This window comes from Oryx dammah, unplaced genomic scaffold (genome assembly GCF_014754425.2).
Source record: "Oryx dammah isolate SB20612 unplaced genomic scaffold, SCBI_Odam_1.1 HiC_scaffold_2, whole genome shotgun sequence".
Classification (NCBI taxonomy): domain Eukaryota; kingdom Metazoa; phylum Chordata; class Mammalia; order Artiodactyla; family Bovidae; genus Oryx; species Oryx dammah.
Window position 1 is genome coordinate 181,876,159 of NW_024070186.1, and position 574,114 is coordinate 182,450,272.

The window sequence follows — 574,114 nt, forward strand, 5'->3', positions numbered from 1 at the left end:
GTGCGTTCACCTGTTCTCTGATGGGTACGCTGCAGAACTACCTATGAGGCCAACACATGTATTCGTGGAACAAGAAACATTACCTATCTATGACCTCCGTTGGCAGCCAGCTCTTGTGTTAGTGTGAGTCTGGCCAAGGGAGTGGGGGCTGGAGAGTGATGCTCAGTGAAAGCCTTTACCAGGGCCCAAGGAGCCCAAGATTTCCAGCTTGATACTGCCACTTTCTTTCAATAGTAACTGAGCATAAATTTCTATAATAATGGATTCAATGGAATGGCTTTCCAGGTGGCACTAGGGGTAAAAAAAAACCCCGCCTGCCAATGCAGGAGACACAAGAGATGTAGGCTCAATCCCTGGATTGGGAAGATCCCCTTGGAGGAGGGCACAGCAATCCACTCCAGTATTCTTGCCTGGAGAACCCCATGGACAGAGGAGCCTTGCAGACTACAGTCCATAGGGTTGCAAAGAGTTGAATACGACTGAAATAACTTAGCATGCACAGATTCAGTGGAATACTTTCAGCTGCTAATACCAGAACCCCCAACTCAAAGTAACCCTCATAATAAGGACATCTCAAATCTACCTTAACAGTGTTCTAAGACAGGGAGTTCCTAGATTGGGGCACCAATTCAACAGTGTCATAAAGCTCCCTGACCCTTGCATCTTTCTGCTCTGACAATTTCGGCATATTGACTTTTGATTTTATCTCTGCCCTCATTGTCACAGTATGGCTGCCACAGCTCCAAGCATCGTCTCTCTCTCTTTAATAGTGTCCAAGGTCTCTATCTTTCTGTCTTTTTATCAGAGAGGAAAATCTTTCCCAGAAGCCTCTTGCATACTTTTATTCAAGTCCTATTGTTCAAAATTGGGGTACATTTTCATATCCCAGCTGCAAGCAAGGCTGGGAAGGTGAGTACTTTGCATTTTCAGTTTCTAGAGCAGAAAAAAAAGGAGCTGAGAATGACCGTTGGGTAGGCAGCCAAACATACACAACAAGTAACAATAATGAGACAAACAAGTAATAGTAACTAATATTAATTAAGTTACTGGTATGAGACAGGCACTCTTCTAAGGAATTATTATATTTTACCTTTGTTCATCCCAACCAAACTACTATGAGACCAGTCTCATTTTAGAGAGGCTGGGAGAGGTTTCAAAAATTTGCCTTGGTTTCACTATTAGAAAGCCCTCTCTCGGGGTTTTGGAGACCAAGGTCAGTGAAACGTTTCTTGATCTCAGAAGACACAATTCAGAGGACGATCCAAGCCAGAAAGTAAATCATTGCAATGTGGTGAGGTAGGTGCTGGTAGATGCATAATAGGGTGTGAATTAGTAAGAAACCGTCTGGCCTCAGCATCCCTTGCCCCCTCCCCTAGGCAAGCAAGACCACCCTGTGTTTCCAGTGAAAGCTCCCAGGGAGGAAAGGATGAGAGAGAAGAGCTTAGAGGAGATGAGCAGAAGCAGCCATTTCTCCAACTGGAAAAAGGGAAATGAGGGCATTTGGGGATCCTCTGACAATGCCGTGCAGACTCAAGGTACCCAGGGAAGTGACAGGATCCCAGATGGCATGACGATGTGATCCTATGAGGGGATGCTTCACTCAGCCACTGCCAGACACTCGTGCCCCCCTGCTGGGAGGGACCTGGAAGGATACCCACCTTCCAGGGTCTGGCAGGATTGGACAATAGCCTCTCGGTGGTACCCAGAGGGCTCTGCATAATTGTCTGCACTGCAAACATGCCTCCACCCTCTGTCTCAGCCTAGAGGCTGAAAGAGTCTACAGCAACTGCTTAGAGTGATTTACTATGCTCTGGGGCATGAGCTCTTAGCACCAGACTTAATTTTATTGTGGAAAAACAAATTCCTGTGTTGTCGTACCTCCAAAGAGAGAGCCAGCCTGACTTTACAACTACATGCACAGATAGATGGAAATGCTAAAAAAGGAATCTCTGTCTCTGCCATGGGAGAAGGGATCCAGGAATATCTCCACAGATGAAGCACAGGTGAAGCAGGGTACTGAAGGACGAACAGGAGTTCATTAGGTGGGGACAAGGGGGCTTCCCTGGTAGCTCAGATGGTGCCTGCAATGCAGGAGACCCAGATTCGATCCCTGGGTGGGAAGATCCTTTGGAGAAGGAAATGGCAACCCACTCTAGTATTCTTGCCTGGAAAATTCCATGGACAGGGGAGCCTGGTAGGCTACAGTCCATTGGGTCACAAAGAGTCATACACAATTGAGCAAGGAACAAGAGAGGAAAAAGGTCTAGGCAAAGTCAGAGAGGTATGAAAGACATTGCTCCTCCTCAAAACTGTCAACATTCTGCTGCTGCTGCTGCTAAGTCGCTTCAGTTGTGTCCAACTCTGTGCGACCCCATAGACGGCAGCCTGAGAGGCTCCCCCGTCCCTGGGATTCTCCAGGCAAGAACACAGGAGTGGGTTGCCATTTCCTTCTCCAATGCATGAAAGTGAAAAGTGAAAGTGACTGAGCATCGGGCAAATGGCATTGAAGTCAGATGATGACTCTGGTGAAGAAGACATTGGGGTTTTACCTTTTTAAAAAACTTTTTAGGTGCTGAGCAAACACCAAAAAAAAACAAAAAAACACTTTTTGTTTTGTATTAGAGTATAGCCAATTAACAATGTTGTGGTAGTTTCAGGTGGACAGCAAAGGAACTCAGCCATACATGGACATGTATCCATTCTCCACCAAACTCCCTTTCTATCCAGGCTGCCACATAACATTGAGCAAGGTTCCCTGTGCTATACAGTAGGTCCTTGTTGGTTATCCATTTTACTTATTTTATCTTTGGTTGTCCTGGTTCTTCCTTGGTGCTCTTGGGCTTTCTCTAGTTGCTGTGATTGGGGGCTCCTCTCTCGGTGCCATGCATGGATTTCTCATTGCGGTGGCTTCTGTTTTTGCAGAACATGGGCTCTCTAGGGACGCGGGCTTCGATAGTTGCAGCGTGTGGGCTCAGTAGTTGTCGTGCACAGGTTTAATTGCTCCTCGGCATGTGGATATTCCTGGACCAGGGATCAAACCCATGTCCCCTGCATTAGCAGGTAGATTCTTACCCACTGTACCACCAGGGAAGTCCTGATTATCCATTTTAAATATAGCAGTGTGTACATGTTGATCCACTGGAGTTTTATCTTAATCTCCAAGACCATGAGTAGGTAAGTCCACCTCTTAAAACTGCAGAAGCGAGTTTGAATGATAATTTTCCAAACCTGCACTTTTACATAGGAGAACATTTTCTTATTCAGGAAACCCTCCAGAAGCTGATATTAACTGTAACTCCAATATAAAAATCAGATGTAATAGGGACACATTTTTCCTTGACCACAACTGTCTTGAACATGATTTCACTAAAAAAATTAAATTAAGCCCCACCCTGTATGCGCAGTGGCAAGGCTGCTGAGAAAGCTAACCTTCATCGGAATGGGAGAACTCTATTACATCCAGAGTGGAGTGAAAATCCACTCGAATCCACTCCACATGGGAGATGAGAGCCTTGTGGTTTTCATCCACACAGATGACTTCCAGAATGTTGGCTGCCTTCTGCTGTCACCCCCAAGCTGACTCCCTGATGGAGGAGATAGGATTCTTCATGTGGCCCAGATTCCCTGGGGACACCAGGCAGCTGTCTCCCACTGAGCTGGCCAGGACCTCCCACCAGCCCTCTTCCCAGAGTGGAGAACCAGCCCAGTTCAGCCCACTTCTGGAGACTCCGACCTCCCCAGGCAGGCTGTCTCCAACTAAAACCTGAAGTATCTTGAGATTTCCCTAGCGGTCCTGTGGTTGGGAGTCTGCCTTCCAATGCAGGTCACGTGGGTTTGATCCCCGGTTGGGGAAGGGAAACTAAGATCCCACATGCCTTGGGGCAACTGAGCCCAAGCGCTCCAGAGACCATGTGTCACAACTAAGACCCAGCCAAATAAACAAATAAATACCAAAAAATGAAAATTTAAGTGCCTTGTGTCTGTTAGTCACTCAGTCGTGTCTGACTCTTTGCAACCCCATGGGCTGTAGCCCGGCAGGCTCCTCTGAACACGGAATTTTCCAGGCAGGCATACTGCAGCAGGTTGCCATTAAGTGCCTTAACTGGGTCTAAAGCAGTGTTTTTTCAAACTGAAAGTCATGACCCATCAGTAGCTTATAAAGTCAATTTTTTGAGTCATGACTTCTAATGCTTTCACCATTATATTTATTATTTATTATCATTTAAGATTTGAAGGGTGGAATGACTCATTTTTAAAATTTTTCTTGATTGATTTTTTTGGCTGAGCTGGGTCTTCATTGCTGCGAGGGCTTTCTCTAGTTATGGAGAGTGGGGCCTATTCTTCCTTGCGGTGCTTGGGCTTCTCATTGCAGCGGCTTCTCTTGTTGTGGAGCACAGGCTCTAGGGCATGCAGGCCTCAGTATTTGTGGCACAGGGGCTTAGGTGCCTCGAGGCATGTGGAATCCTCTCAGACCCAGGATGGAACCCAGGTCCCCTAGCATGGCAGGTGGATTCTCAACTATTTTTTATTTAATTAATTGTCTGTTTGTTTTGATCATGCACACATTTATTTTATCAGTCACTTATATCTTTTTAATGACTTTTGCCAAATATCTGATTATGAACTTATTCAAACATACCAAACGGAGAAGGCAATGGCAACCCTCTCCAGTACTCTTGCCTGGAAACTCCCATGGACGGAGGAGCCTGGTAGGCTGCAGTCCATGGGGTCGAGAAGAGTCGGACACGACTGAGCGACTTCACTTTCACTCTTCACTTTCATGCATTGGAGAAGGAAATGGCAACCCCCTCCAGTGTTCTTGCCTGGAGAATCCCAGGGACGGGGGAGCCTCTCGGGCTGCCGTCTATGGGTCGCACAGAGTTGGACACAACTGAAGCGACTTAGCAGCAGCAGCAGCAGCAGCAGCAAGCATACCAAAAAGATATAAAAAGACATATTTCCACCATTAGATTCCACTATCTAAATATATTTAAAATTTTTAGATGAAGATTATTTCAGTTTTAGATTCATCTTTAGACTATTTTTTTGGACTTCCCTGGTGGCTCAGACAGTACAGCGTCTGTCTACAGTGCGGGATACCTGGGTTCGATCCCTGTGTTGGGAAGATCCCCTGGAGAAGGAAATGGCAATCCACTCCAGTGCTATTGCCTGGAAAATCCCATGGACAGAGGAGCCTGGTAGGCTACAGTCCATGGGGTCGCAAAGAGTCAGACACAAATGAGTGACTTCACTTTCCTTTCTTAGACTATTTTTAGATTATTTTGTTACATTATAGTTTACCCACCATAGGATTCACCTACTTTAGGGTACAGTTTAGTGAGTTTTGACAAACACAGTTAAGCAGCCACCACCACAATCACGTCTCAGGGCGGTGCCTTCACCACAAGAAAACCCCCCCTGCCCTTTGGCAGTGATCCTGCTTCCCACCTGGTCCCTAGCAACCACTGATCTGGTCCCTGGCAACCACTGATCTAGCATCTCTCCCTAGAGTCTGTCATATGAACAGAATTATATGGTCAGTGGCATTTTTGAGTCTGGCTTCTTTCATAATACATCATGTTTTGGAGATTTTTCCATAATGTTGCGTGTATCTGAAGATTCCCTTTTGATTGTTGAATAGCGTTCCATCGTGTGGCTGAACTGAGGTTCATGTACTCATTCACCAGCTGGGGAACATCTGGTTTTTGGCAGTTATAAATAAAGTCACTGTAAACATTTCCAGACAGATTGCTGTGTGAGACTGAGTTTTCATCTCTAGGATAAATATCTCAGAGTGGAAAAGTAGGTCATAAAGCGTGCTTTATTTTATGAGAAACTGCCCAATTGTTTTCCAAATGACTGTAACATTTTGCATTTCCACCAGAGGTTGTAAGAATTCCAATTGATTCACTGGCACATGGAACTGTGATATTTTTTTTCAATTTAATGTGAAAACACGAGCCATTCTAATGTGTGTTGAGGTATATTATTGTGATTTTAATTTGTAGTTCCCCAAAAAGTTGGCTTAAAGCTCAACATTCAGAAAACGAAGATCATGGCATCTGGTCCCATCACTTCACGGGAAATAGATGGGGAAACAGTGGAAACAGTGTCAGACTTCATTTTGGGGGGCTCCAAAATCACTGCAGATGGTGATTGCAGCCATGAAATTAAAGGACACTTACTCCTTGGAAGAAAAGTTATGACCAACCTAGATAGCATATTCAAAAGCAGAGACATTACTTTGCCAACAAAGGTCCATCTAGTCAAGGCTATGGTTTTTCCAGTGGTCATGTATGGATGTGAGAGTTGGACTGTGAAGAAAGCTGAGCGCTGAAGAATTGATGCTTTTGAACTGTGGTGTTGGAGAAGACCCTTGAGAGTCCCTTGGACTGCAAGGAGATCCAACCAGTCCATTCTGAAGATCAGCCCTGGGATTTCTTTGGAGGGAATGATGCTAAAGCTGAAACTCCAGTACTTTGGCCACCTCATGCGAAGAGTTGACTCATTGGAAAAGACTCTGATGCTGGGAGGGATTGGGGGCAGGAGGAGAAGGGGACGACAGAGGATGAGATGGCTGGATGACATCACTGACTCGATGGACTCGAGTCTGAGTGAACTCCGGGAGCTGGTGATGGACAGGGAGGCCTGGCATGCCGTGATTCATGGGGTCACAGAGTGGGACACGACTGAGCGACTGAACTGAACTGAATGACATGATGCTGAGCATCTTTTCATATGTTTATTTGCTATATGTCTACATGTATTGGTCTGTTCAAGTCTTTTGCCCATTTAAAAACCTGAGTTGTTTTTCTACTGAGTTTTAGAGCTCTTTAGATTATAGACACAGTCTTTTACTAGATGTACAGTTTGCAGATATTTTCTCACTGTGTATGGCTTGCCTCTTTATTTCCTTAGTAGTATCTTTTCAAGAAGAGAAATGTTTCATTTTGGTGAAGTGCAATTTGTCAGTTTACCAGTTGTTCCACTTATATCTACATTAACATGTTCAAACAGCTTTATTGAGGTAAAAATCATACAATTCAGCCATTGAAAGTATATAATTTAATTACCTTAGCGTATTCACAGATTTGTGCAACCTTCAGCACAATCCAGTTCATTACCTTTTCATTAGCCCAAGAAGAGACCCTGTATTCTTGAACCATTGAGATCCTGCCCTCTCATCCCTACGCCAGTCTCTGGGCAACAGGATCTACATCGTGGCTCTTTAGAGTTGCCTGTTGTGGGGATTCTGTATATACAGAATCCACAACATATGGTCCTTCACAGGTGGCTTCTTTCACTTGGCGCATGTTCAAGGTTGATCCGTGTTGAAGCATGTATCGGTACTTCATTTCTTTCTATTCCCAAATGATATTCTCCTGCATGAATCTGCTCCATTGTGTGTATCCACTGTCAGCCAATGAACATCTGCGTTGTTTCTGCCTTTGGGCAATTATGAATAAACTTTCTGTTGTGTGCAAGCTGTTTACGTATTCTAGGTACAAGTCTCTTATCGGATCTATGATTTGCAAAAATTTTCTTTGATTCTGGGGATTGTCTTTTCAGTTTCTTAATGGTGTCCTTTAAAGCCCCAAAGCTTTTAAATTTGATGATGTCAGATTTACTTTTTTTTTCCCCTTGTTGATTATGCTTTTTTGTGTCATAACTTAGAAACCATTGCCCAATTTAAGGTCAGGAAGATTTACATCTATGTATTCTGGTGGCTCATGGTAAAGAATCTACCCGCCAATGCAGGAGACACAGGTTAGATCCTGGGTCAGGAACCCACTCCGATATTTTTGCCTGGAGAATCCCATGGACAGAGGAGCCTGGTGGGCTACAGTCCCTGGGGTCACAAAGAGTTGGACATAACTTAGCAACTCAACAACAATAACAATTCTTCTAAGAGTCTTATGATTTAACTCTCACATTAAGGGCCTAAATCTGTTTTAAGATGATTTTTGTATCTGATGTGAGGTAAGGATCCAACTTCATTCTTTTGTATGTGAACACCCAGTTCTTCCAGCACCATTTATGAAAAGGTGGCTCTTTCCTCATTGAACTGTCCTGTTGTGTGTTGACAGTTTATATTTACTTCATCACTTACCTGTAAACATTTCCATTCCTCTATTCACCCACCAATCTATTTTATTTTCTGATGCATTTCAGAAAGTGCGTTGCAGACATACTTTCTCCTAACACTTCAGCGAACACTAGTTCGCTATTTGTCCATGATTTTTTCTTTTTTTGTAAAATTTACATACAGTGAAATACACAAAGCTTAAGTGTACCACTTGATGAGTTTTGACAGATGCGCTCGCCTGTGCATGCAAATTCCTTATCAAGATATAGAACATCAACACCAACCCAAGAAAGTTCCCTCCCATGCATTTATTTTTATGTATTTATTTTTGACAAATGCATGTGCCCATGTAACCACCACCTTAATCAAGATACAGAACATTTCCATCTCCTAAGGAAGCTCTTTCACTTCTTTGCTTTTAATCTTGCCCCACCCCATCTGCAGCCCAGACAGCCACTGATTTCATCTGTACCACTGTAGATTAGTTTTGTCTGTTACATAATTGCATATAAATGAAATCATATCATGTGTACTATTTCGTGATAAGCTTACTTCATCCCCGACCAACATTGGAAAAACAAAATAGAACAGAACACAGCAGAACGACTGGCAAGTTGCTTTGTGAAATATTGCTTTGTTGATCTTTGTTTCACATATACACACATGCACATGTGTGTGTGTGTGTGTGTGTGTGCGTGCGTGATCGTACTGAGCCAAAATAGAAAATGCATTTCTTACTGTGGGTTGCAGTCGAAATGATTTAAAAGCGACTGTACTCCTGAACCAAAACTCCCGTGTTTCTTTTCTACCTGTCTTGTCACTTTCCTTGCCCCGTCACCTTCCTCGATCTCTTACCAATTACCCCAGTAATTGGCCTCCTCTTAATACCTCTGCAAAACCTGTTTCTTCCCTCAGGTTACTGTTCCCACCTCATTCTACTCATGCTCAAACTGGAGAACTCCTGCTCATCTGTAGGTTGCTCCAGGGTTGGCCCTTCTTCCTGAAAACTTCGGTTTCCAAGCTACCCTCTCAGAACTGGTATAACGTTGTGCCCTAATTACTTGGCCACACTTTCCTCCAGCAGACCACAAGCTCCCTGGGGATGGGAACCATGTCTTTTTAACCTTCACAGTCTCTAGCTCCTAGGATGTGAAGACGTACAATAGGCATCAATAAATGTTCACTGAATGAATGAATAAACCCCAGGGTTATGGGTGACAGGGTTTGTTTTTTTTTTATAATTGGAGTATAATTGCTCTACACTATTGTGTTAGTTTCCGTTGTTCAATGACATGAATCAGCTGTATGTGTACAGATATCCTTTCCCTCTTGAGCCTCCCTCCAACCCGCCCCCCCCACTCCTTTAGTCATCACTGGGTTTTATATAAACCAACCTGATTTTTTTCTCAAGGACACACTCCTGCATATTTTATTGTCCTGTATGTTTCTGATTTCTTAACCATCATTTTTTATGACCTCCTTCAATCACCCTGAGACCTTAGTCTTTCAACTCTCTTCTCTCCACACCCCATGCTAGCCCTTGCATTCTTGTAACTTCTTCCCAGACATGCCGAGGCAAACAACTCATTATGAGGATGACATCGTATCTTTATCTTTGGGACCTTTGCCCCAGCATGGCCCCATCTTCCAAGGAGATGTTAATGCTGTGACTGTGGATACGGGCATAGGTATGTAGGATGTAAAATCACCTGTGCACGGAGAGATGGTCATAGCCAGGAGACTCATTGGCTCATTTTGGTCTGAGTCCTGCTCTCAAGGAAAAGGAGCCCATAGCTATAGCTCCCAGATAGAATTCCAGAGGGGAAGTATAGCAGATTGGCCAAGGGTACAGGCTGTGGAGGAGAGATACAGGGTATCCATTTTTACCATGTGCTACCTGTGAGATCCTGAGCAAGTTACATAACCTCTCTGAGCCTCAGTGTCTTCATCTATAAAATGGGAATATGCAGTGTTGTTTGAAGATTTAGTGGGACAGTTGATTATATAACACTGGGCACATGGCATGTTTCCAAGAAATGGAAGTGAATCCGGTCTGGGGAAATAACATTCCCAACAGGTATGTCTGAGTATCCCAATAACAAGAGAGAAGACCCAGCTAGAGGTAAGCTGAGTTAAAGACCAAAGACACAGAGAACTTCCCTGGTGGCTCAGTGGTTAAGAATCTGCCTGCCAATGCAGGGGACATGGGTTCGATCCCTGGTCCGGGAATATCCCACAAGCCATGGGGCAAGTAAGCTCGTGCATCACAACTGCTAAAGCCTGCAGGCAGCAAAATGAAGACCCAGCGCAGCCAAAAATAAAAAAGTCTGAAGACACAGACAGCACTAAAGGACGTCACCAAGGCCAAACAGCATTGATTGTGCAGAGGCTGAAAGAACATCCAGGAATAAAGTATGGAACCAGGAGGCCACTCCATTTAGGAAATGTACTCTAGGAAGGCAGGGCACATGCTGGCTTCTCCCGTGTTGGAAGAATTTGGTGTTCTAGTGCCTCCTTCTTGCAAAACAGCTGGAGGGCAGGCGTGGGTGCCATCCTGTCGACAGCTTTGCAGTGGCACATTCTTCCTTCCTTCCACCGGAGACTAACCACTACAAATATTTCCTTGCATGGGCTGAGCATCCAGTTTAGGACTGCAAATGTTAAGACTGGAAAGATAACAGGTAAAAACAGGGCTTGTCACCTGGCAACAAGGGGACAAGTATGTGCGGTGATAAACCACTGATATCCACAACAAATAAAGCTGCAGTTCCTGCAGCTTCAGCCAACTAGGTGAAGAGGACAGAGCCACGCCAGCTGACAGGTGGTAGTCCTGCTGCCAGGGGAGGCCATCCTGGGAACACAGAAACATCCCAGGACAGCATGAGATATGGAGGCCCCATGTGTCGAGAGCTGGTTTCCTTGATCTTTAACTGTCCAGGCTTCAGCTCCTCCTTGGTCACCCACCCTTGGACAGTTGAGGGTGACTCATTGAAGCTTTCTAGGTCTCAGCCACCTCAACTATCCCATTGGCTGCACCTTCGTTCATTCTTTCATTCACTCTCCAGGCCATCCATGGGTGCTGGGGACACAAGACCATTGTTTGCAGCTGTATGCCTGTGCCTAGCACAGTGCCTGGCACATAGTAGGTGCTCAATAAATATTGTTTCAAGGAGGAAATGAACAAGACGGAGTCAAAGTCTGCAAAGAGCTCACTGTCTAATAGAGGAACCAAAACACAAAATCACAAGGTGCCCAAAACGCCTATACAAGGTCACTGGGTAATTGCCCATAGGCATACAGAAGAGGAACCCCATCTGGGAACTCAAGACTTCTCCTCTGAGGAGGTGTCAGGCTTTCAAAAAAGAGGGCGGTTTCTGAAGAATGAGGAATGGAGGAAGAGCACAGCCAGGAACAGTGATGGAGAAGGGAAAGTTCATATTATTAACCACTTACTACGGGCTGGAAATTTTATACTTGCTGAAGAATTGATGCTTTTGAACTGTGGTGTTGGAGAAGACTCTTGAGAGTCCCTTGGACTGCAAGGAGATCAAACAAGTCAATCCTAAAGGAAATCAGTCCTGAATATTCACTGGAAGGACTGACGTTGAAGCTGAAACTCCAATACTTTGGCCACCTGATGTGAAGAGCTGACCCATTGGAAAAGACCCTGATGCTGGGAAAGATTGAAGGCAGGAGGAAAGGGGACAACAGAGGATGAAATGGTTGGATGGTATCACCGACTCAATGGACATGAGTTTGGGCAGGCTCTGGGAGTTGGTAATGGACAGGGAGGCCTGGCGTGCTGCAGTCCATGGGATCTCAAAGAGTCGGACACGACTGAACAACTGACCTGAACTGAACTTACCGTCTTAGAAAGGATTAGAATCTATCCATGATGACATGGGAGGGCATGGCCTCTTGGCACTCCTAGAGTCCTTCTGCCTCTTGCTCTCCTGTCTGCTGGGTCTCAGCTCGCACTGGATGATTGCAGCACCCCAGCTGCTAACCAGCTGTGTCTCCTTCGGGGTCACCATCCATGCAACTGCCAGAGGGATTGTTCTAAAACCCACAGTTGAAACTCTCTTGCCTTGGTTTGAAAACCTTTTTTAAAATACTTATTTTATTTTTGGGCTGTGTCTCTATAGTTGCAGTGCACAGGTTTAGTTGTCCTGTATATTGAACCCGTGTCCCCTGCATTGGAAGACGGATTCTTAATTATTGGACCACCAGGGAAGTCCCAATTTGGAATCTTTTTTTAACTGAGGATAATTGCTTTACAGAATTTTGTTGTTTTCTGCCAAATATCCAATTCGGAATCTTTTGATGTTGCACATCACTCGAGGCTGGTGATCAAGACCTTTTGTAATATGGCCCTAAGCTGGATTGCTTGCCCCAGCCAGGTCCTCCCTGAGATATACATGTACATCGCCACCCCCTGCTTGTGCTGCTTTGTCAGCCCAGACGCCCATCTTCTTTCTAGCCTCCTTTAGAATGCTTCCACAGAAGCTCTCTCCTTTTCAGAGATGCCTTCAGGACCCATTTCAGAGGCCTCCTTCCTTGGAAGTCCCCACGCTTTCTGTTTGCATAGTTTTATCCCTGATCGCAATCTGGTTGTGTTCAATCTGACTACTATCTCTTGAGTCCTCATTGCTATGAACTACAGGTCAACATCAGGGGAAGAGAAAGAAGACAAGGCTGGGTCTTTGCCCTTGGGAAGCCCACTGTATGATGGGAGGGTCTCCTGAGAGCCCTGTGGTCAAATTACCTTTTAAAGGTTGGAAACCTGTTTCCTTTGGCCCAGTGGTTCTAAACCAGGGGCCACCCCAGCTCCCACTTCAGGGGGCATTTGGCAAAGTCTGGAGACATTTTGGTCGCTACAATGGGCAGATGCATCTGGAATCTAGTGAGCAGAGGTCAAGGATGCAGCTAAACATCTCACAATGCACGGGACACACTCTCATGACAAAGAATCACCCAGATCAAAATGTCAGCAGTACCAAAATTGAGAAACTCTGGTTTAACCTTTAAGCAATGGAGAGCCACAAGGAGAAGTTCACCCAAAAGAGAGATTTAACTCTGTGAACTCTGACAGCTGAGTCCCATGGTGACTTAGAGGAAGGCAGCCCTTGGAGATAGTATAATTCAGGACGTTTTTCCCTTTCTCCCAGGAAATCAGTGAAGTAAGCAGGCCTTCAGCCAAAAACACTAAGCTCTGTAGACACTGCTCTCAGATGGCAAAATCGTACACATTGCAACAAGCGTGGTGTTGCTATGTCAGTTAGGTTCCTGAGAAGAGTTTGTTTCTCCTGAGGAAGCGTGCTCACTCAGCACTCATCAGCTATGCTATCTTAAGCAAGTTTCATACCCTCTCTGTGCCTTTTCCTCCTCTGTAAATGGACCCAACAATAGTACTCAGTTCCTAGAGTTTTTGTGAGGACTAATTAGTATACGACAAGAGCCTACAGCAGAGTCTGGTACACAGTGCCACATTGCTACACAAATGTGTCATCGTCACATTTATGATGATGATTTTATCTCTTAACATCGTCGTCTCATCACGACCTTCCTCCTTATCACCATCGTCATCCGCAGCTTCATCATCCTCACCATTAAAATCACCGCCATCATCACAAACGGCATCATCCCGGCCTCCAGCACCATGATCGGCCCCATCAGCGCCATCACTGTCGTCACCATCTCATCATTACCACCATCAGCATCATCACTGGTTTCTTTTGGAAGAAACCTTGTTTCTTGGCCCCACCTTATTTGTGGTTTGACTGGATGTCAGTCAGCCCCAAGGGTGGTAGCAAAAGGGATCCACCCTCAGCCCCACTGACTCCGCAGACCCATAGTCTCTCTTGCAGAGCTTGGCTCAAGGTGGTTATCAGTTCCTCATGTCCTCAGTCCCCCAAAACCAGGTGAGCCAGGCCAGTTTGGAGACCCCAGTCAGCTCCAGTTCTTACAATAAACTCCCTGGATCTGTTCTGTTAAACTTCAGAATGACAAAAAGCCAAGTCACCGAAGCATAAACAGTCAAAATTTCTCCTGTGGAGAAATGGTATCTGGAAGTTGACCACAGCGGGTGTGATTCAGCTGTTCAAAGATGTCAGGGGCCCCATGCTGGGAAAATTCTTCTCTCCTTACCAGAATTTCAGATATCAGTGGTTGCTGGAGTTTATTCTGTAGTTTGCAGGCCCCAGAACATCCACACTGCGGTTGTCTTAGCCTTCTCTCATGGCAGCAAGATGGTTTGTGTTCACAACAGTGAGACCCCTTCTGTCACGTGATGCTAACGGTTGCCCCGGAAGCACTTCCCCCTTAATACACGGATGTCCTCGTACATTTTGTTGGCAGAGCTGGATCATCCAGCAACCCCTCGGACAAGGGAGGCTGGGAAAGTTGGAATGGGATTGTCGTGATCGGCTGAAGCAAATCATGCTTCATTACCTCAGGGAGGGGCACATGGCTGCCCTGATGAAGTCTGGGTTCTGTTGGCAAGAGAAAAAAAGGAAGGTGGGTATCATGGTTGGCAGTAGGTCAATACAATGGCTGCAAAACAAACTATCCCCAAACTTAGTGCATTTCTTTTGTTCCTGAATCTGCCACCCGGTCGGGCTCAGTGGAGACAGTTTGTCTCTGTGCTATTTGGCGTCAGGCTGAAACTGTCACAGCATTCATTTGGCTCGTGGCTTTGCAATCTGGTAAGGGCTCAGTGGACTCCGCTCGGCTCTGTTTCCCTTAGTGTCAGGAGTGGGAGCTGAACACATCGGAAGTCTCCCTCGCTTGCATATGGGCCTGGGCTGACAGGTTCCCAACAGCTGGGGATCCTCAGGCCTTCTATCTCTTTCCATGTGCTCTCTCTAGGACGATTGGTGGCTTCAGCATAGCTGGAATTCTCACACATGTCAGCTCAAGGATCCCAAGGTATGGGCTGAGAGAGAGAGACAGAAAGGAAGGGAGAGAAGGAAAGAAGGAGGGAGGGATGGAGGGAGGGAGAGAAAGAAACAAAGAAAAATCAAGTAAGGAAGAAAGAAAGAGAAAGGAAGAAAGGAAAAGATTCTATACACAGTCCTTCTACCCATCACAAAAAGTAACCCAAATGGATCATAAACCTAAATGTATAATACAAAACTATAAAACTTCTAGATGACATAGGAGAAAATCTAGGATCTAGATTTAGCAATGATTTTTTAGATACAACACCAATAGCATGATGCCCCAAAGAGAAAACTCAATAACTTGGATCTCATTAAGAGGCAAAACTTCCACTTTACAAAAAAAAAAAAAAAAATTGTTAAGAGAATAAGAAGCCACAGGCTTGTAAAAACAATCTTTGCAAAGCACATGTCCAATTAAGGACTTGTATCCAAAATATACAAAGAATTTTTTTAAACTCAACTCTAAGGAAAGAAACAACCCAATTTTAAAAATGTGCAAAAGTTCTTAACAGATGAAAAAGAAGATACACAGATGGCAAATAAGCATATGAAAATATGTTCAACATAATGTATCTTGATGGAACTTGCAAATTAAAATGAGATAGCATTACACAGCTACTAGACTGGCTAAGATCCAAAAAACCGACAGCAAAAAATGCTGGTGGGAATGCAGAGCAACAGGAACTCCCGTGTATTACTGATGGAAATGCAAAATGGCTGAGCCACTTTGGAAGAGGGTTTGGCAGTTTCTTACAAAACTAAATATTCTTACCAAATGATCTTAACAATCACACTCCATAGTTACCCAAAGGAGTTGAAAACATGTCCACACAAAAACCTGCACACAAGTGTTTGTAGCAGCTTTATTCATACTTGTCAAAACTGAAAGCAATCAAGGAGTCTTTCCGTAGGTGAATAGCTAAATAAACAGTGTACATCCAGACAATGGAATATTATTATTCAGTGCTAAAAAGAAATGAGGTATCAAGCCATGAAAAGGCCTGAGGGAGCCTTAAATGTATATTACTAAAGGAAAGAAGAAGAAGGCAATGGCTACCCACTCCAGTATTCTTACCTAGAGAATCCCTTGGACAGAGGAGCCTGGTGGGCTGCTGCCCATGGGGTCGCACAGAGTCAGACACGACTGAAGCAACTCAGCATGCCTGCATGCATTGGAGAAGGAAATGGCAACCCACTCCAGTAATCTTGCCTAGAGAATCCCAGGGACAGAGAAGTCTGGTGGGCTGCCATCTGTGGGGTCGCACAGCGTCAGACGCGACTAAAGCAATTTAGCAGCAGCACCAAAGGAAAGAAGCCAGTCTTAAAGAGGCTACATACTGTCAGATTCCAACTATATGACATTCTGAAAAAAGCAAAACTATAGGGACCGTAAAACGATCAATGGCTTCCAAGGTTCAGGAGGAAGAAGAGGATGAGGCGAAGCCTAAGAGGTTTTCAGGGAAGTGAAACTCTTCTCTATGTTGCTATATGACTGGATGGGCTTCCCTGCTGGCTCAGAGGGTAAAGAATCTGCCTTCAGTGCAGGAGACCCAGGTGCAATCCCTGGGCTGGGAAGATCCCCTGGAGAAGGGAATGGCTACCCACTCCAGTATTCTTGCCTGGAGAATTCCATGGACAGAGGAGCCTGGCGGGCTACAGTCTATGGGGTCGCAAAGAGTCGGACATGATTAAGCAACTAACACTTTCACTTTCACATGAGTGGATAGAGGGCTTCCCAGGTGGTGCTAGTGGTAAAGAACCCACTTGCTAAAGCAGGAGACGCGGGTTCGATTCCTGGGTAGCGAAAATCCCCTGGAGGAGGAAATGGCAACCCATTCCAGTATTCCTGCCTGGAGAATCCAGACAGAGAGGCCTAGCGGGCTAAGTCCAAGGGGTCACAAAGAGTTGGACATGACTGAAATGACTTCACACATGCACACACACATGCATGAGTGGATAGAAGTCATTATGCATTTGTCAAAACCCATAGAACTGCTCAAGAGCAATCCTACTACTGGGCATATACCCTGACAAGACCATAATTAGAAAAGACACATGTACACCAATGTTCACTGCAGCACTATTTACAATATTTACAAACATTGTAAATATTTACAGTTTCCAACAACCAACCCAGATGTCCATCGACAGAAAAATTGTATATGTTGTACATATACACAGTGGTATATTACTCAGCCTTAAAAAAAGAATGAATTTGAGTCAGTTGAACTGAAATGGATGAACCTAAGTACTCTTGCCTTGAAAATCTCATGGACAGAGGAGCTTGGGGCAGGCTACTATCCATGGGGTCGCAAAGAGTCGGGCATGACTGAGCGACTTCACTTCACTTCAGAGCCTGTTACATAGGGTGAAGTAAGTCAGAAAGGGAAAAACTAGTATCATATATTAATGCATATATATGAAATCAAGAAAAATGGTACTGTTGAACCCATTTGCAGGGCAGGAATAGAGATGCAAACGTGGATAATAGACTTGTGGACACAGTGAGGGGAGGAGAAGGTGGGACAAATTGAGACAGTAGCCTTGAAATATATACACCACCATGTGTAAAATAGAAAACCAGTGGGAAGTTGCTGTGTAACACAGGGAGCTCAGCCTGGTGCTCTGTGATGACCTAGAGGGGTGGGATGGGGGTGGAGGGAGAGAGGCTCAAGAAGGAGAGGATATATATATATACTTATGGCTGATTCCAAGTTTGCTGGCATATTGAGTGCAGCACTTTCACAGCATCATCTTTCAGGATTTGAAACAGCTCAACTGGAATTCCATCACCTCCACTAGCTTTGTTCGTAGTGATGCTTTCTAAGGCCCACTTGACTTCACTTTCCAAGATGTCTGGCTCTAGATGAGTGATCACATCATCATGATTATCCGGGTCGTGAAGATCTTTTTTGTACAGTTCTTCTGTGTATTCTTGCCACCTCTTCTTAACATCTTCTGCTTCTGTTAGGTCCATACCATTTCTGTCCTTTATTGAGCCCATCCTTGCATGAAATGTTCCCTTGGTATCTCTTAATTTTCTTGAAGAGATCTCTAATCTTTCCGATTCTGTTGTTTTCCTCTATTTCTTTCCATTGATCGCTGAAGAAGGCTTTCTTATCTCTTCTTGCTATTCTTTGGAACTCTGCATTCAGATGCTTATATCTTTCCTTTTCTCCTTCTTCTTTCCACAGCTGTTTGTAAGGCCTCCCCAGACAGCCATTTTACTTTTTTGCATTTCTTTTCCATGGGGATGGTCTTGATCCCTGTCTCCTGTACAATGTACAATGTACAATCAAGAAAACTGATTTCGGTGTTGACCATCTGGTGATGTCCATGTGTAGAGTGTTCTCTTGTGTTGTTGGAAGAGGGTGTTTGCTATGACCAGTGCATTTTCTTGGCAAAACTCTATTAGTCTTTGCCCTGCTTCATTCCGCATTCCAAGGCCAAATTTGCCTGTTACTCCAGGGGTTTCTTGACTTCCTACTTTTGCATTCCAGTCCCCTATAATGAAAAGGATATCTTTTTTGGGTGTTAGTTCTAAAAGATCTTGTAGGTCTTCATAGAACCATTCAACTTCAGCTTCTTCAGCGTTACTGGCTGGGGCATAGACTTGGATAACTGTGATATTGAATGTGATGGAATTCCAGTTGAGCTGTTTCAAATCCTGAAAGATGATGCTGTGAAAGTGCTGCACTCAATATGCCAGCAAATTTGGAAAACTCAGCAGTGGCCACAGGATTGGAAAAGGTCAGTTTTCATTCCAATTCCAAAGAAAGGCAATGCCAAAGAATGCTCAAACTACCGCACAATTGCACTCATCTCACGTGCTAGTAAAGTAATGCTCAAAATTCTCCAAGCCAGGCTTCAGCAATACGTGAACCGTGAACTCCCTGATGTTCAAGCTGGTTTTAGAAAAGGCAGAGGAACCAGAGATCAAATTGCCAACATCTGCTGGATCATGGAAAAAGCAAGAGAGTTCCAGAAAAAACATCTATTTCTGCTTTATTGACTATGCCAAAGCCTTTGACTGTGTGGATCATGACAAACTGTGGAAAATTCTGAAAGAGATGGGAATACCAGACCACCTAACCTGCCTCTTGAGAAATCTGTATGCAGGTCAGGAAGCAACAGTTAGAACTTGATATGGAACAACAGACTGGTTCCAAATAGGAAAAGGAGTACCTCAAGGCTGTATATTGTCACCCTGCTTATTTAACTTAAATACAGAGTACATCATGAGAAATGCTGGGCTGGAAGAAACACAAGCTGGAATCAAGATTGCCGGGAGAAATATCAATCACCTCAGATATGCAGATGACACCACCCTTATGGCAGAAAGTGAAGAGGAACTAAAAAGCCTCTTGATGAAAGTGAAAGAGGAGAGTGAAAAAGTTGGCTTAAAGCTCAACATTCAGAAAACGAAGATCATGGCATCTGGTCCCATCACTTCATGGGAAATAGATGGGGAAACAGTGGAAACAGTGTCAGACTTTATTTTTGGGGGCTCCAAAATCACTGCAGATGGTGATTGCAGCCATGAAATTAAAAGACGCTTACCGCTTGGAAGAAAAGTTATGACCAACCTAGATGATGCCAAAAAGCAGAGACATTACTTTGCCGACTAAGGTCCGTCTAGTCAAGGCTATGGTTTTTCCTGTGGTCATGTATGGATGTGAGAGTTGGACTGTGAAGAAGGCTGGGCACCAAAGAATTGATGCTTTTGAACTGTGGTGTTGGAGAAGACTCTTGAGAGTCCCTTGGACGGCAAGGAGATCCAACCAGTCCATTCTGAAGGAGATCAGCCCTGGGATTTCTTTGGAAGGAATGATGCTAAAGCTGAAACTCCAGTACTTTGGCCACCTCATGTGAAGAGTTGACTCATTGGAAAAGACTCTGATGCTGGGAGGGATTGGGGGCAGGAGGAGAAGGGGACGACAGAGGATGAGATGGCTGAATGGCATCAAGGACTCGATGGACGTGAGTCTGAGTGAACTCCGGGATATGGTGATGGACAGGGAGGCCTGGCATGCTGCAATTCATGGGGTCGCAAAGAGTAGGACACGACTGAGCGACTGAACTGAACTGAACTATGGCTGATTCACGTTGTTGTACAGTAGAAGCCAACACAACATTGTAAAGCAATTATCCTCCAGTTGCAAATGTTTTTAAATGAAAGAAAAAGGGAAACAAATGTGAACCTTAATGTAAATAGCACACTTTAGTTAATAATAATGTAAAAATACCAGGTCACTAATTGTTACCAACGTACTGCATTAAAGCAAGTTATGTGACTAATAGAGGAAATTATGCATAGAAGAGAGGGTATATGGGAGCTCTCTATGTATTAATTTTTTGTTAAATCTACAGAAAAATTCTAAATAAATTTTAAATGTTTTTAAATCTGAAAGACAGGATTGAAAACAGGTAATATGATGTAGTGTGAGCTGAGCTCGTATTAAGACCAAACCTGGCAACTGCCTGGGTTGAGGACCGGAGTTTTTATTACTTTGGGGCCTCCAGGACCCCGCCAAGGCCTGACACACAGCAGCCACTAATAAAATTCAGGCAGCTCAGCAGGAACCTGAATAGTGCAACTGGGTGCGAGATGGCAAACTTTACATTTATTATCTCTCTAGGACTTCAGGACAGTGCCCTCTTTTCATTAGCTCTTTATTTTGACATAATTTTGGACTTACAGAAAAGTGGCAAGTATGAAGAATTCCCATATTCCCTTCCTATGTGCTGCGTGCTAAGTCACTTCAGTCGTGTCCGACTCTCTGCAACCCGATGGACACTACGTAGCCCACCAGGCTCCTCTGTCCGTGGGATTCTCCCGGCAAGAAAGTCCATGGGATTCTCCTGGCAAGAATACTGGAGTGAGTTGCCATGCCCTCCTCCAGATCTTCCCAACCCAGGAGTTGAACGTGTGTCTTACATCTCCTGCATTAGCAAGTGGGTTCTTTACAACTAGTGCCATATGGAAAGCCCATTCCCTTTCTCTAGATTTCCCAATATCTTCACATCCGATCACATCTACCCCTGCCTTTCCTAGCTGTTCAGTGCTATTTTTTTAATATTTACTTCTGATTATTTATTTGACTGTCCCGGGTCTTAGATGCAGCATGCATAATCTTAGTTGTGGCAGATGGGATTTAGTTCCCTGTCCAGGGATCAAACCTCTGCCCGCCTGCATTGGGAGTGTGTAGTCTTAGCCACTGGACCATCAGGAAATTCCCTTCAGTGCTATTTTTACCCCATTTTACAACCAAGCAAACAGGCAGAGGGAGCAGGCTCTAAATTGGCTTCTTTCTCATTTTCCTTCTGATCAGAACAACAATGTACGTTTATTGAGCGCCTGATATGTGCCTGGCATTGCTCCAAGCACTTTTCATGTATTTCAGACCATAGGAATTGGGGCCTGTGGTCATCCCCACTTTGCAGATGTGGGAGCTGAGGTACAGTGCCCAATCCACTTTGCCTGGAGTCTCATAGTAAGCAGAGGGGTTAGTGCACAGTCCATCTGGTAGAACTAGAGAAGAGAGAAGATGGCTTAAAGATGCAAAAAACAGGGTGGGAGCCCAGTTTGGGAGAAGAGGAGGGCAGACAGCTTAAGCCATACATTTCTAAAGTGAGACTTCTGCCATCTCTGGATAAATGCTAGTCGCTCAGTCATGTCCGACTCTTTGCAGCCCCATGGGCTGTAGCCCGCCAGGCTCCTCTGTCCATGGAATTCTCCAAGCAAGAATATTGAGTTGGGTTGCCATTCCCTTCTCCAAGGGATCTTCCCAACCCAGGGATTGAACCTAGGATTCCCTCATTGCAGGCAGATGCACAGATTCTTTTACCACCTGAGCCACCCACAAACTCAGAGACACCAAGACGGAGCAAAAGGTTTCAGGTTTACAAAGGGACCCCAGCACTGTCCAGCCTGTCTGCATACCTCCGACTTGACCTTCTTCCCCTCTCCCCTCCTGAGGGCTCTCCAGTCAACCTGACCTCCAGGCAATTCCTCCAACATGCTAAGTTGGTTCCTATCCCAGGACTTTTGCACTGGTTGTTCCCCCTTCTAAACTAGTCTAGCCCGTGTCCTCCTTAGGCTCGAAGCTCAAATCTCTCATCCCTGGGGAGGAGATAGGTTTCTCTCTGTTTTACTCTCTTCTTGGTATCTCTTGTTACCTGAAGTATTTTATTCGTTTACTGTTTTTCCCCTACCTTCTGGGCTCCATCACGACTTTTACGATGCTGCTTTTAAGGGATTAGTTATCCATGATGCCTGGGTTCGAACCCCACACCGGCTGCATGATTCTGAACAAGTTTCCCCACAAAGGCTCTGTGCCTCGGTTTTCCCATCTAAAAAACTGGGGGACTGCACTATAGCTCCCTCACAGGGTAGCTGGCGGTTAATATTAATATATGCAGCGCCTTAGAAAGGGGGCTGCCGAACGGTACTAACTGTTGATTGAAGAATTGTTTTCTGGAATCCGGCCTATGGTAGGCGCTCCGAAAACATATCCGCGTTCAGAAGTTGGGCTTGTCGGAAAAGGGAGAAGGCTTCAAGATGCCCAGCCCCCCAGTCCTGAATGCACCTGCCCTCTTGCGGAGAGAGGCAGCTGGGGGCCTCAGAGGGAATGGCGGGCCGGGGCGACCGACGGGCTGATGCTAAATTCGGGAGCTGGGATTTTATTCTGAAAGCGAGGGGAAGCCCTGCGGAGTTCTCTTGGCTGGGGTGTGACCTCCGGTGGCCGCGGAGCCCAGGCGCTGGGGTCGCCTCCTGGAGAGATCGGAAGCCCCTCGGACTGCGGGGACTGAGGGAACAGGGACGCTGCCGGGACCTGCGGCGGCCCCACCGAGAGGGCGGCCAGGGGAGCGCGGGGTGCGCGGGGCGGGGCGGCGCAAGCCAATGGGCGGACACGGGGCGGGGCGCAGGAAGCGGGGCGGGCTCCCCCGGCGCCCAGGAAAGCCCCGAGCGGCGCGGCCAGGGCAGGGACGGCCTCCCGGGGGGTCCCCTACTTCCCGCTCTGGGGCCGGCACGGCGAATGGACCTGGAGCGCGCAGGTAGGACCCGGCTCCCGCGTACGGGTGGAAGGTGGGGGGAATCGGTCCGGGCATGTCGTGGCGGCTGGGAGAGCGCTGGGCTGCCGACGGCGGGGACCCCGCGATCAACCGATCCCCAGCGGGGATCGCCCACTTGCCGGCTTTTCTCGGCGAGCGGGGCTGCGGCGACTCCGGCCGGCCGGCCCCGCGCAGCTAAAGCGGGGCTGGGGAGGCTAGTGCTGGGTGCTTGGGAGCGTCTTGAGCGTGGCGGTGAGACGGGTCTTGGCTCATCACCCACGTTCCCCTCAACTCCTTTCCCGGTTCTTCTCTGGGCACTCACTCCCAGCCCGCGCACAGGAAGTTGGTGAGGATTCCGGGGAGAGAAAGGGTGGGGAAAGTTCTGAAAACTCTGAAGTTGGAGACCGATCAAAGAATCGAGTGAAACTAGGCCTTTCGACCTTTGCTCTCCTTATTTGAATACTAGATGGGCCCAATAATAGCGAACATTTGCTGGAACTTATGTTGTATGGGTCTGTCCTGAGCATTGAAGTATTCTGAGTTAAATCTCAACATAACCATTCTGGTTGGTGCTCTGTGTGTATTGTGGCCATTTTGCAGATGAGGACTGCTGAGGCAGAGGGAGCTTTAATGACTTGCCCAAGCTGGTGCACACAAGGCAAGTGTGGAGCAGGAATCAGACCCAGTCATTCTGGCACCAGAGCCAGAGCAGTCCACAAAACAACAAAATTTGTCAAATTATTTTATGAACAAATTCTCCAGGGGATTCTATTCAAAGATGCACATTCTCAGGCTCTTTTTGGTGAGGTTCAGATTCAGCAAACCCCAGAATCTAGATGATTCTTCTCCTTCTTTTCCTTGAATGAAATCTGTATTTCTTATAATCAGGAGACACTGGGGACCAGCAAACTTGATGCCTGCTGCTAAGATTCACAGATCACCCTCCAGGCCAGCACTTACCCTGTTGGAACCCTGGCATTTGCCCTCTGGGAGGTGTGACCCCTCCCCTGCAGCTCTTCCTTTATGGATGGCCTTTAAGGAACATCAGGCATTTGCTGGGACATCAGAGCCTTTATGAAAGTCCTCAAGTTCAGTGGGGAAACCGAGGCTCGGGTTTATGTTAGTCTGGGTTTCCCCCACAGTCAGGGGCGTTGCAGAGTCCTGCAAAGGCCACTTGAACTCAGCTAGACCCACCATGAGTACAGATGAGCCTGATGGGATGTGGAAGGGGGGATGACCTACCCTGGCCATTCATTCACCCATTAGCATTCACTGGGCTCCCACTGGGCACTGCTGGAGTGCTGTTCAAGGCAATGGTGTGTGCCTTCAAGGAGCTCCCCCTGGGTGAAGGGGTTGTGGGAGCAGGGGAGAGCTATGAGAAAGAAAGGAAGGATAAGGTGAGGGTGATCAACCTTCGTGAGGCAATGGGACGGACTTCGTGGAGCAGGGACCTGTGAGCCAGCCCTGGGAGAGGAGTTGGGAGCTTGGTAGATGCAGAATGGGAGGGAACAGCATGCTGAGCAGTGGGAACAGCATAGATAAAGGCTAAGGGGTCGTGCAGGGGCCGGGGGGAAGGGGAGAAAAGCCAGTGATGGATGGAAAGGTGGGACATGTCATGAAAGGCCTTGCACGCCATGAGAGGAGTATGGGCCAATGTGTTTTACTTTTGCCCGAACCATAAGAATCACAATGCAGATTCCTGGACCCCCACCCTGGATTTCTAGAGTCAAATCTTGGCGGGAGGCTGTGGGAAGTTCAAAGGGAGGGAGAAGCACTAGCCTGTAGCCCTGATTACAACACAGTCAGTTCCCAGCAGGTCTGGGATGACCTGAGCGTTTCCAAATTCTGGGCAGTGACGCAGTGACTCAGTGACTGATGCGTTTTGCTGTACAACTAAAGCCCACGGTTGCAGAAAGCCCAGGCAGAGACAGGAATTGTCCCTGAAGGCATTCACAATTTCCTGGTGCTCAGATCCAGAAAAAAGTGCTGAGACGAAGTATCAGGGATGTGAGAAGAAAAACCCTTTCCTGGACCTCCTTTTCTCAAGCCTCCCCCACCCCCAATCCCTACCCCCAGATGGAGGAGAGAGTTCAGAGGAGAGAGTTCGGGATCAAATGCCCACTGCCCTCGATGCCACCTGGGAGTGGAGGAGAGACACAAGCCCCCTGGGTGCTTCATTTCCTCACATTTGTAAAACTGAGCTTCTGTGAGTTGTTAATGACGTCATGTTTTATAAGCTCCCTAGCGCAATTTCCAACACATAATACTTCCACCGTCAGTGGAAGTTGTACCTGTCAAGACATATAGCTTGGAGGTTAAGAGCATGGACTCTGGAGCCAGGTCGCCCGGGTTCAAATGCTGGTTCTGCTCATTCTTCTATTTATTTACTATTTATGGCTGAGCTGGGTCTTTGTTGCTGCGAGGGCTTTCTCTAGTTGCGAGAGCAGGGGCTACTCTGTTGCAGTGTGAGGGCTTCTCATCGTGGTGGCTTCCCTTATAGTGGAGCTCGGGCTCTAGGTGCACAGACTTCAGTGGTTGTGGAGTGTGGGCTCAGTCATTGAGGCTACTAGCAACCCTGACTTCCCTGGCGGCTCAGATGGTAAAGCGTCTGCCTACAATGCAGACCTGGGTTCAATCCCTGGGTTGGGAAGATCCCCTGGAGAAGGAAATGGCAACCCACTCCAGTATTCTTGCCTGGAAAATTCCATGGACAGAGAAGCCTGGTAGTCTACAGTCCATGGGGTCACAAAGAGTCGGACACGACTGAGCAACTTCACAGCAACCCACTCCTGTACTCTCGCCTGGAAAATCCCATGGATGGAGGAGCCTGGTAGGCTACAGTCCACGGAGTTGCAGAGAGTTGGACAGGACCGAGCAACTTCAGTTTCACTTTCACTTTCAGGCTCTAGAGCACAGGCTCAATAGTTGCGGTGCACAGGCTTAGCTGCTCTGCCGCGTGTGAGATCTTCCCAGACCAGGGATCGAACCCACGTCTTCTGCATTGACAGGCAGATTCTTAACCACTGAACAGGGATGTCCACGTGATACTTCTTATGGAGCCACTGTCTCAGGACCTTAGTTTCCCCATTTGTGAAATTATTATGGCTACTTCATACCTTTTGTGGTGATGAGCTGAATTCTTAAGCGTCAGGCATACAGAACAGTGCCTGGCGTGCAGTGAGCACTGTGTATTTGTTAAGCAAATAAATGAATCCCATTGGATGGCATTGAGTCTACCCACCCATTTTACAGGTAAGAAAACCAAGACTCAGAGATGTGCACAGTAGCCTTGCCTAAGGTTGTATATCTAGGAATGATAGATGGAGGGATTCGAACCTGCTTTCCTTCCCCACGTGTCCTTTCCCATCATGCCAGTCTGCTGGGGTGGCTGAAAGGGACATCTTTGGGAGCATTCCTTAGGGCCAGAGACATGCTCAGAGTTGTTTGACCAGATTTCCCTTGGCTAGAAGAGTGGATGATGGCTTGCCTAGACGTTGTCCAAACTTGCCCTGTTAAGAAAGTGGATGGGGTAACCCCAATGGAGACGGGGGGTCCTGGAGAGACCAGGGGACCCTGCATCTGATGGACCGTATTCCCTATTGCCTTGCTTCTCTGAGCCTGAGGCAGAGAGAAGGGCACAGGTTTAAAGTCAGGGGCCCCAGATTCAATTGTGAACTTGCTCTTCCTGTCTGTGGGATCTGGAGGAAGTTGATTAACCTCTCAGCCTCAGTTTGCTTGTCAGTAAAATGGGTATTTGGAGGAGGGAGGGGCAGCATTTGTGAGATGATTTTTTGGAGAGACCTTGCTCCCGGCTCGGTGATTGCTGTTTCTCTCCCTAGTGAGGACAGAGTCACTTCTTCACATCCAGCTCCCGACTTCCTCATTCATTTCTTCTTTGGATATTTATTGAGCACCTGTGTGCCAGGCAGGGCTTCCCAGATATTTTTGCCTGGAGAATCCCCCAGACAGAGGAGCCTGGTGGGCTACCCAGTCCATAGGGTCACAAAGAGTCGGATACAACTGAAGCGACTTAGTCATACACACGCATATGCCGGGCAAGGTGCCAGAGGATGGGCACAGAGTCCTCATCCTCCAGGGATTTGACTTCGAGTTGTGAAAACAAGCAGTACACAAACACACGCACAGAGCTACACTCCTTATCTAGCATTCGAAATCCACAAGCTCTGAAAACCGGAAGTGTTCTCATCACTCAGTTGGAAGCAAGACCTGACATGAACTAAACATGAGGCTGTTTGGAATCTTCATTTCTCCCCTGTGGTGTGAAGGCTCGTGTGTCTTGCTGCAGAGACGCACATGTGATTGATCACAGGGTGCTCCTCGGGCCCCGTGGGGGGCAGGGATCGTTATGACGGGCGGTATATTTTATACAAGATGACCTTTCTCTAATCTGAGTAATTCTGAATTTGGAAACACACCTGGGCTGCGGGAGGTCATGTCTTCTGCAGTATCGTGTCATGTCCCATAGCGACAGTGCTCAGAAGAAAGTAGAGCAGGATGCGGGCGGAGTTGGGGGAGCCTCTCTGAGAAGGGACATTTAGAAGGGCAAGGGGCCCTGGAGGAGCGGGCCAGATGGAGGAAACCACAGAGGATGCTAGAACAGGTCTTGTCCAGCCCACCGGCCCCACTTCCGGGCCTGCTGCTTGCCCCCACTCTGGGTGCACTGTTCTACGTGCACACATCTGTGCCTTTCCAAGAAGTGGTGATGCCTCTGAGGTTTCGGGTTTGCCTCCAACTGACTCATTCTCATTCTTGGGGCCCCCTCAGGGCTCCTCACCTCCTCGTTGGCACTTAAATCCAGGTCTTTACCAAAGCAGGCGTGGGAGCTCTGACTCACTGGGCAGGCTCACCCTCTGAGCTGGTATCTGAGTCCCCCTCCTTCTCCCTCCAGGAGAGAGGGAGGAGACAGATCCTGGTGAAGGGAGGAGAAGCCTGGCCCTCCGGGGTTTGGTGGAACAGATTTCCTGAAAAGGAGGAGGTGTTCTGAGCAACAGGAATGCAAAGGGACCAACAGCCTCCGGCCTGCAGATCCTGTTTGCAAAGCTAAAAGTGACAGGTGTGTGGAGGCTGTGGACACAGCAGCCTCTGACAGAGAAGCAAGGGTCCTTGTGGGGCTAGCTGTCTAGTGGAGGAGGTGACTTTTGAGCTAAGACCCAAGATAGAAAGACAGGCAGATATGTGGGGAAGGAGCGATCCTGGCTGAAGGAACAGCAAGTGCAAAGGCCCTGAGGTGTGTCTGACTCAGCACAGGGAAGCTCATGTGGTTGGACAGAATTGAAACAAGGTGAAGAGGGGAGGGGAGAGAGGTCAGGAAAGCCAGCGGGAGCCAGACACCTACATTGCCTCATTCATCTTGTGGCGAAACTGTACAAGGTGGGAACTGCTCTTATCCTGATTTTACAGATATATAAAAAAAGACAGGGCAGCAGATTTAGTAACTTGTCTGGGGGTCACAAAGCTGGGAACCTGACAGCTCCAGGGTCCTCAGCTTTTACCACTGTGTTTAAGCACATCATGGAAACTATTCAAGTGCTAAAGGCCCACCTGTCACCATCCACTGTTAGTGCTCACCTACCATGGATCTGGTACTCAGATCCATGCTCAGCAACCTTTGTGCACGTGGTCAGGCCAGGCTCAAGATCACAGGTGATCCAATCATCGTGCAGATCATTTTACAGATTATTTTGCCAGCGAGCATCCTCCCCAGCATGGCAGACAGAGAGGGCACCTTAAAGCAGAGGGGGCACGGTGGAGGTGCAGGCAGGGGGGACTGACTCTGCCTTCAGGCATCGTGGTACATGGAGGCAGGTAGACACATGGGTGTCTCCTCATTTCCCTGGGGAGGAAACTGAGGTTCAGGGAAGAGACTTAACCTGGTGACGCAACTCGGAAGTGGCAGAATCTGGTTTCAAATCTGGGGCTGGAAAAGTATGCAAAGTTTAACCACTATTCTGAGCTGTCCAGCCCACGGAGCAGAGTTTAAAAGAACTAGGTTTCTTGGTTAGAAATAACGGAGTGTAGTCACCAAGGACTGTTTTGGAGAACTGTGAAAGGCCTGAGGGTTTCCAGAAACAGCCAGAAAAGTGTTTTGTCTTTTTAAAAGAGGAAATGGAACTTCTCCGGAGAGGGAGAGGAGGGATGCCAGTCCTCTGCGGCGGCAGCCCTCCAAGCCTGCAGACCGACCCTCACCCCTGGCCTCCCAGCAGTCTTGCTTCTGGGGAGTAGGCCTTCTAGAAGCCAGATTCCTGCTGTTGGACAGCTCTAACTAGGAGAAGATGTTTCCTGGGAGTTAGCCAGTTCAGCTTTCCAGGAGCTTTCACTTTCTAGCTTTAGTTCTGTTTCTTGGAGGTTGTAGGCATTGCCCTCCAATCCAGCCCAATGGTTTTCTTTTTCTTTTTAAAAAATATTTATGCATTTATTTATTTGGCTGCACCAGGTCTTAATTGTGGCATGTGGGATCTAGTTCCCCGATAGGGGATCGAACCTGGGCCCCCTGCATTGGGAGCATGGAGTCTTAGCCACTGGACCACCAGGGAAGTCCCCTTAATGGTTCTCTCCTTCAGACAACACAGCCATAATTCATTGTCATTCTTCCTGTTCAGTCTGGCTTTGTACATGATCCAGTTGGTCGGAGCCCCACGTAAAAACCACTGCCTCTCCCAAAGCCTTCCCCAGTCAGAAAGGAGGGAGACTATCACCTCCTTGGTCTGGAACCCACACCTCTGTTGATACCACCCGCTTTTTAGTGACCACATCCCCCTCGGGGCTGGTACTGGATTTGTCAGCTAAATCCTCCAGAATTCCCTTCTACTGTTTAGTCACTGAGTAGTGACCGACTCTTTTGCTACCCTATGGACTGTATAGCCCACCAGGCTCCTCTGTCCATCAGATTTCTCAGACAAGGATACTGGAGTGGATTGCCATTTCCTTCTCCAGGGGGATCTTCCCAACCCAGGGATCGAACCTGGGTCTCCTGCATTGTAGGCAGATTCTTTACCTCTGAGCCACCCAGGAAGCCCCTCTTCTACCTGAGCTGCTGTCAGTAAGGGTTTCTTCCATTCTGAGACTCCTTGTTTGTGGCTAACAGTTGTTCTCAGTTTTTCTTGTTCCTTAATAAATCCACCTCAGGCTATAATTTTTTTCTAAGTACTGCTATGACTTTATTCCACAGTTCTTGTTACACAAAATCATTCACTACTAAAATAGTTGATAATTTCTTTTTTGATTAAAAATTGTTATATGCTTTATGGTCTTTTAAGGTGGATGGAATTTTAAAGTTATATTTTGATTATTGATTTCTATGGATAGTGGTCAATATTTGTAGCTTCTATGATCTCAGTGATGGAGAATCTGTTGAGATCTTCTTTGTAGGATTTTCTGATCAGTCTTTCTGTCTGTTCCTCTTGTCATTGAAAAGATGTGTATTTCTGGCTGGGTGTAAAGTTATAAAACTATGTCTATCTAGGTCATGTTTACGAATTATATCATTTGTATTTTTCATGTTTTTTATGTAGCTTTCTCTACCTGCTTCATCTCCCACTCTAACGGAAGCTCTGTTCATTTTCCCTTGACCTGCTCTCAGCTTTGTGTGTCATTTAAAAGATATTTATATATTTAGCTATATCAAGTTTTAGCTCTTTCATCCCAGCACAAGCACACAGGCTCTCTAGTTGTGGCATGCAAGCTCAGTGATTGCGGCACACAGGCTTAGTTGCTCCAAGACATGTGGGATCTTAGTTCCCTGACCGGGATTCAGGCCACTTCAAGGTGGATTCCTAACCACTGGACCACCAGGGAAGCCCTTGGTTTTTTGCTTTGTTTTTGGAAGTGCATGTAAATAGAATGTATGAATAGAAGAGGGTTCAGGACTTTTACACCTTCTCGGTGAGTTGCTCCTTTTATCAATATAAAACAGCTACCCTTCTCTCTTTTAATAATACTTTGATGCCTTGAATTCCATTTTATTCAGTATGAAGAGGACTCAGTGGTAAAGAATCCACCTGCCAATGCAGGAGACACGGGTTTGATCCTTGGGTTGGGAAGATCCCCTGGAGAAGGAAACCTACTCCAGTATTCTTGCCTGGGAAAGCCCATGGACACAGGAGCCTGCCGGGTTACAGTCTGTGGGGATGCAAAAGAGTCAGACACGACTTGGCGACTAATCGACAACAAACAGCAGCAACAGGAATAATATTTCTATACCTGTTATCTCTATTTGCTTTTTCCTTGACTAATTTTCCAATTATTTTCTTTTCTTCCCCTCTACAGTTGTAGGACTTTTCTTTGACGCTGCTCTGGTACCCAGATGAGTTTTTTTTAAAAAAAGCAAAACAAAACTTACATCTTCGTCTCAGCTCTGCAGCTCACTTGCTCAGTAATCTTGGGCAAGTCATTTTCCCTCTCTGGGCTTCAATTTCCTAAACCATAAAATGAGGATATGACTTGCTTTGCCCTTCTCTAGGGTTTTTGTGAAAATAATAACATAGTGAATATGAAAGACCTCGTAAACATACCTGTACTCATATTAGTCACTGAGTGTCAATATTGCCCGCAGTTCTGGGCAGTGAGAATGGCCTGGAGGGAGGAACTCACCCACGATGAGGCAGCCGACAGCTTCAGTTTCGCAGGCATTGGTTGGCTGCGTCCCATGTTTGCAAAGAGACATGATGAGTAAGCCACAATCCTTGCCCTGGAGGACTTTTAGCCTGGAAAGACAGAGAAATGACAGGCATGTTTCACCCTTTATGAGAATGGAGAGGATATTGGGACAGAGAGACTGGCAGAGCTGTGAAGTGGGCAGAGGAAAGAGTAGGGTTTGACCAGGAACTTCCTGAGGATGCGTAGGTGGAGGGCACCGGGAGGCAGGGGAAATGGCCCAAGGGAAGTGGGGAGTCTGTGGCATGTTGGGGGACAGTGGGGCGGGGCGGGGAGGCTAAAGACTGTTCTTTGACCTCCCCTTGCCTGCCCCCGCTGAGGAGGAAGGCAGTGGGGCTTGCAAAATTTTGGAATTCCTCACAGAAAAAGTGTTGTGGCTCAGCCACGTAAAAGCAGGCAGTGATAGCGTGCCTCTAGCCATGCTTCCTCTCATCACCATAACAACTGCATCCCAGAGGGACAGAAGGAAGGGAACATTTAGGGGTGCCAGAGCTTAGGGAAGGTGCAGGGGGGTCTCACCTGTTGCTCCTTTCCTCTTGTTGGGGGTCCTGGCATCTCAGGACACTCACCGCCCTGCATCCACCCCCCTGCCCCCCTGCAAGAGGACATCAGCTGGTGGTTGTAAGCCAAAGGGGATCACAAATGTAGTGTGTGGTTTTTAAAAATCAAAGTAATATACATAAAAATCTGGATTTCTAGCTTCTTGTGGAAAATCGAGAGTCCTAGCGATGCCTAGGCCTTCACATATGTGGTGCAAAGCAGAGTGGTGGGCGGCTGCCTGTTAGGGCTGGACATGCGCTCTCCACTGTCCCCTCTCTACTCTCTGAGGTCATGTGTCTGAAGTCTCTTAGATGTTTGAGTTGACGCTGAGGGAGGTGACTCTCTGTGGCCACGAGTGGTGGCTGGAAGCTGCCCCCAGAAGGAGTGAGTGCCCCGTCTTCAGGGGCAAGTTGCTAGAGTGTTGATGGCGCTGTGCAAAGGCCTAGAGGCACCTGCAGTCTTTCCAACTGTGGACTCCAGGGTCTTTGGGGATCCACCAGCCCTGAGAACTGGCTGTTCTGGGACCTCCGCTGACATACCCTGATTGCCTCATGCACTTTCCTCTGCTCTCTTCCTTTCCGTCTCATCCATCCTTTTTTTTCTTTTCCTTTTTATTGCAATGTACATGCAGGCAAAGGCCCACCTTCACAAAGTAAACACGAGCACATATAACCTGATCAAGAACGAAGCATGACCAGCACCTCCCACAGAAGTTTCTCTCCCGCCCACTCTCTCCCAGGACACTCTCCCAGCCACTAACCCCAGGATTGGTTTGTCTCCTTTTGGACTTTTTCTGAATGGAGCACGTATCGCCCTTCCAAGCCCAGGCTCCTTCGCTTAGCTTGTGCTCTGAGACCCCGTCTGTGTGTCACACCATTTGCTGTGTACTCAGAGTTGCAGAGTGATCAGTAGGCGCTGGGAGACAGGCTCTGTCACCTGTCCTGTCAGCTCTGCCCCAGGCCTCTCTGCCCAGCCATGCCAGCCATGGTCCCTTTGCCTCTCCTCAACCACCCCAGGAGGCAAAGTGGTCCTGCTCTCATTTCACAGATAAAGAGACCGAGGCGCTGTGATCGGTCTCCAAGGACCCCAGCTTGCCAAGGTCTCCCAGCCAGTTAGTGCCGAGCCCATGCTCAGAGTTAAGCTTCCACGTCTTAGGTGCCCTGGGGTCCCTGCCCACGTGGGTCACCCCACATGACTGACGAGTGTCCCCGACCGGGCCAAGAATGATAAGGGGTGAGACAACAGAAAGAACTCCGAGGAGAGCCCCACCCCAGCCCCGCCTGTCTGCAGACCGTGGGCAGGGAGCATTTATCTGTGCTGCCCTGTCAGGTTTGCCTAGGGGGCAAAGTCCTGGTCACTGTTAAGACATGCTCCTTGCAAGGGCTAGGCAAACAGAGTGTGTGTGCGTGTGTGCGCTCAGCCATATCCACTGTGATCCCATGGACTGTAGCCTGCCAGGCTCCTCTGTCCATGGGACTCTCCAGGCAAGAATACTGGAGTGGGTTGCAATTTCTACCCCAGGAGATCTTCCTGACCCGGGATTGAACCCACGTCCCTTGTGTCTCCTGCATTGACTGGCAAATTCTTCACCGCTACACCACCTGGGAATCCTGGGCAAACAGTGGTGGAAGCCAAATTCTAGCTCATCACTTCCTTGGGACTATTATTGAACCCCTCCGAGCCTCAGTTTCTTCTTCTGTGCAAGGGAGGTTTGACCACATCTTCCACACGGGGCTTGCTGGGAGAAGCAAGCAGAGTGGTATATAAAAAGGGTGAGTTTATGGCTGCTTCTCCTAGACCAGGTGCTGTACTGTGACTCGGAAGATCCGGGTTCACTTTCCAGGACCATTGCTGACTAGCTGTGCATCCTCAGGCAGGTTTCTGAACCTCTCTGGGCCTCAGGTTCCCCTGTCTACAAAGGGAATGATAATTCTTGCACCTTCCGTGTTCCTTGGCTGGGGAAGAGGGGTGGGCCCTATGGGCAGAGGGGCCCAGGGCCTGATCTCTAAAGACTCAAGGAACTGGGGAAAATCATGGTGACTTCTGGTGACCTTAGGAAGGAGGCGCACCAGGAGCCGTGACTATCACTAAGACGGCCAAAATCTAATCAGCATCTGGAGCTCCAGACATCTTGTATCTGTGTCTCAGGGCAGTGAGCACTAATCATGATAATGCCCCAATTACCAGCTCTTGGGAGGTCAGCCCCTTCCCCCCACCCCGCGCCGGGGTGGCTAAGATCTGTGTGGTGCCTGCATGGGGTATTCAAGGAGACTCTGAGCCCTGATTGGTCAGTGCTTATCCAGCAGAGAGAGGCAGAAAACACCAGTTCTGGGAGCTGTATCCCTGCCTCCATCAGGGTTGGCTGGCCGGACCTCACTGCACACAGCCAGGGGGTATTCATCCATTTAGCAAATATCTATAGAATCCCCCCCCCTGCTGTGTGCCAGGCCCTGTGCTAGGCTGTAGGGCTATAGCAGCGAATAGGGTGGGCATAGCCTCTGGCCTTGTAGGAGCTGGCTTCTCTGGGGGGTTTACAGTGCACAGCAGGCGTGTGTGAGTGATAAGCTACGAGGAATAAGTGTGGGCAGAAACACGAAGCAGGAGAAGGGCTTGTAGAGTGATAGAGGCTGGCCATTGGGCCTCAGCAGGTGATATCTGCACGCAGGTCCCTCAGGCTCAGCTTCTTTCCTGGGGGCTCTGGTACCTTCTGAAGATGGGCATGGCTTCCAGGAGGCTAGGTGGAGTCACCCAGATGCCTCTCCTGTGAACACTTGCACTCAGTGTGTCCACAGGCAACCTGAGTGCCCACATTGCCATAAAGTGGCTGTTGGAGTAGGATGCCAGCCTGTCCCTGAGATGGTGACCCTCACTCTGGGAGTCTGGCCCAAGCGAGTCCCATGAAGGAGATCCACAGCCCCCAGCCCTCTCCTGCCCCTCAGATGCGGCTGTGTCTCACTCTGCACAGCAAACCCTGGGCTTGAGCCACAGCTCATGACTCACAAACCTGTCTCCTCCAGCGTGAGCCTTCTCTCTGAGCTCCAGGCTGCTAGGACATACTGCCTCCTGAATGCCTCCTGGGTCCATCACCCATTTGGACTCACCAAGTCCACAGTGCCTCAAAGCATGTGGTCTTCCCCAGCAAGACCACGCCTCTTCCCGACATCCCCCCACCATCTACCCATCCGCCCGTGCCCCAGCCCAAGGCCACCTGCGCTCCCAGCTCCCAGCCACTAGGCATCACCAGGTTCTGCCACGTCCACCTCCCAGACAGAGCTGGTGCTGCCTGTTCTTCTGCAGCTCCGGCAGTACCCGCTCCTCTGTCAGCTGCTCCTGCGGTCATTCACACACAGGTCAGAGTGAGCTTTCTGGAAAGCAGCTCCCCTCTTACTTAATAGCCTTCAGTGGCTCCCTATTGCCTTGGGGACGAGGTCTGAATTGCTTACCAACCCTGGTAGACAGTGTTGTCCTCCAGCCCTGCTGATCTCACTGCTCTCATCCTCTGTGACCCTTACCCACTGCTGCAGCCCAGGCCCTGTCTTGTGGGATGGGAAATGGACCACACCCTCCTTCTTTTAGGCTCCTTCAGAAACTGTAAAATGGGTTTCATCATTGTATTCATCTCACAGGGGTCCTTAAGCATCCTTGATCAGCGCCCAGCACTAAGGAAGCACTGTATCAGTGTAAAAACGGGAATAAAGTCAAGTACACACACTCATTTGTGGAGTTCCTGCTCTGTGCCGGGCGCTGGGCTAGGTGTCTCCTTACAGAGGGTGAAGCAGTTTCCCTGCCCTGGCGGGGCCACGTGCCTTCTGGGGCACGTTCTTCCTTCCTCTCCACACACCGCCACCCCTCCCCTGGGGGAGTCTTGGTCATTTACCCACCCCACCCGCCCCCACTGACCCTTTGGGACCAGGGGGACCTTCCCGGTCCCTCAGCACTGACAGCTCCATCCTCACAGCCTCCTACGTATCTGATGGTGGCTGACCTCAGTCCACTCCATCTTGGTGGGTGGCACCTCCATCCTTCCAATGGCTCAGGCCAAAGCCCTCAGGGTCATTTTATAAAACTGTCTATTTATTTATTTTGTACTGACTGTGCTGGGTCTTTGTTGCTGCACTCAGAGGCTCCTCACTGTGGTGGTCTGTCTTGTTGCAGAATGTGGGCTTCAGTAGTTGTGGCACGTGGGCTTAGCTGCCCTGCAGCTTTGTGGGATCTTCCCGGACCAGGGATCAACCTCAAGTCCCCTGCGCTGGCAGATGGATTCTTAAGCACTGTGACCACCAGGGAAGTCCCTCGGGATCATTTTTTTCTTACTCCTTCTAATCCCCTTTTCTCTGCCCCAGCCCTCAAACTCCATTCTGTCAGCAAAGCCTGTTGACTCTACCTTCAAATCAGATCTGGAATTTAACTCATTCTTACCTCTTCTTCCCTACAACCCTGGCATACCTGGCACCTAGTACCTGGGCTAGTCCAGTGGCCTCCTCATGGGGTTCTGCTTCTGCCCTTGACCCCCCCAGGCCAGAAGGAGCCTTTGATAGTCTCACCACTGTGCCCCAGATCCTCCAGTAACTTTTCTTCTGGCTCAAATATTTGCTAAAGGCAAGGAGGAAGAAATGAATGAGTGAATGAATGTCTTTTTCCACATCTGTAGTAGCTGGCCGATAGTAAGTGCTAAGAAAGCACCTGCAATGAGAATACATGGGGCAGGACTTCCGTGGTACCATAGTGGGTAAGAATCTGCCTGCCAGTGCAGGGGATGCAGGTTCAATCCCCAGTCCGGGAAGATTCCACATGCTGCAGAGCAACTAAGCACGTGTGCACAGGTACTGAAGCCCACACGCGTAGAGCCTGTGTCCCGCAACAGAGAGAAGCCACTACAGTGAGACGCCCACACACCACCATGAAGAGTAGCCCCTGCTTGCTGCAACTAGAGAAAGCCCCCGAGCAGCAACGAAGACTCAGTGCAACCAAAAATAAATAAAAATGAAAAAAAAGAATACATGGGTCACGAGCGAGTGGGTGAGGACGGGAGCACACAGTAGGCACACGGGGAGCCTAGCGAGGCCTGGAGTACACAATAGGTACACGGGGAGCCTGGTTAGGACATGAGCACACAGTAGGTACACGGGGAGCCTGGTTAAAACATCAGTACACAGTAGGTACACAGGGAGCCTGGTGAGGCCTGGAGCACACAGCAGGTACATGGGGAGCCTGGCAGGCTCTTGGGTGAGGTGGTTCTTGCTCCTGGTGGCGGCAGAAACAGTCCTCCACCAGCCTGCCCTCCCCTCCCTTCTCGGGTTGGGAGTGGGGCAGGCAGGCAGAGCCCAGGCCATCTTGGGGCTCTGGCCTGGCCAGCCTCTGTTTTGGGTGGGGCAGCTGATGTGGCCACTGATTCCAGGAACTCTCGCTGGGCAGCAGTTCTGGGAAGGCTGTGTCTTCCCTTCCCTCCTGGCCCCCTGCCAGACCGGCTCAGCTGCCCCGGAGAGCAAGGGAAGCTGCAGGCCAGCTTCAGATTGTGCAGTTTCAGGGGTCAGCAACTCCCAGGGGAGGTACGCCCCTTGGCCCTGCTGTCCTGGGCTCCCTCTCCACGTGCCTCTTGTCACGGGGCTGGCTGCATCCTGTCCACTGATCCACCCCCTCCACTGCCACCCCGCCCTTCACTCGGGTCTGCAGCCAAGAGAGGGAAGAGGAGCAGGAAGCCTGTGCACCCTGCTGGGCTCAGGCTGAGCCCCAGCGGGTCGCTTCCATACCCCTGCTGGCTTCTGACATTTCAGGACTCACTGCTCATCTCCTCCCAGATCAAAAGAGTGAGTTAAGCATGTCTCCGGCCGCCGGCACACTCTGGGTGCTTCTGCTCTCTTCTTGGCTCAGGCTTCCCCCGACTCTGCTGCTTCCTAACTCTGTGACTTTGGCTTTGTCGCTTGCCCTCTTGAGGCTTCAGGTTTCCTCCCTGGCCAGTGGGACTGGTAATGCCGCATGCCAGGGCTTCAGGAACTATGTGTCTAGAGGCAGTGGTTAGGTGCATGGGTTCTGGAGTGAGATTGCCTGGGTTCAGATCCTAGCTCTCTGCCCACAAGCAAGTGCGCTAACCTCTCTGTGCCTTTGTGGCCTCATCATTAAAATGGGGATTGGTGGGATGGGGAGAGAGATAGGAGGGAGGTTCAAGAGGGAGAGGACGTATGTATACCTATGGCTGATTCATGTTGAGGTTTGATAGAAAACAACAAAATTCTGTAAAGCAATTATTCTTCAATTAAAAAATAAAATAAGTTTTAAAAATTAAAATGAAACAAAAAAAAGAAAAAAGAACATAGCTGAATTTAATAGAAAATGACCAAAATAAATGTCATTCAAATAAGAAATAACATAAAAAGATTTTTTTTAAAAACTGGGGATTTTAACAGTACTTGTGAGAACTAAATTGCTCAATATGTTATAGGCACTTAGAACCAAGTCCTGCAAGCACATAATAAGCATTATATATGCATAGCAATTGGAATGAGCAAAGGCTTGATACATACTCCGTGTTTAAAACCAGATTATTGTCTTCACTGTGGTTGAATTTTAACCAACATTTCCTAGATGTTTCATGAGCACGTGACTGTGTACACGTCAGGCATTGTTTAGACACAGGGGACAAAGCAATAACCACAACTGTTTTTCTCAAAGAGATGTTTGTTTTATTGATTTGTAAGACCACTTTATATATGAAGGCCCTTCACTTTCTAGAATGCAGATTGCTACTATTTTGCTAATCCTTTGCTTGCTTGCTTTTTTTCTTCATGGTGTGTTTTGATCTGGGAAAGTTGAAAACATTTTTGTCACCAAAGCTTTGTGTCTTTGCCATCCACATCCTGAAGTAAAGTAAACATTCACACATATAACCTCAGTGATATGATTAGAGATGGTGATAAGTATATGACAGAAATAAACAAGGTGCCTAGATAAGAAGTAACAAAGGAGCCCTCGTTGCATGGTGTTTCCTGATATATAGGCTGCGAAGGAGGAAAGAGACAGGAGTATATCAGAGTGTTCAGAAGGCCACTGGGATGAAAGGCTCTTGGGGAAAGAGGGCAGGAATAGGAGGGAATGCTACTGGGGTCTCAGGACCCAGATCATTAGACGGATTTGGCTGGTTTGGGATTTTTGTGTGTGTGCATTTTCTTAAACTTTTAATTTTATGGTAATTATTATAAGAATGAGGGCTTCCTTGGTGACTCAGAAGGTAAAGAATCTGCCTACAATGCGGGAGACCTGGGCTCGATCCCTGGCTTGGGAAGATCCCCTGGAGAAGGGCATGGCAACCCACTCCAGTATTCTTGCCTAGGAAATCCCCATGTACAGCGGAGCCTGGCAGGCTACTACTGTCCATGGGGTCGCAGAGTTAGACATGACTGAGCAACTAAGCAACAACACAACAAAATTGTAAGAATTCATCCGCACAGTTGTAAGAAATAATACAGAGAGGTCCCTTATACTCTTTCCGCGAAAGGTAATCATGTCTTACAAAACTGTAGTTCAGTATCACAACCAAGATATTGACATTGATAGAATCACCTGCTCGTCCTCAGATAGCCCCTGTTGTGCTTGCACTTGTCTGCATGTGTTTACAGGCAAGTGCACACGCACATGTTCTTTGTATTCATTTTCTTAGCCTGACTCTTACTAATTTAACCTTATCATGTGCACAGGTTTTTGTCTCCACAACCGCAGTGAGACACAGAACAGTCCTTTCCTCTCGAGGATCCCCGTGTTGCCCTTTTATAGCCACACCTCCCTCCCTCCCTCCTTCCCCGCCACCCCCTCCCGCCGCCTCTGGCAGCCACTCATCTATTCACCATTTCCATAATTTGATCATTTCAAGAATGTTACATAAACGGAATCACACAGCGTGTACCCTTTTGGATTGGCTGTTTGCATTCCGGGGTTTGGATCTGACGCTGAGTCAGGGATGCTGTTCTTGGATGAGCTGTGAACCTTTGGGGCTCTGTGGCCCCCTCCCCCGCCCGAGGGAAGATATCTTTCAGGAGACAGAGGCCAGTGAAGTGAGCAGATCATGGCCTGGTTTCCAATTTTAAAATGACTCTGGCTGCAACATGGGGTGCAAGATGGCAACATGGGGTGCAAGATGGGGTGACTCATGTTTGTAGTAACTGCTCACTGCCCCCTCCACCCCTGGCTTCCCCTTATTCCATTGTTCTCCCTACCTCCAAACTAGGTTTTGGAAAAAGTCTTAACATGACCCTATTCAAAGAGTCTCAAACACTGCTCATGGCCTACAGGAGGGCCTTTGACCTGGAGTCCTTACTTGGGCTTCAGTAAGCTCAAGTGGGCTTCCCTGGTGGTTCAGTGGTAAAGAACCCACCTATCAGTACAGGAGACACAGAGACGTGAGTTCAATCCCTGGGTTGGGAAGATGGCAACCCACTCCAATGTTCTTGCCTGGAGAATCCCATGGACCGAGGAGCCTGGCGGGCTACGGTCCATAGGGTCACAAGGAGTTGCACACAACTGAAGTGACTTAGCACCCACGCAGGCAAGCTCAAGTAACCTCTGTGTGAACCACTAAGATGGAATGCAAAATTAAATGTTTGCACTTTTCTAGGAAAAGATCTTGGAGTTTGGAACGGATGTTTACATGGGTCAGTGACCTCCAAAGCTTTGAGGACTCTGGCGTCTAAACACCTATAGTGGTTAAGAGCCAGCAAAGGCTCTGGATCCTGACTGCCCCTGTTCAGATCCCAGGACTGTCACCTTTCTGTAACCTCAGAGAAGTCACCAAACTTTTCTGAGCCTTAGTTTCCTCATGTGAAAATGGGAAAAAAAAATAGTACCTACTTGATAGGGCTGTTTTAAATATTGAATGCTCAAACTACCGCACAATTGCACTCATCTCACATGCTAGTAAAGTAATGCTCAAAATTCTCCAAGCCAGGCTTCAACAGTATCTGAACCAAGAACTTCGAGATGTACAAACTGGTTTTAGAAAAGGCAGAGGAAACAGAAATCAAATTGCCGAAATCTGTTGGATTATCGAAAAAGCAAGAGAGTTCCAGAAAAACATCTATTTCGGCTTTATTGACTATGCCAAAGCCTTTGACTGTGTGGATCACCACAATCTGTGGAAAATTCTTAAAGAGATAGGAATACCAGACCACCTGACCTGCCTCTTGAGAAACCTATATGCAGGTCAGGAAGCAACAGTTAGAACTGGACATGGAACAACAGACGGGTTCCAAATAGGGAAAGGAGTATGTCAAGGCTGTATATTGTCACCCTGCTTATTTAACTTATATGCAGAGCACATCTTGAGAAACACTGGACTGGATGAAGCACAAGCCAGAATCAAGATTGCCAGGAGAAATATCAATAACCTCAGATATGCAGATGACACCACCATTATGGCAAAAAGCGAAGAAGAACTAAAGAGCCTCTTGATGAAAGTGAAAGAGGAGAGTGAAAAAGTTGGCTTAAAGCTCAACATTCAGAAAACTAAGATCATGACATCTGGTCCCATCACTTCATGGGAAATAGATGGGGAAACAATGGAAACAGTGAGAGACTTTATTTTCTTGGGCTCCAAAATCACTGCAGATGGTGACTGAAGCCATGAAATAAAAAGACGCTTACCGCCTGGAAGAAAAGTTATGACCAACCTAGACAGCATATTTAAAAGCAGAGACGTTACTTTGCCAACAAAGGTCCGTCTAGTCAAAGCTATGGTTTTTCCAGTAGTCATGTATGGATGTGAGAGTTGGACTATAAAGAAAGCTGAGCACTGAAGAACTGATGCTTTTAAACTGTGGTGTTGAAGACGACTCTTGAGAGTCTCTTGGACTACAAGGAGATCCAACCAGTCCATCCTAAAGGAAATCAGTCCTGAATATTCACTGGAAGGACTGATGTTGAAATTGAAACTCCAATACTTTGGCTACCTGATGTGAAGATCTGACTCATTTGAAAAGACTCTGATGGTGGGAAAGATTGAAGGTGGGAGGAGAAGGGGATGACAGAGGATGAGATGGTTGGATGGCATCACTGACTCAATGGATGTGAGTTTGAATAAACTCCGGGAGTTGGTGATGGACAGGGAGGGCTGGCATACTGCAGTCCATGGGGTCGCAGAGAGTCAGATATGACTGAGTGACTGAGCTGAACTAAATTGAATATATATATAATGTTTAAGGCTTCCCTGGTGGCTCAGTAAAGAATCTGCCTGCATTGCAGGAGCCCCGGGTTCAATCCCTGGGTCAGGAAGATACCCTGAAGAAGGGAATAGGTACCCACTCCAGGAAACTTGGCTTGTTTAAATATTGGAGTAAATATTGAATGTTTGTTGACTGCATGATGAGGCTGCAGGCGATGGGAGCACAGAGCCCTTTAGGGAAGGGCCTGCTAGATCCTCTGGGGTTTTCGGGCCCTCTCTGTGTCAGTTGTCATCCTCTCGACAAGCTTCAAGTCAGCAGGATTCCTTCCAAAGGGAGGCACAGTTACAGTTGGGTACTATCACCTCCCTGGACATGGCTCTCACATTTCTGTTAATATGGCTTTAGCTGGAAGGACTCTTTTGATTATTGAATTAACCTATGTAAAAAGTTTAGAAGGAAGCAGAATAACCAACTCTTCCTGGCTCATTTCATTCCATCTTGTTGGGTTCAGTCTGTGATTCTAGGAGAAGTTGAAGGAGTTGGTATATTGGAAGGTACCTGGGCTCAGAAGCCAGCAGACCTGGATTCTGACCCTTGCCCTGCCCTCTCTCTAGCTGTGGTATCTGATGGGCAAGTTATTTGACCTCTCTGGCCTCAGTTCCCTTAGGAAGAAAGTGGGAATAACAACCCATCTTGCAGGGCTCTCCGGCTGAGTCAGTAAAGTAATAACTCTCATATACTTGGCAAAAGATCAAGTGAATACTTGACAAGCAAGGTTCTGTTTACACAAATGCTTGGTTAGGATAAAGAAGCTGTTTCCAGCAGTCAGACTCTGCTCAGAAATGACCTGAGAGTGAGTACTGCGTCCCTGGAGGAGTACAAGCAGAAACTGGACAGCAGCGTGTGAGAAATGGAATATTGGCAGGCACCCCTGTTCGGGTCAGCATTTGGACTGGGCAGGCCACCATGATACCCCTGCAACCCCAATCTCAGGAATACCACAATGGAGGGTGGGGACTTGAGATTATTTCCTCTTACCTTGATTGCTTGCTAATTTCTCATTTTCACTCCTTTTCTTTTCTGCACCTTTGCCTTTCATTCCCTGTGATGTTCAGAGAGCCCTTGTTGCCACCACAGCTATGCTGTGTGAAGACGTGCACACCACATCTTGCGTTTTCCCCTGAGATGCAACACCCGCTGTCCCTGTGAAACCAGTGGGTGTGCGTATGTGGGTGTGTGTGTGAACATACATACGTCTGGATGTGCCCTCCAAAAGAGATCAAAGGTAACACCCTGCCCGCTGTACATATCATAGTTCCGTCTTCCCTGAGAGGGGCTTGCTTTGCTCTCCCACACCATCTTAGAGGACTTCACCACGTTAGCCTTCTGCTGTGTGACCCTGGACATGCGTCTTGACCTCTCTGTTTCTCTTTATTCAGAATTTGGGTTGTAGTGACCCGTTTGCCACCTCTGCCACAGGATGCTGTGGATCTCTGTGATCTTGTGAGAGGGAAGGTTATGCAGACTAGGCAGAGGAAACCAGCATCACAGCCCTACCGCCCCACTCCCATCCCTCCCTCCTTGGTCTTCACGGCAGCTCTGCCAGGAGGGCCAGTTGGGACTTCAGGTGGATACCAAGTCTCCCCTAGGGAAAGTTTTCCAGCCCATGCTGAGCCCATCAGAGGCGCCAGATCATGTCCAAAGTGAATTCATTCGACAGACTTTCCTGAGCACATGCTTTGCACATGCTTTCCTAGCACAGGCGTTGTCCCAGGAACTAGGAGCTTGATCGTACATGACACTCTTGTCTGGGCTCTTGGGATGATAGACACACAGTTGAAAGGAGAACGTCTCCCAGTCGCCTTGCCTTTCGCCCCAGGGCACTTTTTGAAGAGTACAGGCCACTTGCTATACGGACCACCCTTCAAGTAGGCTTGTCTAACATTTCCACGTTTCCATGCGACTCGTGCACTGGGGACAGGACCCCAGGGAAGGGATGCTGTGGTCCTCCAAGCGCATTGTTTTCCGAAAGCTCATGACCTTGATTTGTCCCTGGCCATGTCAACACAGACCATTTGGTTAAGGTGGTATCTGCCAGGTTTCTGTGTATAAGGTTCTATACAATTATATATATATATATATATATACACATATATACACACACATACATATATATATATAAAGTACTGTATACAAAATATCTAAAGTTATAAAGTTAATTAATGGGGCTTCCCAGGTGGTGTTAGTGGTCAAGAACCCGGCTGTCAATGCAGAAGACCTAAGAGACGTGCTTTGATCCCTGGGTCAGGAAGATTCCCTGGAGGAGGGCATGGCAACCGACTCCAGTATTCTCGCCTGGAGAATCCCATGGACAGGGGATCCTGGTGGGCTATAGTGCATGGGGTCCCAAAGAGTCGGACATGACTGAAGCGACTTAGCATGCATGCATAGTTTATTAATAAGTATTTGACTCATTAATTCATAATAATTAATATGAGTTGTGGGGAGATACTTGGAGGCTGCTGTGGTGAAATAGAGCTGTCCATTCCCCCCACTTATTCATCTGTATCACTTTAGACTTCTGCACCCCTATTTTACCTCTAAAGGGTTACAGTTGGTTACTAAAAGATTCATTATGAGGTTCCAGTTTTGCCTATTTTGGCCAGTGGGCACCCATTCTAGCTGGCTCTGTCTTTTCGAGAGGTCTTCATCACTCTCAGAGCCCGCCTTTACTGGCACAAGAATCCTAAGCTTTTCGTGTACTTTCCCTGCTCCTAGAGTCAGCTGTTTCTCCGAGGAGCTCTGGTTTCTGTCAGTGCAGAATAATATTTAGAAGCCAAGCCCTGGGCACTGGGATGGCATGGTCCTCAGATGCATAAAAGGGCATTGTCGGGGCAATTAGCAAAATGGAAATAGGGTCTGTGGGTTAACTGGCATCTGTGTTAACTTCCTGCTTTTGATGGTCCTATTGTAATTATGTTGGTGACTCTCCTTTCTTTTCTTGATAAACTACTCGAGTATTAAGGGGTCGTTTATTCATTATGAATAAATGTATAAATAAATGCATGAGAGGGAGACAAGAGGGTGAGCAAGAATGAATGAGGATAGGGAGAGGAAAGGCATGGGGGCGAGAATGAGTTCCTGGTGTGTTTGAAGAGTGGTGGCAGGAAGTGAGGGTGTCCAGTGGGGCAGGAGTGCCTGCCTATGTGGGAGCCAGGTGGAGAGGAGGCGGGGCCAAGCACAGAGGGAGGCGGAGCCAGGTGGAGAGGGAGATTGGGCCCCGCTGGGGAGGGATTTCAAGTGGGACAAAGTCACTGGAAAGCTTCCCACGGAGGTTGAGGGCCCTGGCATGGTATTAGGCTCCCGACTTTGTGCCACGTGCGGTAGGTACACAGCTCACTTCCTCTTTGCAACACACCTGTGAGGTTGATCTTAGTGTCTTTTCCACGGAGCAGTAAAAGGAGCCAAAACTCTGAAATTTAGGGTAACTCTCTTAATGGCGCATGAACTTTGAAGCAGCCCGAGGCCTGGCAGCTGCTTTTCCGGATGGGACTCCCACATAGAGACCGCTGCGGGGCTTGAGGGTGTGGGGTAGGTGCTCTCAGTCAAGCCAGGGGAGCCATCCCAGTCTATTGCTTCTGAGAGGGCGTTTGGCATTACGCGTCAGGAGTGGTGGGAGGAAACTGCAAACTCCTTGACCCCTCGGGAGTCGGCTTCTGAGCGCCTTTCTTAGTGATAATAACTGCTGACATTACTTGACCCATTACTTTGTTCAGGTCACTGTTTGAGGACTCCACGTGTGTAGGTTTTTTTAATCCCTCACAACAGGGATTTCCCTGGTGGTCCAGCGGTTAAGAATCTACCTTCCAATATAGGGAACTCAGGTTCGATCCTTGGACGGCATAAGATCCCATATGCCACTCGCCTCAACTAGGGAGAAGCTCCAGTATGCCTGCAAGTAAGACTCTACATAGCCTAATTAATTAATTAATTTGTAAAAAATCCTCATAACATCCCAGTGAAATGGAGTTGGCCCCACTTGATGGATTAGGAAACCGAGGAACAGGGGCGTTAAGCAATTTGCTCTGTCCCAAGTGACAGAGCATGTATTTAAAGTTAAGGAAATAATCAGAGAAATGTATGGTGATGGTTTTCCAAGGAAGGACTCATAAACCCCTCTGTTTATAGTAACAAAGTAATAAACATAATAAATAAGGGCTAAAATCTGACAGTGGCCACACAATGGAATTCTACTAATTAACTGCTGGGGATCCTAGTGGCCTGGAATGATGTTAAAGGATGTAGTAAGTTTAAGTTTTAAGCTTTAGCATGTATTGGGTGCTGCAATTTTGGTAAATAAAACTTATGTTTATCTCCCAGTTTTTAATAGAACAGATATGGAAGAATAGATTTCAGTACGTAAGGGGTTCTTGCTGGGCCTTGTGATTTGGGGGGATTTGAATTAGGTTTTCTTTGGGGTAACTGCATTTTCTAATTTTTATTCCCCAATCACGGATTGGGTGCTGATTCTAGGAAGGACTGAGGGCAGGAGGAGAAGAGAGCAACAGAGGATGAGATGGTTGGATGGAATCACCAACTCAATGGACATGAGTCTGAGAAAACTCCAGGAGATGGTGAAGGACAGGGAAGGCTGTCATGCTGCAGTCCATGGAGTTGCAAAGCGGCAGACACGACTGAGTGACTGAACAACAACAGATCACGGATTATGGGATGTCATTAACATATTAGGGGTGATGCACGATTCCGTTTGTGTAAACAGCAGAAAAGTGATCCAGGGTTAGAAGTCAGGGTGGCGGAGTAATGACTGGAGGGGAATAGTAATAGTGTTGTGTCATAACTAACCACAAAACCTCAAGGGGCATGTAACAGGAGACATTTTTTAGCTCAAGTTCGTGGGGGCAGCTTACCTGGGCTTGGCTGATTTTGCTGGGCTGATCTCACTAGTGCACCCAAGGTCAGCCTCCAGTTGGCAGGCAGCCCTGCTGATCTTGACCTGACTCAAATGACCTCACTCTCCCAAATGGGGCGGCCGCCTGTTGCCTAATGCAGCATGAAACTGCTGGGACTGTTGCATGTCAGCATCCCAGAGTCTAGCCCAGGCGTGTTGTCCGGGCAGTGGCCCTGAAACAGCATGTCTCCCTGTGCATCACTTTTGCTAATGTCCTACTGGCTGGAGCTAGTCACATAGCTGAGGCCAGGGTTCAAGGGTTGCAGAGAACACCCTCCCTGGAGTGATGATGGGGGTGGAAGCACTGCAAAGTTGTCGTTGTTCAGTTGCTAAGTCATGTCTGAGCCTATGGACTGCAGCACACCAGGCTTCCCTGTTCTCCACTATCTCCCAGAGTTTGCTCAAATTCATGTCCACTGAGTCTGTGATGCTATCCAACCATACCATCCTCTGCCATCCCCTCCTCCTTTTGCCTTCAATCTTGCCCAGCATCAGGGTCTTTTCCAGAGAGTCAGCACTTTGCATCAGGTGGCCAAAGTATTGGAGCTTCACCTTCAGCAACAATCCTTCCAGTGAATATTCAGGATTGATTTCCTTTGGGAGCGACTGGTTTGATCTCCTTGCAGTCCAAGGGACTGCAAAGTTACATGGGTACAAGAGGAGTGAAGAACTAAGCCGTGGATGTAGTAAATCTAACACGCTCAGCAGCGTCATTTTTAGTGGCTGCCTAATGCTTCATGGCGGAGAAGGCGATGGCACCCCATTCCAGTACTCTTGCCTGGAAAATCCCATTGGACGGAGGAGCCTGGTGGGCTGCAGTCCATGGGGTCGCGAAGAGTCGGACACGACTGAGCGACTACACTTTCACTTTCCACTTGCATGCACTGGAGAAGGAAATGGCACCCCACTCCAGTGTTCTTGCCTGGAGACTCTCAGGGGCGGCAGAGCCTGGTGGGCTGCCGTCTATGGGGTCGCACAGAGTCGGACACGACTGAAGCGACTTAGCAGCAGCAGCAGCAGTGCTTCCTGGGGGCTTCTCTGAGGGCTCATGGGTAAAGAATCCACCTACAGTGCAGGAGACACAGGAGAAGCAAGTTCCATCCCTGGGTCAGGGAGATCCCCTGGAGAAGAAAATGGCAGCCCACGCCAGTGTTCTTGCCTGGGAAATCCCATGGACAGAGGAGCCTGGTGGGCTACAGTGCGCGGGGTCACAAAAGAGTCAGACACGACTGAACGACTTAGCACAGCACACAATACTTCCTGGCATGGGTACCATCATTTATTTAACCAGCTCTGTAAGGCTGGACAATTAAAGATTGGCATTTCCAAAGTATATTTCAAGGAACTGTAAACTGCTCCAGAGATTAATTGGGGTTTTCACACACACACACACACAGACACATAAATGAAGGTTAGGTCTGGAAATAAATTTTGTAAGCCTTGGGTTAAATGAAGAAAGGTAGATTCCTTTACTGTGAGACTTATCCGAACCTTCACATGTTAATATGCATTATGAATTTGCAGAAGTCTAAGGGGGGTTGCTCAAACTCAACAGGCCATGGGGTTTCTTTTAAGAAGCATCTCTTGGGACAGGTGTTCTGTGGCTCTGACTCTGGGCTTTGTGCGGGGGTGTTGTGTTTAGTGGTTGTAGGCAGAGCTCTCGTGGGTGTGGAAGGCTTGTTGCTGGCTGAGGGAGGGTCATGTCTGGAGGAAGGTGAGCTCTGAAAGCTGCTCGGGTTGATGGGGCTGGGAGATCACGAGTCAGTGCTAACCCACTCACCCGATTACTTGCTCCCAGCAGGCACCATAGGATCTCTCGATGTGGCGGCTTCTCTCTGTACTCATGTTCCCAGTGAGCTGCCTGATCCTGTTGTGGGTGGCCGGCTCTGGTAAGTCACCCCCCGTCAGTCATCTGTTCCTTCCTTCATTCAGCAGACCTTTGGATTGTTTCCACACCAGGCCCCCAGGATAATCAGAGAACAACACAAAGATTGGAGGAGACTGCATGATAGTGGGAGGGGACAGCTGATGACAGATGCTTCTAATATTAAGGAGATTCTAAAGAGCCTTAGGGGCTTCCCTGATAGCTCAGCTGGTAAATAATCCACCTGCTAATGCAGGAGACCCCAGTTCGATTCCTGGGTCAGGAAGATCCGCTGGAGAAGGGATAGGCTACCTTACAAGGTGATGTTGCTGTTGTTCAGTCGCTAAGTTGTGTCTGACTTTGCAACCCAAGGGACTGCAGCATGCCAGGCTCCGCTGTCTCCCGGAGTTTTGCTCAGATTCATTCAGAAGATGATGGCGAAGGACAAAATAGGGCAGATGAGGCAGGACTCAGAATGCTGGCTGGAGGGGGAGGACTGTGATTTGAAGATGGAAGGGAGGCTCAGGAAGGGAGGGGGCATGGGTATACCCGTGGCTGATTCTTTTTGATGTATGACAGAAAACCACAAAATTCTGTAAGCAATTGTCCTTCAATTTAAAAACTAAAAAATAAAGTGCCTGGAGCCACAGTGGAGCAAAAATGTGAAGGAAATGGGGAGCCGGGCACACATCCAGGTTAGGAGCATGCTCAGTGGCAGCCCCAAGCCCAGAGCCTGCCTGGAGTGTTGGAGAGACCAAGCGATACAGACTGCAGACGTAGGGGAGTCAGTGGGCAGGAGGAGGGAAGAGGTGGAGACAACTAAGTAAGCGGGGGCCCGAGCTGGGTGGGAACTGGGAGGCAGGGAGGAGGCACCGTGAGACGCGTGGGGCCGGGACCGGCAGGGCAGAGGGGGCGGGCATTGGCGTTTGGACCCATCTGAAGGTAGATCTGAAGGCAGATTGGAATTGGGGTGAGAGAGACAGATGGCAAGAGTGACCTGAGTGACTGGGAGGGACACAGTTGTCATTGATGAGATGCAGAGGATATTTGGAGCGGGCGGGGAATCAGGAGTTAGTTTTGGACGTGAGGTGGGTTTGGGGTATTTATTAGACATTTATGACTCTCCCTGGGCTTCCCTCCTGGCTCAGTGTTAAAGAACCCACCTGCCAGTGCAGAAGATATGGGTTTGATCCCTGGGTTGGAAAGATCCCCTGGAGGAGGAAATGGCAACCCACTCCAGTATGCTTGCCTGGGAAATCCCAAGGACAGAGAAGCCTGGTGGGCTACAGTCTGTGGGGTTGCAAGAGGGTCTGACATGACTTAGCGACTAAACAGCAGCAAGATTCTCCTTAATGTGGTAACTCCTTTATCCAGTGAACAAATGCAAGTTGTTGTGAGCTGGGAGGGGCCTGGTACTGAGCGTGGGAGCCGGAAGGCACCTGGTGGCCGGGTATGGCCGCCCAGAGCAGGGCAATAGCTCCCTGATGATTTGGCGAACCCAGCATTCATCTGGCTGGGTTCAGATTCCAGCTCTGCCAACAAACTTGTTGAAAGAAGTCCCCCAAGCTTCTCATCTGGTCCTTCAGCATTGGCCCAAGCCAGAGGACAAAGCGTCTGGATGACAAGGCCATGAGGGTCAGTCTCCTGAGCACAGAGAGGGCTGGGGAATAGATGGGGGGCAGGGAGCAAGTCAGTGGAAAATAGTGCCTCCCCCAACCCACACCATGGGACAGATGCCTGTGGTGGTGGGGTAGCAATCCCCAGACTGACATGTTTTTCCTTTCATTCAGCCATGGGCAGGTCATTGAGTTTGCATATGATAAAAGTGCATTTGGTCTGTCCCCACTGATGGACCCTGTACCAGAAGGTATTTCTTCAGCTGCAGGCATCATCCCAGTGCTAGCTGGGAAACTCCCGGAGCCCGGTCCTGGCCCCCGCTCTGTAGGGACTGTGCCGTGACAGTGGTTTCATTGTTGTGTGTGGGCTGGTTTCTGACTCATCCCTCTTGGTTGTCGGGCTCCAGCTGCTCAGAGGTCTCCTGTGTCTCCCCAGGGAGCATGAGGGTCCTTCAGGATCCCACCTGCTTCTCCGACTACATCAGCATCTCCACCTGTGAGTGGGAGATGGCCGGGCCCACCAACTGCAGAGCCGAGCTCCACCTGTCCTACCAGCTGAATTTTTACTACTCTGAGTAAGCCTGGGCTGGAGCTGGGAGTTGGGGAGGGTTCGCCTTGGAGTTCACCTGGCCTAGGTGGTGCCCTGGAATGCATGTGCTAAATTCAGCTCTTGGGGGCTTGTCTGGGCACCGTAGGGATGAGGCACCGGGGTGCAGGGTAAGAGGCAATGAGTGCATTGTGGGGCTCCAGGCTCAGTGTCACCAAGGCACCTGGCAGGTGGATGTGGTGGAATTCTGGACTAGATCAGAGGTTATCAAACATGTTTGTCTCAGGATTCTCTTGAATGCTTAAGAATTAGCGAGGACCCCAACAGCTTTAGTCTGACATCAGCTGTTGTTGCTATTCAGCCACTAAGTCGTGTCCGACACTTTGCGACCCCATGGACTGCAGCATGTCAGGCTACCCTATCCTTAACTATCTCCCAGAGTTTGCTCAAACTCATGTCCATTGAGTCAGTGATGCCATCCAACCATCTCATCCTCTGTCATCCCCTTTCTCTTCCTGCCCTCAGTCTTTCCCAGCATCAGGGTCTTTTCCACTGAGTTGGCTCTTTGTATCATGTGGCCAAAGTATTGGAGCTTCAGCTTCATCATCAGTCCTTCCAATAGATATAGCCTGGGTAACTTACATCTATTGATATTTTCTGTGTTAGAAATTAAAACAGAAAATTTAAATCCCAAGCGCCAACAAGGTCACATTCAACAGGCTGTCGGAGCAACAACATCGCCACAGATCATGTAGCCTCTGGAAAACTGCACTCTAAGCTTGTGAGAGAAAACCAGTGGAAATGACGGCTGATGTCAGAGTATTACTATGAAAACTGTTAGACCCAGTGGAACCCCAGACCACACTTTGAGAACTTCCAGGCTAGACCATTGTTTAGGGGTGCAGTGTTAGGGGTAGAGCTCACTGCAGTGATTGGTGGACCATGGAACTTGGAATGTTTTTCCATTTCACTGGTTCACTGGGATATCCCATGGTACACAGGGCTAACTGTTGTTGCACGTGGTACCCAGGACATGACTAGTACACAAGACATACAGTTATGGAGCACACTGGGATATACAGCATACCCTGTGTGGGCTACTGAGTACACCCAATGTGGCTACCCAATTTGGGCTACCACTGTGCTTCTGTATGCACATTGGCTTAGACTGGGAATCTGCAAACTGCCCCATGGGTCACATCTGGCCCACCACCCATGTTTTTAAATAAAGTTTTATTGACACACGTCCATGCCCATTTGTTTATGTATTGTCTACGGCTGGGGCTTTTTTGTGCTGTATCAGCAGAGTTGTATAGTTGGGACAGAAAGGGTATGTCTCGCAAAGCCACAAATATTTAGTATCTGGTCCATTACAGAAAACATTTGCCAGCTGCTGGCCTAACCCATGAGATGTGGGGTTGGCTATTTTGGGTGACACGTTAGGGTTAGGCTGTGGGGCACAGGGCATGTGCCCGGGCTAGACTGTGCTACCGGAGAGGCACTAGGACACACACATGTCGTCACAAATTCTTTCATGCCATGGGTTCTTCCCTTTCAGTGGCTTTCAGGGTCCAAGCCTGGGGACAGGGGTGGATAAAAAGTCCACAGTGGATGTGATGAGGAGCTGTGGGCAGCAGCGAGGTGTTCCCAGGCCATGGTCCCCACCACACCCCAGCTACTGTGATCCCAAGTCCCCAGATCTGGTCCTTGAGGCAGGGTGACCAGGAAGCTGGAAGGGCCTGAGGTTCCTTGAGGCATGTCCCGGGGTCGCCAGTGAGTCACATGCCCAGCCTAATGCAACATCTGTGTTTGCAGAAAGCACACATGTGTCCCCGAGAACAGAGAAGGTGTGGGGGGTGCGGTGTGCGCATGCCATATGCAGATAGATAACCCGGTCAGAGAAGACATCTACCAGCTGGACCTGTGGGCCGGGGAGCAGCTGCTGTGGAACAGCTCCTTCAAGCCCAGCGAGCACGGTGAGTGGGGCAGGGCGGGGGTGGGGCTACAGGTGTTCCTGCAATGTGCTGGGCACAGGCTTTATTCCCGGGAGAGGGCCATCCAAGCAGCCTCCTACCTTTTCCCAAACCCAGTAGGGTTCTTGCCTCTTTCTGGGCCTCAGTCCTCCCATCTTTGAAATGGAGTTGGGCTCAAGAGTACATCAGGCCCCGTTCAGTTATTTCAACCTTCAGAATTTAAGTGCCCAGATCAACGTGTTGAATGAGGTATGTTTGGTGGAATGCATGCTTGCTGCAGGTCAGAAACTGAACTGGGAACCATCCTTCTACCCTCTGTCGACTATTCAGCTGCTGCTTCTTTAGACAGTGTAGACCATGGGAGGCTACCCTTATCCTGATACCCAGAGTTCCCACAGGAATCCCTGGAGAGTGTGCTGGAGTGTAGTAACAGGAGTTTAAAACACAATTTATTACTGTGTGACCTTGGGCAAGCCGTGTTACCTCTCTGAGCCTTGGTTTCTCAAAGACAGTTATTACCCCTATTTTGCAATTGAGAAGAAAAAAAGTACATAGTTCAGAGAAGTCAAGTAACCTGCCTAAGGTCACACAGCTATTAAGTGATAGAGGCAGTATTCTCACAGAGCACACAGTCTTCGCCACTACATCAGCAATTCCTGAAGGGATTTCTCATACCCAGGGTGGGGTGGGGGTGATTTAAATTGACCTATGAATGAATCTATTAATTAAAATAATTTTTACACATACATATTGATTTTAGGGGCTTCCCTGATAGCTCAATTGGTTAAGAATCCACCTGCAATGCAGGAGACCCCAGTTCAATTTCTGGGTCAGGAAGATCCACTGGAAAAGGGATAGGCTACCCACTCTAGTATTCTTGGGCTTCGCTTGTGGCTCAGCTGGTAAAGAATCCTCCTGCAATGTGAGAGACCTGGGTTTGATCCCTGGGTTGGGAAGATCCCCTGGAGAAGGGAAAGACTACCCACTTCAGTATTCTGGCCTGGAGAATGCCACGGACTGTATAGTCCATGGGGTTGAAACGAGTTGGACCTGACTGAGCGAGTTTTAATGCTCATTATGTACCTGTGATCTCATGGGTATGATCATTTTAAAAGAGACGAAGGTTTAAAACACAGGAATCAAAATAAAGAAAAATGCTTAGTAAATAATAGAGGACACAGATGTGGCCAGAAGTATGAAGGATCAGAGTGGAAAAGCCAGAGTTCGGGTTGCTTGGCTTATCCATTTTGCATTCACTGTGAAAAGGTAGTTAATAACCACTGAAGTGCTCAGTGGCCATCCCTGGTGGCTCAGTGGTAAAGAACCTGCCTCCCAGTACAGGAGACGCAGGTTCGATCCCCGGGGAAGGGAAGATGTTCTGGAGAAGGAAATGGCAACTCACTTCAGTATTCTTGCCTGGGAAATCCCATGAACAGTGGAGCCTGGTGCGCTACAGTCCATGGGGTAGCAGAGAGTCTGACATGACTTAACACCTAAACAAGAAGAACAATCAGTGCTCAGTAGGATTTTAGCAACATGAGAATCGGGGGTACAGTTGTAATTCTCTGTTATGACTAAATCGACGTGGTTTCCCATTGATGTGCTGTGGAGGTGGTGGTGACTGAGACTCTAAACTGTCTACGTGCCTGCATAGGCCCACCTCCTCCCGTCGCCCCACCCAGCCCCTCACCAGCCACTCCTTCTCCACAGTGAAACCGCTGGCCCCCAGAAACCTCACGGTTCACGCCGACATCTCCCACACGTGGCTGCTGACGTGGAACAACCCGTACCCTTCTGATAACCACCTGTGCGCCGAGCTCACCTACCTGGTCAACGTCTCAAATGAAAACGACCCCACGGATGTGAGTGGGCGCCCCGCGGGGTTTCTCTGTGACCGCTTGGGACTCGGGTGGGTGGAGACTTAGACTCTGGGGTGTGAGATGGGGAGAGCAACCCCCATCTGGACGTGCCTGGTCGTGGCCCTGTTCGGGGACCAGTCTTTCCACCTCTCCAGGCCCCTGATGCCCAGTGTGCAGACAGGGAGTTTATTTTCAGACATGGCTCCTCATCTGTAAAGGAAGAGCCGTGGACCACATCTGTTTCCCAGGGGTGGGGCACTTGAGATTTTAGGCAATACTCTAAACACACTTAAATGACTGAATCTCAGGGCGAGATGGTCACTCCCTCCTGACACTGACTGTCAAGAGTTGCTTCTCAGCTGACCTTTTTTTTTAAGAAGATTATTTATTTATTTATTTGACATTTGAACTAAATCTGTACTTTAGTTAATAATGCTGTATCACATGTTAATTTCCTTCTTTTTTTTTTTTTTAACAACATAGTATTTAAATCCTCAGAATTGGATTAGAAGTTTCAAGCCTCATTCAAATGCTTTTTTAAAGCACTATGAATAATAAACTTTCTAGACTTTTATCAGTAATACTAGATACCAAAATACATGGAACTATGATCAAAGTTTTGAATGAATATAAATTAGAAATTTGTCAGCTGAGCTTCTTTTTAACAGAGAGAAGGGCCTGCAGGCTCAGAGCCTTCCCTCAGAAAACATGTACAACCATAATTTAATGCTGTTGCATGGCTCTGATTGCATTTACTTTATGAGATATCCATGGCATCTTGATACTTGCCCCCAGTCTTATTTGTGATGTTCCTTTTTAAACGAATGTATTTGGAACCAGAGATCAAATGGCCAACATATCTGTTGGATCATCGAAAAAGCAAGAGAGTTCCATATAAAAACATCTACTTCTGCTGTACTAACTACACCAAAGCCTTTGACTGTGTGGATCACGACAAACTGTGGAAAATTCTTCAAGAGATGGGAATACCAGACCACCTGACCCGCCTCCTGAGAAATCTGTATGCAGGTCAGGAAGCAATAGTTAGAACTGGACATGGAACAACAGACTGGTTCCAAATCAGGAAAAGAGTACGTCAAGGCTGTATATTGTCACCCTGCTTATTTAACTTATATGCAGAGTATACCATGTGAATTGCTGGGCTGGATGAAGCACAAGTTGGAATTAAGATTGCTGGGAGAAATATCAGTAACCTCAGGTATGCAGATGACACCACCCTTATGGCAGAAAGCAAAGAAGAACTAAAGAGCCTCTTGATGAAAGTGAAAGAGGAGAGTGAAATTTTTGGCTTAAAGCTCAACATTCAGAAAACGAAGATCATGGCATCCAGTCCCATCACTTCATGGGAAATAAATGGGGAAACAATAGAAACAGTGAGAGACTTTATTTTCTTGGGCTCCAAAATCACTGCAGATAGTGACTGCAGCCATGAAATAAATAAAAAGACGCTTACTCCTTGGCAGAAAAGCTATGACCAACCTAGACAGAATATTAAAAAGCAGAGACATTACTTTGCCAACAAAGGTCCGTCTAGTCAAAGCTATGGTTTTTCCAGTAGTCATGTATGGATGTGAGAGTTGGAATACAAAGAAAGCTGAGCACTGAAGAATTGATGCTTTTGAACTGTGGTGTTGGAGAAGACTCTTGAGAGTCTCTTGGACTGCAAGGAGATCCAACCAGTCCATCCTAAAGGAAATCAGTCCTGAATATTCATTGGAAGGACTAATGCTGAAATTGAAACTCCAACACTTTGGCCACCTGATGCGAAGAGCTGACTCATTTGAAAAGACCCTAATGCTGGGAAAGATTGAAGGCAGGAAGAGAAGGGGATGACAGAGGATGAGATGGTTGGATGGCATCACTGACTCAATGGACATGAGTTTGGGTAAACTGTGAGAGTTGGTGATGGACAGGGAAGCCTGGCATGCTGCAGCCCATGGGGTTGCAGAGTCAGACACAACTGAACGACTGAACTGACCTGAACTGATTGACATTCTGGGGCTTCCCAGGTGGCACTAGTGATAAAGAATCCGCCTGCCAATGCAGGAGACATAAGAGACGTGGGTTCAATCCCTAGGTGGCGAAGATCCTCGGAGGAGGGCATGGCAACCCACTCCAGCATTCTTGTCTGGAGAATCCCATGGACAGAGGAGCCTTGTGGGCTACAGTCCACAGGGTCGCAAAGAGTTGGACAAGACTGAAGTGACTTAGCATGCACAGCACGCATTGACATTTTTAAAACAGGGAGAGTTGATATGTAAGAAACCATCAAATAATCTCAGGGCTATACAATGGATGGCTGAGGCCCCCTCTATTTTAGGTGCAGGTGGGGGTGGAGGCCACTGTCAGCCACTCACGTTTTCACCTCAGATATTCCCACTGGAGGGATGACATCTGAACGCCAGGGGCCCTGGCGCCCCATGGAGCCAGGTTCCAATACCTTCCCTGCCACTTGCTGCATGATCTTGAGTTTCTTGCTCACCCTCCTCTTGCCTCGGTTTCCCCATCTGTAACTTGGCGCTAACAAGAGTGCCCAACCCCGCAGGGCTGTGGAGAGCACAAAGTGGGTGACACAGACAGGCGCCCCTGCCTGGCACGACAACGTCATAAATGTCATCTTCCTTTTCCCCTGAGAGCCTCAGGCCTCAGAATCCCACCCATCTCGTCCTCCTGGACCCTGGTCTGTAACTGTTCAGAGTCTGCTGGGGGTCCCCTGCTCGTGTGCCGGAAGCCAGTCTGGCCTGACCTTGTCTGCCGCGGAGAGGCCCCAGACGTCTTAAGCTGCCACATCAGCTCTGTTCCTGCTTCCTCTCTTTCTGGCCAAGCTGGTGGGGTGGTGGGTGTTGATTTACATCTCTCAGGTGTGGTTTTCCTCCTTGGCACTGGGCCAGGATGTGGGGCAGTAACAGGAAGGGTAGTCGGGCTCATACTGGAGAGGTTCAGAGCACTTGGGAAGAGGGGCTGACATAGATGCCAAAGAAGGAGACAGTTTGGTCAGTAAATCCCCTTCCAATTCCTGGAACTGTGAGGGCTTAGGTCAGGGGATGGGCCGGAGGGGAGAAAAGGGTACCACCTATGGAGTCCAAAGGAAGGTCATGTGTTTTCCCGTCACGGTTGGATCCAGGGCCCTGGAGTCTCCATCAGTTGGTCCTGCCTTATTCTGTGTTGGCTTCATTTTTATTTACTTATTTATAAATAATGTCGCTGCAGGCGGGCCTTCTCTAGTTGCGGCAAATGGGGGCTACTCTCTAGCTGCGGCGCTCGAGTGCAGCAGCTTCTCTTGTTGCAGAGCACAGGCTCCAGGCACGCGGGCCTCAGTAGTTGGGCATTAGGGCTCTGTAGCTGTGGCCCGCAGGCTCTAGAGCACAGGCTCAGTAGTTGTGGTGCCCAGGCTTAGCTGCTCCGCAGGCATGTGGGATCTTCCCAGACCAGGGATTGAATCCATGTCCTCTGCGCTGACAGGCTAATTCTTCACCACTGAGCCACCAGGGAAGCCCTGGCTTCATTTTTTTTTTTTTTAATAATTTCATTTATTTATTGTTTTTGGCTGTGCTGCGTCTTCTGCTGCCCAGGCTTTCTCTGGCTGTGGGGAGCGGGGGCTGTTCTCTAGTCGTAGTGCGGTGGCTTCTCTTGTTTCAGAACACAGGCTCTAGGGCTCTCAGGCTTTAGCAATTGTGGCTCTCAGGCTCTAGAGCACAGGCTCAGTAGTTGTTGCCCATGGGCTTAATTGCTCTGCAGCACGTGGGATCTTCCCATATCAGGGATCGAACACATGTCTCCTGCACTGGCAGACGGATTCTTACCACTGAGCCAGCAGGGAAGCCCTTGGCCTCATTTTTAAGCAGGCTCTTTGCTCACACAGAGGCCGATATGCCCAGGAGAAGCTCCGGCCTTAAAGCCACGGTGGGAAAAGTTCTTCCCTCCAGATAGCCTCAGTAAAAGTCCTGGGGCCAGTGATCAGCTACCTGCGTGGGACCACATGCCAATCTCTGAACCTGTCACAGGCTCTGGGCAGGAGGGGGATGCTGAGGCAGTGTTCACACTGGCCAGGGGAGGATTACATCCCCCCCTCTGGAGCGGGTCTGGTCAACCCCACCCAGACCAGATGGGCCAAGAATGAGGGAGGGGTGGCTCCTCAAAGGAAGTTCTGAGGAACAGGGGACAGAGACTGGGCTGGCTGAAATGCAGCTGGGTTTGGGACCTGGCACCAGACTCCAGCCAGTGGACAGAATTGGTCAATGTGCCTGGGCTGCGACTTAGTGGTCATGTAGGTGCTCGGGGTTGCCCCAGGCCTCGGAATTCCATTTCCTGCTTCTTTTGTTGATGGGGCAGAAGCTAATGAGACATCTTCCCCCATCTTTCTCTTCCCAAGGACAAAACTGGGCCGGCAAGAATTCCCCTCATTGGTGATTGGCCAGAGATGGTCACATGCTCCTCTCTAACCAATCACAGGCTAGGGAATGAAATAGACATGATTGGTTTGGACCAATGAGCATTAACCCTGGAAATGGAGACAGAGGCTTACCTACCCTGACCTTTGAGTACTTGACCCCAATGGTATAGATGCTGGGTGGGTGTCTAGCTGTGTTTGCTACAGTACTACAGACACCAGCTGTGGCTCAGACTGGTGGGATCAATTCTAAAAATATTAGAAACTCACTGTGGAATTCGGGAGATGGAGCTACTCCTTATCCTGGATGATTTCTGGAAAAGATTCTATAATGGAGTTTTGGCTTGGGCATTGAAGGATGTATAGGAGTTCTAGTGAGAGGATAGGCCAGGTAGAAGGCTTGGAGGTATGAAAATTCATGGCATATCTGAGGATTATGGGGCTGTGGGAGTGTATACAGTGAAAAGGTAGAAAATGAGGCCTCAAGCCTACCAAGGGCCGTGAATGCCATGTTCATGATCATTTCTTGAGTGCCTACTATGTGCCAGGCATGATGTGTATTGTGACTAATGGCTGGGAAAGCCCTGCAGGTGGAGAGGTGTTTGTCTCTCCATTTAGTGACAAGGGCATTGAGGCTTGGAGAGGTAGAATGACTCACCCAGAGTCCCAACATTGGAAATGGCCAAGCTGGCATTCGAAGCCAGGATTTAAACTCCAGAGCCTGTGCTATTTTCCCCTTCCCTGGGATCCTTTGCTCAGAACAGTCTCCCGGACACCTGGACCTTTTGTTAAAAAAAAGCCAAGTGTACCACAAGTAGTTCCTTGGAAGCTTGATTTCTTTTTTGTTTCTTGGTAAAACATTTCTCAATTCCCTACTCCTCTCTAGAGTGTATGATTCCTTCTGTGAACCAGCTCCAGCTGCTGCTTCCTGTTCACTGCAATTTAGAAAGAAAGGGACACTAACAGTGAGAGTGCCCTTCTCTCCCTGCCCTGGGTCTCCTCCTGCCACCTCCACCCCGTCCCCAGCTTCCCTGGAAAGTTCCAGCTGCCCTCCAGTTTCTCCAGCAGGCTGTTAGGACTTTGCTTCCCTTTTGTGTACAACCTCCCCTCGGCTCACTTTACACCAGACCGTGTGGCGCTAGTGATAAAGAACTCGCCTGCCAGTGCAGGAGATGTAAGAGACGCAGGTTCTATCCCTGGGTCGGGAGGATCCCCTGGAGGAGGGCATGGCAACCCACTCCAGTGTTCTTGCCTGGAGAATCCCATTGACAGAGGAGCCTGGTGGGCTACAGTCCATAGGAGCTCAGAGAGTTGGACACAACTGAGCAAGCAAACATTATAATATTACTGCAAACACGACTGCTTTGAACAGCACATATTTATTGCCCCAGAGTTTCTGGGGGTCAGGAGCCTGGGCATGGCTTAGCTGGGTCTCTCAAGGGTGCACACACATGAGTTGGCTGGGGGATTCCTTCTGAGCTCCTGTGACATGGGCAGCATTCAGTTTCTCGTGGGCTTTGAACTGAGAGCCTCAGGTTCTTGCTGGCCTTTAGCAGGAGGCTGCCCTAAATTCCTTCCCTGGTGACCTTTTCAAAGCCAGAGTCTCCTGGCAGGTTGGGGTTACAGTCTTCCATAATGGAATCACATCCATGTGGTCCCTACGTATTCATCACCTTTGCCATATTCTGTTGGTTCAGAATAAGTCACGTGCCCCCCACCCCCCGCCCCAGGCAAGGAGAGGAGAGGGGACCGAAGGACCCAAGGACGTGACATGAGGTGAGGCTCACGGGGCCATCTCAGAGTCTGTGTGCCACCATCACTAAGCCTTCTCCCTTTCTGTTTTTAACATCAAAGCCAACAGACAACACGTGCTAGTCTTCATCCTGCCCTTTTCACTTAAGGGAAGATCTTAGAAGTTCTTTCTCACTGAGGGGCTTGGTTGGATGGGGCTGAGATTATAGGCCATTGATTCTGGGCTTGACTGGGGAGGCTCTAGAGTGGCCCTTGAAGGAGAGAGAGGCACGCGGCGACCCTGTCTGTGCTCGGAAAGATCACTCTTGAGCTCCCTGCATGCCTGGCCCAGCTTGAAGTACTGACCTGGATTAACTCACTTAATCCTCACAACAGCCCTGGGAGGACGGCACTTTTATTATCGCCATTTTGCAGAAGAAGACATCAAGGCCCAGAGAGGTTATGTCACTTATCCGAGGTCACACAGCCAGAAAGCGGCAGTAGGAACTCTTACCTTCATTTTACAGATGAGGAAATTAAAACTCAGAATCGTTCATCAGCTCGCCTCAGTAACATCCAATGGCTAATCAACGAGGGGTGTGGGGGGTAGAGAAAGAGCCGGTTCCGTGACCCGTCTTGCTTGACGCTGGCCACTGTCGTGAAGCCGGCAGAGGCCTAGAGTTGGAGGAGTAACCAAATACCCAGGCTGGTGGCTCTTCTGCACTGTGGGGTCAGCGAAGGACAGCAGCCCGGGAGGGAGCTGGTTCTGCCCTCCCCCCAGGCAGATGCACTGACAGCTCCCTTTCTCCCACCAGTTCAGAATCTATAATGTGACCTACATGGGGCCCACCCTCCGTGTTGCAGCCAGCACCCTAAAGCCTGGAGCTTCCTACAGCGCACGGGTGAAGGCCTGGGCTCGGATCTACAACAGTGCCTGGAGCGAGTGGGGCCCCAGCATTGAGTGGCTTAACTGTGAGTACCCTACCGGGGGTCCTGAGCAGGCAGCGTCTCTCTCTGTCTCTGTTTTTTGGGGGGTTTTGTGAGTGTGGGGGGGGGCGGTTTTCTTTCCTTTTTTCTTTTTTTTTTGGCCTTACATCACGGCTTGCAGGATCTGTTTCTCCACCAGGGCCCAGTGATTGAACTTGGGTCACTCTATTGAAAGCCTGGAACCCTAACCACTAGGCAACCAGGGAACTCTCAGCAGTTAGCATCTCTGCTCCCCACTTTCATGCTGGGGCCACTTACAGCCCAATATCTGGTTTCCATATCATAAGATGCCTCTAACTGCAGTAACAGAATTTCCAACTGATGCGGTCTACCAGTCAGGGTGTGGGGTAGGTTACAGTGAGAAACCCACAGGTTTCACAGCTTAACACTGTAGGAGTGGATTTCTTGCTCAGGTAACAGTTCAACATGAACTTTGCTGATCGCCAGCTGGTTTTCCTCCCTGTGGCTCCACCATTTTCTAGAACAAAGATTCTTAGCCTTTCTGTATCATGGACAGTCCAGCGAAGCCTGTGGACCTCATCTCGGTATTTTTTAGAGTATAGTTGAGTCACAATATTGTGTTAGGTTCAGGGGCACAGCAAAGTGATTAATTATACATACTCATATATCTACTCTTTTGCAGGTTTTTTTTTCCCATATAGGTTATTAATGAGAACTGAGTATAGTTCCCCCTGTGCTATATAGTAGGTCCTTGTTGATCACCTCTTTTACTTAAAGTAGTGTGCATATGGCCATTCTCAATCTCTCAGTTCATCCCTCTCCGCACACCCCTTTCCCCCTTGACAACCACAAGCCAGAATATTTTTAAATGTATGAAATAAAGTACAGAGGATTTCAATGGAAACCTAATTGTATTGAAATGTGATTAGAAAAAGATTTTAAAATATATTTGCTATCTAAGAATATAGGCTTCTTTAATAACACATTAAAAATAGAATCTAGTGGTAGTTCTCATAGATACTGTCATTTCAAAGTAGATGAGCTTAAAGGATATTTCATGGTACTCCTGCCATTGGGTGATAAGAGAATACCTGTGATTTCTGTTGGGGCCTGAGTGACTGATGCTGCTATCACTGTAGCTTGCTCTCTCCGTTCCTAATGGGAGGAAACGCCAGGTTTCAGAAGTTAGTGAAGGCTTCCCTGGTGGTTCATTGGTAAAGAATCTGCCTACCAATGCAGGAGACACAGGCTCAGTCCCTGATCTGGGAAGATCCCACATGCCATGGAGCAGTTAAGCCCCTCCACCACAGCTACTGAGTCTGAGCTCTAGAGCCCAGGAGCCGGAACTACTGACGTCTGCGTACCCTAGAGCCTGTGCTCCACAACGAGAGAAGCCACTGCAATGAGAAGCCTGTGCGGTGCAACTAAAGAGTAGCTCCCACTCCCTCCCACTAGAGAAAACCATGTGCAGCAATGAAGACCCAATACAGCCATAAATAAATCAATAAATAAAATTATATAAGAACGTTAGTGAAAATAAAGCTATCATTTCTTTCCTGTCAAAGCTCCCAGACCCCTAAATTCTAATGGCAACCATGTTGGAAGTCTCCAAGTGAAGAATCCCTGCTCTAGGGCCCCGCCATCATCCGAATCCAGCCAGCAGAAAGGGAATGAGAGTGGGGAGATCACAGCTGCTTCTTAAAAGCCTCAGCAAGAAGTGACACACATCACTTCCTCTCAAGTTCTATTGGTGGAACTGGTCACATGGCCACACCTAGCTGCAAGAGGCTCTGGGAAATGTAGTCCTTCATCTGGTACTCTGTTCCCCTAAACAACACTTTGTGACTTTTTCAGTAAAGATATTGAATTATCTCACATAAAATGAAGCCTTACAGGGGAATTCCCCAGCTGTCCAGTCTTTACAGTTCTGTGCTTCTACTGCTGAGGGCCCTTGTTCAATCCCAGGTCAGGGAACTAAGATCCCACAAGCTGCACTACATGGCCTATAGAAAGAAAAAAAAAAAAAAAAGAGGTTTAGCCAATGAATATTGCTGCTCAGTGACATCACTCCAGAGTCTTGTCTTTCCCTCTGCCATCCCTAGCATGGTAACATTTTGTCCTTACCTACTATCACCTCATGGCCCCAGGTTGTCTGCTGCAAATATCCTCATGTCCCAGCCCCAAAGGGAATGGAAGGCTGCCACAAGAAGTACATCCCGTGCACCTTTTATCAGGAAGCAAAAACCTTTCCAGTCCTGGTGGACCTCCCCTTGCATCTCATCAGCCAGGACTGTCACATGGCCTCTCCCAACTGCAAGGGAGGCAGGGAATTCAAATGCCTGGAAAGGGGAGTAGCTTTGGCCCATGATTGGCCCAAATCTCAGGGTGGGCACTTCACAGCCTGGCAAAGAAGAAGGGGAGACAGCTGTAGGGTAAGGGAGGCTGCCCGAAGCATCATCTGAACAATGGGGAGAAGGAAGGGCTGTTGTGAACAGTCACTGAAGGAAGAGTTCTTCAAAGTGCTAGGTATAATGGTGAGTGGCAGGTACCCCACCCCAACCTATCACACGCCCCTCTCAGCATCACTCATCCTGTTCCACTGATGCCTCTTGACCATCTGTCTCCAGCTCTGGGCTGTAGGCCCTATGAGTGGTGCCTGCTCTGTGTCTATGTCCCCATTGTCCAGCATAGCACCAGGCACATAGTAAGTGCTTGGGAAAGTTTTATCAAATTATTTTCCCCTTTGACCTGGAGAAGTGAAGGGAAATAGATTGTGTGGGGCAGATACCATGTGCTGGACACTCATTCATTATTTCCACAAATATTTCTTGAACTCCTACTATGTATTAGACACCAGCCTAGTGGTGGATGCCGAGGGATCAGTGGTGAACAAAATAGACAAGAATCCCTGTTTTTGTGGAACTGACATTTTGGAAAGGGAGATAGGAGATAAACGAGTAAACAAAAATATAAATGAGATCTAGATCTAGTAAGTCCAAGAAGGAAATAAAGCAGGGAAAAGGGATGGGAGAAGGTAACATTAGAGAAGGGGTGGGGAGAACTTTCCGGACCTGGCAGTGAACAGGAGAGGGGGCCCAGCTCTGTGAATGGACATGCAGGCCCTGCTTCACCTGTATATTAAGTCGTATAAGCCTCACAACAATGAGTTAAGTAGTTATTAACCCCCGTTGTACAGATGAGGAAACCGAGGCACAGAGTGGGTGAGCCTCTTGTCCTGGGTTGCCAGCAAGTCTCTGACAGAGTCAGGCTTTGAACTGAGGGCATCCAACTCCAAGTCTCTGCACTAGACTTCAGTGCTTCAGGAAAGAGAGGAAGTTCAGGATCCTGAGGTGGCCCTGGGCTTTGGGAGAGCAGGGGACAGTGAGGAGTCCAGGGCGGTGGGGGCTCGGAGCGGGGAGTAGGAGCTGCCGCGGCAGCCAGCTCACACAGCGTCTTGGAGGGTCCCGGGGCCCCGGTCTCCTTCTCTGGGAGGTGGAGACCAGCTGGATGTGGCGTGCTGAAGGCTCACGACTTCCCTCCGCTTCCAGACTACGGGGAGACCTGGGAGCAGCGCCTCCAGCTGGGCGTCGGCATCTCGTGCGTCATCGTCCTGGCGGTGTGCGTGTCCTGCTACGTCAGCATCATCAAGTGAGTCCCAGGCTCCCGCGCCGGGCGCTGCTGTGCCAGCCACCGTGGAGTCTGGAGTGCGCAGGAATTTTCCCTCTCATCTGACAGCTTACAGCCCTGTCACTCAATGATAGATTCTTACTGAGCAGCTACTATGTGCGAGGCACTGAATGGACAGGGAGACCCTGTGTCCTTGGGGAGGCAGAAGATGCCAGGCCAGCAAGTGACCATGGCTGTTTCCCATAGTGACCCTTGCACTGAAGGAATCAAGCCAAGATGAGCTGGGGGATATTCCAGGGGTGCCAGGGTGGGTCCCTCTGAGGGGTGATGGCCTGACGGTGGGATGGAGCTGGCAGGGGACAGGGCCTTCCTTTGGCAGAAGGGAAATGGATCATACCCAGGGTATACCCCAGACATTTGAAGGCAGGTGGTAATAGACAGGAATTCTAGACGATTGCCCTGCAGAATCAGGAGCCCTGGGTTCGGATCGTGGCCTTGGCACTTGGTAACTGTAGAACCAAGTTTCTGAACCTCTGTTCAGCCTTGGGTCCCTATTTCATCAGTCCCGAGAGTCCTAAGGGAGTCCCGGAGCCCTGGGTGCAAGGAGCCTTGTCTCCAATGAGCATGAGCCCTAGGAATGTGGAGTCTCAGAGCCTCAGTCCTCCCACCTCTGAAATGGGGCTAATGGGTCCAAGCTGACCACATAAGGAAGGGCGATGGTGGAGGGCTGATGGTGAGTGAGTATCCGCAGTCTGCCAGGCGCACAGTAGGTGTGTAGGGAATGCAAGGTCCCTTCTCCACATCTGTCGCTGATACCTCTGAGCCCCCTGGGCTTGTCTTTCCCCTTCTCTGAGCCTCAGTTTCCCCATCGTCTGTCCTCTCCACCCGCCACTCTCTGTATTCTAGTTCTCCAACCTCCTTCCTGTTCTTTGAACCCCCAACCCAAGTAAGTTCTTCCCTCCACTCCTTTGCACACACTTTGCTCTCTGCCTGGAAAGCTCTTTCCCCAGGCATTGCTGAGACCCGCATCTTCAGTCACCTCTCGGAAGCCACCTCCTCAGAGAAGCCTTCCTGGATCACACTCTTTGTTCCTCTCTAGTCCCTTATGGCCTTTATTTTTATTCCCGGCACTTCTTGTCAGGAATGAATGATGTCATATAGTCATTTCCGCATCTGTTTGCCTGTCTCCGTCTTCTAGAAGGTCAGCTCTGTGAAGGCAGGTGCTTCTGTCTGTCTTGTCCCTTGAAGCCTGGCACAGTGAGTGATACATAGGAGGTACTCAGTAAATAGGTGGTAACTGACTGAGTGGAGTGCTGGAGGCTACTCCAGAGGCAATCTGAGAAGATTCCTGCCCAGCCCTGACCCAGGAGGGGAGGAGGAATCCCTCGGCCTCTCCAGCCATGCCAGACCTCTGCACACTTTGTCCTCTGCTGCTCCAGAGGAAAGGTTGTTGAAAGGGAAACCCAGGATTGTCTCTCTCCATCTTGTGTGTGTTGGGCTCAGCTGCTCAGTCGTGTCCGACTGTGACCCCATAGTCTAGCCCACCAATCTCCTCTGTCCATGGGATTCTCCCAGCAAGAATACTGGAGTGGGTAGCCATTTCCTCCCCTAGGGGATCTTCCCGACCCAAGGATCGAACCCACCCCTCTTCCTGGGAAGTCCCTCTGCTGCTTGGGTCTCCCCTAATTCCCAGGGACTTGTTCCCTCTGGGGCGGAGGCGGCCGCATCAGGAACTCCACTCTGGGTAGCAAAGTGCTGGACCCGAACCCAGCTCTAATGCCCCCCCAGCTGTCACTTCACCTCCCCAGGCCTCAGTCTCCTCATCTGTAGAGTGGGATTAGCGGTAGAACCTGTTTCACGGGGAGAGGGTGAGGGAGCCAAAAGTCTACCAGCGTGATCTCTGAGCCCTAATAAGTCTGGGTGACTATGAATCTTTTTTATGGGAAGAACATCAACCTGTTAGTGATTCTCAGGGACCAACAACTTGTCCTTTCTTTTTTAGGATTAAGAAAGAATGGTGGGACCAAATTCCCAACCCAGCCCACAGCCCCCTCGTGGCTGTTGTCATCCAGGATTCTCAGGTAGGGAAAGGGGTGGGTGAGGACGCTTTGGGTCGTGTGTATCGGGAAACACATTTCAAGACACGTAGGGTGTTAGGGGTATCTCTTGACTTTGCGGGTTGCACGTGGGTGGTCAGGAAGATTTCAGGGTAGGTTGAGTCAACAGCTAGAGGCTTTCACTCCGCTTCCTTTGGCTTCCATGAGGGTTCTTTCAGCTCGGGCGGCGGGGTCCTCTGGAATTGGATTTCTTGCTTTGTCGTTGTTGTTGTTCTGAGGTCTCTGAGGTCCTCTGCATATTGTCTCCCCTGTCCCATGTAGGACAGGAGGTCACAGGACTTGAAGAGGGAACAAGTTTTCCGTTTCTTCCTCTTAAGAGCAGGAAACTGCCCCCGAAGCACCAGCAAATCCCTCCATCCTCATTGACTTGAATTGCATCACAGCCTCTTTCATAAACCACTCCCCTGTAAGGAGTGGGAATACTCCTTACAGATGGACCATCCAGATGGACTCTCCTGAGCTAGGGGTGCGGCCAGCTTCCCCAGTGTGATGGCCACATGGAATTTGCCTGAGCACCATCAGGGTTCTCTAGGAAGGAGAGCAGGGTGGGATACAAGTCCTGTCTAGAACGGAAGGAAGGTCTGTGAGTCTTCAGTTCTCCAGGGACCCTGAGGCAGGCTCTGGAGTCCAGCAGTGCTGGCTTTGAACCCTCACTGTCGCTTATCTGCAGGGTAGACTTAACAAGCCACTTAACTTCTCTGAGCCTCAGTTCCTTCATGTGGGTTATAGTAGTGGTTATAACAGGGCTGATGTTGGAATTCATTGAGACAATTCACAGGAAGTGAATATTACAGCACATAGTATTGTTTATGTATCAGTTAGCTCTTGCTGTATAACAAATCATCCCCAAATTTAGAAATTTTGATGATGTCAAGTCTCCTCAAGGCAAACAGGCTCCGAGCATCGCTGGGTGCCAGGCTGGGTGAGAAGGCCTCTCTGCTCTGTGTCATTGGCTGTCTCTGTGTTTTAGGTGTCACTGTGGGGGAAGCGGTCTCGAGGCCAGGAACCAGCCAAGTGCCCGTATGTATATGAACTTAGACTATAGCCTACATAGGATTTGGAAGGGTATGGAATTAGGGTGGGGGGCCCCATCTTGAAACTGGAGTCACACCCCCCTTGATGTCTGCCTTTCCTTCCTGGGTGTTCAGCACTTGTTCTGTGACACTGGGTTTTGAGGGGTGGCAGGGGGAGGGGTGGTCTGAGTAGGTCAACTGCCAACTGAGCCCCCTGAGTTTCATTGGTTGGGGGGGTGGTCAGTGAACCCCTTTGGGATGCCCAGTCTGTCCTGAGCAAGGCTGATGGTGGTAACAAGCAAGGCAGCTGTGCGTGCCTGCTTGCTCAGTTGCTTCAGTTGTGTCCGACTCTTTGCGACCCTGTGGACTAAACTGTAACCCACCAGGCTCCTCTGTCCAGAGGACTCTCCAGGCAAGAATACTGGAGTGGGTTGCCTTGCCCTCCTCCAGGGGATCTTCCTGACACAGGGATCGAACCCACATCTCTGATGTCTCCTGCACTGGCAGGCGGGTTCTTTACCACTATCACCACCTGGGGAGTTGATTAGAGGTCAGACAAGAAATCCTGGCAAGGTTTTATTAGAGCCCCTGCTGCAGTGGGGAACAGGGGTGGAGAACAAGCAACAGGTTCCCTTGCTCACTACCCAGGGAGGGGCGAATTGGTTCACTATACAGGGTGAGGGTGGGGGTGTGTCCAGGGCTTGGGCTGGAGAGGTGGCATGGGTGTTTTGCCTGATTCTCTGGTGGTGTGGTGTGCAGGGGGCATGCACAGAACCCTGCTTTTGTTCCTGACACCGTTTTTGCTCCCAACTCTTCAAAAATGGCAGTTGAGGTTTGGGGTCTTTTTGTATCTTTTGTCCATCGTTTGCCCCAGCTGCAGCATGCACACAGTTATTTTTATTTCCATATAGTTTCTTAACATTTTGCTGCTCAAGGAGAGGTTTTTTCCAGTGCAAGCAGTGCAGCAGTGCAGCAAAGTGTCCCAGGTCCCAGCCTGTCTCAACATCAGTTCAGGGTGATTTTGAGCTGGGCTTTGAAGGGTGAATAGGAGTTTTTCAAGAGGAGAAAGTGAACTCTGATTAAACTTTGTTTTTGTAGACACTGGAAGACTTGTCTTGCCAAGCTCCTGCCCTGTTTACTGGAGCATGGCATGGAGAGGGATGAAGACTTCTCTAAGGCTGCTAGAAATGGGCCTTCCCAGGGTCCCGGGAAAGTAGCATGGTGCCCCGTGGAGGTCAGCAAGACAATCCTCCGGCCAGAGAGCATCAGCGTGGTGCGGTGCGTGGAGCTGTTTGAGGCCCAAGTGGAGAAGGAAGAAGAGGAAGTGGAGGAAGATAAAGGGAGCTTCTGCCCATCACCTGAGAACAGCGGGGGCCTCTTCCAGGAGGGCAGAGAGGACATCGCGGCCCGGCTGACAGAGAGCCTGTTCCTGCACCTTCTCAGAGATGAGACTGGGGGCTTTAGTCCACAAGGTGTGGAGTCCTGCCTTCACCCCCCTTTAGAAAATGCGAATGCTCAGAGGCTCTGGGCCGAGTTCCCAAGGGTGGGGCCCCAGGAGGCATCGTCTGAGGACAAGGAACAGCCTCTGAGCCCAGAGTCAAGTCCTCTGGCCACTGCAACCCAGAACCCAGCCAGCCTGCCTCTCCCAGAGACGCCCGCCGTCGTCTCAGACAACCCCGCTTACCGCAGCTTCAGCACCTTCCTGAGCCAGTCCTCGGGCCCTGGAGAGCTTGACTCAGACCCACAGCTGGCCGAATGCCTGGGGGAGGTGGACCCCGCCACCCCCGCCACCCCCCAGCCGGAACCAGAAACCTGGGAGCAGATCCTGCGTCAGAGGGTCCTCCAGCACGGGGCGGCCCCTGGCCCTGCCTCGGCCCCTAGCAGCGGCTACCGGGAATTTGTGCAGGCAGTGAAGGAGGGCGGCGCCCAGGACAGCGGGCTGGCCAGCTTCGGGCCCTCTGAAGAGGCCGGCTACAAGGCCTTCTCCAGCTTGCTTGCCAGCAGTGACAGCTGCCCTGCGACTTCTGGGGTTGAGCCCAGCAGCGGGGAAGGGGGCTACAAACCCTTCCAGAGCCTCGCTTCTGCCTGCCCCAGGACCCCTTCCCCCATTCCCATCCCCCTGTTCACTTTTGGCCTGGACCTGGAACCCCCTCACAGTCCTCAGGACTCCGAGTGGCCTGAGTTGGAGCCAGCGGTCAAGGGAGACGATGGACAGAAACCCTTCTTCGCCCCGGTGCCGGCCACAGACCTTCTCAGGGATGACCTGGGCAACGGCATCGTCTACTCAGCCCTCACCTGCCACCTGTGTGGCCATCTGAAGCAGTGCCACAGCCAGGAGGAAGCTGGCAAGGCTCAAATTGTGGCCAGCCCCTGCTGCGGCTGCTGCTGTGGGGACAGGTCCTCGCCTCTGCTGAGTCCGCTGAAGGCCCCAGACTCCCCGCCCCAGGGAGCTCCACTAGAGGCCAGCCTCTCTGCACCCTCCCTAGCACCCTTGGGTGTCTCAGAGGAGGGGAAGTGCCCTCTGTTCAATGCCCCCAGCCATGCCCAGAGCTCAGGCCAGTCTCCTGCAGTGCTCTCCCCAGGGCCCACATGCATGGACGCTTCCTAGGTGCATGCCCACTCCTTGCTGACGTCTACGGGGGAGAGGGGGCCTTAATCAGGCCTGCGAAATGCCTCCCCGTGGAAGGCTGCCAGGCTGGCAGAGTTCCGGAAGACTCTGGGAACTCTGGAGTAAAGTCGTCAGATGCTGGGTCTACAGGGACGGGACGCCCCCAGCTCCCTTCGCTGGCCCCGGCTTACCACCTCCCATGGGAGTGGGGGGCTCCAGGCAGCTGTGCCCACAGAGGCACCTGCAGTCATCTGGAGATTCCCTGGGCACCTTGGCTTGTGCACAAGCTGTTGGCCACTTCATCAGTTCACAGCTGCGCCAGCAGACTGTCCCTGTCATACTCAAGGCATATTCTGTCACTCTGCTACCCAGTTCTTGCCCAGACTCCAGAGTAGCTACCACCATCTCTCTAGATTGGATGCTGAGCCTAGAAACTCACCAAGCCAACAGGGGAATTGACTTGGGAGGCCTTGGGAAATTGAGGTCCAAGAAGAGTGGTCATCTGCTCAGAGATGTCTATTCATTCAACAGAAGTTGACGCTAGGGACAAGGTCTGAGCTGCAGAGGGGTGATTAATTAAGCGGAGTTAACCAAGGACATGATAAATTGTGATTTCTGAAACATGACAGCTTGTGGCCAGCTTCCCACACAAGGCTGGGATTCCTGTTAAGCATTGGATCCCCAGAGAAGAGGCATGCCTGGCGACCTTGGGGCAGGTGTGTGCCCCCAGGGATGTAGTTGCTGGCATCACTGTTTCAGAAGGTGTGGCTCAGGTCCCCTGATCCCGCGAGCTGGAGCGACCAAGACGCCAACACCAGGCACATCACCCACACATCATCAACTCCCACCTCAGGTTGAAGAATGCTTGTTTGTATGCATCTCAAAAATTATTTCATCACTTGGTGTTTGTGTTTGCTGAGGAGGGTGGAATGGGAAGAGACGGAGTTTTGTATAAATAAAGGTTCTTTTTCTCTTTCCCCTCCTCCCCACCATTTATTAAACAAACATCCTGCCAAGCATCCTTGCGACTGTTTTATCTCTATTAGCTCACAGAATCTTCCCATCCAGAGGAACTGAGACCAGCCCAAGAGGTTAAGTAACTTGCTGTCTCTGCTTGGGTTTCTCCGAGACCGTGATTCAAGTGAAGTTCACTGAAATAGGAGGTGATCCCAGGAAGCCCTGCTTGAAGAATGGGGAAGGGAGCGGGAAAGGGCAGGAAGCAATAGAGGTGTTATCACACAGAGTGTGAAGCGCAGGCAACAGCTGCTTCAGCCACTGGGAGGTTCAGAAAGCCAGGCACAGCGCATGCCTCGAGGTGGGGAGCTGGGCTGTTTATCCACACACTCCCATCTGTCCTAAGTTGAAGGCTGTGTCCAGGGGCATTAACTCCCCAGCACTTCCAGCTGTTCCAGGAAAAAAGTCCAGGTTGAGAGTAGGGGGCTGTTTGAGCAGCCTCTGGCTCAGGGAGGAGATGTGGGCAGGGCTGTACTGGCAGCTGCTACTTTGCCAAGGTCACTCAGCCAGTGGCAGGACCAAAGCTGAACCCAGGCAGGGTCACCATCGCCCAGGCCCTTTGTAGGTGATCTGTGCTTGACATCTGGGTGGTCGGTGCATGGTGTGGGCCTCAGACATGCAGGCAGGGGATCTTAATTAAGCTCCTTTGTCTGCAATCATTCTATATTTCTGAGTTGCCACGCTGACTGCCATGCTTGCACAATGAGGGGCTTTTTGACATGCCTTCCGCTCTGGCATGCTCCGTAATACACCATAGAGGTGATAGGGAACTCATTACCTCACATGCAGCCTGATGTTTGTGAGAATTGTCTCCTTTGTGCTGAACCCGAATCTATCCCTTTAGCGGCCTGAATCACCACCCTCCACACAGTTTGCTGATGGAGAAACAGCTCTAGAAGGAGCCCATGCAGCAAGACTTGAAAAGAGACTTGCCCATGCAGCGAGCTGCAGCAAGCAACGGAACCCAAACTAGTCCTCTGCACCTGTTGTCTTCAAGAGAGCTTTGTAATAAAATGTAACAATTTAAAATAAAAGTAACTATTTAGGATCAAGCAATATGCCAAGTGCCATCCACTGACTATATCACAGCTCTAGCAAGCAGATTATTCCAATTTTATAGATAAGGCAGCTGGCCCAGAGAGGTTGAGGTTTAGCTTAGGGTCACACAGCTGGAAAGCCTGGGAACTAGGATTTGAATCCAGGTCTGGATTCCCAACCACCACGATGTACCGTCTCATGAACAGCCTGGCGCCATCTCGAATGTCAGCTCTGATCCACTTAGCCTGTGAGTCATCTTAGAAAATCGAATTTTAAAACTAAGCATCCAACAGAGAAAAAACACTCAGGTGAGTGCTGGAGAGTTCGTTGGGTTGTAAATCCAACAGAATTGAGACTGATTCGTTCTCTCCCCAGGATGTTGTGAGACCCAACTTGTCAGCTGAGGCTCATATTACAGAATCCTCTGGGCTTCGGGAAACTAGAATGGAGAAGTACACAGAGACACTTCCCATCTATTTTTTCTTACCTTGAGCACATGATGTGATCTTAGCTCCCCGACCAGGGATCAAACCCACACCCCCCAGCAGTGAAGAGTGGAGGCTTAACCAGTGGACCACCTGAGAGGTGCAATCTCTTATCCAGATTTAAATCCACCCTCCCAGGTTCAGGGAAGCTGGTGGGAGGCCACTGTTCTGGCTTCCCCACCCCCCAGGGAAGGAAGAAGTAGAGACAGCAAGAAAGCCACGCATCCCACCAATGTTTACTGAGAGCCTGCTAGGTGCTAGGCAGTGTGCTGGGTGTGAGGGAACAAAGTCCCTTCCCTCCTGGATCTTACGGTTCAGCGGAAGGAAGGATTTCTCTGGTGGTCCAGTGTTTAAAACTCTGGGCTCCCAATGCAGGTTCAACCCCTGCTCGGGGAACTAGATGCCATATACCACAATTAAAGAATCTGCATATTGCAACAAAGATGGAAGATCCCTCATACAGCAACTAAGATCCAGTGCAGCCAAATTTTAGAAATAGCTGGGAAGATCCTCTGGAGGAGGGAATGGCTACCCACTCCAGTATTCTTGCCTTTTACTTTCCATCTCCATGGAAAGTAAAAGTGTTAGTTGCTCAGTTGTGTCTGACTCTTTGCAACCCTACGGACTGTAGCCGGCCAGGCTCCTCTGTCCATGGGATTCCCTAGGCAAGAATACTGGTGTGGGTTGCCATACCCTTCTCCAGGGGATCTACCCAACAGGGGTCAAACCTAGGTCTCCTGCTATGCGGGCAGAGTTTTTACTGTCTGAGCCACCAGGGAAGCCCTGGAAAATTCCGTGGACAGAGGCACAAAAAGACACGACTAAATGACCAACAATATAAATATACAACAGGAAAAAAAAAAAAAAAAGCCACAAACCCTGAAAGGTGCTATGAAGGAAATAGGAGTCTGAGATGGGGGGAAGGGGGTTAGCAGAGGTCTTTAGGGAGGTGACATCTGAACCGAGCCCTCCTTGACTGGGAGAACCAGGATGGTCTGGAGGAAGAGTATTCTAGGCAGAGAACAGACCAAAGGGCAAAGACCCCAAGGCACAGTGAGTTTGGCTAGTTCACATATAGAAAGATCAGCTACAGCAGTGAGCCAGGAACAGTTGTGAGACATAAAGTCAGCCAGAACTGGAGTAAGGAATTTATATTTGGCTTAAATGCACATCAGCCCCACCCACTGGGAAACATGGTCCAGTAGCTACCTCGCTTCAGTCTCCCCAGTCCCCAAATGAAATCCATCCATAAGCAGGAGTCCAGGAGAGGAAGTGGAGGCACTGGAGGTGTTCCTCCAATAGGACTCCCTCTCACCTTGCACAAGTGGAGTGTGAAGGTTCCTCCTGACAACAGCAGCTGGGGTGGTTAAAATGCTCGTTGCTGACAACTCTCACTCAGGAGTAAAGTGGTTCCCACAAGAAATGTGTTGATTAGCACAGAGTGGGGACCTTCCCTGGTGGCTCAGTGGTAAAGAATCCCCCTGCCAATGCAGGAGACATGAGTTTGTGTCTGATTCAGGAAGATCCCACATGCAGGGGAGTTACAAAGCCTGTGTGTCACCACTATTGAGCACAGGTTCTAGAGTCTGGGAATCACAACTACTGAAGCCTGCATGCCTAGAGCCCGTGCTCTGCAACAAGAAAAGCCACTGCAATGAGACGCCTGCACGCCACAACTAGAGAGTGGCCCTCGCTCACCACAATGAAAGAAAACCCTGGAAAGCAACGAAGACCCAGCACAGCCAGAAATAAGTAAATAAATAAAATTCTAGCACAGGGGACTGGCTGGCCGCCAGGGTCTTTCTTGGGAATTTCTTTGCAAAAGATTTTTAAAAATTCCCTTAAAATCTGGTCTTGACCTCCCAGGCGCTAGTCTTCAAATTAGGCAGGGATCTCTACGGTTCTTGTTAAGGCCCAGACTCTCTGTCTCCTTTATCTGCCTGTGTCTTCGTGTTTTGTTTTTTTTTTAATTTGTAAAATAGGAAGGATAACAAATCTGCATTGGAAGGCCATCCTAAAGATAATCTACATTATCACCATCTTCATCATCTCCTAGGTTTACTCCAGCCTGGTGTGGGGCACAGATGACAAGAGAAAAAAGGTACAACCTGCTACAAGGCGAGTGCAGAGAAACAGAGAGCAAGCCGGGCAGTCAGGCAAGAAAAGGAAATTTATTAGAGGGAAGAGAGGATGGCAGGCTCTTAGGAAGAACCAGCATTCTCCCTTTCTGATGGAGTCCTTCTTATACCCCACCAATGAAAAATTCTCTGAAGGGATTATCAGGTGAGTGTAATCTCCTCGGTTCTGTCTCTTCTCAACAAAGATTTGAAGTGACGGACATTAAAGCCCTAGGTGAGTCACAGGTCTTGGACAGACCGTGTTATAGCTCTTAGATCAGTGTTACAGCTCAGTTTTATTTAGAAAATAGCAGGAAAATACATCCTTGAGGAGGCGTGAGGGAATGCCAACCCAAAGACACGAAGAGAAGAGAGAGCCCGGCCCTCTGGCTCCTCTTCTTATGATTTCTCCTCCCCCAGGGCCTGCCCTGTGTAAACTGGGCTAGCCAGGAGTCTGTTTGTTCTACCTGAGGTCCTCACTCCGGTCCTCGGACCTTCCTTTGACCTTCCTTTGTTCTGTTTCCGGGGGCCTTTCCCTTCCTTGTCTTTTAGCCACCGCCATTCAGGACTCCTGTTTCCTATTTTAACTACCTACCAGGGATGGTCACGTAGCCGGAGGTCTGGAATCTGGCAGTCTCGCAGCTTTGAGAAGATAGGCACCAGTGAGATAACAGGATGCCATTCGGGCAATTTGGTCAGTCTCAGGGGTCACTGTGATTTATTCTTTGTTTGCGAGGTCGACATACCGAGCCATCTTATTAGTGAGACCCCGTGTGGACCCTATCGCCTGCCTTAAGAAATCTAGAATTCTTAGCCCCAGCTACTGCTCTGGGCTTCCTCTCAGGGACTAAAAAAGAGATGTTGCCATTTCAGTCCACACAAAATGCTACCTGCCATTCTGTGCTGTGCTTAGTCGCTCAGTCGTGTCCAGCTCCTTGCAACCCCATAGACTGTGGTCCACCAGGGGATCCTCCAGGCAAGAGTACAGGAGTGGCTTGCCATGCCCTCCTCCAGGGGAATCTTCCCAACCCAGGGATCGAACCCAGGGCTCTCGAATTGCAGGCAGATTCTTTACCGTCAGAACCACCAGGGAAGCCCACAGGCCAGTCTAGTAAATAACAAACGCTGCCCATCAACAAGCCATCAGTGACTGCAGCTGACAGTTTACAGTGAACAGTGTCAGATTTGTGATCTCCGAAGATTTAACTTTGGGACCAGGGACTAGGCTTGATCACTCAAGAGCTTTTATATAGCAGAGTTTTATTAAAATTTAAAAAGGGACAGAGAAAGCTTCTGACACAGACATCAGAAGGGGAACGGAGAATGCCCCCACCCCCCGCTAGTTTTAGCAAGCCGTTTCATCAGTTCAGGCGCTCAGTCGTGTCCAACTCTTTGCAACCCCACGGACTGCAGCACGCCAGGCCTGTCCATCACCAACTCCCAGAGTTTATGTCTGTTAGAAAGTTATTAATCAGGTAAGAGAAACACCACAAGGCTGACAGAGTTTCACCAGGCCCCTCTCCCACAATATGCAGTTTTGAGATAGGAAGGCACAAGGTGTGACATCCCCCAGCCATAAAACAGTGTATATGAATACTGGTTTGTTGAGCTATTATCAGCCAAAAGTTGGTCTTAGTGGAACCATTTTGAAGAACGGAGAAGGCAATGGCAACCCACTCCAGTACTCTTGCCTGGAAAACCCCATGGATGGAGGAGCCTGGTAGGCTGCAGTCCATGGGGTTGCTAAGAGTCCGGCACGACTGAGCAACTCCACTTTCACTTTTCACTTTCATGCATTGGAGAAGGAAATGGCAACCCACTCCAGTATTCCAAAGCAAATATGTAGTTTCATTAACATAGCTTAAGGAAAACATTTCCATAAGAAAAACGCATTGGTTAGCTCAAGGTTTGAGAAAAGTTAAGTTCGGGTGGAACAGGTGTCATCATAGCAACACAGAATTTTAAGAGACATTTGTAGCCTATTTCCTCCGTTTGGAGACCTCTGGCTTTCCTGCCTGTTAGCTCTCTCAGCTGCCCACCTCCCCCATCCCAGGGAGCCCTGAGCCCCGAGGGAATTCAGGATGGCGAAAAACAGGATATTGACTCCTAGATAGTTAAGATCAATATCAAAGGAGTAATTTCAGTAAGCCCAGACTCTTGCTTCTTCCCATACAGAGAAAAACACTAAAATCATTAGTCTGAGATTCTGTTTTTGTAATTAGAAGTAATCTTTTGATGTTCCACTGCACTTTTTTTTCCCCCTTGCTAAAACCTCCTCTATATTCTGGCTCTTCCCTTACCTCTTTGGAACAGAGCTTCAGAGCTATCTGAGAGGCTGTGTCTCTGGCTACTTAGTTCTCAGTAATGTCCCCAAATAAAACATAATTCTCCACTTTCAGGTTTTCAGGATGAAGAAAAACAGGATATTGGCCCTAAATAGTTAAGATGTACATCAAAGGAGTAATTTCAGTAAGCCCAGACTCTTGCTTCTTCCCATTCATAAACACTAAAATCATTAGTTTGAAATGTCTGTTTTTGTAATTAGAAGTAACCTTTTGATGTTCGACTACATTTTTTTTTCCCCCTCAGCAAAAACGCCTGTATATACTGGCTCCTCCCTTACCTCTTTGGAACAGGGCCTCAGAGCTATCTGAGAGGCTACATAGAGCTATCTGTGGTTACATAGTTCTCGGTAATGTCCCCAGATGAAAATTAATTCTCAACTTTTAGGTTGTGCCTTTTTTTTTTTTTTTCCAGTAGACACTCCAAACCTCCATGGGAAGCCCCCAATAACCCCCGCTGCTTTTGGCTGATCCTGACACAGAAGACCATCCCTGCCCTCCACCCTCATGCTCTAGCTTCTGCCTACTCCTTCAGAGGTAGGAGACAGATGGACTTCAAGCCAGACACTTCCAACTAGCCTCCTGTTTGCATTTCTTGAAGCCAGGAATAGATGGGCTCTGGGTTAGACATTTACAGCCAGCCTCCTGGTTACACTTCAGATAGAAATAACAGCAGGAACAGGGGAAATAGCTGGACTTCGCCTCCTGGGAACACTCGAAGATAACAGTAACGGCAGGGGCAGAGAGGAATTAAGCCCTGCATGGGTAAAAAGATCCAGTAGTCACAAACTCTTCATCCTTGGGGTCAGGGAGACCTCAACTGCACAAGCACAAAATGGTACCTGCCATTCTGCGTTACGCTTAGTCACTCAGTCCTGTCCAACTCTTTGCGACGCCATGGACTGTAGCCCACCAGGCTCCTCTGTCCGTGGGGATTCTCCAGGCAAGAATACTGGAGTGGCTTGTTCCAGTTCCACTCTGAAAGTCCCCGAAGCATGACTTTCTCTAAGCTCATATGTTGGCGTGTTACTCTGCTTTTCTAATAAACGCCTTACCTTGCTCTCTATTTTCTGTCTCCTTGTCAAAATTTTTTTTCAAGGCAGATAAGAACTAGATAGACCCTGGTGGTCTAGTGGCTAGGATCCAGCACTCTCACCACCGCAACCCGCACTCAGTATCGGTCTCGCTTCCAGCTGTTGCTTGCTGCTGTCTCTCCAAATTTACTTTGTGGTCAGGACTTCCTCACACCAGGCGCGGTGATTCACTCCTTCGCTGAAATATCAATTGAGTAATTACTCCTGAAGAGCAATTGTTAAAACAGAAACAAATTTCTCAAATTATGATCGTGGATCAAAGTTTTTGCTTTATGTTTTTTAGAGAGAGAATCAGAAAAGAGAGGATATTGCTTCAAGGAACAATCTTAGAGTGTTACCAACTCAAGTTAACATGCCCAATGCACAGTGAAACCAATCAAACCAAAACTCTGGAGTTTGGAGCAGAGAAATGTATATTGCTGGGCCGTGCAAGGAGAGCGGGTGGCTCATGCTCAGAAAACCCTGAACTCTCCAAACTCCCAAGGGGTTCAGCAAAGCATTTGTAAAGGGCAGGTGAGGGAGTGGGGAGTCACAGGGTGTGTGATCAGCTCAGGCACTGTTCTCTGACTGGTTGATGGTGAGGTATCAATTTTTAGGTGCTCGTAAGTCTGGGGCTCATCTGTATCAAGCAGTTAATTTCTTCCATTTGGTAGTGGTTTTAGCACTATAAAATCATAGCACCATAAATTTAGCACAATAAATCAGCTGAGGAAGTGTTATCTAGGGACTTCGAGAGGAGCTACAGCAGAGGATATGGGGGAGGGATCTGTCCCCAGATGGCCTCATAGAGTCCTGCTCTGTGTTACATCAGGAAGGGATTTATAGCAAGACAAATAAGTGTCCAGAATAAGGCTACCCAACAGAAATTTTTGCTGTGATGGAAAACTTTCACTTTGTCCAATACCATAGCACTAGCCACCTATGGCTGTTATACACTTGACATGTGGTTAGTGTGGCTGAGGAACTGATTTTTCAGAGTTTATTGAATTAATCTTTAAATAGTCACAGGTGGCTAGTGATTACAGTAGGGACAGTGTGAGGCTAGATTATTAAAGCCCAAGGTACAAGTGTATCAATTGCCTCAGCGTGGAGGAGAAAGGGTTTTGGTCCGGAGAGACGAAAGGAGAGCTATGGGTCAGACTGCCTCAAATGCTAGCCCCAGAGCTATGGAGAGGCAGGGTCTAATGGATCTGGTGGGACCAGTGCGAGACCGCCCTGGCCAAGTAAGAAGCTGGCAGCCGGTGTGGGCAGAGCAAGATGCTAGCAGTGTGAGTTTCCCACCATTCCCCTCAAATCTGGACCAGAGGTGTGGAGAGCAAGAGAGAGGTCCCACAGTAGCAGCACCAAAGAGGGCTTGGTGCGCCCCTTAGGAAGTTCTCAAAACCTGGAGAGACCTCCAGAGACACTGAATTCAGGGTCTCTCCAACCCAACTCCGCATACCCCCAGCCTCGATTTTGCAAAGATTTTTCCAGGGGGCTGGGGATGGCAAGGTGGGGACTGTTTCCACTTTAGTTTTTTTATTAAAAACAAAAACAAAACCCCCTACTTACCACTTTTTTTCTGATCACTAAATTGGCACGTGCTGGCCTTCTCTGATTCAGAGAAAACCTAAAGGTATAAATAGGAAAGTGAAAACCACCGGAAATCCCATCCCCCTCCCAGGCACCTGGCACCACGTGGGCGGTCCCCAAATGTTATGTTTGTTTTTAAAGGTGTATCTCTGTTAACATCCTGTTGAATAATCTTTCTGACATTACTTTCCCACGAAAGTTATTAATTAAACACGCACACACCCACACAAACAGCTAGAAGTTTCTGAGTCCCCGCTGCAAGAGAGGCATCTGATCTCACTGGATCCTCACAGCAGCCGGAGACCTCTGTGGGAGACATTTCCATGATGTACCCCGATTGCTAACCACTCTTGTTTGCTGTTTGTCTAGATTCTTCTACCCCTTTTACAGGTGAGAACACTGAGACTCAGAGAAGCAAGGGCTCTGCACTCATCCTGCCTCAGTTTGGAACCGACCTTTGCCAATTCGGAGCTGTGTGACTGTGGACAAAGTATTGACCCCTCTGGGCCTGTTTCCTCCCCAGCAAAGATGGATAGGAGAAGTCCCCTGGCAGCCCACAGTGGTGGGGTGAGGAGTGATGTCTTGATGGGTGAAAGCCAGGCAATGCCCAGGTGCTCTTGTGATTCACTTGCCTAAGCTCCCTGACAGCAGTAGAACAGCGCCAGATCTTCCTTAAAATCCCACCCTTTTCCAGCTTTATTAAGGAGCCGAGGACACGAGGCCGGGGAGAGCAGATGGGCTGGAGACCAGCTCCTTGGTTCTTGCTGCCCCCTAGTGGCCCACTCTTGCCCGCCGCCTGCATCAGTGCCCAGGGAGGAGCCACACCCAGAAAACTAGACCTGGGGGATCTCTACCCTTCCGACCTCACCTCTCTTTCATCCCTGCCTTTCTCCTCCATCTCCTCCAGCACCTGGTAAAGGGCTTGACTTACGTTAGGAGCTCAGGGTGCTCCAAGGATCAGCGGTGTGGCTCAGAGCCAGTCGTGCCATCTATGCTTCCTTCCTCCCCTGTAAAATGGGAATAATAATAGTGGATGTTAGAGTTAAATGTGTTAATACGCATAGGGCTGAAAGAGGTGCCTGCACACAGTTAATGCTTTCGGAATGCTTCCTAGCATTATTGTTATTATACTGAATGGGTCTGTGGGTGTCATGGAGAGAAAGTGAAAGTTGTTCAGTCGTGTCTGACTCTTTGTGACCCTGTGGACTATACAGTCCATGGAATTCTCCAGGCCAGAATACTAGAGTGGGTTGCTGCTAAGTCACTTCAGTCGTGTCCGACTCTGTGTGACCCCATGGATGGCAGCCCACCAGGCTACCCTGTCCCTAGGATTCTCCAGGCAAGAACATTGGAGTGGGTTGCCATTTCCTTCTCCAATGCATCAAAGTGACAAGTGAAAGTGAAGTCGCTCAGTCATGTCTGACCCTCAGCGACCCCATGGACTGCAGCCTTCCAGGCTCTTCCATCCATGGGATTTTCCAGGCAAGAGTACTGGAGTGGGGTGCCATTGCCTTCTCCAACTAGAGTGGGTAGCCATTCCCTTCTCCAGGGAATTTGCCCAACCCAGGGATAGAATCTAAGTCTTCTGTATTGCAAGCAGATTCTTTACCAGCTGAGCCACAAGGGAAGCCCAGGGGAGGGCATGAAACATAATTAAAGGAAATAACCACATTCTAAATTTAATGGACTGACTGGACCAATAGAAATCCGAGACAAAAATTGTCCTGAAGGAATGACCCCATCGACTGTATTTGTATGTGTCCACATCACTTCTACAAGCCATCCACATGCAGAGGCAGAGTTTGTACATTTGCGCAGGTTGATATCATGCATTTCTCATCATATATTCACATTTATTATATGACAGGTCTTTCCAGAGAAGGAGAGCAAAACAAGAGAGACCAAGATGCAGAGAGAGAGAGAGAAACACAAAATGAACTTCTAGTTTGAAACTTGACTCCAACCACAAAATGACTTCTGACTCAAGCTGTAGGCTGATTCCTGACCCAGCTGTGGACCTATTCATGATCCTGGCTGCACATTGAGCCCAGCCACATGCTGATCCCCAGCCCTGGCCACAGAATTATCTTTGACCCCAGCCCAGAGACCAGTCTCTGACTCTGGCCACCCAGGCCCCTTACTCCTATACACTGACACTCCACCCTATCTGGGAATTGGCATTTTCTGATTTCAGCTGGTAAATTGGTCAATATATCTGGTCTGTCTCTCCTTCTTTTCTGCCATGGAAGTGAAAAGAAAGCTCATAGTTCTTCTTTCTAATCAAAGGGGACAGAGTTAAGAAAGGCCCCTTTGCCACCTTCTGTTCTTCTTTGGATGTGATGTCTGGTGGTTTGGCAGCCATCTTGTGATCATGAGGGGACAAGCTTGGAGAAGAAAAAGTGTTCTGAATGTGGCAGAGTAAGAGGTAAAACAAAAAAAAGGGCCTGGATCTTTGATGATATCACCAAGTGATCAAATCGACCTCTGGATTCTGAAACAAACCATAAACATGCTTTTGTTTAAACCATGTAGGGTTTTGTTTTTTTTTTTGTAATCACAAAGCAGCTTTAAAGACTGTAGTCAGTAGAGTAACGGACCCCTAAAAATGATCACATCCTAATCTCTGGAAACTGTGGACATGTTACACTGAAAAGGAGAATCAAAGTTGCAGATGGAATGAGATTGCTAATTAACTGACCTTGAGATGGGAGATTATCCTGATTATGTGGATGGGCCGATAGAATCAGAGTCTATAAGTTAAAGAGGGATGTAGGAGAGTTAGAGTCAGAGAGAGATTTGAAAATGCTACCCTGCTGGCTCTGCAGGTGGAAGAAGGAGCGGAGCTAAGGAACTTTAGCTAGCAGTTAAATTTTAGCTAGCTGGGAGCTAGCAGTTTTCTAGGCAGGAAACCGCTAGAGGTTAGAAAAGTCTAGGAGCAGGCTCTCCTTTTGTGTCTCCAGAAGGCACACAGCCCTGCTGTCATCTCTTGATTCTCAGCTCAGTGAGACCAGTTTCAGACCTCTGACCTCCAGCACTAGAAGGGAACACATTTTTGTATTTCAGGCCACTCGATTTGTAGCTTTGGTTACTGCAGCAGTAGGAAACAAATCCACAGATACTTCTCCTGAATCTGGACACACCCCAGCCTTCTTTTCCTCAAGCCCTTCCTCCGTCGCCATCCCCTCCCTCACTTTTGCCACCTAATCCCCGCTTCCAGAAGGTTCTGCTGTATCTCTGCCTGCTCCTTACCTCCATCAGCATCCATTTTCTCTTGCTAAAGTGGACATGGTGCAAGGCTGAACCTCAAGGACAGGCCACCAGGGTCCTTGATTGCCGGGAGCCAGCACAGGAGATTCCACCCATGACAAGGCCATGCAAAGGAGACTTGATAAGCAAGGCTTCAGGACTCGAGAGACCCCCTGGACCTGCTTGAGCATCTACCCCAAAACCAGAATCTGTCTGTCTTACTATTTTATGTCTTTCACCAACTCTTCTGACATTAACAGGGGGCTGTCCCCGACCACCTTTCTCTGGAAAAAGTTAACTTAGGGCTTTAGTTAATAAGTCTTCTGGACATGATAAGAGTGTTTCAATTCAAACTCCTCTGATGGCTTTCTAGCTTGCCTGACAGGTTTATCCAGACTCTTGCAGCTACGCATGTGATTATTTACAGCCTTCCAACCGTGAGAGGCACGAGAAGCCTAAAATATTCTAAAAATATAGAGCCTTTGGAAGAGTTAAAAACTATTAGAGTAGTGCTGGTGTAGGATTTCACTGTTGAGCCAGTGCTTGCTGCCAAGTTCCCGTATCCCTTATCCATTGTACACCTGGTAGTTGGAATGTAAGAAAAACAAATAGAAGCCTTAAATTTAACCACATCAGACCTTTGAGCTAATTGGTTCTTTCTTTGTTGTAACTCGCTACACCTTTGCTCCGTAAGAATGTAACTCTGTTTGATACTTTCTGAGGCTGAAGTAGATTAGAAATATAAAGAAAAAAACACTTCAAGGGAAAATAAGTTTTCTGGCTGAGCAGCCTTTATCAAAAGAGGGTCATAAAATGTTCACAGGCCTCCAAGGCCAGAAGATAATGTACACAACATTGTTTATGGGAAAGGTATGCAGAAAAAAATCCTGGTTTCGATAAAGACAAAACAGATGTAATGTTTGGGCTGACTCTGTATGACTTTGCATCTTTCATTTCCCTCTATGTACAAGTCAAGGTATAAAAGTTCTTTTTGAAAATAAAATTACGGGCCTCGCTCACTGAAGCTTGGTCACCCCATGTCAATCAATCAATCATTCATTCACCAATGTCATCCATCCTGAGGGTATCCCTGGACTCTGCGGAGGCTGGACCCCGGCACTTGATGCTCTGAGGTCCTCTTGCTAAACTTCCTAATCATCTTATCTTTGAACCTGAGCTGTGTAAAGGAAGTCCCATGGGGCAGTGGAGCATGTGCCAAGGCTTGGAGACTCTGCTCACACTCCCTGCCATCTGTCTGCTGCCCTGAGAGAGGGTCTTAGCCACCTACTCCTGTACCCCTTGGCCCTCTGGAAACCACTCAGCCTCGCCCATCCCACCCACATCCACTATTCACTGGAGAGAGCTGGACGCAGGCATAAGGGAAGGTGGAGGTCAGTTGCTCACCTCATGGGATCTTGGTGAAGAGTGTGATGGCGACTGTCCCCTCCATCCGCAACCAGGTGTGTCTATCAGGTGGCCTGAGGTCTCAGCTTAGCCGAAACAAGCCTCTTGCCCCTTCCCCATCCAGATACTGAGAGTCACCATCTTGAATGTTTAGTGCTTTTTGAACAAGAAGGCCTGCATTTTCATTTTGCCCTGAGCCCCTCAGATTCTGTAGCCTTTCCTGACACCGAGTCTTTCTTTCTCTCTAGGGCCCCCCCCACTCCCTCTGGTCCCCCAGACCCCATCACTTCCCTACGTTTTCACTTTCATCCCTGAGCAGACTTCTTCCTATCAACGCGTTCTAGTCCCTTCCATCTGCAGACTAAAGCTTCCCTCCACTGACCTCCGACTTCTCCTTCCCTCTCTCTTTCTCTTTCCTTCCTTCTCAGCCACAGTTCTTGAAAATTGTCTTCTGTCTCCATCTCCACTTCCTCCCAGCACACCCCCTCCTCCTTGCTCCTCTCTGTGCGGGAGCTGCCTGCACTTCTGCCAGGAGCTTGCTTTCATGGACACTGAATGCCAGGCCCAGGCCTCTTTCAATCCCTAGCTTTCGGTGGTACCAGCTTCCCTCTTGTTCTTAAAGCTCCGCCCTTCTGGGTGTTTTTGCTACAGGCTGTTTGCTTCTGGTCAGGCTCCTTTCCCAGGTCTTCTCTGCCCTCCCTGAAATGTTGGGGGTTCTTTACACACACACACACACACACACACACACACACACACAATGGGGAATCTTATCTGTGTCCATACAGATTATAGCCAATCACAGCCTTCCCTAAATCCAGACAAGTTTCATGAGACAGGGACTATGTTGCCCAGCACCCAGCACAGTGCCTGGCACATAGACTGTGTTCAAGAAACATTTGCTCAATGAATGAATGAAAGATGTCTTCTAAATATACCTCCTGAGCTCCAGGCCCATGTAGCCGATTGCTAGTGGGTGTATCTCAGTTTCCGCATCTCCCTCCTAGACATGTCCTCCTTAGTGCACAGCACTAGCTAATGTGACATCTGTTTCGATACACTGCACGTGCGTGCTCTGTCACTTCAGTCATGTCCGATTCTCTGTGACCCAATGGATTGTAGCCCGCCAGGCTCCTCTGTCTATGGGATTCTCCAGGCAAGAATCCTGGAGTGGGTTCCTATGCCCTCCTCCAGGGAATCCTCCTTATCCGGGGATCAAAATTCATCTCCTGCATTGCAGGTGGATTCTTTTTCCCACTGAGCTGCATGGAATGCCCCTGATATACTGTGAAGCGAAGTTGCTCAGTTGTGTGCGACTCTTTGCGATTCCATGGACTGTAGCCTAGCAGGCTCCTCCATCCAAGGCATTTTCCAGGAAAGGGTACTGGAGTGGGCTGCCATTTCCTTCTCCAGATGATATACTGTATGTAATAGTAAGTCCTTGATTTCTCATCAAGTCTCTCATGTCCTCCACTAGAAAGTAGACTTCATAGGGACAGAGATTTGGGGTTGGTTGGTTCACTGCTCTAACCCAGGGTCTTAGAACAGAGCGTGGTACATAGCAGGTGCTCAAGAAATACTTTCTGAACAAGTGAATGATCTCTCCATGGATGCGTCCGTATCTCAGACTCAGTGTATCCCCAGCTGAATTCTTCGTCCTCCTCCCCACACCTCCTCCTTCCGGGTCCCAGTCTCAACTGCTAAATCTAAAGAGTGAGCATCACCTCAGGCATTACTCCCTCCTCCATCCCTGCCGAGATTAAGGCACTGGAAGCCCATGCCTAGCATCTCATCTCTCCAACAACTCTATTTGGCCAAGTCAGTCTCCTCATTTTTATCACCTGGAATTATGCAAACAGCATCTTCGCAAACACTCTCCCCACCATGACCTGGGCTATTTTTCTGTGTCCTTTTCTTATTCACAACTGCCTCCTGGCTTCCATTAGCCAGAATTGTGGGACACATACCCCAGGGGTAACCCAGGTAGAAGACACAACCCCTGGGGTCCCTAAGATGGTTTTAAGTGGCATATGGGTGTGGAGTAAAAGAACATCAAACTGAGAAAGGGATTCCTTTTTCAGTTCTCTTTCTCTTGGTCCAACTAGCCCTCTAAATGCTATAGTATCCCGCCAGAATTTCATACCTCATTTTCGGGATCATTGTCCTCATTTTTATAGTTCATTTCTATTATGATAAGGAAGACAGGCTCTCCATTTGTGATGATGGCAGTGTTTCTTGCAAAAATAAAGTTCTTGGGACTTTCCTAATGGTCCAGTGGCTAAGACTCCATGACCCTAAGGCAGGAAGCCCAGGTTTGATCCCTGATCACAGAACTAGACACCCCCATGCTGAAACTAAGATGAATAAATAAATAAATATTAAAAAATTAAAGTTCTATAAATAAAAAAAGTAAATCAGCATGAAGAAAAAGTTTAAGCAAAAAGTGATGGAGAGGGACTTCCCTGGCAATCCAGTGGTTAAGACTTCACCTCCCAGTGCAGCAGTGCGAGTTTGATCCGTGGTCCGGATCCCACATGCCTCGTGACCAAAAGACCAAAAGGTAAAACAGCAGCACTACTGTAACAAATTCAGTAAAAACTTTAAAAGTTGTCTACATCAAAAAAAAAAAAAAAAAAAGGTGATGGAGAAACATGTAAGTCTGGAAGAAATAAGCTGTGGCAGTGTGGCTGAGGATCAAAAGTTTGGAAGATGCAGATCTACAGACCAGATCCCAGACCCTCTGCAGCCTGGCTCTCCGTTCCTCCCCCTCACCCCTTCAGGCCATGGTGCTTGTGCTGTGCTTACTCGCTCAGTCGTGCCCGACACTTTGCGACCCCATGGACTGTAGCCCACCAGGCTCCTCTGTCTGTGGGATTTCCCTGGCAAGAGAACTGGAGTGGGTTGCCATTCCCTTCTCCAGGGGATCTTCCCAGCCCGGGGATCAAGCCCAGGTCTCCTGCATTGCAGGCAGATTCTTTACCTTCTGAGCCACCAGGGAAGCCCCCCTTCAGCCCATAATACTCCCCAGATACATGACCTGGTCTGATATTGTGACTTATAAGAAGAAATACGCTTTTGGTCTTCCTCCCTGTTCCTGGCACAGAGCTCCTAAAACCCTCAGAATTTCCTAAGTGAAAAGAGCGTTCAGTGTCTTTTGTTATGTTAATGAGGTGACCTTTGGGAAGCCCCTAAGTCATCTAATGATGGAGGCTGGTTGCCAGGGGAACCAACCTTGTGATAAGAGGGGAACTGCCAACCCCTCCCTTCAGTCTCCTGGGGAGGGAGAGGGGCTGGAGACTACATTGACTCACCAAAGGCCAATGATATAACCAATCAAGCTGCTACAGAAACGCAAAGGGACAGGATTCGAGGGTTTCCGGTTTGGTGAGTATCTGGGGGTGCTGGGAGATTAGCTAGCTCTGGAGATGATCTGGAAGCTCTGTGCCCTTGCCCCATATCTTGCTCTATGCACCTCTTCTTTCTGGCTGTTTCTGAGTTAAATCTTTTCCAAATAAATGGGAATCTAGTAAATAAAATGTATCTCTCAGCCACGGGAGCTGCACTAGCAAATTAATCAAACCTGACTAGGGAGTTGTCAGAACCTCCACTCTACTGCAAGTTGATCAGAAGACAGGGGAAGTCTGGACTTGCAATTGGTGTCTGAAGTAGGGGGAGGGGCAGTTTTGTAGGACTGAGCCCCCAACCTGTGGGATCTCATGCTGTCTCTGGGTAGATAGTGACAGAATGGAGTCAATTGGTGGTGTAGAAACACACACAGCAGAATTGGAGTCAGAATCGTACCATGGAACTCCTAGACATCATGATGTGGCCACTGTATCCAGACCACACTATGTATTTGCAAACCCCCAAGCCTCTGCTCATGTCCTTCCATCTACCAAGTGTGCCCTCCCACATGTCTCCATCAGGCAATTCCATCCTCATGCAAAGGGATTCTGCTTTTGTCTGCCCAGCATCTACTCCTTCTACTAATAGGACCTATTCTTCCTTGGGGCCATTCTCTCCCTACTCTTAGTTCATGTCCTTTCCAAGGAAGGATGCTTTCTAATAGGGTACATGACTCAGACTTGGCCAATCAGAGCATTCCTTCCCCACTCTGTATAGTGATTGGTTCAGGTATAGGCATGTGATTCGAACTGACCAATGAGAGTCTTTCTTGATATGCTCACTGAGACCATTAGAAAAAAGATCTATTCTTTCCTCTGTGCTTGTTAAACTGGTAGGTTATAAGCCTGGACTTCTGAGAACTTATTTTTTGGGGAAGAGGAGGGAGGGAACTCTTGAGTTTCACTCAGCCTGCTTAAGAATGAAGCCAATACAAAAGAAACCAGATCCCAGAGGCGGAGCCCTCCTATTTGAAGAAATTACTTGAGCACCTTGATCCATCCATGCCTGAAACTATATAGTTGAACTTAAAAAAAAAAAAAAAAACACCTCTTTTTATGGGACAGGGAGGCCTGGCGTGCTGCGATTCATGGAGTCGCAAAGAGTCGGACACGACTGAGCGACTGAAGTGAACTGAATGGAAATCCATTTTAAAAAGCTAGTTCTGTCAATTGCAAATGCAAGATTCCTTGTTGAAACAGCTTTTTGGTTTTTTTTTAAAGATACAATTCACATAACATAAGACTTCAAAATATACAAGTTACTGAGTTTTAGTATATTCACAATGTTGAATCCATCACTACTTTTTAATTCCATTATCGCCCACCATACCCGTCCTCGGAAAAAATCCCTAACCCACTAGCAGTCATTCCCAACTTCCCCCGTCCCCATTCCCTGGTCACTAGTGATGAAACATCCTCTTTTAAGATCCAGTTATCCTGGGCATTTCCCCCTATCCTTTCACTAAACACCTGGCAGAATGGTCCTCTCTTTCATGCACATTTCTTTCTTATCACTTATGATCGTCAGTTTTATTTTTTGTTTTTAATAATGGAATATTTTGAACATACAGAACATGACTACTCCTGTTTCTTTTACTAGACTCCCTTGAGGGCAGGAACTATAATCTATTTCTTCTGTGTCTCCTCGCCCCCAGCCCGGGGCCGGGTTCAGATGAAGTGCTCAGTGAAATAATCAAATAAGAATAAAAACAAAAAGTGAACAAGGGCTCAGTCCAAACATCCCAGCGCTGGGCTGGGCCAAGACATGAAGATGGCAGCAAAGGTTTGTTGACTGACTGCGGGACAGCCTTGGTAAACAATTCCACAGTGGATGCCACTCTACTCTGGCTTGTGTGTGAAGGGCGGTGGGGCAGCATGCTTTAGCTGAACTGATCACTTCCCACACTCTGACATTTAATTAAACCCCAAAGTAAATTTACAGTTGGTTGCCATGTCTGGGTACTCCCTAAAATTTCCCCAAGCCACACCCCCTTCAGATGCTTAGTGGTAGCATAGTGGGGAGGCAGAGCAAACCAACCATTATAGGCATGTTGACTGAATGTCTTTCATCTCAGTTGTCCCATCTGTACAATGGGGCTAAAAGTAGTAAGTACCCCATAAGGTCATCAGAGGATGACATGAATGAAGACTTGTGTAGCATTTGAAAGAGCACTGGCTCATTTAAGAAGTCTGCTAAACAAGATGCTTTTTCTGGGTTAATCAAGAAGTGCATGAGATTGCTAAGTCACTGCACATGCTGTTTCCTCTGCTTGGAAATATTCTTTTCTACCCCTTACTCACTGCTTCACTCCATTGCCTTTCCACTTAGATGCCCCCTCCTCCAGGAAGTCCTCTGGCTCCCCAGGCTTTGGTTGGGTGCCTCTCCTCTGGGTGCCTCACACCTGCGCTATTCCATCAGCAAGGGTAGGGATGATCTGAGATACCTTGGGGTGCCCGGTGTCCAGCACGGGGTGGGTGCTGAGTTCAATGAAAGGACATAACAGAATATGCATCAAAGGATGAACAAATGATTTTGTTCTCATCCCTGAGCCCTTCAAACTGGGACTTCTGCCCTGCCCTGGGCATCAAGGCCCTGGCTGCATCCTCCATGTGTCCCTGGGAAGAGAAGGCAGTGGACCAGTGGGCATCTGAGGCCAGTTCCCACCAGCTCCCAAGAGCATCTGTGTCATCTTTACTCAACCCAGCGAACCATGACATCACATTGGTAGCTGGAAAGTGGCCAGGCAGGAGTATTTACACCACAGAAAGCGTCAAACACCACATACCAAGTTTTTGTTTTTTGCTTTTTGATGGCTGACCAACACACCTCCAGTTGTGATTTGGGGAAGGAACCACAGAGCCTTTGTGTTGGTCTCACTGGGACATGCTTTCCCACCACCAGATTTTGTGCTCACATCTCCCCTGCCTGGACCCCTCTCCCTCTCGCCCCCATGGCTAACCACAGCTCCCTCATGGTGCCTGACCTTGAAAGACAAGCCCTGTGCTTCTTCCTCACCCTCTTTCCCTGCTGCGCCCAGCCCAGCATGCAGGCTGCCGCTGTCAGTAAATGCTTGTTGATTGACTAACAGACGATTCTTGGTAAATATTTTTTGCAAGTTTGACCTTTTCCCCATGTGAATGTGGGGAAACCACGGCAGCCTGAACTTTCAGTAAATAGGAGCCGCTTTGAGGAAGGGAGTCTTTGCAGAAACTCACCACAGCTGCCTGGAAGTCGAGTCATTGCAGCCCTTCCTCCCTGCGTGTGCAGCCTCTTGGAAGCCCCAGGTGTCTCAGGGCCACGGCTCCCTCAGGTGCAAGAAGAGGGAAGAGGAGGAGGTTGGGGGCTCTGGGACAGAGGCTTTTGGTGGGGAAGGAGGCCCTGGGGAAGCGGGGGGGGGCTGGCACACGTGTGCACAGACACATAAACGTGGGAGTATGCACATGTCTGCAAATGTATGTGAATCTGTCACTTGGAAAATGATCTGGTTTCAGTTGGATTGACAGAGACTCGCAGACCCTCAGACCACAGAGGGTGCTGAAAAGAAGGCTGCTCTCCGCCCCCAGCACAGCCACCTCTTGCCAAGACTCAGGTTGTGCCCTGTGGCTCCAGCAGGAAAGGGTCTACTCCTGTGTGCACATGCGGGCAATGGTACTCACAGTCTCTGAAGCACGGGAGAGCTCAACTCGCAGAGTGTGGGAATGTGTGACTCTTTGGGACTCCATGGACTGTAGCCCCCCGAGGCTCCTCTGTCCATGAAGTTCTCCAGGCAACAATACTGAGTGGGTTGCCATTTCCTCCTCCAGGGGCTCTCTCCCAGCAGAGATCAAACCTGCATCTCTGCATTGGCAAGTGGATTCTTTACCATCTGAGCCACCTAGGAAGCCCCTCTGCAGAGAAAAGACTCAATAACCAGGACACACACTGAGGACAGCGCGTGCATGTCTAAGCATGCGCATCCCCTCTCCATTTTACACGCGCTGGTAAGGTGGAAACTCTGTGTTCATCAATATTATATCCCCAGCACAGTGTCTGGGACATAGTAGATGTTCAATAAATATTTGCTCATATGCAAGTGTGCACGTGTACACATGTATGTGCCTGTGCTCACGTGACAATGTGTGTGTGCCGGCACGCCGCTGAACGTGGGTGGATAGGAATGTTGCGTGCTTTCTGTTCAGCCATGTGAACAGGGATGTGCATGCCTGTGGGTAAATGTGCTTGAGGAGGGAGTGTGAACAAGTGGGGTGAGTCCTCGCTGGACCATGTGACCACATGTGATGCGTCTCTGGATACCTGGGAATCTACCTCTGTGAGCTCGGGTTGCTCTGCACATGGGTGCATGAGCTGGGGTGTGATTCCATGTGCACTTGTGTGTGAGATCTGTTCAGATATACACACAGGGGCGTGCATGGACATTTGTGAGAAAGAGGACGGAGTGATGGTTAGCCAATTGTCGAGGCTCAAATTCCTGTTTTCATTTCATAACTTGTCCATCTGAGCAACCATGGATGAGTTCCTTAAACTCTTTGTGCCTCAGTTTATTCATCTGTGAGATGGGGTGATAATACCAACTGCCTCCTGGACCCATGTGGGAGACTAAATAAGATACTAGCACTTGGCACACAGCGAGTCCCAGTCATGCCAGCTGATGCTGTTTTTTTGCTGGTTTGTTTTAAATGTTTATTTATTTGACTGCTGTGCCGGGTCTTAGTTGTGGCATGCATGATCTTTGATCTTCTTTTCTACACTGGGGATCTTTAGTTCCAGCATGCAGACTGTTAGTTGCAGCATATGGGATCTAGTTCCCTGACCAGGGATGGAACCCAGGCCGCCTGCATTGGGAGCTTAACCACTGGACCACCGGGGAAGTCCTACTGCAGTTCTGTATGTTGTGCACAGCTGTACGAGCACATCTGTGTCCCCAACCTGCTCCCACGTCAGCCGCAGAGAGATAAGGACCCTCTCGGCTGGATACCAAGATCTGCAAGTGGGTCTCAGGGAAGTAACCAGGCTCGGGTCTAAGATGGTTGGAGCGAGGTGGGGGTGGGAGAGACTGTCTGGACCCTGAACACCATAGCTCCTTCTCCTCAGTCATCCTTACTCCCAATTCACAGAGGAGAACTTGGCCTTTCCTTGGTCTCCATCCTTGCAGCCTGGAGAGGTTGTCTTTGCCAGGCCACCTCACTGGGCTCAGGGACGCAGATATGAAATGATGGGAGGGGAGATGACTCCAAGTAGAGGTAGTCCCAGGATGCATGCACAGTGATCCCATTAGGAGTGGGTGTGCCCTTTAGAGGGTTATTGGTCTGGAATCTTCCACGAATGCCATAAAACGGAAAGAGCCAGGTGCCTTTGAGGGCAGAGAAGGCAATGGCACCCCACTCCAGTACTCTTGCCTGGAAAATCCCATGGATGGAGAAGCCTGGAAGGCTGCAGCCCATGCTAAGGGTTGGACACGACTGAGCGACTTCACTTTCACTTTTCACTTTCATGCATTGGAGAAGGAAATGGCAACCCACTCCAGTGTTCTTCCTGGAGAATCCCAAGGACGGGGGAGCCTGGTGGGCTGCCGTCTATGGGGTCACACAGAGTCGGACACGACTGAAGTGACTTAGCAGCAGCAGCAGCCTTTGAGGGGTCTAAAAAGAGCTACCATGCTCAGGTGGGGAGCTGTGTACCTTTGAAGGCATCAGAGGAGCCTGGCATCCATCAGAGTGATTAAGGAGGATGGGGACTTCCCATCACTCCTGCCCAGGCTCTGGTAGGGGCTGGAGGACAGGAAATGACCTCTGAGGCTAACCCAGAGTGTTCATTCACCCTTCACTCGAATCACATTTTCTTGAGTCCAGGAAGGTTCTAGCCCCTGGGGGATCGGAGACCCATTCCTACCCATGTGGAACTTGCGGTCAAGGAGACAAGCCCCATTAATGTAGTGTGGTCCACCATACAGTGAGGGAGGCATGGGCCCAGAAGTGGGGCAACTCACCTGGTCCTGGGACATCAAGGAAGGCTTCCTGTAGGAGGTGACATCTCCATCAAAATCTGAAGGATGAGGAACAGTTTCCCAGGAGATGGTGGGGTGAGAAGGCACCTGGCAGAGGGCACAGCATGGGTGAGGTCTTGGGGGAATAGCCTGACCTGGCTGGGCACTCAGTATGAGGTGAGTGAGGTAGGAGGTGATGCCGGAGGGAAAAGCAAAGTCCTTGGAGTCACACGTGGGGTCTGAGGCCAAAAGGGACTTGTTATCTATAGATCAGCCTGACTCGGGGCTGCCAGGAATGCCTGTTTCCTGAGATGAGTCCAAAGTGGAGGTGGGGACTCCCCTGGTGGTCCAGAGGTTCAGAATCTGCCTGCTAGTGCAGGGGATGCGGGTTCGACCCCTGGTCCAGGAAGATCCCACGTGCCTCAGAGCAGCTAAGCCCGTGCACCACAACGACTGAACGCACACTCTGGAGTCCGCAAGCCACAGCTACCGGACCCCTTTTGCCCTACAGCCTGTGCTCTGCAACAAGAGAAGTCGCTGCAACAAGCCAGAGCACTGCACCTAGAGAGTAGCCTCCATTCACTGCAACTAGAGAAAGCCCACATGCCACAGCGAACCCCCAGCACAGCCAAAAAAATAGAGGAAGTGTCACTCAACCCTGAGGTTTGGGGTTCACACCAAGACATCACTAGGAGAACTGTAGGTCCAGGTCCCCTCCCACCACAACACCATATCAGGGGTCCCCTCTGGTTTTCACTGCTGGCATCAAGAAGCCTAGGAGGCTGGTCAATGTCCTACCAGGCAGAGGACAGTCCCACAGCAAAAAATTATCCAGCCTAAATGTCTAAACACCGAGGTGGAGAACCCCAGCTCCCCCATCCTTCCAGGGCTCCTAAGAGACTGCCAGAGGGTTCTGGGAGTACCCCCTAAATGGGGAGTGAGCGTGTGCCAAGGTGGCAGTGGTCACCAGGCAGCTGTGGCTACAGAGGCTGGCTCTTCCGTGGAACTGAACTTGACATCCTTGTGGCTTTTTCTCTCCTTTTCAATTGGCCCAGGCATCTCAGCCGCTCGTGTGCAGATGTCTCCAAGGGCCCTGTGTGGCCCCAGCCCTTCATCCTGCTGAGAGCCTTCCGTGGCTCTGTATACCACCTTCCTCTCCAGTCTATGGCTTGACCACTTCCCTCTTGTCCACCCACACCAGGGCTCTTATTCCCTGAATACCCTGTGTCTCTGCTGGGGGCATGCTTCCTTCCTTTTTCAGTCTCTTCTTATCTTGATTATTTCCCTTCTTTTATTTTCTTCTGCTTTTATCTTGTTGCTCTTTCCCCAAATTCTTGAGAGTAGTGTTTGAGACATTCCTGTATAGCTTTGGTTCTTTTCTAATTTAAGAATTTTTAAGGCTACACATTTACCTCTAAGTGTTGGTTTAGCTGCAACCCACAAGTTTCAATATGTAGTTTTTGTATCTTTAAGTTCAAAATGTTTTCCATTTTTTTTCCACTGTGGTTTTTCTCATTGTCTGTTTGGTGATTTAGAATTGTACTTCTTGGTTTCCCCAATGACATTTTTGAAAACCGTTGGAATGGCCTCTCTTATTTTCAATATAGTGAACTGCTCTTCCTCCTTCCAAGTCCAGTTCAAGAGACGCCTCCTCTGTGAAGCCTTCCCTGGACACTTCCTCCACCTGACTCCAGGCATGTAGTTAGTACTTGCCTCTTTTCTGCTCCCATAGCACTTTGTACAATCATTGCAGCCCTTGAAGACACACAGTTATGTACTTTTAAGGCACACAGTCAAACTCTTTCGGTTTCAAGTGAAAGAAAATGGATTCTCTTGGCTGAAACCAAAAGGGAACTTACTGTCTCATTTCACTAAAATGTCTGGCTTTCAGGCACAGCTGGATCCAGGGGTTCTGACTCCTGATGACTCAGTTCATCTCTTGGTCATTTCCTGTATGTTGACTCCATTCAGTGGCAAGTTCTCTCTTTGTGGCCATGAGCTATCTGCAGTAGCCCATCCTCTCTGCTCCAAGCCTGGAGTCTTTGCTCTAATTGTCTCATTAAAAGGTTCATGGAGCCTTACTGACTCTAGTAGAGAATCTGCCTGCCAATGCAGATGTAAGAGATGTGGATTCAATCCCTGGGTTGGGAAGATCCCTGGAGAAGGGAATGGCAACCCATTCCAGTATTCTTGCCTGGAGAATCCCATGGAGAGAGGAGCCTGGGAGGCTACGGTCCATAGGGCTGCAAGGAGTGGGAAACAACTGAAGTGACTTAGCTAACATGCACGGGTCACATATTCTGACTGGACTAATTAACAGGAATAAAGTACATTGACTTAGGACAGAGTCATGCGCTCCTCTGGGGAGAGAGGCAGAAAAGATCGGGACACAATTCCAGGAGAGGAGTAAGTTAGTGCTAGAAAGCAGAAAAAGAAAAAGTAAAAAGGCACTACTCCTAAATTCTATTATCAACACTACTAACAACAACTCTTTAAGTCAGTCATATACTCAACACCTAGTGGTCCCAAGTGCTTTACGTTTACTCCTGCATGTCTATGTCCCAATGGATGTGAGACAGTTGACAGTGAGGAAGTTCTGTTCTATTAACTGAGAAAGATAGGAGGCTGCAGGGGAGGGAGGAGGTGGTCAACCCTATTAACGACCCCAGTAGGGTCCCCCTCAGCCCTATTAGCGTAGCTGCTGCGGGACTCTCTGTCTTAGCTCCGGCTGCTATGACAAGTACCACAGACCCAGGTGCGTAAGCAACCGAAATTTATTTCTCACAGTTCTGGAGGCTGGAAAGTCCAAGCTCAAGGTGCCAACCCATTCAGCTTCTGGTGAGAACCCACTTCCTCGCTTGCAGAGAGCTGCCTTCTCGCTGGGTCCTCACATGGCCTTTCCTTGGTGCCCATGGAGAGAGGGAGAGAGGAGGAGCTCCCTGGCATCTCTTCTTGGTAGGACAACAGTCCAGTCCTTAACGACTTCCATACCCCCGCACGGGGTAGGGCCACCACATGTGAATTTCAGAGAGATACAGACATTCAATTTAGGACACTCTCCTTCCAGCGTAAGCCCTCCCAAGTCTTTCCAAAAATCAGAGCCCCAGAGACACTCAACATGAAAGGAGCCTCCATGGCCTTGTGGTTCAACCACACGTTCAATCAGTCCGACTATGCACCCACATCAACAGGTGGCCAAGCCTTGGTTTGCATACCACCAACGACCGGAAGCTCACCATCTACTTTAATTAGGCAACTGTGACTGCCATGGTCTGGAACTAAAGGTCAGCTCTCACATCTTCCACCCTGAATCTTCCCTTTTTCAAGCTAAATACCTCTGCTTTCCCGTGGTTTTCAGACCCTCTTCACACTCCTGCCCCCCCCACCAACATCTTGGTTGCCTCTTTGAATATACTCCAGTTCACCAGTGTTCTTAAAATGACCTGGACATAGACTGCAGGTATGGACTCTGCAGTGAGACTCACCTCCCTTGCTCTGGGCACCACACCTCTATTAACACAGCCACAGGGAGCCTCAAGTTTCTCTTGGTTGTGACACGTTCTTTTATATGTATATGTATATATACGTTTAGCTGGGTCAGGTCCTAGGTGTGGCATGCGGGGTCTTTTGTTGTGGCCCACGGGCTCAGTAATGGTGGTGTATCGGCTTATCTGCTCTGCAGCATGTGGGATCCTAGGTCTCCAACGAGGGATAGAACCTGTGTTCCCTGCATTGCAAGGAAGATTCTTAACCACTGCACCACCAGGGAGTTTTTTAATTTTGACTTTTAAATGGAGGATAATTGCTTGGCCATGTCGTTGGTTTCTGCTGTACAACAACGTGAATCAGCTATGAGTACACACACACCCCTTCCCCTCGTGAGCCTCCCTCCCACCCTCCACCTCACCCCTGCAGGTCATGTGACACACTCTTGGCGTTGGGTTTCAGTGGTTCTAACCCTCACGCCTGTGAAATTGACTAGTTGACCCGAAGGAAATGACATTGCACGCATCCTTTTATTTATTTATTTATTTTTGCCTGCTCTGAGCATGTGGGATTTTTAATTCTCTGATCAGGGATCCCACCTGTGCTCCTTGCTATGGAAGTGCTGAGTCTTAATCCCTGGACTGCCAGCAAGTATCACCATCATTCTTGATCAGCATCACAACTACTCACATCTCTTTATATTTTTGATGCCTTCCCTCTTGCTGTGCCTTCTCCCCAACGTGCAGATACTTGGTGACCTTCCTTTTTTTAATTTCAAATATGAAGATAGCTTTATTATTTTCCTCAGATTCCAGAAGCGATGTATCACTTTAAAAATCAATACAGGAGGGCTTCCTTGGTGGCTCAGGGGTGAAGAATCTGCCTGCCAGTGCAGGAGACACGGGTTTGATCCCTGATCTGGGAAGGTCCCATGTGCCTTGGAGCAACTAAGCCCAGGTGCCACAGCCTGTGCTGCAGAGTCTGGGAGCTGTAACTACTGTAGCCCGCTCACCCTAGGGCCCTCAGTGCAACAAGAGAGTGGCCCTGCTCGCTGCAACTAGAGAAAAGCGCATGCAGCAGTAAAGACCCAGCACTGTCAAAAGTAAATAAATGAATACAAATGAATAAAAATCAACACAGGGGGCTTCCCTGGTAGTTCAGTGGCTGAGACTCTATGCTCCCAACTCAGGGGGCCTGGGCTCGATCCCTGGCCAGGGAACTAAATCTTGCATGCCTCAAGTATAGATCCCACACTCCACAAAAAAGACTGGAGATCTCGTGTGCTGCAACTAAGACCCCGCACAGCCAAATACTGTTTTAAAATGGACTTCCCTGGTGGTCCAGTGGGCAATCCACTTGGCAATTCAGTGGGCATGGCAATCCGCTTGGCAATTCAGTGGGCATGGGTTCAGTCTCTGCTCTGGGAGGATCTCACATGCCACAGGGCAACTAAGGCCATATGCCACACCTACTGAAGCCCTCTCACCTAGGGCCACAATAAGTCACCACAGTGAGAAGCCCTGGCACCGCAACTAGAGATTAGGGCCCACTCAGTGAAACTAGAGGAAGATCACACCAAGAAATGAAGACCCAATGCGGCCAAAAGTAAAGGAATGAAAATTTAAAATAAATAAATAAAAGTAAAAATCAACATAGGGAATTCCCTGGAAGTCTAGCGGTTAGGCCCCCTGATTCTACTTCAGGGAGCACAGGTTCAGTCCCCAGTCAGGGAGCTTAGATCCTGCGTGCCATGCAGCATGGGCCAAAAAAAAAAAAAAAAAAAAAATCAATACAGAAAAAGTTTTAAATTAAAAATTCCTACCAACTAGATATAGTCCTATTAACACTTGGAGTTAGATTGCTCAGGTTCAAACCCTGACTCAACCACTCAACCACTTACCAACCCAGTGATCCTGGGCAAGTTGCTTAATCTCCTGCACCTTCATTTCCTTGAGTCTAGAAATGGGGGAAATTAAAAGTGATAGCTTAGTACAGTGCCTGTTAGATGGTGAATTCCTTAAAAATGTAAACAATCTTGTTATTAATAATTGTGTTAAGGTTCTGTTTCTCTGTAGAGAATCTTGACTAATACAGAGAAATATGTCTTAGTCTGTTCAGGCTGCCATAGCAAAATACCATAGATGGGGGGTAGGGGAGTGGGTCAGGCTTAAAGGACAGAAATTTACCTTCTCACTGTTCTGGAGGCTGGAAGTCTGAGATCAAGTCTGAGCCAGGAAGTTGGTATGGTTGGGTTTGAGTGAGGGCTCTTTCCCTGGCTTGCAGACAGCCACCTTCTTGCTGAGTCTTCAGAAGGGTGTGGGGGAGTGGTAGAGAGAGACAGGGTGGGGCGAGAACTCTGGTGTCTCTTCTTCTTCTTATAAAGCCACAGTCTTATAAGATTTGGACTTCACCCTTTATGACCTCATTTAACTTTAATTACCTCCCAAAGGCTCTATCTCCAGATAGTATCAGATGGGGAATTTGGACTTCAAGCTATGAATGGGCGGGGGAGGTGTGAGCAATTCAGTCCTTAGCAATAATATTGGTATATGTGACGACTACTGCCTGCACAGCATAACTCTGTACCCAACCCTCCTTCTTTTGATGATAACCACAGAGATGGGTTGGTAATTACCCCATCAGAGCCTCCTTCGCTCTGGCCACAGTAACCAGCATAGGGATTGCCAGGTGGCTTAAGCTGAGCCTTCCTTGACCCCAGACTGGCACATAGATTGGTCTGTGATTCAGTCCAAGCCAATGCAGATAATTCCCTGGGAATTTTCTGGCTGGAGTCCATGGGAACTCTTCCTTTCCACTCTGACTGCAGAACTCGTGAATTGGGAGTTTGCAGTCTACAGATGCTTCAGAGAGAGATCCCCACTGCAGTGGGAGGGAACTGGTTTCTGAGCTTTGACCTGCTACAATGCATTCCCAGGTTTGCTAAACTTGCTTGGTTTGGTTTCCTCCTACTGCAACTGGAATAATACTGTTGGTAACAGGCCCTGCGTAATACAATTTGTTTAGTTTAGTTTCTAGCACTTGACAGAGATTGCTAGTTGCCTGTGTCAGTTTTAACCTTTTTCTTCCATAACAAGTCCCGGAAGGGCATCTATCCATCAGTCAGGACTGTTTCTGCACCTGTATCTTGTGTGTGCTCAGTCGTGTCCAGCTCTTTGAGATCCCGAGGACTGTAAGTCTGCCAAGCTCCTCTGTACATGGAATTCTCCAAGCAAGAACACTGGAGTAGGTTGCCATTTCCAACTCCAGAGGATCTTCCCAACCCAGGGATCGAACCTGCACCTCTTAATTCTCCTTGGCAGGTGGATTCTTTATCACTGTGCCACCTGGGAAGACCTATCTCTATGTCTATATCTGCCTCCACACGCAAATCTGTATCTGTCTTAGTTCAAATACAGGTTCAGTTGCATGTAACAGGAACTTAAGTTCATGGTGGCTTAAATAAGAATTTTGTGGTTTTTTTCCCCTCACATGTCACAGTGTAGACCAACCGAGGTGTCCAGGGTTGAGTGGTACTCCACAGGGCATTCAGGCACCCAGGCTCCTTCTGTCCTGCTTCTGTGCCACTTTTAGGATATTACCCTGGTCTGCCTTGCCCAAGATGGCCACCACAGTGCCCACATTCCAGGGAGCAGGAGAAAGGAAGGGGGCAGAATGGAAGGTTACATTCCCTCCCTTTGTTTATTATCATCATTCTTTAGTGACTTTAAACAGTTTGTCCGGATCATGGATTCTGTGAGTCAGACATTTGGACAGTACACAGCAGGGATAGATTGGTTCTTCTCCATACTGTCTGGAACTTAAACTGGGGAGACTTTTTTTTTTTTTTTTTTTGACCACACTGTGTGACTTGAGGGATCTCAGGTCCCTGACCAGGGATTGAACCCAGGCTATGACAGTGAAAGCATTGAATCCTAACCACTAGACTACCAGGGGACTCCCAGAGCTGGAAAGATTTGAAAGCTTTGGGCGACTTCACAGCTGAGGGCTGGAATATCTGATGGCTGGGTCACCTGCAGGTCTGGCAACTGGGTCATTGTTATTGTTCAGTTGCTCAGTCATATCCGACTCTTTGCAACCCCATGGACCGCAGCACGCCAGGCCTCCCTGTCCTTCACCGTCTCCTGGAGTTTGCTCAAACTCATGTTCGTTGAGACACTGATACCATCCCACCACCTCATCCTCTGTTACCCCTTCTCCTCCTGCCCTCGATCTTTCCCAGCATCAGAGTCTTTTCCAGTGAGTCAGCTCTTCGCATGAGGTGGCCAAAGTATGGTCACCTGGGTCAGAGTGACTCAAAAACAGGGCAGCTGACCAGAAAACCTACACATAATTTCTCCGTGCAGCTGGGCTTCCCCACAGCATGGCCGCCTCAGGGTGCTTAGAGTTCTTGTGCAGCAGCCAGAACCCCAAACAGACGATCTTGTTTTGTTTTTATAAACGTAAAGGATTTTAAAAGTATGAGGCACCTCCCTACAAAGGTATGACTCTGAAATTGCACGTGGTACTTATACTCATGAAGCTTGATTTTCTCACTTGATCTACTATACCTTTTGATTTTAAATGATATAGGAATCTATTTCTATATCGTCTCTTTTATATACAAAGAAATTATCCCATTTTAATATCTGTGGAGTATTCCATGATATCAATGTTTCATAAATTATTAATACAAACCTCTCATTCTCATTCATTTAGACTTTGTGAGTATTTTTATATGTACCTGGTATAACTTGTTCTACCAATCTGGGTATACAGTAAGACCCATTTTCTTTATGCTAGTTCAGATGGTATGAGAACAACCACTGGGCTGAATTACTTAAAAGCCTATTCACCTGTGTGATGTGAAGCCTGAAGGCAAGTAGCTGCTGATATTGCTTCATAACATGTGATATCAGCATCAAGTTCTCTGTGATTTTCTTGACCTTTCCCTTTGGTTCCAAATGGCTGCCAGAGCTCCAGCCATCACATCTATACTTCAGGCAGGAGAAAGAAGGAACTGGAAGAGTAGGAGGGCCAAAGGGTGTTCTCAGAAGCCCCATTTGAAACTTATCATCATTAGCTGCAAGCAAGATTGGGAAGTGGTCTGTTAGCTGGGCATGTTGCTGACCAGAATTACGTTGTGGTTCTGATAGGAGGAAGAAGTACAGGGTGGAAGCTGGGAGGCAGAGTTTGCTGCCATTCGCTTTATAGCAGATGTCGGAGCTACACCCCCATCCCCTCAGCTCTAGGCACTGAGACATTCTCATTGCCTATACTTGCAGCCAGCAGCCTGAAGGCTTATTTTGGGGGCAGGTACACACCATTGGGCAGCTGAAGAGCTCCTGGAAGCAGGCCCCTCCTAAAGACACATGGTGTCCTAGCCAAGAAACACCCTGACTTCCTTGTTCCTTAATCTGCTACGGTTTGGAGGAATTAACTGGATTAAGTTCCAGTTGCCATAAAAAGGAACGAAATTGGGTCATTTGCAGAGATGTGGATGTACCTAGAGACTGTCAGACAGAATGAAGTCAGGAAGAGAAGAACAAATAACATATATGAACGCATATATGTGGAATCTAGAAAACTGAACCTGTAGGCAGATGAACCTATAAGCAGGGCGGGAATAGAGACAAAGGTGTAGAGAATGGCCATGTGGGCATAGGGCAGGGGGAGGGGTGGTGGGATGGACTGAGAGAGTGGGATTGGCATATACACACTGCTGTGTCTTAAATAGATATAGCTAGCGGAAAGCCGCTGTATAGCTCAAGGAGTTCAGCTCGGTGCTCCGTAGTGACCATGTTGGGGGACCTAGAGGGGTGGAATTGGGGGTGGGTGGGAGGGAGGTTCCAAGAGGGCGGGGATATACGTATCTGTATAGCTGACTCACCCCGCCGTGCAGCAGAAACTAACACAATATTGTTAAGCAACCATGCATGCGGGCTAAGTCCCTTCAGTAGTATCCGACTCTGCGACCCCACGAACTGTAGCCCGCCAGGCCCCTCTGTCCATGAGATTCTCCAGGCAAGAATGCTGGAGTGGGTTGTCATTCCCTTCTCCAGGGGATCTTTCTGACCCAGGGATCAAACTCACATCTCTTACATCTCTTGCATTGCAGGTGGATTCTTTACCGTTGAGCCACCAGGGATTCCCCAAAGCAACTATTTTCCAATTTAAAAAAAAAAGAGTTCTAAGTTGCCATAGTAGTAATGTGTTCCTTAGAGCTCTCTAGTGGCTTCCTGCCCTGCCTCACTTCCCCACTCCCATGCAAGTGTTTCCTGGGATCACTCCCCAAATCCATCACATGTGCTTGAATCCTTGTCTTGGAAATTGTGGCTAGGGAAACCCCAGGCATCCCTCCTGCCTCAAACAGCTATAACGTGATTGATGGCTGGGAGAATCGGATCAGCCCACCCAGGGAGACTAATTTGAGGAAGAGACTTACAAAATTCTATGACATCATTATCACATGCTTGAATGAGAGCCTTATTGGTCCAGTGCCTGAAATAAACCAAGATGAGTCTTTAAAGCAGGATAATCCTACCCCTTCAGTGTTACTTTAACTGAGGACAGTTAAAGTAACTGTTTATTTGTTACTGTAATTTGTTTGATACTGTAGTTGGTATAGTTTAGCTGTTTATTTGTTTTTTCCTTTATATTCAGCCATTGTTCTTGAAATAAATCCGCTCTATGAGGGTAACAGTGAAAAGAGGGCTCCAAGTGTCAGACACATATGTGTAAAACGCAGCCCTCCTGCCAAGACCCTCTAGATGTTACTTTTGTCTCTGATGAGTTTTCAGTGAAATGCCTCCTGCCCTTCCTTGGCTAGGGTTCTCAGCAGAGCATCTGGCCCATCAAAGGAGCCCTGCAGTGTTGGTGATGTTGGGGATCAAAAGCAAATGGATGAGGAAAGAGGTGCCTGAAAGAAGTTTTGAAAGATTTCTATATAAACAGAGAGCTAATTCATGGGTATGGAGCAGAAGACAATATTTTTAAGATGGTACATTTCTCCTAATTGATCTATAGATTCAACACAATTGAATTGATACAATTGTATTACAATTCAATACAATTGTATTGATCTATAGATTCAATTATACAATTACATAATTATGTAATACAATTGTATTACATATGTATGTATGTATTCAATTGTATTACATATGTAATTATGTAATACAAATGTATTACATATGTATGTATGTATTCAATTGTATTACATATGTATGTATATGTATACAATTGTATTACATATCTATAGATTCAATACAATCCTTGTCAAAATCCTAGGAGATATTTTTGCAGAAGTTAACAAGCTAATCCTAAAACTTATGTGGAAATCCAACCAAGCCAGAATAGACAAAACAATTCTGAATAAGCCCGATAAAGTTGGATGACTTTCACTTCCAAATTTCAAAACTTGCTACAAAGTTACTGTAATCAAGAGTGTGATACTGGCACACCAATAGACCATAAAGCAATGGAACAGAATAGAGTCCTGAAATAAACCCATACATTTATAGCTGATTAATTTTCAAAATAGGTGCCAAGTAATTCCATGGAGAAAAGATATTTTTTCTTTAACTTATTATGCTGGGACAATGGAATATTCACATGCAAAAAGATAAATTTAGATTGTTCTCTCACACTGTACACAAGCATTAACTCAAAATGGACCATAGTGTTAAACATAAGAATTAAAATAATGAAACAGTTAGAAGAAAACATAAAGAAAAATTTTGTTACCTTGGGTTAGGTACAGTGTGCTTAGATATGGCACCAAAATTGCAATCTACAAAAGAAAAAAAAAATGGTGAAATGGCACTTTAATAAGCTTTAAAATGTACAGAATTTCAAGGATCAGTCTTTCCCACCGAAGCACGCATGAAGCTGGCAGAAACTGTCAAAATAGACTTTTTTCTTGGAATCTAATCAAAACTGTAAAGCAACCAGGGGACTGCTTACCCCAAAGAGACTCTTAATCTTTGCTCAGAGCGTGTTGTGGCATTTTTGCTTACCTGCTTAAGTTTCCTTCTCCCCAGCTCTGAGGTGGGTGCAGGAACAGTGGCCTGCATTTTTGGTGTGTTTTGCTGGAGGAAGAAAGGGTAACAGAGCCTTTGTTCTCAAAGAATTGTGGTTGTACCTTTTGATCTGTCTGGTAGCTTCTTGAGGGATTGGCTTAGGCATTTGCCTTTGTTTTGCACCCCCCTGAAACTCTTTCAAGACTGGAGCTGCTTCCTAGGCAATGTCTGTTGAAATAATTTAAAGACATATACTGCCCAACTGGGGCAAGGAGGGATGGAAGGAACAAGCAGCAGACAGACCAAAAAGACTGGGAAGAGGAGGCTGAAGAGGAACATACAAAGGCTTTGAAAGGCTTCCATCTGTACCACAGGATCTAGAATGCAATGCAGATGCCGAGGGCTGAATGCATGCGCACACACAAGAAAAACAACAACAATAGGACCCTAGGTTTGCACCTCGGGCTGATCTTTGGACTCTTCACAAACAGGTAAAAAGCTAAGATGAAAGCTAAAATGTAGTTGTAGTCAGCCTGGCTAAGCTCAGAGCTGGTCTCAGACCGAGAAAACACTTTTTGTTCTGTTATACCTTATTCATTCGGGCACCAGGCGTTTAAGGAAATCTCTATCAGATCGTTGGCTGGCTGCCAAGATAATGGAACAGAGTCTGCAGTGAACCTACAACAACAAAAATATAGTTTTTGCAAAAAGAGATGGGAAGAGTCATTAAACAAATGGATGGATGTAGCCAAAACAAACAACAAAAGCTAATCCTACTGGGGCAGAGGAGACTCTGATTGCCAGAGTTATCACCTTATAATATTCAACATCCAGTTTTCAACAATAACAAAAAGGCATAGGAAATCAGGGCCCATTCACAAGGAACAAACAAACAACAAGAAAAGAATTTGACAGAAACTGTCCCTGAAGAAGTCCAGACATTGGACTTACTAGACAAAGATTTTAAACCTGGTGTCTTAAATATGCTCAAAATGCTAAAAGAAACCATGGATGAAGAACTAAAACCAGAATGATGTATGAACTAATACAGAATATTAATTAAAAGATAGATGTTATTTAAAGGAACCAAATAAAAATTCTGGAGCTGAAAAGTAAATATTGAAATGAGAAATTTACCAGAGGGATTCAACATCAGATCTGAAGCAGTCAAAACAAAGAGTCAGTGACTTGAAGATAGGCAAATTGAAATTATCCAGTTTGAGGTGTATAAAGAAAAAAAAAGTGAAGAAAAATGAACAGAGCCTAACCGACCTGTGAGACCCCATGTCAATATATGCATTATAAGAGTCCCAGAAGGAGGGGAGAGACAGGGGCAGAAAGAATATTTGAATGGCCTCCACCACTTGTTACTACAAATGAGTAACCTAACTATACACTTCAAGGAAGGACTTCCCTGTAACTCAGATGGTAAAGAATCTGCCTGCAATGCAGGAAACCCGGGTTCCATCCCTGGGTTGGGAAGATCCTCTGGAGAAGAGAGTGGCAACTCACTCCAGTATTCTTGCCTGGAGAATCCCCATGGACAGAGGAGCCTGGTGGGCTACAGTCCATGGGATCACAAAGAGTCGGCCGCTACTGAACCACTAACACTACTACTACTAGACCTCAGGGAACTAGAAAAATAAGAGCAAATTAAACCTCAAAACTGACAGAGGAAGGAAATGATAAAGATTAAAGTGGAGACAAATGAAACAAAGCATAGAAAAACAATGGAGAAGATCAACAAAACCAAGAAACTGTTCATTTGAAAAGATCAACGCAGTTGATAACACTTTAGCTGGATTAAGCAAAAAAGACAATGCAACCAACTAAAATTAGAAATGGAAATGAGCTTGTTACTACCAACCTTACAGAACTAAAGATTATAAGAGAATAAACAATTGTATGTCAAAAATTGGATAACCTAATTATCCATTTAGGAATGGAAAGATTCCTTAAAAGACATAAATTGCCAAAACTGTCTCAAAATGAAATAGAAAAGCTAAACAGATGTATAAGAAAGCATTGAATTAGTAATCAAAAGCCTCCCAACAAAGAAAATTCCAGAGTCAGAAATGCTTCACTGATAAATTTTATCAGACATTTAAGGAAGAATTAATATCCATCCTTTTCAAACTCTTCCACAAAACAGAAGAGGAGGGAATACTTCATAAGTCATTCCATGATACCAAAGCCAGATGCAGATAACAGAAGGAAAAAAACTGCATTATGTGCCAATACCCGTTAGGAATATAAATACAAAATCCTCAACAAAATACCAGCAAACTGAATCCTATCACATGTTAAGAGGATTAGACACCATGACCAAGTAGGGTTTTTCCAGGAATTCAAGAGTGGTTCAACATAAGAAAATTAATCAATGTAGTACCCCACAATAATAAGATGAGGAAATACCCATATGATCATCTCAATTGATGCAAAAAAAAAAAAGCATTTGATAAAATTCAACACCCTTTCATGATAAAAACACTTAGCAAGCTAGGAATAGAATGGAAATCCCTCAACGTCATACAGGCCATATGTGAAAAACCCACAGTTAACATCACACAAGATACATGGCAGATCAAAAGCTTTTTCCCCTAAGATCAAAAACAAGGATGCCTGCTGTCACCACTGATCCTCAACACTGTACTAAAAGTTTTTGCCAGAGCAATTAAACAAGAAAAAGAAATAGGAGAAACTGGAAAGGAAGAGGTGAAATACCTCTATTTGCAGATGATATAATACTATATCTAGAAAACCCTTAAGAATCCACAAAGAAATTGTTAGAGCTAATGAACAAATTAAGCAAAATGGCAGGGTACAAGATTAACATGCAGAAGTTACTTGTTTCTAAATACCACCAATGAACAATGCAAAAAGGAAATTCAAGAAGACAATTTCATATATAACAGTATCAGAAATAATAATATACTTAGGAATAGATTTAACCAAATAGATGAAAGATTTACACACTGGAAACTACAAAACACTGATGAAAGAAAGTAAAAGTCTAAGTAAGTGAAAAACCATCCCATGCTCATGTAATGCAAGAATTAGCATTGTTAAGATGACACTATTCTACAAAACAACCAATAAACTTAATGCAATCCCTATGAAAATCCAAATAGCCTTTTGTTCTTTCAGAAATGGAGAAGCTGATCCTAAAATTCATAGGAAATTGCAGAGGACCCAGAAGAGCCAAAACACAAACTTATGTTTACTGGCAGCTGGTGGGGGTGGGTAGAGGGGGAAAGAGGAGGAAGTGATAACTTGGGAGATTGGGATTGACATGCCCATACTACTCTATATAAAATAAGGACCTACTGTATAGCACAGGGAACTCTGCTCAGTACTCTGTAATGACCTATCTGGGAAAAGAATCCAAAAAAAGTGGATATATGTATATATAACTGATTCATTTTGCTATACACCTGAAACTAACACAACATTGTAAATCAACTACATTCTAATAAAAATTTAAAAAATGAAACAAAAACCAAGCAAACAAGAACAACACAGCTGGAGGGCTCAAACTCCCAATTTCAAAACTTACTGTGAAGCTACAGTAATCACATGTGTATAGCTGATTCATTTTGCTGCACAGCAGAAACTAACACAGCATTGTAAAGCAACTATACTCCAACAAAAACTAGTTAAAAAAATAAAAACAGTGTGATACTGGCATAAGGATAGAGACAGAAATCAATGGAATTGAATCAAGAGTCTAGAAATAAATGCATGCATGTAAGGACAAGGATGCCAGGACAATTCAACGGGTGAAAGAATAGTCTCTTAAGAATCAGTGGGTGGGGCAACTGGATATCTACATACAAAAAAGGAAGTTGGACCCTTATCTCACATCATATACAGAAATTAATAACAAACAAAACTGTTAGAGGAAGTAAATCTTCATGTCTTTGGATTTGGTGATGGATTCTTCGACATGACACCAAACAATGGGCAACAAAAGGAAAGAGAGATAAACTGTACTTCATAGACATTAAAACCTCCCTGCCTCAAAGGACACTATAAATGAAAAGATGATCGCAGAATAAAAGAAAATATTTGCATATCATATATCTGATAAGGGTTTGGCATACATAAAGACCCTCATATATGTACCAGGTATACTTATAATGGGCCTGGTATATATATTCTGGTATCCAGAAAATATAATGAACCCTTATAACGCAATAACAAAATGAGGGACTTCCTTAGCGGTCCAGTGGTTAAGAATCCACCTTGCAATGCAGAGGACGAAGGTTCGATCTCTGATTGGTGAACTAAGGTACCACATGCCAAGGAGCAATTAAACCCATGTGCTGCAACTACTGAGTCCTTAAACCACACCTAGAGAAGCCTGCGCACCACAAGGAAGAGCTGTGCGCTGCAATGGAGATCACATGTGCCAAAGCTAAGACCCAACACAGCCAAATTTTTTAAAAAATGACAATCTGTCTTAGTCTGTTTGGGCTACTGGAACAAAACCCAGTAGACTGGGTGGCTTATAAACAACAGAAGTTACTTCTCACAGTTCTAGAGACCGGGAAGTCCAAACATCAAGGTGCCAGTAGATGCCCGTAGGTGCCCGTACGTGCCAGATAGAGCCCGCTTCCATGTCATGTCCTCACATGATAGAAGGAGCCACCTATCTTTCTAGAGTCTCATTTATAAAGGCACTTTTCCCATTCCTGAAGGCTCTGCCCTTGTGACCTAATCATCTCTCAGAGCCCCCACCTTCTAATACCCTTACATTTGGGGGTTAGGATTTCCACATATGATTGTTTTGGTCAACGGGACAGTCTATAGCCCAGCCCAATTTAACAGCAGGCAAAGGAGGGACTTTCCTGATGGTGCATGGTTAAGAATCTGCCTTGCGATGCAAGGGACGGCAGTTCCATCCCTGGTCTGGGAAGATCCCACATGCCTGGGAGCAACTAAGCCTGTGTGCCATAACTACTGAGCCAGCACTCTAGAGCCCATGAGCCACGACTACGGAGTCTCCAGGCAGCAACTGCTGAAGCGCGTGCGCCCTAGAGCGCCTGTGCTCCGCAAGGAGAGACGCCAGCGCCGCCGTGAGAAGCCGGTGCACGACAAACAGTAGCCCCTGCTCACAGCAACTAGAGAAAGCCCGCGTGCAGTATCGAAGACCCTCCATGGTCAACAATAAAATAAATAAATACATCTTTTAAAAATAAATGAACAAAAATAGAAATAGGCAAAGGACTTGAATAGACATTTCTCAAAAAAAAAAAAAAAAAAAAAGATCAATGAATGACTACCAAGCACGTGAAACGGTGTTCAGCATCATTAACCATCAGGGAAATGCAAAGCAAAACCACAATGAGACACCACTTTATACCCACTAAGATGGCTGTAAAAAGAAAGGAAAATAATAAGTGTTGGCAGGAATGTGGAGCAATTGGCATGCTCATTGCTGGGGGTGATGTCAAATGGTGTAGCTGCTGTGGAAAACGGTTTGTCAGCTCTTCAGTAAGTTAAACATAGAATGAACATATGGCCCAGTCATCCCCTCCTGGGTATAGACCCAAAAGATTTGAAATGCATGTCTGCACATAGATTTGCATGGAAATGTTCAGAGTGGTATTATTCATAATAAAGATATGAATAATTCTTTCACAGTTCAACTTCCAACAGCTAATGAATGGGTAAACCAAAAGTGGCATGCCAGTGTGGTACAATATGATTTGGTGATAAAAATGAAGTACATGCTACCAGGCAGATGAAACTCACACACATTATGCAAAATAGAAGAAACCAGATATGAAAGACCACATGCATGATTCAATGTGAATCAGAAAAGAAAAGGGAAGATCAGTAGAGACAGAGAAGAGATTACTGGGGCTGAGAGTAGGGATGAGACTGCAAACAGGAGCAAGGGGCCTTTTTGGAAATGTGCAAAAGATTAGATGGTTCCGAAACTCAGCAAACTTACTAAAACTCAATGAACTGTACACTTCTAATGGCTGAATTTGATGCTATGTAAGTTGTACTTCAATAAAACTGCTGAAATAAAAATAAAAAAGAGGAAATGGGTTGAAGGAGGGGTTGTCTCAATTATTTTTTTCCCAGTGGGCCCCTTGGCTGAAATGCAAATTTAACCACTTCCTCCCCATTGACCAGCTTTAAATCCTCGGGGGTGTTGAGGTGTTGAGAGATCTTACTTCATCCTCTTCTGAGACCTCTGAGGCCACACTCACCAGACAGGCACAGACCCAAAGAGGCCCCTTAAGGAGGCCTTCCCTCAACTTAGATCTATTTCTGAGGGGACTCAGGTCCACCTCAAAAGACACGCAGCTGTTAACTTTCCACCTCCAAAAACATCTACTTTTTAAAATTTAAAAATATATTATTATTATTATTATTATTAAAAGTTTCTGGCCATGCCTCATGGTATGTGGGATCTTACTTCCCTGATCAGGGATCGAACCCACACCCTCTGAAATGGAAGTACGGAGTCTTAACCTTGCTTAACTGGACTGCCAGGAAAGTCCCTAAAAGCATCTACTTAAAAAGAAAAATAATAACAGAAACATTTTCTTTGGGGAAAAAAAAAGATTATATTGAAATAAGGAAAATATTGTTCATATTGAAAGAAGATTGTTGATTAGCAGAATAACGATAGCGGAAGTTGGCATTTTATGCAGGCAGTCACAATTTGAAGACCAAGAAGGCATCCGAACTATTAATTGTATTAAATTGCTCTCTCAGTTCTTTAATAATCCCCACAACAATATAGATAGCTCTTATCATCTACTGCCCCATTCTTATATCTGCATTGGTTACTGCCAGTAGAACTTGAAGGGTCCCCTACATATGCATTTGACTGAAAGATGATGGCCACAGCTTCTCAAGTACTCTCTCAAGCATCTACTTTTTGAATACCAGGGATTAAGTCGCCCCTGCTACAACTCACCCACTCCCTAAATCAAGGCTGGAGCCCTCTTTTGAAAATGTAAATCAGATTATACCACTCTTATGAGGAATCCTCAGATGACATCCGATTGCCCTTGGAAGCAAATCTACCTTCTTCACCCCAGGTGGTGTGCAGCCAGTAGAACTCCCATGACTCCGCCTCCTAGCATTCCTTTGTTTGCTCACTCTGTTCCCCACACTGATCCCAAATTCCTGGAGTGAGCCACACTCCTTCCTTCTTAGTACCTTTGCCCCTGCAGGTCCTTCTGCCTAAAATGCTTCCCCTACAGCTAGGGTATTTCTTACCGTCCACGGTGCCCCTTCTATGTCACTCTCTAGACCTCTTATCTGCTTATTCCTTGGAAGAAAAGCTATGACAGATCTAGAAAGTGTATTAAAAAACAGAGACATCACTTTGCCAACAAAGTCCGTAGAGTCAAAGCTGTGGTTTTTCCAGTAGTCGTGTACGGATGTGAGAGTTGGACCATAAAGAAGGCTGAGCACCAAAGAACTGGTGCTTTTGAACTGTGGTGCTGGAGAAGACTCTTGAGAGTCCCCTGGACTGCAAGGAGATCAAGCCAGTCAGTCCTAAAGGAAATCAATCCTGAATATTCATTGGAAGGACTGATGCTGAATCTGAAGCTCCAATACTTTGGCCACCTGATGTAAAGACCTGAGTCAAAGGAAAAGACCCCAATGCTGGGAAAGACTGAGGGCAGGAAGAGAAGGGGACAACAGAGGACAAGATGTTTGGATGGCACCACTGACTCAACAGACGTGAATCTGTGCAAACTGCAGGAGATGGTGAAGGAAAGGGAAGCCTGGCATGCTGAAGTCCCTGGGGTTGCAAAGAGTCCCCATGACTCAGCGACTGAACAACAGCAACAGTTTGCACTTAGCTTATCCGTTACTTCTTTTTCTAAATTAATTAATCTATCTATTTGGCTGTGTTGGGTTTTAGTTGCCACACACTGGACCTTCTTTCACACTCACGATCTCCTTTTATTGTTGCATGAGGGCTCTTCGCTGTGCAGTTGTTGCAAAGCATGGGCCTAGTGGCCCGGTGGCAGGTGGGATCTTAGTTCCCAGACCAGGAATGGAACCTGCACCCCCTGCAAGGAGGATTCTTAACTACCCCCCCCCCACCAGGAAAGTCCCTCCATTTCTTCTTTTTGTCTGTCTCTCCCACCAGAATACAAGGCTCCAGGAGGGCCATCACTCCTGTATGTTTCTGGAGAATATCACATCCATAGCCAAGGGCATGTTCAGTGTTGGTGGAGAGAAGGCTGCAGGGAGAGAATGGATGGTTGCTTGGGTGTGTGCCTAGAAGAATGGATGAGTGGGTAGTGGGTGAGTGTGTGGATGGAGAGAAGGGGAGAGAGGAAGGCAGGCAGTTGGAAGGGAGGGTAGGAGGGCTCGACCAACCTTGGGTTAACAAACATCCAAAAGCAACTTGGTGAGTGACCAGGAATGTAAAACTCAGGAGCCTGAAAGACTGAGTTCCAATCCCAACTCTGCCAGCACCAGCTGTGTGACCTTGGACAAGTCACTTAACCTCTCTGAGCCTTGGTTTCCTTGTCTGTAAAAGTAGGGTGATGTCAGTGATGGTAATAGTAACTACCTTCTTCTGAGATTTAAGTGAGATGATACATTTTTTAAAAATTAACGTATTCATAATTTTTGTTTGCACTGGGCCTTCCTTGCTGCCCACAGGCTTTCTGTAGTTGTGGCGAGAGAGGGCTACTCTCTAGTTGTGTAAGCTTCTCATTTCTGTGGCTTCTCTTGTGGAGCACGGGCTTGTGCCCAATAGTTGTGCGCGTGCCCAGCAGTTGTGGCACAGGGACTTAGTTGTTCCACTACATGTGGGATCTTCCCGAACCAGGGATGGAACATGTGTCCCCCACATTGCAAGGCAGATTCTTAACCACTAGGCCACCAAGGAAGTCTGAGATGATACATCTTTAAAGTCCTTATAACCCTGGCATAGAATCAGCTTTCAGCAAATATTAGCTGTTTTTTCTGCTTTTTAAAAAATTTTTTATTATTACTCCTCTTGATCTTGCATCTATGGTATCAGAAAACTCACCCTGAAGATCAAGAGAAAAAGAAAAGTTGGCTTCCTCACAAAATATATGCTCCAGAGAAAACAAGATGTTTCGGTTGTGAGGAAGAGAATCTCTGTAGGGCCAACATCCTTCAAATCAGCCATAGGGGAATTTGTACTAACTTCCTCAAAAACAGTTAGAAAAAGAAAAAAAAAAAAAAAGAATAAATAACAAGATGCTTTCTCTTTTTCTCTGGAGTGAGCATGTGGCTTAGCTGCAAATTGTTTCCCAAAAATGAGTCAGCTTGGGGGGAGATGGCAATGTGTGTTTGAGCCCACCTGTGTCAACAAAATAGCACAAAGCAGCCCCCATCCACCTTGGTAATTCAAGGATGAAATGTTTGGGTCCTGTTTCCACAACTTGGTGCAGACTTAGGAATCCCATCCGCCCAGGTTCACATCCCATCTAGGACACTTCGTTGCTAGTGTGATACGGCCCCCCTCTGAGCCTTGGTGTCTCCCGCTGTAAAACAGGAATAATCTTACTTGCCCACAGGGTTTGTGAAATAAATGAGATGACCTAGTGCCCCCCAAAATGCAGGATACTGACCAAAAAAAAAAAAAAAAAGCAGGATACTGACAGTATTAGTTGTGGTAGCATCAGGTCTCTTTTGAGGCTGCTGGGTGTGAACTTGTTGAATTTTGTCCCCAGAGACGTGTGACCCTCTGGAGGGCTCCTGGCTTGTCGGCAAGATGAAAACGCTCTGGAGAATTTCTTTTCACTATTTCCTTTCTGAGTTCCCATGTATTAAAGTCAAGGTCTCCCCATTGGACAGATGGGCAAAGTGAGGCATTCAGAGCCGTGGTGACCTGCCCAACGGCTTGTCTTCGCAATGGCACGCAGATAGCATCCTGCTCCCTGCAGCAGGAAGCTGGATTCAAAGGAAACAGGGGCAGAGAACTTGGGAGGGACGGTCCCGAACTCATACCTCTGCTGGGCCAGGCAGGCAGTGTGCATGAGTGAAGCCGGCCAGTGGGCAAACACCGCTTCTCCCCGGGACCTTGGGCAGGTCTCTGGGCTCTCACGCTTCTCGCTGAGCTGAGACCCCCGGGGACATCCCGGATCTCGCCTTGCCACCTCCGCACCCTGGGAGCCTCAGTTTCTACATCTGTGAGAAGCAGGCGGCTCACCACCTCCCCGCCTGCCTTAAAGGTCAAGACCGTGAGGTCTGCGGGGGTGATGTCACCGTCCAAAGGAGACAGACGTCACCCCGGTGGCCCTAAGTGTCTCGCTAACAGGCGACCTTTGGGGAGCAGTGGACCTTGCCCCCCGGGGCCCGGCCCCTCCCACCTCTTTCTCCCTCCCCGGGGGAGGAGCCGGCCGCTCCGTGGGCGGGGCCTGCGGGAGCGGCTCACCACATCCTCCCCTTCCTCCCCACCCTGCGCACGCGGCGGGGGCTCCGACGGCAGGCGCCGCCTCTGGCGGACCCGCCGGCGTCTCTGCTGAGTGACTGAAGGGCTCGGGGTCTGATGGTCTGCCCGCTTCTTCCTGAGTGTGACTGACAGCCGCGCAGCTGTCTGTCTGCCTGCGCCTCCCTGCCTGTCTGCCTGGCTGGCCAGCCGTCTGTTTCGCTTGACTTCTGTCTGTCCGCGTGGTCTGCTCTCTGTTCATCGCCGGTGCAGCGGATCGGCCCCTGTCCCGCAGCCTCCGCCTTCTGTCCCTGCGTGACCTCTTTGGGATGTAACTGATGGTCTCCTTTGCCTCTGCCTGGCCCGCCTGCCCGGAGCCCACCTGCCATCCGCGGGGGTGACAGGTCCCGCCCTGTCTGATCGGTGGCTCGGGGCAGGTTGCAGCTTCCCACCCCAGACCCCTGCCTGTTCTCCCAGACCCCCATTCCCCTCCACATCCCCTCAATACCAAGCCCAGCTGCCACCCCTGGGAGCCCACCGGACTGCCCGGAGCCCAGAGAGAATGGATTTCTGAGAAAGAAGTAGAACAGCAGGTAACTCATCTCCAGCCACCCGCGCTGGGGGCAGGCGGGGAGGGGACCTCCTCTGCCCTGGAGGACTCACAGAAGTCCTGTGCCCTCATCACACCTGGAGACGGTGAGACCAGCAAAGTTCAGCTGGCGTCTCTTGTTCCTCCCAGCTCAGGGTGACTGGAGTGCCTTTCTGTAGATTGCAGGAGGCCCCAGGACAGAGAGGCAGAGGCACGGCTGAGATAACCCCCTGAGCTGGTGGAAACAAGCCTCCAAAAGGCAGGGGCTGGGGAGGGCATGCTGTTTCCAGACTGAACATGATGTGATAGTCACCGTGGTTCTGGGCAGCTGAGCTGGGCAGAGGCGGGCATGACTGTGATCAGGCCGGTGTGGGGAAGGGAGGAGACATTGACTTTGTACCAGGTTCTGTGCTTTATCTCCTTTATTTTGGCTAAATCCTTTAAGACAGGTTGGTGTCCCCATTTTGAAGATGAAAACTGAGGCAATGAGAAATAGAGTGGTTTTCCCAAGGTGACTCAACCATTGTGTGGTTGGGTGGGCAGGTGACTCGGAGGCTGGTCCTGCCCTCCACGCTGTCTCCTCTTCCTTCTCAAGAAAACACAGGGGATGGGTGGCTGGTGAGAGGCAAACTGGTTCCGTGTGTGTGGAGGAGAGTGGGGTGAGGAGGCTTGGGGAGGGTGAGCCTTGAAGGATGGGTTGGATTTTGACTTGAGAAAAAGGGAGGAAGGAAGGAACAGGCAGACAGGCTCTTGGGCAGAGGGGGACTTGATGCCTGGAGGGAAATTTAGGATGCGGAGGACCCAGGGCAGGGGAAGGGGCATTAAAATGTCAGGGGTTCCTCCTGGGAGGACATATGCTTTCCCCAGGGGGAGAGCGTGGGGCTTTTAGAAGCACATGGTAGAGTGGGGGAAAACCTGGAGGGTTCAACATCCAGCCATGTGGCTTTCTGGCTGGGTGAACTTCCACGAGTTTCTCTGCTTTTTTCTAACTTCATGGAGCCTTGGTTTTCTCATCTGTGAAATGGGCAGAATGGCAGCTCCATCTTCATAGATCTGGTTGTGAGGATTCGAGGGCATGAAATAGAAAGGCTGTTGGCTGGGGGTCTACCAGGGGAGAGAATTTGCATCATGAGAAGCCTAGAGTCCGTGGAAGAGAAAGGCCAGTTTCCAAGAGTCAGGGAAGGTACAGCGACACACTCAGGAACCTGCAGTCTTGCCTCCTTCAGCCCCCTGGGTTGTGGTCCTCCCAGGGCTGCGCTCAGCATGTGACAGGTGCGTGAAGCTCTCCCATCATCCTCATGACCCCAGGTGAGGCTGCTGGCCTCTTTCAGCCCGTTTCACAGATGAGGAGACTGCCGCTCAGTGGGGAGAAGCTTGCCCCAGATAGCTGTGACTGAAAGATGCAGAAGTCGGTTTGGAACCCCAAGGTGACAACCTGCTAGACAGGATAGCAAAAAAGCAAGAGCCATAGCCTGGGGCACCTTCTGAGAGTGGGGCATTGGATCAAGGGGGCTAGGCAGACCCCAGAGGGGGAGCCTTGGTCACCTGTTCCCCTGGTGGGTTCAGCAGAAATCCTGGTCCTGCCTGCCCCACACCTGGCAGGAAGTCTAGAACCTTACAGCCTCATGGAAGAGGAAACTAAGAGCCCTTATGTTAGAAGGTGGCTGAGATCCGGGGCCAGGAGAGACAGGTGAGCAAGACGAAGGATGCATCCCAGGTGCTTCAGGCTTGCACCTGCCCAGCAAAGAAGAGAAGGGGGTTGGAGGTAGGGATTGGAGTCTAAATGGGGAGAGGAAGGGGGCTTGCAGGAGGAGGGGGCCAGTTTAAGAGAAGACAGAACAGGTAAAGCAGGCCACTGGAAGCTTTGAGCAGGACCAGCTTCTCTGCGGCGTTGGGACCGTCCTGGGGCCTCATAAATGAATGAAAGGAAAGGAAGAGCATCCTTCCTCCTAGTGAGAGAAGCCAGTGCCTACAGGATCGCCAGAATGATGGCCTGGCTTCTCCACACAGCTGGGAGGTCTCTGCAATCCACTGCAGGGCCTTGGATCTGGCTCACTCACACTGCCAGTTGTGATCTGGGGCTTTGGAAATGGTCAGACCTGGGGTTGAGTCCCAGCTCCATTACTTAGTACCTTTGTGACCTGGAGTTAGTCACTTAACCTCTCTGAACCTTCAGTGTCCTTATCTGTTACAGAGAGATAAGAACGCCTATCTTGGTTTGCTGTGAGGTTTTACTCAACATGGGCTTCCCTTGTAGCTCAGTCAGTAAAGAATCTGTCCGCAGTGCAGGAGACCCAGGTTCGATCCCTGGGTTGGGAAGATCCCCTGGAGAAGGAAATGGCAACCCACTCCAGTATCCTTACCTGGAAAAATCTCATGGACAAAGGAGCCTGGTGGACTGCAGTCCATGGGGTCACAAAGAGTCAGGCATGACTGAGCGACTAACACTTTTCTCAACATGTGTTTCTGAAACACTGTCCTAGGTCCTGGGGATTCAGTGATGCTCAGACAGAGCCAGTGCAGTTATGAGGGGAAACTTGTAATGGCTCATGAGAAATAGTAGCTATTATGTTTTACTTTAGATATCATTGGTAATAAATTTCTCATTGTTACTTATTATCAACCCTTGGTATATCTTCTGGCATATACCCAGCCCTCAATGAATGATAATTCTTATCATGACTCTACTCCCCCCTTTCTCAGATGGGAAAACTGAGGCTCTGAAAAGGGTGGAGGTTTTCTAGGGTCACCCTGGGAGTCATGTACAAGCAGAGGGAAGAAAACTGTGAAGACATGGGAAGGAACACTTCCTCAAGGAGTAGGGGTCTTCCCCTCGTCACAGTCCCTTCCTCACCTGCTTCTTCTTTCCCTGCCCTTCACTGCACACCAGGGCAGGGGAAGCGTGGGAGCAGAGAGGAGCCCCACCCCCACTTCATGGCTCACAGGTGCCCCCGCCTCCACTCCTCGCCCTGGCGCCCCGCCAAAGGGACTTTTTACCACTGCTCAAATGAGAGCTCTGAGTAAACTTGGAACTTCTGAAACAACCTGAAAATATTCCCCAGGCTGTGGGCAGAGGCCCCTCTGAGGGCCCTCGGGTAGCCAGGACACCTGCCAAAGCACCCCCCAACCCGGCCCCCAGCCTGCTGTTCCTCCAGCCCCCAGGAAGGATCAGGCCACTCCAGTTGTCCCAGCGGATGTGGGGACAACTCCAGCTCCGTGCTCAGGCCCTGGCCCTCCTTGCTGTGTGATTCTGGGCAAGCCTCTGGGCCTCTCTGGGCCTCTATTTCCTCATCTGCCAAGAGGGCTTGATGATGTAACCTGGGACCAGGGCCTGCAGACTTTCTGCAGTATGAATCAGTAACCCCAGTCTACTTTGGCCAGGGCCAGGCAGGCTGGTGGGGGCTTGCTGGGCAAGGACGAGGACAAAGGGCAGGTTGCCAGCCCCACACCCACCCCCCACCTCATGACTTCAAACAGCCATGGAGTAAAGCATCCTTTTTTTTTTTTCTTTGCCTTACAACCAGCCCCTCCTGGCAGGCATGGTGAGGTGAATGGGGCTGGGGCTACAGGAGCTGAGGCAGGTGGCACAGTCTGGGTGCGGTCACCCAGCATGGTGGAGGGCAAATCAAGATGGCACAGGCAGGAAGAGCCTGCTGAGAGCAGGGCATGTACCTCGGTTGGCAGAGTTTGCACAGGCTAGAGGCAATGGCACCCTACTCCAGTACTCTTGCCTGGAAAATCCCATCGACGGAGGAGCCTGGTAGGCTGCAGTCCATGGAGTCGCTGGGAGTTGGACACGACTGAGTGACTTCACTTTCACTTTTCACTTTCATGCACTGGAGAAGGAAATGGCAACCCACTCCAGTGTTCTTGCCTGGAGAATCCCAGGGACCAGGGAGCCTGGTGGGCTGCCGTCTATGGGGTCGCACAGAGTTGGACACGACTGAAGCGACTTAGCAGCAGCAGAGAAGTTCCAGTAGGGAAAGGCCGGTTGGGTTTGGAAAACCTGCGTGGACATTGGTTCATGGCCCACCTGGGAGGGACAGACAGACTAAAAGGGTCTACAGGCTGAGAGGTGGCCCCAGCTGGTAAGGCCTTTCCCCTCGTGTTCGGCAGCTACTGATTAAGCTGCAGGTCAGGGTCTCAGCACACCTGTCCTCAGACACCTGCCCTTTGCTACCACCTCCCTCCCCCAGATATGTAAAAAAGCAATCCCCATAACTCACACTCCAGCGTGCCCCGCACCAGCCTCACGCTCCCTCATCTAGGCCAGAGTGAGTGCCCCCATCCTACAGATGAGGAAACTGAGGCCCAGAGGAAAGAAGAGCCCGGGATCCCACTGTGAGTTAGGGGCCGAGCCTCCTTCCTGATCCAGGGCCACCAGCCTGAGAGTTCTGCTTTAAGTAAAAACTCTCTGTGTGACCCTGTGCAACCCACTGTCCCTGTGTGACAATTTCTTTCTTTTATCATTGAATATATTTTTGGCTGGACTGGGTCTTCTTGGCTGCACGGGCTTTTCTGGAGTTGCAGTGAGCGGTGGCGCACGGGCTTCTCATTGTGGTGGTTTCTCTTACTGCGGACTGCGGGCTCTAGGGCTTTCCAGCTTCAGTAGCTGGGCCCGTGGGCTCAGTAGTTGCGGCTCCCAGGCCCAGCCGCCCTGTGGCATTGTGGGATCTTCCCGGACCAGGAATCGATTCCATGTCTCCTGCATTGGCAAGCAGATTCTTAATCATTGGACAACCAGGGAAGCCCAGAAAGCATTTTCTTGCATTTAGTCACTCATGTAATGAGTGCTTTGAGCACCTACTATGTGTCAGACACTGGTTAGCCATTGACATTCAACGGTCACCAAGAAACACGTGGTTCTTGCCTAGAAACTGCTCAGAACGTTGCCAAAAACACCATGAGTGATGTGCTCTGGCGGGAGGATGAACCCTAGAAGAAGGAGTGACTCACATGCCTTGGAGAGGGCAAAGAATTATGAAGGGGATGACATTTGAACTGGCTTTTGAAGCTGGGAGATCGGAGATCGGAGAGTTCTGGTGGCTGAAACAGCAGGTGCAAAGGCGTGGAAGGAAGCCAGATGCACGGGGGTGTTGTGAAGAGGTCCAGGTGTCAGACACCTGGAGTACCTGGAGTCCGGGATGAAGACTAGGGGCAGAGGGAATGTTGGGGACACATGCTGACATGTTTTGAATGCTGAGCGAAGGAATTTAGGGCTTTCTCTGAAGGTGTGATGGGGAGCCACAGAGAGTCAGGCTGAGGCCTGGGTGGGAGGAGCCACGGGAGGGGCAGTGGGCAGAAGTCCTTGGAGACCAGCAATGGGCTGGAAGCCCTGTCTTCCGTGTTCCTTCTTGGGAAGTCCCTCAGTCTTGACACTTCCCCTTCTGGCGACCTGTTGGCTCTTGTTTCTGCTTCGGCTGGGGAGTCCCTCTACACCCATCTCGTGTCCTCTGGGTCCCTATGGGAAACGGGCCGTTTTACTTTCCCTCTCACCTTTTACTTTCAAGATCCAGTCCCCACCTGGGTCACACTGGAAATTATGATCGGCTTGAGGATCAGAAGGAGTCCCATTCCTGAATTATCAGTGAGCAAAAGAAGAAACAGGGAAATCAGGACCTTCAGTTCTTTTCAGTTTGGGGAGGTTGGAAATAGTGCTGCCGTGAGCACCCTGGTATACGTTTGCTTGTGTACCTATATATTTTGCCCTTCGGTGCATAATCTAGAAAAGGACTTCTTGGGTCTCCTGTTTAGCAGAAGTTTTCCAAAGTGATTGTACCAATTCACATTCTTTAGAGAAAACTGAGTAGAGATTAAGAGTTTTGATTACTTCCTATCCTTTTTTAGCACTTGGAATTGTTTAGTTTTGTTTGTTTTCATTTTAGTCATTCTGGGTTGATATGTAGTACCCTCATATTGGGATATACATTTGCTTTTCTTTGATGAGTTATAATTTTAAGCACTTTTTAACATGCTTTTGGCTGTTTGGATGTCCTCTTCTATGAAGTGTCTGCTTAAGCTTTTTGTCCATTAAAAAAAAAAAATGAGTCCTGAGTTATTTATTTATAGTTGCTTTGTAGGAGTTCTCTCTATATGTTATATAGAATTATAGACATCATTTTATATATTATAAATTTATATATAATATATAAAATGTGTAATATAACTATATGAAAGAAACTACAGATGTAGATACAATCTCCTATTTCAGTTCTTTTCTATTCTCTTTCTTTTTTTCAACTTCTCTTTTTGTTTGTGTCTTTTATAAGTGAAAACGTTTCTAAATTCAAAAGATATTTCCATTGGAGAAAAAAAATGGAATTATAGTGTGACTTATTATTGTCCCTTTTTTAGAGAACAGTAAAAAGATTCCAGTTTAATGAAGGTAGCTTTCTCCATCAAACCAGATATCTTCTTCAACATGTGGCAATTTATCTGACACTTCAGTATGTTAATGTGTTATTTCCTGGTGCATATTTTTATAGATTCTAGACTTATGTATAAGGTAATTGTACAAGTATGTATTTTCCTTTTGAAAAGCAATCTGCAAAGATACTAGGACACAAGAGGCATGATTTGTTTTCCACATTTACTATTTCTCCATACTTAAAAGTTTTTTAATTAAAAAAAGGTACATAAATTTTGCAGTGTGACTTATAACTTCTTAAGGTGAAACAGTTGACTCAAAATAGAGGTCAAAATTAGCCTTTGAATGTTGATACTTAATCATGTATCAGTTAATTTCTACAAAATTATTTAATGTAACATTTTTGGGGCCACACTGTGCATGAGAGATCTTAGTTCCCCAGTCAGAGATTGAACCTGTGTCCCTTGCAATGGAATCCCAAAGTCTGAATCACTGGACTGCCAGGGAAGTCCACATTCAATTTTTTAAAGATAAATTTATCAGAATCATACATTGCTATTAAAATTTATATCCCCTATATAATTGATAGTTTATTTCATAATTTTAAATTCTCTCTAGTTTCAGTGATGGTGATATTTAAAGTTAAGTATTTTTTAATAAAATATTTATTTACTTATTTGGCTGCACTGGGTCTTAGTTGGAGCAGGCAGGATCTTTAGTTACAGCAGGTGAACTCTTTAGCTGCAGCATGTGGGATCTAGTTCCCTGACCAGGGATCAAAGCTGGACCCCCTGCATGGGGAGCTTGGAGTCTTAGCCGCTGAACCATCAGAGAAGTCCCTAATGATAAGTATTTTTAAAAGCTATGCCATTGTTATTAGAAAAAATTGTATTCAAGTGTCAGTATATTTTAGTTTCTGCAGCATTCAGTTCAGTTCAGTTCAGTCGCTCAGTCGTGTCCGACTCTTTGCAACCCCATGAATCGCAGCACGCCAGGCCTCCCTGTCCATCACCAACTCCCGGAGTTCACTCAGACTCGTGTCCATCCAGTCAGTGATGCCATCCAGCCATCTCATCCAGGGTCGTCCCCTTCTCCTCCTGCCCGCAATCCCTCCCAGCATCAGAGACTTTTCCAGTGAGTCAACTCTTCGCATGAGGTGGCCAAAGTACTGGAGTTTCAGCTTTACTCAGTCTTTATAAAATTGCTGAAAGCATGTGTTTAGTATTTTTGACATATGTTTTGAACAAAAAGACATCAGTAAAGCTAGAATAAAATGCAATACTCAATGTTGGTGTAACAATATAATTTATGTAGTAGTCTACATAAATATAATTTATGTAGTAGTCTACATAAATATAATTTATGTAGTAGTCTACATAAATTTAATTTATGTAGTTCATAAATTCTAATTTATGTAGTTCATGAAATTTAACCACACTGAATAAGATGCTTTGGACTTATGCATTGAAAGTACATAACATTAAAAAAATTTTTTGCTTCTTTTTTATTGTGGCTTTTGCTCAATAATGCACCATATATTTTTTCTTTTTACCTTTCAGCTCTATTCACCAATTCTTCCCACCCCCACACCTTTCTTCTGGCAAACATCAACCAGTTCTCTCTGTATCTATAAACTTATTATTTTTGGATTCTACATATGAGAGATCATACTGTATTTACCTTTCCCCATCTTTCATATTTCACTCCATATTTCACTCAGCATAATACCCTCAAGGTTCATCCATGTTGCCACAAATGGCAAGATTTCTACTTTTCATGGTTGAATAATATTCCACTGTATATGCACATCACATCTTCTTCATCCATTCACCTGTTGAAGGACACGAGTTGTTTCCAGTCTTGTTTACTGTCAATAAAAATGTAATGAACAGAAGGGTGAAGTGTATCTTTTTGAGATAGTGATTTCATTTCTTTTCAGCATATAACCAGAAGTGGGATTGCTAGATCATGGGGTAGTTCTATTTTTAATTTTTTAGGATCCTGCAACTGTTCTCCATAGTGGCTGCACCTAATACATCCGCACCAGCAGCGCACAAGTGTTCCCTTCTCTTCATATCCTCAGCAACATTTGTTAAAGTCTTTTTGATAATAGCCAGTTTTTAGCAGGTGTCACGGGAAATCTGCAATCCCATTGTGATTTTGATTTGCATTTCCCTGGTAATGAATGGTGTTGAGCATTTTTCATGGACCTATTATCCATCTGTATGTTCTTGAAAATGTCTATTCAGATCTTCTGCTCGTTTTAAAGTCAGATTGTATGAGGTCTTTATTTTGCATATTATTCTCTTATCAGATATATGATTTTCCAATATTTTCTCCCACTCAGCAAGTTGCGTTTTCATTTTGTTGATGGTTTTCTTTGGAATGCAGAAGCTTTTTGTTATGATATAGTCCTACTTCTCTCTTTCTGCTTTTGTTGCTTTTGCAACCTACATAGAGGTCTGTTCAGACTTTTTAATTTCTTGGTAAGTCAGTCTTGGTAGGTTGTATGTTTCTAGGAATTATCCATTTCTTCTACATCATCAAGTTGGTTGGTATAGGGTTATTCATAGTTGTATCTTATCATCCATTTTGCTTCTGTGGTATCTGTTGTAATGTCTCATCTTTCTTTTCTGATTTTACTAATTTGAATCTTCCCTTTTTCTTAGTCTAGCCAAAGGTTTGTCAACTTTGCTGATCTTTAGAAATACAATATATTTTTTATATTGGTCTCAAATTCATTGCCCTTGCTTAACAGTTATTATCTAGTAGTTTATTTACTAAGTATCTGGACTTTTAAGACAGTCTTTTACCATTCCAATCCTTATAATTTTCTAATATTTATAAATTTATTTATTGTTCTGGCCTTATTGCATTGAGCAGGACCTTCAGTACAAGACATCCTTGTCTTTTCTCTGCCCTGGAGGATAATGTGTTCAGTGTTTGACCTTTTGGGGTGTTAGCTGTGTATATTCTGTGTGTCTGTGTATGTGCGCTCCTCATCAGATCAAGAGAATTCTTTCTATTCCTGGTTTCCTGAGAGTGTTTTTAAAATCATGAATAAGTGTTTCAAATTATTAAATGTCACATTAAAGTTATTAAATTATCATATAGAATGTCTTTATTCTGTTAATGTGATAAAACAGATTACTGATTTTCAAATGTCAAACAGCCTTGTATTCTTGAAATAAACCTCATGTAATAGTGGTGTATAATACATTTGTAAATATTAATATCAGATATGATTTAATATTTTGTTTTCAGTTTTTGTCTGTATATTTGTGAGAGAGATTAAACTATAATTTTTACTTTAATCTAAAGTATTGATTTCAAGGTTAGGTCTTTAATTTGTGGTGACTTCATTTACATTTTGTTAAAAATGCTGAGTGTTTAGGATTAAGTGTACCTTCTTACTCCTTGTTTTTCTTTTGTCTTATCTGTTCTTTGTTCCTTTTTCTTCTTCTTTGTCCCATTTTCTAAATGAATAAAGATTTTAAAATTATTGTTCTGTGTTTCCTAACTATTAGTTTGTTATACTTTCTTTTGTAACTCTTTCAGTGTTTTTCTTAGCATCATACTCGAATTTTTTGAAATCGACCTTATCCTAAGGGGTTTCCTGGTGGCTGAGATGGTCAAGAATCTACCTGGGTTTGATGCCTGGATCAGGAAGATCCCCTGAAGAAGGAAATGGCAACCCACTCCAGTTATTCTTGCCTGGAGAATTCCATGGACACCTTATATTAGTACATTTATCACTTTCCAGACAATACAGTGACTCTTTTTTTTTTTTTAATACAGTGACTTTTATCTTTGTTCACTTCTTATATTTAGTAATCATGGTAATGTGTTGAGTTGGCCAAAAAGGTTGTTTGAGTTTTTCCATAACATCTGAATGATCCTTTTGGCCAACCCAATGTTCTCATTCTGCATATAGTTTAAACTTCATAAGACATTAACATTATTATTTTCATTAATTAATATTCATTTATATTTTTAATGTTCTATTACTCTTCATTCCTTCCTACAGTAAATTACTCCCCCTCTGAGATTATTTTTATTTTGCCCCAAAATTTGCTTTAGTATGTCATTTGATGCTGGTCTACAGGTGACAAATTCTCTCAGCTTTTTTTTTTATGAAAAGTAAAGCTTTATTTTGCCTTTATCTAAAAATATTTGTAATTAAGGTCTGATTCACATACCATAAAATGCACTCTTTCGAAGTACACAATTAAGTAGTTTTTAGTATATTTATAAAGTCATGTGATCATCACCACTATCTAACTGCAGAACATTTTTATTTCTCCAGAAAAGTGCTATGCCCATTAACAGTCACTCCCTGTTCCTCCTCCCTCCAAGGTTCCAGCCCCTGACAACCACGAATATACTACCTATCTATGGATTTGCCTCCTCTGGACATTTCATATAAACAGAATCATACGATATGTGGCTTCTTGTGTCTGAATTCTCTACTTTAAATTTTAAAGGTTCACCCATGCTTTAACATATATCGGTCCTCGATTCGTTTTTATGGCAGAATAATATTCCATTGTCTGTGCAGTCTACATTTTGTTTGTCCATTCATCAACTGATGAACATTAGAGTTGCTTTCAGTTTAGCGCTATTATAAATAAGGCTGCTATGAACACTTGTATAGAAGGGCTTTCTTGTGAATATATGTTTTAAGTTCTCTTCCCTATATGCCTAGGAGTCAAACTGCTTGGTCATGTGGTGACCTTATGTTAACTTTTGGAGAAACTGTCAAAACGGTTTTACATAGTGGCTGCACCATTGTACATTCCCATTAGCAATGTGTGAGCGTTCCACCCTTACATCTTCACCCACGTTTTTTATTTTCCATTTTTAAAAATAGCCATCTAGTGGGTGTGAAGTGGTACCGCACTGTGGTCCTTATTTGCATTTCCCAAATGACTAATGATGATGAGCACCTTTTCATGTGTTTAATTAATAGTCATTAGTGTATCTCCTTGGAGAAACATCTATTCAAATCTTTCACACAGTTTAAAATTGGGTTGGCTTTTAGACCTTCAGAGTTCGTTATATATCATGAACACTAACAAATATATGGTTTGCAAATATTTTTCCCATACTGCCTAGTGGCTCAGCTGGTAAAGAATCCACCTGCAGTGCAGAAGACCTGGGTTCGATCCCTGGGTTGGGAAGACCCCCTGGAGAAGGGAAGAGCTACCCATTCCAGTATTCTGGCCTGAAGAATTCCATGGACTGTATAGTCCATGGGGTCGCAAAGAGTCGGACACGTCTGACTAACTTTCACTCGCTAGGGATTCTCTGGTGGCTCAGAGGGTGAAAAGTCTGCCTGCAATGTGGGAGACCTGGGTTCCATCCCCTGAATGGGGAAGATCCCCCTGGAGAAGGAAATGGCAACCCACTCTAGTATTCTTTCCTAGGAAATCCCATGGATGGTGGGGCCTGGCGGACTACAGTCCATGGGGTTGCAAAGAGTCGGACACCAGTGAGGGACTCCACTTTCGCTTTCGAATATTGTCTTTTCACTATTTATTTATTTAGCCGTGTCGGACCTTAGTTGCCGCACTCAGGATCTTCGTGTGTAACGTGGGCTCTTCCGCTGGGGCGCACGGACTCTCTAGTTGTGGTGTGCGGGCTTAGCTGCCCCTTAGCATGTGGGATCTTGGTTCCCTGAACAGTGATTGAACCCGCATCCTCTGCATTGCAAGGCAGATTCTTAACCACTGGACCGCCAGGGAAGCCTCTATCTTTTCACTTTCTTGAGTGTATTTTGAAGCAGAACAGTTTTAAAATTTGAAATCCTTCAATATATTTGCCTTTAGTTGCTTGTGCTTTCGGTGGCATGTCTAAGAAACTATCGATGAGTTCAAGATTCTGAAGATTTACTCCCATGTTTTATCTTAAGATTTAATTCTACCGCTTCATACTAGGTCTTTGATCCATTTTGAGTTGATTTTCATATATGGTGTGAGATAGGAGTCCAGTTTTATTCTATTTCATGTGGCTATCCGGTTGGATGAACACCATATATTTTAAAGACTGCTCTGTAGTCCTAGAAAATTCAGCGGGAACCGTTTTTCTTTGGTTGTTTACTTTGTTTCATTTGATTTCCTTGGTGTGGATTCTTTAAGATGCTGCATGTGCAAGACCATACCATCTGCAAACAGAAATGGTTTACTTCTTTCTTTCAAATATGGATGTCTTTTGTTTCTTTTCTTGCCTAATTGCCTTGGCTAGAACTGAAGCATTCAGCACAGTGAGAGTGGATATCTCTGTTTTGTGTTTTCTAAATGTATCTATTTATTTTTGGCTGCTGGGTCCTTGTTGCTGCATGGGCCTCTCCAGAGGTGCAGCGAGTGGGCACTGTTCTCTACTTGCAGTGGGTGGGCTTCTTCTCTTGCAGCAGAGCACGGGCTCTAGGGCGTGAGGGCTTCGGTAGTCGTGGCACGTGGGCTCAGTAGCTGTGGCTCCTGAGCTCTAGAACACCGCTCAGTAGGTGTGGTGCATGGGCTTAATTGCTCCACAGCACGTGGGATCTTCCCAGATCAGGGCTCAAACCCATGTCTCCTGTACTGGCAGGCAGATTCTTTACCACTGAGCTACCAGGGAAGCCCTGGACATCCTTGTTTAACAAAAGTCATGAGAAGCAATGGCACCCCACTCCAGAACTCTTGCCTGGAAACTCCCACGGACGGAGGAGCCTGGTGAGCTGCAGTCCATGGGGTCGCTAAGAGTCGGATACGACTGAGCGACTTCCCTTTCACTTTTCACTTTCATGCACTGGAGAAGGAAATGGCAACCCACTCCAGTGTTCTTGCCTGGAGAATCCCAGGGACGGCGGAGCCTGGTGGGCTGCTGTCTATGGGGTCGCACAGAGTCGGACACGACTGAAGTGACTTAGCAGCATGAGAGTGGACATCCTTGTCTTGTTTCAGATCTTAGAGGGAAAGCTTTCAGTTTTTCATTATTAAGTATGATGTTATAACTATGGGATTTTAGTAGATTCCTTTATCATATTGAGCTTGCCTTCTTTTTCTGAAGGGTATTTTTTTGCTGGATATAACATTCTAAGTTGGATTTTAAGTACATCTTTGTCTTAAGTTTTTAAAATCGTTTTTCTATGATGTGCCTAGATGTGGTTTTCTTTGTATTTGTTTAGGGGAGGGGTGGTTATAGAACTCCTTGAATCTGTAGCTTAAAGTTTCTTGTTAGCTTTGAAAAACTCTTAACCAGTTTCTCTATCATTGCTTCTGAATCATTCTCTCTCCTCTTTTTCTTGACTCCAAATACATTTATGTTAGATCTTTTCACAATGTCTTATATGTCTCTTTTGATCTTTACTATATTTTTAAACATTTTTTTCTCTGCATGCTTCAATCTGATTATCTTCTACCAATCTTTCAGTTCACCAATCCCCTCTTCTTATTTTTTAATCTGTTGTTAAATCCATCTGTTGCTGCTTTTGCTAAGTCACTTCAGTCATGTCCGACTCTGTGCGACCCCATAGATGGCAGCCCACCAGGCTCTGCCATCCCTGGGATTCTCCAGGCAAGAACATTGGAGTGGGTTGCCATTTCCTTCTCCAATGTATGAAAGTGAAAAGTGAAAGTGAAGTTGCTCAGTTTTTACGACCCCATGGACTGCGGCCTATCAGGCTCCTCTGTCCATGGGATTTTCCGGGCAAGAGTACTAGAGTGGGTTGCCATCGCCTTCTCCAAAATCCATCTGTTACGTTCTTGTAAATCTCAATTATTGTGTCTTTCAGCTCTCGAGTTTCTGCTGTTAAATACATTCCATATTTCTGGTGGAATTATTGAACGCATTGATCATTGTTGTTGTTGTCTAGTGGCTAAGTAATGTCCAGCTCTTTTTCAACCCCATGGACTATTGCCTGCCAGCCTCCTCTGTCCTTGAGATTTCCCAGGCATGAGTACTGGAGTGGGTACCATTCCCTTCTCCCAGGGATCTTCCCTACCCAGGGATCAAACCCGGGTCTCCTACATTGGCAGGCAGATTCGCTACCACTGAGCCATCAGGGAAGACCAATCACAGTTATTCTAAATTCTGTCTAATAATCACTTATGTGTCTGCTTCTGGTTTTGTTTCTTTCTCTTGGCTTTTGGTCATTTGGTACTGTTCTCTGGTTTGTCCTGTCAATTTAATTCAATGCTGGACATTGTGTATGAAATGTATGGAGGCTTTAGATGAAGCTAAGGTTTTCTGGATAGGTTTTTTTTTTTCTAGTTGACATATAGCATATAGGCAGATCATCTTGATGCAGTGAAGGCTGAAGTATTTCTGATTTTTTTCTGATTCCCAAGGCATCTTTTTTTTTTCCCCCCGAATAACTGGGTATTTATCGGGGCCCATTTTTCTTAAACTTTGATTCTCTCCTTAGCACTGTAACACTGACAAAATCTCTTCTTAGTTTTTTTAGCCTCTTACCAGATGCTTTCTGCTAGGTTTCTTGGAATGCAATGATTTGGCAAATTATTTAAGGGGACATTGCGTGCAGAGAATTTTCCTTCTCTCTGGCACCCTGGCCTCTCAAGTACTATCTCACTTGGTTGCTTTCTCATGCTTTCTAATAGTTTTTTTTTTTTTTTTTCCCCTTCCTGCTTAGCAGTTGTTCTTAGTAAGAAGGTTAATCAGTTACCAACTCCTTCATCATAGCCAGAAGTGAAAGTGTCCTTTCACACTTTATTTTATAATTCACTTACATTTAAAGTGTTATGAAATAGTTTGGACATACACAAAAGTATAAAGGAAAATATAATCAACACCATTCACTCAGTTTTACCAAACTATCGAGACGGCTGAAGATCCCCACCTGATCACAGCCCCTCCCAGTTTACACTCTTCAAAGTTTGATGTTTCTCATCCCCTTGAGTTTTTTCTATATATTCAGGACACATGGATATTCACCGAGACAATATGTAGAGCTTCTTTACATGGTGTTGTGTAAAGACATGGGCTTTCCCAAGGGCTTAGCAGTAAAGAACCCACCTGCAATTCAGGAGCTGCAGGAGACTGGGGTTCGATCCCTGGGTTGGGAAGATCCCCTGGAAGAGGGCCTGGCACCCCACTCCAGTATTCTTGCCTGGAGAATCCCATGGACAGAGGAGCCTGGTAGGCTACAGTCCGTGGAGTCAAAAAGAGTCGGTCATGACTGACGTGTCTCGAAAGTGTGACATAGATAGTGTTATTATGCCTGTGTTCTTTTCTAACTTACTTTTCTATTTCTTCAGAAAGAGTCGTTTGGTTTTTTTTTTTTTTTTTTTAGTAGGGTGGTTTTTTTTTTTTTTTTTTTTTTTTGGTTGCTTGGTTTTTTGTTTTTGTTTTTCTGTAAGAGTCATTTGCTTTGTTGTGTGAAGCTATGATTCATCGTCACATTGGGTGAGGACACCATGGTTTATCTTTCCATTCTTTTGCTGACGGAGATTTAGCTTGTTTCCAGTTTTTCAATATTCAAGTCAATGTTGTTACAAACATTTCTGCCTCGGCTTCTTGTACACGTGCCAGTGTTTCATCAGTAGCATACTTCACAGTGAAATTGCTGGATCTTAGGGCAGATACTTGTTCAAGTTTGTCAGACCATGCCAAACTGTTTTCCAGACCAGTTGTATTAATTTACATTTCCACTAGCCATAAATGAGAGTTCCCATTACGCCACGTCCTCAGCAGCACGTGATATTGTCAGACTTTCAGTTTTTACTAATCTGATAAAATTTAAATGGCATGTTATTGTGGTTTTCATTTGCATTTCCCTGTTGACTGCGAAGTTAAGCACTTTGAATTCTCCATAGCACCTGCTTCCACCTGACTTCCTCCCCCGAGTCTGCCCCACATCCCCAGACTCTCTTGAAATTTGGCCAACTTTTAGTCTAAATGACCACAATGTCAGAAATCATTTCTAGGCACTGGAGCCTTGTGGATAAGCACTTCTTTAGGGTTCTATCCCATTCAGGACTGTGCTGGAGGGCTTCATATGTACTTATGCATTTAGTGCCAGGACTGTGCTGGAGGGCTTCATATGTACTTATGCATTTAGTGCCCGCAACAAAGATAAGAAAACAGAATCAGAGAGGCCAGGAACTTGCCCAGTGTCACACAGCTGGCACCTGGCAGATCTCAGCCTGGTGCTCTTCACTCCTTGTAGGAGGCTGCAGGGCACCCTCTGTCCTTCACTCAGGAAGCACACTTGCTGGTCTGGGTGCACCTGGGGAGTAAGCAGCTGTTGCCCTCAGGAGTCCGCTGAGCAGGAAGCCCCATGAAGGGACGGATTCAGGGCAGGAAGGGCCATGGGATGGGGAAGCCTGTGTACTCAGTGCTGTGGAAACCAGAGGAGATGACTTGAAGACTTCATCATTCAAGGCTGATGTTTCCCAGAACTTGAGTGGCTTGTTTTAGATGGTTTTAAATAGCCCTGGACCCCATAGTGAGAGAGTGAGACCCTTTTCAAATTTCTTTGGCTCCTCTGATGTTGATGAGGTGGTTGTGGAGGGGGAGAATCTCAGTTTGATGCTAGTATGTCTTCAACACCTCTCTCTGATACGCTTTAATTTCCCTTTTTAAACAAAGGCAAACGAGATCTCCAACTCATCAGAGTCTTAAGCCAGGAATAGTGTCTTGCTAAAACTCAATTTCTGTCTTTTGTTTTCCTTGTATTCAGGTTTTACATTTCATTGCATTTTGTTTCATGGTGAGTTGGTTAGTTTAAGAAACACGCATACAAAGCCTACTAACATGCCAGGCGCTGTTCCAAATGCTTTAAAAACTCTGACAATTCTCCCAAGAACTCTATGAAGTAGGTTATTAATATCTCTATTTAACAAATGAGGACTCAGAGGCCCAGAAAGGTTAAGTAAACTCCCCAAGGTCACACAGTATATAGTCAGCAGTGCTGAGATTTAAACTGAGGCCGGCTGGCCTCAAGTCTGTGTTTTCACCACTGTGGTGCATACTGCCTCTCCATTGCATACTAGTCACCTGTTGAAGGAGGGCATCCCTGGTGGCTCAGTGGTAAAGAATCCGCTTGCAATGCAGAAGATGTGGGTTCAATCCCTGGGTTGGGAAGATCTCCTGGAGGAGGGCACGGCAACCCACTCTAATATTCTTGCCTGGAGAATCCCATAGACAGAGGAGCCTGGCAGGCTGTAGTCCATAGGATCGCAAAGAGTTGGACACGACTGAAGCGAATGAGCACGCATGCATGTACTTATTGATGGTCTGATTTTCCATTTTGAGATGTTTATTGGAGCAAAAACTATGAGAGCAGATAAAGAGAAACAGCAAGTAGATCACAGCACTGGTAAGAACCTTGAAGGCAGTAAGGGGCAGGAGTTCTAGAACATTCCAGCATAGCTTCATGGACACCGGGATGGAGGAGGTGGGCCATGAAGACTGAGTGAGTGGAGGGAGGGGGAAGATGTCTAAGAAGCAGACTCAGCACAGGAACTTGTCTCATGCAAAGGCAGGGAGGCATGAGGGGGCCTGGGATGCTGGGGACTAGTGAGTAATTCAGAGCAACTGGCCAGTAAGAGCAAGAATCCGACCCCCTGGACAGCAATTCACGGTTCACAGAGCACTGCGGCATCTGCTTTCCCACTGACTCTTCTTAATTGCCAGGTGCCATGTGCATTCCTGTCCCTAGTTGAGAGATGATAACTGAGGTCAGAGTTAGAAAAGGCAGAGAAAAGCTATTATTTGCTCCAAGATGCTCTGGCCACAAATTTGGGGCTCTTTGTTCTGTTCTACTATTTCAGGTATCTTAGATAGCAAGCCACAGAAAAATGATTCTACCAAATAGGTGGGGGGTTTTGGTGTATGTTAAATCCAGGTGTGGACATCAGGTACAGCTGGATCCAGGCCCTCAAGTGCTGCCATGGGGACTCCGGATCTGTATTTCTCAGGATTGACATTTCTCTAAGAGACGATAATGGAGAAGGAAATAGCAAGCCACTCCAATATTCTTGCCTGGAGAATTCCATGGACAGAGGAGCCTGGCAGGCTGTAGCCCATGGGGTCACAAGAGTCGGACATGACTTAGCAACTAAACCACTACCACCAAGAGATGACAAAGATAGCTACCAGCTTTTAGCAGGCACCCAAAAGATGACCTCTTAATAGAGTTCTAGAAGAAATTCCAAGACCGCTCTCGCTGGCCTAGCCTGGGTTGGTTTCTGAGTCTGATCCCTTCACTTGACCAGGTGGGTGGAGTGCTTTATCGGTCAGAGCTGGATTAGGCGCACACCCTGGTTCAAGTCAGCTTCAGTTTGAGGGGCTGTTCATAAAAGGGGAAGAGATGCCTGGAAGACAGAAGCAGCAGAAACAGCCTCTCCTTCCCCAGGGGCTTGTTTGTCATTGGTGCAAAGCTGAGGAATGAGGCACCTTGAAACTGGCAAAGGATCTTGTGCTTTTTCCTGTGGCCTCAGATAGAGCCGCTGGGAGCGATGTGGACAGAGCCAGGCCAGACCCTGTGCTGAGGCTGAAGTCAGAGATGTGGACTCACCAGTGAGGGGCAGACACACACTCCATCTTCTCTAATGGGAAGCCAGATCCCTAAAGTGTGATGATCAGACTCCTCCAGGGCGTGGAGCCAGGCATGAGCAGAGCTCCTTAAAGCAGATTTAAATACTATCTGTGCCAACATTATTTTATTTTAACAGTGATATTATTCATTTTAAAGTGTGTTGGGGAGGGAATTCCCTGGCGGTCCGGTGGTTAGGACTTGATGCTTTCCCTGCTATGAGCCCTGGTTCAATCCCTGGTCAGGGAAATAAGATCCCGCAAGCCAGGTAAGGAGGCCCCCCAAAAAGTGTATTGTGGAAAAAATGCACAACTATGAACATTATTGCTTAGGTTGAGGTTGGAGTTAAATTTTTTAAGAGTTCATTTATAGAAAATAAACAGTAGTATACATGATCTACAAATATGGCCAACTTTTTGAAAATGAGACATTTAAGAACTTCCTGGCTGGGTCACTCAGGGAGTCCGTCCATTTCTGGTGCTCTAAAAGCCTGTATCCATCACTATTTCTTGAGCGTTTATGTGTCAGAGGCTCTGCCAGGGGCCCAGCAATTCTATAAATGGAGTCTTTGAATTCTTGCAGGCATCCTGGAAGCAGGGTTTACCATCTTTACTTATAAGGCTCAGAGAGGGGAAGTGTCCAGCCCAGAGTCCCACAGCTGAGCCTCTCTGTGCCCTGCACCACTGCTGACTGGTGACTTGTTAGGGAGTTCAGAGGAAGCTCTCCTGGGGGCCAGAGTAGGATCTGGGGAACCCAGGCTCAGGGATGGCATCCGGAAGAAGCCACACATGTGACCTGGTCCCTGCGTGGGTCAGTCCTCTGGGCTTCAATTCCACCTACACTCTTGTCTCTGGGGTCAGTCTGGGTGGGGTTCCTGGACCCACTGGTCTCTGACTGGTACCGTTCCATGCAGGCACAGAACTGAGGGTGGAGCTGGCAAAGTGCCAGTCTGGTGAGTTGTTCCTCTGCCCAGGGTACCAAAGTCTGCTTTTCCTGGACAGGCTGATTCGGGTTTCCAAAGAGGTCCCTTCTCGGTCTCACACAGATCAGGGTGAGTGATCAGGGTGAGTCCAGGGCACCTTCATGTGCTCAGGCTGGGTTCCCTGGTGCTTCCTGGTGGGCTCCCCCAGGCAGGCTCTGTGGTTGAGTTACCGGGCTAAGCTTATCTTAGTATTAGGTAGTGATCTCCTTTGTGGTCTAATCTTGGATTTGTTATTCAATGAGAAGCCAATTCAGGGAAACGTGGCATGCTGCAGTCCATGGGGTCGCAAAGAGTTAGACACAACTGAACAACAGCAACAAGAAGCCAATTAATTGGGTTAACAGCAACATGAGGATTTCATGGGAAGGAAATATCTCTGCTTATCAAATACAACTTTCCAAGCCACTTTCACTCTTCTTATCTAGATGGATAAACACACACACATCATGCTACAGCAACAGGTTTATCGGAATCTCTGAATAGCGAGCTCCTCCCCATTTCCATCCCCCTCTCACTTGTGACTGTGCTGAGTGCCCAGGAAGAAGGCGGGGGAGATGTGGGGAGGGACCCCGGGGGTGCAAATTGGCCACTTCTAAGGGACAGGAACCCTTGGGAGCCGCCACGAGCTCCTCAAACACTTTTTCCCCCCGCTAAAACAAATCCAAGGAACTGAGAGGCAAGTCTTCCAAAGGAGGGATGTGGACCAGAGTGGGGCAGTTTAGGGCCCCTTGGTCTCTGGACCCTAGGCTCACCCTCTCGCTGTGTTTCTCTTCCAGGCTCCGGGAGGCAGCATGCCGTGTGCCTGGGCTGCGACTTTGCTCCTGCTAATGCTCCAGGGAAGTAAGTAGCTGCCCCGAGGTCTGCAGGTGGGGAGCGGCCGCGCTAGCCTTGTGGGCTGCAGAGCGGGGCTGGAGGGTTGGAGCCTGTAGCATCTGTCCACTTACAGCTGACATGGGTGCAGTAGCCCTCTCTGCATCAACCAGAACCCATCCAACCAGCGAGCTCCACCATCTAGAAGTGGTTCACGCGAGTCCCGCGTGGTCCAGCCCACCGTCCTGGGTCTCCAGGTCTCACTGGCTGGGGAGGCTGGGTCGGGGGGAAGATGAGAGACTTCATCCTTCATCTCCATGGCTCTCTGCCTTGGCCAGCTCCCAATTCTTGGAGGGAGGAAGTCCTGCCTGTGGTCTATCCTCAGTTTCTCCTCATCTCCTAGGAGATGGTTTTCAACAATCCCTGGGTCCACTGCTGGCACTGATGTCCCCCAGAGATGTTAAGCCCTGAGCTGGGAGAGGCCAGGAGTTACACTTGGGGGCGGAGTCGGGGCTGAGAGATCCAGGAAGCCTGCCCGGAGGAGGCGAGACACAGCACACAGGCTCAGAGGCTGGAGGGGGCAGGCTGGCGGGGGCAGGGTTGTGGGGGCGGGGCCCTCTGCCGCGGCTCTGCTGACTCATGGGCATTTCTCTCCGGTTTTTACCGAAAGACCCAGAGCTTCGAATAGCTCCGTCAGGAAACAGATGTCAGGCTCCTTTGTTTTTCCTTTCTGAGTGGTCAGCAGCCCGTCCTGACTCTAAAGGGCCTTTAGGTCACCCGCTGCCTCTCCCCACCCCGCGGGCATAAACTCCAAGCCCCTGCTGTGTCCCGGGCGCCGCTGAGCAGCCTGTGAAGTTCATGCAGCCCTGAGGAAGCTAAGGCTCAGAGACCGTGGGGGGCAGGCTCATGGCCACACAGGCAGGCAGTTGCGGAGCTGGGATCGGTTCCCAAATCTGCCCGATTCCCATGGTCTTAACTGCTTTTACTGGATAAGTGCCACCTGCAGGCAGCGTGGGCTGCCCCAGCATGAAAGCATCTAAATACCTCCACACACACACACCCCCTCGAGAAGCCAGTGTCCCCAGATTAATAACAGGGACTCAGAGCTGTCGGGAGTCATGTGTCCACTTTCCGTGGTTCCCACTGCCTCCCACATGCTGTGATAACCCTGCGGGTTGGGGATGGGGTGGGGGTGGGGGTGGAGGGAGGGTGGCCCTGGGGCTCTCTGCCCAGGGCTCAGGGTGCTGACCAGGTGATTGGGTTTTTACTCCTTCTGGTCCCTGATGCCACCTCCATGCTAGTTTCTGGGACTGCCGTGCCCTCCTCAATGTTTCATTCCAAGTTTGAGACAAACCTTGCCCCTTGGTAAGGGCTTCCCAGGTGGTTCAGTGGTGAAGAACCCACCTGCCAACGCAGGAGACCTGGGTTTGATCCCTGGGTCGGGAAGATCCCCTGGAGGAGGAGATGGCAACCCACTCCAGTAGTCTTGCCTGGGAAATCCCATGGACAGAGGAACCTGGCGGGCTATACAGTCCATGGGATCGCAAAAAAGTTTGACATGATTCAGTGGCTGAACAACAGTAGCTGTCCCTTGGCGGCCTTGAGCTTACGGAGGAATGGCAGCTCCTCTCCAAGCTCTGGAGCCCTGAGAGAGAATAACCAGGATACGAACCCAGAGAGGACACGGCCACATGGGTTTGGGTCCTGCCCAAATCTGTCCTCTTTTCTCCACAAATTATCTGAACTCGCCCTTCTGTGCCCACCAATGGGCCCTGTGTTCCTCCCCAAAGGACACCTCCTCCTGGAATAGGATTGGTTTCCACATCTCAGATCCCTTGCTAATGCTGCTGAAAGCCTTCTCAACTGTGCCGAGAATTCTGAGGCCACACACCGCTGGAGGGAGTGCTGTGATCGATTAGCAATGTCTGCCATGTGTGCGGATGTAAAGACCTAGCGGAGATTAGCTTCTGCCTTTCCTGGATTTCATCAGCCCAGACCAAAGAGAGAGACGAGGCATAGCCCAGTCTCAGAGCCTCAGTATCCTCATCTGTAAAATGGTGGAAAGGAGAGTGAAAGTCGCTCAGTTGTGTCTGACTCTTAGCCACTCCACGGACTATACAGTCCATGGAATTCTCCAGGCCAGAATACTGGAAGTGGGTAGCCTTTCCTTTCTCCAGGGGATCTTCCCAACCCAGGGATCGAACCCAGGTCTTCCACATTGCAGGCAGATTCTTTACCAGCTGAGCCACCAGGGAAGACTGTAAAAGAGTGGTGGGATTAGAAATAAAAGCTGTTTCCAGCAACAATGTTCTTGGCTCCGCATCCAGCTTCTGAGCTAGACGGAGCCCTGGGAGGGATGTACTCCCACCCTCTGAATCTTCATTAGTCAAGGAAAAATAGGAAAAGGCCACAAAGAATGAATCCACTTAAAAGGGGAACAGATTTCTGGTAAATAGTAGGGATGTGGGGGTGGGGGAAGAGCAGTGTTGGCGTTTGAACTTACAAAACAAAACCGAACTAAAACTTAAGTGGATTTTGTCAAACATTTACCAAAATTTAAATTGTGGTTGGACCTATATTTTTAGACCCAAAGTGAAGCAATTGACATTGGAGGTGGGCGAGTATGAAATCTTCCAACAGAATTGCCTGAGAGGGCCAGACCTGTGCCACTCTGGTGGTGGTGGTGGTGCTTTGGGTAGTAGGATACATACATTTTGGCAAATATATTCAAGGGCTTCTCAGCTTTCTGAGGCCTTCTTGCTCCCTCAGAGCACTTCCGGGTCACCGAGGTCTTTGTCCTGTCTGAGACCAACTGCAGGGGAATGGAAGGCTTCTCCTTGTCTCTCATTGGCTGTGTGAATCCCTCTCGTGGGATGTGCAGATTCATCTGGCATCTGGGGCATTCAGGATGTGCCACCTTGAGAGGAAGGCTGGCCAGGAGGGATGATGAGCTAGTGTCTGGACACGGGGCTTATTGGGAGAGCCCATGGTGGGGACCTGCTTAGTTTAGGAATCTCATCCTCACAGCTAGCCTCAAACTTTGGAGGGGCTCAAAAACAGAATTCTCAGGTGGCAAGAACCCCCGTTGCCCCAGTCCTGCATCTCAGTGGCCCTTGAATCATCATATTCACCATGGCCCAGGGACCCCTGCCTCCCCTCACCATCCAGCCCTCAAGGGGATTAGGAGGTGTCGAGCCCTGCAGCCCCCACCCTACCCCCCTCACCAAGGCCTCTGTCTCCCTTTGACTCTCCAGCCTGGGGCTGCTCCAACCTCGTCTGCTACACCGATTACATTGAGACTATCACCTGCATCCTGGAGACATGGGCCGGGCACCCCGACTCGCTCACCCTCACCTGGTAAGTGGCCAGGCCTCGCCAGCCCTGGGGATGATATTCAGGGTAGCCCTGGAGGGCTGGGATGAGGCAGGACCACAGAGACCTCAGATTGAATTGGACCGACTGGGTGCCTGGCAGGTTTTGTTGTTGGATAGTATTTGTGTCTGACTTTTTTGCGACCCCATGGACTGTAGCCCACCAGTCTCCTCTGTCTGGATTTCCCAGGCAAGAATACTGGAGTGGGTTGCCATTTCCTTCTCCAGGGGATCTTCCCAACCCGGGGATCTTCCCAACCCAGGGATCGAACCCACATCTCCTGCACTGGCAGGTACATTCTTTACCACTGAACCCCCAGGGAAGCCCTCCTAGCAGGTAGTTAAGCAATCTCAAAAATATCTACCACTGCATGGGGGTTCACTCAGCCCTTTCACCAATAGCACTTGGTTTCACTGTGGGCTGAGAACCATGATCTGGGACCAGGAGCTGAGAATCACTGACTGTGGTCTGGGAATCAGTCTGCCCATCTTACATTCACACAGAGCTCCTGAGACTGGTCCAGTAAGCAGGGCTACAGAGACCATACTAACTTGCTCACACAGGCCTGACTGTGGTTTTGAGACTTCAGGATGACCAGTCTCCCATGACTGTCTTGAACACTAAATACATGCCCCCACATCCAGCTATGCTTCACATGAATCATCACTTCTGATTCTCACAATTATTACTCCCATTTTACAAATGAGGACATTAGGGTTCAGAGAGGTTATGCAGTTTGCCCAAGGTCACACAGCCAGTGAATGGTGGACCTGAGATTCAAACACAGGCAGTCTGACTCCAAGATCCGCGGGTCCCTGTTAGTGCACATTGCTAAAGAAAACATTATTCATTGCACTTGTTAAAGAATGGTAAGGTGTATTTTTTTTTTTTCACTTTATGTTTTAAAACAGAATGAGGAGTTCATGCTTTTATTTTATTTGTTTATTTTTAAATTAAAAAAAAGTTTGGCTGTGCTGGTTCTTCGTTGTGATGCATGGGCTTCTGTCTAGTTGCAGTGCACGGGCTCAGTTACCTCATGGCAACTTAGTTCCCGGAGCAGGGATCAAATTCACGCCTCCTGCCCTGGAAGGAAGATTCTTAACCACTGGCCCACCAAGGAAGTCCCAAGGCAGATTTTATCCAAGACCATCATGATAGGTGTAGGGGCCGGGGGTTTTGGCGTGGGGAAGAGAGATTGGGCTCAAACAGAATTCAACAAGGAAAACTGGGAATTTATAGCCAAGGAGAAGGGCAGTGAATGGAAAAACACTAAGAGGAAACATCAGGGGCCAGGGGGAATTCCAGATAAACTGACCTGAACTGATGGCAGCCCAATATGATCAGACATCACCTGGGTAATGGCTGAGGATGAGGAAATTGACCAGTTATGAAGGATGGACGATTCTGGCTAAGCTGAGTTAGCAGGATTCTTGCTGAAATTAGCCAATGCTCCAAAGTCAGCCCCTAGTTGAGGAGAGAGTTTCAAGGAGCCTGAGCTGAGCCTGGTCAAGGAGAGTCTTTGTCAATATACTGCTCAGGATAGAAAACAGGTGGTTTTCATTCTGTCATCACCAATTCATTCGTTCACTTACTTCTTCAGAACATATTTATTAAGTGCTTGCCAGACATTCACAGGCACTGGGGGCTCAGTAGAGCCCAAGACTGACAAAGCCTCAGCTGTCCTGTACCTGATACACTGCAGGGAAGGCAGACAATAAACACGTAAACAGCTAGCAGGATACGTTCTGAGACTGCGTGCTTTAAATCCAGGAGTCTTGACCCTGGAGAGTCAGCAACATAGGGGGAGAGCGGCTTTAGCCAGGGTGGTCCAGCCAGGCCTTTCTGGGTGAGAAGGAGGCAGTCAGGGAGCTGGGGAGAGGACATTCCAGGCAGAGGGTAGCGCACGTGCAAAGGTCCTGAGGTGGGGACAGGCTGGTGAGTTTGAGGAATAGGGAGGAGGTCAGTGTGGCTGGAGCAGAGTGAGCCAGGGTAAGGGAGAAGGAGGAAGGAGAAGGAGGAAGGGGAAGGAGGGGAGAGGTAGGCAGGGGCCAGCTCTTATTTGTGTGGGTGGTGAGAAGCCACCTGAGGATTTTAGGCATGGAGGTGACAGGGAATGCAGTCTAACAGTCTTAGAGACCCCCTTTTTTTCAGCAGAAGTTTCTATTCCCGCAAAGAAGTTTCTATTCTTGGCAGAGAACTGAGTCCATGCCTCCATATTAGCCCTGGAGGGTGGTCATGTTCATAGCCTGAAGAGGTAGGTAGGAGAATAAATATCTGGTGGACTCCTATACATACTTCAAAACCCACTGTTTCTGCTCACTGGCAGTTAAAAAGCTAGAGCATTTTCCCCTAACTTTATACCAACAGCCTTCCTGGAAGGCCACCCAAAGCAGGGGGTAAAGTTCATTTGGCTCTTATCTTGGCCCTGAGTACAAGCACTTATTAGGTATGCATCGGATATTGGACAGAAAGAGGGCAAAAGGGAGACTTGAAATGCTTAGCTTCCTTCCTCTAGGACAGTGATACAGTTGGTGGGACTGACAAGGATATATTTAGGTTCCGTCCAGGAAAGGATGACCCAAATTTCCAAAGTTAAAAGCTACTGCTCTCAAATGGGGCTTCCCCAGTGGCTCAGTGGTAAAGAACCTACCTGCCAGTGCAGGAGACATGGGTTTGATTCCTGGGTCAGGAAGATTCCCTGGAAGAGGGCATGGCAACCCACTCCAGTATTCTGGCCTGGAAAATCCCACGGACAGAGGAGCCTGGCGGGCTACAGTCCACAGGTCGCAAAGAGTCGGACACGACTGAAGCGCCTGATCACATATGCATGCATGCTCTTAATGAGATAGTGAGTTCCTGGTCCCCTGGAGGCATGCAAGTCAAGCCTGGACACAGTCCATCTTGAGGCTGCTTCAGGGAAGGAATATCTTCCCTGGGAAAGGAGCAGTTGGGCCAAGTAACTCCCCAGCCCCACCTCAAATCCCTCCCAGCCCCAAGATTCTGGGCTTGGGTCCTGACCCTGAGCCCTGAGCCCTGCTGGCTTCCAGCCATAACTGGCTGCTCTGTCTTTGAAGGCAAGACACATTTGAAGAACTGGAGGATGAAGTCACCTCTTGCAGCCTCCTCCAGTCCACCCACAATGGCACCCATGCGGAGTACACGTGCCACATGAAAGTGTTCTCCCTCATGGCTGATGACTTCTTCAATGTAAGCATGACAGACCCATCCGGCAACTACTCCCAGGAGTGTGGCAGCTTTATGGTGGCTGCGAGCAGTGAGTATCCCTCAGACCCCAGAGTTTAGCAGAATGCATGGTCGCTGAGCTGGCCCCCCAGGCCCACCCTCTCCTTAGAGTTCTTTTTGCTATAGTGTGATGGGTTGATCAGTAGGTTTGAGTCTTAACCAAAGAGAGGCAGCAGGGTTATGGAAACGAGTTGGACTGGGACCCAGGACCTTGGCCTTCAGTTCTGGTTCAGCCCCTGCCTGTCTGTGACCTTGGACTGCTTCCCTATTTATAGAGTTGAACCCTGACTCTTAGGGATTCTGTTCCCATGATGAGGGACATTGGGTCCCAAGAGAAAATCCTCGCTGAGTTTTCTCCCATTCATTGGCTCTGTGAGGCCCAGCATCTCCCTCCAGGCTGGGGGTAGGTGGGAGTCCACAGGCAGAAGGGGCCGAATTGGTGGAAGCAGTTGTCTCTCTGGGTCCAGAACCAGGTTGGGTCCAGGTGTGTCTGAAGTGGGATTTCCAGGGAGAGGGGGTGAGAGTCCCGTGCCCAGAGGCATGCAAACACAGACTGCTGAGAGAGTCCTGTCTTGCTTGGGAAGGCCCAGCCTCCGCGGTTTGGGAGTTTCAGGCCCTGGATCCCCAAGGGTGGGGCGGGGGGTGAGAAGCTGTCTGTCGTTCACAGCCTGGGGGTCCAGGTTTGGATCGTTTCACTGTGGGTGTCACACCACACAAGGTGTGAATGAAGCTTCACACACACCCAGACACACCCAGAGTCTCTCTCACACACACACATTCATAAATACACCCTCGAACACATGCATGGGTGTCCCACCCACCCTCAGCCTATCCAGCCTGGACACCTGCCCACATGCTCGCTCCTACACAGGCACACGTGCCCGCACGCTCTCTCAGCCACGCAGATCCAAGCGTGACTAGTCCACAGAGCAGGGGTGCCCTCTTGCCCCTCTGAGAGAGCCGGGCAGACAGCAAGCCTGCCCCTGCCCCTGCAGAGCAGAGGGACTGCTCCACTGCCCCCTACCTAACAGTGGGGCTCCAAGTCACTTTTCCCTCTGGCCCTGCCTTCCCCTCCCTGCCAGGGTCTGAAGCCAGGCCTGTACCCAGATTTGGCAGGGGGCGGTGTTCTCCCCCACCCCCAGGCCCGTTTCTTCTCCTGGGCCCAGGACCCCACACCATCCCTGATCCCCAACTCTGGTCCACACCACCCAGCCCAGGGCATACCAGAAAGTGGAAAACCAGGCCTCCATTGGCCTGGGGAAAACAGGAGAGGGCCTAGAAGCATTTCCAGTCCCAGGAGACAATGAAACTCCCCCTGCCCCCCACCACCTCCTGAGCAAGTGCCTTCCCCCATCACAGTCGTCCGCAGCTTCAGAGTTGCTGTCTGAAATCCCTGGTGGGGATGCGCGTTGGTTTCACACGCATCTCTTGAGGGCCTACTGTGCAGCAGCTCTGTCCTAGGACCTGTGGACATGGCATTGACTGAAGAACAAATCCTCTGTCCCGAGGAGCTAAGATTCCCCGAGACAGGGGCAGGTGACAAGCAGGATCACAGAGCCCTAGAGGGCGTGGTGTGGCGACTCAGATCTCTGCTCCTGCACTTTCCAGAAAATGTCCAGGAGATGACAGCATTCACATCACATCCCCAGGGCCCCTTTGGGCATCAAATTACTTCTGCAGAGCAGCCCAGCAGGCACTCAGAGGTGGTAACTTCCATCATTAGCATAATTTGTGCTAATTAATTAGCACGATGCTAATTACAGTCTCTTGACTTCTCAAGGAAGCTAGAGTTAAAAGAACACGATGCCATCATTTAGAACAGACATGGAGAACATCTGGATCTCATTGGTTTTTTTTCCCCTGGCCGCCGCCGGTCTGCATTCTTGCCCCCTTGAGGGGTAGCATCCCCCTTGAGACTGGGAGGGCTTGGTCTCCAAATCTGTGTCATCCGTCTCTGTCCCCTGCCCAACTGGGTTGAGTTTGCAACCCAATCTCATCTAAATCTCCCATTTCTCAGATGAGTAAACTAAGGCCCAGAGACGGGGTGCTTCACCCCAAGTCATTCAGGGTCACTAGTCTTCATCTCATCAAGAATGGATCAGGCATAAGGGAATTTATTCCCCGTCACCACATCCTTCTCAGCTGCTGCAAAATTTCATCCCATTTTTCTCTTTCTGGCTTTTTCCTGTAAGTCAAGCCATCTCCCCCTTTCAACGTGACCGTGAACTTCTCTGGATATTATAACATCTCCTGGAGTTCCAGTTCCAGTTCCAGGGACCTTGTCTACGCCCTGAAGGACAAACTTCAGTATGAACTGCGGTACAGGAAGGTTGGAGAACCCTGGGCTCGGGTAAGGCCCTCAGAGGACTGGGCTGGAGGGGTCGGGGGCGGGAGGGACAGGATGTGCAGAGCATCCAGGCAGGAGGAGGGGCAGCCACAGGTGAGCCTGTAATTCACCGTCCAGAGTGGAAACCAAGGACTTGCCAGGGATGGAGGCGCTCCCTGGTACTCTCTCACTCCATGCTGCCCTCGTCTCATTTTTCCCCGGGGTAGGAGGCCCTTTAAAATCCCTTCCTCCCTGTCCCTGTGTCCTCTTTCTATCAGTGTGCCAGAGAGGAAGGGATCAGCACCATCCCTGGTTCTATCTCAAGTCTAGTTCTGTCACAGTAGGAGAAGTTTCAGAAATGGGGCAGCCTGGAACTGTCCCATTATACTTAGAATGGCCACTGTTGGAGACTTCCAGAAGCATCAATAACCAAGGAAGTCCAGAGGGACCGTTGTTTCAAATGTGAAGGCTTCTGAAGGCATTCTTTGTTTAGAGTGTTGAAGAGTTCCAGAATGGCCTGATGTTTAGAACAGTCACAGCTGAAGAGTTCTAGAGCTATCCATCCTTTAGAATGGTCCCAGTTGAAGACTTTCATAAATGCCATTGTTCAGACTGTCCCCAGTGGAAGACTTCCAGAGGCATCAGTTGCTAAGATGCCTGTAGTTACAGATGCCCAGAAATGCCCACTATGGAAAATACCCACTGTTGAAGAACTACAGAAGTGTCCAAGGTCTGGAATGCTGTCAGTTAAATATTCCCAGGAATGGCCACTGCTGCTCGTGGGACATTTCCAAGCCCAGCCAGGAAGGGTGCCCTGCCAGGACTGTGAGTGGATGAGCTTGGATCAGAGAGAATAGAACAGAGCACTCTATCTTAGGGAGGCCAGGGCTCTGTGCTGCTCAGGCTGGAGTGTCCAGAGCTCAGACTGGGGCTTGATTCTTGTGGAGAGGGCGGAGACTTTGTGGGACAGACTCCGCCCCTTTCGTGGGGGCTGGTGAAAGATGGTTCTGCTGCGGGGGTGGGAGGGCTGGACTAGGGGTTCATGATTTGGTGCCTCCTTTCCCTGTACCAACAGAGTCCAGGGAGAAAGCTGATCTCAGAGGATTCCAGAAGCGTCCTTCTCCTCCCCTTGGAGTTCCACAGCGGCTCAAACTACGAGCTGCAGGTGCGGGCAGGGCCCCAGCCCGGCTCCACTTTCCAGGGCATCTGGAGCGAATGGAGTGAGCCAGTCGTCTTTCACACCCAGCCGGAAGGTAGATGTGAGACAGGGATGGGTGGATGGATGGACACCCAACTCCTTGTACTAGATCGTGCTCTAGGGCAGCCACCCCGGGCCTGGCTGGAGGGGACCCACTGAGGCCTGTGCCCACTCGTTGCCACTCCATAGCATTTCTAGGGCCCCTGCTTGCCAAGCCCTGCATTGGGTGCTAGGCACGTCTCCCGGCAGGGCATTTGATCCCTCTAATACATCTGTGAAGTGGGAATTATTATGCCCATGTTGCAGATAAGAGAAGGGAGGCTCCAAGAGATTAAAATCACTTGCCTGGGGTAGGGGTTGAACCCAGGTCCATCCCACTATGAGGTAGCAGCAGCCTTCCCACCCTCTTCCCCTCCAGCCTGGACCCAGTGCCCCACCCACACCCGCGTGGCCTCCTGTAAAGGCCAGTCAATGTCATCCAGTGTTTGCTTCCTTCCCAGAGAGAAAGGGAGACCTGTATCTTCACCTGGTTCCCATCCTGCTCATCCTGGTCTGCCTCATCTTTGTCTTCTTGGGCCTGAAGGTCCCTTGGAGGTGAGGCCAGTGCACAGGGAGGCAGGGAGGGATTCAGCATGGGCCAGGATATAGGGGGCACCTCCAGGAGCTGGAGTGCCCAGGGCCTCCATTCCCTGACTCTTCCCCGCAGCCCTGTGGAATTGAGGGTGGAGGAGGAGTCAGGGCTCAGAGCAGGGCAGCATTGGCTCAGCACAGAGTAGGCAGTCCAGCCCTTTAACACTGTGCACCATAGGAGACTCGCTGCCTCATTTTACAGACGCGAAAATTGAGGCCTGGGGCAGAGGGGCGGAAGGGAGGGGCCTGAGTTGTGTCTTGGAGACGCTGAGTCTCCCACAGGACACATTTGGGGTGCAGCTGAGCAGGAGGCCCTGCTGCCCTCTGGGGGGTGCAGGGGGACTCACCTCGTCTCTGCCTTCCCAGGCCGTGGGAAAAGGTATGGCTGCAGGTGTCCAGCCCAAAGCCCTTCTTCCAGCCCCTGTACGTGGGCCACAGTGGAGACTTCAAGGTGAGCACACCCACCCTGTGATGAGCCCCTTGGAGCCTCTCGCCTTCTGGGAGCTTGCGTCTCCCCTCACACCTGGACCCCCAGCCCTACCCTGCAGGTCGGGGGCACCCAGATCCCCGCCCAGCCCGGAGCCAGACTTCGTTTTCTCCATCCACAAAGTGCAGGAAGGGGTTCCCGTGGAGCAGGGTTGGCATGAGTGTTAAACCAGATCCTGCAGCGTTTCTCAGGCCAAGGAATCAGACTGGGGCAGAGTGTGAGCTAGGTGGTCCCTTGAGCCTCAGACTGGCCTCCCAGTCCTTTCGTAGAAAGCCTTGCTCTGGAGGTGGGGAGGGAGCAGCTTCTGGGAAGGAAATGGCCCCACCTGCAAAATACATGGGGCCCCCACCCCCTCTGCCAGCACCCATGGGTTCTCTGTGCCCATTTACCGCCACCCACCCACCAGAGGCGGCAGCCACCACAGAGAGGATGTGGTGATGGCGGGTGGGGCGGACAAACTGCTCCAGCTGAACCTGAAAGTCAGGAGATGCGACCTGCCGGCTGCCTGGCCATCATGGAGTGCCGTCTCGCCTCCGCCCTTTCACCCACGAAGCAGCCCCTGCGAGTGGGTGGTTGGGTGTTTCATTGTCCCAGGGGAGACACGAGGAGACCAGAAGCTGAGGCTCAGAGACAGGCAGGGGCGAGGCCTAGGTTCCACCATGTCCATCCAACCTTTCCTCTTTCCTCTGCACTTGCCCTGCAGCTCTGCTCTTACGTCTATTCTGTGTTTGTTTTACCAAGACTCATATAGCCCTCGCTGGTGCACTGGGTGCTCTGCTAGGAGCTCCACAGATGTTATTCAGTGTATCATTTAATCCCCACAAGCACTCTGTGAAGTGGGGACTGTTAGTGGGCCCGTTTTGCAGATGAGGAAGCTGAAGCACAGAGAGGGCAAGTAACTGGCTCAAGGCCTCACAGCTGAGAAGTGACTTCGGATCGGGGTGATGGGCCTCAGCAGGGTTCTGAGATGAACTTTCTGACCAAGAAGCTCAAAACTGGAAGATTTTGGTTATCAGGGATGTTCTCTGCCGACTGGATGGAGACTCCGTGTCATGAGGAGAACCCCTGGCAGGCAAGGGCAGGGAGACTCTTAAAGCTTAAGGATGGCTGCCTCAGTTCATCTTTGCCCCGCAGCCCTTATCAGGAGATGCAGTTTTGATCCCTGGGTCAGGGAGATCCCCTGGAGAAGGAAATGGCAACCCACTCCAGGATTCTGGCCTGGGAAATCCCATGGACAGAGGAGCCTGGTAGGCTACAGTCCATGGGGTTGCAAAGAGTCGGGCATGACTGAGCAACTGAACCACCGCCACCACCTTATCCTTTACGAATGGCTGGTCCTTGATTCTTTCCGCTCATTCATTTACTTAATAGACAGTTTATGGGCGCCTACTGTCTGCCAGGCACTGCGTGAGCCTCTGGAGGACACAGCCGTGACCCGAGAAGCGAGGGGCTTCTGCCTGGCCACATGTCCACCCTAGTAAGGACATAAACAGGAGAAGCAAGGTTTCGAGAAATCTCCCCAAGGAAGATAAAACAGGAGCCCTGGTGGGGGCCCTGCCACTCAGTCCTCAGGCCCTCCTGCCCTTTGGTCCCCACTACTCGGGAGTCTTGACCCCACACCCACACAGAGCCCAGGCCGCCGAGCAGTGGATCATCTGCGCCTGCAGGCTGCTGAGAGCCATGGCTCCTTGCTACAGGTGGGGAAACTGAGGCCCAGGGATGCAGGGACAGTGGGGGAGACCATCTCTGGACAGGGAGACAGCTGGGTACTAATCTCCCCCACCCCCATCTCTCTATATTCTGAAGTCTTCCTTTCTGTCTCTCTTACTGTCTGTCTTGTCTCTGTATCTGTTTATGCGTAAACAGCTCACCCCCTTACCCCTGTCCCTGGGCCTCCCAGATGGCCCTAGTGGTAAAGAATCTACCTGCCAGTGCGGAGGATGCAAGAGTTGCAGTTTCAATCCCTGGGTGGGAAAGATCCACTGGAGGAGGAAATGGCAACGCACTCCAGTATTCTTGCCTGGAGAATCCCATGGACGGAGGAGTCTGGTGGGCTACAGTCCGTGTGGTCGCAGAGTTGGACATGATTCATTGACCGAGCACCTTGTCCCTGCTCCCATCCATGACTCTCCCTCCTTGCCTCTCTTGCAGAAATGGGTGGGCACACCCTTCACTGCCTCCAGCCTGGAGCTGAGACCCTGGAGCCCCGGGGTGCACTTGGCCCTGGAGATGTGCAGCCCGTGTCCACCACAGGGTGCAGCCAAGGGGCTGGTGCCCACGGAGCTGCCGGAGCCCGCAGAACTGGTAGAAGCTGACGGGGTGCCTGAGCCGGGCTCCTGGGGCCCAGTGCCCTCCACTGCAGGCAGCTTGGGCAGCTCCATTTACAGCCAGGAGAAGGACCGGCTATACGGCCTGGTGTCCATCGACACGGTGACCGTGGTGGATGCAGAGGGGCTGTGTGACTGGCCCTGCACCTGTGGGGATGATGGCTACCCTGCCCTGAACCTGGACACCGGCCTGGAGCCTGGCCCGGGCACAGAGGATCCGCTCCTGAGCACGGGGGCCACAATCCTGTCTTGTGGCTGCGTCTCGGCCGGTGGCCCTGTGAGGCCGGGCAGCCTCCTTGACCGGCTAAGGCTGTCCCGTGAGGATGAGGCAGATTGGACACCCGGGCCGTCGGACAGTGAGGCAGGCTCGCCTCCGGTCGGCCTGGACATGAACACGTTTGACAGCGGCTTCGCAGACTCTGATTGTGGCAGCCCCGTGGAGGGTGACTTCAGCAGCCCCAGGGACGAGGAACCCCCCAGGAGCTACCTCCGACAGTGGGTGGTCACGGCCCCTCCACCTACGCCACCAGGATCCCAGGCCAGCTAGTGATACTCCTGAGCCACAAGCCGCGGACAGGGTCCCCGGGGGCTATGGAGTGAAGGGGCCTGCAGCTCTGGTCTCCCCGACGGGATGCCTGAGCCTGGTGCTCACACTGTGCACCTGGGGTTCAGGGGCCACTGGCGTGGCTGTGTGCGCGTGTGTGTGTGGCCCGCGTGCCTGGGTGGACATGGAGCACCCCCGTGGTGATGCCACGTGTGTGTCTGTGCCGATGTGAATTCCCCGTATGCATGAATGTGAGCGGCGCGTGCCTCTGTGCACGCGAGGACAGCCTCCCTCCTTCCCAGGCACGTGGGGGTGGCCCCCAGGACATGTGCCAAGAGGCCAGTCATGCGCTGGGACCAGGGCCCTCCCTGCCTGGGACAGGCCACAAGCCCAGCACCCCCCACCCCCCACCCCAGGTCCTGCCTCTGGGAGCTGCACAAGGTCCACACTCTTCCTCATCACCTCGCAGGGGGCGGGAAAGGGGACCAAGTAAGCCCATCGTGACCCTGGGGGTGGGAAGACTGGGGAGGGTGGGCGATGAATGTAGCTCTGAATCCTGACTCTGACACCTCCTGGCTGTGCCATCTTCGGCGAGTCGCTTCCCCTCTCTGGCCTGGAGGTTCCTGTCTGGACCATGTGGGTGGCCTGACCTACCCTGTGGAGAAATCAGAGAGGTTGCCCACATACGGTGTGCAGCCCAGAGCCTCAATAAACATCAGCTTCCTTCCTTCTGCGGCCAGGACCACGGTCTGTGCTGGAGGTTGGGTGGGGCTGAGAAACCAGACCCAGGTACCTGCGGCTGTCCCCTGCAGAGGGGCATCTGAGGGATTCTGGGCTGAAAACCAGCTTTGTTTCTTCGAATCAGCCCCTCAGCAACCAAGATTTCATTTTAGGGCACCTGCTGCACATTTGTTGTTCCCATTATGTGCCCAAGAGATATTTATTGAGTACACACAGGTGCTGGGATGCTGGGAGAGGACCCTCCTCTGGGCACTCACTGGTGGGGGAGGGACACTGGGCTAGGCAGTAAGGACATGGTGGTCCTGGTCCCTGGCATCTTATCTGTTCATCCTGGGGAATGAGAGGGAATCAAGTTCTTGACAGTTTGTCAGACAGCCTGCTGAAATGTGAAATTAAGATGCTAAGAAAATACTTCTTTGCGACATTTTGAAGGCAACTTACTGAACGTCAGCTTTTCACAGGAGCTGGAAATTGGTGCTGCATATTGCAAACAATTCTTACTTTAAAAAAGGAAAAAAGATCCCAGGAAAATCAGAATGGACATCTCCGTAGTGGGGCATAACGTGCAGAAGTATTTCCCATCCTCTTTTCTAGAGCCCGATAAAAATAAAAATCAAAAAGAGAGGAAAAGAGATCATTTTTCTCCTAAGGGTGCTCACCTTTAGAGGCAGGCTTTTCGAGTCCACTGAGTAGGGTTAAAATAGCAGAGTCTGTTTCAGCCACCAGCTCTCAGAGCCCCGAGGGACTCTCTGCCCAGGCCTGGCCGTGCCTGGCCTGTGGTCCTTCCCAAAAGTCAGGCTGCAGGGCATCACCTGAAGCTCTGGGCTGTCTTTGCTTTTGGATGAGGCTGACCTGTCAGTCCTGCTGATGGCTCCTCTGACTTCTAAGTTGCTGAGAGAACACCAGATGCCTTGGTTCTGAAAATTCTAGAACACTGATGGTCTTAACAGTGGGACTGGGATCAGGATGTGCGAGGTGCAGATGGGAGCACAGGTGTGAAACCACAGCTCCTGCAGGTGTGAGCAGCCCTCCCCACCCCCACCGTCACCCCGGAGACGCTTGGGCCAAGGTGTGCTGTGGTTTTCACACCTTCAGGGAGACCACGGGCTCCAGGGGCTCATGAGCCCCCTGCTCTCCGGGGAAGCAGCTCAGCTCTCCAGCACCCAGAGCTCTGGGCCCAGGTGTGGGGGGAGGGGACACCTGCGACCCCCGCTGATGGCCGGCCAGGATGGGGGAGGGGCACGGGTCTCTGGCCTGGGCCAGACAGGACTCCTCACCGACACTGCGTCTTTGAAGGGGACCCAGCTCATAAAAGTCAGTGCAGAAGGGAGACAGGAGCTGGCCCCCCTGGGGGGCTGGAGTACCAGGATGGGGGTGGGTGGATGACTGATGGACGAGTGGGTGCATTAGTGGGTGGACGGAAGCATAGAAGGATGGTCAAGGCTGGAAGGAAGAACAGTTGGATGGATGGATAGAGATAAACAGTTGCTAGAGACAAGGATGAAATGCCAAACACAAGCTCCGGGAAGGCAGCAACTTCACCTCTTGTGTTCGCTGCTTCACCCCCAATCAGGCACATAGGGAGCCCTCCTCAGTAAAGCCTGATTTGCAGTGTTTGCTTATTTCCACGGTGTAAACATTTCACCATGGTCAATTTCAAGCTACCAACTTGACGGCTTCAAACACGGGATTGGAAGAGATGTTCATAATTGACACTCCTGGCTGGTATGAGGCAACCCCAGCACTTGGACGGGAGATCAGAGCAGGCAGTAGAAAGGCCCTGGGGGGTCTTCAGGGAGGAGGTGGTATCTGTTGCTCTGGAAAATGAATAGGAGCTATAAGGGACACCAGCTACTCAGGCAGAGGGAAGAGCTTGAGCAAAGGCCTGGAGGTGTGGCTGAGCCCTAAACACGGGGTGAGGCGGGGGGCGGAGGTCCCCGTCACCCAGAGTCCAGGCCACACAGTTACTAACAACCCTGTCTTTGGAGGCAGGAGGGTGCCACCCACTGCTCCTGGCCCAGCCCTTTTCCATCTGCAGGCTCCCAGGGGCGGGATATCCATTCAACAAATGAAGTGAAGGTGCAGAAGGGACCGGTCACTTGTCTGCAGTCACATCCTGAATTAAAGGTCAGAGTCAGAGCTTGAACTCTGGGCTCCTGACCTCAAGTCCAAACTCTCCTCACCTTGCTTTGCTGGAAGGCACCTGGGTCAGGAGGGAAGAAACAGCCAAGGGTGCCCAAGCTTGTGTCAGCATCACTGGGGGGCTGACCCCAGCTCTGGGAATGGCTACGTGACCCAGCCCCCCCGACCCCTAGAGAACATCTGAGCTCATCTGAGATGAGGCCAACACACTGGAAAGCAGAGCTGGGAAGCGGACCCATATTCCTGATAATACCTCTTAAGCTCTTGGATCCAGCCATGCCTGAAACTACACTCCCCTTGGGCTTTTGCAGTAATCTCTGGGGGCAAAAAATGTGAGCATCCTCTTTTTAAAAACTGATGGCCCCAGAAAATAAATTTTAGATTCTGCAATTTGGGGGGGGGGTCTCTCAGCATCATGCTGGCCACCCATCCAAGGCAAACCCCACCTCTGGAAAGGGGCCTAAGCAGAGAGGGCTTTGAGGCTAGACGGCCTGAGTTGGGAAACTAGGAGATCCAATTACTAGCTTTCAACCTGCAGAAATCATTTCACTTCCTTATGCCTCAGTTTTCTCATACATGGAATGGGTATATTGATCAGGACCAGGAATCAATACGTGAGAAGTATGGAGAGCGGTGTCCGGCACATTGGAAGTGCTTAGAAAATGTTGTTACTTTATCATTTTTGTGGACAAATTAGCCCCACCCTGACCCCCACTCCTATATACTTTTGTTGACCTCAACCTTAAACTTGGCTGGACAATGAGCTGCATGTGCGTGCATGTACGTTCAGTTCTGTCCATGGCATATTCCAGGCAAGAATACCAGAGTGGGTTGCCATTTCCTTCTCGAGGGGATCTTCTTGATCCAGGGACTGAACCTATATCTCTTGGGTCTCCTACATTGGCAGGCGGATTCTGGGCCACCTGGGAAGCCCAAACAATGAGCTATTAATACAGACATCTGGAGACCAGACCAACCCTCAGCAAAAGGAGATGTTGGGTGGCTGCTGCCACCTGCTGGTGACCACTGGAACTTGGCTGAGGAGCCAGCTGAAGGTGGTGTGCTCCCTGCGCTGAGGTCCAGGGGCTGCACTCGCATCTGCCTGGCACTGTCAGCTGGCTACACAATTGTCCCAGCAACTCGGTGCGGTGGGAGCGTTCACAAGGTGAACCGGTAGGTTCTTTTGGTCACATACTGTTAGTTTCAGATGTACAGCAAAATGATTTTTCTTTTTTTGCAGATTATATTTCATATAGCTTATTACAAGACACTGGGTTTAATTCCCTGTGCTACAAGGTAATTCTTGGTTCCCTGTTTTATGTATAGGGCTTCCCTGGTGGCTGAGAGGATAAAGCATCTGCCTGCAATGCAGGAGACATGGGTTTAATCCCTGGGTTGGGAAAATCCCCTGGAGAAGGAAATGGCAACCCACTCCAGTATTCTTGCCTGGAGAATCCCATGGACAGAGGAGCCTGGCAGGCTACAGTCCACAGGGTCGCAAGAGTCGGACACGACTGAGCGACAGTGTGTGTGTGTGTTTTATGTATAGTAGCTTGTATCTGTTAATCCCAACCTTACCATTTGTTCCTCCCCTTCACCCTCTCCCCTTTGGTAACCGTGGTAGGTTCTTTTTTTATTATTTATTTATAGTACGTTCTTTTCCATTTTTTTCTTATAATTTTTTAAATTTAAAACTTGTTTTAAAAATTCTTATTTTTCTTTTTTAGTAGGTTCTTTTTAAAATTCAACAAGGGCTGAATTCTACTCCTTGGGTGGGTGGGCCTGCATTGGGCACCAGGCAGGGTGGGTGGTGAGACCACACTCAGCAGGAAGATCATGTGTGTGCACACGCACACACACATGCATATAAAAAATACACATACATGTGCACACACATAAATACACATACACTTCACACATACAGCACACACACACACACATAAAAAATACACACTTCATACACACACACATATAAAAATACACTTCACACACACATACGCATATAAAAAATACACATACACATATAAAAAATACACGTACACTTCACACACACACGCATATAAAAATACACATACACTTCACAAACACACACACACACGCACGCACATGTGGGAAATTCCCTGGCATAAGTGGGTCAAGGACCCAGGGGAAGGGTGGGGAGTCAGGTGAAGCCAGAGGACACTCAGCCCAGGGTTCTGGGTGGCCATGGGCAAAGTGAGGCTGGAAGGGGAGGAAGGGGATGTGGGAGGCTGGCAGCTGCCAGACACTGAGCGAGATCTGATTGGGCTCCAGCAGGAAGGGAGGCAGGGCCTGGGAAGGCAGAGAAGATGCTCAGTGGGGAAAACCAGGAAGCAACTTCAACCAAGAGGGAGTAACATCAGGACCTCAGTGCCAGGACTCCCGCCTAGACTTACCTCGTAACTCACGGCTCTCTATGTGCAGACACCGACGTGCAAGGGCACTCCAGGGGGAACCACAGCTGGAGCTGGGTCAGTACGCAAAATGCCATCACAGGTCTGTGATTTCTCAGGGGTGGGGAGCATAAAAGGTATGTAAATGCAGAGGAAAAGGCCTGGAGAAGAAAGCAGCCTGCAGGTTTAGGTGTTTAGAGAGAATGGATTAGCTGTGGCTTATATAAGCAAAAAAGGCGTAAACACGAAGGGTGTGGGCTTCCCTGGTGGCTCAGATGGTGAAGAACCCACCTGCAATGTAGGAGTTGGGTTTGATCACTGTGTCAGGAAGATCCCCTGACGAAGGGAATGGCACACCACCCCAGTGTGCTTGCCTGGGGAACTCCATGGACAGAGGAACCTGGTGGGCTACTGTCCATGGAGTTGCAGAGCTGGACATGAGTGAACGACTAACACCTTATGTAAGTAAAAAGGAGTAAGAATGAAGAGTGTGGAGGGACAAGGAACCCAGAGGACAGACCTTCGGGGGTCTGGGGTGTGCTGTTACTCGGGGTGAACAGGACATGACCCCTCTGGGCTTAGTGCTCCCCCGCTCGCATCCCGTGTTTTACTAGGTAAGTGAAAGTCGCTCAGTCATGTCCGACTCTTTTTGACCCCATGGACTGTAGTCCATGGAATTCTCCAGCCCAGAATACTGGAGTGGGGAGCTGTTCCCTTCTCCAGAGGATCTTTCCAACCCAGGGATCGAACCCAGGTCTCCCATATTGCAGGTGGAGTGTTTTACTAGGTAGTCAGTGTTTAAAATCTTTTTTTTTTTCTAAACATGAATTCCTTCTCACCCTGGGCATGCAGATTTTAATTTTCCATAGTTCCTACCCTGCCTAGTATTAACCAGGCCACTTTATATTACCTACCTGGCCCTGAAGCCATCTGATCTCATAGCTTCTGGTCTACACTTCTGGTTTTGCAAACCCTGGGTGCAGAGCTTGGCAAGGCAGAGAGCTACCTTGGATGGGGGCTAGCTGAGGGGGTGGATGGATGCACGGACAGATTGATGGGATGGGTGGGGGGAGGGAAGAAAGGAGGAAGTCATCCTTGCACAGGATGCCTAGATGTGGGAATGAGGGTCACAGAAACCCCCTCTCTCCACTGGAGAGCTGACTCCTCGCCCCGGTGTCCATCTCCTAGACACGTGCCCAGACTGTCCCTCAATCTGGAGACACAGGGAGGGAAACTGACTTGACTGAGTCCTACTACGTGCTTGTCCCTGGTGTTCTTCAGCTCATCTGGCCCTCCTATGAGGGGGACAGTCTATCCCCATTTCTCAGGTGAGAAAACCAAGGCTCTGTGACGGGACATCAAGACTGGATCCCAACCCTACCTTCCTCCCACCACGAAATGCATTCCCACATAATCAGCATCTGTATTTTCTGTTTACAAAGCAAATCATATCCATTATTCTACTTGATTACCCCAGATCACCCCAAATGCTATTTTTCACTTTAGAGTAAAAATGAATAAAGAAGGAAAAAAAAAAAATGATGCCAAAACTTGGCCAGGTCTTGGCAGTGCTGGGGGTGGTGGTTCACTCTCAAGACTCTGGACCCCATGCCTCCTGTCCTCTGCCCTGTCACCCTGGAGTCTGGCCTGGGGACCAGGTCCCTGGCAGAGAGAAGCTGGAAACCCAAGGCTGCCAGGTGGGCCAGGCCGTGAGCTGCAGGTTAAAGTGAGAGGAGCTCTGATGGGCCTGAGACCTGGCCTGGGGGTGGGCCAGCCGTGATTGGGGGGGGCATGTCCCATACTTGTGACTGTCACCGGCAGTATTTCTAGATCTTTCCAGAGAAGACAAAGATCTGGATTTTTTTTTTAAATGTGAAACCTCCAATTTTAAAGAAATGTCAGTAACTAAAAAACAACAAAGAAACACTGAGCGAAAGAGACCAGCCGTGGGCCGAATCCACGCTCCAGGCTTCGACCTCAGCAGCCTGCCGGCATCACAGGCCGTGCGCTCAGCCACAGGCCTGGCCTGAGTGCAGCTGGATGCCTGTTAAGGGAGAGGCCGGGGCCTGGCTGAGTAGGAGGAAGGGTTTCGAGGCAGTGGCGTGCGGTGAGGCAGTGCCGGGACGGGCCGAGCCAAGCTCATCCCCAGCACCCACCTCTTCCTCGGGTTTTACCGACAACCTCTATTCCTGGCTGTTCCATGGTGGAAAACAACAGGCCCCTGAGGGATCAAACACCATTGTATTAGGAAATACAAAACGAAATGCGTTTTACTTCGCTTTAATTAAAAAAAAACATATAAATACATGCCAGGGTTTTTTTTTTTTTCAATAAGGAAAGAGGCTGAAAAAAAAAAAAAAGACAAAAAGACAAACTCCAAACCTGTAAGGACTCCCCGTTTCCAGGTGGCAGGAGGCCTGCAGGTGGCTTGCAGGCTCAGCAGTCAGGGGTCCTGCCTCCAGAGGAACAAGTCTCAGTGGCAGCCTTGGCAGGGGGTCACCCAGCCCATGCTCTATGACATGTCCCCACGAGGCCTTGTCCCTCAGACCAAGGGGGAGTTTCTGGGGAGCATGGAGAGTCCTCCATGATGGGGTGGCCGGAAGCTGGAACGTGAGTCTGTGTGGATGGGGCAGACCCCCGAGGCCCACAGCTTCTGACCCCTCACTGGCCAGCGGGCAGATATCCATAGAGAAGGCTCAGGACCTGGGCAGGTGGCTCTGCTCCTGAAGGGCAGGATCGTCTCAGAAGCCCTTGGAAGACCAGCCCACTGGAGCCCCTCACCACAACCCAGGATCCAGAGAGATTGGAAACAGGAGGAGAGCAGGCAAGGAGCGGCATCTCTGAGCTCCCCCACCCAGCTCCGGGGGTGACAAAGCAGAGTCCTGAAGGCCAGCCGTGGACAGGCTGGGAGCAGGCGGCCAGCTGGTCCTCCGCCCAGAGTTCCAGGCCAGAAACCACAGCCAGGGCCGGGCTGGGCACACAGTGTTCCCATGGGTGGGATGTAGGAATCCTTGGGTCCTGACCTTGCCAGGCCACCCCCACACATGGGCAGAGGTCCCCCAGGAAAGAACTCTTGGGAGGCTCGCCAGGACCACACGGGCCTCAGAGGTGGACCCACTTGTTCCAGTTGACCTCGTTGGGAAAGACGCGGCCGAGGCGGATGGTGCAGTCCAGCGTGGGCTCGTAGAACACCACGGGGCTCTCGTCCGGGCTCAGCGGCGCCTCTCCCACCGGTGGCTTCGAGAAGAGCGAGGCGGCCGCGGGCTTTCTCAGCACGCACTTTTTAATGCAGCCCAGGGTCTCCAGCCCCTGCAATGGCACAAACAGACCGGTTTCCAGGGGCATTTAAGGACCACGTCCTCTGTACCCAGAGCGGCCTCCCAGAACAGACACAGGAGGGTGACCTTGAGAGACGAGCCGGGATTGACCAGGCAGGTTTAAGCAAGAGCCCAGCGTGCCAGAGAGAAGGGCGTGGCCAGCATTTATACAGCGGCCCTGTGTTGAGCAGGGGCTGCAGACTGGCTTCCAGATGGGGTTGTTTGGCCCAGATCTGCTGTGAAGTGTGGCGAAATGCACACTGAACTTCCTGCTCCTGCTTCTCCCGAGGAGTTGGAACTCCTGTGCACACACGGCCGGAGCCCAGGGCGGCCATCAAGCCGAGCTGCCCTTAGGAGACTGTGGGCGCCTCACCAGCTCTCCCGGCCACCCATGAGGGTTGGTCACTCACCTACCTGCCGGTCCCTGTGGGCATGCAAGCCCTTGAGCCCTGGTCTTGAGAAAGGGTCAGAGACAAGACCCCGCGGAGGTTTCTGTGTAAGCCTAGGCAGCAGCTCGGGGCTGAAGGAGGACCTGGGAGGGACAGCTCGGGCAGGAACCCGGGGCAGGGGTGGGGGCTGTGGGAGGCTGAGTGCTGAGAACTGGGGCTGGGTGCTGGCAGCGCTGAAGAGCAGATGCAGGAGGAAGGAAATCGGTGTGGGGCTCGGCCGGCGCAGTGACCTCGGAGGGCAGTGGGGCCGACCTCTCTAGGCAGGGGGGCAGGAGTAAGCTTTGGGGGTGGGGGGGGGATACCAGGGGCCCAAGACTTTTCTGAGGAGCTGGCTCTCTGCGAGGAGGCCAGTGCACCCTCGTGGGCTGAGCCGGTAAGCAGCGGCCGACCCCAGAGCTCAGTCCACGTGCCCATGGCCCCCCCGCCCTCTGAGACTGCGGAAGGGGAAAGGTGCGGTGGGGCCTAGGGCCCAGCGAGCGCCCTCCCCACCGAGAGGCTCACCTGGAGCAGCTCGAGCACGGCCAGCGGCTGCAGGACGCCCTTGTAGTGCTGCAGCAGGCAGCTCTCGGGCACGCCGGGCCTGGTCATGACGTGGTGCAGCACTGCCTCCATCATGCCCTTGACCACCGGCGTGTTCAGGCGGCCGTCCACGATGCGCCAGGGGCGACCGATGAAGCGCACGCTCTCACAGTCCCTGCGGTGGGTTGGGGCGGGGGACACGGGCAGCAGGCTTAGTCGGGGAGGGGAGACAGCTGACTCCACGTGGCCCCCACCTCGGCAGGGGCTGGGGACCACCTCCCTCCTGTGCTTCTGCCTCCTGCTCTCCTGCCGCCTAGAGGGACGGGCCCCAGCCCCCTCATCACCCCACACCTGTGGGGCGGGGAAGAGCCAGGACTTTTAGATTTACCAGCTTCCTCTGGGACCTGATAGAACCTGCCGGTTTTTTTTTTTTCTTTTGTAGGGAAGACTTGACGGGACTCTTTACCTAGTAGCTGGTCCCCTCATTTACCATACAGTGTGAATTCTGCTTAATGTAACTTCTCTGCTTAAGCATTTGCACGACTATTGGTGCTCTGAAGTCAATTCTAAAACGCGCAAATTATAAATGCAGAAGAAAAGAGTCAACCTCCCAAACCAAACCTAACCCCTGAACTTTTTCCTAAGACTGAAAGCAGGCTTCAGTTCTGCCTTTGCTATAAGTTGACCCCAAACATCTGGAAGAATATGGGACTGTCTGCATCTTTGTATTTATTACTTGGTATCAAAAAGCTTATTTTCATTAACAACAACAATAACAAATGCCTGCATCCCCTTCTGACCAAGCTCACAGGTCTGTATGCAGAAGCTCTGCTTCTGTGTTGTATTCGGGGGTTGCGGGCACTTTCTTCGGAAGGTTTCTACTAAAAACTAAAGCAGTGACTGGTTTAGAAGTGTTAGTTGCTCAGCCATGTCCAACTCTTTGCGACCTCATAGACTGTAGCCTGCCAGGCTCCTCTGTCCATGGGATTCTCCAGGCAAAACTACTGGAGTGGGTTGCCCTTCTCCAGGCGATCTTCCTGACCCAGGGACTGAACCCACGTCTCCTGCATTGCAGGCAGATTTTTTACCATCTGAGCAACCAGGGAAGTCTGACTGGTTTAAAAGGTTTTTACTAAAAATGAAAGCAGCGACAGGTCTGCCACACAGAGTCTCAGTGTGGGACCCCAGGCTGGCTGGACACCTGGCTCTGACTATGTGACTGGGCCAGCCCAATCTGAGCTGGGAGAACACAGCCCTTCAGGCCGAGGGTGATGCACACGCTGTGGGAGGCGCCCCTCGGACTTCCATGACACCCACTGTTCCCAGCGGACAGGGCGCTACAGCCGTCAGCACTGCTGGGCTCGTCCACCTCGGGCAAGCGGCGCCTGCCTGGTCTCTGGTGAGGGGGACCCATGGTCCCTCAGATGTCTGAGAACCCTGGCCGAGAAGCGCTGTGCTTGACAAACCTTTGTGAAAGACCTCCAGGTAATAATCTACCCCAGACCTTGGGCGCCACCCTCCGAGGCTCTCACCGCCTCCTCCCAGCCCAGGCCGCCGGAGCCTGAACCACACTCACCTTTCCCATGCCACCTGGGAGAGGTTGCCAGCCGCGGAACCGTCTGCCAGACCTGATAAGAGGGGAGAGGCGTGGGAGACTGCAGAGGTGGGGCCCACCCGTCTCTCCCCCGACCGTTCATCCCACACGGTAAGGCCGTGAGTACAGAGCCAGCACCTCCCTCCTCGGGGCAGCAGGGTGTGGGGGCTGCACCCCCAGGACAGTATCAGATGGACAGACGGCGAGGTGCCAGTCTGGGGGCTGTGCCCAGGGCTTGGGGATGCCCCTGCCCCAGGCGAGCAAGCGAGTGCCTATCCTTCTCCAGAAGCCCTAACCACATAGCTGGGTGTGTAAACCCCTGGGAGAATTCCAGCAGAGGAGAGGAAAGGGGTGGGAGCCACCTGCCAAGTCCCCTGGGAGGCGAGATCCTTCCCCTTCCAGCTTCCTGGTAAGGACACCCCTTTCCAGAACCATGAGAGAGCCTTGTCCTTGTAATTAATTCACAGGTCGGCTAAGGAGCACGAAGCCCCTGCCCTCTAGAGGGAAGACGAGTGTCAACAGGCACGAGCCTCCCGCTCAAAGTCGGGGCCAAGAAAAGCTGACGGAAAGCCCCTCTGTGGCAATAGCAGGCTCCTGGTCTTGAGGAAGGTAGTGTGGGCCCTTCAGGCCCTGATAGAGAAAGGGCAGGTGGGGGAAGGCGGGGTGGGGACAGGCTTTGGTACCTCTGGGGTCTTCAGGGGCCTCTGGAAGCTGGGCCTGACAGCTCAGCTGCTCCTGGCCTGGGAAGCTGGGCACCCCGATACCCTCTTGGTCCCCTGGCCCAGCTTCCGATGCACCTCCGTCCTCAGGAGCCGCGAGCAGGGCAGGCGCCAGAGTCCCCAGCTCCTCTTCTGCTCTGGGCCCTGGGCTGGGGGCTGAGCGTATGTCCTGGAGTGCAGGCCTCTTTGCAGGGGGCTCCAGGGCGCTCTTAGGGTCAGCACCCCCGCCCTGGCTGTTCACATCAGCGCCGGCCCAGCTGCCACGCCTCTTGGCGCTCTGGGGGCTCTGAGAGGGCAGGGCCTGCCTCTCTTGGGGGCTGTCCTCGTTGGAAGGCCCCTCAGGGGGTCCAGCCCGGGGGTCATCCCTTTGAAGGTCAGCAGCCCCCTCTCTGTCTTTCAGCCGCACTGAGTGCAGGAGCCAGGGCTGTGCATTGGCCACGGTTACCAAGCGAGCGGTGTTCCCGCCGACTTCCAGCACCTGCTGGTGCTCTAAGAGGTCCTAGGAAAGGGGGAGACAAAGGGGTCTGCAGGGAACCCCAGGGTCATTGGGGCTCGTTTCCCCTGCCTGAGTGTTTTAAGTGTCCTGAGCCAGTGGCCAGGCCACCTCCTTAGGGCAGGTGACTCTGCCTCAACTTCTTGGAGCCACAGCTGCACCCTCAAAACTGATGCAACCTTACCAGTCTCCTTCTGCCCAGCCAGCTCCTCCCAGATTCAACACGCTGAGGGCCAAATGCTTCTGCAAAAACGCACACCCTGTGATGCCCCTCCCTCACCTGCCCTTTAAAAATGCTTTGCTAAAACCCTTCAAGGAGCTCAGGGGTGTTAAGGCATGAGTGGTTGTCTTCTGGTGTGGCCCTGCAATTAACCTTTCTCTGCTCCAAACCCTGTTGATTCATTCTGTCTGGCCTTACTGTGCACTGGGCATACGGACTTGCGCTAACAAGGCAGTGAGACTGTGGACCAGCGGCAGGAAGTCTGGAGACAGCAGAGAGCTGGGGGAGGACGAGGCCCAAGGCTTGGGTCGGGGGAGACTCTAGCCAGCTCTGCTGAAGAAACAGGGCCCAGAGTGGACGGACGGACCTTCTAACTTTCAGAAGCTAGGGTTTTAGGCAATCTTCAATGTTGACAACCAGTTCAACTTTTGAAAAAAAAATTCCGCACGCCCTGAACCAAGTCCACCCACAGCGTGCCTCTGGCCCAGGAGTTGCGACTCTAGCTTTTGCTTCTGCAGGCTACCTGAGAGCACAGCTCACCTGGACGTAGTCTGTGAATGTCCTGGTGCGCTCACTGTCTGTCCTGGCCAAGGCGAAGAACTGTTTGCTCAGCTCCAGCCGGTCCACCCCAAAGCAACCGGCCGCTGCAATGGCCTCCTGGATCTCCAGGGCGGCAAACACGTCTCCGGGCTGGTACCCAGACAGCGCCACCTGGTGGACGAACTCCTCCAAGCTGCAGGTGTCCTCTGGGCTGTTTATCAGCCGCGTGAAGGTGTCAGGGAGGCAGGAGGGCCCCACCGTCAGCTCCTCCAGAGAAGGGTCTGTGGCGACCGAGAGGACCAGCATTAGCCCTGAGAAGCCCCCTGCCCCCCCCAGACCAGTGCACAAGCAATGCCGAGGCAGGTGCACGCCAACATGGACTTGCTGCTTTGCAAAAGTCAAGGGGTCACTTTCTGGGTGGACACGGCTGGGCCCCGGCAGTCAGGTTCCTGATACATGCCTCTGGGCCCTTGACTGCAGCCAACTGGATTGGATCCCTTGGGCCATTGGTTCTCCTGCTCACAACTCACAGTGAAGGGGAAAAGGGGGTGCCGGGGCCTCAGAACAGAGCCCAGGAGCTCTGAAGGAGTGGGGGGCGGTCCTCTACTCTGGCTGCCTCGGGCCCACCCTTCCTGATGCTCACATGTTCACGGCTTCTGAGATCCTCTGAGATACCCTGGGACTTCTCCATAAATCCCTACTTTTACTCACACCCGCCGGGGCTGGTTTCTGGTACTTCCTGGATAAGTTATCTCTGCTAAGACCACAGGCCTCAGGTTGCCACATTTTTGCCCAGGCCAAGCTCCCGACACAGTGTGGGATACTGATCGTGGTTACAAAACTAGATGGCGGTCCAGCGGATAAGAATCTGCCTGCCAATGCAGGGGACACGGGTTCGATCCCTGGTCCAGGGGGATTCCACATGCCATGGAGCAACTAAGCCCGTGTACCTCAGCTCCTGAGCCTGTACCCTGGAGCCTGTGCTCTGCAACAAGAGACGCCACCACAATGAGCAGCTGCAGCACCACAACCAGAGAAAGCCCGCACAAAGCAATGCAGACACAGTGCAGCCAAAAATAAACAACCTAGCTATAAGAGTACACTCCTCAACACGTGAAAAAGAAGGCGAGTCAGACGGGCTAGGAAAGGGAAGGGTGAGGAGGGCAGGGACGAGGCCCTAGCATTCTCATTATACGTGCAGCGAGGAGAGAATGCCTGATATCAAGGGTGAGGGAAACGGAGGTGAAAGTAAGTCATTAACGTTTCAGAGGCAATCAATACAAGAACTCAAAAACGTGTAAAAATTGGAAAAAAAGGAAATAAGAGGTAATGAATGTAAGTGGAATACTCAGCTTTCACAGCAAGGGGTCAAAAGACTTAAGTAAAAAAGACCACGCTGAGCGCTAACCACAGTACGCACAGCCCAGGGCTCCCCACAAACAAGCAGGCAACTCGGGCCACGTGCCCACCCTCCACTGGCCCCCTCGCCCTGGGTTGGCTGCTAAGGACAGGAGGGGTTTTCCTTTGCTTTTCCCTTTGGCTGGGTCAGCGGCGGCTTCCCCAGGCAGCACTGGGAGCCTGGCCATGAGCTGGGGGTCTGGGCCTTGGGGTGGGCGGGGGCGGCGCTCACCCACGAGCGCGAGCCTGGTGGGCTTGGGGGTGCAGCGCAGGCGGAACTTGACCAGGCAGGAGTTCACCACAATGTTGTCGTTGGGGTTGAGGTTGCGGTTGCTGACAATGCCGGGGACGCAGTAGCCCTTCATCAGCAGGTAGTTGGTGTGGGAGGCCTGGTGGGCTTTCACCTCGATGCTCCGGCGCTTGGCCCCCGAGCCTTCGTCCAGGTCTTCCTCTTCGTCCTCGTCCTCTTCCAAGGTGCTGTCCTTGCCTAGGCTGGGAGCAGACAATGGACCTGGGTGCTGGAGCCGGGCAGGGCCTTCTCTGCTGGTCTGGCTGCCCCCTCAGGGAGTGGTGCTCTGGCCCTGGACGCCCCATGGCATCTGGCTGAGGTCAGATCAGCACGGACTGGTGGCCACATTACCCACCTCGCCCACCTTCCCACACTCCCCTCCCCACTCCCTACACCTGTGTCTTTGCAAGGGCTGGTCCTTCTGCCTGGAAACCCTTCCAGGTTTCTGTCCAAAAGACACCCATTTGTCCACTAAACCCCATTTCAGCTCTCAAGCCCTCAAGGAATGGTCCCTCTTCTCTGCCTCCCCATCCCTCCTGGCCACACTGTTCTAGGCCCTTCTCTTTGGCCCAGCCTAGCCACCCCCTCCTGTGGTACCCCTGGTGCCTAGAGGCACCATCAGGAGGCGCTGAGCTCCTGGGAACCACTGCCGAGACCCTGCTGTCTTGGGCCACATGATGCCAAGCACAAGGCAGAGAAATGTGTTTGTTGAGTGAATAAAAATGAGAATGAGTGAGCAAAGAAAACGGCAGACACCCAGCCTGAGGGCAAGTGACGATGCCTGTGGCCCTCACCTCTTAATGACCTCGTTCTCCACCATGGAGCTGTCCACCACGACAATCTGTTCTGGGATCCTGACGTCCACAGAAACAAGGCCCAAGGAGAAAAGGATCAGGGCGGTCACGCAGTTTCCTCCTGGGCCGTCCAAAGAGAACGCCACCAGGTCGCTCGCGGGCTCGCTACAGTTCTGGTCTTTAAAGGAGAAGTGATCGGCCTGGTCCCGCTTGCCCGCAGCCAGGAGTCTGCTGAAGAACTGGAACGATTCTGTGCAGACGGTGCTCGGAAACCGCCACGTGAAAATCCTAAGACAGGACGAGAAGGGCAGGGCCTTTCTGAGCTCAGGGTGCCGGAGGCCTGGGGGTGGACGGGCTGCAGGTGCTTCCAACCGGCCGCCGACGCTGAGCACGCCGGCTTCTCCCTGGAAGCCCTCTTTCCATCTCAGACGAAGGCGCTGCGCTGCAGGCTCCGGGAGGCCGCTCCCCGGAGCGCCTTCAAGGGGGCTCTGTGACTCTTCACCCGAACCAGCACTCTAGGCCCCTCGGAGCTGAACTGGGGAAGGTGAATGTGCACTGTGTCGTCACCTTTACAAGGCAAGCCCCGGACCCCTCGTGTGTTCAGTCTGTTTCTACTCGGCGCCTGCACGCAAGCCCTCGCCTCTGTTCAGAGGGGTGGCTTTCATTCCTTGTAACAACGTCCTCTTGCTTATGAGCCACAAACCAGGTCTGAACACGATGGCTTCCAAAGGAAGTGTGTCAGCCCACGGGGCAGGCAGCCTGGTACAGCTCTGAGCCGTGGGACTAGGGACTGAGATCACACCCAACCAGGAGGGTGCACTGTTAGCTGGTCTAATCGCTGGACACTCATTTCACCCAACTTGATGCGAAAAAAGGAAACAAACTACCAGCAAAACTGATAAATGCCCCCTTATGAGAGACCACCGGCATGAACCTTATTCCCAGACAAGGACGGGCGCTGATGAGAAACCTGGTCCCAGAGGCTCGGTCTCGCACAAGAGGCCAGAGGGCCCAGGCTGCCCTGCCCGCTAACGAAGAGGGACACCCGTCACTTCCGCTCACCTGCGCTCCCTCCGCTGACAGGCCCTGCCCTCCCTGCTCACCTGTGGTAGGCCTGGGACAACTGGTAGGACATGGGCGCGAAGGGCAGAGCGCGGTTTTTCTTGGGGCCCAGCGTGTGGTTGACCCGGCGCCGGTTGACTAGGCTCCTCCGCTGGTAGTCCACGAAGGCCTTCACCAGGACCTGTTCCTTGTAGTCCCGGTACAGGCGGAAGGTCTGCAACACAGCAGGCCAGGCGTGAGTGGGGCTCTCCAGCCAGCAGGGCATGGGAATGGGAAGTGGATGCACAGATGACATGGCTGATCATCCATGGAGGAAGGCTGCTGATGAGGGGGCGCAGGGGTCGGGAGAGGCTGCGAGGCTGGAACAGACACTTGGGATGCAGTGAGGGAGAGCCTGGAAGAAGCCCACAGCCCCATGGTCAACCTTGACCCACCAGCACACGCCCTTAGAGAGTGCAGAGGACAAGCAGGCGGAAAAGGCAGGCTGCACCCGCGCCTACTTCTCTGGATGTATGGACGCTGGGAGCCGACGCAGAATCATCTCTGATACCGGGTATGCTTCAGCTCCCGCCGGAGCCACTGGCGAATCTGCTGGGGCTGATCTACTCTGAGTATGTTCCAGAAGCGTCCAGGCTGTGCCACCTACAGCCACCGTCTGTCTGGGTCATGCCACGTCGCTTCTGCCTGTGACTGCCTGCTCTTCCGGCTTCTACCTGGGGCTCTCTGCCCCCAACTCTGACCGCTCTGCACAGCAGGCAATGTAGCCCTTTTATGCCTACATCGGACCACATGTCCTTCCCTGCCTCCAAAGCCCTGGTGGCTTCCCTCTGCCAGGGGACCACCCAGTTCTAACACTGGACCCTCAAAGAATTCCCTAACCTCATCCCTGTGACCTCCCACTCCTTGCTGCCACGGGTGGGGGTCCCTGGAGAAAGGTTCTGCGTCCTGCTTGGGGTCAGGTGCCCTCTCTCATGTCTTTCCATGCCCTGGGAAAGTCAGGGAGAGTGACAGCCCTTTGGCACCATTGTTAATAGTCCAAGCCCCACCTGGAAATAGAGTTGGAGGAAGGAAAAGTGAGGCTGGGACCAGGCCCCACTGGGACGCAGGGACCAGGCCCCACTGGGACGCAGGGGCCAGGCCCATGCTGTACCCTGGGGGCTGGACTTTCTCATGTAACAGGTGGTTGGACCCACCCCTGAGGTTGTGCCAGCTCTAACTCCTACCGGGCAGAAGAGCTTGTCGGGGTCCTGCCCCCTCCACTCCGGTCTCCGGTCTCCGGGGGTGGGACCTGGAGTCCATGTGCTATAAGAGCTCTCCAGCTGACTGTGAGACACCCTAAAGTTTGGGATAGCATCCATCTAAACACATCAGCAGGATAAGAAACACCACCAGCCCTTTGTTCTCTAACTTCTTCCTTCAGGTTCCAAACTGGCTTGACTTGGTCATGTAAGCTGTAGGAGCTTAGTTTTAGGTTGCAAGATTAAATACAAACGTAGATAAGCTCTACTTGGAATGCACTTTTGTGATCATTAAAAACAAGATAAGGGCTTCTCTGGTGGCTCAGGAGTAATGCAGGAGACACGGGTTTGATCCCTGGTCCGGGAAGATTTCACACGCTTCAGAGCAACTAAGCCTGTGAGCCCCCACTGTTGAGCCTGTGCTCCAGAGCCCGGGAGCCACAGAGGCTGGGCCCATGCACTGCAACTACTGAAGCCTAGGCATCCTAGAGCCTGTGCTCCACAACGAGAGGCCACTGCAGTGAGCAGCGTGCTCACTGCAACTAGAGAAAAGCCACGTAGCAATGAAGACCCAGCACAGCCAGAAAAGGGAGAAGCAAGCACGGGCTCCGGGAGCAGACTCCTCTCCCCTGGGGCCTCGGAGCCACACAGACTCAGGTTTGATGAACAAGCCCTGGGATCTTGGTCATGGGCTTTTTAACTTCTCTGAGCCAAGTTTTCGCACCTATAAAGTACTAATCCCATCCCTTTCCCAGGCTCAGCACAGGGTTAAGGAGATCTGCCTTCTCCTTCATCCTCATTCGGCTACGATCCAAGCAGCATCCCACTTCTAGTATGTTCTCAGGAGATGTGTAAGACTCAATGCCCGCAGAAAGGCAGCTTTCCCACTGGGTGACATTTTCTAACAATCTGAATACGTTGGTGCTTGTCCACTATAATTGGAAAAGATATGCTATGCAGCCCAATTAGCTTCTCAGCTCTTCTGTCATGGCTCATTTCTCCTTCTGCCTAATCATCTGCCTTCAACGTTAGATTCAAACCCTCAGCCCTGGGAGGGATTTTGGAGGTCACCAGATCCTGTGCCCACACTTCAGTGAATGGGGGGGGGTCTTCCCTGGCAGCCCAATGATGAGGACTCAGCCCTTTCACCAGTGGCCCAGGTTCAATCCTTGGTTAGGGAACTACTAAATCCCACTAGCCATGTGGCAACACCAAACAAACAAACATGAACGAAGCTTTGGCTGGAGCCTCGGGGGGCAATCAGGGCCCTGAGACCTCATAGGTAAGAAGAGAAGGAGAAGAAACCTCATGGGCCCCCAGCCTGGGAAGGGCCCCAAGTCCTGGAACGCTGCTGCCAAGCTGAGTCCCCAACGCCTACCTGGAACGACTGGCAGATCTCCATCTGTCTGTCCGAGAGGGCCAGCGTGCTCTGGATCAGGTTCTGGAGCACCAGGAAGTGGATGTCATCCACGCTGCAAGAGATGGGCGGGGCGGGCGACAGGGCCACGTGAGATGGGGGCGGGGGGGCAACAGGGCCACATGAGTCCACAGGCCACGAGCCACCGCTCATCCTGCTGGTAGATTCCACCTCAGAAAATCTTTCCAATCTCCTGACAGTGATACAAACGTTCCCACTAGTCATAAACCCAAACAAAAGGAATGAACGGTGGTTTTTACCCCTCACTGGCTGGTCCATTTTCGAAGGGAAAAAGTTTTATTCTAGTGGGTAAGGGGTGACATAACCTAGGAATAGGTTTTCATGACAATGAACATGTGTGGTTACTGCTTTTTTTTTTTTTTAACCCAAGTTTATTTATATTATTTTTTTTAACTTTTAACTTTTTATTGGAGTATAGGATGAGATGGTTGGATGGCATCATCAACTCAATGGACATGAGTTTGTGCAAACTCAGGGAGATGGTGAAGGACAGAGAAGCCTGGCGTGCTGCAGTCTGTGGGACTGGTAAGAGTTGGACACGATTTACCTACTGAACAAGAACGACATAGTCGATTAGCAATGCTGTGATAGGTGAACAGCGAAGGGATTCAGCCACGTATATTTTTCATCCAATTTTAAACAACTGTTTCTCCAATGAGAATAGGCTTTTCACTCAATACAGAGCTAAAAATCAAATATTGATTATCCAAGATGGAAAGAAAAGCCCGAGTTTTCTAACCCGAATTTTCCTTGGGAAGTTCATGGGCTATGAGTTCATACCCCTTCTCCAACCGGTCCTCAGGCAGGGCTGGTGACAGGCGAGGTGAGGGGTCGGCCTGCTCTTCCCATGAAGGGCCCCATAATTTAGTCTCCACGGACCCCATGGTTTCTGCTGCAGCCCCTCAGCTCTGACGTCCCACCCTGAAAGCACCACTGACCACACATGGAACGGGCGAGGCTGTGTTCCAATAACACTGTATTTCCAGAAATAGGCACCAGGCTAGATTCGGCCCTAGCTGATCCGAGCCAGGCTGCGGGCAACCCAGTGAGGCGGCCGAAGAAAGGGCGCCAGGCCTGTCAGTTGCTGCTGTTCTTTAGTCCCTCAGTCACGTCCACTCTGAGGCCCCTTGGACTGTGGCCCACCAGGCTCCTCTGTCCATGGGATTCTCCAGGCAAGAGTACTAGAGTGGGTTGCCATTCCCTTCTCCAGGGAATGTTCCTGGCCCAGGGGTCAAACCAGAGTCTCCTGCCCTGGCAGGCAGATTCTTTACCACTGAGCCCCCTGGAAAGCTTCAGGCCTGTCAGAACTTGCCTCTTAAGTTCATCCTCTTTCATGATTTGATCTTTTTTGTCTCCAATCACCAAAACTCGGTATCTGCATAGGAAACAGAAGAAGCGCTTGTCAAGGGAACCCAGCCGACCTTCCTGAGCCAAGGTGATGCTCGAGTGAGATGGCTACTGATTGGCTAAACACTATAAAAAAATAATTGGTAAACTCCCTAAAATTCAAACTCATACATGTAAATTAAAATGAGAAATGCTCAATCACTGACCATCTTGAGGCAATAAGGAGATATTTAACTTGCAGACAGTGACTGTTAACTGTTACCAGAGGAGGAAGACAGCTGTGGGCTCATCAGGAGCCTGGGAATAAATAACCTCACAGGGGAGGTGCTGTATTAGGTGATCGTGTTACACGTTATCTCCCCATCTGTTTTTCTGAGCTCCATGCAATTTTTAAATTAAAAAAATTTTGGGGGCCACACCATGTGGCACATGGCATCTTAATTCCCCAACCAGGGATGGAACCTGCGCCCCCTGGAAGCGTGGAGCCTCAACTACTGGGCTGCCAGGGAAGCCCCACCAAGGTCCATGTAATACTGTTTCACTGTGTTTGGACCAAGCAAATAAATATAAAAATAAACCACAAAACTCTACCAAAAAACCCATGGCTACTTATTTGTAAGTCACGTCTTTGGTTTCTACAAGACTAAAGTCAAAATTCATCCTTGCAATAGTAAATTCTTCCTAAAATTTAACAATAAGACAAAACACCTTTTCAGAAGAATGTGAACTGGTTTTAGTCAAATGAGAAAATATTTGGGACCATTTTTCTCTTTTACTTTGCCTGCCAGAACGCTCAAGATCAAATCTAGTGGTCAGCTGTTACAGCTGGAACTTTTTTCCTTTCCTCTAGATGGGTCGTGAACTCACCTTCACAAATCTTTGTCTTCCGTAATAACTAAAAGTTGGCCCATGTGTTTATTAAAAACATGTGGGGACAGAAATTACAGGTAGGTAAACAGGCTGCCTGAAACACCTTCACGAGTGAAGAGAAGCCACACCACTTAAGAGTTCTGGGTAAGAGTTTGCAGCAAAAGCAATCTGTAAGTGACTACAGAGCGCTCCTTGGCCCTGGCACATAGCGGGCACGACACAAACTACTTGCTGGGTGAATGAAAGGATGAGACCCCCAACCGAAACACAGAGGGCCGGCTGCAGAGGTACCACATGGCTCACAGTGGGAGCTGACAGATGGATGTCGTCTCTAGAGGAAGAAATTTGGAAATACAGTGGCCACAGGGAGTATGCTGATGAGAATGGTGAGGAGGGATTCACGTCCGGATGAGGCAGCAGAAACAGGCCTGGTTCAACAGCACTCAAGATTTTAAAACTGCACAGGTTCTGGGAAGCTCAAGTGTGTTCCTCTCCAGGTGCCCAGGGGTAGAGCTGGAAAGAGCAGGGGCTCTGGGGTCAGACCCACCTAAGTTCAAATCCTGGCCTGGGGCGTACTAGCACCGTGACCTTGGGAAGCTTCGTACATTTCAAGGTTTCCTTGTGCATAAAATAAGCAATCTTGACAAAAGCACTCCAATATCTGAGCAAGCCCGAAGTAAGCCAGAGTGGGGCTGCGCCGGAACGGAAGGGAGCACCCCGCGGGGTGCAGGGGATGGCGGTGTCTCCCCAGTTTCAACTCCCCCGGAGAGGAGACGAGAGGCGCAGAGTCAGAGGAGCACAGGGTTCGCTGCCGGGTCAGGTGAACGGCTGGTGGGAAACACACCTGTCGCTTGTGACGCACCCTCTTGCCCCAAGATCACACAGAACCTTCCTGGAGGAGCCTTACCTGGCAAACAGCTCCTCGAGCGTGTCTGGGATTTCAAGGTTTGGATTCTTTAGGGCTGAGCTGAACTTCTCTCTAAGCTTCGCCACGAATTCTTTAAACTCGCTGGCACAAACCTGTCGACGTGAGAGAGTGAGACGTTAAGCCCTTTCTCTCCTTAAAGGGAGGTTTCACTAAGACACCCTGAGGAAAATCCTGCAGCAGATGCCCGGGGCAGCGCGCCCCCAGAAACCCAGACAGAAACACTGTCTCCTGTGCCCTCTCTCCAGCCCCTGAGACCACCGGCAAGGTGCCAGGTGCTCACCACTCTGGAGGTGGCGAGCCTTACACTTGTACCGCCAGCGCTTGCCCCCAAGCCCCAAACACATCCCAAGGAGTCACTCCATGAGCAGGCCTGTGTCCCCTCATCACCTCCTTCCCTCCTCTGTGGCTCACCTGTGCATGTTGGCCTCCACCTCCACACTCAGCCGTGAGCCCCAAGCCAGCCCCTCCTCCTCTGTACCCACCCCACATCCATCCAAGACCAGACCCGGATCACAGCGTGGTCCCTCACTGCCTCGCCACCCCAGGCTCGTGCCTCCAACTCCTCCTCCACGGTGAGGCCGGCAAACCCAGCCTGTCACCCTGCCAGCCGGCGCCCAGGGCTACAGAACAGGGTCAGGCTCTTCCCTGATGCCTCTCGCTGCGGCCCTCCCACGGGGCACCTCGCCCCTCTACCTTCTCTGCCTTTCCTCGGCTGGTCCCTGGTCTCTATGGTCTGGGCTCAGGGGGACACACCCGAAAGGCCCTGTGTGATAACAGATGGTCGCCTACTTCCTTCATCCCATTCTTCCCGAGCGGTGGAGCCAGCCCCAGCGTGGAGTGGGCAGGCAGCCTGCCCAGCCTCAGGGGTGAGTCAGGACGGATCTTCTAGAAACGGCTGTCCCCTCCTCCCTTGACACAAGGGCCCTCTCCCCACTTCTTCCTGCCTTGGGACTCTGTTGTGAGATGTCAGCTTCAACAACTACCTGGCAGCCATGAGATGACCAGCATCAAGACGGAAAGCTGACCCCCGAGGATGGGGAGTGAGCTACAGAATGGACCTGGGACCCTGAAGACGCTTCTGCTCTGCTGCACCCGTGTGGACAGCCTGCTTCCGGGCTGCTTAGCCCAGTGTTAGCGTTTCTTCGGTCACTTGCATCAGGCAGTTCAGTTCAGTTCAGCTGCTCGGTCGTGTCCAACCCCTTGCGACCCCATGAACCACAGCACACCAGGCCTCCCTATCCATCACCGACTCTCGGAGTTTACCCAGACTCATGTCCATTGAGTCAGAGATGCCACCCAACCATCTGTCATCCCCTTCTCCTCCCGCCCTCAATCTTTCCCAGCATCAGGGTCTTTGCAAATGAGTCAGCTCTTCACATCAGGTGGCCAAAGTACTGGAGTTTCAGCTTCAACATCAGTCCTTCCAGTGAACACCCAGGACTGATCTTTAGGATGGACTGGTTGGATCTCCTTGCAGTCCAAGGGACTCTCAAGAGTCTTCTCCAACACCACAGTTCAAAAGCATCAATTCTTCTGTGCTCAGCTTTCTTCACAGTCCAACTCTCACATCCATACATGACCACTGGAAAAACCATAGCCTTGACTAGATGGAACTTTGTTGACAAAGTAATGTCTCTGCTTTCTAATATGCTGTCTAGGTTGCATCAGAAGCACTCCTAACTCTCCCCGTGACCTCAGCAGCCCGTGCTCTCTTGTGGGCTGGCTGCACTGTTCTGCGGTGTCCACTTAGTTCTCTGCCTGACTCACTGGCCTCGGCTGGCGCCAAGGCTGGACACACACACAGCAGAGTCCAGTGCCGGCTCAACAAATTGGGGGTAAGCAGACTGCGAGCCACGTGGCAGGGGAGTCTGGGTCTGGAAACAGCTTCCTTCCTGGTCAGTCCCTGCCCAGCCCTACCCACAGAAAACTCAGAAAGAAAACTCATCGCCTATCCGTGAGCTTTCTGGAAGTCTGTTGCTGCTGCTGCTAAGTCGCTTCAGTCGTGTCCAACTCTGTGCGACCCCACAGACGACAGCCCACCAGGTTCCCCCGGCCCTGGGATTCTCCAGGCAAGAACACTGGAGTGGGTTGCCATTTCCTTCTCCAATGCGTGAAAGTGAAAAGTGAAAGTGAAGTCGCTCAGTCGTGTCCGACTCTTAGCGACCCCATGGACTGCAGCCTACCAGGCTCCTCCGTTCATGGGATTTTCCAGGCAAGAGTACTGGAGTGGGTTGCCATTGCCTTCTCTGTTCCGGAAGTGTAGCTGTTTGTAATTTCTGAAAAGCTGCCCTACTTTCTTAACAAAATAGACCCAAGGCACAGCAGCACTGCCAAGAGGCAAGCCAAATTCTAATTGTCTTTAAAAAACTGATGCTGGAGCCATATCAAGACAGGTTCACAGCCAAAAACCTGACAAGTCAATTTCCCAGACGAGCACAGGAAAAGCCCAGGTCTGCAAGGCTGGCAGAGGCACCATGGGACCCAGAGGACCAGACCTCTGGGTCTGGAAACCTAGAAACCCCTGCCTCAGGGAGGGCTGCCCCAGCTGCCGCATGGCACCCACCTTTGGGTTTCCGTAGTCACCTTTCCGACTCAGGAACTCCCCGACAAGCGCCTTATCCTGGTACACCTCGGCAAGGCAGACCCTGCAGGAAAACGGACCACAGGGAAGTCTGGGCACTGCAACCATGCCCACGTACAGAACCACCGAAGATTTCTAACGCTGCTGGCGTCAGCTAATCATGGAGTGTGACCAGCTTGTGTGCCTGCTGGGTGATCACACAGCTTTCAAAAATGAAGGATTTGGGGTCAGCCTGTTACTGCTTACACTTCACACCTCGGTTTCTCCAAGCTCCCACCCTCCTGCCCCTCAAAGGGGTTTGGCCAGGACTCTGGGAAAGATCTACGTGGAAGTGTATCATACACTTAAAAACAAGCCCCAGGGGTTGGTATTAAGAGTTCCGGGTTCCTCCATCACCTTTTGTCCACCATACCCATCTTCATATCTCCATGGTGACAGGACAGCCTGACCTGCCCACCAGGAAACAGAGGGAAAGACAACCAGTGTTTGCTGAGCTCCTGGGAGCTGGGCACTTCTGACCCTCATAAGGAGCTTGCAAGGTAGAAGCTATTATTCCATTTCACGGCTTGGCGAGCTGCAGGGATCCCCTGCCCCCGAGGTCACACAGAGGCCAAGGGTCAGGTGAAACAGGTGTGGTTACTATTACTATCGCCCTGCTCACAGGTGGGGAAACAGCCGCTGAGGAGATAAGTGTCTCATCCCAGGCCCCACGGCTCTGAACTGCAGTGAGGATGGAGACTCAGGCCTCCAAGCCCTGCAAGCCCTCTCGTTCCCCTGCCCTGGCTGCTGCAGGAGAAGAGGAAGAGCGTCAGGCAGGGGCAGAAAGCCCAAGCCCCAGACCTCACTCACTGCAGCTCTCCGTCACCCAGCAAGCGCCCATCCTCTCTATGGGCCTGTTTCTACTTTGTGAAAAAAAGAGGACTTTGGACCAGGGGAATCATAGCCCTTTCTGACAGAACATTTTAAGAGCATTCCACGTGCCGGGCAAGTGGCTTCACACAGGAAGGGCCCCTGGTGTGCCTAACCCTGTAGTTCTCGTCAGGGGTGATCTGGGCCCCATGGGAGACGTGTGAAGACACTTTTCGTTATCACAGTTGGGGAAGGGGGGTTGCTACTGGTGCCTAGTGGGTGGAGACACGGATGCTATTAAACATCCCACAGAGCATAGGATGCCCCACACAAATGATCCGGCCCCATGTGTCAGCAGTATTGAGACCCAGAAGAGCTGAATCTCCTCCATGATCGGGGCTGGGTGCCTTCCCTCCAAGCTGGCTGACTGCATGCAGCCCAGGGCTTGGGATCAACCTGGGATCAGCCAAGCTCTCTCACTGACCCACAGCATGGGCATCAGCTGGTAGAAGCGGTTTTTCCCAACCCTGCTCGGGTCCCCTCCTGGCCCCACCATCCTGCTGGCCGCAACTCTGGAGAACAGCTCTAGCTTCACAAGGCATCCTGAAGTCTAAACAATACCTTAGGCGTGCGAGTGCCCGGAATCACACCTGGCCCCCCGGATCAAGGACCACCTCACTAACAGCCTCCAAAACACATCTGATGTGCTCCTGGAAGACTCAGACTCTATCTACCTGGATTCTACAGCCGACTCCTAAGCAGATGGGATGGAAAAAGAGAAAAAAAGCGAGAAGCCCGGGGACACCCCTGACAGGGAGTTCCGAAGTTCAAAGGTGGCTTACTTGTAGTTCAGATAGGCTTGTGGGTTTTTGATTATGTAGCGAGCTCTTCGTCCGACCGACAGGGAGGTTTTATCCAGAGACTCTTCCAAGGTGGAGTGCAGGATGTCCCGCACGACCTGCCAGGGGACGAATGGGCCCTTCACCTGGATCAGACACAAGCCGAGACGGAAGGTCAGTGGCCCTGGAGCCCACGGCACGGGTCACTACTAGTGTGAGGGAGGGGAGTCGGCCCGTGCAGCCTCTTCCCTCAGCGGACACACAAAACTCAGCCACAGTTACTGGGTACTGACCACGGGCCTGGCCCTGAGTCGGGGCTGGGAAGAGAGGAGTAAGACAAACCCTCAACATCCAGGGGGAAGTGTCTCTTGGCGACTGACTGGAAGGCAGCGTTAGGGGCAGTCAGGAGGCCTGTGACATGGCTATGGAGGGCTGTGCTCAGAAACGCTGTGTGTGGCGCCTGCAGTCACACTGATGGAAACAGAACACGCCAAGGCCCGGGCTCAGGGCCCCTCCTGGAACACACGCAGGAAGGCAGAGCCCAGGTGAAGAAAGGGTGTGATGACAAGGTTTTTTCTTAGTGCCCAAGCATGAGGGGCTGGGGAGTCTGGTGTGAGCTGAAGTGAGTGAGTGGAGGGTCCGTGCAGGCCTCTCCCATCATCACCGTGATGAGACAAGGGCCAGGCATGAGGGACAGCAACACGCCATCAGGTTCCTCCCGGCAGAACGGGCCGCGATGGAATTTAGGAACGCACAAAAGGTAAGAAAACCTGGGAAAATGATCAAGCAAAGGGGTTTATTGAGCTTAAATTAAAGGCAGAGAGCAACCGGGACACACGGCCTCTGGGTGGGTTTCTTTGGCCGGTACGGCAGAAAGACAGGAAATGCTGACTCTGCTGTGAAGCTGCCTCACCCGCTCTGCCTGGTGGTGGTACTACCTGCAGGGACCCCGGACGGGAGGCTGGCGGAGCCCACGCTCCTGGGGGCTTCTATGGACCAGCCTGATGGGACACTGGCCTTGGTGTGGCTGGAAGGTGGGACATGAACCCAGGCATGAGCCTGGGGCCATAGCTACACAAATGAGTAAGAAGCCTCTCTGCCTCTAGAAGCAGCCACTCCAGTGGGCCAAGAGGGGCCAGAAGCCAGAGGAGCAGCGTGACATGAAAGGGGCAGAGCGAGACAGCAGTAACCACTTCCTTTCCGCAGGATCAATGGTGCCTTTCCAGAGATGATAAGCAGTAAATGAAAGGTAAACAGGACTGTTCCCGGCAGCTGAGGATGGGAGGCAGGGAGCAGGGAAGGGACAGAATTCCGAGAAGAGACAGCGAGTGCAGCTCTCAGCTGTGTGCCGTTGTTTGCTGTTGCTGTTTACTAAGTCACGTCCGACTCTGCGACCTCATGGACCGTAGCCACCAGGCTGCCCCGACCATGGGATTTCCTAGGCAAGAATACTGGAGTGGGTTGCCGTTTCCTTCTCCAGGGGATCTTCCCAACCCAGGGATCAAATCCGCGTCTCCTGCACTGGCAGGCGGGTTGTGTATCATCTGAGCCACCAGGGAAGCCCGAGCTGTGTGGTGTGCAGCCAGGCAGACACAGATGTGTGAGCTGAAGGCTGGAAAGAGAGGTGCAAAGGTGAGCGTGGGGTTCACTGGGAAGATTCTGGGAGACGCTTCTCCCACAGGCCAAGTGGAGTAGATGGGATGAGTGGTCCCAGGGCCACGCTCCTCCCTGTGTGGGTCAGAAGAGCAAGAGCCTCCCAGACGAGGGGGACTCACTGTCAGCGGGCTGGAAGCTGGGGTGGGGTGGAGAGGCGAGTGGGATGGGGGGGAGCACCTTGGTGTTGAGGACGTTGCTGGCGATCCGGCAGAGCATGAGCAGCCCGTCCTCCTGCAGCGACCAGGTGACCCGCAGCCGCGTCATCCTCTGCAGGGCGCTCTGGTCCGCCTCGTCATGGTAACGCCTTTTGTTCTTGTCTTCAGGGAGCTCTTCTAAGGTGGGGATAGCAGAGGGGGCTTTGAACAACTGTTTGAGAGCTATCACTCCAGAGAGCAGAAGGGTCCCTACCCAGTGGGTGGGCCTGGATCAAGGTGTCAGTTATCAGCATCTCATCAAGTGGGGAAGTCATGTCAATTAGCCACAGAAGACTCAGCCCAATGGGACAGATTTTTTTTTTTTAACCCCTTTCATCATTTCTCTTTGGTCAGATTTCATGGTGACAGGCTGGGCAGCCTGATGCAGCCGGTTATCTGCCCATCTCCAATCTTTCCCTCAGAGACAACGAGCCCTCTGAAGGTGCCTCGCCTCCTTCAGAAGCCCTCTGAAGGAACCTGCTCGGGGCGTGCTCTCCAGGTAAGTGGGACCCCACCATTCCCTGCTCTGCAACCTCAGAGATGCTGTGTACACTCTGGTGCAGCAGGGGGACAAGGCCACTGTCCAGGGCTAAATAACTTCAGGACTGACCCAGACCACTAAAAAAAACCCAGCACAGTGCCTGGTGAAAGGAGCTATTATCTAAGTAATAACAACTACAAACATCATGGAATATTTACTGGGTGCCAAACACTGGCTTAAGCTTTTTACATATATTCACTTACAATTAAAATAATACTTGACAACCACGCTAGGAGAAGGATACAACTATTATCCCCATTTGGCAGGTGAAGAATCTGAAATGCACAGACACCCAGCACCTTGCCTGAAGTAAAAAATCCTAGGAAGCAGCAGTTAGGATGGAAACCCTGAGCTCTAAAACCACTGGGTTTCCCCAGGCTCCACCCTCCGCTCCCCTCCCTGCTGGGAAACACTGGCAGGAGTTCCAAAGGCAGATGCCATATGCTACCGCCAATTCTAAAAGACTGTTTGCTTAGTGAGCATATTTCAAATGAGAGCAGGAGAAAAGTGGGCAAGATCATTTGCATTCAAAGCAACACCACCATCGGATTTTGCTTTGCAGTGAATTCAGGTCTTTTCAAGCCAATTTGATCTTACACATATCTGGACAGGCTGAACGGAAGGGGCCATTTCAGCTGATGCAAGGCTATTTGTTATAAGCACCAGCCGAGTAAATCACTAAAAATGGGTTCGTGTTAAAGCACTCTGCTCTCAGCTGAAACAGCGAAAGCTATCAGATCGTTGTTAAAACGCACGGTCCACTGAAATGACATAAAAGTGGCTGAAAACCTGGACACTGGTCTCCTCACTGCCCTCCTTCACTGTAAATGATGCCCGAATGAAGAATTCAAAACGGGAATCAAACAGGTGCTGTGCGCAAGGGGTTCACGAGATCCAGAGAGATCCCACAGGCTTAAGCGACTCCCGCGTTCCCTCTGATTTACAAACACAACTTGAAACTTTGCCCTGAGCACAAATGCCGATGTTAAAAGGTGAACCAAGAGAATAACAGGATTTGAACCGGCTGTGATGAGGACTTGGCTAAGGATTTTTGCCAAGGTTTTTTTTTCTCAGTTGAGATGAAATTAAAAATGTGAACAGAGGCAATCACTAACTGAAACAGCTCTATATACTACCGTGATGGAGAAAGCAGGGGGAGATGTGTAGAAAGTTCAAGGCCCTCTTGGCCAACAGGCTGGGCTTGGAAAACAAAACACAACCACACAGAGTTAGCGCTGCAAGCGGAGGGGGTGAACCGGAGTCTGAGGGCAGCACTCAGGCCGGGCTACAGGGAGGCTGCTGCCTGTCCCTGGCTGGACCGGGCAAAGGTGAGCCTCACAAACACAAATGATCATCACCAAACCTTTCTTCTTCCTCTTGATCTTCTTCCCTGGGTCCTTCTTCAGCCGTTTGCGCTTCTGGCTTTTCCCACCCTTCACTTTCTGGTTCCGCTCCAGCGTGGGCTCTCGCTCCACCTCGACGTGCTCATCTCTGTCGGCACAGAGCCCCGATCCGGCTCGAGCATCTCCCCAGACTGTCAACCTGCCGTTGCCTGGAAACAAGCAAAGGAGCCTGGCACTGCAGAAGGCCCCGTAATGGCTGGAACAAGGTGCGGCGCAGGGGTCCCACTGGCCCAAGCCGGCCCCGCGTCCGTTTCTGCCGAGGTCCTGGCCCACGTACCTCCAGCCCCAAGAGGCATCGGGCGCTTAGACAGAAACGTCTGCAGCCTCATCGTGAGCCCGTTCTCCGACGTGGTGGTCTCCTGAAAGACAAGGATGGCACTGGATGAAGGGTGAGCTTCCCTGGGCCCCCAGGAACCCAGTGCAGCCAGTGGGGAGTGTTGAGTCCCTGATGAAGAGGTGGCGCAGGGACTGCCACCTTCCTATGGAACACACACCCCCGTCTTGTGTGACCTCTTAGACTTTCCTTTCTTTCTAAAAGGAATACTTGTACTCATCGAAGAATAAATTAGCATCCATGGGGGGAAAGAAAAAAAGAAAGTCAGGTAGATATTTACAAAGTCCTGCTGTACCTTCAGTACTTACGGATGCAATTACTTGTGTCTCTGGTCAACTTTGGTTTGGCCAATTCAAAAACTGTGAGCTGGGACTTTCCTGGTGGTTTAGTGGCTAACAATCCACCAGTCAATGCAGCAGACACGGGTTCGATGGTCTGGAAGATCCCACATGCCGTGGGTCAGCTAAGCCTGGGCGCCCCAACTACAGCCCAAGCGCCCTGGACCCTGTGCTCCACAACGGAGAGGAGCCACCGTAATGAGAAGCCTGAGCACTGAAACGAAGATCAGCCCCCTCTCGCCACAACTAGAGAAAGCCCGCACATAGCAACCAAGACTCAGGGCAGCCAAAAACGGAAACAGAGTAAGTAAATCTTAAAAACAAAATCTGTGAGCTAGGGAAGGCAGAGGCAGGTGAGTAGCGATGGCCGGGGAGGGGGTGTGATGGTCCTAGGACGGACGCCCACCTTTTTGGCCTTGTCCATGATGTAGCTGGTCCAGATCCAATTGCGCTTCAAGTGTGCGTAGAAGCTGGAGTCGAGCCCCGCGGCTCCCAGGCCGTCTCCGGGGATGATGCCTTCATCCACGACCTCGCGGCTGCCCCTGGGAGTTGGGAAATAAACAGACACCGAGCCTCCTTGGGAACTGGGAAGAGAGCCCGCGGAGTGGGTGGGGCATGTACTGCAACTGCTACCTTCCCACAAAGACATCTGACAGGTAGCAGTAAAGAATTTGTCAAAAATCCAGATTTTTATGTAAAAATCCCAGTTTTTGAACTTCGGCAACTGGTTCTTTTTAGTTTTTGACAATGTGGGGGGCTAGCTGCCTCATGGCTGGGGCCAGAGTGAGCCACGGCCACCCACTCACAGCCCCACAGCAGAGACTCAGGCCTCCAGGCCCGACAGGGAGCCTGCTGCGGGGGGGCGCGGCCCACAGCCCGCAGGACGAGCCTCCCGCAGCTTTGCGCTCGGGGACAGGCGGGACGCACATGGTGTACTCCATCATGGCACACTTGCGCTCCAGCGTGTACTTGTCCATGGCATTCTCCTGCTCCTTCTGCATTCTGCCCTCCTCATCGCTGCCCTGGTCTGGGCCGCTGCTCTTCCGGGCGCGCGGGCAGCGCACCACGCCTAGGAAAGAGACACGAGCCCCGCTGACAACACCTTTCCGCCAAGGTCTGCCACTGGGTGGCAAGAGTGAATCCCCTTTCTGGGACTAGGATCCCCACCAGGGGCGAGGGGCTGAAACCGGTGGACCTCTTTGCACCAAACATCTTACATCATCATGCCACGGGGGAGCAGAAGGAAGAGTTAAGGCTGGTGGGTGAACCTGAGAAAACAGACTGCACACAGCCTGGATTCTATAAAGGCGGGAAGGTGAACAGGCAACAAGAGAAGCCCCAGGCCTTCTTTCCTCCTGGTGGAGGCCCCAGGGAGCCACATGCCACAGGCCCGGGCTTACCCAGGGGCTCAGTGGTAAAGAATCTGCCTGCCAATGCAGGAAACACAAGTTTGATCCCTGGGTTGGGAAGATACCCTGGAGGAGGAAATGGTAACCCACCCTAGTAAAGTATGCTTGCCTGAAGAGTCCCATGGACAGAGGAGCCTGGCGGGCTACAGCCCCTGGGGTTGCAAAGTGTGGAACACGATTGAGCGGCTAAACAACAACAAACAAGACCACATAGCTCCGAGGTACGCTCGCTGTCTCTTCACCAGGATTCCTGAGTGCCCTCTGCAGAGACGCATTTGCTGAGAGAAGTTAAGCAAACTGCACTTCTTGCAAAGAAATGTGAAACATGACTAAAACCTTTGCTTGAGGGGCTTCCCTGGTGGTCCAGTGGTTAAGAATCCGCCTGCCAATGCAGGGGACCGAGGTTTGATCCCCGGTCCAGGAAGATCCCACGTGCTGTAGGACAGTGAAGCCGGCGTGTCACAACTGCTGAGCCTGCGCTCTAGAGCCCGAGCTCCGCAATAAAAGAAGCCACTGCAATGAGAAGTCCACTCCCCGCAACTAGAGAAAGCCCGTGCATAGCAATGAAGATCCAGCGCAGCCATAAATAACCAATTAATTCATTAAAAGCATTGCTTGAGTCCGGCCAGGGAAGGTTATGATAATCTGCAGACTATAAAAGAGCCTCCTGCAACATGGTCAGCTGGAGACTTCAGCCTGGCTGGTGGCAAGGGGCAACAGGCAGACCCCATGCCATGCATCTCTCAGCCAGAGCTTCATGTGAAACGTCTGGTTCAAGCTCCCCCTCAGCTCCACAAGGCAGCGGTAGTGTTCCCGGATTAGAAATGAAGAAACTGAGGCTCAGGAGGCTCCAAAGAGCTCACCCAGGGTCGTGCATCTGAATGGACTGCGAACCTAAGAGGACCTCAGGTGATGCCTCGCCTGGCACCGCCAAGCTGCCAGCTGGAGACGCAGACTTAGGCCACCCCCAGCACTGCTGAGCCCAAGTCCCTGGACCGCGCCCAATAACCGGCATTTCAACACGCTTCCCCAGAGCTGCCGGTGCACTCACGCTCTGCGAGCCCCACCCTGTAGGATGCCCACATCTTATTATTTGATGCTTCCCCTCTGTCTGTGGGGCAGAACCCCCTCGACCCCCACAGATGTTTGTTGATTGAAGGGACAGTCAATGTCTGATTATCAAACTCAATAAACCTCCCATATTTCGATTCAAGAACACAAAGAGGGATGGAAATTCACCCGCTGTCAAGCCTGAAAGACTCTGGTGCAAATAACATACTGGTTCGCAAATTTTTATCTAGTATAAAATGCAGGGGAATTAGGGCACTTTAAAATCTGCAATGCTAAAAGCCTAGCTCATTGCTGCTGCCAGAGGAGTCTACAAAACACACTGTTTCTAACATTTGTCTGGACCCATTAAATGATCTATACAAGTGCTCGTTAGCCTCTTAGCATTAAACAGTTCTACCCAAATCACAGGCTTTCCTGGTAGCTCAGCAGAAAAGAATCTGCCTGCCAATGCAGGAGGCTCAGGTTCAATCCCTTAGTCAGGAAGATCCCCTGGAGAAGGAAATGGCAACCCACTCCAGTGTTCTTGCCTGTCAAATCCCGTGGACAGAGGAGCCTGGCGGGCTACAGTCCACGGGGCTGCAAAAAGTCTGACACGACTGAGCACAAATCAACATAGTACACGTGTGGCTCCTGCTTTGCAAAAATCAAAGCGTAACCTTGATCTTCAGGCGCTGCGACAGGAGGAAGACAGAAGTCCTCTCCCAGGTGCAAACGGAATGCAGCATCCTTCTTCTCCTTGGGAGAAGTGGCAAGACAGGACCCGAGGAAAACTGGCTTAGAGGAAAGAGCACCAGACTGGCGGTTCTATCACCTTCTACAAACCCTCCATTCATTCTTATAGACATGTTCAGGATGTTGCCTGTGTATCAGGCACTTTGAGACACGCTGGGGATGAATGCCAAATCTCCTGTGCTCAAGGGATTCCCAGAATGACATCAGATGACAGCAAAGATGCTGGAAGAGCTTTCTCGGAGAAAGAATGCTTGAAGTAGGGGGTGGCTATCTGCAAGGTGAACATAGGTCAGGATGTGCCAGACAGAGAAGACGACGCAAGTCAACGCCTAACACAAAGCCCAAGTCACCCAAGCAATGGGCAGTCTGGTCAGCTCCTCCTCCAGACCTCCCCACCTGTCCTCTGTCCTTCACTGTCACCAGAGGACCTGAGCCACAGTCCCCAGCTGGCCTCCCTGCCCTTGCTCTGGTGCCTCTCAGTCTATGGTCCACACAGCGGCCAGGGCAGCTTTGAAAGACATGAGATCTTGACTTACAACCACCAATGGATTCTTGCTGCTCCGAGAATAAAGCCAAAGTCTCCTGCAAGTTTGGAAGTTTGCAAGTTCTCTGCAAGTGTCCTGCAAGGCCCCCGAGTCTGACTCCTGCCTGCTTCTCCATCCCAGTGGCCACTCTCCCTCCACATATACTGGCCGATTCTGCTTCTCAGCTCTGGTCACGCTGGCTCGGCCTCATCCTTTAGAACTCAGCTCAAACTCTCCTGCTCAGAAAGGCTGCTTCCTCACCAGCCTAGGAAAATACCCTCGATCCGACACCTGGTGCGTTTCCTCCCCAGCACTTAACGCACTCTGGATCTCTGTGCTGTGTGTCTTCCCCAAGACAGCACAAGTCCCGCTGCTGTGTGATGGGTGTGCGGGAAAGCACACACACGGCGGTCAGTAAACACCTGCTCAACAAGCCCAGTGAATGAAGACAGAGGTGGAGCTGCGTGGGCTCAATGGGGGGGGGGGGGCGGGGGGCCCTCCCAGGTAAGATCCACCACATTCCTCTCTAAGGGAGCTTCCTGGACACTCCAGGCCTCTGGGGGACAGTCTGAAAACCAGCAGGTGGTTTCTTTCCAGCTCTAACCCCACAGAAAGGAGGGTACCCAGGGAGTCCTGTAAAGATGGCTGGTACCTAGCGGGGTATTGAGGCAGACACACTGCAGATCGAACCAGTAGTTCTCCACGTCCTGCATTGAGTTCAGGACGTATGAACGCCTCTCGAAGGGCCGGCTGCTGCGGGCCACGTTGTAATGGGGGTCACAAGTGGTGGTGTCCACGATGCCCACGTTCTTCTTCAAGTAGACAAAGACCTACGAGGGAGACAGTGGATGGCGAGGGGGGGCCTCAACCTCCGAGTCGGGTTAGTGTCGGAAATGCTCAGGACCAGCCACCTTCCACTGGGGGTGAAGGCCGTTTACCTGATCTTTATCCTGAAACTTCTCCGTGGGGCCGAACTGGAGCAGCCCCATGAAGCACAGCCTCTGAAGGTTCTCCACCACCGAGAAAATGAAACGTCTGTAGGCAGAGGGGGTGGCGGGTGCTCAGTCATTATCAGGGGGTCGGATGGGAGTGAGGGATGGGACTCACTGCTTCTCCCCTCTTCTACCTGTGGGACCTCGAGGGGGGTGCTTCGGGCCTGCACTGAGCTGAGACCCAGGGCCCTGGGCCCATCACCACCCAGGGCAGTGGGGCACTGCTTCTACACGGGGGGCTTGAGATCAAAAATAACAAAAGGAAAACCCACTTCATCACCTGCAGTCTTTATCAGCAGATTTTATTAAAAGAACCTTGCAATCAAGGGCTAAAATGTCCTGGCCCACACTGCAACTGCCTCTGTGCTTTACGTAGAAGATCACAGAGTGGCTGAATTAATGACCTGGGGTCTCTACAACCTGGAAAAAGCAGAAACCTTTCCTTTTCTGGGTCAACCGTTACTCAGAAGCCTAATTCGGAGGGGCCTGTTGGGACCCTCAGCTGCCTCGAGTGACTGCAGGGACCTCACCTCTTGTAGAGAAGCTGCTGCCGGATGGACCTGGGGAGAAAGCGGATCAGCGTGTGCTTCTTCAGGGGGTCGCTCAGAAACTCCTCGAGGTGGTCCACCTAAGAGGGGATTTTCAGGGCTCAGCTCACCCTTGAGGCCAGGGCGAGTTCCAAGAGTCGTGAAAAAACACTCAGCGCTATGTTCTGGGCTGAGGTCTCGCTGAGCTGGGTCATCTGCCCTGTGGGGACATGGACCCTCCTCCGCATCCCCCTCACCTCCCACATCGCTCTCTCAGCCCTGACACCCCGCCCCTCCCACCCTTCTGCCACACTGCTGGGGACCGAACACGTGGCCTTACTCACTGCTGGTGGGCATACGAAGTGCTAAAACATTCCTGGGGGAGCACAGGGGAATGTATTTATGTATATTTAAAAGGAAGAAAGATGGGACTTCCCTGGTGGTCCAGTGGCTAAGACTCAGTGCTCCCAATGCAGGGGGCCCAGGTTCGATTCCTGGTCAGGGAACTAGATCCCACGTGTCACAACTAAGACCCCGGGCAGCCAAATAATTTTTTTTTTTTAAAGATAAAGGATGCTTATTGCCTTTAAAGCCATTGATTCTGCTTCTATCCTTACCCTTAGAGAAAAAGCTTTAGGAGCTACCCACAAATACAGCTACTAAAAGGTATTCATCCTCATGTCATTTACAACACCAAGAAACCGGAACTTAAACACCCCAAAATACAGTACTGGTTAAATAAATCGGGGTATGTACATAAAAGGAATACTATGCAGAGAGGTGGGAGGGGGGTTTGGGACGGGGGACACATGTACACCTGTGGCTGATTCATGCCAATGTATGGCAAAAACCAGTACAATACTGTAAAGTAGCCTTCAATTAAAATAAATTAATTTTTTTAAAAAGGAATACTATGAATTTACTTAATATCAAGTTAAAACAATGGTGTGGAAAACAATATATTGTTCAGTGGTAAGAACAGATGATAAAAGAATAAACACAGTATGATCTCAATTCAGCATTTTTTTTAAAAAGGAAGCTCTCATATATACACACATTCATGTACATACAAACATGGCATAGGAAAAAAAAGCCTAGACGAAAACACACAGATAACACTAGCAGTGATGTCTCTGAGTGATACAGTTAATGGCATTTCTCTGGTAACTTCCGTTCTCTCCTTTTTTCTGTATTTACTGAATTTGTAAAAACATTTTATTGCTCTACCACAACTGTCTGTCTATTGACTGATCTAGAAGGAGCAAGTCTTTGAAATATTTCCCTTGACCCACCGTCCATCCAACCCCCACAGTCTACTCTGCCTGCCTGCCTATTTAATCCATCTGTCTATCTGGCCAGCCACCTGTCACCCAGCCAGCTACAGCTGAGCGCAGGTCCCCGGTGCGGATGGAGCTGCAGCACCGGCCCCTGCAGCGGCCTGGGGGTCGCCGTACCTTGTAGCTGACTTGCACGACCTGGGTGAAGATGGACAGGGGCAGGCACAGAAGCAGGTCGCTGACCAGGGCCCAGCCAAAGCCGAAGTCCTTGTGGACTGGGATTGGGGGGACGTAGCGCTTCCACGAGGCTTCATCCACGAACACTAGAAGAAGACAGGGGTCACTCCTCAGACTCCCAGTCACGGTGCTGCTCTCTCCTCCCTGGTCCTGGATCCCTCTCACCACAAACTTGGGCAAAACCCTCCCCGTTGGGCAGGAGGCCCAGAGGCTCAGGAAGGCTGGGTGATGTCTGTATAGTGACCGGGGCAGTTCAGATCATAAGGATGAGGTGCTGCTATGATTCCCCGCTGGACCCTGCTGTGGCGTCCCGGCCCAGGGCATCTCACCAGTCTCCGTGGCGAGTTCCACTTCACCCTCCCAGGTATCCTTGGGTGCGGCATCGAAGGAGGCCTCCAGGTCGCTCCTGGAGGAGGATGGGACTCCTGCCTTCCTTTCCGAGAAGCTCAGCTCCTCCACCGTGGTAGGGTGCCCGTAGATCAGGTACCACAGAAACATGTGGATCACCCGCAGGCGAGGCATTTTGGGCAGAAACCCTAGAGAGCGCCCCAGTCCAGGAACTGGGGTGAGAAGGAAGGAGGGTGGTGCGTGAAAACCCCAGGTTCTCTTCGGTTCACTTCATTCAAAACAACCGAGGGCCCCTGTGTCCCAGGGGCCAGGGAGACAGCAAATGCTTCCATCCTCGTGGACTTACTTTCTAGACGACAGCAAACTACCTAAGACAGCACGCTGGATGGAAGCAGCTGATGCAGAAAATAAAGCAAGGAAGGGAGAGGAGGGCGATACTTCCGCAGAGGCCTGGATGGTCCTGGGGAGAGACCTCAGGGGGCGGCCTGGAGTTGGTGGAGTGGGCCATGCAGACACCTGGGCACACACACCCCAGACTGAATGCAATGTGCCTAGCTTTCTTTCCTGGTGGCTCTGCTGGTAAAGAACCCACCTGCCAATGCTGGAGGCTCAAGAGACGAGGGTTCGATCCCTGGGTCAGGAAATGGCAACCTACTCCAGTATTCTTGTCTGGGAAATCCCATGGACAGAGGAGCCTGGCGGGCTACAGTCTATGGGTTTGCAGTCGGACACGACTGAGCGCACACCCACACACAGCATACTGGGGAAGGGCCAGGAGGCCCGAGGGACAGGGCAGAGCAAGGAAGGAGGGGAGCGAGAAGGTGAACCGCGGGGAGTGGGGAAGGGGGGCCTCCAGGACAGGCTCAAGGCTCACGGGGACTGCAAACACTCCAAAATCAGGTTCTTCTAAAGAGCTTATTTCTTTGACATCAAGTGCTCCCTGACTTGCCCCAGAGAGAAGAGACAGGTGAGAGACAAGGAAGATGTGGCGGGGAGGACAAGGGGCCCAAGGGCCCCTCCTCCGGCGCCAGGCCTGGACCCTGTGAGGAGCCCTTGGCCGCCTCCTGCCCCGCCCAGGCACGTGCGCTGCTCAGGCGCACGTCCTTGTGTGAGTTCCCCTCCCCTACCTGCACTTTCTAACTGCGAAGCCTCGAGAGGAAAGGCCGAGCCCACGTGTCTGGAGAGCTCAGCAAGTGGAGTCCCTCCTGCTCGGCATCCCCGGCCGCTGGGGCCCCCGCCAGGACATCTCCACCTGAGGTCTGTGCCCTGATGCTGCTGCCCTCCTCCACCAACATGCACGCTGTGACCAGCAACTGCATCTGAAGCTCTGGCTACGAAGGCCTGGCTGTGTGTGCGGCCCAGCACAAGCTGACGTCAGAGCTGCTTGGTGCAGGGGTGAGGGGAGTTGCTGCTGTTTAGTCGCTCAGTCGTGTCCCACTCTTTGCGACCCCATGGACTGGAGCCCACCAGGCTTCCCTGCCCTTCACCATCTCTTGGACTTTGCTCAGACTCCTGTCCACTGAGTTGGTGACGACATCCAACCCTCTCATCCTTGCTGACGGGAGGCAGCCCTGTCGGGGACCTGCATCCTGGAAAACTGGATAAACGCTCATACCATCAGTGGCTGTAACTCCCAGAGGCTGTGGGGTCGGGAGAGGCAGAGATTTTCAGTGGTTTACCAAATGATCCAGCCCAAGGATACTCAGCAGAAGGAGCTTTGTGTGTGTGTGTATGTGTTACTCACTAAGTCGTGTCCAGCTCTCTTATGACCCCATGCACTGTAGCCTGGCAGGCTCCTTTGTCCATGGGATTCTCTAGGCAAGAACACTGGAGTGGGCAGCCATTCGCTTCCCTGGGGGTTCTTCCTGACCCAGGAATTGAACCTAACGTCTCCTGCACTGTACCTCATTCACTGTCTGAGCCACTAGGGAAGCCCCATCAAATGAAACACAACTGGACTCTGACAAGGAGCGGCCTTTTACCTACGACAGGGTGGTAGTTTTTCAGCTGGGTTACGCCCATTTTCTCATGGGTCTTTTTCACCCGTCCACCTTCCGGTTTCGAGGAGGCACTTGGCTGAGCGTCTCCTGATCCACTCGGGCCCTCTTCTCCTTGACTTTCCTCTTCGGCTTCCTCTTGAGGCACTGGAGGCTGGGGTGCTTTCATCCTGAAGGTCACAGGTAAGATGCGACGACAGTACGTGAGAAAACCGAGGGCTGAGAAACGACAGGGTCTGTCCTCAAGAATTTGGCCCCACGGAGTCAAATCAACCACCCATAGGGCCGGACAGACGATCGTAAATGGACAAATTGTGTCAGGGCACTGGACGTGCGGGGGTGACCGGGAGAGTATATCCCCACCTCTGGGCAGCTGCTACCTTGTGAGCAAGGCGGCCTACTGTGCTGGGTCCTCTGACACGTTCATCCATGCCAGAAAACAGGAATGGGACGCGAAATTAACCAGCAACTGACTCACCGCACCTATGGCTGAGGCACGGCTGGCCACACAAGCCAGCGTCTGCGAGTCACATCCAGCCCTGTGCCTGCCCGGGCCCCCCTCTACTTTAAACTCAGCCGAAAACGTTCTCCCACCAAGCTTTCTCTCAGTTCGTTAGGTGGCTTACGAACAGAAAGACAGAAGACCTCAGAGAAGCAAGTAGAATCCTTCTGAGCTAGGATGCAACTAGGCAAGCTTCACATGCCACAGGGCCTATGATTTGAAGCACTCTGTCCGCACTCTATTACAACAGAATGAAGGATGTTAAGATTTTTTTTTTTGTCTTAAAGAATCCAGGGACTTCCCTGGTGGTTCAGAGGTTAAGAATCTGCCTGTCATTGCAGAGGACACAGGTCTGATCCCCGGTCTGAGAACTAAGATCCCACACACCTCAGGGCAACAAAGCCCCAGAGCCAGTGCTCTGCAACAAGGGAAGCCTCCGCAACGAGAAGTCACACACAGCAACTAGAGAGGAGTCCCTGCCTGCTCCAACTAGAGAAAGCCTACGTGTCACAACGAAGACCCAGCACAGACAAAAATCAACGATAATGAAAAAAGAATCCCGAAATGGATCCTTTTTGAGACCAAGGGATCATGAATCATAAACTCCAGACCAGTGAATTCACTGATGGCACACAAGCATGAATAAAGGGCTTTTGTTGGAACGCTGGCCGGGGCAGCCTCACTGTGAATTCCTGCGGGAGCGGCCACTTGCCTGTTAGCTGTGCTTGAATTGGACATCCGGAAGCGAACCTGCTCGATGGCACTTCTCACGAGAGGGTCGTTCTGGTCCATGGACGGGTGCACCACCAGGTCAACCTGCAGAGAGGGATGCGGGGGGGCTCCTGAAGGAGAAGGGAGGAGCCGGGGCAGACTCAGCCCCACACCTCAGCTCCCTGCTGGATCCCCGGTCATACCTGCTGCCATTAACATTTCCAAGTGGCACTGATGGAACCAAGTGAGATGCTGATCAGTCTACCCTTACAGTTTCCGGCACCCAAATCCCTCAAGCACCCAGCCACAAAGCTCTGCCGTTGCTAGCGTGCTGCTCTGACGGCTGAGGAATTCCGGCCTGGAAACAGAGCAGTCTGCCCTGCGGCCCCCCGAGCTGGGCTGTGATGGCCCACTGGTCCCCGCTGCTACCTGGGGGGCGGCTCCTGATGCCCCACTCCTACGAGTGGAGCGTCTCCCACAGGTGCCTGGGAGTCCTAAGGGCTTCCATCTGGAAGAGGAAAGCGGCTTCCATCGGTCTCCCCTCGCTGGGTGCCATCGGGGGGCTCCTGCCAGCCGTGCCCCTGCACACACTGGCAGAGGATTTAGGGCTGCCTGTGTTGGTCTCGTGTTTCCGAGGTGCTGAGGTTCAACAGGAAAGTGGTGATCACTTCTCGAGCCCTAACTAGCCTGATGGACGGACATGACTTGGTAGGGCTGAGCAGCACCGTGCGGGCGTGACAGCCGTACAGGAGGTGGCTGGCACGGTGACCTGGACCCGGGAGGGTCGGCTTCCTCCAACAGAAGACGGCAAGGCAAGGTCTGCTCAACAGGGAACTGTGGCCAGCAGGCTTCCTGCCCAAAATGGCCTGACAGAGGGTGGGTCCTAGGGAACCAGTGGCCACATCTGGGCAGGGACTCCAAAAAGCCACACTTGGCTCCATCTTTTCTGTTCCTCACTTGGAAAAGGGGACCCCTGCACTTCCCTGCCAGCTCTTTTTTGTGGTTTTGTGAGGGTCAGGTGAGATTTAAAAAGTTAAGCAACACCTCAAGAGAATCTGAAAGCCTGGGGTCAATACACAGCACACCTGGTTCCCCACTCTTCACAGCCAAACGGCCCAGCCAACCTCCCAAAGGCCCCTGATGGACCGAGGAGATGCAGGAGCAATGGCAAAAGGCAGGCGCCAGGCACAGCAACCCCAGCCAGCGGGCTCCAGCAGAGAGGAGGGCCGCCTGCCAGCAGCCCACACCCTGGGTGCCAAAGTGCTACCGAGAAACTCAAGCTTATTCTAGAGGCAGATGTACAATACGGGGGCCCTTTCCAGCCGCCAAACAGGCTAGTACAGAGGTACCCTGTGGCATGAGGCCCCCAGTACTGGGCACAGATCATCAGCCTTTACCTGGGACACGCACTCCCCATCCCCAGCTCCTTGCCCATTCCCGTGGGTACCACCTGGTGGACATGGCACCAAATGGGCACATGAGACATGGTGGATACCTATATATCTCAATAAACAGACTCTCTCAACTCCTAGACAGGGTAGATATTCCTGCCTCCAGCGACTGCCTTGGAAGGCTGCACATTCAAAAGACCTGCTCCAGGAAGATCAATAGAAACTAGAGGTGGTGCTGCTGACTGGCTGGGTGACTGTCTCCTAGTGAGAGAAGTCACAGCCCAGGACTTCCGGCCATGCTCAGGGGGACGAGAGGCAGGCTGGCTGGGGATGGGCATGGGGCAAGGTCAAGAGGGCTCAGGGCGGGTACAAAAACTGATGAGAGCTGCCAACCCGGAATGGTAGAGATGGAGCTTCCGAAGCTACTTTTTGGGATTGCTCTGTTTCTCAAATTTTGAAGGTCTCAAAAAATAAGATAAGTAAAGTGAAAGTGAAGTCGTGAAGAATACTGGAGTGGGTTGCCATTTCCTTCTCCAATAATAAGTAAATAATGTTCTCCAAGATAAGTAAAAGAGACCCTAATTGACCTTGCCAGCTTAGTCAGAAAAAAAGAACATCAAAGCGGAGCTTTCTTAAGGCAAGAGATTTAAAACGTCGTCAGAAAAAAGGTCAGGGAATTGCAAATGCCCGTCCCTCCCTCTGGTCTCCATGCCTAGCCGGGTGTCTCGCATGACTCTGACCCTGAAAAATTTATGCCTTCGAATATGTGCAAAGCCGCTGAGCTACAGCTGCTATGGGTAGGGCTCCAAACTTTAAATCTTACAGAAATAGATAGATTGGGACAGAAGAGATCTATTGTCCTCAGTGGACGCCCCGGCGGGGCATGCTCACTGACTCGCTGCCACTGTTTCCTCTGGGATGTGTTTTTTGCACATTTCTGTGGATAATGTGCTTGCTGCTTAGCCTGAATTTTCCACCTTCTAAGTGTTGCCTCATTTCTCCCATTGCTACTCAGCTGAACTTGGACATGCCTCCCTTTCTCCTCCCCTTTGAGGCCGGCTGTGGGGCTGGGCTCCTGCCTTGGGCTCACACAGGCTGCGTCAGGCAAGTTATTCATCTTCTCTGTCTCTAGCTTCCACAGGAAGTTGGGGTAAATCCCTGCTGCCCCAGTGAGGAGGCATGATGGGAAATTCCAAGTCATCGGCAACAAAGGAACAACCCGGGCACCAACAAGGATTTGAGAAGCTGGTAAGAAAATGCCCAGTGTGCACGGTGGCCACGCAATACCTTCTTCTTGATGCCGTCCTGAATGACCGTCGTCCGATACAGCCTCAGCAGACCTTCCTCAGAGAGGTTCTGCACCAGGCGGATGATGGATTTCTTACAGCACTTGGTGGACACACCTTCTTGCTTCTCTTGATCCATGATCATCTTTTGAATTCTGAGACACCACAAAAGCAGCCGTTTAATAGTCACAGTCTCAACATGGAAGGCCAGTCTCAACCCCAGCAACTGACGCCTGCCTGATGGGATCCAGCCTAAAGTGGGGGAGAATTACAGGGTGTTTTGCTGCTGCAAGGATGACTTCTTAAGGTGGCAAAGATCATCTCTCGCTGAGATAAATGGGTTAGCTAAGGACAGGCCACCATTCACAGCAGCTTCATGTTCTGAAACTCTCACCAGCAACTGAAGAGATTATATGCTTTGTGACAACGATGGCAGAGTCTCCATGTTAATTCAACATCCAGCTAAGGCATGGCCCAGTTTCTCACCATCGACACCCTCAGCTCTGGAGCTCTTTTGATTCTTCTCCTCCTACATCTCTCTAGCTTTTACAGAGCCACTAAGGCAATGTTTCTAGATCACCAGTCACAGAACAGCAGGGTCAGACGGGGCCTCGGGAACAACCAGCTCCATGCCTCTGTGCCCAGAAGAGGAGACACAGCAAGCAGTATCCGCAGGCCATCCCTCTTCCCCTAGTTGAGGGGACTCCCGTCCTTGCCTCACGCGTAAGGCTCCTTCCAATCAAGAGGCTTTGATCTTGAGTGCCCAGAAGCCCAAGTATGCTGCCCAGGACGTGGCGGTAACAGTGGGTCAGAAGGACTAAACCAGAGGGCAGAGCCTCCACTGAACCTGGGGACGGAAGCTCCACGTGTCCCTTTTGCTTTCATACAATATTTTGTCTGAACAAAAGGCTCCGTGGAGGCTGATGCTATTACCTGCCTATGTTTCCTCTCACCCTGTCCTGAGCACAAATGGCTAAGGAAGCAGCAGGGCAAACGCGCTTCCCGTGGCCTCTGTTTCCTGCCCCACTGGGCTTTCCCTGTCAAGCGTATGGGTAGATATTCTTCAGTGTCTAACTACTCAAATCACACAAGCAGATTCTAAATGCTTTCTACCACAAAGGGCTCCTGTGAGAATCGATACAGAAGAGAGATGCAAATGCCTCTGGGTCCTTTCTGCAGATGGTGATGACTCCCACGGGCGTTATTTTTAATGTAAGACAGACAGACAGACTACTCCTTACGTGAACAAGCTCTCGATTAAGCGGAGGTTGGTGACAGCCTCTATGATCAGATTCCTGCGCTTCAGCAGTCGGTAGGTCTCATGGGGCTTGTCTTGGCCTGGGCCATGCTTCCCTGTCTTCTGGGAACCACCACTCTCCTAGAACAGAGACCGAAAGAGAATTAAAAACAACGGACTCAGCAAGGCTTGGGGGCCAGACACCATGCCTGCTGGTATGCTTTCCCTCTTTATGGAATTCTACACCACGTTTCAAGAAAACAAGTCAAGAGGATGACAGCTCTCACAGGATCCCATTGCCCCACTATCTCAATGCTTTGAAACAGCACAGACATGCCAGAGGTTTACGAAGGTCAGCTGGCTTCAGAACAGAAAGCAGACACGTCTACTCCAGCCCTTCCTGGAGAAGGGGACCGCCTTCACTCAGTTCTGACTTGCTTCTTCCACAGTGGAAGGAAGGAAATGGACAGACTGAACGCGGACTCCCTATGGTCACTCTGTGGGGCTTTCTTCATTCAAGCCTTATTATTAAGGTTCCATTTTATGGAAGAGGAATCCAGGGCTTCTTGAGGTGAAACAACCAGACAGGGTCCAAGGGCATGAATGTGCACCAGGCTGGGCTTCTGCGTCCACGTGGAGGAAGCCACGGGCAGCCTCTCCAGGGACATAAAGTAGACAGAGAGGCAGCCTCGGAGTGAATCATGATGAGCAGGAGAGAACGAGGCAGAGAGGGGGGCAGATGGGTGCCCTCCCCACCCTGCCACCACGCCCACACCTCTCTTCCTGCCTCCTTTCAGGAGCTCAGATCCTGACCTTGTTCCATCTGCCTTCAGATCACTTACCCTAAAGCCCAAATCTGCGCCCTGCAGCGAAGGGAAATCCCAACCCCAACACATTCCTGGAAGATCCCTTGGCACAACTCAGGGCCTATTCTGCTGGACGCGCTTCTTACTTGGAGCAGCGCTTCTTACTTGGAGCAGCGCTTCCAGGGGAACGAGAACGCGAAGAGAACATGCTTGGGCAGGGGTCCCATCACCTCCCCGCTGCCACGGATGCTCCGCGAGGGGCTCACTGATTTCCTCAAGCAGGTGGGGCCTGAGGGGAGAGTCAGTCACAGATCCAAGAAGGAGCCCAAGAGTGGGAGAAAGACTGGTTCTCTCCTCTACTTCAGAGCAAACATTCTGGAGGAAAACCATGTTAAAGAAACCTGCCTGCTTTCCAAGGGGGCTGCCGGGGAGCAAAGTGAACACACGCTTTACCAAGAGACCTCCAGACAGTGTGGTTCCTGCCCCTCTCCTCTGCTCAGCAAGTAGAGAAAAGAAGGACGAGGACTCTGGGGACAGACTTCTAAGAGGAAAACGCAGAGCTGAGCGAGGACCTGCAGGGCCTGGAGGGAGCGTGTCGCTAGGGGCATGAAGACCCGACGAGGAGGCGCAAAGAGGGGGGCAGGGCTGAGGACGGCAGGGAAGACCCTCAGGAACCTGGTGGGCCCCACCTGCCGGCGGGCCCAGGTGCTTCAGGTGGAGACAAGACCAGGCACGACCTGAAAAAGAGTCACGGCATCTGATGATAGGATACGGCTAGAAAGTTCTGCCATCTATGGGGTCGCAGAGAGTCGGACACGACTGAAGCGACCTAGCAGCAGCAGCAGAAGGTTCTAGAATATTCCACAAAAACCCCTCACTCTCTTACACCCCACCTCACCCTGCCTTGCTGTAGGGAAAGGGCCTAAACTCAGGCTTCCACACCAGAGACAGAGAGAGAAGCAGGGCAGGGTGGGAGCTGCAAGCCCACGGGTTCTAATCTCCATTCTGTCATCAGCTGAGCAGGCAAGTCCCTCCATCCCCAGGGCTTTGCTCGCCTCCTCCAGGACCAGACCCAGCCTTTGTCGTCAGGGCTGCTGTGAAGCCAGAACCAAACAGCACCCTGTGCCGGACGACTGAGGAACCGCTGGCCGTTATCCGAGGCACTTCCAGGAGGCCGAGGATGGCAATGGGGAACTGAATCACTCAATGACAGGGCTGCTCCTGTGTCCACTGCCTTTTCATCCCTCTAATAACATAGAGGAGAAAGTATTGGTTTGACTCTTTAATGCAGTGGATACAACAGGATCTGACCAGAAAGAACTAAACAAGCTTTGTTTTTATCAGACCTTTTTATGATCACTTTCTTTTTAGGGCAAATGATATTGGCTTTTCAGCTAAAGCGGGGTTTTTCAACCCCAGAACTGCTGATGCTCTGGGCCGGATAACTCCGCTGCGGGCTGTCCTGCACAGTCTAGGACACTTCGCAGCCTCCCTGGCCTCTCCCCACTGGGACAGCTGACAACGTCTCTATGTGCGCACTCGGTCATTTCTGACACTCTGCGTTCCCACAGACTGCAGCCCATCAGGCTTCTCAGTCCGTGGGATTTCCCAGACAAGAATGCTGGAGTGGGCTGCCACTTCCTTCTCCAGGGATCTTCCCGGCCCAGGCACTGAACCTGTGTCTCTTGCATCTCCTGTGTGAAGACACTGCCAAATATTCCCTAGGAGGCAAAACAGGCCCAGAGTGAAAACCACTGATTTAAAGTAGCCATACAGGGACTTCCCCTGTGGGCCAGAGGTTAAGAATCTGCCTTGCCATGGAGGTGACTCAGGTTCAATCCCTGGCTGGGGAACCAAGGTAACACGTGCTGTGGAGCAACTAAGCCAGAGCACTGTAACTCCTGAGGTCACTCGGAAGCCCATGCGCCACAACCAAAGATCCCGCAGGACGCAACCAAGAGCCGGTGGAGCCAAGTAAATAAATATTAAACAGGAAAAAAAAGTAGCCATTTTCCCTCCAAAATAAATTTAAATAAAAAGAGTATGTTGTGACAAACACCAAAGTTCCGCACATAACAAGTGATTTCTGGTCAAGGCAGGCCACGCAACGGCGGTAGGTAAACAATCGCTGCGTTCCTTCCCTCGGGGCCCTGCCCCCTGCCCACCCCCCAGGCCTGAGCACGTGGCCCTTCTGCTATTACTGATTTTGTTGTTGTTGTGATTCGTAAGCACACAAAAGAGAAGGCTGATGCCCATCTGCCACCGGCTCTTTCCTGGAGGAAACAGCCTCCCCGTGGGACTCACCTTGGAGTTTTCAAGCCTGACCTCTTCAATCACGGCAATGTCGCCACTGTGACTGTCCACGCAGTGGGGGCCCAAGGACATGCCGAGCTCCGAGGAGCCGCTGGTGTCCAGGTTGTCCCCACTGAAGGCGCCCCGAGAGGCTCGCTCTTCGGCGGCTCCCGGAGAGAAGGATGACTGCTTCTTCAATGGGTGGAGGTTGATGACCTTCCAGCCCCCTGCAGCAGAGGACAGGTGTTGGTGGGATGGCCATGACCGCAACAGGGGGAACGTGACAGGGGCTGCTTCTGCTCAGCTGCCAAGCCAGAGCTGCCCAGGCCAAAGGAGCCCACATGGTCAGTTAAGATGAGGGTGGTGGGCCAGCAAGCTACCCCTCCCAGTGTAACCCCCCCACCCCCAATGTGCAATTCTGTCAGCAGCAGCAGCATCCACATGTCTAAGAAACGACTTCCATAATTTAAAATCCTGAGGGATTACACAGATTGTTCGAGGGAAGTGGATAGAGGAAGTTTAGGGAATTCCATCCCTTTAATAGTTGAAATATAACAAAACATGGGTGAAGGGGAGGAGACTTGGCGGCAGCCTGGAGACAGGCCACACGAGGCTCTCCTGAGCGTAAGGTTAAGTGACGCGTGCGACACTGACAGGTCCCGTTGGCACAGCACCCAGGCCACCCTCGGGTGTCCACTGGACTGAATGGCCCCAGAGCCAGACTGAGAGCGCGCACCCTCCCGCCCCCGCCCCAAGCGCCCCTACCCTTGTTCGGGGTGGAGTGGTGGGGCTGGGTCCTGAGACCGCCGTTTGAGAAGGACCTTGCATCCCGCGGAGCTCTCCTGCCTTTTCTCTTTCTGCTGCTGCCGCCGCCGCCCTCCTCATCACTGTCCAGCTCGGAGAGGAAAGCGTCCTCCCCCTCGGGCAGCAGGGACTCCTCCTGCACCGAGGCCAGGCTCACGGTGGTCAGCATCTCGTTGCGCGCCTTCTCCCTCTCATACTGCCGGCTCAGGTCGCTCTCCTCCGCAAACACGCAGGAGATGTACTTGGTGGTCCGCTGCCGCCCTTCGTCCTCCATGAAGCCCTGGGCAGGGGACACAACGTGTTTAAGACACCGCAGAGGACACGGGGAAGCCCAGGCCTGCAGGTGACCAGGGTTGGGAGGGTAGGGGGCCCTGCAGTGTCTGTTTTCTTATCATTCGTGCCTTTCCCCATGCCTCCTCCATCTCTTGCCTGCACCCCGGCTCAGCTCCCTCCTGTCTACCAACCCTCAGCTCCTGCTCCACAGGAAGCAATCCTGACTGTCTGCTCTAGGAGACCCTGAGCCCCTCGCCGGGCAGTGCCCTCACCTGGCCTTCCATAAGCTCCCAGGCCCGGGATGCCCTAGGCCCACAGGAAACAGTAAGCAGAATTCGACACTTTCTAACTGTCAAGACGCAGAGTCAGAGCCTGGGGGTCTCCAGCTCTGTTGAGCCACTGCCGTGGTGATTGGGAGTGAAGCTGACCTATTGCCTTTTGTCTTCTAGAATAGGGGGAAGGGGCTTTCTGCCTGTAACGGTAGAAAGGGTAACACCTTCCATGTACCAACCACACACCAAGGACAGGGCTAAGCACTCTGCAATCATTAGCTCAACTGTTAACACTGCCGTCCAGCAAATGGCCAAAAAGTTGGCAACAAGGGAGTGAGGCATAAAGGGCTGAGACAGCAGGTCTGGTTCCGAAGGGGGATCCCAGATCCAGTTAGCCAACTCGGTGCCCCCAGGATCCAGGCCAGGGACACAAACAAGAAGGAGGGTGCGGTGGGGACTGAGGTCTGGGGCTACCTGCTTTATTTCAAGGGGCACTTGGAGGCGCCAGCCTCAGCTGACCCCCCACAGGGGAATGGGGGCGGGGGAGGGTGCTTGCTCCCCAGACTGCAGCATCTCCCACTGACTTTTCAATGCAGATGACTCGGTTAGCTTTCAGAAGTTGAAAACCAACTAAATCCACAGCGGGGAGTGGGGGCCACGCTGGTGGGCTGCATTTGGGCCCCTCCCCCAGCAGCCATGTGCCCCCTTGATGGAGACCTGGGCTCCGGACCATCTGAGACGGCCCTTTAGAACCACGTCGCGCATGCACACACGCACCCGAAGACAATGAACCATGCGGGATGACTCACGCTGTTACCTTGACAACTTTGAATCTCTGAAGGAGACGGCACAGCATTCTGGCTTCCAGCTTTCCCACATTCATAGCCACTCGGATTTCAGCCTGGGAAATGCCTTTCGTGCCTCGGCGCTCGACTGCGAGAAACAATCCACTTGACCCCTAGCCTCCGCCACGGCGCCCCTCTGCACAGGTCAGGTCAGCTCCCACCCACCTTTCCTAGGCATGGACATTTTAACACAGGGAAATCGACAAACAGAATAAGACACCCTGCCTCCCCTCTCCCTCTGTTCCCAAGACTCAGAACATTCCGACTCATGGCTCATTTCTAAGCACTCCCTATCTGACTCCTCCATGTCAAAGCTATAAATGTCAAGTGATCGAGGCCTGATCCACTGAGTTCCAGGGACGCTGTTTTTCTCTTGCAATGGGAAGTGAGTGCTTTCACATGAATGAACTTTCTCAGCTAGATTAAACTGAGCCTTTTTTAAAAATAGCATGGAAGTAATTTTAATGAAGAACTTTTTCATTTTCCTGTCTTTCTCGGTAGACTCAGAGGCACCATGGACACAGATTACTGTATTACCACAGCTGCCGGACAGCAGGGGCTAGGGAAGAAAATGACCCTATTTGGCCCTGTATAAATGATCAGTGGACAACTGCGCAATTATTTGCTCTGTCTGGTATGTCAGCCCCTGCCCTGCTACACGCTGGGCTATTACTGGATCTGCCTCTGAAGGGCTGTTTCAAATATACTCAGAGATTGGGAGGCGGCTGTGAGGTGGGGGAGGGGGTGGGCAGGAGTCCCTCCGGTAAAATACAGCAACTATAGGGCAGATTTGGGGGGAAAATTCTGCACTGTTCAGAAAGAATTTCCCTTTCATTTCCTGATGGGTCACACACGAGGCTGCTAGGTAAAGCCAATCTGAATGAAGGCAGTTTTGCTATATTTATTGTCCATGCATAAAAATTTAAACAGCAGAATGCAAAGAAGTGATCAGCACGTGCTCCTATGTTGAACTAGCAACTTGCTACAACCAGGGATGAAAGGGTTAAGACAGTTTTATCCCCAAAATGTGTCTGAGCAGTGTTAAAGAAGCCCTTCTTATAGGCTGTGCTGATTCGCTCGGTGGCTTCGTATCTGCTGATGGAACCAGACCTCCTGCAGCCCCTCACCTGCTACTCTAGACACGCTCCCATACAGGGGACCTGAGGCCACAGCATCTACAGCACTGGGTCACGGCTGCCTTACACAGACGTTAGGAAAGTCAGGGGAAGGACGGGAGGGGTGGAGACATGGCTGTTCCCCACCTTCATCACTATAATCCCCAGCCTGCAATGAATGACCCCAGGCCAATTTTAAAAGCTGGAAGGTGACTCTCAAATCTTTGAGTAACAATAGTAACAGGTAATCGTTTCCATGGTCTCTATGTAAACCAGATGTTTTAATCCTACTCATTCAGTCATCCTATGTGCCAGGGGGGATAATGGCCCCATTTTACAGATGAAGGAACTGAGGCTCAGAGACCTTGCTAAAGTCTATGGCTGGCAGACAAGGGGCGGATCAAGGGTTCAGACTCAAATCTGACCCCAAAGTCGAGGGAAACGACTTTGCTCCCTGATGGAAGACATTCTCCACAGCAGGGCCCTCATTTGACGTGAGACCGAAACACGTCTTGACCCGAAGCTCAGGACCCAAAGCAGGTGTGAGAACGGGACCTACTGAGCTCGTAGGTCTGCGTGAGCATGTCCCGCTCGAACACGATGTCCACCGGAGGCACGCCCTTGGAGATGACGTCCTCGTCGTCGTCGTCGTCGTCCACCTTCCGCTTGAACTCCTTCAGCAGTCTGAGGCAACGCACCATGATGTCGGTCCCTGGGGACACAGACATGCAGTTCCACGGTGACACACCGGCGCGGCTTCAGCAGAGGAAAGGCCTCATGTGGCACCAAGTTCCGAACATGGAAAACCGCACACCTGGGGACACGAGCCCTGAAAACTGACTCCACAAAGTTGCTTTTTAAAAAAAATATATAACTAGAAAACAAACGCAAATGAAAGGAATAATGAGATGCCATGTTATGGCCTATTAAATAAACAGCAGCTCTGCTTCAGACAAGCTCCAGTGACTACAGGAACATTGGTCGACCCCACCACCTACCACCCCACTCCGGAATACTGTCCAGAACGAAGCAGGCACGCGTGCACAGTATCACCGCGAGGATGAAACACATCTCCCTTTTAAGCCAATACCCACACTACCACGGCTTCCCTGGTGGCTGGGCAGTAAAGAATCTCCCGGCCAATGCAGGAGACACGGGTTTGATCCCTGGATCAGGAAGATCCCCTGGAAAAGGAAATGGCAACGCACTCGGGTATTCTTGCCTGGGAAATCCCACGGACAGAGGAGCCTGGCGGACTACAGTCCAGGAGGTCACAAGGAGTCAGGTGCGACTGAGACACTAAAGGACAAGCCACTCCTCAGACACCTGCCAGTCCCTGAGGCTGGTCTAAGCCCTCCCGTGGGCTAGTCCTCATCATGGCCTTAGGAGATGGGCTACCATTCCCATTTCACACTTGAGAACACGAGGAGCTAAGGGACTGGCCCAAATCCCCACCCGCAGGAGGTGAGGAACTGGGACTTTTTGGGCACTTCAGCCTCGGAGCCCAGGCCCTAAATCTTTGACCACATACGGCCCCTAATTCAAAGATACCCAAGGGACCGGGAGCCAGAGCCGCCCTCATGAGAGGGGCCTCGATGCAGCGCCTAGGGCAGGCAGATGGACATGTTCTCAGGCAAGAGCCCAGCGTTATTTCTTCCACACTTTTATAACTTCCTTAAGGGCTTAATTAGCCAAGGAAAGATACACAGAACAGCCCTCCAGGTAAGTGGAAGCGGAAGAAGAGAATCACCGCAGGTACACTTGTGGACTCTGAGGCACCGAAAGACAACGCTCTCTGCCGTCAGCCTTCTGCTCCTCACGCCAAGGCGTTAACTGGGCTCACGGGCATCCGCCGCCAGAGCCTTCTCCTGCCAGCACAGCTGTCTCCTCTGCTGACAGCCAGGAATAAATGATGCTCAGAGGGAGGGTGGGGATGAACGCAGCCCTGGGTCGGGCACACGTGGTTTCAGCCTCAGCTCTGCAACTCTGGGCAGGTGACCTGCTGTAGCTGTCTGCTCCCCACTTAGTAAAATGAGGTGACCATGCTCTCTGCCTCACACACTGGCGTTAGCTTGACCTGAGATAATGTCTGTACGTTGGCACGATGTTGACTTGGCATGGAGCTGGCACGGAGCCATCACTTAACACTAATGCCCAGCTCTTGCCGTGGGCCAGGCACTGTGTGCTGAGTGTTACATAAATTAACCCATTTCCCGAGGTTCTAGAGTTTTTCCACTACTCAGAGAATCTTGACTTTGATTATTCAGCTCTCTCTTGCCATTTTTTAGGGAGACTGTTCTAGAGCACAAGTCAGCTAACGGCAAAGCCGCAGGGACCAGAGTGAGACCGGTCAGCACATCTATGCTGATGAACATGGCCTCTCATTCCATGTGAGCCGCCACGGAGATTTCCTGTAACCACCCTGGAGGCATGAGCCTGTTGATGATAACCCCTGACCCCTGGGTGCAGGGCATTCTTTCCAGGAACAAAAGCCAAGAGAAAGAGAATCGGCTAGCTCACTGCACACGCTTTCAAATACACAAAGTTGTAGGCATTTCAGACACACAAAAACCTTCATGGTGTGTACGAAAAGTCAGCACTTGTACACACGCCTGTCAACGACTCAGGATGGGCACCAACTTAGCAGGAAAATAGCCTTAATTTACACATTCTGAAGACCCAGAAAGGAAGAAGGGAAGGACAGAATCTTTACTGAGCACCCCGGATGAGCCGGTCACTGCGCTAGGTCCTTTCAAAGACTATTTTACTTAATCATCTCCTGGCTTCTGCAAGTTATTGTCGCCGTCTGAAGGAAAAAAGGAAACTGAAGCTCAGAGGGCTGGAGGGATCTAAGGAGCCTTGGACCCAGCAAGTGGTCTTCCTTACACACCTGGCCACCTGGTGGGGTGCAAATTTCACATTTCTATCAGAAAGCACTGTTCCTTGGAAAGGAAAACCCAGAGTGGCTGTGGCATGGAACCAGTAGCTATGTGTCTCACATTCTCATCCGGCCGCTTAGCAGAGCCGTATCCTTGACTGTGATCAACTCGGTAAGGAAAAAAGCCAACAGAGGAGCCCAGGACAGACTTCCAGGACAGACAAAGCAACATTGAGCGGATGTTATGTAAATTCAGAGTGCTACCCCCGTCACCCCACCAACACCCTTCCCTGAATGGAGCTGGGCTGGTCAGTGATAGGGAGTCATTCGGATAGCCTGGGAAACTGAAATCACAGCAAGCCCATGGGACATCCTGAGGAGAGGGACGTGCCCTGGGTACCTGCAGAGGGAAAGTATTAGTTGCTCACTTGTGTCTGACTCTCTGTGACCCCATAGAATTCTCCAGGCAAGAATACTGGAGTGGGTTGCCATTCCCTTCTCCAGGGGATCTTCCCAACCCAGGGATCGAACTCAGGTCTCCTGAACTACAGGCAGATTCTTTACCATCTGAGCCACCAGGGAAGACCAGCAGAGAAGCCTGGCCAGAGATGGAAGGACAGAATTGGGGGCAGCATCCAGAAGGACAGAGGAGGGGTACAGCCCACAACCCAGGGCTGCACACGCTCTGGAGTCAGTGTGTAGGGTCAGAACCTGCCTCTGGCACTTACAGGCTGGACCAGCACAGAGCCCTGGGCCTCAGGCTGCTCAGCTATGAAATGGGGACAAGGACAGTATCTTCCTCACAGTGCTCAGTGAGTAGTGCTTGCAACTGTCTTATCAATACTCATCACAACCTCTGAAAAGCACAGCTCGGGGTCGCAAGTGTTAGACCATGTCACTCGGGCGGAAAATGTTAGGGGGCTGCTTGGGGCCTTTCAATTTGATTTCACAGCATTTATTCTGTGATGGGCCCACGACACAGAAAGAGGGATGAGACAGGATTCCTGCCCCTGCAGAGGGCATGTCTGAGAGGTACAGAGGCCAAAGAGCCCAGCACAGGGTGTCGCGGCTTCTCGCAGGCCTGGGTGTGTACTCTGGCTCTACTGCGGACCAGCAGTGAACCTCTCTGAGCCTCAGACTCCTCGTCTACAAGACAGGATAATTCTACAGCGTGTCTACACTACCCAGGGGTGAGGACTAAGGGGGAGAATGCACGTAAGTGCTCAGGGCACACTATCTGGCTGGATGACTACAGAGGAACTGGCTATGAAGTGCTCAGGGCTCTGCTTCCAGAACACACAGAGTCGGCAGATGAGAAAAGACGCAGGCCGGGGCTACACAGGGGGAGAGAGAGAGGAAGGGGCACGAGGGTGGGATAGTAAAGGACACAGAAGAATGATCTTTGCAGAACAGGGCAGGCTTTCCAGGCAGGAGGAGGGGCACCAGCAAAGCCATGGAGGTGGGAGAGGACTGTTTGGGAAGGGGCTGAGGTGGGGGGAGGCGGGAATGAGGGTGAGAATGACGAGATTCCCAAGGTTGCTAAACCAAGCAGAGATTTATGTTTCACTCTGCGGGAAGATCCCCTGGAGGAGGGCATGGCTACCCTCTCCAGTATTCTTGTCTGGAGAATTCCACGCAGAGAGGAGCCTGGTGGGCTACAGTCCATGGGATCGCAAAGAGGCAGATGACACTTTCACTTTTTCACACCACAGGCATCCAGGTTACCCCAGATGTGGAGGGCCGAGTGGCGGGAAGAGGGCCTGAGGGACAGTCTCCTGCCCTGGGGGCTTCACCTTCCACTTCCTCTCAGGGAGGGGGAGGCGGGCAGAGGGACCTGATGGCTAAGGGCTCAAGAGCCACACTTGCTGTGGCCCTGCCCACCCCGCCCCAGCACATCCCAGCTCTATGACCCCAGGCAGGCAATCTGCTTCAGTTTCTTATCAGTGAAATGAGGAGAATGAGCAGCACTGAGAAGATGGGGCGATAAAAGGGTCAGAGCTGAAGAACTGACACTTGGCTCCCGCCGGCAATTCTCACCGTGGGCCTTCCACCTCACCCCACCCCACCCCACCCCCGACCACGAAACGGCTAACCAAGTGCAGGCTCTCCCCCGGCCCTTTCCTCCCCTTTGCCACGTCCTAAGACGAGTAGTCAGAGTCAAAGGTCGCTCTGGGTCGCTCTAGGGGGCTGTCAGCACACAGGGCGCTCAGCCCGGCTTGGGAACCTGAGGAAACGGCCTCGGTCCGGAGGTTCAGGCGTCACTCGGTGCCTGGTGCGAGGACCACCTCCTCAACCTCCGGATGGATGGCTTAGATCCCCAAAGCTCTTTGAACATGACTGACATGGAAAGGCCTGGCTAAAAACCACGGTGCTGAGCAGGAAGGCCACACTGGGCCTTTTCTGAGGGCTCCGAACTGGGCACCGTTCAAGAATGAAACCTCACCGCGTGGCGAAGCCAGTCACTTCTCAGCCCCCTTGTGCCCCTCCGTGGCCAGGCTGCCGCCCCTGCAGGCCAGGCCCCGTGCTCACAAGCCCCAGCACTTGCCTCGGGGCTCTCCCAAGCACGGGGAGCCTTCCCTTCTCATCCCCCAAACCTGAAAGCCATCAGTGGGCTACAGCACAGAAAGTTCTGGAAGGACCACAATGACCTCCTTGGCAAGTCTACTGTTGTCTGCCCCTGTCTGATCCTCCAGGATCCTGCCCCAGCCCCTTACCTGCCCCCAGCCTGCTCCTTCCACTGCACGGCCTAGGCAGGCCCATCTTTCTGCTCATGGGGGTCAGTGGAGAGGCCAGCAGGTTTGAGCCCCTATTCCCTCCTGGGGGCACAGAGGAGATGGAGAAGAGGACTGGTTCCCACTACGGGCGCCCCCTCGGGAGAACCGCCTCCACAAATGGGTGAAGTCACCCAAGGCCCAGAATTTAAGTCACAGCATTCTACTCCTTTCTCTACTCTTTGAAGTCCCGTCTTTAATAGTTTTTTTTTTTTTTTTGCCATATTAGAAGGTCTATTTCTTTTGTCTTAATTATTAATGATGGTAATTACTCTTCATAGTTTAGCTAGTGCCCTTTACTCAATCTTGTCACTTTTAACTTAAAGAAATCACTATTTTTAACTAAACTGTTTTTCCCTCTAGTACAATTCATTGTCTAGGCTTTAAATTTTCCTGACAATCTTCTATTCTTTTCATGTTTATGCTCATCCTCTATCCTCTCTGTTTCTGATCTCCATTCTTTTTAATTCCAGTTTTCTGGTTTCAAAGCTCTTTAAAACCTTTACATTTATTTTATTGCATTTTAATCCTTCTTGGTATGGCTCATTTCTCTTTTTTCTTAGCTTGTATACTTTAATCCTACTGTAACTTTTAAAATGTCCTCTTTTGCCATTTTAATGACCATAATTTAGTTTGCTATACCTTGTCAAGTGTTTGCTGGATTCGGCTTTTACTTTTCATTGTAATTTTATAACAGCTTTCTTGAGACATAATTCATATGCCACACAATACACCCGTTCAAACTATGCAAGTCAATGTTTTTTTTTGGGGGGGGGGGGCGCTTTTAAAAATTTATTTTTAATTGGAGGATGATTGCTTTACAATGTCCTGCTGGTTTCTGCTGTACATCAACAAGAATCAGTCCCTGGTATACAGGTCCCCTCCCTCCTGAACCTTCCTCCCACCTCCCACCCCATCCCACTCCTCTGGGTTGTCACAGAGCACCAGGTTGAGCTCCCTGTGTTACACAGCAACTTCCCACCAGCTATCTATTTTACATATGCATGCATGCATGCTAAGTCACTTCAGTTGTGTCTGACTCTGTGCAACCCTATGGGCAGCAGCCCACCAGGCTCCTCTGTCCATAGGATTCTCTATTTTACATAAGCATGCATGCATGCTAAGTTGCTTCAGTCATGTCCGACTCTGTGCGACCCTATGGGCAGCAGCCCACCAGGCTCCTCTGTCCACAGGATTCTATAGGCAAGAACACTGGAGTGGGTTGCCATTTCCTTCTCCAATTTTACATATGGTAATGTATACATTTCAATGCTACTCTCTCAATTTGTCCCACCTTCTCCTGTCCCAGCTGTGTCCAAAGGTCTGTTCTCTGTGTCTCTATTTATGTCCAGCAATTAGGTTCAAGTCAACTTTTTTTAGTGTATTTCGCAGGTATATGCACCCGTCACGAGTCAATTCTAGAACATTTTCACCCCATCCTTTAGCTATCACCCCTCTGCGCCCCCACTGCAGCCTTCGGCACTCATTGTCTACTTCTAGATTCCCTATTCTGGATTCTCCCCTAAAAGGAATCACAGAGTAATGGCCTTTGGTGACTGGCTTCTTCCTCTACTGAATGGCCTTGGCACTCTGGCTGAAAGTCAGCTGACTACAGAAGTGTGGGTTTATTTTTCTAGCTGCGCTGTATGACATGCGGGATCTTAGAGCCCCCATCAGGGATCAAACAAACCTGTGCTCCCCGCAGTGGAAGCAAGAGTATTAATTAACCACTGGACGGCCATGGAATTTCCCTGTGTGGGTTTATTTCTCACTCTCACCTCTATCCCATCGATCTCTAGGTCCATCTTTGTGTCAATAAGTACCATGCTGTCTGGATTACTGCTGCTCTGTGGTAAGTTTTGAAATTAGAATGTGTGAGACCTCCTACTGGATTCTTCTTTTCCAGGATTGTTTTAGCTTTCTGGGTACCCTTCAATGCCATATGAATTTTAGAATTAGCTTCCCAGTTTCTAGGTGACACTTCCCAGGTGGGGAGGGTGGTAAAGAACCCGCCTGCCTATGCAGGAGATGCAGATTTGAACCCTGGGTCCCAAAGAACCCCTGGAGGAGGGCATGGCAACCCACTCCAGTAAGAGGAGCCTGGCAGGCTACAGTCCACAGGGTTGCAAAGAGTCAGACACAACTGAGCAACTGAGCCTGCAGGCACACATCAGTTTCTACAAAGATGTCAGCTGGGATTCGGACAGGAATTGTGTGGAATCTGAAGATCAGTTTGGGAAACAGGGAAATCTTAACAAGGTTAAGTCTTCTGACATAGGAATAGGGGCTATTTTCCCATTTACTTACATCTTAGATTTCTGTCAACCATCTTTTATACTTGTCAAGTATATGTTTTGCATTTGCGTTGTTTAATTATTCCTGTCTTATTCTTTTTGATGCTATTGCAAACAGAATTGCTTTCTCATATTTCACTTTCGGATTGTTCATTACAAGGGTATAGAAATAGAGCTGACTTTTATATATTGATCTTGTTCTGCAATACACGCTGAACTTGTTTTTCTATTTTTGAAGAGTTGTTGGGCGACAGCTTAGGGAAGAGCCCACATCATAAACAGGGAGGTAAAGATGCTAAAACATTTCTTCACAGTTGGACTCACCTTGCCACTGAACCTGGAAACCTGCTAAATGCCTGCCTCAGTCATTCAGCCCCAGGGAACCCAACTTCTGTTAACTGCTTCCGACTGTGACCCTTCTCCGAGGATTACAAAGTTAACTTCTATTTCTCCTCCCTTCTGTTCTCAGCACAATTTAATAAACACAGAAAGACTGCTAAACACTTGGAGAGAATAATCCAAAACAGATCAGTTCAGGGTGAATGTTTCCATTACCAAGGTTTTTTCGCTTTTGCAAAACAGGTCACAGAGGCTTTCTGTAATGCATTTGAAATATGCCGAAATCCGAACTCTTTGTTTATGGGCTTTTAGAAACAACTCGTATATAACTAGGCACACCTGTAAATTTACATGAAGCAATACATCATCTTTATTTATTATTTAAGTCTTGCTTACTCCATAACAGCTGGGAGGAAAGGTTTTATGTTAATTTTGCAAACTGGGAGGACATACTTCAAGCCAGGAAAAGACGAAAACTATGCAGTTATCCCTTATCTCTTGCATTAGGAAAGTCACTGAAGGGACACCTAAATGAAATTAAATTCCCTAAACATTTAGTTAGTACCTGCCCTGCTTCCCTGCTGGCTCAGATGGTAAAGAATCTGCCTGCAATGCAGGAGACCTGAGTTCGATCCCTAAGTTGGGAAGATCCCCTGGAGAGGAAAACGACTACCCACTCCAGTATTCTTGTCTGGAGAATTTTATGGACAGAGGAGTCTGGCAGGTTAGGGTCCATGGGGTTGCAAAGAGTCAGCCAGAACTACAGGACTAACACTTTCTCTTTCTACCCTGTTCCCAGCAGACAATGCACAGGCACTGGCCTCTCTGGTGGCCCAGACAGTAAAGAATCTGCCTGCAATGTGGGAGACCTGGGTTCGATCCCGGGGTTGAGAAGAACCCCTGGAGGAGGGCATGGCAACCCACTCCAGTATTCTTGCCTGGAGAATCCTCACGGACGGAGGAGCCTGGCGGGCAAAGAGTCAAGACACAACTGAGAGACCAAGCACAGGACAGGCATTAAGGATAGAAATTATGTGAGGGGTGGAGCCACCACCCTCAAGGAGCTCAGGACTTAGTTGGGAAAAAAGTCACACAGAATAATAACAGGAGAAGGGAGGGTAAGTCTGTCCCTGAACTCGCACAGCTGAGAGGTAGTAACTAGATACCAAGCAGGGCCCTGCGGTCTCCTGGACACAAAGCCTTTCTGTGTCCCCCATTTCTCTGATTACAGGAAACATCCTTCATTCAGCCTCCAAGACATTCCTTGAGTTCCAATGGGCTTATTTATCCAAGCAGGGGATGAAACAAAGACTAGGGAGAAACAGAGTTAAGAGCAGCCTTGGGGCAAGGTTCTGTTTCCTCATCAACAGATATACACAACAATGTCTCCAAACCCCCTCCAGGTGGGAGTGCTTAACAGGATGGCATGCTGCCCACAAGCATGGAGACCCAGACCTGTTGGACCTGAAGGGTGCTGATGAAGACTCCTACTTGTGTGCTCAGCCATGTCCGACTCTGCAACCTCATGGATTGTCACCCGCCAGGCTCCTCTGCCCATGGAAGTTTCCAGCCAGGAATAATGGAGTGATTTGCCATTTCCTTCTCTAAGGGATCTTCCTGACCCAGTGACTGAACCTGCAGCTCTTATGTCTCCTGCACTGGCAGGCAGATTCTTTACCATTGTGCCACTTACCTCACCATCAGTCCATCAGCAGAATGCAAGCCCTTCACTGCCTTGATCCATATCACCAACCCCCGACCACAAGCCTTGCACACAAGATCTCCCTGTTCCCCAGGGAAGGGGGTACAGTTCTTGAGAAGCCACTACTGTGTTCTTTCCCTGACAAAGAAATAAAGCCAGTCTTTCCTTCTCCTCCATAACTCTGTTTCCCCATGTTTCTGTTCAGCATCAGTGTACAGAGAGCCAAGGTACTAGCATCACATATGGGCATGAGAGGAGCCTCCTGAATGGTCAGAATGGGCTCAGAGTGTGTGTATGACAATCTAAAAATGCCGTCATCTCCTCAGCTTAGGTGTTTGCCCTCTTAACCTTACCATTGCCATCCTTAGTACCCAGTCGGCACTGTGAGTCGTGCTCACCCTTCTTCCTGGCATTGGGCCTCGGGAAATGAGGGTCCCTCATCTTGTGACGTAAGCACACCTTGAAGCTTCAGGCAGATGACATACCAGAGTGAAGCCGCTGTGGGTTACACAGCAGCAAACAGGGTATGCTTGGCTAAATGGGGAAGGTGAGTCCTCTTGACAGGGGGTGGCACCTCTCTGCCTCGCTAACTGCTACTAAAAAAATGCAATTCAATGTTGCCTGGTTTTATTTTTTAGAGAGAAGTGGAAAGTATGACTTTGTAGGTCAAATTTATGATTTTTCAATGCCAACAACTACAGTTAAAACAAACTCCATGAGGCCAACAAAATACACTGCCAGAGGTGGCCTAAAGGCCTTGCTCTGGGTACACTGTCTCCTCTAAGTCCCACAACACTCTGGAAAGAAGCTGTAGTATTATTCCAGATAGTCCTGATGAGGAAACTGAGGCAGAGAGCGGTCAAAACTAACAGGAAATTCCAGTAGGAAGTAACAGGACAAGAATTCCAACCCAGGCTGTCTTACATCAAAGTCCATTCAGGTATCTGTTAGTTTCAAGGGGCAAGTTTGAATTTCTAGGTGAGACCATGAAGGGGGCAGGTGCAACTTCTAAGAGAATGACATAGTCCATAGACATGACATAGAATGATTAGAATCAACTGGGTGCAAGGTCATCTTCCACTAGACCTTCTGCCTCAGTATAACATACCAGCATGCTAAATGACATACCCAGAGGACCCATGACCACAAAGGTCAAAAGGGGGGCCATGGAGCAAATCCTGGAAAGCCCCACTTCATCCCCCAAATAGCAGGAACACTCCTCCCATTCATTTGCCTATGTAACTACTCGCCCCTATAAAAACTGACCAACCCATACCCTGGTGCTTCTCTTGCCTTCCAAGAGGGCCCACACTCTGTCTATGGAGTGATTCCTCCCTGTATAAACCTTTTTCCACTTTATTATGGCTCACTCTTGAATCCTTTCCCATGGTGAAGCCAAGAACTCATATTGGTGACTGTCCCAGGGACTTGAATGTAATCTGGGATATAACCATCCTGTCACACCCCATTCTCTTTCCTGTAACACAGAGACTTCAAACCATGGAGAAATCCAGCAAAATAAATAAATAAATAAATGTATATATATGTATGTATTCACATATATATTTAAAGTTATTTTTTCCTTAGATTCATCTGCTTATATTTAATGCCTTTCTTTGAACGTGTGTGTTAGTCGCTCTGCTGTGTCTTTTTGTGACCCCATGGTCTGTAGCCCACCAGGTTCCTCTGTCCATGGAATTCTCCAGGCAAGAATACTACAATGGGTTGCCATGCCCACTCCAGGGGATCTTCCCAACCTAGGGATTGAACCCAGGTCTCCTGCACTGCAGGCAGATTCTTGACCATTTGAGCTACCAAAGTGACTTTCTTTCAACAGGTCAGGAAATAAAAATGCTTATTAGAGCCACAGGTCACACTATTTTCAGCATTCAGATAATCCTATTTCCAAGTCAAATGCTAGGTGGAAATCCCTAGCACACCTCTCAGTTCCCGGAGCCTTTTCTTGCCGCTCAGGAGCCAGTGGAACTTCCTGCTTTCCTGTCTACCAAAAGCTGATGCTCCCCACTCCTTCCCTTGAGGAATTCCAGTCATTCAACTAGTCATACATCTACTCAGCACTGAAGACACTTAAAAGATGAAGTCTGCTCAAGGGGGGCTTCCCTATCTCCAGGGGCTCCTGGCTTTTATACACCTGTAGTGTGGTCATATCTGTGTGTTACCATCTCCTTCACAAGACTTTCAGACACAAGGAAGTCAGACAGGGTGGGCAGTGATTCCAGTAACTGAAAGAGGAAGTAAAAGAAGAGACACAGCTCCCTCAGACTGGCATTTCAGTCACTCAAAAGGCACACCACCTCCCTCCTGCAGGCAGAGCTCTGGTCTGTCCACATTCAGCACACATTCTCCAGAGCTGTTAGCAGTCTCCTTAGGTTACTTGCTATGCTCTAAGGCTTTTAGTTTTCACTGGTGTTTGCATCGTTTTATCCCATTTGCTTGGTTTTCTCTGTACAGATCACTAACCCTCACTCAGAATCACTGCCAGCACACAGCTCTCCCTACACGTCCACAGGCACTAGCACCTAATGCTTTGCCTGGACTCCTGCCCTCCTAGAGTCTGTCATAATGACTTCCCTTCGTCGTCTCCCCAGGGCTCCCCTTGTCCCTGCTCTTTCTGGACCCCATGCTTTCCTGTCTCCTGGTTTGGTCTGTCGTTTGATGGCATACATCCTCCAGTAGCTTCCTAAAAGGGAACTTGGAAGATGAGAGATGAATTGTTTCCAATCCGCCTGAATGAAAATGTTCTCACACCTCGTTGATGGTAGAGGTGAATAAAGATGTCCAAAGTGAAAGTCTATCCCTTTCAGAAAGCTGATGATGTTGCACCAAGGTCTCCAGCTTCTCTTACTCCTGGGGAAGTCGGATATCTCCTCTCTGGAGGCTCTTCAGCCAGACTTCTGAAGTCTCAGTCTGTCAGATCTTGGTGTGGGTTTCTTCATGTTCACCATGCTAGACGTCTGCTGGGTCTTTTGATCTAGAACTTGACTCCTTCAGATCTGGGGAAAACTCCACGTCTGTCATTTCCTGGCTGTCATCTCCTCCTTCCTACTCTCCTGAACACACTCCCTTCCTCCGCCCCCAACTCAAGCCCCGACTGTGTGGAGGCTGGATCTTTTAGGCTCAGCTTCGTATTTTCAACTGAACTCTATTTCTGTCCCTTTTGAGTTTCCTGGGGAGATTTTCTCAGCTTTCTCTCACTGTCTTTCCTTCCACTAAATCTTTCATTGCGATGTGCTGTGCTTAGTCGCTCAGTCATGTCCAACTCTTTGCAACGCCACTGACTGTAGCCCATCATGCTCCTTTCTTCATGGGGATTCTGCAGGCAAGAATACTGGAGTGGGTTGCCACGCCCTCCTCCAGGGGAATCTTCCTGACCCAGGGATCGAACCCGGGTCTCCCGTATTGCAGTAGTCAGATTTATTTCTAAGAACTCTTTTTTATTTTCTGCATGTCCCTCCTTTATTTATAGCCTCCCGCTTGGTTTCTTGGATGCAGTATCTTCTCTTCCCCCTTTGTTTTCCTCTGCTCCTCACTTTGCTTCTATTTCCTAGGTTAATTTGTGTCTCTTACATTCATGTTAAGAGTTCTCAGCTGCTTGGTGAAACATTAAAATGCTGCATTAAAATATATTAAAAGATCTGTGTTTTGCAGGCTGGGGAGGAGGAAAGGGGAGAGAACGCCAGTGTGTGAACTTCCACGAAGGGTGAGCAGGCACGAGCTGGCTACTGTACTAGGAAACCCCTAAATTTTAGGATCTAGAAAACTTTTTCTCTTGGACTGGTCAGTTTCTACAGAAAAGAATCCTCCAGCTGCTGGCCTCGGGGACTGTGTAAGCTTAGCTGCCAGTGATCTCGGGAGCCACGGGGGAATGTAGTGAGAACTCCTACCTCCCAGTGTGTGGAGATTACACATCGCCCGTTATCAGCTCTCTACCCTGTCTCCGGCTGCATCTCATGTCTGAGAGTCTCGAAAGCCTCCGGTGCATCTTCTCTCTTTTAAAAAACTTATTTACTTATGGCTGCAGCGGGTCTTCAGTGGTTCCTGTGGGCTTTCTCTAGCTGTGGCAAGCAGGTGTTCCTCTTTGTTGTGGTGCACAGGCTTCTCACTGCGGCGACTTCTCTTGTGGAGGCGCACAGGCACTAGGGTTCGGGGGCTTAACAGTAGTGGCGCACGGGATTAGTTGCTCCGCAGCATGTGGGATCTTCCCAATGTATCACCTGGCTTGGCAGGTGGATGCTTAACCACTGGACCACCAGGAAGTCCCGAGTGCATCCTCTCTGGAGGTGCGTCCAAGGAATGAGGGTTCACTGTAGGTGCTAAAGAGGAAAGACTGCTAAGCCACAAAGTCCAGACCTCTGTCTTTGTGGGAACCAGCTTGCCACCTGCTATACCAAGTGGGGGAGGGGACCTGGCGGGGTGCAATGGCTCTTCAGACAGACTTAGCCTCATCCAAACTGAGGCTTTCAGAGGGCCCTGGTTTATTTCAGGTTTGAGGTTTCCATTCTTGGCTACTGTCCTGCACAGGCATTCAGCTTTCTAGTCTGCTTGGCCAGTTATCATCTATTCATCTGCCTCTGAGCACAAAAAAGCTGACAATCTCTTTGCTGTCAAGTCCTGTCCTATTCTCTTTGTACTTGGGTTTATTCCTTTTACATTCCTGTGATCGCTAGGGAGGAGCTGGGAAGAGTACAGATAAACACATCTATTCCTTCTGTAATCTTTTAATGAGAGTTATGACCCTCAGCTTTTTAAATGACTTTTGTTAATCCAGAGGGTGCATGGGATAAAAATTAAGAATAGAGAAAAAGCAAAGGACTAAAGGTTTTTAAAGTTTCATCATCCATTGTCCTTAGTTTAACTTTCTTATAAGGTTCAAATCTCACCTGTGCCACTTTCTGATTGCTTAACCTCATGTATGTTACTCATCATCTCTTAAACTTAATTTTTTTACCTTTAAAATGGTGATAACAACACCTACCTTGCAGGGCTAGAAAATGCAACCATGCAACACAGATTAGGTACTTTAAAAATACTGGCTGAAGAATGAATAAGAGGGTTTAGATAAGAAGAAAAAGAGGAATTTGGTTTCTGGACACCAGGAATGGGCGATGTTGGAGAGACATCCATATAGACGTGTTTGCTGAGAATGAGCACAGGTTTCATTCAGCAAACATTTCCTGAGTGCTTTACATATCCTAAGACAGGCACTGAGGAAGGAAAGAGTTGAATAAATAACGTGATGTCATCCCATTGCAGGGCACAATGTGGTAAGGAGACAGGCTGGTGCTCAGAGGCGAGACGTGAAAGCCGGCCGAGCAGCCCAGTGAACAGCTCAGACCACCTTTACCTTTCTTGGTCTTGCAAGGTCCACGTTCAGGGTGGATCTCTTTTAAGGGAAGAGGCACCACCTTGGCCAGCCCCGCGTTCAGCATGTACTGGTACAGGCGCTTAAACGTCCTCTCGCACAGTCCCTGCAACATTTAAATGTGGCGGTTAGATACGAGCAAGCTATGTGAAACTACCAGAGGGTCATGTAAATGAACAAGTAGGGACCCAAGTTAACTGATGATCTTGAATGAAGAAACACTGGGGGCACTAATGAGGAAATACTACCCAGCCACCTTGTCCCGGGAACAAAATGAGTCTGGAGCAGCATAGAGACCGTGCTACTTTTTGATGATGAAAGGGGGAAAGAGATCTGGCTCAAAATATCCTGAAAGGACACACCTGAAAGGGGTGGGAATGAGGCAGTTGGGGGGAGCACTTTACGACTTCCACCATATACTTCTTCATAAGTGTTTTGGTTTTTTAACCAAGTAAGTGTACTATTAATTTCTGGGGGTGGGGGGCCATGCCATGTAGCAGGATTTTAATTCCCTGACCAGGGATCAAATCCTTGGCCCCTGCAGTGGAAGCGTGGAGTCTTAACCCCTGGACCACCAGGGAAGTCCCTACTATTAAATTATTAATAGATATATACAGACATACACACAACTCCCATAGGCAGTGAAAGAGGAAAAAAAAAAAATTAAAAAAACTTTTAGGTTAAAAAAAGGAAAAAACCTTTAGGGACTTCCCTTGTGGTCTAGTGGAAAAACCAAAATAACCATATCTATTTCTAAAGCTGTCAGGGTTACCAAACAGCTGCCACCAGTGCAGGCCATGTGTTTCCATCTACATGTGTTTTTTTCTTTTTTTGAAGAAAGTAATTTACTTGCCAACATTGAAAAGTGAGAGATATCATGTTTAAAAAAAATGGAAAAAAAAAAAACCATAACAGATTCTGGCTTCTTTCAGAAAACAGGATGTGGCAACAAGTCCTAGCTTGTGGTTCATCACAACAGTAGCCAGCGGGAGGTGAGGACCAGCTACTCCTTCAAGACACGCATGCCTGGCCCGGACGTCCCAGCCTTCCCCAGCCATCAGACTCCTTACATGGTGAGGCTGAAGGTCAGTTCCTGTTTATCACCCTTTTGGTGCTGCTTTTCTCTCACGATAGCTAAGAGGAAAGTGAAAGATCTTGAATCCGTACTGATGTCAAGAAAAATTTTTTGTTGTTTTTGGCTGCACCGCATGGCTTCCAGGAATTCAGGTTCCCCTGGCCAGGAACGGAACATGGGCCACAGCAGTGAAAGTGCTGACTCCTAACCTCCAGGCCACCAGGGAACTCCCTCAAATAGTTCATACCACCCTCCAGGCCACTACTGGCCATTTGATTTTGCCACCTCTAGATCAGCGAGGCAGGCGATCACCTGAATCAAAGGAGGTGCTGCTAAGAGTGGTCTGTGGCGTCTCCCAGGTTCCCTTTTACACTCTGTGGGGAGAGAGCGAGCGCATGGGCCAGGGCTGCTGCGGCTGCGTACACATGATCACCTCTCAGATGAGTGTGGCTGCTCGGCAGCAGAACAGATGGTCATCAAAGAAATACAGACGACTCACAGATGGCACATTCAGCCCCCTGGCACGTAAATGGCACCCATCGTAAATCTAGCTGTGCCCCCAGCGCTGTGGAAAGACCTTGCAGACACCCATCCATCAAACCCCAGCCCTCTACATACGGCCCTGAGCCCTGGACCACCCTAAGGGGAGCTGCCAAGGAGGACTCCCATGACCTGCTCACAGGGTGGAGGGTGGTGGGGTCCTTCCCTTACAGGGGCTGCCATGGAGGACTCCCATGACCTGCCTACAGGGTGGAGGGTGGTGGGGTCCTTCCCTTACAGGGGCTGCCAAGGAGGACTCCCATGACCTGCCCACAAGGTGGAGGGTGGTGGGGTCCTTCCCTTACAGGGGCTGCCATGGAGGACTTGTACAATCTGCCCAGCTAAGGAGAGAGGTTAGCCTCCCTCCCACTCCCCTCGAAAGACAGGATCCACATTCAAAGCATCCACCTTGTCTGGAGGCTAATTATTTACTAAATCCTGCTCAGCCTTCTCTGACCCCTATTTCCAGAGACTACCAAGTCAAAATCCCAAAGATCTCCATACTCTATAAATCCTCCAATCAAATTTGTCATGAGACTTCTCCCGTGATCCAATGGCTAAGACTCCATGCTTCCAATGTAGGCAGGGGGTGAGGGTTTGATCCCAGGTCAGAGAACTAAGATCCCACAAGCCCCGCAGTGAGGCAAAAAAAAATAATAACAACAACTGTTATATGCCTCGTCCTTGAGCAAACTTACTCCTCTTTCTGAACTGTCTACCTCAGTCATATACTCATTCAACAAACATGGGCTGAGCATTCACATGTACAGGGCCGTCCTCATGGTGGGTGGTTGGCACACAGGGTCCCTGCCAGCAGGAGCCCACCCTCAAGCTCTGGTCCACCCTAGGGAGGGGCTGTCATTCAAGCCAGACAACAGATTCCTTCTCCTTTGTCCCCCTCCCCCAACACTCACACTCTGGCTTCAGTCTCTCACCAAGTCACCCCGCTACCGTGAGGTCATAACATCCACCTCCACACCCGGCCTCCAACCTCCCCTCTCTGCCCACCAGCTTATTTCCTAAACATTCTTCTTCTGGACGTCTTGGTGGCTCAGAGGGTGAAGAATCCACCTGCAATGCAGAGACCTGGGTTCGATCCCGGGGTCAGGAAGATTCCCTGGAGTAGGAAATGGCAACCCATTCTAGTATTCTTGCTTGGAAAATCCCATGGACAGAGGAGCCTGGTTGGCTCCTGTCCATGGAATCCCAAAGAGTCAGACACGACTGAACGCACCCATGCTTCTGTGCCATCTCTGCTTAGAAACTTCCACCAGCAATTCCTCAGGCTTAAGGCTGAAACCCAACTCCTCAGCCTGGCACTTGAGCCTTTCCTTATCTGGCCCCAACTTTCCTTTCCTGCCACCTCTCTTACTACTCCTGAGGGGCACCCTGCTGCCTGGCTGCCCCTGGGTCACTGCCAACCTCGGAAACCCCCAGCGCCACCCACTGCCCCACACCTTTGCTCCAGCCGGTCTCCCCATGTCTCCTCGGGGCTCATCTCATCTACGAAGCCCAGCACAGCTGGAACTCACTCTACAAAGCTTCTCCCAGCTCTCCTTTCACGGAGCTCAGACGCATCCTTCCAAGGAACAGTCTGGCCTGAGCGTGTCGTCATGTCAGCCTCTCCAATTAGACGGCTCCGCGACAGCCTGAGACTGTCACCCCCGTTAATTTTTGTCACTGTGCTGCGGAATATGGTTCTGACTCCAAGTGGACACTCACTGAAGTATTTGTTGAGGGTTTCCCTGGTGCATCCGTCAGTGGTAAAGAATCCGCCTGCCAATGCAGGTTTGATCCCTGATCTGCGAAGATCCCATGTGCTGTGGAGCAACTAAGCCCCTGAGCCATAATGATGGAGCCCACCCGCTAGAGCCTGCTGGCTGAAATAAGAGAAGCAACTAGAGAGGAGCCCCTGCTTGCCATAACTGGAGAAAAGGAAGCACGAAGATCCAGCACAGCCAAAAATACAGTGAAGTCGCTCAGTCGTGTCCGACTCTGCGACCCATGGACTGTAGCCCACCAAACGCCTCCATCCATGGGATTCTCCAGGCAAGAATACTGGAGTGGATTGCCATTTCCTTCTCCAGGGGATCTTCCCGACCTAGGGATTGAACCCAGGTCTCCCACACTGCAGGCAGATACTTTAACCTCTGCGCCACCAGGGAAGCCCGCCAAAAAGAAATAGATTTTAAAAAATTAGAGTATTTGTTGAATGAATGAATGAATGAATGAATGAATGAATCAACAATGTCCTATATCAGCCAAATTCTGTCACTTAGCTCTTCCCAGTGCTGATCTGAGACTGGGCCCACCCCTTCTCTCCACCCTCGAGTGACTCCGTAGGGCAGAGGGTATCAATCTCCAGTGTCCATAGGGGCTGGACAGACAATAGAAAGAATACAGTGGGCAGGTACTTCTTCACTGAATGTGTAGGAGTCTCCTTATTCTTGACTAGGGTCTCGGGAAGAGGCCTTGTCAGTTTACCTTTTATTCCCCACTTTTGACAGATACTCAGATACTGAGAAATACTTCCTCCTCCTCAACAGCAGTGCTCACAGAGAGACAAAAGGCATTGCCTAGGTGCCTGAGAGCTGACAGGAGGTAAGTAAGGGACCTGGGGTGGGAGTGGAGGGGCCGGCAGGGGGGGTCACTGGCCAGCGAATAGCCAGCTCCATATAGCTGCTGTCACGAGAGACCACAGGCCCAGGATGGCCAGAGCCTCTGGTATTTCAAGAGAAGCTGGTAACTTAAGATTTTGATGCAAAATCTCATTTCTTAAAAGACCCTACTGCTACACCAAAGTTCTTCTTAACAATGTGCAGGCCAGATCTGACCCACGAGCCTTGATTTATAATCTCTGCTTTTTTATTTTTTGGCTTCATCCTGTGGCTTATAGGATGTTAGTTCCCCAAGCAGGGATTGAACCCGGGCTCTTGGCAGTAAGAGCACTGTGTCCTAACCACTGGACCATCAGGGAAGCCCCATACCTCCTGTTTCAAACAGACTTGGGCATGTGATGAATTGAGCCGTAGAGGAGGCAGGTCTCCCTTCTCTCTGCAGAGTGAGATCAGGGAGCAGGGCCTCCCCAGGGCAGCACAGGTGAGGAGCTAGGATCTTCCTGGAGGCTGTTATCAGACTGCAGGCTCTTCTGCGGACTAATTACTATGACCCTGCAAACCTTGACTTTAGGTCCTACCATTTCACATGCAGGACAATCTTATTTTCTTCCCATTTCCAGTGTCGGCTCTTTCCTAACTTCTGCCAAAGAGCCTCACTTCAGACAGGAAGCAGCAGCCCTCCAACCCCGGTGCTTTCTCCCCTCACTCTTTCTTCATCACTGCCTCGGTTCCTGGGCCCAGAGATGAAGGAGGTCCGCCCATAACTGCTTTTTTCCCTGTGTTGTCTCACCTCTTCTCAGTACAGTCACTCCGCTATTTCAGTATAAAACTGGAAACAGGGGACTTCCCTGGTGGTCCAGCCACTAAGATTGAGCTCCCGATGCACGGGGCCCAGGTCAGGAACTAGAGTCAATGTGGTGCAGCTAAGAATTTGCAAGCCACAACTAAAGGTCCCTCAAGCTGAAACTGAGATCCAGCTTAGCCAAGAAACAAAGGAAACACACGAACAAACAAATCTTAAAAAAAAACAAAACCTGAAACAGGAGGGAAGGGGGCAGGGTACAAACTTTAAAAGAATGACACAGCCCAGGGACAAGACACAAACTGATTAGAACCAAATTAAGTCCAGGATGGTGGACAAGTGGACTTCCACTAGACCTTGAGCCTCAATACGTGCCCATCATCACACATCAGCAAGCTAAAGACACACCCACAGGTGCTATGACAGTTCTGAGGCTAACAGCAAAGGCCAAAAAGTGGGTGGTGACCCAATTCCTGGAAATCCCCATCCCTTCCCCTGAAACAGTTGGAATAATCCTCCCCCTCATTAGCCTATGAAACTACCCAGCCCATAAAAACCAACCGCACCACATTTCTGGGCTGCTCTGCCTTTGGGGATGGCCCACACTCGATCTGTGGAGTGTGCTCCTCTCTAAGCAAATCCACTTCTTACCTCTCACTTTCTCTCTCACCGAATTCCTTCTACAAGGAGATATCAAGAAGCTGAGCTTCAAGGCCCAGTCTGAGTTACATGGTTATAGTACCAGTGGGAAGAAAATTACAAGCCTGATTTTGAAATGAACTGATTATGAAAGTAAATCTTAATGCCCAGATTCACCGCTCCACAGGAACTTTTATAGCTGGACTTGGCACAAACCCCAGGGGAAAACCAAGGCCGCCCAAGAGCGGGAGGGGTTTACATGAAAGACTGAGCCCTTTTTCAGTCTGTATAAACCAAAGGAAAACCCTGCTTGTTTCACGAGGGGCTGGGGGTGGTCAACTCCGTAACAGAGCTCTTGACTGCAATGCATGGAGCCTTCATTTGACAAAGATGCCCACAGGGGCACAGATGCATTCAGCCCCGCACGAGGGCAGCCGGCAGCTCACCAGTTCCTCCCTCAGCTTTCCCAAGGTCTCAGTCCGGTTATTCCGTGCGCTCAGTAGAGTTGAAAGCTTCTCCATGAGGATGTCGTATTTGCTCCTCCTGTGAGAAACACAAAACACTTCATTTTTTTAGACCTATTAGTGACAACTGCCTATCTTTTAAAAGATGTCAAGGTTTACATGACAACATATCAAACTGCAGAACCTTGGTCTTCAGTCTCAAGAGAACAACTCCTGTCCTTTACAGCGGGAAGACTGGGGGCTGGGGGGGAGGTGGTCTGAGTGGTCCAGTCACAGGGCCAAGGTCACCTAACTAGCAGCAGTGTACCAACTGCACTCTGTGGCTAAAACTTTCAGGAAATGATTGTTTAAAATGCTTACATCTTTTGATCATACTGAAGAATTTCTTTAATTTAAAACAGAGAAAAACTGGTTTGGGAAGTTTTTCTTTGTGGTCTGTGCTATCCCTCAATGGGTCTTACAGATGCTAAGAAAAAGATTAGAATAATCATGGTTAACAGGAAATAAACTTATAAGGAAAGATACTTTTACCAAGAAGGCAGAAATTTTTTAAAACAGGGCTTATGTCAAATGAATAAAGAAATCTTTAGATGGTTATTAAAAATGGGATAAATAAGATGGATATTTATGTGATTTAAACACAGGGTTTTGATATTACACTTCCTAAGGTTAAATGCAACAACAAAAAAGGATGTCCCCGCTGGTCCTCAACATTAAAAGTTAAATAAGTCATTCTATTTACCATTTACAGTTTATGTACCATTTATGTACAGTTTAAATATGTACAAAACTCTATAAGTATAAATATAAATTTGGGCTTCCCTGGTGGCTCAGTGATAAAGAATCTGCCTGCCAGTGCAGGAGATGTGGGTTCGATCCCTGGGTTGGGAAGATACCCTGCAGAAGGAAATGGGAACCCACTCCAGGATTCTTGCCTGGGAAATCCCATGGACAGAGGAGCCTGGTGGGCTACAGTCCATGGGGCTGCAAGAGTCGGACACGACTTAGTGACTAAACAACAACAAATAGATATAAATTATATAAAGGGAGGGCTTCTCTTGCGGCTTAGCTGGTAAAGAATCCGCCTGCAATGTGGGAGATCTGGGTTCAATCACTGGGTTGGGAAGATCCCCTGGAGAAAGGAATAGCTACCCACTCCAGTATTCTGGCCTGGAAAATTCCACAGACTATACAGTCCATGGGGTCGCAAAGAGTTGGACACGACCAAGCAACCTTCCCTTTTACATATAAAGGGAACAAAAAAATTTACAGATAGCCAATCAGCAACTATTTGGGCCAAAGGGCCTAAGTTCCTTGGCTCAACCCTACTCTGGGGATCCCTTTATATAAACTGATAAAATGGACAGGAAATAAAAGAGGGAAAGAAAAACTCCTGAAACTCCTCCTGTAAGATCAAAGCTTATTGATTAGATCCTAATGAAGACCAAAGTCAAAAGGTATCAAAGTAGACAGAATTGAGATGAAAGTGTATAAAACTGGTATATTTAACTGGGCTTTACTTAAGATGGTTACATCTCTTTTGCTTAATTATGTTGTGGGGTAGACGTGTTTCATGTTGTTCCCTGTGTTGTATTATAAGATCAGGTATATATAAATAAATGTACCTCTCAGGAAATATTAACTGAACCGTTTAAGGAAACCAATAGGGTTACCTGAGCCATACAAATAAGTAAAAAATGGGAACTAACATTCAAGGGCTAATAAAAATAAAAATGGTGATTTTGCTCTGGGTTTAACATGTAAACTCAGAATATCTTTGCTGAATGCCTTATACAAACTTTTGGAGGCATGATAAATTCTAAGTTTTAGAACATAGAACTCATAAATTTTAGTTTACTTATTATCTCACTGATAACATAAAGTCAGACAAATCAATCTTTCAGAATCATTTAGGTGACAGACCTGCTTTTGGGGGGATGAAAAGTAACTGTCTTTCTCTCGCAAATCTCTACAAACCAGAAATATTAAGTATAGGTCATAAGGATCTGAGATTGAGCCTAATTAATTAGGTCAATCAGGCAAGACCTGAAACCAAGGAAAAAAAATAAAAAAGAAAGTGGCAGTTTTAAATCCAAGAAAATTAAAAAGAAAGTGGCAGTTTTAAAATTCAAACCACAGGGAATGCTCCCTCAGCCAAATTTTACAAATAGTAAAGCCTTAGTCATCTGAGCAAGCAACTTTAATGTATTCCAACTGTTCTTTGTAAACTAGTAAGTTTACATTGTCCCCTGGGTCGGCAAGATCCCCTAGAGTAGGAACAGGCAACCAGCTCTAGTATTCTTGCCTGGAAAATTCCACCGACAGAGGAACCTGGCAGGCCACAGTCCATGGGATCACAGAGTCGGATCTGAGTGAGTGAGTGTGCGCCACACACAAGTTTACGCTGTGATACCTGACTCACGAAGGAGCTTTTTTTTGAGTGAAGCCATGAGATCTTCAGTTTTGCCCTGTTTATACCATATGTCTGTGCACACATTATATAGGAGGTATCTCTACCTCGGGAAAGTATTATCAACACTGAATTTACACACCATATGACATCACTTACACGTGGAATCTAAAATATGGCACAAACAAACCTATCTACAAAACAGAAAACACACTCACAGACAGAGAGCACAGACTTGTGGTTACCGAAGGGGGAGGGGGCGGGAGGAGAAAAGAAACTGAGAGTTTGGGATAAGCAGATGTAAACCGTTATATACAGGGTAGATGAACAACAAGCTCCTAACACATAGCACAGGGAACTATACTCAAGACCCTGTGATAAACCATAATGGGAAAGAATATTTTTTAAAATGTCTATATGTGCAAAACTGAGTATCTTGGCTATACAGCAGAGACTGGCCCAACACTGTCAATCAACTATACTTTGATTTAAAAAAAAAAAACTGAATAAATAAAGAGCTCTAATCAATTTAAAAGTAAGAGCTTACAAATTAAAGAAACTGGCCAAAATGACTTTCAGGTTCACGGGAACTGGGAAATATTCAATATTAAGCTGCTGTTTGGTATTAAAGTTTAAGTTTGTGATCTAATCATGTCTTTTAAATTTGTTTGTGGGTTGTTCCTTTTCAGGGAGGAGAGGCATGCTGGCATATGAGGTCTTAGTTCTCAGCCAGGGAAAACCAGATATGCCAAGTTAAGGAATTAAGCGCTTTTCTTCCAGGGCTTACTGAAATCATTCTTTTGATGAGCTCCTCAGCTATCTGGGCCTGAATCCTGTGTTCTCACATCCTGAGTTTCCTCAGGGCTCAACGGCTCATGCAGGATGGGTGTAACTGCTGATGACTGTGACATCCTTGCTTACTGATATGGCAGGAAATAACTCCATTTTTCACGCCCTTTGTTGCAAAACTATATAACCTGATTCTCCCCAACTCGTCTCGTCAGAGCAGTTCTCTCAGGGTTGCTTCAGATGCTGCCTTTGGGGCTTAAAGTCCTAAAAATTCCCACCAAATAAAATATAATTCTCAACTTTGAGGTTGTATTTTTTGAGTCAACAATACTGTAAAGTTTTAGGAAGCATCTATTCACACATTTTCTTATAAATCAGATGGTAAGAGAGGATAGGGATGATTTCACAAACAAGTTCAGCTGTTTTAAAATTTAGGCACAAAATGTGAACTTGGGTCTCCTTCACTGAAATACAGTGCTCTGTGTATTAATCAGAACACATCTCTGATTCTGCTCTCACTTTACTGGTGTGAAGGACCTTCCCTTCCTTTGCATTTTTAATGTGAAGTGGAGGTCATAATAAATGCTCCCAAGCTAATGGCCACCACAGGAAGCTATTAAAGGAGCCCAGAGCTCCTCAGCTGTGGGGAACAGGGAGAGAGTGAGGGGTTTGGGGGGAGGGGGTGGTGCTGGGAGAGGGGCGGAGAGAAAGATATTGTCATGCCTCTGGGGAAGGCGAACTTGGCTTTAACGACCCACACAGGTCTAGCAGCAGCAAGGGCAAATGTACGGGATCGGGAGACTTGTTCTTTTGTGCTGCCTTTCCGGGAATGAAAGCATACACGAAGGCACAGATATTCACTGCTTAGGAACGAGCACCAAGCTGTGCCAGGGCCTCTCTACAGAAGAGGGAAACAGTGGTTCAGTGAGGTCAAGTGACTGCACCCAAGTCAGGAGCAAAGATTTAAATACAGATCTTGACTTAAGCCCCTTGTTCTCTCTCTACCCACAGAATTCTGTCGCCATAACAAATCAAATTTGACTTATCGGCTTTTCTTTCTACCCTCCCCCTAAATTTCACCGAAACAGTCCCTACTGCTGGGCTGTGGGGCGAGAGGTATTTCTTCCCCCTTCTTTTCTATATAATTTCCAGATTTTCTAAATAAGCATGGCTTATTTGCATAATCAGAAACAGATGGAAAATGTCTTTTTCCTAAAAGCTAGTCATATTTGATTTCGCCTCTAGGATTTTGGTTTTTTTTTTTTCTTTTCTTCATTGGCTGCACTTCAATGCACAGAACTTCCAGACCAGGCACTGAACCCGCACCCCCTACAGGGGAAGCCAGATTCTTTACCACTGGACCACCAGGGAAGTCCCGCCTCTAGGATTTTTAAAGGCACAAGACACCAGGCTGAGATACAGAGGTAAGGAAGCGCTCTGGAGTCTACACTGTACCTGTCCATGTGAAACCGGTTCAGGAGGAGGAGGATTGAGTGCTGCTGGGCCCCGGTGGGCAATCGGATCACATGCGACTGCATCGTAATCAGCCCATTTTTGTTCAGAATTTTCCTGTGATAGTGAAGCTTCCCAGCATCAACCCTGGAGGAGAGGAAGAGAGCAGTCATTCTGCTTTGCTGGTTGCTTTCAGCCCACGGTGCAGACGACGTGAATACCAGAGACACGTCCCCACCCTCTCCCCGCGTCCAGTCGGCCTAAGAGAGCCGCTATGTGACAAAGGTCATGGAAAGCGACCCAACCTCAGGCACACTCCAGACCCCCTGGAGCGGTGGATGAGGAGACAGGGTGGGAGGTGTATGTGTGTAGAGGACCGAGGAATGGAGTGGGAAGGCATGGCTGGGTTAGCAAGCAGCTGATCAGACAAGACACGGGCATCTAATCATGTAGCAGCCAATAATTAGGGTGACCACGCATTCTGGTTTGCCAGATGGGCTCAATTTATGCCCACTGCCTCGCATTTCTTCTGGTCAGCTCCACCTTTCACTCTCAAAATGTCTAGTTTGAACAGGGAATTCTATGGCCACCGTAGGGTCTTTTTCCCCCTATTTTTGGCAGTGCCATGCAGCATGCTGAATCTGAGTCCCCTGACCACGGACTGAACCGGTGGCCCTTGCAATGGAAGGGCAGGGTCTTAACCACTGGACAACCATCGAAGTCCCCCCTTTTCCTTTTTTTTTTTCTCCCAGGGTCTCTTCAATGAGAAAGTACCACGCCTTCAACCACCGCAGATGCTGGGGCTGCCCAGGTGGCAGGGCCTGATGGTCAGGGAGCCCCGACATTTAGAGCAGAAAAGCAAAGCATCCTCTCACTTGAAAGCAGTGCTGTGGAGGTCTCGCTGGAGCTCCCCCTGCCACCGGGACCGGCCTAAGCGCTCCAAGATACAGTAGGAGAAGTCCGGGAGCTTCAAGTCGGGGTCGCCCTCAAAGCCGATCAAGGCCCGGTACCGCATGTCCTGGGAGGCAACAATGATCAGTTTCTTCCCCCACCTGCAAACCAGAAGCCACCAAGGGAAAAAAAAAAAAAAAATCACTTTAATTTTTTTAAGCAGAACCTTAGTGAACCATGGTTTCCTGCTTCTCCTCAGAGGTTCACAATCCCCAGTTAAGGAGGTTTCCATCCTTAGAACCACAAGAGGGTTTCAGCGGGAACAGAGCCAGTCTCACCATTTCCTTGCTCGGACCCCTCCCCGTCCTGCCAGGGCCCTGGGACCCAAACCCAGACTACTCCCCACCAGAGCCTGGAACCTTCTACACACCCCCACTGCCTGCCTCTGCACCCACAATGGCCCCCTTGGTCCTTTTCCCACCTCATCCTTAGGCTACTGATTCTCATCCTTTAGATCACTGCTCAGATGCCAACACCTCAATTCTCCATAAAAATGCTAGCCAAAAGGCCATCCCTGCCTCTGACCATTTCTGGACTCATCACACACCTGGCACCCTTAGAAATGGCCACATTTTGGGGGCACACGTTCCTGCCATAAGCGCCCTAAGTGGGAGAGGGGCAGGTTGTCATCTGGGTCCCCAGGACATCCTCAGTGTCTTCAATGGTTACAGAAGGGCCTCTGTAACCATCTATTAAGTGAACGAACATGCCTCCTGAACTGGACTGAGGAAACAAAACTTCAGAGTCAAGAACAGTGCCCTGTGTGATGGGTGGACCTGCCATTCTTGAGAGCAGACCTGGGACAAACCATTAGCTCCTCCTACTGTCCGGGTGTGCGAAAAATAATGTCTGCAAAAGAGATCAAGGCCCTGTCCCAGCAAGGCACTTCAAGAAGCCCTGGCTTGGGATATAGACTTCTCTGCTGAAGCTGAACAGTCCCTGACGCTGAAGACAAAGAGACTCCGCCCTGGGACCTTGCCTGCTGACTTATTAGTAAATGGCCATCTTGGGCAGACTGTCTTGGGTCCTAGCCCTGCTGCAGAGATCCCATGAGGGTGTGCTGGCAGAGAAGCCATCCTTACTCACTCCTTGGCATCGAGACATACCAGCTGGAGGAGCTCCCTCTCCCAGGAGAGTAAATCACTAAGGGTGTGTGTATGAGAGCCCACGGGCTCCCAAGCCCTCCCATCTACAGGCAGCATCTACTCCTCCAAGCCTGTGGTTCACAGATGCCTGATCCTAAGGCCTGTCTTCACTCACATCGCTCAGCCTGACAGGTCCTCCTCCTGCTTCCCTCCCACCGCCAAAAAACCGATGATTCTGCTGCTCCTAGAGAGCAGGCAGAAAGTAAAAAGTTGAGGTTGCCGATGTTTTCATTTAGCTGCAGCTTCCTTTGCACTGCTTGTGACCCAGTTAGTCTTCCATACGGTCCATCTCTAAGGAGTGTTAGGCAGCGAATACACATGATGGACGAGACAGTCTCCTTTCTGGGTTTGCACGTCACAAACTTACGACCTGTGTCCTCGAAACAGGTTCATTAAGTTAAACGGGAAGAGCTCAGCTGAGAAAAGCTTGAAAACAGGGACGCTGACTTGCTCCTTTAAAAATGTATTCAGGGTGGTTTACCCCCATCCTGTAGGAACTCCAACCTTTCCCAGTAGCTGACTCTAGGACTCGTGCCCGAGGCCTGATTTGCTGACTGTGGTCATCAAATTATCCAACACTGATTAAATGCCATGCAAGGAACCAGTAATGCCAAGATAAATAAAAAATGGTATCTGCCTTTGTGGAGCTCCCAGTCTATTGAAGAGAAAGACAAGAAAAGAATTACTTACAAGGGGATGTGGTAACTGAGACTGGGGTTATGAAATGACACGTACAAGGAGCCCCCAATTCGGGCCTACGAGCGTGACGAGAGCCTGTGGGCCGTCACCAGGGAGAGCTCTCAAAGAGGGGGGTTCCTGAGGAGGCAGGAAGCCCGGTGGGGCAGGGGCAGGAAGCAGGTGCGGCAAAGCTCCAGGAGGGGAGGGGGATCCAGAGGGACAGAGAGTGAGTGTGGCTGCTTCTCAGAAGCTTGGCTCCAGCAACAGTCATAGTCACAGGGAATCCGAGGTAGGGAGAGGGTCACAGTGTCAGGCTGGGGAGAAAGCAGTGCCGACAGGGAAAAGCTGAAAATACAGGAGAAAGATCAGCCAGCTGACAGAGGCGGGAAAGAGCACGAGGTTCTGGGGAGAAAGAGAGGAAGAGACATCACCGGCTGAGACAGGGCCTGGTTTCCGCCTCCTCTGAGGTGCGGGAGGAGGGAACTGGGGGGGGCAAGTCTGCAAGCTGAGGAGGAAGGTGGCAGCAAGGTGAGTTCATGCTGGAAGCTTCTCCCTGTTTGTCAAGTAGGGAGGGAGATGGGGATGGGGTGAGGGGCTTGGGAAATTGAGACCCTGACTCAAGACTCACAAAAGGTCTGCTCACTAGGCAACAAAGGACGCAACCTGGACACAATGGGAAGAGAAAGGCAGCCTTCCCCACCCCCACCCCAGCCTGAGCAAGATTAGCCCCAAAAGAAGTGGAGTGATGAAGGCAGAGGGCCGGCTTAGTTAGGGCAGGATGGATGCACTCTGAGAACACCGGGGCTGCACTCCATCCTGGCGCACTGACCACACACCCCAACTTAAAGCAGCAAGAGGCCCACCAGTCTCCCACCGTGCAAACGAGTTACCTGCCAAAGGCTTCCACCATCGTGCAGCGGGGCTGTAACATCTTGGTCCTGATGTCGTTGGTAATGTTCTTCCTCTCCTTGAAGTACCGGCATGAGCCCTGGATGCCATCTTTATTCTCTAAGATCATGTGAATGGGGTAGACATCCTCCAGAGGGACCGGGTCCCTCCTGGACTCCACGATGCCCGTTTCCAAATCAATTTCTTCATACCTAAGGCGGGGGGGGGGGGGGTCGGGGAGGAGTGCACAAACATCTCAGCCTCAGAAGTAACATGTGCTGGGTGTGTTCTTCTGAAAACCTCTGGCCGAGGTCGGGGAGAGGGAGTAAGAGCCCCTGGTCTTCCTGCCTTCCTAACGCAGGACGTCTTGACAAGCACTGTCTCTGAGTCTCCATCCCAGACAACACAGATCTTCCCAGGAGCCTACACGTTCACCCCCAAGGATGAATGCTCAAATCAGAACCACCTTCCTGGCCCCACTACCTTCCTTGCTTTTCATTTCCCCCGCAAATCCTGTGCCTGGTTTCCAAACCATCAAGTTTGGACTTAATGACTCAAGGCTTCCCTACTCGGAGATGTCACCTTTCCATCTCTCTAACTGCCCCTCTTCTACTTTCACCCATTTTTATGGTTTTCAATTATCACTTGGCATGTTAACAATTCTCACCATCAAATCCTCAGCCCTGTTTCTTGCCCCCAAACACTAATCCTGTTTTCAACTGTCATGGTTGATGAGATCAAAACCAAAGTTATGACGGCCACTTCCCACCTCCAAGCCCCTCCTTGGTACCGTTTCCTCCCAGTGGCCTCTCATCAACACCATGGAGACATCCTGAGCTGTGCTTCTTTTACCCAATCAGCTACGTTTGTCAAGTTTTCCTTCAGAATCCTGCTCACATCCTGCACCTGTCAAACCCCATCTACGTTTGTCAGTGCTTTTCCTTCTTGCCCTGTCTGTAACCTCCGCACTGCTTAACCCTCCATTCTCAAATCACACCTTGTCAATTCAGGCCATTCTGGCCTGCTCTCCTCTGGCTCTCCAGTTATAACTTCCCAGGCTTCTTTTGAAGGCTCCTGGGCCTTCATCCACCCCAGGGCCATGTCTTAAGGCTTCCAACCACACTACACTCTCTCCCAGGGAGGGTCTTGGCCAAGAGCTTCCATTACCAGCCACAGGGGTGACTCCATGTGCCCAGCTCAGTCCCACTCTCTGACCTGCTGACCCTCCCACAAAGCTAGATGTTGACCAACCAGAATCTCCATTTGATAACCCACAGGAACCTCAAACCCAGTGTGTTTCAAGGTACGTTCAGCATATTCCCCACTTCCCACCCCCCAGGTTTAGCCTTCTTGCTGCACTTCTGTGGTCCCCATCATAGCTGGTCCCCATCACAGCAAAGGGCAGCAGTCATCCATTTCAACCGAAGCAAAACCTGAATCTGTTTCTTTTACTTAACCTTTGCCATTCGTTGCTTTTGTTAATATAATCACCAAAAGCATGCTATCAATAGCTGTAAGCAAACATAATGGCCTGCCTCAGGGGAACCTGTCCCAACCCACCCCCCACCTACCCCCCATCTGCTCTAATGGAAAACTGATTTGCTTTTGTTCAGCTCACAGGGATGCATTCTGACCCTGCCCACCTGTCAATCGCTGCAGAAAAGAAGGAATTAGCACATCCTTTTCCTCTGCTGGCCCAGCCAAGAGATATTCTGCAAAATTCCAGTATTCTTGCCTGGAAAATCCCAGGGATAGAGGGGTCTGGCAGGTTACAGTCCATTGGGTCAGAGTCGGACACGACTTAGCAACTAAACAGCTACTTCTCATGCTGGCCCAACCAAGAGATATTCTGCAAGACTAATGGCCTTTCAGGGGCTTCCCAGGTGGCTTGGAGGTAAAGAATCCAACAGCCAAGCAGGAAACACAGGTTCAATCTCTGGGTTGGAAAGATGCCCTAACCCACTCTTGCCTGGGAAATCCCATGGACTGAGGGGCCTGGTGGGCTACAGTTCATGTAGTCACAAAAGAGTTGGACACAACTTAGTGAACAGCAACAACAATGGCCTTTTAACTTTTTTGCCTCGCCTCTTCCACCCTTAACAGAAACTGGCATTCAAGAGATTGGTACTCAAGGGCGCTAGTCTGCCATGTTCATGGATGCGCAGTTTTCCAAATAAAGTCACTATTTCTTTCCTCAATACCTTGTCTCCCGATTATTGGCCTGTCGTACACTGTGGTGCTGGAGAAGACTCTTGAGAGTCCCTTGGACAGGAAGGAGATCAAACCAGTCAATCCTAAAGGAAATCAGTCCTGAATATTCATTGGAAGGACTGATGTTGAAGCTGAAACTCCAATCCTTTGGCCACGTGATGTGAAGAGCTGACTCAATGGAAAAGACCCTGATGCTGGGAAAGATTGAAGGCAGGAGAAGGGGACGACAGAGGATGAGATGGTTGGATGGCATCAACGACTCAATGGAAGTGAGTTTGAGCAAACTGCGGGAGATAGTGAAGAACAGGGAAGCCTGGTGTATTACAGTCCGTGGGGTGACAAGGAGTCAGACACGACTGAGCAACTGAACAACAAGTAACACACTCAGATGCCCAAAAGTCAGGAACCAGATGGCATCATCCTCCAGACCTATTTTTCTTTATACCCCACACCCAACCAGTCACCAAATCCTCCAGATTCTTCTGCCTCGTCTGATTCCATCAGCTTTTTCTCTTCATTCTCACACCCACCATGGAAAGCCAAACCTTGACTGCTGGTTCGTGAGTGGATTACTACAGATCTCTCAACTTCACTCTTTGCCCCTAGTCTGACCCTCCCTTAGGTGGTGTAGGCTTTAAATGGATTGAAGTGAAGTCGCTCAGTCGTGTCCGACTCTTTGCGACCCCATGGACTGTAGCCTACCAGGCTCCTCCGTCCATGGGATTTTCCAGGCAAGAGTACTGGAGTGGGTTGCCATTTCCTTCTCTAGGGGATCTTCCCGACCCAGAGATCGAACCCAGGTCTCCTGCATTGTAGGCAGACTCTTTACCGTCTGAGCCACCAGGGAAGCCCAGTTAAATGGATTAGTCCAGTCCAATTGGTAAGGGCAGGCTGGATTCTGAACCAAGACTTCCTGGATTCAGCTTCTGGGTTCTGCCCCTGCTAGTAGACGACTCTCTCTGTGTCTCAGTCTTCTTTCCCTTGAGGGAGATGAGGATAAGAATATCCAACTTTGTTTTAAAATTAAATAACTTAGTATATTTAAGAATCTTAGAACAGTCCCTGCTTGCAACAGCCATATACATAAATGCCAACTATTATTCTTCATTCACTACTTTCAGTTCTACACTTCAACCAAACTTATTTCTCTTCCTTTAGAAAAATTCTGCCAACTGCCTACCTAAATCCAACCTTTAAGTCTTGTTTTACACAGTATTCCCTCTGGAAACCTGACCCTCAAAACAAAACAAAACAAAACAAAAAAAACCCCACAGGCTTTGGGAAACAAATCAACACCCAGTCATTTACAATGTCTCTAACTTTGGATGGTTGACTTAATTTCTCTCCATCACGGATTCCTCCACTGCAAAATGGGGAAGATAGCTGGGAATTCCCTATCAGTCCAGTGGTTAGGACTCAGTGCTGGGTGGGGAATGAAGATCCCGCAAGCCACACACTGGAGCCAAAAAAATTAAAAACAAAAACAAACAAACACACAAAAAATGGGGAAGCAAAGAGCACCTTCCTCATAGGGTCAATTCGAGAATAAAATGGGTTCAATCTCCTGAAACAACAGGAACAAGATACTGCCTAGTACCAAGTTAGGTGTTTGTGTTCAGTCGCTCAGTCGTGTCTGACTCTTTTGTGACCCCACGGACTGTAGGCCGCCAAGCTCCTCTGTCCATGGAATTTTCCAGGCAAGAAGACTGGAGCCGGTTGCCATTTCCTTCTCCAGGGGATCTTCCTGATCCAGGGATCAAACCTGCGCTGCCTGCTTGGCGGGGGGATTCTTCACCACTGCACCACCTGGGAAGCCCACAGCACCAAGGCATAAGGAGCAATAAATAAATCTTAGCTATCATTACTGTTGTTGCTGGTGTTGCTAAACTTGTTCTTAATCCAGCACTGAATGAATGCTCCATAAAGGTCTGCTGATTTCAATTGGTCTCTAGTCTTGATCTGAACAGCCTTACTGCTTCAATCCTAAGCTCCACTTCAAAGAAATTACTCTTTAAAACCCAAAGCATATCCTCCCAAAGCATATCCTTCCAGTTCTGCTCACCATCACCCCAAACACACACGAACATAATGGAGCATCACAAGGCGATCCCCCAACTCCATCAGACGCCTGGGCCCTGCCAGGCCGAAGACCCCCCAATCAGCCTACTCTGCGCCCCCCCATCAGGCTCCGGGTCTTCCTTCCGCTCCACTCCTTGCTCTCCCCTCTCATAAGAACCTGGCCGCCTCCCAGCTCCACCAGACCCCGAGCTCTGCCCTCTCCCGCCCGCAGGGCCAGGCCGCTGACCGGTCTTGGAGCTGGAGGTCTGGTCGCTCCCGAGGCTCCTCGTAGAAGCTGATGCCCGGGTTCGTGGCAAGGGCCCGCCACAGAAACTCCTGTGTGTAGGGCTCCAAAGGAAGCGGGAAGGGCGGCACTCGCGTCTCCAGACGGCTCCAAAGCGCGGGAAGGCACAGGCCATCAAGCCCCTCCAGGGCCACCTCGTCCAACAACGACTCTAGCGCGTCCATTGCTACTTCAGTTAGCTGCACCCGGGGCGCCTGCGTACCACGCCGCCAAGGGCCCCCGTCCAGGGCGCCTGCGCACAGCGACTGGCAGCCAGGGAGGCGGGGCGGACCCGGGAACCGGAGGAGGAGTTCCAGACCTAGATCGTAACGTCACTCCCTTTGGGGGCGGGTTCATTCCGTGGAGCTCCTCCACTATTGGTCCGGAACCCCGCAGTAACCAGGGGAACTGCAAACAGTGAAGAGGCCGCTTCCGGTTCGAGCTCCCGGAACCGCCGCCTCTAGAGATGGACGGTGAGTGTCCGTGGGCCCCTCCGGGAGGTCGGGCAGTTACTCTCCCATTCCTCCTGAGGGCCCTCCGGGCAGAATCCTAGGCCACAGACCCCTGGACCATCACTGCCTGACCCAGGGGAGTCGCCGTCGGAGGAAAAGGGAACCTAAGTGGTCCGGGATGGGAAGAGGAGGCTGGGGGGAGTGGTCAGTGATTTTGTCACTGTGCTGCCTGTGGTTGTGTTGGGACCTGGTACTGGCCGGGGCATCAGAGAAGGGGTTTAGGGTGGGGAAAAAACAAAAATAAAAACAGATAGAGGTCTGGGGGGGTGGGTCTTGTATGTCATGGGTGTGGAACTATGGAATATAGGAGTTAATGAGGGTAGGCATTTACAACGGTAGTGCAATCATCAGCTTACTGGGGATGGGAGTCGGAGGAGACTAGGCAGTACTCTCTGTGCTTTGATGTTAATGATACTGTTCCGTGCCAGAAACTCTGTAAATGCTGTCAAGTAGCTCGATAAGCTTCATAAATTTTTTGAGTGTTATCCCATTTTACAAATGAGGACACAGGCTCAGAGAAGTTGAAGTATCTTGCCCCAAATCGAAGTCATCAAGTGGCAGAGTGAGAAAGGGACCCAGGCTCTGGAGCTGAATTAGGGAGTTAGAGATATGGAAGGAATTTTAGAAGCCCTTCATTCCAGAAGTTGCAAATACAGATACTTGCAGGGGCAAGTCTAATGGGCTGGATTGGGCTGTGATTAAAAGTCAATTTCTTTTCTGAAAGAGAAGCTTCTCACTCAGCTCAAAGCAATTATTTTCCTGGGGGGTGCTTCTCAAAATGCTGTGATGGCTAATCATTCTGAAGGCCAGCCAGATGCAGCCTGTGGGCCATCATTTGAGGATCCTCAGTAAGAATCATGGCTTCTCCGGTGGCTCAGATGGTAAAGAATCTGCCGGCAACCCAGGAGACCTGAGTTCTATCCCTTGATCAGGAAGATCCCCTGGAGTAGGAAATGGCAACCCACTCCAGTATTCTTGCCTGGGAAATCCCATAGACCAAGGAGCCTGGCGAGCTACAGTCCATTGGGTCACAAAGAGTTGGACAGGACTGAGCAACTAACACTTTCACTTTCAATAAGAATCATAGAATTCTATGATTCCAAAAATAGGCTACCCTGATATCTCATTTTATAAATGAAAAGACTAAAGTCTAGAGAGATTGATAGAGTCTACTACCAGTAGTACCTACTGGTAGACCAGTAGAGTCTACTACCAATAATTTTTCCCACTACACCACTGTCCCTCACTTCTGGGAAGTTTGTTCCTTTGTTATATCTGCCTAATACAGTATGGAAAAAATTTTTAATTGAATAATCTGTTTTACACTTAAAAGACATCTTTGCCCTTTGGACTTCAGAGGTACTATAAAATGTCATTCACCAGTTTGCCCAGTGGAAAGGTCCATGTTAATGTTGCTACAGAACATCAAAACTCAGATTTTCTTTTTACTTAGGATGGCTTTATGCTCTTACCTCAAAAGAGCTTTGTATGTATTATGTCTGTGATATTGACCATATCAGAAATGAAAGATGAGAAAATCTTACATTTATCATGTATCAATTCATTTAAAAGTAATAATAAGTGCATTACTTCAGAACATAATACTTTTAATGAAAAGAAGCTATATTTCCCACCAAAAAGATCAGTAGAAAATGTGGTATTGTTTTACATTTTCTTAAATCTCTTTAATACCTGGGTTAGTAGGAAATAGCTAGACTCATTTCTGCTTCATCAGCCAAACTGGTATTGTTATTTTGGCTGACGTATTTGAAGAAAATGGGGCCTCACACAGACATATATTTGGGGCAGGGAATATTTTAATTGCCATTTTAGATAACTATAGACATTCTTCTTTGATACTATTCCAAAACTTACCAAGTGGTAATTTCTCAAAGGTCAGCCACAATGTGGCATCTGAAACCATATCAGTGAACTTTTGTACTCTGTTACATTAAAACCCATTGGTCTATCTTGCCCTTTGATTGCATATTTTACCCATGTATAATTTCGTAATATTACGCATTGGTCATTTGGAAAATGTTATTTCACTGATTTATGCAAATCTTCAAATGTTGACATTGGAAATGACATGCCATTTATGTAGTATTAAATGGCATGTCATTACACAATGTCAAAAAATTACATTCCTTTAGTATTCCTATCATTTTTTTTAAAGTAGTTTAAGTATTGGGAAACTATTAAACTCAAAGGGTAGACTAAACAAGTTTCCTACTTATTTCTACTGGAAAGCTTAAGATTTTTCATTGGCAACAAACACCGTCAGTTGTTTCCATAAAGAGACAGGCTTACTTTTTTTGTATTTAAGAAAATGTCTGCCGCACACTCATGTCTGAATAACTGTAGTTTGTCTTTTCATTGTTCATTCAAGTAAAGACGACATTTGATAAAATATTTGGCTAGTTCATCTGGCAAATTAATCACACAAGTGTTTTCTAGATCAACTGTTGTACTTTGGCTTATAGCAGAAGTGTTTGATGTGTACCTTACATTTTTTCACATAGAATATTTTTTAAAAAAGTGTTCTCATGGGTTCAAGTTTAATAAAATTAATTTTTCTTGTCTCATCAGTTCAGTTCAGTTCAGTGGCTCAGTCATGTCCAACTCTTTGCGACCCCATGAACCACAGCACGGCAGGCCTCCCTGTCCATCACCAACTCCTGGAGTCCACCCAAATTAATGTCTATCAAGTCGGTGATGCCATCCAACCATTTCATCCTCTGTCGTCCCCTTCTCCTGCCCTCAATCTTTCCCAGCATCAGGGTCTTTTCCAGTGAGTCAGCTCTTCGCATCAGGTGGCCAAAGTATTGGAGTTTCAGCTTCAACATCAGTCCTTCCAATGAACACCCAGGACTGATCTCCTTTAGGATGGACTGGTTGGATCTCATTGCAGTCCAAGGGACTCTCAAGAGTCTTCTCCAACACCACAGTTCAAAAGCACCAATTCTTGGGCACTCAGCTTTCTTTATAGTCCAACTCTCACATCCATACATGACCACTGGAAAAAGCATAGCCCTGACTAGATGGACCTTTGTTGACAAAGTAATGTCTCTGCTTTTTAATATTTGCCATCTATTTGTCTCTGCCATCTATTTGCCATGAAGTGATAGGACCGGATGCCATGATCTTCGTTTTCTGAATGTTGAACTTTAAGCCAACTTTTTCACTCTCCTCTTTCACTTTCATCAAGAGGCTCTTTAGTTCTTCTTCACTTTCTGCCATAAGGGTGGTGTCATCTGCATATCGGAGGTTGTTGATAGTTCTCCCAGAAATCTTGATTCCCACTTGTGTTTCCTCCAGCCCAGCATTTTTCCTGATATACTCTGCATATAAGTTAAATAAGTAGGGTGACAATATACAGGACCTTCTTAAGTGAAAATGTACTGTTGTCTGTTTTGTCATCAGTCATGGCACTAAAGAATAAAATGACAACTGGTACAGTATGGTGCCAGTGCCTTGTAGCCACTCAAGCTATAAGCGGTTTTATTAATACCTACTGTTGTTTTTGCATCATCAGTGCAAATACTGACACGGTAGAAAAAGTCTTAGAATTATGATAGAGATAATAATTGTTCGTGGGAACCCCTCTTCCTCCCAGGATCTGTGGAGCACACCTTGAGAAACACCGCTATAGACCAGTGGCAAGAGGTCTGTTCAGGCACTTCTAATTGCTATCTTCTGAGCACTCCTAGGGCATTATTATGACCAAGCTAAGGAACCTGTCCATTTTTCACACTGATTGAAAAAGTGAAAGTGAAAGTCACTCAGTCCTGTCGGACTCTTTGCAACCCACCAGAATACTGGAATCGGTAGCCGTTCCTTTCTCCAGGGGATCTTCCCAACCCAGGGATCAAACCCTGATCTCCCGCATTACAGGCAGATTCTTTACCAGCTGAGCCACCAGGGAAGCCCAAGAATATTCAACTGGGTAGCCTATCCCTTCTCCAGGGGATCTTCCCCACCCAGGAATTGAACCAAGGTCTCCTGCATTGCAGGCGGATTCTTTACCAGCTGAGCTACCAAGGAATCCCTTTTAGGCTGGTTACAAAAAGAAAAAAGTTGTTCTCTTTAAGAAAGTATTTGCCCTGAGGTTAGATTTAGCTTCAAATAATCTCTTTTTCCTTTGTGATTTTATAAACTTTGACCTCTACACAGTTTTCCAGGCACATATCTATTGGGTAAAGTGAAGCATACTTGATGAATTATGATTCTAGCCAACTAGAAAGATAAGTCAAGCCCAGCCTTGTTAGAAAGATGTTTACTTCCTAATCTCACAGAATTTTAAATATCTGCTAAGTATCCCCAGACTGGATTGTAGTTTGGTGTATTCCACTGTGCTAATCACCATAGCTTTCCACATCATTTTTCCCTGGCTCATTGGGTTTGCCTTTCGGCAGATTCTGTGTGGTTCTGAGATGAAGGTACTGTAATGCTCATAGGTTTTCTGGGCCAAATAACTCGACTTGGATCTCAGTGCTATACTCTGACCTTTGTTTTCTGAGTCTCAGTTTCTCTGAGCCTCAGTTTTCCTGTCAATAAAGTGGAGATGATACTGGAGCTTGCCTTGTTTTGTGTGCCAATTCGTTGGTGAATCTATTATTGTGGATTCAAGGAGACTGTGCAAACACACTTAACGCCAAGTCTGGCGTATGAAAAGCACTCCTACATGGAGGTTATGCTGTTACTACCTGCCATTGTGCAGATTTCTTCTGTACTGCTGACAGAAGAGGGAGGAGGGAAGCTCGCTAACAAATAATAATCTTGGTAATTAGCTCACTCTTTGTTTAAAAGAAATCCCAATGTTTGACATGGTTTATTTACACAAAAGTTAATCGGCAGTGTAGGAGTCTTCTGCCTCTGAAAGTGTTCACCTTTATGTCAAAGCGGAATTCCCCGCCCCCCGCCCCCGTGCTTTTAGAATATGAGATAGCTGAGAAAAAAAAAAAATTCTCCTCAGTTTTGCAGGAACATGATAATTAGACAAAAGTTCAGCGCATCGAGATAATTAGATAGGATTTTAAAGCTACGCCTTTGCTTTAGTTCCCCCCAGAGCAAATATTCAACGTCTCCCCTATTTATACTGTTCATTTGCTTAGCAAACTTTCTCCAAGAATTAATAATGCCAACATGAAATTTAGCCTCACTTGTCTAAATAACCCCAAACTGCAAATCAGGTGATAGGTGAACTAGTATGGTTTTGCCGAAAGTACACTGTCGGGGTGTCTTTTCTGTCCTTGGGTGGTGTTTACCTGGGCTCCTGGTGATTTGTCTGTTTCTCTTCCTACTGAAAATAAATCAAGCCAAAATAATAACAATAGAATAGAACAAAGCAAGCATTCAGCAGGCAAAGTAAATGTGTGGTCCATGCAGTCTCTGGGTTGGTTCTGTTTCCCTCCCTCCTTGGCTACAGTCCTTCTGTCTGATTGATTTCTTTTCCCTTGCCGTTCCTCAGCATTCATTCCATCCTGTCGTTTTAGCTCACAGGAACTTGGCACACTCTGTTTTGTTTATTTTTCTTTGGGGCATTCTTTCAGTGACTCCACATTTCAGCGCCTCCTGTGTGCGCGCTGGGATCCAGAGACATCAAGATGAATTAGATTGAATCCAGGTGAAGAGGGGATGGGAGCTCAGTGTACTCTTCTCCAAGTTCTCTGTGAAGTCGATTTTTAAAGACATAAGTTACAATTTTTTTTTATCCTTAAAAAACAGAGATGGAGCAAATTTGAAAATGAAGTCTTTATAGCAGAGGTTGCAAACCTAGAGCCTCTGGCTGAGTCGGCCCACGAGCGTATTTATTTGGCCCATAATTTTTTTCTTTTAATTTTCTAAAATTTGTTGTCACCACTGAAAAATTGGAAGATTTCTCATAAATCTCCGATTATGATGTTTTTACTGGAAAAGTCAATTGATGAATCCCAATAAATATCAATAAAGTTAATATCAAATTGAAATTCAGCATGGTAAGAGTTCCATCTGCCGGAGCTATGTGGAGACCACCCCCTAAGAAGACAAGATCTCTTTCCAGTCCATCACAGCCCTGACCTGGCTGGCTTCCCTCATTGCCTCTGATAGCTACCTGGGCCCCTGTAGGCATTTGAAGTTGCAGTCCTGCCCTAGCATTAACTGGGACCGTTTTGAAAATCCCTGTACACTTTATTGTGTGCCACTCTGTGCTTTACTTGTTCTTTAAGCTTTAATCTGGGAGAAAAGAAAGGGGAGGCCTTATATTCTCTTCCGTTAAGAACTTCAGAGTTGGGTGAGAAAGCCAGACATAAACATAACTTTAGTCCAACTTGGTGGTCCCTAGAAGATAACATTTGTAAAGGTGTTCCCCATGCCCAAAGCACTCTGGTCCAGTGCTGGCTTTTGTAAATAAAGTTTTATTGGAGCAGAGCCACGCCTATTTGTGTACAAATGTACACCCACGGTCTCTGGCTGTTTTCATGCTTCAGTGGCAGAGTTGACTCATTGAAACAGGGACCATATGGCCCGCAAAGCCAAAAATATTTGCTGTCTGGCCCTTCACAGGAGGAGTTTGCCAACATCAGCCGCAGAGGACTCAGTATGGTCTTTCCGATGGCCCAATATGCTGCTGTAATTATGCTCATTCTATACTACAGAGCTAGTCAGTGGCAGAACCAGGACTCGTCTGAATAAAGTCTACATCCTAGTGCGTCATCAAAGAAAGACCTGTCCCTGCCAGTGCTGACCCGGTTCTCACAACTGGGGAGCGAGTCTGTGAGCAAGGCTTGCCCTTTAGGCTGGTGAAAGAATAAACACAGTTTAAAAGACACACCATCCCAAACTACTTTCCCAGCTCTCCCTGGACTCTGAGGCTGCTCCTCTATTCCCACGTAGGAGGGGGCTTACAAGAAGCAACATGGGTGGTTAGAAGGAGGAGCTTGGAGCTGTTTATAGAGTACTTTGTGTAGGAATAAGAAAGCATCCTTGTCCTCCACATGCCTTGTCCAGTACCCCTGGGCTGACTATTGATGCCCCATGGGGATCAATAGCCTGAGCCTTGTAGCCTCAACAGTTGCCCTGTGGACATAGAAGCTTTAACCAGAGAATTTTCCTGGGGAAGCTGTCCCTTCCTTTTCCCTAGCCCTCAGTTGGCCTGATTTCTGTTTTTCTGGTGGACAAGGATGGTTCATCCAGACTTTGTCTTTTGCAATCATTCAACACGTCTTAACAATATATTCTAGCCTAGCTATCTTTGCTACACCCCAGAGCCTCTAGTTGTATTCTGTTCTTCCTCTATTTTTCATTTAGTGTTCCTATGCTCCCCCCTTCTCTAGCCCAGTGAAGTCCCTGTCACTGCTATCTCCCATCTCATCTTGGAGCCTGATGCTACCTTGACCGCCCTGGGCTGATTACACGGCCCCCAGCTTACGTCCCTCGGGGATAGTAAAGCTGCAGGTGAATGCAGCCTCACCTATGTCTAGTCACCAACCACTGGACCCCTGCAGAGACCATGACACTTTTCTAAACTCTAGTGAACTTGAACCTCATGATGTATGTGTGTATGTCCTCTCCAGAGTCCCAAAGTAATTAGATACATTGTATAAACCCATATAAAATAACAGAAGGTTAGAGCTGGAAGGGGCCTGACAGGTCTAGTCCAGGATCCCATTTGGTGATGCTGATATGTCTCAGAGCCCTGAAGATCTGTAGAAAGGTCATAGATTTAGAAGCCTGCGGGGACCGGGCAGGTAGTATAACGCAGCAGCAGCCAGGTTTATTTCATTATGCTGCTTTGCCTCAGGTTCTTTCAACACCTGAATATATTTTGCATATCTGGGAATTTCCTAAAGAAATCTGCTGTCTACTAATTTCTTAAAGCTTGTGGCTTCCTCCATCTATGTTGTTGCTGTTTAGTTACTAGCTAAGTTGTGTCCAACTCTTTTGTGACCCCACGGACTGTAGTCCCCCAGGCTCCTCCTCTGTCATTGGGATTCTCCTGGCAAAAATACTAGAAAGTGAAAGTAGCTCAGTCGTGTCCAACTCTTTGTGACCCTATGGACTATACAGTCCACGGAATTCTCCAGGCCAGAATACTGAATGGGTACCCTTTCTCTTCTTCAGGGGATCTTCCCAACTCAGGGATCAAACCCAGGCCTCCCACATTGCTGGCGGATTCTTTACCAGCTGAGCTGTCAGGAAAGCCCCTAGGGTGGATTGCTATTCCCTTCTACAGGGGATCTTGCTGACCCAGGGATTGAACTGGGGTCTCCTGCATTGGCAGGCAGATTCTTTATCATTGAGCTACCAGGGAAGCCCTCTGTCGTCTATACAATAGAGGTAATAAATGTATTCACCTCCTAGGGTTGTTATGAGAATTAAATACATTAATAGCTGCCAAGCCCTTATATCAAGGGTTAGCACATGAAAAGTACACATGTAAGTACTTATGATGACAATGATTCATTCTCCTGGAAACGTGAACCTATGAACCTTCACTTGCATCTTTACTGTAGGGAAAAAACTCTGAGACCTGCTGATAAATGCCAACTTGGACTTGACCTCAGTGGCAGAGAGACAACTGGGGAGATGGGCGGGGATAAGGAACCAGAGGGTACCACGGGCCACCTGGCGGGCCATTGCCCTCAGCTCCCAACAACTGTTGCCAGGCAGGAACACAGACCCCATGTCAACTGATTTTTCAGTTTTTCAAAAGAATCCAGAATTCAGGATTTATACATGTGAAATCTGCCCAGTTTTATATGTTAGCTGGAAAAAAAAATGTTTTTTGGAGACCAGACAAATGTATATGGGCTGGTTTCAGCCAGTAAGTGACTTTGAATGTAGTCTGATCACTATCATTTATCAGATGTAGAGGCCATGGCATGGGAGGAGAGGGGCGGTTAAGAACCCCTGGTGGGCAGCCCAGGAGTGGGAGAACAAGGCCGAGATCTCTTTCAGTCCATTGCTTCTACCCCCACAACAAAGCCTTTCTCCCAGTGAACCTGCACAGTGGGAGTTCTGCCTCCTGCTTCCATTGGGATGGAGATTTTATTTTAACCATGCAGAGGGGAACCCTAAAAACCAGGGCTGAGAGTTTGGACTCTCCTCTCCTCTTCAAGGGTTTTCCTCGTGGCTCAGTGGTAAAGAGTCTGCCTACCAGTGCAGGAGACTTGTAGGAGATGTGGGTTCAATCCCTCGGTCAGGAAGGTGCCCTGGAGAAGGAAAGGGCCACCCACTCCAGTGTTCTTGACCGGGAAATCCCAGATCCCACAGTGGGCTACAGTCCATGGGGTTGCAAAAGAGTTAGACACAACTTAGAGACAAACAACAAAAACTCCTTCTCTTCTGGTTGATGCTCACCTGTTGTTGTTGAGTTGCTAAGCTGTGTCTGACTCTTTGTGAGCCCATGGACTGCAGCACCCCAGGCTTCCCTGTCCTTCACTATTTCCCAGAGTTTGCTCAAACTCATCCTGGACTTGACCTAAAGGGGTTTGAATTCTGGAACTCCTCTTCCCAGCCATGTGATCTCAGCCCAGGGTGGGGGGTAGGGGGTGGGGGTTAGTTACTTCATCTCAGTACCTAGACTCTTAAATTGTAAAATGGAGATTAACTGTAGGATCTTCCCATAGGGCTGCTGCAAGAACCAGGTGAATTCATTTCTAAAGCCCTTAGAACAGTTCGCAGTACTTAATGAGCTCTCAGTAAAATTAGCTCTCAGGGGAAGCATTGCATCTTTTTCCTTAGGAATTTGGGGATCTTCTGCACAGTCTCATGTCTTCCAAGATACTATTAGTTTGGAGAGAGGGTGAAAATACCCAAAGGACACTTTAATTTGAATGCACATACACAGACACGTATTTTCACAAATGCAGGGGCCTCACTTGTATTCCCTGGGGAACTGGAATGGGAGGATGGGGAGTGTGGCGTGGGAGTAAGTTTGGAAACTTGTATGATGGATACAGAGGTAGACCAAAGTCCATTTTAGCCTAGGAATCATGTCTCACAGAGACCACTGATTAGATTACAGATGTGTGGCATTTACTTATCTTTGCTATTTCAAATGAAAAACAAAATCAATATTTTTCAATTATCTCCAATGGTGCATTAAACTTACTTTGTCATATTTCATTTCGCTGTCCCGGAAAGAGAAAGGAGAAAGGGTCAAGAAAACACATTGTAAGAGAAGATGAAGTCTTTATAGCCATTCGTAATCATGCCTCCTGCCTTTCCATTCAGATATTTGGTCATTCACTCATTCATCGATTTCAGAAATGTCTCCCCAAGCCTACTCCAGTCTAGGCACTGTTCCAGGTGTGGGTAATACAGTAATTGAAAAAAAAAAAAAAAAAAAGAAAGCCAGACAGCAGCCTCTGATCTCACAGAGCTGATATCTAGTAAGGCAGGCAGACCACAGCATCAAAAAAGAGATCAGATAAGTGCTGTGCAGAAGATCAAAGTCGGGAGAGCCAGGCGCTAGTCCTCTCTGAGCAAGGGGATCCCTTTAGGCTGAGATTTGATTGACAAGAAGACCTAGGGGGTAAGGACAAAGGCCCCGAGGCAGGAAGGGATCCTGAATCCAGGGAGAAGACTGGGGGCTGCAGAGGTGTGAATATAAAGGGGAAGAGGGAAATGTACAAAGTGAAACACACCAGAGGATGGTCAAGCCGAGAACGATGAGGTCTTATTTTTAGATGGCTGCCTGGGGTCGGGGGGATGGGGCGGGCAGCGGGGAGATCTACCAGGTGGCTATTGATGAGATAACGGAGTTCACAAAGGGATGATGGAGAGGAAGTGGCAGATCGAGGATATGTTTGGGTACCAGAGATCGCCAGAACTCCCTGAGATCCATGAACAGCTGTTTCTGGGAGAGGAAACTGCTAAGTGCCTACTATGTGCAGGACACTTCTTTTCTGTGTTTGTTTGTTTGTTTTTGGCTGCCTCGGGTTCCAGTTGTGGCGCATGGGCTTAGTTACTCTGCAGCACATGGGATCCTTAGCCCCCCAACCAGGGATCGAACCTGAGACCCCTGCACTGCAAGGCGGATGCTTAGCCACTGGACCCCGGGGGAAGTCCCTCACATGTACTACCTTAACCTTAAAATGGATGGAAATGGAGTCGGAACTATTAGGACTCCCAAACAGGTAATGAGTGGCTGACCCAGAGCCCAGCCTCTTAGCCACCGCACAGCATCCTTCCCAGGCTCTCATCTGATTACGAAGCCCAGCCGAAGAATGCACGGCTAAGCATTTCTAAACCAAGCAAATGAGTGGAACGGTGTGCAGGTTATAAATAACCATTTCTAGCTGCCAGCTGCTGTTTAGGTTTGGAAAGGAAAAGAGGATCTTAGCATGACTTGTTTATCTCAGGTAATTTGGCAATAAACTGGGCCCTGGGAATTTCAGTTCTACAGAAAATGCAAAGGAAGAGTGACAGGAATATTGTTTCGGGTGTTCAGAAAACAGGATGGAACTCAAAGGACCAGAACCAGCCTGGAGGTGCACAAGAAGAATTTGAAGAGGAAAGTGCGTCTCGGAGCCAATGTTTGTTTACTTGGCTCCCAAACAGTCATGCTCTTTGTCTAATAGATTTTAGTTATTATGATGAGATTTCCTTAAAGAGGTCTGTTTCCACCCACATGCACAAGAAAGGGTCCATGACACAAAGATGAGGAAATAATGGGAGGAGTGATTTTCCCATCTTCTGCCCTAGCTGTCTATTAGGTTGGAAACTAGAGGCTTTTTTTTTTTTTTAAGTCTTTATTGAATTTGTTACAATGTAGTTTCTGTATTAGGTTTTGTGGTTTTTGGCCATGAGACATGTGGGATCTTAGTTCCCCAACCAGGGATCAAACCCACACCCCTTGCACTGGCAGGCGAAGTTTTAACCACTGGACCACCCGGGAAGTCCCAAGAGGCCTCTTTTGCTGGGCCTGTCCAGAGCACTGACATTTTTTAAATTGTTTGTCAACATTTAAAAATTAGAAGCTTTTTTCACAAAACTATGCTCTGGAAGAATCTCACCCAACAAAACTGAGCCTACATTCCTGCCTGGAAACCAGCAGCTAGAGACAAACTGTGATTCCTCATTAGGCTGGGCAGGGACTCAGCCCTGTCCCCACCCTGCCATTTTCCTCTGTCACACGTGTCTCTGCAGAGGCTGTAGGTGGAAGGATCAAGGTTCAGAAAGCTGGGATGGGGCTGAAGGCCAGTGGGGCTGGGGCACTCCCATTCCTGGAGTTGAAGGACAGGCAGGCAGACTGCCAGATGTAGTGAGCACTGGATTAGCAGCTAGGCTGACGGGTTGCTAACCCAAGTTCTTTCTCTTTTTTGCTCTGTGACCTTGGGCAAGTTACCTTGCTTCTCTGAGCTTCGTGGCTTTGCTGTTGTATATGACGGTGATGGTGGTCTAGTTGCTAAAGTCATATCTGACTCTTTGGCAACCCCATGGACTGTAGCCCACCAGGCTGCTCTGTCCGTGGGATTTTCCAGGCAAGAATCCTGGAGGGGGCTGCCATTCCCTTCTCCAGGGGATCTTCTCAACCCAGGGATTGAACCTGGGCCTTCTGCACTGCAGGCTGATTCTTAACGGATCGAGCCACCAGGGAAGCCTGTTGGAGATGACAGGGAGTTCAGAGAACTGTCACCTGGGGAGGAACCTGGCGGTGGCAGGTGCCCAGTAAACACCTGGGAATCATGAGTCCCAGACAACCCATCTGGACAGGTTGTAATCTTCCTTTCCTTGTATCTTTTTCCTTTCTCACCTTGTCTAGCCATTTTATTTAAAAACAAACAACAACAACAAAAAACTTTACCCTCAAATAAACAACCAAGTGACCCCCAGCCTACTGGCTTGGTTTAGAAATTGTTTCAATGTCCAGAAACCATATTTCATCCTTATTTTATTCTTATCTCTTACACATCACAGACTGATGTTTTGAAAGAAGTAGTTCAGTGAATTCCCTGGTCCAGTGGTTTAAGACTTCGAGCTTGCACTGCAGAGGTGGGCAGAAGGTGGGGGCGGGCTTGATCCCTGGTTGGGGAACCAAGATCCCGTGGTGCAGCCAAAAAAAAAAAAAGGCAGTTTGTCCTCTGATTGTGTTTTCTTTCAAGCAAGTTACAGGATCCCAAGGTCCATGGAGGCTTACTTTTTTTCCCTCCCTTGCACCTTGGATGGGAATGTCAACAGCATTTTTCACTATATTAAAAAAAATCTGAACCAGACCTTTTGGACATTTAATATTTTAAGTCTATTCTAGTTTCTTTTTTTTTTAAGAGTCCAAAATACATTTTTGTTGTTGCACTCTATGTATCATGTTTTCTGGGCTTCCTGGTGGTTCAGATGGTAAAGAATCCACCTGCAATGAGGGAGACCCGAGTTTGATCCCTGGGTTGGGAAGATCCCTTGGAGAAGGGAATAGCGACCCACTGCAATATTCTGGCCTGGAGAATTCCATAGTCAGAGGAGCCTGGCAGGCTACAGTCCATGGGGTTGCAGAGTCGAACACAACTGAGTGACTTTCATATATGTCATGTTTTCTGACATACTAGTTAAATTACTTATGCCAATTCCAATCATAGTATGGTTTCCTTTGTTTCTTGCTCTTTAATTATTATTATTTTTTGGAGTTTAGTTGCTTTCATGGTTGTGTTAGTTTCTGCTGTACAGCAAAGTATTTTAGTTTCCTGAATAGGAAATATATCCATCTAAATCCTTCAAAAATAAAAACAATATAAAAAGTTTACATTGAGCAGTCGCTGTTGCGCATGTGCTTTCCAGGTAGTTCTCGGTATAAATAGAACCAGTACAGTCTTATTTTCCCTCTTTCACAGAGAAAAGAATCATATAATGTCAAGTTTCTGCCCCTTGAGTTTTTCACTGAACATATGGCCATCTTATCAGCTTGCCATTCTCTCACCCAGTATTCCATTCCCTTGTGTGGATCCAGCGTATTTATTCAGCCAGTCCCCCACTGTGATAGACTTATAGGTCACTCCTCATATTTTCCATTGCAAATTACAATGCAGGGAATACCTCGTGCATGCATTTGTTTCCTGGTTGTGGAGGTATTTCTTCCCGATTGATTCCTAGAAAGGATATTGCTAGCTTAAAGGGATACTGCCAAAAGCCTCTCTGAAGATGTTGCCAAAATCCCCTCCACAGTGCCTGTATCATTTTATACATCTCCCAACAGTACTCTAAAAGGCCTGCTTCCCAGCTCTTGTCAGCAGTATATTGCCACATCTCTGGATTTTTGCCAGCCCAATGATTGAGATGAAGTGGCATCTCAGTGGGATATTTGCCATTTAAATGAAATGACATAGATACATAAAATGAGAACAGGATGAGCCCTCGTATTTGGACAGCAGAAGAAATAAACTTCTTCAGGGATCGAACCCAGGTCTCCTACTTGGCAGGCGGATGCCAGATGCTTTACCACTGAGGCACCTGGAGAGCCCTCCTATACTGGTTTGTTTACATGTATCAGTGGCTATTATCACCTTCCAATGGCAGAGTTGAGTAGTTGCACCAGAGACCTTAAAACTGCATGACTTTATGACCTATAAATTTTTTTTCTTTAATTTTATTCTCTGGCCCTTTATAGAGAAACCTTATTGACTCCTGACCTGGAGGAGTGAATGTGAGAATACAGGAGATGAAGCTGGTGCATAGAACCTGGCCCTTAGTAGGTGTCCTGTCCAGAACATTTAGCCTTCATCCTACTGGTGCCCGATTCGTGCCCTGACCTCTGACAAGTTCCTCCTACCCCAAAACAAAAAAATAGAGGGAAATAAGTACAATAGTTATAATTTAGGGACTTCCCTGGTGGTCCAGTGGCTAAGACTCCACACCTCCCAAAGCAGGGGGAGCTGCATTCCCTCCCTGGTTGGGGAAATAGATTCCACCTGCTGCAACTAGAGAGCCCACGTGCCATAACTAAGATCAGAAATCCCACATGTCACAACTAAGATGTGGCACAGCCAAATAAATAAATAAAAATGAATATGTAAAAAAAAAGCATAGATCATAAAAAATTAAAAGTAGTTTAATTAGAAATACATAGTTATATTTTGCATATGTCTTTTATCACATACCATGCATTTCCAAATGCACCAAATATTACACATGCACATAGGTCTACATCAGTGGCTATAAAATCTTGTGTCCTGGAGACTGTTCTTTATAAGATGTTTAAGGCTCTTTCTCAAGGGGAATTTTGACACTGATTTTCCCATGCCTGCCGACTTCAGAATCTAACATCCAAGGAAAATGCAACTTCCCTCTAAGTGGCAGCGATGAACATTATTATCTGCATCTAGAGCAAAGTAAAACTGAAGTGTCAGAATCTTCCAACCATTGAAAATTAATCCTAAGTGCAGATACAATCTCTCTGAAAGCCTACATGGGAGAATGGTGTTATATTTACAATTCAGTCAAGTCCTTTTTTTTTTCTTTTCCCCAGGCCCACATCTGTTTTCTAAAGTGAGGTGCACATGTAGTATTTACATTTGGCCTTATTTATTGTTTTCTGGCTGCAGCTGGCAGGTCACCTTGCAAAATGGGGAGGAACAGCCCCTTCATTTCACAAGCAGCATATATTGATGTTAATGTCACCTTCTTCCCCCCTCCCTGAGTTGTCATCAGGGTAAAATGAGATCTTGGTAGGAAGCTACTCAGAGGAGCTAAGTGCAGTAGATAGGTGCCATGTAATCTGGTTCCTCTGTCCGTGGGGAGAAGGAGCCGTCTCCACACTTAGCTACCTGGAGAGGAGAGGGGCTCAGTGATGTAAGGACAGAGGCATTTGATAACAAATGTGCATAATTAGAGTGAATTATCTTCACTGAAAAATAAGCAAATTATCTTCCAATTTAATGAATAAAGAATCTTCTAATTAACTCCAATAGAGAAATTTGCTTGCAAATTTCAGTGGTTAAGCTCTCTGTTCTTTGCATTAATTTTTTTTTATGGCCCACCCTAATTTTCTTTATTGCTCTTTATTGGTATCACAGAATTTTAGAGGTGGAAAGCAAACTCATTAGGTGATTCAGCCTACTTCTCATTAAAAAAAAAAAAATTGAAAGAAAATATGACCCAGAGAGAACCTGTTGGATCCTGTGAGTTATCTAAGATCTCATAATGTGCAGCAATCCCCTGGACTGGATCCTCAAGCCTGTGTGTGACCAGCACGTGAAGGGCCTCCACCGGACTCTGGGGTCTGCTGTGTTCATCCTGAACCAGCTTTGTTTGCCTCCTGCTCCCGGCCCTTGCCCCGGGCTTCGCTTGGCTCTGCAGGCATCTTACCGACTGCTAGAGCTCCCTGATCTGTCAGCCCAGCAGCCCTGGTCTCCAGCCTGCTCTGTCCCCTTCCAGCTCCCGGCTCCCCTACTACCTGGTGTGTCGCCTCTGGTCCACCTTAGGGCCGACCCAGAGGCCCTCAACCAACAGCCAGAGCAGGTATGCACAAGGGTTTGGAGGAGCCGTCCACCCTAGCTCCTGCCCCAGAGCATTAGGGATCAGAAGTCAGGTTAAAATCGACATGACAACCTGGATCACCTGATCCCTAGATCCCAGGCTATTTTTTTAAATCAGTAAACTTTATTTTATGGAGCAGATTTAGGTTCATAGGGAAATTGAGTGCAAAGTACGGCGTGTTTCCGTCTACCCCCCGTCCACACATGTAAAACCTCCCCCGCCACGGGCATCCTGCAGCACAGTGGTATCTTTTTCTGGGCTTTTTCTTTTTTTAAAGTAATTACTTTTATTTTTGGCTGTGCTGGGCTTTCTCCAGTTGCAGTGCATGGGTTTCTCTTGCAGTGGCTTCTTTTGTTGCGGAACACGGGCTCTAGAGCTCACAGGCTTCAAACATTTTGGCTCAAGGGCTTAGTTGCCCCAAGGCATGTGAAATTTCACCAGACCAGGGATCGAACCCATGTCCCCTGCGTTAGCAGTTGGATTCTCAATCACTGGACCACCAGGGAAGTCCTTTTCTGGGCTCTTTTTCATCTTTAAAACCCTAGGTTGTCTTAAGGCCAAAAAAAAAAAAAAAAAAGGCAAACACACACACGAAGAACCTAATCAAAGTAGGTGTCTGTGAAACACAAAGGCGTGCATGCTGTGGGTGTCAGATCCATTCACTCTGTCTTGTCATTCTCTGTTAATCTGACCCTAAAGCCAGTGGCTGATGGCTGCTCACACGTGGAGTAGCCTTGCTCCAGCCCTCTCTCTTCTCTTTCAGAATCAATTTCAAATGTTAGGGGCTGGGATTCTCATTGGCTGTGATTGGGTCAAGGGCCCATACCCAGTGGAGCATACCAAATTCAGGGTATGGGGTCATGTACAGTCATGGTTGCCACAGGACCACCCTGGGGATACAGAGGAAGAAAAGAGAGAAGGGAGCAGTCTAGGGTGTCATCATGAGCTCAGCAGATACCTCCAAAGGTGTCTGCTATACCGTGATACTGTATTACCCAGGGTCTCCTACAAATAGCTATCTCTTTTCTACATCCTTTTATGTATTGGCCCAAAGTTTGGCCAGTGCCACAGGTTCATCTTTGCACCTTTGCTTTTTCCCTTATCCTTTTTTGGAAAGAGCCTCATCCCTTGACCTGAGCTTTTTTTTTTACCAGCTATGAGCAGCTCTCTGCGTCTTAGTCATATGTGGACCCACCGGAAGTGACCACATGCAAAGATAAACATCTGGGACTTACCTGGCAGTCCGTGGCTAAGACTTCGTGCTCCCAGTTCAAGGAGCCCGGGTTCAATCCCCTGTAAGGGAACGAGATCCCACATGCCACAACTAAGACCTGGCGCAGCCAAATTAATTAAAAAGAGAAAGTCTTTCCTCTCGGACTCTGTCCACTTCTCTTGCGTCGCAATAAGTCATCACTCAGCCTTTTTGTTCCCACCTTCAGAATCCTCCTGGTTAATGGAACATGTGGTTGTGACCTTCTCACAGATAGCCACCCGAGAGTGAAGCTGGACAATTTGCGAGACACATTGACAATGTGGAGTGAGACTCCCGTCTTACGTTCTGAAACCAAAGCGACTCATTAATTTTCCATCAAGGACTCCTTTCATAATGGCTGCTTCCATCAAAGTTGTAAAACCTGCATTTGGAGTAGCATATTTAAACATCCTGATGTCGATCTGTGAAATGTATGCATACCTTCAATGTTAGTCTTCTAGTTTTCTGTGAAAAGCAACAATTCTCTCTGAAATTGCCCCATTATGTGAAATGGGGGTGATTACTGCTAATTCACATTTGCACCAGCACCTATGTGGTGAGATCGGAGGTTTGGCACTGCATATTGGCACGCACTCATCAAAGGTTATATGTATGCGCACGGTGGAAGGCATTTTATATAATTCCAAACAATTTAATAAAAATGTAATTTGACTGGAAAAAACTACAGTCTGTCGGCCCTTGCAAAGTGCAGATAATGTTCTAGATTAAAGAGCGGAGGTTTTGTTCATTATAGTCAAATAATGTGAGTGTGTGAATTACCATTTCATTGCCGTTGGTCTATTTCAAGAGTATGCCATTTTCCCATTATCATAATAGGCTACATTTTCTTAAAATCATTTGATTATGATTGGTCCCGTCTATTCAGTTTTGCAAATAAAAAGCTTTTTTGGTGATAAACTAGCTGTTTTAAAACAGCCTCAAAATCTCTGGTTCTGCTTTTGAACTGCTACAGGTCAGACTCTGCGAAAGGCTGAGAGAAGCCGGTCCTGCTCTCGGGAGAAAAAGGAGGTAAATGAGCCACTGATGAGGGCTGGTGGGAGGCAACTGAATTTAAAAGGATCTGAGGGAATGGGCTGGTGATTTAAAGATCCTTGGATCTCCTTTTCTGAGTCTCTAGCTTGAATCCCTGACCCAATGATAGTTGGCAACTGGAGTTATCAACCCAGTGTCACTAATAATCTCTTACTGAATGTATCAGTCAGTTATGGCTGTGTAACAAGTCACCCAGATTTTCGTGACTTGAAACAACTATGGGTTTAGTTCATGATTCTGAGGGTCAGCCATTTGGGCTCAGCTTCCCCTAAAGATTCTGCTTATGGGCCAGGCCTTGCTGACCACAGCTGGGCTTTATTTATGCATTGGCCATTAACAGCTGTGTCACCCTGGGGCTATCGGAGCATCAGTTATGGCGCTTTAATTCTCCTTCAATGTCCTCCCCTCCTCCTGCAAGCTAGACAGGTTTGTTCACATAGGGGTTCAGAGATTCAAGAGTATAAGAGTGGAAGACTCAGAAACTCCTGAGCCTTAGGCTCAGCACTTGAATGGTGCCACTTCTGCTACTTTCTATGCTTTAAAGCAGATCACAAGGTCAACACAGATTCAAAGGGAGTGGGGAAATAGGCCCCAGTTATTAATGGGAAGAGCTACAAAATATTGAAATAAACCACATACTTGAAACTAACCATTCTTGAAATTTTTGAAATTCAGTACGCTGAGCCCACAGGCACTGTGCTAGGCCCCAGGGCTGAGACTAAGGGAAGGATGAGAGACAGTCCTTGATTTAGGGTGTGCACAGCACCGTTGGAAGGATGTGCCACGGACGAGATCATCACAATACAGTGTGAAAGTACCAGTCCCGGGAGAGAAGGACAAAGGGTGGGATTTCAGTGCAGAAAAGGGATCGCCTACCTCTGCCAGTGGTATCAAGAAAGGCTGATGTAAAAGTTAACTCTTGAGAGTGAGTAGTTTTCCAGGCCAGATAAACAACATGGTCAAATGCAGAAAGATCAAACAAGGAAAGTTGCAAGGTCATTGAGCTTGAGAGAGGAGGTGGCAGGTAGGACCTGTGAATGACTGAAGGGCCCTTCGATCGAGTCCCAAGCCTGTGGGAGTTTACATTTGAGTCTTATTTAGTGGCTGATGGGAGCGGGGGGTCTGAAGTCTTGGGTGCTCATCACCTATATCGACCAATCCTGAAATTCATCAACGCTTCAGTACTCACACTCTTAACTGTAAACAGACCTGATTCCAAAGACAGAAGGAAACTTCTCAGGCTCAGATGCATCCAGGGGCTTAAACGGCCACAGGACCTGATTCTTCTCTCTGAAGCTTGTGGTGCTGATGCTTCTGTGATGGCCTTGCCCCAGCCAGCTCTGAGGAGGTGGGTTAGGGTGGGCCTGCAAAGGACCCTGTGTTCTTGACTATGACTCTCATCCTTTCTCCTATTACCTTCTCTCTCAGCTGTAGTCAGAACAGCCAGCATGGCTTTCCTTCCTATATTATCAGCCTGCCTGGGATGAGGGCTTGGAGATAACTGAGGCACTTGGATGCTAAGAAGACTGCAGTGTCTGCCCCCAGTGGGCACTCCAGCAGCTGAACTAGGGTGGATCTTCCCACTCCTTTCTGATGGGGGCATTTTTCTGAAGAAATATCAAATGTGAGAGTCCTTTTGAATATACAGAGTAGAAATACTTTAGGTCAGGGGTCCCCAACCCCCAGGCCATGGACCAGTACCAGTCCATGGCCCATTATGAACCAAGCTGCACAGCAAGAAGGCAGCAGGTGAGCAAGTGAAACTTCATCTGTATTTACAGCTGCTCCTGATCTCTCTTGTTACCGCCTGAGCTCCACCTCCTGTCAATCAGCAGCAGCATTAAATTCTCATGGGAGTTTGAACCCTACTGTGAAATGCCCATGCGAGGGATCTAGGGACCTTACGAGAATCATCCCGAAGCCATCCCTCCCCTCATCCTCACTGCTCCCCCCATGCCACCCTGATCTGCAGAAAAATTGAAAGCAAAAGTGTTAATCCTTCTGTCATGTCAGACTCTTTGCAACCCTATGGACATTAGCCCATCAGCCTCCTCTGTCCACAGGATTTCCCAGGCAGTGGGTTGCCATTTCCTCCACCAAGGGATCTTCCCAACCCAGGGTTCCAACCCGGAGTCTCCTGCATTGCAGGCCGATTCTTTACTGTCCACAAAATCGGCCCCTGGTGCCAAAAAGGTTGGGGACCACTGCTGCTTTAGGTGTTTTTTTTCGTGCTGCTCTTAAAATTCACGATTGATTCGTTGAAAGAAAATATTTGCAGTTGTTTCATCTGGGCAATAAGATTATAGGAGTGTTTTTTTGTTGTTGTTTATTTTCCCCTTGTGTTTTATGTACTGATTTTTATCATGAGGAATAAAGTAAAACCTAAAAATGAAAAAAGAAAAAAAGCAGATGTGCCTGTCTCCATGAAGATCCTTCCAGAAGCCTCAGGGTGGAGAAGCCAGAATGGGGGTGAACACTGGCCTGCAGGCACCTGGCCTCCCCCGATTAAATGATCAAGAGTGAGTACCAGTCCTCTAAGGCCAGGAATGAATTGTTTAAACCTGAGGCCTTTGGTTGCGTAATGACAGCATCTTATTTATCCATGTTAAGAAATTCACTGGAAAATGATGGTTAAGGCAGCCGATAACTAGCAGAGACACTTTCCCCCTCCCCTCCTCTCTCTCCTTGGCAACAGGACTCCCCTAATTGCCACTTTCCTGGCTACTCCCATCATGCCAGCCGCGGAGAGCATTTCACATCACTCCTCTGAAAAATACTTGAAGTGAGGGAAAACAGAGAATGGGGTTGTTTATCACAACATCCAAGTTCAATCCTGAAAGATGTTTAAAACGGTTTCAGGCCCTCTGAAAAAGAGAGCACTGACTTTCTTAATATGACTTTTGTTTGGTTAGAAAAACAAGAGAAAGAAACTAATAGCAAGCTGCCAGGATGCTCATCCTGTATGTTGTAACATGCCTCTCCACCCACCTCCTCTTTCCGCATTCCTGCCCACGTTGTCTGTGAAGTTCGCACTTCCTGACTCTCTCTGCCTTACACAGGATGCCAGGTATAGCGGAAGCTTTGTCCCCATGAAAGGCAAAGGAAAGACAAGCTGGTGAGAACAAGCAGACAGCGTCCTATGTCATATTCCTTCGGGGCTAGGGTACACAGGACAGCACACACCTTGGCAGGTGGATGGGCAGTTTGTATCCTGAGTGGGGATTGGGTACCATCCTGCATGGTGGTGGGCCAGCGCTGCAAAGGGAGGATGAGAAGCTGTTCTCAATGAGCTTGCCAGGCCACTTTCAGCTCCAAAGTCGTGTTTTTATCTGCCCATACCCTATGACAATCTTTTAAAATTAAGCGTTGTTGTTCTTTAGTCTCTAAGTCGTATCTGACGCTTCTGCAGCCCTGTGGACTTTAGCCCGCCAGGCTCCTCTGTCCATGGGATTTCCCAGGCCAGAATACAGGAGTGGGTAGCCATGTCCTTCTCCAGGAGATTTTCCCAACCCAGTGATCAAACCTGTGTCTCCTGCTTTGGCAGGCAGATTCTTTACCACTGAGCCCCCTGGGAAGCCCAAAATTAGCTGATCACATTCAAAAATTGAGAGATTTCACCAAAAAAAAAAAAAAAATGCAGGCTTCTGGCTTCTCTGCAAAATGGAGAGTGGCAACATTGAGTCCTTCCTTGTTCCTATAAGGCAACAGTGGGCATTTGAAAAACAAAAAATTTAGGGCTTTCCTGGTGGCTCAGCGGTAAATAATCTGCCTGCCAGTGCAGGAACTATGGTTCCATTTCCCATCCAGGAATATCCCACATGCCCTGGAACAGCTAAGCCCGTGTGCTACAACGACTGAGATTGCGCTCTAGAGCCTGGGAACTGCGACTCCTGAAACCCCTGTGGCCTAGGCCGTGCTTTGCAACAATAGAAACCACCTCAATGAGAAGCCCGCAAACTGCATCTGCAGAGTAGCCCTCGCTCGCTGCAACTAGAGAAAAGCCTGCAGAGCAAGGAAGACCCCGCACCGCCAAAAATAAATAAATAAAATTTAAATGTAAATGTATGTGTATATAGATGTATGTTTGATATGCCAGGTCTTAGTTGCAGCATGTGAGTTCTGGTTTCCTAACCAGGGATCAAACCCGGACGTCCTGCATTGGGAACTCGGAGTCTTAGCCACTGGACCACCAGGGAAGTCCCTGGGTAATGACTTTTGATGAAGACCTGTCTTCTTTTAATGGGATCCTCCCTGCGCCACCCCTCCCACCCCCACATCTGCGTGACTCCAAGCAGGTATCAGAACCGGACCTTGGGCTGGATGCTGGATATCAGCGGTTCACAAATATCACAGCATGTTTGTATCACTTGGGAGCTTTTCAATTAACCTGATTCTGGGAAGGATTGAAGGCAGAAGGAGAAGAGGGAAGCAGAGGATGAGAGGGTTAGATAACATCACCAGCTTAGTGAACATGAATTTGAGTAAACTCCAGGAGACAGTGAAGGACAGGGAAGCCTGACATGCTACAGTCCATGGGAATGTAGAGTCGGACACGACTTGGCAACTGAACAACAACAACGGTCCAGGTCTCTTTCCAGATCAGTTAAATCACAAGCTCTGGGGGTGTGACCAAGGCATCAGAATTTTGTAATTCCCCCCAAGTGATTCTGACATGCAGCCATGAATGAGAACCAGCCTTTGTGTGTGTGTGTGTGTTATTATTTATTTTTAATTGGAGAATAATTGCTTTACAACGTTGTGTTTGTTTTTGGCATACAACAACATGAGTATACTTATGCTCCTTCCCTCTTGAGCCTCTCCCCGACCCCGCCCAATTCCACCCCTCTAGGTTGTTACAGAGTGCCGGGCTGAGCACCCTGTCTTATTTAGCAGCTTCCCACTAGCAATCTATTTTACACATGATCATGTATATATGGGGGCTTCCCCAGTGGTTCAGCGGTAAAGAATCCACCTGTGATGCAGGAGACGTGTTTGATCCCTGGGTTGGGAAGATCCCCTGGAAGAGGGCATGGCAACCGACTCCAGGATTCTTGCCTGGAGAACCCCATGGACAGAGGAGCCTGGTGGGCTACAGTCCAGTGGGTTGCCAAGACTTGGACCTGAGTGAAGCGACTGAGCACACACCCAATGTACACATGTCAATCCTAATCTCCCAGTTCACGCCACCCTCCCCTTTCCCACTGTGCCCACAGATACTGAGAACCAGTGTTTTATACCTATTAAGTTCTCAGCCTGGGTGCTTCCCCACGCGCTGCAAGCCTGCGCTACCCCCGCCAGATAGACAAGCACACAGCATAGCAGAAAAGCAGAGAGGAGATCCAGACCAAAGCCCCAGCGGGTGCTGGAGGAGAGAGAGAAGACTTCCTGGAAGAGGCGGCTTTAACAGAGGCTTAGGAAGCGTGACAGTCATTTCTGAAAGAATATTGCTTGGATGGCTGGCCTGAAGTCAGTAGCTACTTCTGAAGTAGCTGGTAAAAATATCCGCCACCTCTTCTCTAGCAAGGATTCACGGCTCCTGCCTGTGGAGTTTATGTAGCGTTTCTGGCCTTTGGTCATGAATTGTTAATGATTTCTGAAATCGTGGCCATTGTGGTTTACTCAAAAATCATTAGAAAGTAAATTTTTCATACAGTGTTAAAAATTTTAAAAAACAAACAGGAAAACATAGAGGAGGAAGAAATATTTATTCATCAACCCCTTACTGATCAGGGCCCACACCGATGGCAACAGAAACACTGTGGAGCTCGAGAACACGGTGTTGAGGACATGCCCTGCTCTTACACGGAGCCACGGAGGCCCCAGGCCACTCTGAACGGAGCCCACAGTGTGCTTCTGCTCAAATGCTTGTCCTGTGACCTTTAGCCTACTCTCTTGACCCTTCTCACCTTATTTGATAATTCCCACCTTGGAGACTTGGTATACAGAATCAAGGCAGTGATAAAGTGCCTAGCACTGTGCATAGTAGATATTCCGTAAATGTTAGTTGCTACATAATTGTGATCATTCCTTAGTGTGTCTAGAATTTAACAGAGAGACAGCCATGGCCTTGGATGGAAAAGACAGCACAATTGCACTCAGGGCTGAAGGGGTCTTCCTTGCTCCAGGCAGACGGTAGGCTGATTCCAGGCTTCCGGGTTCCTGGCTGTGCGCCCCAGGCAGGCAGCTCTGGGGCCCCCACTGTAAACCACTCTGAGAGCCTTCTGTGATAATGGACTGCCTCCTCGTGCAGCTGATGGGAGATTCTGCAAAATGCCCCTGACAGCACATTCCTCTGCTGAGCTCACTTTGTAAAGGACTGCAGAAGTCAAGCGCCTAGAAAATGTTAAGCCTTCCCTTTGCACGCACATGTAAGTGTGCACATGCACGCATGCGCACACACGAGCATTTCCTACTGTTAGCAGAACCTTGTGGAACAAGGACTAGAGACGCCTTTCATGTTCGCCAAGCAGAGGAGGAGACTGGGATCTCAGGGGGACCCAGCAAAGGAGGGAGGCGAGGATTCAGGGAGCCTCCAGGGACCAGGCTCTCTGAACAGCTTCTCTGTGCGCCACCATGAACACGCCTTCACTCCCCTCTGGGCCCCGGACCTGGTGTTGTCTTCATACTCTCTCCCAGTTATTTCTTCTCCTGGGTCAGAGGCCAGAGAGAGTCTGATCAACCTGCCTAATCAATACTAAGTGGCAGGGACTCCCCTGGTGGTCCGGTGGTTAAGAATCTGCCCGTCAATGCAGTAGACCAGGGTTTGATCCCTGGTTGGGAAGATCCCACATGCCATAGGGCAGCTGAGCCCCCATGTGCCCCAGCTACTGACACCTGTGTGCCCTAGAGCCCCAGCTTCACAGCAGGAATACCCACAGCCATCAGAAGCCCATGCACCTCAATTAGGGTCTAGCACCCAATTGCCATAACTAGAGAAAACCATAGCATAGCAGTGAAGACCCAAAACGGGCAAAAATAAAATAAATAAGTGAAATTAAAAAAAAAAAAACCTACTAAATACATTGAGGGGTACGATGCTCTTGACATTAGCCCCCCAGTTGCCCTCCCAAGAGACAACCATTGTAATCATTTTCTGTCCTTCCACAAATATTCTATCCTCTGCCCTTACCTCCACCCCCTGCCTTTTAACACAATGATAGCATGCAATACATTGTTCTGGATTTTTCTTTTTACTTGACAATGTGTCTTAGAGAATATCCTGTAGCAGCACATGTATACAAATCTCATTCATTCTTTTCTATGGCTGCCTAGTACTTCACTGTGAATGAACAAAAATCCAGTCCTTTATCTGACGTCTTTGGAGCCAAACGTGTTTCTAGTTTTTTAGAATTTAGAAAGTAATATTATCTAAGTATAGCCGTGGGTCAGCATTCTGTAGTCAAATATATTAATATATCTGCAGGAAAATATGAATGTTCCTACTACTACTAAGGTGGGATAAAGACTAAATTTCATGTCAGTTCAGATCTAGTTTTGCTACTAAAAAATAACATATAGAGAATTGTGAAAGTGAGAAAATGAAGTCATTCAGTCATGCCTGATTCTTTGCAACCCCATGGATAGTAGCCTGCACCAAGCTCCTCCGTCCATGGGATTTTCAAGGCAAGAGTACTGTAGTGGGTTGCCATTTCCTCCCTGGTGGCTCAGATGGTAAAGCATCTGCCTGCAATGCAGGAGACCTGGGTTCGATTCCTGGGTCGGGGAAATCCCCTGGAGAGAAAATGGCAATCCACTCCAGCACTCTTGCCTGGAAAATCCCATGGATGGAGGAGCCTGATAGGCTACAGTCTACGGGGTCGCAAAGAGTCGGACACGACTGAGCGACTTCACTTTCACTTTCACACTTTTCTCCAGGGAATCTTCCCAACCCAGGGAGCGAACCCAGGTCTCTCACATTGTAGACAGACGCTTTACTGTCTGAGCCACCAGGGAAGTCCAAGAGAATTGTGAACTTGTCCATAAATATATGACTTGTTGTTGTTTAGGCTGTAAGCTGTGTCTGAGTCTTTTACAACCGCATGGACTGTAGCCCGCCAAAGTTCCCCTGTCCATGGGATTCTCCAGACAAGAATACTGGAGTGGGTTGCCATTTCCTTCTCCAGGGGATCTTCCCAACCCAAGGACTGAGCTGGTGTCTTACATCTCCTGCATTGCAGGAGGATTCTTTACCACTGAACCTCCAGGAAAGCCTAAATATATAACTAGTTCCCAGTTAATGCCCCGGATAAGGAAATGGCAACCCACTCCAGTATTCTTGCCTGGAGAAGTCTATGGACAAAGGAGCCTGGTGGGCTACAGTCTATGGTGTTGCAAAGAGTTGGACATGACTGAGTGACTGACTGACACTTCCCAGTTAATGACTAATCTAGGCTATCAGGAGTCTTCTGCTACTATAAGAATATTCTAGAGCAGGCATCTCTGTGCAGTTGTGCAGGTATAGCCAAAGGTTAACTCTTATAAGTAGAATTAATGGATCAAAGAGGATGTGATTTTTTAAAATCAATGATCCTAATTTGTCTTGTAATGGTGCATGAGTGGGGCAGAGTTTTTTGTTCAGGACACCTTGTGGAATTCTCTCCAGATTCAAGTGCGGCTGCCCTTGGCTGAGGCACTCACACTCATTAGCCTCAGCTGTGGGTCCCTGGTCCTTTTCTTAGCAGGGAATGGGAGCAGGGTATTATCCTGAAAACATGGGGGCATGTCCAGCACCTCGATTTCTGAGTGCCAGATCTCCTGGGCCCTCGGCCCCAAGCACCTGTTGTGGCCAATTGCAGGAGGCCAGTGATTCTTCTTGTAAGTTTCAGACCCCGCCAGCCTGCAAACAGCAGACCCTTCCCTTTGCTCATTTCAGTTCTGCATTCTTGCAGCTTCAGTCTTCTGCAGGGATCAGGAGCTGCCTCTTGCATATTTACGGATCTCCACTGCTTTGTTGAAAATGTTAAAAAAAAATTTTTTTTTTTAAAGAAAGGAAGAGGGAGAAAAAGACAGTGGAAGCTAATGGTGCTGCATTTCAAGAGCCTGTCCAGTGTGACAGCTGACATTCCAAATCTATACTTTTCCTGGAATGAAGCCTTTTAGTTCACATTTCTGGGCAGAGAAGAGTGAAATCCATTTTACATTCAACAGCTAGTTGCATTCCCTGTGGTGACGTTAGTCTTTCTGCTTCTTGTGGTCTTGGTCTCTGTAGCTTTGAGAACTTGGACTCTGGGGGCTCCGGTGACATGAACAGCTTCTGATTTCTGTAGGGGCAGGTCAGTCACATGGTGGGTTTAGAAGCAGCATAGCCAAGTAGTTGAGCCTGTGAACCCTGGACCCAAACAGCCCGGATTCCTAGGCTCCTGCCGTCACTCAGGCAAGATACCTATCCTGTCTGTGGCTTGACTTACTCTTCTAAAGAGTAGGAATATGGGCTTCACCTGCCAAGGCGGTAGACATGGGTTCAGTCCCTGATCCTGGAGGATCCCATGTGCCTCGGAGCAACTGAGTCCATGTACCACAACTATTGACCCTGTGCTCTATAGTCCGGGAACCACAACTACTGAGCCCACGTGTTGCAACTTTGCCCCCAGAGCTCTAGCCCAGCAACAAGAGGAGCCACTGAAATAAGAAGACTATGCACCACGATTAGAGGCTTCCCTGGAGGCACTGCTGGTAAAGAATCCGCCTGCAATGCAGGAGACCTGGGTTCCATCCCTGGGTCGGGAAGATCCCCTGGAGAAGGGAATGGCTACCCACTCCAGTATTCTGGCCTGGAGAATTCCATGGACTCTATAGTCCATGGGGTCACAAAGAGTTGGACCCAACTGAGTGACTTGTGCTTTCCCGCCCTCCACAACTAGAAAAAAACCGTGCAGCAACAAAGACCAAGTACAGCCAAAAATAAATTTTAAAAAATCATGTTTATTTTTTCAAAAAAAGAGTAGGGATAGTATAGAACCTACAGTCTAGGGGTGAGGTAAGGATCCAGTGAGCTAATGTATGTAAAGTGCTTAGAATGGTGCCTGGTACTTACTAGGAGCTGGAAAAATGAAAATGGTTACATATCTTTGGATACATCCAAAGATGTACATCCAAAGATACACTTTGGATACGTGTTGAGTATTATAATTTAGGACTGGTATTGTAACTGGTGTTATACTGAGGGCAAGATGGCCTGTTTAAAAAGCAAATCCCTTCCAAGTCAGAGGTGGATGAGAACTCTTGCTAAGAAAAAGCAGGACACAGATTGGTCATTGTTCCTTGCCGCTTCAGTGCAATGGAACAGCACATCGTCCCTCTTGTGAGAATTACCTTGCCCTTGAGATCACCAGCCTATTCCCAGGCCCCTGCCATCAGGCTGTGAGCGGCAGGAAACGTGTACGCAGCTGCTGAGCCTGTAACCCAAGCTGAACAAACGGCAAGGCCAAGAATCAAGCTTCAAGAAGCAAAGAGAATCAATTTCTGATAAAGTGCCAGGAAGGAGATTGACACGTCTAAAACCTTTCTGGTATCAGCTGAGCTTCCAACACAAGATTAAAGTTGAACAAAAAAACCCATCAGAGAGCTGCAATTTGTGACCAGAAGGAGATAATGTTGACAGCTTCTTCCCAAGTCAGGTTTGGATAAGCAGTGTGCCCTTCACCAGAGCATCAAAATTTTTTATATCCTCAAATCCTAGGCATTAAATTGCCCTGAGTCTCCCTTTACCTCTCCACCCCCCCACCCCAATCACTTTATAGAATGCAGAATATGATGAGAAAAGAAAATGATACTATTCAAGTGAAGGAGGTTCCTGCAAATTACTGATGAAAGGTGTGTGTCACGATGAATAGGAGCCCGCAGAACTGATGCCCAGTCTGGGAACACCTCTGGAGAAGCAGGGCCAGGGGTGTAAGAGTGCCAGGCCCCCAGGGCTCCAGTCCTAAGTTACCATGGTTGACCGTAGGCACACCCTCGCTCCCTGCTCTGGGCCTCCGTTTCCCCTGCAACCACCCCAGGTCTGATAAGAGCCAACATCAACTTCATCAGGGCCCACAAGCCATGTCTCTGAGGCTCTGTTCAAGTGATAGAAGCCCTCTTCAACCCAGCTTTAGGGCTTCTCTGGTGGTTTGGTTGCCATGCAGGGAACACCGGTTCGATCCCTGGTCGGGAAAGATCCCACATACTGTGGAGTAACTCAGCCTGTGAGCCACAACTAGTGAGCCACAACTAGTGAGCCGGATTGCAGCAACTGGTGAAACCTACGTGCCTAGGGCCTGTGCTCCACCGCAGTGTGAAGCCTTCCTTTCTCAATCCAGATGCCATGAGTTAACTTTCCCCTTTTATAGGTTTACCTAGACAGATACAACACACTCTAACATCTGTTAGGCACCTTCCTTAGCCCTTCTCGGTTTCCTTAACTGTAAAGTGGATGGCGTTCATCCTTCCTCTCCAGATGTCCAAGGGCTCAGTGCGGATGAGGAAGATAAACATGGGAAGCCCAGTCCCGCTCAGAGGATGCCCCTGCCTCTCACACCGGGCACTTTCTCTCTCCTCCCCACGGATCCTGCTGCCAGTTTAGAACTAGAGAGGGTCCCAGACTCCTGGGACCACAGGGCTGGGCAGGTGAATGAGAAGCTGGGACAGTGACTACCAGATAAATGAAAGCCTCAGTTTCCTTGCCTGATGACCCAAGATGGTCTGACACTGACCTTCCCCAGCTAAGCACAGTTAATGATGGCTACATTCTCATTTGTTGTTTTAGTTGCTAAGTTGTATCCAACGCTTCTGCAACCCCTTGGACTGTAGCCCACCAGGCTCCTCTGTCCATGGGATTTTCCAGGCAAGAATACTGGAATGGGTTGCCAATTTCCTTCTCCAGGGGACCTTCCTGACCCAGGGATTGAACCCAAGTCTCCTGCATTGGCAGGTGGATTCTTTGCCACTGAGCCACCTGGAAAGTCCTGCATTCCCCTTGGAGGCTGCTGAACAGATTATATGACCCTCCTCACCCTCTGCTGTGTGTAGGAAAGTCCAAGAAAGTTCTCAGCTTCTTTTCCCAGGATGACTACTTTGATGGCCTTTTGCTTTTTCAATACAGAAGCCTAAACTCTTGCAAAAATCTCTTTGAACTGCCCATACTCTGTTGATGTCCTGGGAGATGGCTTGAGTGATCAAGGGCAGGGAAGCTGTCCAAGCCTGACTGCTTTCGTTTGCAATCCTGGTTCTAACTCTTAATTTGCTGTGTGGTCTTTGAAAGTGAAAGTAAAAGTCACTCAGTCGTGTCCAACTATATAGTCCATGGAATCCTCCAAGCTAGAATACTGGAGTGGGTAGCCTTTCCCTTCTCCAGGGGATCTTCCCAACCCAGGGGTCAAACCCAGGTCTCCTGCATTGCAGGCAGATTCTTTACCAGCTGAGCTTTCTTGGCACTTTACATAACCTCTCTGTGCTTCACTTTCCATCTGCTGAATGGAACTGAAAGCATAGTACCATCTCATGGGGCTGTTGAGAGAATTAAATAATACATATGAAGTACTTAGAACTATACCTGTAAGTCCTCTTTAAAAGTATGTTATTGTTATTTGTCCAGTCCCACTGCTGAGTCCCATTTCAGAATGTTCCATCAGCTGGGGTAGCTGGGGGAGGTAGTGTCGGTGTAGTTCATATCTGCAGGCATTGACCTCAGTGGGGCTGGCTCCAGACATTTTTAATGTATTTTTGATTCCAGAACTAATGCATGCCCATTGTAGAAAAATAGAAGAGGCTTAATGCTACAAAAATTAGTCCTTATCCTACCACCTATAAAGTCACTATTTTTATTTATTTTTTTATTCCCTTCTCAGTTCAGTTCAGTTCAGTTGCTCAGTCGTGTCCGACCGTTTGCGACCCCATGGACTGCAGCGCCCCAGGCTTCCCTGTTCATTATCAACTCCTGGAGCTTACTCAAACTCATGTCCACTGAGTCGGTGTTGCCATCCAACCATCTCATCCTCTGTTGACCCTTCTTCTCCTGCTTTCCATCTTTCCCAGCATCAGAGTCTTTTCCAATGAGTCAGTTCTTTGCATCAGGTAGCCAAAGTGTGGGAGTTTCAGCTTTAGCATCAGTCCTTCCAATGAATCTTCAGGACTGATTTTCTTTAGGATGGACTGATTGGATCTCCTTGCAGTCCAAGGGACTCTCGAGAGTCTTCTCCAACACCACACTTGAAAAGCATCAATTCTTCGGCACTCAGCTTTCTTTATAGTCCAACTCTCACAGTCATACATAACTACTAGAAAAACCATAGCTTTGATTAGATTAGACCTTTGTTGGCAAAGTCATGTCTCTGCTTTTTAATATGCTGTCTAGGTTGGTCATAGCTTTTCTTCCAAGGAACAAGCATCTTTTAATTTCATGGCTGCAGTCACTATCTGCAGTGATTTTGGAGCCCAGGAAAATAAAGTCTCACTGTTTCCATTGTTGCCCCATTTGCTGTGAAGTGATGGGACTGGATGCCATGATCTTCGTTTTCTGAATGTTGAGTTTTAAGCCAACTTTTTCACTCTCGTCTTTCATTTTCATTAAAAGCCTCTTTAGTTCTTCTTCACTTTCTGCCATAATGGTGGTGTCATCTGCATATCTGAAGTTATCGATATTTCTCCCGGCAATCTTGATTCCAGCTTGTCCTTCATCTAGCCCAGCATTTCTCATGATGTACTCTGCATATAAGTTCAATAAGCAGGGTGACAACATACAGCCTTGACGTACTCCTTTCCCGATTTGGAACTAGTCTATTGTTCCATGTCCAGTTCTAACTGTTGCTTCTTGACCTGCATATGGATTTCTCAGGAGGCAGGTCGGGTGGCCTGGTATTCCCATCTCTTTAAGAATTTTCCACAGTTTGTTGTGATCCACACAGTCAAAGGCTTTGGCATAGTCAATAAAGCAGAAATAGATGTTTTTCTGCAACTCTCTTGCTTTTTCCATGATCCAGTGGATGTTGGTAATTTGATCTCTGGTTCCTCTGCCTTTTCTAAGTCCAGCTTGAACATCTGAAAGTTCACAGTTCACGTACCATTGAAGCCTGGCTTGGAGAATTTTGAGCGTTACTTTGCTAGAGTGTGAGATGAGTGCAATTGTGCAGTAGTTTGAGCATTCTTTGGCATTGCCTTTCTTTGGGATTGGAATGAAAACTGACCTTTTCCAGTCCTGTGGCCACTGCTGAGTTTTCCAGATTTGCTGGCATATTGAGTGCAGCACTTTCATAGCATCATCTTTTAGGATTTGCAATACCTCTACTGGAATTTCTTCACCTCCACTAGCTTTGTTCATAGTGATGCTTCGTAAGGCCCATTTGACTTTGCATTCCAGGATGTCTAGCTCTAGATGAGTGATCACACGATCATGGTTATGTGGGTCATGAAGATCTTTTTTGTATAGTTCTTCTGTGCATTCTTGCCACCTCTTCTTAATATGCAACTATATGTATTTCAGGCTTAGGATTATGCTAAAGGACAATTATAAATGCTTACCTTCCATTTCTTTTTTAGTTTTTTTTTTAATTGAGGTATAACTTACATACAATAAAGGAGACAATCTTTGGTGTACACTTTTATGAATTTTATGAGTGCTCCTGTGTTACCACTACCCACGTCAAAATATGGACCATTCCTAGCAATGCAGGAGGCATCTTCATGCCCCCTCCCAGGTACTGCAGCTCTCCAGGAGGGTGACCACTGTCTTGGCTCTGACGGTATAGAGTAGTTTTGCCTGTATTTGAACTTCATATAAATGGATTCACAGAGTAAGCACTTTTTTTTTTCTTTGTTTTGTTTTTGTTAGACATATCTGTGAGATTCATCCATCTTTTTCTTTTATTTACTTATTGTAGGGCGCTGGGTCTTTGTTGCTGCAGCGGGCTTTCTCTCATTGTGATGAGCAGGGGTTACTCTCCTGTTTGTGGTGCACGGGCGTCTCACAGCAGTGGCCTCTCTTGTTGGGGCGCACGGGCTCGAGAGCTCCTGGCTTCAGTAGCTGCGACACACAGGCCAGCTATAGCACAGGGGCTCAGCTGCCCCACAGCTGCGCAGTCTTCCCTCACCAGGGATCAAACCCGTGTCCCCTGCACTGGCAGGTGGATTCGCGTCCACCGGACCACCAAGGAAGTCTTCATCTGTGTTTTTAAATGTATTAATAGTTAAACTGTGGTATTAAACCTTCACTTATCCTTTCATTAGAATAATTAAATTGTCAATTTTAAAAATAATTTACCTCTCATTAGTTTTTTTAAAATTTCGTTTGTTCACTAAATTAAAAAATGTCCTTCAAACATACCCCAACCTAATAACCCTATCTAGAAATAACCTTTTATTGGTAGAATGTTCATCTTTCTAGACTTTTTTCTGTTTATTACAGTTCTAGTCCCCATTTCAGTTGGGAGTGCATTTGGCTGCAAAGAGCAGGAAACCCAACTAACAATGGCCTAAACCAGGGATCAGCAAGCATTTTATGTCACAGCTACTCAGCTCTGTCATTGTAGTGTGGAAGCAGCCATAGCAGTATATTAATTAGTGAGTGGAGCTGTGTTTTAATAAAACTTTATTGACAAAAAAAAAATACGTGGTGGGACAGATTTGGCCTATGGGGTATAATTTTTTGACCCTTGGGTTAACAATAGGGATTTATTTGACTCACATGGCAAAAAATCTAGAAATAGCCTTATAAAAAAAACTCTAATGATTTATACTGCTACTAAAAATATTTGAGAATGCCAGGCTCTCTAAAAAACCTTGCTAATAGTGGCTAACAGCCTATCCTGTTTTTGCCAGTACTTCTTTGTCTTTATTCCTGTGTTTGGGGAAACACCTCTGCTGATCTTCCCACTCAGTAATTTTCTCTATATCTATTCTGTTCTCCATTATCTTTTTAAAAAAAAAGTTATTGATGGATTGATTTTGTTTTTATTTTATTTTTTTGTTGCACTGAATCTTCAGTGCTGTGCACAGACTTTCTCCAGTTGCAGCAAGCAGGGGCCACTCTTCGTTATGGTGCATGAGCTTCTCATTGCAGTGGCTTCTCTCATTGTGGAGCTCAGGCTCTAGGCATGCAGGCTTCAGCAGCTGTGGCACACAGGTTTCGTTGCTTTGCAGCATGTGGAATCTTCTCAGACCAGGGATCGAACCCATGTCCCCTGCATTGGCAGCCAGACTCTTATCCACTGTACCACCAAGGAAGTCCTCTTCATTGTCTTTTGATTTTTTTTTTTTTTTTAGTTTTGATGATTAAATGTTGTATTCATGATTTCTGATTCTCTTCCATAGTAGATTGTTCAAGGAGTCAGTGCGTTCTCTGATTCTTCTGATAATATTAAAAATGTTTCTAATGCCTCTGCTTGCATTGTTATCTCGGTTTCTTTCATTGTTTGTTTGTTGAGTTGGCCCCTCTCTTTCATGGTGTGAGTTTTCTTGAAATGTTTGGTAATTTGTGAATATGTGCTCTTCTGTGTAATGCGATCTGTTTTGTTGTCTGTGACTGCTTTTTCTTTTTATGAGAGTTTGCTACCAGTGATTATGGGCAGAGGGGTGGAAATTACCACAAAAAATGTGATGTTTGTCTTCTGAGCACAGAATTCTTCCTTTTTCTTCTGTATATATCCTGCTCTTCTGTCCCAGAGACCCACGGTCACAGCTCCTACAATCTGGATGGATTGAAGAGCCACTTCTTGGCATTCCTCATAGGCATTCCCAACCCATCTCTTTCACCTTTAACCTCAGGTCCCCTCCTCTCCCTGGAGAATATGTTGCCTCTAGGCCTGGAGCAGCCCAAGACCCCCTTCCCATATCACAATCCTCCTTCCGAGCTTTCGATTTGGCCTGTGCTTGTTTTCATTCATCCAGTTCTGTCTGCCAGCATTTCTCAAGAATTTCTCAACATTTTAAATCCAGCAGTATCACCCCTTCTCATCTTCCTGTGAATTTTATTTTGTTTTTTAAAAATGTTTATTTAGTTCAAAGTGTTAGCTGCTTAGTCGTGTCTGACTTTTTGCAACCCCAGGGACTGTAGGCCGCAAGGCTTCTCTGTCCATGGGATTTTCCAGGCAAGGGTACTGGAGTGGGTTGCCATTTCCTTCTCCAGGGGATCTTCCCGACCCAGCAATGGGTCCCGGGTCTCCTGCACTGCAGGTGGATTCTTTCCTCTCTGAGCCACCAGGGAGGGTGGCATCATGTCTTAGTTGCAGCAGGTGGGGTCCTTTGCTGAGGTGCGTGGGCTTCTCTCTAGTTGCGGTGCCCAGTCTCCAGAGCCTAGGGGCTCCGTAGTTGCAGCACACGGGCTTAGCTGCTCCATGGCATGTGGCATCTTAGTTCCCAGACCAGGGATCAAATGAACCGAGTCCCCTCTATTGGAAGGCAGATTCTTAACCACTGGATCACCAGGGAGGTTCCTTACGAATTTTAAATGGTATCATTTCTGTGGATTTGGCTAGGAGAGGCTGCTGTGTGTACTTGCTCTTGGTCTTCCCAACTTGATTCAGTCTCAAGGTGACTTCTTCTTAAGCGTTTTCACCTTCCTGGTCACCTTCATCTGGACAAGTTCATTCTTCTCTAAAAATACACTGTCAGAACCAAACTGAGTATTCCGACAATGAACAGATCAGTATAGACCGTGGAGATGGAGTGTACTTTCTAGTAAGAACTGGGATCCCATACTAACTCTGCTCTCTACTACGCTGGTGAAGTCCCTTCACTCACATAAGCCTCAGTTTTCTCACCTGTCAAATGGGAATAACACCCCCTCATAGGTTAATGAAGGTGTCAATTTCAGTAATGTGTCAAGTGTTTAACATGGGGCCTGGCACACAGTAGGTGCCGAAACATGTTAGTTCCCTTCTTCCCTCTGATCCTGACAAAATTTCTAACACACATCATGTGTGTGCTATGGTTGTGGCATGCTTCTGGCAGCCACATCACCCTGTTAGCTCATACTGAACACATTAGCTAAAAGCCCTGCCTTTGTCTCATGAACTTTTCTCAAGCAGACTTTTCCAGCGCCTCTCCTTGTATAGGACCTTTACCCTGGCCATGATGCATTTTATCAAGCTGTTCTTGATCCATCTCTAGCCTGTAGAAATGGACCTGAACCCAGATTCTGTCATCCAGTTTCTTCCATGTGCCACCCATCTGAATGTCACCTGCAGACTGAATAAACAGCCTTCGACAGCCAGATCTGGCCATTGATAAAATTATGGCCTGGGATAGGATCAAGGACAGAACCCCATGGCATGCCACCCTTCAGGGGAGATTAATTTAAGTGACTGAGGGGGATGATTAATCCGTCTAGTTCCTGTAATAGTCCGTCCTTGTGACTTGATTGTAATAATAGTGTTAGCAACCATGTATTGGGTGTTATTTAAAGGCCAGGCACCGAGGTAAGCATTTTTCATATATTATTTTTATTTTTCTTATAACAAGTTTATAAGGTAAGCATTTGTCTTACTTAGGACTTGGTTGTAAAAAATAAAGTCCATCTAGCTTTTGCAGAACAAGGACTATGTTACTTCATTGTTGTTGTTGTTTAGCCACTAAGTCGTGTCCTACTCTTTTTTAACCCCATGGACTGTAGCTCGCCAGGCTCCTCTGTCCATGGAATTTTCCAGCAAGAATTCTGGAGTGCGTTGCCATTTCCTTCTCCAGGGGATCTTCCTGACCAAGAAATCGAACCCACGTCTCCTGCATTGCAAGTACATTCTTTACCACTGAGCCACCAGGGAAGCCCATATTACTTCATTCAGTTCAGTTCAGTTGCTCAGTTGTGTCCAGCTCTTTGTGACCCCAGGAATCGCAGCACGCCAGGCCTCCCTGTCCATCACCAACTCCCGGAGTTCACTCAGACTCATGTCCATCGAGTCCGTGATGCCATCCAGCCATCTCATCCTCTGTCGTCCCCTTCTCCTCCTGCCCCCAATGCCTCCCAGCATCAGGGTCTTTTCCAATGAGTCAACTCTTCATGTGAGGTGGCCAAAGTACTGGAGTTTCAGCTTTAGCATCATTCCTTCCAAAGAAATCCCAGGGCTGATCTCCTTCAGAATGGACTGGTTGGATCTCCTTGCAGTCCAAGGGACTCTCAAGAGTCTTCTCCAACACCACAGTTCTTCGACGCTCAGCTTTCTTCCCAGTCCAACTCTCACATCCATACATGACCACTGGAAAAACCATAGCCTTGACTAGACAGACCTTTGTTGGCAAAGTAATGTCTCTGCTTTTCAACATGCTATCTAGGTTGGTCATAACTTTTCTTCCAAGGAGTAAGCCTCTTCTAATTTCATGGTTGCAGTCACCATCTCCAGTGATTTTGGAGCCCCCCAAAATAAAGTCTGACACTGTTTCCACTGTTTCCCCATCTATTTCCCATGAAGTGATGGGACCGGATGCCATGATCTTCGTTTTCTGAATGTTGAGCTTTAGGCCAACTTTTTCACTCTCCACTTTCACTTTCATCAAGAGGCTTTTTATAGTTCCTCTTCACTTTCTGCCATAAGGGTGGTGTCATCTGCATATCTGAGGTTATTGATATTTCTCCCGGCAATCTTGATTCCAGCTTGTGGTTCTTCCAGCCCAGCGTTTCTCATGATGTACTCTACATATAAGTTAAATAAGCAGGATGACAATATACAGCCTTGATGTACTCCTTTTCCTATTTGGAACCAGTCTGTTGTTCCATGTCCAGTTCTAACTGTTGCTTTCTGACCTGCATATAGGTTTCTCAAGAGGCAGGTGGTCTGGTATTCCCATCTCTTGAAGAATTTTCCACAGTTGATTGTGATCCACACAGTCAAAGGCTTTGGCATAGTCAATAAAGCAGAAATAGATGTTTTTCTGGAATTCTCTTGCTTTTTCGATGATCTAGCAGATGTTAGCAATTTGATCTCTGGTTCCTCTGCCTTTTCTAAAACCAGCTTGAACATCTGGAAGTTCATGGTTCACATATTGCTGAAGCCTGGCTTGGAGAATTTTGAGCATTACTTTACTAGCGTGTGAGATGAGTGCAATTGTGCGGTAGTTTGAGCATTCTTTGGCATTGCCTTTCTTTGGGAACTTTTCCAGTCCTGTGGCCACTGCTGAGTTTTCCAGATTTGATGGCATATTGAGTGCAGCACTTTCACAACATCACCTTTCAGGATTTGCAATACCTCAACTGGAATTCCATCACCTCCACTAGCTTTGTTCGTAGTGATGCTTTCTAAGGCCCACTTGACTTCACATTACAGGATGTCTGGCTCTAGGTGAATGATCACACCATTGTGATTATCTGGGTCGTGAAGATTTTTTTGTACAGTTCTTCTGTGTATTCTTGCCATCTCTTCTTAATATCTTCTGCTTCTGTTAGGTTCATACCATTTCTGTCCTTTATCGAGCCTTTCTTTGCATGAAATGTTCCCTTGATATCTCTAGTTTTCTTGAAGAGATCTCTAGTCTTTCCCATTCTGTTGTTTTCCTCTATTTCTTTGCCTTGATCACTGAGGAAGGCTTTCTTATCTCTTCTTGTTATTCTTTGGAACTGCATTCAGATGCTTATATCTTTCCTTTTCTCCTTTGCTTTTCACCTCTCTTCTTTTCACAGCTATTTGTAAGGCCTCCTCAGACAGCCATTTTGCTTTTTTTGCATTTCTTTTCCATGGGGATGGTCTTGATCCCTATCTCCTGTACAATGTCATGAACCTCAGTCCATAGTTCATCAGGCACTCTATCAGATCTAGTCCCTTAAATGTATTTCTCACTTCCACTGTATAATCATAAGGGGTTTTATTTGGGTCCTACCTGAATGGTCTAGTGGTTTTCCTTACTTTCTTCAGTTTCAGTTTGAATTTGGCAATAAGGAGTTCATGATCTGAGCCACAGTCAGCTCCTGGTCTTGTTTTTGCTGACTGTATAGAGCTTCTCCATCTTTGGCTGCAAAGAATATAATCAATATGATTTCAGTGTTGACCATCTGGTGATGTCCATGTGTAGAGTCTTCTCATGTGTTGTTGGAAGAGGGTGTTTGCTATGACCAGTACATTCTCTTGGCAAAACTCTATTAGTCTTTGCCCTGCTTCATTCTGTATTCCAAGGCCAAATTTGCCTGTTACTCCAGGTGTTTCTTGACTTCCTACTTTTGCATTCCAGTCCCCTATAATGAAAAGGAGATCTTTTTTGGGTGTTAGTTCTAAAAGGTCTCGTAGGTCTTCATAGAACCATTAACTTCAGCTTCTTCAGCGTTACTTGTTGGGGCATAGACTTGGATTACTGTGATATGGAATGGTTTGCCTTGGAAACGAACAGAGATCATTCTGTCATTTTTGAGATTGCATCCAAGTACTGCATTTCAGACTCTTTTGTTGACCGTGATGGCTACTCCATTTCTTCTGAGGGATTCCTGCTCGCAGTAGTAGACATAATGGTCATCTGAGTTAAATTCACCCATTCCAGTCCATTTTAGTTCACTGATTCCTAGAATGTCGACATTCACTCTTGCCATCTCCTGTTTGACCACTTCCAATTTGCCTTGATTCATGGACCTGACATTCCAGGTTCCTATGTAATATTGTCTTTACAGCATCGGAGCTTGCTTCTGTCACCAGTCACATCCACACCTGGGTATTGTTTTTGCTTTGGCTCCATCCCTTCATTCTTTGTGGAGTTATTTCTCAACTGATCTCCAGTAGCATATTGGGCAGCTACTGACCTGGGGAGTTCCTCTTTTAGTATCCTATCATTTTGCCTTTTCACACTGTTCATGGGGTTCTCAAGTCAAGAATACTGAAGTGGTTTGCCATTCACTTCATTACAAGGCTCTAAAGGGGAGGTGCTCCCCAGAAGCTAAAAGCAGTGATGTCCTGGGTGACATGAGGACAGAAACGGTGTCAGGAATGGTGAATCAGTGCCAGGGGCCCTCTGGGTTCCAGAAAGGCCTCTATGGCTCTTATCTTTACATCTGTCAGTATCTATCCTTTTTTAATTTTTTAGCATTTATTTATTTGGCTATACCAGGCCTTAGTTGCGGCATGTGGGATCTAGTTCCCTGACCAGGGATGGAACCCAAGCCCCTACGTTGGGCACTTGGAGTGTTACCCACTGGACCACCAGGGATGTCCCTGTATCCTTCTTCTCACCTGGTACAAACCAGCTTTCTGTTTCTTGGTTCACCTAGTAGACAGTAGTCCTACTAGCAACTCTGAGCTCATGTTCCCCTTTTCGAGAAAGTAGTCAGATCTTCCCTGAGCCTGTTCATCCCAATTCCCCAGGATTACTGGCCCTGCATGGAGAGTTTCCTGTTGCTCAGACAGTAAAGAGTCTGCCTGCAGTGAGGAGATCCGGGTTCGATCCCTGGATTGGGAAGATCCTCTGGAGAAAGAAATGGCAACCTGCTCCAGTATTCTTGCCTGGAGAATCCCATGGACAGAGGAGCCTGGCTGGCTACAGTCTGTGGGGTTGCAAAGAGGCAGACATGGCTGAACGCCTAACACTGCTACTGGCCCTGCCTGGATCAGATGCCTGCTCCCAGGCAGCACTGGGGTCAATGCTGTCTGGACATGACCTCCAGGAGTCTTGGGCTATGACCTGGTGGCCGTGGGGCCAGCGATGTCCAGAGTCCTGCCCTGTGTCATTTGTACATTTTACAAGTGAAAGGGAGACCCAGAGTCACATGGCAAGTAAGTAGAGGAACCAAGACGTGATCCTGGTCTGTCTGATGCCAAAGCTGGTGGAGCTGATGCTCTGCTCCTTGTATCAGGCCATGTGGCCCAGGGCAGCCCCTGTGGTGGCATTGGATAGGGCTGGCCCGTGTCCCAGCCTGGGGAGCTTGAGCACCCACCTTTGCCTCTCTGTAGTTCAGTCCCAGATCAGGACTCCGAGGTTCTTGGTTAGTTGGTTTGCTTGTTTTATTTATTTGTTTATTTTTTTGGTGATTCGGCAGATGCTTCAACTCTAGTCTTCACAGAACTCAGAACTGTGATGAGGGACCTGACGCTTCAGAGGTTACGCACAGACTCTGGAGTCCAATAAAACTGGGTTCAGATTCCAGTTCTGCCACTTTTTCCCTGCTGGCTCTCTGCCCCGGTTTCCATAACTATTAATATGAAATGGAGGTGATGCTACCTACTCTATCTGTTGGTGTGATGATTCAATGAGATACTACAGGTAAACCACACGTGGCCCGTATAGACCAATCAATTCTATTGATGTTACCAGTTAATTAACTCAGAAACAATGGGAAAGGCACAGGAATCCAGAGGAGAAAGCCTTTTTTTAGAGAAGATTTTCTGTTGTTGTTGTGGACCATTTTGTAAAGTCTTTATTGAATTCTTTACAATATTATTTCTGCTGTATGTTTCAATCTTTTGACCACAAGGCAGTAGGGAATCTTAGCTCCCTGACCAGGGTTCGAACCTGCACCCTTTGCATTGGAAGGCACAGCCTCAACCATCAGACTGCCAGGGAAGACCCCCAGCGGAGATAGCCTTTTACTCATTGACAGGGTAGGGAGCAAAAGGTAGATTGGCCAGGGTTCCAAGGGGAAAATGATGTTGAAACTTGAAAAGTGGAGAAGAGGATTGAGGGAAGGGCCAGTCTGGTAAGAATAGGTACAGGCATATGAGCACATCCAGGCATGTGAGGGACCAGTGGGTAGTTTACTGTGATAGAAGTAAAATATTGGGAGCAAATGGGGTTGTGAAACTGGGGTCTGATCGAGAAAACATTGCTTATTCGTGTGTCCGTTTGGCAAGTATTTGTCGATGACTTGCTGTGTGCCAGCCACTGCCCCGGGTCCTGTCGGTTCTGCAGTGAACAGAACAGGCACAAATCTGCACGTTTGTGGCACTTACTGCTAGTGATTAGAGGTAGGCACTAAGCAAATAGATAAAATACAAAGGGAGTCAGAGGGGGAAAAAAAAGGCAAGGAAGCAGGGTGGGGGCTGTGAAGAGGGTTGTTATGTCGCATAGGCCCTTGGGCAGAGACTAAAGGAGGGGCAAGGGGAGAGCTTTGGGCGGAGAAGACCGTGAAAATGAAAGGCCTGAGGTTGCCGCTTGTGTGGCTGAATTAAGGGGGATGAGGGGCAGGGTGGTGGGAGGCCAGGAAGGAGAGGTAAAAGCCAGTCTTATAGAGCCTTGGGGCCATTTGTAGAACTTGTGGGCTTCCCAGGTGGTGCTAGTGGTAAAGAACCCACCTGCCAGTGCAGGAGACGTGAGATGCTGGTTTGATCCCTGGGTCAGGAAGATCCCCTGGAGGAGGGCATGGCAACCGACTCCAGTATTCTTGCCTGGAGAATCCCTTGGACAGAGGAGCCTGGCGGGCTACAGTCCATAGGGTTGCAAAGAGTCAGACACAACTGAAGTGACTGAACACACACAGGATTTTGAATGAGTAGGGGGGACTCATGGGAACATTTTCACTGACAGAGGGCCAGGACCGGACAGATTTTAGCAGGATACGCTCCCTGGCTATGTGGGGAGAGAAGACAGTGGGGAAGGGCAGGCGGGGAGACCCCTCAGGGCTGCTGCAGAAGGTCTGTGGAGGTGACAGTGACTCGGGCTGGGGGGCAGCAGTGAAGAAGAGAAGGCAGTGGGTGCAAGATGGAGTCACTTGGATCTGTGGTTGGGCCTGGACATGGACCCGGATAGAGAGGAGTCAAGAAGGACTTTAAGTTTTGGTCTGAAAAGAAGAGAAAGTGGTCTTCTCCTGTGATGGGGAAGAGAGTGGAGACAGGTTTTAAGAGGAAGATCAGAGATTCAGCTTCAACACTATGAAGACCTCAAGTCAAACAGCTGGAGGGGACTTCCCTGGTGGTCCAGTGGTTAAGACTCTGAAGTCTCAAGGCAACAGGCATCGGTCCAGCCCCTCTTTGGGGAACTAAGAGGGATGGCCAAAAATAATAATAATAATGAAGGTAGCTGAATATGGGATTCTGGAATTCAGAGGAAAATCCTGTCAAGCTGTATCTATCTGCAGTGTAGAACCATTGATTCTTTTTTGAGAAAAGAAGTAGGGTGGATGGAGGTCATTAGTTATGCAGGTAATATAAGAAAACAACATCCCTAAGAAAATATTTTTAACCTGTTAGATCAGCCCACAATCCCTTTTGGTAATTGGTACCCCTTCCTAATCCCAGTCTTCCCCTCCTGGAGTAATTGTTTTCCTAGGCTGGGCATGCCTCCTTCCAGACCTTTCTCTGTGCATCAACATACCCCAGCAAATCCATAGACTACATGTAGTATCTTGGGAGTGTATGTATTTTAACAAAATGGTAACGTAATGAATGTGTCACACGTGCTTTTGTGACTTGTCATTTGCCCCTCTTCTCTGAACTGTGTCTTAGAGATCCGCCCTCGGTGTTACAAACAAACCTAGCTTTTTTAAAACTTGTCACCGTATGTTATGGACAGACTGTGGGTTATTCAGCCGTTTTCCAGATGGAGGGCATTAGCATTTTGCACATTCCTCCTCCAGCACCTGTGTGGGTCTCTCTGGTAGATTCCAGGGATTGAGCTGACTGGGTCTGAGTAGATTGAAGCTAGGCGGGGTTTTGTTTTGTCTTGTTTTAGTGGAGACTGCCACGCCGCTCCCCGAAGTGCCTCTGTCAGCTTCCTCACCAGCTGTGGCAGGTTTTTAATGAGGGAGGCCACGGGGATCTGTGCTTTAGAGCAAAGCACAGTGGCAGGCTATGGGTTGGAAGGAATGAGCAGGAAGCCAAGAGACCAGGGAGTTTGTAGGCTGCTGCTCCACTCTTGGGTCTCCCTGGTGGTTCAGCAGGAAAGAACCCGCCTGCAATGCAGGAGACGCAGGAGATGCAGGTTTGATCCCTGGGTCAGGAAGATCCCCTGGAGGAGGGCGTGGCGACCCACTCCAGGATTCTTGCCTGGGGAATCCCATGGACAGATACAGTCCATAAGGGTTGCAGAGTCGGGCACGGCTGAAGCAACTTAGCATGCACTCACGTTCTGCTCTTAAGAACCCACATTTTAGGGGAGACACAGGCTACTTTCGGGGCTGAGAGAGATGGTCCCCTTCCCTTCCTTTCCTCCTGGAAATAGATTAACACAAATGAAATGCCGCTGTCCTGCAGCCTGCACGCGTGGCTTCCTTGTCAGCCAGTTTCTATTCCTAGCCCTCCTCACCAGCTAGAAGTCATCCTCTTCTGACAAAGACACCAGTCGAGACATTATAAAATCGCTGTTTTTATTAGAGCAGACCAACTCCTCCATCACCGAGACCCTTATCCTGCCACCAGCCTGGTGGCATCCTTGCCTGACACGCTCGATGGCGCATTCAAGGGCTGGTGCATGACCAAGGTTGTGTTTGTCACTAGCCTGGCGCCTGTTGGGAGAGTGTGATCCCAGCCCCACTCCCGAGACAGATGGAATCCTACAGCCAGCTGCTCTCCTGTTCCTACACTCTCCTGTTCCTGCATGGGGAAAGGAAAGTTGTAGCCTCCGAAAAGTTACATCATCTTTTCTTTGCCTGAATTTCAGGTGGGTGTTAACTTTGTATAAATTGCCTTCCCGGTTAGCTCAGGGAACTAGGTCTAGGGTCTAAACTTCAAGTTTAGATTTTGTGCACTCATAATTAGAAACTTTGAAATGTTTCTCTTCAGCATCATCTTCATTGCTAACCTTTATTAAGAATGTATGACACAGCTGGCAATATTTTAAATGTTTTGTGTTTATAAAGTGGGTGCTTTTAATCACCATCCTACTTTTTTCTTTTTTTTTGCGTTTTTAAATTGAGATACTTAATTACATAACACAAAATCCACCATTGTAACGTGTGCAATTCCTGGACCTCCCTGGTGGTCCAGTGATTAAGCCCCCGAGCTTACACTGTGGGTAGCGCAGGATCGATACTTGGTCAGGGAATTAAGATCCCGCATGCCTTGCATTAGGCTTCCCAGATGGTTCAGGGGTAAAGAATCTGCCTGTCAAGCGATTTCCCATTGTATGGATATGCAACAGCCTGTTTTTCCTTTCACTCACTGATGGACAGTTGGGCTGCTTCTGCTTTGGGGCTATTATGATACATGTCCCTGGGAGCACATCTCACTTTGACAGCTGAGGAGACTTGGGCACCAGCATCATTTCTCACTCAAACAAAACAGATGGGATTCTTACCCAGGTGCCTGGCTTCACAGCCAAGGCCTGACCACCCAACTTGGCTGTTTAGCTAACGAATGAAGGTCTGAGAATTCTGGACCTATGCCTCATACCTTTGCGGCAGTTGTGTTTCCAGATTAAATATTGAGCCCTGTGGTCCGAGGAGTTCATTTTGGGGGACTTGGGTCTGTCCTGTTTGAATCATCACCACTGTGGGACATCCTGGCTAAGCCAGGATTGTTCATTTAATTCAAAATATGTTTACCAATGGTCTTTGATGTAATTGACTCAGTCCTGCCCTTGGGAGTAACTGACATAGGTTCCCAGGATGCAGACAGTGGGATGGAATTGTGTGTGCAGGAGGCTGATTTGGGTTGGGGGTGGGGGTGGCTCTCTGTAACAACTGGAGGAGGAAATGCAACCCACTCCAGTATTCTTGCCTGGAGAATCCCATGGGCAGAGGAGCCTGGTGGGCCACAGTCCAAAGGGTCACAATGAGTTGGATACATCTGAGCAACTGAGCACACACACTCTGTGGATGAGGGAAGTAGGGACTGGGCACAGGGAGGAGCTGAACTGTGATGCCAGCCGTGCCGATCCCCCAGGGAGCTGTGGGGATGGGTGGCCCTGCAGAGGTGCTCCCAGTCGAGGCAAGGAGCCTGGGTCTCTGTTCCTTTGTCACGAGTCAGTATCAGAGATCAGACATAACCTGGTGTGAGAGGGGCTTCTCCCTGGGAAGGGACACAGCAACCAGCAGCTAGGGACGTGACCTGGGCTCATGTCCGCTATACACACCTAGCCCCATGTCCATGGTGGCTCGGATCAATGCTCCGACAGAGAAGGGTCTGTGAAGATACTGCCAGAACGCAGCTGAATGGAGGGTGTAAGCCAGCCTGGAGTGGGGGTGATCAGGGAGGAAGGGTCATCTTAACTGTGCTGTGAAGTGGACCTCAGACCTGCATGTCCACTGCCAGCCCATGAACTGCTCCTCTTGGGTGCCTCAGTGTCTCCACCCGACTGCCCCAAACCCAGCTCAGCCCTGCGCCTCCTCCAGCCTTGACCCCCTGAGAAGGGCACTGCTATCCCTCTAGTTACACAGGCTGGAAGCTGCAGGTGGTTGGTTCCTCAGTTGCTAAGTCGCGTCCGACTCTTTGTGACCCCATGGACTGTAGCCCAACAGGCTACAGTTTTCCAGGCAAGAATAACTGGAGTGGGTTGCTTTTTCTTCTCCAAGGGATCTTCCCGACCCAGGGATCGAACCCTTGTCTCCTGCATTGGCAGGTGGATTCTTTAGCACAGAACCACCAGAGTTGCGGCAGAGTCATCCTTAATACCTTGTCCTTCCTTGCCGCCTTTTTCCAGACCATCACCCGGTCCTCCGTCCTCACGCTGAAAATATGTTCTCCCTGCCTTTTCCTTGTTGCCGACACCTCTTGTCTGATGACCCACAGGAGCATCCTCCCAGCCCTCGCACCCCCCTATCACCCACTTCCGCTGACTTTCATTCCAACCTCTCATCCCAGCATTGCCCCTCTGCCCCCAGTAACCCCACGCAGCTTCCCATTGGTCTGAGGTTAAGAGCAAAACTCCCTTGTGTGGCCCACATGGCTTTGGTGGTCTTGCCCACCCGGTCCCGAGTCATCCGCCCGGCTCCCGTGCCCCCCATCTCCAGCCCCTCTGTTACTCCGTGTCCCTCTTGCTCTCTATTTGCTCTCACCAAGTGGCCTCCACATGTGCATCCAGTTTGCTTAGAGCACACGCACCTCTGCGCCTCTAAATGAACTAGTTCATCCCTCCCGCTGCAGACCTGTTGTCACCCCTCCATGGAGCATCAGCTGACCTCCCAGCCACAGTCATGTTTCCCTTTGAAAACCAATCAGTCCTGAATATTTGCTGGAAGGACTGATGCTGAAGCTGAAGCTCCGACACTTTGGCCACCTGATGTGAAGAGCCAACTCTTTGGAAAAGACCCTGATGCTCGGAAAAATTAGAGGCAGGAGGAGAAGGGGGCGGCAGAGGATGAGATGGTTGGATGGATCACTGACTTGATGGACATGAGTCTGAGCAAACTCTGGGAGATAGTGAAGGACAGAGGAGTCTGATGTGCTACAGTCTTTGGGTTCGCAAGGGGTCAGACACGACTTAGCGACTGAACAACAAGGTGTCACTCACCCACTTCCAGAAATGGTTGATGATGTACATTTGGTTGTGGGGCCCTTTGCTTAAAGTTGCTCTTCCTCCCTAGACCATCTGCTCCAAGAGGCAAAGGAACCTGTCCTCGTTGAAGAGGAAGTGCTCAGTCAACCTAAAGAGGGGGAAGGGGAGGAGGGAGAAGAGGGGAACTGGGCGGGGAGAAAAAGATCCCAGTGCCACATGGCCAGGGACGAGATGGGGTGAACCGTCGTCTCCTCTACATGCCTGGATCTCTGGGACCTCACGCGGCAGAAATCTTGACTAGTGTGTGAGATGACATCTATTCAGGGACCCTGAGTTCCACCCACTGCACCACCCTAGACTTGAGCAGGACTTTTCACTCCCCACTGCTTAGCACCCGTCATTGGCACAGACTTTGCCCCTCATCAGGCTTTGAGCTGGCCTGGAAATGTCAGAAGCCAGGGGATCACCAGTGTGCCCTGACCACTCCTCTCATCTAGCCTCAAGACGGCTCCCGGGTCTCCTGGCGCTGGGCCTTTGCACACACTGCTCCTGCTCGGATGCCTGCCCTGTCCCTCCTCTGCCCGCCCCCACCCACCTCTGAGCTCCCTGCGGCTGGCGTCCTGACCTCTCCTCTGTAGAGCCCGCCCGGCCCCGAGCCACACCGGGCACCCGTCCTCTCCACCCACGGCTCCCGGGCCAGCACCCCCCCAGCACCCTCACCACCTCAGAGCAGTGTCTGTCAGTCGCCGCTCCTCCAGTTCCTCAAGGACAAGGAGCTGATCTTCCTGCCTTCATCTCCTTCTTTCCCTCCTCATCCCTACCTTTCCACAAATTCACCGCCTCAGCCCCCACGGGCCTGCCATCCCAGTAGGGGTACCACAGACAAAACAAACAGAGGTAATTCCAGAGCGGGGTAGGTGTCGCTGCCACGCCGAGGAAGCTGAGAAGGCCGGGGACGGTCAGAAGGGGTTCCCGGGAAGGGCCCACGTGCCCGCGAGCAAGAGGAAGCGTTCCTGGCTGGGGAGACCGCAAGTGCGCCGGCCCTGAGAGGAGAGAGGCACGGCCTCTTGGAGAAACAGCCACAAGCGCTGCTGGGCTGAAGGGTTGTGCAGGGTGGGAATGAGGTCAGGAGGGTGGTGAATCCAAATTATTTATCATTGTCTCCAGCTCTTAGCGTAGCACCCACCCCTTAGGAGAAGCTCAAGGAGTCTCTGTTGGATCGATGGGGTGGGGCCCTGAGGGCTCCCCCGTCTTCAGAGGGCTGGGGAGGGGATGGTCCTGGGAGGAGAGCATCCACTCAGGCAGCCCCGCTTGCTGGGCAGGAAGAGTTAGGGAACGTCCTGGTGATGGATGCACTCGGTGAGAGGTCCATTCCTTTAGAAGGAAATTTTCAGTGGACCTCCCTGGTGGTCCAGTGGTTAAGCATCCACCTGCCAAGGCAGGGGACGTGGCTCTGATCCCTGGTCCAGGAAGATCACACAGGCCGTGGAGCAGCTAAGCCCGTGAACCACAACTGCTGAGCCCCAGCACCCTATAGCCTGTGCTCCATGGGAGAAGCCACCACGATGAGAATTTCTTGTACCACAAGTAGAGAGTAGCCCTGCTCACCGCCTCTAGAGGAAAGCCCGCCTGCAGCAACAAAGACCCAGTGCAGTCAAAAATAACTAATAAAACATTTTTTAAAAGAAGCTACTCTTTATATATATATATATATGTATGTAAAAAAAAGCTCTTGGATGCAAACCAAGTGGTGGAGGCGGAGACTGGAGGGAAAATTCCACCCAGGTGACGTCTCTCCTCTCATCAGGCCAAGTGCTGGTGCTGTGGGCTTGGAGGCTCTGACAGGCAGCAGCCGCCCTGAGTCAGTTTAGCACCAGCCTGGCAGCTTGAGAGCAGACCTGCCTCATTCCTTCCTGAACACTCAGAGGCTGTCTGTACAGCTGGGCTTGCCCGGGGACCCTCCAGGCCTGCATCCCCTCCCGAGCTCTCCTCAGGGTGGACGGTGGGAACAGCCTCAGCCCCTGGCAGTTCTGCTCCAAATCCTCTGCTAGCCTCCTGGCTACTTCAGAGTAAGCCCAGAGTCCTCACCATGGCCTCCACCCCCACCTCAGGGCCTTTGCACATGCTGTTCCTGCCACCTGGAAGCTCCTCCTCCACTTCCTTCAGTCTCCATTTGAAAGTCATTTCACCAGAGGCCTTCTCTGACCCCCTGGCTAACATAGTAGCTCCACCCTCTATTCCCTCTGTTTTCCTCTACCTCTTATTTTCCATAGCACTGAGCTTCATTTGATATAATATACCCCGCCCCCCCTTTTGTTTTTAAATAACCTGTCTCCTCTCACTAGAATGTAAGTTTCTTGAGAGCGGAGTCTTTGACGCACTCGCTGTGTGCCCAGAGGAGTTGTTCAATAAATACTGAGTGAATGAATGAATTGGGGAAATGAGGTCAGCGCCACCCGCCACTGGGGGTCATGTGAATGTGGAATTTTGGGCCTCGCGCTTCCCTGTGTGTGGTTTGCACGCTTGCATTGCCCTGCAGGTGGCAAGTAAACACACGCTATTTCAGAAGGTCTGTATTTCTCTTTGCCTTCTGTTTATGGCAGGCAATAATGATTTTCCATTTATGGCATTAATATAAAGTTTCCTTTTTGAAGCACGCTCATTCAAGATTTAAAAAAGAGAAAATCTCTGTTTGCCTGCCTAAAAGACAGTTTATAATGCACATTGCTGTCTTACAAAAAAGTTTTCTGAGAATAAAAAGAAATGTTAATTCTTTTCGAGTGGCTATTGAAAAAGATTTTATAGATAGCTGTGGAAGAAAAAATGGTTTCATAAAGATACAGTGTCCTGTGTCCTGGAGTCCAGGAGGAAACCCTAGATTCTGGATCTGCATGAATATTCTACTAACCTGAAACGAAGTATAAAATCTCAAGGTGTACATTGGTTGCAGGAAATAATGGTGCATTTGAGAAATAACCCGAAGTCTTCCTTTAATGATCCATCTGACTTGCGCATAAACATGTGATTTTGTCCTTCTGTCTACCCCTGGCCATGAGAAACTTTGCTTCAGTTTGTGTTGTTTTGATCCACCTCTAGGGGGCAGTCTCAACCGTTGGTTTAGATCTTGCAACCTAAGCGTACAGAATGTGGAGTCTCTGTTATTCTTGTTTGAAGGATGGAAGTGCATCTGATATATCAGCAAAAGCCTCAACATACAAGCTCAGAACTATACTTTTTCATTCAAGTAATATGCATTCAGGACTTACTGTGCTGTGCTGGGAAACCCGAATCACTGGGAGAATACTAGGATGGGTTTTGAAGGCAGAGTAGGAGTTCGTACTGTAAGATACATTTGGATCATCGATTTCTGGGAGCATAGGGCCATCATTGAGAACATTCGCTAAGGTGTTTTGTTTTTTTTTAATTTATTTACTCATTTTTTATTTGGCTGTATTGGGTGTTAGTTGTGGGACCCAGGATCTTCATTTTGTCTTGGGGGATTTTTCACTGGGGCCCATGGATTCTCCAGTTGTGGCTCAGGCTCCAGGGCACGTGGGCTCAGTAGCTGTGCCGTGGGCTTAGTTGCCCTGCAGCTTGTAGGATCTTAGTTCCCCAACCAGGAATCGAACCCATGTCCCCTGCATTGCAAGATGGATTCTTGACCGATGGACCACCAGGGAAGTCCCTCAGGTATTATTTTAAACCTCTACTAAATGCTCCCCTGTTGCTAGGACCTGGTAGTGACTTCAGATTCAGATACCTCTTAGAGTTAGTCCTACCACTACATCACTGAGAACTCACTCAGTGTGACACACACACACACACACACACACACACACACACGGCTTGAGTAAAGAAAGTGAAGTCACTCAGTCGTGTCCGACTCTTTGTGACCCTGTGGACTGTAGCCTACCAAACTCCTCTGTCCATGGGATTCTCCAGGCAAGAATACTGGAGTGGGTTGCCATTTCCTTCTCCAGGGGTTCTTCCTAACCCAGGGATCAAACCCATGTTTCCCACATTGGAGGCAGACGCTTTAACCTCTGAGCCACCAGGGAAGCCCCTTACTGTGTCAACTCTTGTGACTTATAAGTCCAAGTAGTGCTGCCTTCAGGCGAGGCTAGATACAGGAATTAAACATGGTTGAGAAGTTCCCGTTTCTATCTGGTCGTCTATCTGTGTCCTCAATTCGGCTGCCTCTGTGTTGGTGTTACTCTTGGACAGATCTCTTCATGGAACATAGAAGGAGATTTATAACTGTGAACCTAATCAGCTGATAAAAATAGCTTCTTCATTTTGGTGGCCCTTATAGCTCACAGCTCAGGCATGCATGCTAAGTCGCTTCAGTCGTGTCTGACTCTGTACAACGCTATGGACTGTAGTCCGCCAAGCTCCTCTCTCTATGGGATTCTACAGGCAAGAATACTGGAGTGGGCTGCCATGCCTTCCTCCAGGGGATCATCCCGATGCAGGGATCGAACCTGAATCTCTTACATCTCCTGCATTGGCAAGCGGGTTCTTTGCCACTAGTGCCACCTGGGAAGCCCCCTTCGCAGCTCATATCAGCTAATAATTCCAGGGGAAGAGAGAGAGGAACTTGTCCAGCAGATTCAACCAATCCCTGGTTCGAGTCTGTTGACCTGACTTTGGGCACAGCCCTAAACCAGGCACATGACCAGGGAGACAGACTAACCAGATTAGCTTGGCCTTGGCTGCCCAAGCCTCAGTCATGGGTGCACCCTTGAGGGGCCACCAGTGTGACTTCCACTCACACCTTGTATGCTGAGTGTGAGGAGAGATGGTTTCCCAAAGGAAAACCGAGGAGATGTAACTAGAAAGTGAATAGGGCCTGCCCTGGTGGTCCAGTGGTTAAGACTCCGAGCTTCCACGGCAGGGGGCATGGGTTTGATACCTGGTCAGGGAGCTAAGATCCTGCATGCCCTGTGGTGCAGTCAAAAAAAAGGAAAGAAAGAAAAAATGACAAAAACAACAGATGTCCACTATCTTCCCCTGGACATGGCTTTGGGGCAATTGGCTTCAGCTTTCAAAGCCTCCGTTTCCTCTTCTGTAAAATGGGGATAATGATCCCAGGGCATAGCATTCTTGCAGACACCCACAAAAAAGAACATTAAATGGTCATTGAAATGGCCCAAAACCTGGGCTCCAGTAACCTGTAACGTTCGCTTGTCACTCATAAATGGTCCCTGCGGTAAGATGTGGCACTTGGCCGGGGGAAGGGCAGAACAGATGGAGTAAGTCAGGTGTGCGGAAGTGCTCTGTGCACTCCGCGTGGTGCCCCCGACACAGCATGTTCCCAGCCTCGTCATTAAGCCATTCCGAGTTATTGTTCTTCTCCGATGGGGCTTGACACCGGCAAAGTCAGGTCCCCGACATCTGCCGGCCCTGGAAACCACCCCAGCGCGCTCAGCTGCTCGCGAATGCAGCTCAGGCTCTGGCACTCGCTAAAGCAACCCTCTTTAGGAGAATTCCAGTCTTCTGGCCTCAGAGGAGTACGTGATCCCTGAAATATAGACTCTGTCAAGCTCCTTTAAGCATAACTGATTCTAGGCCTTTCTTTCCAATTCCATTTTTTTTTTTTCCCCAGAGAGAATTAATGATACGGCCATTGATAAAATCCTACAGACTTTCTCTGGGGCCAGCATTAGGGATAAAGATGATAAGGATAACAATGATGGCAGTGGGACTTGGCTTTCACGTCACGTCCGAATTCCTTAGACCATTTCCCGTACTTAACTCGAGCCTCCTCGGCACCTGTCACTCAAGACAAACCCAACTTCTGACCGATCCATGGGCCTTTCAGGCTTTTTCAGACTCCCAAACCTTAGCTCCTGCTCCTCCTGCTGTGTGGAATGCCTTTCTCTTGTTGTCCAGTGAGCCTTTTAAATTTACTTTTTTTTTAATATCTCTGTGTGTGTTGTGCGTGTTAGTCACTCAGTCGTGCCCGACTCTTTGGACCCCATGGACTGCACCCCCAAGGCTCCTCTGTCCATGGGATTTTCCAGGCAAGGGTACTGGAGTGGGTTGCCATTTCCTTCTCCAGGGCATCTTCCCGACCCAGGGATCGAACCTAGGTCTCCTGCACTGCAGGCAGATTCTTTCCCAACTGAGCTACGAGGGAAAATATTTAATATTTATTTTTATTTGTTAATATGTATTTGGCTGCTCCAGGTCTTAGTTGTGGCACGCAGGGTCTTCCATCTTCATTGCGGCATGTGGGTTCTTCAGTTTCGACATGTGGGATCTAGTTCCCCCACCAGGGATCGAATCCAGGATCCCTGCACTGAGAGCATAGAGTCTTAGCCACTGGACCAGCGGGGAAGTCCCCAGACCATTTGAAAAGTGAAAGTGAAAGTGAAGTTGCTCAGTTGTGTCCAACCCTTTGGGACCCCATGGACTGTAGCCCACCAGGCTCCTCTGTCCATGGGATTTTCCAGGCAAGAATACTGGAGTGGGTTGCCATTTCCTTCTCCAGGGGATCTTCCCAACCCAGGGATTGAACCCAGGTCTCCCGAACTGCAGGCAGATGCTTTAACCTCTGAGCTACCAGGGGAGGCCCAGACCATTTAGTTTTCAAGTCTCAGCTCAAACGTCTCCGTATTTATTCATTTAATGAGAGCCTATTGTGTGCCAGGCACTGTCCTAGGGGCTTAGAATACACAAAGCGATCAAAACAGACACAGTCTCTGCTTTCATGGAATTTACATTCTAGTGCAGGGGGGATGGCCCATTAATAAGAGGCATGATGAATAAGATCAAGGAGAGTTTATATTAGTGAGGGTTTGGGAGTGTGTGTGTGTGTGTGTGTGTCTGTGTACATGGCTTGCAATTTTTAAAAATATTTATTTTTTCCTGCCTCGGGGTTTGGTTGACCTTTTTTGTGGCTCACAGAGTCTTTAGTTGCGACACCCGGGCTCAGTCCTTGTGGCATGTGGAATCTTAGTTTCCCAACCAGAGACTGAACCCACATTCCCTAGATTGGAAGCTCCGCTTTTTAATCACTGGACCACCAGGAAAGTCCCTGGAATTTTAAATAGGATGCCTGGGGAGGACGTCACCAAGAAGGTAAGATCTGAGACCAGCCTTGAAGGAGATGAGGAATCTGGGTATTTGCCCCGGGGAAGGATGGTGAGTCAAAGGCCCATGGGTGGGTGGGCACAGGCTGGGTGTTTCGGGTACCGGAGTGATGAGGTGGAGGCCCAGTGGGTGGGGCCCGGTGGCCACTGGGAACCCCTGCAGAGTCCAGGGCAGAGAAGTGAAATGACTCGGCTTCCCTTTCATCAGGACTCCCAGGCTGTCGCAGGGAGAATGGACGGCAGCGGGGAGGGCAGGAGCAGGAGGACGGTGAGGAGTCCTGAACCGGCGTGGTAGTAAGGAGGTGGGGAGAAGTGGTCAGATTAGGGAATACGTGGTATTTTTCACTTGATGCTGATGGATTGGACTGGAGTGGGAAAGTGAGTGAGTGAGTGAGGCTTTCAGGATGACTCCCAAGGATTTGAGCCTGGCCGTGCCCTCAGGAGCCTCCCCAGTCTCCTCCTTCAGATCCCTGGCATCACATTTGATACACTTTTGTTATAATCCCTTGGGGCTTCCCTGGTAACTCAGCTGGTAAAGAATCTGCCTGCAGTGCTGGAGACTGCTGTTCAATTTCTGGGTCGGGAAGAAACCCTGGAGGAGGGCATGGCAACTCCAGGATTTTCGTCTGGAGAATCCCATGGACAGAGCAGCCCAGCGGGTTACAGTCCACAGGGTTGCAAAGAGTCGGACATGACTGATTATGCGCAGCACAGCATAGTCAATCATCTCCTTTCTTTGGCCTCAGGTGCCCTTGGGAATCTGATGAGAGTGACGGACTCTCTTCCCAGAAAAATACCCTTATGCATTCAATTGAATGGGTGTCCCCAGAGCCCACTGCAGGCCTTTCCCTAAATTATAGACCCCTGGCCAGTGTGTTGCTTGACTGAGCGCATGACAGCAGGGGCTGCCATTCACATCCCTCAGAACCGGAATGCGGGGCAGAGTTGTGAGGATCAGCCCCTGACTTGGGGTTGGGTACAGTCTACAGACAAGCTGGGATCTGGCTGCCCACTGGGTTGAAGTTTTTGTTAAATCCTCATTGCATAGGTAACAGCCACACAGTAAACACTTGATCAACATTTGCTAAAAGATGATGGTGATAAACTTGGTACTTTACACGCTTCTCCCATGTTTGCAGGATGTCTGATGTGTGTGCATGCTCAGTCATGTCTGATTCTTTGCCAATTCATGGGCTGCAGCCAGCCAGGGTCCTCTGTCCATGGGATTTTCCAGGCAAGAATACTGGAGTGGGTTGCCATTTCCTACTCCAGGGGGAAGGCTTAAATATTAATTTTCACTCACTCACTCTCACACTCCACGTTCTATAGCCTGAGAAATAAAGCCTCAGCAAAGTGAAATATTCTGTGCCAGGAAGAGAGGTGTCTGGCATCTGACCAGGGCGAGAGTTAACTGGTGGGCACTGGTCATCTTCAGCAGTTACCATCACAGAGCTGGACAATGTGGAAGCTGAGACTGGGGCCCAGGGCTCTAGGCTTCCCACATGATGGTTGGTTCCCCCGCTTCCTCACAGTTCTACACTCCAGAAATTTATAATCCAGCTAGGGAATCAGTACTAAGAAGAAAGAAAAGGATCCTTAATGACATCCACTTTTCTCCTGGTTAATTCTTAGAGTAGACCTGCAAGGTAGACCTTATTAACATCCCCTTTTTATAGACAAGGAAACAGAGGTTCAGAGAAGGTAAGTAGCAGAGTTCAGGGCTCCCCTCCAGGTCTCCAAATCCCCAGATAATGAGTGAGCAATAGATATAGTTAAAGGCTTACAGTGTAGCACTTAATTATATACGATTTCACCCTGTATTGTGTGTAACTTAATACTAATTGCGGGGTTTCAAACTGAGCTGAAGTGAGAGGGGGTGAGAATGGCAGAGGAAGCCTTCATGGAGACTTGGGGAGCTGAGCTGGGCCTTGGAGAGGATCTCCGGGGAGCCGGGAGGGGAAGGGAATCGAATAATTAGGGCATCAGGACAGCAGTGAGCTGGGTGGGGTGGGGCGGGGCTAAGATAGTACTATTTAAATAATGGAACTCCGTAAATGGAATTCTAACATTCATTGAGAACTACCCAAGTGCCAGATTCTGCGCTGTGGGCTTTTTATTGTCATTGCATCCAACTCACCTTCCGTCCTATGTCTTTGTTGCTGTTGTTTAGTCACTATTTCGTGTCTGTGACCCCGTGGACTATAGCCCGCCAGGCTCCCTGTCCATGGGATTTCCCAGGCAAGCATATTGGAGTGGGTAGCCATTCCCTTCTCCAGTGGATCTTTCCAGATCAGGGATGGAACCTGTGTCTCCTACATTGGCAGGTGGGTTTATTTATTTATTTATTTTTAACCACTGAGTCACCAGGGAAGCCTATGAGGGAAAGACAGGTCCAACCAAACAGGTACTATTATTACCCCCATTTGACAGAAGCAAGTAGCACTGTTGTGACTTGAAGCGGTGTCTCCCAGGTCGCGCTAGTGGTAAAGAACCCACCTGCCAATGCAGGAAGCGTAAGAGATGTGGGTTTGATCCCTGGATCAGGGAAATCCCCTGGAGAGGGGAACGGCAACCCCCTCTAGTATTCTTGCCTAGGAAATCCCACGGACAGAGGAGCCTGGCAGGCTACAGTCCATAAAGTCTCAAAGAGTTGGACTCAAGTTAGCAACTGAGCATGCAACCCACATTGGACTCCAAAGCTCACATTCTTCACAGCTCAAGTTCAGTGCTGACCTGATTAGAGGTGGGCATATTGTGAATAATGAGGAGTAAACAGGGCAGGTCCAGTGCCTCGCTGGCAAAGTGTGGCCCATGGGCATTGCCTGGGAGCTTGTTACAGGCGTCAGCTTGGGCCCCTGAATCAGAACCTCGCTTTCCACACAGTCCCAGGTTATTTGTGCACACATCAACATTTGAGAAACATGGGGTTGATGAGAAGTTTTGCTGGCTCTGTGCCTGAGCTCTTCAAATCTTTCCAATGACATCTCCCTCCTGGCAGAGGCAAATGAATGTATTCCCGGAGGTGAAAACCCAGGGCAGCCCACCGCAAGCTGAGATCTCTTTGAAGTCTCATATTTCATCTAAAAATGTCATTGAATATTTCATCCCGTACCATAATATATCAGTGGCCATTTTAATATCTCAAAATAGTTATGTAAATTACCGTGGAGTAGGATCCATGTTTCCGGAAGGCGCATGGGATGGGTTTCCTTGTATCTTAAATGGGGTGGTAATAACCACTTCAAGGGTTGCCGCGAAGATCAAAGGAGAATCATGTATATGGAAATGCTGCGTCAACTGTCCGCCTCGTACACACGTTGTTCTGAAAAAGGAACTGAGAATCCTCTCCAGACCCCATATCCCGCAACCTACCAGCTCTCCTGAGGTCACGGTGCTTTCCTCACACTCAAGATGAGGCAGGACTCAGTCCAGGGAGGACCACGGAATGTCTCTGGGCTTCTCAGGAAGCCAGGGAAATGAGAATAGGAACACCTATTGCTAGTTTGTTTAAATTTCGTATGATTTCATAGTATCATCCTTTCTTATTATTCCTCACTCCCTGATTGGCTAGATTAGCTAGCCCGAAAAACCTCAGGAGAACTCGGAGGCTTCAGAGACTCAGGGTGAAAGAAGAGATGGGAATCCAGCATCCTGTCCCTAGGTGGCTCAGAGAGAGGGGAGCATGGGAGGAAAAGTGGGGGGCAACAGGGAAAGAAGGAAGCAGACGGCCACAACCTAGTGTCCTTCCTGCAGGAAAAGGGGTGAGAGGGGAGCTAGGGTGTCAGCGCTGGACCAGCAGGGCCCCTCTGGCCTCCCCACCCAGGGGACCCGTTTCCTTGGAATCGGAAGGAGACAGGAAGGCAGAGGGAGAAAGGCACAGACAGCTGAGATGGACACAGACAGCGACCATCCACATCCAAGGCCAAGGAAGAGGGGCAGCCAGAGAAGGTGCCGGGGGGGGGGGGTGGGGAGGAGCCTCATTTGGAACCTCGGAAGCTAGAGGGGGAGAACTTGGAGAACGGATGGGTGGGAACAGCTCCGCACGGCCCCGGATCAATGGAAAAGGATGAAGTCGGGAAAGAGCTATCATATTTGCTTTTATGGGTCACCCTTGGGAAGAGTTCTGGTAGATCAATGGGGTGCAAGGCAGATTTTGAGAAGCTAAGAAGAGAATGATGGAAATTCTTTTTTTTTTTCTTCTCCTAATGATAATTGTTAGGATTTTCACACAAACTGTGTTTCTATTACAAGCATCTCACTTGCCATTTACACTTAATCTGTCTGACTTGTGACTAGAAGCCAACACTGTCTGTTTAGTTAAGAAGTTAGTTAAGCATAGAAGGTGGCAAAGCATTGTTTACAGTATGACCCTACTTTCATTTAAAAGAACGTATGTGTGTTTATAAATATATATATATGTATATTATAAGCAAAGAAAAACATCTAGTGGAATATGTATCAAATCATCATGGAGGTTTCACTGGTGTTACGTATGTCACTTTATTCATTTGTTTTTGGCTGTGCTGGGTCTTCGTTGCTCTTTGTGGAATTTCTCTAGTTCCCTCAAATGGGGGCTGCTCTTGGCTGGGGTGTGCGGGCTTCTCCCTGCGGTGGCTTCTCTTGTTTCGGAGCACAGGCTCTAGGTTTATGGGCTTCAGTAGTTGTGACACACGGGCTTAGTTACTCCTGGACGTGTGAACTCTTCCCAGACCAGGGATTGAACCCGTGTCCCCTGTATTGCCAGGCAGATTCTTATCCACCTCACCACTAGGAAGGTCCATATGTCACTTTTAATATTTATAGTTCATTATACATTTACTACCTCCACCCCCAAAGGGCTGTAAAAGTCTTTAATAGGGGTTATCTCTAATGATCAGGCCATGGTATACAATTTAGAATTCTATTGGCTGCAAATGACAGAAACTCAGTTGAAACAAAATAACGTTAGGGTCATAACTAAGTTGTCCAGCCACTTCTCCAGGCATGGGTGGATCAGCGGCTCAAATTATGTCATTAGGACTCTCCATCTTTGCATCACTGGGATCTGCTGTCTTCTTTCTTGCCTTCGTTCTCAGGCATTTCTAAGCCTGCGTCTCGTTACCTTAGCACCGGAGTGGAAAGAGAGTAACTTTTCCCCAGGAGTATCAGTAAAGTCCTTGGGCTGACTTTCAGGGGCCAGGCTCAGGCTGAGGCTCATCTCCTGACCAGTGGATCCTTGCGGCCAGGGGAAGTACTGTGCTGATGGGCGAGACCAAGGTCAAGGTCATATGACCTGAGCGGAGATCAAAGGAACTTTCAAGGGCATCTAAGGAAGCCAGTGAACTGGGAAAAGGGACTGAATGGTTCCCCCACAGAAATCCAGAGTCCTGTGACCAGAAGGGGAAGCAGAAAACCACAAACGTCTGCTTCAAAGGGACCTTCACTCTCTGCATCCTATATTTTTGTAATGACCGTGTTGTTTATAATAAGCATGCATTTCTCTCACAATGGCAAGAAAAAAAAAGATGAGATTTCTCTCTCAAACAACTGATCTGGGTTCCATCTGGTTAGGGCAATAGAGATCACCAAATCACAAGCATGGAGAAAACAGTAAAGCCCAAATCTTCTCAGAGTCCTTGATTTTATTAGGGCATGGGAGGAATGAACAGTGAGGCTGGGGAATCAAATCGCCCCTCTCCTTTTAGTAGACTGTTGGTTGCGTATGTTCGAGACCCACTGGGCCGTCAGACAGTCTCTGGGGCTCTGGGTCGCCCCGGTGACGCGCCCAGGGAGCCGGGCCTTTGTCAAGGTCAGCCTCTGCCTCCCGGCCTCCCGTGGGGCGTGTGCTGTACCTGGGCCGCAGCAAACACTCCCCTGCATTCCGACATCACACCGCTCTGTTTCTTCATTTCAGGGTTACGCTAAGGACATGGTGACAGACTTTGATGAGAAGCACGATGAGTATTTAATATTGCTCCAGCAGAGGAACCGGTAAGATGCAGCCGCCCGACAGCAGCCCTTGATATTAACCAAATCAAAAGCCTATTTAGAGTTATTAACAGCGTGCAGGCTCGGTTTCACATCGGAATGGGCTGCAGTCGCCCTCCACGCGGAGGCTTGGAATAATATCTGCCATCCCAGTTCCTATTTCTCCATTCACTGATTTAATCGCATCTTTCGACTGAACTGTAGCAAACCGTCGGACGTGTGGGGCCCGCTTCTCGTCTCCGTGCCTCCGTTCTGGGAGGAGCTGGGTTTGTTAAGAAAAGCTAGAATTTGGCAGGGCCCGTGTGTGAATAACCTAGCCTGTGATCTCACAGGCTTTGAAGGTCCCCGGAAATCTGAGCCTGTAATCATGCCTTGTTATGTAAAGGGGGAGTCCTTTTACACTTGTGTTTGAAGTTGGTCAGTGTCGTTTAAAGCTGTCAGTCCTGATTTGACTCTGCAGTGCCGGTTCTCATAAAAAACCTGCAGCCCCATGCCATGTGTACTGAGGTCAAAGCTTGTGGTCTGGTTGGAGAGTATTATGTTCTCCCGGCCTTTGCAAGGCCACGCAAGTTCACTTGCAGTTCATTATGGTTTGTCTTCAGGCCCTGGAACCTTGGGGAAAGCTGGGTTTGCAAACTTAGATGCTAGGAGGGGTCAGGCAGTGAGTGAAGCTAGCGCGGTGGGGACAGTGGGCTCCTGGAACTCTCATGGGCCTAGGGGTTCATATCCTCCAAGGAGACACTGAAAATCTGGACCTGTGTGGTGAAATATCCTGAGTTTTAAAATGTTCGTGTGTACGTGCTAAGAAGCTTCAGTTGTGTCCAGCTCTTTGTGACCCTATGGACTGTAGACTGCCAGGCTCCTCTGTCCATAGGATTCCCCAGGCAAGAAAAATGGAGTGGGTTGCCATGCCCCCCTCCAGGGGATCTTCCTGACCCAGGGATCAAGCCTGCATCTCTTGGGTCTCTTGCATTGGCAGGCGGGTTCTTTACCTCTAGCACCACCTGGAAAGCACCCCCAAGATGTTGGTAATGAATTCAAATCAAAGCCCAAAACAGACAGAAAGATACTACAGCTCTATACCCCCCAGATCTGCAGGAGCGGGAAGGACAGGGGAACTTATTTGGGACTTTGTGCTTTGGGGCTGTGCTTGGGGTCTTGTAGGCAAGAGAGTCTGGGGGTTGTTATTCTGAATATGAATTCAGCCCTTCTCTGATGGGCTGGATTCTGGGTGCTTGTCACCTGGGGCCCTGGAGGCGTGTTGCACCGGGAAAGCTTTTAATGTACAGGATTGCCCCATGTGTTGTAGGAGTTTAGCATCCCTGCCTACCTGTCCTCTTACTAAATTTCACTAAGACCTCCAGTATCTATGACAACGAGACCTGCCCTCATTCCAGATGCCTGCATGCAAGGCAGTCCTGCCCCCAGTAGAGCACCTTTGAATAGATAAACTCTCCAAGACCAGCCAGAAATACCAGGCAACATCCCATGTGCCCAGCTGCTCTGTGCTCGTCTCCCTCCGTCCCAGGGGCAACCTCAAACCCAGGCTTGCGCTGATTATACCAATGTGGGTTTTTATCATCATTAATGCCAGGGAACAGAATGTTTTTATTCAGTTTCTGGGAGGCTGGATGGTGCCACCGAACACCTGGGCGATCATTGAATCGTATACACGTGACTTGTCTGGGAGGAGAGTGTCATAGTTCCTCGTGAGCAAATTGCTTCTCATTAATCGAGGGATCAATACGTGTGTGATCAAAGAGGCACCGGCCAATAGCATAGCTGGGAAGAGCCAGAGAGGAGGTCGCAGCACAAAGGCAATTAAAAAAATGTCCAAATAGAGCTGCCGTAAAATTTGGGAGATGTGTTTGTCACCTAGAGGGAGCTGGCTTGATGACAGGGAATTAGAAGGTAAAGCTAGAAACGCCTCCAAATGGAGACATATGCAGAGTGGGAGTGCTCCGGAGCTGGCATCAGATCGAGCCTGAAAAGGCACCTTTGCTGAAGTGCCAGCTGTGTGGCAGGCAGCTCGCCCCCATCATCTCGTTTTATCCACACACTGCCCGATCAGGCAGTTATTTCACCCATTTTACAGATGAGGAAGTGGAGACCAGGACAGCAAGCATTTGCCCAGTGTCATGCAGCCAGGAAATGGTGGAGCTGGGCCCTACGTTTTTTTTTTCAGCCGTGCCACACAGCAGGTGGGGTTGAATCTGCGCCTCCTGTGGTGGAAATACAGAGTCCTAACCACTGGACCACCAACAAATTCTCCGTACTTTCTTATTTACGTTTTGTTTGACGCTATCCTGAGTAATCCAGAAGAGAGAAATCTGCCAGGGTTGCCAGTGGCTCTAAGTTCACTATGGAGGGTTTTTGTAGGGATAAACTGAAATTGAGCTGGAAATCTACTTATAAGACTGGGTAGAGTGGGAAGGAGGTTCAAGATGGAGAGTACATATACACGTGTATATAGATCTATACATATAGATATATAGCTGATTCACTTTGCTGTACAGGAGAAACTCATACAACATTGTAGAGCAATTATACACCAATTAGAAAAATGACTGGATTGAAAACCAGCCTCTGAGCCTTTTTAAAACTTTTTTTTTCTACGTGGACTGTTTTTTAAGTCTTTACTGAATTTGTTACAACACTGCTTCTGTTTTTTGTTTTGGTTTTTTGGCCACAAGGCATGTGGGATCTTAACTCCTCAACCAGCAATCAAACCCTCACCCCCTACACTGGAAGGTGAAGTCGTGACCACTGGACCACCAGGGAAATCCCAGCCTCTGAACTTCATATTGAGCACAGAGGGAGGTGAAAACCCAGTGCGTGTACTGAGTTGCCTGGGACCCAAGAAGGGGGTGCATAGTCACTGGGCTGAGTTCTTAGAGACCTGTCCGGAACACAGCTACCCACAAAATGCTGATCAGGTTTTTCTTTTATTCTTTCAGCAGGATTCCACTGAGTACCTTCTCAGTACCCGCCACTAGTATGAAGGAGAACATTGCAGTGAGGGAGACACAGGCAGTCTTAGTCAGTGCTCCTCTGCTCGAAGGGACAGGAACCCAAAGTAAATGACTTTAAACAGTGAAACTTATTGCCCTGTGAAATAAACAAATCCGGGATGATAGGCGGGCTTCAGGCATAGTTGGATCCAAGTACTCAAAGTGGGTCACTGAAATCAGTCACTCTCCATCTCTCAGTTCTGTTTTCTCACCTTGGAGCTATCTCACAAAGGTACCTCCCTCACAGAGGCCAAGGCTGTCCCTGGAAACCCACTGACATTCTACCTCTAAAGGAAGAAAACACATCTTTCTTAATAGTTCCAGCAGAAGTGCTGAGGCCCATCCTCCCTCAAAGGTCCTGAGTTTCCATCCATGAGCCAACCGCCGCCCTGTGCCTGGTGGGGTGGCAGAGTCTGCCTGGCCCCTCCTGGGCCACCCCATGAAGCTGGGCAAGGGTGTGAGTCTCACTCAAACCACGTGGAGTAAGAGGAGGAAGGGGGTAGTTCTCAAGGGGAATCTGAGCTGTGTTTGGAAGACGGGGGCGAGTGACTGGACAAATGAAAAGGACAGGTGTCTGCAACACAGCCCTGGCCTTCAAGGAACTCCCCCCAGCAGGGGCAGGTGAGCACAAGGCTACCTGGAACTGGGCCAGAAGGGGCAGAGAGTGATCATGAGGTCCAGGAGAGGACCAGGGAGGGTGGGGGAGACGCGGCAGCTCTTGTTGACCCGCGCACAACCCTCGCCCAGAGGATGCTTAGTGATTCTGCTCACTCAGCGGCCTCATGAAAGATGTAATCATGCCTAACAGGACCCACGAAAAAGCAGCCCGAATCATCAAAGGGCTGAGACAGGAGGAACAGTTAAGAGCTAACGGCCAAGCGGGGCTGTAATATACATGCTAGAGGGCGGCAGGTCTAAGATCTAAGAATCCAGCAATGGTATTGTTTGTTTGTTTTTTTTGAAAAAAAAGTTGTTTGAGGGAAACTTACAGGAAAATGTACCCAATTGAGAGGTGAACCCACTGCCTCATGAGAAGATTTAGGCAGAGGAAGAAAGGGGAGAACCAGCTCTGAGGGGGTCTTGCTTCATCTGGCATCCCCTTCCATCCTCATGAGCTTAGGCATCCTGGGTCTCATTTTACAGAAGAGGAGACAGGCCGCAGAGGTGTAGGGACTTGCCCATGAAAGCTGGGAAATGGCAGAGCCTCCAGCACAGAGCTCAGTCCTCTGCACCACGCCACCTCCGCCCACATGGATGGGGGCTGGTGACCTCCTAGAGGACAAATATTGGAGCTTGTGAGCCACTAGGTTCCAGGAGGAATGGCAAGCTCCTTACACCACTGTCCCCTGCCTCTCCATCCTTCAAGGCTTCATTCAAATGCCACTGTCTCCAAAAAGCCCTACCTGGGAGCCGCTGCTTCTCCTCTGAACTCTCCTTGTGTGGAGCTCTGTGGCGTGATGCCTGGTGAGGAGACAAGAAACGGCAGGATGACGTGGCAGGGAGATGAGCTCTGGAGCCTCATGGACCAGAATTTAAATCCCAGCCGCTTCCTCAATTCTCTGACCTTGGACAAGTACATCTATAAAACAGGCCAATGCCAGGATCTTAATTCCTGGGCCAGTGAAGGATTGAGCAGGACAAAGTGTTCGAGGGTCTGCAGTAAGCCCACCCATCCAAGTATGCGTTCTCCATCATCATCGTCATCTTTTTGGTGATAAATATGTCTTCTTGAAAGTGAGCTGAGGGACTTCTCTGGGTGTTCCAGTGGCTGGGACTCTGCACTCCCAGTGCAGGGGGCCTGGGTTCAATCCCTGGTTCGGGAACTAGATTCCACATGCCACAACTAAGACCTGGCACAGCCAAATTAAAAAAAAAAAATCCAGATAATCCTTGAATGCCTGACACTTAAAGAACCCCTCGGTTGACCCTGGGGTTTCCTGAGGTCCAAAGGAGGCATGTGGCCAGCTCACAGTCACAGAGCAGCCAAGGCTAGAGACCACGACAGTTGTTACAAGCCTGGTCACGAGCAGACCTGTGAGCAATGCGCCCCCTGCCCTTGGAGCTCAGCTAAGTCCTCTCCTCACCTGAACCGCTGCTTGTGCCCGGACCACCCATGTCAAGCATCTTGCGTCCCCGGTCACAGTCCCCTGTGCCTCCCTGTGCACTAACTCAGTGTTTCCACTTCGCCTTCTGTACAGAAGAGCTCTCTGTACAAGTGCCCCCGAAGGGCATCACGAGATGAGCAGAAACGATGCCTGCGACATGGTTAGATGCCCGGGGTCTGTATTAGAATGCACGTCCATGCCTTCTCTCTCCTGCTAGACCTTGAGTTCCAGAAATAGGTTCTCAGAGTATTCCTCACCTTTCCTTGCCCTCAGCACAGACCCCACACCCAGGGCGGGGGGCCATGAAAGGAGAATAAACAGGCACCCAGGTACTACACTGCAGTGTGAGGCAGGGAGACTCGTGATATGAAACCTACAGCATCTCTAAGGCAGTGGTCCCCAACCCATTTCGGCACCTGGGACTGGTTCCGTGGAAGATGATTTTTCTGTGGGCCAGGTAAGGGGGATGGTCTCAGGGTGGTTCAAACACATTACACATATTGTGCTCTTTATTTCTATTATCATCCCATTAGCTCTACCCTCAGATCATCAGGCGTTAGGTCCCAGAGGCTGGGGACCCCTGCTGGAAGGGGACAGAGTGTGATAGGGCAGCAGGTGCTTGGGGGCTCCATCTCCACCAGGGCAGGGGACTGAATCTGATTTTCCTGAATCCCGTACACCAAGGGCAGTTTTTTATGCAAAGTAGGCTATCCATTTAAAAAAAAACCACCCACTTTTCTTGATGCCACGTGGGTATTCCTGATGCGCTCAGCTGCAGTAGAGGAGTTCCTCTAGTGAGTCCTTTCACAGTCTGACTAATTATCTCCTCGTTTATCAGTTTCATAAATCCACATTTTCATAAATCAGTCTGCTTAAAGAGAGACCCACGTGGAGCACCCGCCACAGAGCTTGGGTAGCGGGATGCCACGGCGACCGTTCAGGAAGCATCAGGAGAAAAGGTGGTCTCTGGAAGGAAGTTGAGGCAGGCGCTGCCTGGCCAGGTGGTCAGATTTTTCCACCTGCCGACCATCTCAGGGTCTCGCAGGGCCTGGGTTCCCTGCTCTCCCTCCCCGGGGACCACTGCTATCCACTGCGTCCTTTGATTGTTTGCACCAGAGAGCGCAGCTCCTGCCGTGTTTGGAAACTGTCTCTTAGTTACTTGTGTTTTCCTTCTGTTTTATGCTGTTGCCCAACAATCAGGCATCTCCCAGGCTTCAGAGGCTGGCAAGAGATAAGCAGTGTGTAATGAATGTTCCTGTCACAATTGCCGAAAAGATGGATGTATCAACCGCCAAAGAAACATTTAAAAAAGCAAACAAAATCACCCACAATGCCGCCACTGTCCCTCAACAGCTGATTTAATTTTCACATCTATCACCTTCCACTCTAGGTCCCACAAACACACTTTTTTCCAACTTTGTGCTTATCGCCTGTTTTTAGGTACTGTTTTTATCCTGCCTCCTCCACCCCTCTCTGAACAGATCGCAAACATCCCCCATGTTTCAACAGAATCTTCATGATTATAATAGCTACAAGAAATCTCCGTTTCCACTACCCTGGTGTGGGACATTCCGGTCACTCTCGTGGTTTTGTTAGGACTGGATGCCTACCATTGTTCCTGATCAGAAACTATTTGCTGACTGAGCGAAAAACAAGCGCATAACATGTTCTGTTTCCAGCCATGTCTAAGCTTGTCAGTTTCAGCTTGCTAGCTCTTGAAGTTGTCTTTGTTGTGGCGAAGATTCTGGAGCCACACTGCTTCAATTTGCATCCTAGCCTCGCTGCCATACTAGCTGTGTGACCTCGGGCAAGTTACTTAACCTCTCTGTGCTCCAGTTTCCTTATCTATTAAATGAGGTTAAGAAAATTAATGACCCCATAGGGGGTGAATTATCACTGTGCCACCTGGGAAGCCCTTACCATATACAGTAAAGTGTCCTTTTTGTGTTTTACTTAGTGTCCTGTTTTTTACGTTTTTGTGTTTTTCAGTGGTGAATTCCCTGTTTAAACTGGTCCCTGGCGTAAGGTTGAAGTGCTGTCCCACATTCCTAAGCCCAAGAAGGCTATGATGTCCCTTGTGGAGAAAATACACGTGTTAGTTAAGCTTCATTCAGTCATGAGTTGGAGTGCTGCCGGCATGAGTTCAGTGTTACTGTATTAAGTATCAATATATATTAAATACTGGAGTGGGTAGCCTTTCCCTCCTCCAGGGGATCTTTCAACCCAGGGATCGAACCCAGGTCTCCTGCGTTGCAGGCAGTTTCTTTACCAGCTGAGCCACAAGAGAAGCCCAATATATTTAAAAAGGTACCTTTAAACGGAAACACACATAAGGCAGGGTTTTATTTTGATCAGCTGATGAACACGTTGTGACCAGAGGCTCACAGGAATCAAATCCTGTATTTCGCCCTAGAAACAGTGGTTCCGTATTCACGAATTCAGTGTTTGCCTCAACTTTATGGGACTTATCTCAAATAATGGGAGTTGGCTCTAATTTAGAGGGGCCTCCCAGGTGGCGCTAGGGGTAAAGAACCCACCTGCCAATGCAGGCGATGTAAGAGATTCTGGTTCGTTCCATCCCTGGGTCAGAAAGATCCCTTGGAGAAGGGCACGGCAACCCACTCCAGTATTTATGCCCGGAAAATCCCATGGACAGAGGCACCTGGCAGACTACAGTCCACGGGGTCACAAAGAATCAGACACGACTGAAATGACTACGCACCCACTGCACATAAAGCATTTAGAACAGAACTTGGCTTCTACCTTTTATGGTTTACCATTACTATTATATTTAAAAATCCTCTTTATTGGGTTGTGTCGGGGCACAGTTGCAACAGACAGGCTTCCCTGGCTGTAGTGTGCAGACTCTAGAGCACGGGCTCAGCCGTTGTGGCCAGTCGGCTTAGTTGTCCCGTGGCACGTGAGATCTTAGACCAGGGATCAAACCTGTGTTCCCTGCATTGGAAGTTGGATTCTTATCCAGTGGGCTATCAGGGAAATCCCACTACTGTTTTTAAAAATTTACATTTTGCTACTTTGGTAGGAACTTACTTAATCATTGAAGAGGATCCACTTTTTAATTTTTATTTTTTGCCACCATGGTTGTTTGCATTTCTCCTTCTGCGAAAAGAAATCTAGTTGGTGTAGGAGTGTGTGCAGGCATTTGTAAAGGCTCTGAAGGGTTTGATGTCAGATGGGAGCAATTCTGAAATGGACATTGGGCACTGTCTATGGCAGGGACCATCAGGAGTGGGGAAAGGATAAAGCCAAAGTGCAAGGTTGGACTCTGGAGAAAGCTGAACAAGGAACCTGGCCATGCTCACGCCAAGCCCCTTGCAGGCAAAGGGTTTGATCATCACATCATTAATCTTGAACAAAGCCTGCACTGGTATATTTTTAAACTGCATCTGAATGTAAAATGATGACATTTGGGATATCAGGGGTGTTGGAGAACACATTTATTTCCTGAAGCCAAAAATCAGTCTGCCTGGCGTGATGGCAGCTGTTTTCTAACGTGAAGATGTGTTTCGTGAAATCTCTCTCACAGAGGCTTAGATCACATTTTGTTCCACGTGGAACAAAGTGCTGCTGTCCACACCAAGGGGAGGTGCACAAAATTGGGATCACCCCAGGAAATCCAAGCCGTGTGTAGCAGCGTGCACACGCCTGCTTTTGTCCCTGTGCCACCATGGGGCAAGGATGGAACCCGGGTTTTGGCTGATGTACCGTTGAGCCTCAGAATGAAAGCAGGGCCCGGGGAGCCTCCCCCTCCCTGCTCCTCCATGTGTGAAATGGGCCTCTTAGGGCTGTTTATAGATGAACAGCTGGGTGCCCGCAACCCAGCCTCTGATTAGAAACGCTTGCCTGTCAGAGCGGCAGGTCCCTCCCCACATGGGGGTGGGCAGTGGCTCAGGCTCCTCGATGCGATGCTGGCGATCGTTTCTCTTCCAGGATATTAAAGCATCTGAGAAGCAAGGACCCCGTGCAGTTAAGGCTGGAGCACCTGGAACAGGGCTTCTCGGTCTATGTCAACGGGGCCAACTCTGAACCGAAGACGTCCCCTCGGAAAGCCACCCACTCCGACTTTTCCAGAAGCGCCTCCCACACCGAGGGGACTCATGGTGAGCACAGGACTGCCAGACCAGCACCAGCTCTGCTGACAGATGAGGGACGATGGAGCCACATCCCACACACAGAAACTAGTGAGCCCGTGCAAGTTCACTCTGTCCACTTGGCCACGAAGAGATAGCATGAAAATGAGAGACACAGAGAGAGAGAGAGAGAGATTCTTTTTTTTTTTTTTAACTTCTTTTTAAATTAGTCTTGGCGTCCATTCCTGCAGGGCAAAGGAGACCAGAGAAGTCAATTCCTGGCTTTTACATTTCCTGGATCTCACGTACCAGTCGTTTAATGAAAGGTCTAGGATAATTTTTGGAGAAGGCAATGGCACCCCACTCCAGTACTCTTGCCTGGAAAATCCCATGGACGGAGGAGCCTGGTGGGCTGCAGTCCATGGGGTCGCTAAGAGTCAGACACGACTGAGCGACTTCACTTTCACTTTTCACTTTCATGCATTGGAGAAAGACATGGCACCCCACTCCAGTGTTCTTGCCTGGAGAATCCCAGGGACAGGGGAGCCTGGTGGGCTGCCGTCTATGGGGTCGCACAGAGTCGGACACGACTGAAGCGACTTAGCAGCAGCAGAATAATTTTAGTGAGACCTGATTTTCACTCACTGTGTCTTAACTTCAGTACCTAACCCCTGTGATAATTGATTCCAAATCCATACTCTACAGACTTTAATCGGATATACCTATAATAAAAGGACACATGAAATAAAATCTGGAAGTAGAGTTGAAGACTCCCGATCCAGTGGTTGGCCCCATATAGGCCCCCAAAATGTTTTGGTGAATCCCATGGACAGAGGAGCCTGGCACGCCACAGTCCATAAAGAGGTCATGGAGAGTCAGACACAACTGAAGCTAGTTAGCAGGAATGAATGAAATGGCAGCACGTAGGAGTCAGACTGGGGCTTCCCAGGTGGCGAAGTGCCTGCCAATGCAAGAGACACAGGTTTGACCCCTGGGTAGGGAAGAGCCCCTGGAGTAGGAAATGGCGAAATCCCATGGACAGAGGAGCCTAGTGGGCTACAGTCCATGGCGTCTCAGAGTCAGATATGACTGAGTGACTAAGCGTGTGCACGCACACACACACACAGGAGTCAGACACAGTTTGGCTGTGTTGCTTTGGGGAAGCCATTTGGTCTCACCGCACCTTTGTCTTTCTCATCTTTAACATGGGACGAATGAGTGCCAGAGTGCCTTTCAAGAACTTGTCATTTTGTCTGAGAGGCCAGTGTGCTACTTACTGACTTATGAGAAGAGGATTTGGAGCAAGGCTGCTGCTGCTGCTGCTGCTGCTAAGTTGCTTCAGTCGTGTCCGACTCTGTGCGACCCCATAGATGGCCTCCTACCAGTCTCCTCTGTCCCTGGGATTCTCCAGGCAAGAACACTGGAGTGGGTTGCCATGTCCTTCTCAAATGCATGAAAGTGAAAAGTGAAAGTGAAGTCGCTCAGTCATGTCTGACTCTTGGGTTGGATTCAAACCCTATTCTGCCCCTTTCTAGCTTTGAGACCTCTGACAATTGGGTCCTCTCTGATCCTCAGTAAAATGGGAGTGATTATGCCTACCTTGCAGATTTCCCAGAAGGACTGAGTGATAAGAGGTCTAAAGTGTCCAGCACACAATAATCTTTTAAAAAACTTTTATTTTATATTGGAGTATAGCTGATTCACCATGTTGTGATACTCTCAGGTGGACAGCAAAAGGAACTCAGCCATACATATCCATGTATCCATCCTCCCCCAAACTCCCCTCCCGTCCAGGCTGCCACATAACATTGAGCAGAGTTCCCTGTAGCACACTATTCTTGATTTGTGTTCCAACTCATTGGCTCATAGGTATGTAAGATCCCAAGCCATTAACAGGCAATAAAAATGAATACAACAAGGGGATAAAAGGAGAAAGTGGTGTCTTCAAACCTTCCCCAAGGAGAGCCACTGCATTTCAACTTGGAGTTTAGCATGAGTTTCCTAGCCCCCAGGGCAAAGAGGGAAATGGGATGGACTCTCCTAGCTTTCATAGGGGAGACTTACGCTGACCTCCTGGTTAGGAGAAGCAGGCCTTTGTAGGGCTCAGGGAAGGGCATATAATGGGAGTTTCTGAATTTGGGTCCCCAGTAGTATGTTCAGTGATTCAACAGTTCTCTCCGCTCGCCCCTCCTTTGGCTGGCCTGTTGTGATGCTGTCCTGACCCGCTTCTGTATCTTAGACATGCTCCTTTTGTATGCAGCCTGCCCAGTTCAGCTGCCCACTGTTACACCTACTGTTCCATAGCATGAGGGGCTGTGACTGACTTGCCATCCCTTGTTGTTGGGCATTTAGCTTGTTTTCTTTCTCTCTCTCTCTCTTTTTTTGGCCCCACTGCTCAGCATGTGGGATCTTAGTTCCCCAATCAGGGATCAAACCGATGCCCTCTACATTGGAAGCATGGACTCGTAACTGCTAAATCACCAGGGAAGTCCCCATTTAGCTTGTTTTCTGATGCTTTGTGGCTACAAAGAGTGCTATAAAAGTGAAGAGCTTCACGGATATGACCCTGGGCACCCCGATGGACATTGCAGCTGTAAGTTACAAAACCACCATCAGTGTGGGCTCATCTTTGGGGGCTCACCAATTCTCTTCCCCTCATCTCTGTACAGATTGTGGACGAAGAACACTGTTTCGAGAAGCTGAAGAAGCTTTGAGACGCAGTGCACGGACAGCTCCCAGCAAAGTCCAGCGCCGAGGATGGCATCAGGTCTGGAAACCCTGGGCAGAGTCAGGACGGTGGCCCCACCTCACACTTTAGAATAAGGAGCAGGCTTCTTGTGACAGCAGAAACGTAGAGTGTTCAGAATCCCCAGGGGCAGGGGGTGGGTCTAGCTGGGCACTGCCGTGGTGCCCTGTGGCACTGGCCTCTGGAGAGCGGAGGAGCCCTGGGGACCCGCCAGCCCTCTCTGTGACATGATCCCTCCTTCTGGATGGGGCCACCCCAGGTCAGACTCACAGCATCACAGGTCAGACTCACAGTCCCGTCGTAATGATGCAGTCTCACAGCTGATTTTATTAAGCACCTGTGATATGCCAGGCACTGTCTCAGATGCCGGGGATACAGAGGGTGTATAAGACAACACCCCCAACCCACAGACCTGAGATGCCACATCAGGTTGCTACCAATGCTGCTGGTGCAGCAGCTTGCTTTTTTGAGCACCTGCCGGTATCAGGTGTGGTCTAAGCTGCCACGTGACTCCTCACCTTTGCCCTTACAGCAGACCTGCAGGATATATTCCAAAGTCCTTCCTCCTTTTTTTTGGCCATGCCATGTGGCACGCGGAATCTTTAGTTCTGCAAACACCCCCATGCCCCTTGCATTGGAAGCACAGAGTCTTAACCACTGGACCACCAGGGAAGTCCCATGTCCTTCCTATAAAAGCTCAGAAGTGTTACGTGAGCTTTCCAAGGTCAATCACTAAGAAAGGGTGGAATTAAGATTCAGATCCAAATCTGTTGCTGCAAGCTCGGCGTTCTTGCTCCTGTAGTCCTTACACCTTCCCCTGTGGCCTTATCTGGGACCAGGGGGACCCCCACTGTGCCTTCAAATCACCTGGGATGCTCAGGCCCCACCCTCAGAAATTCTGACTCACATGATCTGAGATGAGGCTTAAGCAACATACAGACACATATATATACACACACACACAAACAGTATATACACACATATATATATGTGTATACACACACATATATGTATATATACTGTCATGGTCCGTATACGAGTTGGAAAATAATTTCCAGACATGAGGCAGAATGAGAGGAGAATAAAGTTTATTGGAGAGGGAGACACTGTTAGAACAGCAAGCTGGCTCAAGGCAGAGCCAAACTCTTTCAAAGGCTAGTAGGCAATTGTTATAGCCTCAAGGCAGAGAAAGTTCTTACTGGAGTGATGGCCTTAGGTGACTGGTTAGCATGCTATAGGGTGGGTAATAGGATGGGTATTTTACCTAATATGGGGTCAGGGAACCGGCTGGTTTAGATCTGGAGGCTCATGGCAACAGTTGATTGCTATGGGGCTTGGTCAATTCCAGAGATTAAAAAAAATTTTAATTTATTTATCTTAATTGGAGACTAATTACTTTGCAATATTGTGGTGGTTTTTGCCGTCCGTCGACATGAATCAGCCACGGGTGCACGTGTGTCCCCCGATCCTGAACCCCCCTCCCACCTCCCTCCCCCCAGTTCCCTCTGGGTGGTCCCAGAGCACCAGCTTTGAGTGTCCTGCTTCATGCATCGTACTTGCACTGGTCACCTATTTCACACACGGTAATATACATGTTTCAGTGCTATCTTGCTTCTCACCTGTGACCTTGGTATGCGCCCTGCTGTGCTTAATCGCTCAGTCGTGTCCGACTGTTTGCGGCCCCATGAACTGTAACCCAGGGCCCCACCTGTAGCATATGTTCGGATCTATGGTAAATACTAGGGCTTCCCTGACGTCTCAGCCGTGAAGAATCTGCCTGTAGTGCAGGAGCCATGAGTTAGATCCCTGATTTGGGTAGATCCCCTGGAGAAGGAAATGGCAACCACTCCAGTCTTCTCACCTGGGAAATCCCATGGACAGAGGAGCCTGGCTGGCTGCAGTCCTTGGGGTCGCGAAGCATCGGACACGACTGAGCGTGCGCACACAAACAACACGCGAACATGAACAGTAAATGCTTTCTATTGGCCCATCTTTGCTAACCCCAGAGGAACGTGAGTATCCTCATTGTGCCACTAAAGAAATCGAGGTCCAGAGAGGTAATAAGGTGACCTGCTCCCACAGATACTGGCGGAGAACAGTGGCTGAGGTTTGGACCCTCGGCCTGTGACTCCAAACCCAGTGATCTACTTCTCTGCAGGTACTTTTGTACATCTAGGTGAAATGGGCAGGGGTGTTCCTGCCAGCCTCACTCCCAAGCCTCATCTCGCTGCTGATGAGCAAGGCCCTCGGGTCACACAGCCTGGAGGCTTCCTTTTGTCCCCAGCAATGAATATTAATTTCCCATTAATGAGGCCTTTCTCCACTTCTCATTTCAGACAGTTCTCCAAGCTGTCTTGAGTGCCTTCTATTATCAGGAGCTGTTATTTGCGTCTTAGACAGTGACTTAATGGCTGGCCCCGGAGTCTGTGCAATTTAAAAACTTGGCCTAAGATTAATTAGCATCCCTCCCTGGTCTCCCCCTGTGGTCCCACACTTCTCAGGGCCTAATCATGGCTAATTCCCTGGCTTCCTGATGCCACGAAGGCTGTAATTGTCCTTCTGTACCCAGTCCGTCAGGGGTCAGTCACTGCCTAACAGTGGAGACCCCCAGGCTACTTGAATCATAAATGAATGGAAGCCTGGGAATGAGGGGAGTGCTTACAAAATCCTTGGGCTGGTAAGAGGATGAGCTTGAGCTGGGCCTCCAGTAGTGGTATGCCAAGCATCCTTGAATAGGCCGGCCAAGAAAGCTGTTACCTGGGACACAGGAGGGAGGATGGGGGGTCAGCCTCAAGAACGTGTCACCTGGGACCTCCCTAGCGGCAGTGGACAAGGATCAGCCCGCCAGTTCAGGGGACGCAGGTTCTGTTCCCGGTCCCGGAAGATCTCACATGCTGCCGAGCAACTATGCCCAGGTGCCACCACCATTGAGCCTGTGCTCTAACAGCCAGGGATCCACGACTACCGAAGCCCACGTGCCCTGGAGCCCCTGCTCTGCAACAAGAGGGGCCACCGCCGTGAGGAGCCCCCACACACCGCATCTAAGAGAGTAGCCTCCGCTCGCCACAACTAGAGAAAGCCCGGGAGCAGCAACAAAGACCCAGCACAGCCAAAATAAATAAGTAAGTAAAAGAATGTGCTACCTGAACTGCGATCGAGGCGTCAGGAAGCCATTGGCCACAGCCGTTGGCCTCCGAGCGACCCTGTGTCTGCTAATGAGGCACGTGGAAGAAAGACCTCGCCCACAGCTCACCCAGCCGGGGTGGGACGTGAGTGAAAACACTCCTGGCCTCTACCGCGTGCTTGGCACAGAAGCAGCTGGCTTGTGTCCCCTTCGTCTCCGCTTCACCTCTGCTGTGCCTGCCTTCCACAAGGCCATGGGATCAGCCGCACCCATGTCACATCCAGACCCTGGCTAAGAGGGAGGCTGGGAAACGCGGTGTCTGGCTTTCCGGCCTCTAGTGAGCCAAGAGGCACCCCCAGAAGAGGGTGAAATGGGTGCTGGAGGGCACCATCCCATCAACTCTGCTCAACCCATACACAGTCCTTTGGGGACCACCCCTCAGAGATGGAGACAAATACAGGAGTCTTCAGAAGTGGCATTTGTACTGGGAGCCAGTCATGAAGGAAGTCATCCATTAAGTTAATGAACATGTATTACCATGGGCCAGGCAGTCTGCAAGTGTGCCCCAAACGCCCAAATCAGGCTCAGTGCCTGCCCTGGAAGATCTGACTGTGAAGACATGGGCACAGCTCATCCTGGGAGGAAGATGCCACAGCTGTTCTCCAGCATCTGGAAGGCCAATCTGGTAGACTCTGAAAATTAACCACTTGAAGCCTGTGGGCTCAACTTGCCCCCCAGATAATGGTTTTGGGACTCACACAATTTATAAGAGACTTAGTCACTTGCTAACACTTTAATTCAAAAAATTTTATGTATTTTTTAAAAAAGCTTGAGTCCTAATTCCCCGGGAAAATGGAAAGATCTAGCCCCCAGGCTGGGTTGCCTGCCCATAAGGCAGCCATCAGCAGTCCACTTCTTCAGGTAAGAACACCCGGTGGCAGGTGACAGGCAAGTCCAAAGGGTTAAGAGCACAGACTCAGGGACCGGCAGCCTGGGTTTCAAGCCTCAGCTGCACCACCTACTAGCTGAACGGTCCCAGAGAAGTGGCTTAACCTCTCTGTCCCTGTCTTCTCCTCTATAAGCAGGGTTGGTAATGGCACCTTCCTCGTCAGGTAGTTAATGAGGATCGAATGACTGAGCTCGCCCAGTGGTGCCCAGCACAGAGGAAGCTGGCAGTGAACAGCACTGACTGTCGTCATCAGCCAAGGGGGAGATGCCGAGGGCAGCCTTTCCCTCCAGCGTCTTCTTACTCTCATTCAGTCCTTCATTCATTTGGGGACCATTTACTGGATACTTTTGGGTTCTGGAGTCAGAGCGTGAGTGAGGCAGGCCAGGCCCACTCTCCTGGTGTTCACGGTGGTGGAGTAAGTAAGTGTCGGGGTCAGTTACTCTCATAGGTCAGAGGACCTAGAAGACCCCAGGAAGGAATATGGATTTCATTTTAAATGCGAGGACTCTCCTGGAGGGTTTTCAGCAGGAGAATTATGTGTTGGGCTCCTGTTTGGGAAGCATCCCTGGAGGTTGCCCTAAAGGACCAGGCTTGGGGGTGGGGAAGGGGATTTGAAGCAGGGCTCCCTATAAGCCTCACGGGCCTTTTCTCTCCCCCAGCCTTCTCCAGCCCCCACTCTCGCAGCTCTTCCCTCCCCGTAGCTTTGCCTTCCCACTGCAGCCTTCTCGGGGTCACAGTGTTTCCTTCCCTCCACATTCATTTGCTGAAATTTTCCAAGAGAGAGACCATGTGAATCTTTCCATTCTTTTTTTTTTAATTATTACTTTTAAAAATAATTTTATTTGTTTATTTTTGGTTTTGCCTGTGTGGTTTTTGTTGCTGTGAGGGCTTTTCCCTAGTCACAGTGAGAGGGGGGCTACTCTCTAGTTGTGATGCTCAGGCTTCTCATCGTGGTGGCTCCTCTTGTTGTGGAGCCTGGGCTTTAGGGCCCACAGGCTTCAGCAGTTGCAGCCCCCCAGGTCCTAGAACACAGACTCAATAGCTGTGGTGCAGGAGCTGAGTTGCTCCGCAGCATGTGAGATCATCTGGGACCAAGGATCGATCCCATGTCTCCTGCATTGCCAGGCAAATTCTTTACCCCTGAGCCACCAGGGAAGCCCTCTAATTTCATTTTTGTTCCTCGGGTCACGGGCTGGCCTGCTTCAGCCTGATGAGACACCCACTTAGGCCTCAGTCAGCTGGGACTGAAGGTGGGAGCCAGGTCAGATGATTCAAAGCCTGCCTGCCCTAGAGATGTCCCCCACACAGGGACTTGGTCCCCACCTTCTTGTCAAGGAGGCTGTAGGCAGGACAGTAAACAGGCCCAATTTGCCAACTGCTCTACTATTGTCAGGAGCGGGAGGGTATGGATTGGCTTCCTTTGACCCCAAGAAGTGGAGTAGAGTAGAAAGTTTCTCCATGGTGGAAAGTACATGGGGACAGATTTTGGGGTGTGGAGGATACAGAGGAAGGCAGTCTCTCTCTTTTCACCCTTTTGGATGGGTACCATCATCCAGAGGTCTGGCCGAGTGGTGATCAGGGCTGCACAATTTCCAGTGGCCCCTGGTGGCTACCCCGTCAGGAGCAGGACCACAGCCTTGTCCCAGTCCCAAGGTTTCTCTTGTACGCTGTGCCCAGCAGGACGGACAGGTGGGGCCGCACAGTCCCTTGCTATAGTCACACGGGCCCAGGTGACACAGTGGTCACAGTGTGCAGTGGACCCCACAGGCACAGGCTGCCTCCCAGCCAGCACCACTTCTTCCCTGTCACACCCCTGCACCCTCCGACTTGTCACCTTCCAGTTTCTCTGCGTGTGTGCATGCTAAGTCACTTCAGTTGTGTCCGACTCTTTGTGACCCCATGGAGAGTAGCCTGCCAGACTCCTCTGTCTATGGGATTTCCCAGGCAAGAATACTGGAGTGGGTTGCCATTTCCTCCTCTGGGGGACTCTTCCCGATCCAGGAATCAGACCCATGGTTCCTGCTTTGCAGGTGGATTCTTTACCACTGAGCCACCTGGGAAGCCCTGGTTTCTCTGAACAGCCCCTTAAACTCTGTTGAGGCACTTGTAATCTTTCCACTGACCAAGCCCAACGCCACTTCCGGTAGAAAAGAGTTCCCTCCTTAGGCTCTTGCCCAGCAACTAGGAAGCACTTTTGGGTGGAGCTGCCCTGATGGAAGGGGCTGCAGGTGCACAGACCCCAGGATCCCTAGGCCAGAAGGTGAGAGAGTCATCCATACGCTGGCCAAGAAGCTGACCGCTCCACCTGTAAACGCCTTCCCGACTCTCCAGCCCTGGAGGGACCAGGGACCCAGATGGCTGTGCTGGGCTGGGCTTCTGAGCGGCCGCCCGCACAATGGATCGGGCTGGGGGTGATAAATGGCTCTAGTTGGTGCTGTCCTTTCTTCCCCCACCACTTTTCGGCCTTAGATCTTTCTGCTGCTATCGGTGGATTAAGATTTATGGCTTCCTCAGCCTTGTAATACTTGGGTGGACAGCGGCCTAATCAACAGAGCCGTCGTTTACCAAAATGCTGTCAGATTTGATGAACGTCATCGACTCTTAGCATTAAATTGGTAGTGAAGGGATTGGCCTTCCAGCAATTTACTGTGGGGTGGGCTTTCCTTAAAGGCCTGAAAAGCAAGTTCATTGCAATTATTAAAGCACAGGTTTTGTTCTCACTCTGCTGCCATATCCGGTTTCCTGTTGGGGGTCAGGCAGCTTAAGCACCTCTAGGAAAACTCACAAGTGAAAATGTGAAGTGTGGGGGACCCTTCCCTTTGTTTTGTTTTTTTCTTTTCTCCCTGAGTTTTGAAAACCCCTGCAGTGAGAACAATAAGTGAAACAACCCATAAAGCATCAGCTTTACAGTGACCTTGCTTGACACAGACTGTCAGAGCACAAGCACTGTTAGTTGTAAGAGATCAGACAGATCCAGGAAAACCATATCAAATAAGATCAATTTATTCCCCACCCCAACCCAAAGCTGTCTCTGTTAGTATCTTTGGAGCTCTCCTGCCCCTAGAGGGAGCCATTTATATAATGCACAACCTGTGCAACCGTCCAGGTCACCTCTCAGCTTTGCTCTCTCTCTTTTTTTCCTAAGTGATGATAAGTGTAAATGCGCGCCCCTTAGAATACTGTACTAAGAAGGGTGGTGATACACAAAAACTCTGGGCATGACACTGAGCTGAGTGTGGCTGAGCAGAAAACAAGCTGGCCTTGGGCTGGCAAACTGGTTTGTGGGTGTTTAGGCATGTTCAGGGGCTTCCCTGGTGGCTCAGACAGAAAAGAATCCACCTGCAATGCAGGAGACCTGGCTTCGATCCCTGGGTCAGGCAGATCTCTTGGAGAAGGGAACGGCTCCCCACTTCAGTATTTTTGCCTGGAGAAGTTCATGGACAGAGGAATCTGGCGGGCTACAGTCCGTGGGGTTGCAAAGGGTCAGACCCGACTCAGTGACTAACACTTTCACTTCAGGATGTTTAGGGCTTCTGAACCCTGTTCCAGTATATGGTTGATAGTGCAAGGGACTACCAGATCTGGGTGCTTGCAAGTAGGCAGGAGAGAGCAGCTGCTCAGAAACACCCACTCTGGGTAAAGCGGGGAGCCAGCCAGAACCTCGGGCATCATCTTTGCGAGGACGTGAAGGTGGGAGGCAGGGAGCGGGCTGGTGCACCCAGGGGCTGGCTCCTCGGTGGCAGCAGGTGGGCGTCCTCGTGTGGGTGGGGCTGCTCACCACCTCCTCTCCGTGGTGGCAGAGGCACCTCCTGGGGCTGGGGCGGGAGAGCCAGCCAGATGGAATGACTATTTATTTCTCTCTCCAGCACCCACTCAGCATTTAGAAGCTCTTTCTGGACCACATTAATTTTGTCACATGTTGCTTCATAAACACATTTTTCCGTTATATGTGCTGAGTGGGTTCCTTGAGGCCAGGGCATTGGTTTACATTTTTTTTTCCCCATCCTCATATTTCCAGAACCTTGTTATGCAGTTAGCACTTAGTAAGGACTTGCTGATTAAGTTCCTTAATGCCCTACTGCAAACCTGTCATACCTTGGTGAGGCAAGTAGTTGTGCTAAGCTCCTTGGAGGGAAGGGGAAAACTGTGGGACAGAGAGACACGCACGTGGACTCTTCTCCGTGACCTGGAGTGCTTTCTTATGTTTATAATTAAGATCAAGCCAGTAGAGCTGCAGTGAGCCCAGCTCTCTCATTTGCCTGTGGGAAGTTCCCACTTCAGACATGGCTGCATCCAGGTGCTCAGACACAGTAACAGGGCTCGTTCACCATCACCCAACTCTGCTTTTTTTCCATGTTGTCCTGGAAGAACCACAGTGGCCACCAGCAAGCAGCCCCCAACTCACATTCTGTCACCTGCTGTTGCATCTCTTCGGTCCCCTAAACCTATCACTCAGACAGGAAGGGCCAGCGAGATCTAATGCTCAGACTGGCCTGGCCAGGCCAGGGTCATGTACTCCCTCCACCCCTGGATGCAGTTCCATGTGAATGCTTGGCTTAGGGGTGGGGAGGGGGCAGATTTCCCAAAAGAAAACCAGGGTACTTTTACCAGAGTACAGAGGACTGCATACTGGACAGGCAGAAGCAACAGTGCCCACCGCCAAGCCTCAGAGACTTTCTGATCTTACACTTCTTCCACTGCATGTGTGTTTAAACCACCTGGGGTCTTGTTAAAATCCAGGTTCTGATTCCTGCATCTGAGATGGGGCTTGAAACTTTGTATTTCTCACCAATTCCCTGGAGAAGCCAATGCTACTGGGCCCTGGATCGCAGGTGGAGTAGCAAAGCTCTTGTCCCAGGCCTCCCTTTCCAGATAAAGGGATAGAAACGCATGGAGGGGCCAGGCTGCACCCCAGGCGGAGTCCCCGTGCCCAGTGGTCCTCCCTCCCTGCTCCTCTCTCATCCTGTTTCTTCCCAGCATTTGAACATTATTGAATGATTCCTGGGAAAGAGGGAGGGGCACATGGTGGAAAACCCATCCCAGCCATGAACTTCAGAGCCTTCACAGCTTCACCCTGACCTGGGGCAGGGGACTCCCCAGGCGCCTCCTGGCCTGGAAGCCCCAGTTCTGTGGATTCTGTGACACTCATCCTCCACAGACCCCACTGCTGGTGCCAGCAAATGCTCTAAAAGTACACTGATAAAGCCTGGGAGGCAGCGATACCCCACGGGGGAGCCAGAGCCCAGGGCAACAAGGTTGACGGTCAAACAGAAGATGGGTGGAAGTTGCCATTCTGGAAACAGCCAGGCGCACTTGGAGTCTGGGGAGAGCCACCACATGGCAGGATGGCCTGTGAAAGAAAACATGTCCCAGGGCCCCTTCCTTCTGCATTTCTGCCTCCTGCCTGTTCTCCGTTGGGGAGCTCCCTACCTGCATTTTGTGCCTCTTACAGTCTCTCTCCAAGGCCTTTTCCTGGAATGATCTACGGCCCAGCTCTTGTGTCTTTAGTGTTAAATAGTCTCAGGAAAGTCTCGAATCCCTCCCTGATCTCCCCAAAGGCTACTCTAACCCAGCCTGGACACATTTCTTCTTCACGTGCCTGTTGGGGGCAATACAGCGTGGAGGTTCAGAACTGGGGTCAGGCAGCAAACTACAGCCTTGGGGCCGAATTCAACCACAGCCTGTTTCCGTAAATCAAGTGTTCGGGGGACACAGTCATGCCCATTATTATGTGTTATTATCTATTTTGTGGTGCTAGTGGTAAAGAACTCACCTGCCAATGCAAGAGACATAAGAGACTCGGGTTCAATCCCTTGATCCAAAAGATCCCCTGGAGGAGGGCACAACAACCCACTTTAGTACCTGGAGAATCTCATGGACAGAGAAGCCTGGCTGGCTGCAATCCATGGAGTTGCAAAGAGACAGACACAACTGAAGCGACTTAGCATGCATGCACGTATTTATTTAGGCAAGGCTGCTTTGAGCTACAATGAAACAGTGGAATACTGTAGCAGAGACCACAGGACTGGCAAAGCCTTTAAATATTTACTCTTTACAGGAAACTGGCCCATCCCTGGTTTCCAGTGAGGCCCCTGGAGCCACGCTGCTGCGATTCAGATATAGGCTCTGGGGCCTCCTAGTTGTGGGACACTGACCACATGGCTTACAGCCTTGTGCCTCAGTTTCCCCCTGGAGTAGCTGTGAGGACTAAAGGAACACAGGCCCCTGAAGCTGTTGGAGTGGCACCCGCTCTTCATTAAGTGACTTGGTGCCCACTGTGATGGTGGTGAGGTGGTGGGCACGGGCAGAAAGGACTTCCGTCCTGACCACCGCGAGTCCTGCAGGGCAACAAGGCTCAGGATCTTCATTATCAAGATAATGACACGATTCACTATGCTTGCGGGGAAGCTGCATCTTATCCAGGGGAGTAGAGGTTTCCAAAGCTAGGGCATCGGGAAATGCAAGCTCTGAATCACAGTTGACTGTCCCTCGGCTGGGAAGTAGATCCAGTGGACCTCTCCTGATTCTCAGGTGGTGGCTTGGTGGTTTAGTCGCTCAGTCGTGTCTGACTCTCTTGCGGCCCCATGGACTCTAGTCCACCAGGCGCCTCTGTCTGTGGGATTTCCCAAGCAAGAATACTGGAGCGGGTTGCCAATTCCCTTCTCCAGGGGATCTTCCTGACCCAGGGATCGAACCTGCATCTCCTGCACTGGCAGGTGATTACTACTGAGCCACCAGGGAAACCCGTAAGCCCATCAGAATCTCAGAGTGACATTTAAAGAGGCCCTGGCTCTCGGGTTTGTGCGCACGCACAGCCTCACCAATAGGAAGCATCCCCTTAGATTTTGCTCCCTGGGCACCTGACTTGCCCCTCGCCCTCTGCTGGCCCCAGTCTTGTCCACCAATTCCAGCACAGCCAACGTTGGGAGTCAGAGCACTGACCCAGTGACAGTTTCTTTCCTTGCCTAGCCGGGCAGCTTGCCCCTGGGTTCACGGTGGATGAAATATACCCTTGAGGGGGAGGTCTGGCCCCCTTATTTGGTGCCATGTAGGGCGAGTAGTGCAGCCCTGCTACACACTGGATGGATTGCTAGGCTGACAAAGCTCCTGATAGGGGCCAGGAAAGAGTTATGCTTGGCCCAGGTGTCAGGTGTGTGAGTGGATGTGTGGGAATCAGCGTAGGAGAAAGAGGGTGGGGCCAGGTCGTAGAGACCTTCACATGCCAGGTGTACCATTTGGGGTACAAGTCCGGTTGCGAAAGCAAGGGGGACCCAAGTAACTCTGGCTTCAACAACGTGAAAGTTGGTGTCTCCAGCAAAGGTTAGTGGTGGGCCGTCCCCTTGCTCCAAGAAGTGGCAGAGGAGGCCAGGCATAGCCTCTTTCGTCGCTTGAGCCTCCTCCACAGGCTGTCCCCTCCCCACCATGCTCAGCAGCTTGCCATCACCTCCTCACTCTAGCTGGCTGGAAAGGGGGTCAGGGCAAGGGTGGGCACAATGTCAAAGATACACACATTCCTCCTCACCCCCACGTCACTCAGGCCAGAACGCGCTCACCTGTTCCCCCACCCCCAGTCACAGGGAATGCTGGGAGCACCTGGAAATGCAGTGCAAGAAAGGGAGGGGAAATGGGCGTTCGGGGGACACGGGGCCAAGGGGGAGTTTCCCAAAGAATGACTCAAGGGATGCTAGGAGGATGGGGTCCCACCACACAGCTTCCACCGCCTCAAAAGTTTGCGATCTGTTTCATGTGTATTTTATTGGATTGGCCAAACAGTTCATTCAAGTTTTTCTGTAAGATGTGATGGAAAGACCCGAATAAACTCTTTGGCCAACTCAGTATTTTTAGGATTGTCCCCACTGTGTGTGGAGGAGGGGACGAGGAGGCCTATTAAAGGCCCTGAGAAGTCCTGATCCCAAACCCAGGCTTCCCTAAACTTATTTAGATCACAAAGCCCATTTGGGGAAGTTGAACACCTACTAAAATTCTACTGATATGTCCAAGCAAAAAATTACTGTAAAATTCTACTGCACACACTTCGGGCGTAAGAACCAGTAAAGACTTGACTAGGAGTGGTTCAACCCATCCGGCCGGCCTGTCCGGGGTGACGCCCAGTCAGGTGCACCCTGACCCTGACCACCTCCCACGACCGAGTCCCTACCACGCTCGCCCCTCAGAGGAATCAAGGAGTTCGTTTCACCGTATCTGAAACGGTCTGGCTTTTTGTGCCTAGAAATCTGTGCAGATCAGAACGGAAGCTGGCCCGCGGCTCCACATCCAGCCTCCTCCAGACTGTGCTGAAGACTCTGAGCCAAGTGGCGATGTGACTGTCAAGGTGAAGGATGCTTCTGGGGACCGTCCACAGGTAGGACCGGCTTCAGTTCGGGGCTAGAGCAGCTCTCAGGGGCGCCAACAGTTCCTTATTTCCTTCCTTCCTTCGCAAGAGCCTGCCTTCCTTCCCTCTTGCACTTATTTGCTACACTTTAATGAGCATACAAACCTCGTGCTAGACACTCTGCTGGGAACCCACATCCAGAGATCAGCAAGGCTGGTGTCTGACCTAGAAGAGGCACCGACATATAATCCGTCTACTGAAAGAGGGAGGTGAGAGGTGGGGCAGGGCATACGGGGACCAGGAGGGAGAGGATCTGGGAAGGCTTCCTGGAGGGAGTGGCATTTACCTGGTTCCTAAAAGCTGGAGGGGAGGGGAGGTAAGCCGAGCTGATAGCCTGTCTGCACCTGTATACGTGCGTGCTAAGTCACTTCAGTCGTGTCCAATTCTTTGCAGTCCTATGCAGTGTAGCCCGTCAGGCTCCTCTGTCCATGGGATTCTCCAGGCATGAATACTGGAGTGAGTTTCTATACCCTTCTCCCAGGGATCTTCCCGACCCAGAGATCAAACCCATGTCTCTTGTGTCTCCTACATTGGCAGGCAGTTTCTTTACTCCTAGAGCCACCTGGGAAACCCTGTGTGCATGCACCTGCTGTTAACTATTTTGAATATCCAACCCTCTGCCACCCCCACTGCCTAGGCCAGCAGAACCACACACATGGGAGCACCCAGAGGCCCATGTGTAGCTGTAGCTGAGTCCCTGGCCATGCAGCAGCTGACAAGGTCGACCCCTGAGGTGTTTCCCTTCCCTTCCTCCAATTGTCATTTCATTTCTGAAATCCTTGGAATTGTGACAGTAAATCCGTCTCCCTTTCACCATGCATTTGTTGCGTACCCACTTTTGAGCATCAGGCTCAATCCTGGGCATCAGAGACACAGAAAAGAAAAAAAACTGACAAGGCTCCTATTCTTAAGCAACTTATGTTCCAGAGGGAGAGACAGACTATAAAGAATAAAATAAAAAACTCAGAAACCTTTCAAGACATGCAAAGTAAAAATTAAAAGTGAAATAAAAAATTTAGAAAAAGAAGAAAATCAAGAAATAAATAATGCATTCTAAGGGGGGAAAAACAACCAGAAAGGGGAGATGGCACAGTGTGGGCAAGAGGGAACATTAGATGATAGAAAGGGAAGGGATGCTTCTCTCAGGTGTGACATTTCAGGTGAAACTTGATGGATCAAACAGAGCCGGCTGGGGAAAAGCATTCCAGGCCAAGGGAACAGCAGGCACAGGGGACCTGAGGCTGGGTTTGTTCAAGGCACACGATGCAGGCATGATGTGAGCAAAGGGGAGTTAGGAGGTGATGAGGTCAGAGGAGCAGGGCGGCCAACCGGACAGTGTGCACGGTGAGCAGGGTAGGGGTGGGGATGGAGGATGGGGTTTTATTTCAAGGGCATTGATTTTGCAGTTAGGATGAGTGTGTAGATTATCGCCACAGTTATGTACAAGCTGAATTTTAGAGAGGAGGCAAAGTCAAGCTGCTGAGTCAGTCCTGCCCCATTTGCTGAGAATGAGATTGTTCGGCCGTGGACCCAAGCTGCAGATTCCACAGCCTCCCCAGGACAGACTCTTCCTTCTGCCTGCCGCTTCTGTACCTGAAACCTGCTTCTCTAGAATGAAAATGACTCACAAAGGAGACAGGAATGTCACCCTGGAAACATTCCTCTGATCACCGTTGCATGTTGGTCTTCCCTTCTTTGCTCCTCAAGGAAGGACAATTAAGGAGCAAGGGATCACTTTGTTTCACATTCCGGCTGCAGAAAATCTGAACGTTAATTGCAAATTTTTGTTCTTCCTGGATAAAAAAAATGTTCTTTTCTATGGAAGGACCCAATGACCTTGTCTCTGTAAACAGTCCATAGAAATGGGATTTTTACAGTGGGCAAAACTGTGGACTTTGTTGCCTTCAACACCCACCTCCCACACAACACACACACACACACACACACACACACTTGTTTTTGAATCAACCAAAAGGTTCCCTGCTCAGGAGTCTGTGCTAACAGCCTTCAGCTTCCCTTCACTGGGGAGGCTGGTTTGAAGCCAAGCTCAGTCTGTCACAGCCCCAGCCCCGCCCCGTCTCAGAACGCCTGCATGGCCTTCAAGCATGTTAATCCTCTCTCCTCCTTTGGCCATTTGGTACCCCCCACCGCCACCCCTACCCCGTTAAATGAACATATATTCCTTTCTTTGCAAGCTCCCGAGCTCCCTGCAACACCAGGCAGCCTGTCCCTCACAAGCTGTTAAGCTCCATTAGCATTCCTGGGTGCGCCTTCTCGGAGCAGCATCGCCCCACTCACCCGCACTTAATTTTTTTCCACCGTGAGTGCTTAATTGTATTTCCTCCTGCCCTTTTTCTCCCCATCTTGAGGGGGCCCTCCGTGAGGCTTCACAGTCAATTTCCCCTTGGAGTTATTTTCCTCCTAAGTGAAAGAGTAAAATGGCCACGCCAGTTTTCAGCAAAGGCAGAAGCCTTAAGAGATGCTATCTGAACAGGGAAAGGGAGAAAAAAAAAAAAAAAACACGCCTGGCTAAATATACTCAGTCCCCCTCATGCTGTTTGCAAGCACAGCCTGAAGCGGAGCAAAAGGAATTGCTGTCCGCGTGTGTACTTTTCATCTGACCTTCACTGTTGAAACACACCAGCCTTTTCGCCTTCCATCAGATCCTTAGTGAACTTCAATTTCTTGGTGCTCTGAGTTCACAGATGGGGCATGTGTAAGCATGTTCTGTTGGCCTCCATCCCCCTCCCCCATTGACTGTGCTTTTTAGAAAGATGTGAATTACTAGCTGGCATTTAAAAATCAGGAGATTCCATGTCAATCTGTACTGAGGGCTTTTCTTGAAAATTCGAAAGATTTGGGAATCACATTCTTTAATGACAGCCAAGCGTGGAGCTGGGGGGTAGCTCTCCCCTTAGACAAGACCGTGTTGCATATACCACGGTCCCCACCACATCCGAGGCACCATCTAGATCCTGGAGATAAAGCAGACAAGTATATAGTATGCCACTGGGCAGAGTAGGGCTTCCATAGTGGCTCAGACAGTAAAGAATCTGCCTGCAATGCAGGAGACCTGGGTTCGATCACTGGGTTGGGAAGATCCCCTGGACAAGGGAATGGCAACCCACTCCTGTATTCTTGCCTGGAAAATTCCAAGGACAGAGGAGCCTGGCGGGCTCGTCCATGGAGGTCACAAAGAGTAGGACATAGCTTAGCAACTAACACTTTTTAACACTAGGGCAGAGTGAGGAGCTGGAGGAAGTGGGCAGAGGTTGCCATGTTATGTGGGAGGAGGGGGCTTGCCCTTGATGAGGTGCTGTGTGACCTGGGGCCTCAAGGAAGCCAGCAAGTGAGCAGGTGGAGCAGAGCTTCCGCACACAGTGGGCAGCAGGCACAGAGGCCCCAAGGAGGGAAGACAGCACAGAGGCTGGTGTGGCTGGAGCTGAGCAGGCGAGGGGGCGAGGAAGAGGGGGAGAGGCCAGAGGCAGAGCCGAGGCTCAGATGACATTGGGCTTTGAGAGCTGTGCTCAAGACTGAGGCCTTCTACTATGAGTCAGCGGAGGAGCCATTGTAGGGTTTTGAGCAGCTTAACACCTCCCGGGGAAGGAGGGCACCTCTTTCTCTTTCCAGAGCGTTCTGCTCAAGTGCCCAATTCTGGTCCCGCTGGCTCTCTTTGGGGTATGTGTTGCAACAGTTAGTGAGTCTCCATCGAAACGCCTTTGGCTCCATTTAAGGACCAGGAAGGAAACTACATATTGTTTTCTATGATTAAATTATCCTTTTCCCCCTGATAATGCATGATCAATATTAAAAATTCAAAATGATACAAAGAAAAGTCCTCTCATAATCGCACTGCCCTGGAGACTACTACTGTGAATAGGTAGGTACATGACTATCCAGACTGAAGATTTCATATGCACATTATATTCCTTGAAAGTATACATCAATTATATCCAACATGAGATAGTTGATCTGAAATGTTCTGGTCCTGGCCTGTTCCCAACGAGTGGGTGTTTCCTGCAATTAGTTATCTTTTCAGTTCCTGAGAGCATGACAGGTAATGGGAAGAAGGTTTGCCCACTGTGGCAACTTCCAGAAAGCCTTCTTGAGTTTTTCTTTGCATCGTGCAGATCCTGGAGTGGCGTGCATTAGGTATTAGCCCACAATTACAGTTCGGGGCTTTGAAGTCTTTGTTCCTTGCTGACACCTAGAGACCTGTGCCCACCCGTGTGCCACCAGGAGGGCTGCCACATACAGACTCTGCTGTGGCCCGTGAGATCTCACCCACCCGTCGGCGCCATGTAGATTAGCTGGTGGTTCCCCCACTGATGGAGCATCCCTCAGTGACCCACCTGTCCCACTCTGTCCCCAGCAGGGCTCTTCAGTAAGTCCCTTCAGTCACCCTGCATTAATTTCAATGGTTAGACTTAAGGAGGGATTTTTTTTTTTTTTTTTTTAAGGGCAGTTCTCTAGCTTGGGAACTTCTGCAGTTTCAGATTACCATATAAATAACCTTTAAGCAAGTGCCTTTTTTTTCCTTTCTTTTTTATTGTACTTTTCACATAAATGGGATTATACCATCCAGGCTCTGATAATCCCACAGTTTTTAGATAACAACATACTGGGGCCATCTCACAATACCCGTATCACTCAGACATCTGAACCCAGTGGCTCTGGTGGTTGGTGGCCCCTAGTGTGAATCCTGGTCCACTTAGCAGCTGTGTCTTGAGGTGATGTTGGTAAAGCAGGGGTGAGTTCCGACAGATGAAGAGTGAGAATGAATGAGGGGAGGCATGGAGACCAACAGAGGGGAAAGAGGACCCCGTTCATTTCCAGGGATGTAAGTTGCTTTTACCACGCCCAGTTCTTTCTGCTTGTCCTTAGGATACCAAATCTCCCACCAGCACCACGCCCTGTGATTTTAATTTCTCCCTTCCGAACGCAAAAGGACGCCCTGACCCTCCAAGCAGTACGGACAGAGAAAGGATCCTCTTAACTATTCAGGATGTAATGGTAAGATGGACTTTCACATCCTAACTGTCAGGGGTCAGGGTCTTCTCTGTACTAAAATAGCTGGGCCATAGGATAGACCCCCATGGGAGAATCTCCATTTACACCTGGGAACACAGCACAGATCACAACAGGATTGGATGTGAAAAAAAAAAAAAAATCTCTGGTCCACCCAGCAGGTTTCAAACAACACATTAGAGACTTGACTTGATCCCATGCCTTTCTTGTCTTTTTTAAATTGGACTATAATTGCTTTACAACGTTGCGTTAGCCTTTGCTGTACAGCACGGTGAATCGGCCATATGTATACATATATCCGCTCCCTCTGAGGCCTCCCTCCTCCCGCCACCCCAGCCCTCTAAGTCATCACAGCACAGAGCTGAGCTCCCTGTGCTGTGCAGCAGCTTCCCGCTGCTGTATCTCTTCACATGGCTGTGTATATATATCGGTGCTTCTCTCTCAGCTCAGCCCCCGCCCCCCGCGCCTTCCCCGCTGTGTCCACAAGTCCGTTCTTACATCTTGTGCCTCTGTTCCTGCCCTGAAAATAGGTTCATCTATACCATTTTTCTAGATTCCATATATATATATATATATATACATATACATTAACATACGCTATTTTGCTTTTCTCTTTCTGACTTACTTCACTTTGTGCGACAGACTGCAGGTTCCGCATCACTCTCATCGTTTTCTTGAGTGGTAGTAAAAGCTCTCATTAAATGAGCACTTACTCAGGGACCAGTAGTGACTGGAGAACAAATCATCCATCACTGCTTTCATGATTGCTGCGAGTTCAGTGCTAGGTATTTTCATTCTCCTTTTATAGTTCGAGGAAACAGACATGAGAAATGATGTTGCTTGTCCAAGTCTCAGAGAAGCCCAGACTGGAAACCCTGACCCCAGGACTCTTTGTTCCATGAAATTAGCAATCACAGGCCAGGAATCGCATTATGTTGTTTTTGCTTCCGAAAGGGCCCAGGTCTCCCTAGGGGCAGGGTCTATTATGAATATTATTGAGGTTTTTGCCTGGGAGGAAGGTGTTGAGAGGTGGCCATCCATCAGTTATGTTTTAAACAATGATGGGGAAGACCTCTCCTCTGCCAAACATTTCCCCACTGAACGCAAGGCTGGGAACATTGATGAAAAATGTTTTTCAAAAGTGAAATCCAACGGGGTATACAACCAGACAAAGCCAAAATGAGGGACAGTCTATAAAACAACTGGCCTGGAGGCTTCAGAAATGTCAGTTGCATTAACAGACAGAGAAAGGCTGTTCCAGGTTAAAGGGGGCTTAAGAGATATCACAGTTGTGTATTGTGAGATCTTGGGGGGAGGGGGAGGTGGTTTAAGGATAGTTTGGGAAAATTAATGAAGTTTTAAAATTAACCATATTATATAATATTGTAACCATAATAGAAAATAATATTGTGGTGTTAAATTTCCTGAATTTGATAATTGTATTGTGGTAATGTGAGAGAAGGTCCTTGTTCTCAGGTCTCAGAGAACTGGTGAAGAATTGATGAATGTAGGTGCTGGGTATTTCGGTATTCATTGCACCCTTCTATTACACATTGCTGATAAATTTTTTGTGGGTTTTACATTTTTTCAAACTAAGTTTTTAAGAAGCTGGCTCATTAAGGAGGAGGTAAGCTGCTTCAATAGAGCTAAGCATCAGCAAAGAAAGAAATAGAAAAAAAGTGAAAAATTGAGACCTAGTTTTTTTTAAAAAAACTTAGGATTGTATTGATGTCAGTTTCTAGATTGTGCTATCATTATATGAGATGTTACCATGGGGAAGACTGGATGAAGGGTACACAGGATGGCTTGGTATTGTCTGCAATTAGTTCAAAATAAAAAGTAAAAAGCTATTTAAATAAAATAAGCACAAATGCCCAGGTTCCATCACCCAAAGCTTTTGATTCTGATCCTGTTTAGGCTCAAACAGACTCCTCTTGTTAGGCTCTCCACGTGATTATAATTTGCAGCAATATTTGAGAACCCGCTTCCCTTGTGGCTCAGCTGGTAAAGAATCTGCCTGCAATGCAGGAGACCTGGGTTCTATCCCTGAGTTAGGAAGATCCCCTGGAGAAGAGAAAGGCTACCCACTCCAGTATTCTGGCCTGGAGAATTCCCTGGACGGTATAGTCCATGGGGTCGCAGAGAGTCGGACACGACTGAGTGACTTTCACTTTCACTTCACTTTGAGAACCACCATTATAAGGAAAAGAGAGAGAGAGAGAGCCGTGGACCCTAAAATTTGATAGGCACAGGAATCACTAAGCATATTTGTTTAAGATGTATGTATTAGGTCTATTTTTTTAAGCTGAGAGACTTGTTTATGGGCGGTCACATAGTTTTTAACAGATTAACTCCTGGGGATTCTGAATCAGAAGGTCTGAAGATCAGTTCAGTTCAGTCACTCAGTCGTGTCCAACTCTTTGAGACCCCATGGATTGCAGCACGCCAGGCCTCCCTGTCCATCACCAATTCCTGGAGTTTACTCAAGCTTATGTCCATTGAGTCAGTGATGTCATCCAACCATCTCATCCTCTGTCATCCCCTTCTCTTCCCACCTTCAATCCTTCCCAGCATCAGGGTCTTTTCCAATGAGTCAGTTCTTCGCATCAGGTGGTCAAAGTATTGGAGTTTCAGCTTCAGCATCAGTCCTTCCAGTGAATATTCAAGACTGATTTTAGAATATTCAGAATATTCAGGACCAAAGATTAGAGTTGACTTCAAATGGAAGGAAAGTTTTTGAGATCATTTGAAGTTTGTGGCTTGGATTTGGGGACTCTAAAAGAAAGAAATGTTAAAATTGGAAGTTAAAATCTCCTCTGAAAGTGAAGATGAAGTCGCTCAGTCGTGTCCGACTCTTTGCGACCCCGTGGACTGTAGTCTATCAGGCTCGTCCGTCCATGGGATTTTCCAGGCAAGAGTGCTGGAGTGGATTGCCATTTCCTTCTCCAGGGGATCTTCCCAGCCCAGGAATTGAACCCAGGTCTCCTGCATTGCAGGCAGATGCTTTACCATCTGAGCCACCAGGGATCATATGAAATTAAAATAACTGTCAAGAATAAAACTAAAACAACAACCACAAAATTCCATAGGTTCACAAAAGCCAGAAAAGGATGGGAGGGGCTCTGCCCTTGTCTTCAAACCACATCCTGCACTTCTGCGAACTCAGTCAGGAGAGGATGTCACTTAATAAATGAAAGATGAGAAAGCATAATAGCTCCTGGCAATATCTCTTGTGTTACAGATCAATTTCTATCCAGAATATCGACCATACATATTATGAAAAGACTAAATTATGTTTACTATACATACTCTTTTTAAGAAGACAAGAAAGTCAATCTATTTTGGAAGTGTTTTAATATAAAATTATTTTATTTAGGTTTTTGACTAAATTATTTTATTTAGGTTATTTAAAGAGGTGAATTTTAGAGAGATAGAAAATTTGTTTTGTGTTATTAAGGAATTATTATATTAAGACAATGAATATGCACCCTTCATATTTGGTTTTCTCACCTTGGTCACATTCAAAACATGTCACATGTTCAAAATATGTCTCAAGCTTGAGGAAAAGCAATTCATGAAACATAGGGGCTTGTAAGAGAGGATTTGTTGTTGTTGTTGTTGTTGTTGTTGTTCAGTTCAGTCGCTCAGTACTCTCCGACTCTTTTCGACTCCACGGACTGCAGCACGCCTGGCCTCCCTGTCCATCACCAACTCCCAGAGCTTGCTCAAGCTCATGTCCATTGAGTCAGTGATGCCATTCAACCATCTCATCCTCTGTCATCCCTTTCTCCTCCTGCCTTCCATCTTTCCCAGCATCAGGGTCTTTTCCAATGAGTCAGCTCTTCGAATGAAGTGGCCAAAGTACTGGAGTTTCAGCTTCAACATCAGTCCTTCCAATGAACACCCAGGACTGATCTCCTTTAGGATGGACTGGTTGGATCTCCTTGTAGTCCAAAGGACTCCCAAGAGTCTTCTCCAACACCACACTTCAAAAGCATCAGTTCTTCAGCACTCAGCTTACTTTATGGTCCAGCTCTCATATCCATACGTGACTACTGGAAAAGCCATAACTTTGACTAGACGGACCTTTGTTGGCAAAGTAATAGCTCTGCTTTTTAATATGCTGTCTAGGTTTGTTATAGCTTTTCTTCCAAGGAGCAAGCGTCTTTTAATTTCATGGCTGCAGTTACCATCTGCAGTAATTTTGGAGCCCAAGTAAATAAAGTCTGTCACTGTTTCCATTGTTTCCCCATCTATTTGCCATGAAGTGATGGGACCGGATGCCATGATTTTAGTTTTTTGAATGTTGAGTTTTAAGCCAGGTTTTTCACTCTCCTCTTTCACTTTCATCAAGAGGCTCTTCAGTTCTTCTTTGATTTCTGCATAAGGGTGGTGTCATCTGCATATCTGAGGTTATTGATATTTTAATCAGTTATGACTTGGAAAAAAACTGTGCTCAAATTCAAATAAGGGTAGATGCATGGGTACTCAGCCACTAAAATGTGTCAGACTCGTTGTGACCCCTGTAGTCTGCCAGGCTCCTCTGTCCATGGAATCTTTTAGGCAAGAATACTGGAGTGGGTTGCCCTTTCCTTCTCTGGTAGATCTTCCTGGCCCAAGGATCAAACCCACATTTCCTGCATTAGCATGAGAGTTCTTTACTACTGAGCCACTAGGGAAACCCAGGAAGGGTAGATAGGTATCGACAAATGGAAAATGCATCCAAAGGGAAGGGCTTGGACACGTGACCTCAATAGCCAGCTTCAACACGCAAGCATGTTTCATGGGCTGGCCCGGTGTTGTACTATAATCATCACTGTTGCTGTTTTATTTTGAATTAGAAAACTTTTATTCTGAGCCTGAACCCTTCAGTTTGCCCTGGTCTTCACCATTCCATATTGTCTAATACCAAGGCTCCCATTACTATTTCACACAACAGTACATTTTCTGAAGATGTGGGAGTCTGTGGCTCCTGTTTTAGGAAGGAGAAAGAGCAAGATTAGACTCTGCAAGTCTGGAGAGGGTAGTTTGGGCTTTTCTATAAACTCTGTAGGGCCTTGGCTACGTCACACTTTTTTGGAGCCCCATTTCCTCCCCTGTGACAAAAAGGAGTAGATTAGGTATTTCCTGGGCCTGTCAGCTCTGAAATCATAAATCCCAGGGGGAGTTTATGGATGTTCCCATATGCCAAAATCCAGAGGATTTTGCAGAGGATACATAATAGTGCATGGAGCCCCCCTCTCATCTCAGGACTATTTCTGGAGGCTGTTTGCAAGTTACATATTTAGGGCTTGCAACACCCTTCCCCCACCCCAGATCTAAGTTTCAGTTTGCCAGAGACCTGTGCTGTCTCATTGCCTGCTGTGTCTCTGGTCCCTAGAAGAGTGCCTGGCCTAGAGTTAGTTTGCAAATCGTTGTAAAGCAAGTGAATTGAGTAATTGATTGATTGAATCAATGAGCGAGCGTGGCAGAGATGTTGATTAGGCCCCCTGGCCAGCCCACACATAGCTGAGTTCAGTCATCACACCACTAAGTTGTAATTATGGTGACAGTATTTTCCAAACTATGAATCAGGACCCATAATCTAACAAAAGAATTTTTGTGCTGCTTGGGGTAGAAGAGTCATTTTGGGAGATGTAGCTTGGATTCTGAAATATTGGGATTTCTGGCAGATGGTGCTAATTAAAATCAATATTTTAAGTGACATGAGTGACTCTTTGGCAGGGGTTGGGGGGAAGAAGGACAGCACTTGGCTTGGGTGTCAGGGCGTGGCAGGGCATAGTGGGGACAGAGGGAATGGTCTCTACATAGCTTGGCCGACTTGTCTTTATATGGAAATAGGGTCCCAGTGATACCAGCCTTTCTAGTTATAAGAGAAGCCAAGTGTCTGGGCTTGTTTGTGTCGTGATTTTCTCCCAAATTTTTATGTTGGTAACTAATTCACAAGGGCTTCAGTGATGAAACCTGATGGCTCAGTGGTAAAGAGTCCACCTGCAATGCAGGAGGCACGGGTTCATCCCTGGCTCGGGACGATCCCCTGGAGAAGGGAATGGCTGCCCATGCCAGTATTCTTGCCTGGGAAATCTCATGGACAGAGGAGTCTGGTGGGCTAGAGTCCATGGGGTCACAAGATAGTTAGACACGACTTAGCTACTCAACAACAACAGCAAAACTGATTCACGATTTTCTGTGGACCAAGCAAAATGTGCCTGCCAGTCAGATTTGGTTTACAGACCAGCAGCTTGTAACTTTTGATTTAGACAATGAAAGTTTTGTTCCCTGCTGAGTTTTTTTGTCCTTTCCAGTGGTACTTGAGTTAACCCCTCTGGTACCCAGAACCATCACGGGCATGGTGTCCTGAATGAATGTACCCAGAGATACCTAGCTGGATAGCTCAGACCAAAGGACCACCTGGTTGATGGCATTAGACTGGTTCCTGAGAAGGTAGGTCAGACAGCACAAAGCCAGCTGAGCAGAAATAATTCAGCGATGACCATGAATGATTCATGTGGAGTGATGCTGAACAAGCACAAATATCCATGAAATGCAGGTCCAGATCTGAGAGACATAGTATCCTTTCACCCGATAGAGCATTCCTGTAAGTGAAGATACTCAATGGTATTTGACTTCCTAAAGCATCCTTTTCAATCTTCATAAAAATGTAAAATGATCTCTGAATCAATACTGGAATAAATAATCTTTTATATTTCTTGTTTATAGCCTACTTAGAATTTCTTAGGTATTTTTATATTATTTTGTGTCATTTTATATAACATCTAATATACGAGTCATTTCCCATTAAAAAAGAAGTTAAGAAGTAAACTGAATAAAATAGGAAAAGCTCTCTCTACCCAGACAATCCAGGCCCAGCTTTCAGTTCTACTGAGCATGCATTCTTTCTTTATTTTGTCATTCATTCATTTATTGTTTTCTATTTCAGTTCATTTCTACTTTTATCTTGATTCCTTCCCTAAACTTTTTTAGTTTATTGCTTTGATTCTCCACCATCCCTGTCCCATACCTGGCTTCTTACTTTAAAAGCTTAATTCACTTATTTTCAGACTTATTTTCTAATACAGCGATTTTAAGGCTACATATTTTCCTCTGAATATTGCTTTTCCCTTATCTCATAATTTTTTTTATGTATATAAGTGTTTTCATTGTTGTTTGCTCCAATTGCTTTGTGATTTTAGAGTTTTTTTCCTGTTTATTTAGAAGAGTTTTACAAATGTTCTAAATAGAGAATTTTTGTCTTTCTGGGTTAGCTTCTAATTTTGTTGCATCCTGATTAGAGATTGGTCTGTTTGATTTCTGTTGTTTTGGAAGTTTTGGAGACTTTGTGGGTCTACCAAATCATTTTTTTTTTTTTGTGAATGTCCTATGGTATTTCAAAAGAATAATCATTCTCTTTCTTGTATAAAGTTTTCATGATTAAAGCAAGCTATTAATTGTGCTATTTAACCAGGCAATCACGCAGGTCCCAGTATAGTCCCAGATCATTTTTTATCAGAATCACTAGCTTCTTATTTAAAATAAATTTTAAATAAAAGACTTTAAATCTAAAATGAAAATAAATTCTCATATTCCATTAAAAGATATAGAACTGAGTTGAGAAGGGAGCAAGGTGCTCAGTATCTGTATTTTTAATAGGACTCCCAGAAAATTCTTATGCTCAGTAGCAAACCACTGCAATAGAGTGTTACTCAATTTTTGTCTATTTAATCTGGGTGATTTCTGTGAACTTGTCAATTTTCCGTTATATTTTTCTGTTTTGCTTTATATATTTCAAATCTCTGTCATCATGTGCTTATAAAGTCAAGGTGTTTTCTAACAGGTTGTTCCTTTTACCATATGAATATATCAGTATCGTTATCTTTGTCCTAGAATAAAGTGATGAGCTCTAATTTCAGGGTCCTTACTGTGTATTTTTAAATCACATTTCCTTACATCAATTTTCACAGAACTGTGGCTAGAAAAATTTGAGTTATACCTGAGCGTCAATTACCAGTGCAATGTTTTTGCTTTTCTGCTACTTTCTTACACCCCCCCAGTCAACCTTGGATTTACTTTCACTGATTTTCATTCAAAGATAAATTGATGCATGAAGCCCTTCCCATAGAGTTCAGTCTCAAATGTCCACTATTATGAAGGAAAAAGCCATCCTGAGTCCTTGCCTGGACTAGGTGGGTCTTCTCAGTCTAAAGGCTTGTCTTTTTCTTTAGCATTGGAAAATGCCCATTTATTATTATTGTTGTTGTTATTGTTACTGTTTTCCTTGTTTCTGTTCTATCCTCTGGAGCTTCTCTTGGACAAATGTTGACCGAGATCTGCAAGTCTCCTAAGTTTTCCTTCATATTTTTTGTCTTTTTATACTGTGTTCTTATGAAATGGTTTGGCTTGAATTTGTAGCACACTAAATAGCTTTTCCTGCTATTTATCTTTTTAAAAATGTTAAGGATAAAATTAAAACTTAAAATCTCTGTGTGTGTGCTAAGTCACATCCGTCATGTCCAACTCTTTGTGACCCTATGGACTGTAGCCCGCCAGGCTCCTCTGTCCATGAGGATTCTCCAGGCAAGAATACTGGAGTGGGTTTCCATGCCTTCCTCCAGGAGATATTTCCCACCCAGGAATCAAACACGCATCTCTTCCATCTCCTGCATTGGCAGGCAAGTTCTTTACCACTAGCGCCACCTCGGAAGCCCAAGATCTTTAGTTGTTTCTTTTTCGTGGACGAAATGTCCTCTTAAATCTCTCCAGGGACATTAACTTTCAGTATTCTAAAGTCTTCTTCTATTCCTTTTTAAAAAATTAATTTCCTTTTGGCTCCACTGGGTCTTTGTTGCTTTCTCTAGTTTCGGCAAGTGGGGGCTACTTTCTGTTGTGGTGTTCAGACTTCTCATTGCGGTGGCTTCTCTTGTTGCAGAGCATGGGCTCTAGGGCATAGCTGCTATGCCACACATGAAATCTTCCCAGACCTGGGAAGGAACCCATGTCCCCTGCATTGACGGGCGGGTTCTTATCCACTGCACCACTAAGAAAGTCCTTTCCTCTACTTACTCTATTAACTTTCCTTCATAGGATATTTGTTCTTTTGGTCAGTGTTATCTTGTGCCAATCTTCAGGATTTGGATAAATGTTTGGTCATTCTTGCTTGTCTGCTCATCTTTGTATCTGAGAATCCTTCGTCTTCTGCCTGTTCTCTTCGGTGTAACCTGACCCTGATGTTGGCTGGGGCACAACACACTCCTGGAAGCTGTGTGCCTGAACTCCCCTTCCAGGAGTGGGAGCTCCTAGTCTACCTTGGGGACAATGACCTCCTGGGGCATTGCCCTGCCTTCCTGCCCCAGTGCCTACATTCAGGCCTCAGCCTGCAGGTGAACATCTCTCAACTTAATACAGCTGGGGAGGGGCCACTAGCCCTAAGAACAGGCCCCCGTGAATGCTCCAGGACTTCCTCTCACTCCACCTTGACTCTGGACTCGCATTGTGTGCACACGCACACACACACACACAGTTCCTTCTATGGAAAATTTTACTGCCCTTGTTTTAGTCTGTCGTTTCCTCTGCTTTTACTGCTCCCTAAGTGTAATCTCTGCTTTCTCGCCTTTCAGGAATTCCTCAGAATTTCTAGCAGCATTCCGGCTTGTTTGGTCTCTATCCCGCCATCCCTATACAATGTCCTTCTCATGATCTTTCAGCCAACCCCACCGCCCCACCCCTGCTGAGCAGGCTCAGGTGAGGCGTCCACAGCGCACTGATGCCACAGGGTTGGCCCAGGGCATCACAGCCAGGAAATGGTACCCATCTGCTTCCTGAGTCTGTGCTCTTTCTTTTACATCACTCCACACCCACAGACGAGGATGGCTTTCCCCTTCATAACAGTGGACATTTGAGACTGGAACTCTGGGGGAAGGGCTTCAAACATTAATTTATCTTTGAATGAAAATCAGTGAAAGTAAATCCAAGATTGACTGGGTGGGTGTCGGGGGGGGGGGTGGTATAAGAAAGCAGCAGAAGAGAAAACATTGCACCAGTAACTGACGCTTGGGTGTAAAACTCAAATTTTTCTAGCGATAGTTCTGTGAAAATTGAGGTAAGGAAATGTGATTTAAAAATCCACAGTAGGGACCCTGAAATTAGAGCTCGTCAGTTAATTCTGGTAAGTTTGTGGTCTAGATGCCACCAGGCTTGAGGCATAGATTGGTAAGCCTCAAATGTGGGTTCCGGACACTTGTTATGCTTGTAATTTCTTATGGAATAGCCGTCTCTGTTGCCAGATTATAAATTTCATGAGAGCAAGGATACTGTCTTATTCATCACTCTGTCCCTAGCACTTAGCAATCAGACCTGCTTATGCGGACACATATATTCAACAAGAAATGAATGAAAGGAAGGACAAATTAGCTAATTAACCCCTTCCTGAGGGTAAAAGTCATTTCTGGGAAGGTTAATATCTGTAAAATGGTTCCTATCAAACAGTAGGAGTTACTGGAAACTATTGCAACTAACAGTATATGTGAATTCCATTTTTATAAAATTGCCGATCAAATAAGAGATGAGGGGTTCAATGTGCATCTGTGACCTCTTCCCCAGAGACTGCTGCTTCCTCTTGAGGACTCTCTTAAAGTATCCAGTGTGGCTTCATGGTCTAAACATCTGATCTTCTTGTTGGCAGTGTCAATAGGGTCTGAGAAAGAAAAAAGAATATGCTGTCATCTCAATGTTAAATTTTCTGTAAAATCTAGACCTCTGTTACAGCAATCCTGAAACACTAATTCATAGCTATTATCTCATTGCATCACTTCCACAACCTTGTCAGATTGTCAGGGCAGTTTTTCTCGCATGAAAGCTGGGGGCTTGAGACGTGCTTGGGGACTTAGGGTGACTGGAGTCGGGCCCAGAACCCACGCCCAGAACTTACTGAGCTGTTCTCCTTTCTAACTGTGGTTACAGATTTAATGCTTCATCCACTAACACCAAACACACGCTCTAACACATCTAGTGGCCTCACGGCAGCTTTGTATCGAAAGCTCTTACAGGCAGATGTGATAAATTTCATGTAAACCAATGGACGATCACAGAGAACCTGACTTTTATCTCACTCTCGAGACCACTGGCTTCCAAGGCACTGGTGCCAGGCAGGGAATAAATGTGGGCACGGGATGAAAAACCTGGACTTTTGAGACAGACAATCTTTAATCTAAACCTCTGGCTCTGCCCTTTCTAGCCTCATGACCTTGGACTGCTACGTAAGTGAACTGAGCCTGTAAGATAAGGATACCTCTGGTACTCTTCCCTGGAAACTCCCATGGACAGAGAAGCCTGGTAGGCTGCAGTCCATGGAGTCGCGAAGAGTTGGACACGACTGAGCGACTTCACTTTCACTTTTCACTTTCATGCATTGGAGAAGGAAATGGCACCCCACTCCAGTGTTCTTGCCTGGAGAATCCCAAGGACGGAGGAGCCTGGTAGGCTGCTGTCTACGGGGTCGCACAAAGTCAGACATGACTGAAGCGACTTAGCAGCAGCAGGATTTCCCTGGGGCACGGATTTGATCTCTGATTAGGGGAACTAAGATCCCACATGCTCCCCAGTGTGGCCAAAAAAAAAAAAAGATAAGGACACCCTCACACAGGGATGGTGGGAGACTGCAGGGAGATGAGGCTCATAGAGGGGCTAGCTTGGTGCCTGATATGTGGCAAAAGCTTTGTAATTGGCAGGTTGATGTTGTTGATATTATAGTTGCTGTTGCTACTATTGCAGGGGCTTCCCAGGTGGTGTTAGTGGTAAAGATCCTGCCTGCCAGTGTAGGAGATGTAAGAGACACGGGTTCGATTCCCTAGGTGGGGAAGATCCCCCAGAAGAGGAAATGGTAACCCTTAGTATTCTTGCCTGAAAAATCCCATGGACAGAGGAGCCTGGTGGGCTACAGTCCATGGGATCTCAAAGAGTGGAACACGACTGAAGTGACCTAGCACACACGCGTGCACTACCAGCACACACATGCACACACGACTGTTGCAGACATTTCGTGTGTTATGGTGACCTGTCTGGTTTTGCTCTTTTCCTAGCCCAACAGAAAAGAGAGAAGACCAGGAATGTAAGGCACTAATCCACTGACCATCAACCCTCAGCTGCCTTTTAGCTACCGGTCCAGCCTCCTTCCTTCCCTCCGTCTCCTCCCTGGCTCTCCAGCAAGGAGGCCAATTTGTATACCGCCCCGTCATCTGCTTTCCACCTGTGGTGTTTGCAGCTGGCCTCCATGCAGAAGGCTTTCTTCTGAAAGGGCTTGAACTGAACATTTTAAGGGCTGAGCATTGAAATTGCATATAACAAGGTTCTGAAGCAAAGCTGTAAAGTAAGTTTTCACAGAGGCATTTCGGGATGAGAGCTTCAAAGCCACTGGTAGATGGCCCAGCATGGTATCCCTTTGAAGTGTCGGCAGGTTGGCTTTCAAAGCCACCAGCCCAAGGTCCTCATCTTTCCAGATGGAAAGGGTTTGAATAACTTTCTCGAGGGAATGTGTCTACTTAGTTCAGCTCCCCTTTGCCCCTGGAACAGATGGTTCTCAATCACATGGGCATTATAAGGGCCTAGGTTCCTAAATTTTGCTCTTTCAGTGTGAGCAAATGTGTTATTTTCCTTTGTGAAGAAGATAGCAGCCATACGAATCTAGGCTCCTTTTATGTATAATACATGTATATTTACTATATATGTGTATATACATAGTAAATACAATTATGGCATTTAAATTTGAGTTAGTTTAAAAGGAGCAAAACCAAATTGAAACAGAAGGGATGATTGAAATTCAGATTTCTTTATCACAAGTAAGATTTCTTAAAATATCCCATCAGTTTAATAAATTATGAACAAAATATTAAGAGGCCAGTGTTGCCATTTTAAAAAAAACTCTTGTTTCCACTTAAGACGGATTTGAACCGACTCATCTGCTATGGAAAATGATGCCAGGGTACACCCACACTGCCTGCCCTCTTCCAGTTCCGTGAGTTTAGCTAAGAGCTTAGGCTTAGAGTGTTACATTTCGTGACCTGCATACACATGATTGTCTAATACAGTTGACCTTTAAACAACATGGGTTTGAACTGCATGGGTCCACTTGTACACAGGGTTTTTTTTTTTTTTTAATAAATACAGTTCTTATATTTTTGTTTTATAGATCTGTAAGTATAGGGAAGAGATTATGCTCCATTGTAGATCACAATATGTGGAATTAAAAGAACTAGGATTTGAGTCCTTATCTATCCAGACAGACTGCTTCAGCTTCCTGCTCTTGGGCAAGCCATTGATCAATTCCTTTGCTTTTGAGGCAGAGAGAGCAGTGCATGGGTTTTCAACCCCTTGGGGGGTCAGCACCCCAACCTCTTGTGTTGTTCAAGGGTCCCCTGTATTTCTTTAATCACTAAATGGCATCAGTGTTCACTGTTAGACCTTTCATCACAGCGTCTACTGGTCTCTGTGTTTTTTTTTTTTTAATACTTATTTATTTTTGGCTGCACTGGGTCTTCATTGCTACGCAAGGGCTTTTTCTAGTTGCAGCAAGTGGGGGCTGCTCTCTAGTTGCGGTTAGAGGGCTTCTCACTGTGGTGGCCTCTCTTATTGCAGAGCACAGACTCTAGAGCGTGGGCACCCGGGCTCAGTTGCCCTAGTCATGTGGGATCTTCCCTGACCAGGGATCGAACCTGTGTCCTTTGCATTGCAAAGCGGATTCTTGACCACCGGACCACCGGGGAAGCCCCCATGTTCTTTATTTTGACTTGACTTTTCTTTGTTTGGATCTTGTCCTCTGGAGGTTCTTCCTGAGCAGGACTTGTAGTGGTATATTTCAGTTCAGTTCAGTTCAGTCGTGTCTGACTCTTTGCAGCTCCGTGGACTGCAGCATGCCAGGTTTCCCTGTCCATCACCAACTCCACGTGCCCACAGTCTCTTCCTGTTAAGATTGATGATGCTGTTCCTCTCGAATCTGGACCACTGTCTATTGGATACAGGAAGTCAGGCTGTTCCATCATCTGATGGTGTCAAGTGCTACTGCTCACCTATTTCGGAATCACTGTTTCAGAGAGAAGATGTTCCAGGGCTAGAGATCAGGGACTTTTCAGACAACTGACTGTTGAGTGTCCTCCACACCACTGTTCTGACCACTCCTATAGGGAATTTAGTTTCAGGAGGAAGGAGCAGGATTTAAACGTAAATGTAAATACCTTTTTTTTTTCTATTTATAAAATTGAGAACAATGCCTACAATGAAAAATTAAGTAAAACTGGGCTTCCCTGGTGGTACAGTGAATTAGAATCCACCTGCCACTGCAGAGGACATGGGTTTGATCCCTAATCCAAGAAGATTCCTCATGCTGTGGGGCAACTAGCCCGAGAGCCCCAACTACTGAGTCCGCACATCTAGAGCCCATGCTCTGCAACAAGCAAGGCCGCCTCAATGAGAAGCCTGAGCATGGCAATGAAGACCCAGCGCAGCCAAAAATATATAAATAAAAATTAATTGCCATTTAAGGTAAAACATTTAAGTAAAACAAAGCTCCCATAATGCCACCCCCAATGAAGAATGTTGTTAATAGTCTGATGTTTATTTTTCCAGGCATTTTGTATGCCTATGTGTATGTGGCTCAGATGGTAAAGAATCCACCTGCAATGCAGGAGACGAGGGTTCAATTCCTGGGTCAGGAAGATCCCCTGGAGAAGGGAAAGGCTACCCACTCCAGTATTTTCTTGCCTGGAGAATCCCATGGACAGAGAAGCCCTGGCAGGCTACAGTCCATGGGGTCGCAAAGAATTGGACACGACTGAACGACTAACACTTTCACTTTCATACATATAAATATGGTAATTATTTTTAAAATCAGGTGTATAGGTACATTTATCAACGTGCTTCTTCTACTTAAACCTGTTTTTTTTCTGAATAAGCACACAAGATCTGCCTTATTCTCTGTAAGCGCTGCCTGGAGCTCCGTGGACGCCTGCTCTGGTAGTAATGTAACCGATCTCTGACAGATGAATACGCAGACCATTCTCTATTGTAAATGACGCCTCAACAGTCTTTGCTGCTGAAGGCTGAAGGATAAATTTCTAGACGGACAGCAGTGGAGGGTATGCACGTGGTTCATTTCTAGTCAGCATTTCTGTGTCTTGGCCTCCAAAATACATCTCAAAAATGCATCTCCCATTCCCACTTCTGCCACCACCTTCCTCTTTACCTGCAACTGTCTGCCCTGCCTCCATCCTGACCCACCTCTCAGAATCCACTTGGCATCCAAGAGCCGTAGTGATTTTTTTTCAATTAAAAAAAATATTTATCTAAATATTTATCTATCTAATTTAAAAATATATTTATATATTTATCTTTGTGCCGGGTCTTAGTTATGGCACATGGGATCTTCAGTCTTCATCGTGGCATGAATGAACTTTAGTTGGCATTGCAGGCATGCAGAATCTAGTTCCCTAACTGGAGATTGAACCCAGGCCCCCTGCACTGGGAGCACCAGGGAAAAAGTTTCTTTTTCTTTATGGTTGATTGTCTGAGCCTTTGCCATCTTGCTTCTCTGGTGGCTCAGATGGTTATGAATCTGCCTGCAATGCAAGAAACCCAGGTTCGATCCCTGGGTCAGGAAGATCCCCTGGAGAAGGGATTGGCAACCCACTCCAGTATTCTTGCCTGGGAAATCCCATGGACAGAGGAGCCTGGCGGGCTACAGTCCATGGGGTTGCAAAGAGTAGGACACGACTGAGCTACTAACACTTTCACTTTCCCTTTGCTTACTCCCCACCATTACCTCAGCCCTTAGTGTAGCACGCCTGTGTGTGGAAATAAAAAGATGATAACAGTGACCGCATCTTCTTCACCCTTGGTTGGGCCATGAAAGTGTCTGTTTTACAGTTGGATAATCTAGAAGGGGGGCTCCCCTGGTGGCTCAGACGGTAAAGTGTCTGTCTGCAATGCAGGAGACCCGGGTTCGATCCCTGGGTTGGGAAGATCCCCAGGAGAAAGAAATGGCAGCCCACTCCAGTATTCTTGCCTGGAAAATCCCATGGACGGCGGAGCCTGGTAGGCTACTGTCCATAGGGTCGCAAAGAGTCGGACATGACTGCGCAACTTCACTTCTAATCTAGAAGGAGCAGGGATCAGGGCTTGAGGGTACATGTCATGACTCTGCCATCTAATCATTGTGACAAGTTGGACCTGCTTGAAGTTTATAGACCCCAAGTTGGGGGGACTCCAGAAATTCAGTCACTTAAACTATGAGGTTGCCACCCAGTGAAGGTAACGAAGAGGCTGGAGGGAACCTGCTCAGTTGGCCGTGGGTTCTAGAATCCTAAGGGTTAGTTGCTCGGTCGTGTCCGACTCTGTACCAGGCTCCTCTGTCCATGGGATTCTCGAGGCAAGAATACTGGAGTGGGTTGCCATTTCCTTCTCCAGGGGATCTTCCCAATCCAGGAATTGAACCCCAGTCTCCTGCACTGCAAGTGGATTCTTTACTGGTGGAGCCATCAGGGAAGCTCAGTCCTAACGTCCCATCCAAATATCTCTTGGAACTGAGGGTGGATGATGGATGGCTCTCCTCGGCCTTAGACATTAGTAGGCAGGATTCTGGGCCCTGGGACTGATCAAGATTTCCTGGAAGGCGCCGCAGTCTCCCAGCTAGGAATCTCCCAGTTTGCTGGCACCCATTTAATCATTTTGACTCACATAACTGGATGATCATACTAGGGAGGCCGAAAGAGGGGTTGCCCACTGTTTGTTTGTTTTTAATACTTATTTGTTTGTTTGGCTGTGTTGGGTCTTAGTTGCGTTACGTGGGTCTTAGTTGTGGTACGTGGGATCTTTGATCTTCACTGTGGCATGTGGGATTTTTAGTTGTATCATGCAGACTCTTGGTTCCAACATGTGGGATCTGGTTCCTGACCAGGGATGGAACCCAGGCCCCCTGCATTTGCAAGCAGGAAGTCTTTGCCACTGGACCACCAGGGGAGTCCCAAGGAGTTTGCCCTCTGTTTTCTCACTCATCCTTGCCTTCACCTCGGCAGAACATAAAACTGAAGATGACCCCATCTGAGACTGGGGGGAGAGTGGGCTAAGAACAGGAGCCAATTGCTCATCCCGTTGTAACAGGATTTCATGTTATCATTAGGGTACCTTTCACCCCACCCGCCTATCTTGCAGAGTTATTGTGAGGATCAAATGAAAGAAGGAGTTGAAACTGTTTTGTAAAGTGCAGAGCATTATTCCACTGGAAAGGATTGCTGCTTTACAGTCAGTGCCTCTGCTGTTAAACAGCAGGCCACCCAGCAACTCATGTTTCCCTGTGGAGGAGCAGTAACTCTGTCCTCCAACTGCCCACCACAATCAGACTTTGAAGACACGAGCCGCGACCTCAGTCTGGCATCCACGCAGGTTGCATGGATCATGTCAGTACACTCAATTAGAAGACCTTGTTATTATCTTTTTAAATGCCTTTGGTAAATACGTGTTCCCTTTCATATACGCTTTTCCAGTCACACCACCACTGACATTTGACCAGATTATTCTTTGTTGTGGGAACTGTCCTGTACATTCTAGAATGTTTAGCGGCATCCCTGTTCAGCAGCTTTACCTACCAGTTGCCTCTAGCACTCCCTTCCCCTAGGTACAACCAAAAACATCTCCAGTCATTGCCAAATATCCCCTGGGGGGCAGAATCATCCACAGTTCACATCACTACTTTAATAAAACAGTTCAGCAAGGCTGGGATTTTTTAGCTCATTTTTTAGGGATATCAAAATGCAGATCAGGGAAGTTAAGTTACTTGCCATGAGTCACATCACTCATGTCACCTCCGAGGCAGGTGGGTGCTCTCCACCCCTACCCAGTCACTGACATAAATTAGTCATTCAGCAAATATTTGTCAAGCATCTACTATGTACCAGGCAGTGTTCTATTTGTTCAATAAACAACACTGATACTTGACATTGGGCAGGGTGGGAGGAAGAGAGGTGTAATAGGCAGATAGCTGTATTAGTGTCCTGGGAAATTCCCTGGTGGTCCAATGGTTAGGACTTGGTGCTTTTCATTGCCCCGGGGGGTTGGGTTTGATCCCTGATTGGGAAACTATAAAAAAGTGAAAGTGTTAGTCACTCAGTCGCTTTCTAACTCTTTACAACTCTTTGCAACCCGACCCCTTGGACTGAAGCCCACTAGGCTCCTCTGTCCCCAAAATTCTCCAGGCAAAAATACTAAAGTGGATAACCATTCCTTTCTCCAGGGATCTTCCTGACCCAGGGATGGAACCCGGGTCTCCTGCATCACAGGTGGATTCTTTACCGTCTGGCCACCAGGCCACCGTCTGGCCAAGTGATTGGGAAACTAAGGTCCCTCAAGCCTCATGGCACGGCCCCCCGCCCCGCCAAAAAGTTTCCTATTGTTGTTGTTAACAACTTACCACAAACTTAGTGGTTTACTTTAAGTTATAGAGCTCAGAAGTCCAAATTCAGCTTCACTGGTCTAAAGTCAAGACATCCTCAGACCTATGTTCTTTCTAGAAGCTCTAGGGGAGAATCCATTCCCTTGCCTTTTCCAGCTTCTAGAGGCCACCTAACATTCCTTGGCTTGTGCCCTTTCTTCCTTCTGGCCCAGGAGTGTAGCATCTTCTCTCCTTCCTAACCTCTGCTTCCATCTTTATATCTTCTTCTGATGCTGATCTTCCTGCCACCTCTTAGTAGGACCCTTGGGATTACATAGACCCTCCCTAGATATCCAGATAATCTTCCCCATCTCAAGATCATTAACTTAATCACATCTGTGAAGTTTGTTTACCACATAAGGTGACATTCACCATCCAGGGGATGAGAACATGGACATCTTTGGGGCCCACAACAGTCTGCCCTCTGGCCCTGAAAGATTCATGTCCACATGCAAAATACATCCATCCATCTGAAGGGTCCCCAAAGTCTCAACCCATTATAGTGCCAGCTTAAGTCCAAAATATCGTCCAAGTATCATCTTCTCAAAACTTTCAAATCTCATCATTTACATCTAAATTGTGTAGGAGTGAGACTATGAATGTTACTTTTCTTAGAACAAAATTTCTCTCCCTCTGTGAACTTGTAAAATAGAAAATGAATTATCTGCTCCAAAATACAGTGGTGGTTCAGGCACAGTCTTACAATTACAGATGTTCTCATGACAATAGACAGAAAACTAAAGGAAAACAAACAAACAAAAGAGTCACCAAACCCAAGCAGTTTTGAAATCCAACTGGGCAAGCTCCATTAGGTTTCAAGGCATGGGAATAATTCTCTGTGGCCCAGGTTTCCACCCTCTGGGCCCATGGCTCCACCCTGAGAGTCATTCTTCCTCTTCCATGAAGGGTAGCATGTGTTTGCAGCTACCCAGCTTTATCAACCTGTTTCCTGCCTGTAGAATTTTGGGAGTCTGACAGCCTTCTTTTATTTTCTCCTTTCTCCCTCTCAGTCAGTCCAGGCTGGCAGTGTTTCTGCTGGTATGACATTCTCAAAAACCACGTGAACTTCCTATGTGTGTCTCTAGGATTCACTCCTAGAGAGTGAACAGGAGACTCCACCACAAATCTTTCCTGGATAATCCTATCTCTATTCCTGGCTTCCACTGAGCTGTCTAAGGGGATTCATGAGTCACATGTCTCATCTCTTCAAGGAACCCTCAGTTTTATTGAATACTCTAAACTGTGGATCCTTCTGAGGTTTTAGCCAAAGGTTGTCCAGCCACACCCTTCATTTTTCCTCCAGAGCATGCTTTTCTAACAGTGCTGTGCTCAGTCACTCAGTCACGTCCAACTGTTTGCAACCCCATTGACTGTAGCCCACCAGGCTCCTCTGCCCATGGAGATTTTCCAGGCAAAAATACTGGAGTGGGTTGCCATGCCCTTCTCCAGGGGATCTTTCCAACCCAGGGATTGAACCCGGGTCTCCCGCAGTGCAGGTAGATTCTTTACCATCTGAGCCACAGCCACTTATACCCAGGCTTTTCTAACCGTGAATTTCCTAATTAGCATCTTTTGTGATCTGGATAGGCTGAGAGCTTCCCAAATCATCAAATCCCAGTTCCTTTTTACTTAACAATTCTTTTCTCAGTCTGTCCCTGTCCTCTAGCATTTTACTGTAAGCAGCAAGAAGAGACCAGACTGTATCTTTAACTCTTTGCTTGGAACTCTCTTTGGCTAAATATTCAAGTGTATCATTTAAAATTCCACATAACTATGGGACACAGTTTGGCTAAGATTCTGCTGCCACATAACAAGATTTTCTGCCCTTTAGTTCCCAATAACATGTTGCTTATTTCCTGAACCCTTCCCAGCAACATCTTTGATGTCCATAATTCTATCATCAGGCTTTTTACGATGATTTCTCTAAGATGATCAAAGTTTTCTATATGGTCTCCCTTCATGAGCCCTCACAAATTCGCTGGGCCCAGGGATCAGGACTTCAACGTCTTTGGGGAGTCATTAGCCAGCCTGTGCTGTGCTGTGCGTAGTCACTCAGTCTTGCCCAACTTTTTGCCTCTGCATGGACTGTAGCCCACCAGGCTCCTCTGTCCATGGGATTCTCCAGGCATGAATGCTGGAGGGGGTAGCCTATTCCTTCTCCAGGGGATCTTCCTGACCCAGGAATCAAACTGGGGTCTCCTGCATTGCAGGTGGATTCTTTACCAGCTGAGCTACCAGGGAAGCCCCATCATTCAGCCTACCACATAGGTCTTAAATTTATGGTCAACTGTAAACTTGACTGTTTCTCAGGGTCTCACATCTATGTTAATTATGACAAAGGCTACAGAGAGAGCACAGCTAGACTGACAAAACACACTGGTTTCCACAGACGGTCCAGGGTATACTTTTGTGCCAGTGTAAAGGCAGGAGTACCCTTATTCTGTTTCCAAATTATCCTGGCTTCAGCGATCAATTTTCTGATCACCATAAGTATAGATCTTAATGCTTGGTCTCAAGATTGTAAATCCACAGTCTCATGGAGATGAAACACACACACACACAAAATCAAGCCACTATAGTTGAGAACCAAATGTTACAATGTTTATAGGTGCGTCTAAACATCCTTCAGTGTACAGGGCAGCCCCCCACAACCATCTGCCAGACATTTTACCACCTGGAATATCAGGATCATTTGGAGACCTTTGGGATTTCATAGTCAAGGTGTGGTCCCTGGACCAGCAGCATCAGCATCACCTTGTTAGAAATGCAAGTTCTCAGGCCCCATCCGGGCCCACTGAATCAGAAACTCAGGGGATGGGACTCCACAATCTGTTTTAACAAGCCCCCACGTCAAAATTGTTACACACACAGTTTAGTGGCATCCTCAGCGTGTGAAACCACAATTAGTACTATAAATGTTGCTCAGTCCAGAAGGGAGTTGCTCGTTGCCCCTTTATTTTCTCATCTTCAAAGTGAGGATGACACATGGGTTGAGACGGTTTTAGTAAATGTTAGTTTGATGGAAATAGTTCTTTGATTCCTGTGATCTATTTTCAAAGGCATTTTTCCTCAAAGGAACATATTTCATTTTTTCCTTCTCTTCTTGACTTTGGCAGGAGCTAAGAAAAAGCCTGGAACTTAGTGTCAATCTACAAAGGAAAGAAAAGGATGGTTCCAGTGATGAGTATGACTCTATCGAAGAAGATGTACTCCCTGAGCCGGAGCCCGAGGAGCAGGTGCTGGTGGGCTGTCCCAGAGATGACTCCCCTCTTTCCCGAAGGGACTCAGTGCAGAAAGATGCTCCCGAGGACCAGGAGACAGAAGAACGCCCTCCCCAGGGCCCAGACACCCTCATAGTGCTGGAGTTTAACCCAACTTCCAAAAGTAAGCCCTGTCTTATGCGGCATTTCTTTGCCTTTGATGTCTCTAATAGTAGGGCTTAAATTTCCAGCGGCACTTTGATTTTCAGCTTTGCGTAGACTGTCTCACAGGCCAGGGTGTATATCAGTTCAAGTCTCTGCTGATTGCCAAAGGTGAAGGCTCCCAAAAGCTTATAAATGACCCTGAAATTCCAGATGGTAAAGTCTGGCAGATAGTTGTAGGGGGCTGTCCTGTGCACTGTAGGATGTTTATCAGCATCTACACACCAACTGGCTGATGAAACTGACTTAAGCGAAAGGGACTGTTTATTGACCTGGATAACTGAGGAGTCCAGGACTGTGTTGTTGCTGTTATTCAGTTGCTAAACCGTGTCTGACTCTTTGCCACCCCGTGAATTGTAGCATGCCAGGCACCTCTATCCTCCGCTCTCTCCCGAAGTTTGCTCAAATTCATGTCCATTGAGTTGGTGATGTGATCTAACCGTCTCATCCTCTGTTACTCCCTTCTCCTCCTACTCTTAGTCTTTCCCAGCATCAGGGTCTTTTCCAATGAGTCGGTTCTTTGCATCAGGTGGTCAAAGTATTGGTGCTTCAACTTTGGCATCAGTCCTTCCAATGAGTATTGTGGGTTTATTTCCAGGACTATAGCAGGACTCATATCTCTTCTCCTCCTCCCTCCTACCCTCTCCTTCTTCCTCTTATCTCTGCCTTCTTTCATCTTGGTACCATCCTTACATGGATTCTCCACATATAGACACAGAATTGAGACACTGGCTTTGCAACTTGATCAGAAAGTGGATTTTTCTTCCTAAAAGTTCTAGAAAATCCCCAGGCTTGGCTCCTGAACCCATACGGGGTGGCATCTCTGAACTAGTCACTGTGGCTCTGATTGGCCAGGTCCAGCCAACAGAACTAGGGGTATGATTATCACCACCCAGACCACATGGAGAGAGATAGGAGTTTCCAAAGAAAAAAAATCAAAGAGCATCTGAAGGAGAAGGAAAACAGATGGGCACCCATGGCAGTAGTCCACTAGAGAAGGCTTTTCAGGAAGGACCCTAGAAGGGACATCCCTGGCAGCCCAGCGATTGAGACTTCACCTTCCAGTGCCGGGGTTGTGAGTTTGATCCTTGGTTGGGGAGCTAAGATGCAACATGCCTTGCAGCAAAAAAACAAACAAACATAAAACAGAAACAATATTGTAACAAATTCAACAAAGACTTTAAAAATGGTCCACATGAAAAAAAAAATCTTAAAAAAAAAAAAACCACCCTAGAAAGTAAAGTCAGCAAAACAATTGGTGGGTTTGGCAAGGAGGGGCCCATCTACAATAGTCCTCGTCTCTGATCCCCAGCTGGCATGGCCTCTGCTTCCTCCTCCCTCTCCATTCTGAGCTCATTTTTCCCAAAACTGGGTGAACCAAAGAAAAGAAATAAGGGAGTATTTGAAGTCAGGCAGTGAGCGTACTGGTCTGCTCAGGATGCTATAACAAAGTACACAGACCAGAGGTGGCTTCAACAGTCACAGTTATGTATTTTTTCATAGTTATGGAGGCTTGGAGTCCAAGATTAGGGTGTCGGCAAACTTGGTGTCTTCTGTGGCTTCTATCCTTGGATTGCAGATGGCCACTTTCTCCCTGTGTCCTTACCTGGACTTCCCTCTGTGTGTTCCTATGTCTTTTTTTTTTTTCTATGACCTTATCTTATTTATTTATTTTTATTTGGCTGCACTGGGTCTTCATTGGAGCATGCAATATCTTTAGTTGCACCATGCAAACTCTTAGTTGCCACATGTAGACTCTAGTTCCCTGACCAGGGATCGAACCTGGGCCCCCTGCATTGGAAGCACTGAATCCTAACCACTGGATCACCAGGGAAGTCTCCTGTTCTTGGGTCCTATCTCCTTTTCTTATAAGGACACCAGTCATGTTGGATTAGCACCTACTCTAAAGGCCTCATTTTATTAATACCTTAACTAGCTCTCTAGAGATGCTATCTCCAAACACAGTCACATTCTGAGTTGCTGGGATTAGGACTTGACCATATGAGTCTTGAGGGGTACATAAGAACAAGCAGATCTGGAAAATCTATACCCCAAGGTTGAGGTCTGCAGACAGGAGAACATTTGTCCCTTGGACACCCTCTCTCCTCCTTGCTGGGCTGTTCCCTCCACAGAGATCACTACCTTTCCTTTCCTCTCCACTCTGACCCATGAAACCCAGCTCCTTGCTTTTCCCAGAGGCTGCTTCCTCCAGGAAGCCTTCTTAACACTCCCAGCCCAGCCAGCTAGGTTGCTGCCTCCTCTGCTCCTGTAGCATCATCTGGCCCTGGTCTCCCTGCCCCCAGTTGCCTTTCTTCCCCTCTGGCCTGTGAGCTCCACCACCAGGGCACAGTCCAACTCTTCCCCTCCATTGCATCTCCAGCATGCAGCCCTCACCTGGCACATTCAAGTCATTCAGGGATCTTTGTCAAGTAAAGCAAAGACTTATGCCCCCTCCGCCCACCCCTGCCCCAACCCCACCTGCTGGGTGGCTCAGACAGTAAAGAATCTGCCTGCAGTGCAGGAGACCTGGGTTCAGTCTCTGTGTCAGGAAGTTCCCTTGGAGGAGGAAATGGAAACTCACTCCACTTCTGGCCTGGAGAAATCCACGGACGGAAGAGCCTGCTGGGCTACAGTCCATGGGGTCGCAAAGAGTCAGACACAACTGAGCAACTGACACTTTCGTGCCACCCTGCTAAAGCATCTGGTGATCAGGGAGTGTTGATGCACTTCTGAGTGAGACCCAGGGGGGCTGCATCCTTGCTGTGGCTGTATTTCCTCCAGCGGGACAGAAGGAGGGAAAGGCTGTGAAGAGATTGACTGGGCCCCTGTCCTGGAAGTCGGGGATGTGGTGTGAGCATGACATTCATTTCCAGGTGTGAAAGACCAGGTCATTGAAGGAGAGCAGTGGGACCCCAGGCAGTTTAAGAGTCATTGTTGTTTAGTCCCTAAGTCATGCCTGACTCTGCTACCCCATGGACTGTAGCCGCCCCCAGGCTCCTCTGTCCATGGGATTTGCCAACAAGAATACTGGAATGGGTAGCCATTCCCTTCTCCAGGGGATCTTCCCGACCCAGGGATCAAACCTGGGTCTCCTGCATTGCAGGTCGATTCTTTTACTGCTGAGCCACTGGAGAAGCCCTTAAGAGTGATACTTTCCTATAAGCGGAAAGAGAGAACTTCACTTTTTTGCTGTTTTACATTTTTAAACAGATTGCTTGGCAGGCCCCACATTGATCGTGGTGATGTCTGCTGGGGGTGGAGGGCAGGGCACATGCCCCCTACTTGCCACCCTCAGCCACTGCTTTCATCTGCAGCTTCTTAGCTTCAGCAGGGGACAGGCTCCCACAGAGGGGAGCAGGAGGCCTGTTACAAGGTCCCCCCAGACTCTAGCATAGGATTGGAGTTCTGAGCCATTCCTGAGCATTTACTCAAGAGGAGTCCGCAGTAACCTGAAAAGATGTACCTGGTTCTGGGCTGTTCCTTTATTCATCTACTGGGCATGTATCATGGCCCAGGCACTATGCCAGGACAGGACAAGCCCAGTCATTCTCCTACATCACGTAATCCTAGCAGAGAAAACAGACAATAAGCATGCGTGCATGCTTAGTTGCTTAGTCATGTCTGACTCTTAGCAACCCCATGGACTATAGCTCACCGGGCTCCTCTATCCATGGGGATTCTCCAGGCAAGAATATTGGAGTGGGTTGCCATGCCCTCCTCCAGGGGATCTTCCTGACTTGGGAATCAAACCTACGTCTCTTACATCTCCTGCATTAGCAGGCGGGTTCTTTATCGCTAGTACCATCTGGGAACCCTGACAATAAGCACATAACCAGATAAATAATAACAACTGCCAACACTGAGTTGTTACTGATATGAGCCAACCACTGTTCCAAGGGCTTTACATATAATCCCTCATTCAATCCTCCCCACAGACCCAAGGAAAGTCTTGTCATTGCACTTGTTTTGCCGATGGGGAGAATGAAGCACAGAGATGTCAAATAACTCGTCCAAGGTCACACAGCCAGGAAGGAGCAGAGCAGAAGTGAATCTGCAGCAGTTTGAGCCCAGAGCCTGTACTGTTAACCTTCCAGTTCAGTTCAGTTCAGTTCAGTTGCTCAGTCGTGTCCGACTCTTTGAGACCCCATGGACTGCATGGACACCAGGCTTCCCTGTCCCTCACCAACTCCTGGAGCTTGTTCAAATTCATGTCCATCAAGTCAGTGATGCCATCCAACCATCTCATCCTCTGTCATCCCTTTCTCCTCCTGCCTAAGGCTAAATAAATAAACCAGGTGAGATTACAGAGTGATGACTGGGCTTTGAGAATCCAGTAAGTAACCCCAGGCCCCTCTGTTTCCCCTTCTAAGTTGTGAAACAAATGAGAGATAGCCATGGGATAGATGAGGAGCAAATGATCACCTTTCCAACTGATAGGACTGGTGGCTAGGCAGTACTGCCCCTCCACTATAGACAACCCCCTGGCCCCAGAAGCTAATGGCATCTGGAAGGGGACCATGTGACCTGATGGCAACCCCTGCCCCACTCCCCTGCCCAGAGGGGAGGACTGAGCCCCGATGGCTTCTGGCCCCCACTCTCTCCCATCCTAGTCATCCTCCTGGTGAGCAAGGAGCAGTGAGTGAGTGGCACAGAGAAAGGCAGAAGTTATTTTTCCAGTAACTGGAAAGGGGAGAGTTGGGTCAGGGTCAGGTTAGAAATTCAGGGAGGAGGAAAGAATGGTACCCCGATGGTCTTGAAAGTTGTGAATGTTATAAGACAGGACACTGGCTGGGGAATCAGGGTCAGAGAAGGATGCTGGTAGCTGGAATGGTGAGAACAGCCTTCTCAGAGGAGGTGATGTTTAAATCAGGAATGAGGAGAAGGGGGCAGCCATGGGAACAGCCTTCCAGGTCCAGGGAACAGCAAGCATAAAGGGTTTGAACAGGGAAAGAGCTTGGTGTACCCGAGGACACACAAAGGGCCAGTGTGGCTGGAGCTGAGTGAGCCTGGGAGAGGAGGGAGGGGCAGGCAGGAACATGGTGCAACACGAGTGTCCCAGCCTACTTTCCATGAAGACATGAGGGTTCCAGGGTTGCACCCAGAGGCTGGGTCCTTTGGTGCCCTAGGAAATAGCCTCGTATAGCCTTCTGATGGCCAAGGTAGACCTCCATAACTGCCGGAGGGCCATCTTATGGAGAAGAGGGAGCCGGTAGAAAGGCAATAAAGTGGTTAAGCAAGTGTGCAGTTGCTCAGTTAAGTTGCTTTAAGTTGCTCAGTTGTGTTCGACTCTGCGATCTCATGGACTGTAGCCCACCAGGCTCCTCTGTCCATGGGATTTCCAACGCAAGAATACTGGAGTGGGCAGCCATTTCCTTCCCCAGGGGATCTTCCCGACCTAGGGATCAAACCAGGGTCTCCTGCATTGCAGGCAGATTCTCTACCATCTGAGCCATCAGGGAAGCCAAAAGTGGTTAAGGGGAGGGCTCAAACCCTGATTCCATCACTTCTAGCTTTGTGACCTTGGAAAAATGACTTGAACCTCAGCGCCTTAGTCTGCAATAGTAGGTATCCGTTTTCAACGGCTGCTGTAGCAAATGAGCAAAATGATGCAAATTTATTATCTTATAGTTCTGTGGGTTGTAAGTGTGATGGGCTAAAATCACAGTGTCAACAGGAGGCTCCAGGGGAGAACCTGTTTCCTTGCCTTTTCCAGCTTCTAGAGGCTGCTGCGCACCTTGGCTCCTGGCTCCTTCCTCCACCTCCAAAGCTAGCAGCATTGCCTCTCTGTGGCTTTCTTCTATAGTCACATGTCCCTTTGACCCTCCTCATCAGCAGCCCTTTTCCACTTGTGTGTGTTTTATTGTGGTAAAATATACATAACCTTTCTTTATTATTATAATGTTCTGTATATAATATTGTAACATTCTATACATAACATTTCTATTCTTTTATCTTCTTCACCATTAAAAAAAAATGTATTCATTCGCTTTTGGCTGCACTGAATCTTCATTGCTGTATTCGGAGGCAACTCTCTAGTTGCAGTGGCTTCTCTTTTTTGTGGCCCACGGGCTTAGTCGCCCTGCGGCATGTGGAATCTTCCCAGACCAGGTACTGAACCCATGTCCCCTGCTCCCTTCTTCACTGTTTTTTAGAGCACAAATTGGTGTCAGGAAGTAGACTCACACTATATGTAACCATCACCACTGTCTTTCACCAGAAGTTTTTTCATCATCCCCAGCTGAAACTTCGTCCCTCTTCCACTTTTAAGTGAAGTGAGTGAAAGTTGCTCAGTCGTGTCTGACTCTTTGTGACCCCATGGACTATACAGTCCATGGAATTCTCCAGGCCAGAATGCTGGAGTGGGTAGCCTTTTCCTTCTCCAGGGGATCTTCCCAATCCAGGGATCAAACCCAAGTCTCCTACATTGCAGGCGGATTCTTTACCATCTGAGCCACAAGGGAAGCCCACTTTTAAGGACCCATGTAATTACATTGTGTCCAGCAGGATAATCCAAGATAACCTCCCTAGTTTAAGGTCAGCTGATTAGCACAGTTAATTCCCCTTTGCTTTGTCGCCTAACACATTCACAGCTTCTGGGAATTAGGATGTGGCCAATTTTGAGGTCCATTATTCTGCCTACCCTCCACTCACTAGGATGGCTGGCCAGGGAAATACACTAGAAAGCATGTGCCAAGGGCCTGACCCAGTGCCGGGTCGTCTGGAGGAGAACTGAATATATGCTAGCAGTCATTCTTACCATCAGCAGCATATTTTCAGCACTTGGGCAGTCAGTCTCCATTTGAGCATTGGCCCTTCTCCTTTCTTCGTCTTGTCTCATTGGACATGGTGGGTTCTGGCTCAGACACACACAGGTCTGCCCTTGGGCCCAGGGTGTCAGGACAACCAGGGACCAGCCACTTTAGAAAGTGTAGAGAAACATATGCCCTTCACAAAGTCAAGGGGGGAATGGCAGAGAAGTTAGTGCAAATCAGATAGACGTCACCCACGTCCCCATTATCTACCCTGAGCTGCCAAGAATCCCACGGGGCCCTTGATTCTGGGGCTTCACTCCTTTAGGCCATCACAGACCCCAGGATTTCCTCGGAATTTCAGCAGAAACTTCCCGAGGCTTTCTGCCTTTCCAGGCTGGGGGTTCCCAAGTCCGGGAACTACACTCTTCTCCCTGATTTTTCTCTTTAGTCCATTTAGCCACCTGCCTCGCTGCCCACCGGACTGCTTTCCCAAGCATGTCCTCTCATGTTCTTCTTTGTTTACTGTTTATTTATTTGGCTGTGCTGGGTCTTAGCTGCAGCACTCAGGATCTTTGCTCTTCGTTATGGCTTGTGAACCCTTAGTTGCAGCATGTGGAATCTAGTTTCCTGACTGCTGATTGAACCCGGGTCCCCTGCATTGACAGCATGGAGTCTTAGCCACCAGGCCACCAGGAAAGTCCCTGTCTTCTCATGTTCTTAAACGTTTGCTGGTTCTAAAACCCTGGAACCACTGTCCCCAAACTCGCATGCGTGTGTTCATGTTCACTCACTCAGTCATGTTTGCGACCCCACCAGGCTCCTCTGTCTACGGAGTTCTCCAGGCAAAAATACTGGAGTGGGTTGCCACTTCCTTCTCCAGGGGATCTTCCCCATCCAGGGATTGAACCCGTGTCTCTTGCATCCCCTGCATTGGCAGGCGGGTTCTTTACCACGGCACCACCTGGGAAGCCCCCTCCCCAAACCTGCGTCATGTTCAAACCTTCATAGTTCTTTTGCCAAATTCACAGCCCACTCGTACTATTTATTTTTTTTAGCTATTATTTAAACCAGCAAACTTATTTTGTTGTCTGCATTATTCACACCTCTAATTCCGAACTAGCATGGTGCCAGAGCAGGGGTTCCATTAATATTTGTTGAATGAATAAGTGAACAGACAAATAAACAGATGCCTGAGCAGAGTGTGCCATCTCTGCTTGCACTCCGTGTTTGACATATAAACAATTGTGTTTTTTACAGGTAATAAAAAGGAAAGGAATTTGTCTGCTAAGCGGAAGGACAATGCTGAGGTCTTCATTCCCAGCAAACCTGAGCCACACCTGAGTCCCCAGCCCCCGACCATGTTCCCGGATCAAGACAGGGCGTGCTCAAGTAAGAGTTCCAGGGTCCATGATCGGACTTGGCACTGGGCTTGCAACACTGTCACTGGGGTGCCAGAAAGGAGGAGTCCTTGCTTCATCACCCTCCTTCGCCAGGCCTGAGCTGATCTTTAGCAAATGTCTCATTAGTCAAGGTCTCCAGAGAAGGACTTCCCTGGTGGTTCAGTGGTTAAGACTTTGCCTTCCAAGGCAGGGGATGCAGGTTCTATTCCTGGTCTGGGAACTAAGATCCCATATGCCTCATGGCCCCCCAAAAATCAAAACACGCAACAGAAGCAATATTGTAGCAAATTCAATACAGACTTTAAAAATGGTCCACATTAAAAAAGAAAAAGAAAAACTTTGAAAAAGCAAAAAGTCTCCAAAGAAACTGAACCAGTAGGATGTATATATTTATAGGGAGAAATTTATGTTTTTACTTCTTTAGAATTAGTTAATTTATTTTATTATTTTTGGTTGTGTTGGGGCTTTGTTGCTGTGCGCGGGCTTTCTCTAGTTGTGGCAAGCCAGGACTACCGGTTTTGACTGAATAGCTGGACTCTGCATGGCTCAGTTGAGTGGACACATAAAATTAATGGCCATAGTTAATTTCTGGGTCTATAGCTAAGATGTGGTTATGACTGAAAGTTTGTTTTATTTTTCTTTTTACTTTTAAATGAAATTTCTTACTTTATATGGATAACAATGCATGCAGATGATACTACATTCTAAAGGTACAAAGGAGTTTATGGTGAAAGATTAATCTGATACCCTTTTAATGAAATCAGGCTGTCTAATGATTGAGCACTTGCCTTGAGCCAGCCAACACTGTAAGCAATTATTATATTTACTATATGTTTACTTATAATGTACTTATATACATTATATAGTTTATATACGTGTGCGTGCATGCTAAGTCACTTCAGTCGTGTCTGACTCTTTGCGACTCCATGGACTATAGCCCACCAGGCTCCTCTGTCCATGGAATTCTCCAGGCAAGAATACTGGTGGGTTGCCATACCCTCCTCCAGGGGGGTCTTCCCCACCCAGGCATCTCCAGCATTGGCAGACGGATTCTTTACCACTAGCCCCACCCAGGCCTGGATCAGTGCACTCCAAGCTTGAAGCTCTTTTCCAAGCAGCTCAGGCAGATGGTAGGAGGCAGAAGAAGGGGCCACAGTCCTTGCAATTTACTGAGCGTTTGCTCCCTGCTATGTGAATATTGTCTTGGTTTAGATTCCCCAGAACCAGACTCTGAGATAAGGATTCCAGAACAAGTCATCAAATTGGAAGGTGGTTCCTGGAAGAGGGCTGGAAAGGGAATGAGCCAAAACTGGCTTCATCACCAAGCAAGGTCCCTGGGCAAGTGGAGCACCACTTGGCTGGGGGGGCGGTGGGGGGAGGGCAGAGGGCAGTGCTGAGCAGAAGCCTGCTCCCCATCCCAGGGTGGATGAGGGACCCTCCTTTCAGTCCTGGGTGTGAGCTGTGTTGACCCTTGAGAGCTCTGGCTCTGGGGGTCACGGTTGGAGGTCTGGCCAGGGGACTGTGAGCAGGGGGCACCCAGGCATTCAGTGATTAACCCTTATCAAACCCCACCCAACTGGGAGAAAGCACTATACTAATACAAGACAAGATGTTTTATCTTTTTTTTTTTTTTTTAATTTTCTTACTTTTATTTTTGGCCGCACTGGGTCTTCATTGTTGTGCAGGCCTAGTTGCGGGCCACAGGCTTCTCACTGTGGTGGTTTTTCTCCTTGCTAAGCACAGGCTCTAGGGCTCGAGGGCTGCAGTAGCTGTGGTTCTCGGGCTTCGTTGCTCTGCAGCGTGTGGAATCTCCCCAGACCGGGAATCAAACCCGTGTCCCCTGCATTGGCTGGCAGATTCTTAACCACCGGACCACCAGGGAAGTCCAAGACAAGGCGTTTTAGATAGCAAGTAATAAAAAGAGTGGACTGAAGGGAAAGCGTCTACATCAATCCATGTAAATGAACTTCTGAAGGTGGTGTGATCACGGGTGCAGCCGGACCCAGTGATTAAAATGTGTCAGCCGTCTGCCTCTTCCCACCTCCCAGCTCAGCTTTCTCCTTTTTGCCCTTCATTCTCAGAAAAGCTCTTAGACGTGGTGAGAGGGCCACCAGCAGCTCTGGGCCGACAGCCCACCAGCCCAGCAACCCTGGCAGAAAATAGACCTGGCAGACTCTGCAGCCTGACCACCTGGTACAAATCCTGCCCTTCTTCCTACCAGCTCTGTGACCTTGGGCAGGTTACTTAACCTCTCTGGGCCTCCTTCACCCATCTCTCAAATGGAGCTAAGAATAGCACTCTGGGGCTTCCCTGGTGGCTCAGCGGTAAAGAATCTGCCTGCCAGTGCAGGAGATATGGGTTGAACCCTTAATCTGGGAAGATTCCATATGCCTCAGAGCAACTAATCTCCACAACAAAAGAAGCCACCGATGAGAATCCTGGGCACCACTGTTAGAGAATAGCCCACACTCATGGCAACTAGAGAAGGGCCCTTGCAGCAATAAAGACCCAGCTCAGCCTAAATAAATAAATACTTTTTTTTTTTTTAAAGAGAAGAGCACTCTGCCCTGAGGGTCACTATAAGGATTAAAAGGCTGGATGGGTAGTCAGCTTAGAGGAGCACCCGGCTCAAAGCAAGCCCTTGTTGAAGGTCAGCTGGTGGAGAGTGTAACGATTCCTGGGCTATCGTTCCTTCTACACCCAGACTGGCTCCACTGACTGCTGCTCAACTCGACAGGACTCCAGTCTGTACTGCTGGTGTTCACTCTACATGAAAAATTAATAACGGCTTTTAAATTTCTCTAGAACAAGGTGGGACATGAAGCCAAAGGTAGTGTGCAATGGTGTAGGAACCTTCCAGAGGCCCTGATAGAGTGGGAGCAGCCTGGTGGTGGTCTAGCACCCTTTCTGGTTGCCTACTGGGCTCACTGGGACCTCCCTCCTTCATGTGTGGGCTGCGATCACTAGATATTTACATTTCTGGGTAATACAATGAAGAGCCAGCACTTATAAACACCCTGAATCAGCTCCCAGGCTGTGTTTTGTACCACACATGTTAATCTTACATTTAATCACCCGAACAACCCTGTGTAGTAGGTACGCTGTAATCAATACTATCATACAGAGGAAACCCAGGCATGGAGAGGTTGAAGTGAAAGTGAAGTTGCTCAGTCGTGTCCGACTCTTTGCAACCCCGTGGACTGTAGCCCACCAGGCTCCTCTGTCCATGGGATTCTCAGGCAAGAATACTGGAGTGGGTTGCCATTTCCTTCTCCAGGGGATCTTCCCAACCCAGGGATCGAACCTGGGTCTCCTGCATTGCAGGCAGACGCTTTATCCTCTGACCTGGCTGCCGAGCATCTGTCCCTAATCACTCTATCGCATGGCCCCTCAGGTGCCAACTAAACCGCTGTTGGCTTGCGACACACTTACACCCGCCTAGTCCTAAAGAATGACATACCTAAAGCCCACTGGTTGGAGTCACTTGGTCTATTTTTTCTAATATTCAGTAATATAAATATATAACAGTATTTTTAAAATATTTATTTACTTATTTGGCTCCCTTATTTCTTAGTTGTGGCATGCAGGCTTAATTCCCCACAGCATGTGGGATCTTAGTTCCCTAATCAGGGCTTGACCCTGTGTCCCCTGCATTGGAAGGCAGATTCTCAACCACTGGACCACCTGGGAAGTCCCCTAACTGTTATTATTTTAAAGTTAAATCACATATCAAGTAAAGTCATTTTGAATACTGTATTAGTTTCCTAGGCTGTTGTGACAAAGTACCAAGAGCTTATTGGTTTACACAATAGACAGTTATTATCCTATTTCTGGAGGTTGGGAAGTCCAAAATCAAGGTGTCAGCAGGGCCATGTTCCTTCTGAAAGCACTAGGGATGAATCTGCTCCAGGCACCTCTCTACCTTCTGATAGTTCCTTGCTTTGTGACAGCATAATCCAATGCTCACCTGGTGCTTTCCTGTGTACACGTCTGTCTCTGGATTCAAGTTTACTCTTTTTATAAGGACACCAGTCATGTTCAATTGAGGCCCACCCTAACGACCTCATCTTAACCTGGTCATCAGCAAAGACAGTATTTCCAAATAAGGTGACATCCACAGGTCCTCGGGTTTGTTTTCAACAAGTCAACAGGTAACACATACCTTGATGTGTAGCATTTTGAGAAGTGGAGCTTCATTAATTATTTATAATCTGCCTTTCTCCAGGAAGTTCTGACAGAACAAATTGGGTAGCGCAAGAAGATTTTAACAAATATGTAAGGAAATGAAGGTAAAGGGAAAACAAGAGTAGGAACAATAAGATGATGCCGGGAGTAAACAAATGAATGCCTGAGGTGGGGTCACAGTCGTGACTGTGAGCTTCCTGGCCACCATGGCAAAGAAGCGTGCCTTCGCATACACAGTGGGTCCATCTGATAAATATCAGATTACCAGCTGTCCCCAGTAGGTGGTTCTTAGCTTGTCCCATTGATTCCCTTAAAGAGGACTGAGGTGGTGGAATCCTCATTTTCAACAGATTTGGAGCTCAGCGTTTATCTGATAAAGGCGCATGCTCCTACAGAAGCCGAATTTGAAGAAAAGAAAGTTGAAACCCGTTGTGTTGCACAATCCTCACACTGAAATGGGATGGCATTGGAGCTACATGTCACACACGGATGAGGTTCCAAAGGTCAAGGAGGTACAGGTGCCAAATCTACCCTTGAAATCCCTCCAGCTGATGATCAAGTGTAGCATATATGCAGCTCTATCTAGAAACCCCCATAGAGACATATTATCTTTCCTTAAGCCCAAGAGAGTCGTTGCTCCTCCAGGGTGGGGACGACCAAAGCTTCTTGGCTGAGCCCCAGATGAAGCAGTTGGATATGTTTAGAGCCTGGGTTGTAGGAAAAAATGTGTTTTTAAGCACTGGCATTACGCTGAGGTCCCTGGGAGGTCCTTGCCTCCAGCGGCACAGGACCTTGACTAGCTGCACGGACAGAAGAATCAAATGCACTTACCCTCTTCCAGGAAAGACCCATGCTGCTTAGATGCTTTACTTTCTGTTTGTGGGGGGAGGTCTTTTGTGAGGGGCATACAAAACCAGCCTTTTTATGTCTTCTGGTGAACTGAACCTTTTATCACCATGTATTGTCTCTTTTTTACTCTAAAAATGCTTTTGTCTTTAAGTCAACCGGCTTTCTTTTGGTTAGTGTTTATGTGGTATATCTTCTTCTTTTTTTTTAATCTTCTATGTGCTGCATCTTTTTTCATCCTCTTATTTTCAAACTTTCTGCATCCTTACACTGGGGTTTATCTCTTGTAAACAACATGTAATTGGTTTTTATTTTTATCCTCTAACAATCTATGTGTTGTAATGGGCACATTTAGTCCATTTACATTTAATGTAATTGCTGATAGATTTGATTTTAAATCTACCATCTTATTGTTTGTTTTTATTCGTTCCGCCTCTCTTATGTTCCTTTTCTCTCCTTTCTTGCCCTATTCTGAACTGATTACTTTGTATTATCCCTCTTTTTTCTTCTCTATTAGCTTGTTAGTTATACATTCTTTTATTATCCTTTAGTCATTACCAGAGATTGCAACATGCATTCTTGACTTATTAGCGTCTCCTTTAAATTAGCAAGTTTACTGCTTCTCATTCAGTGGAGACCTTACAAGTCTAGCTCCATTTACCCCTCTCCAAAATTAAATGCTTATTGTCATGCATTTTAATTCTCTGTAAATATTAAACCTCACCAGACATCATCATTATTATTACTGTTGTTGTTACAGTAGTCAACTGTAATTTGGATTTGCTTATATTGCTGTGCCCTTCACTCCTGACTATTTCTGGGTCGCCCTGACTCTCAGACTGTAGCCCCAAGTCTGTCACCAGCTCTGTTCAGTTCCTCAGCTTTGCAGCAGCTCTTAGAATCAGGAGCACCTTGAGGGGAAGCACTTCCCAGGTGCTGAGTTCACCTCTCTGGGTTTCTCATTTCCTGCCTGTAACCCTTCATCGTCTTATTCACTCTCCATGCCTTCAAACAGATTTCTCTTTATAAACAGAGTTTCATAATACTATTTGGTCCAGGTTTTCTGCTTGTGTTCCAGGGATGGGTTGATGTGGATTAGCTAGCTAGCTAGCCATTACCATAAGTATAACCTATGGCCTGCACTCTTAAAAGAGTTATTTCTCTCCTTGTCCCTTTATCTGTGGCCAAAGTCATAAAATTGAATTTGTGTCAATTAAATGTACATATGAGGCAACTCCACGAGAGTTTAATTCCTCTCTATCACTATAATTATCCCTGCTTCTAATGAAAGGGCCTCATGTCTTGGATTACTTTGGTCTCGATCAAATAGCCTTCCAGGAAAGGACCTGTTGTCTTGTTGTGGGTGAGAGAACATTAGTCTTTAATGCAGAAAGTTTACTGTCCAAGGTGTCAGAGTGCTTTAGGGAAGTGATATATCTGAACCACTTTCCCCAGACAAGCTGCCAACGTAGAAATAAAGTAACACCCCTCAGCATGAGTGAATTAGAAGACCCTGACAGCCCTGCAGTTAGCATTGCTGTCAAGAAGACCCACTGCAGAAAGACCATTCTGCCAAAGTCCAGCGTCTCATAACACGTGTCAGTGTTCACGATTAACAGCAAGGGTCAGAAATCCAAACCGGCTGAAGCGACAAGGGAAAATGTATTGCTCACAGATCTGAAAAGTCTGGAACTATAGTTTGGCTTCAGGCATGGTGGGATCCAGGTGTTCAGATGATGCTATCACCAGGAAGGTGTTTCTTTATCACTTAGCTCTACTCTCCTCTAATCCAGTGCATCTCAGACTTGAACATGCATCAGAATTATGTGATAAACAAGCAAATTAACGCCCCATTTTTGGACCCTGCCCCAGTTTCTAATTCAGTGCATCTAGGGTGGAACATAAGTGTTTTAATTCTTAGTAAGTTCCAGGTGATACTGATTTTGCTGCTCCAGGGACCACACTTTGGGAACCACATCTATAGTCTCAGCATGGCCCAGAGATGGTTCCTGCTAGCTCCTCTTCCTAATAGTCCTAATAGTCCCAGCAGAGTCCAAGGACCAGCTCTCCTCTGAACTGATCTCTAAACTCCACAGTCAGGGAGAGGCACCTGTTTTCTTGTGGGCCCAGGCAGGGCCAGGAGTGGGGTTAGACGCAGTTGCCTCCAAACCATGTGGACTGAGAAGCTGGGGAAGAGGTGGTTCCCTGAAGGAAAACATGGATGCCATGAAGGTCACTGTCTCCGGAGCCTGAAAGCAACTGCTGCTCATTTCACATAAAAATTAACCACACAGGACATTTTGCTACAAATTCTTCAGAGGCCAGGTACGGAGCAAAGAACTGTAATATGCAAGAGGAAAGAGTACAAGTTGCTTAGTCAGTGATGAGGAGATGGGGGCTGGCACCTTCCTTGAACATCATTAAAAATCATGTGCATTCCTGAGCTCACGAAGAGACAGCAGCGGAAAGATGAGTGTTAAGGGCTGCAGAGAGCATCTGCCCCTAAAGGCCCCCAAACAACCTTTAGAGATGAGATGAGCACGGGCTTTGACAAGCCAGGTGTATCAGCTATCTCCTGCTGCCTGACAATCCCCTCCATGCTGCAGTGGCTGCAAGCAACAATGCCTTTTATTATTGCTGCGGGTGGACTGGCTGGTTCCATAGTGAGCTAGTGGGCTGGATGATCTCACATGGCCTCACTCACAGTGTCTGGCAGGCCCCCTGGCCCGAGGACCTCAGCTGGGACAGTTTGTCTCTGCTCCATGTGGTCTCATTATCCAGCACCTGGGGGTCTCTAGGCAGCCAGAGAGGACACGCCTCAGCATGCAAGTGCTTTTTAAAGGATCTGCTCAGTTGTGACTGCGAAGGACCTGTTGGCCAAAGGAAGTCACCAGGCTAAGCCCAGCTAGAGAAATAGGCTCCAGCTACCTCTTGATGGGGGGCTTCCCAAGTGGTGCTCGTGGTAAAAAACCCGCCTGCCAATGCAGGAGACCTAAGAGACCCAGGTGTGATCCCTGGGTCAGGAAGATCCCCTGGAGGAGGACATGGCGACTCACTCCAGTGTTCTTGCCTGGAGAATCCCCATGGACAGAGGAGCCTGGCGGGCCACAGTCCATAGGGTTGCAGAGTCAGACATGACTGAAGCAACTCACTCACCTCTTGATGGAGGGTGTGGGGGTGTCACAGCACGACGTGGCATGTTGCATGTGGGAGTCATTTGTGGTCATTTGTCGCAGTCTCCTGAACCATGGGAAGCAGCTAACTGGATGAGGCTGTGTGTGCATGCTCAGTGAGTCAGGGTAAAATGCACAGAGGCTCTGGAGCACTCAGATGTCAGCGGTCCTCCCAGCAGGCAAGCCCCCATCCCCCTCCTGGTTGGATTTCAGAGGGAGTGTGGGCAGCTCAAGACAGAAGGGGGCTAAGTCAGCCATTTCCCAAACCTTTCACCATACACATCAGGTCGTTGCCAGGCTGAGGGGCACGTGACCACCACTGTGGAAGCTGGAGGGCCAATGCCCTGCCTACAGGGGGCGCCGCTCCCTACCGCCTAGCTGCCATGTAGGCATGCCGGTGCCGGCTGTCAGATCACATGACTTTTCAAGAGAGGCCAGGAATCCCGATTTTCACGTGAATTTCCTCCTTTTTAAAAATTTATTTTAACTTAACATCTGTTTCCAATTACAAAAGTCACTCAACACAGTCTACAGGCTTGCCTCAGCCATCGGGCTTCGCGTCTATGAGCTCTACACTAGAGCTGTGTGATTCTCGGACGCAATGTTTGCCATTTCGTCGGATTCCCGGCTGACCTCAAAGACCGCTTGCCTGTGGGAAGGGGCCGTTTTGCTAAGACTCTGAATCACTGAATCACAGCCAGCGGGTGGGGAGAAGCTGCCTGGCTGGAGAGCCAACCGGACAGCCCGTATCTCACGTCTTCTTTGTGACATGTGCTGCATTCACGGTAAATCTCCTCAGTTGATACGCTCTTTTGTTTCCAGAGATGAAAGCCAAGTTCTAGCGAAGCGAGGAGAAAGTGCAGTTCACAGAAGAGGGGTAGTTTTCAACCAGAAAAGAGCAGCTTTGGGATAAATTTAAATGTACCATTTGGCTTTCGGTGGTGGCACTGAGCTATTGTGTGAATAAATCCACTGTTCTCCACAGCTGTGATGAGAATAAATCCACCCTCACATGGGGCTCAGGCCGGTGCAGAAACAGCTCACCCGAAGGAGCAAGGGGAACTTCCAATGAAGTCAAAAGGCGGCACCCTCGTGTGCAATGAGGAAATGCAGTCTACACAGCCCGGCAGCGGGGGTGTGAATCAGGAGGACGCGGGCACTGTGTGCACATTTCTGGGCAGCCAGGGGTGGGGAGAACTCCGGTAGTGGAGCTGCGGCATTGACCTTCACTGGGAGAAAGGCTGATTTAATTTTTAAAAGCATCTTCTTAGCATAATATGACTCAAAGGGCACAGGCAGGACCCAACAACCATGTTGTCGCAGGAGCCTTCCCTCCCAAGTGAAAGACACTCAGGGCAGAAGGGTTTGTGCAGATAAAACTGGGTCCTGCATGAAGAAAATGCCTTCCTGATTATCCTTTCCCAAGAAGAGGCAAGTGTAAGGCTACGGATAATTATCTTAGATGCGCCGCTCCACCCCAGCCCCAGGTCACTGAGATGTAAGAGGAGGAGGCTTTTGGCCATGTGGTGGTGGCGGTTTACTCACTCAGTTGTATCCTACTCTTGTGACCTCTTGGATTGCAGCCTGCCAGGCTCCTTTGTCCATGGAATTTTCCAGGCAAAAACACTGGAGTGGGTTGCCATTTCCTACTCCAGGGGATCTTCCCAACCCAGGGATCGAACCTGGGTCTCCCACATTGCAGGCAGATTCTTTACCTTCTGAACAACCTGGGAAGTCCCATGTAGTGATAGTAAAAAAGCACTGGCCACCACATAGCGCCTCTTTTTTTGACTAACTTTGTAAGTGTTCTAAGCAGGAAATGCAGGAGCTTATGGGAGAATGGATACTTGTGTTATGTAGGGCTCAGCCCCTTTGATGTCCACCTGGAAGGATCACAACACTGTTCGTTGGCTGTGTGTGTGTTCAGTCGCTCAGTCATGTCTGACTCTTTGCAGCCCCATGGACTGTAGCCTGGCAGGTTCTTCTGCCCGTGGAATTTTCCAGGCAAGAATACTGGAGTAGGCTGCCATTTCCTATTCCATCATTGGCTATACTTCAGTACAAAATAAAAAGTTTAATAAGAAAAAGTCACAAACATCCAAAAAGAGAAAAGAAGGAACTTATGAATGCCCAGGTTCTCCTTATCCTTGTGCTGCCAGAATCTCTCACTGACACTGGGGTTTGTACCCCTAGATCAGAGTGTTGATGTGTTTGTTTAACTGTACACAAGCTCTTCAGCCCTTATTTCTGGGGTCTTCTCTAGGATCTGAAGGGATCTTGAATTTCTCAGCTCTGCTTTATTGCAGATGGTGGAGGGAACAATATGTTTTATTGACATTCGCAGATACTGAGATTGACAAGGTTCAGAGTTGAAATCATTTTCCATCCATTAATCGTGCTGGGAACCAGGGTGTAGCATTAAACAGGTAGGCATGGCCTCCTGGAGTAGCAGGAGGCCTCTAAGGCTTAGGTGGCCTCGGGGTCCCATGAGAGCCCAGCTGAGACCTCTCCACCCCTGCTGCCCACCAGACTTCCCCTCGCTCCCCCAGCCCCGCCCCTGGGGCATTCCTCCGTGTGCCAAGCCCCACCCACCACAGGGCCTTGGCACCTGCTGCCCTCTTGGCCTGGAGGAGCCTCCCCATCTGGGTATTCACAAGGCTCACCACTTTCACGTCTCCACTCAGATGTCACCTTCCTTGACTGAGGGTCTGGAATAGTTTCCTTCCCCTGCTGTCATCTCCGGCCTTGACCCTGCTTGATTTTCCTCCCAGAACCTGTGACCTACTGCTGGTGTGTCCTGTGTACTGATTCATGTCTGCCTCTGCCCCGTGACTGGGAGGTCTGTGAGGATGGGGTGTGCCTGTTCACCCTCGTCTGTACCCTCCACCCACCCAGACCAGCATCTCATCTCACAGTGTAGTGACAGTCGAGAGCCTGTGGCATTAATGCCCGTGCCGTGTGGGGAACCCATTTCTGCTTCAGCTCCCCTTGGGGTGAGGGTGCATTGATGCTTCAGGATTCCTCAGTTCCAGCTCGAGGAGCCCACAGCCATGCCTTCCTTTCACCCTCTTTTCCATCCCCCAGCTGCTTCAGGAACCTTCGTGAGGAAGATGCCAGTGGCCTCACCACACCCCCTGGACCCGCCGTGTTTCCATAGCAATGAGGGTCCCCACCTTCATCAGCTTGTTAAATCAGCTCCTCCCAGCTCTCACCTGCTCATCCCTCGAGGGGTAGAGCAGGCCGAGTAGCTGATAAGAAACGAAAACAGTTAAAGCAGCCTTGACCAGGGAGACAGGAATCCCCAGGTCACGCTGCCAGCAGTGCTTACCATCTATCCCCAGGAGCAGCACTGGAGCCACAGCAAGAGTCCATCAGAGTCAGAATGACCCACCGCCGCTATCGCCCAGGCCAGCCTGCCACCCAAAGGCCCACAAAGGTTCCTTTGGGTGCCCGTGACTTGCCTGGGGGAGTAGCTTGGACTTGCCATGACCTGTATCAGACCAGCCCTTGAGTTCTGTTGGCTTTCATGTTTCCTAAAAACTGGAGTACTTTATGAACAAATACAATTTAGGGTTCAGTTTGGTTGCTCAGTCGTGTCTGACTCTTTGCGACCCCATGGACTATAGCACGCCAGGCTTCCCTATCCATCACTAGCTCCCGGAACTTGCTCAAACTCATGTCCATCGAGTCGGTGATGCCATCCAACCATCTCATCCTCTGTCACTTCATATTCTAGCTTTTCATTTCAGATTCTAGCTTTTCTTTGGAAAAAAAAGTTGGCACTAGAAGCACAGCACTATCTATCTGGTAGGTGTTGGCTGGAGCTTGGTGGTGACTCAGCTGTTCCTCCCCCATCTCCCCCACTCCCTCCTTCTTCCCCCACCCCCCAAATTCAGTCTCAATTACTCAGAGTGCCTGCCTTAGTCCCTGGACATTCACCTTCAAAGCCCCTCTACTGGATGCCTGGTAGAAATTGGTGTCCCTTCCTTTTAGCTTAGTTTTTCCATCAGCCCAATGGCAACCCACTCCAGTATTCTTGCCTGGATAATCCCATGGACCAAGGAGCCTGTTGGGCTACAGTCCATGGGGTCACAAAAGAGTCAGGCATGACTGGATAAGCACGCACATGCCGCACCTTTTCCATCGGCCCAGTATCTGGCTATCCTGGAAGCCACCCCAGTAGAGCTGCTGTGTGTTTCTTTCCCTCTCCAGCCAAAGCCATTCTTGATGTTGCTACTTGAACTCTCATTTAGATGCAAAATCTAACAGAACATAGCAGGAGGGTAAAGGGCTCCAGCTGAATCTTTGCTAACCATGGGTGCCTGTTTACTGAGGTCATGGTGATTGAAGGCTGCTGGTTTTTTAACAAGTCTTTGCACCAGGCCAGATATGTATAGTCCATATAGTCAAAGTATGGTTTTTCCACTAGTCAGGTACCGATGTGAGAGTTGGACCATCAAGAAGACTGAGCACCAAAGAATTGATGCTTTTTAACTGTGGTGATGGAGAAGACTCTTGAGAGTCCCTTGGACAGCAAGGAGATCAAAGCAGTCAATCCTAAAAGAAATCAACCCTGAATATTCATGAGAAGGACTGATGCTGAAGGTGAAGCTCCAGTACTTTGGCCACCTGATGCAAAGGGCCAACTCATTGGAAAAGACTCTGGGGAAGATTGAAGGCAGGAGGAGAAGGGGACGACAGAGGATGATATGGTTGGATGGCATCACCGACTCAATGCACCTGAGTTTGACCGAACTCTGAGAGATATTGAAGAACCGGGAAGCCTGGTGTGCTGCAGTTCATGGGGTCGCAAAGAGTCGGACACGACTTACTGACTGAACAACAACCAAACCCCAGAGAATTCATACATGTTAATTCCCAGTTATTTGGTTATAAGCCAGCGTTAATGTCAATCCTTGATACTATTGTTTGTTTTTCTGTGGATTTTTGCTTTGTTTTGTTTTGGCTGCACTGAGTCTTCATTTCTGCCCGTGAGTCTCAGGAAGCAGGGGTTAGTCTTCATTGCAGCGCACAGGCTTCACTCATTGCGGTGGCTTCTCCTGTTGCAGAGCGTGGGCTCTAGGCACGCAGGCTCAGTAGTTGTGGTACACAGGCTTAGTTACTCCTTGGTGTGTGGGATCTTCCCAGATCAGGGGTCGAACCCATGTTCCCTGCATTGACAGGTGGAATCTTAACCACGAGGCCACCAGGGAGGTCTGGAGACTGTTGTTAAGTGGTGCCATCAAGTTGCCTATGTTGAATTCTCGTCTCCAGCCCAGACCACCCTCCCAAACTTCACACTCATGTGTGTGTACAGGCCAGCTGGACAGCTCCACCCTGATGCCAATCACATCTCTTGGTTCCAAGATGCCCTTGCTCTTCTCTTCCAAACCTGCTCCTCCCACAGCCCTCCCCAGCTCAACCAAGAGCAACCCCATCATCCACTTCCTCAGACCAAAGTCTTGGAGTCATCCTTGACTCCTCTCTTTCTGTACCCGCCACATCTACTCTGGCCGGAAATCCTGTTGGCTCCATCTGTAACGTACATGCAGAAACCGACCACACTCTGTGTGCCCCCTCCCCTGCACAGATGCAGGAGCCTGGCCCCTCTGCTTTCCCCTTCATCTCCCTTCATTCTGGTCTCCACTCAGCACCTAAGTCGGGTCAGGTCCCCTGCTCTAGAGCCTTCTCTGACTCCTCAGATCTCTCAGAGTTATGACCTTACAGTGTCCTCCAAGGCCCTGTGTGACCTGTCCTCCCCAGCCCTTCTCAAATCTCTCCACACTAGTGTGTGCACCACACTTCGCCAGTGCTCAGCGACGCCCATCTTGCCATCCTGTACTTTCCATCTCTGTTACCTTGCTCTGCTTTTATTGTTTTTCCATATCATCTCCTGACATGGAACACCCTAGACTATTTATTGTTTCTCCAGCTATTGCCTCCCTCCACAAGGGTGAGAATCTTGGTCTGTCTGGTTACCGCTGTCCCCATTACTAACAACAGAGCCTGGCAGAGTGGCACTCAATATATATTTGCCTAGAGGATGAAATTCAGTAGGTTAAAGCCTCTTTAAACATCCCAATGGAAACATTTTGAGCAGTTCTACTTTTAAATAGAGAATTTTTTTTTAAACAGAGGAAGAATCCAAATGTGAGTAATTGAGATGTTATCATAAGACACCTCCCATGTTCATTGCCTATCCTAGGCAATAGTCAGTTGATGGCCAGTTTCATCTGTGACCCCACCCACTGCGCACCAGATTATGAAGCAAATTCAAGTCATCATATTTATCTGTAGATATTTTAGAATGCCTTTTGTTTTTTCCAGCTGTATAGTATTCCACTGGGTGAGCAAATCACCCAGGGATAGTACCTACGTGTTGAGGCTTCCCTGGTGGCTCAGTGGTAAAGAACCCACTTGGCAGGAGACTTGGGTTTGATCCCTGGGTCAGGAAGACCCCCTTGAGGAGGAAATGGCAACCCACTCCAGTATTCTTGCCTGGGAAATCCCATGGACAGAAGGAGCCTGGAAGGCTACAGTCCATGGGCTCGCAAAAGAGTCAGACACAACTTACTGACTAAACAAGAACAGCAACAGAGCATAACAGAATGTATTTTTTTTTCAACCAGTCTTATTGGTTGAACCAGTCTTATCACTTTATAAAGTCGATGTTCCACTCATTAGAACGTCTACCATCAACTTCAGTTGTGCAATACTTTTTTTTCTTCAACTGAAGAGTAATTTCTTTGTAATTCTTGTTACCCGCACAAAAACAAAATAAAATAAAGCACAATGATTCCGAACCACCCATTCTTCTCCACAATATTAGGGATTATTCTTTATAGGCACTTTGCTAGAAGTCTACTTTTTTAACTTTTTATTTCGATTTTAGATGTAAAGGCAAACTGCAAGGACAGTACAACCAACACCTCCATCCCCCCAGGTTCACCACTTGCTAACATTTTGCTGTGGTTGCTTTATATCTGCTCCCTCTGTGTGTATTTTTAAATCATTTGAGATTAACTTGTAGACAGCGGCCCCCTTTACCCTGAACACTGCAGTATGTATCTCCTAAGAACAGGGGAGTTCATCTTCCATTGCTACAGTGTACTTACATGTGACATTCAGGATATTTAGCATTAATACAATACTGTTATCCAAGCCACAGACTCTACTTGGATTTCTCCACTTGCTACAATTATGTTCTTTAGTGAGATGTCTGCCCACCCAGGATCCACCCCCAGGATCGCTATTGCATTCAGCTACCTTTTCTGCCCCATCCCCTTTCATCCGGAGCATCTCTCCAGGCTATCTATGTCTTTCTTGACCTTGACATTTTTGGAGAGTACAGGCCAGTTGTTTTATAGAATGTTCCTCAATTTGAGTCTAATCGATTTGGAGCAACCCTCCCAGAATGCAGTCTAAAGCAGAACCTCCTGCTTTCCGCCCCCAGGACCTGGAAGCCGCCGAGAGAGACCCCTATCCGCAACCCGGAAACTGGTGCGCGAGGCTGAGGACCGAGAGGAAGATGCCTCGGCTGTGCTCAGAGCCATCCAGGTGGAGAACGAGGCCCTGCAGAGGGCGATCCTCAGTAGAAAGGCTGAGCCCCCTGCCAGCCCACCACAGGTGCATCCCCTGCAGCAGGAAAGGATGGAGGAGGACTCGGGCTACTCAGGGACCAGGCGGTGTCTGAGCCGTGCTTGCCAAGAGCACATGATGAGGAGAGAGAGCTGTGGGGCGCCCCTGACCTCAGACCAATCAGCCTGTGCACTGCCTGAATCTCACTGACCTATCCAAGTCCCCATTTCCTCCCCCTCCTTTCCGTCTTTTGCGTCCTAAGTACCTCCAATCCTTGCTGATTTCCCTGCAAACCCTGAACACCTTAAACCAGGGCTGTAGACTGGTGGGTCAGAGCAAGAATGGAGACAACAGCCATCTCTGGCTTCTCTGGAAAGACCCCCTTTCCCAGAGCATGAGCCCTTCTGGCCTCAGCAGTCCTCACCACTCCCTAAAACCCCGCCCCTGGCCTGCTTCACCTGCTCAGGAAACTCCCCCAACCCCGGCCCTACAGGAGTTTACGCTGGCGCCCACAGCCTTGGCATTTGAGCACCAAACAGAAAGATGGATGATGGGGTGGAGTGGGGGCGCCTCGGGCATCCTTCGGTGTCCACATCCTTTCTCAGAAGCATGTTCCCCAACTCACCTGTTGAAACCCTTTGCCTTAACTTGTCCCGCTTGATGCTCACAGTAGTCCTGAGACAGGCAGGACTGGTTTCATGACCCTGTTTTCTAGATATGGCTGATGGCACCCAGGAATCAGAGGGGCTTTCTCGGGGCATGTCTGTCTGTGGAAGTGGCTGAGGTCTGAGTGCCTACAAGCCCAGAGCCCCGTCCACCACCAGTTGCTCCCCAGGCCCTGTCTCGGGCTACTCTTTGGGGTGATCATCAAGCATCATCTGTTGCCTGTTTTCCTGGTGCTCAGCCCTATGCCCCTGACATTCGCATCTGTGATCACAAGACAGTCTTTGTCTCTGTCGGTGAAGGGGGTGCAGTGGATGGCTTTATTCTGACCTCAGATCATGTGATTCCATCATTCCAGGACACAGAGGGACCACGAGCAAAGTCATGGACCAGTCTGCTCAAGGAGGAGACCTCTGAGGTCAGTGAAGTCCTGAGAGGAACGGCAGAGCACCGTGCCCAACAGCGCCCGACAGTCTCGAGAGGGCCTCCCTGCCGCGGTCCCAGCAGGCCCTCGCTGTGCTTCCCAAGCATGCTGGCATTCTGCCCATCTCCCAGCTTGGGAGACCCAGGCTGGAGCGCTTTGCCCATGATTATGAGCAGAAGCAAGAACTCACCCAGGCCTGCTGACTCCCAGTCCCTTGTTAGGTTTCTATTTTTTCACAAGATAATACAAAAACAGATCTTCAGTTCAGTCCAGTTGCTCAGTCGTGTCCGACTCTGCGACCCCATGAATCGCAGCACACCAGGCCTCCCCGTCCATCACCAACTCCCGGAGTTCACTCAGACTCACGTCCATCGAGTCTGTGATGCCATCCAGCCATCTCATCCTCTGTCGTCCCCTTCTCCTCCTGCCCCCAATCCCTCCCAGCATCAGTCTTTTCCAATGAGTCAACTCTTCGCATGAGGTGGCCAAAGTACTGGAGTTTCAGCTTCAGCATCATTCCCTCCGAAGAAATCCCAGGGCTGATCTCCTTCAGAATGGACTGGTTGGATCTTAGTGTCCTAGATAAATATATATCTACCTAGTTGGATTAGGCCAATCTCAGCAAAGGTGGCCCCAGGAAAGATGGATATGAGTTAATAAAACAGCTGGGAATGTCTTTGCTAGAGTGTGCCCAAGGCTATTCCACATCCTCAGAATACAGAGGTGGCCCAGACAGACCAGATTAGCCCCTGGCCTCAGGGAGCTTGCAGACAATATTGCAATTAAGCCATCCATAACCCGGTGACTTCAGAGAGAGATGACAATAAAAGGTGCTAAAGGTGAGGGTGGGAGACTCTGGGATGGTGGCTGCCTCCCACAGGGTGGTCTGAGGAGGCCTCTTGGAGGGCATCTGATCTAGGCTGAGCCCTGTCGATTAAGGAGTCAGCTGGCAAGAGAATAGCATTCCATATGGAAGGAACAGGGGGAAAGCTTTGAAGTGGGAATGAGCCTAGCCTAATCCAGGAGGGGAGAAACTCCTGGAGCAGAAGAGGGCAGGGGAAGTAGGTTGGGCAGTGGGGAACTGGAGAGAGAGCTCATGAAATAGAGTGCTAGGCAGGGCAGCACCCCAGAGCAACACTATGGTTTTCTTTTTGCAACCCTCCTGCTTTTTCTATTATTTCCTGGTCCTCTGAAACCGTTGCCAGTCAATATTTCTGACAGGTTTGCCACACTGCCTACCCTGTGGTCCAGGATTTCTGGATGACCTGACCCCTGATTCACAGAGCTTCCAATGACTACAATTACTTGCAGATAGAGACCAAAGCACATTTTTAGTTCAGATGATAAATGAAAAAGAAGGGGAAAAGGCTTGGAGGATTGAAAATCAAAGGGTCTAATGTTACTGGAATTCTCCACAGAGTCCCATTACTTTGTAGCAAATAGCACAGAGGTTCACTGGAGGTGGGCAAAGGTTTTGATGAGAGAGAAATTTTTCAATAGCTCATTGAAGCTGATCATTCCCTGGGACTTCCCAGATCATAAGAAACGGAGACCCCATCTTTTGCCGAAGATCGTGTGAGGGTTTTCTAGAAACCTAATCAGCCCCAGGCACTTGCTGTCACCCTCATTCCAGCTCCCAGTTGCCCGCAACGGGGCTGATGATCTGTGGAGCATGTCCTTTTGACCATGGCTTTGCTGTGGCTTGGGCCAGGACGGTCGCCTCAGACATCTGTCTCATGAGATTTTGCATCCTTCCTCAGCTGCCTCCCATCACCACGGCGACCAGCACGCAGGAGCCAGCCAGGGCAGCAGGGGGAGCCAGAGCCGTCAGTGAAGCCATCGACAGAATCGGCCTTTTGGGGAGCAGGTACTTATCTAAGCACCTTCAAAATGAGAACAAGCAGCCCATAGTCATGCTGGAGAAGGAAATGGCACCCCACTCCAGTATTCTTGCCCGGAGAATCCTGTGGACGGAGGAGCCTGGTGGGCTGCTGTCCATGGGGTCACACAGAGTCGGACACGACTGAAGTGACTTAGCATAGTCATGCAGCCATGAGAATCTTATTAACTGAGGTTTTTCTTTGCATTTCCTATATGATTCCAGACCATTTAAAGCTGGTCGCTGAGACTGCATCCCCCCTCCCCCTCCTTTCAGCCCAGAAGCATGAAATTGACTTGATTGCTTTCAGACCCGACTCTTGGCTTGCTTGGTTTGGTTTGGTTCAGCCAGTGTAAAACTTCAATCTTCTCAGAGCTTTCCAGGAAGTGGCCCACACGGCAGGCAGTGACCCAAAGCAGTGCCCTTTGAACCTTTTTTCTCTATTCAGAGTTGGTTCAAACTCCGCTTTCTATTCCCTTTACACGTCACTTCAGTGATTGGCGCTGTCAGGTTTTATTATCAAAATAAAGGCTTTCCTCTAGTCTTCAGGCAACATCGATCTTCAGAAAGATGCACCAGCCAGTAGGTCGAAGAAGGCACTCGTACCCCGCCACACTCCCCAGGCCACCGTGGAGAGTGGGCGCATGGTAGGCTGTGCGGTGCTGGTGCTGAGGGGCGAGAGCCGCTGGAGTCCAGCCTGCATGGTGGTCGCTAAGCTGAGGCTCTGGCCTGGGGCTGCATCAGCCCTGAAAGATGGGGGCTTTTTGTTTGCACAAAGGAAGAGTTTCCTGACCAAGCTGCATACTCTCCAGATCTGTGTCTGCCCAGAGGGAGTTTGCCTTTGATAATTTCTAGAAAAATTCTGAATAGGCTAAAAGCTCCGCTAGCCATTCCTCCAGGAGCCTGCAGACCCCGGATTGGAAACCACGCTGTGTAGCCCTGTGACCATAAATCAAAACTTGAAGTTTCCTCCAGGAGCGGAAGGGCTGAGCCACAAGGACATATCACATCAGATACAGTTTTATTTACAAGTGCTTCTTTCTGAATGCTTCTTTCTTTGTCCTCAAGATCCTTTGCGCTTCAGGGTCTTGGGGATTCTCAGCCTTAAACAGCACAAGTGGGGTGTGTTTGCAGACAACTCTCTTCCAGGTTTGAAATGCTGTGTCCTCAGAAACTAGAGGTGCTGAGCAGGTCAGGAATTGGCAAACTTTTTCAGTAAAGGAGGGGAGGGCAGGTTGGGCTAAGGGAAGGAAAGTTGCCTAGACAAGAAGTCATGAAAGTGTTAGTTGCTCAGTCGTGTCTGACTCTTGGCGACCCCATGGGCTGTAGCCCATCAGGCTCCTCTGTCCATGGAATTCTCCAGACAAGAATGCTGCAGTGGGTAGCCATTCCCTTCTCCAGGGGATCTTCCCCACCCAGGAGTTGAACCCAGATCTCCTGCATTGCAGGCAGATTCTTTACCATCTGAGCTACCACAGAAGCGCCTTTCAGTAAAGGGCCAGATAACAAATACTTTAGGCTTTCCACTTTTTGTTTTGTTTTAATAACCGTTTAACACCATAAAACCATTCTTAGCTTTCAGGCCACATAGAGACAGGCTGTGGGCTGTGTTTGATCTGCAGGCTGTACTGGGTGAACCCTGCTCTGGACTCTGGGGGCTGTACTGCGTCTTTGTTGTGGCATACAGTGTTTCTCTAGTTACGGAACATGGGCTTAGTTGCCCTGCTAAGGGCATCTTAGTGGGATCTTAGTTTCCTGATCAGGGATCGAACCGGAGTCCCCTGTGTTGGAAGGTGGATGCTTAACCACTGGATGACCAGGGATATCTGCCCATCTAGACTTGTACAGGTTAAAAGTTTGCTTAAGGAGATCAGCTGGCTCTGGCCTCAGGCAGTTTCTCTTACTTGGCCCTTCTTTCGGGGCTAATTGTACAGTTATTTATAAAGGGAGAAAACCAGCCCATGTGCGCCTTTGATCTCTCTGCTGGGTGCGAGTATTTTCTTCTCAAATTGTTACTTCTCTCTGAAATGGAAAAGTAAGCATGGTACCCTTAATGGGAATGCTGTCTAATGCTGTCTATTGTGTTATCATTTATTACTACTTGTTTGCTAAAACAAAAATCACATTTCAGACAACAGCAGAAGCTTCTGAAAGTCCTCCAGGCCATTGAAAGTGACTCCGCCCGTCTCAGCTGGGTTGTTTCACCCATGGAGGAGCAAGTGCTGGACCCAGAGGTGAGAACCTTGACTTGCGAGGCTTTCCCAGGGCATTCTCAACTTGCCTGCAGGCTGAGGGGAAAAGGGCCCCTCGGGACGATCGTTTCTATCCGGTGGGAACTGCTCGGACAGCAGTAAACTCAGCATCTTTCTGCCCAGGTCTCCATCCCCCTCCCCAGCACTCAGACATCCATGTAATGAAGCACTGAGTTTCAGCAGACAGAAGTCTGTCCACCCAGGAGGAAATATAAGTAGCCTGTCTAATAGAAAAATATCCAACATCACTGATAAAAATTAGGGCAACCTTAACATTCCATTGATATCTGAGTTAAATTATTTTTGATGATCACCTCTAGCACTGGCAAGGTTACAGTAAAACTGACCATCTTACTCTGCTGGTAGCAACAGAAATAAGGGTGGAAAGCTTTTGAAAAGCAGAAAGAACAGACTCAGGAAAAGCCCTAGAAATATTTATGTCTTCCAGCCTGACAAGCCTACTTCTTTACCCTAAAGAAACCCCTCAACAGAAATTAAAAAGTATATAGACACAAAAATGTCTATTCCAAAAGTATTGAAAGTAGGCGAAAGTGAGAGGAAAAAAACACAGAAATAACATATATGTCTCACAATAATACAGTTAATCAGGAAAGTATGATATATGGGCACAAGGCAGTTGTGTAAAAGGATGGACATTTCATTATGGAGCTTATACAGATAGAAAATGTTAAGGACATAAAATTAACTGCAAAAGGTAATGTCCATCTTCATGGAGTCCAATATTATTATAGCAATTGGGCAAAGATATGACTGGCTGAGTGCTTTGATGGAGCTGAGACATGAAGAGTGAAAGGGCAAGGTGGCATCAGGATGGAGGAATAACAGGTGATGCTTTTCTCTTTTTGGTCAAATGGTTTGTGTCCAACACCATCCTCTCCCCACTTCCTATACCCAAGCCTTTCTTATAACTGTTTGGTACAGCAGTCACTCACCTTGTGATTGGCCGATGGAGACTTAACAGGAAGTCCTCCCAAAGGCACACGTAAAGCTCATATGACATCAGAATGAGCTCTGCTGCAACCTAGACTGGAGTCCTGGCTTGGAGTCTTTGCCATCATTTAGAGGTCATGTGACCCTAGACAAGCCTCTTAAGCTGTCTGGTCCTGGGAGTGGATGGCAGTCCAATTGGGTAAATAATCCACAGCCCGAGGGGCCACTGTGTGTGGCTGCAACAGGAAAGGTCTCTGAGGGCAAGTGACTTGGTGCCTGGCACCAACCAGGAAATATGCCTTCTAGAAAAATCTACGGAAAGCAAAGCTAGTGGCAGCCTACTCCAGTACTCTTGCCTGGGAAATCCCATGGACGGAGGAGCCTGGTGGGCTGCAGTCCATGGTGTCGCTAAGAGTCGGACACGACTGAGTAACTTCACTTTCACTTTTCACTTTCATGCAGTGGAGAAGGAAATGGCAGCCCACTCCAGTGTTCTTGCCTGGAGAATCCCAGGGACGGGGGAGCCTGGTGGGCTGCCGTCTATGGGGTCGCACGAGTCGGACATGACTGAAGCGACTTAGCAGCAGCAGCAGCAGCAGCATTTTCCCTGTATGATACAGTTGCTTTCTTAGCCATAAAGATCCTAAGTGTGGTGAAACCTCAGTCACATTAAAAAGAACCTAGATGGGACTTCCCTGGTGATACATTGGAGAATCCACCTGCCAATGCAGGGGACATGGGTTCGATCCTCAGTCAGAGAAGATTCTGCATGCTGGGGAGCAACAAAGCCCAAGTGCTGAAAATACAGAGCCAGTGGTCTAGAGCCTGAGAGCCACAACTCCTGAATCCGAGTGCTGCAACTACCGAAGGCCTCGTGCCCAAAGCCTGTGCTCCCGAATAAAGAGAAGCCACCTCAGTGAGAAGCCCGTGCAATGCAATAGAGAGTAGTTCCTGCTCATTGCAACTGGAGAAAGCCTGCACACAGCAACAAAGACCTAGGAAAACCAAAAATTAGTTAATTAGAAAAAAAAGAACCTGGATGGATCAAGTCTCCTTATATTACAGGAAACAAGAAACCCAGGGCAAACTGACTTACGAAAAAAGAGAAGAAAAATGAGAGATTTCTTTGTAGTGAATGTCACAGTCAGGCTCAGGTAGGGCTTGATCCAGAAGCTTACACTGTGTCTCCACCATGTCAGCCGAATCTCTGAGCCCCATCCCCACCTCAGTGCCCAGTCCCAGCTCTGCTCCCTCCCTATGATCTCTCAATGGTCAGTGATCCCCACTTCTCTCCGTTATACCCTGAGACCCCACAGTCAGGAGAACTGAGCGGTTTCTCCACACACAGATCTGAGACTAGGTCATGTGCCCATCACTGACCCACTCCCCCCAGGTGGCCCAGGCATCAGGACACACTGATCGACTGGACCAGTTCAGCTCCTCCTCGGGCTAGGAAAGCATCCATCTCCTTGATATCTCACGGCTCAGAAAAGAGAAGGGGCAACTTTGACAAAAGAAAAGCAGGTGGTCTTGGTGAAAGGGGGGCAGTGATGCCAGGGTCCAGAAGCTTCCCAGCCAGTGTTCGCCTCACAGCCCTCCCTCCTAAATCGAGCAGGACTCGCCATCAGGTTGCAGCACCGACAACTTGTGACACTTCCTTAGTTAACAGACCCTTCAGCTTCTTCATTTAGAAACGCTGCTGAGGGCATTCACACACTTTAGATTGCACCGGGGGTGAGATCTAGCAGGCCTTCCCGGAGGGCACCTCGCCTCCCAGCTGGCCTCCCTCCGACGGCCCACAGCCGCAGTGACCAGCGCCACTTCTTCACGCCTCCCACGCGGCTCAACGGGCAGCGGATGCGCCTCCCAAGCACGAGTTCATTAACCTCCCGATCCTCACGCCTTGAGCCGGGCCAGTAGGGTTTTATCACCTTCCTGCCAGCCTGGGACTCAGGCCCAAGGCAACAGAGGGCTTGGCCCTGGCTCCACATGGGCCCGTGGGAGAGAAGAAGGAAGCCGTGGGGTCTGCTAATAAAAACAGGCCCTACGTTCCCTCCGGGAGCAGGGAGCTGACCTCCCTCCCTCCGCATCCCCCGCCCATCGCCTGGCAATCAAGGCTTATCCAAATGCACACTGAGAGCGCTAGCACGTCTCGCTGGCTATTAATTAAAAAAAATAAGTAGGGAACAGTTGCTGTTCATTTGCTCAGCTTCCTGCTCACAGGACCGTCGCAGATTACAGTGCTAATTAAGAGGGCATGTGCCTGTGGGGAAGGTACCGTTTTCTGAGTGGCTGATCCATGGCGACCAGCCCTGCGGTCGGGGTGACAAGGGGCCTCAGGAAGCCGTTCCGCGGCACGGCCGTTGATTGATGGTGTTCACGCCCTCCCAGACCAGACAGCTTGCCCGAGAAGGAGGTGGGCAGTAAAATCAGTGGAGGAGAGACATGGGCGGAAATGGCCACTTACAGAGGGCACACAGGCCGGGACTGCTGACCGGGCCTTCTTGGAGCGTTCACACGTGCTTAGTCACTCAGTCGTGTCTGACTCTTGGCGACTCTTTGGACTGTAGCCCACCAGGCTCCTCCATCCATGGGATTTTTCAGGCAAGAATACTGGAGTGGGTTGCCATGCCCTCCTCCAGGGGATCTTCCCAACCCAGGGACTGAACCCGGATCTCCTGGGTCTCCTGTGTTGCAGGGTGATTCTTTACCCACTGAGCCACACATGTATCCTGCTTAATCTCCAGGATAGGATTGTCAGATTGATGGTGTCATCTCCTGGTCCCCATCCAGGCAGAGGGATGTCAACTGACCTGTCCAGCATCCTGTGTTATCTACTGCAGTGGTCCCCAGCCTTTTTGGCACCAGGGATCGATTTCATGAAAGACAGTTTTTCCACGGACTGGGGGTGAGGGGATGGTTTTGGGATGATTCAAGCATATTACATTTCTTGTGTGCTTTTTTCCCCTAATCTATAATGCTGCTGCTAATCTGACAGGTGGTACCGGTCCTTGCCCCAGAAGTTGGGGACCCCTGATCTACCGTATTACAGAGGCTGTTGGCTTGGCTGGCACAACCACATGCCATAGTCTGGGGGCTTAAACAATGGAGACTTCTTTTCTCACCAATCCAGGAGCAAGGTGTTGGCAGGCAGGCTTTCTTCTGAGGCCCGTCCTTGGCTCACACATGGCCACCTCTCATTGTGTCCCCACATGGCCTTTTCTCTGTGCCTGCCCATCCCTGGTGTCTCTCTTGGTGTCCAAATGTCCCTTTCTTGGAAGGATGTCAGTCAGAATGGGTTAGGCCCACCCTACCAGCCTCATTGTGTCTTAATTACCTCTTTCTAGGCCCTATCCCCTTCTGAGCAATTAAGCTTTGGGCTTCAGTATCCAAATTCGCGTTGGGGGGGTGGAGGTGACACAATTTAGTCCCTAGTGAAGTAAAAGTCGCTCAATGGTGTCCAACTCTTTTCAACCCCGTGGACTATGCAGTCCATGAAATTCTCCAGGCCAGATATCTGCCCAGTTCAGCAGAAGTTGTGACGTGCCTACAGGACCTGAACCCTTGGTCGTGGGTGAGAAAAGTGCATACTCAGGAAGAATCTGCCTTTAAACATTTTTTAAGTTTTATTTTATTATTACTTATTTTATGTATTTTTGGCTGCGCTGAGTCTTCCTTGCTGCGCCCGGCTTTCTCTAATTGCGGTGAGTGGGGGCTACTCTCCAGTTGTGGTGTGTGCCGATTTCTCTTGTTGCAGAGCACCGGCTCAGTAGTCAGGGCACATAGGTTTAGTTGCTCCATATGTGGGATCCTCCTAGACCAGTGATCAAATCCGTGTCCCCTGCATTGGCAGGAGGATTCTTAACCGCTGGACCATGAGGGACATCCCTTTAAACGTTTTTTGTTATTTGTGGACTCTTACAGAAAATACTAAGTGCCAGGGTTCACTGATAACTTTTTTTTTTTTTTTTTTGGCCACACTGAGTGGCTTGCGGGATCTTAGTTCCTTGACCAGGGATGGAACCTGGGCCCCAGCAGGGAAAGAAGAGAGTCCTAACCACTGGACCACCAGGGAATCCCCACAGTAACTATGTTTTAAATGCCTTACAAATATGAACTCATTAAAGCTCCATGGTAACCATCTGTAATGCTTGTCTTATCCTCATTGTACAGATGGGGAAACCGAGGCACTGAGAGCCCAAATACCTTGTCATTTCACGGTCGAGCTGGATTCCACCTGTCCTGTTTTCATCCAGTGGCATTACCTTTCTTCTTGTTAAGGACAAATCGGGACCAAAAGCAGAAGAGATCAAAGATGCCATCTACGTGACCATGGAAATCCTGTCCAACTGGGGCAACACGTCGTGGGTGGGCCTCACGGAAGTTGAGTTCTTCGACCTGAACAACACAAAGCTCTACGTGTCACCCCATGACGTGGATATCCGGAACACAGACATGCCTGGGGACCTGGGCCACTTGGTCAACAGGAACTTAGCTGTAAGTGGAGGCGGTCCTGAGTGAGCCTTGGCCTCGTGCTTTAATGCATTTTTTTCTGTCCAGGATAAGTCCATGGTGAGGATGTGGGTGCGGGGAGGGGAAGGATGTTGTGATTGTCTCTGCCATTCATTTGGGCAGAGTGGGGAGGAGCCTGGGAACAAGGTACAGGCAGAGCCTCCAAATGGTACCCCCCACTCCCTGAGCACTTTTCCAGATCCCCGCTCAATGGGGCTTTCTTTGGGGATTTGGGGGACAAAGAGGAGCCAATTCACCCGCTTTATCTACCTTTGCAGTTTACCCAGTCATCACCACCAGACACAGGACCTGGGGAGGGGGAGTGTCATTGAGACCCTTGTTTTGTAGATGAAAAACTGAGACTTGGACAAGGGCATTGACTTGGTCAAGGTCACAGAGCTGGAAGGTGCGGGAAGGGCAAACCCTGCAGCCTGGCCCAGGGCCCATGTACCCACTCCGGGTGCTGCTTCCCTGGGACACAGAGAATACACTTAGAAAACACAGAACGTTGCTTTCTTTCAAATATCTAAAAGTTAAAGAAAGAAAAGCTCTGGCATTTTCTCTTCCTGCCACTTGCAAGCTGGACACAGGAGACGGAGCTAAGCTGAGACAGACCGCCCAGCACCGACGTCTGTACTGTGCTGTGGGCTTCAGCATCCATCACCTTGACCTCTGGGAGGGGCCCAGAACATGGGACCAGAGGTTGCCTCTGGGTCACGGAACGTGCCGAACAAGGGACAGGGGCGATAGGAAGGCTTTCTCTAGGATGCTTTTTTGTACCTTTTAAATTTCTTGCCCTGTACACATATTTTTCTATTCCAAAGAACAAATTATTAGATTTTTTCAAAACTTTTATGTATTTATTTATTTTTGGCTGTGCCGAGTCTTCGTTGCTGCGCTCAGGCTTTCTCTAGCTGTGGCCAGCAAGGCTACTCTTTGTTGCGGGGCACGGACTTCTCACTGCGGTGGCTTGCCCTGTTGCAGAGCGCACGCTCTAGGCACCTGGGCTTCCGTAGTCGCGGCGCCCAAGCTCCAGAGCGTGGGCTCAGTAGTTGTGGTGCGTGGGGTTACTTAGCCCCGTGGGATGTGGGATCTGCCCAGACTGGGAATCAAAGCCGTGTCCATTGCGTCAGCAGGCACATTCTTATCCACTGCGCCACCAGGGAAGTGCAAGTTATTAATTTTTAAAAAAGAATTGAAAATGAAAACGGTTGCCACAGTTGTAGTTCTTGCCTTGTGCCAGGCACAGTGCTAAGTATGTCGTATGTATAATCTTATTCAAATATAACAGTGCACAGACCCAAGAAGCAGAAAGGCCTGGCTCCAAGCTTAATCACGTACCGCTTCATGACCACCAGTAACTTACCTAACATCTACTTGGTTTTCTCATCTGTGAAACGGGGATCATAGTGGCACTTACCTTGATACAATAGTAAGGATCAATGTAAATATAAAGAACTTGGCACCACACCTCCGAAAGAGCTCTGAAACACCAGCTGTTGCTGTTTTCATTGTTACCAGTTGTAGTAGTAGTAATGCAATGAGTGCTAAGTAGCTTCAGTTGTATCTGACTCTCTGCAATGCCATGGACTGACTGTAACCTGCCAGGCTCCTCTGTCCATGGGATTCTCCAGGCAAGAATACTGGAGTGGGTTGCCATGCCCTCCTCCAGGGGATCTTCCCTACCCATGGATCAAACCCATGTCTCTTTTGTCTCCTGCATTGCAGGCGAGTTCTTTACCACTAATGCCACCTCTGTGAAGCAAATATTATTCCTGTTTAAATAAAAAAAAGCCAGAAAGGAGGGCTTTGAAATCCCCGGTTCTAGATATTCAGGTTCTGGTCTTGACTCTGTGGCCTTGGGCATCTTACCTGCCTTCTCTGAGAGTCAGCTTTTTTCCTCCTCCTGTAGAATGGGAGTGGGAGGCCTGGATAATCCATGTGATTCTTATTTTGCCAGCAAGAGACCCTGAGTCTGGCTCGCTATAGCAAATTTTTGGAAAGAAAATGTGTTGCAAGCCTTTTGCGTAGCTGGTATATTCACTGAGACTCAGGCCAGAATTGGACAGGCCCCGTGGGAAACTTGGGGATTCTTGGTAACATCCAGGGATGCCTGAACACCAGAAGTTTGGTCATTTTTTTTGGTGGGAGGCTACCCTCTTTGTCGGTTGATTGGTTGCTAAAATGACTTGTCATTTTGTCTCTCTGCTGGGGATATCCAGTCCCAGGAGAGGAAGGCTGATGGACCAACCTGACTAGGAGGCCCAGGCACCTTGGTGCCAGTTCCACTAAGATGCCCCAGTGGGGCAGGGAGGGAATCCTCCCTGAAGAAATTCATGGCTGTTACTGAAAGAAAGGCAGTGTACATGTGAGATAGCCAAGAAACACCGCCTGTCCACAGGGCTGGGCAGAGCGGCGTCTGAGGCCTCTTAAGGATCACCTATGTGACCATGAAGGAAACAGGTCCCCTGTGGGCCACGGCCGCTTGGGTGCTCTGGCCTTGCATTCCCCACTCTTCCTGCTTCAAGTCTGTGGATTCCCGCGTGTGCCGCTGGGGCTTGGACCAGCCCTCGCCAAACCTCTCCGGTCCCCCTTGTGTACAAGGCAGTGAGTGACATTTTGGAAGTCTGCTGTACAGAACAGAGCACACCAGGGGCGATAAAAAGCATCATTGGATTTGATGGGGACCAATTCTGATGATTACTCTCCCCTTTCTTCTGCTTAGCAGAGGCTGACGAGCTTTGCCTTGTCTTAGCAGTGAGGACTTTAGCCCAGGATTTTGGTGGGTCTTTTTTTTTGTTTGTTTAATTTTGGGCCTTGAGGCTGGGACATGAGACGGCTATCTCACCCTAAGCTGCTGAATCTCCGGGCCCAGCTGTGGGTGGGCTGGATTCCTCCTGCCATTCCAGTCTGAGGTCTCACCTCTCAGAACCATCACGTTTCAATGGGCCTCGGACATCCCTTGCTGAATTTCATATGAACTTTGGGATGGCTCTCCCCATTTGGTAAACGGGAAAACCAAGCCTCCAGGAAGACGAGTGACTCCCCCAGGCCACACTGCTGTGGAGTGGCTGGGCTCCACTGGAAGCTGAACAGATGGTACCTAAAAGCAGAGTCTGGGTTTGAAAGAGAAGTTACTTCAATGGATGTGATTGAGGGACACGTTGGGGGTGTGAGTGCCCCGTGTTTGGTGCAAACCCTCCTCCCTGCCCTGCCTGCCCCATCGCTCTCATCGGCCTCCCCCCAGGCTCATGGCTTCAAGATGACTCGAAATTTATACACCCAGCCCTGTCTGCTTCTCTGAGTTCCTGACTCGAATGTCAGTTTCTCCTCCATGTCTCAACCTCAGAGATCTATAACCTAAGTTTCAATTCCCCTGCCCAGGGCCACATCTCTTCCTCCTCCAGCAGCCTTTTGCTCAGAAAATTGCATTCTCATCTGCTCAGCAGCTAAGCTCACCACTTCCTTGATTGCTCCACTCCCCCCTCTCCTTCAAGCACATCAACCCATCCTGTTGATTCTGCCTCCAACACGGAGCCTGGACTTGTCCCCTTCTCTCCATTTCCATTGATTCCTCCCAAGTCCCTCTCATTGGAACATTAAATAGCAGCCTTTCATTCCTTTCTTCCATTCTTGCTCCATCCACTCCATTTTCTACCCTGTACCCAAAGGGAGCTTTTACAAATGTTACCTCCCCTGATTAAAACCTCTGCCATGACTTTCTGGGAGAAATGGAATGCCTCCCTGTGATCCGGGAGGCTGTCTGTAAACACACCTCCAGCTCCTCTCTGCCTGCTGCACCCACCAGGCTCCAGAAGCCACAAGGCTCCCTTCTGCTCCTCTGATCTGCCAAGCTCGTTCCCAACTCTGGGTTCAGCCCTTGCTGCCTCCTCTGCCCAGAGCATGCCTCCTTCAGATGTTCACATGGCTCCTTCCTTTCTCCTCACTCAGATTTCAGCCCAGCTATCACTTTCTCAATAAGACCTTCCCTGACTCTAAAAACTGGAGGAGTTCTGTTCGCTCTCCACTGCAGTTTCTATCACATCAGCCTTTCTCATTTTCTTCAGAGCACTTCCAGCTCTAAAAAATGATCCTGTTCACTTGTTTCTGATCTGACTCCTCCCATCAACCTGTAAGTTCTTGTCTGTCCTATTCACACTATATTCCCAGCACAAAAAGCAATACATTTTTGAAGTTTTTTGTAAAAAAAATAATTATAGTCTCACAGAAAATTGTAAAAAAAAAAAAAAAAGGTGCAGAAAAGAGAATGACAACGCCAAAAGTTGTTGTTTTTGAAAGAATCAATAAAATGAATAAACCTCAATTGAGCAAAGAAAGGGGGGAAATATCCGAACTACTAAAATCAGAAATCAAAAGGGGGCCATTACTACCAAACTTAAGGGAATTTTTTATTCCCTTTTATTATGGGAATATTATGAACAATTTTATGCCAAGTTAGATATCCCAGATGAAATGGACAGATTCCTAGAAAGACATGAATTACCAAAACTGACTCAAGAAGGAAGAAAAAATCTGATTAGACCTATAGCAAGAAAAGAGACTGAATTAGTAATCAATAAAAAAAGAAAGAAGAAGAGCCCAGGACCAAGTGGCTTCACGGGTGAATCTTAGCAAATATTTAAAGAATCAATACCAGTCCTTCACACACTGTCCTAAACTATGAAAGAGGAGGGCCCACTTCCCAACTCATTTTCCAAGGCCACTATTACCCTGAAACCAGAACCAGACAAAGCCATCAGAAGAAAACTACAGACCCATCTTAGCCCTTATGAATATAGATGTAAAAATCCTCAATAAAACATTAGCAAATCAAATCTAGTAGTGTATAAAAAGATTTATGTATCAAGACCTAGTGGAATTTATTCCAAGAATGCAAAGCTTTCAACAAATGAAAATCAGTCGGTTGAATGTGACATATTAATACAATAAAGGGGGAAATAATCACGTGGCGTCTTAATAGACACAGAAGAGGCATTTGATAAAATTCAACATTCTTTAATGATAAAAACGTCAACAAACCAAGAACAGAAGGAAGGATCCTTAATTTGATAAAGGTTGTCTGTGAAAATCCATGGCTAACATCATACTGAGTGGGGAAAGACTAAAAGTTTACCCCTAGGATCAGAAATGGGTCCAGGATGCCTACTTTCAACACTTCTGTTCAACACTGTTCTGGAGATTCTACTCAAGAAAGTTAAGCTAGGAAAGGTTGGAAACAAAGAAATAAACCATATTTGCAGGTGATATGATCTTATTAAAAATTGTAAAGGATCAAGAAAATCTTAAAGAATCTGCAAAAATTACTGATAAAGCTAAAATCAAGTTCAGCAAGTTTAAAGGCTAAAAGGTCAATATATGAAAATCAATTGTATTTCTATACACTAGTGATGAACTATCCAAAAAGGGAGTTAAGAAAATTCTATGTATAATAGCATCAAAAAGAATAAAATACTTAAGGATAAACTTCATCTAAGAAGTGAAAGACTTGTACCTTGAAAAGTATCAAATATTGTTGACAGAATTTAAAGATGACCCAAATAATGAAAGATGAAAATGTATCTGTGTTCACGGATTGGAAGACTTAATACTATTGATATGGCAATGCTCCCAAATAATCTATAGATTCAATGTAATCCTATCAAAATTCCAACTGCCTTTTTTTTTTTTTTTTGGTGGAAATTGACGAGCTCATAAAATGTTTATGGATGTTCAAAGAATATAGAATAGCCCTCAAAAGTGCTGGGAAAAAACAAAGTTGGAAGACTCACACTTCCCAATTTCAAAACTTACTGCCAAGTCACAGTAATTAAGACTTTGTGGTTCTGGCTTAAGTATAGACATATAGATCAATGGAGTGCAACCGAGACTGTAGAAATAGATGCATACATCTATTGTCAATTGTTCTTTAACAAGGATGCCAATCCCATTCGATGAGGAAAGAATAATTTTGTTTCAACAAATGGCATCAGGACAACTGGATTTCCACATACAAAACAATTAAGTTGGACTCTTCTCTCACACCATCTACAAAAGCTAACTCAATGGATCAAAGACCTTGAAACTTTTATAGTTTTAAGGGCATAAAACTCTTTGATGAAAACATAGGTACAAATCTTCGCAGCTTGGAATTTTTCAATGGAGTTTTAGGTACGACACCCAAAGCATAAACAACAAAAGAAAAAAATAGATAAGACCTCATCAAATTTTTAAAACATTTTTGCTTTGAGGAACATTATCAAGAAAGTGAAAGACAACCTACAGAAAAGGGAGAAACTGTTTGCAGATCATATATCTGAGAAGAGCCTTGTATCCAGAATATATGAAGAAGTCAGACGCAACAGCAAAAAGACAAACAGCCCAGTGAAAAAAGGCCAAAGTACTTTGAATAGATATTTCTCAAAAGATTTACAAATGGCCAACAAGCACATGAAAAGATGCTCAACATCATTAGTCATTCAGTTCAGTTCAGTTCATTCACTCAGTCGTGTCCGACTCTTTGCGACCCCATGGACTGCAGCATGCCAGGCTTTCCTGTCCATCACCAACTCCTGGAGCTTGTTCAAACTCATGTCCATCGAGTCGGTGATGCCATCCAACCATTTCATCCTCTGCCATCCCCTTGTCCTCCTGCCTTCAATCTTTCCCTCATTAGTTATTAGGGAAATGCAAAGCAAAACCACAAAAATATACTTCATACCCATTAGTTTGCTATACTTAAAAAAAAAAAGAAAACAGAAATAACAAGTGTTGTAAACATATGGAAAAATTGGAATCATCATACCTTGCTGTTGGGAATGTAAAAGGAAAATGGCACAGCCATTGTGCAAAACAGTCTGGCAGTTCCTCAAAACATTAAATGTAGGGACTTGCCTGGTGGTCCAGTGGCTGAGGCTCTGCACTCCCAGTGCAGGGGCTAGAGTTCCACCCCTGGTGAGGAGAACTAGATCCCACATGCTGTAACTAAGATCCAGCACAGCCAAATAAATAAATGATTTTTTAAAATTAAATGTACAGTTACCATGTGACCAAGCATTTCCACTTCTAGGTATATATCCAAGAAAATCAAAAAATATTCCCACAAAAACTTGTACACAAATGTTCATAGCAGTGTTATTCGTAATGACCAAAAGGTGGAAATAACCCAGACGGCCATCAAATGACGCACAGATAAACACCTGTGGTCTGTCCATACAATGGGGCATTATTTGGTTGTAAACAGGAGCAAAGTCCTGAATAAACTTGGATAAACTAGCAAGCATCATGCTGAATCACTAGACAGCATCATGCTGAAAGACGAAAGTCGGACATAAAAGACCATATATGTTGCATGACAGCATTTATATGAAATGTCCAGAATAGGCAAATCCGTAGAGACAAAAGGTAGTCTAGTGGGTACCAAGGACAGGGGAAATGTAGGCATGGGGAGTGACTGCTGAAGGGTATGGGGTTTCTTTGAGGGGCAATAAAAGTATGCTGGAAACAGATGATGGTGATGGTTGGACAACGTCATGAATACACTAAAAAACCACTGACTCGTTCACTTTAAAGTGGTGGTTTTATGTATGTGAATCGTATCTCCCTTTCTTTTGGCCACGCTCTGTGGTATGTGCCCCTGCAGTGGAAGCGTGGAGCCTTAACCACTGGGCCGCCAGAGCAATCCCCCAGTTTTTAATAAGGTATAGAGAGGTTCCATGTGCCTTTGTCTTGCTTCCCCAGGGGTAACATCGTATGTGACCACAGTACATCATCAAAACTAGGACGCTGACATTAGTATAAGAAGCAGACCCTCATACACTTGTTTGTGCATGTGTGTGTGTATACGTTCTTTTCAATTTTGTCACGTGTAGATTCGTGTAACCACACCACAGCAACATACAGAAGAGTTCTATCACCTCAAAGGAATTCCCTCATGGGACCCTTTCTAACCATCCCACCCCCTGCCTGTCCCTAACATGGGTGGCCATCAATCTGTTCTCTATAATTTTTGTCATTTCAAGAATGTCATAGGGACCTCCCTGGCAGTCCTGTGGTTAAGAGTCCACGATTCCAGCGCAGGGGATGTGGGTTCAATCCCTGGTTGGGGAACTAAGATCCCACATGCCACGCTGCACAGCAACCCCCCCCCCCCCACCAAATGCCATATGCATGGATCATACTGTATGTAACCTTTCTGAGATTGACTTTTTCCCACTCAGGGTAATGCCCTTGAGGCTTCCCTGGTGGCTCAGACAGTAAAGAATCTGCCTGCAATTCAGGAGACCCAGGTTTGATCCCTGGGTGGGGAAGATCCCCTGGAGAAGGGAGTGGCTGCGCACTCCAGTATTCTTGCCTGGAGAATCCCACGGACAGAGGAGCCTGGCGGGCTGCAGTCCACGGGGTCGCAAAGAGTCGGATATGATTGAGCGACTAACAACAGCAACGACATAATGCCATTGACACCCATCCAAATTATTGCATCAATAGTTCATTCCCTTCTTTAAAAAATGTATTTATTTTTGGCTGTGCTGGGTCTTTGCTGCTGCACGGGCTTGCTCTAGTTGTGGCAGGCGGGGGTTACTCTCTAATTGTGGAGCTCAGGCTCCTCATTGTGGTGGCGTCTCTTGGGGCCGACCATGGGTTCTCGGACACATGGGCTTAGTTGACCCGCACACGGGGGCTCTTCCCGGACCAGGGATCGAACCTGTGTCCCCTGCATTGGCAGATGAATTTTTTTTTTCTTCAAATAACCTGTTTATTTTATTTGGAGTCTTCTGGGTAGTATTTTTAAATTTTATTTATTTTTTAAGTGAAGAATAATTGCTTTACAGAATTTTGTTGTTTTCTGTCAAACCTCAACATGAATCAGCCATGCTAAGTTTGCTTCAGTTGTGTCCAACTCTGTGCGACCTCATAGACGGCAGCCCACCAGGCCCCTCAGTCCACGGGATTGTTTAGGCAAGAATACTGGAATGGGTTTCTGTTTCCTTCTCTGAATCAGCCATCAGTTCAGTTCAGTTCAGTCACTCAGTCGTGTCCGACTCTTTGTGACCCTATGAATCGCAGCACGCCAGGCCTCCCTGTCCATCACCAACTCCTGGAGTTCACTCAGTCTCACATCCGTCTAGTCGGTGATGCCATACAGCCATCTCATCCTCTGTCGTCCCCTTCTCCTCCTGTCCCCAATCCCTCCCAGCATCAGTCTTTTCCAGTAAGTCAACTCTTCGCATGAGGTGGCCAAAGTACTGGAGTTTCAGCTTTAGCATCATTCCTTCCAAGAAATCCCAGGGCTGATCTCCTTTAGAATGGACTAGTTGGATCTCCTTGCAGTCCAAGGGACTCTCAAGAGTCTTCTCCAGCACCACAGTTCAAAAGCATTAATTCTTCGGCACTCAGCTTTCTTCACAGTCCAACTCTCACATCCATACATGACCACCGGAAAAACCATAGCTTTGACTAGACAGACCTTTGTTGGCAAAGTAATGTCTCTGCTTTTCAATATGCTATCTAGGTTGCTCATAACTGAGTAAGCGTCTTTTAATTTCATGGCTGCAGTCACCATCTGCAGTGATTTTGGAGCCCTCAAAAATAAAGTCTGCCACTGTTTCCACTGTTTCCCCATCTATTTCCCATGAAGTGATGGGACATAGGTATATACATGTCCCCTCCCTCTTGAATGTCCCCCACATCCTCCTTCCCACCCCTCTAGGTTGATACAGAGTCCCTGTTTGTGTTTCCTGAGACATACAGCAAATTCCCGTTGGCTATCTATTTTACATATGGTAGTGTAAGTTTCCATGTTATTCTCTCCATACATCTCACCCTCGCCTCCCCTCTCCCCGTGCCCATAAGTCTGTTCTCTGTGTCTGTTTTTCCATTGCTGCCCTGCAAATAAATTCTTCAGTACCATCTTTTTAGATTCCGTTTATGTGCATTAGTATACAGTATTTCTCTTTCTCCTTCTGACTTACTTCACTCTGCATAATAGGCTCTAGGTTCCCACGAGGGAAGTCCAGTTTGTTTCCTTTTAAGATGCTAACTTATTAAAGCAAGGCTACTTCTGAGGGCTGTCCAGCATCACTCTGAGGGTGTGTGGATCTGGGTCGGGTTAATGTTGGAGACAGCAGCACCTTCCTTAGGAGTTAGAAAGAGACCTCCTGAGAGAGGCCTTCTCTGACCGTCGATTTTAAAATTGCCATTCTGTTGGCTATTAATAATTCTCTTATGTTTGCTTCATCAGATGTATCCGCCTGCTTGTTTTTTTTTTTTTTTTTCCCCTTGGCAATGTGACTTGTTTGCCTCCTCTGCTCACCCAGAGCCGGGACTGTCTGGGCCAGGATCCCCCGCACTCAGGGTTTGTTGAGCAAGTGGGTAGCAGATACCGCTGGCACCTGCCCTGGTCCTTCACCCCTCCCACTGAGGCCCCTGCTGGCTGCTCTTCCGCCTGCCAGCAAACACCTCTCTCCTGTGGAAGGTTTGTTTTCTGGCCTCCAGAACCCTCTTTGCTTCTGCTGCAGCAGGTCCAAGCTGGTGGGGAGTGGAGCCCCCGGGAGCAGTTCTGAACCTTCGCAGATGGGAATTGGAGTATGGGCGCAATGATGGGAACTGGAGTATGGATACACACCAGCTCCTTCGTCCTTCCCTGTCTAAATCAACTCCTTATACTGGAATCCTTGCCTCAGGGTCTGCTCCTGGGGGAACCCAAACCAAGACAGAATGATTGAATGAGTGAATGAAAAACCCAAGTTTGAATCCTCACTCCAAGGACTTCCCTGGTGGTCCATTGGGTAAGACTCCACACGCCCAGTGCAGGGGCCCAGGTTCGATCCCTGGTCAGAGAACTAGATCCCACATGCCGTAACTAAAGATTCTGATTGCCTCAACTAAGACCCAGCACAGACAAATCAATCTATCCTTCAAAAAATTCTCACTCCACCACATGTGCAAACCACATCTTTGATGGACTCTGATCTTCCTTCAGTGACTCACCATCCGTCTCCCTGCTCCCAGGGCTTGGAGGGAACCCAGTGGAATAACAGCAGCAGTGCCCAGGTGCCCTGACTGTTGTTCAGCCCTCTCGATTACCACCTGCGATGGGCAGGTGCAGCCGACATCCTGCCTGCTGGGCTGGCACCTGGAGGTTTGCCCAGTGAGCCTTGGGTCAGCCTTTGGCGGCTTTCTGCAGCCTTCCTCCCAGGCACTCTGTCAGTGGTAAGGAAGAGTCAGAAGGCCCAGTGGCTAATGAGGTTCAGAGTTACCTGTAGATTAACGTTCTCTGACTCTGAACAGCACGATTCCCGCTTAGCCCTCCCTCTGACGGAAATGTGATGGAAATCAATTACAGTCCCCGCGCTGGTGTCTAAGGGTCAGCCTTCCATCTCTGCTGTTGTCAGGCAGCCTCAGCGACCCACTCTAGGCTCCAGCTCAGAGCAGGGATGAGACATCCCCGCTGGGTTTGGAGATGTGCTGTCCTGACCCCTCGCAGCTGCCCAGGGCACTAGAAGTTCCCGCAGAGCTCAAGAAACTTGCCAGGATAAGTCAGAAGCCCTTGAACTCATCTCAGCAACGTCCCCCCTCCTGAAAGGCACCATTGTCCCTGGGACAAGCCACCTCTGTCCTCCGCGCAGCTGGAGACTGCGCCTCGTGTCTCCTGGGGGCCAGCAGACCCCCCGAGGCGGCCAGCACCCCCCATCTCTGCTCCGGCAAGTAGCAGGCGCGGTCCTGGGGACGGGAGCCCATGGAGATGTCCTCAGATACAGGGCGATGCTCCTTCTAGATAAAAGGGGCGACTTCAGCCAGTGTCAAAGATGCACGTTGCTTATTGGGATTTGTGGTTGTCAGCCCCTAAGCAGGGACCCTGAACTCGAATGCCTGCGTTTAAGGGGCCGGGCAAAAGCATAGCCAGGGAGGTGAAATGAGTGTAGAGCAGTAGTAAGTGCTGGGGACTGGGGGCCTGGCCACCAGGGCAGTGTACTCAGCTCCAGCTGTCAGGGACCCCGCGTTGCCACATCTTCTAAGTCTATAGACAAGCCAGGCATCTACCTCTGAGAGGCAGGAGATATTTTCCATCTCTAAGTTTTGGCAACAAGTTGCCTTTTCCAGAAAGCAACAACAGCAGCACTTAGTGAGCTAAACAAAATAGCTCTGCCGGCCAGATCGTCTTAGTCTCTTCTTGAAAGTTTCAGTGAGGGACTTCCCTGGTGGTCCAATGGTTAGGACTCTGAGCTTCCAGTGCAGGGGGCGTGGGTTCAATCCTTGGCTGGGGAACTAAGATCCCACAAGCCCTGCGCCACGGCCAAAGAAAGAAAAATAAAGTTTCCGTGAGAGGACAGATATTAGCAGGTGAATTTCGTGTATTCAGTCATTTCTTTATTCGACTGTTGTTCCAAAAATTCGATTCAGAGGTTTTTGTTGTCGTTTCCCAGGTGCCAAGGAACTGTGCTGAATGCTAAAGATTCTGGAATGAATGAGAAGAGCTTTGAAGCTGAGAGTGTGTGTGTGTGTGTGTGTGTGTGTGTGTGTCTTATGGGGGGGGTGTGGTGACATAGCCTTGAAGACGGGATCGTGGGGCACCGAGTAAATGATACCCGCAGGCGAATTGAGGAGCCGCGGGCACCTAGATGAGGGAGTGGTTGTGTCAAGGGGAAAGGTGACCAAGAGGGTGACGATACACTTGAGCTGAATTTCCCAGGGCAAGGACAGAAGAGTGGTGTGCTTTCGGTTTTGTTTTTTATCTATTTGTTTATTTTTGGCTGCCCTGAGTCTTAATGTTGCTCTGCACGGGCTTTCTCTGGTCACAACGAGCAGATGCAACTTTCTAGTTGTGGCACACGGGCTTAGTTGCTCCGCAGCACGTGGGATCTTCCCGGACCAGGGATGGAACCCATGTCCCCTGCATTGGCAGGCGGATTCTCAACCACTGGACCACCAGGGAAGCCCCAGGGCAGGAGAGTATTGCACATGGAAGCCCAGCCTGTGCAAAGGCACAGGAAGCCAAGCCAGCGTGGAGATGTTGGGGAGCAACTGTGAGTTTTGTCCAGATAGAGAGCAGAAAAGGTGCCCAAAGAGACGAGGGGAGGCAACCGGAGCTGAGAGAAGTCCCCTCCCCACCCCCGTTTCTCCTTGCCACCTCTATCCCAAGTGCTCATGAAACAAAATCTTCTTGGTGCAAATGAAAATGCCAGCAAGACTGCCCTGCTCCTCTGCCTCTGTGGCCTTGAGAGTGGCCTTGGCAGCTTCTCCGGCAGGCGGAAACTGCACAGGGGGGTCCCGAGGCTTGGAAACCCTGAAGGGAACAGAATAAATCCCAAGGCTCAGTGCCATGGCCCCGTCCCAATAGACGCCTGAGCCAGGTTCTTTCTTTTCTATTTTTACATTTTTAAAATTCTACAGGGTTTTACAAAAGAAAATCAAAGGCTCTGTTTGCCAGGTTAATCAAACAAGCGCAAGTCGTGGCTCTTTTCCAGTCCTTCCCCCTTCGGTGGGTCTCTCTCCGCGCAAAGCCGATTAGGTTGATTAAAATAAAGCCCGCTGCAATTTAAATTCAGTCTGGTTGGCAGGGCCGAGGAGCCCCTGTGGCGGCTTTGTGCAGGGTCAGGGTCGAGGGTCAGTAGCCTGCTCCCAAGAGTGATCCAGATGGGGTGAGATCTAAGATGCCACCCAGGATGATGTACAGGGGGCAGCTGGCTTCCCACCCTTATCCTTCCTGGTTTCCATAGTCACTGCTCATTTACTGTGGGTGGTGGTGGTGGTTTAGTCGCTCAGTGTGTCCTGGACTCTTTTGCGACCCCATGGGCTGTAGCCTGCCAGGCTCCTCTATTCAGGGGATTTCCCAGGCAAGAATACTGGATTGGGTTGCCATTTCCTTCTCCAAGGGATCTTCCTGATTGAACCCACGTCTCCTGCATTGCAGGCAGATTCTTTACAGCCTGAGCCAAAACTGGGAGGGATTACTGTGGGGTAAGGCAGAAATGTGCTAACCATAACAACGTCCTTCTCCTGCTGGCATTTCAGGGCAAGAAAGACCCTTCCCTGTGGACATGCCCCTTCCACCCGCCTCTCCAGCTCTTTTTTGTTATCCGCAACACGGGACAGCTGCGTGACTTTGGTCTAACCAAGATCAAGGTTTGGAATTACTGGACGGCTGATGGTGTAAGTAACAGGCTCCGGTTCCTCACTGAGCATTTGACTGATGGCAGCACATAGCGTTTTCCATAACCAGATTCATTCCCCCAGCTGCAAAATGAGGACCGGGTGGCCCCACTGCCCTTCCTCCTGGGTGTAGCAAGCGCCTGCTGGGGACTTTCAGTTCGCACTGTCAGAGCCCGCCAGGAACAGAGCCTTTGCTGCAGGTCGGGGAAGTGGAACCAGGTCACCCTCTGGGGGAACTGGAGGAACATGAACTGAGGCTCCGTTTTAACAGATAAGGAAACAGATATATGGAGAGATTATGTCATGTGGCCCAAGTCACAAAGCCAGTGAGTGTCAGAGTGAGAATTTGAACCCCCACAATTGGACTCCAGGCCCATTTGCTTCGCCAGCGCTTCTCAAACCATAATCCGCAATGACTCCCTTGGGATCTTGATTAAATACAGGTCCTAATGAGATGGTTGGATGGCATCACTGATTCAATGGACATGAACTTGTGCAAAGTCTGAGAGATGGTGAGGGAAAGGGAGGCCTGGCGTGCTATAGTCCATGGGGTCACAAAGAGTCGGATACGACTTAGTGACTGGAAAACAACAATCCAGCAAGTCTAGGGTGGGCCCAAGATTCTGTGTGTGCGGCCAGTTCCGAGGTGTACCAGCGCTCCTGCTGTGCGCCCCACTCCAAACAGCCAGGCTCTTCATGTCTATGCCCTTTGGCCTCTCTGATTTCAGAGCCCTTCCCCTTCTTCCTACCCTCATACCACTACCCGCCCCCAGGTCCTCATTCTTGCTTTCTCTAAGCTATTTTCCACGTATTCATTTGCATTTATTCCTTCATTGAATACTGGTTCTTGAGCACATCCTACATACCACCAGGTTTCATGATTGATTCTGAAGACACTGATATAAAGACACAGTCTATGCCTTGGGGTATCCGTTGTCTTAAGAGCCGGCAGACAAGTGATGTAGATGAATGAGACAGTGTGATGAAGACCTTTCAGCTTGTGATCAAGCTGAAACCAGAGTGCCATGGGTTTCAAATAGAAACCTCAGGGACTCTGCAGGGAACTCAGTCGGTGAGGAGGGACAGGACTTGGTTTCCCTTCTTTTGATAGAAAGGTGGGTATAAACATTCTACCTTCCTTTATAAGTGGCTATAAGGGAATTGATAGTACAAGCAAGATGATAAATGGGGACCAATTCTCAGCCTCAGTCTTGTTAGGGAGACACGAGCCTCTTGGGGAGTGCAGCAGACTGGCCAACACATGGCCCAGTTTAGCGGCAGGCCATTTTTCAGTTTTAACTAATGTTTACTATGGAGCAATGCCAGCCAGTGCTGTTATCTTCCCAACATTCCCAGGGAGCTGGAAATCTGAGTTGAGCTATTTTGTTTACAAATGTCAGTAGCTAACTTAAATTCTTCCGAAACCACCGTATCCGTGCATGCTCAGTCGTGTCCAGCTCTTTGGGACCATCAGGCTCCTGTGTCCCTTTTCCAGGCAAGAATAGTGGAGTGGGTTGCATTTCCGTCTCCACGGGATCTTCCTAGCCCAGGGATCAAATCTGAGTCTCCTGCATTGGCAGGCAGATTCTTTACCACTGTGCTACCTGGGAAGACGAAACCACCATATAGTGCAAATCAAATTCTTCTTTGAGCCAGAGCTGGCTGTTCCCAGCTTGTACCCTCAAGGAGGAGGTTGTCCACCTTGAGCTGGAAGAGGTCAGGGAAGGTATGAAGGGAGAGCACACCTGAACTCTAGTGGGAAGAGAAGCCTTGAGCCAGGCAGACAAGGGAAAGTATCTCCAGGTGGAGGGAGATACTTGGATGAAAAGAGGTGTGGAAAAGTATAGCCTCCTAACCGCTCTCCCTAATCCCAGGCCCAGGCCTCTGGTTTGTCTCCAGTAGCCCCTGGGAGGTCTGATCATGACTATGGTTTCAAACCCTCAACTTCAGTCAGTTCAGTCACTCAGTAGTGTCCGACTCTTTGCAGCCCCATGAACTGCGGCACACCAGCCTTCCCTGTCCATCACCAATTCCTGGAGCTTGCTCAAAGTCATGTCCATTGAGTCAGTGATGACATCCAACCATCTCATCCTCTGTTGTCCCCTTCTCCTCCTGCCTTCAATCTTTCCCAGCATCAGGGTCTTTTCTAAGGAGTCAGTTCTTTGCATCAGGTGGCAAAAGTATTGGAGCTTCAGTTTCAGCATCAGTCCTTCCAGTGCTCAAACTTCAAAGGCTTTCCTTGATCCAGAAAATCCAGGTCAGACCTCTGAGTGTGACATCAGAGCCCCCTAATCCCCATATGTCATGCCTGCCTCTCTCTCAGCACCTGCCCCTTGTTCACGCCCCCCTCCAGAGTGCCAGCTGCTCTTGGGGCTCTCCACCAGCCTTCCTTGTAGGCACAACTTTAGTCCCCGGCCCCTCCTGTCTCACTCAGCTCCAGGTACTGTCTATGCCTCATATTCCTGGAAGACCCAGGCATCACGTTCTCCAGGGTGCTCACCTGACCCCCAACCCTTGTGCACTTCTGTACCACATGAACTAGTTCCATCACCCCTAGATCAGGATATATACCTGCCTCCCCCATCACCTGGGGGGCATCTTGGGAGCAGGGCCCGAGACTTCACCACTGTTCTATTCCAAGTAGAAAATCATGGCTATCTAATGAATGAATGAGTTCATTCCCCTAAGAGCCCGTAAGCAGTTGCCTCATCCTCCTTGAGATCCAGACGAGTGACCTAGAGCAGGAGATGCCTTCCACAGGTGCTACTGCAGGTTAGAGGCCAACCAGGAGACCCCGAGCCTCGTCCCGCCTTCCCGTCCTCTCCTCCCTCCTGCAGCTCTTCCTGCTGGTTCTCCACCTACCCCCTCACCCAGCCATCCCTCCACGTGTGCTCAGTTGCTTCAGTTGTGTCTGACTCTGTGACCCTGTGGACTAGCCCCACCAGGCTCCTCTGTCTATGGGATTTTCCAGGCAAGAATACTGGAGTGGGTTGCCATTTCATCCTCCAGGGGATCTTCTCCATCCAGGGATAGAATCCACATCTCCAGGTGGATTCTTTACCACTGAGTCATCCCTCCAGCTCCCAGATAAACATCTGCTAGGCTCCGGGGGTCTAGGTGCTAATGTGGCGGACACAGTCCCAGCCGGCTCTGTTGACACATGACACTCCTCAGTGAAGGAACAAAAAGCTTTCTCTGATTTATGTTTTTTTTAAAAAAACAAATGCCTAAAGTTTAAATTTGAGAAACAGTCCAAACCACTGGATAAGTGAGAAGGCTCCTGTGGGCCTATCAGGCTCCCCTCCCCACCGCCATGGCCAGTTTTGACCCAGGGTGTATACGGGGCTGTCCTCCAGGCCCAGGATGGAGCCCCAGCCCCGAGTAGTGGGCTCCCAGCATCTCAGGCCAGGTCCTCCAGTCCACCCAACACTTCCTGGCAGGCGGTCATCAGCATCTTCTGGAATGAGTAATGAAACAGCACTGACTGCTCAAGCCTGTGCCCTGTAGCCCGGCCCTGTCATTGACTATACAGCTCAGGCCAAGAAAAGAGGATTTTTATGTGCTGGATTACAAAGGAGATAAGCTTCATCTCTTTTGGCCGCAGCCTGCCTTTCTTCTTTAACCTGCACTTGGCCTTCCCTGTGTGCCGAGAATAGAAAAGAGGGCCAGGACGTCAGGGCGTCGTGGCGGGCGCTCTGGGGGGCAGCCGGCTGTGGGGATCAGAGACTCGGGGTGTTCTGACACAGAGGAGCGCGTGCAGGACCGCAGGCCCCGGCAGGGCCACCACTTACATAACGCACACCCATCTGTTGCCAGCATTTTCCGGGGGCAGAAAGCACAAGCAAATGCAGCTGCAGGTTGGTTTGATTTAATATTCTCCAGAGAATGCTATTACTGTGTGTTTTAGAGGAGATAAAATGAGAGTTTATAGGAAATATAGCTCAGCCCGGTAGACATGGCTTGTTAAGACGGGTGTTTTGTGTCTGGGAATCTGAGGAAGCAAAGTTCAACGCGAGGCACTAATCCAACCAAGGCTTATTTAGAGCATAAGAAAAGAAGGTGCTGGAAGAATGGGAGTCTCTTATTGGAAGATCTGCTGCCTGTTTAAATCCTTGGGCTAACTTGGATGGGCTCTGTCACCCTCCTTAGATAATGCGGGGATTCGGAGCCGGCCCGGAGGAGAGGACTTCCGGGCAGGGTAAGGACTCGGAAGCCAGCATCGGTTCACGCAGCCGCACAGGGCAGCCCGCAGGTGGTACTCATCACGGCCGCTGTTTAACCCAGCACAGCGCGCATCGGGCAGGCTTGAGGCCCCGAGTAGGGGCTCCATAAACATTTTTTCCTTAAATAATTTTATTTACTTATTTATTTATTTTTGGCTCTGCTGGGTCCTTGTTGCTGCGCGGGTTTTCTCTAGTTGCAGCGAGCGGGGTCTACTCTCCAGTAGGGGTGCACTGGCTTCTCATCACAGTGGCTTCTCTTGATGCCGAGCACGGGCTCTGGGGCTTGTGGGTTTCGGTGGTTGCGGCTCCCAGACTCTTAGCACACAGGCTCAGTAGTTGTGGTGCTTGGAATTTAGTTGCTCCGCAGCATGTGGAATCTTGCTGGATCAGGGATCGAACCCGTGTCTCCTGTATTGACATGCGGATTCTTTACCACTGAGCCACCAGGGAAGCCTACTCGGTAAACATCTGATGCCTGATGATGAAATGCATCACCTCAGTTAACCTCCTACCCATCCTACAAGTGGACGTTGTCAGGCCCCACCTTGTAGATGAAGCTGGGACTTAAGAGTAAAGAGATCTCAGGGAGCAAATAGACTGGCGTTTCTTTTGTTGGCTCTGCTTGGGAGTGGCTGCCTGGAGTGCTGTTGAGAAGGATCTGGAACTTTCCTCCTGGTGCATCCAGGATTGATTAGTGTAGGCGATTGATCATCGATGTTTGTCTTGGGCTCAGGAAGAGGACTTGATAATAGGTTTTCACATTTTGTGATGCTTCCCCAGATTAAATGACTGGCCCCGCTAGTGAGGAGTAAGGGGCTGAGGTGGGAAGGGAAGATGGGGTCTGTGGGTTTTCCTGCGGTTTTTCTCTGCATGGCTTCCCCTGCAGAGCAACATCTGCTAGGAGAAAAGAATCAATAATCTCTCCTAGGATGTTATAACTCATCCCAAAAGTGGACTTTCAGCCATTCCCCACAGTCCATCTATTTTCCTTTATATTAATAACAAGCATATTAATCTGCTACGTGGTACCATCCTTGAGTGAAAACAGGCAGGTCATCACCATTTTTTGCCAACAGCATCACCACACAGGTTCTGCCTCCAGCCTGGTCATACCAGCAAGTGAAGCAGGACCCAGTGGTATATGTTATACATGGAAATGGTGCTAATGAAGTAGCTTTTGAATGAATGAGTGAGTGAGTGAATGTTAGATTTACCCAGTGGTATGTTTCTGTGACTTGTCGTGGTCAACCAGGCCAGTACTGCCCAATAGAACTTTCTGCAATGATCTTAACATGTTCTCTCTGCTCTGTCCAGTGAGAACAATTCAAGTTCTCAGCCCCAGGTGGCTCCTGTAACTGACAGACCAACATTTTACAATATCTGTCATTTTAATATTCATGTCATTGTCCACATGTGGCTGGTGACCATGTATTGGACCACACAGGTCTTGGTGCTCAGGGAGCCGTATTGAACAAATAGACAAGGCCCTGTTCATACAGTCCTCTCCCTTCTCATGAGGAAGGGAACAAAAAACAAGGGCACAGATGACTAGTATCATCTCCAGTAATGCTAAGTGTTGTGAAGATGATAACATCTGGCGACCAGAGAGGGACAAGGGGAGAATGAAGCAGGGCCGCACTGGACAGGTGATCAAAGGCATCCCTGACCTGAGCGTTGAGAAGGAGCAGCCGTGGGGACGTAAGTGGGAAGGGAATTCTTGCAGGCGGCGTAGCAAGAATAAAGGCTCTGCGGCAGGAACATCCAGTTTAGGCAGAGGCTGAGCTGGTGAACAAAGGACAGTGTGAGGGGAGGTCCCAAGGGTGCCTGGGAGCCAGGTCACATAGGCCTCACTGGTTTGAAGGCAGAATAGGGAGAGGGTCAGAGCCAGCCTGGCTGGGGCAAACCCTGGCTCCTCCTCGTCCTAGCTCTGTGACCTTGGGAGTGTTATTCTACACCTCTCTGACTCAGTTTCCTCATCTGTAAAATGGGGGTGATTATTGTTCAGTTAATACATATGAAGTGCTCATAATGATTCCTGGCCTTCGTGAACTCTATACAAAGATCAGCTCTTGGTATCATTATGGGAGGGTTTTGGGCAAAGGGTGACACAATCTGATTGAGGAATTTAAAAGATCACTCTGGATGCTTTTTGGAGAAGGGGTCAGAGGGAAGGGGGAGCCCCAAGAGGTGTTTTGGGGCCTCCACAGTCTAGCTTGGTGGCTTGGATGAGGGTCCCAGTGCTTCTGAAATGCACCATTCAGTTCAGCTCAGTCGTGTCTGACTCTTTGCCACCCCATGAATCACAGCACGCCAGGCCTCCCTGTCCATCACTATCTCCCGGAGTTCACTCAGACTCACGTCCATCAAGTCCGTGATGCCATCCAGCCATCTCATCCTGGGTCGTCCCATTCTCCTCCTGCCCCCAATCTCTCCCAGCATCAGAGTCTTTTCCAATGAGTCAACTCTTTGCATGAGGTGTCCAAAGTACTGGAGCTTCAGCTTTAGCCTCATTCCTTCAAAAGAAATCCCAGGGTTGATCTCCTTCAGAATGGACTGGTTGGATCTCCTTGCAGTCCAAGGGACTCTCAAGAGTCTTCTCCAACACCACAGTTCAAACACATCAATTCTTTGGCACTCAGCCTTCTTCACAGTCCAACTCTCACATCCATACATGACCACAGGAAAAACCATAGCCTTGACTAGGCGGACCTTAGTCAGCAAAGTAATGTCTCTGCTTTTGAATATACTATCTAGGTTGGTCATAACTTTTCTTCCAAGGAGTAAACTTCTTTTAATTTCATGGCTGCAGTCACCATCTGCAGTGATTTAGAGCCCAAAAAGATAAAGTCTGACACTGTTTCTACTGTTTCCCCATCTATTTGCCATGAAGTGATGGGACCAGATGCCTTGATCTTCGTTTTCTGAATGTTGAGCTTTAAGCCAACTTTTTCACTCTCCCTCTTTCATTTTCATCAAGAGGCTTTTTAGCTCCTCTTCACTTTCTGCCATAAGGGTGGTGTCATCTGCATATCTGAGGTTATTAATATTTCTCTCAGCAATCTTGATTCTAGCTTGTGTTTCTTCCAGTCGAGCGTTTCTCATGATGTACTCTGCATATAAGGATAGATTCGATTCATCCCAGGGCAATGTTTGTATTTTCAGAAAGGCCTTTCATGGTGGGGTAGGGATGGATTTTCAAATGAACGCAAAGTGAAGAGGTTAGTTCATTAACAACCTATGTACCCTTCTTCAGCTTCAGTAGTTATCTACATTCTGCCATTTTTGTTTCATCTCCTCCCCTAACATTTAGAAAGAAATTGTAGGTATCATATCATCTCATTCATAATTTTTTGCGTGCATCTCTAACAGATAAGTTTGTTTTTATATCATCCCGATGCTGCTATCATACCTGACAATCATTCATTATATGCTTCAGTACCCAGTCCACATTCAAATACCCCTAACTGCCTAATTTTTAATAGTTAATTTGTTTGGCCACACCATGTGGCATGCAGGATCTTAGTTCCCTGACCAGGGATTGAACCCTTGGCCCCTGCAGTGGAAGAGTCTTAGTTGCTCAGGCGTGTCTGACTCTTTGCAACCCCAAGAACTATAGCCTGTCAGGTTCTTCTGTCCATGGAATTCTCCAGGCAAGAATACTGGAGTTGGTAGCCATACTCTTCTCTAGGGGATTCTTCCTGGCCCAGGCATCGAACCCAGGTCTCCTGCATTGCAGGCGGATTCTTTACCATCTGAGCCACCAGGGCAATAGAAGAGTGGAGTCTTAACCGCTGGACACCAAGGAAGTCCCAACAGTTGATTTGTTTGGATCAGGATACAGACCAAGGCCAAATATGGCAATGGCTTTGCAGTCGAAGATGTGACCTTCATTTGGGCAACTGAGTCAGTGTAGCCTGATGGCTCCACCACATGGTAGGGTCTGGGCACCTCTGGTCTGGGGAGCACCCTCGGGCCTGGCGAGCATTCGTGTGTGTGCATGCTAAGTCACTTCATCATGTCTGACTCTTTGCAACCCCATGGACTGTAGCCCCCCAGACCCCTCTGCCCATGAGATTCTTCAGGCAAGAATACGGGAGTGGGTTGCCATGCCCTTCTCCAGAGAATCTTCCCAACCCAGGGATTGAACCTGCATCTCTTAAGTCTCCTGCATTGGCAGGCAGGTTCTTTACCACTAGTGCCATCTGGGAAACCCTTGGGGACCATGATGGCATCTTAATAGGGTGGCTGGGAGGACGGGCACTGACCCAGACGCGCAAGAGCCTTCCTTAGGTGTTGACCTCGGGCTTGGTCTGGGCCGCTGTCAGCTGCGAGAGGGTGCTGTCTGGTGGATAGGCTGCAGCCTCTAAAGTCTGTGTGCACAGTCCATGCTCGGGAAGGTAAGGCATGGTCACCTTGAGAGGTCCAGGAGGCTCAGACTTGAAGCAGGCCCCCAGCCAGCAGAGGACACAGAGGTGAGCAGAGAAGTCCACCTTGAGAGAGGGGCCCCCACGAGGTGTTCAGGCTCCAACCAGAAGGTCGGAATTCAGAGCCAAACTGTAATCCCAGCAGGAACGAGAACACAGATGCAGAACAGGGGTAGAAGCTGAAGCCTGTATCTCTGTACTGCACAGACCAGGGGATGAGCTGCTTCTGGGACCAGACAGGTGTCTAAGTAGAGAGGGCTGCTCACCCATGTGCAGGGGCCAGCCTAGGACAGCAAGACAAATCCCAGACCCCCTAGAGGGTAGAGATCTCCTCTCCCCACTCCTGCTTGCCTTGGCCAGGACTGACTTAGTAGCTGAATCTGTTGATTAAAATTCTCAGTCCCAACACTAGTGTTATCAGCCAGGATTCTTTTGGTAACAAAGGACAAGAAAACCCAATTAAATCCAGCTTAAGGACAAAAAAGCGTTCTTTGGCCCATATTACAGGAGAGTATGAGTTGGCTGCCTCAGGCATGGCAGGATCCAGGAGTTCACATGATGCCATCAGGAATCTCCTCCCTCCGTGTTGGCATCATTCTCAGGTTTCAAGTGGTGGTCCCCACTGACATTGCTCTTGATTTCAGGAGTGCTTGCAGAAGGCCCCAGGTCTAGGGCCCACTGGCCAGGCCTGGGTTGCGACTTGGAGCGAGGCCTATGTTATCCACATGAAGTCAGGTCAAGGGAAGAGTGGATTCCCAATGAAAAATTGAAGTGCTGGCTAAGGAGGGAAAAATCACCAGGGAAAGTACAAAATGAGACCCAGACTAGGTCCCTTCTTTTCCTCTAAGAACATGGAAGTCACCTGCTGGTGAACGTATTCATCAGCTCCCAAATCTAAACCTACCCCGAGGCTTAATTTCTGAACCAAGCTTCTCTCCTGGCCACGAGATGCTTTTCTTTAGCATTTCTGCCCAGCCATGTACTGAAGCCCTAGCTTTGGTACCCCAACCCCAGACCCCTCAGCCCCACTCCAGGCTCCACTTCCTTTGGCTGTCTGCAGGAAAGCTTGACTCCCACCTTTGAATCCTTCGCTCCCCCTGTGCCCCTCCATCAGTCATCTTTAGGTCTTACCATTTCCACTGCCTGAACCTGCCTCCTTCCAAGTCCAGCTCCTCCTTCCCCTGCTGCCTGCTGTCTCCTCCATCTCCCGCTCGGCTCACTCATCTGCTCGTTCCCCCGTCTCATCAGCAGAGCCATATCGATCGCCCCAGACATTGTGTTGGGGCCAGGAATCAGACATGCTGTCTGCCCCCATGAGCTCTTGCCCAGGCAGGTGGGCCCAGGGGACCCCTGAAAACCACAGTTCACTGGGGCCAGGACAGTGGTGGGAGATGAGCTGAGGGCCTAGCTGCTGCAGAATGCCTCAGGGGAGTGACCACAGTCCCTGGCCAGCACGTGCTGCCCCGGACATCCTGGGAAGAGGCTGTGCCCTGGTGGACCAAAGGCAGCTCACAGATTGCAGCTGGCTCACACTGTGTTTTCAAAATTCTTTGGGTTTTGTGTGTGTGTATGTGTTTTAAATTATTTATTTATTTGGCTGCATTGAGTCTGAGTTGAGGCTCTTGGGCTTCTTTCCAGCTGTAGTGTGCAGGCTTAATTGCCCTGCAGCATGTGGGATCTTAGTTCCCCAACCAGGGATTGAACCCACATCACCTGCGTTGGAATGCAGACTCTCAACCACAGGACCACCAGTGAAAGTGAAAGTCCCTCAGTCATATCCGATTCTTTGTGACCCCATGGACTGACTATACATTCCACGGAATTCTCCAGGCCACAATACTGGAGTGGATAACCTTTCCCTTCTCCAGGGGATCTTCCAAACTCAGGGATCGAACCCAGGTCTCCTGCAGGCAGATTCTTTACCAGCTGAGCCACAAGGGAAGCCCAAGAATACTGGAGTGGGTAGCCTATCCCTTCTCCAGGGGATCTTCCCGACCCAGGAATCAAACTGGGGTCTCTGGCATTGCAGGCTAATTCTTTACCAACTGAGCTATCAGGGAAGTCCACAAGACCACCAGGGAAGTCCCCAAAGTTCTTTGAATCAATTCAGTTCAGTTCAGTCGCTCAGTCATCTCTGACTCTGCAACCCCATGGACTGCAGCATGTTAAGCTTCTCTGTCCGTCACCAACTCCCAGCGCTTGCTTCAAACTCATGTCCATCGAGTTCGTGATGCCATCCAACCGTCTCATCCTCTGTCATCCCCTTCTCCTGTTTTCAATCTTTCCCATTATCAGGGTCTTTTCCAATGAGTCAGTTCTTTGCATCAGGTGGTCAAAGGATTGGAGCTTCAGCTTCAGCATCAGTCCTTCCAGTGGATCTTCAGGATTGATTTCCTTTAAGATTGACTGGTTGGATCTCCTTGTAGCCCAAGGGACTCTCAAGAGTCTTCCCCAACACCACAGTTCAAAAGCATCAATTCTTTGGTGCTCAGCCTTTTTCATGGTCCAAGTTTCACATCCCTAGGTGACTACTGGAAAAACCATAGCTTTGACTGGACAGACCTTTGTTGGTAAAGTAATGTCTCTGCCTTTTTTTTTTTTTTTAGTTACTAACATTTAAAAATTGGTGAGTTTCCATGAAATATAGGGACCTTTAACTAGAAGATCTGGTGACATCAGGTCACATCCACTCCTGGGAGCTTTGGTGGAGCTGAGTCAGGGTGCAGCAGTTGCCATCACGATCTCACTTGTGTCCCCTACACAGTGGGCACCGTGGTCCTGACACCACTCCGCCCCTCCCACTTGACATGTTTCCGTGCGCCCTGCACACATGTTGTCTCCACCACTCTCAGACCCCAAAATGGGCTCTCTGGTGCTTCCATCCTTACGGAACCTCCATCCCCTCTGGTCCCAGGGAACTCTTCTCTCCTCTGTGACTTTGCTCCTGCCCTGCCCAGCACCTGGAATGCGTAGCCAGTCTTATTACAAACCCTATCTTTGGAAACCTCAAAGTTCTGCTTAAGTCTCTCTTCACCCACCAGCCACCCGCACACCCCCAGCCTGCCCCAGGCCCCTGCTAGTGGTCTCAGCCACCCCTTCTGGGCACCAGATTTCATGCTTCCCTAGGGTATCCGTCAGTTTCCTGAGCCTCCCATGTCTCTAACAAACAGGTGCCCCTGGCCAAATCTATCCTGCAGGCGTGTTCCATTTGGCGCTCACGACGTTGCACAGCTTGTGAAACATTTGACAACGCTGGAAAGTTGGCTTCTGATGAGCTCGTGGTATTCCCTCTGCAGTGTCCGTCGGCTGGAGCCCAGTGACTCCGGCAGCCTCTAGACTTGTAGGCGGGTGCTCCCCACTTCCCGTCCCTCCGCATTGGTGGTACTGCAAGCATCTGAGTCTGTGACCCCTAATTTTTCAGGCTTTTGTGAACTCCTCAAGGAGAGGAGCCCCGCTTTCATCTTTTGTGTGTCACACAGGCCAGGATCCTGAAAGGCCCCCGTGTGGTACATGCTGGGTTGGATAAAATTGCAAGAATTGCCAGCTGGGGCCTGAGCCCAGATCAAGCGGAATCTTTTTTTTTCCCCCTTAATTAAAATGTAGTTGATTTACAATATTGTGTTCATTTCAGGTATACAACAAAGTGATTCAGTTATATATTAATATATGTGTGTGTGTGTGTGTGTATATATAGGTGGGCTTCCTGAGTGCCGCTAGTGGTAAAGAATCTGCCTGCCAATTCAGAAGACAGAGACTCGGGTTTGATTGCTGGCTCCAGAAGATCCCCTGGAGTAGGAGATGGCAACCCACTCCAGGATTCCTGCCTGGAAAATTTCATGGACAGAGGAGCCTGGTGGGCTAGAGTCCTTGGGTTTGCAAAGAGTCAGACACAACTGAGTGACTGAATACACACACATGTATATGGATACATGCATACATTTATGCACACACACACACATAGATAGATAAATAGATAGATTCCTTTTCACATTCTTCCCCCTTAAAGGTGATTACAAAATGTTGAGTGTCATTCCCCGTAACCAACAGAAGGTCCTTGTTGGTTATCTATTTTATGTGAAAGTGAAAGATGTGTCTTGACTCTTTGGGACCCCCTGGACTATACAGTCCATGGAATTCTCTGGGCCAGAATACTGGAGTGGGTAGCCTCTCCCTTCTCCAGGGGATCTTCCCAACCCAGGGACTGAACCCAAGTCTCCCACCTTGCAGGTGGATTCTTTACCAGCTGAGCCACAAGGGAAGCCCAAGAATACTGGAGCGGGTAGCCTATCCCTTCTCCAGCAGATTCTTCCCAACCCAGGAATCGAACCAGGGTCTCCTGCATTGCAGGCGGATTCTTTACCAGCTGAGCTATCAGGGAAGCCCTTATATAATAGTATGTATCTATTAATCCCAACTCGAGCAGTATTGACCTAAGTTAGCGAGAGTAATTTTAGGCCCCATCCTAGAGTGAATGGGGTTCTCCTGCGCCTGCTGCCAACCTGGGCCAGGAACAGGGGGTCACTGCACCCTGCCATAGGGGAGCAGGGGGTCTCTGGCCTCCCTAGCCCTGAGCAGCCAGTGTCAGTGGGTATAGCCTGCAGGCAGCAGGTTGGGTACAAGACAATGATGGCAGCTTCTTGAGCGTGTATTATGTGCCAGGCAGCGTTGAAAGGACTTTACATATATCAGCTCATTTATTCCAAACTGCAGTGAGATGGGTACTATGGTGGTCAGCTCTATCCTACAGATGGGGAAACTGAGGCGCAGAACAGCTTGCTGGTGGTCACATGGCTCCCAGGCAGTCTGGTATGCACCACCTGGCCCTGCCTTTCAATAGAGAGGCACTGTGGTCCCCTGTGAGCCAGGACCTGCCTAGGGCAGCTATCCCTGTCCTGGCTCCGTCCTGCCAGATGGCCTAAATTTTTAAGAGACAGAAATGCACACTGTTATGTGAACACTCTCAGTTTTTGGACAGCATCAGCTGGTTCTGAACATTTAACTCCTCTATGGGCTGAACAAGCCCAGGATCAGCCGTAGGGGCTCCAGTTAGTGACCCCGTCTGTCACATCCCATCCCCGTCCTTCCTCCTCTGTGACTTTGGGTGGTGGGTGTCAGTCATTGGCTCCCAGCCTGGCTAGTAGTAGGTTATCTGTAGCTTGTAAAGTGTCTCAAGCCATCTTCATCAAGTTACTGTGTCACAAAGAAGGGTTTTCATTGGTCTTCCTCCCAAGGGACAGACGAAAGGTCATTGAGATCTCATCCCCAATAAAGCATTCTAGTTCAAGTGCTCCAGGAGGGAGCAACTTTAGTTCTCAGAGCCTGGTCTTAAGATAGATAGGAATAGGCCTGTTTCTTGATCCTTGAAGGCCTCCATCCAGGTGAGGACAGGTTTGCACATGGGACCACAAGGTCGTTGGCGCGGGGGTCCCGGTGCACACTCAGCTCTGAGAGCCCAAAGGAGGACCCTCGACCCAACCTGAGGAGGCAGGTGGGGCAGATGGGGAAGGCCGGGGGCTTCCCAGAGGGGTCAGCTCCTGAGCCGGGTCCTGAAGCCTGCGTGATGGCTCTCTGGGCTGCAGCGGCTCACTCTCCAAAGGCCCCTGTCCCCAGAAAGCCTCCCAATCATCCCACAGCCCTTTGGCCCCTCCTGTTCGGAACCCAGCACTCCCAGGCAAAGATAGCAGTGAAGGATGGAAGCTCATCTTCTCCCTGTGCATCAGGGCCAGCGCGGGCGCCCAGAAAGACAGAACAGCTGGGCTGGGGGGCTGCCTGGGTTGTGCACGAGTGAGGTCCAGCGGCACACAGCTGGTTTGACTCCAGTCGTGCACCCATACCAATGAAGGCTTTGCCTTAAAGCTGCAGTCTCCAACCTTTTTGGCACCAGGGACCAGTTTCCTGGAAGACAGTTTTTCCACAGACTGGGGGTCGGGGGGTGGGGCTAGGTTTCAGGATGATTCAAACACATTACATTTATTGTGCACTTTATTTCTATTATTATTAACATCAGCTCCACCTCAGATCATCAGGCGTTAGATCCCAGAAGTTGGGGACCCGGGCAGTGGACCCTCCCTCTCATCCGGCAGGTGGGCCTAGCCAATGCTCTTCTCCAAATGATTTCCCTCAGGCTTTGCTGCCTGTGCTCAGGGCCAGGTATTAGTGTCTAGGCAAAGCGTTTTGTGAGCACAAGAGCCCCCGCCTCTGCTAGGGTTGTTGTCATGACCCACTATCAATCTTCCCTGAGCAATTCGTGTGCTCATTGGAAGAGACATGTCATTCGACCCCAGGGCCAAGGAGGAACGTGGCCTTACCGAATCAATTCAATCACTTAGATCAAAATGATATTAATGTTGTTGGGTTCAAATGCATTACAGTTCCAACGTGATTGGTTCTGGGCAGCGGGAACAAAGGGTAAAGCCCTTTTTTGGACGAGGAACGGTGCTCCCCTCCACCACGTGCCAGCCACAGAGTTTCAGTGTCCTTTTGAAAATGCATTGCAAAAGGGGTTTGAGGCAGCGTCAACAAAGGGCATAGCAGTAACTCTAGTTAAACGAAGAAGAAAATATGAGCACCAAGGGAACAAATACACAGACACACACAGACACACAGACACACACACACACACACATATACACACACACAAATGATTCTCGAGGGTAAGGTCATCAGCAGGATGGAATTTCACCTGGAATTCTTGGAAGCTGAGGCAAAAGAGGAAATAGGACTAGAGCCCTCTGTTTGGAAGGAAGAAGCAGGTTCGTTCTTTAGCAGCAAGAGAATTTTCCCCTGGATTTATTCCCAAAGGCACCCTTCATCCAGAGCCTCATTGAGGGGATACCGACGAATACAGACCTGCAAAATCTCAACCCCGTCTTCCCCACGACACAGCAGTGTATCTCAGATGGCTTCTGACCACATGCTTGAGCTGTGACAGTTGCATCGATATGTACATAAATACGTAGGAAAAGTCTGCAAGGACAGGAGCGTGGGCATGCCCCGCCCCCCATCAGCACCCATGTCGATTGCCTCTGGGGAGTGAGGAGGAGTCAGGATGGGAGTATGAGACTCTTGGTCCATGAGGACTAATTTGAAAAATAGAAGTAGGAGCTCAGAGTGCACCCAAAGCAGGTGATTCTGCCAGAGGCCAGGCAGGCACAACCGAGACCAAGGCCTTCTCTGGGTCCGGCTTGACCCAGAAAGAGATGGCAGTAGGAGATTGGGGTGCAGCAAGAGTGGCTCTCTGTGCACCAGCTATGTGACCTCAGGGAAGGCTGAGCCTCAGTTTCTTCATCTGTCAGATGGGCCCTAAGGCCCACCCTGGGGAGTAGTTTGAAGGACAGCATGGGACAATGCGTGTGGCCTTTCATGTGTCACACTCGGCACCCCCAGATGCTGTTCCCCACCTGGGATCCCACCCTGGTGTTGCTTGGATCAGATTCACCTACAGAATCTGACAAATGGCTTGTTGGATCTGGAGAGTGTTGGAACTTTGGCAGATTTAAACACCATCAAGCAGGGGGCATGAGCCTCTCAGTTCCCCAGGACCCCCACCACTCCCTCTGGTTTCAAACCTAACCTTCTTCTCTCTCCTACCTGTCCAGTCCTGTGAGCACTGGCAGTCACACCCTGCTCCAGCCTGCTTCCCCCTCTCTATCCCCACTCAGCCAAGCTTCTTTTTATTTTATGTATTTATTTGGCTGCCTTGGGTCTGAGCTGTGACACGCGGGATCTTCACTGCTTCACGTGGGATCTTTCGTTGTGGCCCACAGGCTCCCTAGTTGCAGCCATCAGGCTCAGTAGTTGCAACACACAGGCTTAGTTTTGACATGTGAGAGCTTAGCTCCCCAACCAGGGATTGAACCCACGTCCCTTGCATTACAAGGTGGATTCCTAACCCTTGGACCACCAAGGAAGTCCCTTGGCCAGGCTTCTTGGAGAGAGCTGAGATCAGGAGGGGCTCTAGATGGTTTGCGGATGGTCAGCGAGCCCATTGTGGAGACCAGGCATCTCCCGATGGGATCCAGGATACCCACCTCGTGACTGTGGGACTGAAGAGCATGCTTCCCACCCCCCTCCCCCCACCTCTTTCAGTGACAGCGTGTCTTCTCCAGATGTTTCCACAGCGGTAATTTTGCGGAACTAGTCACTGGAAGCTCCCCGGGCTGTCCTTCTCCAGTAGCTATTTCCTGATTAATTCACAGCATGCGCTTGCTCTGCACCTCCGCTAAACAGAGAACACATCCATATAAACATGAAAAAGGGTGCTCTGAGAATCGGCTTTTCTGACAGGCAGCAAATAGCAGCCTGCCATCCCGCAACTGGACGACTGAAGCCGGGTTCCTGTCATCTAACACGGGCTTGACAGTTCTCATCCCAGATTGCTCCGGAAGCCTTCAGAGCAATAGCTCAGTGAGCTAGGGATTTAGTAAGAGCTTCCCTGCCTGGCTTTCAGGAAGGCAGAAGGCGGGAAATGAGTCTACATGGACACATCTGGGAGTCTCTGATCTCACATCCCAAGAGTAGATCAGAAGCCAAAGCAAGACAGAACACGGTCTGGGGTTGAGACCAACAGGCTGCCGTTTTTCTGATCAGGTTTGTTCTCTGAGGATTGTTAGGGAGCAGCGCTACCTGGGGAGAAAAGTGGCTGTGTTGATTCGTTTGTAATTCCAAAATGACGGCTGAGCAAAAACTGTGTGCCAGGTGCTTGCTGGGCCCTTGGATGAGACTGGTAGCACCTCTGCTGTCTCAGAGCTGGTTTATTTATTTTTTGATTGTGGCTGCGGTGGGTCTTCGCTGCGGTGAGGGCTTTCTCCAGTTGTGGCAAGCAGGGGCTCCTCTCTGGTGGTGGTGGCTTCTGCCGTTGTGGCCCGTGGGCTCTGGGTGTGGGGGCTGCAGTAGCTGCAGCTCTCAGGCTCTAAAGCACAGACTCGGTAGTTGTGGCATACGGGCTTAGATGCTTCACGACATGTGGGGTCTTCCTGGGTCAGGGATTGAACCCATGTCTCCTGCATTGGCAGGCGGATTCTTTACCACTGAGCCACCCGGGAAGCCCCTGGAACTTAAGTTTGAGTGTGTGTGTGTGGGCGTGCTCAGTCATGGCCAACTCTTTGCAACCGCACGGACTGTTTGCCACCAGGCTCCTCTGTCCATGGGATTTCCCAGGCAAGAATACTGGCATGAGTTGCCATTTCCTCCTGCAAGGATCTTCCTGACCTAGGGATCAAACCCAGGTCTCCTGTCTTGTAGGCAGATTTTTTTTTACCACTTGAGCCATCAGGGCAGCCCTAACTTTGAGTGGGGGAGCCAATAAATAAATTAGAAAGCTGATGAACAAGATCATGTCAGAGACAGGAAGAAAATAAAACAGGACCATGGGCTAGAAAGGGGATTGGATGGGGCGGGGGCTGCCTTAGGGAGAGCAGCAAGATCTCTTTGAAGACAGGGAGGAGCCAGGCTTGCAGGTCTCTGGGGCAGAATGTGCCAGGCAGTTGCCCAGGTCCCAAGGTGGCATTGAGCTCCACAGAATCACAGAGCAGCAATTGGAGTGGTGTGTTGGGAGGCGGAAAGGAAGGGGAGAGAGAGGTCATCTTGGGACCTGATCACACAGGCTATGTTGACTCCTGAAGGGAGCTGGCATTTATTCTCAGAGTGATAGGAAATTGTGGGGTGGTTTTAAGCAGCGGCTGCTGTGATCTGATTTGTTTTTGTCGCTGGTGTTTTGTTCTGTTTTCCGGACACACCACACTGTGGTGTCCTAGATCCCTGACCAGGAATTGAACCCGGGCCCCCTGCAGTGGACGTGCAGAGTCCTAACCACTGGACCACTCGGGAATCCCCTAGTGATTTAAGCTGCTTTTTAAGGAGGACTGGCTGCCGAAAATGAAATGTGTGTGCTGGGGTGTGTTGGTAGCGGGTGCGTGACAGTGCAGAGTGGAAACACGGAGACCAATTAGGAGGCTACAGTTGTTGTCTCTGGGAGAGATGGTGGTGGCCCAGGCTAGGAGGAAGTGGCCATCCGGGAAGAAGAGGTCAGATTAGGGAGAGGTTTGGGAGGTGGAACCACGGGAGCTTCTGATGGATTGGATATGTGTGTGAAAGAGCAAGAGGGCTCAAGGACTCCTAGGTTTGGGGCAGCTGGTTGGATGAAGGAACCATTTTTAAGATGGATGAAGATGAGGTTTGGGAAAAGTGAATTGATCATTCTGTTCAGGGCACATTAAGGTTGAGATCCTTGTTAGATATGCAGGAGGAGTAGTCACATGGTCACTGGGCCTAGACGGAGAGGCCAGAATTGGAGATTAGAACAGTCGGGAGTCCAGTGTCCAAACAGCACTGTTTACATTAGCCAAGACATGGAAGCAACCTAAATGTCCATTGACAGAGGACTGGATTAAAAAAAATAATAATAAATATATATATATATATATATGTCATATGTATGTCATATTATATATATGTCACACACACACACAATGGCAACCCACTCCAGTGTTCTTGCCTGAAGAATTCCATGGACAGAGGAGCCTGACAGGCTACAGTCCATGGGGTCACAGGAGTCTGACATGACTTAGTAACTAAACCACCACACTCACAAGGGAATACTACTCAGCCATAGAAAAGAATGAACTAACGCTGTTTGCAGCCATGGATGGACTTAGAGAGTATCGTACTAAGTGAAGTGAAACCTTTGTTGTGATTTACTCACTAAGTCATGACTGACTTTTGCGATCCCATGGGCTGTAGCCCCCAGGCTCCTCTGTCCATGGGATTTTCTGGGCAAGAATATCAGAGTGGATTGCCATTTCCTTCTCCAAGGGATCTTCCCAACTCAGGGATCGAACCCATGTCTCCACGTCTCCTGCAGTGCAGGCGGATTCCTTATTGCTGAGCCACTGGGGAAGGCCGAAGTCAAGTCAAGAGAAAGACAAACATCATATGGTGTCACTTACGTGGAATCTAAAGGTGATCCAGATGCATTTATTCACCAAACAGAAACAGACTCATGAGCATAGAAAACAAGCTTGTGGTTACCAAAGGGGAAACGGAGTGGGAAAGGATGAATTAGGAGTTGGGGATTAACGGTTACAAACTACTATATATAACATAGACAAACAACGAGGACCGACTGTATAGTACAGAGAACTGTATTTAATATTTTGCAATAAAACATAATGCAAAAGAATCTGGAAAAGATATGTGTGTGTATATATATATATATATATATATATATATATATATATATATATATATATAACTGAATCACTTTGCTGTACACCTGAAACTAATACAACATTGTAAATCAACTATACTCCAGTAAAATAAATTAAATAGTTGGGAGTCACCAATGCGAGGATGAAATTTAGGGCCTTGGGCCTGAGTGGGACCGCCTAGTGAGAGAACACAGGAAAAGCAGGAGGCCCGGGGCCCACCCAACCAGTCAAGGAGAGGCAGGGAGCTTGGGCTGCTATGAGAACAGGAAGCAGGGGGATAACCTGCCTAAGGACTGAGAACTTCCCAGTGTGTCTGGTCACTTGCTGGACCCTAACACTGGTTGTCCAAACCAGGACACCCTTGAGAGTGAAAGGAGGGTCCTGTGAGTGATGGACCAGGACAAGAATCAATCAGAATCATCCAGACACAAGGATGATGGTTATCATCCCAGTTACTGGCACCCTTGGCAGGATGGGTTCATGTAGAGGAGAGGAGGCAAAGGCCAGCTGGAGGGAGGTGCAGCCTCCCAGAGTTTGCTGTGAAGGTGGATGGACAGACAGACTGTGGGGCACCCCAGAATAGACTGCTCCTCAGCAATAAGAAGGCATAAAACTGTTCACTTCGGCAACATGGATGAACTCGGAGATATTATGCCGGGGGAAAGAAACCAGACCCTCAGGCCCCATGGAGGTCATAGTGTGTGACTCCTTTTGTATGAAAATTCTAGAAAATGCAAACTAATCTGTAGTGACAGAAGGCTGGTGAGTGGTTGCCTAGGGGTGGGGTGGAGGGGAATTTGAAGGGGTGTGAGGAAGCCTCCGGGTAATGATCATGGGTGTATATGTGTTAAAAATTAACAAGTTGTATTTGTTGTTCAGTTGCTCAGTTGTGTCCGACTCTTTATGACCCCGTGGACTGCAGCGCTACAGGCTTCCCGGTCCTTCAGTATCTCCCGGATCTTCCTCAGACTTATATCCACTGAGTCAATGAAGCCATCCAACTATCTCATCCTCTGTTGCCCCCTTCTCCTCCTGCCCTTAGTCTTTCCTGGCATCCAGGTGTTTTCCAGTGAGTCAGCTCTTCCGGTGGCCAGAGTATTGGAGCTTCAGCTTCAGCATCAGTCCTTCCAATGAATATTCAGGGTTGGTTTCCTTTAGGATTGACTGGTTTGATCTCCTTGCTGTCTAAGTTGTGCTTTACTATTTATTTTTAAATGAAGTATAGTTGATTTACAGTGTTGTTTTAGTTTCAGGTGTAAAGCACAGTGGTTCAAATATATATATATATATATACACATACATATAAAAGATTATATATGTTTATATCCTTTTTCAGATTCTTTTCACTTACAGGTTATTACAAAATATTGAATGTAGTCCTCTGTGCTTTAAGTAGATCCTTGTTGGTAATCTATTTTATATATAGTTCTGTGTATCTGCTAATCTCAAGCTCCAAATTTATCCTTCCATCGCTCCTTTCCCATTTGGTAAATGTAAGTTTGTTTTCTAAGACTCTGGGTCTGTTTCTGTTTTGCAAATAAGTTCATGTGTGTCTTTTTTTTAGATTCCACATGTAGGTGATATCATATGATATTTGTCTTTCTCTGTCTCACTTCACTTTGTATAATATTCTCTGGGTCCATCCATGTTGCTGCAAATGGCATTACTTCATTCTTTTTTATGACTAATATTCCATTATATATATACTTCTAGCACATCTTCTTTATCCATTAAGTTGTACACTTTAAATATGTCCAGTTTACTGTATGAGGTAGGTATTACATTCCTCAAGAGAGCTTTTTAATAAAACTGTTTTTGTGTAAAAAAAGAATGACCAAATAGGGCAGTAGTAGAAGGTGTGATTCGATTTTAAGTGTGAAGCATTGTGGCTTGATGTGGGGCACACGTGCTACCGGAGGGGGAGAGAGAAGACCAGGCAGGGACCCTCTTGTGAAGGTTATTTTCTGTCATGCTGAAAGTGAAAGTGAAAGTCGCTCAGTTGTGTCTGACTCTTTGCAACCCTAGGGACTCTACAGTCCATGGAATTCTCCAGGCCAGAATACTGGAGTGGGTAGCCTTTCTGTTCTCCAGGGGATCTTCCCAACCCAGGATCGAACCCAGGTCTCCCTCACTGCAGCCGGGTTCTTTATCAGGGGTTCAGAGTTCCTCTCACGTGCCTGACTTCCTTCAGCTTCTGTGTGCAAAGAAGCCATCTGGATTATCCGTCACAAGTGAAGTGCCCACACTGCATCCTCTGGGCTCCCCTCTGATTGTGGCCACAGTGAGTTGAGACAGTTTCTGGGCGTGCCAACTGGGCACCACCCTCAGTGCCTCCAGGCTCTCAGCCTTGCTGCTTGGGTCCTTTCCCCAGAGCCACCAGAGGGCTCAACCTGTGGACATGGCAGGGCCTCAGTGCTCCCTGGGGCAGCCGTCAGCCACAGGGAAGGGGGTCAGTGATTAAATGTCCAACTCCCCACCTTTGGAAGGACATTTCTGAGATTCTTTCTGCAGGTCGCTCACAGTGTCCTAGCTGGAGGGAGCCCCACTTGCCCACAGCAGTGCCCAGCCCAAAAACCTTTTTGCATTCTCACCTGCCTTACCTGACTCTCCCTCAAAGGAGCAGCTGCCCATAAGCTACCTGCACTCAAATCCTTGTCTCAGGCTCTGCTTTCAGAGCCCCCAAAATATGGCTCCCCTGGGACCTAGGACGTCTGCATTTTATGTGCCTACCCAGCTTTTCTGGGGCAGGAGGCCCAGGACCCATGCTTTAAGGAACTATAGGTGGCGAAAACACATGAAGGATTTCACAAAGGGACGTGGTGGGGCCAGATTCAGCTCTTGTAGGAAATTAACTCTGGTGGCAATGTGAAGCTGAGGATGAAGGAGCAAGAGACAGGAAGCAGGCAGACCAATTAGCAGGCTATTACCCGTGTCCCAGAAGGAGGTAATGATGACGAAGATGGCGACGGAGGCTCCTCTTTGTGAAAGGCCTTTGATTTATAGCGTATAGAACCCTTTGCGCCAAAATGAGACAGAGCCTGATTTAACAGCCCTAGTGCTGTGGTCTCAGAAAGCTCACGTTTTTAGCATCCCACAATTCTCTTTTTCATCTGCTACTTTTTTTTTTGGCTGCACTGGGTTTTCATTGATGCACAGTGGACTTTCTCTAGTTGTGGCGAGAGGGGGTGACTCTCTAGTTGTGCGTGGGCTTCTCACTGCAGTGGCTTCCCTTGATGCAGAGCACAGGCTCTAGGCAGGCAGGCTTCAGTCCTTGTCCACATGGGCTTAGTTGCCCCACCATATGTGGAATCTTCCCAGATCGGGGATCAAACTCATGACCCTGGCATTGGCAGGCAGCTTCTTAAACAGTGGATCACCAGGGAAGTCCCTCATCAGCTGCTTTCAAAACCTGATACATCAGTGCAATGCGGCACACCTTCATTTTGTGAAATTTTGTGTTTTTAGGACTTCGACATCGGGGCTAAGAACGTGAAGCTTTATGTCAACAAAAAACTCATCTTTGACGGCAAGTTAGACAAAGGAGGTGGCGAGGCCCCGCAGAGCATCCTGGTGGGGCTGCAGGATGAGAGGATGGAAAAGAGTGATGCTGCCCTCTCGGAAGAAAGCAGAGGTGTCTGCAAGACGCCCGGAACCGAGGGGCACGAGGAGCTCCACGCCAGTCACTCGCAGCCAGCTGGAGCAGGAGAGGATGTGAAGGTTTCTTCACAAGGAAATTTATTCATTGGAAGGATGAATTCTCCCGAAGGCGTGAAAGACAGTTTGTCCCAGTTAGAGGAGGAGCTCAGCATTTTAGCCGCCCCATCCTCGACAGGTGGCGAGCCCAGTGATCCTCCCCACTCCTCCCCTGTGGAGTGCCCTCCTCCTCCTGACCAGGAGCTCTCGCTGCTCCAACAGCTGGAAAACCTCACAGGCAGAAAAGTCTCTGAGCCACCAGGGAAAACCCCATCCTGGTTACAACCTTCTCCCGTGGGGAAAGGCAGGAAGCCGGGAGGCCCGAAGTTGAAACCCCTCTGGCTGAGTCCAGAGAAGCCGCTGGACTGGAGAGAAGAGCTTCCGTCAGACGACGTCATTGGCAAGGGGCCTGGAGGGTCTGAGGCCAGGGATAAAGGCCCCAGACGTGAGCAAGGGCGGGTTAACAGCTGGAATGTCATTGCTGCTGAGAGAGCTCAGAGGACAACCCCCACAGTCCACGGTGATGACTTTGACATCTTTAACCAGCCCCCTCACAGGGAGCAGCCTGCCAGCGGGAGGAGGGGCCTGAGGAGGGATGCCCTCAGCCTCGGTCATGGTGATGGCCAGCCAGCCAACAGAGGTAAGTTCCAGAATCTGTCTGACTCACTGGGTCTATCTCACTGGAGCCAGGGAGGCTAACTGTCATGAAGCTGTATTACTCCCTGGACCTCAGGGTCCCTCCTGCAACTGCAAAACAAGAAGGTTCTTCTCAATCAAGGGTCACAGATTCCCTGTCTCAGGGGCCATAGGGGCAGTAGCAGTGAGTGAAGTGGGCAAGGCACACTTCACCTGTGAAACCCACAGGCGTGTTTGTCACTGGCTTCAAGATACGTTCCTTTGTCCATTTTTCTTGCTGACCATGGCTTTTCCCATCTAGTCTGTTATCTAACCTCTGATAGAGACTTTTGGTCTCTAATTACCTCACTTTACTCTTAACTGTACTGTTAGGAAAATAATGCAAGTGTGATGATAAATAGCAATTGATTCTTGCCTGGGAGTTGGAAGTACTATAGGGAGTGGTGAGGACTGTGGCAAACTGGAGAGCACAGACCTATCGAAAGGGGGTTTTTTGGCATTCAGAAATACAAGCCCAGGGCTTCCCTGGTGGTCCAGTGGTTGTGAATCCGCCTTGCCATGCAAGGGACATGGGTTCGATTCCTGGTCAGGGAACTAAGATCCCACATGACAGAGCAACTAAGCCCGTGAGCTGCAACAAAAGATCCCATATAATGCAACTAAGACTGAAGGCAGCCAAATAAACAAATATTAAAAGAAAAATAAATACAAGGCCCTTGGGCTAGATCTTTTCCTTTTATCAAGATAAATAAAAATTGTAGAATATTCTTATTTTTCAACATTGACCACTGATGGAGATTATTTTTAAACCACTGTGCAGGTCAAAAAAAAAAAATACACATCTGGTAGCAGGATTCACCTGCTTTGTGAACTTTGCAGTAGATTATCTCTGAGAGATCTGAAAGGAGATGGGTTTCTGAATATTTGCACTCAGATTTGGCTCCTAGGACAGAATGTAGCAGAGCAACACGAGTCAAACCACTTGAATTTAGACTCTGCTACTTGCAGACCTGAGACTTCTCGCCTGGGTCCTGTAGAGCTGGACACTTGCACTTTCTGAGCCTCAGCATCTTCATCTGTGAAATGGGAATGAACCCCCACAACTGGCCCTCCCCCCACAGTGTTGTGAGAAACGAATGAGACGATGGCTTCAGAATAGTGACCAGAGCCTGGTATGTGGAATGTGCTCCAGAAGCGGGGGCCATTATTTCAACACTAGCTTCTACATCCTTTATTGTCCACAAAGCTCCTGGACCTACCGAGACAGGGTTCACCTCGAGATCCTCTGGGTTTATCCCCACTCTGTACCACATAGAGGCACAAGCCCTGAAATCAAACGTTTATCCTGGTTCCCCACTGCCAACCCAAACTGTGGGCAAGTTCTGAAATCCCTCTGAGCCTCCATTTCCTCATGTGGAAGGAGGCAGATAATACCCAACTCATGGTGGGGTAGAAGCTGGGAGGATCAAATGAGATCATACAGGGGCAGCATTTGGCACTGAGCCTGGCACATAAGAACACCCAACAGATGTTCGCTGCTGCTGTCTACTATTATTGTCGGCGGCAGCAGCAGCATCCGCACTCTGTGATGCAGCGGCAGCATCAGGGGATGGTGGTTTAGCTATATGCAAAACCCATGCATATATTTTTAGTGAATTACATTAGCACCTGCACCATTCTTGTCTAGTGGACAGACCCCAAAGGTCTGCATTTAGCCAGAGTTACACTTAGAAAGGTGGAGAGTTTGTGGTCTCTTTCAGACCCTCGATGTCACTTGGGGCAGAGCAGTCCCCTCAGACTCTTGAGTGCCTTTGCATGGTGAGAGATGGCTTCCTTCTCCCAGGCAGAGCTTCTGTTTCTGACTCCCCAGCCTTACAGACTGTGCTGCCCATCCCGCCAAGACTTAACCCTGAGACTGTGTCTCAGGGAGGAGCGCAGAGTGGAAGAAAAGGACCAAGAAGCTCTTTGGGGGCAGATGCTGTGTCTTATTTGTGTTGGGATCCCCAGGACCTCAGGCTTCCTAAGTAGCACTAATGGTAAAGAACCCCCCTGCCAATGCAGGAGGCATAATGAGACACAGGTTCAATCCCTGGGTCAAGAAGATCCCGTGGAGGAGGGCGTGGCAATACACTCTGGTATTCTTGCCTGGAGAATCACATGGACAGAGGAGCTTGGTGAGCTCTACTCCAGGGTGTCACAAAGAGTTGGAAACGACTGAAACGACTTAGCACACACACACCCCGGGACCCAGATGCCTGACTCATGGTGGGTCTCCTGCAGTGTGTGGGAGGAATGATGAAAAGAAAGAATTGCAGTGGCTACATGCATGGCATGTTTGCAGTAAACCAGGCTGGGCATCTGTGCATATTACTCAAACGGGCTCATTTAATTCTCATATCAGTGCCATTTTACAGATAAAGAAAATGTGGGGATTTCCCTGGTGGTTCAGTGGTTGAGAAGCCACCTGCCAATGCAGAGGACATGGGTTCGATCCTTGCTCTGGGAAGATTCCACATGGCGCAGGGCAACTAAGCCTGTGCTCCAAAACTACTGGAGCCTGCGAGTCGCAACAAGAGAAGTCACTGCAATGAGAAGCCTGTACCCTGCAACCAGAGAGCATCCCTCATTCGCCGTTAACTAAGGAAAGCCCATGCACACCAATGAAGACCCAGTGCAGCCAAAAATAAATTAATGAATTAAAAAAAGAAAATGTGAGGTAAGAAAGCAGGGTAAGATGGAAGGTTCAAAATGGTGGCATATGAAGATCCCACTCACTTCCCATGGACGCAACAAAACTCCAATTGCATGTGAAATAATTCCCCCTGAAAAGGACGTGAAAGCTGGATGAACAAAGTCTCCACAGTAAAGGGTAAAATGACAGCATCAAGGTGGGTAAGGGAGGCAGAGAGATGATCTCACTAAGGGAAAAACCACACCCCAACCATGACAGTCTACAGATGAGAGGATTACACAGGTACCATTACTTTCTCTGGGGATTAAGGAATTTGAGCATTAGGCACCCCAATTCTTGCATCCTGCACGTGAGAGATGAGCCCCCCAAACATCTGGCTTTAAAAACCAATGAAGAATACACCCCAAACTATGGAACTGCAGAGAATGGAAAGCTAGCTTTTAAAGGGCTCACTCACAGATTCACTCAACCTGAAAACCAGCACAAAAATGCTGAGTTAAAAAGTGCATGGACTATAGGTGAATGGGACCCACATATTAATCTCCAAGCATCTGCTGGACCCATTTTGCATGCTCCCTGGGAACTGAGAAACTGGAGGGAGCCATTTTTGCAATTTCAGGCTACTTTGCTGATCCCAGTGGCTATGGGTGTCATTTTGGAATTCTCCCTCTAGTCTGAGCACCAGTAGGCACATCCCACTTAGAACCCTACCCACCCCTGCACCTCAGCCAGGCCTCACAGCTGACTAGGTGATAAACCCGCCCACTAGAACCCAGCAGCCATCGGGCCAGCATTGCTGTCTTTCCAGGGGTCAGCCCTGCCCCCAGTGCACAGCAGCACCCATGACTCCACCACAACAAGAGCAGGCATGCAGCCCATAAGGGGACACCCCTTGAGCGCCTGGCTCTGGTTGCCAGGCAGAATTGCATTTCTGTGCCCTACAGGATATCTCTTACATAAGGCCACTCCTTCAAGGCCAAGAGAGCTGATTTACCTAACATATAGAAACAAACACTGAGAATTAGGCAAAATGGGGAAACAGGAATATATTCCTATCAAAAGAACAAGACAAAACTATCAAAAAAGAACTAAACAAAACAAAGATAATGATCTACATGGTAGAAAGTTCAAAATAATGGTCAGATGATGCCCACAGAAATTGGAAGAAGAATGGACAAACCCAGTGAGAACCTCAACAAAGAGATAGAAAATGAAAGAAATTATCAAGCAGAAATTATAACTGAACTGAGAAATGCACTAGAGGGGTTCAACAGCATATTGGATGAGGTAGAAGAACAAATCAGCAGGCTGGAAGACACAGCAATAGAACTCACCCAGGGACAGAGCAGCATAAGAAAAAAGGAATGTTAAAAAATAAAGATATTTTAAGGGAGCTTTGGAACATCAAGAAAAATAACATTCATATTACAGGCTCCCAGAGGAAGAGAAAGGGCATGAAAAATTATTTGAAGGAAAAGTGGCTGAAAACTTCCCTGGCAAAGGAAACAGACATCCAGATCCAGGAAGCCCAGAGAACTCTGAATAAGAGGAACCCAAACAGACACACACTAGCCTGTACACCACAACTACTGAGCCTGCACGCTAGTGTCCTCAAGCCACAACCACTGAGCCCATGTTCCCTAGAGCATGTGCTTGGCAACAAGAGAAGCTGTTGCAGTGAGAAGTCCGTACACGGCAACTGGAGAAAACCTGTGCACAGAAACATAAATAAATAGAATTTTTAAAAGAAAGAAAGAAATATGACATACCAAAATCTGTGAGATATAGTAAAAGTGGTTCCAGGAGGGAAGTTCATGGCACTACAGGTTTGCCTCAAGAAATAAAAATCCCCAATAAACAACCTAATGTTACACCGAAAGGAACTAGAAAAAGAAGAACAAATGAAGCCCCAAATTAGTAGATGAGGGAAATAATAAAGATCAAAGCAGAAATAAATGAAGTAGAGAATAAAATAAAATAGAAAAAAAATTAGTGAAACTAAGAGCTGATTCTTTGAAAAGACAAATGAAGTTGGGAAACCTTTAGCTAGACTAACCAAGAACAAAAACAAAAAGAGAGAGAAAGAGCTCAAATAAATAAAATCAGAAATGGAAGAGAAGTTACAACTAATACCACAGAGATACAAAAAGATCATAAGAGACTACTATGAACAATTATACACATAAATTGGACAACCTAGAAGAAATGAACAAATTCCTAGAAACAAACAATCTTCTAAGACTGAATCATGAAGAAATAGAGTTAAATAGGCCAATTACTAGTAAGGAGATTGAAACAGTAATACAAATCTTCCAACAAACAAAATACCAGGACCAGATAACTTCACTGGTGAAGTCTATAAAACATTCAAAGAAGATTTAATATCTAGTCTTCTCAAACACTTTTAAAAAACTGAAGGGGAGGGAAAACTTTGAAACATTTTATGAAGTCAGCATTATCCTGATAGCAAAACTAGACAAGTACGCCATGAAAGAAAGAAAGGAAGGAAGAAAGAAAGAAAATCACAGGCCAGTATCACTGATGAATATATGTGCAGGAATTCTCAACAAAATATTAGCAAACCTAATCCAACAGTACATTAAAAGGCTCACACACCATGACTAAGTAGGGGTTTTTGGATCATAACAAACTCTGGAAAATTCTTAAAGAGATGGGCATACCAGACCACCTTACCTGCCTCCTGAGAAATCTATATGCAGGTCAAGAGGCAACAGTTAGAACTGGACATAGAACAACAGACTGGTTTCAAATAGGGAAAGGAGTACGTCAAGGTTGTATATTGTCACACTGCTTATTTAACTTATATGCAGAATACATCATGAGAAATGCCAGGCTGGATGAAGCACAAAGTGGAATCAAGATTGCCAGAAGAAATATCAATAATCTCAGATATGCAGATGACTCCACCCTTATGGCAAAACACAAAGAAGAACTAACAAGCCTCTTGATGAAAGTGAAAGAGAAGAGTGAAAAAGTTGGCTTAAAACTCAACATTCAGAAAACTAAGATCGTGGCATCTGGTCCCATCACTTCATGGCAAACAGATGGGGAAACAATGGAAACAGTGAGAGACTTTATTTTGGGGGGGCTTCAAATCACTGCAGATGGTGACTGCAGCCATGAAATTAAAAGACACTCGCTGCTTGGAACAAAAGCTATGACAAACGTAGACAGCATATTAAAAAGCAGAGACATTACTTTGCCAACAAAGGTCCATCTAGTCAAAGCTATGGTTTTTCCAGTAGTCATGTATGGATGTGAGAGATAAAGAAAGATAAAGAAAGCTGAGTGCTGAAGAATTGATGCTTTTGAAGTGTGGTGTTGGAGAAGACTCTTGAGAGTCTCTTGGACCACAAGGAGAACCAACCAGTGCATCCTAAAGGAAATCAGTCCTGAATATTCATTGGAAGGACTGATGCTGAAGCTGAAACGCCAATAATTTGGCCACTTGATTTGAAGAACTGATACATTAGAAAAGACCCTGTTTCTGGGCAAGATTGAAGGCAGGAGGAGAAGAGGGTAACAGAGGATGAGATGGTTGGATGGCATCACCAACTCAATGGACATGAGTTTGAGCAAGCTCCAGGAGTTGGTGATGGACAGGGAAGCCTGGCGTGCTACAGTCCGTGGGGTTGCAAAGAGTCAGACACTACTGAGTAACTGAACTGAACCGAACTGAACTGAATTCCAGGGATGCAAAGATGATTCAATATCCACAATTTAATCAATGTGATATAACAGAATTAAAGATAAAAATCATATGATTATCTCAGTAGATGTAAAAAAAATTGCTGTTGACAAAATTCAACATTTACTTAGGATAAAAATTCTCAACAAGATTGGTATAGAGGGAACATACCTTAATATAATAAAGACCATATATGAAAAGCTCACAGCTAACATTATACTCAGTGGTGAAAAGCTGAAAATATTTCCTCTAAGAGATCAGGAACAAGACAAGGATACACTCTCACTGCTTTCATTCAACATTGGAAGTCCTAGCCATAGCAATTAGGCAAGAAAAAGAAAAAAATCATCCAAATCAGAACAGAAGAAATAAAAACTGTCACTATTTGCAGATGACATGATACTACGTATTGAAATAGAAAACCATAAAGACTCTATCCAAAAATTGCTATAACTAATAAATGAATTCAGTAAAATTGCAGGATGCAAAGTCTTATATACAGAAATATGTGACATTTCTATATGCTAATAACAAACTATCAGAAAGAGAAATAAAATAATTCCATTTATAATGGCATCAGAAAAGACAAAATACCTGAGAATAAATTTAATGAAGGAGGTGAAAGACACTGATGAAAGAAATTAAAGAAGACATAGACACACAAAAGGAAGATATTCCTTGCTCATGGGTTTGAAGAACTAATATTCTTAAAATGTCCATACTACTCAAAGCAATATATAGATTTAATGCAATCCTTATCAAAATTCCAATGGCATATTTCAAGAACTAGAAGAAATAATTCTAAAATGTGTATGGAGCCACAAAAGATTCCAAATAGTCAAAATGATCTTGAGAAAGAAGAACAAAGCTGGACATATCATGCTCCCTAGTTTTAAGTTATACTACAAAGCTATAATAATCAAAACAGTACGATACTGATACAAAAAGAGCCACACAAATCAATGGAATAGAATTGAGAGCCCAGAAATAGACCCATGCATATATGGACTATTTATTAATCAATGACAAAGGAGTAAAGATACAGAATGGGGAAAGGACGGTCTCTACAATAAATAATGTTGGGAAAACTGGACAGCCACATGCAAAAGGATAGAACTAGACCACTATATTACACCATACACAAAAACTAACTCAAAATGGATTAAAGACCCGATTTTAAGGCCCGAAACCATAAAATTCCTAGAAGAAAATGCAGGCAGTAATCTCAATGACACCAGCTTTAGAGATGTTTTTGTGGCTCTGACTCCAAAGACAAGAGAAACAAAAGCAAAAATAAATAAATGGGACTACATCAGTCAGCGAAGCTTACATACAGTAAAGGAAACCATCCTCAAAATGAAAAGGCAGTCTATTGAATAGGAGATGATATTTGCACATCATATATGTTTTAAGGGGTTAATATCCAGAATATATAAAGGACTCATACAACTCAACAACAAAACCAACGAAAAACAGGTTTAAAAATGGGAAGAGGGCCTAAATAGACATTTTTCCAAAGAAGACATACAGATAACCAAGAAGTACATGGAAAGATGCTCAGTATCACTAATTGTCAGGGAACTGCAAATCAAAACCACAAGGAGATACCCCCTCATACCTGTTAGGATGGCCACTATCAACAAGACAAGAGAACTAACGTTGGAGAGGATGTGGAGAAAAGGGAATTCTCGTACGCTGCTGCTGAGATTGTAAATTTGTACAAACACTATGGCAAACAGTATGGAGATTCCTTAAAATATTAAGAATAGACTGCTATATGACCCAGCTATGCCACTTCTTTTCCATGGGGATGGTCTTGATCCCTGTCTCCTGTACAATGTCACGAACCTCCGTCCATAGTTCATCAGGCACTCTATCTATCAGATCTAGGCCCTTAAATCTATTTCTCACTTCTGCTATATAATCATAAGGGATTTGATTTAGGTCATACCTGAATGGTCTAGCGATTTTCCCTACTTTCTTCAATTTAAGTCTGAATTTGGCGATAAGGAGTTCATGATCTGAGCCACAGTCAGCTCCTGGTCTTGTTTTTGTTGATTGTATACAGCTTCTCCATCTTTGGCTTCAAAGAATATAATCAATCTGATTTCGGTGTTGACCATCTGGTGATATTCATATATAGAGTCTTCTCTTGTGTTGTTAGAAGAGGGTGTTTGCTATGACCAGTGCGTTTTCTTGGCAAAACTCTATTTGTATTTGCCCTGCTTCATTCTGTATTCCAAGGCCAAATTTGCCTGTTACTCCAGGTGTTTTTTGACTTCCTACTTTTTCGTTCCAGTCCCCTATAGTGAAAAAGACATCTTTTTGGGGTGTTAATTCTAAAAGGTCTTGTAGGTCTTCATAAAACCGTTCAACTTCAGCTTCTTCAGCATTACTGGTTGGGGCATAGACTTGGATTACTGTGATGTTGAATGTTTCGCCTTGGAGACGAACAGAGATCATTCTGTCGTTTTTGAGATTGCATCCAAGTACTGCATTTCGGACTCTTTTGTTGACCATGATGGCTACTCCATTTCTTCTGAGGGATTCCTGCCCGTAGTAGTAGATACAACGGTCATCTGAGTTAAATTCACCCATTCCAGTCCATTTTAGTTCGCTGATTCCTAGGATGTCAACGTTCACCTTTGCCATCTCTTGTTTGACCACTTCCAATTTGCCTTGATTCATGGACCTGACATTCCAGGTTCCTATGCAATATTGCTCTTTACAGCATTGGACCTTGCTTCTATCACCAGTCACATCCACAGCTGGGTATTGTTTTTGCTTTGGCTCCATCCCTTCATTCTTTCTGGAGTTACTTCTCCACTGATCTCCAGTAGCATATTGGGCACCTAATGACCTGGGGAGTTCCTCTTTTGGTATCCTATCATTTTGCCTTTTCATACTGTTCATGGGGTTCTCAAGGCAAGAATACTGAAGTGGCTTGCCGTAACAAATAGCTGTGAAAAGGAGAGAGGCAAAAAGCAGAGGAGAAAAGTAAAGATATAAGCATCTGAATGCAGAGTTCCAAAGAATAGCAAGAAGAGATAAGAAAGCCTTCTTCAGCAATCAATACAAAGAAATCGAGGAAAACAACAGAATGGGAAAGACTAGAGATCTCTTCAAGAAAATTAGAGATACCAAGGGAACATTTCATGCAAAGATGGGCTTGATAAAGGACAGAAATGGTATGGACCTAACAGAAGCAGAAGATATTAAGAAGAGGTGGCAAGAATACACAGAAGAACTATACAAAAAAGATCTTCACGACCCAGATAATCATGATGATGTGATCACTAATCTAGAGCCAGACATCTTGGAATGTGAAGTCAAGTGGGCCTTAGAAAGCATCACTATGAACAAAGCTAGTGGAGGTGATGGAATTCCAGTTGAGCTGTTTGAAGTCTTGAGGGATGATGCTGTGAAAGTGCTGCACTCAATATGCCAGCAAATTTGGAAAACTCAGCAGTGGCCACAGGACTGGAAAAGGTCAGTTTTCATTCCAATTCCAAAGAAAGGCAATGCCAAAGAATGCTCAAACTACTGCACAACTGCACTCATCTCACATGCTAGTAAAGTAATGCTCAAAATTCTCCAAGCCAGGCTTCAGCAATATGTGAACCGTGAACTCCCTGATGTTCAAGCTGGACTTAGAAAAGGCAGACGAACCGGAGATCAAATTGCCAACATCTGCTGGATAATGGAAAAAGCAAGAGAGTTCCAGAAAAATATCTATTTCTGCTTTATTGACTATGCCAAAGCCTTTGACTGTGTGGATCATAATAAACTGTGGAAAATTCTGAAAGAGATGGGAATACCAGCCCACCTAACCTGCCTCTTGAGAAATCTGTATGCAGGTCAGGAAGCAACAGTTAGAACTGGACATGGAACAACAGACTGGTTCCAAATAGGAAAAGGAGTACGTCAAGGCTGTATATTGTCACCCTGCTTATTTAACTTCTATGCAGAGTACATCATGAGAAACGCTGGACTGGAAGAAACACAAGCTAGAATCAAGATTGCCGCGAGAAAGATCAATAATCTCAGATATGCAGATGACACCACCCTTATGGCAGAAAGTGAAGAGGAACTAAAAAGCCTCTTGATGAAAGTGAAAGAGGAGAGTGAAAAATTTGGCTTAAAGCTCAACATTCAGAAAACGAAGATCATGGCATCCGGTCCCATCACTTCATGGGAAATAGACGAGGAAACAGTGGAAACAGGGTCAGACTTTATTTCTGGGGACTCCAAAATCACTGCAGATGCTGACTGCAGCCATGAAATTAAAAGACGGTTACTCCTTGGAAGAAAAGTTATGACCAACCTAGATAGCATATTCAAAAGCAGAGACATTACTTTGCCAACAAAGGTCCGTCTAGTCAAGGCTATGGTTTTTCCTGTGGTCATGTATGGATGTGAGAGTTGGACTGTGAAGAAGGCTGAGCACCGAAGAATTGATGCTTTTGAACTGTGCTGTTGGAGAAGACTCTTGAGAGTCCCTTGGACTGCAAGGAGATCCAACCAGTCCATTCTGAAGGAGATCAACCCTGGGATTTCTTTGGAAGGAATGATGCTAAAGCTGAAACTCCAGTACTTTGGCCACTTCATGAGAAGAGTTGACTCATTGGAAAAGACTCTGATGCTGGGAGGGATTGGGGGCAGGAGGAGAAAGGGACGACAGAGGATGAGATGGCTGGATGGCATCATGGACTCGATGGACATGAGTCTGAGTGAACTCCGGGAGATGGTGATGAACAGGGAGCCCTGGCGTGCTGCGATTCCTGGGGTCGCAAAGAGTTGGACACGACTGAGCGACTGAACTGAACTGACTGATGCCACTTCTGGGTACTTATCCGAAGAACATGAAAACACTAATTTGAAAAGCTATACACACCCCCATGTTCATTGCAACATTATTTACAAGAGACAAGATACGGAAAAGAAAACCTGAGTGTCTGTTGATGAATGAATAAAGATGCGATATGGTAAATATATACATGGAGTAATATATGTACAATGTACTGTACATGAGTGGACCTTGAGGGTATTATGCTAAGTGAAATAAGTCAGACAGAGAAAGACAAATACTAATGTCTTTACTCATATGTAGACTCTAATAAACAGAATAAAGTAAAAACAAATTCACAGATATGGAAAGCAGACTAGTGGTTACCAGAGTGGAAGGTGACTGCAGTGTGGGTGAGATGGACGAAAGTGAAAGTGAAAGTTAAGTGGCTTAGTCGTGTCCAACTCTTTGCGACCCCGTGGACTGTAGCCCACAGGCTTCTCTGTTCATGGGATTCTCCAGGCAAGAATACTGGAGTGGGTTGCCATTTCCTTCTCCAGGGGATTTTCCTGACCCAGGGACTGAACCCAGGTCTCCTGCATTGCAGGCAGATGCTTTAACCTCTGAGCCACGAGATGGACGAAGGAGGTCAATTTTATGGTAATGGATGGGAGCTAGATTTACGGTGGTGATCACTTTTTTGTGTATACAGATATTGAACCACTATGCTATACACCTGAAAGTTATATGATTATAAAAAGAAAAGAAAATGCGAGGTTTAAGTAATTTTCCCCAGATCACACAGCCAATAAGGGTTGGAGCAGGATTTAAGGCCGGGCAGCCCTGCTGGTTTCCGCAGTGGCTCAGCGGTAAAGAACCTGCCTGCAATGCAAGAGACGCCAGACACTCGAGTTCAGTCCCTGCGTCAGGAAGATCCCCTGGAGGAGGGCATGGCAACCCACTCCAGTATTCTTGGTGGAAAAATTCCATGGACAGAGGAGCCTGGCGGGCTACAGTCCATGGGGCACAGAGTCAGACATGACTGAAGCGACTGAACATCACACACAGCTCGGCTCCAACATCCATGCTTCATGCTACTACCCTTCAGTGCCCTGCTTGCCCTGCTGTCATCAGCCACCTGCCCCCAGAAGACTTAGGCAATTCCAAGCCTTCCTGGTAAACAGACCTCGAGAACCGCTGGGAGTTATGAGGTGATGGGCATTTTTGTAACTTGTCCATGATCAGAAGACTTTGTCTCACTTTAATTTCCTTCCAGGCATTTCACTGCTTAGCTCAACACACATTAAGAACTGAGCTCTTGAGATTTCATGCTTGTTAAGCTGGTCGTGCTAAAAAGGAGAGTTGCTTAGAAATTTTAAATTACTCATTACATAGAGCCAAATCCCACAGCCATGTCCTTCAGGAAAGGTTCAGGTCGAGCCCTCCAACAGTGCTTGTAGAATGAATGACTGCCCAAGTTCCTCCCTGGGGCTGGAATCCTGTCATCATAAGACAGAGCCTGGAAATCCTTTTGTCCAACAAAGTACCTCATTGTAAGGATATCTGCATTTTGGAAGTGTCTTTATCGGGGCTCAGTTAGCTAGAGATGAATGAAATCTCACCAGTCCAGTCTGAGCAGTGAGGAGGTGTTCTTTGAGAAGCCTCTGGCCCTGCAAAGACAGGAAGCATCATATGGGATTGAAAGGAGGAGCCAGAAAGCCAGCAGGCACCAAGGATGCTTCTCCTAAACTCTCCAGGGCTGCTGGGCCCTCCCTCTGCTGCTCTGCAGGTCCATTTTCCCTCACTGTTCCTCCTGATATCAGTTTTCTCAACTCTGTGCAAATAGCAAGCAGTGGCCTTGCAGTCTCTCTCTGACAGGAGTGAAGTGAAGTGGAATTTGCTCAGTCATGTCCCGTTTGCAACCCCACGGATTATACAGTCCATGGAATTCTCCAGGCCAGAATACAGGAATGGGTAGCCTTTCCCTTCTCCTGGGGATCTTCTCAACCCAGGGATCGAACCCAGGTCTCCCGCATTGCAGGTGGATTCTTTACCAGCTGAGCCAAAAGGGAAACCCCAATTCCAAAGACTCACGGCAGAAGCTGATTGGTTGGCTTAGGTCAGATGTCCACTTCTTGTCCTATCAGCTATGGCTATTCACCTAGAATAAATGTGGCTCTGTTGCATCTCACTATGTGCTTTTTCACTCCCCCTCTAGTAACAATTAGTGCCTACCTCAGGGTTTCCCTAGTGGCTCAGATGGTAAAGAATCCACCTGCAATGCGGGAGACCTGGGTTTGATCCCTGGGTTGGGAAGATCCCCTGGAGAAGGGAAAGGCTACCCATGCCAATATTCTTGCCGGGAAAATCCCTTGGACAGAGGACACTGGAGGGCTACGCTCCGTGCAGTCGCAGAGTCGGACATGACTGAGCAACTAACACTTCATAGTGGTTTTTATAAAGTGAAGTTCAGAACTCTGCCGTTCATATTAATCTCCACCAAGGAATAGTTTTGAACCTTCAGTCCCGTCATCTCATATTGCTCCCTCCCAAACCGTGTTGACTGCAGATGAAAGCAGTAGCTTTCTGTTGTCCGTTCAGATCTGTGGGGAGGAATGTTGACGGACAGGACAAAGCACTGATCCCAGCAGTTGCCCGACTCCCAAGGATTAACAAGTCGCCTGTCCTACCGCAAACAGAGGGAAACTTGGCCCCAGCCTGCTGTCACATCTGAGAGGTCCAGGGCGAAGCCTGCACCTCTCCACTTTTAAAACCCAGAGCGTGCCTCTCTAGGAGAGAGTGGATCAGAAAGCAGACACGGGATGAAAGCTAAGTCCTGCCTTTCTCGCACACCCCAGCAGAGAAAGGCACGCTGAGTCCCTGACACACATGACTTTCAGTGCTTTCTCCTTCCGTGCCCTTGAAGACCAGCCCAGCCCATTCATTTCAGTCAGTGGAAATCAAATCACAATAAACTGAGGTGGTGACGATCCATATGGAAGTTCCTTGTGCCAGATGTTAAGCCTCACGCCTGGAGGCAAGGGTGGGAGGGACTCCTGGGGTCTTGTTAATGACAGATGAGAAGTGGGGGGTGGTGAGGAGGTGCAGGAGGACTGACAGGTGGAGGGGGGAGTCCCTCGGCCTCCAGCCCTGAGCACAGCAGGGAACGTGATAGTGGTGCCAAGCCCCCATCCCTTTACTGAGATGCACTTAGGAGCACGTCCAGGCACCGGTTCTGTGCCAGGCCCTGGGACGCAGCAGGGGAGAGAGCAGAGAAGGCCTCTCCCAGAAGGAGGGTGTCTAGAAGAGCCAGTGTAGTGGGTCTCTGGGGCAAGAGCATTCCTGGCAGAAGGGCGCCGTGAGGGCAAAGTCTCTGAGGCCAGGAGAGACTTGTATGGGTGGAATAAAAGGCTGGCATGGTTGGAGTGGGATGCTCATGGAGAGAAGGGTGGGAGGTGAGGCTGGAGAAGTCAGCTGAGGTTGGGAGTGGGGAGGTCACACTCAGGGCCCTGGGGGCACAGTGAGGAGTTAGATTTTCTTTATTCTCAGTATCGTAGTGAAAAGTGTTAGTTGCTCACTCCTGTCCAACTCTTTGAGACCCCATGGACTGTAGCCCACCAGGCTCCTCTGTCCATGGAATTCTCCAGGCAAGAATAGTAAAGTGGGTTGCCTTTCCCTTCTCCAGGGGATCTTCCTGACCCAGGGATTGAAACCAGGTCTCCCACTTTGCAGGCAGATTCTTTACCATCTGAATCACTGGTATAGTAGGGATAATGCCAATTAGAGGATTTGGTCAACTCCACTTTAGATATCTAGACGTGGAAGTGACAGAGTGGACATGTCTGGATGTTCCAAGGGACTGTGGGAATTAGAACATGGTACCCTAGGGAGAGAGGCCAGAACCTGGCTTATGACAGTGAGCGGGGCTTGCACGGGAGCCAGGAGCTGGATGAAGACAGTGTTGGGGGAGGACAGAGAGAGGCCAGAGCCTAGCTTATGACAGTGAGTGGGGCTTGCACGGGAGCCAGGAGCTGGATGAAGGGAGTGTTGGGGGAGGACAGAGAGAGGCCAGAACCTGGCTTATGACAGTGAGCGAGGCTTGCATGGGAGCCAGGAGCTGGATGAAGGGAGTGTTGGGAGAGGACAGGAGGGGGTTGAGGCGTTCTGCTGCAGCCAGAGTTAGAGCACCAGGAGGAGCGGAGGGTACTGTGGCACAGAGAGAGGCGCAGTTGGCAGGGGAGGGCGGAGAACCAGGAATAGATGTCTCCTGAGCAGGTGGAGGGGGCACCTACCTTGACTGGGACATCAAACAGGGACAGAGGACCGAGAAAGATTGTGTGCTTGGAGTCATTGTGTACTTGGATAAAATTGCTTCAGTGGAGGGGTGGTGGGAATTATAAGACTCTTATGGATGCAAGGGACAGAAAACCACCAGGGGTTTGACTTCAGGCATGGCTGGATCCAGGGGATCATATAAGTGTCATCAGGACTCTGTAGCTCTCAGTTCACATCCACCCACTTCATTCTCAGCCACGTCCTCCCCTCCCCGCAACGTAGCCAGTGGCCACTCCATCCCTCCATCCCACCAGCTCAGAGTGCACGCATGCGAGCTAAGTCGCTTCAGTCACGTCCGACGCTTTGCGACCCCACGGACTGTAGTCCACCAAACTCCTCCATGGCATTCTCTGAGCAAGAATACTGGAGTGGGTTGCCATGCCCTCTTCCAGGAGACCTTCCTGACTCAGGGAGGGAACCTGGGTCTCTTATGTCTCCTACATCGGCAGGCCCATTCTTTACCACTAGTACTTCCTAGGAAGCAGCACCAATTTAAAGAGAGCCTTCTCCTTCCGCATAGTTCCTTTCATGAACCCAGCTTGGAAAGGTGTTGTCAACATTCACCTAAACTGCATGGCCTAAAAGTACAGGGTACCCAAAGAAAAGTCGGGATTTTTGTTCCGACGAGAAGGAGAAGTGGAGCTTGGGCTTGCAAAAAGCAACAGCTCTGCACAGAGGAGCCGGGTTACCGGGGGTAAAGCGAGGGTGGGGGTCACGAAGATGCAGTGTCTGCAATGAAAGGAGGGAGAAAATAGGACGGCAGTTGGAGGGAGCCACAAGATCAGGTCAGCTTCCTTTTTCTTTCAGGTAGGAGAGATTTATGCGTGTCTGCAGGCAGAGAGAGGGGAGATGCCAGTGGGGAAGGAGTGATTGAAGATTCTAGAGAGAGGAGATAATTGATGGAGTCAGGCCCCCTAGGAGACAGGCAGAAAATGGAGTACAGGGCATAGGACGAGATGAAAGGAGAGAAAACAGAATGCCAGGGTCGTCAGCTGCTGTTTGTCCAGAATGACACCCTTAGGTGTCAGTTAGCCATGGCTTGGCCAGGGGAGACCGGCCACTGCTGGATGCACATGCCTGGGCTTTCCTATCCTACAAGGGGGAGGGCACGGCCTTCGGAGCCACCCCCGAGGGCCAGGCTCCTGTTCTCCACATGCTCCAGACATAAACTTGGCTCTTGGAATCAATTTCATCACAAATAGAAGTAAATTCCTTGCCTTGTAATATACCTGGGTCGTTTGGCTTTTTTAATAGAATTTTGTCCTTGATTATAAAAATAATACACGTAGGGAACTTAGAAGAGAAGATGTCAAAGAAGAAAGTTCAAGTCTTTCCTATTCCCCAGCCAGGAATGATATTAACACGTTGGGACATGCTGCCCGCACGAGAGGCCACATCTGAAATGGCATATCTGGCTTTCCCCACCCCCCCCCCCCCACGTAACATTCTTTCACAAGCCTTCCACCTGCCATTCGGCAGCCTTTGAAAAACTCCGTTAGGGTCACGTGGCCGTGACAGCCTCCAGAGCAGACCCTGGGGTTGCTGACTCAGACACCGCAGGCAGCCGCATCGCTTTGGGTCGGGTGAGTTTCTGAAGTGGAGATGACTTCCGGCAAAGGTTCTCCCACAACCAGGGAGTGTTCCCTTGATTTGCATGGTCGTTGCATTTTTAGAAAATCCAAAGTATATCGAAAAGATACTTGTCTCTTTGTAAAACAACAAGGTTCCAGACTCGAGTGACCACAAACAGTTTTTTTTTTTACCAACCTGAATGGTGCCTGAGACAGGAGACCAGACTCTGTGCCTGGACCATTCTTAGTCGCATCCCTGGCTCCACCCTTCAAGGGCCAGCGGGTGCTGAGACAGCCAAGAGCATCACACCACCCACTGGTGAAGAATCGGGGGAAGAGAGAGGGAATTTGGGGTCAACAGGTACACACTGCTATATTTAAAATGGATAACCAACAAGGACCTGCTGTATAGCACAGTGAACTCTCCTCAAAGTTATATGGTAGCCTGGATGGGAGAGGAGTTTGGGGGAGAATGGATATGTGTATATGTATGGCTGAGTCCCTTTGAGGTTCATTTGGAACTATCACAACATTGTTAATTGGCTGTGTTGTTGTTTAATTGCTAAGTTGTGTCCAACTCTTTGCGACCCCGTGGACAGTAGCCCACCAGGTTCCTCTGTCCATGGGATTTTCCAGGCAAGTGTACTGGACTGGTTTGCCATTTCCTTCTCCAAAGGATCTTCCCGACCCAGGGATCAAACCCATGTCTTCTGCATTGCAGGTGGGTTTTTTACCACTGAGCCCATGTTAATTGGCTATGCGTCCATGCTAAGTCAGTTCAGTCGTGTGCGACTCTTATGGACTGTAGCCGCCAGGCTCCTCTATCTATGGGGATTCTCTAGGCAAGAATACTAGACTGGGTTGCCATGCCCTCCTCCAGGGGATCTTCCTGACCCAGAGGTCGAACCCCCATCTCATGTCTTCTGCATGGGTGGGCGGGTTCTTTACTGCTAGCGCCACCTGGGAATTGGCTATACTCCAATATAAAAAAGTTTTTTAAAAAACACCCACGGTTTCTAGAATAGGCCCCTGAGGGTGACCCCCACCCAGCTGAGAGCCACCAGATGAGACAATGTTTAAGGGTCCCCACTGCCTCATGCACCACTAATGGAGTTTCACCCCTCCTGTGTCCTTCCTTCCAGAAGACACTTGGTCCACCCGGATGCTGCCACGGCCCCGGTGGCACAGCGAGCAGGAACACACCTTGCACGAATCGTGGGACTCCCTCACAGCCTTCGACCGCTCCCACCGGGGACGCATCTCCAACATGGAATTCCAGGGTGACATCCTGGACGAGTTCCTACAGCAGCAGAAAAGCAGCCGGCAGAGCGACCAGCTACCCCCCTGGAAGGAGGAGAAGCCAGAGCCCATGAAAGGGCATGACCACAGCTCCCCTGAGACAGATGACGGGGGTGACTTCAAAATCCCCGTCCTGCCCTATGGACAGCACCTGGTCATCGACATCAAGTCCACGTGGGGGGACAGGCACTACGTTGGCCTCAACGGGATAGAAATATTCAGTTCCAAGGGGGAACCAGTGAGAATCGAGAACATTCAAGCCGACCCCCCGGACATCAATATCTTACCGGCCTACGGGAGAGACCCCCGCGTGGTCAGCAACCTCATCGACGGGGTAAACAGGACGCAGGACGACATGCACGTCTGGCTGGCCCCCTTCACGCCGGGCAAGTCCCACTCCGTCTCCATGGACTTCGTGCAGCCTTGCCAGGTTGCCCTGATCAGGATCTGGAATTACAATAAATCACGGATCCATTCTTTCCGGGGCGTGAAGGACATCACGATGCTCTTAGACGCGCGATGCATCTTTAAGGGAGAAATCGCCAAGGCCTCTGGAACCCTGACGGGAGGTACGATATGGCTGTAAGAGTGTTCTCGAAGCCCCTACCCACTACTCGCTGAGGCTCTGAGGAGAAACTAAACTTAGTGGCTGGCCAAGGACAGATAGGTCCCTCTGCTTTCCTAGACCTGGCCGTCTCCTTGCCTTTTGCAGTGGGGTGTGCAAGAGCTGGCCTTACTGAGATGCCTGCTCTGGGTACCAGCCTTGCTCAGCTTCCTAGGGCCTGAGTCTGACAAGGGGATTCCTTCCGTAAGTGACTGATGGAGAGGGTGTTCTTGGGAGAATCTGTAGGGCAGGGAGGGGTGTAGGATGTGGAAGGGTAGGAAGGAAGCTTTTTCAGGGGAAGCCCAGCCTCAGCCTGATCCCAGGGGGAGCTCAGGAGTGTAAATTTCAGGGTCTGTCCTGCCTGACAGCAAAGCAGCAAGGCTTTGAAACCCCCAGGCTCCCCTGGTTGGGGACATAACTCCCACACCCTTCCAGGCAAGGCCCCCTGCAAGGACCAGCAAAAGGTCTGTGTGGAGCACCAGCAGGACCAGCTTCAGTGCCTCACCGGTGCCTGTGCAACATCCCTTATTTCACGACAGATCACAGGGATCCTCATTAGATTGTGCTAAGGTGCTCAGCTGTGTCCGATTCTTTACGACCCCCTGGACCATAGCCCGCCAGGCTCCTCTGTCCATGGCATTCTCCAGGCAAGAATACTCAAGTGGGTTGCCATGCCCTTCTCCAGGGAATCTTCCCAAACCAGGGATGGAACCCGGGTTTCCCGCATTGCAGGCAGATTCTTTACTGTCTGAGCCCCCAGGGAAGCCGCCCTCATTAGATTAGGTGCCTTCATTAAATCTGTATGGTTCTTACAGTCCGTGAATTCCATTTGCAAAGATGTAAAGAAGAATAAGGCTCAGTTCCTCAAATCAAGACCTGTTAGTGGGTTGGGATTTTCCTAGCCCAAAGATTGATGGATTTAGGTTCCCGATCTGCTCCTCGTTGCGATGTGGGATAAGCTGACTCTTTCGTCTTCCCGGTCCCCCTGTCAGCTCCAGAGCACTTTGGCGACACGATCTTATTCACGACCGACGATGATATTCTTGAGGCCATATTCTGCTCCGATGAGACGTTTGATCTGGACGTGGAGAGCCTGTGCAGCCTGCAGAGCGAGGAGGCCCTGCAGAGGCCCAGCACGGCCGACGGCCAGGGGGAGGAGAGGCCACACACCCAGGCCGGCTCGTGGGCTGATGACCAGGTAGGACTGGTGGCGAGGGGAGCCGCGTGGGGGGCAACGGGGAAGGCACCCAGATAGATTTCTGCTCCTGACTCAGAGTAGAGCAGGAGGGATGAAGATGGATGTCCCGTAAGCTGCTGGCGCTCCTCTTTTGACATTTCTCATTTTTCTGCTTCATTTTTTGTGCTGTGTGTCGTATTTCATTCTCTAATTATTTTTTATTTTTTTTTAAACCAAAGTGAAGAAAGTATTCAAATTTTAATCAAAGCTGGGAAAATCAGTTCTGTGTCATCTCTGTAATTTAGAGGTTGGCAGTCTCGGGGGAGTTTTTGCTTTGGGTTGCGTTTTGATCACTCACTGTTGTTTTTGATGGAAGGGCTGCAAATGCTTTTAATAGGCAGACTTGAGAATTAAAATAATGATGATCCTGGCAGTCACTTCTTGGGCACATATTGTGATCAGTTGTGGAGCACTTGTCTTGGTGTTTAACCCTCCTCACAGCCCTTGGAGTAGAGATGATTAATAATATCCCTATTGAGGAAACCAAGGCTCAGACAGGCTAAGGGACCTATCCAAGGACACCTCGTGGGGGAGTAACAAGGCTCGAACTTGAAAGCAAGACTCTACCAAGTCTGTGCTTTTCTTTTTTCAAATGTTTATTTATTTTGTTTATTTGGCCAGACCGGGTCTTAGTTGCTGCATGCGGGATCTAGTTCCCCAAGCAGGGATCAAACCTGGGCCCCCTGCATTGGGAGTGCAGAGTCCTAGACACTGGACCACCAGAGAAGTCCCAAGTCTGTGCTTTTAATGGACTAATTATTGAAAATGAAAGATGACCTTCAGGACAAGGGTCAGCCCAAGTCAAAGACCAGTGGTCCCAGTGAAGAGATGCCAGGGTTTCCGGGGATGTTCTTGAAGCCATAGGAGAAAGAGGACATTGGAGAGTGGGGAGAAGAGTGCAGACAACCAACCAGGAAGCAAGGACAAAAGGTTCAGCTACAGGAAGGTCACGACCAGGACGGGGCAGTGATACGGCTTGTCAGTTGCACCGTGTTCACAGGTTGCAACCTGCAGGGGCCCGCAGAGCACCACGTGAGATGGGGAAGGGGCGAGGAAAGACCCTGTCCTCCCCTCACCAGACAAGCTAGCTCATTGCCAGTGATTGTCCCGATTCTTTCATAGAAAGCCAGAAATCTGGATTGTTATGTAAAATCTCCCCAGTAAAAAAAATGTTGGCCACCAATTCATAGTATTTTCAAACCTTCTGCAGGTCACAAAACATGTCTGCAGTCTGGCTTTGCTGTGTGGGCCTCCAGCTGAGAGAGAGTCTCGAAGCCTTTCACTCACCCACCATTTTCCACATGGTGAAGTCCCTGCTCGGGGACTCTGATCCAATGGAGTCCTGGGAGGGGCAGAGAGGGATCACTCCCTCTGCCTAGGCGATTAGGACAGCGAGCTCAGGGAGGTCATGTCAGGGTCACACCCCTAGCAGGGGGCTCGCCTAGGTGTCCAGGTCTGTCCATCCAGCAGGGGGCGTCCTAGGAGGCTCAGGGAGGTCAGGGGATCGGGGAAGGCAAGAGAAGGCACGTGGGCTTTAGGGCGGCAGTGTTCCCGGAGGCCCGAGGCTGCTCAGCATCAGAAGACAGCTTCTGGCAGACAGCCTTCCTCTTGTTCCTCCCCATAGCCAGGCAGGGGCCTGAAGGGGCTGGACTGAGGGGTCATTAGGGTGTCATCAGGTACCCAAACACTATCCCCACTAAAACTCTAAGATCCGGACAAGTGGCTCCACCTCTCTTTGCATCTCAGCTTTCCTGTCTAGGTCAGGAAGATCTCCTGGAGAAGGGAATGGCTACCCACTCCAGTATTCTTGCCTGGAGAATCCCATGGACAGACCTGGTGGGCTACAGTCCATGGGGTCGCAAAGAGTCAGAAATGACTGAGCGACGAACACTTTCCCGTCTGTGAAGAACTATGGGCTCTTCTACCCTGATTTGCAGTGCAGAGATCTAATGAGAAAAGTTTCCGATTACACAGAGATCTAGGAGCAGGATGTGGTGGCCCACTCTGTCTATAGACCAGGGGTTCTTTATCTGCTTGCCCGTGGGAATCATGGGAAGGTTTAAAAAATGCAGATGCAGGGGGACTTCCCTGGCGGTCCCGTGGTTAAGACTCCACACTGAAAATGCAGGAGGCATGAGTTCGATCCCTAGTTGGAGGACTAGGATCCTGCATGCCACGAGGAGCAGCCAAAAGATGTTTTTTAAATGCAGATGCAGTCCCCAGGGTTGAGAACTGTTCTGTATGTTTGAATTCTTTCCCCTCCTTCCCTCCATCCCTCCCTCCCGATCTCTCTCTCTCCCCCTCCTTCTCCCAGCTCACTGGATAAACTAGATACAGTCCTTCCCTGGTCCAGAAAATCTGATCGCCTGAGCTGATTAGTGTCCAACACCTCCCCTAACAGTAAGAGCTTCTGGCAAAGACATCAGATGCAGGAGGGTTTCTGGGCCTGCCCGTATTACCAGTCACGGGGCTCCCATCAAGGCAGAAAACAAAACACGGAAAAGACACCAGGACTTACCTGGGGCACAGGGTGGGCAGCAGTAGCTGGAAGAGTGGCCAGCCAGCTGCGTGGGTATCACTAGAATCACCCCTTCCCTCTGCTTCTCCCCCACCCTGTGTGCAGGGCCTGGAGCCAGAGCTGCCCCCCAGCCCCCCTGTCCCTGATGTCACCACGCCAGAGCCGGGCGTCTACCACGGCATCTGTGAGTACCCTCCCCTGGGGCAGTGTCACAGGAAGGAGGACCTTCAAGGGTTGGGGGTGGGGAGGGAGTCACGGCCGCTTGGGACAGGGTTTCCCGGGACAGTGAAGGAGATTGTACTGTGTTCAGAGACACCAGGCCCTGGGACAAGTCAGGGCTGAAACCAGCTGGTGCTGGGCTCATCGGCTCTGGCAGGGCTGCAGCCCTTCAGAGGAGGGGTCCTTCTGGCAGTGTGCCCTCCCAGAGGGCCACACACAGAAGTCTGACGTGTTAGCTGTAGCCCTGACCCCAGAGGGTGCAGTGGGAGCCCCGGAGTTATAGAGCAAGAAGACGTAAGAGCCAGAGAGACCTGGGCATCTGTCCGTCCAGGGTTAAAGTTGCCCCTTCAGACTGGACCACAGAGCAGAGCTGGAGCAGAGGAAGCTTGCATCCTCCCGTCTCCATCTGGGGTGGGGCATCAGGAATACCGGCCCAGGTGCCCACTCTTCTAAAAAGTCAGAAATCTGGATTTTTACGTGAAATCTCCAGGTTTTTAAATGGTGGTGACTAATTTTACAATATTGTAAAAACATCCTATGAGCCAAACGTGTGTTTGCCCAGCCAGCTGCTGGCTGGTGGTCTCTGGGCAGATCCCATATGGGTTTCGCTGTGTCTGTTCTCTGTCCTCGGCCCGTTGCCCCTCGGGCCAGGTCCTCTTTGACTCGGCACATGTCCCCCACCTCTGCCTGAGTCCTCGGGGACCCTTGGGCCCCGGTCCCACTGGCTATGGTCTCTGCCTCCCGTTCCCTGTTCACAAGGCTCTGCCAGCTTGCTCGCTGCCACCTCCCCTCCTGCTCTTTCTTGCCCCCTGTGCCCACTGTCCACCTCCAGTTATCTTCTGAGAGGAAGAGATGCACCGTGCCATCATCATGCCCCCTCCCCACCATCATCTCCAGAACGGAGCCTTAAGGTGTCAGAGTTTAGCCTCCTCTTTGCTCCACTCCTCCCCACCCCATCTCCTGAGCCCCCGCCTCCCCCCCCCGCCCAAGCTTCCATGCAGGCTGTGCCCACCTGGTGTGCCCTCACTCTCCATCTCTGCCCTTTAAAAGGATGTCGAATGCCACTGTCTGGGTCCCCAAGAAGCAGCCTCTGCGATGGAGTTTACTGGGGCGTGCTCTTGGGGGAGAGTAGGAAGCAGGGCTGGGCACAGAGAACTGGGCCACAGGGCAATCACACCAAGGCCTCTGCCAGCCTGCAGGGAGCTCAAAGTTGCCTTGAAGTAAGGGGGCTGAGTAAGGGGGTCTTGAGTAAGGGGGCTGGGCCTTGACACGCCTGCATTAATAGGCCACCTGATGCAGGCTGGGGAGGGGCAACACCAAGTGTGGTCATGGTGGGGGGTTGTCAACACTCCCCGTCCTGACGTGTCACCCCTGGGGGTGGGAGGCGGGATCTGGGGGGTGTCCCACAGTGCCCGCCACACCCCCTTCTTAAGGCCTTGCTGTGACCCGCTCCCATCTCTGTGGTGCCCAGTGAGAATTCAGCTCCCCCCCATTAGCACAAATCGCCTCTGAGAAGAGAGGAAGCCTTCCCTTTGAATCCTCGGCCCCTTACTTTCCAGAACTCTCTCTCAATTGCTTTGGGACTTGGGGACAACTGAGTAATTTGAAAGCCAACCCAGTGTAGACCAGGGCCCAGCTGAGGCTTGGTTTCATCCCCCATCCAGGCCCTGTGCTGGGGCTTTCCCTGCCTTATCTCACTTCTAGCTCTTATTCTCCCCATTTTCCAGATGAAGTTAGGAAACTGAGGCTCCGAGAGATGGAGAAAGCCACCTGGGGTCACACAGTTATGAGGTCAAGGACGGGACCGAGTCTGTCTGAATCCACAGTCCAGGTCCTCACCACTCAATACACTCCAGAGAGGTCTTTGGGAAGAGTCAGCATCTCACAAAACTGGTAGACAGCCATCATTTCTGGTTTAGTCTGGGCTCCCCTAAGTTGGTCAGGATTTGGGGTGGGGAGCTGGGGATAAGGGAAATTGAATTCAAACCGAGTTAAGCAAAAAAGGAAATTTCTTAGCTTATGTAGCTAAAAGGGCTTCCCGGTGGCTCAGTGATAAAGAATTTGCCTGCAGTACAGGAGGCGCAAGAGACGATCTGTGGGTCAGGAAGATCCCCTGGAGAAGGAAACGACAACCCCCTCCAGTATTCTTGCCTGAAGAATCGCATGGACCGAGGAGCCTGGCGGGCTACAGTCAATGGGGTCGCAAAGCATCAGCCATAATTGAGCACACACTCGTGCACGTAACTAGGAAGGTCAGGGGTTGCTAGTTTTCCACACTGCTGGATCCAGGTGTGCAAATGATGTCATCAAGGTTTGGTGTCTCGCTCCATCTTTCCGCCCCATTTCTCGGTCTCTTGGCTGTCTCCCATTCAGACCCTGTCCACATGGGAGCTCCTTGAAGCTCCACCCTGTAATCCCAGGTCAAAGAGCTTTTGTTTCCCAGTAAGTCCAACAGTTTTCCTGGAATGTCTGCTCACCTGGCTCACGTGCCCATGCTTAACTAATCACGGTGGCTTATCTTGGTGGGAAGGGAAGGAATGGGATGAAAACATGGATTGGCCTGGCCTGGGTCAGAGGCCCAGCCTTAGAGTCAAGAGTGGGGAGTCAGCCACCCTGATGGTGCTTCAGAGGAGGCTAGAGTGCCGTAACCAGAAGAAGGAAGGAAGGAAGGCTGGCCAGAAGCATCCAGTGTCCCCTCCATCTGATGATTTCATCCAAAGATGCTGTCTGTAAATGTTTTTCCTGCTGAACAGGCTTCTGACCTTTCTCAGAAATGTTATTTCAATGCCCTGGGAGTTTTGCCCTGGAGTAGAGCTCCCAGACCTTTTTGCTACAAGAAAAGTGTAATTTCTCTGTGTCTCTACTCAGCAGGATGGCAGAAGAACCTGCTGCCCAAGGACCCTCTGCCCACTTTGAGACCTGTGATTTCCAAAGCTGCCTTCTCTGAACCTTTGCCTTTTTCCTCCCTGTATCCCAGATCCTAAATGTGCTCTCCTAGCCTGTGCAAATGACGAGTGCTTTGATAAAGTGACCCAGGGGGGATGCGTTGTGGTTGGTAAATACGGCCAATCCTACTAATGTTTTGAAAGGAGATATATGACTTGCTAATTTGCAGATGACACTAATTTTAGAAGTTTTGCAAATATCAGCAGTGATGAATAGGAAAGGAGCTGAGAGAGTTGAAACATGGGAGAGAAATAACAAAATTAATTTCCATTTATATAAATAGTAATTGATACACCAGAGGAAAATGAATATGGAACATGGATATTAGCTCAAAGAGGAGAGTAATCGCTTTTGCAGCAACCCTAGATTAGATGGTATCTGAGTGCATCTCAGAGCTGACTCATCAGAAAAGACCCTGATTCAGGAGGAGAAGGGGGCGGCAGAGGATGAGATGGTTAGAGAGCATCACTGACTCAATGGGCATGAATCTGAGCAAACACCGGGAGAAGGACAGGGGAGCCTGGCGTGCTGCAGTCCATGGAGTTGCAGAGTCGGGTACGACTTAGCAATGGAACAACAACAGTGCCTCTTGCCAGGCAAGCAAAGTAGGGGCGGCTTGGGAGAATCTGGGGCGCTGCCTCTTGTTTCGAGAGGGAGGTGGCCTTTCTCCCTCACAGGGATCCCCCTGATCTAAGTCGGCTCCCTCCTGCCCTCCAGGCCTTCTCCATCTCAGGAACGTAGTGCCCGCAGCCGCTCTGCCCCTTGGGTCCGGAACATTTTCACTTTCCCTCAATTCCATCCAGGCCATTGAGAGTCCTGGTACTGCTGTCTCAGTCTGTGCACTTTGCCCTGTTTTCACAACTACCCACCTTGTCCTGGCCACAGGGATCACAACAGCGTCCTCCTTGGCCTCGTTATGGAGGCCAGCCCTAGTGCGCTTTCCAAGACACTGGTCGTATCGTGTCACCTCTCTGCTCCCAGATCTAAGCCTCCCTAGCTCCCCATTGAAGAGAAGAAAATCCAGACCTCCTGACATGATCAAGCCCCCGACCTGCCCTTCTGATCTCACTTTCCTCCACCTTCTCCCTCTGTCACTTAGTTCCAACCACAAATCAAATGTGTTCCCATCCCAGGGCCTTTACCGTTTCTGTCCTCTCAGCCTAGAAATTCCTTCCAGAAATGCTACAGGATGGCGGCCTCCTTCTCATCACCCAGGTCTCAGCTTAAATGTCACCTCCTCCAAGAAGTCCTCCTTGACTACCCCCCCCCACCTAGTCACTCCCTATCCCAGCCCTTTCACTTTTTTTCATGGTATTCATCGCTCTGTGGAACTATCCAATTGTTGTTGTTATGTGTTCATTGTCTGTCCTCACTGCAATGGATGCTCCTAGAGAGACTTTGCTGTGTATTGGTATTTACCCCTGAATCTCCAGTGCCAAGAACAGGGCTTGGTTCTGGTGCTGTACAGACCCCATGGACTGCAGCACGCCAGGCTTCCCTGTCTATCACCAACTCCAGGAGCTTGCTCAAACTCATGTCCATCGAGTTGGTGATGCCAGCCAACCATCTCATCCTCTGCCGTCCCCTTCTCCTCCTGCCTTCAATCCTTCCCAGCACTGGGGTCTTTTCCAAGCAGTCAGTTTTTTGCATCAGGTGGCCAGAGTATTGGAGCTTCAGATTCAGTATCCATCCTTCCAATGAATATTCATGAGAACCCCATGAACAGTATGCAAAGCACTTGTTACATTAGTGGCAATAAATATTTGTTTACCATTGGCTGTGATTTTGGTGAAACTCAAATGGTTGTATTTTGATTCATTTACCTACAGGTATCTACTAAACATGTACTCTTCAATCAATAAATCTTTTTTTTTTTTTTTTTTAATCCTTAACTGACCATCTGTTTTCAAGTACTATTCTAGGATCTGGGAATAAAACAGTGAACACTGTCAACAGAGTTCCTGCCCTCAGGGAGCTTTCATCTAAGTGGGAAAGACTGATGAAAATAATCAAAATAATAAGCAAATCAATGAAAATAAATAAGCAAATCAATGTAGAACATCTTGTTGGATGACAGAAAATAAAGCAGAATAAGAGTTTTGAGAGAGATGGGGGAGGGTGCTATTTGAGCTCAGGTTAGGCAGGGCCTTTCTGAGGAGATGAGGCTGTGAAGGACTGATGCTGAAGCTGAAGCTCCAGTACTTTGGCCGCCTGATTCGAAGAGCCGACTGATGGAAAAAGACCCCAATGCTGGGAAAGATGGAGGGCAGGAGGAGAAGAGGGCAACAGAGGATGAAATGGTTGGATGGCATCACCGACTCGATGGGCGTGAGTTTGAGCAAACTCCAGGAGATAGTGAAAGATAGGGAAACCTTGCGTGCTGCAGTTCATGGGGTCACAAAGAGTCGGACACGACTTAGCAACTGAACAACAACAACAAAGGGTTTTAGGAGTGATGGGGAGGGTGCTATTTGAGCTCAGGTGATTAGGCAGGGCCCCTGGGCTTCCCTGGTGGTTCAGACAGTAGAGAATCTGCCTCTGCTGCAGGAGACCCAGACTCCATCCCTGGGTCAGGAGGACCCCCTGGAGAAGGTAATGGCTACGCGCTCTAGTATTCTTGCCTGGAGAATTCCATGACGAGAGGAAACTGGCAGGCTACAGTCCTGTGATGTCACAAAGAGGCGGATGCAACTAACACTTTCTCTTTCTCTGAGGAGCTAATTGAACATAGACTCACCATGAAAAGGAATGTATCAGTTAGCTTCTGCTGCTAAACAAACCAGCCCCCAATTTAGTGGCCTAACATAATCGCCATTAATCGTGATTCATCATAATTCAATAGCTTGGTTGGGCGCTTCTTCACATCTGCGCGTAGCCGGCTTCTATGGGGCCTGCTCTTGTGTCTGGTCAGCTGGCAGATGCACTGGCAGCTGAACAACCTAGGATGGCGTCAGCTGCACAGCCAACAACTGGGAGGCTAGCCCAGCTCTTTCCCGTGGCAGGACTCTCAAGTGTAGCGGGATGGGCCAGAGCCCTCGGCACACGCACTTCACAGCCTCTGCTGGTTTCACTCACTTTTGCTTCTGTTCCATTGGCCAAAGCAAATCACATTGCCCAGAACTCAGAGAGTGGAGAAATAGACTCCACTTCTCTATGAGAGAAGCAGCAAGACCACATGACACAGAGGCAAGGATGCAGAGAGAGGAATCTGTGGCTGTATTGCAGGCCCTGATGCTGTGAGAGGCTGTGATACATCCGGAACCACTCTGGTCACCCAACCGTTTCATCTGCCCCGAAGATGCTCAGAGCTACCTTGGCATCATGAAGAGCAGAGGGATCTGAGGCCGAGTTATGAAACATATGTTGGAAATGACAGAGGAAGCCAAGTTCCAGGGTGGTTTTCTGCTTTGGCCTCACTTCCTAGCCACACAAATATCTTCAACCTCCCTGAGCTTCTGCCTCCTCATATGAGCTGAAGTGCGTGGAATGCCATGAATCCAGGCTTCCTTCTTCCAGTGCTACCGTGCTGGTATTCTGTAACAGTTGCAATAAATGTGACTCTTTGGAACACAGCCACCCAGAAGAGCTCTAAAGTAGGCCCCCAATTCTCCAAGGGTAGAAGAGGTCACTGGACTTGGTCCTGCTGATGGGAGACATTAAGGGAAGAGAAGTTCCAGCCAGATATCAGAGATTCATTTGCTTTGAGCTTTCTGGGCAAATGAATGACTCACCTGGGAAGTTTTGCCTTGGGACCACAGAAATTCACTCCTAAATGCTCCCTGATGATCCGATGGTTAAGAATCCGCCCTGCAGTGCAGGAGACTCGAGTTTAATCCCACATGCCATGGAACAGCTAAGCCCACAGGCCACAGCTAGAGTTTGTGCACTGCAATGAAAGATCCCGCATGATGCAGTGAAGATCCTGCGTGCTCCAACCAAGACCCAACGCAGCCAAATAAATAAATATGTTTTTAAAGAAGTGCTCCCTGATGGAGCAGGGGTGGAACAAGGGCAAAAGAATGGGGATGTCACTTTGGATCACTTCCTTTCCCTTGAATCCATGTGAATCCCCGTGATAGTGGCCAGTTTGCATAAAGTGTCCATTTCCGACCTTGTGGCTTACTGGTGCAGCCACCTCCATGTAGTTAGTTATTTAATTTTTCCATCTGTCCTGGGCTCCTTCTATGTGGCAGGTGCTGTGCCTGGCTCTGGGGGCACTATGATCTAACAAAACTGATGGGATTTCTGCCCTCAAGGAGCTCACCATCTGACAGGGCAGATGGAAATTTACCAAACAGTCCCAAGCTCACCATGGTGACCAGGGCATGGAAGGGGACATTCACAGTGGCATGGCAGGCTGAGAATGGAGGCTTGATGTGGTCAGAGAAGTTGGGAGGGCTTCCCTGAGAAAGTAAGCTGGGATCTGAAGGATGGGCACAGGTTAGCTAGGCTGTGTGAGTTCAGGAGTGAGGAAACAGCATGTGCAAAGGCCCTGTGGTGAGAGAGAGCATTGTGAACGTGAGGAATGGAAAGACCGTCTGGGTGGCCCCAGGGATCCTGGGCATAAGATGAGATTAAAGAAGTAGACGGAATCCAGATGGCAGGGGTGCTGGTTGAGCGGCATGGGAAGCCATGCTAGGGTGCTAATCATGGGGTGGGCAACGTGACTGATGAGTGGAGAAAGGACCTATGGCTGTGTGCAGAGCTAAACCACACAGGTCCATTCATCCTGCAGACATTTCTTGAGTATCAACAGTGGCCCAGGCCCAAGGGCTACTGAGAAGAAAGCAGAGCCTACCCTGAATGCCCTTTCATTCAAGTCTGAGTTTTCCAGCTGGTAGAATACGGAGTCTGAAATCAGTCCTCTTGCCACCTCTGTCCTGGGTTGTCTTTGTTCAGTCACTCAGTCGTCTCCAGTGCTTTGAGACTCCATGGACTGCAGCACACAGGCTTCCCTGTCCCTCACTGTCTCCCAGAGTTGATTCAAACTCATGTCCATGAGTCAGTGATGCCATCCAGCCATCTCATCCTCTGTCGTTCCCTTCTCCTCTCACCTTCAATCTTTCCCAGCATCAGGGTCTCCTCCAGTGAGTCAGCTCTTCACATCAGGTGGCCAAAGTATTGGAGCTTCAGCTTCAGCATCAGTCCTTTCAGTGAATATTCAGAGTTGATTTCCTTTAGGATTGGGTACCTCCTGCAGAATCTCTGGTGCTCACCGGACACTTCTCTTCCTGCTGCAGGCCTGCAACTGAATTTCACCGCCTCTTGGGGTGACCTGCACTACCTGGGGCTCACTGGCCTGGAGGTGGTGGGCCAGGATGGCCAGGCACTGCCCATCAACCCGCACCAGATCTCTGCCTCCCCCAGAGACTTAAATGACCTCCCTGAGTACACGGACGACTCCCGGACCCTGGACAAGTGAGTGTCTGTAAGAAGCACAAGGCTCATGACAGCAGGGGCTCGGGGACCTGATGTGCATCGTAAATTTCAGACTTAACCATCAACTGGCATCCCCTGGCGTCCCCTATTCCACCTTCTTCCAGCCACCCCAAGGTCTAGCATCTGCCCATTTTATAGTCAAGGGAAACTGAGGCCCAGGAAAGGGCCACACAGCTGGAAGAGGTAGACAGGATTGGAAGCCAGGCTCTCCTGCTTCCAGACCCAGCTGTGCTTTGTGTTTCCTCCATGGTGCTTGAAGTCCCTGGTCGCTCCGACAGTAAAGAATCTGCCCGCAATGCAGGAGGTGCGGGAGATGTGGGTTCAGTCCCTCAGCTGGGAAGATCCCCTGGAGAGGGGAGTGGTTACCCACTCCAGTATTCTTGCCTGGAAAATCCCATGGGCAGAGGCGCCTGGTGGGCTACAGTCCATGGGGTCACAAAGAGTGTTGGTGACTTTCACTTTACACTTTCATGGTGCTTGGCATGGGGCTTCAAACACAGTAACTGCTTGGTAAGCCTTTGGCTCTGTGTTTAGGCGTGAGGGACCCAACCTCTCGGGGCCTGAAAACTTTCCCCTCCCTGAGGCTGGAGATGATGGCTGAAGCTGCACTTTCTTCTGCATTTGTCCGATTTCATAAGCCCGGGTTGAGTCAAGTCAGTAAGAGGACAAGCCGGGACACAGCATCGATCCACAGCATTCAGGAACCCTTGAACCAGGACAGCTGTCTGGCTTGGGCCCTGCCTGCAGGTGTGAACGAGAAGAGTCTAGGGGAGCCAGAGGGATGAGAATTCAAATCCTGTCTCTGCCCCTTGCCAGCTAGTTTCTTAACCTCTCCAGTAATAATAATCATAATAATAACTGAAATTATAATTGCCATTTTTGGAGCACTTATTAAATGCCAGACACTGGGCTATGCTAAGCGGGTTATAGATATTCATTCATTTAAATCTCAAACAGTCCTAAGAGGCCCCCCTCTACAGACGGAGAAACTGAGGCACAGAGAGTTACCTCAAAGGTCACCCACATTAGCCGAGTGGCAGAGTCATGATTTGAACACAAGCATGTGGAAGACCAACACCCATGCATTTAACCACAAAGTTATACTGTCTTCCCCTGCCTCAGTTTCCTTATCAGTAGAATGGGACAGTCATCTGGCTATTGGGCAGAAAGGGGGTTGCCACCTCACAACTGCACCCACTGCCTGGCCCAGAGTGTGTGGGATCAGTGGGGGCCTCCTGCCTGCCTTCCTCCAAGGTGCTCCTTAACCGTGGCCGTCACAGCTGCTGCATTGCCTGATCAGGGGCTATCTTGGTGAGTCACACTCTCACAAACTTAGACTGGGAGCCTGTGGTCCCTGCTGCCAATTGTAAAAGCCATCTGCTTATAGCTGGCCTGGCCTCACTTGTTCATCCACACCCACCCAGTTCCTTCCACTCTGTCCAGACTATGTTGCAGCAAATCCCAGGTCTGAAAGTATTTCATCTCTGGGTATGTCAGTATGTATCGCTAAACAATAAGGACTTAAACCTGACCCAAGTATCATTATTCCACCTAAATGATTAACAGTCTTCCTTTAAATTTGGAGAAGGAAATGGCAACCCACTCCAGCATTCTTGTCTAGAGAATCCCATGGACAGAGGAGGCTGGCGGGGTCACAAAGAGTCGGACATGACTGAGTAACTGAGCACTCTTTTAAATTACTAGATTTCTAGCATATTTCTATTTCCCTCACCATCTTTTTTCCCCCTTTTATAACAATTTGTTCCTTGAACTGACATCTAGATATGATCTATACATTGTGATTGCTTACTGTGTCTCTTAAAATTTTTTTTTTTGTAATTCCCTGGCGGTCCAGTGGTTAGGAGTCTGTGTTTCCACTGCTGGGGGCCTGGGTTTGATCCCTAGCTGATAGGGAACTAAAATCCTGCAAGCTGAGTGCCATAGGTAAAAAACAACTTTTTATTTTTTAAATTTATTTAAAAATTTTATTGACATATAGTTGATTTACGACATTGTGTTAGTTTCTGGTATATGGCAAAGTGATCCAGATATGTATACATATATATGTAAATAGATACATATGCATATGTGCTGTGCTGTGCTAAGTCACTTCTTGTCTGACTGCATGGCTATGGACTATAGCCCGTCAGGCTCCTCTGTCCATGGGATTCTCCAGGCAAGAATACTGGAGTAGATTGCCATTTCTTTCTCCAGGGGATCTTCCCAGCCCAGGGATTGAACCCGGGTCTCCTGCATTGTAGACAGACACTTTAAGTCCATAATATACTATATAATATATAATACAATATATTGTATATTATATTAATTATATATAATATAATAATTATATTAATATATTATATATAACAATTATATTAATATATTATATATGATATAGCATAATAGTACAGTATAGTATTATATAATATATAATTAATATATAATATAATAGATATATAATATAATATATCATATATATTATGCTAAGTCGCTTCAGTCGTGTCCAACTCTGTGCGACCCCATAGACGGCAGCCCACCAGTCTCCCCCGTCCCTGGGATTCTCCAGGCAAGAACACTGGAGGGGGTTGCCATTTCCTTCTCCAATGCATGAAAGTGAAAAGTGAAAGTGAAGTCGCTCAGTCATGTCCAACCCTCAACGACCCCTTGGATTGCAGCCTTCCAGGCTCTTCTGTCCATGGGATTTTCCAGGCAAGAGTCCTGGAGTGGGGTGCCATTGCCTTCTCTGATATATATTTGTTATATATAATATATTATTATAATTATATTATTATTATTTATATATTTATATTATATATAATATTATATTATATTATACTAACATTATACTAATTATAAAATATTACTGGATTAATATTTAAAATATTACTGGATTCAAATCCAGTAATCTGGATTTTACTGCATCACTATGGTATTGTTTAACTTGTTCCTCAAGCTCCTGTATTTCTTATAAACTGTTCACTAGATCTAGAGGCCTGATCATATTGGGATTTGGCCATTATGGCAAGATATAACTATCAGGTCATGTATGTTACTGCATATTTCCTTCGGACTAATGGAACATCTGGTTGTCAGGCTTTTTGTGATGCTGTTAGCCAACACTTAGTGGTTAGATCTACTACTCTTTTAGGGGTTGTGACACGGTGATAGACTGATCCTATCACTCTTTTTGTTTGTTTTTGTCAGTAAAGGGAAAATTTGGCTCAATTACTTGGTTACTTTGAGGTACAATTCAAACAGGAAAGACAGTTCGATGCTTGATTCTTTCCCTTTATTTCTTCAGTTTTCAAAAGAGCAAATTGTTTCTCTAGAATCCTTTAAAACATTTGTTTGCTTTTGACTACCATAAACTCATGGATTTAAATCTCCTGTGTCTGAAGGGTTTCAGTCTACAGCAGTTTTTATCCTATGGATGCTCAAATTGATCCCTCTTTGGACACTAGGGGCTCCCGAATCCTTCTGTAAAATAGTCTCTCATAGCTGCTTTCCTTTCTGATATGACAAGGAATCCCAGGTTCCTCTTGTACATGTATTATCCCCGGTATAGGGTCAGCCATTTCTCCTAGAAGCCCAGGCTCCTTCTACTGGGAAATGGTATTTAGAGACCATAGTCTGGCCACTAGGGATGCTCATTGCTACTGGGTCAGTCCTTGTTTCTAGGCTTTTTTATGGACAGAGCTAGGAAGTACCATTTATATATTCTTGAGAGTGTCCGTTAGGGAATTCCCTTCACTGTCAGCTCTAAGCGCTTCAACAGGTCTCTCCACTCTCAGAACTGGGCAGTAGTTCTTCTGTGGAAGTGGCCCCATTTCTAGGACAGGGAGGTAATTGCTTTTGGAAGGAAACAGAAGGTTCTCTAGTGGTAGACCTCAGCCAGCTTAATTCCACAAACACCCCAGGGTTAAACTGCTGAATTTCCTCAGTTCTAAGATGCCAGCAGTTGTAAGACACACCATCCATCAATTTAATAACAACCTTTTAGAGGAAAAAAAAGAAACATTACCTTCTTGGATGAACACTTTGCTTGTAAGATTTATTCCAAGTCCAAAACTTTAAAATGTAAAAAGGAAAAGCAAAGTTTATCTTAAAATCTAGGAGGGACTTCCGTGACGGTCCAGTGGTTAAGATTTCGCCTTCCAGTGCAGGAGGTATGGGTTTGATCCCTGGTCGGGGATCTGAGAGCCCACATGCCTCTCAACTAAAAAACCAAAAAGTAAAACAAGCAATATTGTAACAAATTCAATAAAGACTTAAAACAATTAATAATAATAAATTAGATCTAGGAAACGTGGCAGCAGCTTCAAAGTCACCTGGAAAATGAGAGAGTGTGGGGAAGGGGGCCCACCCAAGAGGCTGAGAGGCGGGCCCCTATCTCCCGGGCCAGGCCTCTCCGTGGAAGTGAGACCAGGGCTGGGGTCAGGGCTGAGGTGTGCTGGACAGAATTGGGAAGGATGAGGCCGGAGGACCAGAAACTGGCCGGCGTGGAAGTGCAGTATGGGCCAGCTGGCGAGCTCTTTCAGAACATGATGCGGCTTCCCCAGTGGCTCGTGGTAGAGAATCCACCTGCCAGTGCAGGGGACACAGGTTAGATCCCTGGTCCGGGAAGATCCCACATGCCAAGGAGGAGCTAAGTTGCTGTGCCACAGCTACTAAGCCTGTGCCCTGGAGCCCGGGAGCTCCAACTACTGAGCCCGCATGCCACAGCTGCTGAAGCGGGCACCTCTTAGAGCCTGTGCTCTGCAACAAGAGAAGACACCGCAATGAGAAGCCCGCCCACTGCAACCAGAGGGGAGCCCCCGCTCTCCGAAACTAGAGAAAAGCCCGCACAGCAGCGGAGACTCAGCACAGCCAAAAATAAAATTACTTATTAAGAAAAGAACAAAAAAAAGAAAAAAGAAAAGAACATGAGGGTGCTGGGGGCTCCCGCCCAGTGGTGAGCAGGCTGCCCTGGGCTGCCCAGGCTGAGTGACTGCAGGCCAGCCCACCTCCCTCCAGAGGCACCTGCCCCTTCTCGTACTTGTCCCACGGCAGGAGCTCCCAAGTTCCCCCTAGTGCTTCAGTATCTTTCTCCTCCAGCACAAGGAAGAAGGAATAGAGTTCTTTCACAATGTACCATAGAGTCAATACAGTGTCTTACAGAAAGCTGGGGAAATAGAAACTGTCACTTCCCATCCCCTGTGACAGAAATATATTTTTCATTTTTGGTGCGCTCTCTTGGTCCTTGCCCTCATTTTACAACATTGAAACCAGTGCTCCTGCCATCCCACAGCCTGCCTTTGCGCTTTAGTGCACCGTCCTCCTGAGGATCATCTTCACTACTGTGAAGATGTACCGAACGTTTCCCTCTTTTGAGATCTTGTGGCTAATCTAAGTAATATCTAGGTACAGATGGCTTTCTGACATGTGGAATAAACTTTTCTTAGGAGGAAAAATTCTAGAATTGGGATCACTGGGTTAAAGAGCCCTGAAAAATAATACATTCCCCACCCTCATCCTTTTTAGAAACCTTGATGCCTGCTTCACTGTACCTTTAACAGCATCTAAGTGTTAGTCTTTGCTACCCCGTGGCCTGTAGCCCACCAGGCTCCTCGGTCCATGGGATTTCCCAGGCAAGAATACTAGAGTGGGTTGCCATCTCCTTCTCCAGGGGATCTTCCCCACCCAGGGATCCAACCCAGTCTCTCGCATTGCAGGCAGATTCTTTACCGTCTGAGCCACCAGAGAATCCCTTTGATAGCACAGGCTGTCGTCTCCCCCAGTTTCTTGTTTTGTCTAACTTCACAGATAAGTGATGGCTCCTCACTGTTGCTTTGATTAGTCTCACCTCCCCTTCATGAGCCTGATCCAGCCAGGCTAGTGCCAGGCAGGGGTGGCTGTTGTGGTGGGGAGAAGAGTGGGTGCTGACCCCACGCTGTGCGTTCTCCCAGCCGACCGGGCTGCCCTCAGCTCTCCCCGCCCTCCCCACTGAGCGCAGGTTAATTGATGGAGCCAACATCACGATGGAGGATGAGCATATGTGGCTGATCCCCTTCTCGCCGGGGCTGGACCACGTGGTCACGATCCGCTTCGACAGAGCTGAAAGCATCGCAGGCCTTCGCTTCTGGAACTACAATAAATCTCCCGAGGACACCTATCGAGGGGTAAGCCGGGGAACAGCGGCCGCACTGGGTCCACTGTCAGGGAAACAGCGCCTTGATGAATGGCTGGTGTGGCTGCCGGAGAAGAGCATAAATCCTCCAGAACTTTCCAAATGGAGCTGGGGGAGGTTACTGCCGGGGAGCGAGAGAGCTGCTGCCGTTTCCTTCTTCTGCAAACAGCAAGTGCAGGCGAAAGAGCCCAGGGCAGACTTGGGGAACTGCAGCGCCTCGTGGCCTCTGGGGACTCAGGGGTCCTCAGCAGGCCCAGCCCCCCTGTGCGGCGCCTAGTGCACAGGGAACTAGAGCTTTGGGAACCAGGCCTAGGCTGAGGGCTTCTCACACCTTTGTCATTTCACTGGACCTGCATCCCAGCCTCTGGGAGGCAGGTGTTATTACCCCCATCTTTCAGGATATTGAAAACCGAGATTCAGAAGGGCCCAGGCACTCACCCAAGGTCACACAGCTAGAGGCCCCGTCCCCATGTGCCCGGCTTGGTTGCCCACATTCTGATTTCCACTCCATGTTCTTCTTCTGCTGGGTGTAGAAAAGCAGGGGCCTCTGTTGGCTTGTGGAAAAGAGTTATCAGGAGGTGCCCCCTTTCATGGGCTTTTCTGACTGGTGTGCCCATGAACCGTGAGACAGTTGTCCCCTCCCACTGCGTAGACGTGATGATGATCAGGTCACCTAAAGTACAGCAAAGCAGTTAGGACCCTAAGGTCACCAGGCTCTGCGTCTGAGTCTGTGTGACCTTTGGCACGTGGCCTGCCTTCCCTGGACCTCAGTTTCTTCAGCTGTAAAAGGAAGAGGAGAAGGACATCTGCCTCCACCCCACAGAGGTTGACGAGGCCGGGACCTGGCGGGTGAGGCTGCTCTGAGCCCAGGTCTGGGCTCCTCACCACGTCCAGGGCCTTACGACGCTGGTCATTTATCACAGCAGAGTGAACAGTCCCCCTTCCACCACACCCACCCCCCCATCCCACCTCCTTCAGGAACCTCGGCTCCCCTGAGCATGCAATTTATAAACCCCCTGCCCAAGGCTGCCCTGGTGTCTGTAAGCACGCTCTCAGGTCAAGCGCGTATAAAATGTCAGCTATATTGGCATTAAAAAACATTCTTCTGCCTCATCTTGTGCCTCTGGGCCTTGCTTTTCCCTTAAGTGAATCCATCTATCCAGTTGAGCTTCCACGAGGCTAGATTTACAGCCTGGAAACGCTGGGCCTGGGGCCCCTCTTCCCAGGTGTGGCCCCCACCAGCTGCAGTACCAATGACGAGTGGCCACCTTTGGGGGGTGGGCACCATCTGAGAGGGTGCAACCAGGCCGAAGTGGGATGGAAACTCTGGCCCCCTCCCTCCCTCCCTAGGAAAGGGTGCCTCAGATGCCTACCCTACGAGGCACTCCTGGGAACTGTGGCTCCGGGCCCCTGGCATGAGGTTAGAGCCAAGCCTGGCACTCCGGGAGGTGGGCTCCACACTCCTCCAGTGTGTCCTTGGGCAAATTGCTTGGCCTCTCTGAACTCTGGTTTCCTTTGCTGTAAGATGGAGAAGATAATTAAAGTTCCCCCTGAGGGAACGAATCGGGGGCTGGAGAAGTCAGGGATGCTTCCTGGAGGAGGTGGTGGTTCTAGAAGAAGGACAAGGGCTTCCTGGGCCTCAGCTTCACTTCAGATGGCTTTCTCCACCGGGCAAACCCTGGCAGTGCTAGACTTACATCCTGCCTGCTCCAAGTCCAGCAGAAGAGAGAACTCTTTGCAAGCAAGCCAGCAAAACCCCAGGAGCCATGCCGATTGTTCTAGTCGAGTTCCATCTCTCTGAACCAATCATGGCTAGGGGGTGACAATTCTCCATCCGGCCAGGCCTGGGGCCTGGGCAGGAACCTTGAGGAAAGCAGAGTGGAGGTAGAGAGACATCCAGCCGTGCCTGGAGCTAGCCTCTCTAACACCTTCTAGGTGTGTGCACCCTGTGACTGACTAGGAAGTGAAAGTGAAAGTCGCTCAGTCATGTCCGACTCTTTGCGACCCCATGGACTATATACAGCATGGAATTCTCCAGGCTAGAATATTGGAGTGGGTAGCCTTTCCCTTCTCCAGGGGATCTTCCCAACCCAGCAGTCAAACAGGGGTCTCCTGCATTGTAGGCAGATTCTTTACCAGCTGAGCTACCAGGGAAGCCCTGACTGATTATGGGGACCCCCTAACTGCTGAAGGAATGAAGGGCCCCCAGGAACATTGTAATCATGAGACCCAAGTCAGGGTCCCTTTCTTTCTGCACAGAGAAGCCTCTCTGTGTCTCCCAGGGGTGAAACGCCATCAGTGTGGTCAGCAGCGGTCCGTTCTGCTAACCATGAGGGATCCCTGACTCCCCTTCTCTGCTCACGTATCATTACCCCCGCCCAGGGGACCAGAGCTGAGCCACCTCAGACCTGGCTGTTAGGCTTTGACATTGAATGGCTGGTCACAGCCATCCGGCTGGCAAAATCTGGCCTAGAACAGGGGGACGAGTTAGCCCACATCCAATCAATTCAGCAAGCTCTCAGTAAATACCTACTGTGTGCTGGGCCCTAAGGTGGATGTAGAGATAATTCAGCCAGAGTCTGCCATCAAGGGAGCCCAGAAACCACCCAGGATATAGCTATGGGGTATATGCCCTTAACAGGATGGGCCAAGGGCTCAAGAAGGAAAATCAGGAAGGGGTCCACTTCTGTCCCAAGGGAAAGGGCTAGGAGAGGCGAGGAGGTATGAATCGGGGGTGGAGAAGGATTGAACTAGGAAAACACTGGCCCACTGTGTACCAGACACTGTTCTGTTCTGGAGACTTTATGTAAGTTAGCTCCTCATTGAGCCCATTTAACAGATGAGGAAAATTGAGGCAGAAGGGTCGAATAACTTGCACAGCCACTCACGGTGAATCCCAGAGCAGCTGAGTCCACGCCCTTGACGACCCCAGCCCTCTGCAGCTGAGTAGACCAGAGAAGGTCCATATGTGTCCTCCGTGGCAGGGGCCTCACCCACCTGCTCCTCTGCTGCCTGCCCAGCACCAGGCACAGAGTAGGGATGGCAACTGGAAAGGAGCCCCCTGACCAGGTGCGGTCTGGTCTGAGAGGAAGGCCTGGGCGGGGCTCCGTGAAGGCCCTCGGTCGTAAACGGCAGCTACTAGGACCTCCAGCCACATCAGCGCTCACCACCCTCCTCACAGCGGCTCCTTCTCTTCAGCCTTATTGTTTTTTTTCGTTTGCTAGGCCAAGATCGTCCACATCTCCCTGGATGGCCTGTGCGTCTCCCCTCCCGAGGGCTTCCTCATCCGGAAGGGCCCGGGCAACTGCCACTTTGACTTTGCTCAAGAAATCCTCTTTGTGGACTACCTGCAGGCCCGACCGTTGCCCCCGCCGGCCCAGAGGTGAGTGGAGCGGCTCCCCAAACGGTCCTTCCCAGCCTACGGGCCCTGGCTCTGAAGCCTGTACCTAAAGGGCTTTGAAGTGATGATCAAACACATTGCTTTTCAACTTGGCCAGTTTTCTAAAGCTTAGCCAAGCCTCTCCGGAAGCCTGGGGATGTACCCACCTTGTCTGAGGATGTTTGGGTTTTTCACAGTCTTGGGTGTCTGAGATTTTAAATGCTTCGTTGGGCTTCCTGCTGGGGAAAGAGGCTCCAGGCTGCCTAGATTCCAGAAACGCCCGCTGGCCCATTCGTCGAAGGGACTTCTTCGTCTTGTTTCTGTATTCCTGATTTAGAAAGATTCAGAGAGGAAAACGGAGCCTAACATTTCATGGATTCACTGGGATTGCTTGGCCCCAGTCTCAGCTGCTTTAAGTTCCTAACAATTTGTAAATGCCACGTTAAGTTTACTCATTTAAACCCCCTGATGTCCAAATACCAGAGGCCAAGCTCTCGAAACAAAACGAGTTTCCCTTTACTGTAGCTGGCATCACTCCTGGGGCCAGATACTGGGAATAGTCACTTAATTACAACATTGCCCTTGAAATTGAAGAAAGCAGGCCAGAGCCAGAAGTCACTGGCGGTAGACCAGGGAAAGAAGCCCTGCGGGGAGGAATCTGGGGGAAGAGAGAGGTTCCCTCCTGGGTGCCTGCTCTGAGCCAGATGCTTTGTATTCATCCTTCAGATAATCCTTTCAACCATCTTTGAAGCAGGGGTTGTTATGCCCATTTCACAGATGTGGGAACTGAGGCCCAAGCTAGTGAAGCCACTTGCTCAGGATCCAAGAAGCCAAAGCCTTCAAGGGCTCTCCCCACCTCCCAGCCTCCTCTCCCTGCCTGTCTCCTATCCCAGCCCATACCCCCGACTGCCTGCTTTTTGGGATAAATACCAACTGCCCAGCTCCTTCCCACCAGCCTTTGCTCTGGGTGCTGTTCGTCTTGGAAGGCTCAGCTCTGACTCTTCCCATGGCTGCTTTCTCCTTAGCTCAGACATCACGTCCTTGACCACCGCCTGGGGTAGGAGACTGCACCCTCTCAGCTCTTAGCATAGAGTGGACTTAACCTTGTTCATGAAGGGACTGAGGTCGAATGGGGTGGTTCAGAGTGTGGACCCTGAAACCAGACGACCTCGGGTCACATCCCACTTCTGCCACCTCCCAGCTATGTGACCTTGAGCAAGTGACTTCACTTCCTTGTGCTCCAGGGATGTGAGAGTACTCAGCTCCCAGGGTTGTTGTGAGGATTATGAGTCAAACCCGAGGGGACGGCACCGGATGGGAACTCTGTGTGAGCAGAAGCTATGTGTCTGTCCCTCCCCCACTGCCTCCCAGGGGGAATAACTGACCAGCAACTCGGGCCACTACAATCCTCTGCTTCTGTGTTTGCAGGCTGGACACGAAGAGCCTGGAGCGGGCGAGCATGGACTACGAGGCGCCCCCGATGCCCTGCGGCTGTATCCTCCTCCTGTTGGTGTTTAGTTACTCAATTGTGTCTGACTCTTTTGAGACCCCATGGACTGCAGCCCACCAGGCTCCTCTGTCCCTGGGATTTCCCAGCAAGAATACTGGAGTGGGTGGCCATTTCTTTCTCCAGAGCATCTTCCCCACCCAGGGATCGAACCCAAGTCTCCTGAGTCTCCCGCATGGCAGGAGGATTCTTTACTGCTGAGTCATCCAGGGACTCCTCCTCCTGCCACCCACACATCGCACATCGAAGGCCCTCGGGGCCACACCCAGAACCCAGGGAGGGGGCCAGGCCCTTGTATCTCCTTGCCGGCCCTGGGGCGGGATCTGGGCTTTAGCTGCGGCACTGGGTCTCAGCCAGGCCGCAGCAGAGGCAGCGGAGCCCATGCAGGGAAACTGTGGAGAGGTTAGGCAGGCTCCCAGGTCCTCAGGGAGACTGGTGCTTCTGGGACTGGGGGGCAACACGAGTTCTAGACCCCACCCCGCTGCTGGACTGAGGTTCAGAAGGCAGCACCAAGGACTGTCGATGGGAACCCACCTGGGGATGGGGCTGGGGGCTCTCCTTGGAACCAGGCGGGGAGGAAGTGAAAAGGGAAGGAGTCATAGCTCAAACGTGCTGGACCCCTCCTGCCACCTGGCAGTGTTGGCAGTGGGTCACCTTTGTGAACCCTCTGTGTTAGCCCTATGAGGTGGGCACTGCTAGCACCCCCATTTCACAGCAGAGAACACTGAGGCATAGAATGGTTAAGTAATTTGCTGGCCCACACAGCTGGGAAGAAGCAGAGTGAGGTCTAGTGAGCGCAGACAGCCTGCCACTTGCCTGTTCTCCCGGGAGGACCACCTCTGACTTAACCCCCTCGGGATCACCCTCCCACTTCTCAGGCTCCTTGGCCGGCCTGCTCCTGGGGATGCTGGGAGCCAGTGGAGGGCAGGGCTGCGGAAGGGCTGGCAAATGGATTGCAGTCAGCAACAGGAGGGGGTCACCCTGGCACAGCCCATCCCCCCAAAGCTGTGACACTCCCACAACCTGCCTTGCCGTTCATGCCCTCCACACTTGAAATGGGTGGAGGAGGGAACAGGTACTCTGTTCTTGTCATTTTACAACCAGGGAAACTGAGGCAGGAGGTGGTTTTTTTTGAGGTCTGATCACTGTTCAGTCCTATACACTGAGTTTGTGACAGATGCTTCTCCATCCTGCCAGCTCCCTGAAGGTCACCCTCCCTGCCTGTTGCCCTGTCTCCCAGGGCCTGGAGAAAGCTTCTGAATTCTTCAAACACACATACACACATTCATATTGCTGTTTAAATGAAAGAAAATTTCATGCCACATACATTTTGATTGACTTCAGTCTCGGAGGGGGAAAAAATCATTTTTTTCTCTCGTTCATCTCTATAAACCTATATATACACACACACATATATATATTCCTGTTATCTTTGTAATTGTTTCCCTCTGTTCTCCAGAAAATTAAGCCTGTTTTTTCCTTAATAACATGTTCCAGTCATTTTCCAGTTTCAGCTCCTGACCAGCTGGGGTGACCCCTATTACATCGGTCTTACCGGCCTGGAGCTATATGACGAAAGGGGAGAAAAAATCCCTCTGTCAGAGAACAGTATCCTTTCTAGGCAGAAGGGGGGCCCCAGCCAGACTGCAGGGAGCATGGGGGGGTCCAGGGGAAGGAGCAGAATCCTTGAATGTAGAGGGAAATGTCCCTGAAGGAACCAGACCTGGAAAAAATGCCACAGCTGTCGCTGCTCAATCACTTCAGTCGTGCTGACTCTTTGTGACCCCATGGGCTGTAGCCTGCCCGGCTCCTCTGTCCATGGAATTCTCCAGGCAAGAATACTGGACTGGGTTGCCATGCCCTCCTCCAGGGGATCTTCCCAACTCAGGGATCGAACCCAGGTCTCCCACTTTACAGGCAGATTCCTGACCAGCTGAGCCACCAGGGAAGCCTATAAATATTGGGGTGGATAGTCTGTCCCTTCTCCAGGGGGATCTTCCCGACCTAGGAATTGAACCCAGGTCCCCTGCACTGCAGGCAGATTCTTTACCCGCTGAGCCGCTAGGGAAGCGCATCAAAGCGGTAGCAGCCCCTTTCCACGTAACCTGTGTTTCCCAGCCTGCCCTCTCCATACTTCCCTGTCCTTTCCTTGAAACCAGCCACCTCTCCACTCTCACCCCCACTCCCCTCCGCCTCCTCACCTTACTTTCCCCCCAGAACATGTCTAATCTGGCTGACACTCCTCCAGCTGCCCTGAGCAGCAGACAGCGGCTCAGCCCACCCCGGCATCCCCCGCCAGGCCACGCCATCGGCGTGATGGGGGCTGGCGGCCGCAAGAGGGACCCACAGTGCCCGGGGCCGAACACACTGCTTTGGGTTATGACAGCTTAGAGGCATCCTCAGATATCGCCGCCTTCCCCGACAGCGTCAACTCCCTGGAGGGCGTGTGTGGGGACGTCCGGACCCCTGACAAGCTCATCGACCAAGTGAACAACACCAGCGACGGCAGGCACATGTGGCTGGCCCCCATCCTGCCTGGCCTGGTGGGTTCCGGAGGCTTCCAGCCCTGGGGTAGATGGGGGTGGCTGGAAGGGGGGTGGTGTGTATGGCACTTTCTGTCCCCAGTCTCAGCGACACATCTTCCTTCCAGGCCAAGTTAACCTTGAAACAAGTCAGAATGCCCGGGGGCTGCCAGGAGGGCTCAGGTGTTTGCTAACACATCTTCCCAGCCAGAGGCCTTTCCCTTTGCTCTGGGGGTGCTGATTATCAGGTGGGCCTCTGAGGCCAGGAGCCCAGCGCAGCAGGCCTGGGGGCGTGGGCAGCCCTCGGTCCCTGTGAGCCTCCCTCTCCAGTTCTCCTGCCTGTCTCTGCTTCGCTCTCCTCTTCCCTCCAGCCCCAGCCTCTCCACATTCCTGATTTCTGCTCCTTCTGCGTGTCACCGGGTATTTGATCCCTACCTTGCCCTCTCTCTGTCCTCAGACCTGCCTGGTAAGCTCTTCCAACCCACCAACTCAGTCTCCCAGATCACAGACTCTACAAGTGGTCCCACCCATCTTTTTGCTCCAAGGCCTGATGGCGAACCTGAGGGTGGGCCTTTGCTCATCTGGGCCTGGCCGATGGTGGTAGCAAAGGAGGCGAGGGACCACTCGGGATGGGATGGGGTGGATCGCAGCCCCCCAGCCTCTCAGCCACGGGCCCAGATGCCTAGGTAGATGTGCAACAGGGGCTGGGGTGCCCACCGCCGTGACCCCTGGAGGGAAGACAAGGGATACATTCTCCTCTCAAAATCCTCCCAGGAAGGGGCAGCACCCCTGCGATGTTTCGTCAGATTCCCTTGAGCAGAGGCTGACCCCTCCAGCCCAGCCCCACCACTGCAGACGGGAAATGCATGGATCTATCAGCCTTCACACCTGGGGCTGCAAACTGGTGGCCCCTAGCCAGTCTAGCCTTCGGCCATCTTGACCTTGACCTTCAAGCATTTGCCATTCTTTCGCAGGAAGACCTCTAGGTGTGGGGCAATCTCCCCATCTGCCCCTCTCTCAGCTGGACTCAAATATTTGTATCCAGTTGAGTCCCATGGGCACTCACTTGGAGGCCCCTCATCTAAATTGTTTCCATGGTACAAGCAGAGAAGGCTGACCTTTCCCGTACCCCACTACATCCTCTTGGGGCTGAAACCCTGGGCCTGGGTCAAAGCTAAGCCTGCAGCCTATGGCCAACAGTGAATTCTATTTGCTTTATCCTATCTTGCAAAGGCTCCCCCACTAATATTTGAGAGTCTATGTTGGGGGCGGGGAGCTGGTGGGGGGCTCTTGGGTCCCACTTTACTAGCTGATTTTTGCCACTGATTGGAACACCCCCCGACCCCCACCCCCACTACCCAACACCAGAGGTTCAAAGATCTCTGCTGAAATTAACCAGCACCGCCTTCCTGGCCAGACAGCGATGCTTTTCATTTGTGATTTGGGGAAAGGACACCCAGGGGTCAAGGCTGTGCTGATTGCTCCGGGGGTGGGGGTGGGGGTGGGGGTGGGGCCTGCCTCTTGACTCTGGAGTTGGGGGCCATCGCCCTTGGCCCTGGGACCCCAGACTGTGTTTCTGGGCCTGGCCTGGAGGAAAAGGAAGGGTGTCCCTGATTTTCTGTGGGCATTTAAATGAGAGCCACGCCAGGCCCAGAAAACAGGCCCTTCAACAGCCAGCTCAGCGGTTTGTTGCAAACGCAGCCACACGTGACCTGACTCAAGATGGGCTTTGGGGAGATGAGAGGCGGTGAGAGCCCCACGCGCGGCAGCCCCGGAGAAGCCCAGCCAGCTGACACGGGCCCACGCCTGGCACCCCTGCCCGGCCCAGCCCCGTGCCTCTGTTCCCAAACATGCCTGTTTGAATTAGTTCTTCCCTCTGACAGGTGAACCGGGTTTATGTGATTTTTGATCTGCCCACTACGGTGTCAATGATCAAACTGTGGAATTACGCAAAAACACCGCATCGAGGGGTGAAGGAGTTTGGTGTAAGTACTTATTGGCTGGGTTTTGGGAGATAATTATGCCCGTTGGTAATTAGGCCACTGGCAATTATTATTTGTCACACTTTGATTTACTTCTGTCGGCTCCAACCTTAGACACAAATGCTGGTGCCTCAGAGGCAGGGATCTATGCCATCCGTCCGTGAATTCAAAGGCTTCTCTGAGTGATTTGAGTCATCACCCCGAAAAAGCAGAATGTTGCTCTTCTTTCATCTTTTATCCTCGAATCATAGTGGTGTGGGGAGTTCTTCCTGCCAGGGGGCAACTCAGGTGGGGAGAGTGGGGGCGTCCTGGGGGTCAGAGACCCGAGTTTGCCTCTGAGGCTGCCACGTGGGTTTAAGATTTGAGCCCTTGGAGCCTCAGTATCCTCGTTGGCAATGTGGGGCTGATCCAGGCGCCTTTCCTGGCCATCGTGAAGATTTGAAATCACAACATGGGCTGAGTATGTAGTAGGCGAGCCTCTGGGCAGTGCTGCCCTTCACTGGAGGTCACACATGGGAAGGAGGAGGGCAACGCTGGACTGCAGCCCCTCTTCTGCCTGTCCAGCTCCTGGTGGATGACTTGCTCGTGTACAACGGGATCCTGGCCATGGTGGGCCACCTGGTTGGGGGCATCTTGCCCACGTGCGAGCCCACGGTGCCCTACCACACCATCCTCTTCACCGAGGACGCGGACATCTGTCACCAAGAGAAGCACACTGCCATCAGGTGCGCCCCCCTCCCACACCAAGCTGGCCCTGTGACCTCCCCTCCCCTCCCCTCCGACCTCCCCCGCCAGCCCTAATGGCGGAGGATGCCAGGGACCTGCCGTCTGGAGCCGGAAGGCACCTTCTGGTTTTTCCCTCTCCACAGTAATCAGGTAGAGGACCAGGACGTGCAGATGATGAATGAAAACCAAATCATTACCAACTCGAAGAGGAAGCAGAATGCAGTTGATCCAGGTCAGTTTCCTCAGAGCACCCTCCCACCCCACTTCCAGGGTCTGGTTAGAACAGAGAAGGAGCTGGCAGCATCAGACACTGTCTGTCATCCCCGCCAGCCTTCAGCCCCCTCTTCTCCACCCAGGAGGCTTCCTGGGGGTCTGTGGAATGGGTGATGGGGTCAGAACCCTGGGAGTAACGTGGTATGCTTCCCGGAAGCCAGGTCTTGTGGGTGCAGAGGGGAAAGGGCCATTAAGGGCAGAAGCGCTGTATCAAGAGGATGGCCTTGGACCATGGGAAACCCGGAGAGGATGCGAAGGGTGCGGGCCTCCCGGAGAGGGGATGCTTGAACTGGATCTTAAAAGATGCACCGGGCTGGGCAGGCAGAGGGAACAGTGTGGGCCAGCCTGCTCCGAGCTGGAGGCGTCTCCAGGGGCCTTGAGTGCTGAGACCCCGGGCGGGGTGGGTTTCACCCCGAGGGCAGGGGGCAGCCCTCGGGGACGGAGGCTGCGTAACACTGCTTCCTCTCGTGCTCCCCCTCCACAGCCTTACGCCCCAAAACCTGCATCAGTGAGAAGGAGACAGCGAGACCGTGGCGGTGCTGACCGGCGAAGGAGCGGGGCTGGTCCTCTCAGCCAGGACGGGGCTCTGCAACCAGCCCCCACGCAGCACCTGTGTCCCTGGCCCTCAGGCATTCGTGCGGGCCTGCCCAGACCCCAGACCCCAGAGGGCGGAAGGGAGCTGCAGTGTGGAGGGGCCTGCTGGGGAGAAGGGACTCAAGGGGTGAACCGCCCTGGGAAACACAGGAGTTCAGGAGGAGGAAGAGGTGTGTGGTCTTCCACTGGCCCCTGTGGTCCTGGGGTCAGCACGGGGAGCCCAGGACTCCTGGCTCTGTGACTTTTGGGTGAGATTCCGCAAAGCAGGGCCCGTCATGGGATCCGTAACACAGTGACATGGCCTGGCGAGGCCTCCCAGCCAGCCACCCCAGGGCCCGGGGCATTACTGAGCCGGGTGGAGGAGACCAGGCCTCAGACACCAACACCAACAGGCGTGGGGCCCTGCCTTCGGAGGCCCCCACCCGCATCGCATCCCTGCCTCATCCGGGGGCTAGCGGAGCTGGCCAAGAGGGTGGGGTTCTCCCCTGGACCCCTCCTGGACTGCTACCACCCCTTCACTCATCCCGGGGCCGGGCGGTCTCACCCAGGCCCGGTGGAGAAGGAGGGATCCCATGAGGGATCCCTGATCCTGCTGGATCTCTGTCCTCTGGTTAAGCCTGAGAAGGGATTGGGAGCTTAGGAACTGAGGGAGCTGAACCCACCTGCCGCCCTGAGTCCGCCCTGTGCCTCTATCCCGCATGCAGGCCCCGGTCCCTGCAGTGCTGCCAGGCCCAGACAGGACAGGCAGGCAGCGTCCTACCCCAGAGGGTCAGGAGGGCCCACCTGGATGCCCTCTAGACGCCAGGCCAGGAGACAGAAGACCAGCGCCACAGCCGCACCCTCAGCCCCAGAGGCCACGCCCCTGCCACTTGAACTAGCCTGGGGGTGGGGGGCGGACTCCCTCTGTGGGATCCAGGCTTTTCTCCCTTTCCATCTGTTCTTGTCCCCCTGCGTCCTGGGCCCCAGGCAGTGAGGTTCTTGTTGCCCAGGGGTCCCTACGCCTTTGCCCTCTTCTAGCAGCTTCTGGGCAAGTTGGACATGTGCCTTGCCCCCACCAGCCACGTGAAGCCCAGATCACATCTATTTTCATCTGTGTAACAAGCTCGGATCAGGGACCTCATTGGCTTCCCAGTGGTGGGTAATTTCTCGTTCCAAATATTAATCCATTGTTTTCCTGGCTCCCGGCCCGGCCCCGCTGCCACCGTACTGTACTCCAAGTAGGTTCCTATGCAACCAAAAGCCCCAGCAAATACTTTATGAGCTTTGCAGCTTCAGCCCAGCAGCTATGCAAATGCGTTTTTCATTAGGAGCGTGGGGCCCGACGTGAAGATAAGGAATTGTTTCTCCCAGAGAAGATCCATAATTTCGGTAGCTTCCAAGCCCCCAGCTTCTAGGCTCACCTCACCCTCCCAGATGTGGCAAAGCACCTCCACCTCTGGGCCTCCAGACTCCCAGGAGAATCGGGGGCGGTGCGGCGGAGGGGGTTGGGGAGTTGATCGACTTTTAGTGATCAAAACCAGTCCCTTGGCTTTAAAGGGAACCCAGCCTCCTATTCCCGCCTAAGGCATTTGTAACAGGTCAGATATGTTTGGGAGATCACACGAGTACCACACTCACTTGCTCCCAGGATCTCAGTTGATATTTATAACTGTATGTTCCATGCAAGTAAGGAAGGGAGGGAAAACAAAAAGCTGTACAAGGCATTAACTCTAAAATAAGTTTATATTTTTTTCTCTTGCAAGATCAATAAAAAAAGTTATTAAGAATATGGTCTGATGTGCTAGACTTGAGGTCAGACAAGAGGGAGACTGTGCTGCCTCCAAGAACGGACTGAGTCGACTGGAGGCCGGCCACTCCCTCTTCCCACCTGCGAATGAGGTCGTGATCCTGGCCAGATAATAGAAGCCCATACGGTTTACCAGACAGGCAGTGGCACCCCACTCCAGTGCTCTTGCCTGGAAAATCCCATGGACGGAGGAGCCTGGTGGGCTGCAGTCCATGGGGTCGCTAAGAATCGGACATGACTAAGTGACTTCACTTTGACTTTTCCTTTCATGCACTGGAGAAGGAAATGGCAACCACTCCAGTGTTCTTGCCTGGAGAATCCCAGGGACGGGGGAGCCTGGTGGGCTGCCGTCTATGGGGTCGCACAGAGTTGGACGTGACTGAAAGCACTTAGCGGCAGCAGCATACCGTTTACAGTGGCTGTTATTCCCAGGTGGCGCTAGTGGTAAAGAACACGCCTGCCAAAGCAGGAGACTAAGGAACTCAGGTTGGATCCCTGGGTCAGGAAGATCCCCTGGAGGAGGGCCTGGCAACCCACTCCAGTATTCTTGCCTGGAGAATCCCATGGACTGAGGAGCCTGGTGGGCTACAGTCCATAGGGTCGCAGAGTCGGACACGACTGAAGTGACTTAGCACATATGCCTAGAACTGACCCACTTCACCCGCATTCAGCCTTGGAGGGTAGGTATGATTATGATCCTCCTTTTACAGATGCAGGAACTAAGGCACAGAGAGGTTGAGTAACTTGCCCGAGACACTCAGCTTGGGGAGCTATTAGTCAGTATACAAATCCTGAGATAACCACAGGAGAACTGGGGTGAAATTTCCTGGACCCGGGGATTTCCCTTTAGCATGAGTGGATCCTGAAAGCACAGCCCCCAAATGCTTGAGTGCTGGCTCCTCCTGCGGTTCCCCACCCCCGCTTCCTTTAGGGGTGAGTATCAGCGTCTGGATAAAGCAGCCCTCAAGTAGGAAGAAGGTTCAGTTGAAGGGGCTAGCAGTCTAGACTGCAGCTCAGTTGCCAGCAGTTGTACTGGGGGCTGGGTAATGGGCCCCCTGGAGACCCTCCCTTCGTCTATTAAACTGGCCAGAGGAGAAAGGGCTTCTCTCCTGCCAGCATGTAGGGACAACGGCTGGGCCTCTACTGGGCCCACCCCGCCCCCGGCTCCCCTCTGAGTTCCTGTGAAGACAGAGGGGCTCTGCCCTGCCAGAAACCCTGGTACTACCGGGGCTTGTGTCTCTGGGCCAGCCCTGGAGACTGTGAACGCAGGCCAGCCCTCCCTGCATTCCAGCCGTGGGCTGGGAGGCCGGCCGAGCATCCCAGCTTCTAAGCCTTTCCAACGCCAGCCAGAGTGCTGGGCCTGGGTCCCTGCTGTTCAAGGGCCAGGCAAGCAACACCAGGGGGCAAAGCTGGCCTTGCAGGACCTGGTCAGCAGAGCAGCCCAGGCACCTTCTGCAGCTCAGAGCCCAGGGTCCCGCCACACCAGATCTTCAGGGGGTTTTAAAGAAGCCAGGAATCCAGGTGTTGTATTTATTTTTAATGTGAAATCTAACTTTTAAATGTTGGCTCTAAGTTAACAAACATCGAGTGAGCCAAGTAAATCCAGTTACAGGTCCTGTGTAGCTGACCCTCCACCACAGCTCCCATCCTAGCTCAGCATGAACATTGGCCCCCGCTTCCTTCCTGGCTCCCCGGAGCCTGCAGTCCCTGACCTGAAAGTGAAAGTATTAGTCACTCAGTCAGGTCCCACTCTTTTTGACCCCGTGGACTGTATAGCCCGCCAGGCTCCTCTGTCCGTGGGATTCTCCGGGCAAGAATACTGGAGTGGGTTGCCCTTCCCTTCTCCAGGGCATCTTCCCAACCCAGGGATTGAACCTGGGTCTCCTGCATTGCAGGCAGATTCTTTGCCATCTGAGCCACCAGGGAGGCCCTCAGTCCCTGATGCAAGGCTCCATGAACGCCCGGGGCTGGTTCCCCCCAGTCCTCGAGGTAAAGAGAGGGAGGGGACTATTCCTAGCCCCACCCCTCTTGCCCAGAGGGGTTGGTGGAGTGACCTCAGCAGACTGGAGCTGCAGTCCCCACCCCCAGTCTTCCTGGAGAGCAGAGGCCTTCCTCTCCCTCCACATGCCACTTCCCTGCTCATTCCCTGGGTCCCACCCCCACCCTGTAAGCTACAGGGCTGTAAATCAGCCCCGAGCTGCAGCTGTCAGGGGCACAGGGGCTGGTTGGCACCCAGGCATGGCTACAGGGAATGAATCTTGGCCACAGCTGACAAGGGAGTTAAGGAAAAGCAGGCAGAGTCTCCCAGGGGAGCCACCCCTCGGGCCTCCGTCCCCTGGGGACCCGCCTTCTCTGACCCACAGAGGGATGGACCCACTTCTATCTGTTCCTTTGGCTCCAGCACTGGCACCATGACCTCAGAGGGCCCCCCAGAGCCTGCCAAAGCCGTTTCTGTAGCCAAACCAGTGGCCGCTGCCCCCACACTCGGGCACGTTTGCTGAGATGTCCTGAGTCCCTCCCCAGACCTCACCACCCACTCCGCCTGGAGCAGCGTGGTCCCTTCCCAAGGCCCCAGCACCTCCCCTTCCCCACCACCACTGTCACTCAGCCTCACCCTCAGCCTCCTCGGGATTGGCTGGCTGCACTGGTCTGCCAGTTCCTTGCTTCTCTGAAAAAACTGGAAGCCGTGGAAGCTCTGGTCCTGTGTTACCAGATGGTCCCAAAAGCCAGAGCTGGCCCCGAGCCCGGGCAGCAGCTCTCCAGTCACCACACTCGCCACCCGCCCCTGTCGTCTCCCGCTCGGCCTGCGGCCCTCCCCGCATCGCTCCATGCTTCACAGCCCTACAGGCATCCGGGTTGGCACCCCGAGACAGAGGCAGGTCATTTATGTGGAGGAGCAGGAGGGGACTGGGGGACAGTGCTGTGGGCCCCACCCTGCTGCACACGCAGAGACTCTCGCGGGGCCCAAGGACTCGAGCTTCTGGTGTCCAGTCAGGGTACAGGCCCAGGACAGGTGCCGGGGGGAGGTATGGGGGCCTCTGCCAACGGGCTGTGTGTCCCTGGGTGCTGGGGGCTGACGGTCAGGCATGTCCCTGGACCTTTACATGGCAGTCAAGTTTTCCAGGCTCCCAGCCTCTGGGAAACTTTTCCACTCACACCCACTCCTGACAATGGGGCAGGCTTTAGCAGTCACCTTCTGTGATAGTAACAAAAGTCAGTACAGGGACTTCCCTGGTGGCCCAGTGGCTAAGACTGCGCTCCCAGTGCAGAGGGCCTGGGTCCAATCCCTGGTCAGGAACTAGATCCCACATGCCGCACCTAAGAGCCCACACTTTGCAACTAAAGATCCAGAATGTGGTGACTAAGACCCAAATAAATCTCAGTGAAGCCAAATAAATGTCAGTCAGCACATACTAAGCTCTCACCTGACCTGGATGCTCTATGGGTTCGTCACTGAAGCTGCGTATCACGGTTGGACGCTGAGACCTCATGCTGCAGGTACCCATTTCCCAGTGGGTTGGTGATGGAGAGCAACCTGGGGCTGCCTGGCCAGGGTTCGAGTCCAGACCCCACTACCTCTTAGCTGTGAGCAACATTACGCCCGTGCCTCCTCGGCTTCCTTACCCAGGCTTCAGGGTACCCGCCGCGCCTGCTCCTCAGAGTCACTCTGGGCATCCTTAGGAGCATCTCCTAGGAGGCAGGGCACACTGGCTGAATTCCACAATGGCCCTCATCTTCTTCTTGGTCAGTTGCCCAATCGTGTCTGACTCTTTGTGACCCCATAGATGGCAGCACACCAGGCCTCCCTATTCCTCACCATCTCCCAGAGTTTGCCCAAGTTCTTGTTCATTGCATCGGTGATGCTGTCTAGCCATCTCATTCTCTGATGCCTTCTTCTCCTGCCCTCAATCTTTCCCAGCATCAGGGACTTTTCCAATGAGCCATCTGTTTGCATCAGATAACCAAAATACTGGCGCTTCAGCTTCAGCATCAGTCCTTCCAGTGAATATTCAGGGTTGATCCCCCTTAAGATTGACTGGCTTGATCTCTTTGCTGTCCAAGGGACTCTCAAGAGTCTTCTCAGCACCACAGTATGAAGGCATCAATTCTTCGGCGCCCTGCCTTCTTTACAGTCCAGTTCTCACAACCATACATGACCACTGGAAAGAACATAGCCTTGACTGTGTGGACCTTTGTCGCCAGAGTGATATCTCTGCTCTTCAACACGGGAGGAGGGAATGGCAAACCACCTCAGTGTCCTTGCCGTGAGAACTTCATGAACCTTCATCTTACAGGTGTGCAAACTGAGGCTTTCACAGCAAGAGTGGCCTGGGGGCTGAGGTGGGAGGCTGCTCCAAAGGGCAGCATGGTCCTCCTGATTTTCCCGGATTCCCCCCAGCCTGGGCTGGTTGGTCCACGAAGGGCGCCGGCCTTAGAGAGTGACTGCTGTCTCCCCTCCCATGCCAGCTCTTGACCTGTGGAGCCCCTCTCTCGCCTCCTCTCCCTAACCCACCCTGCGTGCACCCCTCCACCTGACAGCCACCCACCCACCCTGGAAGTTCCAGGGGAGGGAGGGTCAGGAGTGTATGTCGAAGGGGGCTTGGTGCCCTGACGCACTGTCTTGGCCTCCTGGGATGATACTCATCCCTAGCAGAGGCCCCTTCCTGCTCCCCCCGAGCCCCAGGCTCCCTCCCTCCCCCACGTCCTGGCCAGTCTTGGTCGCTGCCTGCTGCCCACTCCCCTGCCAGGCCTCTGGCCACTCCCCAGCCTCCGGCCTCCCTGCAGGCCGAGGCTCAGACAGCATCCGTCCAAGATGAATTATGGGCCCAAGAAGCAATTACCAGGGTACGGTGGGCCGGGCCGCGTGGGCACAGGGCAGAGGTCTCGCGTTGTGATTTCCTGTCTGTCTATGCAATAAATCTCCACGCGGAAGAGATTGGTTTTTCCTCATGACTGATGGTCGTTGTCTTCAGTCCCCCGGTGGGGCTGTCCTCTGGTGGGGCGGTGTAACATGCTCATCGCCCACAGCCCCCGGGTGAGGGGCGAGGGGGGCGAGACTCCAGGCCCCCCAGGCTGTGTGCTCCAGGGCCCTGTCTCTCCTGGCTTGGGGACAGGGGCTTTTCTAAGTCATCCACTTGGAGAACAGTCTTCCCTGGTTTTCACCGAGGCCCTGCGTGGCCTACAGCATCCCTGCCTGCACTGACGCCCAGGAGGGAGGCTCAGAGAAAGGCCGGTCCAGTCCCGGTGCTTCCCACCCCCTCACTCCCTCCCCACCTCCCAGCAGGACCCACAGCAGCCCCTCTCTGGCCACTTTGCCTTGGCCCTACACCCCATCCCCCAGACCTGGATGCACTTCCCAAAATGAAAAGCCGACGTGTCCACCTCTTAAATCCCTCCTGTCAGCGGTTCTCTGCAGCCTTCGGGTGAAGGTCACACTTCGCATCACCACGAAGCCCCACACCAGCTGACTCCAGATGCCCACTCAGCAGCAACCCTCATGCCCTCACCTGGGGCTCCAGGCACCGTGTCCCGCCCCAGGGCTGCAGCCAGGCACGCGGCGTTCTGTCAGCCCCAGGGCCTTTGCACATGCTCTGACTTCTGCCCACACCATCTCACCGCCTTCTTCCTCATCCCTCAGTCCCTGCTGCCACAGCCCTTCCTCCTAGAGGCCCACCATCAGCCTTGCAGTTTAAATCCGGACTTTCTGTGGTTCGCCTACACAGCACTTCTCACAGTCTGAACTGAAAACTTTTGCTGTTGAAATTATCGGAGTCATCTCTGTTTCCTCCCTGGAATATGCCCTCCACGAGCATGGAATCGGTGCCTTTCTGACTCGCCATGGCAGCTCCAGTGCACGCTCAGCGCCTGCCACACGGAAGCCCCTTGGCAAATAGTTCTCGATGAATGAAGACCCACACAGGTCAGCAATAGTCTCGGGATTTTAACAACTCCTCAGCCCTGGGTGCTTTCCTCTGTCCCCACTTCCTCCCAAATGAGGGGTCGGCACCCTGGTGGCAGCAGCTTCCCCCAGGGGTGAGCTTCCCAGCACACCGTGTCCTCAGGCCCGGCTGCTGGCGGATGAACGGCCATGAATCAAGTTGACACTACCAGTACCCGAGGGAGGGTGTGGCTGCACGGGTGGGCTTTGGTGGAGGCTGCAGGGAAGACGGTTCGTCACAGCCACCAGCCCCCAACGGCAGTCAGCCCAGTGGCCTCCAGCGGCCTGGACCTGCCAGTTAGCCCCTAGGCAGGGGAAGGACCAGGGCCCCGAGGACACCTGAGGAGAAAGGGGGTGAAAACACTACTGAGAGTCTGAGCACAGCACAGGCTGGCTTCCCAGGTGGCGCTAGTGGTAAAGAATCTGCCTGCCGACGCAGGAGACAATGAGATCGGGTTCGATCCCTGGGTCAGGAAGATACCGTGGAAGAGGGCCTAGCAACCCACTTCAGTATTCTTGCCTGGGGAAGTCCATGAACAGAGGACCCTGGTGGGCCACAATCCATAGAGTCGCAGAGTCGGACACGACTGAAGCGAATTAGCACGCACACACGCACCTGAGCAAACATAGGACAGAGCCCCATTTCAGGGTGGTGGGCACGTGCAGACCCAGGTCCAGGGCTGGTGTGTATCCAGCATCAATCAGCATATGCACACAGGAGTGTGTGCTCAGCGTCAGCAGGAGCACACAGACGTGGGTGGGTTAGCACGTGTGCACCTACAACTGCTAACTCAAGTTTGTGCAATGTTGAGGTGAGTCTGTCCACACAAGCCCAGGTGTGTGGCAACAGGGAGGCTGGGAGCAGGTGTCCAGGGCAGAACAGGCTGTGTAAGAGCTACTCTGGGCTGCGGGTCAAGCCAGCCTATGGGGGTCAAGGTCAGCATCCAAGGCCAACAGCCATTCTATCTGTGGACAGAGGGATGGTCTGCTTGGTGCAGGGGATGGGCAGGGAAAGTTGTTTGCAGGAGTGGGAGGAAGGGGCTTTGCCTCCCCATCCAGGCCTCTGTGTGCTCGCCCAGGACCCCTGCTTTCAAACCAGGTGGTCCTCCCCCACTCCCAGGTGCAGGCAGACAATGTGGCATGAAGACAATCCTCCCAGGAACTCCCAGGAGGGACCCATTGGGATCGCTCACCTGGCCTGCCTGGAAGTGCTGCGTTTTGTCTAACCTGCAGCCTTCTTGCTGCAACCTTCTTGCTGCAGCCTCCATGGAACTGAATGACAGTTACTTCTCTCCCCCCGCCCAGCAGGCACCCAAAAGGACTTGAAGCCTGAGTGAGTGGTCCCATGAGCCTCCTCCATCCTCCCCATCCCTCTCTGTGCTGAGCAGAGGGTAAGAATGGCCCTTGCTTGAGGCGTCCGCATTCCATCATCACATACCACTTGCACGATTATTTATTTAATATTTTTCTTTAAGCCAATTTTTTTGCCTTTTAACTTAAATGCCTATTTTGGCTTCATCCTAAGCAATAACGTCTGTGAAATTACGGACTTGTGTGCCCGTTATACATTTTTTTCCTAATACACAATTTACATAAACACAACTATTAAAATAGATAAAAACTTTGCCCATGTTTCAACAAAAAATCATCTCCCGGACCTCTGTGATCCACCTGGCAACTTCAAAAGGATCCTAGAAGAGAATAAAGGGACTCTAAGGTACCCAGGGCCAGATTCCCATTGGACATGCCCCTGCCCAGTCTAAAGCTGGAGCTGCTGCAGTAGTTTCTTCTCGCCTAGCTGACCTCCTCATCCTGATGTTCAAAGTCTTTTTATTTGAGTCCCAATCTCTCTCCCAGACCCAGCTCCTGCCCCACACAGGAGGTCCACAATAGTTACTAGATGAATGAATCACTGACTTGCTTAGCAAAGCATGAATGAATGGGTTAATAAGCACACACCTCCACCTGGGTGTCTCCCAGGCACCTGAGACTCAAGACATCTGAACCCACCCCCACCTCCCCCCAGCCCCTAACCTGAGCGTCGTCGCTGACTTTCCCCTCCCACCCTCCCACCCTCCCACATCAGCTCATTTTCCCTCCTGCCTGCCTTCTGAATCTGCCCTCATTGTGCTGTCCCAGGAACTCCATTCTGAACCAGTTCACCCTTTCCCCTCCCTTCACATGTGGTGAGGACAAGGACGGGGGCCATTCCCCCACGTGTGTTCTCTGCCCAGAGCTTTGGAGACCTTCCTGGGATGCTCAGCTGGGCGCTCCCCGCTTTGCCTGAAAGCATCTCCCGTGGATCCTTCCTAAAGAGGCTTCAGTCCCTCCGGCTCCACTAACGTCTGCTGCCTGATCTCTCATCCTCTGCCCTTCTTTCTCTCCACATACCTGCCATCTAGACTATCCCAAAGTTCCTATGATGTTCCCAAATTTCTTTGCCGCTACACTCTTGCCTACGTGACATCTAGACAACGTCACATCTCAGCTTAAATGTCATTTTCCCAAAGGAGCCTCCCATGACCCCCACTCCCTCCCACAAGCAGGTGCTGCCTATGGGCTTCTGGAGCAGCCCCCACCCCCATCCCACCAACTTCCCCTCATCGAGAAAACAGCAAACACCGACAGAGCGTTTATGTGCCAGGCTCTGTTCTAAAGGCTTCACGTATATTAGCTCCTTTAACCCTCAGAAGAGCTTTAAGAAGTATGTGTACTGACAATCCCCATGTGCCCACGGGGGCAAGGCACAGAGAGGTCAAGTAACATGCCCCGGATCTCAAGTGGAGGAGCTAGCATCAGCACCCAGGCTGCCTGGTCCCAGAGCACTCTACACACCGTTCTATCTTCACCCATCTAGTTACGTGTCCTGCCCACCTGTGAGCTCTCCAAGGACAGACACCGTCTCTGGATTAGTGTCCTATCTCAAGTGCCTGCCACAGTGTTTGGCACACAGTAGGAGAACAAGGAATTGTATCATTGAGTAGATGGATACACAGATGGATGGCTGAATAATGATGATACGTGAAAGGATGGATGGATGTCTGGTAAAAGGAAGAATGACCACTGATGGGTGGATAATGGATGGACAATGGATAGATGGCTGGATGAATGGGTGGGGGAATGGGTTATGGATGGATGGATGGATGATGGATGGATGGATGGATAGATGGGTGGATGAATGGATGGACAAATGATAGATGGATGGATGAATGGATGGGGGAATGGGTTATGGATGGATGGATGGATGATGGATGGATGGATGGATAGATGGGTGGATGAATGGATGGACAAATGGATAGATGGATGGATGAATGGATGGAGGGATGGGTTATGGATGGATGGATGGATGATGGATGGATGGATGGATGGTAGATGGGTGGATGAATGGATTGATGAATGGTTGGTTGGATGAAGTGTTTATGGAAGAATGAAGAACAACATTCTCTCCTTGAGGGAAATCTCTAGAAATCTTTTGGGAAGGGACAAGGCCTCTTGGAGTCAGGAGTCCTAATTCAAACCCTTAACCCTGCTTTTGCTAGCTCTGTGATCTTGGGCAAGATGCTTCATCTCTGTGACCCTCATCTTCATAATAGGAATCTCTTTCTCCAGGCATCTAAGCCCTAAGGTTTGATATAAATGTGCCTCTAGACAGAGGGTAAAGGGTCCCCACGGGAGTCAGGGTCGCTGAGGGCCTGGGTTTGAGGGCCTGTCTATGGCCCTCTCCAGTGTCCCACCCACCTGGCGCCCACCTCCCCACCCTCTGGAATCCAAGAGAGCCTGCCAGCCTGGCTCTATCCTGACCCCACCCCCCCAGACCCAGCCTCAGCTACAGGACCACCCCCTTTCCTCCCACCCACCCACACTTCAGCATCTAACCCTGACCAGCACACTCAGGGCTGTCTCATCTTCAGGCTCCTTAGAGACCTGATAGGGTGGGGCCACAAAGGAGCAGCCACAGCCCAGAGAGCAACTGGCCTCCACACACAGCAAGAAAACAGATCCAACAAGCATTTATTGAGTCCCTGCTGTGTGCCTGCAGTGGGACCCTCCCCCCCTGCGGGGCCAAGGCCACGGCCTCTCTTTCAGGAAGCCCCACTCATTCCCTGTCCCCTGCAGGGGACCTCCGAGACCTCCTGGCTGGCTCGTGGGTCCCAGCCTTTTAGCGGCCATGGTCCGTGTCCTTCTCGGCATCCCAGCTGCACCCAGCAGGGCTCTGCACACGACGGAGGCAGGAGGCAGGAGTGGCTGTCCCCAAGTCTCACTGTGCAGCCCTTTGCAGCCCCTCAGGTGCCCTGGCCCCAATTCCAGGACACTGAGCCCCAGGCAGCCATGGGCAGGGCAGCCCACGTGTCTCCCACGCCGGCTGGCTGAGTTCACAGCACACAGGCCAGGTTCCAAAGGTGCCAGACCAGTGATCCTTCGGCAGGGGGCTGGTGCTGGTGATAGCCCGAGGTCTGGAACCAGGCTCTTCACGGTCACACCCAGTGCCCCAGGACCCAGCACTGGCGGTTCAGCTCTGCTGCCTCGTGTGCAGAGCTCCGGGGCCAGGAATCGCCCACGTGTGGCTGGTGTCCTGCCAAGGGGACAGGGTGGTCAGTGCTGATGGCTGCCTTCCTCCACCCATGCCCCACCGCCCCTCCCACTCCCCGTCCACCCATCGGTCCACCCACATGCAACTCTCCACCTACTCACTCTTCCATTCAGCATCTCATCATCCACTTACCCAACTCTCCGTCTCTGCCACACCCCCATCACCCACTCTCTGCCCACCAGTCCACCAACACCTAGACATCCACCTGCCAACACCCACTGCCATCCACTCACCAACCCACCAATATACCCACCACTCCGCTCACATACTATCCCCACGATGACTCCCCAAGCCTTAATACCCAGTCAAGCATCTCCCACCTGTCCACACATCACACACCCGCCAACATCCCATCCATCCTCGCCACAGCCCAGAACACTCCCACCAGCCCTGCTCTCCACACACACACCTACCCACCACCCAAAACACCTACCCATCCACCCACCTGGCCACTTTTCACCTCACCCACTTACTTGTCTGCTTCCCAACCTGCCAACACATCCGCACTCACACGTCAAGTCTCCAGCCCTTAATTCACAGACATTCTCATCCAACTATTGCCCACTGCCCGACCACCAACGCTGCACACCCACCTGCCCTCACTTCACCCACCCCTCAAGCCATCCACCCACGCTCTTTCCACCCTTCACCCACCCAAAGGCTTCCCCTGTCTCCCACCACCCCCCGACCCCATCAGGCTGCCCTGGGGTTCACTGCATGCTCCCAGTGTGCTCAAGGCACTATGGGAGGGTTAGGAGAATAGTAGAGATGACTCCAGAGCCCTGACCTTACTTGACCCTTACTTGATGCTTACTTGAGCGAGCGAGTGTGTGGACATCCCAAAGCCAGCCCTGACTGCCCCCTGGGCCAAGGCAGGGGGCAGCCTCTATGACCACAGCCTCTGCTCCGCCTGGGCAAGCCAAGGGGCTGGGAGGCTCAGCTGATCCAACGTGCACGCTCACTCTTCCTTTTTTCTTGATTCTCAGAAGCTCGCTCCCCTGCCTTCATCCAAGTACCACCTTCTTGTCTTCCTAACACACCAGACCATTTCCATCTCCAAGTTGGGACCTGCTTAAAATGTCCTTGTACCTACTATCAAACTGAACCCTCAAAGCCCAGCTCAAATCGCTCCTCCTACAGGAAGCCCTCCAGACATCCTCTCTCTGGCCTCAGGGGTCTCCTTCTCTTAAGAGCACCCACCCTGAATGGTGCTCCACCAGCCCTGTCTCTATGAGACCATTAGCCCAGGAGAGAGATGACTCAGTCCCTGGAGAACATTCCATGGTGACTCCTTGGAACCAGAAAGATGAGAACAAAAAGGAACATGGGGAGGAGAGACTGCCTGGAATGGTGAGTGGGATGGGTGTGAAGGGCGAGGAAGAAAACTAACAGCAACAGAGCACGTATAGTCCACACACCATGCTAGGTTCTGTCCTCAAAAGCCTGAACCCATTTTACAGATGAGGAAACTGAGGCTCAGCCAGCATAAGCAGCTGCCTTAGGATTCACAGCTACACTGCTGCTGGGTTGAATTAATTTCTTCTTGATTCCAAACTTCAGCATTTTTTTAAATGTGTTCTGCTCAGATAACTTCTCATCCTTTAGAGTCAGACATCCCTCAGAGCAAGCCCCTTGAGGTAGAAATTCCTGCTAAAGCCAAGAATTCTTGCTTGCACACCTCTAAGGATGGGAAGCTCATTATTCTTCCTACATCCCCAAAGCAGCTCTGACTACTGGGAGATTCTTCCTCATAACAAAGGCAGGAAGGGAACAGGCAAAGATGAGGAAGATTGTACCAATGCCGGCGAGTGTGCACACGTCATTTCCACCCCTCTTTGGCTTTTCTTCTATTTTTAATATTCTTTAATGTTGGCGCTTTGCTAATTTTACTAGATTTTTTAAAAGGGGTGGGAAACATTTGGCAAACATTCGGCAAACATTCTGGAATCATTTGGCCTTAGGAAAAACATTTGTTTTGGCCCCAGTCGCTGAAACAGTTGCATTCTTTGAAAGTGCTTGCTGCCAAGATATAGGTGTTGGGATTTTTTTTTTATCGAAAAGCAAATATTTGGTGTACAGAAAGGTTTGATTGTTTTTCTAAATGAGTATTTAGAAATTATTGTAGTTGCTCTTACCGTTGCCAACTAGCAGAACCTTGGAGAGTTTGATGGAACAGAAAGTGATCATGTGTTTTTAAGGGAAAGGAGGGGCCATGATCCTTATCCTTCTTTGAGTCAAAATCAGGCTTCCTAGGACTTCCTTGCTGGTCTTAAGAATTTGCCTTCCAGTGTGGGTTCCAGTGTGGGGACGTGGGTTCGATCCTTGGCCAAGGAATTGAGATCTCATGTGCCGCAGGACAACTAAGCCTGCTTCCCACAAGCAGGAGACCGGGGTTCGAGCCCTGGGTCGGGAAGATCCCCAGGAGCAGGGCATGGAAATCCTCTCCAGTATTCTTGCCTGGAGAATCCCATGGACAGAGGAGCCTGGCGGGCTGCAGCCCATATGGTCACAAAGAGTTGGAGACGACTGAGCAAGTAAACGGCAGAGCCCATGCAGCCTGGAGCCCAAGCCACAACTGGAGAGAAACCTGAGCACCGCAACCGGAAGATCCCACATGCTGCGGCCAAGACCTGATGCAGCCCAAAGTAAATAAATACATATTTAAAAAAAAATCAAATACAGGGGATTCTCTGGCTGTCCAGTGGTCAGAGCTCTGCACCCTTGCTCAGGGCTGCAAGCCACACGGTGAGGCCAAAACAAAAATCAAGCTTCCTGTTCCCTGGATCCCAGGAGAAGCTCGGGGTCTAGAGCCATTTACAGTGGGAGGAGCCCTGTCCTCACCATGCACCCCACTGGTCTACCATGACTCCCCACTCACTTCCCTTCTCTGCGGCCCTTTACATTGCGGTCAGTCACCAGCCGGGGCGGGGGGAAGCCGTATGTTACATACAGATCAGGGAATCCCACCTTAACATGTCTACTGGGCTCAAACCAATGACATAACAGGGTGAAGCAGTCAGAAGCAGCCTTTCCTTAGCTCTGGCCAACTGTTGCCCCAGGGAATGTGAGCTCCGATCTTCCAAAACGCTCAGAGAAACTGACAATCTGGATTTTGAAATCAAATCTCCTGGCTTCTAAGTGATTTTAAAGGGCTTTTCAAGGGCTTCCTGCTGGCTCAGCGGTAAAGAATCTGCCTGTAACAGAAGTCACAGTTTCTTCCCCCTGGGCTGGGAAGATCCCCTGGAGGAGGGCATGGCAACCCACTCGAGTATTCCTGCCTGGAGAATCCCATGGACAGAGGAGCCTGGTGGGCTGCAGTCCATAGGGTCGCAAAAAGTCGAACACGACTGAAACGACTTAGCATGCACACAAGGCTTTTAAACCATTTAAAATCACCTGTGGGCCAAGCAGCATCTCTCAGGCTGGACTCAGCGCACAGGAGCCATTTCTGACCTCTGACTGCTCCCTGGCCTGACTCTGTTCCATGGCTTTGCACATTCTGGTCCCTGGGCCATGTGCTCCTTCCTGCTGTCCTCTGGCTGTTGAGACCCTGGGTCCTCACCCAAATGCTCCCTCCTCTGCAAAGCATTCCATGGACCTCTGCACCCGTACACCATGCTGCACGTTTTTCTCTCCCTGTGACTGTCACTTTCTGTTGGCAAGATCTCTGCCACTAACTGGGGGAGACTCAGTGCTGGTGGGGACTGAGTCTGCTCCATCCTGGAGCCTACAGCCCCCAGCAGCTGGCTGGGCCCAGAGCAAGTCCTGAGCTGACAAATGAAGAAACCACTCAGGAGGAGGGTGCAGTGATCCCTACACTGGAGGCCTAGGCTCCTCCCATCTTCCTGGATAAAATGGACATTTTCTCTGTACATTTGAGATGCTCTTAACTCTGCCTCTCTCCTCTTTTGGGTACAGGCTTGTGGGGCAGGGGTGAACCATACTTGGAGTCCGATCATCAAAGGTTCAAATCGAGGCTCCACCAATAACAAGCTGAGCGACTTTGTTTTGTTTTGTTTTGTTTTTTTAAGCTGTTTGACTTTTGACAAGTGGCTTCACCTCTCTGGGGCTGCAAATGGATGTTAGTTGTAAAGGCATCAGCAGACCCAGCAAGCCCCCTGCTAGAAGCCCTCCATTATGCAACCTCAGAGAGATGTAAAAATAACAAAATGCTCAGGATAGAAGGGGTTGAGGTTCAGCCACCTTTCTTCACAGATGAGCAAGCCAAGGTCCATAGGTAGGAAGAGATTTGTCCAAGGCCTCACCCAGATGGTTGGCCACAAGTACTGTGTTTTAAATCCCCTTGGAACCTCCCAGCATAGCAGTCAACCCATAGGAGGTTCTCAGAAGTTTATCTTCTCTTTTTAGTCGAGATATCAAACATGAACTTTTTAAAACATTTGGTCTCTTCCAGTCCTAACATCTCAATCCCTCAGTGGGGAATCACCATCTCGAAATTCCCCAAGGCACTGAGATCCCAAGAGATCAGCTCTTAGCTCTGTTGAAATGTATGAAATTGCAATCACTGTTCCAAAACAAATTCATTGGGTTGGAAGGGTCCTTTGAGACCAAGAATAGCATCACCAATGTGTAGATAGGGAAATGGGGACAGTCAGAGGGGAAGTGACTTGTCCAAGGTGCTCTGAAGGTGGTAAAGGGATCAGTGAGGGTGGGGAGATGTCTGGTGTTGGCATTCTTGACCCCAAAGGAACTGCGCCTGATACAGAAGAGCCATATGGACTGTGCCACCCGCTGTCCAAGGTGCTGACTTACTTTCCCCAGGACTCATGGGTCATATCCAGAGCCTACTGTACCAGCTGCCCAATCTGGAACTCTTACCTCCAGACAGATAGGATGTGGGAGAGAGATAGGGAGATGGATCAAGGTTGGCACTGAGCTGTTTGGCTTTGGATATCCTTCCAGATAGTGATGTTATCACTCCTCTTCCACGGCCACCCTGACTGCTTCTCCAAGTCAACCCTGCTCTGTCAATCTCTAACCTGAGGGTGCTTCTGAGACTCTATCATATTTGGTAATATCTGTTCACTTGTTTCCTTCCACTTTCCTTTTCTAGGCTGTATACAACACAAGGACACAGACTAGCTCTGCTTTTATTCATCACCGTGTCCCCAGCACCCAGCACAATTTCACACACAGTGCTGAGACCATAGATTTGCTGAAAGAATAAACGATGGAGGACTAGGGAAGAAGAGCAGGTTTGTGTGGGATTCCTGCTGGCGGAGGAAGGCTGGGTTTTCCGGTCTGCTTTGGAAGCGGCTTGTCCTAGGAGATCAAATGGAATTCCATCCCTCTCTTCATTCGAGTCTATCTTCTGGGGACTGACTGTTTCTGGTCAGAACATTCTCTTCATCTCTTTTCCACACTTGGGATCAGGCTGAGTCCACAGGACCTGCCACCTCTCCCCAGAGCCACTGATTCCTTTGTTTCCTTGTTTGTTGAGCACCTACTCTGTGTCAGCCTCCCCACTGGGTGCTGGGTCTGGAGGCGGGAGTGAGAGGCAGACCTGTCCTCTGAATGCTCACAGCCTAGTGAGGGGGAAGAGATGACAAAAGCAGGACCGCCCTGGTGGTACAGTGGATAAGACTCCATCTGCCAGTGCAGGGGACACAGGTTTGATTCCTGGTCTGGGAAGATCCCACATGCTGAGGAGCAATTAAGCCCATGTAACACAGCTACTGAGCCCGAGCTCTGGAGCCTGTGCTTTGCAACAAGAGAAGCCACTGCAATGAGAAGCCTGTGCCCCGCAACTAGAAAGCAGCTCCTGCTCACCACAAACAGAGAAAAACCCAAGTGAAGCAACGAAGACCCAGTGCAGCCAGAAATAAATTTAAAAAGAGAGAGAGATGACAGGAGAGAACATTCCTCCAGTTCTCACTGTGCCAGGGAGCCACTCACTGTGCCCTGTGTTCATTGACTCATGCAATCCTCAGAAATGGAAGTTAGGTGCCATCACTATGCCCATCATACAGATGAAACCCAGGTCCAGATAGGTTACATCCTTGAGGTTTGACCGCTGGAATCTGAACCTAAGCAGCTTCACTCTAGAGGCTGGGCTTGTAACCACTGTAAACCTCTCCCTCATCTATTCAAATGGCAGGGCAGGGAAATGCAGAGGTGAACACAACCTCCTCTGTTGGGACTGGAGAGGGGGTTGATTGCTAGCTACTCCTGGACATCTGAGCTAGACTTGGAAAGCCCCATGAAGCTCAGAATTCCACTGGTAGGGTTTTTGGTTTTTTTTTTTTTTTTTTTTTTGGCCAAATGGAGGCAGGGAGCAGGTCACTTCAGGCAGAAGGAACAGAGTGTGAAATAGGTTGTTGGCAGGTAAATGAGGCTTTTTGGAGGCGTGAAAAGCATAGCGATGGTGGCTGGAGGAAGGCAAGATGGTCTGTAAGGCTGGAAAGCCCGGCACACAGGGCTGGAGGGATACGGAGCAGAGGGCTGCAACTGCAAAGATGCTGGGTGCCAGGTGGAAGCGACAGCCCTCCAGGGAGTACAGGGTTCCTCCTGTACCTGGGGTTTCTTCTGAGTCATCAGACTTACCCGATGCAGATTCCTGGCCTGTCCCAAACTAAGGGGGGCAAAAATGGACGTAAAGAAGAACTCCAGCTTGAGCTTGGAGTCACCCAGACTTGTGAGGCAAGAAAAATAACATTGTTGCTCAAAATCCAAGGAATTTATGAGGATGAAGTGAGCTGGACCATTCACTAGAAAGGTCCTGAGGACCAACCCTGTTCCAGGCACGAATGTGGTGACAAGGTCCCCGTCCTCCTGACATTTCCATTCCAGTGGGGAGGGAGTTAGCAGAGAAGGAGTCCGAGCGTGCTGAGTGACTGAAAGAAGCAGGGGTGGGATGGCGGGAGAAGGCTTCTGGGGGAATGTCCGGGAGGAGTCGGTACAGGCCTGACACCCACCCCACCAAGGATGCTCTCATTGGAGGGTTTGGGCTGGGAGGGGGTGAAGAAGAATGATTCAGGTTGTGTCTTTGGGGGATGGATGGGAAGAGACGTGACCCCAGAAGCAGCAATTTCCACCCAGAAGCTGCTGAACAGCCCAGTGAGTGAGTGAGTGATAGTCCTTTCACTCATGTTCGACTCTGCAACACAATGAACTGTAGCCTGCCAGGCTCCTCTGTCCATGGGGTTCTCCAGGCAAGAATACTGGAGTGGGTTGCCATGCCCTTCTCCAGGGAATCTTCCCAACCCAGGGATCGAACATGGGTCTCCTGCATTGCAGAGATTCTTTACCATCTGAGCCACCAGGGAAGCCTAGTGGGTGACAAAATGAAGACTCCCTCCTGGCGGGAGCCCGGGGCCAAGTGTTGCTCAGAGTCTGGTCCATGGAGCAGCAGAAGCAGCAGCCCTGGAAATGCAGGATCCCAGGCTCCACCCTCCTCAGCTGGAAACTCCAGTGGGGCCCAGGAATCTGCATTCCAAGAAGCCAGAAACTCTGGGGTGGGACTGGGAAATCCACGTTTCAAGGAGCCTTCCAGGGGATTCTGATACTGACATTGGCTTGGCTCTCTCCACCTCAGTGCCAGGGTCTCAGAAATCTGCAAGCTGTGTGCCCAGCAAGTTGGCATTGATATTTATTTCAGAAATATTGTCTGTTTCCATTTTAATCAAGGAAGCCAACTCAGGCAGTACTACATTGGATCTGATTTTGATCTAATAAAAATGCCAAGTTGCTCCGAGCCCAGAAAAGCCTTCCTTGAAATTCCCTCTGCTATTCTGAGGGCAGCGGCGGCAGAGACACGTCTAGACAGAGCTCTCAGAAGCCACCTCTGTACCCGGCGAGTGACAGCCTCTCAGCCAGCCCAGCCTCGCAGACACACCTGGCAAAGTCAGAAGTTGTCTCGGGCATTGAACTTGACAGCTGCAATCAGCTGCAAACCCCAGTTGCCCCTAAAAGGAAGACGCAAACACCTGGCCCATATGGCAGCATCGCCTCCATGAAGTGTCACATCTGAGGAGCTCCTGAGCTAGCTGGTGGCACTGCAGAGCCCCAGAGGTAGGTTTCAAAACCACTTTGCTCAGAAAAAAAAAAATGTGGCAGAATCTATATCATAGTAGCCCCAGAAAAAAAATAGCAACTTTTAGAACAGTTAAGAAAAGCAAAAGTTCACATAACTGTTTATATAAAAGTGAGTTCTCAAGCGGGATACAGTGCGAGAAAATGAGAAGTTTAAAGCAGTAATTCAGCACCTACTGTGTGCCATGCACTGTTCCAGGCTCTCAGGATACAGGTGTGAACAAAACAGAAGATAAGGTGCCTAGGATTTCCCTGGTGGTCCAGTGATTAAGAATCTACCTGCCAATGCAAAGGACACGGGTTCAATCCCTGGTCTGCGAAGTTGCCACATGCCTCGGGGCAAATAAGCCCATGTGCCACAACTACTGCGCCTGTGCTCTAGAGCCCTTGAGCTGCAAATACCGAAGCCCGTGCACCTAGAGTTTGTGCTCTGCAACAAGAGAAGCCATCGCAAAGAGAAGCCTGCACAACGCAATTAGAGAGTAGCCTCTGCTCGCCACACCTAGAGAAAGCTTGTGCGCAGCAACAAAGACCCAGCACAGCCAAAAAGAAATGGTAAATTAATTACTTATATTGTTATATATTGGGCTTCCCAGGTGGCTCAGTGGGTAAAGAATCTGCCTGCAATACAGGAGACACAGGAGAGGCAGGTTTGATCCCTGGGTTGGGAAGAGCCCCTGGAGGAGGGCATGGCAACCCACTCCAGTATTCTTGCCTGGAGGACAGCATGAACAGAGGAGCCTTGCAGGCCACAGGCCAATGTGTGTCCACAATAAGTTGGACACAACTGAAGCGACTGAGCACACACACATTATTATATTATTAATTAATATGAATATTAATTCATAGATAAATTATTAATTAAGAAGAGACAGGGTGCCTAATCTCATGGAACCCAGCGGAGAAAGGCAACAAAACCAAAACCAGGTGTGTAAATATAATTTCAGAGAGGTACAGACACAGTGAAGAAGACACGAGTGATACGATGTGGACAGGGGAAGCTGGTGCAGGTTAGGGGAGCTTCTCTGAGGAAGTGGCCTTCAACTGAGATTAAAGAGAAGACAAAGCCAGCCAAGCAAAGATTTAGAGGAAGAGCATTCCAGGTGGTGAAAAGAACATGTGCAAAGGTCCTGGGGTGGGGGGCCGGGCAACGCGTTTTGCTTGTTCTAGAAAGAGAAAGGCCATGTCTCAGCCGCCTGAGCAGGGGAGAGGGAAGAGATGAGGTGAGGAGTTTGGGGGCCAGAGCAGGAACAGCCTGGTTCCCAAGATAAAGGGAAAGAGTTACATGCCAAGCTGAGCCATCCTGCCCAGAGATCCCACCAGAAATCTTGACAAAGTCAATCCACACCTCAGAGTCTCCGTCTAGCCGTCTATACAGTAAGAACAGCCACCCCTCCTTCCCAGGGCTGTGCCAGCGGCTGTGAAGTGCTCAGCAGAACCTGCACTCGGTAAGTGTTTAATAACGCGGGCTCCCTGGCACTTCTTCTCCCCCGTGCCTCCTGCCGGGGAGTCAGTCCACCACCAGATCTGAATAGTTGCTCAGCACAGAAATATTGCAAAACGGGTCCAGGCCTTTCCAAAACATTTTCTTGGCCCAAACTCCACCAGCGGCTAAGAGGCCGCATTCTGCAGATGGTGTCATTTCCCTGGATGGTGGTATCAGGCTGCTCTCTAGCCCATGACCCCTGTGAGGACCCAGTCCATTGTGGCTGGGCCTTGCACCCACAAAGGCTGCTTGGGGTATGCATGGGGTATGCCTGACATGTGGAGCCACTGACTGACACGTGGCAGCCCATCCCTGATGACTCGGGGTATGGGCTCTGGAACCAGACAGGCTGGGCACACGTCCACTTCTTGACACAACCATAACCTCCCTGGGCCTCACTTTCCCTGTCTGTAAAAAGGGTCTATCTGTTAAGTTCAGTTCAGTAGCTCAATCGTGTCTGACTGTTTGTGACCCCATGGACTACAGCATGCCAGGCTTCCCTGTTCATCACCAACTCCTGGAGCTTGCTCAAACTCACGTCCATTGAGTCGGTGATGCCATCCAACCAACTCACCCTCTGTCACCCCCTTCTCCTCCTGCCTTCAATCTTCCCAGAATCAGGGTGTTTTCCAGTGAGTCAGTTCTTCGCATCAGGTAGCCAAAGTATTGGAGCTTCAGCTTCAACATCAATCCTTCCAATGAACACTCAGGACTGATTTCCTTTAGGATGGACTGGTTTGATCTCCTTGCAGTCCAAGGGACTCTCAAGAGTCTTCTCCAACACTACAGTTCAAAAGCATCAATTCTTCAGCGCTCAGCTTTTTTTATGATCCAACTCTTACATACGTTTAGGGTTAGATGAGAGGGAGAGGATCAACGTAAAGTCCTCAGAGCATCCACAAGGGTGAAATGTTGTCATCAGACCTGGTGGGGCTGACGGAGCTCTTCCGCTTGGCTGTTTTCCTCATTAAGTCCAGGTATCATTACAGCTGTAGAATTCAACCAAGCTGAAACACCCGGAGACTAAGCAGCCCTCTCTTTCCTCTTCTCCACCCCTCCCTCCCTCAGCAGGGTGAGGCACCTGGCCTCTGCTGCCACAGCAGCTGTGCTGACCCCATGGTAGCTCTGGCCAGCAATACAGCAGTGCTTTGGGAGCTCCCGGGCCCAGACCCGCCTTCTTCATCTCCATGTTCCAGAGCCCAGCATGCAACGCCCAGCCCAGAGAAGCATCTTTAGCAAAGATTCGTGGAATGCGTGAGTGAATCAATGACTCTCACGTGGCCACAGACAGCCCACTTCAGGACAATGCCAGTTACCAGGGCCCTCCGGCCAGCATCCTGCCCACGCTCTGCTGCCCCTGCCCTCAGCTCCAACAGCAGACCGGCTCTTTCTCTACCTCACTGCTTGAACTCTGAGTCCCCAGAGCCTCCACTGGTCCCAGGGGAAAGACAGCCAACCCACTAGCTTGGCTGCCTGATGAAAGGCACCCCTGGCAGAGGCACTGTGGGGTCCATGGTTCCTTTCTTCCCCAAGAAGCTGGGATTTGACAAACCTCTGGGAGCCACAGCCCCTTCTCCACCAGCTTCCCTGCTTCTCATTCTCTTTTGAAAAGCTACCTAATTTTTTACAGTGATTTTATTTTATTTATTAATTGGCCATACCACACAGCACGTGGGCGTCCCCCAGCCAGGGATCAAACCTACAGCCCCTGCATAGGAAGCCCAGAGTTTTAACCACCGGACTACCAGAGAAGCCCTTTCATGGTTCTCTTTGAGCCCCAGGGTGTTAGGACCTCGTGGCTTCTTTCCCCACCCTACACGATTCTAGACCATCTCAGCAGTCCCCTAGCTTCAACTGTCTCTGTTCTCAACCCTGCTGCTAAGTCGCTTCAGTCGTGTCCGACTCTGTGCGACCCCGTAGATGGCAGCCCACCAGGCTCCCCCGTCCCTGGGATTCTCCAGGCAAGAACACTGGAGTGGGTTGCCATTTCCTTCTCCAGTGCATGAAAGTGAAAAGTGAAAGTGAAGTCACTGAGTCGTGTCCAACGCTCAGCGACCCCATGGACTGCAGCCCACCTCAACCCTACACACCCCTAAAACTTGACACAGATGCCATATCATTGCATCCCCCTCAAACTCATCCTCTCCGTTTCCATCAGTGGGTGACATCTGACCCTTGATGGCTGACTTGAAACTTCCGAGCATATCCTAGGTTCCTGGCCCGTCCGTCACCTCCAATCAGACAAGCTGATGTTGTAGGCACCCCCTGCCCCCAAGTGAAGCATGTTGCTCACCTCCTGTGGAGACTTCCTCCAATCCACCCCAGGAGGTTCATGCACCCCACCCCACCCCACTCCAGCAGCCCTCACACAATGCCCAAGGACAGTTGCTGTCATGGCTGGGGGGATAACTCGGACCACGTGCTCTGCCCTGGCTCCCCGAGTCCTCCAGCGGAGGCTCTGCTGATGACCACTCGGAAGGTGACTTTCACTTGCCACCAGCCTTTCCCAGCTGAGCCTGCCTGCCCGGCGCCTATTTGCATTTTCTGGGATGCCCCACATAAGGCACTTGCTGTTGAATCTTCATCTCGGGATCTGCTCTGGAGGAACACAAACAGGCACTCTGACAACCCTTCCAGCAAAAGGTTTTTGAATTCGCCCACTTTTATCTCTGCTGCCGCAGGTCAGGCCACCATCACTCCTGGGATGATGGCGACGGCGTCTAAGCTGTTCTCCTGGTCTCTCTCTTCCTCCCCTTCCATCCTTTTTCCCACAGTGCAGATGGATAGAATGAGGACGGGTAGATATGGGTATGGATAAAGATGATGTAGATACAGATAAATAACCTGGGTAAGGGGCTTCCCAGGTGGCCCACTAGCTCAGACTCATTTCCCAATGCTGGGGAACTGGGTTCAATCCCTGGTGAGGGAACTAGACTCTACATGCTGCCACTAACAGCCCTCAGGACACAACTAAGAGTCTGCAACTTAAGATCCCATGTGCCAAAATAAGGTAAGGTGCAGCCAAATAAAAAAATAAATACTAAAAAAAAAAAATAACCTGGGTACGTCTCTTCCCTGCTCAAAATGCCCCTGGGCTCCCCACTTCAGAGCCAACTCCTTCGCATGGTCCCACCTCCTGGGTCCCCCAGCCCCATCCCCCTGCCTGCCATCCATTCCCACCTCCCCATTGCTCTCCCCACCCCAGCCACGAGGCCTCCAGGGCTGGCTGTCCCTGCCCTGGGGACTTGGCACCTGCCGCCCCTCTGCCCAGAAGGCTCTTTGGCTGACTCCTTCTCACTCCTTAAGTCTCCATTCCAGCTGCTCCTCAAAGAGATGGCTCTAAGGGGGTCTCCTGGATCCCGCCTTATCATCACATTCCTTAGCTCTTGAGATCGTCTTATTTGTTCCTGAGTTCACATCTCACTTGATTCTCTCCCTGCCTCACAGGCAGGGGCTTTGTCTGATCTGGCTCCTGATTGTATCTCTAGTGCCAAGATGGAGGGCCTGCACAGCTCAGTGTTTGTTGGGGGCACAAAAGAAGGAATTCTCCATGGGCTGTTGGCCCGGGGAATGCATCTGATGCTTGGGAGGTGAAGTGGGTGCCGGGGCTGGGCTGCAGGTGCAGGCTTCCGTGGCTCCCCTGAGCCTGGCTGTCCCCACCCTCCATCCCAGGGCTTGCATTCAGGGCCAGACACTCCTTCAGCTCTTTCTTCCATCCTCAGGCCTCAGGGATCTGGCCTTTCCTCCTCCTTTCTCCCCAGCTGCCCCCAAAACAAGCCCCACGACCTCTTTCCACCCAGGGCTTCCTGCCTGCTCTGCAGGGCCCCCCTGGGAGGGGGCGATGCTAGGTCCAAGCAGGGAGTCGGTGGTGCTCTGGGGTGGGGCTCTGGAACATGCCAGGGCTCTCAGCCCATCCCTAGCATGTGTTTCCTGCTCTCCTCTGTTATCAGAGGAGATAACACTTCCCAGCCACCTCCGTGCCCTGGTTCCTGACCTCTTCCTCCAGGAAGCCCTCCATCCTGACACCTGACATGAAACCACAGTATATGTGCCCACCGCACACTCCAGTTCCTCAGGCAAGCAGTTAGCATTCTGACCACCTTCCTGGACTGGTGCTTCCCCCAGGAGCCTCTTCCTTCAGCATGGAGACCAGACCCTCTCCTCCTCCCCAACCAAGTCTCCTCCTAGGCTCCTTCACCTGCCTCCGACTGCTTTCTCCCATCGGAGCCATTCCTCACTCAGTTACTAGGATCACAGAGGGTGCGGTCAGACAGACCTGAGTTTAAATTTCTGCCATCTTGTTCAGGCTCCCCAGAAGCAGACCCTGAGATAGGAATCAGAGCAAAGGGGAGACACCTCAGAGGTGCCGCCAGACTTGGCAGAGGAGGAGCGTGGCCCAGGGAGGGCAGGCGGCCAGCCCAGGCGGCTGCTAGGCAGGGTGCTGTGTGTTAGACGCTCAGTCGTGTCCGACCCTCTGTGACCCCCATGGACTGCAGCCGGCCAGGATCCCCTGTCCATGAAATTTCCTAGGCAAGAATTGCCCCTTCAGGGGATCTTTCCGAGCCAGGGACAGAACTTGTGTCTCCTTCGTCTCGTGCACTGGTAGGTGGATTCTTTACCACTGAGCCACCGGGAAGCCCCTAGACTGGTAACACTTAGGTAATCCTGCAAATCACATACCTCCAGGCGATCCTACTCAAGGGGCGAGGGAGCCGGGGTGTCTATGTGCCAGCCTCCTTGTGCACTTCCTGCCTTCTGTGGGTAGAGGTGGAACAAGCCCCCAGGCACAGAGATACAGATACAAGCAGCTGGGAGGCACTTGTAGTCTCCTAACAGGTCTGAGACATATGAGCATCTGCTCTAACAGTCCTGCCACTGACTAGCTAAGCTGTGTGACCTTTGGCAAGTGGCTCCGCCTCTCTGAGCCCTCCTTTCTGCAAAGTATGGATAATAATCCTGGCTGTCGGGGTTGGTGGTCAGCAAGAACAGGAGATCAGGCATAAAAAGTCCTTAGTACAGAGTGGGGTGGGCAGGGAGCACAATGTGGGCAAGCAGCAGGCTCAGATGAGACTCTGCCCCTTTAATCTTGTATCAGCTCCTTTCTTTTCTGTCCAGAGCAAAGCCTTCCTCTTTTGCCCTCTCTTTTGCTTTCTGACATTTGTTTTCTGCACAGGAGCCCTAGAGTCTGTCCTATATAGTGAAGCCTTCTGAGCTTCCGGGAGCATTCACGGCTCAAACAGATCTTGGGACCTGGGACTCCCCTGATTTGGCTAGTTCCACCCCAGAGCTCCTGTCCCTTCAGGCCCATGGTGAACCCGGCCTGCATGGAATTGCGGCTCCCCTGCCTGTCTTTAAGGTACACAGTGTTCCTCTTGCTTCCTTAGCATTGCAACCCCATTGCAAGGGCTGTGGCTGCTGCACGCAGAAGACTTGCTCCGCTTGCCCACGGCCTCAGTTTCACCCTCTACAGCGTGTGTCTAGGGGGAAATGCAGGGGAGGTCGGGCTGGCCCGTCTCCAGGGTCCTCTCTTCTCAGACAGCCTACGAATCCGCAGCGCCAGCTCCTGCAGCTGAGGCCACTTACGGGCGGGGTATCTCTCGTGGCGGCAATCCAAGCGAAAGTCCTCCTCCTCGTGCCCGTCCCCCTTCTCCATCCTGGAAAGAAAAGAAGCCAAAAGCTGGCGTAAGAAAGATCAGGCTGAGCTGGCAGAGACCCAGGACCTGGAAAAGTGTAGCCCCTCCCCCCCGGAGAACACGTGGCAAAGCAACTTGGCACCATCGCCCCGTGGGATCCTTCCCATGGCCCTGTGAGATGGGCATCATTCCTCCATTTGACTGATGAAGAAACTGAGGTATCGAAAGGTGACGTGACCGATCGGGTGCCATCCAGCTGATAAACTGGAGGCAGAATAGGGATGCAAACCTATGCGCTCTCACAAAAAGATGTTCAATCACGCGCAAATGGCATATGACAAAAGCAAGTGTGCAGTGTGTTTGAAAAATTACGCACTAAGCCTTCCCTGGTGGTCCAGGGGTTAAGAATCCGCCTGCCAATGCAGCGGACACAGGATGGATTCCTGGTCCAGAAAGACTCCACATGCCACGGGGTAACCAAACCGGTGCACCAGGACTATTGAATCCACTCTCTAGAGCCCACACTCCGCACCAAGAGAATCCACCACAATGAGAAGCCGTGCACCGCAACTGGAGAATAGCCCCTGCTTGCCGCAACGAGTGAAAGCCCTCGGGCAGCAACGGAGACCCAGTGCAGTAAAAAAATCCATTCATTAATTAAATTACACACTGATATGCACAAAGCATTACTTGGCAGAACGTATACCAAAAGGTTAACGGTGACTGACCCCAGACAATGAGAATAAAAGGGATTAAATCTGAAGCCTTTTATTTTTTTAATCTTTCCCCACTCCTGGAAAGCCTTTTTGAATTTACCTCTATGTTCTGATTTGTGGGCAAAAGACTTTGATTAGCTGTGTCACTTTCCTTAACTAAATTAAAACAACTCCCATAGATATTTCTACATAGAAACAAAGCCCTGGTCTTCCGACGTCTGCCACAATTCTCTTTCCTACCAACAGCTGCAAGAATTTCTCCTCTGGCATCCCAAGTTCACTGCAGTTCCAGGGGGACTGGCAAGGCCAGGGATGGGCGACAAGCACAGGGCAGAGGGTGACAAGGGTCAGAGAGGAGGCAACTGCAGACTCTCCAACATGGTTCCGGACCTAGACCCTCGCCCCCATCCCACTGATGACAGTCAGAGAACGGGCAGGTCCATTTGCCCACATGGCACTCACCCATGTGTAACTCAAATACATCCCAGAGCTCCACGAGGCCCAGTCCAAATGTGCTGTTCCTTTGTCTGTGTGTGCGCACGCGTGTGCATGCATGCACACGCACACGTGCATATTCAACTCTTTGCAACCCCTTGGACTGTCGCCCGCCAGGCTCCTCTGTCCATGGGATTTTTCAGGCAAGAACTCTGGAGTGCCTTGCCATTTCCTTCTCCAGGGGGCCTTTCTGACCCAGGGATTGAACCCACATCTCCTAGGTCTCCTGCATTGCAGGCAGATTCTTTACCGCTGAGCAGTGCCTTTAGACAAATATAACCTCGTCCCCTGAAGTAGAAACAATTCCAACCACTACTGCATGTCCTAAAGCACACACTGCAGGCACCTTCAAGCCCCTATCTGTGGCCCTGAGTCTTGACATCATTCCTCTGTTCTTCACTTTGCTTTTAGTTACCTTGGAGCTTATGTTTCAGGAGAGAACCACTGTGCCTGGCATGGTACCCCACTTCCTGGACACCCAAACCTTGTTGCTAAGAGGCCCAGAGTTCAGTAGTTAACATATGAGAAAACTTGCCAGTGAGAAATCGCCTGCTGGGCTGGGGACAATTCGGAGAGGTCTCAACCAAACCATCTGATAAAGGGCTGGGTTTTCCCCCCTTAATTTTCAATCTACCTAGGACTAAATTTTTAATAAAATAAAATAAAAATGAATTGCTGGAGATTGAAATGAAAACACACGAGCACACACAAAAAGCAAGCTTGGGTGTACCAGCAGTGTCAGTTACGGCAAGAGCTCTGACCCTTCGCCCCCTACCCCGTGCTCCCTGGCAGGAAACCCCTGAGGGCAAGAGATGCTCTGGGTACGACTGAGACCTGGGCCCTGCAGGGAGGTGGGGTCGTGGCTGAGTCCAGCTCTGCTATGAATGGGCAGCTCACCGGAAGCTCTGAATCTCTGTGTTCTGGAATTTTCTACATGGCCATGGGCAGACCAGTGGTGGTGGGAATGACCAGAAGGACAGACACCACGGCCCCACTGGTTGCTGTGAGGATGGGAGTCCAGGATCCGGCCTAGAGGGAGGGTCAGAACAGAGTAGCCCTACTGACTTTCAATCGGTTTCATCATTGGTCCCCCTGCAAACACTTTAAACTCAGAAAAAGGATGGTGTTTATCTTCTTCTCCACTTGTAGTGTTGGGGTCCAGCACAGCGATGGCAAAAAGTATCCCAAAGAATGTTAGAAAGGAGGGAAGGAGGGAGAAGTAGGGAGGCAAGGAATTGAGCAGAAGCACAACGCAGGAGACTTTCCGCGGGTTGGGAAGATCCCCTGGAGGAGGGCGTGGCTACCCACGCCAGTATTCTTGCCTGGAGAATCCCATGGGCAGAGGAGCCTCGGGGGTCCATGCTGTCAGCACTAGGGGACCAATGATGAAAGAAAAGCTGGACACAACTTAGCGACTAAGCGTGAGCACGAGCAACCTGCGGCTACAAGCAGCCCGCTGGGTTCATCCAGGAAGGCTGAGCTTAGCATTAAAATAAAAGGAACTACTCAAGTGTCCCTAGGTGACTATCTTCTCTAATTTGAAGTACAACTTCCTGCAGGAAACAGTACATGCTTTCTGAAGATAGGTTTGTGGGGGTTTTTTGATGGTAGTGTGAGAGGTGACCCATGAATCTAAATAAGCACTTTGAAGGGTCAGTGGGGGGCGCTGGGGATGAAGCAGTGCTCAGAAGGAGTAGCGGGCTGATGGCAGGGATTTGAACTCAGGCCTATCAGTCCCTGGAGCTCAAGCATGTTTCCGTTGTGGCCTGCAGATTCTTGGCTGGCAGAAGCTCCACCAGACCCACCCTGGGGACACTTGCGCTGGGAGGTCCCATGGAAAGTGGGGCTGGGCACCATCCAGCTTGGCCCCTCCCAGGACTGCCAGTGTGTAAAAGGGTGGTGAGGGGTGTGACAAGCCTGTCACATGGTCACTGCTCTGATGACCCACAAGTTCTGCAATCTGGGCATTTGCTCTTTGGAGAGAAGGAGGCAGGTGAGTGATGGAGCAGGGAGGCTTCAAGGATCTGAGAGTCTGAACCCACGTCTTTTCCTGCAGGGAGACTCCTGGTACCTGCACCTCTTATTCCAGGGACAAGTGTGGCCACAGCAGCTGGGGACCCTGGCAAGGGGTCCACCAGGTCTTACCTCTGCTGTGGCAAGAGTCCCAAGCCTCCCCGGCACAGAGTGCCCAGCCCGCTCCCCACCCACCATGCCTTCTCTGTGTCATCCTCAAAGCTACCTCTTTCTCACTGCCCCAGGCTGGCTTGTTTCCCAAATCTCCACTCACTTCCTGGTATAAGGTGGCAGTCTATGCGCTGCGCTTCTCAAATCATCTGATAAAGGGCTAGGTTTTACACCCCCACCCCCTTTAATTTTCAACCTACCTTGGACCCAATTTTTAATAAAATACAATAAAAATGAATTGTTGGAGAATGAAATGAAAACACACACACAAAAGGCAAGCTTGGGTGTACTAGTGATGTCAACTCACTGTGAAAGTTTCCAAACATGTGTCTCAGTTCCTCTCTTTTTATCATGGATGTGTTTGCAAATGGGCCCTGGTCTGGGGACCATACTTTGAGCAGCACAGAGGTGCAGACCCCTTCTTTATCCACGGGCCTATTCTGACCCATAACCGGGGTTGCATCCACTCTGTCCTCCAGCCCAACATTCCCCAAATGTGCCAGTAACCACAGATCACTCGAGGAGCTTTTAAAATGCAGATTCTGGTTCCATAGGTCTGGGGTGGGGCCTGAGAGTCTGAACTCTAACAGGTTCTCAGGTGGGGATGATGCTGTTGGTCCCCAGATCTCATCTGAGGAATCGGGCATTAGACCGTGGGCTCTTGGCACTTGTGAGCCTCCTGGAAGCATCAGCTCAATCGCCTTCCGTGTCCTAGGTTGTCGTCTGGGTGCAGGTCTCCCGTGCCCTCCCCAGAGTTCCAGCTGCAAATGAGAATCACCAAAAGAACTGGCAGTAGTGATGGTCGGGCAGGAGCGCGTCCGAAGCCTCCCTGCCTCGTGTTTCTCTCCACTGGGCTGACACTTGGAGAGAACGTGGAGGTCAGGAAGCAGCTGTCCTGCAAGGCTGTTCCCAGCTGAAGGCTCACTCTGTGCCCTTTGCTTTCCTTGCACGAAGGGTTGGTTATCAGGTGAATCTAGGGAGAGCCCAGAAATTTCCACAGCGCCATCTCCAATTTCTGGGCATCACACTCCTCTTCAGACTAAACAGTGGCATCAAAAGACCCCAATAAAGACAAATAAGGTGTGAGGCATTACTGAAATGTAATATTCAAGCAGCGAGAGTGGGAAGAGACAGGGAAGAGGGAGCTGTGATTGGACATGTCTCAGAGGCTAAATGGCTAAGAAACAGTCACAGGGGACAAAGAACACAGTGATTTTTAAACGATGCACTGATGATGGGATGAAGGATGAAATTAAAAGAAAATTTGGCAAATAAATGACCACACATAGGAGATTAATATTCTATAACATCCCATCAGAAGTGCCATTCCAAGACAGGGAGAAATAAATGGATTTTTTTAAAAGAGCCTCTCTCTGGTTTTTTTCTTTTTCTCTTGCCATTTTGTAAGCAAGCTCATGATACAGAACATTCAGAAAATACAGGGAAGATAAATATCCACAGTGCCAGCACCCTCCCCTGATCTTTGTGTGCAGTTGACAGTTTTACCTCCCATTTCTCTGAAATTGGGTTTTAAAAAGAGACCTCAAGATATTAGCACCTTGAGATTATTTTCGGAACTGTATGGGCTACAAATTATTACTCAGAAAAACAATCACTAGCATTAATGGGGCCCCCACCCCTCACCCCCAGCCCCGCCTTCAAGAGCTTCAAGGGCCCCCAACAACATGGAAACCTCTAGACCTGACTTATCTCCAAAGTGCCTTCCTCAGCCCAGCCTTGGGGACAACGAGAGAGACCAGGTGAGCAGTCCCCCAGAGGTGGGCGCACCTGAGCGGGGTCTGTTCAGCATGGCGGCAGCAATGGGGGAAAAGGACGGGCAAGCAAATCCAGTGGCAGCTCCCAGAGGGCAAAGGTCGCCTTGGCCAACAGACTGGCTAGTGACCTGCCCCAAAGGCCCCTGCCCTTCTGCCCTCTGTCACCCTCTCCATCCAAGCCAGGAATTTAAAAGGAAGTGGACCTGCATCCCTGCCCTGTGCACATGTGGCCAGTGCTGAAAGAGAATGGATGGGGGATTCCATTCAGTTCAGAATGGATGCTTAAGGGACTTCCCTGGTGGCCCAGTGGTTAGGACTCTGTACTTCCGGTGCAGGGGATGCAGGTTCAATCCCTGGTCAGGAAACTAAAATACCACTTTTAGCATGGCCAAAAGATTAAAAAAAAATTTTTTTTAAAGGTTGATACTTGAAGTAAGATCTGCAGGCCCAGAATCCACAAGGCAAAGAAGGGGGACACCTCATGTGAAGAGGAGAGCCGTCCTGAGACTACAACAGAAGCAGAGGAATGACCTGTCTGGGGAACTTCCAGCGGAGAGGAGGCTTAAGCAGGAAGGGGTGGGGGCCGATCCATGGCGAGGCTTGTAAGTTACCACAAGGAGCTGGGCCTTTGTCCTGGGGCTCTGGGGAGGCACTGGGGTGTTTCAGCAGACAGAAGACGGTGGGGGCACCCTGATCGCATCAGCAGAGAGAAGCGACTTTGGTTGCTGGGGGAAGACAGACGCCAGGGGCAAAGTGCCCTCCAGCAGGTGAGAGCTGCCACCCTGGATGAGGATGGCGGGAGTGGAGATGGAGAGAAGTGGCCCACCCACAGGGGGAAAGCACTGGATATGGGGTGTTCTGATATGAAGGGTAAGATGTGCAGATGTCTGATTACTCAGGCAGGACATAGAGAAGCAAAGGAGAGGGACGTGAAACAAGACCCAGTTTGGGGGAGACCATCTTAAATGGGTCCTGGCTATGTTTATCATTTTTTGGCAATGCCATGAGGCATGTGGGATCTTAGTTCCCCGACCAGGGATTGAACCCATGCCCCCTGCATTGGGAGTGCAGAGTCTTAACCACTGGACCACCAGGGAAGTCCCACCATGTTGATTTTTGAGGCCTTTGGGAATTCAGAGTGGAAACACTAAAGAGGCAGCTGGATATGGGGCCAGGGGTCTGCAGGGGCCCAAGCACTCATAAGTCCTGGTGTGTGGGTGACCGCAAAGGCCAATGTCAAAAGAGGGCCTAGAACTGAACTTGGGAGCATCACCATCTAAAGGAACAGAGAGGAGGGTGGGAGAGGGCACCCAGCGCCTGGAAGAGTGGCTGGTGGGAGCCTGGAGAGGGTGGGCAGGAGGGAGGGGGTATGCCCCTTCTCTGGGCAGCTGGAAGCTCTTTCTGCAGAGACAGGGGTGGGGAGCAGCTCGCAATGGGTCGAGCAATGAGTGGGAGGTAAGGAGGTGGAGACCAGCCCTTCAAAAAGTTTCCCTGCGTATGGAACCAGAGCAGAGCCAGCAAGGAATGGGGTCTTTGTGGCCCTTTCTGCACTGGTCCCGGGGATGGGTAAAGGGGGGGTGGCCCTCTGCTGTGAAAAACGATTTATGTCCACCTGCTTCCCCAGGTAGGAAGCCCCGTGAGGCCTGGCACCCAGGAAGGAGGTTTGGGGAGGGTCCCCATGCCACCTTCTCAACCCAGTAACATCTAATCTGCCCCTGGGCCAGCGCCCCACCCCAAACACTGTAGGAGGGTGAGAGAGATGAGTCACCCAGGCCCGACTCCCACCAGCTCCCCACTCTCAAATCACACCAAACTGCTTACATTTTCCTAAATACTCTTGTTTGTTGCCTGTCTGGCCTTTGTTCATACTGTTGCCTCTGCCTGGGAGCATGCCCCCCCCACCCCCCACCCGCCTGACCAGGAGTGCTGGCCACGCCTTTAAACACTTGGCTTGGGATGTCTTCACTGGTGATCCAGTGGTTGGGACTTTGTGCTTCCAATGCAGATGGCTTGGGTTCAGCCCCTGGTCGGGAAACTAAGATCCCACAAGTAGACTAAATAATAATAATAAGTGATAAAAATAAACAGAAATTTGGTTTGAGACCTCACCTGTGAAGGCTTTTCTATCCTCTGCCTCCCCCAGGGGGTTTCCAAGCTCCCCACCTGGAGTGACCTCCAGGAGACCCCACTGCCGCACCCAGGGGGCTGTTTTGCTAAGCTCCGCAGACCAGAGCCACGTGGCGGGGCAGGTGACGTTAGAGGCTGGAGGTCTCCGAGGTGACGTGATTCACCTGGGGACCCTCAGCTAATAAATTGCAGGGTTTATTCCAGCCTGGGTTTATTTCCTCGTGTCTTCCACAGGGTTGAGTGAAAGTGTACAGGCAAGGCCCTTGAACGGGGAGGCGGGGGGGCAGGGAGGGGGAACAGCATCACTATAATTAACAATATAATTATTACAGAGAGTTAATAACTTGTTGAGCCCCTGTGGTTCCAGGTGTCAGGGACAGAGTGAGAGCCAAGAAAGCGCCCTGCTCCTGCGGTTTGCTCATGTGCGGGAGGAGGCCAGCTGCTCATGTGCGGGAGGAGGCCAGTAAACGAATGAACTTGGAAATTCAGAGACTGGGACAAGTGCCTTGTGCCTCGGAGCAAGGGGCAAAGGAATGACTGGGACATCTGATCCTGGGGCGGGGCGGCGTGGGGACAAGGGGGAGAAGCTGCCTTCCCTGAAGCCCCAGGCTTCTGCTTGCTCCCACCCATCCACGCTTGAATCCCTTGGACTGCAAGGAAATCCAACCAGTCCATCCTAAAGGAAATCAGTCCTGAATATTCATTGGAAGGACTGATGCTGACACTGAAGCTCCAATATTTTGGCCACTTGATGAGAGAAACTGACTCATTTGAAAACACCCTGATGCTGGGAAAGATTGAAGCTGGGAGGAGAAGGGGACGACAGAGGATGAGATGGTTGGATGGTATTACCAACTCAATGGACATGAGTGTGAGTAAGCTCCGGGAGTTGGTGCTGGACAGGGAAGCCTGGCGTGCTGCAGTGCATGGGGTCGCAAAGGGTCAAACACGACTGAGCGACTGAACTGAACTGACTGAACTGAGCCCACCCACTGCAGCTTCCCCAAGGAAGGTGGGATGTTTGCTCAGTTGAATTTCCTCTGGAGTCCAATCCAACAGGGTCTCATTTCCTTCCCATGCTGTTAAACCCGATCTGAACATCAAGCATTCAGGAAAGCCCCAATCTGCAAATATTTAACTTTTCACCCTGCAGCTTCAGCCCCTCCCCTGGGAGGCCCCATTAAGCCGCCCTCCTTGGGGACGACAGGCAGAGGGAGGCTGGGAGGGTTTAATCCCAGATGTTTCTCAGAGTTGGCATAGGCTGCTCAGAGTCAGGGCGTGCAGGTTCAGCCTCTCTGACAAGCCCAACACATGGGGACACACTGGCCCCTACACACACGCGTGCACACACACCCATACCTTTCTTCCACACATCACTACATTGCGAAACTCTGAAAAACAGTTTAGAATCTGCCTAATCACACCTCTGCTCCTGCAAAGAAAAACCCAACAGGACAAGGGTGGGGTGTGATGGTGGTGGAGGGGCAGCAATCCAGGCCCTTCTGCCCCAACAGCTCCCACAGGGTCCCATCTTGTCCTCAGTCAGAGGCTCCTCTCCCGATGGCAGGAATGGCAGGGGCGGGGGGCATCATCTGAGAAAACCTGCACCCTCTCCCAGACGTCTCTGGCCCCACACCCCTCTTCTGTATTCACAGCCCAACTGACACCTCACCCACCCGTTTGCTGTGGTTATTAACGTGATTATTAGATGCCCAGTGTCTACCGCACTGTCCTAAGCTCGTCGTTGCCGAGTTTTATATTTTGTATCAGTAGCAGAAGGGACAGGAAGCCACAGATGAAATGCCCTCCTAAGCCACACACTGTGCTAGCCACCTTTCCTGGGCCATCCAATCTGAAGCTTCCTGAGATGCTGAGAGCTCTGGGCTCTCTCCTACTGTGGTTGAGAGGAAACCAGCCCAGAAAGGTTCAGTGACTTGCCCCAAGTCACACAGCACTCAGGCAACGGAACAGGAAAATTCAGGTTAGGGGGCTCCCAAACCCCTGTTCTTCCCACAGCCACCCCTTGTGGCCCAGGGAATAAGAAACATGGGCAGGTGGGGTCAAGGATCTCTTCTCGCGTGTCCCTGGCTTTGGTCTCAAGGACTCTGGCCCCTGCAGGAGTTCAGCCCTGCAGCTGGGCCCCTTGCAGATCTGAGCAGACATCTGTCTGTGTGCTCTGAGCGCTTTGTAGGGAAGCCACCAAAAAAAAAATGGTGAACAGCCCAGCTAAGCTGAAATGTTCTCCTTGGAGAGGAAGGGAAATAAAATTTGATGAACCTCTGCATAATGTTCAAGTTATGAACGTGTAAAGTGATATTCCGCACATATGCTGGGAAGCATTTATCTTCTCCCACGTCGTTGGGACCTGAGCTGTGAGGGACCAGCAAACGGCAACTTCTTGTTCATGAGGTGCATAGAGGTCCTGTCTTCCGCCTCAGCAAAACGAGGGTGTCTACGGATGCCCCGGGCTCTCCCACAGCCGAGGTGACAGCAGAGGCAATGATAATGGGGCCACTTTCAACACCAGGCTGCTTACGTGGCTGCTGTAAACATTCCTGAGTGTCTACTATGAGTCCCGTGCTCTGCCAGTCACCCCCACCTTCCTAGTAGACGCACTCTGTACACAGCCATGGGTAAGGCGGGCCTGTGTGCCAACCTGTCCTGGGCCCCCTGGGGACAACCGATTGGCCTGGACCTGGACACGTGACCTGGGACTTTGATATAGGAACAAGATGCTGTATCTGCCCGATGATGGTGGGGCTTGGGCTGAAACAGTACCAGGCAGGCAGGCTGAGGTCTCCAAAGAGAAGTCGCTCAATTACACACACACACATCAAACTAACCCCCAGAGGTTAAATGAGCACCTATTAGGTACCTGGTCCAGTACTTGGTGCTCAGAATATAGTGGGAAAGAAGATAGCAGAACCCCCCAGACCTCACGGTCTACAAACTATTACACCGATGTGTATGTGTGAGTCACTCAGTTGTGTCTGACTCTTTGCAACCCCACGAACTGTAGCCCCGCCAGGCTCCTCGGTCCATGGGATTCTCCCGGCAAGAATACTGGAGTGGGTAGCCATTCCCTTCTCCAGGGGATCTTGCTGATAAACAAATAGAATAATGTCAGGTTATGTAGGTGCCATGAAAAAACAGCAATGGGATATAGAGGGACTAGGACAGGGTGTACGGGTGTGTGTGTGCAGTTTAGACTAAGAGACTAAGGAAGGCCACGCTGAGCAGGTAACATCTGAGCTGAGGCCTTGGTGAGCCAGCCAGTGAGGAGTCCAGGCAGGGACACAGCAGGTGCAAAGGCCCTGAGCTGGGGATGAACTTGCCGTGTTCAGAGACAGAAAGGAGGCTCAGGTGGCAAAGGAGAGATGAAGGGGTCTGTAGCAGTCAGGGCGCCATCCCTGTGCGGCCCCCACCCTGAGACTTCTTGGCTTGAAACCCTTCCATGTTCCCCACGGGGAGTCTGACTCCTCAGCGCTGCCCAGCTCCACAGTCTCCCTCCCTCTTTTCCTCCTCAGACTCTGTCATCAGTCCTGAGAAATCCCGTTCCCTGCCACCGAAAATCTTTAGTGCATGTCCAATCAGCACCCCCGAAGCAGACTGTGATAAAGACTTGGGTACAGGTAGTTTATTAAGGAGATGTCCTAGGAAATATGTTAACGACTTGCCTTTTCTTCCACTCATCCATCAACCATCCATCCATCATCCAGCCAGCCAGCATCTATTCATCCATCATTCATCCAACCATCCAGCATCCATCCATCCATACATCTATATTTCCATCCAACCATCTACCCGTCCATACATACACACATACATCTGTATATCCTTCCATCATCCATCCACCCAATCATCCATCCAGCCATCCATCCACCCACCATCCAGTCACCTCCTCTCTTCCCAGCTGGTCTATAAGGACTCAGGTGATCAGATGTAGTCCCTGACTTTGAGGAGCCCTTCTCCTCTGGCAGTCATCACCAATCTCATGCTGAGTCCTTTTTTCACTCAGTGCTATGACAGAGCTCAAGAAGGAAACCTTAGTTCAGCATCTCTGTGACCCTACCTTGGTCCCAAAAATCATGGAGCCAGGGCAAACACTCAAACTTGATTCCCTTCTTAGTTTCTCAAGCTCTGATCACATCAGACCAAGGCAACGTCACACCCCATAAAATATTAAAATACCCCAGAAATTTCAACACAGTGGAGTCCAAACTCTGCCTCACCCGGCCTACCCCTTCCACCCCATGACCCCTTGGAACACTTCTGTCCAACCACTCGAGTTTTTCAGCTGGAGTCCTGTAGCCACTGAGGCTGGGTCTTAGGCTTCCAGTTCCCGGTGGTGGCCAGAGGTGACCGCATGTGCACTGACCTTTCCCGGAAGTACTTGATGGCCTCAGGGTCTATGAAGGTCGGCTCCTCCCGGTAGCCCTGCTCAAAGACCTTGCGCTTGTGCCGGAACTCAATGACCGTTTTGGTGTAGGAGTTGAGCGTGGTGACAGAGGCTGCCATGCAGCAGGTAAAAGAGCCCCACGCCAGGCTGCCAAGAGACGAGGAGAGAGACGCCACAGTCAGGGTGGGCAGGGGGACAGAGAACCACACCCACCAGACATCCAGACCTGAGCAGGGGCTGCCGCAGAGAGAAGTAAGCCTTGGTCCCCGCTCCCGGTCTGTCTTGGGAGGCAGCCCTGCCTGGGTATTGTGATTCAGGCATGACAGGGTTCATTACTGGGAGGCAAGAGTCATTCCATCCATAGGTTGGCATCAGGGAAAGTGACCAGAACACAAGCACGCTTGCACTGGGTCTTGGTGGATGAGTGAGAGTTTGCTGGGGAAACAGCATTCCAAGAAGACGGAAGAGCATGTGCTAAGGTATTGAGACAAGGGGCAGTAGGAAGCATTCCACACGGTGGTACCCTATAGCGTACCACGCCACAGGGCTGCTGCAAGGATTCACGGAGAGGATCCACTGGGAGTGTCTTAGAACAGGGTCTGGAAATAGCAGGCCCTCAAGAAAGGGTTGCCTCCCTCACTGTCATCACTATTATCAACATCCTGACTACCCATTCTAGCTGTCTTGGTTTCCAAGTTCTTTCTCTGTTAGATTAAGGCTCTCAACTCACACTTCCCTCTGTGCACAGCTGGGGATTCTTGGCTGCGTTCATCGGATGTGGATGTCGAGCCAACCAAAGCCAGAGAACCTGTCCTATCCACATCTGGAAAGAAAGGGAGCGGGCTGTGGAGCTAGGAGAGTCAGCTGGTGAGGGTGCTGGGCTTCTCTGCCCCCCTGCCCATTCTAGACATCGCTTCCTGCCTGATTCCTCTGATCAATACCACGCAGTAATATACAGAACAAGGAGGGGGTACCCTCCTTGCTCCAGGCACACCTGGTGTGGCTTCCAGTCCCTAGTTCCCAGTCTCTTCCCTTATAACTGATTTCCTCCACATCAAGGGCTCAGTTTTATTGCTTCCAAGCCTGCACTGTCTGAGGGCCTCCAGCCTCCCCTTTTGCCTGCCACCATGGTGTCTCAACATGACCACCCCTGCCTTCCTTAAGGTCAGTGCAGTCCACCTCCCACACCCACTGCTCTTCTCCTTGTCAGCCTCAGAGTGCCCAGAAGGAAAACAAGGTGGAACCTGAGGATTCAGCCTTTTTCTCAGGGACCACCCCCACCCCCCATCATCATATTCTCCTTATCGCCAAACTGTTTAGTTAACAGCAGTCCCCAATCTTTTTGGCACCAGGGACCAGTTTCATGGAAGACAATTTTTCCACCAACTGGGGGTGGGAGGAATGGTTTGGGGATGATTCAAGAACATTACATTTATTGTTCACTTTATTTGTATTATTACATCAGCTCTACCTCAGATCATCAAGCATTAGATCTGGGAAGTTAGGGAGCCCTGCTTTAGTAGATTGCCCTATTCTTTCATCAGGAACTAATTTAGATCCTCCAGAAACTCTGTGGATCTATAAAAGGCAGCTTTGCAGTATCCATCTGGCCCCTTTAAGACCTACCCTGTCCATCAAAGGTCCCAGTAAGTGACCGCACCCTACTGTTCTTAGATGCCTGAAGCAGAGCTGAACATCTGGCCAACATTGGTCCAATCAGATACTCTCTTCTGAGCAATGAATCTGAAGGCTCCAGCCTAATCTGGGATGTCTGTTTGAACTGGAGTGATGGACACCCAAGCTTAAAGATGGAGAATGAAGAAGCAGGCTATTTCTGGGATTCCATGAGTATATGTCTATTGGTTTGGCCTGACCAGCACCCATTCTGTAAAGGGACCATGACTCCCCTCCTCTTTGGCGATGTAATTTGTGTGGGGCTGGCCTCACTCCCAACCTTCAGGGGTGCCTGCATGACCCAGGCCTGGCCAATGAGTGTCATTTCCCTCTGGCCACAGTAATTCAGAGACAAACCTGGAACACTCAAGTCAGCCTATTGAGACTCAACCCCAGGACTTTTGCTTATGCTATTGGAAAACAGGGTTCATCTTTTTTCCTGGGGTACCATGCTGGTGAGATTTCAGTCAGGAGCTGCTGGAACCCATAAGGCCCCACCCCTCAGGCTGAGGATGAAGCTGACTCAGAAGGAAGCAGAGCCACAAAAAGGAGCTAGATCTTCGAAGCCATTATTCCTGGACTTGCAATTATATTGTAGGAGCCCAAATTCCTTTTTTGGATTTTTTTTCCCCCTCAAGCCAGTTTGAATTGGGTTTCTGTCATTGGCAACAAAAGTTCTTATACAATTACTTTCTATAAATTCCCTTCTTTTGCATAAGTTCCTTTAGAAGTGATTTTCTAGTCTTTATAACCAGGGATCTTAACTGAAGACGTCTAACTCTCAACTGTAATGACCTGACCGAGGTGCAGCATAGAATTCTATTAATATCACATGTTGTCATTTAGTCACTAAGTCATGTCCGGCTCTTTTGCGACCCCATGGACTGTAGTCTGCCCAGTTCCTCTGTCCATGGAATTTCTCAGGCAAGAATACTGGAGTGGGTTGCCATTTCCTTCACCAGGGAATCTTCTTGACCCAGGGATCAAATCTGAGCCTTCTGCATTGGCAGGCGATTCTTTGCCACTGAGCCATCAGTGACGCCCTCTTCTACCACATAATGCCTATTTAATTTCACCACAGTCCTCAAAACACCCTGTACTTCTCTTGTGTCTTTTTATCTATTATTTTTCATCCTTTGTTTTTTAATTAAATGTGAGATCATCATAAATTCACATGCAATTGTAAGAAATAATTCAGAGAGAGCCCTGTGCACTCCACCCAGTTTCCCCCAATGGCAAAAGTGAATAAGTGAAAGTGTTAGTTGCTCAGTCATGTCCAGCTCTTTGTGGTTCCACAGCCTGTAGTCTGCCAGGCTCCTCTGACCACGGGCTTCTCCAGGCAAGAGTACTGGAGTGGGTTGTCATTTCCTCCTCCAAGGGAATCTTCCCAACCCAAGGATCAAACCTGCATCTCCTCCATTGCAGGCAGATTCTTTACCATCTGAGCCACCCCATGGTTCAGTTCAGTTCAGTTCATTTCAGTCGCTCAGTCGTGTCCAACTCTTTGCAACCCCATGGATCGCAGCACACCAGGCCTCTCTGTCCATCACCAACTCCCGGAGTTCACTCAAACTCACATCCATCGAGTCGGTGATGCCATCCAGCCATCTCATCCTCTGTGGTCCCCTTCTCCTCCTGCCCCCAGTCCCTCCCAGCATCAGGGTCTTTTCCAATGAGTCAACTCTTCTCATGAGGTAGCCAAAGTATCGGAGTTTCAGCTTTAGCATCAGTCCTTCCAAAGAACAACCAGGACTGATCTCCTTTAGAATGGACTCGTTGGAAATACCTTACAAATATAGTATCAGGCAGGATACTGAAATTGATACAATTAAGATACAAAAAGTTTTCATCCATCACCACAGTGATCCCTCCAGTTGCCATTTTTACAGCCACACCCACGTGCTTCCCAACCTCCAGCAACCACTCATCAAGAATGTTATATTCATGGAACCATACAATATGTATGTTTGGGATTGCCATTTTTTGCTCAGCATAATTCTCTGGAGATTCATCCAAGCTGTGAGTATTAAGCATTTGTTCCTTTATATTGCTGAACAGCACTCCTAGAGCAATGTATGAGTTGTTCCACACCCTCACCAGCTTTCAGTGCTGTCACTATTTATTAATGTTAGCTATTCTGAGAGACATGTAGAAATATCTCATTGTGGCTTTCGTTTGCATTTCCCTAATGGCTAATGGTGTTGAACATCTTTTCATTTGCTTATTTGCCATCTGTGTGTCCTCTTTGGTAAAATGGCTGTTCACTTTTTTTTTTTTGCCCGATTTCTAATTGGATTGTTTTGCTGTTGTTATTTACTGTTGAGTTTTGAGTGTTTTTCTATATCCTAGATACTGGTTCTTTGTCAAATATGCAGTTTCCAAAAGTTTCTTTCAGTCTGTAGCTTATCTTCTCAACCTCTTAACAAGATTTTTTTCACAGAGGAAAAGTGTTTAATTTTGATGAAATCCATTTTATCAATTTTTCCTTTGATGCTTTTGATGTCAAGTCTAAAAACTCTTTGCCAGGTCTAAATCCCAAAGATTTTTCTCATATTTTTTTCTAAAAATTTTATAGTTTTACATTTTATATTGAGGACTGTGATCTATTTTGAGTTACTTTTTATATAAGGTAAGGAATAGATAAAGATTGATTTTTTTTTTTTTTTTGCCTATGACTATCAAATAGCTCCAGTACCATTTGTTGAAAGAGTTATTTCCTGTTCCACTGAATGGATTTACACCTTTGTCAAAAATCAGTTGGCCATATTTGTGTGGGTCTGTTTCTGGGTTCCTCATTTTGTTCCAATGATCTGTATGCCTATCCTTCCACCAATACTACACAGTCTGGGTTACTGTAGCTCAATAGTAAGTCTTGAAACTGGGTAGACTGACTCCTCCCACTTTCTTCTTCTCTCTCAAAATTGTTTTAGCCCTCCCAGTTCTTTTGCCTTTCCTACCAAATTTTAGAATTATCTTGTCTAAACCTACATGAAATATTGCTGAGATTTTTATACCAACTTGAGAATCAACGTCTTTACCACGAACATAGTATATCTCTCCATTTGTTTAGATCTTCTTTGATTTCTTTCATTAGCATTTTGTGGTTTGGGGCGCGCAAATCCTGTAGATGTTTCATGACTTTCGCTTTTTGAAGTGTACAGGGTATTGCATTTTTTACTTTTGTTGTCCAACTGTTTTTGCTAGCTTACAGAAATGTAATTTTTTTCTATTTTTTACATTGTATCCTAACACCAAACTGAACTCATTTATTAGGTCTAGGCATTTTGGGGAGGCATAGATTTCTTAGATTTTTCTACATAGACAATCATGTCATCTGCAAATAGGCATAGTTTATTTCTTCCTTTTCACTCTCTGGAAAATCCCACGGACGGAGGAGCCTGGTGGGCTGCCATCTATGGGGTTGCACAGAGTCGGACACAACTGAAGTGACTTAGTAGCAGCAGCAGCAGCCTTTTATTTACTTTTCATGACACTAGCAAGAACTTCTAGCACTATGCTGAGCAACAGTGGTGTTTACAGTCTTGGGGAGAAAGCATTCAGTCTTTCAACATTAAATATAATGTTAGCTGTAGGTGTTTGCAGATGCTCTTTATCAAGCTGAAGTAGTTTCTCTTTATTCCTAGCTTTCTGCAAGTTTTTAAAAAATCATGAATGGATGTTGAATTTTGTCAAAAAATTTTCTGCATTGATTGATATGATCATGTTGTTTTCCCTTTGTGCCCCTTAATCTTCTCCCATTAATAATATAATTGCCTTAAATATTTCCTCTGAGTAATTCAGAACCACATCAGGCCATGTTGTAATTTTTGCTTCAATCATCATGCATGACAGAAAACTCAAGAGGAAAAGTAAAAATGTTCTTTTATTCCTAATGTTCCAAGATTTCTTCTTAATTTTTTTTTTCTATTTAGAGAACTTTTTTTGGCCATTCTTTCAGGATAGGTCTGCCGACAACTTTTCTTAGTTTTCCTCCATCTGAGAACATTTTGATTCCTCCTTCCCTTTCCTAAAAGATATTTTTGCTAGAAACAGAATTCTAAATTGATGGTTTTTTTCTTTCAGCACTTGAAACATCATGTCACTTCCTTCTAGCTCCATTGTTTCTGATGCAAACTCCCTGTTTAAATTGGTCAATTTAAATTTCCTTATGGTTAAGGGCTCCCCAGGTGATGCTAGTGGTAAAGAACTTGCCTGCCAATTCAGGAGGTGTAAAAAGATGTGGGTTCAATTCCTGGGTTGGGAAGCTCCCCTGGAGAAGGACACGGCAAATCACTCCAATACTCTTGCCTGGAGGATCCCCACGGACAGAGGAGCCTGGCGGGCTACAGGCCATAGCATCACCAAGAGTCAGACATGACTTAAGCAACTGAGCACACACAGTTAAGAAGGGCTTCCCAGGTGGCGCTGGTGGTAAAGAATCCACATGCCAATGCAGGAGACATAAGAGGCACAGGTTCGATTCCTGGGCTGGGAAGATTCCCCTGTAGTAGACAATGGCAATCCACTCCAGTATTCTTGCCTGGAAAATTCCATGGGCAGAGGAGCCTGGTAGGCTACAGTCCATGGAGTCACAAAGAGTTGAACACGTTGAAGCACAGTTAAGGTACTGTTTCACTCTTGCTGCTTTCAATATTTTTTCTTTGACTTTAGTTTTTTTTAAAACCAGTTTATCTACGATATTCATTGACAAACTTATCCTGAGTTTATCCTGTTTGGCTATCCATTCAGTTTGACTCTGTAGGTTTATACCTTTTACAAAATTGGAGAATTTTCCAGCCATTATTTCTCTGAGTACTTTTTCAGCACACTCGTGCCTCTTCCCTTTTGGCAGTTCAGTGTTAGATCCTCTGCTATAGTCCCAGAGATCCTTGAGGCTCTGTTCATTTTTTAAAAGTCTGTTTTCTCTGCTGTTCCCATTGGGTAACTTCTATCTTCAAGTTCACTGATTATTTCCTCTGTCTTCTCCAGCCTACTGTTGTGCCCACCCACTAAGTTTTTTATTTCAGTTATTGTGTTTTTGAGTTTTAAAAATTCCACTCATTTCTTTATTATATCTTCTAGTTCTTTCCTAAGACTTTCTATTTTTTTCATTTGTTTCAAGGGTGCCTGCTGAAGCATTTTAATAATGATTATTTTAGAATCTTTCTCAGATAATTGTAACACCTCTGTTATCTCAGTATTGGCATCTATGGAGTATATTTTTACTTTCAGGTTAAGATTTTCCCAGTCTTTCACATGGTCAGTGATTTTTAGTGGCAACCTTGAGATTTGGGATATTTTTTATGAGACTCTGGATCTTGTTTAAACCTTCTGCTTTAGCTGACTTCCTCTGACACCATTCTGACAAAGGAAGAGGGAACACTGCCTTGTAACTGCCAGGTAGGAGTAGAAGTCAAGGTTTCCCACTGGGCCACCACTGACATTCAAGGCGGAAAGGTTCCTGGTTACTGCTGGGCAGGGGTGATTAGTTCTGACCCCCTGAAGCCTCTGCAGCTACCACTCTGGTTAGGAAGGGTAGGAGAGACTCATTATGGCTCCCCAATTTCCCTCCACTTGATACCACAGGGGAAGGAATGACTTCATCATCCCACCCCCTCCCCAGCAGTGGTGACAACCCTGACTCTCCACGACTTCTCCTCTGACACCACCTCAGCAGGGATGGGGAGGGGCACCTTATTACTGCCTATTGGGAGGGAGTCCAAGCTCCCCATGTGACCTCTATAGACACTCAGAGGTGCCTGGGGCTTATTAGAGTCAAGCAGGGTAAAAGCCACAGTTCTCTACTCTGGTGCCAGTCCAGCTGGATGTGGGTGCCTTATTACAGTCCGGTAAGGTAAAACCTAAACTTGACACAAGTAGGGTAGAGCCGCAGGACGGTTTTTTGTTTCTTTTGGTTTTATTTATTTTGGGCTGCACTGGGTCTTTGTTGCTGTGCACGGGCTTTCTCTAGTTGCAGTGAGCAGGGTTACTGTTCATTGTGGTGCACGGACTTCCCATTGCGGTCGTTTTCTTGTTGCAGAGCACAGGCTCTAGGCACATGGGCCTCAGTGATTGTAGCACGTGGGTTCAGTAGTTTTGGAGCACAGGCAATAGTTGCTTCATGGCATGTGCAGTCTTCCCAGACCAGGGGTATAATCTGTGATCCCTGCATTGGCAGGCAGATTTTTAACCACTAGACCACCGTAGAAGCCCGTGTTCTGGTTTTGATGTGGGTGAGGGGCTCAGGGCTGCATCTGTGAGTCTTCAACTTCCCCACTGCCCAAACCCCAAGGCTCCCAGGCCCACACGCTAGGCACAGGCTGAAAACCTCGAGGGTGGAATGCCCACTGGAGTTTGCAGCTTATGTGGCTGGACTGGTACAGTGAGGCACGTGGGTGGTTGACCTGGTTTTTGGAGACAAGGACAGAGTGGACACTGTGGCACTGATGGGGGGCGGGCAGTGGGGGTGGCTGTCAGTGAACTCTCTGTCCTCTGGAAGCTACCGGGGTGGGTCATGGGAGGGATGCTAGGGCACCGGATTCAGAGACACTTGGATGCCACCTTGAAATCTACCCCAGGCCCTGCTCAGTGGAAAGACTGTACCTGGTCACTGAGGAAGGCAGTCCTTGCCTACCTTCAGGCCAGATGGGCACAGAGTCACCATGTAAGGCAGGACAAGGCACAAATGCTCCTAATTTAGGCCACCCTTGGTGCCCGTGAATGAAGAGACCAAGAGATGATGACGGCAGGTTCTGGGGGCCCAGCTGGTCCACACCACGGCAGCAGGGCACGCCTGGGCACCACACTGCCCTCTCCCCACTCTGGTCTTGCAGAAAACAAGGCCAGTGTCACCTGCTTTGGGGATATAAGTCAGAGTGAGAGCTTTCTGCTGACCAACACAGCCTCTCAGTAACACCAGCAAACACCCACTGCAGTGGCTCTTTGTAGCCAAGGCTCTTCCAGAAACCCCCTCTCCCACTGCAAGGGATCAACTTGCTGAAATGTAGAGAGGGCAGGGCAGCCTGGGTCCCCAGAGAGGGAAAGGGCTAGACTGCTGTTTCCACAGGGTCAGGGAGATTGAAGAGGAGGGGAGATGAAGAGAGGAGGACAGTAGGGAGGCCACAAGACACACAGATGGACCCCAGAAGCTAACAGAGAGGGGCCGCGCTCCTGGGACCTGGCCTAACTTGCCACTCCTCTGCTGTGTGACCCAGGACAACTGCTTAACCTCTCTGGGCATCCCACGTTTATAATACAATTCCATGATGGTAGGTTCCCCAGCCCTCATTCTGTCAAGCGTTCTGTCAACGCTCAGGGCTGGGGTCTCACTCTGTGTGTGCTGCGGTAGGAGGGGCCCTCTTCCCATCTCTCTCCACTTGGACCAAATGCAAAGCAGAAGTAGAAAGTGACCCTGGCTTTCCATTCTCCCATCATCATCAGGAAATGTTGACGTTTCAAGTCAGGGTCATGCACCCCAATTCCTGCAGAGTCAGGTGATGACCCAGTGAGGAAAGTGTGGGTAAGGCGGTAGGGAGCAGTGGGGACTGGGGTAAGGCGGTGAGCAGGTGATTCATCTAAAGGGGCAGCCTCTACTCAGCTGAAGCTGCCTGCTGCCATTAGCAACGTGGCTTAGGCGAGGACATATCTTCCAATAGTCAAGAGAAGCCAGAAACCTGGATTTTTATGTCAAATTCTTATGAATTCGCATGTTAGAAATAAATGCAATTAAAAAAAAAAAACACCATGGCGGGTCAAACAAAATATCTACAGGCTGGGTTCAGCCCTGGGCTGCATGTAACGTGGTATCTTCTGAGGCTGTGCACAGCACACAGAAGCTACGTGACCTGGACCTTTGCCCTGTCTGAACATGTGTCCTCATCCCACAGGTGGGCATGGCAACCCCACCAAGTGGGGGTCAATGGTAGGAATGAAGAGCTCAGGGTTTGTCAAGTGCCTCCCGCCATGCCGGGTACAAAGGAGGTACTGACCGACCTTGGCCTCATCCACTTGCTCCCCAAGCCAAGCCTGCGTCCCTACGATCCCAGTCCTCAGGGGCTTGCCTTGGCACTGTCACAGGACAACCTGCAGAGAGTTAAGACAGCTGGAAAAAGTAGCAGGCAGGAGAGTTGGAGGGCCTGGGGCACGGGGCAGGGATGGGATTCTTCTGCTTAGTGTGTGTGTGGGTGTTGGCTCAGGGAGGGGGTCGGGGAGTAAGGAGAGGGTGCAGTCAGGGCTGGATTTCAAGGAAACACTAAACTGCGGGGAACCAAGTCCAGGAGACTGGGGAGAACAGAGTGCAAGGGATTGCCTGCATGCCCACCAGATGCCATCCTCTCGGACATCTGGGTCACATGCCTCTCAAAAAGCCAGCATGGCATTATCATCACCGTTTATAATCACTGCCACTTACAGAGCACTTCTGGTGTATAAGCACTCTGAGAGCTGGGGGCCACCTGGTGCTTACAAGGCCACCTGGTGCTTACCCACAGTACTATGATCCCTGCTCCAGAGCGGAAGACGCTGAGACTCAGGGAAGATGGGGCGCTTGCCTTTCATAACAAAACACGCACTGAGCACCTTCTCTGTGCTAATGCCTCACGGACGTTATTTCACGCAGTCTCCAAAGATGCCCCTTCCCCTGCCCCGAGCCACACTTCCTGGGGCTCATGCTTTGTGCAGCCCTTTCTCCTTGCCTCTGGCCCCGATCCCTTGCTCTTGACCATCAGAACACAGCAGAAGTGACTCTGCGTGATCTCTGAGGCAGGCTCAGAAAATACACTTGCAGCTTGCATTTGAATCTCTGGGAACGTTTGCTCTTGGGACACTCTCCAGGGACCCCACCACCATGCCTGAGAAGCTGGTCCTGCTGACAGCCTGAGCCAAGCTCCCAGCTCCAGACAGCACCACTGCCGGCGATGTAAGCACTGAACCCAGGCTGGTGGACACCCAGCCACAGAAACTTCACCTCCCGGGGCAGGTGTGGCTCTCGAAAGCTGGTCCCCAAGATCGGCTGAGCTCCTCAGAAGTGCAGGACTACAAGCCCAGGGGTTATTCCACCCCAGCTGGGCCAGGAGACAAAGGCTGGCGCTGTCTCACCATGGAGCTGGCCTCCTCCCTGGTGGGGGGTGGGGCAGAATTTTGACAAATGGCCTCACACATATTAAACAAGCGAGATGACACTGCACAGCCCTGGCAAGGCCCCAGATGCGGGGGATGAAAAATGGGGCTGATCCATCTTGCAGGCCTCGGTGACAAGGAGAAATGGATCAGCCCTAATAGGGGCCTCACACTGGGGCCCAGCCTTAAATAAGTTAAATGGGAATTGGGTGCCCCCCAGGAGGCCAGCCCAGGGGGAGCTGAGGGACAGGACAGGAGGTCTGGCTTCCAGAGGAAGAAAGGTTCCTGTGGCCAACACAGCAGGCTGGGCTCCCCGCCAGGTTGGAGGGCCAGCGGATGCTGGAAAGAGAGGCCCGTAGGGGGAGGAGAGTCTGAATCCTGGGCAAGTGACCCAACCTTTCTGAGTCTCAGTGTCTACATATACAACAGGGGGTTATTGTGAGTGTTAAATTTCATGTCAGTATCGGTAATATTAGGAAAACTAGTGTTTCCAGGGCACTCAGGGGTGTCATGTGCTAAACACACAGTCTCTCTCTATTACCCCATCCCCAGAGCAAGCATCTTTTAATTTCAGGGCTGCAGTCACCATCCGCAATGATTTTGGAGCCCAAGAAAATAAAATCTGCCACTGTTTCCATTTCTTCCCCATCTATTTGTCATGTGATGGAACCGGATGCCATGATCTTAGTTTTTTGAATGTTGAGTTTTAAGTCAGCTTTTTCACTCTCCTCTTTCACCTTCCTCAAGAGGCTCTTTAGTTCCTCTTCGCCTTCTACCATTAGGGTGATATCATCTGCATATCTGAGGTTGTTGATATTCCAGGTGGCGCTAGTGGCAAAGAATCCGCTTGCCAATGCAGGAGATGCCAGACTCGCAGGTTCGATCCCTGGGTCAGGAAGATGCCCTGGAGAAGGGAATGGCAACCAACGCCAGTATTCTTGCCTGAGAAAGCTCACAGACAGAGAAATCTGGTGGGCTACGGTCCGTGGGGTCACAAAGAGTTGGACATGACTGAGCTCACACACACACACACACACACACACACACACACACACACACACTCTGAGAGGCAGAATATAGAGGATGAGACCGTAGACTGCAGAGCCAGACTGTCTGGGTTCAAATCCCAGCTCTGCTGCTCACAAGCTGGATTACCTTGGACAGGCTATTTAAGTTCCCTGTGCCTCAGTTTCCCCTCCATGAACCACCCGCCTCGCACACTGTTGTGAGGTTCCCTACTGCTGATTCCCTACAACTGTTCTACTTAAAGGTATTGGGGTCTGTGTTGGCCGGTCAAGGTCCCTTTAAGGCAGCAGTCCCCAACCTTCTTGGCACCAGGGACTGGTTTTGTGGAAGCCAAGTTTTCCACGGACCAGGGCAGTAGGGGGATGGTTTGGGGATGATTCAAGTGTATTACATTTATTGTGCACTTTATTTCCAATATTATTACATCAGCCCCACCTCAGATCATCAGGCATTCGATCCCAGGGGTTGGGGATGTCTGCTTTAAGGCACAGGTCTTTAGCTTTCGGGGGTGGGGCACCAAGCAAAGAGTGGGAAGGGGCAGAAATAGAGCAGGAGTCCCCACCGGTCCTAATCATCGCTCTTTCTGCTCTATTCTGACCATCTCTACCAGAGATGGCCTCTCACTGCCAAGTCTTTGCACCTGCCATCCCCCTGTCCAGCACCTACCTTATCCCCTCCTCCACCAGCTTGTCTGCCAGATTCTCCCCGAGGACCCTCCCCAGGGGAAGCTGGGTCAGGGACCCCTCCTTCCATGGCTATCATGGCTGTCTGTGATTCCCCCCAACCACCTGCATCATAGTGTGGTTCAGTGGATAGCGTGCCTACCTGTCCAGAACTCCTGTTACAACGCTGCCTCAGCCACTGCTGTATCCTCAGTAGCTAGCAGCCCCAGCACGAGCTGCCCCTGAATAAGTGCTCACTCAGCTAATGTGTTAAATGCCTGAGTGGATGCATGGTCCCTAAGCTCCAGAACTGGACCACGGATACCCTGTGGAACAGACCGAGGTCACTTGTCTTTCCAGGGCAGAGTTCTCCTTTGGATAACAGCTCACTCCACTCATGCCCCACCCCCAGTTTCCCATTAGAGGATGTCTCCTCCATCTCTCTGTCCAACAGTGTGGATGGGGCAACCCCACCCACCGCACCACGTGACTCACGCCAGCTCAATTAGAACAGTCGAGTCCCCTCAGGGTCTAAATCATTGGTTGCAGTATGGTCAGGTGACTTAAGTCAATCCAGTGAAAGTTACATCCAGGATTTGGGCTGGCAATATTGGAAAGAGGCCCAGTCTCTCTTCTGGCATTGCTACATTTGTAACATGTAAGCCTAGGACTAGTTTGCCCCAGATGGTGCTAGGGGTAAAGAACCTGCCTGCTCGTGCAGGAGAGGTAAGAGATCCCTGGGTTGGGAAGATCCCCTGGAGGACGTAATGGCAACCCACTCCAGTATTTTTGCCTGGAGAATCCCATGGACAGAGAAGCCTGGCAAGCTATAGCCCATAGGGTCGCAAAGAGTCGTACAAGACTGAAGTCACTTAGCACAGCACATAAGCCTAGAACTGGGCTTGGTGACCAAATTTGCTACCACCTGGGGGAAAGTTGCCTATGAGTAAAGCTGACACAAAGAGAATGGGGCCAGAAGTGGGTTCCTGATCAATCACGTGACCACCTGGATCCAGCTGTGCCTGAAGCAGACACTGTGGTAGCTCACTTGGCATCTGTTCCACTCACTCACCATTTAGGAATGTTGGACTCATTCCTTGTTCCAGAAGAATGGCCCAGCTGAGCCAATCAGGTCATGACATTCCCCCAGCCATGGTGATGATTCAGAAGAGAGAAAATGACCTAAGTTGAGCTCATCAGAGGGAGGGTTGGGGGACGTCAGTGAATGTTAGGGAAAGAGCTCTTTCTCCTCCTGTATCCTGTAGGTGAAGCAAGGAGCACCAGCCTCAAAGGAGCTTTCTCAGCACCAGGAGCGAAGCCCACTCAGGGACACATGGGGAGTGAGCAATGCTCCGGTGATCACAGAGGGAGAAAACTCAGCTCTGGTGACATCAGCAGCTCTGGATCAAACGCTCCCTGAAGTCCCTGCCAGGCTGCGCTTTCCATTTACAGGAAGCAATGTGTACCCTTATTGACTGGACTGAGGTGGGTGGGTTTTTCGTTACAATCCATTCCCTCCATCCCCCACAGCTGACCCACCTGGGCTTTTCAATGCCATGAACTAATACGCTCCTCTTGTTTACTTAGGCCTGGGATTCCATCACTCCCAAGCCAAACAATGCTGACAGAGTCTGCCTTTATTTCATACACCAAGCTCTAAGGTGCTGGTCCCTGCTCCCTGCATCCAGCACCCTTCCTTAGGCTCTTGACAGCTTCTGTCTCTACTACTGGAGCAGCCTCTAAGGCAGAGGCTGGCCAACTGTCTCCGGAAAGGGCCAGATAGTAAATATTTTAGGCTCAGTGAGCCATTCAGCCTCTGTCGTAACTGCTCAGTTCTGCTACTCTAGATTGCAAGCAGCTGTAGACAATATGTAAACGATGAGCCTGGCTATGTCCCAATAAAACTTTATTTATGGACACTGAAATCTGAATGTTCCAGAGTTTTCACATGTCACAAAATATTCTTCTTCTCTTGATTCATGTTCAAGCATTTAAAAATGTAAAAATCATCCCTAGTTGCAGAAAAACAGGTGATGGGCTGGATTTGGCCCAGAGACTAGAGTTTGCCAACCTCAGTTCTAGGATCACAAAGCATCTTTGGACTCTGAGTTTCTCCCACTTCCCCTCCCCACTCCCACCTTCCTCTGTTTCCCAACTGAATTGAGCTACTAAAGTCCCAGCATGCCTCAGGGCTCTGGTGTCTGAAAGTCAAAAGCCACTTACCAGAAGGACCACCCGTAGTCCCAGGAATGGGGTCTCCAGTCTTCAGGGCCGAGGCTCACGGTGACCTGGAACACCTGCGTGTACATCATGTGGGCTACCATTCCCAGGAGGCCTGTCGGGGGGAGCAGGACAAGGTGTCAGGAAGCAAGGTGGGGCTTTGTCTACCCACCATAGGCCTGTTAGTGCTGGGGAGAACATGAACCTCCCCAGGAAAGGGCAGCCAGTGGGACCAGAGCACAGATCAGAGGGCGGTGGTTTTCTAAGCCCACCAAGAAATTTGAGTTCAACCAGAGGGCAAAGTGCAGCACTGGAGAGATTTAAGCAAGAAAGACACGGAGTCAGGTCTGTGTCTGGATGGGCAGCTTTTCTGTTAGGGACCAGACAAGTCAATATTTTAGGCTCTGTGGGTTGGGCCATGTGGTCTCTATTGCAACTATTCAACTCTACTGTATTAGCACAAAGGAACCTCAGACAGTGCACAAAGGGATGAACATGACTGTGTGCCAATAAAACTTTATTTACAAAAGCAAGTGTTGGGCCAGGTTTAGCCAATGGGCCAGAGTTTGCTGATACCTGTGTTAGAAGGTCATTTGAGAGAAACTGCTTAGAGAATGTTTATCAAACTGCATGTCTTGACGCATTAGACAAGTGGATTATGAAATCAACTTTATGGATTGCAACCAGCATTTTAGAAAACTATTGGAATGGAATAGAAATATCTGATAACATCAAATGTAGCAGGAGTAAATATTGCTTTGTGAAACTTTCAGCTCTATATACATGCGTCTCTGTGTACGGCTGTGTGTGTAGCGATTGTAATTATGAAGTGTTTTTCTGTGGCTCATGTCAAAAATTTTGGAACTGGCTGGGAGGACTTTGATTCCAAAGGATCTGAGTGGGAATCTTTTTTTACCATGTGGCCCTGGGTGAGGTACCTCCCTCCTCTGAGCCTCAAGTCTTTCAACCCTAAGATGAAGATTATGACAGATTAGGTGAAAACTGACTGAAATGAAGCAAGGCAGCCTCCATGTCTGCTGCCTAGCAGGCATGCAACTGATACAGTTACCAGGGTTATTATAAGACAGGGGACATTGTACTGTGTGGATCATGGCTTCTAGAGCCTTGTGGGTGCCATGGCATGTGGCTAACTGGCACACACCTAAGTTTAAATGGAGCGATACAGTATTGATGAGGACGGAAGGGGTAGGTGACAAGAGGAAGGAAGGAAACCAATAATGCAAGTGTACCCACTGTGTGCCAGGCACCCGTCAGACTCTTTCACCTCCATTATTAACTTTCACAACAACCCTCTGAAGTAAGTAAGATGATGTGGGCCATATACCATTGTTCAGGTTGCCCACTGCACAATTCCATAGGGCTCCATTCACATCAAAGTCTAGGTGCATGTCACTCCCTGAAGTCAAAGCAAAACCACACCTCTAATATAGTAGTCCTGACTGTGATTATTCCCATTTCACAGGTGAGAAAACAGAAGCTCAGAGTGGTCAAGTCTGTCCCAGGTCACAAAGAGAGTAAATGGCTTAGTTGTGACTGGGGCCCAGATCCAAATGCCCTTAAAGCCAAGGTTCTTCCCAAGCTGCCGAGAAGGTATCTCTCCTGCTCTTGTTGCCCCTGTCACCCTTTCCCCTCTGATACAAGAGAAGAGACAGAGATAAAGAGAGGAGTAAAGAAGGAGAAGGCAATGGCACGCCACTCCAGTCCTCTTGCCTGGAAAGTCCCAAGGACGGAGGAGCCTGGTAGGCTGCAGTCCATGGGGTCACTAAAAGTCGGACACGACTGAGCGACTTCACTTTCACTTTTCACTTTCATGCGTTGGAGAAGGAAATGGCAACCCACTCCAGTGTTCTTGCCTGGAGAATCCCAGGGATGGCGGAGCCTGGTGGGCTGCCATCTATGGGTTCACACAGAGTCGGACACAACTGACGCGACTTAGCAGCAGAGATAAGAAAAGACAGAAGTAAAAAGGAAGTGAGGCTCTGAGTCCTGAATCCAGACTTAGGGGCAGAAGTGAGGGTGTAGGTGGACATCCTGTGTTCCCACGGTGTGAAGGTAAAAGAATTTTTTTTGCCGCCAGGCATGCAGGATCTTAGTTCCCCGATTAGGGATCAAACCTGTGCCCCTGCAGTGGAAGCACGGAGTCTTAACCACTGGATAGCCAGGGAAGTCCCTTGAACGTAAAGGTTTAACAACAGGTGCTCTGAAGACAGAAAAATAAAGAAGCTATGATTTGTAGTGTTTGCCAGCTTTCATGGTGTGAATAATCCCACTGTGGTCAGTTTCAAGCTACCAAGGTGAGGTCACTGAAAGCAGAGCAGAGAAAAGATGTGCATGGTTGGGGCTTGGGGGCTGACCCAGCAGGATCCAGAACCTCTGTCTCCTTCCAGTCACCTCACCCCAGGTCCCCTGGAGACAGAGGACTCAGCCGGCTGCCCGTATCTCTGGGCTGAAGCCAGCCTATCATGGACCTCTGGCCTCAGATAAGGGGTGCTCTTTAGGGCTGGTAAGGTGTACTTGAGCCAGGAAATCAAGGAAGGGGGTGATCGTGACAGGTGCTGAGGCCCCCAAAGACTCCTAAGGGCTCAGCCTGCCCCAGGCTGGCTCTGCCAGGCTTAGACCTCATACGTAGTCATGCTCCAGCAAAGGTAGGCTAGAAACCTCTCCAGTCCCCTCTGCCTTGGCTCTCTCTGTTGGAAGGAAACAAGGATTGAGCCATATGGATATTTTCTTTTTCTTTTTCTGTTTGTTTATTTGTTTATTTTTGGCTGTGCTGGGTCTTTGTTGCTGCGTGCAGGCTTTCTGCAGTTGCAGCAAGTGGGGGCTACTCTTAGCTGTGGTGTGCGGGCTTCTCATTGTAGTGGTTCCTCTTGCTGAGGAGCGCAGGCTCTAGAATACAGGGCTTCAGTAGTTGCGGTGTGTGGGCTCAGCTGTTGTAGGTCTGTAACATGGGCTAGAACATGGGCTCAGTAGTTGGGGTGCAGGGGCTCAGCTGCTCCAAGGCATGTGAGATCTCAGTTCAGGATGGAAACCTGAGCTCCCTGCACTGGTGGGCAGTATGCCTAACCACTGGACCACCAGGGAAGTCCCTCTTATTTTTCTTTACTTGACATAATTCTTGGTGAACTTCCAAAAAGTACATAAGACATACCTTGTTCTTTGGAACTGATGCATAAGATTTCTTGATAATGATATATCATGTTTTATTTATCCAATCAGTTGACACTATTTCCAGCTTTTTTTGCTCCCTAAGCGATGCTGCAATGAACACACTTGTACAAGTCTCTCTGTGTAGACAAGCAAGTATTTCTCCAGCGTGAAAAACAAGAGGAATTGCCGGGTGATAAACGCCGTGTACGTTTTGAATTTTGATCAATGTCAGTGAATTGCTCACCTGAGAAGCAGAACCTTGTGGAACTTCTGCCAGCTGTGAGAGTCCTCACCCAAATCCTCACCAATACTTCATACTATAAAACATTACAAATCGTATCCACGGCATGGTGAAAAATGACACCTCAACATTGTTTTAAATTTTACATTTCCCTCATTACTAGTAAACTTGGGCATTTTTCATGTGTTTATTAACCATTTATATTTCTTATTCTATGATTGTATCCTTCATCAATTTCCTTTTTTAAAAAAATCTTTCTCTTTATCAACTGATATAAGTTCTTTATGTGTTCTGGATACTAATCCTATTTGTTATATTGACTCCAAACAGTTTACCGTTTGTCTTTTCTCATGTATAGCACATCTTTTTTTAATTAATAGGTTTTATTTTTTAGAGCAGTTTTAAGTTTACAGAAAAAGGATCAGAAAATAGTTCCAGAGTTCCCAAATCCCCCCCCTTCCCCCACAGTTTCTCCTATGATTAACATCTTTCAATAATGTGTACATTTGTTACAACTGATGAGACAGTAGGGATACATTGCTGTGCTGGGCTTAGTTGCTCAGTCATGTACAACTCTTTATGACCCCATGGACTGCAGCCTACCAGGCTCCTCTGTCCATGGGGATTCTCCAGGCAAGAATACTGGAGTGGGTTGCCATGCCCTCCTCCAGGGGAGTTTCCCAACCTAGGGATCGAACCAAGGTCTCCTGCGTTGCCGGTGAATTCTTTCCTGATTGAGCCACCAGGGAAGCCCAAGAAGGCTGGAGTGGATAGCCTATCCCTTCTCCAGGGGATCTTCCTGACCCAGGAACCCAACCAGGGTCTCCTGCATGGCCGGCAGAATCTTTACCAGCTGAGCTACCGGGGAAGCCCTGGTGATACATTATTACTAAATCCATCGTTTACATTAGGGTTCATTCTCTGTGTTGTACAGTCTATGGGTTTTGACAAAGGCAAGGTGACATGTATTCACCATTGTGTCCAATAGTTATGACCCTAAAAATCCCCTATGCTCCACCTGATCAATCCTCCCTCCTTAAACCCTGGCAACCAGTGATCTTTTTACCATCTCCATGGCTTGGGTGCTTTCAGAATGTCATAGAGTTGGAGTCACATGGTATGTAGCCTTTTCTGATTGGCTTCTCTCACTTAACAATATGGATTTAAGGTTCCTCCATGTGTTTCCTGGCTTGATTACGCTTTTCCTTTTATTCCTGAATAATATTGCACTGTATGGATGTATAACAGGTTATTTACTCATTCACTTATTGAAGGACTTCTTAGTTGCCTCGAAGTGTTGACAATTATGAATAAAGCTGTTTTTGTCATCTATTTTGATTATTTATTATAGTCAAAGTTAGCAGTCTTTTGATGTTTAGTTTTTGCTTCCTGTGTCTAAGAAAATCAACACTCTCCTATATTTTTCTAACATACTTACAGATATTTATGTTGATTCATCTGGACTTTATCTTGGTAAGCGGTGTGAGATAAGGATATAACTTTATTTTTTTTAATGAGTAGGTAATGACTTTGAACCCTTATAGAACAAACTGTTCTTTCCCCACTGACTTTATTTTATAATTTTATTTCTGAGTTGTAAAAAAAAGTGAGTTAACTTTCACTGGAGTATAGTTGCTTCACCATGTTGTGTTAGTTTCTCCTGAACAGCAAAGTGAGTCAACTGTGCATAGACATATATCCCGACTGATTTTAAATCATGATTTTGTACCATGTGCCAAGTCTCATGTGACATGTCTGCTCCTAGCTCATCATTCTGTGCCATGAATTTCTTTGTTCAATTTCCTTGATGCTGCACTGTCTTCATCACTATAACTTCCGGTGGAGTCTTTTGGCTCGAAGGACAGGTCTCTGTTCCTTTCAGCCCATTGTTCACTCCCTCCAAAAGTGCTACCCTACCCAGTGCCTTGCTTCCCAGATGGTGCTAATGGTAAAGAATCCACCTGCCAAGGCAGGAGACGTGGGTTCGATCCCTGGGTCGGGAAGATTCCCTGGAGAAGGAAATGGCAACCCACTCCAGTATTCTTGCCTGGAAAATCCCATGGACAGAGGAGCCTGGCGGGCTACAGTCCATAGGGTCGCAGAGTCACGCGGGACTGAAGCAACAGAGCGTGCACACACACATCCTCGCTCCCTCTGTGGGGCTCACTCCTTAGCCCCATCCCAACCTCGCCCCCTGCCCCAGTCTCCTTCTGAGGGCTGGACCTTGCTCTCCAAACCCTCGGCTGTTGTAACGTCTTCAGTTTTTTCCTCACCGTGCCAGTCCAGATGCTCTCTGAGTTTATCGGACCTGTCAATGCCTTGGTTTTCTCATCTATAAAGTGGGAATAGTAGCAGACATATGCAATGTCAGAAAGCATCCACTAAAGAAGGAAAGTGTTCATAAGAACAACTACCCCGCACACTAGGACAGTGGGGACATAACAGTATTTTAATACAAAAACTACCAACTAGACCAAGAAGCTGAACCCAGCCTGTTGACAGAATAATCAATTCTCCAAATTGTTACTTTAGAAATGCATTGATTTCTCAATTGAATCACATTTATTCCCAAATATGAAAGGCCATGCTTTAAGAAAAGTCAATAAATGAAGTGTACAAATCATTCAAAGATAGGTTGGTGAGATTTTCTGGTTGCATTCTAAAGACCCTGCTTAAAAAACTGGGCCCTCGATCAAGTTTCAGGAAGCATGTTTGTTCTGTGAAGTGCGATCCACCAACATCTGCTGTAAGAATCTTCAGCAGGAGGAATTGTTTCTAATTCATTCTGAGTTAAAAAGTGACTTTCTGTCGAGTTACGGCACCTCCTATAAATTAGCGGCAACTAAATGAACGTGGCTTTCTCTGCTGCGACCGCTGCTTCCTGGTGTGGGCCCACACCAGGAAACTTGCAGCTGTAAATCTCTCATCCTGTGGTTTCTCCCAACTCCTGACACCATAAATGGGATTTCCAGCCAGTCTGGTGAAGCAGGCATGGTTCCTCCCTGTTCTCTGGTAGACCGGGGAGAGCAATGGGGTGAAGGATACTGGCCAAGGGCTCAGAGCTGGGCTGAGTGTGGTGCCCACCAGAACCCAAGACAAAAAGAGCTGCCGTGACCCCCAGCCCACCCTCCACTAGTCAGACCGAGGAAGCTGAAACCTGTTGTCAAGGCAAGAGGAGCTGGTATGGGGCCAGAATAAAGAGACAATTTGGGAGAGTCAGATCCCTGGGTCGGGAAGATCCCCTGGAGCAGGGCACGGCAACCCACTCCAGGATTCTCGAATGGAGAATCCCCATGGACAGAGGAGCCTGGTGAGCTATAGTCCATGGGGTCTCAAAGAGTTAAGACACGACTGAAGGGACTTAGCACCGCACGGAGGGTCAAGAGGTGAACCCAGAGTAAAGCAGGAGTGAAACAAAGGGAGAGGGAGGGGCTGGTTTCCAGCTCTCTCACCAACTGTGTGACCTGGATTACCTCACCTTTCTGTGCCTCAGTTTCCTCAGCTGTAATAAGGGGATAATAACAACTACCTCAGTGGCTCAGAGGTAAAGAATCTGCCTGCCAACTCAGGAGACTCAGCAGACTCGGGTTTGATCCCTGAGTTGGGAAGTCCTCTGGAACAGGAAATGGCAACCCACTCCAGTATTTTTGCCTGGAGAATCCCAGGGACAGAGGAGCCTGGCGGGCTGCAAAGAGTCGGACACGAGTGAGCAACTGAGCATGCGTGCACAGACTGGTATGAGGATTAAGTGGTTTATACAGTAAAGCAAGCACTTAGAACAGTGCTTGGCTCATAATCAGCCCTATATACGTGTTTCATGAATGAACGAATACGTGCTTAGAGCTTGCTATGTAGGCTCCTTGACTGTACCCTAGTCCAGGGTCCAGGCCTGTTTTGCTCTCCAGTGACTCCCCAGCACCGAGCCCAGGGCCCGGCACATTGTAAGTGTGCTGCAGGTGTTTGTTAAATGAATGCTGAGTGCAAGGTGCTTTGGGGAACTGGGCTGGCTGGTGTAAAGGTTTAGGGTCTGGGATATGGGGATAAGCTAGGACAGGGCCAGATTTGAAAACTCTGGAGAGCAAATTGTCTACAGACATGAACAAATGTCAGACTCGTCATTTGTTTATTTATTATTCATTCACTCAATCAGTCATCGAATATTTATCCATGCTTTTCATATGCCAAGCACTGTTCCTGGGCGTGCGGTGGGGGGAACCCTGCTCTCGGGGTCTCAGGTTCTAGTGGAGAGATCCACACAACAAGCACATTGATTAACAAGAAAATGTCAGACAGTGAAGAGTGAGAAATGAAATAGGGCAAATGCTGGGGGCTTTCCAGAGTGGGTGGTCAGGGAGAGCCTCTCCCAGGAGGTGACTCAAATCAGCAGAGATTTGAGCGGGGAACTGGAGGCAGCCACACGGAGGTCTGGGGAAGAGCATTCCAGACACAGGGAGTGACTGGCTGGGGCAAAGGCTTGGAGGCAGCAGAGCCTGACCTTCGGCAGCAGAGTGGGAAAGGGACAGGGGGTTGGGGGAATTAAAGAGGGGTTAGGAAGGCAGGCAAGAACTAGGACATTGTAGATCATGGTGGGGTCTGGCTTTCCTCTAAGTACACCGGGATGCCATTGTAGAGGGTTAAAGCAGGGGCCTAATTTACATTTTAGATCATTCTGGTTGCAGTGTGAAGATAGATGAAGGAAGTGGGGGTAGAGAAGGGAGCCCAGGCCCAGCTGTTGCTGCTTGAACTAAAGTTGTTGCCAGCTCCCGGGCGGGTTTTGAGGGTGGATTACTCAAGACCTGCTGGGTGTGGAGGGCCAGAGCTCCCTAGAGATTGGGAGGACCGTGGGGGTTGGATTTGGGCAGTTGGATGGATGATGGTGCCAATCATAAAATGAAGAAGATGGCGGGAGGAAGATGCCTGGGGGAGTCAAACCCCACCTGGGCCAAGTTAATTTGAAATGCCTATATTAAACCCAAGCTGAGACATCATACCAGCAGTTGAGTGTACAAGTTTGAGGCCTGGGAAACAGAGCTGGAGATTTAAATGCATGTGCCATTGGTACATGGACGTGGGCCTACAAGAGACCACCTGGGCGCAGATGGTAGGGAGAGCAAAGAAATGTCAAGAATGGGGCCAATGTCCAGTGCTGAGCAGGATAGGCAGGTCCAGCAGAGGAGAGTGAGCACCAGAGGCCAGGAAAGAAAGAAATGAAAGTGAAGTCGCTCAGTCGTGTCTGACTCTTTGCAACCCCACGGACTGTAGCCTACCAGGCTCCTCTGTCCGTCCATGGGATTTTTCAGGCAAGAGTACTGGCATGGGTTGCCATTGAAAACCAGAGGCAGCACTGCCAAGGCCAGGAGAAGGATGCGCACTGAGGAGGAGGAAGCAGTTTGTTGGGTTAGAGATGAAGACCCAGAAGTGATTGCTGGATTTGCCAACATGGAGGCCATGGGGGCAGATGCTCCATGGAACAGGCTGAGAAGAGGAAAGAAAACAGCCAGACAGAGAGAAGACATCCAAACTCGCTGCATGGAGAAGCAAAAAGATGGGGTGATAGCAGAGGGGGCCTGGAGTTCAGGGAGGGTTCCTGAAGAGGAGAGATACAGGATGTTCCCACCTTTACCCAGAGCACTCCAAGTAGACAGAGGGAGCCTGAGAGCACAGATGAGCTAGACAGCAATAGAAACCAGGGAGAGAGAAGGTTCTGGAAGACAAGCTGGCCTTTTTAAAGTCAAGTTTATTTATTTGTTTTTGACTGCACTGAGTCTTCCTTGCTGCGTGTAGGCTTTTTCTAGTTGAGCCAAGCAGGGACTACTCCCTAGCTGAGTGCAGGCTTCTCATTGTGGTGGCTTCCCTTGTTGTAGAGCATGGGCCCTAGAGCTCGTGGGCTCCAGTGGTTAGCTCCATGGCATGTGGGATCTTCCCAGACCAGGGATCGAACCTGTGTCCCCTGCATTGCAAGGCGGATTTTTATCCATTGCTCCACCAAGAAGTCCTGGAGCTGGCTTTTGAAGGAAGCTGGGACTCCTGGCACAAGGGAAGGAGAAGGCCAGCAGGTGGGTGCAGGTCCCAGTACAGGAATGGCTCTGCTTCTCCCTCTCTCCCAGGAGGCCAGGCCACCAGCCGAGAGCGAGACAGCAGATGGGGGGAGGTTTGAGGAACCAAGAGACGGTGTGAAACGGTCCTTTCAGAGTATGGGAAGTGCAGACAAACCATGGCAGTGTGTGTGGCCAGCGGGGCCGTGTTGCTTGTGTGTGACGCTTGTGCTCAGGAATTTAAAGTGAGGCCACGCAGTGTGGCCGCAGGTAGCGGGTGGGGATAGGAGTCAGCCTGACCACGTGGAGTTGTGCCTCCTGGGGCTGGAGGACACACAGGAGGGCCAAGCCAGGATGCCTCCTCTGGGGAAGGATACAGAGCAACGATGTCCAGCTGACTTCCAGACCTCCTCTTGCCTCCAGCCTCCCTCTCTTTCATAGGGTTTGGATGTATGATGCTAGTGGCATGCTCCATTTAATTGATATATCAGAGGGATCCGCTGATGAATTAATTTTTAATAGAGCTTACCATTAAAGGCACTGTCCAAGTTATTACTCAGAACACTGAGGGGATGTTCATGTCTAAACAAGTATTCTGTGTACGTGGGCCCTAATCTGGACTTGCCATTATCTCGGGCGTATCATGTCAGAGATGTAAGACAGACAGGCCCCTGGGGACCTGGACAAAGCTGAAATCAGACGAGGTAGGGCAGGAAGGTAGCAAAGGGAAACCCTGCAAGGGCAGCTCGATCTTTAGTCATTAGTCGCTGAGCATGTATTGAGCACCTGCTGTGTTCCAGGCCACCTTCTAGCTGGGGAAATATGATGAGGGATCAGTGACCTGGCTTTCAACGCTCTAAGGGAGGACAGAGAAAACGGGATGCCTATGCGGCAGGGCAGTTAATGGGGGAAGGCTGGGGGCCTACAGGAATCCGAGCTGGGGCTCTGAGACCGAGTCTGGGGGTCAGGAAAGGCTTCTACAGGGGGTGACATTCAAGCAGAGAAGAAGCGGGAGGGTGGACCAGAGACTGGAGCAGCCCTGGCCAAGCCCACAGGCATCAGGGCTTGGTGGGGCCGTGCTGAGCCGTTAGGTAGGGCGTGTGGGTGGAGAGAGCGCCGCTGGAGGGCTAAACAAGACACTGTGTGGAAAGTTTTGAAGCCGTACTGGGAGTTCAGGCTTTCTCCTGAGAGCAATGGGCAGGAATTGCATAATTATAAGTTTGGGGGTGAGAACCAGGCAGCCTTTTTTTCCTCTCTCTCTGTTTTCCTTAGATTATTTAATTGGAGGATAATTACAACATTGTGATGGGTTTTGCCATACGTCAACATGAATCAGCCATAGGTATACATGTATTCCCCCCCCATCCTGAAGCCCCTCCCACCTCCCTGCCCAGCCTATCCCTCTAGCCCTCTCTTGCCACTGATGGAGGACAGATTGGCAAGAAGGTGGCAGGCAGGGAGGTCCTGGAGGGGCAGCTGAGTGAGAGGATGAGGCCAGGAGGAGGAAACTGAGTGGGGTGGGCAGGTGTCTGAAGGAGCCACGTCTGGCACGGCAGAGACAGATGAAGTCCTAGCAAAGCCTCGGGCCCTGGAGAGCCCTGACTCAGGAAAGGGGACAGACTGGGAGAAGCTGGTGGGACTGACCCGATTAACATCAGCCCTATAACATCCTCCCACGGAAAGAAAACTTGGAGAGGCCAAAGGTTGGTATTTCTGACACCAATCAACGTGGGGGCAGACAGAAAAAGAAACCCCTTATCTGTGCACATCTGAAACATCCAGATGTTTGCCCTGATGGGGGCTAAAAGCTGACTCTCCCTCCCGCCCTTTGGCCCGGGGAGGAAATCATACCGGGCATGCCTGCACTTAAAACCATCCCCGAGAAGCAGAGCTGATGCTATGTTTAAAGCTTGCCCAGATCTATTTTTAAAGAACAGGCTATTTTTAGATACTCTCCCGAGAACCCACAGCCTCTCTTGATAGCATATTTCAAGGTTTAAAAAGTTCCTCCTTACACATAACCTAAATCTTTCCAGCGCCAATTTAAGCTAATTTCTTGCTCTGCCCTCTGAGGACAAGGGGGATGGGGGTGAGCCGGTTGGCATCTTCCTGAGAAGAACCTTCCCAGAGCTTGGCAATTACCGAGCCACCCCTCAACTCTGTCACCTGGCACTAGATCATTCCAATTATTCTGCCCTTGCTCCAGTGGTCTCCTTCTAGGCCCCCTGCGTCATTAGCATCACTCCTGTTTGGATTCTGCCCATTTCTCTATTTGCCCTTTAAAGTGAAGTGGCCCAAATCAGAGCTGGCATTTAAGGAGGGATCAAGGTGGTGCTAGGGATCAAGGTAAAGAACCCTCCTGCCAATGCCAGAGACACAAGAGATGCAGGTTTGATCCCTCGGTGGGGAAGATACCCTGGAGGAGGGCATGGCAACCCACTCCAATATTCTTGCCTGGAGAATCCCATGGACAGAGGAGCCTGGCAGGCTACAGTCCATAGGGTTGCACAGAGTTGGACATGACTGAAGCGACTTAGCACACACACACCTAAGGTTTACTGAATCCCCAGCAGCCTCTGTCACCTGGCTACCCCATCCAGCCCCGAGAGAATGAATGAGCTCAGACAGCCCAGCTCCGAGGTGGGGGTATAGAATGATTCCAGAGGCCACACCCCAGTTCTTGGTGAGTCTCGGTGTTAGGGAAAATACTGGCTGAAACCACCCACCCTGGGGCCAGGGTGGTCAGGCACCACAGTAACCATTCGCATGAGTTATTTTATGACAGAAAACCCTGGTAAGGAATACAGAACTAACAAATCACCACCAACTGGAAGAATTCGGGAAAGATCAATAGGAGAGAGGAGATATCAGTCCACATGTCGCCCCAGAATCCTCCTCACCGGAATCCATCTCGGCTGAGCAATGTGCACACCACCAGGAAGGACCCTGTGTCAGAATGACTGGCCACAGACAACCCGGGAACTAATCTCATCACCCAAGGTGGTGAGCCACATGGCCGAGCGGTTCTGGGCTCCCTTACCCTCCTGCTCTCCTCCAGCGCCTCTTCCCAATACAGCCTCTAGTTTGTCTCCTCCAACAATTTATTTCTGAGTGTTAGACAAGAGCCCACTCCTGGGCCCTGGAAAGGGTTGCCTTTCCTGCAATAGGCTCAGACACCCCTGTCCCCCAAGTGAGAGTCTAGAATGAGTCCAGAGGCCATGCCCCCAGTGGATCTTGGGGTTGTTGCTACTGTTGCTGATGTCCAACTCTTTGCAACCCCATGGCCTGCAGCATGCCAGGCTTCCCTGTCCTTCACTATCTCCCAGAGTTTGCTCCCAGAGATTCGTGTCCATTGAGTCGGAGATGCCATCCAACCGTCTCAGCCTCTGTTGTCCCCTTCTCCTCCTGCTCTCAATCTTTCCCAGCATCAGGGTCTTTTCCAATGAGTTGGCTCTTCCCACCCAGTGGCCCAGGGCAATTTGGTGGTGGAGGATTTTTTTTTTTTTTTTAATGTTAGTGGATATGTCCCCACACCCTCCTTCATTTGGGTAACTAGACCATGGCCTTGGCTGTCACAGAGGACTGGGAAAACGAGAATCAGACCCCTGGCTTTGGGGATTTCTAAAGCCTACATGCAGGTGTTCCAGGAAAAGGCTTAGAAGCATATATGATCAAGCAGAGCCAGTTTCTCCCCACTCCACCTGGAGACCAGGTAAAGTTGTCTGCCTGGGGGAAGTGGGAAGAAGAGGAGGACAAAGAGAGGATAGTGGATCCCAGTGAAACAGGAGAAAAAAAAACTGGCAGGACACAGCCTTTGAACGACTGACGTAGCCCAAGGACACATCTTGGAACGCACTGGTTCCAAACTGGGAAAGGAGTATATAAAGGCTGTAATATTGTCACCCTGCTTATTTAACTTATATGCAGAGTATATCATACAAAATACCGGGCTGGATGAAGCACAAGCTGGAATCAAGATTGCTGGGAGAAATATCAATAACCTCAGGTACGCAGATGACACCACCCTTATGGCAGAAACTGAAGAAGAACTAAAGAACCTCTTGATGAAATTGAAAGAGAAGAGTGAAAAAGCTGGCTTAAAACTCAACATTCAAAAAACTAAGATCGTGGCAACTGGTCCCATCACTTCATGGCAAATAGATGGGGAAACAATAGAAACAGTGACAGACTTTATTTTCTTGGGCTCCAAAATCACTGCAGATAGTGACTGCAGCCATGAAATTAAAAGACCCTTGCTCCTTGGAAGAAAAGCTATGGCCAACCTAGACAGCATATTAAAAAGCAGAGACATTACTTTGCCAATAAAGGTCTGTCTAGTCAAAGTTATGGTTTTTCCAATAGTCATGTATGGATGTGAGAGTTGGACCATAAAGAAAGCAGAGTGCTGAAGAACTGATGCTTTTGAACTGTGGTGTTGGAGAAGACTCTTGAGAGTCCCTTGGACTGCAAGGAAATCAAACCAGTCCATCCTAAAGGAATTCAACCCTGACTATTCATTGGAAGGACTGATGTTGAAGCTAAAACTCCAATACTTTGGCCATCTGATGCAAAGAACTGACTCATTAGAAAAGACCCTGATGCTGGGAAAGATTGAAGGCAGGAGGAGAAGGGGATCACAGAGGATGAGATGGTTGGATGACAAGATCCAAAAGCTGGTGATGGACCGGGAAGCCTGGTGTGCTGCAGTCCGTGGGGTCGCAAAGAGTAGGACACAAATGAGCTACTGAACTGAACTGAAAAGTGAAACTGAAAGTCACTCTGTCGTATCCACCTCTTTATGACCTCATGGACTACAGAGTCCATGGAATTCTCCAGGCCAGAATACTGGAGTGGGTAGCCTTTCCCTTCTCAGGGGATCTTCCCAACCCAGGGATCGAACCCAGGTCTCCCTGCATTGTAGGCAGATTCTTTACCAGCTGAGCCACCAGGGAAGCCCAAGAATACTGGAGTGGGAAGCCTATCCCTTCTCCAGCAGATCTTTCCCAGGAATCAAACGGGGCTCTCCTGCATTGCAGGTGGATTCTTTACCAGCGGAGCTACCAGGGAAACCCTGAACTAAAGGACACGACATAAACCAATTAGAACCAAATAGGTCCATGATGGCAGACAAGTCGCCTTCCACGAGACCTTGAGTCTCAGTATATGTTCATTGTAACCCATCAGCAAGCTAAAGGACACACCCACAGGTGCATGATGGTCCCAAGGCTGACCACAAAGGTCAAAAAGTGGGTGGTAGCTCAACTCCCAGAAATCCCCACCTCTTACCTGAAATAGTTGGAGTAATCCTCCCACACATTAGCCTATGAAATTACCCAGCCCCAAAACTAACCACCCCAGATTTCAAGGCCATCCTCACCTTCTAAGGTGGCCAACGCTCTGTCTGTGAAGCGTGTTTCTCTCTAAATAAATCCACTTCTTACGCACCATGCACCACTTTGACTCTCACTGAATTATTTCTATGATGAGACACCGAGAACCTGAGCTTCATTAAGTCCTAAAAGCAGGTTTGTCATCTCAGTTAGAAGACCATGGGTTTTGGCCAGGTTTGAGTCTCGGACATGTGGGTTCAAGTACCAAACTGAGGTCCACAGTTTCACCAGGAGAGAATGGATTCAATGATGCAGATATGAGCAGGGCAGCCCCAGGGTCCCAGCCGCCACTTCATCCCCGGGGAGCACATGGGAATGAACTGGCCTCCACAAAGGGTCTTGTGCCATCTAATTGGACAGGGGACATCCTGGGTGTTGATCCACGTGCTCACAGACAGGGCCAGCACATCCTATTCAGAATGAGTGCTGTCAGCCTGAGTACCAGCCCTTGACTCCCGTATGACTCTTCACATGGACAACCCCACTGTGGCAGCCTTGGATGCTCCTAAGACCCCCGAGAATGAAGGCAGGCCCTCTGGCCTAGAGGATAATGGTGGGAGGAAGAGGAGAAAGTCCCCCGGCCTGTGCTTGGCGACACTCAGTAAAGCCCGCTGGGAACGTCACACAGATCCAGGTAGAGACGGGAGGCCCTCTTCACAGGTACACATGCCCAAGTCATGGTTCTGCCCCCTCCCCACCTTCTCCCACATCTCCACCCTGGAAATCCACATCCCAAAGCTCGTGGTCTTGACATTCCATCTAAGCCTCGGACTTGGGCTGCCTCTGTGGGGAACAGCCTTGACTCTGCAAAATGGAGCAGAAGCCTGTGGGCCTCCTGGGCATGAAAGCCTTTCTGTGTTCCCCATTTCTTGTTATAGGAAAAGAATTCATTCACCCTCCATGACTTTTCCTGAGTCCCAAGGGGCAGGTCCAAACAGTTGCTAATTAGGGAAGGGACAGAGGCGAAGACAGGGGAGGAAGAGCCAAGAAACAATAGTGCAGGGACCTCCCTGGGGGTACAGTGGATGAGAGTCTGCCTGCCAATGCAGGAGACAGGGGTTCGATCCCTGGCCTGGGAAGGTTCCACATGCTGTGGAGCAATTAAGCCTGTACGCCCTAACTACTGAGCCAGCACTCTAGAGCCCATGAGCTGCAACTACTGAGCCGACGAGCCACAACTACTGAGTTTTCACGCTACAACTACTGAAGCCTGTGGTCCTAGAGCCTGTGCTTTGCAACAAGTCATCACAATAAGAAGCCCGGGCACTGCAACAAAAAGTAGCCCCTGCTAGCCGCAACTAGAGAAAATCCGCCTGCAGCAACAAAGACCCAGCACAACCAAAAATAAAATAAAGAATTAATTAAAGAAAAAACATAGTGCATCCTTGGGGTAGGGTCCTGCTCCCCGATCAAGGGATACACACAACAATATCTTTGAATTGGTTTGCAGATACTGAAACCCTCACCAAGTGGGAGAAATTGACTGAACACTGCCCACAAGCACACAGACTCTAGACAGGTTGGAACCAGAAGGTTGATGATGCTGACTCCCACTTAACTCACCACCAACCAATCAGAAGAATGTCCATGAGCTGACCACGCCCTGCTCCTCGAACACTGTCAGACTCCTCACAGCCCCCCACTCCAGGTCAGGACACACAGTTCTGAGGGCACACAGCCCCCTGTGACCCCCTTTGCCTGGCAAAGCAATGCAGCTGTTCTTTACTACTTCACCCAAACTCCATCTCCGAGATTTAATTTGGTGTCAGGGGACAGAGGCTGGATTCAACTTCCCCTGGGCATGATGTTCCCGGCCCTATCTGCTATGTGGCACCTTCTCAGAGGCTCCCAGCCAGTCCCTCCTGCAGCCTCCAGGCCCTGCTGCTAACCAGAGATCCCCGGGCACTTAAAGCAGGATCCAGAGAGGGGGGAGCAAGGAGCAGATTACAGGGCAGAGGAGACAGCCAGGGTGGACAGCCTGCTCAAGCCTGTTCACCTCTCCACCTATTAGGAACAGTGGGTGAGAGTGACAGGGACCACGTCATTGATTGCCCAAGCCAGGACACCTATGAGATGAAAGGGGATGTAATTAAAAATTACCCTGGGACAAGAGGGATACGGACTCTTGACAATGATGGCAGATAAATGAACGAGGGAATGATCCTCCATCTCTCCAGGGGTCCCTCTTCCACCTGTGGAAACAGACACATGCAGAAAACAACCGCCAAGGATCAGAGTGTTGGGAGGTGGGAGGGGCAGGGGCCAGAGGAGCTGATGGCTGGGGTCCTCTGCCCTGGGGATCAGGGCAGGAATCTCTGGGGTGGATGTTCCAGCTGAGCCTAAAGGATGAGGTGCAACTAACCAGGTCAGAGCTGCCTGAGTATGGGGCACACCTCTCCTGGGGTGCTCAAGCTTATTTTAGATCAGGAGTTCTAAGCCTCAGCACTATTGGTATCTAGGGCCAGATAACCCTTTGCTGAGGGGTGAGCAGCCCTGTGCACTGCAGGATGTTTATCCACTAGATGCCAGGAGTAGTCACCTCCCTCCCGCCTCCTCTAGTCGTGACCATCCCAGATGTCCCCAGATGTTACCAAGTGGCCCTGGGGGTCTGGGGAGGGTCTGAGAGGGCCAAGTTACCCCCGGGGTGAGACCACTGTGTTAGATGCTACATAAACATCTTTACAATGGTAATGTTTTCATTTTTACAGATTTACAGTTCCTTTCTATTTATTACAAAAGATACTGACTTTTAGTCCCAATAGTGATCAGAAGCTTCCTTTCTGAATAAATTTAAATTTCAAAAAGGGTGATTTAGAGGGGGAAAAATGCTAAGTATGTAACAGCACATGGATGTGGCTATAGTCACGGAGGAAGAAGGCACAGGTCTGAGAGGTAAGAAATACTGAGTCAGGGACTTCCCTGGTGGTCCTGCGGCTAGGACTCCACATTCCCAGGGCAAGGGGCCTGGGTTCGATCCCTGGTCAGAGAACTAGATCTCACACGCTGCAACTAAGACTTCGCAGGTCACAATACAGATTCCACGTGTTGTGTGTTAAGTTGCTTCAGTTGTGTCCAGTTCTTTGCAACCCCATGGACTCTAGCCCGCCAGGCTCCCTTGTCCATGGAACTCTCCAGGCAAGAATACTGGAGTGGGTTGCCATGCCCTTCCTCCAACCCAGGGATTGAACCTGGGTCTCCTGCATTGCAGGCAGATTCTTTACTGTCTGAGCCACCAGGGAAGCCCACGAAAGGCATTAGGGGCCCTGAAATGGATGGGGGCAGGGCCAGCATACTGGACAGTCCTATCTCGCTGTCCTCTGGGGCACATGCTCATAGGGGCCACCGGGCAGACCCCCTCCCTTTGGCTTTTTCTCTTTTTTTTGGCCCTATCACACGGCATGCAGGATCTTAGCTCCCCAACCAGGAACGGCACCCACACCCCTACATTGGAAGCATGGAGTCTGAACTACTGGACCACCAAGGAAGTCCCAGGTATTTTTTTCTCGTCCTGCGCCTGACTCTATCTCCCTCTTTCCGTTTCCTCTGTCTCTGCCTTTGACTCTCACTCTATGTCTAGTTGTCCCTCTCTCACTCACTTTCTCACTGCCCTGGGAATATCTAGTTACATGTGTCCAAGTCACAAGCAGGAATAGTCACTGTACTTGGGTTTCATCTCCGCCTCAGGGCAGAGTAACCAGAGCCCATCATAACATTCCTCCCAGGGCTACCTCCCATCCCTCTATCGCATTAACTGAAATGCAAATCTGATTCTTCTGGCCAGTGAGATCTTAAGTGCTCTGAGCTTCCAACTTCCCCACAGCGAAGCTGTGATACCATCCAATTAGTTTCATTGCCCAGGAAGCCACCTTCGTGCTAGGAAAGTGAGATGCCTTCCTGCAAAACCTCTAGAGAACAAAATCTCTGCACAGCCCTTCCCTTCCCTGGGGACTCTATAGTGTGTAAAGCACTCAACTGTCCCAAGTCTCATGTAGTCCTTGCCTCATCCCAGGAAAGTAGGCTTGGTGATGCCTCACCCAGGGTAACACAGCATGAAAGGAGTGTGAGTCCAGGTCTTCCCAACTCCATCTAAATGTTTACCATTCCATCACAGCCCCTTCCATTCATTCATCCAGTCAATAAATATTTATTAAGCACTTACTGTGTACCAGGCTCTCTTCGTGGTTCAGGATATAAAGGAGTATGTCACACAGAGTGACATAAGTCAGAAAGAGAAAAAAAATATCCCATATTGTACATGTATTGGAATCTAAAAAAAAAAAATGATATAGATGATCTTATCTGCAAAGCCCTGGAGGAGGGCATGGCAACCCACTCCAGTATCTTGCCTGGAGAATCCCCATGGACAGAGGAGCCTGGTAGGCTACAGTCCATGGGGTCGCACAGAGTCGGACACAACTGAAGCGACTTCGCATGCATCTGCAACGCAGAAATAGAAATGCAGAAGTAGAGAACAAGTGTATGGACATCGAGGGAGGAAAAGGGAGGTGGAATGAATTGGGAGTTTGGATTTGACATATGCACACTACTATATATAAGATAACTAATGAGAACCTACTGTATAGCACAGAGAACTCTACTCAGGGCTCTGTGGTGACCTAAATTGGAAGGAACTCCGAAAAAGAGAGGATATCTGTATTCGTATAGCTGATTCACCTTGCTGCATGGTAGAGACTAACATACATGGTAAAGCAAATATAGCCCAATAAAAAAATTAAAGACAAGCATGATCCCTGCCCTCACAGAGCTGATCGCTTCATGAAAGAAGACAGAAAATAAACATAGGTGCACATGCAAAATTCAGAGTTCAGAATATGCTGTGAAGGCAAAGTAGGGGGCGTGAGAAAAAAGGTGATTGGGAGGGGCTTCCCAGGTGGCGCTAGGGGTAACGGCTGATGGGGTAGTAAGTCTGGTCAAGGAAGTCAGGGTGGGCATGTCTAACAAAGTGACATTTAAGCTGAGACCTGAAATTTTTTAAATTTTTTATTTTATATTGGCATATAGACAATTAACTTAGGGCTTCCCAGGTGGCACAGTGGTAAAGAATCCACCTGCCAATTCAGGAGATGCTCAAGACACAGGTTAGATCCCTGGGTTGGGCAGATAACCCCTGGAGTAGGAAATGGCAACCCACCCCAGGATTCTTGCCTGGAAATTTCCAGGGACAGAGGAGTCTGGCCAGCTACTGTCCATGGGGTCGCAAAAAGCTGGACGTGACTGAGCAATTGAACATGCATGCACGGCCCATTAACAATGTTGTGATAGTTTCAGGTGCGCAGCAGGTACAGGTACTCATGTATTCATCAAGACCTGAAATTTTTGAAGATTTGGGGAAGACAGGCCCAGGGGTAGATGAGGGCAAGCCAGAGGCCCTGAGGTGGAAGGAAGCCACTTTCCTTGGTTCAGGAGGCCAGGAGGGTGGGAGCCTCATCTGTGACTACAGGGAAGTGGGCTTATGTGCTACCTGGAGGTGGGGGCAGGGCACTAGCAGCTCCTTCATAAGTGATGCTGGCTCAGGGAATCTCTCCCCAGGCCCCTTTCCTGATTTGGCTCAGGAGGACTCAGAGGGGTCCAGATGCCAATGGACTGCAGATCCCATGGGGCCCACCTCTGTCCTGGGACAGGAGCCAAGAAGGAAGCCTTCAAGACTGGGACCTGGCCATGCACAGCCAGGGGGATGGGAGGGCAAAGCAGGAGTGGGGCAGTGCAGCGAGCCTGGAGCTGGGCATTGAGGGGCTGTCCCCTGGTCCCCTCCAAGTGCTGCTGAGAGCTCCCTCAGGGGAGCAGCTGGGATTGTCTGGGCCCAGAGGGTGCTCTTGGAGGACAGGGCGTGTCGTGAGCATCACTGCAGGGCTGGACATCACTGCCTTTGCTCCTGTCCACCTGGCATCCCTGCCCAAGACCCAGTTTTTCTCTGCTGCTCTTTCCGCAGGCAGGGGTGGGTTTTCCAGCCTTTCTCCCAAGGAAGGTCTGGGATTCAGGCAGGTGCCCCCACCAGGGCTCCCCAGTGCTGAGAGCAGAGATTAGGACTGGGGTTGGGGGACAGGTTGGTCCTCAGACCATGGGGGCTCATCTGCATCTGCAAGCTGCGGAGGAGCACAGGCAAGTGAAGGGCGGTTCTAGGTAGCACCCCACTGCAGAGGACCCTGCCTGTCCCAGCAAGGCTGAGCCATGCAGCCACATCCACTCTTGGCTCCCCTGCTCCTGACCTGTGGCCTCCAAGAGGTGGGGTCTGCAGGGGTTCCCTTCCCAAGTCAAGTCCAGGAGTGTCCGCTATGCCTCATCCCACCCCCAAGCTGATAGAGGCCTTCCCAACCAAAGTACTAAGTTCCATCCCAACTGCTGATTATCCTCCCGGGCCCCTCGGATTAAATCATCCCATCACCCCATTCCTGCATCCCAGACTAGACCACCTCCGCCCTCCCCCTTTGCTGGTTGGGCCTCTTTCCCCAACTAGAAGACCACCTCAGATGCTGTCACAAGAGACAGGACAGTGTGGACTCCAGAGTCGGAGTCCACACTGGATCCAAATTTGCCTCCACACAGTCCAGGATTTGCCTAGGTCTAAAGCCTGCACCCAACACTTACTGGCCTTGTGCCCTGAGCAAGTCTGTTAAATGTCGATGACTCAGTTTCCCCATCTAGTTATGAGAATGAGCTGTGGGTCCATGCAGTCTGCTCTACAGGTGCTGAGACTGTCCTGAGCACTGTCTAGGCGCCCCTTTGGAGAGCCAGTTTCTCCAGATATATAATACCATCAGTGCCTCCCATGCAGCCTGAACCTCAGAGAAGAGCTATGACTAAGCGTGATGACAAGAAAAGCAGAAATCTGGCTAGGGGAGGGGGCAGGCCTGAGAGCCATCAGAAGCAGCCTCAGGCAACAGGGGATGGAATCCCAGAAGACCCTAGATGAGAAGGATCAGGGTACATGTGAGGCACAGGGTGGCCCTGGAGAGTGACCCAGATTTTGCCTGCTGGTTGACTCATGTGGGCTCCATCCCAGTGGGTCTCAGAGCCCCCAGGCCTCTCCAGGACTTGTAATATCACATGGCCAGTGGATGGCTTGGCTCTATTCAAAGAGAAGAGAATGAAGGGACAAGCAGTCCCTCATTCCAGTCTTTCCAGACTCCCTGGCACATCTACTTGGACACTGCTGGCCTTCAAGATTCAAACACCAGCCAGATACCTGCCTGTCATCTCAAGACAGCCAACAATGTCAATTTGTCCATCCAGCAGGGAAGAGACCACTGGCTGGAAGTCAGGCAGAATCTCAGTTCTGCAACTTCCCAGCTGTGTGTCCAAGGGCAAGTTACTGAACATCTCTGAGGCTCCATTTCTTCATCTGGAAAGCAGAGATAATAAATACCTAGTCACATTTACTCATACAACCAATATCCCTCGAGCAGCTATTATGTGCCAGATACTGATCTAAGTCTTAGGGAACCAGTGGCAAACAAGAGAGTCCCAGTCCTCATGGAGCTGACATCCAAGTTGGGGAGACAGACACTAAACATGTGATTTCAAGGAAGAAACTGAGCAAGGAGACAGAGTGCCTGGGGGAAGCTATTTCAGGTTAGACTATCGGGGAAGGCCTCGCTGGGAAGTGACTTCAAGCTGGAACTTCAAGCTAGAACCTTCCTAGATAAGAAGGAGTTGGTCATGAAAAAGCCTGGAAGAGTCCCAGGCAGAGGGAACAGCAATTGCCAAGGCCCAGGAGTGGGGAGAAGGAGTCAGGGTGGCTGGAGCCTGAGAGCAAGGGGCTGAAGGGTGCAGGGAGATGGGGAGGTTGGGATTTCATTCAGAACACAGCAGGAAGTCATAGGAAAGGTATAAGTGGGGGAGGCGTGACACTCCTCCCATTTATAGTCATATTATACACAAGCGCACAGAGCACACAGTAAGTGTTGGATACTTGTTGGCTGACTCTTTGGTCTCCAGCTGGGTGGGTCTCAGAGCCCCCAGGCCTTGTGATGTCATGAGAGGTGACTCAGCTTTATCCAGAGGAGAGGCATGGGGGTCGGGGGAGGGGCAGTGGGGGTCTCCTTCCCAGCCAGGTGCTCTGCCATCTGGCCCCCTTCCCAGAGATGGATAATGGGCAAGCACGAACTCAATTCCGTGTCTTAAAATAGCCATCAGTTAGTTTCCAGTTCCTGGGGAAAGCACGTTTGTGAGACGAGTTCTCAGGCGTGGAGAATTTCCATCAAGGGGAAGTGTCCTCCAAGGGGCTCTTAAGACTCCCCAGCCACCTGGAGCTGTGGGGCAGGGGGGCAGGGTGGAAGAAAGATGGGAGCCTGGGAGACAGCAGAGCCCTCCAGTGTGAAACAGCCAGGATGCGACACCAGGCCCAGGCATGGACCAGGTGTCCACACTGAATATGCCAATCAAGTTTCTACCTCAGGGCCTTTGCACTTGCTGTCCCTCTACCTGAACCATTCTTCCTTGAGATCTCCACATGTCTTATCACTTCACTTCTGTAGTAGGCAGCTTCCAAGATTTCCAAGTCTCGCCAGAGCATCTCTCACCACACACAGAAACCCCCCTGAGTTACTGTCAGGCAGGTTTCTGTTACACTCTCTGGTCAACAAGCATTTGTGGAGGCCAACTTTGAACCAGGTACTAGGGATTCGGGAACCACCAGACAGATCAGATCCTGCCTTAAAGCAAGAGAGTGCCTGGCACATTGGTGACAAAACGGAAACTCCTGGGAGCCAAGGGTCCTGGCTCCCGCATAGATCAGACATGGACAGTGCAGATTAGTGGACCCCGCCAAAGAGCTGTGACTGGAGTCCCTCAGAGTCCCCTTCCCTCTGGTGAATGGAAAACTCCAGTCCCTCCACTAAGCCCCAGCCCACCCTGCCTAAGAGACTCCAGAGTGTGGCTTTCTCCCTACAGCAGGACTTTGGCCTCAGTTTCCCTACCCAATCCTCTCCCCCAGGGCTGGACCCTGTGCCTGTCCAGCCCTGGCTGGCTGCAGTCCTGGCCACCAGAGGGAGAGTAGAATAACAGGCTTCTGGGAGGATCTCCTGCTGCCCCGCCCACCTATTTGATTTCTACCAAAGCCACGCCCCCAGGACCAGGTGACACTTCCTGACCACACCCCTCAGAGTCCAGCTTCCACTGGGCCAGTACCTGGCCGTCCTTGGGAACAGCCTGATCTGGGCCTCCTTGCCCTGCTCAGAGACCAGGTCCCTGAGCACCTGGCATCCATCGCCACACCCACTCCATAAGTAGGTTAAAACCGCTAGAACCAGGCAATTCCAGGATCGTGGGTTTTACTTCCAATTTTTGTTAAACTTATTAAAATTCTTGCTTCCCCCTGTCCCCTCGCCAAAGTCCAATTGCTGCCTGGCTCTGTGCCTGGGGCCAGGCTCATTTGTATGAAAGACCCAGTGGCCTGCATACACCCCCAACCCTCGCTTGCAAAAGCATGCCAAGGATGGGGCAGAATTTTAATCACCACAACCAGTCTGGGCAAGGCCAGGCTGCCAAACAAGCACAGGCTGCCCCCTCGGCCCCACCTACTGAAAACACAGCTGACAGGTCCTGGTGCCCTTCTTTAATCTTCCAACCACTCTGCAAGCCCCTGACTTGCTTCTAACGCTCCAACTCATTCATTCAACTAACACTTGTGAAGCATCCTCTATATACAAAGCATTGGATCAGGCACCGGGCATACAGCTGTGACTATGGCATGGCTATTCTCCCAACACTAATGAGGAGGACCATGTAAACAGTGAAGGAAAATCCTTGATTACAAATACGAAAACAGAAATACGTACATCCACAATCGAAAAATGGCAGGCCGTGGACTGAACCCAACCTGCAGAGGTTGGCCAGAGCTGTAAAAAATGATGAATTTTTTTTTTGGAGGGGGGCAACACTTAAAAATCTGGAGGATTTCCATTAAAAATATGGGAGTTTTGGCTTGTTTTGTAAAAATCAGAAACTCTGGCAAGACTGGGTCCACATTTCCCCTCAGTGACCCTCAGCTGGAGCTGATCAGAGCTGTGCTGTTCAGTGAGGACCAGTGGCCAAGCCTCATGGGCTACGTGGTACCCGTGGGGCCCATCATGTCCCAGTCTGCTGCCTCTGTCAATCTTGTAATAGTCCCACCCACTCATGCATCCACATTTTCTTCCATGTCACTGAAAGCATGTACATTTTCAACCCTTGGAAGGAGCCACAGGGAGAGAAGAGGTCATTGTTACCTGGGCTTAGGGAAAGGCTTGGAAGGAGAGTTGAGCTTCAAGCTGGGCCAGGAAAGATCAACATGTGTTCACCAAGAGGGAACAAAAAGGTGGGGAGGAAGGAGAAAGGCAGCCTGGACCGGTAAACAGCCCAAGCAAAAGCAGAGAAGAGAGGAACGGCCTGATCTGGGCCTCCTTGCCCTGCTGTGTTTGGCACTGGCTGCTCTGATGGGGCTCCTGACTCAGGACGGTCCCAATTCTGCTTCTGATCTCCTGGGACCTGCCTCAGACTGGAGAGAGCAAGGCGACAGGTGACACAGACCACACAGTGCAGGGGACATAAAAAGAGGAGGTTTCTAACCAGATCATCTCTAAGCCACCTCATAACTCTTACTGGATATTTCTTTAAACTTCTTATTCTGAGATAATTATAGATACACAGGAAGTTGCAAAGAAATGTACAAGGGGACTTCCCTGGTTGTCCAGTGGTTAAGAATTCAACTTGCAATGCAGTGGACGAGGGTTGATCCCTGATCCCGGAACTAAGATCCCACAGGCTTTGGGGCAACTACTGAGTCCTTGCACACTAGAGCCCGAGCCCCTCAACTAGAGAAAGCCTGCGCGCCGCAACAAAGAGCTTGCATGCCGCAATGAAGACCCAGCGCAGCCAAAATTTCCTTTAAAAAAGGGAGGAAAGAAATGTACAAGGAAGTCTCATGCGCACTTACCCCAGTGTTAACACTTATCAACTTGCATCGTCCTAGGGTCCAATATCAAAGTCAAAAAATTGACCAGGGCACAATCCGTAGTTGACTCGGATTTCACCAGTTCTGCTCGCACCCTTGTGTGTACATGTGCAGCTCCGTGTAATTTTATCCTATGCGCAACCTTGCGTAAGCACCACACGATCAAGATACCCCACTGCACACTGCACCACCACTGGACCCAGCAAGTTGCCTTTTTCTACACACGCCCAGTTCGCCTGCCATCCCTAATCCCTGGCAATTCCTAATCCATAACTATGTTATTAAATGACACATAGATGGAATCATGCAATAGGTATCCCTTCTTTCACTCAGCATCATTTCCCTGATGTCTATCCAAGTTATTGTGTGGTGTATCAGTACTGGCCCCCCCCCGCTTTTTTTTTTTTGCTGAGTTCCATGAGATGGATGTGCTGCTTACTTATTTACTTTTTAATTTATTAAGCAAATATTACTTTTATTAAGTATTTGTTAACTGTATTTGTTCACTCACTCACGGAAGGATATTCGGTTACTTTCTGGTTTGGGGCTATTACAAATAAAGTCACTATGAACACTCCTATACAAGTTCCCATGTGAAAATCCATCTTCCTTTCTCTGGGATCCATGCCCAAGAGTGAAGTTCCTGGGTCTCCTGGTAAGTCTTATGGTGATCCATTCTTACTTTTGAAAATAACTGCTGAACTATTTTCTAGAGCAGCTGTACTGTCTTACATTCCCACCAACAATATATGGGTGATAACTTTCTTGATAATTGGACTTTCATTTAAAAACAAAAATCTAGAGTTTTCACTGGGGATCCAACCTTTCCGAAGTCTCGACCTTTCTAAGTGATCCCAGGATTTTGGCAACCCTGTCATTGTCAGTCATTGTCAGACTCGGACAATGCCTGTCTCCTCCCTCCACCACTCCCAGGCCGTAAGTTCACAGAAACTGGGGGGGGGGGGGGGGGGGCGGGGTCACACTCGCTCAGATCTGCAGCCCTGGGTCTAGCACAGGTTCAGTGCATAGGAGGTGCTCTGCGAAGGAAATTAAATTGCACAGAACGACTAAGTCAGCAAAGACCCACAGCCGGCAAGTAGATCAGAGAGGAGGGTAGATGCCAGCCCCCCAGGTCCCAGGGCCATGGTTTGACTCACTTCAAGGCAGGCTGTATGTGAAAGTCTCAGCCTAAAAGGTCACTACCATCCTAGTACATGCAAAAGAGAAAAAAAAAAATCCAACTGTATAGAGAGCACACACGTATATAATGTAAGTAAACAGATGTATAGAATAACTGTGAAGTTCAGATTTCATGAGGGGAGGGGCAATTAGGAAAAAAAAAAAGGTATAAAACATGGAACAAGAATGAATATAAGGTTGAGGGACTTCCCTGAAGGTCCAATGGTTAAGAATCCGCCTTCTGATGCAGGGGACGGGGCTTCGATCCCTGATGGGGGAACTAAGGTGCCACACGCGGTGGGGCAACTGAGCTCTCATGCCACAGCTAGAGAGAAGTCCACGCGCCACCACAGAGACCCATGCAGCCAAAAAATAAAATAAAAATGAATGTAAGTCTGAGAAACACTGTCCTGGCAGCACAGACCCAGGTTTGACGGTTAGGTAGCTTGAATGTATTTTCAACATATGATGTTTTCAACTTCAAATGATGAGTTTATCAAGACGTTGTTGTTATTCAGTCGCTCAATTACAGCCAACTCTTTTTGACCCCATGGACTGCAGCACACCAGGCTCCCTTGTCCTTCACTAGTTCCTGGAGCTTGCTCAAACTCATGTCCTCTGAGTCGGTGATGCCATCCAACCATCTCATTCTCTGTCACCCACTTCTCCCCCTGCCCTCAATCTTTCCCAGCATCAGGGTCTTTTCCAATAAGTCGGCTCTTTGCATCAAGTGGCCAAAGTATTGGAGCTTCAGTTTCAGCGTCAGTCCTTCCACTGAATATTCAGGGTTCATTTCCTTAGGGATTGACTGGTTTGATCTCCTTGTAGTCCGAGGGATTCTCAAGAGTCTTCTTCAGCACCACAATTCAAACGCACCAACTCTTTGGCACTCAGCCTTCTTTATGGTCCAACTCTCACATCCATACATGACTACTAGAAAAACAGTAGCTTTGACTATACTGACTTTTATTGTCAAAGTGGTGTCTCTGCTTTTTAATATGCTGTCTAGGTTTGTCATAATTTTTCTTACAAGGAGCAAGTGTCTCTTAATTTTGTGGCTGCAGTCACCATCCACAGTGATTTTGGAGCCCAAGAAAATAGAATTTGCCACTGTTTCCATTTTTTCCCCCCATCTATCTGCCATGAAGTGACGGGACCGGGTGTTATCCTCATTTTTTCAATGCTGAGTTGTAAGCCAGCTTTTTCACTCTCCTGTTTCATCTTCATCCAGAGACTCTTTAGTTCCTCTTTACTTTCTGCCATTAGTGTGGTATCATCTGCATATCTGAGGTTATTGATATTTATCCCGGCAATCTTGATTCCAGCTTGCGATTCATCCAGCCCAGCATTTTGCATGATGCGCTCTGCATATAAGTTAAATAAGCAGGCTGACAATATACAGCCTTGACGTACTCCTTTCCCAATTTGGAACCAGTCTGTTGCTCCAAGCCCGGTTCTAACTGTTGCTTCTTGATCTGCATACAGGTTTCTCAGGAGGTAGGTCAGGTGCTCTGATATGCCCATCTCTTTCAGAATTTTCCACAGTTGGCTGTGATCCACGCAGTCAAAGGCTCTGAGGCAGAGGCTCAGTCAGTGTTGGTGTCTTTGCTAGCTTTCTTGCTGTGTCTCCTCCCTTCTTCTCTGTCTCTTTCTCCCTGTGTGCATCCCCCTCCATCCTAGGGGGTCTGTTCATCTCCCTCTGCCTCTCTCAGCCTCCTGCTCCATCTCTTTTGTTATCAGGGGCTTTCTACTCTCCTCTATTCCCTGTCCCCTCCCTCCTAGCTTTGGACAGGTTGAAACGTGATAAGCAAGCATTTCCCACGAGAGGTCCTGTCTCAACCCTCACCCACCCAGAATGCAGCCCTCTTGTCTTCCTGACCTCAGGGCATGACTCTCCACTTCTCCATCACGGTCAGCTGTGATGGGGCACACTGACAACTCCCACCCCTGCCCTCTGGTTTACAGACTGCCAAGTCTTGCCAACCCTGCTTCTCTCAAGTCCACCTCCATCCTTCTCTGCTCACACTGCCACCATCTCCTTGTGGCCAGATGTCCACACGGCCTCATAGTGAGGCTCCTGGATTGTGCCCACCCCTTTCTCCTCCCCATGCACGCGTGCTTAGTCACTTCCGTTGTGTCCAACTCTTTTCGACCCTATGGACTGTAACCCACCAGGCTCCTCTTTCCAAGGGATTCTCTAGGCAAGAACGCTGGAGTGGGTTGCCATGCCCTCCTCCAGGAGATCTTCCCCACCCAGGGACCAAACCCATGTCTCCTGCATTGGTGGGTGGATTCTTTACCCCTAAGCCATCAGGGAAGCCCCTTCCTCTACCCCAAGAACCATCTTCATAGAACTTAAAGCCTCAGAGGTCCCCAACTGCATCTGCTCTCGGGCAAGGCCCACACTTCCTGGCTTGGCGTCCACAGCAGGTCACCAGCAGACCCACGTTTCCACTTCCCTCCTGTTGCCCAGTGCACCTGCATCCATGTCTGGCCCCTCCAGGGACTCTTCCCTGCTGAAAACCCCTAAAGCCTGCCTTCCTCCCTCTTGTTCTGCTAAGAAAACTCAAGCCCTGCACCACTGGCCTCTGTGTCTCACTCATCTCCAGCCCTCCCTTGCTCCCCAGTCTCCTCCCACGGCCACCTTCTCATCGATCCTCCAAAATCCCACTCGTTTGGGGCTTTCGAATATGCTGCCCCTCTGATGGGGCACTCTCTCTCTCTTGCCCCCATCACCCCACTGTCTCCTTCCCCAGCTGAGTCCTCCCATCCTTGGGCGTCTACGAAGGCCCCTGAGCCCCCTACAGGGCATGGTCTCCACCCTTGGGACTGTCTCTTCACATCAGAGTCCCAACCACTTGCTAATTCACTGCCTTCCCCACTAGACACAAGCCCCCAAGGGCAGAGTGCTCGCCTGCTTGCTCTCCTGGTACCTGGCACAGAGAGGCGCCAGGACTATTTGTGGAAGGAGAAATGGATGAAGGATGGATGCTGTGTGTCCCTGGAGCCTCAGCATCTGTCATCCAGCTTCCTCCTGGGCAAGGGCTTTCACACCTTTCCACCCATCCTTGAAGGCTCAGAGAGTCTTTTTCTACGTTTCTGTCAGCCCCAGGGTGGAATTAACACTTACACCCAGGGGACAGCCTGCTGTCAGAGCCCGTCCCCCCAGCTCCAAACAGTCCGACCCTGCCCAGCCTTCCTCTCAGCTGCCCAGCCCACGACAACCACAAGGAAAACAAAGCCCAAATGAAAGTCAGCAACTCAGAGTCAAAAAAAAAAAAAAGAAGTCCCATGGTTCTAGCAAGCTGAGAGAAGCCGAGCAGAAATAGACCAAGCCCTGGACTAGAAGAAAAGGAACAATTCAAACAACGAGTGACAGCAGGAAAGGCTGGTGTTGGGGGTGGGTGATTTCTGCCTTAGGAAAGAGGAGAGAAAGATACGGACTCTTTTTTGGCTGCACCGAGTCTCAGTTGCAGCAAACTGGATCTTTTGTTGTGGGGCATGGACTCTCTAGTTGTGGTTCATGGGCTTAGTTGCTTCGAGGCATGTGGGATCTTAGTTTCCCCGACCAGGGATCAAACTCTTGCCCCTGCATTGCCAGGCGGAGTCTTAACCACTGGACCATGAAGGAAGTCCATGATATGGACTCTTTTAAGAAGAAACTCACAGAATAAGGCAAGAGCTGATCCAGCCCCCATCCCCACCCCCTAGCCCAGCCAAACTGTCTGCGTGAGCAGACAGTTTAGACGGTTTCTCAACAGAATCAGGATGCTTCTGAGAGTGAGTGGGCTCTTGTTTACAATGATACTGGGACTTCCTGGACACACCTGGACACAGGGTTGCCTCCTTGTACAGGCAGAGCCCTACCGATCCCACCGCTATCACAGTTCTCACCCAAACCTTTCAATGAACAAGACTGAGAACAGGCTGTGTGCCCACCCTCTCCACGGGCTCTTGGCGTGGTCGGGTGATTTCATTTGATCACCCAAACCCACCTTGTGTGGGTGCAGACAGGGACAAAGAGCTAGAAGTAACTTGCCAGACCACACCATTTCAACAGGGTCCAGCTGTGGTTTGATCCAGTCTGTATGGTTCCAGAGTCCCCGATGGTCCTACTGGGGCAAGGTGCAGATTCCAAAGCTCCAAAACCAATAACCTCACTATGAGGGGCTGCCCTCTGCAAGGCATGCTACATTCAAAGAGAACGCTCTAAGGGCCAGGCCCTGGGGATACAGCAGTGAAGAAAACACTCACAGGTCTTGGAGAACCCATTATCCAGGGCAGTGGTTCTCAATCAGGCATGATTTTGCCTTCCAAGGGACATTTGGCCATGTCCAGAGATATTTTTGGTTGTCATGACTTGGCGGGGGGTATTCCTGGCATCTGGAGGTGGGGGGGGCGGGTAGAGGCTTAGGATGCTGATGGTCAACAATGCACAGGGCAGCCCCTCTCCCCTGACACACAATAAAGAATGATCCAGTGGACTTCCCTGGTGGCCCAGTGGTTGAGAATCCACCTGCCAGTGTGGAGGACATGGGTTTGATCCCTGGTCCAGGAAGATTCCACATGCCATGAGGCAACTAAGCCCATGGGCCACAGCTACTGAGCCTGTGCTCAGCAACAAGAGAGGCCACCGCAATGAGAAGCCCAAGCACTCCACCTAGAGAGTAGCCCCTGATTGCTGCCTGAACACCACCACTAGAGAATAGCCCCTCATCACTGCAACTAGAGAAAGTCCACACAGCAACAAAGGCCCACAGGAGAAAGAACGATGCAGCAAAGAATGTTGAGAAAACCTGGTCTGAGGAGGAGCGATAAGGGAGCAAACATGTAAATGAACTAGCAGACAGTGTAAGTTCACTTATCCACTCAACGAATATTCATCAAGTATCCGCCACATTTTACTTGCTGCTCAGAAAGCATTATGTGCCATTAAGAAAAACAGGCAGGAGGGGGTGGAAATGACTGGGGCCGGGGGTGGTGAAAGCTCCTAAAGGAGATGACATTTGAGTGGAGAGCTGGCTGAGGGAAGAAATGAGCCAGGAGCGGGTTGGGAAGGCAGCGCCAAGGAGGGGACCCCAGGCCTGGGCAAGGCCAAGCTTGGAGAATGTGAGGACCAGTGAGGAGGGGCTGGGTTGTAGGAGATAAAGTTAGAGAGGACAGCAAAGGTCATATTTTGTAGTCTTAGGAAGGAGTTTAGATCTCATTCTACAAAAGTAACATTTGATAAATACCAACTAGAAATGACAAAAACAGACTGTGTTAAAAAAAAAAAAAATCCCCTAAAATGGTCCAGTCAGGCTAAGTGAGAAAAAAGCCTGCTAGGTTTAAAATTCTAAAGGAGATGAAACTTCATCGCATGGAGAGCCGTACATCTGATGAGTATCAACTTGAGGTCAACCGTTAAGTATGCAAAATGATGACTTGGCAAATAGGCATGGCGAAATATTTTTAGATGGTAATTCATGGTTTTTTTCCCCTGCATTTTTCTCCCTTTTCCTTTCGCTTCATTCAAGGGGTAAGAGGCTCTGGACTTTTTGGTCCCAGAGGTTTTGCAGCAAAGAGGGAAGTAAAATCCATCTGCAAAATCCTTCCCTCCTGGCTTTAATCTTTAGAAGCCTTAATTTACCGAGGCGATTAGGACAGGGACCTCTGAGTTGGGGACAGAAAGAAAGAACAATCTTCCAGTCCTCATCGGGAGGGGCGGGGGCGGGGGGGAAAGGTGGTATGGTCTGTGTCAGGGGCAGAAGCGGAGACTGAAGGTCTGCAGTGATGTTTTGTTGGCTGGTACAATGGTTTAAAACATTTTGAATTAAAAATTTAAACAAGGTAACTACATTCTCTCCTAGGAAATTGTATGTGCACATAAACACTTGGACACGACTGTTCACAGCAGTATTATTCATATGAGCCAAAAAGTGAACGCCACACAACGTCTATCAACTGGCAGACAGAGAAATAAGATGTCTTTTATGACCCCATGGACTGTAGCCTGCCAGGTGTCCATGTGATTTCCCAGACAAGAATACTGGAGTGGCTTGCCATTTCCTCCTCCAGGGGATCTTCATGACCCAGGAATTGAATCCACATCTCCTGCATTAGCAGGTGAATTCTTTACCAGTGAGCTACCAGAGAAGACCCCAGCTAGGTAATGAGAGGATACAAAAGTTTTCCTATTCCATAGTGAAAAAGAGAACAAACAAAATGAAAATCATTTTCAGTGGTCCCAAAGAAAAGCAATGGCTGCAAGAAAACTTGATTAGCTAAATTCTAGAGAGGAATAAACTTTTCATAAATGAGCAGAGAGGTATATCTGTGCCATGGAATATCGTTTGGCAATAAAAAGGAAGCTACCTAATGTGAACAGCCGATTCATTGGAAAAGACTGATGCTGGGAAAGATTGAGGCATAAGGAGAAGGGGGCGGCAGAGGATGAGATGATTGGATGGCATCATCCATTTGATGGACATGAACTTGGGCAAACTCTGGGAAACAGTGCGACCGGGGGTGCTGCGGTCCATGGGGGTCACAAAGAGTCAGACGCGACTGAGCAACTGAACAACAACAGCAAAAAGGAACGCAGGGTTGATACAACCTACAACGTGGATGAACCCTGAAAACACCATGCTAAGTGAAAGAAATCAGTTATAAAAGACCACACATCGTGGGTGAGCCAGGTATACAAAATGTCCAGAACAGGTAAATCCATGGAGATAGTAAGAAAGGACATCAGTAGTTGCCTAGAGCTGGGGTGAGGGTTGGTAGAAAATAAGGGGTGACTGTCAGTGGGTATAGGGTTTCTTTTGGGGGTGATGAAAAGATTTTCAAATTGGATTCTATGGTGGTTACTAAAAGTCTTTATACACCTTACAAGGGTGACCTTTACGATATGTAAATCCCATCCCAATAAAGCTGTTTTAAAAAACATTTTGAATTAAAAATCAGGCGATTTTTCCATAAAAAACTCAGATTTTGGCTTTCCTTGAATGCCACGCATCTTCCTCCATGGCAACACTGGGGTGCCGAGGGGGTGTACACTTCCAGGTTTTCCATCATGCCCACATCCACTGTTGTGTTACATCTGGACAGCTTGACTCATTTATCTCACCTGCATGGCCCCTGTGGGCTCTGCACTTGAGACCTCTGATCAGGAGTGATGAGGCCACAGGCACTGTCACCAGCCCCCTTCTCCCATCTCCCTCCTGACCCGAGCACCAAAGAGCCCTGGGGGCCAGAAGGGACCCTGTGGACAGCACTAGAGGCTCCGTGGCAACCTGCATGGACCCACATAATAGTAAAGCACGTGGGCTTGGAAGCCAAAGCCGCCACTTACTAAATCTGTACCTCAGTTTTCTCAGCTGTGAAATGGGAATAATAACAGCACCTACTATCATAGGGTTCAACAGAAGGAATGTGTTCAGAATGGTGCCTGGCATAGAGTAGGTGCTCAATTCAAGGGAGCTATTGAGACCATAATTTCTCGTCTGCAATTGCAAATTCCCAGAGGTTCTGAAATCCTAAACCTTCTTCATAATTCACTTGGCCACAAAAATCTGACATGGCCTGAACTCATTTAGTAGTCAAGCCTGACCTGAATGGACATGAGGCTGTTGACCATCTTTATTTATGCCCCCAGCATGAGCACTCATGGGTTTTGCGGTATTTGCTTACAGAGTACGGCCCTAACCCCCACTGGGGTGTTATGCAATGGATGATCTATGTGTTACCATAACTCCTCAAATCTGAAAAGTTCTAAATTCTGAAACACTTCTAGCCCCAAGGGTTTCAGATCAGGGTCTGGGCCGTTTGATGAAAATGATGATGACAAAGACACTTTGTCAGATGCCACATGAGTCTAGACAATTGTAGCACAGCCAATACAGAGTAGCCCCTCAAATGTGACAATAAATTTGCTACCAGCCCAGGGGGGTGGGAGCATAGAATCCAAGTGAAGTTCTTTTCCAGAAATGAAAGAGCTGCAGCGTTCCTCACACACCTGGCTTCGGGGGGTGAGAACAACACAAGCCAGCTTAGTTTTAGAGGACAAAGTTTGGGGAGCCTCCTGGACCTTTCATTCAATGTCTCTTCTTTTGGCTGATCCTGGCTGGGGTCCTTTTTTAAAAAAAATGCATTTTAATTTTATTTTTAATGAATTCATTTTATTTTTGGCTGCACTAGGTCTTCACTGTTGCATGCAGAATTTCTCTAGTTGTGCTGAATGGTGGACGGGGGCTGCTCTTCACTGCAGTGCAAGGGTTTCTCATTTTGATGGCTTCTCTTGTTGCAGAGCCCGGGCTCTTGGGTGAGTAGGTTTCAGTAGTTGTCGCACACAGGCTTAGCTGCCCTGCGGTATGTGGAATCTTCCTGGACCAGGGATCGAACCCATGTCCCCTGAGTTGCCAGGTGGATTCTCAACCACTGAACTACCAGGGAGGTCCCAGATTTGTATCCTTTATGACAATGCCAAAACCCTAGTGCTTTGCTGAGTTCTGTGATTAGTCCTAATGAAAAGCAAACGTAAAGGCGTCTTGGGAACACCCATCTGCAGTCAGCTGGTCAGAGGTAAGGGTGACCCGAAGATTCCCTGAACTAACAGCTGGCACCTGTACAGTGGGGCAGTCTTGCTGGGACCATGGTTTCTGACGGCAAATAGCGTCCCACTTGCACTGCAGGGCACAGGTTAATAGCAGCATACTCTCCTTTGCCTTGGTTTGTCCTCGCCCCTCACCCCTGGCCAATACCAGAGGTCGCCTGCAGCTCTGATTGGCAGCTCCTATGAGTGCTGGTAACCTCCTTCCTCAAACACTTTCCTTCTTAGGTGTAGAAGGTTAGAAATTCAGGGGAGAAAGGGGTGGGGTGCTGACTCAGGAGTGACTTAGAGCCAGTGGTAGTGGGTGGAAGCCAGCGACTAAACTCCACTGCTTTCTCATCCCTTGTCCTACACAGTCTCTCAGAGGGTCCCCAACAGGAGGGACTCCCAGTTGCCCGTAGAGGTCACCCACCCACCCACACTCCCTTTACTGGCCCTCCTGCCTTCTTGTCTTACAAATCCACTGTCCCACCATACTTCCTGGGATCACCTCCCAAATAAACTACTTGTACACATATTTTAACCTTAGGGTTTGCTCTGGAGGAACCCAAATGAAGACCCATGCCATTCCTGGGGCTCTGAGTTCTTCAGCTCCACTGCTGATAATCTCCCAACTTGACAAGTCAACCAACTCCCAACCACTAGGATTTGCAATCAACCAGTGCCTTTGGGCAACCACTTGTCTACCATTGCATACTAATCCTGCTTGGTCCTTGGCCAAGCCCATACCACCAGTGTGCCTTAGAGACCCAGATCTGGCTAACCAGAGTATTTCATCCTCCGGCATGAGGACTGGTTCAGGAATAAATCTATGAATCTCGTTAGTCCAATCACAGTCCCCCTTGGAGTTTTGTACTGGAAAGAAGCTCTCTCTGCTTCTGGAGTCTTATCTAAGCTTGGAGCCACTTGAGACCATCCTGTCTCCATAAGGAGGGGCTTGACTGAGACCAAAGCTAAAAGAAATCAGAGTCTGGAGATACAGCTAGATTCCTGATGACATGATCTTCTGGATGCAGCCATGCCTGAAGCCTACTCACCCTGTACTCTTCAATTTACAAGAAATCAATATAGTTCAATCACCTTCTCCCACCTACATTTCTTCCTTCTGCTAATATGATTGGGTTCTGGTCACTTGCAAGCCAAAGAAACGTTTACTAATATGGAAACACTCATTTCTCTTAGAGCCTCTGCATTTTTAGACACAAAAATACATAAAAATACTTGCTCTCTCAGCTATGAGCAGGAAACCTAGTCTGGTCAGGGCAGAAGAAAGGAACAAAGGGAGCTATAGGCAGAGGATTCTTCTAGGACAGGCCTAACAGGTGGGATAGTTAGTGGAATTACTGTCCCAGGAAACTCATGCTAAAATACAGTGGTCGTGTACAGTGTGTGCGTGCTTAGTCCCTTCAGTCGTGTCTGACTCTTTGCGACCCCATGAACTGTAGCCCGCCAGACTCTTCTGTCCCTGGGATTCTGCAGGCAAGAATACTGGAGTGGGTTGCCACGCCCTCCTCCAGGGGATCTTCCTGACCCAGGGATCGAACCGGCAGCTCCTGCAGCTCCTGTGCCGCAGGCGGATTCTTTACCACTGAGCCACCGGGGAAGCTCAAGTGTCCTCTAGCTCTGTATATTTCTGGTCACAAAAGCATCAGAACATCCCCATTCCCATCATACCCCATTCAGTTCCCTTTCATATTTAAGATATTCTGTATTTTAAAAAATTAAAACAACTATTTTTCAAATCATATGTTTTATATATAATGTCACTAAATAATTTCTAAAACATGGTTGAAGGTTAAGAAATTAAATACAGGCTGTAATAGTGATGTACTTACTGTGCAGTGAAATATACACTTTATGATGAAACCGAATATGCCCAGATTGCATAAAAGACAACATTCTAGTTTCCCGGATTCAAAGAGCTACCTCATCCTTGGGCATTTTTTGTTTAGTCGCAAAATTTCTTTTTCTTGATACTTAACGAAATAGACGCTTGCTGACTTCTCCACAAGGTCTCATCATTTCCTGGAAACAGACATGTTTCCCTTCATGCCAGGGCAGGTTTTACTAAAAGCCCACTGTTGTTAGCCTGGTGATGTAGGAATTCTCCAAATGACTTTCCTTCCTTCCTAAGTAGATCACCCTCATCTTTCAGAGGAACTGGAGAAGAAGAGACATCTTCTAGCCTGCTTTCACATTCCCGCCAAGATACAAAACCCTGGCCACTGGGGGAAGAGACAGGGGCCGAGGAAGCTCCATCTTGCCCAGCACCTCGGCTAAAACCACAGGACCGGGCGGGCAGAGTGACCTGGCATCTGGAACCGTACTGCCCCTGCCCCCACCCCATCTGGAATCAGTCTTGCTCCATCCCTGAGAGACAGAGAAAAGCCATAGCCCAGTTCAAGGCCACATTATGACTTTCATGGGCCCCAGGCACATTTCCCTTCAAGGGCTTGTTCCTCCATAAAATAAATATTAAAAATTACATTTTATGATGGCAATGGTATAAAAAATATAATCCAGTCTAGATTCATTCTTATGTCTTCATTATTATTCTATTTTTTCCTCCTGATTCTAAAAGCAGTCAAAATTTAAGCACTTTGTAGGTACCTAGAAGCACAGGGCATGCTGGGCTCTGAACCAGAGAGCCAACCATCACAGCCCCTACCTCCAGCCCTCAGGGGGTGTCCGCTCTGAACAAACACCCTCCTGCGGAACACAGGATCTGAACACAGCCCTGCTGGCCCAGCCCCACCACTCCTTCTCGGTTTGCTGTAGAGTCCAGATCCCTCCATCCCAGCCTCACTGCAACAGGGCTGACCCCTGGGGCCACCATCTACCCCTCAGTTTATTCAGGGACAGCTAGGAAGAATACTAACAATAATAATAACCAATGACAGTCTGAAGTCCTCAGCCCTGCTCAAAGCACCCTGTGTGGCAGGCTCTGGGTTCAGCCACTGACCAGCTATGTGACTGCTGGCAAGTCAGTTTTCCCATCTGTGGAATGGGCATAATGTTAGTCCCTCCCACAAGGACAGTGAGGCATAAAGATATTAACACTTGTGGCAGGTCAGCCCAGGGCTGGTGCAACCTGGCATCTCAGTTGGTATTGGTTATTACAACAATTAACCCTAACCCACCAATTCATTTTTTAAAATATTTATTTATTTGGCTGCATCGTGTCTTAGCTGCCATGTGCTGGCTTTTTGTTCCATCTTGGGGGCTTCTCTCTAGTGGTGGTGCGAGCTCAGTAGTTGAAGTGCGTGGGCTTAGCTCCCCCCACGGCATGTGGGATTTTAGGTCCCTGACCAGGGAGCACACCCATGTCCCCTGCATTGGAAGGCAGTCTTAACCACTTGACCAGCAGGGAAGTCCCTCACTAGTTCTTTATAACAACTATTTATAATAATTGGTTCCAGTAGGGGCTGCCTCACCTCCTCCTTCTCCTTTGCCCTAGACACACTGACCTTGAGCTGAGCACCCCTCAATGTGAGCTGGTTCAGCAGCATCAGAACCCAACCCTCTCCCCATATGGCCTCAATCGACAGACTCTCCCTGATCCTGCTTGCCTGCTTCTTCCCTCCCAGAGGAGCAAACCAAAAGCCCACCCACCTGCTCCAAGCCTCTCACCCCCACCTCCGCATCCTTCCCCAGCTGACTTGTTCTCAAGGGACTCCCGAAAAACTAGCTTTCTTGTTCCTCCAGGTCAGGCAAGTCAGGGCTTGGCTCCCTCTTGGTCTCCTGTTTCTCCTAGGTTTATCTTCTCCCAGTTGGACCATAAACCACCAATTAAAATAAATAAATTTATATTTTTTAAAAAAGAAAAAAAAGGAAAAAAATTAAAAACTTAAAAAAAAGAATAAAATGTAAAAAAGAAAAAAAAGAATGCTGAATGCTGAAGAATTTATGCTTTTGAACTGTGGTGCTGGAGAAAACTCTTGAGAGTTCCTTGCACAGCAAGATCAAACCAGTCAATCCTAAAGGAAATCAACCTTGACTGTTCATTGGAAGGACTGATGCTGAAGTTAAAGCTCCAATACTTTGGCCACCTGATGCGAAGAGCTGACTCACTGGGAAAGACTCAGATGCTGGGAAACACTGAGGGAAGGAGGAGAAGGGGACGACAGAGGATGAGATGGTTGGATGACATCACTGACTCCATGGATATCAATTTGAGCAAACTCCAGGAGACAGTGAAGGACAGGGAAGCTGGTGTGCTGCAGTCCTTGGGGTCGCAAAGAGTCAGACACGACTTAGCGACTGAACACAGGCATGAATACAGACTCCTTTCTCTCCACCGCCTGCTTATCACATCATCTTATCACGTGATCTGGCTGCTACATCCTTCTCAGTTACTGTTTTCTGAGGATGTAAAAGGCTTCTCCCTCCCCACCCGTGGGTTCACTCCTGCAGTGCAATCCTGAGAAACAAACAGAGGGCTTTGAAGCCAGCAGGAGTGGGGTTTAAGCCCAGCTCCACAACTGACCAGCCGTGTGACCTTGGGCAAATCAACTAACCTCCCGGGGAGCCCGGCATTGTTTATCTGCCTGAAATTACGAAGACAATCTTATTTTCTTTCGCAGTAGGACTCCCTGCTAAAGGAAACTGGGGTATTTTTGAGGGGTGAAAACTTTGATAAGCTCTTCAAGGTAGAGGCAAGGGCCCCCTACTTGCTTCCCCACAAGGAGGCTGCTTGTAGAACTGGAGACGTTTGCCTGGGGCTGGCCACCAGCTTTTGTTATGTGGCTGGAGTAAACAGGTTGAGGGGAGGGATAATGGAGGGGATTCTTCGATGCCTGGTAGAGAGAAAGAAAAGGGGAGAGAAAGCCACTGACAAAGAAAGGAGCTGGATATCTTGCGGTGTTGCAGGAAGGGGGACCCCTTCCCACCCCGAGAGTGGGCTCTTGTCTAACACTCAGAATTGAGTTGTCCGAGGAGACACACGTGCTAACAAGCAGGAGACGTTATCGGGAAGAGACGCCCGGGTGGAGAGCAGCGGGGTAAAGGAACCCAGGGAACTGCTCTGCCATGTGACTCTCGCAGTCACAGGTTTTCTTATGATGGGATTACTTTCCGGGCTTTTCTAGCTCAGGTTCTTCCTGGTGGCATCACTCAGCCAAGATGGATTCCAGTGAGAAGGATTCTGGGAGGTTGGTAGGCCATGTGGGCTGATGTCTCCTCTCCTTTGGACACCCAGCCTCTTCAGAATGGACCCATCATCTCTTCCACCTGCTCTTTTCCCGCCTTCCCCTTCTCAATGGTACCACTACTTACTCTGTCCCAGCCAAATGCCAGCCCAGATCAAGGGGTCTGGTCATGTCAACCTAGGGTCCCATCCCCAGAATAATGTTTTTAGCTGCATAAAATAAAATAACAAGATTACAGAAGAAACCAGTTATATTGAAATACAATTAGCAAAATACACAAACACATGTGTTGTATCATAATATACGTGCGCCTTCATTACCATGTTAGATAAGATTCAGCGGAAGCTCTAAGAAGCATTGCCCTTTTGAAGGAGTGCATTGCAAGATATCTGCACATCCATAGCGTGACATGAAAACTGCGGTTCCTATTGGTGGCTACGTCACAGGTGCCGCCCACGACTGTGATGTGTTGCCTCCCTTCATGTTTAAAAGATATTCTAAATGTCGGTTACAAGTTAAGAGAAATAAAGACGCAACTTCCCCCAACCCAGGTTCATAGACCCCCTCAAGTCTGTGGACTCCACACTAGGAACCCCTGACCTAGCGGCTCTGTTTTTCCACAGTCACCCACTCCCACTTACCTCTCCTAATCAGTCTGCAAGCCCTGCTGACTTCTCACTGGAGGGCACTGGGGCTCATCTCCCATTCCGAGAGCCACTGCACAAGGTTGGGGACTCACCCTTTCTCACCTCCTTTCCTGTCTCCTCACCTCCATTCTTGCTCCACTCTGCCCGTGCTGCACCCTGACTCCTCATCCTCCAATGCAAACCTGACTGTATCACCCTTTGCTCTGGATTCTTCAATGGCTCCCTATTGCCTGCAGGATAAACTCTACAGACCTTTGCAAAGCACCAAGACCCTCACCCAGCTCTCCAGCCTCATCTTTCAACATTCCTCCTCACCTGACTTTCCACACTCCCATCATTTTTAACTACATGAAGTTGCCAGAATATGACAACTCACTAGGCTTTTTCCTATGCTTTTCTCTCCACCTAGAATGCCCTCCCCAAGCTATCCATTGGGCTTCCCAGATGGTGAAGTACTTTACCACTACCTAGTGGTAAAGCACCCGCCTGCCAATGCAGGAGACATAATAGACACAGGTTCGATCCCTGGGTCAGGAAGATCCCCTGGAGGAGGGCACTGCAACCCCCTCCAGTATTCTGGCCTGTAGAATCCCATGGACAAAGGAGCCTGGCAAGCTACAGTCGAGAGAGTCACAGAGTCAGACACGACTGAAGCCACCCAGCATGCATGCATGCAAGCTGTCTATCAAGCAAACTCAAAGTTTATTCCAAAGTCTCAGCTTAAATGGTTGCTTGCCCATTCCCCACCCCACCCATCCTCACCCCCAGGCAAACATAGGTTCCCCCCCTTCCCCACCCCCCATCCCTCCACCCCGCCCCACAGGACTCACCCCACCCAGTTCATCAAGTTACAATCTTTTAATGAGTCTGTATCTCTGAGTCGATATCTCTCCAAGATCACAAACTTCAGGAGGACAACAATGGAATCATTTTTTTCTTTGACTCCCCTAAACCTAGTACTTTTCCTGGAGCCCAGAAGGCCATCAGTTGAATAAATGAATAAAACATTAAAAGAGAAAAAGAACCATGAATGAAAACTGATTTTAGGCATAATAAATGCATTTAACAACTGCAAAAAAAGAATAAACTATCTCTCGATCTGGAATAGCTGAAAACAGAGTAAGCAGGGGGCCGAAATCAACACTGTGCCGAGAGGCTCGCTCTGATTTTCTGTTCTTCCCTTTACTATTTCGGTTAGATTGCCCACATCCTGGGAATGACGCTGCGCATGTTTTGATCTATGGATCGTGCTATAATTTCTTGAATTCTGCTCCTTATTCTTTGAGAGATCTTTCTGCTATATATACATACCTCAATTAGGGGCCGATTATTTCCCTTACCTAAAGGTTCATCGTTTCGGTTTCATTAAACAGAGAGTTCTTCCAGTGCATGAAGAATAGGATTAGATTTATAGAAATTCAATTTACATTTGGCTTTTGAGGAATAGCTGTCGTACACAGCCAAGCCAGGGCTCTATCTGTCAGGCCTCCTGAAGTTATGGTTTACAGGCTCCTTTCACTCCCTTCTGGCCAACTCCCCGCTTAACCCCTTATGACCTGGATCTGCTGAAGCTATTCTGGGCACCTGGCCACCTAATCCAATGACCTTTCCTTGGAGTCTTCTGTCTCCAGTTCCTGGAGTCGGGCTGCCGCCGCCAACCATCCAATTCTTCCTAAAACCCTCAAAATCCCTGACCTTTGCCCACGATCTCTGCTCACCCCGCCCCCGCTCTTGAGCTTCCAGATGGGTTTGTTCATTTGGCTATCTGCTGGCCATCTCCCCAAGGATGTCTCAAGGGCAATAAGCTAAAGCAGATAATCAACGTGCCCGCCACCCCCACAGGTTCCCCTTTCACATCCTTCAGGACACCACCGTCTGGCCATTCTCATGGCCACCTCCCTCTCGCTTGTTTGTGCACACATCCCATCCATCCCCTCGCCATGTGGCACTCATCTCCTGGAAACATCTCAGCTAACCATCTCTGTCCCACACGAGTTAAGCTTCACCGAGAGCCGCAACTGTTTCCATTCATTACTCTAACCCCGGTACTTCTTAGCACCCAACCTGGCACACAAGACACCAGTAAACACATGCTGATTCAGAGAATAAGGAAGCAGACCAATCCCACTCTACAAACTGTAACACTGAGGCTCAGAGAAAAGAAGTGATTGGTCCACAGTAACCCGGGGGAGCCAATCAGGTCTTAGCCCGAAGGTGGCTCCACCCCCCTGCATTGCCCTCTGCTCTGAGTGCAGGGCTGGTTCTGGTGTGTTCTTCCCCCACTGCCCGAGGCCCTCTGCCTTACCTGAGAGCACCGTGAAGACAGCCGCGAAGGCATTGAGCTTGAGCCCGTCGATGACATTGCTGGAGTGGAAGAGCTCGAGACACATGAGGCTGAAGCCAACCACCAGCAGGAGGATGTAGAGTACCTCAGAGACCACCGACAGCCACAGGACCCCTGCACGGAGGAGGAGGGAGGTCGTGAGATGAGGACCCACGGGGCGGACTCTCCCTGGGTTCACTCCACCCCCACGCCCTTGGGTTGGGGGATCAAGTTGTTTTAGAGAAGACCATCGGATCTAGGGTGGGTCCCAACTGGATAAGGAGATCCTGGCCAGCCATCCTCCTCACCAGGACTGGCTCAGGAGCCCTAGCTGAAGTCCATCAGATCATGGCACTCTTGGGGTGATGGTTACTGGTCCAGGCAGGCATGTGTACCATAAGCGGGTCCATTCAGATTGGAAGCAAGACCTTCCATCCTGTGACTGGGTAAAAGGCTCTCTTTCTCTTCTCATCTGTAAAGTGACTGCCACTGAGAGCCATCTCAGGGCTGACACTAGTTGCTGAGCCGAGAGATGGAAAGATGATCTCATCGTTGTTGTTTAGTCGTTAAGTCATGTCTGACTCTGCGACCCCATGGACTGTAGCCCGCCAGTCTCCTCTGTCCATGGGATTTCCCAGGCAGGAATACTGGAGTGGGTTGCCATTTCCTTCTCCAGGGCATCTTCCCAACCCAGGGACTGAACCCCTGTCTCCTGCATTGTAGGCAGATTCTTTACCACTGAGCCACCAGGGAAGCTCACTGGGATACCCCAACCACCAACCACCAACCCCCCAGGCTTCCCTGTAGCTAAGCTGGCCGTGTGGTGGTCTCTGCTGCCTGCAGCTATAAACATCCCACCTCTTACACACATCATGGTTGCACTCAAGGGACACTTACATTTTTATTTACCCTGTACCCCACTCCATTTTTCTTCTAGAAGCCACTTACCTTCCAAGCCACACTAACCATAGGTTTTGAGAAGGGACTATGGACCAGACCTGGCCAGCAGGAGATGGACATATGACCCAAGTCAGCTCAATGAGTCAGACACAGGACTTTTGCTGGAACTACTAGGAAAGAAAATTCCTTTTTTTCCACTCAGTTTGAGATTGAGAAGGATGGAAGTGGCTGCACTGAGTAGCAAGGGCCTCCCTTAGGGCAGAGCCAAGACCAAGAAAGGCAGCACCGAGGGACAAAGGAAGATCATGTCCTGTGACATTGTTTGAGCCCCGAGATCCAGACATGCCTGAAGCTGCCAGTCATTTGTTCTTTCAGTCAGAGGAACCAAGAATTCTTTTTCTTTGCCTAAGTTGGTTAGAGGTAGAATTTCCATCTCTTATAATCAACAGTCCTGATCTTCAGCTTTTCTTTTCTCACAAGCTGTCAGACCTGTCCTTCCCTACCTTTCTGCCTTTGCACAAGCTGTTCTCTCCACGTTAATGTCCTAGGGACACCCCGATACACAGCATCCAGTGACGGAAGCAAACAAACAGCGATTTCAGATCCCATATCTATTGGGTGATGAAGGACCCAGATTCTCATACATCCACTATCATTCCTGACGCAACGGGCCTTTCAGAGCTTTGAAGAACTTTTCTTTTCTCTTTCTCTCTCTCTTTTTATGCTACAAAAATATCACCTTTCTTGGGCAATCCCTTGGATTTCTCTAAGAGAATAATGTGCTCTTGGCAGCCTGGGTGTTGTTAAAACACCCCTTGGCACCGAACACTTGCAGCCTCCAAGGCCCTTTGCTGGCCCAGGGCCCACCAGGCAGCGGGGAGGAAGGCAGGAGGTGCAGGGCGAGCCGGGCCCTGCAGGGGGGCGGATGCCTGCAGGGAGGCCTGATCTCGCTCCCAGAAGCCTTTACCTCCAGCTGCTGTTGCACTGCTGGTGGGCGGAGGCCGCCCCTCACCACGGTGAGGCTCACTGACTCAGCTGACGCCCCCGCATCGCCCCCACTCCCCCAGCGGATGCTCTCCTCCTGCCCACGTGGGCCTGGGGCCAGGCCCGCACCCCACCACCTGCCCCTCCCAGCAGGGCCCAACTCTGCTCTGATGGGATGGGAGATGACATGGGCGTGGGGCAGTGAGATGCTCCAGGAGTGAGTTAACCATGGAGAAACAGGCACTGGAATCTCAGATGCATAACTGGGGTTATGCTGCTTCTTTCTGCCAGATTTATTTTCCTGTCTACCCACTGGGCTCAGAGCATCTGTCTGAAATTTCCAGCCCACCCAAGGCAAGGAAATTAGTAACAATGGTAAGAAGCAGGATCATTGCTGAGGTTATGCTAATAGTAGCAGCAATGCCACACTAAGGGCCAGGGGTTTTAGGCATCTTTCCGGTGCCAAGTCATACTGGATGGTGTTAATGTTCCACCCCATGTCCTCGCATCTCTTTTGAGTGTTTCTGTCTTTGGAGGATTGTCTTCAGGAAGTCTTTGGACTTCGTTTTGCCCATCTTCATTCAGAAAGTACCTGGAAACTTGTATTTTTCCTCTCTGCGATGTCATCAGCCAGAGGCTGCTCTGGGTGGTCCCGCCCCGTGGCTCTGGCAGAGGCAACTTTGGGACCTGACACACATTGCAAAATTCCCTCTGGGCCAAAGCGGAAGCTGCCCTTCCTGGGCTCCGGCCTCACCTCAACCCCTCGCTTGCCTTCCTCCCTTCCCCGGTCTGCTCTCTCCAGTTCCCTTACCGCTCTCCTCTGGGGTGTGCATGCGTGCTAAGTTGCTTCTGTTGTGTCCTACTCTTTGCAACCCCCATGGACTGTAGCCCGCCAGGCTCCTCTGTTCAGGGGATTCTTCGGGCAAGAATACTGGAGTGGGCTGCCATGCCCTCCTCCAGGGGATCTTCCTGACCCAGGGATCGAACCCACATCTCTTAGGTCTCCTGAACTGGCAGGTAGGTTCTTTACTGCTAGTGCCACCTGGGAAGTCCTTCCCTGGGGCATTTCTTTATAAATGACTTGCACATGGATCCTCATCCCAGGATCTGCTTCCAGGACTCTGGCCTCAGACACCAGTATCCACATGCACGATCTCCCCCAGTCTTCCTGACAGCTTAGCAAGGCAGCACCCACTTTATAGATGAGCAAACTGAGGTTCCGAAGGATTAAGCCACTGGTCTACACAGCTGGGTAGTGAGTGATACAGTCAGTCTGGGTTCAGACTCAGGCCTCTCTGACTCCAGAAACCATCATGGGCAGGGAGATC

General features: G+C 49.3%; 5 protein-coding genes, 2 long non-coding RNA genes and 3 other non-coding genes across 18 annotated transcripts in view; 4 read left to right on the forward strand and 6 right to left on the reverse strand.

The window, feature by feature from the left end:
* The first annotated feature begins 22,987 nt into the window (after positions 1 to 22,987).
* IL4R (interleukin 4 receptor) lies at positions 22,988 to 72,745 on the forward strand. 8 transcript variants are annotated; one of them, XM_040258318.1, is made up of 11 exons: positions 36,523 to 37,415; positions 37,455 to 38,102; positions 49,214 to 49,301; positions 51,329 to 51,467; positions 53,255 to 53,415; positions 55,123 to 55,274; positions 62,229 to 62,385; positions 65,910 to 66,009; positions 67,991 to 68,069; positions 69,076 to 69,125; positions 70,217 to 72,745. In XM_040258318.1, the coding sequence occupies exons 3-11, from the start codon at positions 49,232 to 49,234 to the stop codon at positions 71,724 to 71,726; spliced, it is 2,418 nt and encodes an 805-aa protein (XP_040114252.1). In that variant the 5' UTR covers positions 36,523 to 37,415; positions 37,455 to 38,102; positions 49,214 to 49,231; the 3' UTR covers positions 71,727 to 72,745. The 8 variants fall into 8 exon arrangements, with proteins under 8 accessions (XP_040114215.1, XP_040114247.1, XP_040114224.1 ...); XM_040258327.1 differs by having other exon boundaries at positions 37,494 to 38,102; XM_040258281.1 differs by lacking the exons at positions 36,523 to 37,415; positions 37,455 to 38,102 and adding an exon at positions 22,988 to 23,085 and having other exon boundaries at positions 49,211 to 49,301; positions 51,300 to 51,467.
* LOC120876440 lies at positions 31,025 to 39,866 on the reverse strand. The gene is made up of 3 exons (XR_005724173.1): positions 38,077 to 39,866; positions 31,693 to 31,805; positions 31,025 to 31,221 (listed from the first exon to the last, which is right to left on the reverse strand). It is a non-coding gene; the product is annotated as an uncharacterized LOC120876440 (long non-coding RNA).
* Positions 72,746 to 78,963: 6,218 nt separating the features above from the next.
* LOC120876442 lies at positions 78,964 to 82,394 on the reverse strand. The gene is made up of 3 exons (XR_005724174.1): positions 82,320 to 82,394; positions 81,368 to 81,425; positions 78,964 to 79,994 (listed from the first exon to the last, which is right to left on the reverse strand). It is a non-coding gene; the product is annotated as an uncharacterized LOC120876442 (long non-coding RNA).
* Positions 82,395 to 117,364: 34,970 nt separating this feature from the next.
* IL21R (interleukin 21 receptor) lies at positions 117,365 to 154,093 on the forward strand. The gene is made up of 9 exons (XM_040258360.1): positions 117,365 to 117,913; positions 138,570 to 138,633; positions 141,858 to 141,960; positions 145,050 to 145,249; positions 147,411 to 147,568; positions 148,620 to 148,797; positions 149,243 to 149,336; positions 149,739 to 149,823; positions 152,011 to 154,093. The coding sequence occupies exons 2-9, from the start codon at positions 138,585 to 138,587 to the stop codon at positions 152,731 to 152,733; spliced, it is 1,590 nt and encodes a 529-aa protein (XP_040114294.1). The 5' UTR covers positions 117,365 to 117,913; positions 138,570 to 138,584; the 3' UTR covers positions 152,734 to 154,093.
* A 6,234-nt stretch (positions 154,094 to 160,327) lies between these two features.
* On the reverse strand, positions 160,328 to 240,953 carry GTF3C1 (general transcription factor IIIC subunit 1). Its single transcript, XM_040258373.1, has 37 exons — positions 238,957 to 240,953; positions 234,443 to 234,652; positions 231,654 to 231,830; positions 230,782 to 230,925; positions 226,110 to 226,206; positions 219,972 to 220,095; positions 205,182 to 205,334; positions 203,480 to 203,595; positions 202,079 to 202,397; positions 201,326 to 201,540; positions 198,220 to 198,356; positions 196,980 to 197,133; positions 194,303 to 194,406; positions 193,074 to 193,258; positions 191,073 to 191,303; positions 190,684 to 190,829; positions 189,233 to 189,330; positions 188,649 to 188,745; positions 188,363 to 188,540; positions 184,902 to 185,043; positions 184,381 to 184,516; positions 183,580 to 183,661; positions 183,263 to 183,451; positions 181,342 to 181,496; positions 179,512 to 179,654; positions 177,803 to 177,884; positions 175,219 to 175,331; positions 173,407 to 173,469; positions 172,035 to 172,128; positions 169,460 to 169,632; positions 168,357 to 168,644; positions 167,506 to 167,765; positions 165,876 to 166,156; positions 164,587 to 165,121; positions 163,886 to 163,937; positions 162,292 to 162,484; positions 160,328 to 161,333 (listed from the first exon to the last, which is right to left on the reverse strand). The coding sequence occupies exons 1-37, from the start codon at positions 239,175 to 239,177 to the stop codon at positions 161,127 to 161,129; spliced, it is 6,294 nt and encodes a 2,097-aa protein (XP_040114307.1). The 5' UTR covers positions 239,178 to 240,953; the 3' UTR covers positions 160,328 to 161,126.
* Positions 189,663 to 189,735, forward strand: TRNAG-CCC. Its single transcript has one exon. It is a non-coding gene; the product is annotated as a tRNA-Gly (tRNA).
* Positions 239,423 to 475,110, forward strand: LOC120876459 (katanin interacting protein). 2 transcript variants are annotated; one of them, XM_040258385.1, is made up of 28 exons: positions 239,423 to 239,465; positions 258,182 to 258,237; positions 300,490 to 300,566; positions 309,631 to 309,800; positions 312,440 to 312,537; positions 324,820 to 324,951; positions 351,595 to 351,862; positions 359,910 to 360,041; positions 375,710 to 375,882; positions 376,856 to 376,915; positions 378,682 to 378,788; positions 380,932 to 381,034; positions 386,285 to 386,500; positions 400,526 to 400,663; positions 423,983 to 424,850; positions 443,082 to 443,807; positions 444,835 to 445,040; positions 447,703 to 447,781; positions 456,003 to 456,180; positions 462,194 to 462,359; positions 465,592 to 465,749; positions 467,175 to 467,239; positions 468,751 to 468,861; positions 469,657 to 469,796; positions 471,659 to 471,760; positions 472,322 to 472,482; positions 472,627 to 472,715; positions 473,241 to 475,110. In XM_040258385.1, exons 1-28 carry the CDS (start codon positions 239,459 to 239,461, stop codon positions 473,297 to 473,299), a joined length of 4,845 nt encoding a protein of 1,614 aa, XP_040114319.1. In that variant the 5' UTR covers positions 239,423 to 239,458; the 3' UTR covers positions 473,300 to 475,110. The 2 variants fall into 2 exon arrangements, with proteins under 2 accessions (XP_040114319.1, XP_040114327.1); XM_040258393.1 differs by lacking the exons at positions 239,423 to 239,465; positions 309,631 to 309,800 and adding an exon at positions 329,866 to 329,994 and having other exon boundaries at positions 258,181 to 258,237.
* Positions 353,662 to 353,734, reverse strand: TRNAG-UCC. The gene has a single exon. It is a non-coding gene; the product is annotated as a tRNA-Gly (tRNA).
* A 9,957-nt stretch (positions 475,111 to 485,067) lies between the features above and the next one.
* Positions 485,068 to 574,114, reverse strand: part of GSG1L (GSG1 like) — a gene marked incomplete at its 5' end in the record, with an annotated part of 250,765 nt that continues 161,718 nt past the window's right edge. The window contains 5 exons of the mRNA XM_040266633.1: positions 485,068 to 485,647; positions 500,787 to 500,857; positions 512,512 to 512,679; positions 527,235 to 527,346; positions 570,885 to 571,037. Coding sequence (XP_040122567.1) covers positions 485,550 to 485,647; positions 500,787 to 500,857; positions 512,512 to 512,679; positions 527,235 to 527,346; positions 570,885 to 571,037 — 602 coding nt within the window. The remainder of the gene's footprint in view (positions 485,648 to 500,786; positions 500,858 to 512,511; positions 512,680 to 527,234; positions 527,347 to 570,884; positions 571,038 to 574,114) is intronic.
* Positions 507,031 to 507,103, reverse strand: TRNAG-CCC. Its single transcript has one exon. It is a non-coding gene; the product is annotated as a tRNA-Gly (tRNA).

What these genes read in the sequence shown, in the direction of transcription:
- IL4R (XM_040258271.1), top strand. Translation starts at nt 49,153, where the DNA reads ATGGGGCTGGGAGATCACGAGTCAGTGCTAACCCACTCACCCGATTAC. An exon ending in CTGAATTTTTACTACTCTGA is followed by an intron (nt 51,468 to 53,254) that starts GTAAGCCTGGGC and finishes CTGTGTTTGCAG; the next exon opens with AAAGCACACATGTGTCCCCG. An exon ending in TGCTACGTCAGCATCATCAA is followed by an intron (nt 66,010 to 67,990) that starts GTGAGTCCCAGG and finishes TTTCTTTTTTAG; the next exon opens with GATTAAGAAAGAATGGTGGG.
- LOC120876459 (XM_040258385.1), top strand. An exon ending in CTTCTGGGGACCGTCCACAG is followed by an intron (nt 324,952 to 351,594) that starts GTAGGACCGGCT and finishes TGACTTTGGCAG; the next exon opens with GAGCTAAGAAAAAGCCTGGA. An exon ending in AATCCCTCTGTCAGAGAACA is followed by an intron (nt 468,862 to 469,656) that starts GTATCCTTTCTA and finishes AGGCATCCTCAG; the next exon opens with ATATCGCCGCCTTCCCCGAC.
- IL21R (XM_040258360.1), top strand. Translation starts at nt 138,585, where the DNA reads ATGCCGTGTGCCTGGGCTGCGACTTTGCTCCTGCTAATGCTCCAGGGA. An exon ending in CTTTATGGTGGCTGCGAGCA is followed by an intron (nt 145,250 to 147,410) that starts GTGAGTATCCCT and finishes TTTTCCTGTAAG; the next exon opens with TCAAGCCATCTCCCCCTTTC. An exon ending in TTGGAGAACCCTGGGCTCGG is followed by an intron (nt 147,569 to 148,619) that starts GTAAGGCCCTCA and finishes CTGTACCAACAG; the next exon opens with AGTCCAGGGAGAAAGCTGAT.
- GTF3C1 (XM_040258373.1), bottom strand. Translation starts at nt 239,177, where the DNA reads ATGGACGCGCTAGAGTCGTTGTTGGACGAGGTGGCCCTGGAGGGGCTT. An exon ending in GACCTCCAGCTCCAAGACCG is followed by an intron (nt 234,653 to 238,956) that starts GTCAGCGGCCTG and finishes CCCCCGCCTTAG; the next exon opens with GTATGAAGAAATTGATTTGG. An exon ending in CACCAGGCTCGCGCTCGTGG is followed by an intron (nt 166,157 to 167,505) that starts GTGAGCGCCGCC and finishes CGGTCGCCACAG; the next exon opens with ACCCTTCTCTGGAGGAGCTG.